This window comes from Pelodiscus sinensis, chromosome 2 (assembly GCF_052426305.1).
Source record: "Pelodiscus sinensis isolate ZL-2025 chromosome 2, ASM5242630v1, whole genome shotgun sequence".
In the NCBI taxonomy this organism is placed as follows: domain Eukaryota; kingdom Metazoa; phylum Chordata; order Testudines; family Trionychidae; genus Pelodiscus; species Pelodiscus sinensis.
In genome coordinates this window covers 55,957,020-56,533,735 of record NC_143053.1, presented here as the reverse complement: position 1 = coordinate 56,533,735, position 576,716 = coordinate 55,957,020, and the positions used below count along the sequence as shown (strand labels likewise).

Here is a 576,716-nt window from a genome sequence, read left to right as displayed (position 1 = left end):
AGCAATGCCTCCCTTCAATATACATTGGACAGACTGAACCGTCCCTATGGGAAAGAATTAACGGAAACAAATCAGATATCTGTAAAGGGAACATACAGAAACCTGTTGATGAACACTTTAGCCTACCTAGACACACTTTAAGGGATCTCCAACTTGGCTACCCCTCCTAAAGCTTTTAATAATTAAGATTATGCTTTTGGCGTTTATAGTACCTTTCTTCTTCTCCTTCCCTGTGTATTGGCTCTTTTCACTTTGCTAATAGACAACATTCTTTTGGTACTGAGTATGGACCCATAGAGTAGAATGTGTTTCTAGCCACCTTCCCCATTGCATTCAATAAAGCAAGTTATTTTCTAAATTTGTTTTTAATTGTCATGGATGTCAGGAAACCACTTCTAATTGTGGCCAAAACTCTTAAACGTAGCCATTAAAGACAACCTCAGTCCTCTGAGGATGGTAATATTGAAATAAGATTCCTTTTAGTTTGTGAGATCAAAATGTCAGTTTAAAGCTTTTATTGCCAGTAGACTGCTTATAATTCAGACTACTAGCTATAGAACTTTGCTTCACTTAAAGAAAAACATTTTAAAATGAAACATCTTGATAATGATTGAGAATAGTATACTCAGATCTTAGCCAAAAAAGCATTATTGACCACTTCAAATGTAATTCTTACTACAAGCAACAGACACCATCCACATGGCAAAAAATGACTTTAGATTTGTGTGCAAATCAGAGAAGCAAAATGTTTTTTTTTACAGAGAGATAAGTGGTTTCTAAACTTTTAAGTAAATATATCAGAACAGTAAAAATATGAACAAAATAGATAGCATCCATACGTTAGTTTTGTAGTTTACTGTTGAAACATGTTTACTCCATATACATCTAAATCTTAGGCAAATGGGGGTCAATTTTAAAAGTATGGATCAGACTTGAGTTCCCTACTCCAAATCACATTCCTTGGGACTTTGGCACTTAACTGTTCTTTGTTGTCTGAAAATCTCTGTTATTAAATATAGATACAGATCACATTTAGTCTAAGGTTCATATTTCCTATAGGCTATGTGTGTTTTATCTTTCTACATGAAACATTTTGTTCGGGGTTGGTTTAAACGTCACTTGACAGGCAGCTCCAGACAACACATAGGCAAAGTGCATGCATGTATGCATGTGTTTATAAAAGAAAGAAAAGCAGGAAAACAATAACTAGGAATGTGGCCCTGAGAAAAGCCTAGAAAGAAAGCTTTAGTGCTAAGTACTGACTAGAAAGGGACTCTGAACCAAAAACAAATAAACTGTCTCCTGCTGTTTGACACCTATGTGTTCAGGAAAAAATAACTTTGTGAATAAATAAGATTGTATCAAAAACATACCTGATTCCCTCATCAATTTTTCCTTATAACAAACAGCCCTTAATAATTTGAATTTTAGCTAACTGCTGGGATTAAAGGCAATAATATACTATTTGTTTTCAATATTTATTAAATAAGAGAACAATAAGGGCAAAGGGAAGATATTGAGATATAGAATAAGTTTTAAGTACTACTGTCATTTGATTTATTGGGAATTTTCAGTTTGAATTGTAATTTTTATTATATGTGACTGCAATTTCATGTATTGACCAACAATAAGCAAAGTACCTTCATAATAACACCATCATTCTGATATTTAGGAGCAGTCTAATGCCTTTAAAGCATTTAACCCATCTCCATTCCAAATAACAGATTCATGCTTTGCTCTAAATATCTAAATATTGGTGCTGTGTTTTCCGGCTCTAACTTTTGCATTACATCCTGTGTCTGGATTGGTTTAATTAGCTTTTTCTGTTTTTTTTCATAATACATTTGCTTCCTCCTTAGGTTTAGGGAATTCCTCATAACTCATGTATTCAGCAGGAAATACGTGCTGTTAATTATTAGAGAAGCAGAACGAGCAAAAGCATTAAATACACATTTAAATCTGTTTTCTTCCTTGCAATAAGGCTCTTTCTAATAAACTGGAATATTCCTTTACTTGACCTCTTTGTTGACACTGATGATCAAGTATTATATGAATAGTGTATATTTTAAAATATCATGTTTGTAAATTAGCCAATAAGCTTGAAAATATTGTTAATGTTGGTGACGCTTGTTTTGGAGAGTGAATGCCAATATTTATCTGCTCAACAGTTAAAATGAAGTCAGCAGCAATGCTAGATTCCATCCTCTGGCCTGCAAATATGCCTTCACACTGATATGGAAGGACAGTGTTTCTCCATGTCCAGTTAGGGTTTGGGCTGTCTAAGAAACTTAACAAGTTTCCAGCTAGTGTCCATTTTGTTGGTAGTTTTTATAATAAGGACACTTCTCCAGCAGGAATAGAGAGGAAACCAACAACTTATTTCACCCAATAGTGTCCAGCCATAAAATTATTACTTTGGTTCACTACTTATCTGATCTGAATTTGAATCCAAATCCACTCTAATTATAAAATGTGCATTAGAGTTTTCTAAGTTTCTTTAAAATCATGATAATTTTTTTAAAAAGGCAAAAACACAAACTGGATTGTCATCAATGGTCTCTTTTATTTGTATATTGTTAGTTCTTTATTTTAAAAATGTTTCTTCTACTTAACCATGGGCACTAATAATAACATTTAGATACATAGAGCCAAGTTGTCTTCTGGTGTAAACTGGCACAGTTCAATAGAACTGCATCACTTTATACTTTAAGGGAAGTTGTCTTAACTACAGTAAAACCTCGGTTGTCTGGCATGTAGAGGAAATGGGAGGTGCCAATTAATCGAACATTCTGGTTAACTGAGAGTTATACTTCGCAGTGGAATACCAATTTGTAAATAATTAGAATACAATAAAATGAATAAAGTATGCAATAGTATACAGGTAATCACTTACGCAGTAGTAGTAGTGTGATAGTTTCTTGAAGTACTTATGTGTATACAGGTACGTTTTCTATACCGTAGGTTATCTTATAACACTATGTATCACTATGAGCCATGCATAGGTACGCCCAGATCATTAAAAATACACTTAATTCTAAAACTATGCTGAACAAAATTTAATCTTTCTTTGATATTTCAGAAGGGTTATAATTCAGAATGATCTGGACAAACTGGAAAAATGATCTGAGGTAAAAAGGATGAAATTTAATTAGGAAAAATTCAAAGTATTCCATATAGGAAGGAACAATCAGTTCCATATATACAAATGGGAAGCAAATGTCTAGGAAGGAGTACTGCGGAAAGGGATCTAGGGGTCATTGTGGACTACAAGCTAAATATGAATCGTCAGTGTGACGCAGTTGCAAAACAAGCAAACATCATTCTGGGATGCATTAAAAGGAATATTGCGAGATACGTGAAGTCCTTCTTCTGCTCCACTCTGCACTTAAAATCAGGAATAAGGGACCTTTCGGAAAAGGCTTTATTTTCCGAAAGATCCCTGTCTAGACTGGAGCTTTTTTCCGGCAAAGCACCAAGCTGGAAAAAAAGTGACAGCCATGTTCATGCAAATGCAGTGGGGAAAATTTAAATCCCCGCTGCATTTGCAATTCTGACTTGTCTCATCTGCATCCCTTTTCTGGAAAAGGGGTGCAGTGTAGACACAGCCTGGCAGTAGAGAGGAGTTTCTCAGGTGCAGGGAAAGAAAGAGACTCTTACATGTGTTCCCTCTCCTTTTATTGTGTCTGAATGGCTCCTGTGACTTATCCACCTCATCAGCAAGGAGCATGTTCAGACTCCCCTTTATCCAGCAAAGCAGCAGTCTGATGACTCATCACCATGTGCTCCAGCATTACAACTCCTAACACACACACTCTCTCTCCATCACTCAGAGGAGAATGCAGTTTAGAGCAAGTTACAAAGTGGCTGAGAGTTTCAAAAGTTACAAAATTGCATAAGAACATAAGAACGTCCGTACTGGGTCAGACCAAAGGTCCATTTAGCCCAGTATCCTGTCTACCGACAGTGGCCAGCACCAGATACCCCAGAGAGGGTGGACCGAAGACAATGATCAAGCGATTTGTCTCCTGCCATCTCTCTCCAGCCTCTGACAAACAGAGGACAAGGACACAAATTTATCCCCTGGCTAATAGCCTTTTATGGACCAAACCTCCATGAAATTATCTAGCTTCTCTTTAAACTCTATTATAGTCCTAGCCTTCACAGCCTCCTCTGGCAAGGAGTTCCACAGGTTGATTACACGTTGTGTGAAGAAGAACTTTCTTTTATTCATTTTAAACCTGCTACCAATTAATTTCATTTGATGACCTCTAGTTCTTCTATTTAGGGAACTAATAAATAACTTTTCTTTATCGGCCCTCTCCACACCACTCATGATTTTATAGACCTCTATCATATCCCCCCCGTGTCTCCTTTTTTCTAAACTGAAAAGTCCCAGTCGCTTTAACCTCTCCTCATATGGGACCCGTTCCAAACCCCTAATCATTTTAGTTGCCCTTTTCTGAACCCTTTCCAAGGCTAAAATATCTTTTTTGAGGTGAGGAGACCACATCTGTACACAGTATTCCAGATGTGGGTGTACCATAGTTTTATACAGGGGCAGTAAAATATTCTGTGTCTTATTTTCTTTCCTATTAATTCCTAGCATCCTATTTGCCTTTTTGACCGCCGCTACACACTGCGTGGAAGTTTTCAGAGAACTGTCCACGATAACTCCAAGATCCCTTTCCTGATTTGTCGTACCCAAATTAGCCCCCATCATACTGTACGTATAGTTGGGGTTATTTTTCCCAATGTGCATTACTTTACACTTATCCACATTAAATTTCATTTGCCATTTTGCTGCCCAATCACTGAGTTTGGTGAGATCTTCTTGGAGTCCCTCACAGTCTGCTTCTGTCTTGACTATCCTAAACAGTTTTGTATCATCTGCAAACTTTACTACATCACTGCTTACCCCTTTCTCCAGATCATTTATGAATAAGTTGAAAAGGATTGGTCCCAGGACTGACCCTTGGGCGACACCACTAGTTACCCCTCTCCAATCTGAAAATTTACCATTTATTCCTACCCTTTGTTTCCTGTCGTTTAACCAGTTCTCAATCCAAGAAAGGACCTTTCCTCTTATCCCATGGCCATGTAATTTACACAAGAGCCTTTGGTGAGGGACCTTGTCAAAGGCTTTCTGAAAATCCAAGTATACTATATCTACTGGATCCCCCTTATCCGCATGCTTGTTAACCCCTTCCAAGAACACTAATAGATTAGTAAGACAGGATTTCCCTTTACAGAAACTATGCTGACTTTTGTCCAACAAATTATGTTCTTCTACATGCTTCACAATTTTATTCTTTACTATTGTTTTGACTAATTTGCCCGGTACTGAAGTTAGACTTACCGGTCTGTAATTGCCAGGATCGCCTCTAGAGCCCTTTTTAAATATTGGTGTCACGTTGGCTACCTTCCAGTCATTAGGTACGGAAGCTGATTTAAAGGATAGGTTACAAACTACAGATAATAGCTCAGCAATTTCCCATTTGAGTTCTTTTAGAACCCTTGGATGAATGCCATCCAGTCCCGGAGATTTGTTAACATTAAGTTTTTCTATTTGTTCCAAAACCTCCTCTAATGACACTTCAATCCGGGACAGTTCCTCAGATTCACCACCCACAAAGGACTGTGCAGATTCGGGAATCTCCCCAACATCCTCAGCCGTGAAGACTGAAGCAAAGAAATCATTTAGTTTCTCTGCAATGGCTTAATCGTCCTTGATTGCTCCTTTTATATCTTGATCATCTAGGGGACCCACAGGTTTTTTTAGCAGGCTTCCTGCTTCTAATGTACTTAAAAAACATTTTGTTATTTCTTCTTGAGTTTTTGGCTAGCTGTTCCTCAAAATCTTTTTTTGCTTTTCTTATTGCATTTTTACACTTGATTTGACAGTGTTTATGTTCCTTTCTATTTATCTCACTAGGATTGGACTTCCACTTCTTAAAAGATACCTTTTTGTCCCTCACTGCTTCTTTTACATGGTGGTTAAGCCACACTTGACACTGTTTTAGGTCTCTTGCTATGTTTTTTAATTTGGTGTATACATTTAAGTTGGGCCTCTATTATGGTGTCTTTAAAAAGTTTCCATGCAGCTTTCAGGGATTTGGCTCTAGTCACTGTGCCTTTTAATTTCTGTTTAACTAACCTCCTCATTTTTGTGTAATTCCTCTTTTTGAAATTAAATGCAAGGGTGCTGGACTGCTGAGGTGTTCTTCCCACTACCGGAAAGCTGAATGTTATTATCTTATGGTCACTATTCCCAAGCGGTCCTGTAACGGTTATTTCCTGGACCTGATCCTACACTCCACTCAGGACTAAATCGAGAATTGCCTCTCCCCTTGTGGGTTCCTGCACCAGCTGCTCCAAGAAACAGTCATTTAAGCCATTGAGAAATTTTATCTCCGCTTCTCTTCCTGAGGTGACATGTATCCAGTCAATATAGGGGTAATTAAAATCCCCCATTATTATAGAGTTCTCTATTTTGGTAGCCTCTCTAATCTCCCTCAGCATTTCAATGACAGTATCGCTGTCCTGGTCAGGTGGTCGGTAATATATCCCTACTGATAATTTCTTATTGGAGCATGGAATTTCTATCCATAGCGATTCTATGGAACATGTTGATTCATTTAATATTTTTATTTCATTTGATTCTACATTATCTTTCACATATAGTGCCACTCCGCCACCCACCCGGCTTGCGCTATCCTTTCTATATATTTTATATCCCGGTATGATTGTGTCCCACAGATTTTCCTCATTCCACTCATGCAGCTTACAGAAAGTTTCTGGGCGTATAAAGCAAAGTTGTTGAGATTTACAAAGTTTGACAAAGATTACAATGAGTTGCAGTTTAAAACCTTAGACCTTATGGTTAGTGTATTTTCAGAAAATGCATGTGTAAAATCAAGTAAGCTCAGTCGGACGCTTTTTTATGCAACAGGGACATTATAGCGATTCTCAGGTATCTAAAAGGGCGTCACAAGGAGGAGGGAGACAAATTGTTCTCCTTGGCCTCTGAGGATAGGATAAGAAGCAGTGGGCTTAAACTGCAGGAAGGGAGGTTTAGGCTGGACATTAGGACAAAACTTCCTAACTGTCAGGGTTGTTAAGCAGTGGAATAAATTGCCTAGGGAGATTGTGGAATCTCCATTTCTGGAGATATTTAAGAGCAGGTTGGATAGACATCTGTCAGAGATGATCTAGATCAGTGGTCCCCAGTGTGGTGTCCGTGGGTGCCATGGCGCCCGCCAAAACATCTGGGCTGGCTCCTCTCCCAACGTGCGGCACATGCATTGTGCCGGCCTCAGGCACGTGGCGCATGGGTGGTGCCGGCCCTGGGTGCAGGGTGGCCCCTGCCCCAGTTGCGCAGCACATGCGTGGTGCCGGCTCCAGGCATGTGGCATGTGGGCAGCCCCGCTCCCGGGTGCACGGCCCATGTGTGGTCCCACCCCCAGAAGCGTGGCGCGTGAGCGGCCCTGCTCCGGGTGTCCGGCAGCCACAAAAGGTTGGGGACCACTGATCTAGATGGAGTTTGGTCCTGCAATGAGGGCAGGAGACTGTACTCAATGACCTCTTGAGGTCCCTTTCATTTCTAGTATTCTATGGTTTTATGAGTCTAAGGCACTTTAGGATCTCGCAGTTCCTCAGAGTAATCATTATAAAACATCAATTATCATTGTAGATGTGGAAGGCGTAGAGGATTGGGCTGAATTTATAATGATCCTATGAAACACTCTGGAAGATGCTTTTTTAAATAAGATCCCTGATATCAGCTTGCTTCCTTGTCTTCTGTCTCTTGTTTGTCTGACAAATTGGCTGAACAAGAAGTAGGACTGTGTGGACTTAAAGGTTTTAAAGTGTTACACTGTTTTATTTTTTAATGCATTTTGTACATAATGCTACATTTGTAAGTTCATCTTTCATGCCTAAAAGATTGCACTACAATACTTGTATTAGGTGAATTCAAAAATATTATTTCTTTTGTTTTTACAGTGCAAACATGTATAATAAAAACAAACACTAAGTGAGCACCATACACTTTGTATTCTGTATTGTAACTGAAATCAATGGGTGCATCTAGACTGGCAATATTTTGCGCAACAGCAACTGCTTTTGCAGAAAAACTGGCCGCTTGAATTTGTGCAAGAGCACTGACTTTGTAATGTACAAAATCAGTGCTTCTTGCGCAAATACTTTCATGCTCCTGCTAGGAAAAAGTCCTCTTGCGCAAGAATACTTGTGCGAGAGGGCCAGTGTAGACAGAGAAGAACTGTTTTGCGCAAAAAAGCCCCAATGGCTAAAATGGCGATCGGGGTTTTCTTGTGCAAAATCACGTCTAGACTGGCCACAGATGCTTTTGCGCAAAAGCATCTATGCCAATCTAGACGTTCTTTAGCAAAAATACTTTTAACGGAAAAACTTTTCTGTTAAAAGTATTTCCGCAAAATCATGCCAGTCTAGACATAGCCAATAATGTTTAAAAATGTAGTAACATCAAATATTATTTTAAATAAATGGTATTCTGTTATTGTTTAAAAGTGATTTTAAAAATTTCTAGATAGCCCTACTTTTTACTAATACATAATAGCATTGTAAAACACACTAATACAGGTTTTTAATCTTTTATTTAAAAATGGTGGCATAGTTTGTATTTAAAACTTTATTTTGTCCTTTCAATATCCTTTTGTTAAATACATTGTTTTAAAGAAAGGATGGCCCATGTGACGCTATAAGCCCCACATAAAATCCCTTGTTTTTATCTCAAGCATTTAGAAATCCATGACCTGAATTTTAATTTTTTTGTATGGAAACAGATGTAAATATGAATTTTATATACTGACATTTCCTTGTATTTATTTCTGCACTTTAGACCATTAGAAAGCTATGACTTGAGTCTTTTAAAATTATAAACACACATTTGTGAATGGAGTAGTTTCTTCCCAAATTATAGACTATATCTGTATAAACTATTTTACAAGAGATTTTGCATATTACACATGTTGGTAATACAAAACTTTGCTAAACCTGAGCTATAACAAGCACTTGTTCCTTTGGTGCAGAATAATTATTTAATTATGGAAATGATGTAAACTTAGCAATTTCCTATTCATGGCCTCTCCAAGGTGTATATAGCTCCACTGTAAAAACAGGCATATGTAATGTTTAAAAGGATGGAATAGCATAGCTTTTAAACATTTTATTTCAAGTCTCATTTTATTTAATTTTAATCCTATGATAAAAATTATTTTGCTGAATACACTGTAAAAAATGGTTGTCTCAGATGTTGTGGGGACATGTTTCTCAGAGTAAATCCACACTAAAAAATTAAGTTGACTGAAGGAGGTCAATATAGAGCCACCATATTTATTGAATCAGTTTTACAAGTCCATACTATCCTCATTGTGTCAGCAGTCTATGTCCTCACCAGGAGCACTTACATTGACCTAACTAATATTTGCAGGGTAGTGTGAGATTATTTTTGAAATGCAGCAATAGTCAATATAGGCAACACAGTGTCCACACTGATTCTTCATCAACCAAACTACATTTACTTAAACTCTGCCTCATTCAGAGGTAGAATTATTAATAGAGCCCTTCAAATCAATGGATATCCACTTTACAGCCATAAGTATCCACAATTTTCAGATTCCAATTTTGTATCTAGGACCCTGCAAATTTGCAGATATCCACTTTGTATCTACGGGTATCTGTGGCTCATTTGTGCAGATACGGGGCGGATGCAGATACAAATTTTGTATCCACGCATGGCTCTAGTTATTTAATCATTGTCATGGGCTAGTTGCATTGATGGGAGTTACATTTTAGTGTAGATGCTTAGAGATTTAGATTGACATAAGCTGATTTACTTTGATTCAAATCTGTAGTGTAGAATAGGCTTCAGAAATAGCATCGGGAGGGCAGAGTTTATCTGTGGGTACGTCTAGACTACCGGGTTTTGTCGACAGAAGTTTTGTCGACAGTATCTGTCGACAAAACTTCTGTCGACAAAGAGCGTCCAGACACATTGAGTTCTGTAGACAAAGCAAGCTGCTTTGTCAACAGAACCCTGTAGTCTAGACGCAACCCTACAGGCAATAACACCTTCTGTCGACAGAACTCTGTCGACAGAAGGTGTTATGCCTCGTAAAATGAGGTATACCAGCGTCGACAAAACTGCTGAGTTCTGTCGACGTTATGTTGACAGAACTCAGCGGTAGTGTAGACGCTGGTATAGTTTTGTCGACAAAAGTCCACTTTTGTCGACAAAACTCAGTAGTCTAGACACACCCTGTGTCTCACATGGTTACAAACTACTTTTTATTGTAAAACTCCTTTGTAAATTATGCTAATCACAAAAATCTGTACCTTTTATAAATGGTGTCTAAAACGGAAGTTACAGGATTTAAATTAGGAGACCTTATGTCAAATGTCTCTTACTTCCAATAAATCTAAAAAGCTATGAAGAAATATATTTTACTTATTCCAGTTACTTAAAGTAATTGGTATAAAGATTAGGCATTTTTTCATTAGGATCTGTCTACTATTTTCTACAGATAAATGTTAAATGTGGAAAGAAGAATTAAAAAGGCTGTTTGCAAAATTTGCATAGATTTTGTTAAAAGGCTAATAAAGAAATCAGCGTGCACATTCCTTTGATTTAGTATTTTAGCTCCAATTTAGATTTTAATATGATGCAATAAATAAAGCACTGTTCACTGTGACTGAAAAGATATGTGGTAATTAAATATCTGTGGATAAAACCATAATGAGACAGAAAAATGTGATACATTTTAAAAGAGGACCTTTGGTTTAAGAGTGCCTTTTGATTGCCTTCTCCATTCAGTAAGGCTATGTCTACTCTGCACTCTAAACTCAAAATAAGATATGCAGTTAGCGCTACTCAAATTGCATACTTATTTCGAGAATTTCAAAATAGCTAATTCAAAATATGATGCTGTCTACACAGCACCAAATTTCAAAATAAAGTACTATTTCGAGCCATCCCTTAACTCCTTGTACAACGATGTTTACAGGGATGGTGAAATAGCACATCCACTATATTTCAGAATAGCGGACACATTCAAAAGATGCGGGGCAGCTATTTTGGGATACCTCTGGTATCCCAAAATAACTGATGTGTAGACATACCCTAAGGGCCTGCATTTTCTCTGACCATCTTCTTGTTGCCAATATACCTGTAGAAACCCCTCTCATTACCCTTCACATCCCTTGCCAGCTGCAACTCCAGTTGTGCTTTAGACTTCTTTTTATACCCTTGCAAGGCAACTGTCATAATCAGAAGGACTGACCAGCACCTGGTGACTAAGGTGTTAACTAATATCTTATGTACCTAGCCAGGTATTGGGTGGTTAGCCAATAACAATGCTGGTATGAATTTCAAACTGGAAGAGAGGGGTTTATCTCTCTGTCCTTTGAGATTTAGAGCAGTTTTTCCCCAACTATTGAGGGAGATGGGAGAAGCTCCTCTCTCCAAGAATGTACTTCTTACAATGTGTAAGTAGGGAAAAGGTTAGCTAGTCCCTTGGGATTTATTGTTTTCCATGTTTGGGAATGTAGAAATAATGTCTGAGCTTGTTAAGTGTTGTTTTTTCCTTTTGTAACAGCCTTCAGCCCAGGGATTTTCCCTGAGTATCTATATCAAATGTTGGCTCTTTCCATCTAGCTAATTCACTATGCTTGCAACTGTTTTGATAATAAAAGTTTGTTCTTTTTTCTAATTAGCCAGTTTTGGCTGACTTTTGTATTCTGGAAGGTCTGTCTGTGTATCTGCATGCCTGACTGAGGGGGCAACTACCACAGACTGCAGCTTGTTTTTCTCTTTTCTTTTTCAAGCTCTTTTGAGGAAAAAGAGCTTGGGGGTACCCCTGGGGTTGGTTTCAAGTATCCACCCCTGCTTGGGGGTTCAAAAGCACTTGATGGTGGCAGTGGATTCTCCAAAATCTGGGTATTAGGATATTGAGGGGAAGTTTTTGTACCAGAGCCTATAGAGACAAAGCTTCGGAGTGCTCTTGTGGGCCCCCAACTCCCACATTCCTCATGCCAGAGTGGGGAACAACCTTGACTGACTTCACTGGTCCTTAGGCAAGGTGGAGGGAGCCAGAAGGAGCAGGTCTGGGGCTAGCCTCTTTGAACCAGCTCTTCAGTGCCACCCAGCACATGCCACCCAGAGCTTCAGCAGTGATTAAAGGGCCAGTGGCTCCCACATCTGCCTTTGTCACTGTACTGGCACTGATAGCCAGGAGCCCCAGGACCTTGTCAATCACTAGGCCCTGAGGCAGCTGCCCACTTTACACTCCCCCACCACCAGTGGCTCTGCACTCCTTCATGCTTGAGCAATGTTTTTATACTCTTCCCTAGTCATCTGTTCAAGTTTTTGTATTTAAGCTCAAAGATTTCACTGTTTATAGCCAGACTGGTTGCTTGCCATATTTGTTATTCTTTTTGCACACTGAGATGGTTTGTTCCCATACTCTCAATAAGGCTTCTTTAAAATACAACCATCTCTCCTGGCGTTCTTGATTCCTCACATTAGCCCTGCTGTGTTACTCTCCTAGTAGATGTCAGAGTGACTGAAGCCCCCCAAGAGAGATTGCTGTTCCCAGCCAATGACAGCTACAGGAAGCAGTGTCCCAGTCCTTTGACTTTGCCTTTAACACAAATGAAGCACTACTGAAAATGAAAAAAAAAAAATCTAAGGTAAAAGGGCAGTTTTACAAATTCCACTACCAATGCAAGTCACTGCCACAAATTCAAACAAGGCTAATCTAAACAGTCTTCTCCTCTGGATTGTATTTAGATTCCTGGAGCTCCTAAACACTCAAGAATTTCAACCACAATTTACATGAGATATCCTGTTGCAATAAGTTGAGGATTATCCCCAATAAATAATCTTCTGTTAGGACAAAAAGTATCTCTCTGACTCGGTGTATACATGGCAAGGTTTACCAAAGTGCTGAAGCCAATAACCAAACAGGGAAGGTGAAAAGCAGAATTTCATCACTGAAACAGCCTAGAAAGCCAACAATTAAAATAGGGCTTCTTTTAAAAAAAAAAAAAAAAAAACACTTTTCTTCTTTTTTTCCAGTGCAGTGACCTGCTCCAACTGGGAGCATACCCTATAGATATAACTTTCCATTTTACCTATGCCGCAGGAATTTTCTCAATTGTACAAAAGCAATTGTCCTGTGAATACTGACTAATAGTGTAGGCAGTTTTCAGAAATAGTTATCCGACTTATGAGCAAGGAAAACCTTGCCATGACACGCATATTTTGGTGTTCAAGAATTTCAGTTGAGTCATTCTTACTGTGAGGTATTTAAATACATTACCATTCAGATCAAACTTTAAGGTTTTATAAACTAAACAATTCCAAATGTCAGTTTCCTCTTAGAAATACACAGGGAACAAGTTACAGGACATATTATAGCAGGGCTACTGAACTATGGAAGGGCCACAATGATACTCACAAGTTGCAATCCTTGGCATGTGCTAAGTGTGGTTGCATATAAATGCTTCTCACACAGACGGGCATGAATACAAAGCACTTCCCACAATGACCTGATGCTCCTGGCACCTCCTTGGGGACTAGAAATGCTGACACCCTGTACCTGTCTGTTCCAGACAGCCCATCCCCTGCATCTTTCAATGCTCACCCCGCTTGGGAGACTCCTCACCATTGTGGATCCTGCTCCCAGTGGAGGCCACGTTCAAAGGATCCCACCTGCAGGCCACATGTTGAGCCCCACGTAAACCCAAACTGCCCCACAGGCCACAAACAAACAGGTTGCAGGCCACATGCAGCCCACGGGCCTTGTGTTGAGTAGCCCTGCATTATAGGGTGCTGTTTACCTATTGAACCCTATATACTGATCAACAATCCCATAGTGAACTTTTCAAGATCTATAGATCCTACAAATGTGTGATGGATTGGAGGAGTGCTGGCCAGCATTCAGGGCATGTCTACACTGCCACCCTAGTTCGAACTAGGGTGGCTAACGTAGGCATTCGAAGTTGCAAATATCCCGGGCTTCATTTGCATCTTGCCGGGCGCCACCATTTTTAAATCCCCGTTAGTGCGGACTCCATGCCCGCAGCTACACACGGCACGGAGTAGGTAGTTCGAATTAGGTTCTCTAATTCGAACTACCGTTACTCCTCGTAGGCTGACCCACACTGTGATTTCTTCCTGGAGGATTAGGAGAGAACATAGTTAATAATATACATGCACACATTAAATTCACTACTGAATAAACAGAGAACTATACAAGATCCCCCACATGCATGGGATACAATGACTTAGATACAGGGAGAGTTTTAACTGGCTGGCCATTCCAAATATGGCCTCTGGGCAAGCACAACAGCTGTGACGATGCAGGGCACCAGGTGTGGATCTGCTGCTACTGCCTACCATAGCTGCTTTTCTACAGCCCCAGTAGCTTCAGGCCCTGCAGCCTGGGAGCTTGGTTGGCCAGAGCCTCCCCAGTCCTGCCTTTCTTCCCCAGCACTGCTCTACCTCCAGGAAGCCGCCTGCTTCCCCAGCATTCAGGTCCCTACTGCTCTCTGTCCAAAGCAGCAGTCAGTTCTCCCTCTCCCACCAGCATTCAGGTCCCTACTGCTCTCTGTCCAAAGCAGCAGTCAGTTCTCCCTCTCCCACCAGGGCCCTTCTTTATATAGCCCCCAGCTGGGCCCTCATTAGCAGAACTGCCTCAGCTGGGGCTTCCCTCTCAGCCCTTGCTCAGAGCTGGCATTTTGCCCTTAAAGGGCCAGTGCAAGGCAAATGCCCTGTCACAAGTGCTTTGGACAATAATATCTGTAACGTGCTTCTGAAGTTGCATGTTCTGCTTTAACTTCAGCTGATTTCTTCCCAATAACATCCTCATGAAACTGATTGAAGCACAATTTCCAGCATTCTTAAAGCTGAGCACAGTTCTGTTGTGTTTTAGATTTATATCCCTTATATATGTTATCTTATGTTCTAATTGTGCATATAAATGTCTAAATATCCATTAGCCTCAGTAGTATTGAGTCAGTTTAAGAAGTTAATTTTGAATTATGCAATAAAGTATATTTCCATTAACTGAATTTTATTTATTGCCTTTCACTTTTTGGACATCCTCTAATTTTTAAGTCATGAGACAGGGTACGTAAGAATGTCTGACTGACCACTTTGATCATTGAGAGGCAACCTAGGCTAGTGAGTGGGTCACATGAGTGGTCCTCCTTCATCTCACTGAGCTGTAAGATTAGCGTAACCCAGACAGTTTCCAGGCTTTGCTAACAGCACTGTGTATCTAGAATTTACAGGTTGTGCCGATTGAAATGTAGCAGCACTTCGGTTGTCTGCAGAGGGCGCAAACAACTCCCTCAACGTTTTGTGCAATCAGCATGCACTGCACTTCCTGTGCCCTTGCTTTAAGTGTGTGTCACTTTTGTAATACCACTAGGAAAAAATCTATGCAGACAAAACCCAGCAGAATCTGACACTTCTGTGCCTGGGCAACAGTAAACCAAAATGTCTAGTGGGCCACAAATTGAACTCCGATGGGCCACATGTGGCCCTCAGGCCCAGGTTGCCCACCACTGACTTTGATACTATTTGTTGTCTCTTTCATGCCCTTCTTATTTGTCTTCTTTCTAAACTAAACATCATAATTTTTTCAGTTTCTTTATATGGAAAATTCTCCATGCCTCTAATCACATTCTAACTGACAATTTTTGACTTTTTCATGGTAACCATTGCAGTTTATTCCTTTCCCATATATTTCTATAGTACACTCCCCTTTCTGTAGGTGTGTATAAATCCCTGTCAACTGAATATTCCACTTCATGCATCCGGTGAAGGCTACATCTAGACTGCAAGCTTCTTTGGCATGAAGCTTTCCCAGAAGAGATCTTTCGGAAAAACTTTTTTAGAAAGAAAGCAACTGCACAGCAAAAGTGCAATGAAAAAGTGATCTGAGACACCAAACTTGTTGAGCAAAAAAAAACAAAACAAAAAACAAGGAGACAAAAGTTGTTGAGCATAGCCCTGGTGGAGTTCCTTAACTTTGCTCTGGCCCTGTTTTAAGGAAAAGGGCTTCTTCATCATAGAAATAGGTTTACCACTGTTGGAAAAAACCCTCCATTCTGTCAAAAGAACGCAATAGCAGCGTGGACATAAGTGAAGGTTTTCCGGAAAAACGCTGTGTTTTTCTGGAAAAACATTGCAGTGTAGACATACCCAAAGTGAGCTGCAGCCTATGAAAGTCTATGCCATATGTGACGGACTGGGTCGAGTCTGGGCACAGCTGAGGGCGTCCGCTCAGGGCGAATTGCTCAAATCTGGAGCTCCTTACAGCCCCCCAAAGAAACCAGCCACAGATCCCTGGTCAATTTATCCTCTGGACCTTACCCACAAATCACGCTGAGCCAATCCTTTAGCATCTAACAACTAAAGGTTTATTACCATAAGAAAGAAAAGCATGAGAGTAAGGTTGTTAAAGGAATAGTACATTATGTGCATCGAATCTCCCAGTTCTCGATGCAGGCTCTAGCAGAGATGTTACAGCTGCTGGTTAAAAGTCCTTGTTGCACATCCTAGAATCAGGATGGGTTCACAGGTCTTTCCGGCTCTTCGATCCCTGCACTGCTGCCTCTGGGATGAAGTGCTGAGCTGAGAACAAGATGGCGTCGACCACATGGCCTCTTTATACATCCTTCCTGGTCTCTTCTTGGCTGCAGCAGGTCACCTGGTCAGCGGCCAATCTCTGTGTTCCCTGCTGGCAGCTCTCACATGTCAGCCCTCATTCTTTAGGTGTGTCCTTGGCCCATTGAGTGCCATTGTCCCACAGGGCCTCGCTAATTAGCATGTCCATAGGCCAGGCCCTGCCCAATGCTCAACCACATGCAGGGAAATATTCAGTATCCATACAAGTACATGCTTATAATTGCACACACAGACATTATACAAACACATGAACAGCGTACATAGGATTAGCAGACAGTGAGCTTCTATTCAACACCCCACTTGGCCCCCCTTTTATACCATTTTCTGGGGCCAACTCCCCCACCTATGGGTACAGCAGTGATCTGGCTGCTTCCCTCAAATTCGTTAACGTGACACCATAATAAATTTGTTAGTCTTTAAGGTCCCATAGGACTCCTTGTTGTTTTTAAAGAATAAAAAAGAAATATACTGTATTTTCAGCACACATACAATAGGGTGAGTCTAGATTGGCAAGTTTTTCCGCAAAAGCACTTGCTTTTGCGGAAAAACTTGCCAGCTGTCTACACTGGCCGCTTGAATTTGCGCAAGAACACTGACGATCTAATGTAAGATTGTCAGTGTTCTTCCGCAAATACTATGGTTCTCCCGCTCGGGAAAAAGCCCTCTTGCACAAATGCTTTTGCGCAAGAGGACCAGTGTAGACACGTAAAAACTGTTTTGCACAAAAAAGCCCCAATGGCGAAAATGGCAATCGGAGCTTTCTTGCATAAAACCGCGTCTAGATTGGCATGGATGCTTTTCCGCAAAAAGTGCTTTTGCGCAAAAGCGTCCATGCCAATCTAGACACTCTTTTCCACAAATGCTTTTAACGGAAAGACTTTTCCATTAAAAGCATTTGCAGAAAATCATGCCAGTCTAGACGCAGCCTAGGAGTATTTAACTAATGAACTTTTGCTACTAAAAACTTTGGAAGACATCTTGTTTGAACAGCTGCAAATCTCAGGATGCTGTGGGAATCTAGTCACGTGGTTAAGGTTTTGCTCTGAGACCAATTATGTGATTTATCCAGTCAATTATTACCTGAAAATCCTCACAATCCTCCTCAGAGAGCAGTATTTTTTCTGACTTATTTAGAGAGAATAGAAGATGGCTGTACTGTGAGCTTTCTATTTTCATCTCTCTCTCTGCTTTGTGTATTTGGATGGGTCTGATTTTTACTTACATTTATTTATTTTTTCCAGTTAACTAAAGCAAAGCTGGTTTCCCTTTCCCAAACCTAATTCATCTATGCTTGTAGTTAAATATCAGTTATAACAACTGGTTATTTTAACAAACTTATTAAACTTGTGGCACAAGAGACCATCTAATGTGGAAGCCATGTGTAATCCCTCCTGTTCACTAGCCCAGCCCAAGGTCCAGTGTGCTTTAACAGCAGCCCTGGAAACTACACATGGACAGGACTTAGTTTTGCTGAAAGGGTCAGCAAACCCCTGCAAAACTTTTGACAAGCCTGCTCTGAGTCTTTGTGACAAAATCCAAACACTAGACAGGTTTTGGCCTGGTTTCTAGTTTCACAGCCAACATGTCATACAATTAACTGTCATTAAATTTCCTGAAAACATACTTTTCACATCTGAAAAATGAGCAACATCCTGAACTGGTACTTCCCATTCAAACACACTTGACATTAGAAAAGATTTAGATTCAAAGCCTAGCGTTGTGCCTTTATCAACTAAGAATGCTAAACAACTAGTTTCAAGAGGCAGTGTATATTCACAACAGTAATTCGTAAAGATAATCATTTCTGTGGGGTTACAGTCTGTTGCTGTCTCAAGTTTAACAGTTTCAGAGGGATAACCATGTTAGTCTGTAACTGAAAAAAATGTTTCTTAAATTTTCTCAAGTTTGACAAAATATTAAATGAAGCAATCTAGAGCTAACATATTTCAGTTAACCAGCAGATGGCAGCATTTCCACAATTTAGTCTCCCACTAAGGGCACGTTATTGCAAAGGGTTTGTTGGCCCATTATTATATGAGAAGCTAACTACCTATAACAAATTGCTTGTTTTGTGCCCATTCTCCCATGCTCCCCATATATTTATGTGAACCTTTGTATTCCCTGCAAAACCTTACTTAAGGAAGACAGCAGTTGTTAGGCTATTCATAGCTCCTTTGACTTATCCTGTAATGCTTATTGTCCTCTGTTTCAATGTACGTACTTTCAAAATGTTCATTTTGGAAAATAAACATTAAGGAGCAAGTGGTACTTTGACTAGCTTAGGTGCATAGGAGCAAGAAAGGGCACATGGAGCCTTTTGAAGAGAAGCAAAAGAAGGTGCAGATTTCAGAGAGGTAGCTGTGTTAGTCTGAGCAAAAACAATGAGTCCGGTTGTTTAAAAACTTTTAAACAAAATGTATGGAGGGCTTTTGTGAGATGCAACTCACTCTTCAGATGCTTGAAGAGAAAAGAAAAGAAAAAAAGCAAGGGATACAGAGAAGAAGGTGCAGTGTCCAAGGAGAAGGTCTGACAATGAATGTTCCTGTTGTGCAGCCTAGAAGGCCAACCCTAGAAGGCCACAGAGGGATTTAGGCACTCAGCATCACAGCACCTGATTTTTAGGCACCTATCAAAATCACAGGAACAAGATAGTGATCAACCCAACTAAGATAGGCCTCCAAGAAACTCAGAGTGCAAATGGGAAGACATAGGTACCGAAGAATGCAATCCACCAAGAATGTTGGCAGGAAGCCAATCAATGGGAGACGGCAACCAGAAGAGTATGTCTAAGCCCCACCCTTCTCTCAGAGATAAGTGCCTAAGTCTGTGATGCAGAGTAGCACCTAGCTCTGCTTGAGATACATGAAATGGAACCTACCAACCAGAGCCAGGTGGCTTAAAAATACAAGGTGTTTCCTGCAAAAGTTAATTAGGTGCCTACCATGTGTCACACAAAATGGCATCCCTGCCTTAGAAAACTTTTAGTTCAATGGTTAGAGCACTCACTTGGGTTTAATTCCTTCATCTGTGTGGTGAGAAGAAAGGAGTTAAACAGGAGTCTCCCGTCTCTCAGGAGAATGGTCTAATCATTGAGCCTGTGGGAATTGTTCACTTTTGGATAAATAATGAAGGAGTAATTGGAATAGATGGTCAGGACTCAGGGTCTTCCTCTGCCTCACTGCTTGCCCTCCTGCTGTTATCCCTACTTTCTATTTTTCTCATCCAATGACTACTCCGCTATAGATGCATCCTAAAAAAGTCACTGAGCCAAAAAAAGAGAGCAAGAGAGCCTCTCTATAGCTAAGTAGTTAGAGGAGCCACCTGAGAGGTGGGAACCTCCTGCACAAATTGACTGATAAACTATTGTAAACCCCTTTTTCCTCAAGGGCCAATGGGAGTTGTAGTTTCTAGGGCTAGATTGCAGCACAAAGGATCCTCCCAGAAAAAGTCAGAGGACCCTTTAGTAAGGGGACTACACTATGAACAGCTCTGCACTGCGTCAAGCTACTATGCTAAACTATGTGAAGTATCTTAGGGTATGTCTACACTACAGCGCTAATTCGAACTAACTTAGTTCGAATTAGTTAATTTGAACTAAGCTAATTCGAACTAACGCATCCAGACGAAAAAACTAGTTCAAATTAGCATTTTGCTAATTCGAACTAGCATGTCCACACAGAGTGGACCCTGAACCGGGGTTAAGGATGGCCGGAAGCAGTGCCAGCAGGGCATCAGATGAGGACTTAGAGCGTGGAGATGCTGTCTCAGGCTAGCCGAGGGCTGCGCTTAAAGGGTCCCGACCCCCACCCCGGACAGACAGTTCTCAGGGGTTCCCCGCTTGCAAAGCAGTCCTGGCTTGGATTGCCCAGACTACCCACACTGTCCACTGGGACTATCCACTGGGATAGTGGACTATCATACCACTCGGCCATCAGCCCGGCTGCACTTGCCGCAGGCTGCCATCTGGGGAGAGGGGGCAATTGGGGGGCTGCAGGAGAGCTTCCACCCCCAGAAGCCCGCAGAGCCAGCCCAGTCCTCCCCATCGGGGGCTCGTGCCCCATTCCTCCCTCACCTCCTTCCACTTACTCTTCCCTAGCCCCTCTTCTTGATGTACAAAATAAAGATAACGTGTCTTCCAAAATGGAATCTGTCTTTATTGAACAAAACTGGGGGACACTGGGAAAAGGAGGTGGGAGAGGGGAAGAGAGAGGCTGGGAGAGGGGAGGGCAACTAAAATGAGCAGGGGTTGGGAACAGGTCCCATATGAAGAGAGGCTAAAGAGACTGGGACTTTTCAGCTTAGAAAAGAGGAGACGGGGGGGGGGGGGAGACAGGATAGAGACAGGTCTCTAAAAGCATGAGTGGGGTGGAGAGGGTGCATACAGAAAAGTTCTTCATGAGTTCCCATAAAGAAGGACTAGAGAACACCAAAGGAAAGGAATGGGTAGCAGGCTTCAAACTAGTAACAGAAAGTTGTTCTTCACAAAGCAAAGAGTCAACCTGTGGAACTCCTTGCTACAGGAGGCTGTGAGGGCTAGAACTAGAACAGAGTTTAAAGGGAAGTGAGATCAAGTCATGGAGGCTGGGTCCATGGAGTGGTATTAGCCAGGGGGTAGGAGTGGTGTCCCTGCCCAAGGTTTGTGGAAGGCTGGAGAGGGATGGCACGAGACAAATGGCTTGGTCACTGTCTTCGGTCCATCCCCTCCAGGGTCCCTAGGGTTGGCCGCTGTCGGCAGACAGGCTACTGGGCTAGATGGACCTTTGGTCTGACCCAGGACGGCCATTGTAAGCTCAGGGCTCAGGGTCGGGGGTCTCGGTGGACCCCCTTGATTCTCTTGCACACCTGCTCCTGGGTGGCCAGGCTGGCAGCTCTCCTGCCCAAGATGGCCACTTTTCTGTGCCTAGTGCGGAGATCGTGGACGAGGTCCACGATGTCTGCACTAGCCCAGGTGGGGCCCGCCTCTTGCGGTCCCGGGCAAGCTCCCAGGAGCCGCCAGCCTGGTCCCGGGAAGAGGGGGAGGGCTTGGGGGCATCGGGTGGGTGGCTCGATCCGTGCCAGGTGCAGGGTCTGCTGGCTGGGTGGTGGCAGGCTTGCACCTGGCAAGGGCACCGTAGCCAGCCCGTGCCCCTTTAAGGGGTCCGGGGCTGGGAGGGGGGCAGAAGAGTTTCCCTGGTGTTGGCCAGAGTGGCCACCAGGGAAACCTGGGGAGGGCTAGCCTCCCACTAGTTCGAATTAAGGGACTACACACCCCTTAATTCGAACTAGCTAGTTCGAACTAGGCTTAATCCTCATAAAATGAGGTTTTCCTAGTTCGACCTAAGCGCTCCGTTAGTTCGAATTAAATTCGAACTAACGGAGCGTTAGTGTAGCACCTATCAAAGTTAGTTTGAACTAACATCTGTTAGTTCGAACTAGCTTTGTAGTGTAGACATACCCTTATAGACCAGTGGCTCTTAACTTGGGGCACATGCACCCCTGGGGGTGCGAGATGCCCTTTCTGGGAGTGCGAGACATGCCAAATTGTTATGATATATCTTAGGCTTAAAACTGACCTACTTCAATGATTTTTAATAAGGGGTACAAGAACGTATTTTGAGAACCAAAGGGGTGCAGGCTACAGTAAGGTTAAGAACCACTGTTATAGCCTAACAGATTTATTGGAGCATAAGCTTTCGTGGGCAAAGACCCACTTCATCAGATGCATGTAGTGGAAATTCCAGAGGCAGGTATAAATATACAGGCATAAGAAAAGAATTCCAATCAAGAGTAAGGCTAGAGATAATGAGGTCAATTCAGTCAGGAAGGACGAGGCCCACTTCTAGCAGCTGATGTGGAGGTGTGAACACCAAGAGAGGAGAAACTGCTTTTATAGTTGGCTAGCCATTCATGGTCTTTGTTTGATCCTAAGTTGATGGTGTCAAATTTGCAGATGAATTGTAGCTCAGCAGTTTCTTTTTGAAGTCTGTTCTTGAAGTTTTTTTGTTACATAATGGCTACCTTTAGATCTGCTACTGTGTGTCCAGGGAGATTGAAGTGTTCTCCTACAGGTTTTTGTATATTACTATTCCTGATATCTGATTTGTGTCCATTTATTCTTTTACATAGTTGGGCTGATGGATATAGCAGAGGGGCATTGCTGGCACCTGAGGCATATATTACATTGATAGATGTGCAGGTGAATGAATCCGTGATGGTGTGGCTGGTGTAGATATGTGGGTGGTTGGCACCGAGGTTTGTTGCAGGGATTGGTTCCTGAGTTAGAGTTACTGTGGTGTGGTGGATAGTTGCTGGTGAGAATTTGCTTCAGGTTGTCAGGTTGTCTGTTGGTGAGGACTGACGTGCCTCCCAAGGCCTGTGAAAGTGAGGGATCATTGTCCAGGATGGGTTGTAGATCACTGATGATGCATTGGAGAGGTTTTAGCTGAGGACTGTAGGTGATGGCCAGTGATGTTCTGTTGGTTTCTTTGTTGGGCTTGTCTTGTAATAGGAGGCTTCTGGGTACACGTCTCGCTCTGTTAATCTGTTTGAATTCACCAAGCATTCTTGAAACTACAATATCCACCTGAGGAAATGAGGAAACAGAAAATCAAAAGAACAGAGGAGTTTTTCCAGCATTGGTAATCCTCTTTCTCTGAGGAAGAAGCCTATTTATGAAAGAGTTCTTTCAGAAAAAGGCGTGTGTGAACAGGGAAGAAGGAGTTCTTTCAGATGAGAGGAAAGAGGAAAAAGCACAGGTGCCCTGGTGGCCACTCCATCCATAGTAATCACAGTTTAAATGCAAGATAATGTCCATTCACTGTAGACACTATCTTTCGAAAAAGCAGATCACTTTTTCGATGCGTTTTGGCAGTGTGGACATGCTCTTTTGGAAGACGTTTTTTCAGAAGATCTCTTCCTGAAAAGCTTCTTCCGAAAGAAGCCTGAAGTCTAGATATAGCCTTAGAAACCAGTGGTCAAACTCTGCTGACATAAGCGGGCAAAACTCCAATCAATTCAATGACGCTTCCCTCATTTACACTAGCAATACATTTGGCCCAAAGCTGGTGGATATTTTAGCAATAAATAAAGAGTGAAATCCTAGCCCCACTGAAGTCAATGGAAGTTTTCCTTTTGACTTCTGAGACCAGGATTTCACTCAAAGTAGACAAATAGCCTGTCACAATTTACCTAGTTACTCTTCAAACAGGGAAAGTAACTGGAACTTAACCCTTTGCACATATAGAGCCTAATCACTATGTGGTAAATTATGGGTTTTAAAAATATGTCCAGAAAGATTCAATACCCACCTGATAGAGAAATTGATTTGCCATTCTTGGCATAACTTTTTGACAGCAAAGAATTCACTCTGTTTCATGTTTAAGGCTGTACTCTTATTATCTCTATAAGCCAGCAAGCATGAAGATGTTGGAATTTGTATTCAAGCATAACCACAAACAATGTTTTAGAGTTCATAGTTTTGAGATGTAATCTATTGCAGATGAAACATTAAAGAAGAAGCAAGAGCTAAGCCACTGAGATAATATGAAGACAGACTCAAATTTAATGAGTGTATTAACTCTGTTTACAGCTGACCTTAGACAATGAAGTACATGGAATTTTAATCACTTACACACCCAGAGAGCTGTTGGCAGACTTTTCCATATGCAACTTCTACAGTGCTCATAGTGATGTTGCTGTGTAACATTAAATATCTGTGCCAAAATCAACAGCAGACTCCTTTGTCATCCACTGCCAACTAAATACTTAGCAGATGATAGTTTATCATCAGTAAATACTGATGTGATTGATATAGGAATTTGCTAACTACCAACCCATATTTTTTCCATTTACTCTTTGTGGTTATGTTCGCTATCTCCTGGGTGATCTCTGGTTAATACTATAATGTTTGTTCTTTCAACTGCTTCCAAAATAAAGAATAGCACAAACAAGCACTTCTGCAAGATATATAATCATGAACAATTAGTGTGCAATGTTCTTTTTGTCTTCTCAATGCTGAATTTACAGTTTCTTTGCTATTCCAGACTCCACAGTGGAGCTGTGTGATCTATGCACACTGATGTACTTGTCCAGTTAGAATAGAAAAAGATGCCCCGTTAAGAGAGTTGCTCTGAGAAACACTCCTTATCCGCAGTGAAAGTAACTTAGAATTTCTTACAGGTACTGTCCTATTGCAACCTGGGTCCCTGCCAGCTCTTTAATTAGCTCCCTGCTGGCTTTTGCCACAGCTCAGCCAGCTCTTGCTGGAACTGCATGCCAGGGCACACCTGCTTACTTTCATCTCTGCTCATTATTCCAAGACTAATTGGAAACCTCAACAGTGGTGTGAATGGAGACTGAATCATATGTCTCTCTTTACTACAGGTTGAACCTCTCTCAGCTGGGACTTCCTGGGTCAGCAACATCCTTAAACCGGACGACCACGAATGTTGTTGGCCAGAGAGACCCAGTGGAAAGCCAGAGGCAGGAGCCCTGCAGGGGCCAGGAACGCCTGCCAGCCTGGCACAGGGAGGCCAGCGACTGGGAGCCCTGCCCTGGGAGTCTAACTGAGCCAGTGGCAGGGCAGCCAGAACACCAGCAGGCTCTGGTGGGGCAGTGGTTTGCTGCTGTGGGGGAAGGAGCCCTGGTGGGACAGTGGGCTGCTGTGGCAGAACTGACAGAGACCAGGAGCCCCAGAAGCAAGGCCAGTGTTGCCCCAGTAGGGCTGGCAAGGTCGGGAACCCTGGCGGCTGAGCAGTGGTCTGCCAGGGGTGGGAGTCCCAGCAGCAGGACCCTCAGTTGGTGGGGCCAGTGCTGCCACAGCAGGGCTACTACTGGGGCCGGGAGCTCTGGCGGCAGAGAAGTTGTCTGATGTGGTGGAGCTGGGAGCCCAGAGGTGGGACCATGGGCTGGAGGCAGGTGGCTGGGAGGCCAGGCCAGGAGTGGAGTCAGGCTGGAGAGCCAGTGGCAGGGGGGCCAGAAATGACCCTGAACTACAGTGCATGTGATATTTATAAGAAATAACACAAACTCATTCATTTCCCACAGGGGGGTTGAGGATTTCACACTAAAGTGAATTGGCCTTGCTTCTGAAGTGTTCGGGAAGGATAATAATTTGTAGCAGTCTGCAGCCCTCATCTTCCAGAGCCATTATTCTTATACTCTTGCACTCTGGGCAGCATGTTCAGGTCCCTCTGCCTTACCGCCATGAGAATTCATTCATCAGTTTCCTTCACGTGATCAGTTTGTGTCTGCTATTTAGTCAATAAGAAATAAAACTTCAAACACCACCAAACAAATTGATATTTCAGCGAGTAAAAACTCACTGATTTGCTGGATCATCATTATCATCATGTAAGTAGGTTTGATTTATTGGAATATCTTTTTTCTCACCAAAAGGGCAACTTGGTAATGCCTGAAGTTTTATTTGTCGCCTCATTATTCTTTAATTGAAATTGACTGGTCAAGCCTATATTCGTAATTTTTTTATTACATACCTATCTCTAGAAAAGCAACTTGCAGACACAAGAGATACAGTGTCAGAGCTCAATACAGTAATTGCTGAACACAGCTAAATTAGTGCTGCCTCGGTAGGGCTGGCAGGGTTGGGAACCCCAACAGCTGAGCAGTGGTCTGCCACTGGGGGGGTGGGTGGGAGTTCCAGTGACGGGACCATGGTCTGGCAGGGCCAGTGCCACCACTTCAGGGCTGCTGGTGGCGTCGGGAGCTTGGGCAGTAGGGCAGCTGTCTGCCACAGTGGAGCTGCGAGCACCAAAGGCAGGACCATGGGCAGCACCTTAAACTATTAGGGTATATCTACAGTGCACGCTTATTTCGGAATAAGCTATTCCGGAAGATATATTCCAAAATAGCTTATTTCGAAATAGAGCATCCACACAACAGACAAGCTCCTCTAATGTGGACACACTTCCTTGAATTAGAGTCCCAGGAAGGACTGGGAAGAAATTATTGATAACGGCCCTGGTGAGGAGCTATTTCAAAATAGCAGCAGTGGAGCATCCATAGTGCAGCTAATTTGAAATAGCTACTTCGGAAGAGGAGTTATTCCCCATGGAATGAGATTTACAGTAGTTGGAATAAGCCACCTGTTATTTTGATATTATTTTGAAATAGAATTGCTGTGTAGATGTATAACCCACACACCTACGGTATGTCTACACTTGCACCCTAGTTGGAACTAGGGATGCAAATGTAGGCATTCGAAATAGTCAATGAAGCAGGGATTTAAATATCCCGCGCTTCATTAGCATGATCTCACTGGCGCATTACTCTGATCAACAGCTGTTTCGAAAGTGAAAGTGCGCACCGGGATGCGTTAGTTCGAACCCAACCCCTTGGTTCAAACTAACTTTACTCCTCATTTTTTGTGGCATAACGTTAGTTCGAACCAAACCCCTTGGTTCAAACTAACGTGTCCCGGTGCGCACTTTCACTTTAGAAACAGCTGTTGAGTGGAGTGGAGTAATGCGCCGGTGAGATCATGCTAATGAAGCACGGGATATTTAAATCCCCACTTCATTGACTATTTCGAATGCCTACATTTGCATCCCTAGTTTGAACTAGGGTGCAAGTATAGACATACCCCTAGCGTGGTTACTGAGCAATGCAAGAGGTACCAAGACCACAGCAACAGTTAAGACCAAGAGACCTCTGCAGCATAGGCTGGGAGACAGCTGGCTTTTAGCTCAGAGGGTAGAGGCTCCTATACTCTGATTCCCAGGTTCAAATATGCCTGGTGGCGGTTACAGATACTCCCATTGTTATTTAGGAATAACACTAGTTATTCCAAAATAATGGTGCTGTGTAGACGCACCCATTAGTGACTTCAAATATAAAAAGAGTAGGTATTGAAGAGTCTTGTTTCCAGAGGTGGACCAGAGGAGATATCAGTAACCCCTTCTGTTTTGCTCACCAAACACGAACTCCCAGGTTTATTAATTATTATTATTATTATTAGACAATCTTTCTATTAAGCCATCACCATTCTTGTCTGTTTGTCACAGGATTTTCAACTTGCCCCTCCTGCACACGTGCCTTGCCCATCCTGTGCACGCGCCGGCCATCACTGCCAGCTCCTGCAGGTGTGCTCTGCTGCCTGGCTCCCGCTGTGGCTGACGTGGCAGACCAACCTCCCCAGCTCCAGCTTCTGGCCCCCCTATCAGGCCACCAGCACAGCACGCTGCACCCACCAGCTCAGCCCACCTGCCCCCATGCCGCGCCATGTGGCTCCTGGCCTAGCTGACTTCACACCACACAGATCCTGCCCGCCCCCTCCCCCCCCAGAAAACCACCACCTGCAGATGGGCCTCCCGCCTCCATGCTTCCCAGCCCCCTGGCAGCAGCTTGAGACCAAGGGGGGCATCAGCCCCAGAACCAGGAGAGCAACAGCCCCAGAGCTGGAGGGAGGGCAGCATCTCCAGAGTGTGGGGGGGAGGGAGAGGGAAGCCAGTAAACCCAGACTGTGTGTGGAAGGGAAAGACCAAAAACACAAAAAACAAAACAAAAAAAACCCTTTAAAAACAATCTTTCTAAAAGCACACCAAAAGAGTAAAAGTTTTCTGCTACCAATTTAGGAGAAAGATTGGATGGCTAAGTACAATTCAAGGCAGTTGCTAACTGTTAGCCATCCAATCTTTCTCCTAAATTGGTAGCAGAAAATTTTATTTTTACCTTTTTGGTGCACTTTTAGAAAGATTATGTAGCAAGAAGTGGGTCTACCCCACGAAAGCTCATCATCTAATAAATTATCTTGTTAGTCTTTAAAGTGCTACATAGTTTTCCTTTTGTTTTACCAAGATCAGACTAACATGGCTACCTCTATTACTTTAGAAAGATTGTCTTTTTAAAAACTTTATCTATATTTTTATAAATCTAGCTGCATATTAGAACATACAATTACTGGATTTCCAAATGCCAGCTTGTAAATACAGAAGTGGTGGACAGCCTGTACTGCAAGTACAAATGATTCTTAGTGGAATCATTTAAAAACTTGTCTCCTCTCCTCAGCATTTGCTGATTTGTACAATTTGCCTTTCTTTGTTATTTCATCCATTATGTCCATCATCAAAACAATCCCAGCAATGACAGGGCACAAACAGAAAATACTGTATCCGTATATCCCTTCAGAACTGGGTGAAGTAAGAAAATAAATGCTAAATTATCCTGACATTACTAAATTGCTCTTTTAGTGACAACCTTTGTTTTTAAAGGTTGGTAATCCATGTTCCCCTTCCCCCAATCTCCTGGACAAGGCTACTTAAAAGTAACACAAGAGAAAGAGGAGAAACAGACCAAATTCTTACTCATTATTTGAGCCATCTAAACTAAAGCAGATGGTAACTAGACTGTGGAACAGCTGACTCATCAGCTGATCAACTGTATTTAAAAGAGGAAAGCCAGAGCAGGGATCATAAGATTATCTCTCAAGAAAGTCTGACTGCCTGTAAGAATGATTGCAAACTGAGAAATCTACCGTAACACAAAAAGACTACATTTGTTTTCCTGAGGAAGGAGAAACAGTACATCAGACATTGCAATCTGCAGGTTCACCCCTCCATCTAGCTGATGAAGACCTAGAGACACTTTCCAATGTTCAGAAACTGGTGAAATGAAAATTAATGCTTTAAAGTTTCTCTAGAAATGATAAGGAGTGCCTGATCCTACACTCCTCCTTCAAGCTAATCTCCTGTTTGCTTCAAGGGGAGTTTTCCAAGCCAGAGGACCACAGGACTGGGACAACTGTTATTATACATGATAGCAAAATCCATGTTAAATCTTCATTACTTGATTGTACTATGGGTCTAAATAATTGCAAATGGATTTCCTGTTGCTAAATCTAGCTAAATCACAGTAAGTGTATGTCATTTTTAATACACTTTTGAATTATTCAATATGTTAAGAGCTGGTTTTTTACAGTAGCTCCCTTATAATGCTTAGCTGACATTTTCTTTTTCACTTCATGAGTCACTTGGCTTCTATTTGGCTTTTTCACTATGCACCTGGAAACTTCTAAAGAATATCAGGTCAATAAGCAAAAACAAGAGACAAGGTAGGTGAGGTAATATCTTTTATTGGACCAATCTCTGTTGATGGAAGATAACAGGCTTGCTTTTGTTCAGAACTTCAGAAGGAAGCAAATAGCAGTCATTCCAGATTATGAACACAATCACGGAGAAAGTTCACAGGCTTGATTCTCCATTGCTCTGCACTGTGCATGATCATTTGCATGTCACGTCGATAGTGTTTTACAATCACTTAGTATTGGCAGGGGTGGACTGGCAATCAAAATAGACCCGGGAAATGGGTTGAGAACGGTCTACTTTTTCACACCAAAGAATTTTTTTAAAATTTACTCTTCGACCCCCATTAGCCACACCCCTTCCCCTGTTAACCACGCCCCTCACTCCCATTAGCCAGGCCTCTGGAGGTAACTCTCGAGGCAAGATGGACACCTGACCAGAAGTAAAAGGTGTCATGTGACCCCTCTGAGGACTTTTCCCACTATCCTGCTACTAATAGGGATTAGTTTGGCTCCCACCAAAGCCCCTTCATGCAACTATCCTGCAATTGCATTAACCCAATGTGTGTGACATTAACTCGGGGGTGGAGAAGCTGGGGGAAGTGTTCCCTCTAAGAGTTTCCTCCCATGAGCAGAATGAATTTTGTGTTGTGCACCAGTACTGAGTTCATGTGGCTTGTTTGGATGTGCCACTGTTGCACCCAAGTTATTAATAAATATCTTATAAACCTCTACCTCTTCCCTCTGCTGCCATGTCTCCTCCCCTAGCTTCATCAGCTCCCCTGGTGCCTGCTGCCCCCCAACCCCTCACCCTCCTCTGCTGTCCTGACTCGGACTCCTGCCCTTCTCACTGCCTTCAGCCCTCCTGAGACCTGCCCCCCTCCACCAGCCCTTCTCTCCCTGTGCCCACTCCTCCAGTAGCCTCACTCTGATCATGTGAGCTACCCCTCCTCATCCCCTCTCCTAACACCTTCCTCTACACACCTGACTTGCCTCTCTCCTCTGGTGCTGGTCCCTCCCCTGCAGGTGTCTGCCCTTCTGCTTCACTCCCAGAATCCCCTGGCACCTGCACCTTCCCTTAGCCCTGCACCCCCCTGGTGCCTTCCCCTTCCCTCACTACCCCTGCCCCCTTTTCCCTCTTTTTCCCTGATGCCCACCCCTCACCACCCTCTGCCCCCCAGTCTCCTCATGCCCCTGTGTCCTCACAATGACTTGCTCCATCCCCGCCTTCCTCACGCCCACCCCTTCTTTCAAGCCTTCTCCCAGCACCTTCCTCTCCAGGTCCCAATGCCATTACCCTCTCTTCTCCCAGCATCATACTGTCCCCTCCTGCCCTTTTCCTCATTGTCTCCACTTGGCCCCCTGGCATTTGTCTCTCCTCTACCCTGGCCCTTAGTGTCTTCCCCTTTCTTTTCCTGACCTGCCCCACTCCCCTCAGCACAAGCCCCTTCCTCTCCCATCCCTTCCTCCTATTCCCCCCCCCCCCACACACACACACACACCTGCCTTCTGCCTTTCAGTTTGCAGGGCTGGAGTCTGTGATCGGGCCAGCTGCTTCTGGTGCTCCAGACCACATGCCGGGCCTTAAGCTGGGCCGCATGGTGCAACTCTCGGCCGAGCACTTTTAAAGTCCTGGGCCAGGATGTCACACCACACCCTGGTGTCTCCTCTCTCATCTGTTGCGCGATGTTTGAGCACGCCACGCATATGCTCCCTCGGCCACACTGTGTCTTGTACATGGCCGGTGCGCAGCGCCAGGGAATTTAAAGTGCGGGGCTGTGGTGCCCCGTCACAATCACCCTCCTCCTCCAGCAGCCACTAGCCAGCCCTTTTGCGGACGGCACACCAGGAAATTCCCAGTGTCCCACGGGTCAGTCCGCACCTGAGCATTGGTGGAAATGATTATAAGAGATGCTAGCCAATAGAGTATTAATACCTGCATATTTTAACCACACCCCTTTGAGAAACATGCTTTGCTACCTTTTGAAAGCATGGGGAGTCATATAACAGTGTACAAAATTTGTGTTGTACTTGATTGCAAGGTAAGTCATTCGTCTTAGGCCCACATCAGCTCTGTCTCCCGCTATCTCTTATTGATTGGCATTGGCAATGCTGATTCATTAAACTGAAGTTACAGAAAACTTTAAATGTGTTATAAAAGCAAATCCCACATTTTTTCAAGCTTCCTGCTCTACTGTTGCTGGAAATGCTTTTGTCTAATTATAACGGGCAGTCTTATAATACATGTTTCTAATTATAGACACAAGTGCTTAGATATTATGGTTCAATGCTTTAAAATGACCACATAAATAAAAAGTCCGATTTATGTGTTTTGATATTGTCTTTTACACATTTTCAAGACCCATGTTGTACATTTGAGTCAAAGAGTTGAAATCTATGTACATACTTGATCTATTAGAACTAATTATATATTGGATTGATTTCTGTGTATCCCGTATCAGTACAATTGTACTTCACCAGCTTCTAAAATCCATTATGTGCCATATGAAAGAGTTTGTAATGTACTAAAATGAAAATCTTGTATGAAAGGCACTGTAGTATACGGTCCTAATTTTGCATTTAATTTCAAATGGAAATTTGGGTTTACAGATAATGTACACTCAGGCCCTAAAAGCACACGGTATTATTTATTTATACCTCTCTGTCCCTAGTGGGCTTCCTTCTACCCAGTCTTGCATCTGAGCCTGTCTCTCCAGCATGTCTTGCATGGCTTATCATCAGCTTAAATATAACTCTATTGCTGTCAATAACATTACCACCTGCCCCAGCACTAAGGCTTTTATTCTAGCAGTTAGTTTTTACCTTTTGACTCTCACATGCAAGTTGTATCCAACACCTGTCACTTTTTTATCTCCTAAATGTTTCTTTCCATTCCTTCCCCCTACCTCCTTCCCCTGTACATCTCTCACTAGGCTTCAATGGATTCCACTTTGGTTACAGCAGCAATCTCCTTTCTGGCCCACCTAAAGCCCACCCTGTCCCTTTAATATCCACACAAAATGCTGCAATGGAAGCCATTTCTCCACCTGAGGATCTGACCATTTTATATTTACTGAGACCTGGACCCAAAAAGGAACTTAAGCCTAACTGTGATGCGAGGCACATGAGTGACCTCACTGAAGACACTGATATTATTTATATGCTTACAATTAGACACATGCCTAATTATCTTTAGAACCAGAGCTGGAATCTCTCCACTGGCTTTTGGCTTGTTATAGTATCAAATACAGCTCTGTAACTATCACTTTGTCCTGCCTAATGAGTTAATATCACTTATTTTTGTCTGTCTCTCCAAAGTACCTGTCAAATACAGGATGCTACCATGTAATCATATTAACTTTTGTTCCCCTTGATGAGTGACTGGACCATGTAAAAAGGTTTATGACTCTGCTATTGCTTATAAACACACAAACCTGGTCCTTTAGCTTAACTATTTTAAGACTCATGCTTATTACATCCAGAGGACCTGAGTTCAGATGCTTCAAGCTGACCGAAGGGCAAAGTTACAACTATAAACAAGTCAATAATAATAAATATGCAGAATGAGACTGCTTTGAAATTGTGCTTATTTTTAAATAAGGGGAATTACATTACTAGCTCTTTGTATCTGATACAGAAAACAGGACTATGTAGCACTTTAAAGACTAACAAGATGGTTTATTAGGTGATGAACTTTTGTGGGCCAGACCCACTTCCTCAGATCAAATAGTGGAAGAAAATTGTCACAACCATATATACCAAAGGATTCAATTTAAAAAAATGAACACATATGAAAAGGACAAATCAAATTTCAGAACAGAAGGAGGATGGGGGCGGGTAGTAAAATGTTTAAGTACATCAGAAGCAGGAAGCCTGTTAAACAACCAGTGGAGCCCTTGGATGATTGGGATGCTAAAGGAACATTCAAAGATCATAAAGTCATTGCAGAGAAGCTAAATGAATTCCGTGCTTCAGTCTTCACAGCTAAGGATATTGGGGAGATTCCCAAACCTGAGCCATTCTTTGTAGGTGACAAATCTGAGGAATTGTCCCAGATTGAGGTGTCATTAGAGGAGGTTTTGGAACAATTTGATAAACTTAACAGTAACAAATCACTGGGACCAGATGGCATTCACCCAAGAGTTCTGAAAGAACTCAAATGGGAAATTGCGGAACTATTAACTGTGGTTTGTAACCTATGCTTTACATCAGCTTCTGTGCCTAATGACTGGAAGAGAGCTAATGTGATGCCAATATTTTAAAAGGGCTCTAGACATGATCCTTGCAATTACAGATCAGTAAGTCTAATGTCAGTACCAGGTTGAAACTAGTTGAAACTCTAGAAAATAATACAATGGTCAGACACATAGATGAAAATAATTTGTTGAGGGAAAGTCAACATGGTTTCTGTAAAGAGAATTCATGCCTTACTAATCTACTAGAGGTCTTTGAGGGGATCAACAAACATGTGGACAAGGAGGATCCAGTGGGTATAGTATACTTAGATTTTCAGAAAGGGGTAAACAGTGAGGTGGCAAAATTTGCAGATGACACTAAATTGCAAGTTAATACCACGGCAGACAATGAAAAGCTTCAAAAAGATCTCACCAAACAAGGTGATTGGGCATCAAAATGGGAAATGAAATTTAATGTTGATAAATGTAAAGTAATGCACATTGGAAAAAATAATCCCAACTATACATACAATATAAGGACTAATTTAGCTAGAACTACTCAAGAGAGAGATCTTGGAGTCCTTGTGGATAGTTCTCTGAAAACATCCACTTAGTGTGCAGCAGCACTCAAAAAAGCAAATAGAATGTTAGGAATCATTCAAAAAGGGATAGAGAATATCTTAATGCCTCTCTATAAAACCATGGTATGCCCTCATCTTGAATACTGCATACAGATGTGGTCATCTCATCTGAAAAAAAGATATACTGGTATTGGAAAAGGTTCAGAAAATGGCAACAAAAATTATTAGTTTTTTTTTAATTAAAAAGACTTGGACTTTTCAGCTTAGAAAAAAAGAGGAGACTAAGGGAGGATATGATAGAGGTCTATAAAATCATAATTAGTGTGGAAAAAGTGAAGGTAAAATTATTTACTTGTTCCCATAATATAAGAACTAGGAGTCACCAAATGAAACTAATAGGTAGCAGGTTTAAAACAAGCAAAAGGAAGTTTTTCTTCACTCAGCACATAGTCAACCTGTGGAACTTCATGCCAGAGTATGTTGTGAAGACTAGGACTTTAAGAGGGTTCAAAAAAGAGCTAGATAGATACATGGAAGTTAAATCCATCAATGGCTATTAGCCAGAATGGATAGGAATGGTGTCCCTAGCTTCTGTTTGTCTGGAAATGGATGACAGGAGGGGGAACACATGACGATTACCTGTTCTGTTCCCTCCCTTTGGTGAATCTGGTATTGGCCACTGTCGGCAGACATGATACAAGGCTAGATGGACCTTTGGTCTGACCCAGAATGCCATTCTTATGTTCTTATATGCATTTTTCATTATCATAAATGATCTGTTCTGTTTAAAATGTTAAAACGGCACTTTGTTGTTATGTGAATGCAGGAACACAGGAATTCCCAAGCCAAATTAGAACAGTGAAAGATGCACAAAACCTGCTAAGGACAATTATGAAATAACCAGCCTGGAGGGGAAATTCTCTACCACTCATCCCAATGAAGCAGTGCTAGGTTTATGCTTTCAAATATGAGGGTTTATATTCTTTAGACAGTGTTTTATCCCATCTGACAGAACTGTGGATCAAGAAAATGTGGGCTGTCCCATTCATCTTAACTTTAACTCCTGCTTCTATCCCAGGGAAGTGAGACACGTGGCATGGGGCAGAATTACAGCATGAAACTGGGGCCATGGCCAAACTACGTATGGTATGCCTAGGCAGTGCTTTTTTTTGTTAAAAAAAGGTGCCGGTACTCCAGGGGGAAAGTTGTTGAGCTCTGACTGGAGGTGCCGGTACTGTGTACCAAGCAGTACCATCACAAAGAAAGCATTGTGCCTAGGGCTCCACAATGCCTTAAATCAGACCTGGTTTTGGTGTAACCATTTATTGTTTCCTAGATTTGCAGATCAATCAGAAATATGATTAATTTGAACGGAGATGCATCAAGTGAATTAATTTAGAGGAGAGATTAATCCTAATAATCCTTTTATATAGATTAGTTTCATGCCTAACTTGATGGTTTAAAAAGTTTTTCAAGACCCAACATTTTGGAACACTTTTTATTTTAGTACTTATCTCTTTTGCATTATTTAATTCAGCTGGCGTATCATTGAAAACATAAAGGGTGCCGCTTAAACTGAAAGTACACTTTTTTTTCCCACAGAAGGTATAATTCTTTACAATTCAAAAGCATGACAATGCTGGGCCAATTGTCCACAATTCTTCCAGTGCAATCCAGATTAAAGTAATTCTCATTCTAATGGCAGAAGTGTAAAAATGTTAAACTGAGCAAATTGCCACAAAATAACATTCGTGCATATTTGCTTGATTACAGAATTGAATGATCTTCCCTCCTCTGTCTGTACCGCTCCTGTGGATTTTCTAGGGTACGACTAGACTGCGGAGAGGGAGGGGGGGTTCAGGATCCCGGAGGTATCCAAAAAAAATCTGCTGCATCCAGGGAACCCATTTGCTCTTCTACTTTTTTTGCAGAAGTGCAAACACGCTCTTTTGGAAGCTTCTGTATTCCTCATTTCTCGAGGCCCAGACTAGATGGGCCAAATTGTGGAAAAGCCTCTTCCAACAAAAGTATCAGAATAGATAGATAGATAGATCCTCGCAGTCTAGCCATACCCCTAGGCTGTGTCTACATTGGCACCCCTTTCCAGAAAAGGGATGCTAATGTAGCACTTTGGAATAGGCAAATCCGCGGGGGATTTAAATATCCCCCATGGCATTTGCAATAACATGGCTGCCGCTTTTTTCCGGCTTGGAGATAAGCCGGAGAAAAGCGCCAGTCTAGACGTGATTCTCCGGAAAATAAAGCCTTTTCCGGAGGATCTCTTATTCCTACTTTTCAAGTAGGAATAAGAGATCCTCCGGAAAAGGCTTTATTTTTCAAGTAGGAATAAGAGATCCTCCGGAAAAGGCTTTATTTTTCAAGTAGGAATAAGAGATCCTCCGGAAAAGGCTTTATTTTCCGGAGAATCACGTCTAGACTGGCGCTTTTCTCCGGCTTATCTCCAAGCTGGAAAAAAGCTGCAGCCATGTTATTGAAAATGCCACGGGGGATATTTAAATCCCCCGTGGATTTGCCTATTCCAAAGTGCTACATTAGCATCCCTTTTCCGGAAGGGATGCCAGTGTAGACACAGCCCTAGTGAACAGATGACTGTTAGGAATCTCCATCAAATTTTAGAGCATATCCTTTGAAGATGAATGTTGAACCTTTAAAAAGGATTACTTACAGGAAACCTGAGGCCAAATCTAAGAGTTATGCCCATTTAAGGGATCAGAAACAGTAATATGGGACTACTGTGTCCGGTCAAAACTAACCAGTGCAGTTCAGCTATCAAATACTTGCAGTAAGCTGGTTGTGAACAAACTATGGAACAAGAATTAGGTAGACAATAGGAAGAAAATAGCTCTGAGTAATAAACATTTACAAAAGATGCACTCTGGTTGTGGACAATTTGTGATCAGAAAAAAATGGCTAAACTCATTGAATACATTATTTATCACTATTTGATTTATTCACTCAGCCCTAAAATGAATGCAATTATTCATTTTCTTTTTAGCTTCAAAGACGGTTCATGATGTCACCAGAAAAAAAGATCCTCAGTAGAATTATTAGCCCATGATTCTACTTTTGTACTCCTGTTATTCTCATAGACTCACAGAACTGAAGGCCAGAAGGGACCATCTTGATCATCTAGTGGAAGGTCAGGCAAAATATGGTCTCTGGGCTGGATCTAGTCCTCCAAGCCACCAAATCCAGCACACGGGAGTCTCATTCAGGCTCCCCGCCTGCCCCGCCCCACTCAGTGCTCAGAAAAGCCAGCTGTGGGGCCATGTGCATCTGTGAACAGTGCGAGCACAAGGGAAGAAGGGAGAGGATCCTCATACCGTCCTCACCGCCAGCAAATTATTGCAGCTCTCATTGGCCAGTTTATGATCAATAGGACCTTACTGTTTGCAGGACAGGCAGCATGTGAAGTACCCTTCCCTTCTCCTCTCCCCACAACCCAATGTTCAGTTTAGAGCAGCATATATGGCCCCTGCAGCTGCAGTGAGCATGCGCAGGAGCATGGAAGGCGCAACCTTGGCTAAGAAACCTGCTGGGCAGCTGGCTGGAAGCACCACCCAGCCAGAGTCTGACTCTGCCACCTTAGCCCTTTCTTCCCTCAACAATCTTTTCCTCCTCATGCACCTCTATCCCACATAACCCAAATTCTCTGCACTTCCACTCATGTACCCACACCCCTTCCCAGTCCCTGCACCCCTTCCTACATTCCTCCTCCAGGTCACAACCCCCTTCCAGACCTTGCATTCCAATCCTCTATTCCCAGTCACAACTCAAACCCCTGCGCCCTTCTGGCATTTCTGCCACAGATCACAACTCCCTTCCAAACTATGCACTCCCTCCTGCACCCCTCCTCCATGTCAGAATCCTCTTCTGCCCCCATACCACCTCCCAGTCCTTGAATCCTAATCTGTTTATCCAAGTCTCAACTCAAACCCCTGCACCTCCTCCTATACACCTGCCCCATGTTACAGCCCCCTCCTAAACCCTTCGCCTCCACCTATACTTCTTCTGGTCAGTATCCTCTCCTGTACCCATAATCCCTTCTGGACTTTGTACCCCCCTCCTACACCTCGGTCTCCTGCTCTAGTCAAAACCCCCTTCTTCACCCAAACTCCCTTCCAGATCCCACATCTCCTGTTCCCAATTCCTTACAGCTCCCTTCTGCACACAACCTCCATCTCAGACCCTACACCTTCCCCATTAATATCATGGAAGAGTGTGGCCCTTGAGCACTTACCAAATTCTTGGAGTGGTTCCCCATCAAAAATTATTTCCAATCCCTGACCTAGTCTGACTTCCTGCACATTGCAAGCCTCAGATTCACCTACTCACTTTTGAGGTAGGCCCATAACCTCTGGCTGAGCTACTAAGTCCTCAAATTTTGATTTTAAGTCTTCACCTTACAGAGAATTCACAATGTACTTGTGTTCAAACTAGAAAGTCATCCAAACTAGAAAGTCGTCCAAACTAGAAAGTCTATGCTGCAGAGGAAGATGAAAAAAATCCCACTATCTTTTCCAATTTGACCCTGAGGGGAAATTCTTTCCTGACCCCTAAAATGGATATCAATTAGATCCTGAGCATTTGAGCAACACCCACCAGACAGAAGCCTGGAAAGGAGTTATCTCCAGCCATTGGAGGTATTTACTAATGCAGTGTTGTTGTAGTCCTGTCTGTCCCAGGATATTAGCAGAGAAGTTGGGTGATATCATATCATATCATGTAGTGGGACAACTTCTGTTGGTGACGGAGACAAGCTGAGAAAACAGAGAGTTCTGTGTAAGCTGAAATGCTTGTCTCTCTTACCAACAGAAGATGGTCCAATAAAAGATTTACCTCACTCACCTTGGCTATGTCTAGACTGCAGGCTTCTTTCGAAAGTGGCTCTTTCGAAAGCATCTTTCGAAAGAGCCTCTTTCAAAAGATCGCGTCTAGACTGCAGGCGGATCTTTCGAAAGAGAAATCCGCTTTTTCGAAAGAGAGCACCCAGCGAGTCTGGATGCTCTCTTTCGAAGACGGCCTCTTTACATTGAAGAACGCCTTCTTTTGAAAGAGGAACTTTCGAAAGAAGGCGTTCTTCCTCGTGAAACGAGGTTTACCGCCATCGAAAGAAAAGCCGCGTTCTTTCGAAATAATTTCAAAAGAACGCGGCTTGAGTCTGGACGCAGGGGAAGTTTTTTCGGGAAAAGGCTACTTTTCCCGAAAAAACCCCTGAGTCTGGACATGGCCCTTGTCTCTTCTATATTTGCTAATAGCAGTCATGGATTGGTCCTATGCCACTGAAGGCAATCCCACCATACAATTCTATATGCTGCATCAGGCTATGTACACAGCTCTCAGCTAGATGGGAAACATTCAGCTAAGTCTGTTTGCTACTTATTTGAATCATAAAGCAACTGAACTACTCAAACTGTCATTTTTGCGTTTCTCTATACGAGTCTCGTCTTCTGCAAGCTTCACAGTTACTAGCTCTGTCTGTACAGAAGTCCCAGCAGTCATTAGAATGATGCATTTGGGGAAAATGTGGAAATAATGAAAAAGGACCCGTTAGAAGTTGTTGCTATACTGCTGCAGAAAATTCAGTGGTGAATTAAACACAACATCAAAAACACACAATAAAGATGACAGGTAGACAGGCCTTCTTGTTCTTTTTCAAACAGATTTCACCAATCCAAAAAATATGAACCATTTCACTCTACACTACACAAAACCTCTGCTGTGTCTACAGTGAAGTAATGAAACATAAATAAATAATGAAGTGGTTCTCTCAGAAAGCATGACTTTTCTTCCTAATGACAATCAGAGGATCTGCAGCTAGACTAGGACTATTTCTTAGGAAGTGGTGTTGCTATAAGAGAACACATTTTTAAAAAGCACTAACATTTGAGACAGCAAGGTTTTAAATTTTTTGAGGCGGTAGGTGGGTCTAAATCTTAAAGGATTTCTAACAATCTTCCAGAGAGGTCATCCTATTTAAAGAGAATGTTGGACAAACCATTTGCCTATGACATTTTCTTTAAAACAGAAAATGCTTGATGGAATAAACCTCAGATAGAGCAATCAAGGGCATTTTCTAACCAGACAGCTGTCTGCCATCTGTCTGGTAATTACTGTGGTTACAATGTTATATTTTATTCACTCCATTAAATAAATCCTACAAATAAAGAAGGAATAGCATAATTGTTTCACCGGCATGTTAATTCCCTTTTACAATTTTGGTTGATAGAGTAACTTTCCAATTTGCTCTGATAACCTAAGAAGCTATTACGTCTTTTGATGAAATTCTACCATAAACCACTTGATGGCAACAAAGCAATTCAAATACTAACCATGTTTAGGGTGGTGTTTTATAGATATATAAAGGTCTCCACGATCAAGATAATTTCAGACATCCTAAACTAAAAGACAAGCACTTTGAAGAGTCTAAACCACAGGGGACCATATTTCATCTTGCAATTATTCCAACAGGTTCCTTCAGCTAAACCCTCCAAGTCAGGCATCAAGACAGATAAAAAGGGATAATTATCAAAAGCTACTCCCCCTTAAAGACTATTGACGACAGGACTCTGTGTTAGAAATACAAAGAGATACACCAACCATAGCATTTTGATCCAAATGAATAAATGAAAGGACAGCATACCACATAGGAGAGGTTCGATTCACTCCTTTCTCCAGTGGTAGAAACAGGCAGAATGAAGGTTGCAGTTGCTCTGCATAAAGTTCACGAGGGCTGTGTCTACACTGGGCCACTTATTCCAGAAAATCAGCCGCTTTTCCGGAATAAGCTGCGAGCTGTTATAAGCTGGCCCTTGAATTTCCGGAAAAGCAACGACGCTCTACTGTACAAAATCAGCCGCTATTCCGGAAAAACTATTCTGCTCCCGCTCGGGCATAAGTCCTTATTCCGGAACACTGTTCCGGAAAAGGGCCAGTGTAGACAGCCCAGTAGTATTTTCCAGAAAAAAGCCCCGATCGCGAAAATGGCGATCGGGGCTCTTTTCCGGAAAAGCGCGTCTACATTGGCCACAGACGCTTTTCCGGAATAAGGGCTTTTCCGGAAAAGCAGCCTGCCAATGTAGACGCTCCTTTTCCGGAAAAACTGAAAATGGAATAGTATTCCGTTTTAAGCAGTTCCAGAAATTCATGCCAGGGTAGACACAGCTGAGGGGAGTCACAGCAGCACAATATCCTCACCAATCCCTTTTCTACCGGTGGGCTTGGTGCCAATCAGCACAGCTTCATAGTAAACAGCACTGTCAAAGGAGAGTGTATGGTAGTGGTGCCTGAGAAATACACCAGGTCTGTGTATCTCCAAGACTTTCTTTGTTATACTTTGAAGCTACATCCCCAATGTCAAGCACAAAGACGGTGGGGATGTTACAGATACCCCAGAGCTCATTAGATTTTAATACAGACTCTGGTCCAGTGATATGGAAGAGGCAAACAAAAAAAATCAGGTGTCAGACAAGGTCAGCTTATAAGTAGTCAGAGTTCAAGGCCGGCCAGAAGGTGAACCAAACGTCAGGCATCAGGAGGCAGGCAGGGTGAGATCAGGGTAGTGCACCATGTTGCAGATAGCAGTTGAACAGTGAAGTCAAAGAGACTAGGATCAGAAGTCAGAATCCAGAGTCTATGGCAAACAGGGCATGTGGCAGAGACAAGCAGGTCTATGTTGTTGCTCAGACAGCTCCCCATTGTGGTTTCCTGGTTTAAATATGGTATCAGCCAATCAGGGGGTTGTGAGTACCTGCCACTCAGGTCCTTTTGCGTGGTACTTCCTGCCAAGCATGGCCTCCCAGGGTCCTCTTGCTTAGCCTAAGCCTCCTGTGGTGACAGAGGTAGTCAGTAACCCAAAACCTCCCTGGTTCCAACCATGCAGATTTTAACACATAGGAAGTTGAAGGGAAATAAAAAGGAAGGTTCGAGTCTAAGAACTGAGTACAATAATGTTTAGCAGAGAGATAATGAAGTGAGAAAGCAGCAACTGAGTCTGTGAACAATGTAAAAAAGCAAAAGAATACGAGAAGAGAAATGCATGCAGATGTTGTACTACAAGATAAGAGGAAATATCTTTTGTTGCCAACATCTTCAATGCATAAGCACAGACAAATAACTGAGAGCAAAGAATAAGGGTATGTCTACACTACCACCCTAGTTCGAACTAGGGTGGTAATGTAGGCAACCGGAGTTGCAAATGAAGCCTGGGATTTGAATTTCCCGGGCTTCATTTACATAAAGCCGGGCGCCGCCATTTTTAAATGTCCGCTAGTGCGGACTCCGTGCCGCGTGTAGCCGCATTTGCAACTCCGGTTGCCTACATTACCACCCTAGTTCGAACTCAGTGATTTAACATGTTGAAGAGCACATACAGAATACAGCAGATGAAATGGTCCTAGATAAACTTCCCCATATAAATGAGGGAGAGCAGCATGCTTGAAGAACATTTTAGCAGAAATTTTGAAAAAAGTAATGAGTGCTAGGAAGTGACTACATAACTTCAGAGCTGCTGCAAGCAGGTGAGGTACACACCATAAAAGTAATGCATGAGCTAGTGAACAAGACTTCCAAATACAAGCAAATGACCAGTGAATGGGGGAAGCAATAATAGTACCAATCTATAAGAAAAGGTAAGACTCAATGCATGATCTATTGAGGAATCAGCTTATTGAATATTCTGGGAAAATATTCAAGATACTGCAAAAGATAACAAAAGTTATATGGAAGCGGCTTGACAAGGATCAGACCAGATTCTGAGCAAGATGAAGTATGATACATCAGCTATTTGGGATAAAACAGATATCAGAGTAGTGAACAGACTAAGCCAAACTTGTTAAAATGGCTTTATAAACTTCAATCTGTCTTTTGATAATATTTAGAAGGAAGGATTATGGCAAACCCTGTGAATGTATGAAGTCTCCTGAAAAATTGATCATGCCAACAGAAACTTCTTGAGGATGACCATTATGAAACAAGGCTGCACGATATTGCCAGATTTGTTCAACTTGAGATCGCAAGAAGCAATGGTTACAGCACTGAGAGATGAGAAGAGTCAAGATATGTGAGAGAACAGTGAATAACCTTAGATAGATAACCCATATATTAACCTTATAGCATGACTAAGGAGGATTTACAGAAAATAAATGACAAGGGAGACCAGAAAAAGAGAAAATTCAGATGGAAGATCAGCATGAAGACAAACATTTTAGCAATAGAAAGGTAAGTGGAAAAACTAAAGACTAAACTATAGAGACAAAGATCTAGAACAGTGATGGGCAACTTAGGTTAGCAACTGGGCCACATAAGTGTCCCTTCTTCACCTCAGTAGGCCACATGATTGTCATAACCAAGATGGCCTCCTGGGATAAACTTAAACAACAAATTGTCTGGTAGCACTTTAAAGACTAACAAAACATGTAGATGGGATCATGGAGATTGTTAGTCTTTAATGTGCTACCAGACTATTTGTTATTTTTTAAGTTTATCATATACAGATTAACTTGGCTTCCTCTGAAATTTTGGGATAGCAAAACTACTCTAACTGTGCTTGCATACGTAGAATTTGCAGCATGTGCCGATTGACTCATAGTAGTGCTTTGATTGGATTAAGAGGTAGCACAACGGCTGTCACAGTCAATGTGTACAATCAGCATGCACCTTACTTCACATGCCCTTGTTTTATGTGCATGTCATTTAGTAATACTGGTAGGAAAAAACCTATATGGATGGAAACCAACTGAATCTAACAACTGTGTCCATGGGCAATGGTAAACAGGCCTTCATAAACCCTAGTGGGCTGCATGTGATTCATGGGTTGTAGGCTGTCCACCACGGATATAGAATTTGTGCGTCTTAGAGGACTGGTATTGAAGAATGGATATTATGACAATGACATAAAAAATTAAACTAGCCACTATTGTATTTGGAAAACCATGTTAGATGTGAGAGACTAAAGACATTTTGATAAAAGCAAAACTGGATTACATGAGACAATTGTGCTGATACGGATATACAGATCAGGAGGTTGGAATATAAAAAAAGCCAACTAACAAAAGGTATTGATTGAAGAAATGAACTGTCTGTGGGGAATACTGAGTTTCAAGGCTGCAAAAAAATAAAAAAAGTAGGAAGAGAGTGGATAGGATAAGAAATAATGCTATTGCAGTAGATGGTTTAGGCATATGTCAAGGACAAACCAAGAAAGGTACCATTAATGGGGGTCGATAAAGTGTGAGGAACTCGATATGGAGGATAGACAAGATAAAGAATGACAGAATAAAAGGTGCAAAGATGAACATAGCCATGAAGTTGGTGCAAAACAAAGTGGTGGAAATCTTCATTAGATTTCATCATCATGCTACGGTGATAGACGGGAGGCCAAAGAAAAGGGTGTAAGGCCACAGCGCACTGCACTACTACAATCCTTGCTGTTAGGACAGCTCCTCAAGATCCACCACTGCTTTAACTTGGACCAGGGGTTGTTTCAGCCCACCCAGAATCAGAGGCAGGCAAGAAAGGAATGTTAAAAATCCTTTGCCACCTATCACTTCCACTGCACTATCAACATCCTGCAACTGAACCTCCTACTTGTGGTGCAACCTATTGCCTGTAATTGACCATAAACAGTCAAGATAAGGCCTTTGTAAATATTTAGGCAAACAAGAGCAACAGATCCTGTGTTCATGAATGTTGTTCCTCTCATAGCTTGTATTATTCATATTGAATCTCAATATATCTGTACATCAGTCCTGGTCCTCTGTAAATCTTTCTTCAGTCTTCCCATTGCACTTTTCAGCCATCCCTACCCACAACTCAGATCATTCTTTCAACTATAGCTTAGAGGGGTCTTAAGTTCTCACAGTATAATGTTTGTCAGCAATCACAACACCATATATTTGTATTTTGGTAAATAACATATGATATAGATCCCCGAGGTGGGTAATTGGCAGCAAGGGGAATCAAAGTTGGGACTTCTGGATCTTAACACACAAGCCTCTATTGCAAGAGGTAAAGTACTCTGTCTTAGCACAGCTCACCACTCTCAAGGGGTCCTAGCTACCACCAGAGGGGGACAGCACTCCAAACCAACCTAGTATGGTTTACATATCATAGACAATGATTCAATCATCAAAAGAGACTAAAGATAACAGAAACTTAATGGTGATTATTGCTGATGTAATGAGATATGTACAAAAAGCAGATGCTGAATTAGAAATGATATATCTAAATCTCAACTTATTTTGTAAACAGGAGTGAGGAGACAGCAAACTTTTCATGTATAAGCATGCTTGCGACAAGATAATCTGTGCTGCTTTTTAGTATGTGAACAGTTGGACCTGTCATTCATTGTCACTTTCACAAAGCCAGTGACTTCTTGGAACAACATCACAGGAGGCTGGCGGTGTCAATGTTTGACATATCTTTTGGGTTACTCTAATGTTTATGTAGGCATCTGCAGTTAGCAGATCCTACTGTCCACATATAAATCCACCTCTTTATTGTGCAACATGTTTTCATGCAGAGGTGAATGTTGTAACACTAATAAGGGTGAGCAATCTTATCGCACAAACTTATAAAGTCTTTGATTTCCCAAGGTTCCTGGATACTTTTAAAGTAATAATCATTGATCATTGTTCTGAGTATTGTTTATTGTGTGACCTCAACATACTTAGTACTACACAAAGCCAAAATAGGGGAAATTATCTCTAATTCAAAGAGCTTACAGTATATGACCCCAACATTTCTCCAGTAGGAAGAAGAATTAACCTCAGATGACAGATGATAGCCACATAATTTAATGCATGTAAAGAGTTCAGATAGCATGCTGATGAGGTCAATATCAAAATATATATAGATTAGACTAAGTTATATTTATCCCTATGCCCTGTGAGTAGTCCCACCTGAAGATGAGAGAGTGAGATAAGTATTTTTTAAAACATAAATACTAAACAAAAATGAGGCAGGAAAAAAATCAGGTATCCTTTTCCTTAACACATTAGAGCAAAATTTAGATATATTTTAATCTTTCTGTTTTGGTAATGGCAACAAACTCTGTGAGTTTTTCTTGTGGTAAAAATAATCATCTGTTTTAGTGCTATAACCTTTACTTAATTCACTAGATCCTCCAAATTTTTAGGAACTCCTGCCCTAGAAGATATATCTGAATGTGCAACCGAAAGTTTTCTTTTTCCAACTTTCATAAGAATGTAAATTTCACAACATTGTTTTAAACATTGCTAGCTCAAAAAGAGGTACATTTCCATTTAAAATGTGTATCAACAAGCCCCAAAAGAATTCACAGATCTATCCCTATCATTAAAGAGAGGAATTCTAAGGTACATAACATAACATACCTTAAATGACTGCTTCTTGGGTCAGCTGGTTCTGGAACCCACAAGGGGAGAGGCTATTCTTGATTTAGTCCTAAGTGGAGTGCAGGGTATGGTTCAAGAGGGAAATATAACTAGACCGCTTGGAAATAGTGATCATGATGTAATAAAATTTAACACCCCTGTGGTAGGAAAAACACCTTAGCAGCCCAATACAGTGGCATTTAATTTCAGAAAGGGGAACTACACAAAAAAGAGGAAGTTAAACAGAAATTAAAAGGTATGGTGACAAAAGTAAAATCTCTGCAAGCTGAATGGAAACTTTTCAAAGATAACATAACTTAAATGTATACCCCACATTAAAAAAAACAGTAAAAGAACCAAAAAAGTGCAACCATGGCTTAACCAGGTAAAAGAAGCAGACACAGATAAAAAGATATATTTTTAAAAGTGGAAGTCAAATCCAAGTGAGGAAAATAGAAAGGAGCATAACATTTGTCAAATTAAGTGTAAAAATATAATAAGAAAAGTCAACAAGGAGTTTGAAGAATAGCCAGCCAAAACCTCAAAAAGTAATAGTAAAATGTTTAAGTACAGCAGAAGCAGGAAGCCTGCTAAACATCCAGTGGGGCCACTGGAAGATCAAGATGCTAAAGGAGCACTCAAAAACGATAAGGTAATTGTGGAGAAGCTAAATGAATTCTTTGCTTCAGTCTTCACGGCTGAGGATATTGGGGAGATTCCCAAACCTGAGCCATTCTTTTTAGATGTCAAATCTAAGGAATTGTCCCAGTTTGAGGTGTCATTAGAGGAGGTTTTGGAACAATTTGATAAAATTTAACAGTAACAAGTCTTTGTGACCAGCTGGCATTCACCCAAGGGTTCTGAAAGAACTCAAATGGGAAATTGCAGAACTATTAACTGTGGTTTGTAAGGGTATGTCTACACTACCCCCCTAGTTCGAACTAGGGGGGGTAATGTAGTCATACGGAGTTGCAAATGAAGCCCGGGATTTGAATTTCCCGGGCTTCATTTGCATAAAGCCGGGCGGCGCCATTTTTAAATGCCGGCTAGGTCGGACCCCGTGCCGCGCGGCTACACGCGGCATGGACTAACTAGTCCGGATTAGGCTTCCTAATCCAAACTAGCTGTATGTTCCACGAGGCGTACAGCTAGTTCGGATTAGGAAGCCTAATCCGGACTAGCAAGTCTGTGCCGCGTGAAGCCGCGCGGCACGGGGTCCGACCTAGCCGGCATTTAAAAATGGCGCCGGCCAGCTTTATGCAAATGAAGCCCGGGAAATTCAAATCCCGGGCTTCATTTGCAACTCCGTATGACTACATTACCCCCCCCCCAGTTCGAACTAGTGGGATAGTGTAGACATACCTTAACCTATCTTTTAAATCAGCTTCCGTACCTAATGACAGGAAGATAGTTAACGTGACCCCAATATTTAAAAAGGGCTCTAGAAGTGATCCTGGCAATTACAGAGCAGTAAGTCTGTTAGCAATCAGTCTCAGGCAAATTAGTTGAAACTATAGTACAGAATAAAATTGTCACATGGATGAATATAATTTGTTCAGGGAAAGTCAACATGGTTTCTGTAAAGGGAAATCATGCCTTACTAATCTAATAGAGTTCTTTGAGGGGGTCAACAAATATGTGGACAAGGAGGATCCAGTGGATATAGTATACTTAGATTTCCAGAAAGCTGTTGACGTGGTCCCTCACCAGAGGCTCTTAAGTAAAGTTTTCATGGAATAAGAGAGAAGTTCTTCATATGGATTGATAATTGGTTAAAATACAAAGGGTAGGAATAAATAGTAATTTTTGAGCATGGAGAGAGGTAATTAGTGGGGTCCCACAAGGGTCTGTCCTGGAACCCATCCCATTCAACTTATTTATAAATGATCTAGAGAAAAGGATAAACAGTGAGGTGGCAAAATTTGCAGATGAATTGCTCAAGATAGTTAAGACGACCAGAGCAGAGCTTCAAAAGAACCTCACCAAACTAAGTGACTGGGCAACAAAATGGGAAATGAAATTTAATGTTGATAAATGTTAAGTAATGCACATTGGAAAAAATAATCCCAACTATATATACACAATATAATGGGGACTAATTTGGCTACAACTACTCAAGAGAAAGATCTTGGAATCATCATGGATAGTTCTCTGAAAACATCCACTCAGTGTGCAGCGGCACTCAAAAAAGCAAATAGAATGTTAGGAATCATTTTAAAAGGGGATAGAGAATAAGATACAGAGAAAATCTTACTGCCTCTATATAAAACCATGGTACGCCCTCATCTTGAATACTGCATACAGATGTAGTCACCTCATCTCAAAGATATATTGGCATTGGAAAAGATTCAGAAAAGGGCAACAGAAATGATTAGGGGTTTGGAACGGGTCCCATATGAAGAGAGATTAAAAAGACTTGGACTTTTCATCTTAAAAAAAAGAAGACTAAGGCAGGGATATGATAGAGATCTATAAAATCATGACTTGTATGGAAAAAGTAAATAAAGAAATGTCATTTACTATTCCCACAATATAAAAACTAGGGGTCAGGTCACCAAATGAAATTAATAGGCAGCACGTTTAAAACAAGCAAAAGGAAGTTTTTCTTCACTCAGCACACAGTCAACCTGTGGAACTCCTTGCCAGAGGATGTGGTGAAGGCTAGAACTTTAGAAAAAAGAGCTAGATAGTTTCATGGATGTTAGATCCATCAATGGCTATTAGCCAGGATGGGTAGGAATGGTATCTGTAGTCTCTGTTTCTCTGGAAGTGGGTGGGATCACATGAGGATTACCTATTGTGATCCTTCCCTCTTGGGCATCTGGTTTTGGTCACTGTCAGCAGTCAGGATACTGGGCTAGATGGACCTTTGGTTCGACCCAGTACAGTAGAGTCCGGATTATCTGACTTTCGGTAATCCAGCATTTTGCTTTATCCGACTTAGCCGCGGACCACTGTCAGCCAAGTGCAGCGTGAGTATGCGGCCCCCAAGGCCAGCCACCCTGCACTGCTATGCCGCATGCAGCCTCCCCAGCTGAAGAGGCTCCAGCAGCCTCCCGCGGGTCAGAGCCTCTTGCCAGCGCCACTTGGTCCCCATCCCCGCCTGACCCCATCCCTCTCTGTAGCTCCCGGGTGCAGGGCTATTCTCCCGGCTCATGCCCGGAAGCTGCAGGGAGGGAAGGGGCCAGGCAGGGATGGGGACCAAGTAGCGCTGGCAGCTATCCCTCTCTCTCTGTACTCCCTATTATCTGACATTTTTGGTAATCCGACCACCTGTCGGTCCCGTTTAGGTCGGATAATCAGGACTCTACTGTGTATTGCCATTCTTATGTAACATGATGATCAGACTGGTCACCAGCATTATATTTTTGTTTTGTATTTTGGTTGCAGATATCTCCCACCTAGTTTCAGTGATATCTGTAATTTAGTCTGTTATATAGTTGGAAAGTTTCAGCCTTATGGCAAGTATAGTATTCTGACACCTACAGGAAACAAATTCATTCATTCATTCAGATATTCAATATTGTGCTTTAGACGTGTTCACATTAGTGAAGGATATGGTACTGCATTGAAAAGCTGTAAACGTAATGGCACTCTTTTCAAATAGGTCCTATAGCAGAAATATTAGGGGACCAATAACTCCCATTTACTTCCAAAAGTTAATACTGGGCCTAGGATAACAATCCTGCCCTCCACAAGCTTTAATGACTTTCAGGAAAGAGGAGGCTTTTTAGCTCATTACCTTATGTCCAGCTTTGCCCTGTATTGAAACTGATTTATTACATTTTTAAATCCCTAATTCCCTATCTGCCTCACTCAGAAATTGTCTAATATCCTCCAGAGCTGCATATCAATGTTCCTTAGGAATGATGCTAATAAAAGTATGACAGGATTATAAAGCCAGAAGTAACTAGAGATTGATATGATTCTATAATGCTTACAGTTTAATTATAGAGAATAATGGATTGGATAGAATATGTATATAGTTAACATGTCAGCATCAGGCTAGAGTTGAAAATGTGTTCACTAAGGAAGTATTCCAAGATCATTAGCAAAAAGAGAATATTCTTTAATTTCCTGACACTAGACCTGATTTGGCTATGAGCAGAGTCATATGTCAGTGTTTTACTCTCTGGTCTTAGAGGACAGTGAACCAGGTGTGCAGGTGTACATTGGTTGGTGTGTGTGCGCGCGCGTGCGCGCACCTTGACCACATACAACATATCATTCTGACAGTCCCATTTTTAAGGACTGTTTCTCTGTCAATGAATTCCTATTAAAATGATTATATCCCATACCACACAGTGCAATGAACCACTAAGAATGTCTTCCTACTGATCCTTCTGTGTTGCTCCCACAATGAAGTCCATTTATTACTCTGACTATGAAGTGTGGGGAGCTAAAAGCAGAGCAGAAGCACAGACATGAAATAAATTCAGCTCTGCAGGTTCAGAAGAGCATGTGAAGCCACATTGTTTAAAATCTTTGGGCAAGATGGTACCTTTAGGCACAATTCTATGTATGTAGTAGCACTGCTGCATCACCTTTCTGACGTGCTTCAGGGGTCCCCCATTACTCTAGTAGTATCTGAACCATCACAGCTTTAATGTATTTAGCCTCAGAGCACACATGAGAGGCAGGGAAGTGCTTTAATCACGTTTCTTAAAGGGGCAGCCTTTTTTTTTTTTTTTGCTCGATCAAATGTGGCTGGGGGCTTTTTTTTTTTTCTTTCTTTTGCTCAACAACTTCGCCCCTGGCTCTTTGCGCTATATGCAACTATTTTGGCTCTTTGCTATAATGGGTTGGCCACCCCTGCAGTAGTGTTTTGGAGGAAACTAGCCCTTTGTATGATACATGGTTAGAGGATGATTACTATGAGTCCTGATATTCCTTCTGATAGAGTAGCATGGCCAAACTGGATGGCTCTGACTGGATTCCCATTTGTATGTCTTGAGAATCAAATTCTCTTTGGTGATTCATGGAATATGGGGCTGTAGGAGTTTCTCTTTGAGTTTTTGTGGAAGGATTTGATAGTATCTTTAAATTCCTGCATGAATTTTGTGTTATTTGAATTTTTTCTAGTAGGGGATGTCGAACGGTTATCTTCTGACCTCGTTATCTAATCTCCACAATTAAAGATGACAGTGGCATCTCCATTGCTGTTTTGCTCACTATGGGGTGGTTTCATTTCAGGGACTGCATGGCTGTCCTCTTAGCAGTGGAGAGATTGTTGTGGATGTAGTGTTTGTTGAGGACTTCTCAGTAATTTTTTTTCTGAGCAATCAGTGTGATGATCCAATGTGTGGTGTCTTCTGCTGCAGACTGTCCTGTCAAATTATTCTTTTTTCTTATATCTGTAGGTGGGATAAAAGGGTTGTGAGGGTCCTTTTGGTTTTGAGATTTTCATAATCTCCAGGGAGGTTTCTTGATTTTTTTTTCTTCCAGTGTGTGGGAGCCTGTGATTATTTCTTGTTTGAGGTGGTCCTTCCTGGAGTATGTAAGATGAAGTAAATGCTTCCGTAGGTTTTCTGAAGTCCTGTTCAGCATATTTGCAGTTGTATGTAATGGCCAAAGGCTTATAGATGGTGAGTCCTTTAGGAATGATGATTTGTTTCTCACATCTACCCAGGAAGTAGATATCACTAATCAGTCTGGCTTACTTCTCCATGCCATGGAGTTTCCATTTTAAATGGTGAAATTCAGTATCTTCTACTGTTTTCTGCAGTGTTGCTTTAGCCATATTTGTCCCAGGATATGAGACAGATAAAGTAAGAGAGGCAGTATCTTGTATCAAAGCAAATTCACTTGGTGGAAGGGACAACTTTTGAGATTTATGGAGCTTTTTCTCAATCTCTTCCTTAGGTCTGAACCTTTTAAGCTTAACAACATGCCCCACCTTGTACTTAGCTTACCCTTTGTTACCTTCTCCATATCTGATGAAGAGCTCTGTGAATATTTCCCTTCCACAAAGAATAGTTTATCCAATAAAAGCTATTACCGCACCTCGTCATTGTCATTACACTTTGTGGGTTGTCATTTTGGGTACCAGACTACCAGACAATTACCTCATCCCCACCTACAGTCATAAGAAAAAAAGAATAATCTGACTGGACAGCCTCCTGCAGTTGACACTTCACACTGGAACATTACATTGATTGTCACTACACCTTGTCCATCTGATAGCAGTGTTGGTACTAGTCTACAACACATGAGCTATTATATACATTTTTAGTATCTCCTTTGCTCAATAGGCCTCCAATACATCAGCCAGTCAGAGTGATACCAATTATTTTTTTTAAACAGAGTCTTGGAGGAAATATGCCAATTATCATCTTAGTTTACACTTCTATTTCCGCCAATGATTACTGAAAAGTATCACAACTTCTGCAACACTGCATGTAAAAAAAATTTCACACATTTTAATTGAGAGCAAAGAGCTGCCACTAAGCAAAACAGGACTGTTTGTAAATATATGGCATAAGCAACTTTTCAGGAGAAGGTTAGAAATCAGTAAGAAGAATAAGTGATATCAGAAAGACCTGAAAAGAAGGCTGTAGATATGTCATAGCAAAAATCAGATGGAGACAGCTAAGGAGAGGAATAGAAGAATAAGGAACGGTTCGTCCTTTTCTTTTAGGATAGGCTTTAGGAGGGGATTATTAACTGTTTAATAGTTAAGTAAACCAGAATGCACATTATAGCAGAAGTTCATCCTTACAGTAACTAGAATAAACAAACCTGTGTATTTTTCCCGAGGTACATTTGATTCTAACAAAACCAGATTTGATAACTGTGGCGCTGTACTATTAAAAAATCCTCACTTTCACAATACAGCTGTGAGTTTGCACTGGTTTGCATATCTAATGACCAGAGGGAGGGTGTTTTGTTGTTGTTGTTTTCCCTCATATTTTTACACCTCACTAAGGCATTTTAGACATCTGACCACAAGCTTTTGTTTCAGTGACTGAATACTTACAACAGTTCCAATGCTGCCCAAATAGTTTAAGTACTGCCTGAGATCTATCTTGGGACATATTTCTTTTGGAGTTATAGGCTTTCGTGCGGAAGTATAATGCATTTGGTAGTCTCCAGTATCACTCAGATACATGTTGGTCATTTCAGATTTCATGAATTGTCTCTGCTGCTTGCATGTATGCATATGCTGAAAACTATGCCCTATTGCACTTCATGGAGTCTATGACTCTGTTCCCTTTTTGAAGTAAAACTCAGCTTGGACAAGTGGATTTATTTATTTGTATTTGTGGGTTTGTCTGGTTCTGTTATTTATACATTATTTTTAGCAAAATAAATTGTTTGGCAATGTATTATAGTCAAAAGGGGTATAATTATGTCATTCTTGATATGGTAGAAAGGCTTGTTCAATGAGGAATATTTGGCAGCATTTTCTAAAGATATTCAGAGTCAGAATTTACATAATCTTATCTGGAAATTAATTCTATACCCTCTCCACTCCAAGAATGCTTTGTCCCAACTCTTGCATAGGTCATCCTGGGCTTGGAGAGCTGCATTTTGTGGAAATGGTACTGACTCAGCTTTGGTAGTGTGAGGGGTTGACTCACCACCACCGCACCACCAGCTGGCTCTCCTGGGAATTAGCTCTTCTTGCCTCACTGGATGTCTTTCTCTAGGTGGTGTCACCACATGTTTCTCCTCGTGTCACAGCATCCTCTTCCAGACTCTGCCCTCCGGCAGTGCTCACACCAGTGTCCAAGCCCCCCTTCTGGGGGAGGGGTGGTTGTTGTTCACTCTGCTCCCACCCCAGGGTCCTCTCTTTCACAGAGTACCCTGTTCTCCTCCTTAGGAGCTAAAGCCTGGAAGCTTGCCTCACCTCGCCAGCACTGCTCTATCTCCAAGGAGCCTCCTGATTCCCTCACAGTCAGGCCCTCACTCTCTCCTCTAGAGCAGCTGTCAGTTCGCCCTATATAGCTCCCAGCTGGGCCCTCATCAACTAGAACTGCCTCAGCTGGGGCTTTGCTCCTAGCCCCTGCTCAGGTCTAGGGTTTTTCCCTTAAAGGGCCAGTGCAGGGCAAGTGCCCTGTCACAGGTAGACTGAAATTCAGTCTTCAGTGTAGCTGGGGCTTGACCCATTAACGCCCCTTCCAGTTGATATTCAACACCCCTAAAAGTCAGCAGAGATTAAAGGGAGAGCTTGGAACCTGATGAGGTTCTGGTCAATTCAAATAAAACTCCCAGATTCAGTGCTTGGGAGTGCAGAGTCTGCTAAGGGCCTCCATTCTCTATCAGAACAGGGATATTCTGACTATATAGTTCTCAACAGCCACTAGTTCCACTTACGGAATCAGCAAGCTCTGACACTTACGTGAAGTGTGCTTTCCTCTGGATTTCCTTTCTGAACTCTTTCAAATATAGACAAGAAGAAGAGTTTACATTTAAAGAACTCTTTCCTGTCCTGCTCTCAAACAAAAGCTGGTCACTATTTGTTGTGAAGCTTTAACTGCTGGATTTAGCCCCTTTTTACTGTGAACAGCTCCTGCTTTATATACAGTTATTCATTTTTCAGAATTGTTACATAGATAATGTTTACAAACCTTTTTGAGTTCTGGATTGTACACAAGACATTATCATGAATGTTCAGTTGGAACAGTGTGGCTGATCACCTATGGGATACAGCACTGGCCCCTCACTGGAGTACTTAACTCTAATAAAAGGTGTGGCCAGTCCTGCTGACAGAAGGAGGCCAAGGAGGCAACTGCCCCAGGATCTGGTGATATAAAAGGGCCTGGAGCTCCTGGACATGGCTACTGCAGGGCTTGTTCACAGCAGTGCTGAGGGCTGCCTGGGGAAGGTGCCACACTCTCTTGGTGGCACTGAGGGCTGCCTAGTCCCTGCTCTGCCCCTTCTGCCCAAGGCCCCATCCCTTCCAGGAGTGCAGAGAAGTCTCCCCTCCCCTGCCTTGCTCAGAGGCCTAACGAGACTCTTAGCTCCACTGGGTGTGACAACCAGAAGTGCTGATAAGAGACTGAGTTATTTCTTGGCCTTGCTCACATTACATTCATCAGGCTTACAAAAGGCTAGCACTGCTGTCACATGGAAGGAATCAGTATTCACTGATTTCAGTGGCTACTATTATAAAAATCTTAATACGCTTTCAACCCTAAGTCAATCACGTTACAGCCCAAAACACATTTTGTTCAGTGGCCTTCTTTGCTTTCTGTGACTGTTCCTAGGAACACAATGTTAGTTGTGTAGGAATCTGTAAGCAGTGAATAATAAACCTTATTCCCAGGCCGAATTAAACTCCACATTCTACAGATGCAGCTCTGAACTCTGGAGCTACACTGTTCAAGGACATTAAGTGTGAGGGGGGTGCAGAGAAGGGATGGGTACATAAAGAGACTTTTGGGTTGCTGGACTTAAGAACCTGAGTGGAAAAGGACATGGCTCAACTTACTTGGGGAGGGTCTTTTGCTCATGGTGTATGTTTATGAACCCTGTTTGTGGTGTTTCCCCAAATTAAAGCCAAGTTATTTCCCTCTTTTTATTAAAAGGTTTTTGCTATATTCAGAGTCTGTGCTTGTGAGAGGGGAAGTATTGCCTCTCAGAGATGCCCAGGAGTGGTGTGTAATTTTCCCATGTCTCTGAGTGGGGGCTCAAGCCGGTTTTGTGTTGTATTATTTAAATTGTTTAAAAGGAACCTCTAGATACGGAACCCTTCTTGCTGTCAACCGTGACTGGCAGAAAGTTTATATGAACAGACACACATTTAATTCTGATGTCTTTTTGCAACTCAGGGATCAGGACCTGCAATTCTCAGGCAGCAGCCATTGAAATTTTACAACAAATATTAGCAGTTGCTGCGGGCTGCTGCTCACTAGCAATCCTGTTCATAGTTACTCCGATTTTGTGATTCAAAAGGCCTCCAAAACTCTAGTGGTCCAGCAATGGAAAGAAAATAAACCTTTTAAAATGATAGAAATTAATCTTACTCCAGGTGCAGCATGCACACTGTTGTAGTTCATTCTCCTTTTTAGCTACTCCTACCCCAAAATCCTCACAGGCAGGCTGACAGCTCACTCATCAATATAGAGTCAAAAATCCCAGTTTCTGGGTTCATTAAAGAAATCACATGCTGAAATATTGCCAAGTAAATACATGTAAAATAGAATCGTTTTTAGATTTCTCTTAGTCCCATATAACTGTTTGCCTATATCACATAATCACCACCTAAGTTAACCTACACCCCATTCTGTCTGTGCTAAAAAAGAAACCAATGACTGGAATAGCAGGAGTTCATGAAGGTCAGGACTTAGATACATTGGCAGAACTGCTGGGAGGCTTGCACAGCACCTGTCCACATTACATTGGGGTGCAGTCAGTGGTAATATTGATTCAGTTTCCTGAACACTAATTTTAAGAACAGAGCAAAAAACATACCTAAGCTGAGGCCAGGTCTACACTAAAAGGAAAGGCTGAATCAAGATACACAACTCCAGCTACCTAAATTATGTAGCTGGAGTTGACTTAGAAGCAGAAGCAGGAGTACCAGCTGCAGATGTGGGAGCCCTCTGAGTTTGATTTAGCAAGTCATAACTAGACTCACTAAATCGAACTCTGGAAGATTGATCACTGCAGTGCAGATCTTCGGCTTAGTGAAAACATGGCCTGAAATAGGCCCTATCTACATTGCCACTTACATTAGCAAAGCTTACGTCACTCAGGGACATGAAAAAAAACCACACCCCTGAGTGACATAAGTTTGCCTGGCACAAGTAATAGTGTGTACAGGGCTTTGTCACGAGCTACCACTGCTTGTAGAGTTGGTTTTATTATGTCGATGGGAGAGTATTCTCCTATCAGCATAGAGCAACTACGTGAGTGATTTACAGTGGCACAGCTGCATTGGTATAGTTATGCCATCAGCTTGCTAGTGTAGACATAGCCTTTGTTTCTGTAATTCTAAATTCCATGTTAGAAATATCCAAAATGGAAATAAATGCTTTTTAGAGTGCCAACAAATGTAAAAGTTGTAACAAAGTTTTTGCAGGTAAACCTGTGCAAGAATTATCAATGAAACTGCATTCGGTTGGCTTGGGCCTCCAATGGCGGTGCAGCCACCCCGATAACCAAGGCCTTGTCACTTCCCCACATGCAGGATGGGACTTCAGAAGGAGGATCCCAGGGGCAGGGGACATGGGCCCCATCCTCCATGCCAGGCTGCTTGGGAGGAAAAGAAGGCAAGGCCAATGGAGGGAGTCTCCTCCCTCAGTGCCAATCTGTTGTCAAGCTGCCTTGGTGCTTTCCTCCCTGCATGTACCTGAGCCATCCCTCTGATATACCACCACCCACACGGCCGGCCAGCCATCCACCCTGGTCACTGGGACCTTATTTCCTGACTCCACACCACTTCAACTCATGTGAGTATGCAGAGAATGACAGGACCAAGGACTCGGTTGGGCCAGGCAATCCATCGTGGGCAGAAGCACTCAGGTGATTTTCGTCACATTGACTGTACGAAATGATTACTTGGAGATGGATTAAATACATGCAGCCTCTTCTTACCATGATTACTGTATCATGGAGGAGGAAAAAAGGAGAATCATGTAGCATAGGGGCAATAAATTGGAGCAATATAAAAGAAAAGCATTTATTTTATTAGTTGTGCACTGAATTTTCTCTCCAGTGGCTCCTATCCTAATTCACGCTGATAAGCAATTATGAGTCATGTACAGATGGCTCAGCAGTGATACATTCGCAGCTGCAACTAGCTCTCTCACACAGGTGTCTCTATTTGTATTTTCTACCTAGCCAGCAGCTGTAGCAGCAGAAAGAATTGTGGGGGAGGAAATCCCATAGAGTTGAGTGAAACAGAAACAGAGAATAAAAAACAAAGAGGCTGCTCTAATTTTTCATTCATTCAAAGCTAGAACCTGAACAAGTCACTCTCTTCCTGCAATGTCTGAACCATTCACAGATTTTCTTACAGAGGATGGACTGAGCAATTAATTGTTTTTCTGGCATTAAATGGCATAGGTATTACAATGTCCTGTGCACCTATGTGAAACAGCAGCTACGAGGTCTTTTAATTCACATTGGTTCTGTTTTCTAGTCTAAGTGGTCAATAGCTTAACATTGTTTTCATATTGCTGCAGATTGCTGTTTTGATTAACAGTACCCATATCAATAAAACAATAGCAATATTAGATATATAATTGACATCCCTATAAGTCTGCTTTGTCATATGCTACTGAGTGGGATCTGCTGTCCTGGCTGCAGACATTCACTTTTAAATATGTCCCTTTGCATGTGTAATTAATTGTTTTGCATGATCACATGTATGTGTTGGCTGGCTGTTAGTAAGTAGGCTACTATTATTCTGAATTTGCAGCATACAAAAATACACTTAAATTATATGTGTCTATTAACCATGGCTATTTGTGCGACCACTACTTACGTACTTTATTCCAATGGAGGCAATTCATGGAGTCAAAGAGTAAGTGTAGCAGAATCAGGTGAACTGGTAATAATTTGGTTTAATTAGTCACTGAGCTAAATTCACCCCAGTTTATACCCATTTCTTCTAAAGCCTATATCTCTTGGCTACTGGAGGACTATAGTTGATGGTGCTGGTTGGACAGGTTTACTAGTACCAGCACATTCACTTAACTGCCTCTAAAATGGGTAACAGGTTTAAAACTAATAAGCGAAAATTCTTCACACAGCTCATAGTCAACCTGTGGAACTCCTTGCCAGAGGAGGCTGTGAAGGCTAGAACTATAACAGAGTTTAAAGAGAAGCTAGATAAATTCATGGAGGTTAGGTCCATAAAAGGCTATTAGCCAGGGGGTAGGAATGGTGCCCTGGTCTCTGTTTGCCAGAGGCTGGAGATGGATGGCACGGGACAAATTGCTTCATCATTGTCTTTGGTCCACCCCTCTGGGGCACCAGGTGTTTGCCACTGTCGGCAGACAGGCAACTGGGCTAGATGGACCTTTGGTCTGACCCAGTACGGCCATTCTTATGTTCTTATGTACTGGCAGGGCTACTCAACACCCTCATCCACATTCTAAAGCTGACTTTCCATGACACAGTTCCTGAGGGACACTGGTGGTGAGCATTGTCTGCTTTTCTCTAGTGGTGTGTTCCCCTCTGCTCTCTTCCCACAACATACCTGCTCCTTCCCCTAACATACCCTCTACTAGAGTGCTGTAGGCCTTCCTGGTGCAGGTGAAGTGTAATTTGCCACAGTGAATTTAGCTGGCCATCATTGTGCATAAGGAGCTCAGTATTAGAGTCAAATAGAGGAAGGCACTCAAAAAGTTAATCCAGTTTCTAAAGCATAAAACTGCATGGATATCAATTATTCATTTAAAGTCAATCTAAAAATATTTCCCAACTGATTTTCTTCCCTCTTTATTTGTCCCTCCTATGTTATTCATTTCTAATATAGGAGTTTCATTCTTTCCTCCAGCTGCATGAGAAGAACAAATGGACTTCCACTTTATAATGTACTCACAGAAACATAACAATACTTTGTAATTTATGAAGGTCAAATCAATCCTTATGATTTACCAGATCAGTACTGCAGATCAAAACCATGCTTTCATATATCAGAATGGAAAGATCTGCCAAAATACAAACAGCTATATACCCTGGATCTTTGAAAGTCTCTCATTGACTCAAAGAAAGAAAGGGCAGCTCTTAGCCCCGAGAGGGGACTAAACTTCTTCCCCTTCTCCCTCCCAAAAAAGCCAATGAGCAGGAGGTCCAAACCACGTGAACAAACCCAGCCTTATGAGCCAGACACATCTATGGCAAGAATGCATTTCAGCTATCTAGCCAGCATATAACACCATCTCTGAACTAAATGGTATGATTACATCCCTTTAAATTTAGTATGTTTGGAAATAGATATGCAGTTAGCAAGGACATCAGTCCAGTTGTCATCTTGACTAGAATTTTGTGCATCATCTTTCCATTTTGCTTGAAGAAATACAATCTCTTTTACTCGAGCACTGTGCGAGGGTCTAATATATTTTAGAGATTAGACTGATAGAGAAGGATGGATCTAATTTCACTCTGTTTAGATAAAAAGGGACTGTATTTGGCTTACTGCACTTATAATTATTTTTCTTTTTAACAAGTACAAACAAAAAACGTAATCTATTTTTAAGCCATAAAAAGACTTCTGAAGCTGAAACCTGTCTGATCACTGAGGAAGTACCAAAAAAATTGTTTCCTCTTAAGAATTTGAGCCCTTTGCCAGAGTTCAAAATAATTGCCCAAAGCAGTTACATTTTCTTCCCAAAACAGGTGCATTAAAAGAAAAATAAGGTCTCACACCTAAATTATGCATTCAATCACACATAGTTTGCATGTACAAAGTGAAAAGTTTCTCAGTATAATCTTCAATTTGATTTCTTCAGTTCAGCTATTAACAGGATCATTGTAGCCAGTGAAGATTCAGGATTGGTGCGAATATAACATTGTATCCATTGACAGACTTTAATAGTGAAATCTAAAAGCATCATTTTTTATTGAGCAAAACACTCCTCTAATTCTATAAGAACTAGAATCTTCAGAAAGTGTTTGAAGTGACAGTATAGCATATTGTGTGTGGGAATTTCTGCCTTAGAGAAACATCATGTTAACATTTGCTACTTTCAGAGCACAGGAAGACAAATTATTCCAATCTTTAATGTTTTATACCAAAATAATATAATTAATAGTAAATTATATCAAGTGAAGAGTAATATTAATAACTAGGTCTTTGAGATTTGCTATCAAAGATGCCAAAATAAAATATCAAAACAAAGACATCATAATCTGTTAATAGTCATGTAGTACCAGATGTGACCACTGATCTTTATGTCTTCACCTTTTAGATAGATATATGCAAACATGCTGGTCTCTGGGTTTGCACCTCAGATACTCCATGGGATAAAATTCTGGCCCCACTGAAGTCTTTTCTAATAATAATGTGGAATAATTGTTCTCCTTAGTAATATGTTATTCAGAATAGGGGCACACTAGTATGTGAAATAATGAACAGGATAGTTTTTCTGACACATCTTAGCAAGTATGGAGTAAAATATTAAGGGCTCCATTCAGTTACATTTAAAGTATTGTCATGATCAAATCCTATTGCCCTGTCCAGAATTTTAGAACACTCACAGAAAATAAGCCAGAAAGTAATATCACATGATGTTCCTACCTGCCAACTGTCACTGGAGAGTAACCTGACCTCACAATAACCAAAAAGTAATAAACTAGAAGGCTTAAGAACCAGGAATAGTATATTATTTGGATTACTTTTCAGGGAGGTAGGCCAAAATCATAACACTAGGAAGAAGAACAAACCGGCTTAATTAACCCAGCCTAGTACAGTAGACTTCCTATAATCCGGAACCTATGGGATTTAGGTGGTGCTGGATTATCAAATATGCCGGACTAACAGGAGGTACTATAAGCAGGTTATATATATACAGTATACATTATATACTGTATATAAAGTGTTCTTAACCCTTTTTATTGTAATACTGTATACAGTATACTGTAATGTTTTAGTTTTTTTAAGCCTTTTTTTACCCTTTTTACTCAGTTCAGATGCTGCAGCTGTTACCTTGTGACTCTTTTTTTGCCGAAGCTCACTCACTAGGCTCTTGCCATTTGTTGCCGGACTATCAGGAGTGCTGGACTATTGGATGCCAGACTATTGGAGTTTTACAAGTTTTATAAGTTAATGTTCATCAAGTGCTTTGAAATCCTAATGTGTAACTGCAAAATGTTGTCCTCCATGCCTGCAGATTATTTCTATTAACACAAATCAAAATGATAATGTCACTGAAAGGAGGGATTCTACCCTTCATCAAGTAGTCACACTAGGGTATCTCATAGTGTGGCTTCCACCCTACATTTTATCCATTCCAAAAAATACTCTAAGAAATTAGCTACATGCTTTGAACTACTAAAACCAATAGAATAAATTAATTTTGAGGTTAGTTGTAGTACAGTTTCCTGTGGACATGTGTCTATGTCAAAGTCCACCAACATACTTAGCCTTCATGGCAGTCTCAGAGGATCAGGGTTAAATGAGTATTACTGATATGGAATTATAATCTCACCTATAAATAACTTATAGATGTGGGCTTGAGAAGATCATGCTGACAATGATTGTTTATAAACCTTTTGGAAATAAATAATTTTTCCAGGATTGTCCAACCAGAATATTTAACAAGCATTTTAAAAGAACATTTTCAGTTAGGAGAAAACATTAATTTTGCTAAAAAGTCAATATTTTCTGTCCTGTCAAGATATGTCAAAACAAAATCCCCAAAAACTATTAAGAGAACCATAAAGTTTCAATATCACAGGAGGGAATTAGTCCTATGGAGTTGAACTACTGTTGCACAGGGAACCTTCATTCTGGCATTTACTAACTTTGAGTGGTTTACTTGGCAACCTTAGTGGTCTTTTAAAATAGATTTTTGTATGTGAATGCATGTGTTTTTAATATATACTCTATGTTTAAAAAAAAACCTGAAAAGACCCAAGAAATTCCATCAGGTGTGTTATTGATTATTTGTATTATTGTAGCACCTGCCATGCACACCATAGTGGTAGGTGCAGTAAAAACACACAAAAAAGAGCCTCTTTCCCGAAAACCTGGAAATCTAAGTAGGAGACAAGAGACAAAGATGGATACAGACTGACAGGGAGTACCAGGAAACAATGAGACAATATTGTTTAAATAAACAAGAGAGACATAGGGTTGGTACCCCTGGTACTCCTATGAATCTCTGTTTATGTGTCTCCTACGGGTGGTCAGGGCCATCAACACCATCCTGCTGTGCAGGGTCATCCACCTCGGCGACTTGGACGACATAATCACTGGCTTTGCCGACACAGGCTTCCCCAACTGTGGGGGGGAGATTATTGACAGCACCCACATCTCCATCTGGGTCCCCAAACACCGGGCATCTCTCTTCATTAACTGGAAGGGATACGTTTTGATGGTCCTGCCGGCTGTCACAGACCACCTGTGTTGGGTGGTCAGGGAAGGCGCACAACGCACATGTCTTTAGAAACTCTCGAATGTTCCAGAAGCTGCATGCCAGAACTTTTTTCCCCGATTGCACCACCAGGATCGGGGATGTGGACATGCCCATCTGCATGGTGGCTGACACGGCCTACCCTCCCTTGTCTTGGCTCATGAAGCCATGCACCAGCCATCTTGACCCCTCTCAGGAACGCTACAGTACCAGGCTCAGCAGGGCCCGCATGGTCGTAAAACACTCCTTCGGCTGTTTGAAGGCATGTTTCAGATGCCTCTTCACCAGCTGGATCTTGGGGAGCACAACATCCCTCACATGGCAGCTGTGTGTTATGTGCTCCACAATGTTTGTGAGTGGAAGGGGGGAGGCATTTCTGCCAGGATGGGGGCAGAGGCTGACTACATTGGCAGGGCCTTTAAACAGCCATGCACAGCTGCCATCCAGCAGGCCCATCAGGAGGCCATGCGTATCTGGGAGGCCTTATGAGAGAGTTTCTCCCCAGGGGCCCAGTGACAATCTCCCTTGGGCTGCTCCACTAGGGGACTCTGTTTTGCCCCTCACTGCCTTTCATCCCACATCCTTCCCATCACCCTGGCTCTGGTGAGCCCACTGCCACATGTGCAGGGACCATGGTGGCCACAGGGAGGGGAGTCGCTGGTGGAGGAGCCGGAGTGGGAGTGGGAGAGGGAGAGGGAGTGGCAGGAGGAGCTACAGCAAAAGCAGGGGTGGAAACAGGAGCATAAGAACGTAAGAACGGCCGTACTGGGTCAGACCAATGGTCCTTGTAGCCCAGTATCCTGTCTACCAACAGTGGCCAGAACCAGGTGCCCCAGAGAGGGAGGACCGCAGACAATGATCAAGCGATTTGTCTCCTGCCATCCCTCTCCAGCCTCTGACAAACAGAGGCCAAGGACACCAATTTATCCCCTGGCTAATAGCCTTTTATGGACCTAACCTCCATGAAATTATCTAGCTTCTCTTTAAACTCTGTTATAGTCCTAGCCTTCACAGCCTCCTCTGGCAAGGAGTTCCACAGGTTGACTACACGCTGTGTGAAGAAGAACTTTCTTTTATTCGTTTTAAACCTGCTACCCATTAATTTCATTTGGTGACCTCTAGTTCTTCTATTTAGGGAACTAATAAATAACTTTTCTTTATTGGCCCTCTCCACACCACTCATGATTTTATAGACCTCTATCATATCTCCCCTCAGTCTTCTTTTTTCTAAACTGAAAAGTCCCAGTTGCTTTAACCTCTCCTCATATGGGACCCGTTCCAAACCCCTAATCATTTTAGTTGCCCTTTTCTGAACCCTTTCCAAGGCCAAAATATCTTTTTTGAGGTGAGGAGACCACATCTGTACACAGTATTCAAGATGTGGGCGTACCATAGTTTTATACAGGGGCAGTAAGATATTCTGTGTCTTATTTTCTATCCCTTTCCTAATAATTCCCAGCATCCTATTTGCCTTTTTGACTGCCGCTGCACACTGCGTGGAAGTTTTCAGAGAACTGTCCACGATAACTCCAAGATCCCTTTCCTGATTTGTCGTAGCCAAATTAGCCCCCATCATACTGTACGTATAGTTGGGGTTATTTTTCCCAATGTGCATTACTTTACACTTATCCACATTAAATTTCATTTGCCATTTTGCTGCCCAATCACTCAGTTTGGTGAGATCTTCTTGGAGTCCCTCACAGTCTGCTTCTGTCTTGACTATCCTAAACAGGAGCAGGAGCAGGAGCAGGAGTCATGCTGTCAATGAAGGATTGCACAGCCACGTACATGGTGGGACCCTGCTCCAGCAGCTCCTGCCAGGTGTCTCACTGAAGTTGGATGTCTTCCTTGAGCCTGTGGTTGATGGTCTGTTACAGGGATCAGAGTGCCGCAAGGTGCTCCCTCTGGAACTCATCCACAGGTCTCCAACACCTGCAGGTCCCTCGGGTTCGGGAGTTGACCTCCCCCTGTCACAGCTGGCCAGGCTGTGGAGAATAAAGAGAGATGGTCAGTCAACCCAACGGACACTGTGCCTGAAGCCCCGTCCCCATCTGTGAGCTAAGAGTGACAGTTCTCGGCCCAGTCAAAGGCAACGTGCTTGGATCAAGGCCATGTTCACTCTGGCCAGTGGGTCCATTCCTATAGAAACCCAGATGTCCCCAGGAGTGCGTGCTGCCCCAAGAGTGTGGGCATGCCCATGTGCCAAGTGTGGGACTGCTGTGAGCGTGTGTGTGTGTGTGTGTGTGTGTGTGTGTGTGTGTGTGTGTGTGTGATCAGCCTCCTTGAAGTGGCTTGTGGAGGGATGGTGTCCCAGCAGAAGGTTTCCTACCCTGGAGTCATGAGCGTAGCAGGCCTCTCCAGACACCCTGTGGCCAATAGAACAAGGGTCCTCTGTGGCAGCCTTCTGGGGCTGTGGCCAGTAGGAGTGCAACACGTGCTCCCATGTGCACAGGCTGCTGTGCAATACCCAGGCCACAAGGGCCAAGTGAGGAGCGCCAATCTACCTCTCGCCACCTACCCTTTCCACACTCTGGCACTTCCCCAGGCTTGGATAACTCTTGGAAAACGTCCACATAGAGGAGTCCAGGGTCAGGAGGATGCTGGTTCTGGCCTTGTCCAGATCCTCTTCCTCTTCCACCTCCTCCTCCTCATCTCTCTCCCCCGCAAGGATGATGACAGGCATCTCGAGCCCAGAGTCCACAACAGGGGGTGTGTGTGAATGGACTGTCCCGCCCCTTAGGATATGGTCCAAGTCTTTGAAATAAGGGAAGGTGTGGAGTTCTGCCCTGGAGCGGGAGTGCCCTCCCTGGCTTTGGCATATGCTCGGTAGAGCTCTTTTACCTTTATCTGCAACTGCTCCTGGGTGTGGCTATGTCCTTTGCTAGACAGGCTCTCAGCCATGCGGCCATAGATGTCCACATTCTTGCATTTGGTGCAGAGATCCTGGAGGTTGGTCTCATCACCCCAAACCTCAATAAGGTCTAGAATCTCCACACCAAACCAGGAAGGTGCACGTCTTTTTTGGCCCATGGCAGGTTCCTGGGAGATGTCTGACTGCTCCCTGGGAGCAGTGGAGGGCTGGGTAGGAGCAACAGAGTCACTCATTTTTTGAAAAAAGCAAGGCAGTTGCAGCAGCAGGGTGGCTCAGGGCTGGCAGGGCCTCCTGCTAGCCACAAGCCCTTTCTGCTGAGGCTGCAGCATTAAGGGCTCCAGGGGAAGGGGGGAATATAGAGTTTGGCTGAGTGTGGACAGAGCAGCCAGCAAGGCATCTTGGGAAGGTCTGGAGGCCCCTTATTCCAAAATAACTTCAACTGCCCTCTCTTTTTCAATTTAGAAAAGCCATTACAATGGTTTTTAATATGATCCTTGATGGTAAGTGTCTGAAGATGGAGAGAACCTCAGAGGCTTTAGAGCCCCTTCTCCCTCCCCGGTCTTCCATATTACACACAGCTTCAGTGATGCAGCACATGTTGAAACCCCCTTAAAAGCAGCATGCATAGGGGACTGGTTTTCAACTGATTTCTATGCAAGATTGAGTTTCTCTCCATGGAGTCAGAGTTCAAGGCCAAAAAGAACTACCAGATCTACTCTGTCTATATTTCACAGACTATCCCTAGCATCAAACAACTGATATTAGACCAAAGTATTATTGATTAGCAGACTAGACTCAGCTATTATGTGCCACAAGAAGAGTAGAGGAGAAGGAAACTGATGTGCAGAGTGCCTAGGGCCTCTGCATTGGCTGGGAAATGATTAAGTGAGCTATACCCGGAAAATCCTGGCAAATACACTCAGGGTAGGTCTATACTAAAGCTGGAAGGTCAGATTAAGGTACGCAACTCCAGTTACGTAAATAATGTAGCTGGAGTCAATGTACCTTAAGCTGAGTTTTGGCACCATCCCCCAGCAAGGAGTACTGAGGCTGATGGGGGCACTGTCAGTGTTAGATTAGTGATGCTTAATCAAATGCCAGAAGATAAGCCACCTCAGCATCGATCTCCATGACAGTGAAGACAAGCCCTCAGTAGAGAAAGGCAAAAAACACCAAGGTCATTGCCACTCTGCCCTGTGGGAAACTGACTCCCCCTAGACTTCAGTGGCTGGGGTGCAGGAGTCTGTGTGAGTGATAGAATCCCTTGCTGATCCTGGAAGTGGCCAGCTAAAACCCTGAAGTGTGAGCTTGTAAGAACATAATGCATAAACCCAAAGTGAGCTCCAAGATTGCTATGCTTCCTCTATTTGTTACAACCACAAATAAGCCCAGCACTCAGATTTATCTAGCTATCTTAAACATAGGTGACCTGAATTGTACACCGCATCAGTTTTATCAGTGACTTGGAGAAGAGCATGAATACCTCTCTCTCTGCTGGAAATGCTTCCCCTGATACATCATAGGGTCACATTTGCTTTTTTCATAGCCACTTCACACACGGGTAGCTCATACCCACTTTGGGTATGTCTACACTAGCCTCCTAGTTTGAACTCGGGTGGCTAATGTAGGCATTCAAACTTGAAAATGAAGCCCAGGATTTAAATATCGCGGGCTTCATTTGCATGTTCCCGGGAGGGCGCCATTTTTAAATCCCCTTAGTTCTAACTGACTGCCCGTGGCTACCCACGGCAGTCAGAAGTTAATCTGAACTAAATCCTTAGTTCGGATAACTGTTACCCCTCCTGCAATGAGGTGTAACAGTTAATCCGAACTAAGGATTTAGTTCAGATTAACTTCTGACTGCCGCGTGTAGCCGCGGGACAGTCAGTTCGAACTAAGGGGATTTAAAAATGGCGCCCACCCGGGAACATGCAAATAAAGCCCTGGATTTAAATATTTAAGTATTTAATATTTAAATCCCGGGCTTCATTAGCAAGTTCGAATGCCTACATTAGCCACCCTAGTTTGAACTAAGGGGCTAGTGTAGACATGCCCTTTGTGATTAACTTATAAATCCAGATCTCTTGCTTCCTCTGTTAATTCCAACTGATAAGCCCCTGTCTTGTAGCAGAAACTCTTCATTTTAACTGCCCACAATTTCAGGAAATGTCTGCCTTTAAGGAGTTAGATTAGAGACATAGACAGTACTAGAAATGTGGAAACTAACATAGATATTCGTTAGGCAGATAGAGAATGTGTAGTGTTACAGCATTTCATAAATCCTTATCAGTATGAATTTTGGAGGTTGCATTATTTACAAGTAGTAAAACCACAGGCTATCCCATTGCCATGCAGTGCCATCAACTATACAGGAACAAGAAAGAGTTTTACAAAATGTTTGAGCTTTTTAAATGTTTTGGTTTGGGACTAGTTTTTATATCCTTCCATCCATAAAGCCAAGTGCCACATATGTGACAGACACTTTGGCAGATATTTATCTGCCATTTACCTTTAGTAGTTTCTATTTATTTGTCCTGTGTTGTTAGGCATCTAAGTCACCCTTTTTCATTTTGCTGAAAATAACTCTAATAGCCTAGCCTTTCAGAGTGAATTGTCTGCATTGAAAAAAGTAGGACAATAAATCTAGATAGATATTTTTATTAGTCAGGTATAGGTCAAGTGAGAGTTTCATTTAGTTTTGTTAAAGTGACCCAGAGAAGGCCATTTATAATGGAGCATCAAAATATTTTTGTAAGATGACCTTTAAAGTGTGAAGAGTAAAAGCTTTGATGAGAAAATAGAATCCTCTTGTGAACTGATACCATAAAGCAAAATTCAGTTTGACCAAAACATTGTTTTCCTATAAAAATAACCCTAAAGTATATTGTTCATGTGAAAGGTATTAACTTATTTTTATGGGTTGATCCTGCAGTGTGACGAGCACTTAGAAAGCATATATCCAGCCCCACCTTCAGTCACCTTGAACAGTGGAACTGTTTAGCTAAAGCAGGGTTTGATCTTCATTGCATAACAACTATAGTCTAGCACTGCAACATTGCATGATTCTCCAAAGAAGTCTGTGGGTGGAGAGTTATGGTCTTCAGAGGAGACTGTACACCCCTTAGAGCGCCTCCTTGCATCTGGCCACAGAATTGCAGAGTCACTCATCTATAGTGATGCCCCTGGCAGCCTCTTCCTTGGTCCCACAATGTCCTGTCACCATCTGAGCCTTCTGTGGCATAGTTCTCCAGCCAGGTCACTCAAAAATTCAAGACCCTTGCAGTGTAAAAAAAGTCAGTTAAACAATCTAACAAATGCCACTGTGACCCTTCTTGAGCTAATCATGCCATTCCTCACATTTCTTCCACAGGGACTTTGTCAGCTTCCTCTCTATTTACTGCAGTCCCTACCCTGACAAGAGTCTGATTCAGCCCCTGCACCTCCCTCTCTGTAAGAGAACCCTGCCTTCTTTGTTGATAGTAGAAGTCTCTTGACTGAGTTATAAGGCCCAGATGGCCAATGGATCCTTATCTAACTCTACCCCTTCTGGCCAGAAGGTGCTCAGTTACCCCCACAGGCATGCAGATAATTTCTCATTGGGTTAGTTGGTTTGTTTTTATTTTATTTGTTTGGGTTTTTCACTTCTAAGAGGTGAGGGGATATGTGTGTGTGGCGGATTTATACTTGTCCAGCTGTAAAGACTCAGAAACTGCGTGTGGGGGGTGAGAGGGGAAGGTTAAGTTTGATGGTTTACCAGATGCAGTCACTAATCTCTCATAGCTCCAAGCCAGGCTCCAGGAGTTAAATAACAAAGCACTGTGGCTTGTAAGATATTTATTATGCCTATTTAGGCTAGACAGAAACCAATTAAAAATTGGCAAAAAAAATACTCTACTTGCCATTTCCATTTGTGCAGTAACAGTGCTCCCCGTTCCGCCACCAGGTGAAAACAGGCTTAAAAAGTAGAGATATCATAATACAATCGATTCAGAAATGAGCAACCTGAAATGATTGGGGGAAAAGATGTTTAAAAAAAGGTTTGAACCAAAAATGACATTAACTGTTAAGGTTGGGACTTTCAAAGGCATCTCAGGAAGTTAGGCACTGATGTCACTGGGCTCTTCTGAAAAACCCACAATCAATACAGTGAAATAAACAGTTCTGTAAAGACTAGATTCCATGAGATGTTGAAGCCCCTCAGAATCCTTTGCTTTTCAAGGGGAACTGAAGGTATTTACTCTCAAAAGCTCTCAGCATCCTGTGGGGTCTGATTCACAAAGAGATGTGAAGCTATTTCAGTGCTTCTCTCACAACGCCACAGCATTTCCAGTTCACCTTAGAATCTGCAGTGCTGTAAATATCAGGCTTCCCTGCCATACCAGTCTAGTGTGCTATCATTTAAATGGGCTCCCTATGCATAGGTAGTTAATGGGGCATTATGTATCCCTTTTTCTCCATTTAATTCTACATTCTTCAAAGGGTAGTGAATTTTCACATATTCATTCAATATATGCTCACGTATCATTTTGCTTCTGAATTTTAACTGGATTCCTCTCTAGCCCCAGGTGTTCACCTCATATTGATAGGCTTTCCCATTTGCCAGGAGAGTTTGCTATCCTGGTTTCTCATGGGTTAATTTAAAACCAGCGTGAAAATGATCACTGAGGATGCACCCCATTCCCAGGCCAACAACTGACTGAGCCCAAAGAGTGCCTGACACCAGCAAGGCTGGTCTTTTTTTAGGACCATGAGATAAAGTCCTCACTCCCATACACTTCCATTTCTGTGTGCAAATTATTCCTGCCACCACATAAATCACATGCTGTAATGAGAAACCTTGAGTGTCTTTTGTTTGGAACAGGCTGCCACTAAACATCTTCCTTTCTCATCCATATTAGGAACTCACTGATGGATAGTCCCTGGCTCCAATGTATCTATAGCAATAGCAATGTATCTATAGCAATGTATCTATAGCTTCTAATAGGGAGGATCCTAATGTTCCTCTCATGCCATACCCTCTTCAGCTCCTTGCCTTATATTTTATTGATTACTACAAATGGCTCCCTTCCTCCTACTTGCCTTCAGTGCAGTAGCTTTCACCTGCCTTAATACAGTTACTTTATTGTCCCTAAAACTGCTGATTATGCTTTTGCTCCTCCCCCACCATGAGATTCAGACAGTCCTCTAGCTATTTCTTCAAAAGCGGCGAGGAGTCTAGACTAACCGAAGTGGAAATTTCCACTACATGCATCTGACGAAGTGGGTCTTTGCCCACAAAAGCTTATGCTCCAACACTTCAGTTAGTCTATAAGGGTATGTCTCGTTCCACGAGGCGTACAGATAGTTCGGAATAGCTTGCTAGTCCGAACTATCTAGCCCGTGCCGCGTGTAGCCGCGCGGCACGGGGTTCGAACAAGCCAGCATTTAAAAATGGCGCCGGCCGGCTTATGCAAATAAAGCCCGGGAAATTCAAATCCCGGGCTTCATTTGCACGTTCGGTATGCATACATTACCCCGCTAGTTCGCACTAGCGGGGTAGTGTAGACATACCTTAAGGTGCCACAGGACTCCTCGCCGCTTTTGCAGATTCAGACTAAAACGGCTACCTCTCTGATACTAGCTATTTCTTAACATGTAATTAGTTGACACAAAGCCATTACAAGTAAAGTGGGAACATACAGGTCTAACAGGAAACTAGAGGCTAACTTCTCCCTATATAGCTGGAGAAAGGAAAGAAGTGTGGGGGCGGATCTATTTTGCAGCTCTTAAAAGCTGTCCAGTCATTTGCACTAAATAACTCCCACTTCTTTCCCCTTCTTACCACCTTGTTATTTAGAGACGCTTCTTTGTAATTCCTGTGATCTTGACTCAACCTCACAGTATTTCTAATAGCCTTTGGAATCCACACCCTTCTACATTTCTAGCAAGATGGTTCCAGTCACTAGAAATATCCTGTTGCCTATTTGCATGGCTATTAGAAGACAAAACAGAATTTAGACCTGAAATTTGGGATGGTTGTGTATACTGGGACCTTATATAAATTGTACTCCCACCCCCCCCAGCCAGCTGTAGATTTTGTGGGCCCTAAAAATTTTGTGGCCATGAAATCGGATGCCAAATTTTATTGGGTGTGTTTCTTCCATGGTTATAGGACTCAAAGTCTGGCTATACTTAGGAAAGTCTCTTAATCCTTTAAAGATTGAAATCATACACACAGTATCAGATGTGTACTTTCTCCTAAGCATTTGTATGTCAAACAGCCTTGAAAATGTCAGTATTCTGAGGGATAAATGGAGCCAATTGTATATCATTCAGAAAAGGTTTATAAAATTTAAAAATATATATATATCCCGAAAAAATATATCTTTCTCCCTCCAGAACAGCCTTCTTAGGCTTATGTGCCATTTTCAGGACATGTATCTAGAAGACACTATGGGAGCAGTATGATTCACCCTTTCTATATTTAGAATTTTCTCTCCACTTTACTACATACCCATCTAAAGGCTCTATAACAATATGCAAACATGAAGGTGCATAATTTTCCATAATTCTGACTCAGTAAACCAGAACTTCTAACATTTAAATTAAAAATCCTATCCTGGAATGGCTGTGCTCTCATAACTGCTCTTTTAGGGTATGTTTACACTACAGTATAAGGTTGAATTAAGATATGTAACTTCACCTACATTAATTGCATAGCTGAAGTCAAAGTACCTTAACTCGACTTTTGGCACTGTCCACACAGCAGGAAGTTGAAGGAAGAACACTCTCCCTTCAACTTCCCTTACTCCTTGTGGAAGCAGGACTACCAGCATCAACTGGAGTGCCCCTCTCAGTTGGAATTAGTGGGTCTTCACTAGACCCACTAATTCGAACCCTGAAAGATCAATATCAGCAATATCACAATGTCCTGCTACATGGACATTATTTGACATATTGTCAAAATAATGGTGAGCTGGAGGACTTCTTATTCCTACTCCTGTTACCCTCATTTATGAGGAGTAAGGGAAGTTGATACTGATACTGCGGCAGCAGCAGTGGCTGGACCCTTGGTCCCTTTAAATTGCTTCTGGAGTGCTACATGGTGTGCTTTGAGTGACTCTGAGGGATGCTGGGGCGCAGGGCAATCCAGAAGCCACTGAGGGCCATCTGCCCTGGCCTCACCCTTTATGCCTGAGGCCCTGCCCCTTCTGGGGATATGGAGCCACCCCCCTTCCCCCATTGCTTAGGGGCCTGGCAACCCTGTTCTCCTCCTCCCTCTCCCAGCTTCTGATCCTGAGATCTGTGAGCACAGTTCTGACTCTATACAGGGAGAAGTGTCGGAGACTACAGTGTCTACACTGTGATGAGAGATGTTCTCTCATCAACTTCCCTAACTCTTCCTGAGGAGCTGGAATAGCAGAGTTCACCAAAGAGGGCTCTGCAATCAGTTTAGCAGATCTTCAACCCACTAACTCAACACTGCTGTGGCAATCAATGCTGCCAATCTACTGATAAATGTAGACATGGCTGAAAAGTCCAGCTTCCATTTTTTATTCCCTCTTCCCACCCCCCATAAAAGAAACCGTACACTGTTCCATATATAGTAGCCTGTGAACCTTTTTAAAAAAGCTTTTCCCCTTAGACACATACACAAAAGAGTAATGATTCTTGTTTTAATTTTCCCCTTTTTTTGGTCTTGGTCTCTTCATGAAGAGATGCTCACATCTTGGGAGTCAAACATAAAAAATTTCTCATGAAAGGAGAGGCAGAGGCCTATAATTGTCTCCAACCTAATTTCCTGTTGTTAGCTACAATAAGTGAATACTACACAGTGATTTGGTCCTATGTAGCTTGGTGTTCTAGAATCTCAGATGTCTTTGTGGGAGAGATTGTAGTCAGAATTTTCAAGTATCCATTGATTTTTGTTATAGAGTATTTCAAAATGATCACCTCAAAATTGAGGCACATACAATCAAGGACCATTTACAAAATTATTTGCTTCTTTTTCTAAGGGGAGATCTGCTCTTCTTGCAACGTGACCTCTGATTGGGCACTCCTCTCTAAGGAATGGAGATGAGAGACCCAACTTCCTTATTAAAATGCCAATTCCCATAACTTATTCTCTTGATCCTCATGGCATCTTAAAGGATTATAATTAAACAGTCACTATTGAGAAGGTATCAAGCAAAGAAGCATTTACTCAGTACTCACAACAGTGGCATGATAAGACAGTAGGTTATGGAAATAAGTCATTCACTGTTGGGAAAAAAGTCTTGCAAACTTTAAATGTAGTTCAGATATGTTTATTAAAAATAGCTCACAAATATAGAAGATGGAAACCAGTTTATCTGCTTAGACAATTCATATTGCAGGCCAAGTAATTTTATTTTGGGGAAAAAACTCATTTTTCAGATAGGTTTTCAGAGGAAAACCTAAACCTTTGCGGTCTAGGACTCTCTGGTCTGGCAGCATCTGTGGTCTGGTAGGAAAATGGATGTTGACAGACCAGAGAGCCCCCGGACCAGACAGCCCAAGCTCAGAGCCCCAGAGGCCCCATGACTGACCGAGGAGCTGGGAGCTGGAAGCTGGAAGCCCAGTGGCCTAGGAGCAGGGGAGCCTGGAAGAGGGGCTGACCTCTCCTGGTCCAGAAAATAACCTCCTTCGGAACCAGTTAGATCCCCAAGGTGCCAGACCAGGGAAGTCCAACCTGTAGTACTTGAAGGTTTTTCATTTCTGTAGTTATAATCATTATTCTAAGCTTGTACTTTGTTCATAAGCCAGGTAGGTAATTACGTAGGTAGCTCTAGTAGGAAGAAAATGTATTCAGGCTCTACCTATATCACACATGGTATTGTTACTTCTCCCTGATTGCGTGATTCTCAAATCAGCAGAGAACTCTCCAGAAGGCAACATGGAGATTTCCATTCCAAATACTTGGGTATATTTGCGTGTGCATTCATTAGATTTTGAATGAAAACCTGGTCTTTTGGAAGATAATGGCAAAACTTCAATTTTTTCATAGAACCATTTTTATAATGTAAATTGCTTATGAGGCATCCCAAATAAAAGGTGTTGGTCTATGCATAGAATTTTAGTTAAGTTGCTGTGTAGTGACAGCATATGCCCCTGTTTCTCTGCCTTTCATGCCATTCCCCTTCCTTGGGCTATGAAGATTTGTAATAAATGCTGATAAATTCCACACTGGGAGGAGGGAGAGAAAGACCCTTAGAAAGATGGGCAGGATTAAATCAAGGGAGGTGCTAATAAAAAGTATTTCCTCTTACAGAGATTTTTTTGTCCAGTAGGGCATTTTTCAAAGGGACATTTTCCCCTGAGTTAAAACTAGCAGAAGATTCTTCTAAAGGAGATTCTCCCAAAACTGTTATTTTTCAGGACTTTATCTTGAGAGATATTCCCTAGAACAGGGGTTTTGTTGAGTTCTAAACTGTATTCTATTTTTGTATGATTTGTGACACTATTTTTTAACAAAACAAACAGCTCTGTGACAACTACTGGCTACCTATTTTATCACGCACCACACCCACAAAATAATCACTTATTGTGTTACTTTTCTTGTTAAAAGCCCCAAAGTTCCTAACATTCTTTGCAAGTGGTGTATAATTTACAATAACATTCTCTTCTGCAGTATCTTTTTAAATACAATCACCCTAGCAAAAATATATTTATTATTGTTGAACATTGTGTTTCCAGTGGCCAGAAGTCCCATGGGATCAAATTCTGTTCTCTTTTACACAAATGCAAATCTTGATTAGCTCCACTAATTTCAAATGAGGAATTCGAATAGCATAGCTAAAAACAGAATTTGCTCCCTGGTTTTTGGCTTTCAAGTTTACAGCCATTCAATTTCAGTCTTTTAAAACTAAATCAGATTTGATTTTAAAAAGAAACACTCAGATTTTTGCAGCCTGAAAGCTTAAAACCTTATTATTCCATGGACTTCTGTATTCTGCCAGTCCACCCTATTTTTATTGAATTTATCCCTAAACAATTATGTGCTTAATACCATTGATTTTTTTTTAAATGAGAGGCGGAATATAGCCGTTCAGCTCTTAAACCGTAGACTGCTGTTGGTTCACATATACAAATTCATTGCCATTACTAGGAGAAATGAGCATGAACAAAAAAGAGCAAGAGACAGATCAGGCCCAATATGAAGGTAGGGAGTAGCCTACCTTTGAAGTAGGAATAAGAGATCCTCCGGAATAGGGCTTTATTCCGGAGGATCGGGCCTGTCTACAAGCCGGAAAAAAGCGGCGGACATCTTTATTTAAATCCCGCTGGGGATATTTAAATCCCCCGCGGATTTCCCTATTATGAAGTTTAAAATTAGCATGCCCCTTTCGGAAAAGGGGCCAGTGTAGACGTAGCCTACATGTATCATGTATCATACCATTCATCTCAATGATCAGAATGGGCCAGAAAATCTTAAATAGAGAATGTCTACAAAACTTCCTTCACCATAATATAGGTCTTGTGGACCACATATTTAGACCGCTAAATGGATGATCTTTTCATAAAAAGGATTATAATAGGTTTCACAGTACAAAATGTGTCGGCCTAGTATCAGAAAGAAATACTCTTATAAAAGAGATCTGTATCATAAGAATGGAGTATATTAACTAGAATAAATGAATATATTAATTAAATGAATTTAAGTTAATCATGATGGCTAATAGTACAGTAAACAGTCAAGAATATTCCAGTTACTGCACATTAATTCAAGAAGATGTTTTAATAAGTTGGATTGGCAGATTTCCATTAGCATAAAATATATATTTAATTTAATCATACCGTATTAAATGTAGAGTTTCCCAGACTCCTTAAACATCATCACAGTATATACAAAGACCTTTGTTTAGAAAGAAACCCCCTATATTATTAGTATAATAATAATAATATACTTACCTGCAGCATTCTTTATTCTGTAAGCATTGGCCCAATCTTGACCATGGACAATCAACAAAAAGCAATTGTATATCTAAATATTAGAGTATTACATAAAGTTCTGTGCTTAAGTAGGCCCTTCTATTAGATCTTAAAGCATTTTATACACTAGTTTCTTGAGATATTGTATTACATTGAGAGTCTAATAAATTACAAGAGTGCAAGTGTACAGTCAAATCAATGCAAATATTTTTAGGTTGGGGCCACAATTTCCTGTGCTGTGACTGCTTGCCCTACACTGCCTGCATTAAGCAGCCCTGAAGAGGTAGCCAGTCACAGCCCAAAAGGATCCTCCAGTGTGTAGAGGCAGCAAGGAGACTCTGATGCCACTGTCCCTCTGGTATGTGTAGGAGGCCTGGTTGGGGGGAAAGAGGATACACATTCTCTGGTGATTTACAGATGCCTGGGCAGATCTTTGGCTCTTTAGCAGTTAGCATATGTTTGAGGGGAGCACATGCTCCTGACATTTATTTGGAGGCGACTAGCTTGGCTTACAATTGCAGTATTCCATCTCTCACAATTTTATTGTGACTCTAGAGGTGTCACAACCATCAGAGTGTTGTTTTTTCTTTTTACCAATTTTGTGAAACCATGAATGGTGAGAACTTAAGAATTTTGCATTATTCAAGATGGCTATTATCTCCTATTATTGTCCATGAGGCTGATGCCTGCAAACTGGCTACCATTTCACCACAGACCATCTGCAGAGATAAAATTTCTTGATACTTTAAATGGCTGCTTCTTGCAGCAGCTGGTTCTGGAGCCCACAAGGGGAAAGGAAATTCTTGATTTTGTTCTAAGTGGAGTGCAGGATCTGTTCCAAGAGGTAAATATAACTGGACCATTTGGAAATAGTGACCATAATGTAATAAAATTTAACATCCATGTGATGAGGAAAACAGCTCAGCAGCCCAACACTGGGGCATTTAATATCATAAAGGGGAACTACACAAAAAAGGAGGATGTTAGCTTAACAGAAATTAAAACGTACAGTGATAAAAGTAAAATCGCTGCAAACTCCATGGAAATTTTTCAATGATGCACTAATAGAGGCCCAACTTAAATGTCTACCCCAAATTTTAAAAAACACAGTGAGAGAAACTAAAAAGTGATATTGTGGCTTAATAACCAAGTAAAAGGAGCAGTGAGCGATAAAAAGGCACCATTTAAAAAGTGGAAGTTAAATCCTATTGAGGAAAATAGAAAGGACTATAAACTCCATCAAATTAAGTGTAAAAATGTAATAAGAAAAGCCAAAAAGGAGTTTGAAGAACGGCTAGCTAAAAACTCAAAAAGAAATAGCAAAATGTTTTTAAGTACATCAGAAGAAGATAGCCCGCTAAACATTCAGTGGGGCCACTAGGAGACCGAGATGCTAAAAGAGCACTCAAAGACGATAAGATCATTCAGGAGAAGCTACATGAATTCTTTGCTTCAGTCTTCACAGCTAAGGATATTGGAGAGATTCCCAAACCTGAGCCATTCTTTTTAGATGTCAAATCTGAGGAATTGTCCCAGATTGAGGTGTCATTAGAGGAGATTTTGGAACAATTTGATAAAATTTAACAGTAACAAGTCACTGGGACCAGATGGCATTCATCCAAGATTTCTGAAAAAACTCAAATGGGAAATTGCAGAACTATTAACTGTGGTTTGTAACCTATTCTTTAAATCAGCTTCCGTACCTAATGACAAAAAGATAGCTAACGTGATGCCAATATTTAAAAAGGGCTCTAAAGGTGATCCTGGCAATTACAGACCAGTAAGTCTAACATCAGTACCGGGCAAATTAGTTGAAACTATAGTAAAGAATAAAATTGTCAGACACATGGATGAACATAAATTGTTGGGGAAAAGTCAACATGATTTCTGTAAAGGGAAATCATGCCTTACTAATCTACTAGAGTATTTTGAGGGAGTCAACAAACACGTGAATAAGAGGGACCCAGTGGATATAGTGTACTTAGATTTCCAGAAAACCTTTGACAAAGTCCTCACCAAAGGCTCTTAAATAAAGTAAGTTGTCATGGGATAAGCAGGAAGGTCCTCTCATGCACTGATAAGTGATTAAAAGACAGGAAACAAAGAGGAGGAATAAATAGTAAGTTTTCACAATGAAGAGAGGTAACTAGTAATGTCTCCCAAGGGTCTGTATTGGGACCAATCCTATTCAACATATTTTAAAGATCTGGAGAAAAGGGTAAACAGTGAGGTGGCAGAATTTGCAGATGATATTGAATTGCTCAAGACAGTTAAAATGACCAAAGCAGACTCTGAAGATCTTAAAATAATCTGACCAAGCTAAGTGCTTGGGCAACAATATGCCAAATGAAATATAATGTTGATAAATGTAAAGTAATGCACATTGGAAAAAATAACCCCAACTATACATACCAAATGATGGGGACTAATTTAGCTATGACTCAAGAGAGAGATCTTGGAGTCAGCCCCTATCAGAGGGAGAGAAGGAGGTTTAACAGTAGTTCGAATTAGGAGCTTTAATTCGAACTACCTAGCCAGTGCCGCATGTAGCCACGGGCAAGTAGTTCGAACTACGGGGCATTTAAAAATGGCGGCACCCGGGAACATGAAAATGAAGCCCGGGATATTTAAATCCCGGGCTTCATTTGCAAGTTCGAATGCCTACATTAGCCACCCCAGTTCGAACTAGGGTGGCAGTGTAGACATACCCTTAGGGATGGCAATACAGAGTTGTCCCAGGAGCTTAATCTCACATTTGCAGACATGCAGACACATCTGTCTGAGAGAGTTGCACTGTGCACTTCTTCACCATAGCTGAGAATTAGAGCCCATCCATTAATATGTAGTTTGGTTTAAATGTATTTAATTTTATGATCCAAGGAAGGTCTTGTTTTAAGTACAGGCAGTCCCCGAGTTACGCGGATCCGACTTATGTTGGATCCGCAGTTATGAACCGGGCTTTTCTTGGAGCCCCCCCAGCAGACCAGGGAGATGCGGAGCAAAGCCGCGGAGCATGCGGGCAGCGGGACAGCCCAGACGCTAGTGCGCCCCCCCCCCCCAGCAGAACAGGCTTTTCTTGCTGACGACGCCTGGGGTAGAGCAGCTGGGGCACTGCCGGGTTGGTCCCGCAGCGCCGCTCCTAGGCGCTACTGGACCAACCCGGCAGCACCCCAGCTGCTCTGCCCCAGGCATCCCCAAGTCAGCCGCTGCTGAAACTGACCAGCGGCTGACTACAGGAAGCCCGAGGCACAGTTGCTCTGCCCCGGCTTCCTGGAATCAGCCGCTAATCAGTTTCAGCAGCAGCTGACTTGGGGACACCTGGGGTAGAGCAGCTGGGGTGCTGCCGGGTTGGTCCCCGCAGCGCTGAGCTGCGGCGCTGCGGGGACCTACCCAGCAGCGCCCCAGCTGCTCTGTCCCAGGCGTCCAAATTCAGCCGCTGTTGAAACTGATCAGCGGCTGATTCCAGGAAGCCCAGGGCAGAGCAACTGTGCCTCGGGCTTCCTGTAGTCAGCCGCTGGTCAGTTTCAGCAGTGGCTGAATCTGGACACCAGTTCCGACTTACATACAAATCCAACTTAAGAACACACCTACAGTCCCTATCTTGTACGTAATCCGGGGACTGCCTGTAGGTACATATATTGGTCAATTTTTTCTTATTTACATTAGTGATGATCATGTCAGTTCTCACAAGAAGAAATAAACTGGCTGTATTTGGATTAATAATTTAAGAATATTTAAGAATTAATATATAAGAATCTTTGGGGTCCTACTTAAGGTTTCTCTGAGGCTTTTTTGCATTGCTGGAGTAGCACATAGGGGCCACAGAGTTTCCCAGTCTCTGGCCCTTAACCTTAATTTAATTAGCTGAGAAATGTATGGCTTTTATTCAATAAGGAAAGAAAAAAAATGAAACATCGGGGAGAGGACAATTTGTTGAATGAATCTTTAAAACACAAAATAGTTTGACTGACTATCAATATTTTCCAAAACTGCATCTGAATGTTCTGATATTGAAGTTAATTTTGTTAGGCAAATAAGTATTCAAGTCTAATAACGATAATTTTCATTCTGCACAAGAATATATGGAAATCTAACAGGAAATTAACCTTTCCTTAAAACCAAAATTAGTCACAACAAATAACCCTCCATTCATATATTGCAAGAGTCGATTCTGCCTCAGTTTTGCTAAGAAGGGATACCAAAGAATAGCACAGGCATGGAGGGACAAAATCAAAATGGCTGAGCCACAAAATTAGTTGCATCTAGCAAGAGACATGAAAAAGAATAAGAAAAGGTTCTTTTTACACATTAGGACCAAGAGAAATATGAAAAGTGAAGGTCCTCTACTTGGTGAGAAATGAGGGCAAATAACCGATGATCTCCAGAAAATTGAGGTATTTAATGCCTATTTTTCTTCAGTCTTTACCAAAAAAAGTTAATGGCGATCATCTGTTCTACACAATAAATATTAACAACACAGGGGAAGTAACTCAAGCCAAAATAGGGAAAGAACATGTTAAATAATATTTAGAGAAGTTAATTGTATTCAAGTTGGCTGGATTTGATAAACTTCATCCTACAATATTTAAAAAGCTAACAAGCAACCTTAGAACCATCAGGAAGTATTTTTAAAAACCCATGGAGGACCTGTGAAAGGATGGGTGGTGCCAGAGGACTAGAGAAGTACAAACGTAGTAACTTTTTTTTAAAGGGAACAAAGAGGATATGGGCAGTTATAGCCCAGTTGACCTAAGTTTGGAACTTGAAAAAACACTGGAACAAATTGTTAAAAATCAATTTGTAAGCATCTGGATCACAGGGTTATGAGGAATAGTCAGCATCCATTTGTCAAGAACAGGTCATGCCAAATGAAACTTATTTTAGTTCTCTGACAGAATTACTGGGCTAATGGAAAGGAGGAAGTAGTAGATACGATACATCTTGATTTCAGTAGGGCTTTTGACACAGTTCCATGTAACATTCCCATAAGCAAACTAGGGAAATGGGATATAGATGAAATAGGGTGGGTTGGTTGAAAGACTGTCCTCAGAAAGTAGTTTTCAATGGTTTGCTGTCAAAACTGGGAGGGCATATCTAGTAGAATACTACAGGTGTCAGTCCTGAGTCTGATACTATTCAATATTTTCATTAATACTCAGATAATGAAATGGAGAGCAGGCTTATAAAATTTGCTGATAACATCAAGCTGGAAAGCTTGAAAGCATTTCAGAGGGCAGGATTAGATTTCAAAAGGACCTTGACAAATCAGTGAATTCAACAAGAAGAAATTTAATAAATACAAGTACAAAGTACTTAAGAAAGAAAAATCAAATATGTAACTACAAAACTGGGAATAACTAGCTAAATGGAAGTACTGCTGAAAGAAATCTGATGTTATAGAATCATAGAATAATAGGACTGGAAGGGACCTCAAGAGGTCAAGTCCAGCCCCCCGCCCTCAAGGCAGGACAAAGCTCCACCTACACCATCCCTGACAGATGTCTATCTACCTGTTCTTAAATATCTCCAGAGAGGGAGATTCCACCACCTCCCTGGCAATTTATTCCAATATTTGACCACCCTGACAGTTAGGAATTTTTTCCTAATGTCCAATCTAAACCTCCCCTGCTGCACTATAAGCCCATTACTCCTTGTCCTGTCCTCAGAAACCAAGAGGAACAAACTTTCTCCTTCCTCCTTGTGACACCCTTTTATAGTGGATCACAAACTGAATACAAATCAATAATATGATGCTGTTGCAAAAAAGGCTAATTATATCATTCTGCAGTGTATTAAGGAGAGTGCCCTTTGGAAGACACAAGAGCTAATTGCCCTCACTTTACTCAGCACTGGTGAGGTCTCAGCTGGAGTCTGGGTCCAGTTCTGGTTGCCACACATTAGGAAAAATGTGGACAAATTGGAGAGTCCAGAGGAGAGCAACAAAAATGATGAAGACTTTAGACAACCTGACCTCTGAGAAAAGGTTTAAATGGGTATGTGCAGCCCAGGGAGAAGACTGAGTGGTGAGCTGATAGTAGTTTATAAATGTGTTAACAGCTACTATAAAGAGAATATTGATCAGTGAGTCTCCATGTACCCTGAAGGTAAGACAATAATGGACTTAATCTGCAGCAAGGGATATTTAGGTTAGCTATTAGGAAAACCTTTCTAACTATAAGGCTTCCAAGGGAAAACAAAAGGAAAAATGATGTAGCACTTTAAAGACTAACAAGATGGTTTAATAGGTGATGAGCTTTCGTGGGCCAGACCCACTTCCTCAGATCATATTCTGGAAGAGAATTGGCCTGACCAAATATACCAAAGGAATACAAGGAAGATCATATTCCTATTCATCCAGAAAAATAATTTATGCCATCACGTGCCAACAGTGTCTTTCTGCTATGTATATTGGACAGACTTCTCAGACACTTCACTAAAGAATTAATGCCCACAAATCAGACATCAGACATCTTCACAAGGAGAAAACAGTTGCTTTTCATTTCAACCTACCTAGACATAGTCTTAACGACCTTACTATATGCATCTTGCTTCAAAGAGACTTTAACACCAGATTACAGAAGGAAACTTCAGAACCATCTACAGCCACTCTCTGACTTACAGCCACCTCCACTTACAACCATCCGCACTTACGACCAAAGCGGTCGTAAATGAGGATCCGAGTTACGAACAGCAATCCGGGCTTATGAACAGCGTGGTTGCCATGTAACTCTATGGGATCTGAGTTATGAACAGTTTGAGTTACAGACCAAGTGTTGGTCCGTAACTCGTTCGTAACTCGGAGAGCAGCTGTATATGTTTTGTTAGCCTATAAAGTGATACCAGACCATTTGCTTGCTGTTTTCTTTTCAGAACTTTCATTCATGCTTAAATTTGACACTTTACGAATAGGCCTTAACAAAGATGCTAATTACCTTACCCATTGCAAAGATAGCTTCCCCACTTATCACCCCTGATTAGCCATTCATTGACTCATAAATAGCTATTCCCTTCTTCTCCCTCACTCCACCTTCTGAACTCAATCTGATTTGTCAGTTTAATAACGTTTTCACTTTTTTCATTATATTCCTTTGGTATATATGGTCGTGCCAATTCTCTTTCAAAATATGATCTGAGGAAGTGAGTCTGGCCCATGAAAGCTCATCACCTATTAAACTATCTTGTTAGTCTTTAAAGTGCTACATAGTTTTTTGTTTTGTTTTAGCAAGATCAGACTAACATGGCTACCTCTCTATTGCTTCCAAGGGAAAGCCCCTCTTTGAAGGTTTTTAAGAATGAGTTGGAGAAACACCTGTCTAGGCCTCAGTATAGACTTGATACTGCCTCAGCACAGGCATCTAGATTTAATGACCTTTTGAGGTCCCTTCCAACCCTACATTTTTGTGAATCTTTGTAGCTTTACACCTGTCATTATTACATGGAATAGGTTGAAATATATCCTTTGTGCACTGATGGGAGAATAGACTTTTCATTGCTTTATTTGGACTTAAAATTCTTGACCCTGATGTGTATATAGATGTGCATCACTGCCTAACTTGCAGTATCAGCCATTGTGCATGTATCCTTCATTCAGTTATTCATAGTTTGTGTTCTGTCTAAATGCCATAGTTGTTACATCAGTAATTCCAGCACAGGGATAAAGCTCAGTGTGAACTGTGTCATTCTCTTACTAGATTTTTACTGTTTGACTCCTTGAGAATATGCACAACTTGTTTTATTTCTCTCTTTTTTTAAACACAGAAATCGGACTACATGTGGTCAGTGTGCACAATCCTGAAGCATTTTTTGTATAAACTTGGGCATGGAAAATTTACTGGTTGGTCTATTCTGTAGGAAGCATATAAGTAGATCAAAATGCAGAATTTTTATGTTGCGCTCTTCTCAAAGTGGTGGCTAATCACAAGAGTTATGGGAGATCAGCACCTCTGAAAATCAGGCCTCTGTTTCCGAAGAATAAGTGTGACAAGTGGAATAGTTTGGGAAAAAGGGGTTGCAGAAAAGGAGATTAATTGACATGGATGTTTCCCCTTTTTCCTCTTAAAACAAGGTATTATTTGGGTTTCCCTTTTCCATAGATTAGAATTGCCCCTCGTTTTCATTTATTCCTATCTAAAGTAAAGGGATAATGATCAGTTAAATCACTTATTCAAATTTTAGACAGAAAAAAAAGTTGAGCTGTTATCTCCAGGGCAAATTCAGTCAAAACATGTGATGATTTATTATTTAGCTGAAGCACGGTGTGGCATTGGCTGAAACAACTCATTAAGTCAAAACACCAACATTCTCATGTAATAATGTCATATGAACAAAAAACCCAGAAGCAATAATAAGGTTGTGACCATTGGTGGCAATATCAATTAAATCAGGAGTAAAGGCCATCCTTAACTCATGCCTTTGGGCCATTTATGGTTCATGGTATCACATAGTGATCAAAACATCCTGTAATGTCATAGACCCAAAGAGACAATTTAATTACTTGTATAACACCACTGAAAACAATGAGATTACACCAAGGCTGAATATGGCTGATATTTACATTAAGCTATCTATATTATCTATCTAATCAATCTTTCTAGCTTTTTAGAAAGGTCTTTGCTAAATTCTACATTTTCTTGAAGGGAATCTGCCTCAAAGTTCATAGTAAATTCAATCTTAAACCTGACTTAGCAAAATGCTCCACATGTGGAACTTCTCTAAAAGTCTGATGGCAGCTTTTCTGTATTATTTGGTGTATCTCTAGTATTAATTTCTGGCTGTAAACACGGAGGCTAGTCTAGACTACAGGCTTCTTTGGAAGAACCTTTTTTTTTTTGAAGAGATCTTTTGAAAAAACTTCTTCCGAAAGAGAACATCCACACACAAAAGAGCATCGAAAAAGCAATCTGCTTTTTCAAAAGATAGAGTCTACACTGAGGCCGTGTCCAGACTCAGGGTTTTTTTCGGGAAAAGTAGCCTTTTCCCGAAAAAACTTCCCCTGCGTCCAGACTCAAGCCACGTTCTTTTGAAATTATTTCGAAAGAACGCGGCTTTTCTTTCGATGAAGGTAAACCTCGTTTCACGAGGAAGAACGCCTTCTTTCGAAAGTTCCTCTTTCGAAAGAAGGCGTTCTTCAATGTAAATAGGGCTTCTTCAAAAGAGAGCATCCAGACTCGCTGGGTGCTCTCTTTCGAAAAAGCGGATTGCTCTTTCGAAAGATCCACCTGCAGTCTAGACGCGATCTTTCGAAAGAGGCTCTTTCGAAAGATGCTTTCGAAAGAGCCTCTTTCAAAAGAAGCCTGCAGTCTAGACATAGTCTGAGGGTATGTCTACACAGCAAAGTTATTTCGAAATAACTGTACTAGCGTGTACACAAGTCAAAAGCTATTTCAAAATTAATTTGCAATAGTGGAGAGCTTATTTTGAACTCGGTAAACCTCATTCCACAAGGAATAGCACCTATTTCTAAATTGCTATTTTGAAATAAGCGCTGTGTAGATGCGGAATAGGGGCTATTTCGAAATAGGGGGCCTCCAGCTCTTCCCAGGGTGCCCTGCTGGCCACTCTGGCACCAACCAGAAAAACTCCTCTCCTCCCCCCCTCCCTGGATCCCTTAAAGGGGTAAAGTCTGGCCACAGTGTCTGTGCCAGCTCCAGGCCTGCCAGCCCAGAACCAGTATTCGCTGCCCCTGACCCAGTGGCCCCAGCATGAGCCAGCTAGCCAGTGCCAGCCAGCTCTCCACAGCTCCCAGGAGCCTGCCAGGGGCCAGAGAAGTCGGGCACCTTCCTGGTCCAGTACAGAGATCATGGACCTGACTGAGGTTTGGGGGGGATGCCGCCAACATCCATGATTTCCGCACTAGACAGAGGAACGTGGCCCTCCATGGCAGGATGGCTGCCAGCCTGGCCACCAAAGGCCATATCCGAACCCAGGAGCAGGTTCAGATGAAAATTAAGAAGCTGCGGCAGGCTTATGCCAGGGCCACAGGGGGCAGCTCCCAAACAGGGGCAGACCCAGAGAGCTGCCCCTATTTTGATGCCCTGGACCGCATTCTGGGAGACAGGACAGTCTGTGCCCCCCAGGCTGTCATCGACCCTGGAGCAGAGGGCCCTGACCAGGGCACGGAGGAGAAGGAGGAGGGCCAGGAACCTCAGAAGCCTGGAGGGAGCATGCCATGCAGCCAGGATCCCCGAGCCATTCCAGCAGACCTGTCGCTGGTGTCATCCAGGGAGGCAACATCATATGAGTGCCATCACTGTCCCCTTATTGTTCGATAAAGGAAATGCCGTGGATCTAATCTACCTCGATTTCAGTAAGGCATATGATACAGTACCACATGGGGAATTATTGGTTAAATTGGAAAAGATGGGGATCGATATGAAAAATGAGAGGTGGAGAAGCAACTGGTTAAAGGAGAGACTACAGCAGGTCATACTGAATGGTGAAATGTCAGGTTGGAGGGAGGTTACTAGCGGAGTTCCTCAGGGATCAATCTTATTTAATCTTTTGGTTTTGGGACCAATCTTATTTAATCTTTTTATTACTGACCTCGGCACCAAAAGTGGGAGTGTGCTAGTAAAGTTTGTGGATGACACAAATTTGGGAGGTATTGCCAATTCAGAAAAGGACTAGGATATCATACAGGAAGATCTAGATGATCTTGTAAATTTGAGTGATAGCAATAGGATGAAATTTAATAGTGAGAAGTGTAAGGTTATGTATTTAGGGATTAATAACAGGAATTTTAGTTATAAGCTGGGGACACATCAGTTAGAAGTAATGGAAGAAGAGAAGGACCTCAGAGTCCTGGTTGATCACAGCATGACTACGAGCCGCCAATGGACATGGCCATGAAAAAGGCTAATACGGTTTTGGGATGCATTAGGTGAGGTATTTCCAGTAGAGATAAGGAGGTGTTAGTGCCATTATACAAGGCATTGGTGAGACCTCATTTGGAATACTGTGTGCAGTTCTGGTCTCCCATGTTTAAGAAGAATGAATTCAAACTGGAACAGGTACAAAGAAGGGCCACTAGGATGATCCGAGGAATGGAAAACCTGTCTTATGAAAGGAGACTCAAGGAGCTTGGCTTGTTTACATTAACCAAAAGAAGGCTGAGGGGAGACATGATTGTTCTCTTTAAATATATTAGAGGGATAAATACCAGGGAGGGAGAAGAATTATTTAAGCTTCAACCAATGTGGACACAAGAACAAATGGATATAAACTGGCTATTAGGAAGTTTAGACTCGAAATTAGATGAAGGTTACTAACCGTTAGAGGAGTGAAGTTCTGGAACAGCCTTCCAAGGGAAGTAGTGGGGACAAAAGACCTATCTGGCTTCAAGATTAAGCAAGATGGGTTTATGAAGGGGATGGTTTGATGGGATAACATGATCTTGGCAACTAATTGACCTTTCACTATCAGTGGTAAATAGGCCAATAGTGGAATGATAGGAGTTACTATAAAGAACTTTTTCCTGGGTGTCTGGCTGGTGAGTCTTGCCCACATGCTCAGGCTTCAGCTGATCGCCATATTTGGGGTCACGAAGGAATTTTCCTCCATGGTAGATTGGCAGAGGCCCTGGAGGTTTTTCGCCTTCTTCTATACGGGTACGTCTAAACTACATGGCTCTGTCGACGGAGCCATGTAGATTTGTTTTTTTGGCAATGGGAAATGAAGCCGCGATTTAAATAATCGTGGCTTCATTTAAATTTACATGGCTGCTGCGCTGAGCCGACAAACAGATGATCAGCTGTTTGTCGGCTCAGCGTGGCAGCCATGTAAATTTAAATGAAGCTGCGATTATTTAAATCGCAGCTTCATTTCCCTTTGCCTACAACCCTCATCTACATGGCTCCATCGATGGAACCATGTAGTCTAGACACAGCCTAGCTTGGGGCACGGATCACTTGCTGGAGGCTTCTCTACATTTTGGGGTCCTTAAACCATTTGTGGACTTCAATATCTGAGATATAGGTGAGAGGATTATTCTAGGAGAGGGTGGGTGAGATTCTGTGGTTTGCATTGTGCAGGGGGTCAGACTAGATGATCATAATGGTCCCTTCTGACCTTAAAGTCTATGAGTCTATGAGAGGGAGACCAGGGACCGCACAAGTGGGCCTTGCTGACCACGAATCACGCAGCAACTTGTGCATGTGTGAGCACATGCCATGCCACCCCTTGCCTGGCCTTGGCCTGTTACCCACACGCATGTATGTATGAAGGCACATGACGCGCTCCTGATCCCAGGGTGGGACACAGCAGGACGCCCTCCCTCCACAAGCTCCCTCTACACAGAGGCAGGGGACATCTCCTCAACCCCCACACACAGACCCACACTGCTTACAGCTTAGGGGCATGGGTGCACTCCCAAGCCAGCTCCAACTCCCGGGGATAGCAGGACATCCCGAACATGGCCTCTGTGCTAGCACATCGGCTCTGATGGCGCAGAGACCTGTCGTTCTCGTCTTGCAGAGGGGGGATGGGCTTCACCCACTGTGTCCCCAGGGATAACTGACCACTTCTCTTGTTTGTGCACAGCCACACCAGCTGCGAGTGCAGGGCAAACCACCCCACCTGGGACATCCTCCTGCACCTGGGCACTCTGTAAGCTGACCCGTGCCCAAGAGGACTACCAGCGGCAGCACCTGGGGATACTGTGAGGCCTGCACTGCACCCTCAACCACTGGGCGCACGAAGGCCTGCAGCTCCAGTGGGAGAGCTGGCGGGAGCTGCTTGCTCAGGGCCATGCCATCTGCAGCCATCTACAGACCCTGGTGCAGAGATTGCTGCCTCCTGCTGATCCAGCCCCTGCTGTCTCCCCAGCTACCACTACTCCTCCTACTCCTGTTCCCCCTCCCGCTTCTTCTTTCCCACCCTTCACACCCTTCTCCTCCCCCCTCCCGCCGGGGATGCCAAGGCCCCTGCACCCACAGTGCTGGGAGACAGGTGGGACAGCAAGACCCTAAGCCCTGAGCTTCTCCTCCCCTTCTTCCCCTTGCCTCCCCCTTCCAGCTCCCTCCTCCCAGGTTTGCCCCTTCCCTCTCCCACCCTCTCGCCTCCCCTGTCCCACCTTCTTTCCCCAGTCTCACCTGAGTTTCATTCCCCCCCCCCCCCAGTTTTGTTTAATAAAGAGAGTTTGTTTTCTTGAAAGGCACAACTTTATTGTACATCAGGAAGGCTGGTTAGGGAGGGGTAAGTGGAAGGGTGTGAGGGTGGAATGAGGCACAAGTCCCTAGTGGGGCACACCAGGCAGACTTTTAGTCCTCCTCTGGGTGGAAGCTCTCCCACAGAGCCTCCCAGATTCAGACAGCCCCAATAGTCCTCCTGGCTTGCAGCCATGTGGGGCTGTGTGTACAGGCTGACCAAGTGGCCAGCTTCTGCCATCCAGCCTGGCAGAAAAGCCTTCCCCTTACACTCACACAAATTGTGGAGCACACAGCACACTGCCACCACATGCAGAATATTTCACTCGGAGAGGTCCAGGCGGGTAAGGATACATCTAAAACAGGCCTTCAGACCACAATGCGGGTCCTGCTGAGCCTGGCATTGAAAGCCTGTCAGGAGGGGTTAAGGTGTCCCATGTATGGCTTCATGAGCCAGGCTTGTAGGGGATAGGCCGCATCCCCACCAGGCACAAAGGCATGTCCACGTCTCCGACCCTGATGTGGCGGTTGGGGAAGAAAGTCCTGGCGTGCAGCCTCTGGCACATGGAAGAGTTGTGGTACACCCGTGCGTCATGTGCTCTGTCGGACCAGCCCACATTGTTGCTCACAAAGTGGCCCCGGTGGTCAGACACAGCCTGCAGGATGACCAAGAAGTATCCCTTCCAGTTGATGTAGAGGGAGGCCTGGTGTTCCAGGGCATGGATGGGGATGTGTGTCCCGTCGATTGCCCCCCCCCCACACACACACACAGTTGAGGAAGTCCAGGGTGCCAAACCCCTCGATGACCACGTCCACATCAGCAAGGTGGATGTCTCTGTGGAGCAGCACTCTGTTGATGGCTTTGACCACTCCCCAGGAGCAACCCCCCTTTGCAACCTTAGCCACCACGGGCAGTCCTTAATGTGGGCGGGACAGAACAAACGCCCCAAGGGAGGGGACTTTCACCCCCTCCCCACCTTTTCCCTAGGGCAGCCCATTCCCTCCTTGCACCCTCACTCCTGGCACAGTGGCCGGAGATTGCTATACCTGCATGAGTACCATTCCAACGGTGGATCACCCCACGCCGAACTGGTTCGCCACGTATCGGTAGCTATCCAGCATGGAGAGCTTCTATAGGGCAATGGCCACATGCTTCTGGAGGGAGATGGCGGGCTTCAAGTGCATGTCCCGTTGCTGCAGAGCAGGGGCGAGCCACTCGCAGAGCTCCATGAAGGTGTCCTTCTTCATCCTAAAGTTCTGAGTCCATTGTTGGTCTCCTTAGTGCTCCAGGATGATGTGGTCCCACCTGTCGCTGCTGGATGCCAGATGCAGTGGGGCACACTGGCATCCAGGAATTGCAGCTGCTCCACCACATACTCCAGGAGGGTCCGGATGATGGCCTAGGGGTTGGGCTGCAGCAGATGCTGAAAGGCAGCCTGCAGAAAGTGCAGCCAGGCTTGCAGTAACACGTGCACGAGAAGCACAAGAGTGCCCAGGGGCAGCTCCAGCTCCATGCTGCAGAGTGCTGTGGTATCCTGAGTGAGAGCAATCAGAGCACACAGAGAAAAAAATGCTTTGCTGCCCCTCAGCGAGGTAGGCAAGCAAGCAGGGAAACCTGAGAACCGGCTGTCCAGGGGGGTCCCTTTACACACAAGCCTCAGATAGCCTCAGGCAGCAACCACACAAGGTAACTCCTGACTTGATGCCCTGCCAGAACCAGTTCCGTCCGGCCTTAAATGTGATTCAACATCCAATAAGTGTGGACGTGCTATTTCGATATAGCAAAACTCTATTTCAAAATGCATTTTGTGTGTAGACGCGTTATTTCGAAATTAGATATGTTGAAATAACGCTGTAGTGTAGACATACCCTAACTGGACAATATTTCACATTTAAGCTGTGATTACTTTGGGCGGAATGGCCACCAGGACACCTGTGCTTTTTCCTCTTTCCTCTTCTTTCAAAAGAACTCCTTCTTCCCCACCCACACATGCCTTTTTCCTAAAGAGCTCTTTCAGAAAAAAGGCTTCTTCCTCATAGAAAGAGGATTACCAATTCCGGGAAAACCCCTCTGTTCTTTTGATTTACTTTTGGAAGAATGCGATTGCAGTGTGGATGTATGTAACTCAGGTTTTGTTGGAAAAATGGCTGTTTTTTCAACAAAACTCTGTACTGTAGACATACCTGAGTGTGTAATCTCAGATTAAAGAGAATTCCCTTTGGTCAGTCTTACTGACCTTTGATTGTTATTTTTTTAGACATCTGCTGTCAATATTATCATAATAAAACTGAAAAAGGTAGACAAAAATCCTATCTGCTCAGTATTACCAATTGTACCTCTTGGCAGTTTTCATCTGTGTATTGGCTTCTGAGCATTGTCTCAAAGAATGGATTAAAGCAAACTAATGCATATTGCTTCTTTTAGTGAAGAGAACTCCCATTAGACACTACTTAGTTCTTTCATTATAAAAAGCAGATTCCTTTGGGGACAAAATGGAAAAAAAATAAGGGGAATATTGAGTTTCTATGTATGGAAAACACATCCAGTTATTTCCCCATAATTTCTGCATTCAGAGTCCATGCAAGATCTGCTTTGTTTCTAGTTAATGCTTCATGAAGAAGGCATACTACTAGATAATCGAAAAGTGCTTTATGTTAAATTAATACTAACTGAAATAAACTATATATAAAATCTTTGTGTTATTTATTTAGATTGTAAGTTGTTTGGGGATAAGGATGATGTATTACAATGTGTCTGGGTAGTGCCAGGTGTAATGGGGCCCCAATCTTGGTAGGAGCATCTAGGCCCTACCTTAATACAAATAATAACTGTTTGGCTATGTCTACACTGCAGGCTTATTTTGAAATAACTCACATTATTTCAAATTAACGAAGTGTGTGTCTACATAGCAAGGTAATTATTTCAAAATAATGGGCTTCTTACTCTGACTTCTGTAACCCTCATTTCATGAAGAGTAAGGGAAATCAAAGGAAGACTGTTCTTTCTTCAACTTCCTGCGATACAGACAGCGTCAAAAAGCCGAGTTAAGCTACTTCGATTTCAGCTACTCAATTAATGTAGCTGAAATTGCGTATCCTAACTCAACTTTAGTCCACAGTGTAGATGTATCCTCTGTGAGTAACCTATCATTTCCAGGAACCCATGCTGTACATCCTCAGCACTGGACACCTTTAGAAAAGTAAAGTTATTCTACCATTGGGTGTTTTGGCCCTCTCTTCCATTTGACACTCCTTTGCATCTCATTCCCCTATGTCACAAGCAAGAGACATCGTTTTCTGTTTGTACTGCTTGGAAAACAGGTTGCTAAAAAAATGGAGATCTTCAAAACAGTTCCAAGAAATTCACAAAAGCAAATCTTTACCAACGTTTTATTAACCAGAAATGCAAAAGATTGAATGAAAGTTTATGTTTGGGGGGGAAAGGCTGTATTATTTATAGCACCTACATTCAATAGTGTATCTCCAGTGCTATGAAGCAGTGAGACACAAAGAGTACCATGGGAGGTTTTGTGTTTTAAACAAACAGATAACAATAGAAATCCATTGGGAAGCAGCAGGCTAATTAAGATCCTGCAATTTCTTGGCATTCTCTTGGGTGACTGCTCGATTGAAATAAATCACTAATATTTCCACATGCAGCTAAGTAAAAGGCCATGAATAAAACTGCAGAACTGAAAATGGTATTGCAACAGCCATTCAGAATCCTAAGAAGGTATGTGACCCTGCAGATTAGGTAACGTTTTGAAAGGGCATGTCTAGCTTTGGAGCAATTTTTATTGAGACAAATGCCTTCCACATTTTATCAGTTTTCTTTGTTTTTGGCTACTGTTCTGAAGAACAAATGGCTCTATTTTGCTGTTACTCAAGCAGACCAAGCTTTTAAATAATGCGATTATTTACACCTGCTCCCTCTTTTCATGGTTGTCATCACCACAAATAGTTTTCTTATTATAACACCCATATGCTTTGATGTACTGAAGCATTTTGAAATCAGTCAGTGACTGAATACTAAAATGAATTCTTATTGAATAATTTCATCAGCACTAAAAGCTGCAATGGTGGAATTATACCACGAATCACCGTGAGCTACAGCATGTGGCTGCACCTCATTATGGGCTAGATCCTGCTCCTGTTGATGTAAATGAAATATATCTATTTGCTCTAGTAGGAGATGAATCACATCCTGTATTCCCTCTGAGAAGTCCAAATGCTATCTGCTGTGAAAAGTAACTCACATATAACTTAAGCAAAATCAATTCTGACTGCTGTTTTGAAAGAGAAATACTGGAAGTTGGGAGGGGCACATAAAAGGAATGGGAAGATGGATTGTTTTTTTTTGGGTGAAGAATAAAATTCCAAAAGAGGAAAAATGAAAAGCAATTGAGAACTGAAATGTAAGTGAACAGTTAAATGCACATACTATATAGGACATGAATCTAAAACTAACTAGACTCTTAAGAAGCATTATGCTTCCAAATGTATTTTATTTCATCCCATATTTCCGATTTAAGGCTTGTCAAGTTTACTTCATGAATCAGAAATAAAAAGACTTGGAGGAATGTTTTAGTGAATAGCAGTACTCCCATTGATTTCAAAGGGAGCAGGGTCTGGCTCTAAATCAGCATGCACATTTATTTGACATTACGAAGCATTTTTGTCATGTCAGAGAAATGACCTCTTTTGTAGCTCTCATAATAAACTGACATCCACAACAACTGGCTACTGCCTCTGTTGAATGGGAACAAGATTTCATTACCCAAAAGTGAAAAATAAATAAATAACATACAAAATAGCACAGGGACTTGCCATTCTCTGTTAATATTTTTATCAGGGTTGCTTAATCAAAAATAAACCAAAATTTATAAGGAAATGTGTAAGTGCACTTTTGCATGTTGAAATTTTTCCCCATTGAAAAAGTCAGTGAAAAAATATTTTAATACAAATTTTCTCACAGAATTTCAACTTTCTAGCAAAGAACCCAAAAGCAAACATTTTTGGCTAAAAACCAAAAGTTTCATTTTAGAAACTCCACTGTAGTGACTCATGGGGGGAATAATTTGGAAGCCTTCTGCCCCCCCATTCTTATGTATGGGCCTGAGTGCTTGTCTGGCTACATTTCCCATGAAGTACCATAGTCACCATCTTGCTATGGTACCACAGGGCATCATGAGAGTCCAGTGGTTCATGGGCTGTATGATGTTATATGACTGAAATATGAACATACAGATCATTGTCGCAACTACTGTTATATATTTACAATACTTCTTGTATAAAGTGGGCCAAGTGAGGTGTATATGTAAAGCTTATGATTTACTAATTATGGGTATGTCTACACAGCAATGTTATTTCGAAATAACTATCCTAGCCTCTACACAACCATTCTGTTATTTCAAAATTAAATCGAAATAATGGAGTGCTTATTTCGAAATTGGTAAAACTCATTCCACAAGGAGTAATGCCAATTTCAAAATTGCTATTTCGAAGTAAGTGCTGTGTAGACACTTGTTTTGAAATAGGGGGCCTCCAACCTTCCCAGGGTGCCCTGGTGGCCACTCTTGCCTCAACCAAGAATTATCCTCTCCCTTCCCCCGCCAGAGCCCATAAAGGGGTATAGTCTGGACACAGCCTGTGCCAGCTCCAAGCCTGCCAGGCCAGAGCCAGCAGTCACTGCCCCTGATGCAGTGGCCCCAAAATATGAGCCAGCAAGCCACTGGCAGCCAGCCCTCCACCGCTCCCCAGGAGCAGTCTTCCAGCTCCCAGGAGCCTGCCAGGGCCCGGAGAAAGTGGGCGCCTTCCTGGTCCAGGGTGGAGATCATAGACCTTATTCAGGTTGGGAGGGATGCCCCCAACGTCCATGATCTCCGTGATAGATGAAGAAATGAGACTATCTATGGCAGGATAGATGCCAGCCTGGCCACCAAAGGCCACATGCGAACTCAGGAGCAGGTTCACATGAAAATCAAGTTGGTCCGGCGAGACACCCAATCCTGAGCCCTGAGCTTTCCCTACCCCTTCTTCTCTTTGCTTCCCCCTTCCAGCTCCCTCCTCCCAGGTTTCCCCCTGCCCGCTCCCACCCTCTCTCTTCCCCTCTCCCGCCTCCTTTCTCCAGTCTCCCCAGAGGTTCACGCCACCTCCCCCCCCCCCCAGGTTTGTTAAATAAAGAGAGTTTGTGTTCATGAAAATACATGTATTTTATTTGACATCAAAAAGGGGGGTTAGGGAGGGGTAAGTGGAAGGACGTGAGGTAGGAATGAGGCACAAGCCCCCAGTGAGGCAGGCCAGGGAAGCTCTTAGTGCTCCTCAGGGGGGAAGCTCTCCTGCAGGGCCTCCTGGATACTGGCTGCCCCCTGATGGACCTCCCGGATGGCAGCCTGCAGAAAGTGCAGCCAGGCTCGCAGCAGTGCATCCAAGAGAAGCACCAGAGTGCCCAGGGGCAGCTCTGGCTCCATGTTGCAGAGTGCTGTGGTGTCCCAAGTGAGGGCAACCAGAGCACGCAGACACAATATGCTTTGATGTCCCTCATCAAGGTAGGCAAGCAAGCAGAGAAACAAGCAAGCAAGCACATGCCTCAGATAGCCTCAGTCAGCGGCCACACAAAGTAACTCCTGACCTGATGCCCTGCCGGACATGGTTCCAGCCGGCCTTAAATGCGATTCAGCATCCACTCAGTGTGGATGCACTATTTTGAAATAGCAAGACGCTATTTCAGAATGCATTTTGTGTGTAGACGCATTATTTCAAAATAACTATTTCGAAATTACGCTGTAGTGTAGACATACCCTATGAATGTACCATTTGTGTGCATGTATCATCTTTGTACTTGAAGATATGAACATTAGCTATGTATCTGTATTTCAAATGTTAGTTCCTGTAGAAATACCTAGCTAGCCAGACTTGCTGGAAAAGACTATTGAGATTGATTGGCTCATCAAGAAACATTCATAAGAACGTAAGAATATAAGAACAGCCGTACTGGGTCAGACCAAACGTCCATCTAGCCCAGTAGCCTGTCTGCTGACAGTGGCCAGCACCAGGTGCCCCAGAGAGGGTGGACCGAAGACAATGATCAAGCGATTTGTCTCCTGCCATCCTTCTCCAGCCTCTGACAAACAGAGGCTAGGGACACCATTTCTATCCCCTGGCTAATAACCTTTTATGGACCTAACCTCCGTGAAATTATCTAGCTTCTTTTTAAACTCTGTTATAGTCCTAGCCTTCACAGCCTCCTCTGGCAAGGAGTTCCACAGGTTGGCTACACGCTGTGTGAAGAAGAACTTTCTTTTATTAGTTTTAAACCTGCTACCCATTAATTTCATTTGGTGTCCTCTAGTTCTTCTATTTAGGGAACTAATAAATAACTTTTCTTTATCCACCCTCTCCACACCACTCATGATTTTATAGACCTCTATCATATCCCCCCTCAGTCTCCTCTTTTCTAAACTGAAAAGTCCCAGTCACTTTAACCTCTCTTCATATGGGACCCGTTCCAAACCCCTAATCATTTTAGTTACCCTTTTCTGAACCCTTTCCAAGGCCAAAATATCTTTTTTGAGGTGAGGAGACCACATCTGTACACTGTATTCAATGAACGTGGAAGCATGGAAGGCACCCAACTACACTGAATGGACTTTCCTGAAAACCTTCAATCTGGAATGTTCCCCTGCCAAAAATGAAGTCATGCATGGAGAGGTGACATGTCCATGTGGCTCCAAACTCCATCTTGTAGCTGTACTTTTCCACAGCAAGAGCAATGAGATTCCCTCCATATGGCTGAGGATATCATGGGCCCTGAGAATCCCTCCATATGGTCTTCAATACTGCTTTTCACCTCTGCAGGATCTTTGCTACTAATTGAAGCTCTAAACAAATTACTGAATGAACCATCCAAGCTGCAGATATACTGCAAAAATTAGATTTTAACCAGCAGTTTATTCCACCAAGAACTTTGCAATTGTTATGTATATTTGATTCCTTTAACATTTTTAATTCTTACTCTCCCCTCCTTTCTCTTTCTTCCTTTAGATTTTGGATAAGATTCTAAGTTATAAATTGACCTGGGAATGAGACTGGTTTTCATAATCTCTCATCTGCATCAGAGATGTTACTGGTGGTGACACAAGAGAACTGGAGTGTCTGAGGGAATTGTTTTTGTGACTTCTTGTTTACCAGTGGGGTGAACAGGAGTGCTCTTTGTGACTGGTTTGGTGGGTATGCCTTATACCAGAGGACCCCCCAACCTCTAACTTGGGCTATAAGTAGCCCTGTCTTTAAACAGTTCACCCTGAATTGATACTCAGCCAGGATGCTCTAGTTACAGGCTGGGCCATAGGGCATAATAGAGGCATGAGTTACTCAAACATCACCTTCCATAAGGCATCATGGCAGGATTTCCAAATTAAACACTTCAGCATTTGGCTGAAAGTTTTTGGATGTATAACTTTTTGACCAAATGTCAACATTGACCATAAAAACCCCCACTTTTAATGAAAAATTTGTTTAATCAACTTGCTAATTTTCCATTAAAAGCCATTTTGATGAATTTTTTTGATCAATCCTAACATGCACCTTTGTCGGCATATCATTGTAAGTATGCCAACCATGCCGTACATAATGACTCTTTTCATTCCTGGTGCAAGTGGGTGCCATTCCCTTGATTTAGGAGAGGATCACTTAATTACACCAGAACTGAATTTAAAACCTTCTTTATCGCGTAACTTTTGCCTTCTGCTGTGGATAGGATGGTGGATAAGGGCGCTGCTTTAGACTAAATTTCTCTTGAATAACATCACAGACATCATTTGTAACACCAAGGATCTGTCCCATCTGGTATAAAGACAGAATAAATCTATTTTATGTTGTTGAGATCCTTGTAAATCACCAGCATGAATTAAAAGATAACAGCAATAATTTTAGACCACAATTTTTTTAATAAACATACTTAGAAATGTTACAAGCACTGATGTTTAATGTGAATGTTTAGCCATCCATGGTACCTGTAACCAAATGGTTGGTATGCTGGAGAGCAAAGTTACATCAGCAAATAAACATACAGTTCATAGCAGGTGAAGAGATGCTAACCATGGCTGAGGGTTGAGCACTGGAGCCTCTCCCTTGCACAACTTTTGAAAAGGTCCCCATAAACAGAAATCACAGGAATTGATTCTACTGTGTACCCAGAGTACATAAAACATACCAAAGAGTAAGAGAAGGAGAAACGGACAGGAAAAGTTTGCTCCCTTCTGCAGTGGTCCACAGATCTGGAGTAGGAGGTAGATGGAGAGAATATAGCAGCTCAGTAATGATGAAGCAATTCACAAGAGTAAGGCTATGTCTAGTCTGCATTGTTTTTTCGGGATTCTGGAAATATTCCGAAAAAGCAATGCCACGTCCAGGGAACGTGTCCATTTTTTTGGAAATTTTTTTTGAAAGAACAGAAGCACTTTCCCTGTAAACTTTGTTCTACGAGGAATAAGGGATGGCTTAAAAGCGCACTTTCTTTCACCATTTGGTGCCATGTAGATGCACCAAATTTCGAAAGAGCCTTTTTCTAAAGTAAATTGGAAAAGATACACAATTTGTGTAGCGCAAATTGCGTATCTTTTTCTGATTTAACAGTGCAGTCTAGACATAGCCTCAGATGCATGAGAGATGAAAAAGTTCCTCAGTGGCTGGTCCATGAGTAAAGAATTGCCTTCTGGAGAAGATCAGAAAGACCTTGGATTTCATCATCTTCAAATAAAATTGCAACACCTATCAGTTTGCTTTAGCTTTCCCACAATGACAATTGTCACACACCACCCAATTATAAACCATCAAAATTCAGCCCATATCTATAACTAAAACAAAACCTCTCTCTCTGCTTTGGGCTGGACAATCAGAGCAACACCTGACAATGAACTATCTTCATTATGTTTTTGTAAGATTAAATGAACATCATATCAGTACTTAAATAGATTATATGCCATTGAATCGGAGATCAAATATAGATATAGTATAATAAGACTAGTTAAGAACTGGAATTTCTTAATGACAGGTTCTTTGTTTAAAAAAGCAGTTTTGGCACTGTGTGAGAATATAAAAAATGAAATGAACAGAAAATAAAAGGTGATAGGTGGGATTTAAAATATTGGAGGATTATAAAAAGAAATGTCTCTTTGGGGAAGCCTCTGTATGTATTTTATTTTATTTTATTTTTGAGATTCACAGGATGGCCAGTTTATGATGCCTTTGAAATGCTATACAGCTATAAAAATGACATATAGTTCTGCTCTTCTGTAATTATATTATAAAGCCCTACCCTCACTCAAAAAAGCCCCCTATAGTAACTGGCCTGCATTAGATGTTCAAATTAGTTGGAGAATACAGGCATTTGTTAGAAGCTTTCTCATTAATCTTATAGCATATTTAAATAGTCTTGTAGAACATATTTGGGGCTTCAGATTTTAGGTTTTAGCTGAAAAACATTGATAAAATACCCTCTCATGCAGAAATAAGTTGTGTTTAATAAACACTGGGAAATATAGGAAATGGTTACTTATATGTATGGGGTTGTTTACATAGTGCAGTAATGAGATTATGGGGATGTGATTTCTAAAACACACTGATTATTTTCAGGAATAACAGCATTGTGCAAGAGGGTTTTCTTGGGCAAGAAGGGGCCATGTAGACAGCTCCTTCTTGCGCAAGAGCCTCTTCCACAAAAATGGTAGCTCATTATATATTCAAATGAGGCTCGGCAATATTCCATGCTTAGCCTCATTTGCATAGCTCTCGTGCAAGATCGCGCCAGTGTAGACATAACCTTAGTTTTTAATTAGGTCAAACTTTTATTCTGCAGGGAACTAAATTGGTTCACTGTCACATGTAGCACTAATTGAGTTCCTACCCCCATACTTCAGAAGTGGCCAAAAGAGACTGACTGAAAACGGACCCTTTTTCCGTTTGTGTGTCCAATCGCATGACTGTTTGAAGCAGCTTGTTTTGTTATTGTCCTTTTTTACCTGCTCTATAGATGAATAAATGACCTTGGCATGCACAGTTGCTAGTCTGGTACACGTGTCACATCCATCGGTGGTGGGTGAATTTAGTGCTAGGGGGTGCAAGCCTCCAGCCCCCTCCCTTCTGCATATGATCCTGCCCCCCATGGGAGCCAACTCCTCCACTCTAGGGGTGTGTCTAGACTACAGGGTTTTGTCGACAAAACTATACCTGCAGCCACACTGCCTTCGAGTTATGTCGACATTATGTCGACATAACTCAGCAGTTTTGTCGATGGCTGTAAACCTCATTCCACGAGGAATAACTCCTTTGTCGACAACAGAAGGCAGGTGTGGATGCACGGGAGAAGTTATGTTGACAGAAAAGGCCTCCAAGAAAATCTCTGGTGGACACTCCTGCCACAGCTTTCAACTCTATTGTTCCTGCCTGCAGCACTCTGGCAGCAAGCCAGCTCCAGAGCGGACCCAGACTGCACAGCTCTTGTGTGGTGAGCTAAGCAGGAGCCATGTCCCAGGGACAAGCCCCCCAAGACCCCCCTGGGAAGCCAGGGGCACCAAATGACAGGCACCTTCCTGGTCAGGGCCAGAAATGAAAGCCCTCCTGGAGCTGTGGGCCAAGGAGGAGGCTCTTCAGCGCCCTCAGAGCAGGCACAGGAACGCTGATATCTACGGCCGAATGGCTGACAGTCAGGCCAGGAAAGGCCACCACCCCACACGGCACCGCAGGTCAGGGCCAAAGTCAAGGAGCTCAGGCAGGGGTACATCAGGGCACGTGAATGCAGCTCCCGCTCCGGGGAAACAGCACAAACCTGTGCATATTTCGAGGAGCTGGACAGGATCCTGGGGTTAGGGGAACCCTTGCTTCCTGAGCAGCTGGTGGAGTCTGGGCTGGAGACCCCTGCTCAGAAGCGGCCGCAACAGCAGCCTGAGAACCTGGAGCTCCAAGAGGAGGAGAAGAACAGCGCCTGGAGCACTCAGGAGCCAGACGCCCAGGTGCAGGAGGCCTCCCAGGCAACTTCGGACACCAGGGAGGGAACATCAGGTGAGTGCTCTGAGGGTCCAACACACAGGCTATGTCTACACTCGCGGCTTCTTGCACGAGTAATATGCAAATGAGGCTAAGCGTGGAATATCACTGAGCCTCATTTGCATACCTAATGAGCCACCATTTTTTTCAGAAGAGGCTCTTGCGCAAGGAGCATCTACACTGCCCCTTCTTGCACAAGAAAAATCCTCTTGTGCAATGCCGTTCTTCCTCTCAAGTAATAAGTGTAACGGCATTGCGCAAGAGGGTTTTTCTTGCGCAAGACGGGGCAGTGTAGATGCTCCTTCTTGCGCAAGAGCCTCTTCTGAAAAAAATGGTGGCTCATTAGGTATGCAAATGAGGCTCAGAGATATTTCACGCTTAGCCTCATTTGCATATTACTCGCGCAAGAAGCCGTGAGTGTAGACGTAGCCACACAGGGCAGGGCAGACCAGACAGGAGCAAAGTGCACGGTGCAGTACTGTGACATGTCATGATGATCACAGCCTCAGGAAGGGCCATCATACCCCTGCACCCTCACGGCTGCTAGGCAACACCTGCTCCTGCAGGCAGTGATGACAGGGGCAGGCATGGGTCGGGGACGCCGGGATTGCCTCACAGCTGCAGCCCTCTCAGTACTCTGCGGGAACCCCAACCGTGGCCTGACACTTGTCTGTGCTGCTCCGCCATGGAGTGTGTGCGAGAGGGGGCAGGATGGGGGCTTGCACACCTTCTGGGCTCCAGGGAGGCTGTGGCTGCAGGCCAGCCACACCATGCCTTACTGAGACACACATGAGCAGCCTCTGACCCTAGGACAGGCACTGCCTGCTGACAAGAAGGAGGGCATGCCCTCTCAGGGAAAGGGTAAGCATGCATGACTGACAACTTTTCCCTCTTGTCCTCCACAGCCAGACCAGCTGACCAGGAGGGGGGCGCCGCACCTGCCCCACCACCCAGATGGCCACAGGGAACCCGGCGGCACTGGCGCACCTATTTAGACCTGGTGCACCAGCTCTTTGGAGTCCTGCAAAGGATGCAGGACTCAATGGAGAGGAGGCTGGAGGCAGAGGCCGAGTGGCACCGACAGTTGCTGGCTGAATTCACTCAGCAGCGCAGAGACATCTGCGCAGCAATCCGGGAAGCCATGGCCTTCCCTGGTCCTGTGCCTGGTCGTGCCACTCCTCCTCAGCCTGCCCCCCCCCCCGCAGCCCCTGCTCCCCCCTCAGCCCCTGCCATCCCAGACCCAGGTCCAGCCCCACCTCCTGCCCAGCCCCTTGCTGTGGCAACCCGCATGCGCAGCTGGAGGCAAGAAGGCCTCCGGAGCCAATCTGCTAGGGGTTCTTCCTCCAGGCCTGAGCTTCCCTCCCCCCTTCCTGGTTGACATTCCTCCTTCCCACCAGTGACAATAACTGAGGGAAGCACTTTCTTTTGTTTACAAACCATTTATTCTTTCTGCACAAAAGAGTTTTGTATTTTCTCTGAAAAAAAGAGTTATTTATTTTCTCTGCACAAAAGAGTTAATTTTGTCAAAAAATCAACAGTGCAATAAACAGTTGAAATGTTTTCACCCACACCTGTCCCTGTTCTTAGTGTGTGAGGAAGGAGTAGAATGTGTGACTGGGGGGCCAGGAGGGATTCTAGGGAGGAAGGCACCGGGGGCATGGGGCAATCCCACATTTGGAAGGCCCTGGGGAACTCATCGGCCTCCATGGGAGAATTGCTCCTTCAGGGCTTCTCGGATTTGCAAGCCCAGCTGGTGGGCTTGCCGGATGGCAGCTGTCCGGGGCTGCTCAAAGTGCCTCCCCTCCACATCAGCCCGTGACCCCCACGCAGGGAGGAAGGCCTCCACTTTCCTCTCTACCAGGTTGTGCAGCACACAGCATGCTGCAACCACATCGGGGATGTTGTGTTCCCCCATGTCCAGCCAAGTGAGCAGGCACCTAAACCTGCCCTTCAGACGGCCAAAGGCGCACTCCACCTGTAAGCAAGCCCTATTGAGGTGGGAGTTGAACAGTTCCCTGCTCGCATCCAGGTGGCCGGTGTAGGGCTTCATGAGCCAGGGTATGAGAGGGTAGGCCTCATCGGCCACGATGCACGTAGGCATCTGCACATCCCCGACTGCCAGATTCCTCTCTGGGAAGAATGCCCCAGCCTGCAGCCTGCGTTACAGGTACAAATTCCTGAACATGTGGGCATCGTGTGCCCGGCCTGACCACCCGACACAAACGTTGGTGAACTGTCCCCTGTGGTTGACCATGGCCTGCAGCACCATGGAGAAGTAGCCCTTTCTGTTGATGTAATGTGCTGCTCGATGGGGCGGGGCGCGGATGGGGATGTAGGTCCCATCGAGTGCTCCACCGCAGTTTGGGAACCCCAGCCCTGCAAATCCAGCCAGGATGGTCTGCAGGTCTCCGAGGCGGACGGTCCTGTGGAGCAGCTTGGAACTGATGGCCATCATCACCTGCAGAAAGGACACACATGAGCATAAGGGGACATGGGAGGAGCTGCATGGGCTGGTGAGAGGTGCCCCCCACCCCTCCGCTCCCAGAGTCCCCCCTTGGGCAACCCCTCCATGGCTCCTGCACTCCCGTGAGGTGAGGCCAGGCAGGCTTCCACCACTCCCACCCCATCCCCTGGTCCCTGTGCCCGGTCCTGACCATCCCCCTTCTCCGCCTGCCCCCCTGGACTGTCTTCTAAGAGTGCCTTACCTCCATCAAGACAGCCCCGACAGTAGACTTCCCTACCCCAAATTGATGTCCCATGGAGCAGTAGCTGTCGGGGGTGGCCAATTTCCACAGCACAATGGTGACGCGCTTCTCCAGGGGGATGGCAGGCCGCAAGTGGGTGTCCTGGCATTGCAGGGCAGGGGCGAGCCAGACACAGAGCTCCTCGAAGATGGCCTTCTGCATGCAGATTTTTTGGAGCCACTGATTGTCATCCCACTGCTACAGCACTAGCCGGTCCCACCAGTCCGAACTGGTGTCCAGCCTCCAAACTCGCCTCTCCAGGAATAAATTGGGGGGCAAGGGCAGTAGGGCTGCAGCCTGAGTGAGGGGCTCAAAGCTGGGCTCAGAATCCAGCTCTGCTGCCAAGGTCATCATGCTCTCTGAGCATGCAGCAAAGCTTCCAGCAGCACGGTGTGGGGCCATCGCCTGCCTAGGGGCAGCTCAGGCTCCACGGCTAAAAAAGCCAAATTAACACACACACACGTAACCCCCTTTTCCTCCCCGGGTTACTGGGGAGCAGGTCACACTCACAGGTGTGCCTGGGCGCCTGATGTTTTAACCCAAAAAGAGATCCTGAGCACCCCAGTGGTGATGGTGTTTAGTTGGGGAAAGCCCTATCCACCCCCTTGCTGCAGTCCCTTGCTTGTAATGAATGTAAAATGGCAGTGCCTCCACCTGGCTGGCCTTGTACACACTCACTGGTGTGCCTTGAGAGCCTCCAGGAACATATTCATTCCAACTATAATCTGGATCTAATTCCAGAACAACTACAAATCATATACCTCTAATAGAATACTTTAAAATAAACAATCTTTACGGGTATGTCTACACTACCCCGCTAGTTCGAACTAGGGGGGTAATGTAGGCATACCGCACTTGCAAATGAAGCCCGGGATTTGAATTTCCTGGGCTTCATTTGCATAAACTGGGCGCCGCCATTTTTAAATCCCTGCTCGTTCGAACCCCGTGCCGCGCGGCTACACGCGGCACGAACTAGGTAGTTCGGACTAGGCTTGCTAGTCCGAACTACCGTTACTCCTCATTCCACGAGGAGTAACAGTAGTTCAGACTAGGAAACCTAGTCTGAACTACCTAGTTCGTGCCGTGTGTAGCCGCGCGGCACGGGGTTCGAACGAGCAGGGATTTAAAAATGGCGGTTCCCCGCTTATGCAAATGAAGCCCAGGAAATTCAAATCCCGGGCTTCATTTGCAAGTGCGGTCTGCCTACATTACCCCCCTAGTTCGAACTAGGAGGGTAGTGTAGACATACCCTGCTTAACTTAAATAAACAGGGATTAACAGATTTAGCAATGAATAGCATTAACAAAACACATAACAATAATTGAAGCTTATACAGCTAACATTTGTACTAACAGTGACCCCACCCCAGAGTGTGCACACCCCTGGACTCACAGTCCCAGACACTTGCTTGCGTTGGTGCGCTGATGTTGCAGCTGTAGTGGAGATTGGGTCCAGGCTAGACAGCAGCTCTGTCCCAGGCAGCACTTTTCCAACAAGACCCAAACATACTGCCTCACGCTGTGCCTATAGGAAGCAGCCTGCTAACTCCCAGTTCCAACAAGCATCTAGTCCCGGTCTGTAGCTGCACTCCAACAGCCCCTGGACTGGATCAATGTCCTTGGCAGCAGCCTGGCTCTCCCTTTGGTTCCAAACTCCAAGGCAGAGTCCCAGACAGCTAAGCCTCTTTTCTTCAAGCACATGGGCTATGTCTAGACTGCAAGCCTCTTTCGAAAGAGGCTCTTTCGAAAGATACTTTCGAAAGAGCCTCTTTTGAAAGAGAGCGTCTAGACTGCACGTGAACTTTCGAAAAAGCAGCTTGCTTTTTCGAAAGAAAGCATCCAGTGAGTCTGGATGCTCTCTTTCGAAGAAGCCCTATTTACATTCAAGAACGCCTTCTTTCGAAAGAGGAACTTTCGAAAGAAGGCGTTCTTCCTCGTAAATTGAGGTTTACCGCCATCGAAAGAAAAGCTGCGTTCTTTCGATTTAATTTCGAAAGAACGTGGCTGCAGTCTAGACGCAGGTGAGGTTTTTTCGAAAAAAGGCTACTTTTTTCGAAAAAAACCCTGAGTCTGGACACAGCCATGGAGAGAGAGCAGTCCTCTCCCACACCAGAGTCCTTCCTTCCTTCCTGTTTTTTCCTAAGGGCTCATGGGAATTGTAGTCTGGATTGCAGCACACAGGGTCTTTCCAGAAAAAACAGAGGCCCCTTTAGTAAGGGGACTACACACAAAAAAGAACAAAACAAACAAACAAACAAAAGGACAAAAATACAAACAAAGAAACAAAAAAACAAAAAAGCCAAAACACAAACAAACAAAGACACAAGCAAACACAGAAACAAACAAACACAGAGACTCTCTGACCCTGGAGCATGGGGAGGTCTGTCAGCCCAGACAACCCCAGAAGACTGGGGTAGGTGCGCTGAATGGGGGAGGACCTGGGGGCAGAGCTAGTCACACAGTTTGGGAAAACTTTGCCTTTCCCTGCCTCTTATACCCATGGTCACATGTAAACAAAACATTCCCCCTCTTCTCCCCTCCTCCCCCCCAAAAAAACCTAATCAAAAGCTCTCAAAGCATGGCTAGTTTCAGGGATAAGGAATAAGTGAAGCTTTGGGTTTTTCACAACTGTCCATGGCCATGATTCAGGAAAGTACTTACGCATGTGCTTAAATCCATTGTTATTCAAGAGAGCATTATTGCATGCTTAATAAGACATAAGCACTTACTTTAAATAAAGCACATGCCCAAAGTGCTTTCTTGAGCTGAATCATGAGATTTATTGAACGGTCATGTAAATAAATGGGACAATAGTTATTCCCTCCTTCCCCCCCCCCTTTATTTTGTTGCTGCAAAGTTTTGTAAAGGAAAGCATAAAACAAGCATAAATGGTAGTTTTGCTCTTCCTATTTGGAAGGCTACTGACTTATTTTAAGATATGTAAAATATGCCCAGTTACTATGGTGCTGGGTGTCCTAGAGATATTCATAATAATATTAGTAAATAGAAAATATTTATGAAAAATGGAATCTTCTGGCATAGGTCTGGTCCTGTTTACTGTCCAGGAATTATTTACTTTCATACTACACAGGAGTTTCTAACCCAGTTTTCAATTTATGTAAATAAAACAATAAGATTTCCCAGCTGTGGATTCCTTGATCTCTCTACAGATTCGTTCTGATATGAACACATAGGAGTGTTTTCTCCATGGCAACACAGCACTGGACATTACAGCTTCATGTAAACTGTAAAAGATATCTTAGCACTTTTGCTCGTGAGGATACCATTGAAACCTTTGGAGGGGCTGGAGGATTCGCTTCTGGCAATGTGTCACCACCTCCACTTCAGTTCTCAGTTGCATTAGTGGCATTACTCAAGCGACAAGAATAGCAATATTATTGCTTGCACATATATACATTATAGTTATTTGCATGAGATTGACAGGGAATGCCTGCCTGTCCTCAAAAGCCAACCAAAAAAGGAAAAGGATACGTGATGTTGCAAAATGGCACATGAATTACCTCACTATATGATCTCAACTTGTCTCTCACAACAGGCCCTGTAGTAGATTCAGTTGACATACTGAAACTTGAACTGGAACTATCACTCAGAGTGAGAGGAGATTATTAAATTTGCTAATCCACTGGAAAAATAGCTTATTCCTTTTACAAATGTATATTATTAATTCACCTTAGGCCCAGCATTTAGATTTTATATAAACAAACATTTACAAAACTTAAGATAATGTAAGGGAAACATTTCCCTAAAAGAAGAATTCCAGCACAAATAGTTGTTTTAAACAAACACAGCCTTTTAGGCAACAATTGCAATGCAAACTTTGCGGCTTTGGCAACTGAAAGTGAAACTTACTATATAGACTTCAAGAGACTAAGTGGATGATGTAATATCTTTTAGGGTACATCTACACTACCAAATTGTGTTGACAAAAATGTCCTTTTGGTGACAAAACAGTGAGAGTATCCACACTGCAATGCGACTTTTGTTGGGAAAAACACCTAGTTTCAGCAACAAAAAATTTGCACCCCATGAGAGATTTTTTTCTTTTCCCTCCCCTTATTATTGACAAAGAGTCAGTAAAGACTAACTGTGAACTGGCTCTTGCCTGTTCAATGCCTGCCCTGATCCCTCTGCTCAATGTTTTGATCTCTGCAGGCATGTACCCCTCCCCTCTTAAAGCTCCTGGAAGTATCTCACAGATGAGTGAGCTGCTCCCTTTGGGGAACAAAGTGCAAATCATTGGAGTGGTCCTGTTCTTCCCTGCTGTAGGAACACAGCAGCAGGCAGACTGCTGCTTCAGGGAAAGGGGGACAGGCTGTTGTGCTGCTTTGACATTCCTCAGCACAAACACCTCACAGAGTTACTCCTGATGCTGTTCCCGGCAGGTGAGGAGGTTGTGGGAGAACTCAGGGGAGAGAAGAGGGAATCTCAACATGTGCCAGGATCAGTTCTGCCTTCCCACAGTGTTGCATTGTAGGATACATACCCATAGTGCATTGCTCACACTGTTGATGATGGTGCCTCCAATGTGGACGTGATCTGTTGATAGAGGGATCAAGCCTGAATATCTTCTGGCGATTTTTGTTTCTCAACTTTTGGGTGTGAACATAAGTTTTGTCAACAAAGCTTGGTACTATAGATATACCCTAAGTGGACCAACTTCTATAGATGAAAGAGACATAATTTTGAGCAAAGCTACAAAGTTCTGTGTAGCTCAAAAGCTTGCCACTTCGACCAACAGAAAATTGGTCCAATAAAAGGCATTCAAATGCTCAAGCCCTTACCTCTCTTATATCTTGGGACCAACAGGGCTACAACACTACAAGCAACATATATACCCTCAAAATAACTTCCATAATTTTAATTGTCTAAAACAGGGGTGGGCAAATACCAGCCTGCAAGCTGAATCAGGTCTGCCAGGGTTAGCGCCAAGTGGGCTCCCACTGCTATATTTACCTGCATGGCTGCAGGTACCAGTGACCGCAGCTCCTGTTTGCCATGAATTGCTGTTCCCGGCCAATGGAAGCTGCAGGAAGCAGTGTCCTGCTGTCCTATTGGCCAGGAATGGTGATCCACAGCCAATGGGAGCTGCGATTGCCAGTATCTGCAACTCTCCAGGTAAATATAGTGGTGGGTGCCCACCTGGGACTAACACTGGTGAACCACTGGCCAACCCCTAGTCTACAATGAGAGAAAGGCAAAAGAGTAAAGGAAACAGGAGAAATAGTGACCAGTAAATTAGATTTTTAAAATTACGTACAGTTAAATAATCAAAGGAGCTATTTTATACAGTTTGGGCCTGTGAAATGTCAAATGTGTCTTATAGGGAGTTCACAGTATATTATTTTTAAATTGATAGTGTCTAACTATAGAAGGAAAAACATCTGACAGAAATTGCAGGCGTGCATACAGGCGTATGAAGGAAGAAAAATAAGACTATCAGATAATCCAAACAATCTGGTTCAAAAGAAAAAGAAATATCTGCCTTTGTTTGTTGTCAGTCCACCACTGTAAAAATCTTCCTGCAGCCTTCCGAGGTCAAAATGGTTCTCTGTTAGGAATCATTTTACTGTGAATCATAATGAGAGTTGAAGGCTTATTGATGTCCCTGGCAGCAAGTGAATCACTTGAGGTCATCAGAAACCTGACCAGGAACAAGTTGTAATGAAATGTTTGCTGAATGTTTATGATGTACATGAATGAAGAGAAGAGGGGAGGTGTTAGCAAAAGAGTGGCTTCTCAGCTACTCTAAGATGTAGTTCATTTGCGCGGAGTCCTCTGATTCTTCTCATTTCATCTGTGATTTCATTATACAGAACAAACCGAAGTCCATGCATGTCTGATTGTCAAGGGAAATCTCCCTTAAATGTCTCTAGCCTTGTGCACAAATGCAACACATAGAACAAGTAATTACATTTGATCGCTGATTTTCTCCATTGCTAGTGACGTCATTTCTGGAAGGTTATTAGGAAAATTGTAAACCAAATACAAGATTCCCATTTGATTACCTTTGTTTGGTATTTTCTCTTCAACTGTATTAAGTGCCAAAAATCAAGTGATGACACTTTAGAAGGAAGATAAAGGACATGTAACAACACACAAAGGCATAATCTTTGGAAGTGTTTGGGAACATTTTAATTAAGCAATTCTTTCCTGACTCTCCAAAACAAAAGATCCAGGCACATCCATGAATTCATTTTGTTCTTTCTAAAGCCAGCAAAATTCTCAATAATCCCCAAAGCAGCACTCAAGGTAGGAGCTAGGCAGAAATCAAAAAGGGATTAGATATGTATATGGACAAGAAAATATCAGTTTCAATTATAATTCTGGCTAAGAAAATCTATACAATAACCAAAGAAGAATTGTATTAGATGTAATAAGCCCTTATGCTTCAGTGTTATACTTTAACCTCTCCTCTAGCTAGTGAAGATTAAAACGAACCTTTCCTTCTGAGTATATTATTCCAATAAAGATACCCTGGAAAATGTCATGCATTTCCTTTACCTTAGTAGCACCTGTCTCAGAAAACTGACTTTGACAAGGAAGTTCAACACTGCTTCCAATGAACCAGTGGAGTTTCTGGATGCTTGAGAAACTGTGTCTTCAAAAATCGTGACATCACGAATCAACCTGAGGCTTTTCATGTCCCAGGCCATTGTTATCCCTGCTGTCCTGTATGGTCTTGAAATCTGAGTGATGTACAGTGGACACCTCAAGGTTCCTGAATGATACCATCAATGGTGCCTCAATAAGATCTTCAGAATCAAGTGAGTTGACTAACACACCAACCTGCGTTCTCTCTGAAGCCAAAACCTTCAGCATTGAAGCTAGAATCATTTGCCACCAAACCCATTGAACTGGTCATGTTCTTCAAATGCCTGACAAATGATTCCCAAAACAAGTCATGTACTCACAGTTGAGCTGTGGCCAAGGGATGGAGGGAGTGGAAGGGGAGGAAAGTGGCTCAAAGAAACTCCAAAACCAACCCGAAGAAGTGCAATACTGGCATACTATAAAGGGCTCCTCCCTTCTTGTGAGCACCTCTCTGTGGCCGAGGGGAGTCTTGTTGTCTCTCTTCCCAGCTGTCTGCAGGAGAGGAAGGGTCCAATACGTGGCCAGGGACCAGGCCTCTTCTTACCCCCTGTTGTGGCTGCTCAGGATTGGGGTGGACCAGGCCCACCCACTCCTCTGGGTCCTGGCCCAAGGACCCTGTAAATAGCAGTTACCTGCCACGTATCAAAGAAGTCAGTTGCTGTCACGTTCCCTGAGCCACTTCCCAGGAAGCTGCTCTGTCCAGCCCTTTCTCTCGGACTTTGTGGTCAAGTTCTCCCTGGACTCTGTCCGGAGTTCCACCAGGGGTTGTCGTTGGCTTCCAGGCCTGGTTCTGACCATGTCTGAAGTCCATTGCCCACACAGAACTGTCTGGAGTGCTGCTGTTCTCCCAGTCAGCCCTTATGTCTGCTTGGGTCAAGCTTCAGCAAGGAACTTCCAAGCCTTAGCCCAGACCCTAATTGGCCACTGCAGAGGCTGCCACTCTATCCTGCTTGGAGGACCTCTCTTCTGTTTCTACCACTGGGGCAGGGTGCGGCAAGGCCTCCAGCCTTCATCACACATACTCATGTGAAATCCGAGCTTTCGACCAAGCAAAATAGGAAAGGATCTTGTGGTAAGGATCCCAGTATTTCAACATCCAACAAAGATAACAGGAAATGGATAAAGGGAAAGGAGGAAAGAATGCAGAACAATCCACCCCTTCTGCTGGGCCTCCGCTATGACAAGATCTGGGGATCAGAGATAGATCACATTAGCCACCTGTGGATCCACCAACAATAATTGGCTCTCATTTTATAGAAGATAATCACCCTCAGACTCTGAGGGATCACCAACATTTTGGGCAGGGACTTTTTGTTGTGTTTTATAGCATCTAACACAATAAGCTCCTGGCCCCTAACCAAGGCTCCTAGACATTACAGTAATACAAATAAATACCAATAATATTACACAGTTCTGTTCTTATGCCTTCGATACAGGACTAGGGAATCTATTAGTTTGATCATGTAAGAAATTTCCTGGATTTCAGTGGTGAAATCCTGCTCCACTGAAGTTAATTTCCAGACTCCCATTGTCTTTAATGAGACCAGGATTTCATCCCAAAAACGTAATCCTCATACCAAGAATCACAGTTCTTTGCATGGCATCATAATCCACCATTACATATCAGTGAATAATTTCTAGTAAATAATAAGATACATTTTTACTTTTTCTTCTTGTCAAATGTCCAGGAGAAGGTTTTTTTGGATGCCTTTTATTATTCATGATTTTCTTCCCATTTGTTCTCAGTAGAATGATCAAACTGTCTGCTTAGAGTACTTAACACTTTGCATCTGAGCTCCCTTACTTTGCAGTGAGTGCTTAAATAATCCATATAATATTCTGCCTGTTCCTTGATTGGATGAAAGCTGAAGCATGTCCAGCACACGTTTAAATCACAATTTCAGTTTTCACAAATACGTGTTGGAGCCCCGGAGTCTTGGTGACTCTAGGGCAGCAGAGCTCCGGTGCCCTGGAGCCCCGGTGGCCCAGAGCAGCAGACCTCTGGTGGCTCTGGGGCACTGGGAGTCCGCTGCTCCAGGACACTAGAGCTCCATTGCTTTCTGGGACCGGACTCCACTGTCCCAGAGTCACTGGGGCTCTACTAGCCTGGAGTTGCAGGGTCTCCACTGCTCCAGGTCACTGGAGCTCTTCTGCTCTGGGCTGTCAGGGCTCTGCTGCCCCAGGGTGCTGGAGCTCCATGGCTAGCCCCAGGGCTGCTGGGACTCCACAGCCCTGAGGTTGCCCCAGGATGCCAGGACTGCTGTCCTGAAATGGAGCTCTCTGGTCCAGAGTGTCTCTGGTCCAGCAACATTCATCATCCTACCGGACCACAGATGTTGCCAGACCAGAGTCCCAGACCATGGAGGTTTAACCTGTAGTAGTATTATTGTGGCACCTAAGACCCCCAGTCACATGCCGAGACCCTCTTGTGCTAGGTGCTATGTATCTGAAGGAGCTCACAGTCCAAGTAAAATTTGGCAGGTGAAACTGTTTTCAAATTATCAAAAGCCCTAGAGTAGATAATATATTTTTTTAAATTAAGAATTACCAGAAACTTTTTAATGTGTTTGTCCAGTACATATAATTAAATCTGAGAAAAAGAGTAACAATAAAATACCAAATATTTAAATAATATTTAAGCAGACAAAATTCACCTTGGATGGAACAAAAATAGTCTGCACTTCATTTTTCCTGGAATTGTTGACTCTAATAAATCATGACCATAAGAAATGTGGTACCTAATAGATCAGTGGCTCATATATTCCACCAGTAGCCAATCCCAATTGTTTCAGAGAACACCTATGATGGGATGTTGACCCTCACTATGGCTGAAGTGGTTAAGGAGGTTCAGAAAGGGCTAACAGCAGTATGCTTCTGGGAGGAGACTTGAATGACAAATAATAATTGAAGATGGATCCTACCTGGGCAGAAGTCTGAGGGGGCTTGTATAATGCCAGAAAGTGGCAGCAGAAGGGGCTGCAGCATGAAGAATTGCAGTCAGCCTGCAGGCATAATGAGAAGAGCAGATATAAACCCAGAGGGCATCAAAAGACATGCAAACCTGTCCCTGAGGGAAGGAGTTTACCCCATGGTGTGATGGAGAAGAAAGCCTACAGAGGGTGGAGCAGCAAGAAGCCCAGAGAAATGGCAGGAAGAGTTGAGATCGTGCAGATCTTGGTTGCTGATTGTATGGTCTCTGGGCTAGAACCCAAAGTAGTGGGCAGGCCTAGGTTCCTCTACCTGCCAAAGGGAAAGCAGCCTAGTGCTGAACTGGAGGCCTGCCTAAGTAATTGATCTGGCAAGACTCCTCAGAAGGGGAAAATTGTAAAGAGAGCTGGTTGGAGGCCCAAGCCATAAAGAGGATTCACTGCAGCTCCTAGAGAGCAGGAGGGGCTGTGTCATAAGTGAGCAAAAGAAGGGAGAATCAGATTGGCAGAGCTAATCCCTAGATTCACCCATGAATGGGATTCTAGCAGTGAGTAAAACTCTGTCGCTGTCCCCCAGCAGCCTTTTATAAAATTCTAATGAGCTTTAGAACTCTGTGATAGCTTGTAGCAGTAAGTTCCAAACAGCAGTCTATTTTACTCCATTTAAAATGGGGTGGTTTTCAATTTCACTGGGTGTCCTCTTGCCCTGTTACCAGCAGACATTTACCATCAGTCTGGTCTTGGATTATGAGAGGAGCAGTTTAGCAGCATGAATTTCTTCACATGGCAAAAGGTATCTTGAATATAGTTTTATTATAGATGTACATTACAGCTGGATTAATGTTGTGCTAGGTTAGATGTATTCATCTGTATTACTGTGCAGGCACATTTAGAAACTGTGGCCTACAGGAAAAATATGTCCTGTCTATCATTCATTCCATTACTGAATACTTCCTCTGGTCATCATAATGCACTAAATAAGCCCTTACATACTCAGGTCAAGGTCAGCTCCTCAGCATCACCTAACACAAGCAAACAGTTGGCCCTTTACCTTGTTATAGATACTGCTGGAGTAAAAGAAACTGTTCTTGCTACCATGTGATTAGCTTTATTGTGGTGAGAAGGTAAAGTAACCCAATAATACATTGTATTGGGGTTCTGAAAGGGAGCATTATCTTTAAATACTACTGGCTTCTATCCAAAGTAAACTGATATTCCAATGCTGCCAAAATACCAAGCAGTGTTTGTACCATGTCATATAGAGTATTAGCTGTAACACTTAAGCTTTGTCATATATACTGACTATTATTACAGAATGAACATTTGGGTTCTGGATGCTCTGGCTTATTCTCTCATTAATGCCTTGAAAACAATGTGATGTTGTGGGGTGGCCACACTTTGTAGAAGTTTATTTCCTTCATCCTCCCATTAATAGTGATAATGGAGAGTGGATGCTTAGAATCATCTTCCAGGGTTATTAAGTCTCACTAATTATTACCTGTATGTAAGCAGCACCAATACTTTAATCAGCCACGGGGCACCATTGCTATGCAATGTGCAAATATAAAACTAAAGATTTACATGTGTACTGTCTACTTCAATTAAACTGGGCAATATGTGTACGACTGTGTAAACCTTGTAGAACTGCTGAGAACAAATGAACCTAAAACTCATTTGCCTAACTTATCTCTCTTGACAACAGTAGGCTGCTATATTATGCAAGACAATACACTAATAATCAGCCTTAATACACAGACCTTACAAGCCAGTATTTTCACATTCATTTCAATGGTCAAACAGCAGTTGTCAAATGTTATAATCTATATATTGAAATTCAGCTCAAAACCATGTAAGCTATATGAATGATTATATAGCTTAAAATACCACTCTTGGTGTGGAACAGAGAAAGTGCAGTACAGGTCTTCTGAAATTATAAATAGTCTTTTGGAATCTAAGTCTGTTTTGTTGTTTTGCTATCCTGTAGTACTGACACTTTGGAAGACATAGATATCATGTATAGGGGTTAGTCAGAGCTATTGTTCAGTGCAATGAATCCTCTCCACTATAGTTAGAGAAATAATTTAATGGCTTCCATTATTGAAAAAATAAAGCAAGTAAATATTACAAGCCAGATTCTCAGCTGTATCAGCACAGCTCTCAGTGTAACACAAAGGACTTTATAGCACATATTGAACTCCATGATCCTGTACATAAAAAGTACGTAGTTTGGCTTTTGATGAAACTTAGAGCAGTCTTCAGGCTGCTCTCTGTGCCTGGTTATCTATGATCCCAAAGGGACAATTCCAGCAGCATTTTGGGGGAAATGGTGGTATTATGGCTGCATACTCTTTTCCTAACTATGTCCTTGAACCAGGAACTGGGTAAATGGGGGAAGTCAAAATAGCCATTTTTTCCTCTGTTTTGTACAGCTAGATTGTGCAAGAAAATCTGGCCCTACACAAACTTTATGGTCACATAGCAGAAAGTACTAATTATAAAGGGCATTTTTGCAGTGAAGCTCAAAAGTAGTAAAGTTTCAGGAAACTAGTATTAGGATTCACTTAAGAGCACTGAGATTAATGGGAGCCTTCCACTGTCTTCAGTGGGCTTTGGATCATTAAAAAATTCCTGTAGTTGCCTTCCTGAATTTCCTTTGGGCTGGTAAAGAATGTAGTAAGTCACTTTTACATCCAGAAAGCTTGGTATTTCATTCTAATATCTTCTTTAAGGGTACTGAAAGAGACCAACCTAGAAAACGTGCAGTAGAAATGGATCCATGCAGCATAATCTTCACTTGTGCTAAAAAAGGAAAATGGGAGCTGTATCCCAAGTTTAAAACCAACTGTTACACAGAGGATATGAAAAAAGTCTCCATTAAAATGTCATCTTGTACTGTACAGTGTAATCATATCAAAATTAAATTTGTGCCAATAAGCAAAGGCTCTGAATGAATAAATAACCTATTTTAAAAGGTCATTTAATAGAGCAGTTTGATGTCTGATGAGGCTAAGGATTTTGTTTTTAAGCCAAGTTGAAAGAAAAAGCTGATAATTATAGTATGAGAATTTGGAGAAAGCAATAGTGCTGGAGGGTAAGACTTAGTGGCATGATTTGTGAAAAGATGAAAATATTCCAATCCCAGAAGAGGCCATTGGGATCATCTAGTTTGATATTCTACCAGGGACTACAGAACAATCCTAAAATATTTCTAGAGCAGATCTTGATTTTAAAAATTGCCAATGATGGGGAATTTGTGCCAGTTATTAATTACCTTCACTGTTAAAAATATACACCTTGTTTCCAGTCTGAATTTGCCTAGTTTCTACTCCAACTCCAAGCCATCAGATCATGTTTTCTGCTAGTTTGGAGAATCCATTTTAAAATATTTGTTCCTCTTGTACATATTGTAATAGGCACTCCTTAGCCTTTGCGTTACGCTAAATAGCTTACATGTGTTGATCCTCTCTTTATAAGGCATAATTTCTAATTCTTTAATCATTCTCATGGCTCTTCCCAGAATGTTCTTCACTTTATCAATATCCTTCTTGAACTGGTGGTGCAGAATATGATATTCCAGCAGCGGTTGCACTGGTGTCAAAGAGTGAGGTAGATTAGCTTACTTCTACTTTGCTTATACTTCCCAGGATCACATTATCTCTTTTGGCTACACTATTGCACTGGGAGCTCATGTTTAGCCGATTGTCCACCACAAACACCAACTCTTTCAGTCTTTGCTTCCCGAGATAGTTCCCCCATCCTATATATATGAACCACATTTTGGTCCCAGATGTATATGTTTACAACTAGCTATATTGTATATTTTCTGACACCCAATTTACCAAGCAATCCAGATTGCACTGAATCAATAACTTAATTATCACTCCCCCAGCTTGATATCAATAAACATAATATCAGCATTAATTAAAGATTTCTTCCAGGTCATTCATAAAAATGTTAAATACCACAGGGCTGAAAACAGATACCTGGGGTCCCTACAGGAAACACACCGTTCAATGACTATTCATGTTTACAATTACATTTTGAGACCTGTCAGTTAGCCAATTTTTAATCTATTTTATGTGTGCCTATAATAGGGCAGAAGTGGACCCTTTAGGCTTCTACCACTCCTGTGCCCTCAAATTAGCCAGACACCTCTTTTGTATTGTAATCACCATGCTTTTTATTGAGTGTGCCAGTTCCTACCATCTTATACACAGAACTGCAGACCAGCAGCTTCAGGGAGTGCTAGTTTTGCAGCTAGCAAAGGGGCACAGACTAGGATTCCTTAGCTCCTCTCTTTCCTCTCACCTGTACTTCCTTCTTGGAAGCCTTATGTTGTCCCTTGGTTACTGAAGCCAGCAGCTACTTCCCATTTCCAATTCTGGGTTAGGCTGCCTGAGCCAGCTCAAAGTAACCTTCTTTATTGGAGCTGACATGATGGAGGCCTGGCTCAGGTTTTCTCAGTCAGCACCCTGTCACAGTGCTATACTAATTTTATATTCGATTTTTAATCAAAATGGCATGTGGCATCAAGTCAAATAACTTAGAGAAGTCCAAGTATATTGCCTTTATAAAACATGTACTATAAGAAATCTGTTTTCATAAACCCATGTAGGTTTGTATTAATTATATTATTTTACTTTAATTCCTTCTATCCCTGATCAGGCTGACAGGTCTATAATTATCTAGGTCATACCATTTACCCTTTTAAAAATTGGCACACCATTAGCTTTCTTCCAATCCTCTGGAATTTTCCACAGTGCTCTAAGATTTATTTAAAAAACATTAACACTCCAGTGAGTTCCTCAGCCAGCTCTTTTAAAATTCTCTTCTGTTCAACATCCTCAAGAGATGATAATAAATTCTATTCCACTAACACTCTATGATGAGACTCCTCTTTCCCCTCTACCCATACAGAACAGAAATATTTACTGAACACATCTGTCTTTTCTGCATTATAAGTTGACAATCACAGGCAAGACTCAAAATTTCAGTAGTGTATGATGGACGATAAAGTGTTGTGATTGAAAAAGAGGACACAGTGGAGGGATGCCAATAAGGATGACATGTTCAAAGCAACAAGATAGGGAAAAGATCTTTGCAGCAGCATTCTGACTGAGTGTGAATAAACAAGATTTCATTTCTTAAATACAAAGAGAAGGATGTTGAAGTAATCGAGACATAAGCTAGAGGCTGGACAAGAGTTTTAGCTGTCTCTATGGACAGAAAAGGCCATATCTTGGTGCTGCTATGTGGAAAAATTGGCAAAATTTACACATAGCTCAGACATAAGTTCCTAAAGAGAAGTCAGAGCCAAAAATTACAGGCCAGAGTGAGAAGCAAGATAGAGATGTTGTCTACAATTTAGCAATTTGCATGCAACTTGGAGGAAAGATCATAGTTCTAGGGAGGGAACAGTTTGAATGAGGTACTAAAGAAATCAGTCTGTGGCCATATGACTGGAATGCTGGCTGCAGTTAGCAGCATATCTTTAAATAGTCCTCTTAATAAAAAAAAAGCCAGTTAGTTTAAAAATATGAAATTATCTTATGCTGCTATCTAGCACATGGTGCATGAAACAGGGTGGCATGAAACATGGTGGCACACTAATGAGACTCGCGGCAAGGAAATGTCTGATTGACAGGAAAACAAAGTAGCACCTGGAAACAGAACAGGAGGGACTCAGACACTGGGAATGCAGCATCTCCAGACCAAAACCTTCCCCCGGGATGAAAATATGATTTGAGCCTATATGCAGAGCAGACCATGGAGGATAAATATGAGAGAATAACAGTCAGGGTTTTTTTTTTTACTAGCTACTTGGAAAAAAAATATGGGAAATGAGTGAGATATCATTTCCAGGAATAGGCCTAAAACTCTGGAACAGCTGATAAAGAATTGATGAGTACTGTGACTCGAGACAGAATGCAATTGTACAGATACCCCCAACATTCACATATGCCCCAAAACAAAGAAGCAGAATAGAGAATAGATACTTCAGTTACAGAACTGAGACCTCTGGCATCCATCCAGAGCTTTGGTAAAAGATTCCTAATTAGATCATTTGTGGAACATATGATTCCAGTTTACAAGAGAGAGTTTTTATCCTTTCCCTAGACAGTTTAGATGTCCTTGTTATTGGAAACATTTCTCTAGGCTTAGATCTGCTTCTTTTAATAATATTAGCCACTAGTATAGAATAAGTACAAAGGCTCAGGCTAACGAAGCCTGGAAAGTAGTACAGAGACAGAGTGACTGAGAATGCAAGCTTCATGGTCCAGTGTGTGTAATGAAAACAACAACATGCAAGGCAGAAGGAAATGCCCAGATTATGGGCAACAGTGGGAAACAGAATCATTTTGTGTTCTGAGGTCAGTGGCTAAATGCAGGCCTTCAATAATAAATCCATGAAACAAGAGACATTAGAAGCAAGAGGAAGACCAAGGACAGAATAGGCCTGTTATTCAATGAAGGGTGGGAGGGAGGAAACAATAACAGAAAACATGGAAATGGCAGAGGTGCTTTGTCTTGGTTCTTACCCAGAAGGTTGGTGACAAGTGAACATATAAAATAGCGAATGCCACTGACAATGTGGTAGTATCAGAACAAATTAAAAATTACTTAGACAAGTTAGATGTTTTCAAATCACCAGGGTCTTATAAAATGCATCCTAGAATACTCAAGGGGCTGAATGAAGAGATAGTCATTAGCAATAACATTTGAAAAGTCATGGAAGATGGGAGAGATTCCCTAGTTTGAACCAGGGATGCAAATGCAGGCATTCAAAATAGTCAATGAAGCTATTTTGAATGCCTGCATTTGTATACCTGGTTCAAACTAGGGTGCAAGTGTAGACATACCCTGAGAGAATAAGACACATATTTCTAAAGATTGTAATTGCACAAGATAAAAATCAGACGTTACATTTAATGAGCTGTGTTCCATCCTACTCTGTTCTTTTCTATTTTAAATCCCTTTGCTGAGTCCATCACTGTGGTATTTGAGCTCCTTTTTTGCTAAGATTAAATTTGATGCTAGAAATCTCATCAGGTTAGTCAGTGCCTTTTTACTGAACATGTGGCCCGTGAACCGTTTGTTTGCAGCCTGCAGTGCAGTTTGGGTTTACGTGGAGCTCAACATGCAGCCCGCGGGTGGGAGCCAAAATAAAAAAATAGTCAATATAATGTCTTCTGTTGATATGCGTTTAAATAATTAAATTCCTGGACTGTCATTGCTCATTAAAAGTGCTGTCATATGAGTGGAAATTGGGTAAATACTACATTTTAGTAATATCAGCAAAACTGACTTAAATGGGGCTTGCGTGTTGTGTAGTCTTGCCTTACTCTTTGTATTGATGCCCATCAGTGTGAAAGAAGCTATTTACATATATTTGCATATATATTTGCATGTATATGCAACCACACTTAAGTTGCTGCTCTCGGCATGTGCTGTGAGTATCATTGTGGCCCCCAGAGATTCCAAAGTTGAGTAGCCTGGTCTAAGTGATACAGTGCATTTAGAAAATACATATGTAAGCACATAAAATTAATGTCAAAATCATTTGATTTCTGCCAAAGATCCTGTCAAATAGATAGGACTGTGTGACAGGGCGCCTGCCCTGCACTGGCCCTTTAATACTCGGACTCCGGCCCGGAGCCGGGGCTAGCAGAGAGGAAGCCAGCGGGAGCTAATTAGGGCTAGAGAGGGCCCAGCTGGCAAAGATCCAGAACTGCACAAATAGCTGGTAGAAGCCAGCTGAACCTATTAGGGCAGGGGAGAGCCCAGCTGGCAAAGATCCAGGAAGGCATGCATGGCTGAGAGAAGCCAGCTGAACCCGTTAGGGCGAGCAGGAGCACAGCTGGCTTGTGTGTGTATATATAGAGAAGCCCAGGTTGCTCAAGGGGGGAGAGGCCAGTGAGGGGCTGGCTGTGGAGGAAGCAGGAGCTCCCAGGAGGGAGACCTGCTGGGGCTAGCCAGCTAGAGCTCGGAGAAGGCCAGCTAAGGCTACCCTGATGAAGGGCCGGAGGAAAGGCCCGGGCGTGGAGACAGGTGGCAGCCTGGCTTAGGTAAGCGGGGCCACGGAGATAAGCCCAAATGCCTATGATGAGCAACCCATACAGACTGTATTCTGCCCTGAGATGGGCTATATGAAGACAGTCAGGGGGCACTGAGGCGCACGGGGGTGCGGACCCCTGACAGATGGTGGAGAACGTGGGTAGTATAACCCCACCCTGACAGAAAAGGGGTTTATTGCGAGTAAATAGTGGTCGGTAGACCACAGGACTGGAACGGGGAGTTGGGGGGAGAAAAAAAAAAAAAAAAAAAAAAGTGGATGATGAATAAATATTGGAGGGCCTGGGAGGCCCTACAGGCGGGGCCATGGGAAAAGGGGAGCAGGCCACGACAAAGGGGTGACCTCGAGCTCCATAGCAAACCAGGCTCCAAGCGTTGGGGGCTGGGGCCGCGCCTGAGAACTTGTTTTGCCTGTGGGCACAGGGGACACCTGAGGAGGGAGTGCCCCTACGGGGTGGGAGCCAGGAGGCCCCCCCCAGCTAATAGGGATTAAGGGAGAGCAGCCCCTGTGAAGACAACAGGGGAGGCGCGGACATGTTGGGCCTGCGGGAAGCCGGGCCACATTCGGAGGCTGTGCCCTGAGAGGACCTGGGGAAGGTGGCGGCAACCAACCGCCAGGGAAAGGACTCAGAACCACCGACCCGGGACGGTAAGAGAAACCAGAAGACGGGCGGAAGGCGGTTTGGGCCCGGGCGAAACCAAAGCGCAAGGGAGCCCAGACTGGGGTCCTACCCCGCAGCGTGAGGGGCGGGGACCATCAAGCGGCCAGCGAAGGTACGACTCCCACACAGGGGGTGCGTATGGACAGGTGATGGCTGCTGACCTACGGGCAAGACTGTGGGACGGGACAAAGATCACCCGACAGGTATGGCTAGAGGGGAGGCCAGTGACCGCCCTGGTAGATTCGGGGTGCAGCCAGACAATGGTACGATCCGAGCTGGTCCCAGAGTGGGAGGCGGCCGGGGGATCCATATCAATGCAATGCATCCATGGGGATGTTAGCACCTACCCCACGGGTTGGGTCCGGTTGTCGGATGGGGTAGATGAGGTGATCTGCAGGGTAGCGTTGGCCCCAAAGCTGGTGTACCCAGTGCTACTGGGCCGGGACTGGCCGGGTTTCAGACGCATCCTGCGAGACTGGGAGAAGCAGGGGCCACCATCACCAGCAGGGACGGAAGGCCGGGAAAGGGGAGCACCCCAAGGTCCCGAGGAGGAACCGTGCCCGGAGAAAATCCTCAGTTCGGAGGAAATAGGAGGGGATGAGGACTTCATGAGAGACCAACGGGAAGATCCCTCCTTAACCCATGCCTGGGAACAAGGGGCAAGAGAGACTGGGGACCCCAGTACGGGGGCAGCTGTTCGACCAACACCGCGATTCGAGGTAAGAGCCGATCGACTATACCGGATCGCCCGGTCGACCGACGGACAGACAGAGGTTAGCCAGTTGTTGGTTCCCGCTCGGTATCGGAGGCAGGTATTAGACCTAGCACATGCGAACCCCTGGGCTGGACATTTGGGGCGAGAGAAGACTCTACAACGCATAATGCAGCGGTTCTTTTGGCCTGGGATTTATAAAGAGGTCAGAGACTTCTGTGAGTCCTGCCCTGAATGCCAACGGACGGCTCAGGGAGGAGTGCCGAAAGCCCCTCTAGTCCCTCTTCCCGTGGTGGAGGTGCCATTTGACAGGGTGGCTTTAGATCTGGTAGGTCCCCTGGAGAGGTCCCGACGTGGGCACCAGTATATACTGGTCATAATCGACTATGCCACCCGATACCCTGAGGCGGTCCCCCTTAAGAACACGCTGGCGGCGACGCTGGCGCGTGAATTGGTACAGGTATTCTCCCGGGTGGGACTCCCCAGGGAGATACTAACTGACCAAGGGACCAATGTGACTTCCAAACTGATGGCGGAGCTTTGCCGTCTCTTAAACATTAAGACCCTGCGTACCTCAGTTTACCACCCGCAAACAGACGGACTTGTTGAACGTTTCAATAAGACATTAAAAAGTATGTTGCGGCGGTTTGTGGAGCTCGACCCAAAGGATTGGGACTTATTACTACCGGCACTGTTGTTTGCGGTACGAGAGGTGCCCCAAGCCTCAACGGGATTCTCTCCATTTGAGTTGCTTTACGGCCGCCAACCCCGGGGGATCCTGGACTTATTGCGGGAGAACTGGGAGGAACAGGATTCCAGGGTGACGGGGACAGTGCCCTATATCTTGGACTTGCAAAGGCGACTCCGGACTGTAGGGGAGCTAGCTAGGGAGAATCTCCTTCAGGCCCAAAATAAGCAAGCCCAGTATTATGACAGGGGCGCCAAACCCAGGACATTCCAACCGGGGGACAGGGTACTCCTGCTATTACCGGCGCCAGACTCAAAATTGTTGGCCAAATGGCAAGGGCCCTTTGAGGTTCTACGGCAGGTAGGCCCAGTGGATTATGAAATCAAATTATCGGGAAAACGAAAGGACAAACAAATTTATCACGTCAATTTACTAAAGAAGTGGAACGCCCGAGAGGGTATGCTTATTACCTTACAGCCACCAGAACCGGAACTCGGACCCTGGGGAGGCGACTTGAAGGCAGAAGGGACAGCGCACATTGGGGCCGAACTGACGGAAGAACAGCAGAAGGAGCTGAACTCCCTCCTTCGGGATTTTGACCAGGTCCTAACCACACAACCGGGTAAGACCCCCTTGATGAGTCACCACATTGCGACAACCCCAGGTAAGAAGATCCGGGATCACATACGACCCCTGCCCCGGAAAATGTGGAGACCAGTTCAGGAAGAGCTGCAGCGGATGCTGCAAATGGGGGTGATCAGGGAATCTAAGAGTGAGTGGCGTAGCCCCATTGTATTGGTGCCTAAACCCGACGGCACTATACGATTTTGCATAGACTTTCGGAAGATTAATGCAATCTCGCGATTTGATGCATATCCTATGCCACGAGTAAACGAACTGCTGGAGCGGCTGGGCAAGGCCCACTACATATCTACGCTAGACCTAACCAAAGGCTACTGGCAGATTCCCCTGACACCCGCCTCAGAGAGCAAGACCGCGTTCGCCACGCCTTTTGGCCTGTTCCAATTCAACACCATGCCTTTCGGATTGAATGGGGCGGCAGCGACGTTCCAGAGGCTAATGGACAGGGTACTACAGGAACACCGTGAGTATGCGGCCGCATACATTGATGACATTGTCATTTTTAGTGAAACCTGGACGGAACATCTGCGGCATTTGAAGGCGGTCCTTGGGGCGCTGGCCACGGCCAAGCTCACGGCTAACCCAAGTAAGTGCCATTTTGGACAAAGAGAGGTGTCCTACCTAGGCTACCGGGTGGGACGGGGAAGGATAAAACCCCAGGTGGACAAGGTGCAAGCCCTGCGAGATTATAAAGCCCCCACCACAAAAAGGCAAGTCCGCCAGTTTCTGGGTCTAGCCGGATATTACCGGAGATTTATACCCAATTTCGCCACGATTGCAGCGCCCTTGACAGATCTGACCCAGAATACAAGACCCCAAAGAGTCCAGTGGACCTCGCAGTGCGAAAATGCGTTTAGAGCGTTAAAATACCAACTGACGCAGTCACCGGTTCTCCATCAACCCGATTTTACAAAACCGTTTGTAGTGCAGACAGATGCGTCAGATAGAGGGATCGGAGCTGTACTGTCGCAGGAGCAGGAAGGGGAGGAACACCCCATCCTGTATTTAAGTAGAAAATTACTCCCACGGGAACAACAGTATGCCACGATTGAAAAGGAGGCCCTAGCAGCTAAGTGGGCGATAGAGACCCTGCGCTATTACCTGCTAGGGGGAATGTTCACATTAGTAACGGACCATGCGCCCTTACGATGGCTGCAGACAATGAAGGAGACCAACCCTAGGATTATGAGGTGGTATTTGGCCTTACAACCATATAAGTTTGAGGTCTGCCACAGACCGGGGAAAGCCCATAACAACGCCGACTTTTTTTCCAGGTCCATAGAGACTAACGAGCTGGCGGGAAGGGCTGGAGTGCTGGAAAAGGGGGTGAGCGATGGGGCATTGCCGCCCCACACTAACATTGACGGGGTGGCCCTCTGGGGAGTGCACCGGCCCACACTCCGACATTGTGGGGCGTGCTCGGAGGCAGCGAGGGCAGACCTGGTGGTGGTGGGGCCAGGAGGAGAAACCAGACCCCGAGGGAGGGCATAGGAGAGGCCGGGCGGAGGCCGGCCGAAGAAGGGAAGCTCGGTCCGAAGGGGAAGGTGTGTGACAGGGCGCCTGCCCTGCACTGGCCCTTTAATACTCGGACTCCGGCCCGGAGCCGGGGCTAGCAGAGAGGAAGCCAGCGGGAGCTAATTAGGGCTAGAGAGGGCCCAGCTGGCAAAGATCCAGAACTGCACAAATAGCTGGTAGAAGCCAGCTGAACCTATTAGGGCAGGGGAGAGCCCAGCTGGCAAAGATCCAGGAAGGCATGCATGGCTGAGAGAAGCCAGCTGAACCCGTTAGGGCGAGCAGGAGCACAGCTGGCTTGTGTGTGTATATATAGAGAAGCCCAGGTTGCTCAAGGGGGGAGAGGCCAGTGAGGGGCTGGCTGTGGAGGAAGCAGGAGCTCCCAGGAGGGAGACCTGCTGGGGCTAGCCAGCTAGAGCTGGGAGAAGGCCAGCTAAGGCTACCCTGATGAAGGGCCGGAGGAAAGGCCCGGGCGTGGAGACAGGTGGCAGCCTGGCTTAGGTAAGCGGGGCCACGGAGATAAGCCCAAATGCCTATGATGAGCAACCCATACAGACTGTATTCTGCCCTGAGATGGGCTATATGAAGACAGTCAGGGGGCACTGAGGCGCACGGGGGTGCGGACCCCTGACAGACAGGTAGAAAATACAAAATCTGATTTACAACACCGACTTTGGATTCTTTTTCTCTGCACTTTGAAAGGAGTTAATCACTGATAGCTTTTGTGGTAGGATCCCAGCTCACTGAATAGTGTCAGGCATGAATGTGGCCCTACTCTGTGTTAAGCGTTGTGTTTATTTACAAGGCTTAAAATGATCTGTTTCTAGGAAATAATTGTCATGCACCAATAAATGGTGGCATTTTGTGCACACAGAGGGCCACATCCTGCCTTCCGCTTGCACCTGAATTAACCTGGGTCCCTGTGGTACTCCTTTGAGTGATTCCATTTGATAGTAGTATAAATGAAAGCAGAATTGCCTGTAATGGACCATAATCCCTGCTATATCAACTCCCCTGAGCTCAATGGAGTTAAATCAAGAGTGAATTTAACCACACACACATAGTAACATTTCAATTTTATGAAACTGAATTTTGAAATAGAAGCCCTGATAATGTGTTTTCTTTAGCATTGAAGCAGAGAGAGTAACTGAGATTTACCTAAGAATACCAGTCACAATGACCATATCTACCCATTCCTGTTCCATTATATTTCAACCTTAAGACAGCTCTACAGCTTCTGTATGGCTTTTTTATAATCTGCTTTATGATGATCCCAAACACTTGGCTAAAAAGAAATTATTAAAGAAACAAAACATAAAGGGCAAAATTGAGTAGGATTCAGTTTTATTTTTAGCTATGAAAACGATTGTATGATGCATTATCTGGCACGAGTCTGAATTCTGGAATAACACTGACTACAGAAATGAATGATCAAATGTTCAAAAGAAATTAGCCTTTATATTTTCATTCAACCAGGTCAGGTGCTTTTGTTCTAGTGTGTTGCTGATATATTATATAGTGGCTGGGGGGTAGTGGAGAGATGGGGAGCTCTAAGCGTTAGGGCTGGCACTGGGAGCTCTGGGGGTTGGGCTTTTGGTGGACCAGTAATGTTTTATATTCATGTTCATTATTTGCATAATGAATATGCAAATGTGCAAATAAAATGTTACTGGTCCGCCAAAAGTTTGTGAATGGGTTTGCCAGTCCCCAGTATCAAAGAGGTTGGGAGCCACTGAGTTAGGTGACCACATAACAAATAACAAATACAAATAATAATAGGGAAACTGTTGGCCTAGCAAATAATCCATTAATTGAGATATGGTGGTCTAAGCCTTTTGTCAAACAGTTTCAAATTATGAACACATCAGTAATAATCCAAGTCTGTTCATAGGCCATATATAATAAACAATTGCATATTAAGCAAAAACAAGCAAGCACACAAACAAAAGGACTAAATTTAATCCGGACCTAATTTTTTTGTTGTGCTGCACCTTATACAGTCATCTACACTAAGGAAAGTGAGTACTAAACATGACAATTCTGATACAGAAGCATTTTACACCCACTTTTGAACTCATTTTTCAGTGGTGCAAGTTAATACACAAGAGACTCAGTAAGGAATTAGATCCAATTAATATGTGTGTTTACACAGTGATAAAAGCAACTCATTTGCCTCACAGTAAGAAAAGGAAATAAATACTGTAACTCTGGATCACTTCCATCACCTTCCAAGCAGGATTCTCCATTTAAGCTCATGGTAATTTTTTGCTTCCAAGCTGATGGAACAATATGGTCTTGCATGGTAATATGATAAATGTATCAAATGTGATGGCAGATATTAGCCTTTAAAATACCATTGCATAAGTATTGGTAAGGTAAAATAACAGGAGACAGAGACCTGAGGTGACGGATTAGAATTTTAACACATAGATTTGCTACTCTAATAAAAGGTTTCTTAAACATCAAGTCACTTATTTCACTATATTTTAATGCCCAGTACAGCTACAGTAAGTAAAAATATCACAAGAAATACTTTAAAAATGATTGTAGCATGTAACATGCCAGCTGATATTTGATATACTGTAAGAAAGCCTCTGGAATGGATACATAATTTTAACAAAGTAAGATCTCCTTGACTTTAACAGCACCCGCTGGTATTAATCAAGCTGTACAGAGCCACTAGCTTCAGGTCTTTAGATGTAACAGCAGAGCAGTGACACTCGGGCACTTGGAACGGTTCATCTATCTTATGAACTTACTGCAAAATGCATAGCATATTAATAATGATTGATTCGAAGGGTGTTAATAAGCATGCTAGGTATCTGCCATTATAGAAAATAGGATTCTATCTTGAAAGAGTTGACCAATTAAGAATGTGGTCCTGTAATAAAATTGTGCAGCTAGACTATAGGCCCTGGTGGCTTCACTAGAACTCCAAATGGGACAAGGGAGATGCTTGAATGGATCTCATTGCAGTATTGGGGTCTAAGACACAAAAAGGCTAAAAAGACAGCAAGATAGTGTAGGGGTACAGGACAGGGACAATCAGATTACTGTGTTACTTACTGGCTACGTCTAGACTACATCCCTTTTTCGGAAAAGGGATGTAAATTAGAGGTATCACAATTGCTAATGAAATGGAGATTTAAAATCTCCCGCTCTTCATTAGCATAAAAATGGCTGCCGCTTTTTTTCTGCACGGAGCTTTGCTGGAGAAAAGCGCCAGTCTAGACGCTGATCTTTTGGAAAATAAAGCCTTTTCCAAAAGATCCCTTATCCCTTATTTCATAGAGGGATAAGGGATCTTTCGGAAAAGGCTTTATTTTCCACAAGATCAGCGTCTAGACTGGCGCTTTTCTCCGGCAAAGCTTCGTGCGGAAAAAAAGCGGCAGCCATTTTTATGCTAATGAAGCGGGGGAGATTTAAATCCCTGCTTCATTTGCAATTGCGATATGTCTAATTTACATCCCTTTTACGAAAAAGGGATGTAGTCTAGACATAGCCAATAAGTATAAAGGACAGCATAATGGAAGAATATTTTTTTTGTGTATTAAAAATATGTAAAAGTCATTTTTGCAATTATGTTACCTTGCGTTTTGATATAATACACATTGTGAGCTGAATTCTGTTACATGCAATATACTAGTGATAACTAAAATAAACGTAGAAGTTTATTTTGCAACTTATTTCTCTTGGGCTGAGGACTTTCTGGTTGTGCATGTGTATTTTGTTTAAAAAATTAGGTGTCCACAGGAATTCTGTACATGAAGTTTTAATTTGTTAATTTTAATTTCAACTATAATTTTAATTTTACATTTATATTAAACTTCCATTTAAACTTTAATTTTTTAATTTTAATTTTAGTAACTGGAAAAGAGTTGAAAGTTGACATAAATGTATAAAATTGGAGAAAGGGGTAAGCAGTGAGGTAGTAAAGTTTGCAGATGATACAAAACTGTTTAGGATAGTCAAGACAGAAGCAGACTGTGAGGGACTCCAAGAAGATCTCACCAAACTGAGTGATTGGGCAACAAAATGGCAAATGAAATTTAATGTGGATAAGTGTAAAGTAATGCACTTCGGGAAAAATAACCCCAACTATACGTACAGTATGATAGGGCTAATTTGGCTACGACAAATCAGGAAAGAGATCTTGGAGTTATCGTGGACAGTTCTCTGAAAACTTCCACGCAGTGTGCAGCAGCGATCAAAAAGGCAAATAGGATGCTAGGAATTATTAGGAAAGGGATAGAAAATAAGACACAGAATATCTTACTGCCCCTGTATAAAACTATGGTACGCCCACATCTTGAATACTGTGTACAGATGTGGTCTCCTCTCCTCAAAAAAGATATTTTGGCCTTGGAAAGGGTTCAGAAAAGGGCAACTAAAATGATTAGGGGTTTGGAGCAGGTCCCATATGAGGAGATGTTAAAGCGACTGGGACTTTTCAGTTTAGAAAAGAGGAGACTGGGGGGTGGGGGGGATATGATAGAGGTATATAAAATCATGAGTGGTGTGGAGAGGATGAATAAAGAAAAGTTATTTATTAGTTCCCTAAATAGAAGAACTAGAGGACACCAAATGAAATTAATGGGGAGCAGGTTTAAAACTAATAAAAGAAAGTTCTTTTTCACACAGCGTGTAGTCAACCTGTGAACTCCTTGCCAGAGAAGGCTGTGAAGGCTAAGACTATAATAGAGTTTAAAGAGAAGCTAGATAATTTCATGGAGGTTAGGTCCACAAAAGGCTATTAGCCAGGGGATAAAATGGTGTCCTTGGCCTCTGTTTATCAGAGGCTGGAGAGAGATGGCAAGAGACAAATCGCTTGATCATTGTCTTCGGTCCACCCTCTCTGGGGCATCTGGTGCTGGCCACTGTCAGTAGACAGGATACTGGGCTAAATGGACCTTTGGTCTGACCCAGTACAGCCGTTCTTATGTTCTTATGTTCTTATGTTCTAGATTTCCATTCTGATTTTGTTTTACTGTGCAACATATCAGGATACTGTACAGAGCATAAACTCTCCTTATTTGAGGCTTTGCATTCAACTTGACAGTATTTCTCTATCTGTTTGTAATGCAACATCTTCTGAATCCTGCGTCCAATTAGTTCCAAAATTTCAGGGAATGTCAGACATCAGTAGCCAGAACCTTATTGATTTGTGGTGCGGGAGAGATCAGAAAATGGAAAGAGGGAAAATTAGAGATACGTGACACTCTACCAGCTCTTTAGAGGGGGCAGACAGAGTTCTTACCATGAGGGGAAGGAAAAAAAGAGGGAAAAGGGGATAAGGAGGGCTCACATAGAGCCTGAACCATGGGGAGAGCATGTGGGGGCTCTCCTGTGGTGGTGAGGAGACTGGAGAAGCTTGATATGAAGGGGAATGAGAAGCATGGAGAAAAAGGAGGGAATGGGGAACACACAGAGCTTATGACAGAAGGGAGGGATGAAGGACCCATAAATGGAAAAAGGGGGCCACAGAGTGTCTCTGGCATGGGGGGGGGAGTAGAAATAGGAGGGGGAGGAGGAGGAGGAATGGGGCATACCGAATCTTTAGCAGGGGATGATTGGGTGACCCTAATATAGTGGGAAGGCTGGAATGGCAGGAATGAGGGGGAAAGGGGAAATGGGATGCACACATCCTATGCCATGGGGGAAGAATGGGGGACTTAGGAATAGACAGGGAGAGGTATGGGATGGGGTCCACAGAGCTCCTGGTGATGTGGGAGGGGTGAAATTGGCAAAGCCTGGTATGAAAGAAGATAGGTCACATAGAGCTCCTTTCAGTGAGTGTGAGAAACAATGTGGGGTGAGGAGCTGAAATCAGAGTGCACACAGATCTGCTAATACAGGAGGGGGGAATGTGTAACAGAGGTAATGGGAGTACATAGAACTCCTGGTAAGGAGCAACTGGAGAGAGCTACAGGAAATCGCTGGCAGGAGTGTGGTGCGGGAAGCTTGCACTAGGGCAGCGGTGGGCAATAATTTTGGAAGGGGGGTGCCACTTTACAAATTTTGGAAGTGGCTGCGGGCCAGCCCAGAAGGGGTGGGGCCTCAGGCAGAAGGGATGGGGCCTCAGTGGAAGGGGTGAGGTTGAGAACTACCCTGCTGGGTACAGTGACCTTATTTTCTGAACCAGCTGCAGCTAGTAAGAACAGTTTAATTTAAGTTATGAAACAGATTAATCGTTTTAACTTTCTTGTGTTAGCTATTAAACTTCATTTTAAATAAAGTAAAATATTATGTCCAACTCAAAAGGTTTCAATGTTTTCTTTATTTATGGGAGAGGGGGGAAACCCTTTTTTGGGTCTGGGGTCACTGCCCCACAAAAAAATCAGTTGGGGACCACACAAATGAGAAGCAAAATTTTCTCTAAAACCCCCTAACACTCACTGATGTGGCCCCAACTGAGACACCTGACTCCTCTGGTGCCCCAGCCTCACAGAGTGAGGGGAAGGAAAGGGGGAAACTGAGGTTCAGGGCTTCCCATAGACCAGATTTACTTTTCTGGTGTTGAGTCTTGGGAGGGACGGAAGTGATGGGATTAGGGTGGAGGGGCCTGGGCATGAGGGGGAACCTTACCTGGCTTCATGTTCTCTTGAAGCAACAGCTGCAGCCATGCTGTTGAGACCACCCCAGAGGGAGGCCCTGCTGCCACAGCTGCGCAGTCCCAGAAGCCGGAGACACTGCTGCCGCAGCCACATAATCCAGGGCCAGCCTCGAGGCACTGCGGCCAGAGGCCACCCTGGAGGCGCCCCTGCCGTGGCCATGAGGTCATGATTTTTAGACCTCCATCATATCCCCCCATTAGTTGTCTCTTTTCAAAGATTATTAATCTCTCCTCATTTAGAAGCTTTTCTATAAACCTCATCATTTTGGTTACCCTTTTCTGAACCTTTTCCATTTCTCTCTCTTGAATGGTAATGGATAATTTAGACCCCAGCATTTTATTTGTATCATTAAGAATGTTTTACATTGTGCATTACTTTGCATTATCAACATCGACTTTCATCTGCCATTTTGTTGCCCAGTTACCCATTTTTGTGAGATGCCTTTGAAGCGCTTCAGTTTGCTTTAGACTTAAATATCTCAAGAAGTTTTGTATCATCTGCAAATTTTGCGATCTCGCTGTTTATCCCTTTTCCAAGATCATTAATGAATATGTTGAATAGGATTGGTCCCAGAACAGACCATTTGGAAAACCACCATTTACCCCACTCCATTTTCAAAACTGACTGTTCCTCCCTTTGTTTCTTATCTTTTAACCAGTTACCAGTTTATGGGAGAACCTTCCCTCTTATTCCATGACAGCTTACTTTGCTTAAGAGCCTTTAGGACCTTTTCAAAGACTTTTTAAAATCTAAGTACACTATATCCACTGGATCTTCCTCGTTCACATGCTTGTTGACTTCCTCAAAGAATTTTAGTACATTGGTGAGACACAATTTCCCTTTACAAAAATCATGTTGACTCTCCACCAACAAATTATGTTCATCTATGAGCCTGACAATTTTATTCTTTACTCTAGTTGCAACCACATTACCCATTACTGAAGTCAGGCTTACGGACCTGTAATTGCCAGGATCAACTATGGAACCCTTTTTAAAAATCGGTGTCACGTTAGCTATCCTCCAGTCATTTGGTACAGAAGCTGAGTTACAAACCAGAGATAATAATTCTGTAATTTCACATTTGAGTTCTTTCAGAAAGCTTGGGTGAATGCCATCTGGTCTTGGTGACTTGTTACTGTTTTGGCACCTAAGCTTCCTCGTTAATACACAGGAAGATATAGCTGATTAAGCTATGGATTTAAAACTAAAAGGAGTATTTTGAACTGTGGACTGAGAACCTTCCAATCTTTTAGAAGTTATTAGTGAGACTTTTTCAAGCTAGCAGGCTATTCCATCACTACTACAAATATGATCCAAGGACTTTGCGATCATTTGTATGCATATAATCTTTTAACCATGTATAACTCTATTTTTATTTGTATTAATAAATCTTAAGTATCTTAAATAAGAATGATATTTGGGTAGTATCTGAGATATTTATAGACCTGGGCATAAATGTTAGATCCCTTGGGATTAATAGAATATCTTGTATGATGAATTGGGTTTTCAGCCTTCGTATTAGACCAATTGGTGTGGATGTGAACCAAGAGCTGGAATGCCTAAAGGGAACTCTGTTTGGCATCTTGCTAACCAGTGTGGTGCCACACCAGCTTTTTTGCTACTGATATGGTGGAATTGTCTGTCATTTCTTATAGTCTACTCATTCTCAGTGTGGTCCATCCCAGGCACCCAGTCAGACAATGACAGGGTAGACTCATTACTCAACGAAGAGGGAAAGACAATAACAGAAAATACATCAGTGTCTGAAGCGTTAAATGTCTTCTTTGTTTTCATTTTCACAACAAATGTAATAGTGATTGGATGAGTAACATAGGGTATGTCTACACTACAGCACTAATTCAAACTAACTTAATTCGAACTAAGCTAATTCGAACTAGTGCATCTAGACCTAAAAACTAGTTTGAATTAGCATTTTGTAATTCGAACTAGCATGTCCACATTGAGTGGACCCTGAACCGAGGTTAAGGATGGCCGGAAGCAGTGCCGGCAGAGCATCAGGTTAGGACTTAGAGTGTGGACCTGCTGTCTCAGGCTAGCCGAGGGCTGTGCTTAAAGGGACCCGATCCCCACCCCGGACAGACAGTTTTATGGGGTTCCCCGCTCGCTTGTCTAACTCGATGAGGGACAGCAAAGCAGTCCTGGCTTGGAGTGCCCTGAATGCCCACACTCGGCACATCACAGCACTCGGCCATCAGCCCGGCTGCACTTGCCGCAGGCTGCCATCCGGGGGGGGGGGATCAATCGGAGGGCTGCAGGAGAGCTTCCACCCCGAGGAGCCCGCAGAGCCACCCCAGTCCTCCCCATTGGGGCCTCGTACCCCATTCCTCCCTCACCTCTTTCCACTTACCCCTCCCTAGCCTCCCTTCCTGATGTACAAAATAAAGGACACGAGTGTTCAAAAATAGAAACTCTCTTTATTGAACAAAACTCAGGGAGACTGGGAAAAGGAGGTGGGAGAGGGGAGGGCAACTAAAATGATCAGGGGTTTGGAACAGGTCCCATATGAAAAGAGGCTAAAGAGACTGGGACTTCTCAGCTTAGAAAAGAGGAGACTGAGGGGGGATATGACAGAGGTCTATAAAATCATGAGTGGTGTGGAGAGGGTGCATAAAGAAAAGTTCTTCATTAGTTCCCATAATAGAAGGACTAGAGGACACCAAATGAAATGAATGGGTAGCAGGCTTCAAACTAATAACAGAAAGTTCTTCTTCACAAAGCAAATAGTCAACCTGTGGAACTCTTTGCTGCAGGAGGCTGTGAAGGCTAGAACTAGAACAGAGTTTAAAGAGAAGTAAGATCAAGTCATGGAGGTTGGGTCCATGGAGTGCTATTAGCCAGTAAGTAGAAATGGTGTCCCTGGCCTCTGTTTGTGGAAGGCTGGAGATGGATGGCACGGGACAAATGCCTTGGTCATTGTCTTCGGTCCATCCCCTCCAGAGTTGGCCATCCCCCCCAGAGTGGCCACCAGGGCAAGCTGGAAAGGGCTCGCCTCCCACTAGTTCAAATTAAGTGGCTACACAGCCCTTAATTCGAATTACTTAATTCGAACTAGGCGTTAGTCCTCATAGAATGAGGTTTACCTAGTTCGAATTAAGCACTCCGCTAGTTCGAATTAAGTTCCAACTAGCGGTTTGCCTGTGTAGTGCCTATGAAAGTTAATTCGAACTAACAGCTGTTAGTTCGAATTAACTTTGTAGTGTAGACATACCCATAGAGAACATCAGCATAAATGGGTAGGAAATGGGGCTAAAATAAGAAGTTAAGAATTACATAGACACGTTAGATTTTCCAGATCATAAAGGCCTGATGAAATATATCCTAGAACATTCAAGGACTTGGCCACTAGCAATTATCTCTAAGAACTTGTGGAGAATAAGAGAGATACCAGAGGACAGGAAAAAGGCAATATAGTACATATAAATAAAAAGGTTAATAAGGACAATCCAGGGACCTATAGACTAGTCAGTTTAACTTCAGTTTGTGGAACGATAATGGAGCAAATAATAATTTGTAAGAAGAAAATAAGGTAATAAATAATAGCCAGTATGGATTTTGTCAAGAACATACCATATCAAATCAACTTAGTATCTTCCTTTGACAGGCTAATAAGCCTTCTGGAAAGCAGAGAAGCAGTAGATGTAATATATCTTGACTATAGTAATGCTTTTGATACTGTTTCATGGGGATTGCTATCACTTTAGAAGTCAGAATTAAAAGTCAAAATGATCTTGACAAACTGGAGAAATGGTCTGAATTAAATATGATGAAATTCAATAAGGATAAATGCAAAGTATTACACTTAAGAAGGAATAATCAATTGCACAAATTCAAAATGGGAACTGACTATCTAGGACAGTGTTTCCCAATTTTATAAAATTAGTTGAGCAAAAAAAAAAGGGGTTAGGGAAACAGGCAAGCAAAAAAAAACAAAAAAAAAAAAACCCACCAACCTCCTGGCTTGCCTGCCCCTAAAACCAGGTTCTTGCAGAGCCCTTACTTTCACTTTGCGGAACACTATTTGGGAAACACTGGTCTAGGAAGAAACCCCGCAAAATAGGATCTGCAGGATACAGTAGATCACAAACTAACTGAGTCAACAGTGTGACACTGTTGCTAAAAAGTGAACATCATTCTTGGAGGTATTAACAGTAAGGGTGTAAGCAACTAGTCAACTAGTGATGTGACTAGTCCCTTCCCCCCCCCCTTTCCCTTGCTGCCTCTATCAGAGAGAGGCAGCAAGGAGGGGAGCAGGAGCCAGTGCTGGGGGAGCCAGCTTAAAAGCCAGTTTCCCCCCAGTACCATCTCCGCCGGGGGCAGAGGAGGTAGAAGCACAGTGGGAAATAGTGTGAGCAGGGACTTAAGCAGTTTCCACTTGCGCCAGTTCTGCTGTGATTATGCTTTTGAAATGTACAAGAGTCGCAGGGGGACTCTTATAATTTCTAAGTCTTAGGCACTGCAGAGAGTGCAGAGGCAGTCTCCCACTGGCCCTGTGCTCCCTGGTGGGCTTCCACTTTTAGTTAATTAATCTAAATTTAACATCCCTAATTAACAGTAGTGTTGTAAGTGAAGCTTGAGAAGTGATTCTTCCACTCTACTGAGCACTGATAAGGCCCCAGTTGGAGTACTGTGTCCAGTTCTGAGCACCACACCTTGGAAAAAATGTGGATAAACTGGAGAAAGTCCAGAGGAGAGCTGCAAAAATGATCATAAGGTCTAGAACAGCAATTCTCGACCTTTCCAGACAATTGTACCCTTTTCAGGAGTCTGACTTTTCTTGTATGACTGACATGTCATCTCACTTAAAAATTATTTGCTTACAATATCAGACATAAAAATACAAGTGTCACAGCACATTTTGTTACTATAAGTTTGCTTATTTTCTCATTTATCTATATGAAAGTGTAATTTGTACAGATTTTGCTAGTTCTATTTATGTAGCCTGTTGTAAAATTAGGCAAATATCTATATGAGCTGACGTATCCCCTGGAAAACATCTATGTAACCCCAGGAGTACATGTATCCCTGTCTGAGAGCCACTGGTTTAGAAAACATGATGTGCTAGGAAAGATTGAAAAAAATTAGGTGAGTTTAGTTGGGAGAAGAAAAGCCTGGGGGGCGGGGGAGAGTGACATGATAACAATCTTCTTGTATGTAAAGGGTCATTATAAAATGGAGAGGGGCAAATTGTTCTCCTTAATTATTGTCAGGGTAGTTCAGAACTGGAACAAATTACCTAAGGAGGTTGTAGAATCTCTGTCATCTGAGGTTCTGATGAACAGGTTTGACAAACTCCTATCATGAATGGCATATATAATACTTTGTTCGCCTCAGTGCAAGGGACTGGACTATTGAGGACTCTTCCAGTCCTACATTTCTATGATTAGAAAATAAAATGGTATTGTTTGGAAAATAATTCATCCTTATTAGTTCTCAACATATACAGCAGAAAACTTAGTAGCAGTGAAAGCCCCAACTTACTTGTTATCATACAGTGTCATACAACTCAATGGATCAGTGACAAACACAGTGAAATAGTCATAAATATACAGTAGGCACCACAGAATTAACACATGCATTGTCAATACAATTGTCAAATACAAGTAAGTACATAGCCAATACTCATAACTTCAAATACAAACATCATACATGTATATGAATAGTATAAACAGAAGCATAAATTTTTCATAGTCATCTTACTTCTCCTACTTCGTATTTCATGCAAACATATAACAGTGGCTGTAACAATGTTTTGTATGTTCATCTAAAAAATGTAATAATGTCACAAGTTTCCATCTCCCAGGATCTCTTCATAATTCAGCATTTCCAATGGTAATCTGTCAGCCTCCTTTTCAATTCCTCCTCTGCCTGATGAGATGAAGGGATTTGAAGAGGGCTTTGTGAGAGTTCAAAGCACTGGATAGCTTGATATTGGGTTCCCTTAGACTCTCCTGCTGAAGCTATGCCACTTCGTATAAATAATTAAATAGCCCAATGGGGATGCAGAGAGGAGTACACAATATTCAAGCCTTATAAAATCCAGTGCACCTTGGAGCTCCAGGAGGTATTCCGCCTGCCTGAGAAAAGCTGCTAGAATCTCATACACAAAGCAATGTCCAGATCTGAAATGTCAGGTTTTGTGTAATTGAGATTCTTTTGACATTTTATTCATATGTGTCCACTCAGTTCAAAGGGGTTTTCTGTTGGTGCTCTCTAATATATGCCAAGGATTTCTGCTCCCACCGCAATTTCTACGTATTCATTCTGGTCTGTCCAGATCAAAAATCCCAGCCCCTTGGAGAAGAATGACTAAGGAATCAATTTCATTTTTGCAGCCAAAAAAGCCAAGGTTGTGGTTCTTTTAATGAAGATGATCCTAAATGATCCCTAAATGATCTTATCTCTGATCTTATCTTGTCTTCCTTGATGCCTGGTTTTGTAAGCCTCTACTTACAAAGCTAGGAAGGAAGAGGCAGCAACAGCTATAGGGCTTGGGTGTGGTTGTGCATCAAGTAATGGCACCTGTACCAAACATCATCTATAGAACTCACAACAGGGCCCCATCTCTGTGTCAGCCAGTCTCCTCCCTGGAGAAACAGGCACTTAAAGAATACTTGAGCTGCCCTACTTGGCAGGAAGAGCTGGCAGCTGTGGCTCATTCAGTTCCTGGGAGCAAGAAGTGACAGCTGTGCCACCTCAGCAGGGGAAGCCAATAAAAAAGAAACAGAGGGCCTGAGGGGAGATAAAAATCCTCCTAGAGAGGGAAAGTTGTTGTCTGTTTTTCTCTCTGCACCAGCTGGTACCTAATCTGGATCTGGGGTAGGCAAAAGTTGATATGCAGGATAACTGATAGCTTGCTCTGAATTGAGAAGCTATTGCAGGAGGATGTTTCTATGTATGAGGGCACTGAAGGAATGGAAACTGCCCTACCACCTCCGTTGTGAATGTATCTCTACTATGGGAAGGAGAATGAAAGCAAATGGCTCCAGTTGCAACCAGAAGAGAAGAGCTAGATAACCATTTCCATCCCTGTGTAGGAACTGGGGTGGGGTAGAGTGGAGGGGTAAGCCAACCTACAGAGATGATCTCTCTACCCCACTTCCAATAGTTTCTGGCATATTTTGTAGTTTTAGAGGGAAGAGGACTTGTTTTTGTCCCTGTCCACACCCCCATCCCACCCCACATCCTCAGAGATGTCTCTCTTATCTTCCTGTATTCTCCAGGCGTAGCTGCATACATGATCCTTCTTACTTCTCTGTATGCAGCTGTAGGGTTCATGGGAAGTCTTGGCCCAGCTTCTGTGGAGGGCAAATTGGGGAATAAACTGAGCTATATCTCTCCAAACATCTGTCTGCTCTCCCTCACATCTTTCCCCCTCCCCACAACAAGGGATTGGGAAGCATCCCTGTGAAGCTTGCATCATTCACGGTTCCTAGGGTGGAGATGGTAGATGTGGGCGGTCCAGAGTACTGAAGAGAGGCAGAGCAGAGCTTAGTCATTTCTTTTCCAAGTTGAAAAGTCCCGGTTTTATTACTCTCTCCTCAAATGGCAGTCATTCCTTATCCCTAATGGTTTTTCTAGAATAATATCCTTATGCAGGAGTTATTTTGGCCTAAGTATAGCAGTGACATTATTTGCTATAGCTATGCTGCTCAGTTTCCCTATGTAGATACACCCCTACAGTGTGTGTGTAGTGCATGGGATGCCCTGACTTTTGCAAAAGAGCATTGAACCAAACATTACAAGCAGCTGAAAACATTACCCAGTCCTATATAATACTTGCAGACTTGAAAATCACTAACCATCTCACCCTAACTTGAGTATGTTGAAGAGAGCAAACCCCAGAAACACTGTGGAAATGGGTGGGAAAATAGCACCATGTAGATCCCCTCAGCGAACCTTCAGACCTCAGAGGAGCAAATGACAGTTCCGCCCAGCAGTGAAATGTGCAAAACCACGGCAGACTCTTACCCCTCACAGACTCAGAGGCGGGAACTGGAAAACAGGAAGTACAGGGCAAACCTCCAGAGGAACTGTTACGCAACCAAGGTGAGAATGGAGAATCCCTTTCTAATCCAATGTCCAAACCATAAGGGAGCATCAAAGCGGTTTCCTCTCCTTAGCAGGAAGCAGAGATTGAAAGGCAACGGAGAGAAGCTGTAGGTCGAGAGAAGAAGAAAGAGGCAGCCCGAATAGCCTGTTACACGATCCGAACTTGCCAATAATGGCAAAGGACACGAGGGATCGAGACTGCCTCGGTGCAGACGCCCCTTGTCTTGTTGACACTTAGGGCTTCCCCACTTTTCGCAGGTTAGCCACACCTCGTGCAGGTTGTCATGCCAATCGAGATCGTTAGTCTCTGGGTTTGTTAGTGTGTGAATGTGTCACTTCGCTGGGAAGAGCGTGTGGAGGGAGAGAGGGAGAGCTAGTGGGTGTTTAGAGGCGTGGGAGTGCACCCTGGCTGCGTGGGGGCAGGGTGTGCGGCTGTATGTACCCTGGGTTGCAGGAGGGAGCTCTGCTCCGGTGTGCCCAGCCCGGCGAGGTGTTGGGAGTGAGGCTGTGTCCATGTGTTATGGCTGGGAGAAGGTTGTGTGCGCGCGCGTTGCCCTGGCTGTGTGGTTGCATGCCCCCTCGCTAGGAGCAGAGAGGGCGTCCATGGATGTACAGCCCGGCTAACGGGAATGGAGCTCCTCAAGTGTGCAGTCCGTGTGTGCGCGCACAGCGTATGCCTGCGTGTGCCTCTGATTGTCTCCACAGCTCACTCCTTGCTGTGCCGAGCGCCCGGCCCGCTGCTGTTCCCTTTACCCAGCGCACACATCCGCAGACACACACCAACACCCACCACCACCAGCAGCCACCACATCACATGCAACCGGAGGGAGATTACGCTGGGGAGAGAGGAGCTTTTCCTTTTTTTCTCCGCCTGCAATCCTAGCCGCCCGCGGCACTGATTTGTTTTTGGGGGGGATGGCTTTCCCTTTTTTTGTCCTCCCTCAGCCCCCTCCGTCCCGGGGGGGACCGTGATTTCGGAGGAGTCGGGAACAGAGCAAAAATCAGCATCAGAAAGAAGCCACCAAAACAAACCTCTCCTCTCTCCGCGGGGTTGTCAACAGATCACTTGCAAAGGAAAACGGAGAACAGCCCCTGGAAGAAAGAGGGAATCCCTGAGCCTTTTGTGGTCTCCTGCCTGTGTTTATGCTGAACGTGCTGTGTTTGAATAAGGTAAGCGGAGGGGCATTTCTCTTCTACTGTGGAGTCTTTCTTAAGAATGAATCATCACTGCTGCTTAACGCTATTAGTTGCAAAGGAGGTGGAAACTGCCATATGGCTCCAAGTGGACTTAGAGTGCCCAGATCTGACTTAAGATATTTATAAGTAAGGTAGCTGGGAGCTTTCTCGTTTAATGCACACGCAAAAGTGCAACATGCAAAATGCTTCTCCGAGAGCTGTAAAGCGATGCTGTTTCCATGCACAGAACTGTTTTTAAAAGGATGCCTGGTAGGTTCCGTTATTCATAAATATGATTCCCCTGTTGTGGATGGGGTCGAGCGATTCTCATGTAGCATACACACGAAAAATCGTGCCTTCTATTTTTATTCCTTCAAAGCTCCTCGAGGGAGAATAACATTCTGTAGTATTCTACCTTCTGCCTTTGATGAAATATAGAAATAAATGCTTACCACTTGTTTCTGATGCACTATACTGCTGGTGAGCACCTGGTGAAATAAAACCTTACATATCTCAAAAGGTATCTGTTATTGTACTTTGCCAATATGCCTACTGCTTTAAAGATACTCCTTATTAAAGTACTAAAACTATAACATTGTACAACTATGAAACAATAGAATGCAGCATACTGTTATTTTATATTGATTATATACAATACTATGTTTATAAATGTATACACTTATAAATGTGTGTATGCAATATGTTTATACCTAATCCATTTAATATGTTTTATTGATTTATAACAATATTTAGATGCACGGGTACATAAAGCTTATGTTTATATCCTATATATGTTCTGTCCATATTTGTAGTAGCTCTTGGACTTAATTCAAGTCAAGTTGCATAATGATTAAGATATAAATAAACAATATATTTACAGTTTCTGGGGCATTTTAACTCATTGTTGCTGAGACTAACTTCAATTTCCACATCACTGCTAAAATCACACACATATATAATATAGAGAGTGTTAATGCTGTCAGGTGGAAGAGAGGTCCTTTAGCAAATAAATATTTATCAAGACCTTATGACTAAGAGGACACCTAAGAGAATGATTTCATTCCATAATCCTGTCCTATAGTAAGGAAGAACTGCCACCGTGAGTAGCAGTGAAGCTGGATGGTGGAAAGCTGCTTGGTGAAGAAGCTTTAAAACCACACAGAGTTCTCATTTACCCACCTGGTATGTTTGAGGGAAGCTTCAACCTATTCAGTGGAGAAACACAATCAAGAACTTGAGGCTAAACACACAGGGCTGAAAAATTATACATAAAATCAAGAAATAGGGCCTGACCCTGCTGCCATCTGAAGGTAGTTTAGTCAGTGACTTTTGAGGTAGTAGAATCGCTCAATTAATGGTGGTTGTGAGATTTGTTGGCTGTGTGATCAACTTATATTTGCTATTAAAGATCTGGTGAGCTTTGTCAGAAAATTAAGGTGCAGTTAAAAAAGTTTGTACACAAATTGTATTGCCCAGTCCTCCCTTTCTTACAGCCATTTATACACCCAGTCTCGTCCCCTGGTCTCTCCTGTACTTTCAGATGCCCCCAACTTGTTTTTTAAAAGATACTTCAACATGCTGATTTCAAAACGGAGAGTGCTCAAACTCCACTGCTCTCCTCCTTTCTCTGTCAGGCGCTCTCACTGATGTGCTGCACTGGCCTCAAGTTAGCCTCAGCCATAAGTAGGCATGCACTAAATACGAGAATGTCTGCAGGATCAGGGTCAGGAGGAAATGATGTTCCAAATGGTACTTTTGTTGTTCTTGTTGTCTGAGCATTTCTACTGTCTTTAGCATTTTGAAATTTCCTGTTGGCTTGATGGTGCAATTTCCTATGCATTTATTTATTTGTCTTCACACTTTCTTTTCTTTTGGCAAGTTTAACTGGCATGCTCTGGTTTGCCTTTCGGGGACAAACTCAGGAGAAAAAGAGCACAGAGGTAGCAGCTTAGAGGAGTTTTCTTGTCAGAGTTTGGAACTCAACTGTGTTTAATTTGTAACAAAAGAGGTGCTGGGGCTCAAGCAATGATTTACTTTCATATCTGATGTGGCAAGCCCAGAGGTGCCAGGGCTGTGAACTGCCAATCCTGAGTCTTGGCAAGCACTGGCACAAATTAAGCACCGAAACTCAACCAAATAGTTTTCAGATGGTTTCCTTGTTACTTTTCTAAAAAATATCTCCATTTTCCAAGTTCCTTGAGCTCCATGTTAGTACATGTGCAAGTCACATTTTATTCTTGGGGCACTAATTATTTTTAAAGCTATGTATCAGATGGCATCCCAACCAACATTCTAGTTCATATTTTGTTCTTTTATAAACTATTTTACAGGAAGTACAGATAACTCATTCTCTGATATGTCCACACTCTTGAGGGACCCCAAAATTAGGGACCCAAGTTAGGGATCTCAGAATTGAGATACTTAAAAATCACTAGTTTTGTTTTAAAAAATGACCAGACAGTACACAGACACTCTTTAAAAGTATGATTTTTTTAAACCTTTGTGTGTCATTTTTATTCAAGAATTCTGTTTTTAGTTTATACATTTTAATCTTGCAATCATATGTATATAGCTCTTAAGAATTGTGGGTGATGTCTAATGAAGTCGGTGTATGCCACTTCACTAGGATATATTTTTGACAATGAGGCTTTTTAAGTTTTAGCCATCTGAATGTGACTCACATGGACAAATTTTACAAATTAACTGTTTTTATCCCTGCAGCGTTATTGCTTTCACCAGAACATTGGCATCATGAGAGAAAATGTACGGTTTCTTATAAAAACTATCATTTTTCTTTTAAGTGGGTGGAGTACAAGATACTTTATTTGAGGGATTTGGAACTAAATTTGTGGAATGTCTTTTGCCTATCACATTAAGTAAGTAAAACCCAATGTCTACTTTCTGACTGCAACTTTTATCTATAAATCAATATAACCCTTCAATTTTTAATCACATAACCTAAGATCTTTTCATGTCTAAAATAGTCTTTCCCTCTTCCTCTAAAAATAGTGGACACATCATTGCTTGGGACATTCAATATTATTCTGGATAAAATTAACATGATTTTACATTAGAAAACAAACCTGGTTTGATTGGAAGGCAGATGATTTAATAGGTCTGTTTGCAAGGCCATAATTCTAAAATGGAAAGAATGTTTTGTTGTTGTTTGTAGGCTTTTGTTATTATTATTGTTTATTGAACATTTTCAGATAGCATCTCTTACTATCTGCTGAGGATAACAGACTTTTATTTCATCTTGCTGTTTAGCATGAGAATTGTTAATTTTTACTCAGATTACATTTACAACACTTAAAATAAATAGCAAAATTGAACTAGAAGATTTTCATTGAATAGCAATTTGTAATCCTTCAGTTTGATTATGTTAGAAAATAGTGCTAATTTCCTGACCACAAAAAGCCCTCAGCATTATATGCATCAGTCACAACATCTAAAATATGTTAAGATACATTGGCCACATTCCCCTTTCTGGGTGAGGAGACTAGAAAGGTCATTCTATTTTCTTCTGATATTGAACTTGAGAACTACTGTACAAACTGTAGTGTAGATCTAGACACACACTGGTGAACTTGCTTACTCTCAACAGTGCAAAATTAGTGTAACTGAGTACTTATTCATCTGAAGGTATATACAATAAGAGTAGGGTAATTTTGAACTGTATTTAGTCCATAATGAGAATTGAGAAAACTCAAATAATTCTTACTCATTTATGATGACCACACCCAAGAACAGCTTGCAGACACTAATAGAAAAGTCTTGGTGCCATACAAGCTTGGGGCTTTTTAAATGCAAAAACATCTACTCTTAACAATCACAGATGAAGCAGAGTTTGGCTTCATTATGACCCCATTCATCCTTTCACAGACCCTGAGGTGCTGTCAATATAATTGCACAGACAAGTGAGACGAATAAGGACTAACATCTTTTCAGATACACTGGTGAGATGCGTTAGGAATATATTTCAGGCAAGACATAAGATAGTACTATTTAGTGACCACTAGTCATATCCAGTAGCCATAGTTTTTACAGGAAATAATGGCAGCCAATAGAAGTTTTAGTTCCCATAATATAATGACAACAAGACCTCAGTATATTGTGACACTGCAGAAGTTTATGCATGCTGCCACAGTACTGTGTGCTAGTTCTTAAGCAGATAAAATATCAGCCTTTTAGGTAAGACTAGAAGACTTACCTGGTGTTGTCTGGATCCTTCAGGGCAAGGGGCTGGTGATGTGGGAGGTTCAGGAGTCAGGGCAGGGCACTGAGGATGTAGGGGACTCAGGACAGAGGCTGGAGGTGTGGAGGTTGCAGGTATCGGGGTAAGGGGTTGAAGAGGGGCTCAGGGAAAGGAGGCTGGGAATGTGTGTGGGGTGTGTGAGTGAGGGTTGGAGGGTGAGAAGGGATTCAGGCAGAGGTTGGTGCTGCGGGAATCATGGCAGGGGGGCAGTGAGGAAGGGGAGCTCAGGGCAGAAGGTAGAGTTGGCCTCTGGCTTCTCCTTAGGGGTGGTCTAGAGTGGCGGGGATGTTCACTCCTCCTGCCAGCTTGCCCCAGGCCAGGGGGAGGCTGCCCATGTTGCCCTGCAGCTTCTCCCATGGCCTGGGGGAGGGGTTGTTTGTCAGGGCTTCCCCTCCTTGCTACGGCCAAAATCTCTGGGGAGGGGCCGTTTGACAGGACTGCCTCCCTGCTGTGGCCAAGGGCTGGGGGAGAGGGGTTTGGGGCAAGGGACTTCTTTCTTGGTCTGGTGTCTGTCAAGATGATGAGCCCCTCCCCAGCAGCCCTCATTCTATCCCTCCGAACAGCCCCCACCCTTTCAATTTTATAGAAAAAAATCCCATTCCAGGTAGATCCTGTTTTCCTGGCATAACCAAACCCTGACCTTGCTTTAAGTCAGGAGAAGAGGAAGCTGTATGCCAAATTTGGTGGACCTAACTCCTACCATTTAGGAGGAGTTCTTGAACAAACAGACTCACAGACAGACTGACATATGCACATTTCTAAAATAGATAGCTAGATAATAATGTTGGAAGGAAATAGAAAATAAAGCTGTTATGAAAATTAGTCATGCAAAATCCTAAAATGCAATGTCCATTGACTACACTAAGGATGAGTTTATCCCATTGGTCATACAAAAAGTTAAGAAATAGAAATCAATGACTATTGTTCTATTTCTAGGTAATACAAAATAAACTTGCCTATGAGTTTTAATGGGAATTATCTCAAGACAGTTCATAGCATTGTTTTTATTAAGGACTAGTTCATTAAATATGAATCTGTTAGAAAATGTCTTATTTTAGATTCGTGAAGAAATTTGATGAAGAAATTAACAGGTGCAGCAGCAGCAAAAATGAGAGAACAGGTTGATTTTTAAAACTTGGGTCATCAATGAGTTTGATGGCTTCAGTCTAACTGTATGAATTCCCACATCATGAACCTTATTATCTGTTATCAGCTACTCAATATGAATACAAAGATAGCTGATGCAAGGATACCAATGCTACAGAGAGATACTAGAACATTTTGAGCAAAAAATGTAGCATTTTGCTACAGCTAGAACAATTGCACTGAAATATCAAAGCAGACTTAGAACTGCAATAATTACCCTTGAAATCACAAATGCATGACTGACTATATCTAATGTGCTAATTTGATAGTTGCCAAGGTTAGTTGCCTCAAAAAATGATTTTCCTTGACAGTGGAGCCATCTAGAAGGTTTCACTTTCCGGATTATTTCTACCTCTTTTCCCCACACCGATCACTGCTGATGCTAATTGGATAGTTTTGTGCTGAAATTACATTCTAGCCAAAATTGTCAATCCTGAATACCAAAAATTAGGCCTGCAAGTTCACATTTATGTGAATGCTTAATGCCAGGTTTTCATAGATGCTGACTGTCACTGAATAAATGGTAGGTGTCGATGCACAGCACTTCTCTAAACTGGGCCATTGTTATTCAGTAGGACTAGATATGGATTCATATGCTTAATTTTAGCTACCCCAGTTTTAAAATGTTAACCTCTGTATCCCAGAATTTCATTTAAGGCTGCTTTACAATTTTATTAAATATATTTTGGCTTGATATGTGGAAAGTGTTTTTAATGCATTAACTCATTTACCATGTCAATCTTAAAAGAACTTTCTTTTTAACAGTGTTGTGCACATTTCTATATTTGTTTTAGAGTCCTAGGCCAACTTTTAGATCTCAATATGAATAATTCAGATATCAGCTCTCCCACAAACCTGACACTTGCTGTTCCAAAACTCATGCAAGTTCCACTTCTGGTAGAGTGTGGTAAAATACAAATCAAATGTAAAAATGACAGTTCCCAAGAAAAAGTGCTCTCATGCCAGCTGCCAAAGTCAATGATAGCCTGAATGCAGCACAGCTGCAGAAGGCAAGGAGGATCTGGGGCAATTAGCAGGTTACTATGGAAATCTTTTAGGCCCACTTTTTGGAAGGGTGACCACCAGATAATCTGTGATACTTGGAAGTTCAAGATGTTGCATATTCCACATTCAAGCTGGGACATGGAAAGCCCCTGGTGATATGTGTTTATTTTGTAGTAATAAATGCTTTCCTGTGATAAGACTTTGTTGCTAAGGACTTTTGTAGATGTCTAACTATGCACAAAGGCACTTGTTATAACTGAGGCACACAGATATTATGTGACTTGCCTAGGAAAGTCTTTGACAGAAACCTGAATTGAATCCTGATCTCTTAAATTCCAAATCAATTTCTTACAAATAAAATAGTCTTGCCTCTGAAATTCAATTTACTCTAATTTTGGAATACTCTTGATTCAATAGTTAAATTCCATCAATAAATTCAAGCTTTCAACTCAGATTCTGATAAACACCCTGGATTCATGAGTATGGTTTTAGTTTTACTTTTATCCAAAGATTAATACAAATCAGATAATAATCAACTTTAATAATCTGCTTCTAATGCTTTGTAATCTCACAGAAAAATGCTTAGTTCCTTATTTTTTCAATTTGCTGGTGGCAGCAATAATTGTTATAAAGCAGGGAAGGAAATTAATGAAGATAGATAGTATCTTCAAAATGGTCCTGCTGTTTTAGGCCTTCCAATCTTGACAGCATCTCATGGAAGGAAGCAGATGAATTAAAAATATCTCTCATGATTTAAACTTATTGCGATTACATTATGAAAATACCACTCAAATAGAAAATATAAAAACAGAATATATTATTAATACTAATCAATTTTCATACAGTATAGCTCACAGGCTTTACTCAAAATTAAGGCCCCATAGTACTAGCTGCAGTACAAATATATAGTAAGATGGAGTCTCTACTCCAAGGACCTCGGATAATTAAATACTCAATGCTGGATATATGAAAATAAAAAATGGCCGACAATTCAGCTGTGCTTCCCTGTGACAATTGACCAACAGCAAGATTTCCAGAGAATGATGACTAAGCAATGAAAGATACAATGTTTTCAGCAATTTAATAATAATTCATCCCTTAACTACAGAACACAAAAGTCAATGGAAAGAAAAATGGAGAATTAAGCACAGTTCCCTGCTCATCCCCCACTGCCTCATGAGACATGCTAACATACTTGTGTTAGATTAGATCAGGGTGGGGAAACTCAGGCCTGGGGGCTAGATGTGGCCCCCGGCTTACCTGGATGTAGCCCTCAAGGTTCAGGGCTCCTCCCCAGCACTGGGGAGTCTGCATCCTTCTGCAGGACTGAGGCACACAAAATCTACTAGCCCGGGCCCCACTAGACTCTGGTGTGCAAGGGGAATGTGGAGAGTGTCTGTCTCTTTCTCCATCAGGGGCCACATCAGTAAGGGTTTGGGGGTGTTTTTTTTTTTGGCTTTTCACTTGTGTGCGGCCCCCAACTGATTTTTCTGTGGGTTGGTGACCCTTGATCCAAAAAAGTTCCCCACCTTTGGATTAGATTAAATGGAAGTGTATTTTATAAGATGAGTGGGAATCTATTGGAATCGACTTTGCTAGTATCAGATAGCCAGATAGTTATCAAGGCATAAACAATGAAGTATTAATAATAAGGAATGACAGAGTAGCAGAGTTACCCTGCAACAAAATATCATTATACATCTGTGCAGGGCTTGACTCTGTTTTGTGACAGCATCTGAAGCCAGACTAAGTGTATCAGATAAACTAAAAACCCAAAGATTGAATTGGAGCTGCTGTAGCACAGTCTCTACTTGCATTGTGTGGGTGTGTGAGAGAGAGTAAAGGAAGATTAAATAACTTGCAGTGTGTTTCAGTTGCAGTGGGTATCTGATGTGAAGATGTGATATTTACAATTGCTTTTATGATAGTGGTTGAATATTTCAGAGAATCAAAAAGCAACCTAGCTGGTTTATTTTAGTGTCCAAACTACAGCTGAGTGTCATCACAGAGTCACACCAGGCACAGAAGCTAGGAACTCGTATTTTACGCAAAATTACAATGGAATAGCTGAACTTGGGAAAATTAAACTAAGCAAACAAAACTCATGCTTATTTAAAGTTCTCCGGGTCAATTACACTTGAGTCTAGGGCCGACCTACAAAACTTTATTGGAGTTAAAATCCAATAAGTAATTACAAGTGCTATTAGTGTGCTCAGAAAACTTAAATAAGCCAAAAGTTTCAAGTATCTATGGTTACAAGGTTTTGTGAACATTTTGCAATTATATTTCCTCTCTCATTTGCCGTCTTCCAGCTTCTAAACTATTCATTTCTGTCCAGCATAGTTTGTCAGTCTGAAGCTTAAAAAAATAAAATAACATATAAATGCTACACATTTGGTAAGTTCACTTCATCATTCATGATCAACCTGAAGAGAACAAGAAACTTACCAAACTGAGTTAGATGTCTGAAAAGGCTTGTTGATAAAAGATCCAAACCTTTGTAACATGTCAGTTACATTCGGTCATAACTCTAGTCTGCAAGACTTTGGCCAAGTGTTTTATTTTTCAAAACTGAGAAATATGTTTTAATAATTTAATACATGTATAAAGTATCTGTAATCAAAGTTTAATTACTTAAGTTTTCACATTCTCTCTCTTTCTTTGTGTGAGTGTCTATGTATTATGTTTAGAGCTGGTGGCACTGACTTTAGTTAAGGTTGCCCAATCTCTCTCTCTCTCTCTCTCTCTCTCTCTCACACACACACACACACACACACACACACACACACGAATTTTCCATTCCATGCGTTTGCCTCAGGTTGATTTTTTTTTAAATTTCAGATAAAAAAGTTCAGCAACTTCAGAGAATGAAATTTGGGGGAAAATACTATTTTCCCATGCTTAAAAAAACATACAAGTGTTTCACTGATGATGATTTGGATAAGCAACTTAAAATGGGGTTGGGGTGGAGGGTCAGCTTCAATTTAGGTATTTACCTTTTGCTGTCCCTGTAAAAGTATGCCCAAAATGTTTTGGTTATCTGAAGAATCTCAGTTTTCACATGCTCAGTAGAAGTTTGTTAGTTTGAACTACGCATAGTCCATCCCAGGATTCCTTGGACTGAAAAAGTATATCAGGATAGGGGGATGTTGAGGCAATATTATTTACAAGTTTATTATACTCCTCTTCTTTCTGTACCTGTACTTGGAGGCCAAGTACAGAATTCTGTCTTTTCAGAGTTAAACCTCAGGACTATTGTATGAAAATCTTTCCTTTTCCCACATTGGGACTGTGATGAATTGAGGCTCTGTCTACACAACTTATTAGTTCTGATTGATATTGAGATGTTTTATTGGGAAAAACTGTTGTATCATGAACCATACATATGTGGGTCCATTGTTGCTCACCAGTCCTGTAGCCACTTAGCACTAGATACATACAAATAGAAGTTGCTTAGGACTTTAACAACCGTATCATAATGCAAATATCTGGGAACAAAGGATTATCTGAAACTTAGAAATCTGATTTTGGCTGAACTTCTTGAAAGGAGAGGGGAAGGAAGGTACAGTAGAACAAGAGAGGCAGATGACAAGGATTGCTTTAAATAAGGAAAAACCCAAGAACTGGGAGAGAGAGAAAGTATGGGACAGGAGAAAGCAAGGTGGGTGAGGCACTCCAGGAAGGAGAGGTCACCCAACATGTAGTAGCCTCATGGAGTGAGGGGGGCTCTGCCTGGTTTCCTGAGTCCCAGTGGTCCCAAGGACTTTGGACAACCCAAGGGTCTTAGACCCCAGCCCAAAAATATCAGGCAGTGGTGAAGAAACTGAAGCAGGGACACACACTCAGGGTATGTCTACACTACCCCACTAGTTCGAACTAGCGGGGTAGTGTAGACATACCCTCCGTGTTTGTTGAGTTGTATGAGTTGTACTCTCCTTTGCTTTGTATGATTAAGTACAAGAGCATAAATATGAAGACAAAGAGGGAGAACCGGTTTGCTCAGTGTTAACTGCTTCATGACATTTGTGTGTCCCTGAGAGAGACATTGTAACCAGAAACTTTACATCTTTTTGGTAGAGTTCTAGGACTAGGGAGTGTCAAAATAACGGGTATTTTGTGGGTTATCACTGTCCTGGGTGTAGGACAGGTGGGCCGTTTTTCCGAAAAAACTTCACTTATGTCCACACCGTAAGAGGGCAGAATGAGGGTTGTACAGGCAATGTAACTTTTGAGTGACTGCAGTCTTAACATTATTTTAATGTAGATTGGTTTTTTTGATGGAATCTACACACTTACATGTAAGGAAGGAAATTTTATTTTATCAAAAGCTGCTTGTATTACAATAAAATCTATAATAAATCTATCTTTCTGTACTATAGATTGGACCTCCCTGGTCCAGCACTCTCGGAACCTGACTAGTCCAAAGGAGGGAGTTTTCTGTAATGGGAGGTTGGCACTCTGCCAGGCTCCTCTGCCCCTGGGCCACCAGGTTCCCAGCTCCTTAGCCAGCCCTGGGACTACTGGGGCACCGCTGCTTGGGGCCACAGGAGCTCTGCTGCTCCAGAGTCACTGGGGCTCTGCTACCCAGAGTTACCAAACCTCTGCTGCCCCAGGGCCACTGGGACTCATAGGATTACCAGATGGATTTCAAAAAAATACCGGACACACGTGATCTCAGAACGGGAGGGGAGGCCGGCCTGGAGGGGAGCAGGGCTGGCCGGGAGGAGGTCGCAGGGAGCGGAGCTGGCTGGGGAGGAAGCGGGGAGTGGGGCTGGCCTGGGTGCAAGCAGATCCCGGAGCACTGCCCATTCCGCCCATGGTCCCAGCGGAGTGCACGAGTGAGTCTGGCCCCTGAGATTCCATCCCACCCCGCCCCTACCCCCCTCCTCTATACTGCGTAGTTGTTAGTGTGTCTATCAGCCAGGCAGTATGCAACTACGTACTGATACTCATGATCAGGGCTTGACAAATGGCGGCGAAACCTACTTGCCAGCCCTGCACTGCGCATGCGCAAGACCCGCATGCGCAAGACCCGCATGCGCGCGCCACTTGTGAACGGGGCGACCGGCTGAAATCTACTCGCCACGGGTGAGTAGATTCAGTGATTCAGTGATTTGTCGAGCCCTGCTCATGATAATAATGAAACTTACTTAATTAGAAAATACTGGACGTTTATATGTCCGGTATTTTCTCGGTTTGTTTCCCGGACAGAAAGCTCAAATACTAGACTGTCCAGTTCAAAACCGGATACCTGGCAACCCTAGGGACTCAGCTGCTCCTGGGCTGCCAGCACACCATTTCCCTGGGGCTGCTGGGGCTCAGCTGTTACGAGGCCACCAATGCTCAGCTGCTCTGGGGCTGTTGGAGCTCCATGGCCAGCTGTGGGCCATAGGCACTCCACAGCCCCAAGGAGCCTGGACTTTGTTGCCCCAAGTCTGGACTCTGCAGAACAGAGAGTCCTGGACCAGAGAGGTTCAACTTGTACTACAATAGAATGCTGATGAGTGGCCTCTCTGGGGGTATGTCTACACTACCCCGCTAGTTCGAACTAGCGGGGTAATGTATGCATACCGCACTTGCTAATGAAGCCCCGGGATTTGAATTTCCCGGGCTTCATTAGCATAAGCGGGGAGCCGCCATTTTTAAATCCCCGCTGCTTCGAACCCCGTGTAGCGCGGCTACACGGGGCTCGAACTAGGTAGTTCGGACTAGGGTCCTATTCCGAACTACCGGTACTCCTCGTGGCCTAATGGGGAAAACAAGAGAGATGCACGGAGTGGAAACATCCAGACTGAGGGCTTTGATTTGATATGACACTTATCTCCTCAAGTGAAGTTATCAGGCGTCTATTTCATGAATGAAGATAAATGTTGTAGGCTTAATCCCTCATGTAAATAGCATTGAGCAGCTTTGGGCTGCCTCCTCAGTGTGTTTGCTCTGGGAGATCCAGAGGGAGTTCCATTGTGTAGTGTAGAATATAATATGTGAAATGGCAGAGTCCTTCTGACTGAAATGTTTTCAGCTACTAATAAGATATTTGTTTTTGACAGTAAGTTCTACACTTAGACACACAAGATTACATTTTTATTCTTTCTACACATGCATACACATATACAAACAAGAGAAAACTTGCCCGACTTTGCCCAGGTCCTTCAGGGCAGAGGACTGGCAGTGTGGGGGGTGCAGGAGTCAGGGCAGGGCCTTGGAGATGTGGGGGTTCAGGGCAGGAGGCCAGGGGGCATGGCAGATGCAGGAGTCAGGCTGAGAAGTTGAGAAGCGGCACAGGGCAGGGGGCTGGAAATGTAGAGTGTGAGAGAGTGAGGGTTAGGGGAGAGAAGGAGCTCAGGGCAGAGTGTGGGAGGTGCAGGAATCAGGGCACAGGGTTGAGAGGAGGAGGAACTTATGGGAGAGAAAGGGGGCTCAGGGCAGAGGGTGGGAGGGAGTAGCCACTGGCTTCTCCCTGGTGGCAACCCAGGGCAGTGGGGACTGCACACCTTGCCCAAAGGCAATAACAATGAAATAGATAACATGATACTTCAAGCTGCGCAGCGAAAGGTATTTCCGTTTCATGGAGGATTTTGATATTTTGAAATTCTGGGTTGGTTCCAACTTCAGAGCAAAACCCCAACATTTCAAAAAGCTCTGTAAAAAGGAATGGAGCCACAGAACCCAGAGCTGTCTGGCAGAGTATCCCAGAACTGTGGACTCTTGAAGTCAGGACTCCCTAGCTGCTCGGTGGGAGTGCTAGCAGGAAACCTTCCATCAGAATCATCTTGGCAAATTGTTTTGATTGAAGATGAATTGGCTTATGCTCACAAAAATTGTTTCATTGACATTTATATGACTAGCTCTGATAATACATTGAGCAATCCCAACTATTGAAATGGAAGCGTTTTTCTGACAACCCCCAGCACAAAAAAGGCTTCTCTTCTTAATGAGCAGCATTACTGCACTTGTACTTATATTCTTATATGTATATGAGAATGGAGAAAGGGAGGTATATAGTCATGTAAGCAAAAAAGCTGTGTGAATATGAATTATGTTGCAAGGTTCTATTTATTTTTCTCTTTTAGCCCCAGGAATGGGGAGACCCGTCTAAAGAGGATCCTATCTGAAAATTTGTATTCTCCAAGCTCATTCTTGTAAAGACTTTGGCTTCACAGCTGCATCCATTTCAAAATGGCAGAGAAGGCTCCACCAGGGATGAACAGGAAGTCTTCAAGGTCTACGCTTTCCCTCCCACCTGAGCCAGTGGAAATCATTAGGAGTAAAGCCTGCTCAAGGAGAGTTAAAATAAATGTAGGGGGGCTCAATCATGAAGTTCTATGGAGGACTTTGGACAGACTCCCGAGGACTCGATTAGGAAAGCTGAGAGACTGCAATACCCACGAATCTCTGCTGGAAGTGTGTGATGACTATAACCTGAATGAGAATGAATATTTCTTTGATCGACATCCAGGGGCTTTTACTTCCATTTTGAATTTCTACAGGACAGGGAAGCTACACATGATGGAAGAAATGTGTGCTCTCTCTTTTGGCCAGGAGCTTGATTTCTGGGGAATTGATGAGATATATTTAGAATCTTGCTGCCAGGCGAGATATCATCAGAAGAAAGAACAAATGAATGAGGAACTGAGGAGAGAGGCAGAGACAATGCGTGAAAGAGAAGGGGAAGAGTTTGATAATACTTGCTGCCCAGATAAAAGGAAGAAACTCTGGGACTTGCTAGAGAAACCCAACTCATCAGTGGCTGCAAAGGTAGGGTAAACGACACGCTTAACAACAAAGCACTAGAAAAATAAAAGTACATGACACGTGTATCTGAAATGTATGAATAACTTTCACTAAAATGTTTAATATAGAAAAAAACAAGAGTATATGTAATTATGTGAACACACCTGATTAAATATCTACTCCAAAGCCCATTGAAATTAATGGAAAATCTCCCGTTGACTTCACTTTGGCTTTGAATCAGGCTGAAGCACTATAAATATAATTCAGAGTTGTGTATAAACACAAATATACATGTGATGGTATTCTGTATGTACATCTAATCTTTCCCCATAAATATAACATGAAACACAGGTAGCTTCCTTGCCTATAAAATGATTTTATCTTATTATGAAGAAATGTTTTCTTCAACTTCAAAGTGTTTGTATTGTTTCTATTAGAGGCATTGTATAGATTTAAAATGGCTGTCTCTCAATTCATTTATTAAGGACATCTAATAAGTGGCATCAGCTTAATTGTTGGGAGAGTGGTACCAGCAGCTACCAGTTGTGTTGTATCTGTCACAGGGATATTATCTCTGATTTTAAAAAAATGAAACTTTAAAACCCAGAGTGAGTTCTATATGAATATATAGAATATGCAGAAATAAGGAATCAGATTGTTTCATTAGACTATGTCCCAATCCTGCCATCTTCAGGCAAATGCCCTGCTGATATCAAGGGGAAGCTTACCTGTGTTAAGAAGGCAGGTTTGGACTGAAAGGGCCAGATTTTGGCACTGTTACAATGAAAAGCACTCGAGGCGTCCCATTGACTTCAGGGGAACTATCCATGGCATGCGGTACTACTCCATTTGAGCAAGACCATCAAAATCTGGCCCTAAATTAATAGCACTTTATACACTAAGGTTTTGTACACGTGTATTGCTTATTCTGTCTATGCTTTACCCTATCTATTGTGGGCTACTAGTGTTTTAGTCCTTTATCAATAACTTTAAAATATAAACTTTTACATAATTTAAAGGGTGATGACATTTTCATTAATTGATTAATAATTATTTCTTAATAGTTAGACATTTTAAAAAGCATATTTTTCTTTTGACAATTTTCCACCATGGACTGTACAATTGGATTGAGACCATGCAAACTTTTCCTTAAAGAATCATGCATGGGGGTATGCACATTTCATGGAGTCACAGAATCATAGAATACTAGAACTGGAAGGGAACTTGAGAGGTCATCAAGGCCAGTCCCCTGCCCTCACAGCAGGACTAGAATACAGAGCCGATAGTGAAAAGCAAGGGTGTTCTAAAGAATGTTTTAGAAATTACATGCAAATGGTTTTTCTCTTTCTGAGAGTAGAATTCTCTGGGCCATATGTTCCTCTCCATTAGGAGGAGCAGAGGGAAGCAGATATGTCTGGAAGCTATGCTACACTCTATGATCTAAGTGCACAGAATAGTGCTCCTCAATCTCCTTGCTGCTGTACTTCTTTGATACAGCTTCTGTGCAGGCAGCACTGGAATAAGCAACCAGTTCCCTCAGTGCTGTATATGGTTTGCTGCACTGTTAAGCAGGTTTGAACCCATGACCCTGAGCTTAACAGGCTCATGTTCTGCCAACTAAGTTAAGTAACCATGAGCACCCCCGATCACCAGACATATGAGTGCTCTAGTAGATGGGCTAGACAATGGCAGTATAGCAAAAGACCAAGAATTGCTGCCAGTGGCTCGGGAGCGAGAGAGACAAAGTCCCATAGAACCACACCAGCTCTGGACATGACAACAGAGGCCTGCTAGGTTTGAACTCAGATCATTGGCCTACTTAAAGTTTATCGGACAGGCCTACTGCCAGTGCAATTTTATACTGCTACCTTGTGCTTTCCAACAGCGAAGCAGGTTTGAGAGAGGAAAAGGCAGGGATGTTTTCTTGTAGATACTCCTCTGTGTTTTCTCTTGTCAGAGAGGAGGCTATGGCCCATAGCACTTAATACCCATGAGTCATGCTACCACCAAAATATACTGTAAACTAGAAAGCAAGACAATAATGCTGAGCAGATAGGGTAAAGTGAAAACCCAGGTCCTTTCTTGAGTCTATTAGAACATGTTCTGTTTGGTTTTGCTCTTGATCATTCCTTTGCTTGGTGGTTAATTGTGTGTACTTAGAGAGGGCGGGATTTTCATCGGTACTCTGCGTTAATTTAACTTTGCTCTCATTGAATTCAATAGTAAAACACCCATTGACTTGAGTGGGAACAGCATTAGGCAAATGCTGAGCACTGCTGAAAACCCCAATAAAGTGTTTATTGACACTGTACTTTACCACTGGTTTGGCTTATTTTGAAGAGCCTAGAAATATATTTGATTTAGGAAAAAAGTGGTGCCTAGTTCAGGCAAGTTTGAAAAAACCAAGGTGACTATTTATTACTTTTACTTACTAGGGCTCATATTTTTATTCATTTTTGCAACTCTTGATTTCCCCCTCATCTGGTTGAAACATTACTCACAGAGTATATAATTTTATTCTGTGTTGCTGCAATAGAATGCATAATGTGCTTGCCTGCATGCTGCCATGTGAAGCCTATTTGACTAATTTAAATAGTCTTCTATATGACTTATTGCCCCTTTTGTGTGCTTCTTAATGAGTAGCTTGAACTAAAGCATAGTATACAGTTGAAGTTTCCCTTCAACTGTCCTTGGCTAGTAAATACACTATATTCAAATATGCCAAAATTTGATCAGTTATTCCTGTTCAACCTCATGGGCACTGTGATTGAATAATGTAAATGGGAGAAGAAATTGTCCCAGTGGGCTAGCTTAATGGAGAAAGTTCAGAGAAGAGCCACAAGAATGATGGTTTATAATAAGAGACTCAAGAAGTTCCATTTATTTAACTTAAGTTTTAAGAAAAAGAAGGTTAATGGGTGGCTTGGTTAGATTCTGCAAGAAGCAACATATATGATATTTGATCATAGACTCCTCAGTCTAACAGAGAAAGGTACACATGATACAATGGCTAGAAACTGAAGCTAGACAAATTTAGACTGGAAATAAGCCATACCTTTTTAACAGTGAAGGTAATTAAACACTGAAACAGTTTAGCCAGGATTGAGAGGTGTATTCTCCGTTGCTGACTATTTTGAAATCAAGATTGTCTAGAGGATTGGGGAATGTTCATCATGGGAGGTTTTTAAGAACAGGTTATACAGATACCTGGCCTAAATAATATTTTGTCCTAAGGTCAGGAGACTCGATTACATTATTTATTGAAGTACCTTGCAGTGCTACATTGCTCTGATTCTGTGTTTCTTTTCTATGATTGGATATTTTTCTAAAAAATCTGCTCTAGGAATGATTTTTGAGTTGTCCAACCTGTGTTTTACAGGATGTCAAACAAGATGATCAAAATGAACACTGCTGGCCTTGAAATCTATGTATCAATGCAATATTAGCAAATAAAGAGATAGTCTCATATGAATCAAGATATACTGAAACTGGTATACATTCTGTGCTTTAATACAATATGCTGTTGATTGGATAGCATATTAGGATGTATGATCCTCATCTAAGGTAAAACATTCAAATTTCAGCACTTTGTTTTAAAACAGGAGAGGACAATAACTGGCCCAGGGGCCAGACGTGGTTTGTCAGGGTTAGCCGCTGGTTGTCTGCCAAACGCTGTGTTTACCTAAACATCCCCAGGTACAGTTACTCACAGCTACCAGCAGTCAAAGTTTGCCATTCCCATCCCTATTTTAAAATTATATGTATACACATCATATTATAGATTATCTTGAAACAAAGGGCAAGAAGCTGTGTTGGATAAAGTTTGTAAAAGAAAGAAAAACTTGTCTTTGCTAACCCATTATCACTACAACATGTTGCATCGCTATCTACTTATGTATTTAAGGCTCCAACTCTCTCCCTCCGCCCCCGACTAGAGGAGACTAGGCATGTGATTTAGATAATGGCATAGAAAGGACACTTACAAAATTTGTGGATAATTGTTGAATCTCCGTTATTGGAGATTTTAAAAAGCAGTTTAGACAAACACCTGTTAGAGATAGTCTAGATCAGGGCTACTCAACTTTGGAAGCCCCGGGGGCCACAATGATACCCACAGCATGTGTGGAGGGCCGCAACTTAAGTGAGGTTGCACGTATATGCAAATACAGTAAAACTCCATTAGTCCGGCATCCAATGCTCCAGGACTCCTGATGGTCCGGCACCATCAGGAACCCGGAAGTGCTGGGGCAGCCGGACAGGCTTCCCCCATTCAGCTGCTGCTGAAACTGACCAGCAGCTGAATTGGGGAAGCCGGGAGCAGAGCAGCTGGGGTGCTGCCGGGTTGGTCTCGTAGCGCTGCCCCTCGGGGCTGCGGGACCAACCCGGCAGCACCCCAGCTGCACTTGGGAACGCCTGGGGCAGAGCAGCTGGAGTGCTGCCGGGTTGGTCCTGAAGCACCAAAGGACGGCGCTGCGGGACCAACCTGGCAGGACCCCACCTGCTCTGCCCCAGGGGTCCCCGATTCAGCCGCTGCTTTGCTCGGGTGTCCCTGGTCTGCTGGGGAGGTCCAGCGGCTTTGCTGGATCCCCCCAGCAGACCAGGGAGACAGGAGCAAAGCCACACGGGCGGCGGGGTCCCTCCGCCTGTGCGGCTTTGCTCGGGTCTCCCTGGTCTGCTGGGGGGGGAGGGGGCGCAGATAGTGCGCCCCCCCCCCCCCAGCAGACCAGGCTTTTGTTGCGGGACGCCTCGGGTAGAGCAGCTGGGGTGCTGCCGGGTTGGTCCTGTGGGAACCTACCAGGCAGCGCCCTAGCTGTTCTGTCCCAGGCTCCAGATTCAGCAGCTGTTGAAACTGATCAGGCTGATTCCAGGAAGCTGGGGGGCAGAGCAACTCTGCCTCCCTCTTCCTGTAGTCAGCCCCTGGTCAGTTTCAGTGGCAGCAGCTGAATCTGGAGCCAGTTCCGACTTACATACAAATTCAACTTAAGAACAAACCTATAGTCCCTATCTTGTACGTAACCTGGGGACTGCCTGTACTTTGTAAGAAAAATGAAGGAGGTTTTAGAATAGAATGTCAAGAACAACATATGAAAACATCTTCAGCATAAACCTAAAACATATTGTTACCCATCTATCTTTCAAAGAAATACGAAAAAGTATATTATTCATTCAATCTATAAATATCTGTATTATCAGTGCGATACTTCATTGCACCTTAGCAGCTGACATGAACAGATTGTTATTGAATCGATTTCTGACAGAGTGGGGGACAAACACAAAGGACTTAGTTTGGTTTTTGGGGTTCTTTTTTTTTTTGCCAGTTATCAAACATAATAAAATCCCCCTGGGTCTGATCTAATGCCTATTGAAATTAAAGGGAGTCTTTACACTGAGTTCAGTGGGCTTTTATTCTGGAATTATGGGAAAATCATGCCCATTAATTTTCCATATCTGTGGACTAAAAATTGAAGCAATAAAAGATTTATGGAAATTTCTTTGGAAGTCATAAATTAACCCCTTGGTTGCTAAGCAAGGTTTTCACTCAGTGGCCAAGCCATATTAGTGCTGCACTTTTGATTTTCAGAGTGCCGAGGTGAGGAATGAATGATATATGTTGCTTAGGCTGATTGTGTAAAGGGGGTTATTATGAAAATGGATGTTTCTATTAGAAATGTAAAAGCTATCAGGAGAATGGAAGAAGATACATTTCTTTACATTTACATCTTGAGCTGTGCAGCCCAGACAAAATGTCTTTTCTTCTTTTGTCTTTATTTTAGGCCTTGGATGTATAGTGCTCTAGAACAGCCTGGTTACACCAATAACACTAATATAGTATCTATAGTAGCCTATATTAAGGCATTTTTGTCCCCCAGTCCTTAAGGACTCTGTTATTCCTGTTTGCTCTCTTTTCTAAATGCAGACCTACGCTGCAGGAGAAAAGGAAATTCGGTTCTCCCTCCTTCTTAAAAGGAAAGACTCTTCTTCTGTGCTTACATTTATTCCTGAACTTTCACAAGTTTGGTAACCTCAGCGCCAGCCAGCTTGTGTTGAAAATGGGGGTTTCAATAACCGTTGGTCTAATTTCATTGTTTGTCCACAGATGGACTTACTGTTGACCTCCAATTCTCACTGAGTTCATTAGGAATTCTGTCATGATGTGGCTACTGAATTGGCCTCAGTGCCTTTATGTGGACGCACTGTTAATGTAATGTTTTTGTCCTCGTTCCCAGTCCCACAGCCTTTAAGATACGATACTTCCAAAAACAAAGCTATGACAAAGCAGTTAGGATGGATTCTCATAGATTATAGGCATTTTACCACCCATTCATTCTTTATTTCAATCAGGACCTTTTCCTTCTCAACTTATAAGCAAATCTCATTTTCTGTGGAAATCTTTAATGGCAGCCAGTTAGACTATAAAACAAAGAGATTATATTTTATCCTTGTCGTTAAAATTTAATAACTAAAATATTTTAAAGTCTTGAAATCTAAGCAAGTTTATTGCTATGCCAATATATATTATATCAAGAAACACAATGGATTGGTAGTAGTTAATTGATTTTGTTTTAAAAGCTTGTATGTGTGGACTATTGAGTTGGTCATTAAAAGATAATTTACCTTCCAACGTTTGCCCATGAAGTATTATGTAACTAATGATTCAGCATTTTTTGATCAGCATAAATATCAAGAAAAAATGGGGCTGGCTACTCTTTGATCTGTCCTGCTTTAGAAGATTTTTAATATCTTCCCTTTCATAAGAGTTCCTTCAGGTTATATGATACCGTCTATGGTACTGTACATTCTTTTGAAACAGAACGTGCTAACTGCTGATATTAGAATAACAAAATGTAATACCCTTTGAAAGTAACCTGTTGGGTATCCACAGTTAATTTTTAGTAATTCTGATATTCCAATCCTTGTTTATTAGCTCACCCACAACAAAACTACACAGTGTTTATGGATGAATGTACTCCATTTGCAAATTTGGGGTTCAGAGCATAAAAACTCCCTATGATGCCCCTCCATGTTGGCTTTTGCATTTGATTGTCTGATTTGTGTGTAAGACAGGTGACAGCATGGGAGGACAGAAAGTTCCCAAATGACTGTGCAACTAAAGAGGTTCCTGTGTGTTGCTTCTTCCAGGAGAAAAAAATGACATTTGTCCTGACACATGGCTGGAGTCTTCTGTTTGACGGGAATGTGTGAATTTCTGATGCCTAGTACAGAGCTCTGGAAGCACTCAACTCTCCAAAATATTTGAGCATAGGCATGTGAGACTTGCACCATAGTTTTAAAATGCCTTTGGAAGTAAAACAGCATACCAGTAAGAGCTGCCTCTGAGTGGAGACCCCAATCTGTTCCTCATATGCCTTGATAATTCTGGCGATTGTGGTCCATACATGTGAAAATCACAAGCCAGACTGTCAACTGGTACAAATAAGTGCAATTTTTCTGACACCCTAGGAGATTTACTTATTTATATCATCCTTGTCCTCAATTCAGAATCTATTCCTAAAGTTAAAGTGCATGGTGCATTTTCCATCTTGGTAGAATGCAGACTGTGCACAAGTGACATAATGCTAGATGTGATATCTTTAGATAATTTAAGAAGTAAAGGAAGTTCAAGAAGTAAGTATAAGTTTAAAGCATAAAATCTTCATATTATTGACAAATGATCCTTCAGTTATAAAAATTGTATAGCAAAGACAAGAATCACACTAGGCATTATAAATAGTTCACATGTAGACCTTAACAGCTAGGCTACGTCTACACTGGCCCCTTTTTCGGAAGGGGCATGCTAATTTTGAAAGTGGGAATAGGGAAATCCGCGGGGGATTTAAATATCCCCCACGGATTTAAATAAACATGTCCGCTGCTTTTTTTCCGGCTTGGGGAAAAGCCGGAAAAAAAGCGTCTAGACTGGCCCGATCCTCCGGAATTAAGCCCTATTCCGGAGGATCTCTTATTCCTACTTCGAAGGATCTCTTATTCCTACCCCTCCATAGCCCCCCTTCCTGATGTACAAAATAAAGGACATGTGTGTTCAAAAATAGAAACTCTCTTTATTGAACAAAATTCGGGGAGACTGGGAAAAGGAGGTGGGAGAGGGGAATACAGACGGTGGGAGAGGGGAGGGCAACTAAAATGATCAGGGGTTTGAAACAGGTCCCATATGAAGAGAGGCTAAAGAGACAGGGACTTTTCAGCTTAGAAAAGAGGAGACTGAGGGGGGAATTGATAGAGGTCTATAAAAGCATGAGTGGTGTGGAGAGGGTGCATAAAGAAAAGTTCTTCATTAGTTCCCATAATAGAAGGACTAGAGGACACCAAATGAAATGAATGGGTAGCAGGCTTCAAACTAATAACAGAAAGTTCTTTTTTGCAAAGCAAATAGTCAACCTGTGGAACTCTTTGCTGCAGGAGGCTGTGAAGGCTAGACCTATAACAGAGTTTAAAAAGAAGTTAGATAAATTCATGGAGGTTGGGTCCATGGAGTGGTATTAGCCAGGGGGTAGGAATGGTGTCCCTGGCCTCTGTTTGTGGAAGGCTGGAGATGGATGGCCTGAGACAAATGGCTTGGTCATTGTCTTCGATCCACCCCCTCTGGTGTTGGCCACTGTCGGCAGACACGCTACTGGGCTAGATGGACCCTTGGTTTTTATGTTTTTATGTTCTAAGCTCAGGGCTCAGGGTCGGGGGTCTAACTGGGTCACCTTGATTTTCATGCAAACCTGCTCCTGGGTGGCCAGGCTGGCAGCTATCCTGCCCTAGATGGCCACTTTCCTTTGCCTAGTGTAGAGGTCATGGATGAGGTCCACAATGTCCACACTAGACCAGGCGGGCGCCCGCCTCTTGCGGCTCCGGGAAGGCTCCTGGGAGCCGCCAGCCTGGTCCTGGGAAGAGGTGGAGGGCTGGGTGGCAGCGGGTGGCTGGCTCGTGCCGTGCCAGGTGCAGGGTCTGCTGGCTGGGTGCGGGCAGGCTTGCACCTGGCACGGGCACCGTAGCCAGACCGTGCCCCTTTAAGGACTCCAGGGCCGGGAGGGGGGCACAAGAGTTTCCCTGGTGGTGCCCAGAGTGGCCACCAACGAAAGCTGGGGAGGGCTAGCCCCCCACTAGTTCGAATTAAGTGGCTACACAGCCCTTAATTCGAACTACTTAATTCGAACTAGGTGTTAGTCCTCGTAGAATGAGGTTTACCTAGTTCGAATTAAGCGCTCCGCTAGTTCGAATTAAGTTCGAACTAGCGGTTTGCCTGTGTAGCGCCTAGCAAAGTTAATTCGAACTAATGGCTGTTAGTTTGAATTAACTTTGTAGTGTAGACATACCCTTATACTGCTCTAAATCCTGTTTTCTTATCAAATTTCAGCTACTTATTATTGCCAGTCATTTATGAAAAGGTATTTTTTATTCCAAGTTTAGATATGGACACTGAAAGGTTGGAGGGAGTTTGGGCTGGAATTTGGAGGGAGTTTGGGCTGGGAGTGGCTCTTGCTTCATTGTTCTGTTTGGGTAGATCTGATTCCAAACTTTGTGGCTCAGGCCCATCTATATTCTAGGAAATGTTTAATGAATTGTACATGTCAAAAATGACATTTTACACGCCACTAGATTCACACTGAAACCTCCTCCTCCACTTGGCTAATACTAAAACTTGCTTCATTTACCTAACAGATTTTCTGTCCTGCCCTCTAATAAGTAAGTTAACTAACTGACCAATAGCTGCAAAGTTAATCATAGAATGGCTCTTAAAAGTCAGGTTTTCCCCAAGGTGGTTGTGAATTTCACTGGAGGACATTGTCACCTAAGCTTTAGTGTTTTCACTCATCTGTCATTGAGTCCCTTCTGATGCAACCATAAGGGTTGGATACAGCTTAAAATAACCTAGGTATAGCACATGCCAGAACGATCCCAAGGGCAGCCAAATAAAAGTAATACAGTTCCGGATGACGTTGGTCATTGCAGGATGTCCCCTGGATGAAAGGGGTGGTGACATTCCTTGCATTATACAGTGCTCAATTCAACTTTGCTTATTGTAATACCATGCCAAGTGATATTTTTAGAGAATTTATGGGACAATCCCAAATCTGAATGATTTACAACTTACCGAAGTTTTCTAAATCTATTAAGATATTTACATCACAATAGAATGAGACATCAAAAAAAGTTTTGTTCTAAACTTATGTTTGAAACGCATTTTCAGATATCTTCATTCCAGAGCACTGTAAACCCTGCATTATATTTCTTTAATTTTTAGGCTGATCAATCTGCTCTATTCCTGTGAAATGTATGATTTTGCTTGAGTGCAATGATTCCTGGGTTACCATGATTAAATTTAAAAGATGTCTGTAGTTAGTTAGCAGATGATAACTGTGTACTGAAGAGAACAGAAGTAGGTGAGCATCCGGTACTTTTCATAGGCTTGTTTTGTTCTCATATTCTCTTTCTAACATTTTCACACAAGTGTGCAAAGTCCTGGCAGCAATTACATACAGTGGCATCACTTACAAGAAAACTAACTTGCTTTTACTTTACATTTTTTCAGATATAAATTCCAGAATAACCTGAAAGTGTAAGCTACAAGGGTATGTCTACTCAGCAGTGTTATTTTGGAATAACTGATGATATTCCACAATAACATAGACCGTGACTACACTACAAGCAGTTATTTTGACATAATGTTAAAATAATTTCTAGCTGGAGGACTTCTTACTCCGACTCCTGTAACCTTCATTTTATGAGGAGTAAGGGAAGTTGGAGGAAGAGTGCTCTTTCTCGGACTTCTTGCTGTGTAGACAGCACCAAAAGCCGAATTAAGTTATTTCAACTTAAGCTACGCAATTAACGTAGCTCAAGTTGTTTAAAGCTTATTTCAGCTTTAGCCTGCTGTGTAGATGTGCCTCAAGTTATAAACATTTCCACATGTCTGAGCTTACTGCACATAAACTCTGCATGATTACTAAGCACTTAGTATTTGATCCATAGCCTACTGAAGTCAATGAAAAAACTATGATGGAGTTCCGTGGATTTTAGATCAGGCCCTACCTTCATTTAATGCACAAGAGCAAAGCATGGAATATTTCAAAGGAAAAGAAAAGTCCTGCATTCATTGAAAGTCCCAAACTCCAGTGAAATTCAGTGTGAATTTGGATGCATGAAAAATGCTGGCAGGTTCATAGGGCTTGATCCCACAAGGTGACAAGTGGTCTGGAATGTAGATATCTGAAAGTGAGGCTATGCCTTTGAAATAGAAGTTTAGAACAGAATTTCTTTTGATGTCTCATTTTATTGAAAATGGCAAGAAAAGAAATTCTAATGTAGCACAATTTTAAACATTTCTCTTTATATGTCACTTATTTCTAAGGTCCCTGTGACAGGTCCGGGGAGACCCGCACTCAGGCACTCAGGCTCACCCCTCCCATGCTCCAGGGGGCCAGCAGAGCCCGACAGTGGCGAGCCATGGCGGAGGCACAGCTGGGACTGAGCCTCCAGCACACGGCCGGCCTGAGAATAAAGAGGGGGTGGGGCACAGGGGAGTGTCAGGACACTCCTGACATAGAACGTCAGGACTTCCCCAACGGCGGCAGGCACTTTCAAAAGGGCCACCCACCGCGGAAGGAGGGGGAGATGTTCCCTAAGCCGGCATGGAGTAGAAGCGGCGGAGAACAAGGGCCGCTTAACACCAAGGCCAGCGAAAACTGTGTGGTGCTGGACGAGGGCTCCACGCAGCCGGAGGAGCGAGGAGACACTCCACCCCCGGCAGGACCACAGACGGGGGAAGTATCAGAGAGGGACAAGTTGGAGGGTAGGAAGCAGCCCAGAGCAGGGTGTTATTGGCACCCGTGGGCTGGCGCATTTTGGGGAAACCAACCCACTTGTCGTGCAGAGGAATTGGACCCCTGCACTTAAGGGCCCTGGGCTAGGACCTAGAGGAGAGGGCAGTCCCGGGTCTCCCTGTGCCCTGCGTACTCAATACCAGAGAAGGGGGAATGGTCGTGGCAAACAAGGGGGACATGCCCAAAGGGCAAGCGGACTAGGAATCTAGCCACACTAGGAAGCAGAGCAATGACATTGCAGACATTTGACCATTGCAGGCACCCTTGCAGTATGGGGGCGGAAAGATAGACAGATGAGGGAAGCAACGCGGGAGCCCTGAAAAGGGGGACTTGGACCGTTACAACACCTCCACCCATCACAGTCCCTATCCTGCAAACACCAAATCATATTTACACATCAGCATTCCCATTGACTCCTATTGGTAAATCACATATTCATGCTTAAAAGTTCTATTGAACCAGGCTCAGAGAGTTGTATACATTGCAGGATTAAGCTATTAATTTAGAAAGTCGCACATACACAAGCTTACTAGTCTTTAAATACAGGGATTTTTGTAATGTAACATCCATCATGGATTTATTGAAAAGATGTGGTGCACAATCCATCTGTTACAATTATTAATTTTTAAGGGATTTATAATAGGAATGAATTTGGCCATGATCATAATTTAATGTTTGCATTAAAGAAATGCCCCTTGGTTCCATTTAAGTATACACAGATTTGTCTCTGTTTTTGCAACATAGATACTCCATACCAACCTGTTCAATAAGTTTGATAGCAAATAAGTCTTCATTATGTTAGGTGGAATACAAATACATACACACAAGTACAGTCACTTCTCACAAAGTCAATAGAACTGTTGATGTGTAAGTTCCTCAGGGTTGTGTTCATATGTTATCCCTGCACTCTTAAAATTGTTCCCCACTAAGAACTTCTCTTCTTGCCATTTTCAGTCATCTATTTTGCTCAGCAGTTGTATCTTAACAATTTTTATCTAATGGTTTAAGCAACTCTAGATTTTTTTACAATGCATTATGCAATTGAGTCTGTTATTATATTTTATTATTTTATAGAGTGCTGCACTTTATTCTATTCAGCTGCTAATAAGAGTGTCATTTTATTTAAGGAATAACTCAGTTGATCTACAAAAAGGCTAATGGCCAAGCAATTCAATGTGATGAAGGAACTTGATTAGACCTTAGTCAGGTTATATCAGTTACTCTGAAAATTCAAAACTGAAAACCTGTTTAAAAGGATAAGACTACTTCTTCAAGTGGGTTAAGAAATCTGGATTTGAATTTCTTCATGTTAGTAAGTCGTAAATGAGGGTTTAAGAACAACAGTGTTTTAAGCTATGGGCAGGACTGCTGGAATGGGGCAGTATAAACATACATAAAAAATTGAGAAAAGTCCTGATTCATTCTTGACAAGAAATAGTGTGAAAGGTCAGTACATTTCTATTGTTTCTGTCCCCAGAGGCTAACTTAATGACAACTGGAATAGAGTTAAATGAAGCTAACTGATCAGATTACACATTAGAGTGCATCCACACTGGCTGTCTGGAGTTGAAGGAATGTGAATATAGACTTTTTTAGAGCTTTAAATTCTTTGTATTTGTTACCTGCAATGGCTTGTTCTGACATGGTATTGAGACTGCTTTGCATGCTTTTAGTCTAACAGTATATGTAGTAACTTCTTGAGTTGGTGAATACAATCTTGTGGTTAAGTCATGCACCTAGAAGGAATAGATATGAGATATAGTAATAAGTTTTTGGAAAATTGAGGGGGGAGAGTTTTCCTAAAGAAAATGTTGACTTTTACATGAAAAATCAAAATAATGTAGTTAGAAAATTCTGCTCTAGTGCCTCATGGAAGGAGTTGTTTGGGTGCTTCATGCCCCCATTCATAGGTTGGGCTCCCTGGTAAAACTACATTTTCCATGATAATACATGGTCTCCTTTCTTCATAAGAGGAAGCAATACATAATGGGAGATGTAGTTCTATGAGGGAGCCCAACCCTCAGAAAAGAATGAGGACATGAGTTTTCAACTGCTCAGTTTTTCAGCAAAAGAAATGAAATATCCTTGGAAAGGAGACACTTTTCATTCCATCAAAAATAATTTCAACAGAGAATTTTGATCAGAACTAATTCCAGCTCTGTGTGATCTTGATTAAATCAACTAAACTCTGTTTCAGTTCTGCCATCTGGAAAATGGGGATAGTAACATTGCCCTAAACACATATGTTGAGGACTTAATATTGCTTAATATTCATTGGTTAGAATTTATATTTCATGTTACTCAGTTTTTAGATTTGCCTCATCAGACATCAGAATCTGTTTATTGCATTCTGAATTGTATTATGCTCAGTTACATTGTACTGTGTAATGCTGAAGTGAATATACATGTTTTTGACACTATACTATATGCAGGACATTAACCTAAAGCAATTTTAGGTGCTGCAATGATGAGATGCTGAGTAATTCCATTTAGTACTTATATGGTTGAATCTAGTATAAAAAGAAAATAATCTAGTTGTTGTAACTTATTTTGTACATGTACATTTTGATGAAAGAAACATATTCAAGAGAAATAATCTTTTGATTAGATTAACATAGATGAGAGACTTCAGACCAAAAGGAATTTTGTTAAATAAACTTGCTATAAACAGCATAGAGAGGGTTCAGAATGGAAAAGGCTTCACTCTACTAACTATAGCATTGATACTGTGACACTACAATTTTTATCATAATGTTATGGCACTGATAATAATGACAACTGTAAGGAAGATAAGATGCCTTAAATCTCTCCTTTTTGGCTGCTAACAAATCTCCATTCCTTTGAAGAGCAGGCTACTCTGAATTGCTTTTTTTTTTTCCTTTGAGGCTGATTTTGTCATTACAGGCAGTCCCCGACTTACGTTGGATCCGCACTTACGAACGGGGCTTTTCTCGCCCCGGAGCTCACGGGCGGCGGGACCGCCCAGAGCGCAGCGGTCCTGCCACCGAGTCCTCTGGGGCGAGAAAAGCTGCTCTGGGTCTCCCTGATGTGCTGGGGGGGACTCCCCAGCACAGCAGGGAGACCCGAGCGAAGCCGCACAGGCGGTGGGACCTCGCTGCCCGTGCGGCTTTGCTCCTTTGCCCCGGAGCAAAGCCGCACAGGCAGCCGGGTCCCCCGCCTCTGCGGCTTTGCTCCTGTCTCCCTGCTGTGCTGGCTTTGCTCGGGTCTCCCTGCTGTGCTGGGGGGGACTCCCCCAGCACATCAGGGAGACAGGAGCAAAGCCGCAGAGGCGGCGGGCCCTCTGCGCCTCCGCGGCTTTGCTCAGGTCTCCCTGGTCCGCTGCCCCCCCCCCCCCCCAGCAGACCAGGCTTTTGTTGCGGGACGCCTGGGGTAGAGCAGCAGGGGTGCTGCCGGGTTGGTCCTGCGGGGACCTACCCACAAGTGCCCCAGCTGTTCTGTCCCAGGAGTCCAGATTCAGCTGCTGTTGAAACTGATCAGCGGCTGATTCCAGGAAGCCGGGGGCAGAGCAACTCTGCCTAGGGCTTCCTGTAGTCAGCCGCTGATCAGTTTCAGCAGCGGCTGAATCTGGAGCCAGTTCTGACTTACATACAAATTCAACTTAAGAACAAACCTATAGTCCCTATCTTGTATTTTAAAATTGAAATTTTGTTTTATGAGGTATAAAATTGAAAGCATAAAATTGCATAGTGCTCCTGATAATGTATCTGATACAAGCCTATGGCAATGTTGGAGTCAAATTAAATGCAACTCTAGCATTTATAATAAATGTAACCCCAGAATCTATTCTCATAGGCATCTGTGCTCTGTTCTCATAATCATAGGCTTCTCTTCCTTTGTAATGTGTTTAAAAACCTCCTGGATTCCTGAAGAGAAAGCTTTTGTGACAAAAGAATGGTTAACAGAACACAATGACTGTTCAATTTTTTTTCTGCCAGTCTTTCATGGAGGCATCCTTCCTTAGGGCTTCTCTAGAAAGGGTTTGTACATCTGTAAACTGCACTGTTCAGGCATAGATGTTGTCTGGGTGTTCAATGAAGCTGAAAGGCAATATGCAAGCTAAAGGAGATTCCACATCAGTCACTGCAAGCAGGAGGCAGAGCAGTTATTCCTGCTACCACTTTATTCCACTCCCTTCTCTTTTAGAAAAGACAAGAATTAAATCCATGAGCTCAGTACCTCTGAACACTACATGATTATGTAAAAAGGATGTTATCCATGAGAAACTATCAAAACAAAGTATTATTTGTAAGGGGGGGGGAATCCTTTGGGGATAAAAGCTAACTATAGCTGCTTGGGAATCCCTGTGACAGTCAATTTGCATGCAGCAATCTACATATTAATGACTTCTCATTCAGTGGTGTCTATTGAGTAAAGATGAACAGCAGAAAAAGAAGGGAGGCAGGGGCAGAACTGCATTTTTTAAAGGCAAATACATTTACTGGCTAAAAAAACATTAAAGCTACATTAAAGGTCTGACTAAAGCTGCACAAGTAAGGATATTTTTTTTGCAAAGGCTTCCTTTTCAACCCTTACTGTCCCTGTTGTGCCTATATATGTGTGATTGTTCCTTTCACTATTGAATATATACAGCCAGACCCATGGAAAAAAACAAGCATGAAAAGAGCTAAACAGCTGTTTCCTGATGGGTTATGGGGGAAATTGTTCCTTTTTTAATTATTGTTCTTAAATTTCTCTAAGCTAGGACCTTGTGTGCCAAAGTCCATCCTACAGGGGATTTTGAGATAAACCTCCCCAGGGAGGTATAACAGGAATGTTGTTAGACCATTAACTGTAGCAGGCACTGCTATAAATTTGATTCAGTGCATGAGAAAAAATGTTACATTTTTCAGTGTCTGAAAAAGCCTGATACATTTTTATATAATGATGGCAGATACTTTGGCATTCTGTGTTTGGTAAGTTGTCATAGATCAGGTAGATTTCCTGGGCTTAATAGGGCTATTTTGAAACACAGTTTCTGTAAAAGAAGATTTCAATACTGTAAAAAAATGGAACCGAGTTAATGGATGAAAAAGAAAAGTAAAATAAATGGCCAGATTTTGTCTGCTTAGGGGTGTTCCACCTTCCCCCAAAATGTCTAGCAGTGCACATGCTCTCTTGTGCTCCCTGGGAATGTCAAAAGGCACTGTGCCTCACACAGAGAGACTGGCCACAATTTCCGTCATGGTATTCCCCTGAGCATGAGGGTCTTTCAAGGCTCCTTCTGAACTCACTCTGCTACGAGTGCCTGTCAACCACTCCAAAAGGGTGAGAAGCAAACAGAGCCTTGAGCTAACCAACCAATATTGCTGACTTTTACAAAAAGGGTATGTCTAGACTACAGAGATTTTCTGGGATAGTGGAGATATCCCGGAATAGCTCTGCCACATCCAAGGAAAGCGTCTCCTTTTCTGGAAAAAAAAATCGGAAAAGCAGATGCATTTTTTCTGCATTCCTGTAAACCTTTTCTATGAGGAAGAAGGGATGTTTAGAAAGAGGCTTTTTTCCCAACATTTGGCCGTGTAGATGGGCCAAATGTTGGGAAAGCCTATTTCGGAAGAAAAGTAGAAAAAGAGACACAAATTGTGGTATCTTTTTCCAATAGAACTTTGTGGTCTAGACTGCCAAAGGTGTCACACTCTCAGAAGGTGTGTAACAGCAAATGTGTTCCCACTATGCACCTGGTAGTACTCTCTGGGCAATTCATTCTGGACAGAGACCAGTGCCTGAAAGTCCCTGTAATGCCCTACTCCAAAGACATTTTATATGAGATCTGTGACCAGATTACAAGTTGGTTGAGATACTATCAGTAATGGTTGGGTGTAGGGAAAATGGAATGGACAATCAGGGTTAGTGGGTGGCTTCCCTAGTGCCAGCAGGAAAGAGTCAGAGGAGAAACCAAGGAATAGCGAGGAGACAAGGGATGTCTTAGTATGCTGAAATACTGATGTGCATCAGGGATTTGACATAAAGACTGTTGATAGCACTATTGTTCAGCTCTCTGCTCAGGCTCACCTACTTTCCCCACTGCTGATTTCTGCTCAGAGCTGGAGAAGGAAGCCAATAAATAGCCTTGAGCTGTCTCACCATCTCTTGGATAATTTGGATGTAGGTTCTTAAGACTTTCTTCTCCAGGATCTTCAGATAATTAAAGTTGTGTTTTCAGAACTAAAACATGCCCCATCTCCTTTGACCCAGGAACGCAAGAGTACCTTTGCTTTTCCTAAATCAGGTTCGAATGCTTGCATGCTTTCAGGATCAAAGTTTCAGGATCAAACTTACCACTATCACTGTCACTTTTTGTTGCAATCCAACAAAATGCCAGGTATACAATATCCCCAGTGTCACGAACTGACCAGTAACACAAGTATTTTCCAGTATGAGTTGTGAATACTGTGGACTTGGAATATTGCAGCAGCCACATTCTTATGTGGCATGGAAGTGGAAATAAATGTAATTTCTAATATGAATTACTTCTTTTAACTGTTGAGAAGAGGGTATCATCTGCCATGTTTTCTACTGCTTCCTCATTTGCAACATCGTAATCACATATGTACCTTGTATCGACAGTACTTCTGATTCATAAGCCTGTGTAATTTCAAATTGGAATCCTGACATGTTCTGTTTAGAATCTCAAACATTCCACATCACCTCTATTTCTTTGTTTGTTATTGAAGAATGAAGACTTTCGATTTAGTTTGTTTACACCTCTGTGTCTTCAAGGAGCTCATCTATAACACTATCTAGTATAAAGCTACCTTAGTTTATTAAAACCCTCATAATACTCTGCTTATAACTAAATTTCTTTGTAAGACTGAAAGTACAGGTCTTTCAAATATCATATTTGCTGTCTCGCTCACCTTTTTTCCCCATTGAATTAGTTTCAGAATGCATAGTGGAAGGAAAAAGAGACAAATTGTTCAGAAATCATTCTGATTTAGTTTGTAAATTAGCACAACAGGTACTAATTCAGGTACACTGCAGAGTTAGTAGTTTGGCTACTTTTCACGGTAAACCACAATGCACTTTATGGCTCAAATAGTTATACCAAGTGCTTTGGGATTTACAAGTATAACTAGGCTATGGATAATTGCCCACGAGTTATTTAACTTTAGCAGAATCAATTCAAGATTACATTTAGCGGTGAATACTTTGGAACTATTGTGCGTCACAGATGAAAACCTACTATTGCTTAGCTAATCTGTTGAATTTTCCTGAAAACAAAGTACACAGTTCACAAGGGAAGAGTAAGTACTAGTAAATTCCTTCTTGTAAAAATGGTTCTTCCTCCAGCTAATCCTATATTGCTATTAGCAATCGCTCTAAATGAAGGTTGCCATCAAAACAAAACTCATGCTTTTGAGTAAAAAGGCAAGTCGTGTCACCTGAATGACCTTTAAAATACGGAACACTTTATATAATGAATATATCTACCAAATAATTGGGAGCTTTTTGGTTTAAGTTGCAATGAGTGCAGGGTACAAATGGAAGGTAGCAGTTGATTGGGGTCTGATGTGACAGTTCACCATTATGCCATCACTTTACTTCTGGCAAATGGGGCAGCAGGAGTGTCACAGCTATTTAATAACAATGAGAAAGGGCTTGTATATAGCCTACTCGTGTTTCTCCTTCTATGATTACTTAACAGTGTTTCATTAGACTGTATAACATACCTTTTTCAGAGTAAGCAGGGAACAGTTGTATGAATGTTTGCTCAAATCCAAGTTATTTGTGTAAATACTCGATAATGAGGCGATTAATAAAACTGGGATTTTTCAGCTTAGAAAAAAGAAGACTAAGGGGGTAATATGATAGAGGTCTATAAAATCATGTGGAGAAAGCAAATAAGGACAAGTTTGTAGTTTTGGGATATGTGTCATGAGCTGTGTCTAGACTGGCCAGTTTTTCTGGAAAATCAGCCGCTTTTCCGGAAAAACTTGCCAGCTGTCTACACTGTCCGCTTGAATTTCTGCAAAAACACTGACTTTCTACTGTAAGAAATCAGTTCTTTTTGCGGAAATACTATGCTGCTCCCGTTTGGGCAAAAGTCCCTTTTGCTCAAAACTTTTGCACAAAAGGGCCAGTGTTGACAGCTGAGATTTGTTTTCTGCAAAAAAGCCCCGATCGCGAAAATGGCGATCGGGGCTTTTTTGCAGAAAAGCGCGTCTAGATTGGCCACAGACGCTTTTCCACAAAAAGTGCTTTTGCGGAAAAGCGTCCGTGCCAATCTAGACACTCTGTTCTGAAAATGCTTTTAACGGAAAACGTTTCAGTTAAAAGCATTTGCGGAAAACCATGCCAGTCTAGACGTAGCCATGGAGTTTAAGGCCAAAAAGGACCACGAGCTAATCTAATCAGGCAAACAACACCATCCAGCCTCTGATACTAAACCCAACAACTCTGTCTATGTATGTGTGTATGCATACACACATATGTCTTGGCTATATCCTTTATTGACTGCATTTGTCCAATCCAAGATTATAAAAATGCTATTGATCCCACTATACTTGTCTAATTTAGTTGCTGTCCATTATAATAACTGTTTTGCTCTAATCAAATTCCTTCCATAGTACAGTGTTAGGAAAGTGGGTGAAGATTTTATAGGAAAAAATGGGGATTAAAAAAAAGGAAAGCCAGAAGATGTTAGAGATTAAAAGTTAAGGTTGTCTGCCGGTAGCTCTATATTTTATTTTGAAGATATTTTACTCATAACCATGAATTCTTAATTCCTTCCTTCTCTTTTCACTGGAAAACTCCTTTTGTTCAATAAGCTGTTATTAAACTATTCCTCTGAGAGCCTGCATACTGACTACTCTTTGACTGTAGTTTGAGCAAGTTGAAAGAGCTTATATTCACTGCAGCCTGCTTCCCTTAGTTTCAGAAGCATAGTATGTCCCATAATACTTTGAATGTATCTGAATCAGCTGACTCATGAAAGCATAGACTTAGGCAGCTAAAACCTATCAAAACCTTTCAGGTCATCACATGAAGTCAAATGATCCTTAAACTGTAAGGTTTATTTTACAATTGGCAAGAATTGCAATGAAAGCATCTCTGCAGGAATGAATTCCCCGGAGTGATGAGGAGTGAGAGATCAGATATGAGAGACAGATATGTCTCTGGGTGTTCTGGCAGCAAATGAGAGGAAGGTAATAGGAGACAAATTATTATTGTGTGATGGAATTCTACTCAAGGTGAGACTGCGGGGCAAAGGTTAGGTTCCTAGGGCAGGATGAAAAGCCCAAATGAAAAACATTGCAGTTGAGTGGCAGCAGGTAGTAAAGAGTTCCAGTCCTTATTCTGCTATGGCCTTTATGTATGTCCTTTGGCAAGCTGTTCAACTAACTTCTTTGCAACTTATTTTCCCCATAATTAAAACAGGGCTAATAATATTTACCTCAAAAGCGCATTTCACGGTTTAGTGGCACTTAGAGACTCTAGGGCGTATCTACACTGCACTGTTATTTTGAAATAACAAAGCAAATGTCTACACAGCTATTCTGTTATTTTGAAATAATTTCAAAATAACGGGCAGCTTATTCCAAAATCTGTAAAGCTCACTGCATGAGGAATAACACCTATTTCGAAAAAGCTATTTTGAAATAGGGCATGTGTGGATGCGGCAAATGGAGTTATTTCAAAATAAGGAGCCTCCAGGAAATCTCACAGCTGCCCTGCTGGTTACTCCATCCACACTCATCAGGACTATAGTTCCTCTTCCCCTGCAGCCCTTAAAACTGCAGCTACAGAGGAAAGGGCTTGTGGCAGGAAGCTGGCCTTCACAGCCTGCATCCACACCACAGCTGCCACAGCACGTCATCTGACTGGCATGGCTGACCCTCGAGCCCCACGAGAGCCCTCCCCCGTTCCCAGGAAGCACTCTGATGGCTCCTGGAGCCTGCCAGGTGGCAAAAGAGATGTGCACCTTCCAAGTGCTCTTCCTGTAAATTATGGTTCCAGATGAAAATTAAGGAATTGTTTGTCACATCTACCTGTCAGAAAGGCCCAAACCCCTCAATGCTCATAGCATCTCTATCAGAGCAATGTCTATGACAATAAAACTTGAGCAATATGATTAGAACCCACTGCCTACCGCTTTTAGGTATGAAAACTGTGACCTGCTGTAAAATGCTTAAGCTTCCAGCATTTAGACAAGACTCGGTCCCATTTGCTCTGTGTGTCGCTGGGAATATTTTTACTGCCCAACGAGAAACTATGAACACCGAGAATGCTGAACAATGTAACATTCACGTTGCATTCTGATGTAGTGTCAGTATAACTGAGAGTGATGAGTGCTGTATAATGTCAGGTCAAGATGAAGGGGCTGTCAAATAATGAAAACAAATTTGCAGATCCATGCAGCTACTGTGGCACTTAACAAGCCCTACCAGCCATGTTTCCAAATGACTGCCAAAAGCTGGGGAGGAGTAGTGTTAATGAATAAATAACAAGTCATATATTGAGCATCTGATATGGTGTTTTTGAAAGAGAGGAAATAAAATTAGTTACTTATAGCTTAATAAATGCTAAAAAAAAATGCTCAGGTGGCATTCCTACCAAGAAGTAGTTCCCCAGACATGCTCTGCAATTATGCAAGATGTCCTTCTCATTTACTTTTACTGTTTCATACTACAGAAGCTCCTACCAGCCTCAGTAAGGAATCTCAGCCCCATTGTGCTAGGTGCTGTACACATCAACATAATGAACACCTCTTTCAAAGAGCTTATAGTATAAGTATAAGACAAGCAACAACAGGTGGATGCAATAAACTGATACAGGCAGCACAAAGTAACAGTAATACTATTACCATAAGAAGCTGTGGTCACAGCATAGAAACTGTGCCTCCATAGGTTTCGGTAATGCATGATATTCTCTCAAGTGATTCGATCCCAATCTTCAAATCACTTGTAAATGGTATTAACCTTCATTTGCTTCCCTCAGGACTTGTTCTAAGACTTTTCAAAATTGACTGAGTTCTCATATTTTAGCAGGAGTCGATCACATTTTTTGGAATTTGGGGGGAGGGGAGGGGAAATAAGTAGGGGAAATATTAATGAAAATTGCTTACCATGTGTTAGCTGACTCTACTTTTTATTCTCTGATTTAGATCTTTGGAAGTGCCATTTCAGAATTCACCTGTAGTCCTCCTCTGGTAGGAGCCCCTGATCGATGTTTTAGAGAGTGATCTAAAGTCTGCAAATACACCTTGTTGTTCAGTTCCCTGCCAGTGGGGATAGTCTATCTTGACTCCTGCTGATGGTCATCCAAGAAGTAAATAATGATAGATTCATAGAACCTTCTGACTTAAACACATGTTGGATCATCGAATCCATTATTCCCCACACTATATTCTCCAGCTCAATGCTCCAAATAGTGAGGCTTCAGCTACTTCCTTTGGGAGCCTTTCCCATAGGCTAATAAATGTCATATCATCACAAGGATTGAGAGCCTTTATTTACTCTTATCCTAATGGATATAACTTCAGATGCTGTTGTGCTCATATTAATGTCTACTTGTTTTTATTTAACTTAATAAGTTAGTTGTCTCTCTTTCTTGTGGCGGTGAATATCATAGATTAATTAGTGTTATGGAGAAAACATTTCCTTGTCCATCTTGTTCTCATCAAAAGTGACCTCTTATTCTTTCTTTTTAGTAGAAAATAGAGCCTTAACTTGTCATTGTCATATACAGCTAACTTAACTCCTGTTGCTCTTCTTCATGGAATGCTTATCTATATTTTGCACCCTTAAGTGAGCCTGGTAAGGTTTTAAATAAATAATAATAACAATTAAAAAAAAAAAAGCTTCCTCCAAAGCGAGTTTCCTCATCTGTAGGGTGCATCTACACTGCAGCAGTAGCTCGAAATAAGCTATGCAATTGCTTACCTTATTTTGAGGTTATTTCAAGATAGTCTATTTCAAAATTTGGCACCATCTACACAGTGATAGACCGCTATTTTAACAAGTGCCTTAATCCCTGTGGAATGAGGTTTACCGGGATGTCGAAATAGCGCGCCCATTATTTCGATTACATTTCAAAATAATGGGTGTGCTGTTAAGATGCAGAATATGCTATTTGGGGATACTGGAGGTATCCCAAAATAGTACTGCAGTGCAGACGTACCCTAAAATAACCTTAATGGCAATGGCTTTATTCAGGAAATGTGACATTGTGCTTCTTACACCATCATCCCAGACAGCCTAAGTGCAACTCCACACATATACTTTGCCTCTCACATATCTGAGGAGGAGACAGTTATCCTGTACAGCTAAAAGATGAAGGTAATTAACAGAAATGGAGTTGTAAAAAAGGAACTTGAAGGAAACGTCAAGATGAATGCACTGTCCCACCAGATCACAGTAGTTCTGCCTGTTACCATGCCAGAGCCAAAGCATGGCTGGGCTGATTTCTAACAGTGCTGCAGACAGTGCTCTCAATGTGACAGCTGGTTAGTGTCTTTGCTGCATCATGGGCTGCGCACATAGAGATAATTGTTTTTGGCAAAAGCCCTGTTAGATTTTGATTTTTTGGTGCTATTGACATAGATCCTCAAATTAGGGGGTGCTAGATGCCTACATACCTTTGAAATTCTGAGCATTTGTGCCTTAATGTCCGTGGGTTTGAGAAAAGGAGACATTTACCTACTAGCTACTTTTTCAGGGTCATCAAATGTTTTCGTATGAAAGTAAAGAATGACAAATCAAGTGAAGTGCTATAAATGCAAGTATGAATCATTTGACTGGCAGCAAAGAAAGGAATCCTTGTTAGTCCTAACAGTCTTTATGGAGAGAAAATATTGAGCTGGTACGTGTTAGAAAGCCTAATATGTCAAAGTTGCATCAGGGAGAGTTCACAGGGACATCTTGCTTATCATACTATGCAGTAGTGCTTATGCTACTTTATGAATATCGATGTTATTAGGGGCTAGCTAAAATTGAAGATTCATTTGGAAGGCAATTACCTTCTTGTTTCTGTCCTTGTGGTGCCTCACACCAGATGTGTGAGTGGATAAAAGTTGACAACCATGGAGAATGAGTTCAAGACCAGAGGGAGTATTAAAAGCCATTTTTTTCTGTAATACTGTGTGAAAAACTGTTTTGTGATGGCATCATCAATGGAAATTACACCTTTTTCATTGGTTTAAAACAAACAAGCACTTAAAGTATACAAATATGCTTGTGGCTATGCTTCTTCTATAAGATGAACTTTTTGACTTCTAGGCTGTGTCTAGACTACACCTCTCTGTCAACAGAGAGATGTAGGTTAGGCACGTTGAAATTGCTAATGAAGCAGGGATTTAAATATCCCACACTTCATTAACATAAACATGGCCACCGCTTTTTTCTAAACTGAGCTTTTTCGAAAAAAACGGCAGTCTAGACGCGGATCTGTCGAAAATAAACCCTTTTTCGACAGATCCTGTAAACCTCATTTTTTGAGGAATACAGGATCTGTCGAAAAAAGTTTATTTTCGACAGATCTGCATCTAGACTGCTGCAGGGTTTTTTTCGAAAAAGCTCCATTTAGAAAAAAAGCGGCAGCCATATGTTTATGCTAATGAAGTGTGGGCTATTTAAATCCTTGCTTCATTAGCAATTTCGATGTGCTTGATTTGCATCCCTCTGTCGACAGAGGGATGCAGTCTAGATGTAGCCCACGTGTCTAGAATCTTGCTCTCATTCCACTGATCTTATAAAAAAATTGATTCCAGTAATGCATAGGCTATTAGAATAGAAGAGTGAGTATAGCACTTTAATATCAGTGGGGCAAAGGAAATATGAGATTTAGAAATCTACTTAAGAAAAATAGTGACAATTATTTCTTTTTTAAATTCAATTTTAAAACTAATGTTAGTTCCTGCATACACGTACTGATTTTCAAGGGAGACAAAGACATATTTGCTTTTTATTACACAGTAGGCAGCTCAAACCTCTTAGAGCAATGAAATGCATATCAAAATAAAAATCTAAAACATAAAGATTGGGGTTTATTAGTATCTCTCATGACATCTTGAAACATTGCTTGGTAAGATACATGATATCTGTTGTTTTTTTAAGATAAGGAAAGCAAATGATCCATATGAGCAAATGATCCAAACTGACGCAACTGTCTGACTCTTTAGGCCAGCAACTTGTGCAGATAAAAGAGGAAATCAAAAGATTATTTCAAGTGTAAGCAGGTCATGTGATGGCAAGTAATCCCCTCCACCAATCATTTTACATAATCTCCTAATGCACTGATGCTTGGAGAGGTAACACAAAGCCCTTATGGGAGAAAAAAAATCACAGAGAGGATTTCTGTGTAATTCTTCAGTACGCAAAAGAAAAGGATGGTATTAAAGATTTTCTTCAGTTTTCAGAGATGATCATAGGCTGTGAAATTTGGATTCGGGTTCAAATCTAAACATCCCCAGAAAATATGTTTGGCTCTGCAGTGTTGGCTCAGCCTCTCTCTGTTAATTGGAACTCCAACCCAAATACTTAGGTCTTCATTATTACTATTTATTATACGTGTTCCAGTAGCAACTAGAGGCCTGAAATAGGCTTGCCAGGTGCATGGTTTTCAACTGGAAAGTCCCATTGGAAAGGGGACCTGACAGTTTCCAGTTAGATCTGCTCAACAGTCACACAGAGTCTGGTTACTGAGGGTGGAGGAAGCAGGGAGACACTGGGTCCTCACCTGTGCCAGCCCCTATTCTTCCAGGTCTGCCTCCTACCTGCACTGGGCAGGAAACTCCCTCCTGAGCTAGGAGTGCAGGGGGAGAGGGAGAGCAAAAAGAAGTGAGCAATGAGGGGGATGGAGGAAAGAAGCAAATGGTGGCCAGAGGCTGGGGGAAGAGGCAGGGCAGGGGTGGGATCTTGGGGGGAAAAGGTGAGGTGGGTGGGACATTGGCAGGAAGATGCAGGGCAGAGGTGAGGCCTCAGGGAGCCCAGGCAGGACAGAGGGGGTTCTGGCACTCTTTGTGGAGTGCCTAGCTTTAAATATTACAGAGTTGTCAATGTTATGCTCTAAACGGGATCAGAGCCCCATTGTGCTAAGTGCTATATAAAGACATAATAAAAGACAATCCCTATACCAAAGATCATGCACACTACATAAAAAAGACAGAAGTTTTAGGGAAGCCAGGTACAGCATACTAGAAATCCTCATTCTCTGAGAAGGGTTATCTGACACAATCATATACACAGCAATTCTCTTTACACCACAGTGTCCATTGACAAAGCTGTGCTCTTTGGGAATAATGGGACCAACTTTTCCCGGTGGTGAAGAGGTGTGATTGTACTATGGCAAGAAAGAGAAGTGATGTCTAATAAAGACTAGTGATGGTAGTGTGTATTCATTTACACAATTAACCAATAAGCCTGGGTTCATCAGTTAATCCTAATGGTTACAAGCACCTCATGCCTTGCTACCTCTGAATGAGAAGCAGAAAGGTGGGAGGAGGCGGTAGCCAGTAAAACCCAGCTCCCTGCGCTTGCTGACTCTTGCAAAGCCACATTCTTTCCTTCCTACCCCCCACTGCCTTCCACAGAGACAGCAGCACTGGGGAGTGGTGCTTGGGGGGAGCCACTTGCCTGCTGTGCTGCTGCCTGTTTATCAGAGGCATCTGTGGGGCTGGGAGCAGACAGGAGCAGGCTCCCTGTGAGCACCAGCTGCCTGCACCCCTATGTGTAAACATGTAAACACTAAAAATGTCAGCGGTTACATGTTTATACAAATACACATTTGTTTACATCTGTAATAGAGACAGTGTGGTCTAGATGCCTAAATACATGTGTAAGGCCCCCTCCTGAGTTCTCATCCTGGGTATGCTATTAATTACTCGGTGACCTAGAGCCGTGGTCCCCAACACGGTGCCCGCAGGCGCCATGCATGCGCCCGCCAGGTGCTCAGGGCTGGCCTGGCCCCGGGCACATGGCGCGGCGCTTGCGGGGAGCGTCGGCCCCGGGCATGCGGCGCTTGCAGGGGGAGAGGGAAGCGCCGGCCCTGGGCGCACGGCGCTTGCGGGGTGCTTGTGGAGGGGGGCTCCGGCCCCCCGGGCAAGTGGCTATGGGGGGGGCCGCCCCCAGGCAAGTGGCTATGGGGGGGGCCGCCCCCAGGCGCACAAGTGTCCCTGCCCCCTGGCGCCTGGCGGGCGAATGGCCACGCCCCCTGGCGCCCGACAACCTCAAAAGGTTGGGGACCACTGACCTAGAGGAAGTGACATTATCTCATTTATCCAACTTTTCTCATTTCTAATATTGGTATAACATCTACCTGTCTTACAGGCTCATTTTGAGGAATAATTAGGTAATGTCTGTACAATGATTTAAAGTTGAAAACACTACATATGTGCCAAGTATTAATATTAAGCAAAGGATTATGAATTTATCCTTTCCCCTTGCTCATCTCATTGAGCTATAAATTTCAAAGCCTGTATGAGCTACTTAAATTATAAAATTATTAACTGCAGGCTTTCTCCTATGTTTTTCTTTAAAAAAAAATTAAATACAGAAAAGGTATGCATTTAAATACATAAATACCCTTATATTTTTTGTTTTTCTTGAGGCTTAATAAACTTAAAAACAAAAAATAGTATGGTAGCACTTTAAAGACTAACAAAATATGTAGATGGTATCATGAGCTTTCATGGGCACAGCCCACTTCTTCATATGACTGGAGTGTTATATGTCCAGAACTAAAATAACTAGGGGAGGAGGGAAGGAAAAAATGGGAGGGTGGGAACAAAAGGAGGCAGTGGGTATATAAATATCAAAGGGAAAACCGAGCTGGTCTGTAACAGGCAAAACTGATGGTCTATAAGCACCTAAAAACTGGTTAGTTAAAAGAAGCAGATAAGCACCATTAGTTAGCAATTAGTGAGTAAGAGTACTAACACCAGAATCTACACAGACAAAGAACCATTGGCACCTTCATTGTCTGGTTGGTTGATAATATCCCAGCCATCTGGTATCTTGATTCAAACCATTGGCATGAGAATTAATCTTGTGAATGAGTTGTAGTTCCAACCCTTCCCTGTGTATTTGGCTTGTGATATTGGTCTGTAACAAAACAGCAACTTGAAGATCTCTTAATGAATGACCAGGCAAATTAAAGTGTTTATCACCAGGTTTCTGTATATTCCCTGTGTGGACATCTGATTTGTGTCCATTGATTCTTTCCCGTAGGGACTGTCCAGTTTGTCCAATATATATTGCAGTGGGGCATTGCTGGCATTTGATGACATAGATCACATTGCTGGATGTGCACTTAAATGAGCCTCTGATTTGGTGGCTTATGTGGTTGGCTCCAGTGATGAATTCACTTGTATAGATTTGTGGGCAGAGTTGGCAACAGGGCTGATTGCAGGGGTGGGTTCCTGGATGCTTATGATGTGGCTGTGTAGCACGGTTACCGGAAAGAATTTGTTTCAGGTTGGAGAGTTGTCTGTAAGCGAGAATAGGCCTGTCTCCCAAGGCCTCTGAGAGTGAGGGGTCATTTTCCAAGATCGGTTGTAGATTGTGGATAATATACTGAAGGGGTTTAAGTTGTGGACTGTAGGTAATGACAAGTGGAATTTTGTTGTTTTCTCTTTTGGGTCTGCCTTGAAGAAATTCATGTCTGGGTACTTTTTTGGCTCTGTCAATCTGTTTTTGCACTTCTCCAGGTGGGCATTTCAGTTTTAGGAATGCTCTATCTAGATCCTGTAGGTGTTTGTCTCTCTCTGTGGGATTGGAGCAAATCCAGTTGTATCTTAGGGCTTGGCTGTATGCAATAGATTGAGAAATGTGTCTGGGATGGAAGCTGAAGGCATGAAGTTAAGTGTAGCAGTGGGTATGTTTCCGGTATAGGTCAGTGGAAATTTGTCCATCATTTAATTGTATTGTAGTATTGAGGAAGTGGCTTTCCCGTGTGGACTGGTCCAGGCTGAGGTTGATGGTGGAGTAGAAGTTGTAGAAATACTAGTGAAATTCTTTGAGAGTCTCTTTTCCATGGGTCCATATGATGAAGATGTCATTGATGTAGCATAAGTAGAGTAAGGCTGTTATGGGGCGAGAGCTGAGGAAACATTGTTCAAGGTTAGCCATAAAGATGTTGGCATACTGTGGTGCCATGCGGGTGCCCATAGCTGTGCCATTGACTTGAAGATACATATTGTTTCCAAATCAGAAGTAGTTGTGGGTAAGTACAAAGTCACAGAGGTCTGTAATCAGGTGTGCATTGCTGTCATCGGGGATGATGTTTCTGATGCCCTGTAATCTGTCTTCATGTGGAATGTTAGTGTAAAGGGCTTCTACGAGTAGTTCACATTATGCATGCATACATTCAGATAAAATCTAATTACTAGATAGATTTTATCTGAGTATAATATAGTACCTGTGCAGTGTCAGGGAATGAATGTGCAGTGTCAGTTTCATAAAAGGCCCTTAACACTAATCTGTTATGTTTGCACACATACCCCCCCCCCCATATGTTGCCAGAATGGTGTAAAGGAGGCTTAATGCACATGGGAGAAAAGCCCAGTATGTCTGCAAGAAGTGTGATTTTTGTAATTCTTAACTTTTGTTCATTGATGTTTGTATCCTGAATATTCAATTCACATAACTTGTCATTTCACATTGTAAACTTATTTTTCTTTGTTTATATTTTCTCTTTCTCCTTTACCTTTTATTTTAAATGGTCTGATCCTGCATTCTCTATGCAGAAAACCCTTCCATTGAAATCAATGGGAATTTTGCCTGAAGATCAGGCTACATCTGCTTATGTAATTTTAGCTGAACATTAACGTAGCTGTTATCTTTTTATTTTTAATAATAAAAACAAACTTGTCAGCAAAGTTTCCAGTGTTTATATTATGAAAAACCCTCTATATGACCTCTTGGTGAAGTAAACCCTAGGGACTCAGCTTGGAATCGGAATGTATTCCTAAACTGTAACTATGTCTTGCTGCTCTAGCTTTTTCATTAGTCACCAGAGTCTCAGAGCCAAATAAAAATTTTGTCTAGTTTCAGAGGGAAAACAAGGCAAAGCAGAACTACTGTTTGATTATGTTATAATCCCACCTTTACTTTTATTGATGTACTTAGATTATATAGAAGTTTGAACATTTCGACTTTAATGATTAGTGTGCCAAGATATCACGGGGTCCTATTTGTTTGTTTATTTATTTTAATTCTAAGGTCTTCTTCAGTGCCTCTCCCCTGAATGGGAGTCTCTCTGTTAACTATAAAGAGAGGTGAGCTGGGTTCTTCGATTGCAATGCTGCAAAGAGTATTGCTGGAAAGAAACCAAGGGTATGTCTACACTACCCCGCCAGTTCGAACTAGCGGGGTAATGTATGCATACCGAACGTGCAAATGAAGCCCGGGATTTGAATTTCCCGGGCTTCATTTGCATAAGCGGGGAGCCGCCATTTTTAAATCCCCGCTGGTTTAAATCGCGCGGCTACACGGGGCTCGAACTAGGTAGTTCGGACTAGGTTCCTATTCCGAACTACCGGTACACCTCGTGGAACTACCGGTACACCTCGGTACACTTCCTGAAAGTAGGAATAAGAGATCCCCCGGAAAAGGGCTTTATTCCGGAGGATCGCGCCAGTCTAGACACTTTTTTCCGGCTTTTCCCCAAGCCGGAAAAAAAGCGGCAGACATGTTTATTTAAATCCGCGGGGGATATTTAAATCCCCCGCGGATTTCCCTATTCTGAATTACCTGCTTTGCATGCCTCTTCCGTTTTATGGGGCCAGTGTAGACGTAGCCGCTATGTCTACACAGGAGCCTTATTTCAGAATAACATAATATCGAAATAATGTCGAGCTGGAGGACTGCTTACTCAGACTCCTGTAACCATCATTGAACAAGGAGTAAGGGAAGATGGGGGGAAAAGTGCTCTATCTTGAAATAACTGTTGTGTAGACAGTGCCAAAAGTTGAAATAAACTATTTTGACATAAGCTACGCAATTCGCATAGCTCAAGTTGTGTAGCTTATTTCGGCTTTAGCCCTGCTGTGTAGACGTGCCCTCACAGATCACATTAGGTAATAAGAGTTCAGGACAGTCAGTGGATACTCATATCATGGAGGATCTAGTCCTTATCTTGCCCCATCATGGAAAGAAAGTGCATTTCTGGCTCATTCTTGGGAAACCAGTAGTTTTATTATGTTCTACTATTTTACTTCAAGCTACAGCTAGAGAAAAAGTTTGCAGAATACAAAATGTCACAAAGCACCCTCCACTGCAGTTCACCAAAAATGCTCAAATTTTATCATGTTCTCTTAGCCATGCTATCTGTGTGCTCACTAGGGCTGTGTCCAGACTCCATGCCTCCGTCGACGGAGGCATGTAGATTAGCCAGATCGGAAGAGGGAAAATGAAGCCGCGATTAAAATAATCGCGGCTTCATTTAAATTTAAATGGCGGCCCCGATCTGCCGATCAGCTGTTTGTCGGCAGATCGGGAGAGTCTGGACGCGATGCCCCGACAAAGAAGCCTTTCTTCATCGACACAGGTAAACCTGGTTTCACGAGGCTTACCTGTGTCGATGAAGAAAGGCTTCTTTGTCGGGGCATCGCGTCCAGACTCTCCCGATCTGCCGACAAACAGCTGATCGGCAGATCGGGGCAGCCATTTAAATTTAAATGAAGCCGCGATTATTTTAATCGCGGCTTCATTTCCCTCTTCCGAGCTGGCTAATCTACATGCCTCCGTCGACGGAGGCATGGAGTCTGGACACAGCCTAGGAGTGTGCCTATTCTCACCTGTAGATTGAAATATGCTACACAATTTCAGCTATGCAAATTGCGTAGCTTATTTTGAGTTAATTTCAAATAGCTTTGGGAATTCTAGATGGAAGGATTCAAACGTATTAGTTAATAGACAATATTATGCCCTTTTGTGAAAAGTTTCACCAGTTGCATCCTATTACAGAGTGATGGACTTAGTTCACTGCTAAAACTGAAGAAAACTGTTCTCTGCAAATTAAAATGTGAATAAGCATTTTTTTAAGATTTGTTTGTTTGAGAGATTCAGTAGCAGTCATAGATTAGATTAGATCCTACAGTTGCATACTGCATCCATGCAGTCCCCTAAAATGTTAGAGAAGTGTACCCTCAAATCCAGTTCAAGAACTAAGATTTACTCTCACCCCCCTCTGCTGTGTGGATGTTGATGGATATTACCAGGATGTTATCTGGCTCTATTCCTTCAAAAGAGGGAGTCCATGCAGAACTGCTTTTCTGAAAAAGAATGTGTAAGTTGTAATCATTGCTTTGGGAAGCATTTAAGATCTTGAACAGCTGTGCACAGTTTACCATAACAGATTTTGTGCAAGTAAGACTTGAACTTGTAAACACTGATATCACTGTTTTTGGGCTTGGGGCCTTAACTTGTAGCAATTGGCTAGGGTACTATCTCCCGTATAATGGCTAAGTCTTACAGTTCTAACTCATTCCTTTGAGGCATTTGGGATTTGCCTCAAAAGCATTTAAATTACATATCATGTATCAGAAGGAGGAACTTCATTTTTCTCTTTTTAATTTTGTATCCTTGGCACAAATTCTTTCATATATATATACATATGGAGTTGCCATTAAAGTCAATATAAATAATCAAATCCATCATTATATTTTCATGAATTATCTTAAGATCTGTACATAATTTATCTACTTGGTAGTACAACAAAAACATCTCTGAAACTGCCCAGCACTGTTCCCTCCAGGTGCTTCTCCCTTGCTGGGAGCCAGTCCTGCACCCTTCTTGGTCAGGACCCAACTTCCCCCTGTTCTGCTGAGAGCTCCTTATACCAGGGCTGCTCCAGCAAGCGACCATCCGATTAGCTCCTACAGTCCTGATTGGCTGGGGCTCTGCACAGGATCCCTTTGGTCTGCTTTAACTCCTTCCCTGCCCAACTGGGGAAGCCCTCCACTACAAACACACATTAGTACTTGATCCTGCACCCCTGAAAGTCAAAGCTCCTATAGATTCAATGATGAAGGATCAAACCGTTAATGAGCGGCTTTTACTAGGTTTCATTTGTGAAATGCAATTGAAATTGAATTACTACGTGAGAGCAAATTTCTCTTGTGGAGAAATGATAATAAGATTCGGGCACTGGCTGCATGAGTACGCCCTGTCAGGAATCATAAGGCAGTCTGTGTCCTGCTGAAATGTTGGATAATAATCAGTGAACCAGGTTGACTATCTAGTATTTGTGCCAAAAGTTTCATATTGCCTCAGATTCATCATCAGTGAATTAATCTTTATTAGAGTAGGACCAAAACTGGTTAGGAATCTATAAAGTCAGGTCTCAAGATTACCAGATGTCACATTTCAGCCCCATGTCCACTTCCCGCAGGAAATTCATACGCACCCATTTTGAATTCAGTGTTTGTTTTGATTCAGATACCTTTCCTGCTGTGAGAATAACTTATTACTCGGTATGAGTGTTTCTATTGGTATTTATATCAGGCAATATGGGAATAGGCAGCTTTACTGTAGATTCATGAAACCAGTCAAATTGCTGTGATTTCATTTTGTCTGTATTTTACTGCCACTCGTATGTATTATAGGCATTTTTTACTTGAAACGAATTTGGTCATATATAAAATAGATCTGCGTTTGTAGCGCACCTAGCAAATTAATATCCTGGGTCATGAGTAGAGCTCCTAGATACTATCATAATACAGATAATAATAGTAATGATAATATAGAAAATATATGTGCAGCCTCCTGTTTTGTAATTAACACCTATCTTGTGAAACTAAAGCACTTACACTTTGGAGTCCCTGCACCACAAACACTTTCGAGGACAGCTGGCATTCAGTGGATGATGTTTTGATTTAGCATCAAACACAGCCCAGCAATTGCTTTGTTATACTACATACACATACGCACACACTTTTAGATAAAGCCGAGTGCTCCCAATTCACAGCTGTTCTTTACAGATAAAGCAGCTACCCTTGAGATTAGGTCCATTGTTCTAATCTGACTCAAGACCACAGCCCAAGACAGGCAAATTACTATCCAAGGCTATAAGAAACCAAAGAATATTTAGTTATTGGCTAACATTCCTATTACGACTGAAAACAATTCGGCAAAGTGTTTTATGATTATCCATGAAATGATGCAGAAATGCTGCAAATTGAAAACTTCTGTAAGAATGAGTGAAGTGACATTGTTTGTAGATCTTGTGAAAGAAGCTCTAATATGCACCTGAATGGTTTGCCTTGTGGAAACATTTAGTGCAACCCCAAAATTACACATAAAAATGCTGCTGTGAGATGAACAATTGGTCTCTTGCCTGTAGCGGGGACGACAGACACCACGGCCAGGGACAAGATGTGAGGGGGTGTTTAACTCTGTACTCCCAAAAGGGGCAGGGCCTTGAGTAGAAGGGGTGGGTCTGAGGGTAGTCAGCCCTAGGCACCTTCTAGAGTGCAGCGCTGGGCCTCCCTCTCCAGTCCTCAAAACCATGTGGCGCTATAGGGCTGCTGCAGTAATTCAAAGAGGCCCGTGGCTCCAGGTGCTGCAGTAGCAGCGGCGGTGGCCAGGAGTTCCAGGTCCCTTTGAAACACTGGGCCCTGGGGCAATTGCCCCTTTCCCCATGCCCCTTCCTATCCCATTAGTGCACCTGCTTGCCTGTGCTCATTCATAGCTTCAGTGAAGATCTGATCCAATGAGTAATCATATCTGTGATGCCAGAGAGCTATATTTTGTATTGTACTAAAAGTTAATCAGGAAGTAATGTGGAGTAAGAAAGGGTGAAGGCTTTATAAATCTGAAATTAGCCTGTTAATTGGGCCTGGTTTTATTCCTTCTTGTAAATGAGCTGTTCCTGTTTGTATACTGTCTGCGATAATAATTGCTTTTCCATCTATAGAAAGTGTGATCCAGGCTTTCTGAAACTTCTAAGTACTTTCTTGTCCTGGGAGGCCTAAATATTCTTTAAGATTTCAAACAAAAATAGCTTCTAACAGACACCTGATCACCAAATTACTATTGTGCCTCTGACACTTATCCTTATTGCAACTTCTATGGTGTCAAACAGCACTGTTCTTTGATATGCCATATCATCAGCACATGACATACCCAGGAAATGGTGTGACTCCAGCATTGCATCCTGCAACATGTGCCAGGTAAGTAAGGAAGCAGTTTAGTTGGTTCAAACTATTGGAAAATACATATCTGAACCCAATTTACATGTTTTCCAATGTTTGTTTGGATTGCTTTTAACTCAGCTGCATAACTGCATCCATCTCATCCCACATTTGTCTGTTAGTAAGGCTCATTGCAATGAATATAGTGAAATAGAAGCAAAACCTAAAGATGATCATAATAATTAACCTAATAATTAACAGAAGATGCTCCGTTTCTATTTTAATGAATTCATGAAGTATTGCTGCACACAGACAGGAGTGACTACAGGTTGCACCTCCCTGCTCTGGCACCCTCAGGACCTGACTGGTCCCAGATGAAGGATTTTGCCAGACCAGGGGAGGTCATTTTTGGACTCTTGCCACTGGCCCCCCGCTGGACTCCCAGCCGGCTTCCCAACGCCTGCTGTCACCACTGCCCTGCCGACCCACTGGGCAGCCATTACTGCCGTGGCTCTCCGCCAGGCAGCCAGGCGCTGGGGCTCCAGGCAGCTGCGTGCACTGTGCGCTGGGGCTCTGGACAGCCACGCATGCTGGGGCTTCCTGAGCAGCTGCGCATGACTCACCAGGGCTCCCATCCCCGCTGGGCAGTCCTGATGCCATACTCTGGGTGGCCCCGCCATCAGCTCCCTGCGGGCAGCCCACTGTCCTGCCAGCCCTACAGGGATCCTTACTGCTGGCTCTTCACCAGAACTCTCTGGTCTTGCAGCATCCATGCCAGACCATAGATGTTGCCGGACCAGAGAATCCCACTTAAGAGAGTTTCAACCTGCATCTTCTGTAGTCTGTGAAGCTGCCATGGTCATACAGTGCTGTATCAGTAGTACCCACAAACCAAGACTGGTCTGACAGCTGCTCAAAATATTTGCTGAGAGCTTGGTATGTTTCTAGTCACTGTTTCCCTATTGTACATTGTAAAGACTGTACAGATTCCAAACTATCTAGTTTTGAAAAAAGTCTTTGACTAGACCCATATGTCAACACAGTGAAGCATTGAAAGGTTTAAGAAAATCCATAAAAAGTCATTACATCTAGCAGTGTTTTTTTTTTATCTATGATGTATCTGACCATCTGTAAATGTCTAGCTGGTGCTAAATCATGTCTCACTCAGAGTTACAATGTACAATGTAAACTCAAATGCTGTTCCTTAGCCCTACCATATATCTTAGCCCATCAGTGACGTCTGATAACCAGTTCACACGTCTAAGTTAATAGTATTACAAGACTATGGAGTGGTTAAACAGCAGACTAGTAGTTGCATTTAATACACATACAGTGTACTTGGTTACTAGTCTATTTTTTTCCCTCATTGTGCTTTGCAGGAGCCATATTTTGAGTTAATTAAAAATGAGCTAAATGCTGGGAGTTGCATTGCTGGAGCTGTTACAGTTATTCAGTACAGTTCACATCTCTTTTCTGTGTATGCAGAGATTATGGGTTTAAACTCCCACACCGTTCCTGGGATAATGACATAAACTCAAAGCATAAATGTGGACTATCTAATTTTAGTCAGGCAGCAGTAAATTCTCCTGCATAAATACAGCATGTTATCTCTCTGTGAGGAGAAAAGAAAACAACTGAACATACTGCTCATATTAACTTTTCTCTTACCTAGGAATGCAAAATAGCAAACCCTGCTAAGAGAAGCTCATGTTCTCTTTAGCCTACCTGTGTTCTCTGCCTGCATTAAGTGATGAGTACAGATTATTTGTCTAGGGTACAACTGTGTCCAAGTTAAATTCTGAAAGAAAACATGGTTTTTATACCTCATATGTTTAATACTGGGCATGTTTGCTGTGAAAAGGTCAAAAAGTTGACATGATTGTTAATTGATTCCCCTAATAATTTTTTACTCCTAATCCTTTCAGTTAACTAAACACATATACATATAGTCTTCACCCCACTGAAAATTGATATCTAAAATAAAACAAGCACAGTTGGAGTCATCAGACCAAATTTTATCCCTGACATAAACATGCACAACTATCAGCTAAAGTCAATACAAGTTGTGTGCCCTTACACCAATGCTGAAATTAATTCACCATCTATAGCAGTATAGTGACAAGCAATTACTGACTTATGCTTCTGTTTATTAGTCCATAATAAACAAGCACAAGTTTAATGAGGCATAATAAATGATATCACTACATGCCAAGTGACCTAATTTGGGAGCCTAAAAGTTTTTAAAAACTATGAGCTACATTCTGCCATCCTTACTTATGCAGACAACTATTTAACTGCACACATAGTTCAATTGGAATCAATGGGCTACTCACAGAGTACTCGGTGTGAACAAGGGTGCAACATCTGGACCTTTTTAAAAACAGGAAATGGATTATATGAAGATGTTTGGAAAGTATCATGTAATTTAATTAAAAGCTGTTCTTTCCCTAAGGGCAACAGAAGGATAATATTTCATTTTGGGGGGATCGAAGGGAATGGTGAATATCTGTCAGATAAGGTGATTTCCTTGCAGAATTAAGCTCAGCGGAGGACTCAGAAGACACGAACACTATAAGTGGCTGTAATCTGCTTTGATGGGTTTAGAAAGTCAACAGCCAAAAATAATACAAGAGGTCATTAAATAGCAGTGTACAAGGTTTGGTGTCATCAAGATGTCTGATGCCATGTGCTGGATGTCCTGAAGTATTCACTGTACCTAGCTCGAGAAATCTGAGGTGGGATATTGACAGAGGAGCAATCTGTCTGGAAAGGCTTAGGCACACTAGGAGATTATGTTTGTCAGCTGAAGGAACAATGTCAAAGCCCACAGATAGAACTAGCTACTTTGAACCAATGCAGTAATTTCACAGAGCCTTGAAAGACTAAGTTCACTATTGACTTTGTCACTTTTAATACTGAAAAAAATCTTTAACTTAAAATGGTAGTTTTAGAAGCCACATCTCGCATATGGGACATTAACATGAATGAAGTGTCACAGAGCTGTCATATTCTGATCATCATCTGCAGGTGAGTAGTCCCAATGAGACCAGTGGATGATTCATCTCAGTATGGGGAACATGATTTGGCACCATATTTGTAAGTCAGTGCTAAAGATTTATTAATAGATTGTATTTAAAATTGATATTAAAGCTGTTGAAGGCTCCAAAATATTACTGCATATTCTCATTATACTATATGTAACTCTCTAGTTTGAGATTCAAGCCCACAAGTTTTCTAATGCAATGTGTAGCCCAAGTGAATTCTAGCTTTCACTGATTTGCACCATTTTCTAGCTACATAACAAAATTCCTCATTGCTTATCATTACTCTTGCAATTTAGATGCAGACTACCAATGAATTCAGTTGAATGCACGAACATGGCTAAGCCAGACACCGTGGTGGGTGTTAAATCTGATTTAAGGAGACACTCAAAGCTGATAAGCTCAATATAAAAACTTCAGTTCAATATCTGTTTTTATACACTCTACGTGTTTTTTGGGGGGGAGGTCCAAAAATTATTGTTCCACCAACCAATTCCATAGTTGCACAGTGTTTTCATACCATTAGAAAACAAAACACAGGAGACAAAGGAATGGTATGAGGTTAAGGCACTGAACTGAGATTTAGAGGATGTGGGTTCTGTTCCCAGCTCTGCCGCAGACTTCCTGTGAGACTTGTCAATTCACCTAGGACTTGGGATGTAAAATCCCATTTAATTGGCTAACTGGTTAAACATATTGGTTAAGTGATTAAAGGTAGAGCGAGTGGGGATGAGGCTTGCAAGTTAAACCTTCACATCCCTATCTAGGACCTGCACCAAAGAAGTCAAGGGAAAGTTTTTCTTTGACTTTAGTGGGCTTTGGAGATGTCCCTTAATTCGTATGTAGTTTAATTCCCCATCTGCAAAACTGAAATAGTAAATAGTTGTAGTTCTTCTCCCAGTAATTTCCCATGTGTATTGCACTATTGGAGTGTTCAAACTCCATGCATAGTCATCAACAATTTTTCCCCCACTGGTACCTGTTACGGTGGCTTGAGAACCCTCTGCTGTGTCATGCTGCTGTGCACTAGCATAAAGATCCCTGCCATCCCTGAACTTCCTCAGATCCTTCTTGCCACCGATGACACTCATTTACTGGAATCACTTGACTTACTCTTATACTGTTAGCACTTAGTTAATGCTATAGATAATGCAAGTTTACTTTTTCGGCCCCAGTTTGGGATGGGAGGATTGCATTAGTACTGAATGGTGCCACAGGGAACAGGCTTCAAGCCCTGTGTCTCTTGCACTTGGCCGATGCCCACAAATAAGCTGCCTGAAGAGTTTTTTGGGGAACTCATATTTGGGGTCATTGCCAGAACTGCGAAGACATTAAGCTTCAATGAAAGACAGAGTGTCCAGGCTTAAGTTCTTGGTCATGGAGGCAACTCTGAGATCTCCATCAGAGACCTCTTGGTCAGACTAAGCACGAAAGGTATGTCTGCGTAACAAACAAAATCTTACAGTTGGCCTGTGTCAGCCAACTCAGGCTTTTAGGACTCAGGCTGCTTGACTGTTTGATTGCTGAGTAGACTTCTGGACTCAGACTGGAGCCAGACTCTGAGACCCTCTAACCCCTCAGGCTCCTCGTTAGCTGATAAGGGGGAGGGCTTTCATGAGATTCTCACTGCAAGATGGATGGTCAAGGGCTAGTCTGCAGCTGAGGTTATCTCCAGTGTTCAACTCAGCCTCCAAAGCTCTAGGTCTATACATCAGCTTAGACAAGTCTACCCTTTGTCCAGTGCAGATAGAGTTTTTAGGCGCAATGCTGGACTCTACTCAGGACAGACCTTTTCTTCAAGACACAAGATTCCAAACAATTTGATCTCTTGTGGCAGATTTCAAGGTTCATCCCGTCACAACAGCCCCAAATTGTATGAGGCTCCTGGGATATAGAGCTTCATGCCATATGTAGTCCAAATTTAAGGCTGTACCTTAGGATTCTTCAAAGTTGACTGGGTTCCATTTTTTCACCATGTCACCACTATCTGAACACTGTTCTCCATGTGCCTTTGTGGTTACTGGTGTTGCTAAATTGATGGACAGACCCACTCACTATGGGGCATTCCTTTTGTCCACCCTTAGCATTCACTGACACTGATGATAGATGTGTCTGCCATGAGGCACCCTCTGAATTCAAGGCTTTTTGTCCTGATGGGATTTTTCTTTTCATATCAGTGTAACAGTTGGCCAACTTGCCTGTCCGGCTTTTCTGCAGCATGTCAAGAAGAAAAAGCCTGTTTGTTCTCACAGACAACAGATATAGCGGATAATCTTGCTCTTCCCTGCTTTTCAGGAAGCAATTCACCTATAGAAATTTAGCATTCCCAATTCAATTTTGAAGCCTCTTACTTTTCAGGAATGCAGAAAGAGCTGTGTGTACATAAACTCCACTTCCTCAACCTTCAGCATGGCTTGTGAATCACCAAGAGAGGAACACAATGTGTGCAGTCACTCAAAGATGAAAAATGGCTGCTAATTTTTCATAATTTATTCTGCAAAATGTGTTGCACATGGCCATTCCATGACCCACCATCTATATTGGAGTTGTCCAATGAGAAGGAACTGAGAGCACTCTGGGGTGACTGGGCCCATTATACTGGCACATGGAACATAGCAGCAAAGAGTGCTTGAGCTGCCCAGAAAGATGCTACTGGGGAAAAATTTCCGACAACTGTGTATGGGAAGCACACACTCCAAGAGTGGAATGGGCATGTGTGACTCATCAGGAGGATGTGAGGCAAGGTTTCTGTTTTTTCCCCAATATGGGGGTGTTGTAAGGATACATATTTTTGTGATTGTGAGGCACTCAGTAACTATAGCGATAGAGGCCATGTAAGTAGCCAAGTTGGTATGCCATATTAATGGTAAAGTCACAGGGTTTAGTGACGGATCTATGATTTTTCATTAAAAATGTCCAGATAAATGAGGGATCACTGACCACTGCCAGCAGCAGCTTCCATCCCATCACTACCACCCTAATCCTGGCCTGGGTAGCAAAAGGAGGTTGGGAGCTGGGAGAATGAGCCCATTCTGGACTTACCTAGCAGTGAGGCTCTGTGTCCCCTGGGGCTGGGCTCTAGGACTGAGAGAGAGCCTGCTCCATACTCACCCTGTACACCTATTTTCTAGGGTGCTGGGCCTGGAAAAGTGGTCTGGGTGTTATGCCTTGGCACGCCTAGGTCTTAGCACCACTCCATTCCCCTAACCTCCCATGTCAGTTGGGATAAACCTGATGCCAGGTCATAACACCCAGAACAGGAACCCAGGCCCAGCCCTGTGATACTGGAGCCACAGAAAATAAAGTTTTTTACAGACACAAAAAATAAATCCTAGACAAAAAGGAAATTCACACATACCTGTGACCTTTCCCCCTGAAGCTGTAACCATATTACAAGGAGAAGGAACAGGTTGCTCATTTTTCCTTTTGTTCTTAGTCAGATTCACATACAGGTTCTGATGTAATCAATGGGACTACTAGCTTAATTTAGGACAACTTGTGTGAGTATGTAGGTGTTCACTGTAGGTACACTATCCTCATCACTATTATAGCTGAACACTGGAAGGGCTACAGTGGACAAGGTACATCTTTACTCACCACACCAGAGGTCGACTTTCTGGTGTTCGATGTAGAGGGTCTAGTTAAGACCCATAAATCGTACACTGAGGGCAGCTCCCATTGGCATCTGTAATCCTCATAGTCACGTGGCCTTAGGAAAGCTGCTGAGAACGTTTACTCCTGTCGGCCTCCTGCTGTGGGGATGCCACCAAGGTCGTCTTAAAGTAAGCTGACTTCAGCTATGTGTACCTTAAGTCGACCTTCCAGGTCAAGTGTAGACCCGGCCTAAGGCTTATATTATCTGCCAAGACAATGTCTTTTTAAACATTTCTTTTCTTTTTCCGGAGATGAACAAAATATCATCCCTAACATGATAGTACCACCCATTTCCTGGCTTAGCATCAGTGACTAGAGACTATATCTTCCCCATCTGCTCAGAAAAGGTGAACAGACACAAGTGGCTGCATGGCCTTTGCTAAGGCACCACTCCACGGCATCCCTGGGTGCTCAGCTTATGCTTCTTTTAGGCCAATTCACAACACAACACAATCCTGCCTGATAAACTGACAGTTTTTGTCTTTCTATTATGTTTCCACCAGTGCCACAGGTTGTAGAATCTTATGCCAGAAACAAGTTATAATGTATATTGCATTGTAAGCTTCTGAGAGAGAGTAACGTTGCATAAAAGAGCCATTCACATACTCCTCTCTCCTTTGACCATATCCTCCTTGCTCTGTACAGATCATATTCTTTGTAGTGGGCACAGAGAGGCTGCACGTGGTTATGTGGTATAAGTGAGATTACTTGCTTCTTTCTCGTGCACGGGGTCTCTTTACTTTTTTGCATGCAGTTAAGGCCTTTCTTGTTCTCTCCACTTGGCACAAGGAAAGGGAACGATCTGGACCCAAAACAACGAGCTACTCTGTGAATACCCCCAACAATGTAAGGCAAGTACAACTGACTGTTTTTGGAGATCTGTTTAACTGGAGTGTATAGGTCCCTTCCCAGAATATGATGTGACCCCATGTTTTGTTAAATTGCTTTCTGTAATGTGACAGAATTTGAAGGTCTTTTTTCAGCACTTATTTAAACAAATGGCTATATGATTTCAGTTTAAAATAATGAGTTTGAAATATAACGAATTGATTTTAGTCATGTTTTGGGGGAGCATGTTATAAGAGGCTTGTGTAGAAATCTTTTAGCTGTAAGAATTCTTATGCAAATATTTTAAAAGCTTCTCTGAAACATGAAAGGAAATTTAGTGTTATTTGAAAAAAAATTATGAAAGAAAGGGTATGTCTACACTACCCCCCTAGTTCGAACTAGGGGGTTAATGTATGCATACCGAACTTGCTAATGAAGCCCGGGATTTGAATTTCCCGGGCTTCATTAGCATAAAGCCGGCGCCGCCATTTTTAAAAGCCGGCTAGTGCGAACCCCGTGCCGCGCGGCTACACGCGGCACGGGCTAGATAGTTCGGAATAGCTTGCTAGTCCGAACTATCTAGCCCATGCCGCGTGTAGCCGCGCGGCACGGGGTTCGCACTAGCCGGCTTTTAAAAATGGCGGCGCCGGCTTTATGCTAATGAAGCCCGGGAAATTCAAATCCCGGGCTTCATTAGCAAGTTCGGTATGCATACATTACCCCCCTAGTTCGAACTAGGGGGGTAGTGTATACATACCCATAGAGAATTAAAAGCTCTGTTTGAGATAGCGGCGAGGAGTCCTGTGGCACCTTATAAACTAACTGAAGTGTAGGAGCATAAGCTTTCGTGGGGAAAGACCCACTTCGTCAGATGCATGTAGTGGAAATTTCCAGAGGCAGGTATAAATATGCAGGCCAGAATCAGGCTGGAGATGACAAGGTGGATCCAATCAAGAAGAATGAGGCCCACTTCTAGTAACTGATCTGGAGGTGTGAATTCCAAGAGAGGAGAAGCTGCTTTTGTAGTTAGCAAGCCATTCACAGTCTTTGTTTAATCCAGAGTTGATTGTGTCAAACTTGAAGATGAACTGTAGCTCAGCAGTTTCTCTTTGAAGTCCGGTCCTGAAGTTTTTTTGCTGCAGGATGGCTACTTTTAGATCTGCAGTTGTGTGTCCAGGAAGATTGAAGTGTTCCCCTACAGGTTTTTGTATGTTGCCATTCCTAATATCAGATTTGTGTCCATTGATTCTTTTATGTAGGGAAAAGAGATAGTGCATCCCTGTAGTAATGCCAGTTTCCACATATGCTTCTGTTAACAGACTTACATCCCAACAACCTGCACTCCTCCTACTGTTTTAGATCAAGCAGATATTATTTTAAATATTATGATGGTGTTACCATGTGAATAGATATAAGGATAAACTTGAGACCACCAGATGGACTTGTGATCGAATCTGAACTAGAACTCAGGTCACCATATCTGAAAGACTAATGCTAACCTCAGACCTAACTAGGTTTCATAATTCATAGGCCAGTCTATGTGAGCTGTGCTAAGATGGAAGAAACAGCTAAGCAGAGAACATAGACATGTTTCAGCCATTTAAAACTCAGCAGATGAGGTGTTATTCTTTTCTATCCATGTGTAATTCAAGAAATATCCATCCAAAATAAAAAAAATTCTTACATATAAAATTTTTCAAACACACAGAATAAAAACAAAAAACGAAATAAGAGGAAACATACTTGAAATTACTGAGAGACCAGTAGCAAACATAAACATGTAATCCAAAAAAGAGAATCACTAGGGGTGATACACTACAGGGAAGATGGAAGCTGCTGATGTCAGTCTTTCAGGGTTTGAATTAGCAGGTCTAGTTGAGACAGCTCATTTGAACTGACACTATGTCTAGACTACGGAGTTTTTTCAGGATACCAGAGATATCCACCGCGTCCAGGGAAGGCGTCTGCTTTTCCAACATTTTTTGCGGCCCAGTGTAGATGGGCCAAATTTTGGAAAAGCCTCTTCCAAAAAAACAATCAGAAAAAACCTGTCATGTAGACATAGACAGAGAGCGGTGCTCCAGTCGATGCCAGTAGTACTGCTTTCATGAGGAGTAAGGGAAGTCAAAGGAAGAATGTTCTCCCTTTGACTTCCTACAGTGTGGACAGCACCAAAAGTCAAGTTAAGCTACTTTGACTTCAATTAACTAGCTGAAGTTGAATATCATAATTCAATCTTGTCCTGTAGTTTAGACATACCCTAGGAGATTGCATGAAGAGAAGGAAGGAAGGAAGATTGGCTAAACTGATGTTTTCATGTAAATTTTAGATTATTGAATGAAGTTCCGTAAAATTAATTCATTCTTTCCATAGCTCCACCTGTGCATAACAAAATCTGTGATTTGCCCCTCTTCAGCTATTTCTCCAATGGTAAAAAGCTGTGGTCAAAAACTGTCCCTGAAGTTAATGTTGCCTGCCGGAATAGCAGCAGGCTGGGTCCTGTGAAGCCAAAGCAATTGATCCGTTATTATAAATTGATCTGTCTGTCTCTTTGCATCCTGTAAATTCATAAAGAGCCCCCCTCAATGACTATAATGGAGTAGACTCTAATGGAAATCTAAAGTCTAGTTATTCTGTTTAGTGGAGGAAGAAGGGCTGAGGTCCTGAGCCGCAGTACAGCTGCGTTAAGGATATGGTAGATTTTGGCCCTAGAATTGATGTAGATGTCCACAGGAATATCACTGCAGTGTAGGGAGGTCACCTCCTCGTGGCATAGAGCTGGCGCAAAAACCTCATTTTCTCTGATAACGTCTGCTGTCTGCTGATTGGGTATGATGGCCTGAGGAAAGAGGCATGGCTACAGTTTTCACCAGTCTCTTCCTTTCATATCACCCTGTTGTGGGTACTGGCAAATGATGTCACTCAAAGTAGTCCTCAGGCTGGTCCAGAAAACAGCTGACCCATGATCAAGGGAGAACATTTTTCCAACCTCATCCTAAGCTTCATTTTCATCTCTTGGCTCATAACTGAGGATGTTCACCAGGGTTTGTCACTGTTTTTTTGTTTGTTTGTTTGTTTGTTTTTTGTTTTTAATGCAGCCAAAGTGAAGGGGAGAGTTTATGAAAGGCAAAATTATTTGATGAATTTAGGATTGTTGTGTCTTCTTGTCACACCTGGAGTAAATTTTCTATGGGATCAAAGTGCTGCATCCCTCAGGTACAAATTACTCTAGACAAATTTGTGCCCACATTGTTGCAGAATGAATTGCAGCCCAAAAATCAGACTATGTATGATAACTACGTGGTCTGAGCTCACTGTTAGCAAGTTAGAGATTTGAGTATCACCATTTGTGATGACTATCGTTCAAATTTTTCAGCTAGAAATACAAGCTGCACTTTTAAAATTAAGCTAGTCTTTTAGACCACCCTCCTACACATTTTATGCATGTTAGCTTTTGTTTACTGGCTGTAAATGACAGATTAGCATTTAAATGTTTTTGTCACACTTTTATCTGTTTTGTGATGCCATATCAAACAAGGTTTTATGGCTCCCACAAAATAACATGCAGTGTTGAATGCTGATTTTCTGACATTTTCCCCATTGTAAAGGAATGGATTATAGAACATTTCACAGTATATAGTGCAACTAAAGTTCTTCTGAAATCTGTCATTCACAGCAAATTATGTCTAGCAACAATCTGAAAGCAGTTACATTCCTAGTGGAGTCAGGTATACAATTGCTAATTAGTGGGACTATGCCATGTGTTTTTTCCTTTCCTTTTTCCCTTATCTGTTCCACTACTTCTAGTTCCTTGATAAGTCATTGTTGTCTTTCTGGTTCTTCATTACATCTGCTCTCTCTCTTTCCTCCAGCCCACTACTTGTCTTCTCTCCCATCCCACTCTCCTTGGTCTTCTTTCTCCTACATTTCTCACACCCCTTGTTTTCTTCTTATGATACCACTCCTATCTCAATCTCCTCTCCTACAATCTCTGCTCTTTATATTCTTATCTTCCCTGATATTTCATCCTCTGTCTCTCCAACACACACACTTGAAGTTTCCTTTTTTTCTTCTCTCCACTTTTCTAATAAAAAAAAAATCTATGTAAGGTACAGCCTCATAAATGTAGGGAAGTCTCTTAGACATAGCCTTCTGGCAAACACAAATGATTTATGATAATTTTTATTTTAAAATAAAGAGAGTTATTGTCGAATCATGCAACCATTATGCTGTCCGCATCATACAATTTTAATAGAGATCCATTTTGGCTTTCATCAGTTTATAGCACTTTGGTTCTAAATTGCAGGAGAAGTTGGAGAGATGTAGATTTTAAGTGATCACAACAGAAATGTGGTGACCTCTGCGGTTCTCTTCACAGGGATCTCTGCAAACATTTACTTTGGTGTAGATCCATGTGAGATTACTAGCTTCAAAGTTATCTTTTGGGTTTTGGTTTTGAAGGAACTAAAAATCTCACATTGGCATCTCAGTTGAAACCTCTAACTTCCACTTGATTTTTCACCATTCATAGAAATACCATGAATTTCTCCTGATTTAGAAATGCTTAAACTTTGGAAAATATTTTCCGGGATATGGATGAAAATAACTTTACAAAAGTTTATTTTTATTAGTATTATTTACTTTAAAATACAAAGGTTCAGATTTTGGGAAAGGGAGATTATAGGCTTATAAGCAGTTACACACCTACATTTACATGTGCAGTTTCACACATTCATTGTCATGTGCTTCTGCAACCTTTTTATCGTAGTATTCAACCTCAGAACATGAATCACACTTGATTCACTTAAAATTGGTTTTGATTTGTTGAAGTGCTTTTTAAGCCTTAACAAACCTTTCCCCAAATCTTGTCTGAGTTTTGAGTTTATAAATAGAATCCTAAACCAGACAAGTTTGTGGTTCTACTGTATTATTTGTCTATTATGCCCTTATCACTACCATCTGAGTGAATATTTTGTACTTCTCTAGAGTACAGTAAGTCAATTCATATTGACTTTCACCCATGTTCACATTTATTGGATGCAAAACTATTCATTTTTGCAGAATAATTGGAAAACTAAATGGCATATACAATGAGGGAACATGCAGAATGTTATATAAAAGAATAATGAAAACCCAGTTGTGGCATAACACATTAGGTACCTTGTCTTGACAGTATAAAAGTTGTGCTGACAATTACATCTTTCCTCTAAAAGAACCATGAAAAAAACAACACATTGTACTGTAAGCATATGTCTTCCCCACCACATCACAGGGCAATAGAAGGTTTCCATTGATATCTGCCATTTTTTTCCCAGAGGACTCTTAAAATATTTTAACAGTGGAGTTTGTTGACTACTCCAGCATAGGCCATCTGTGTGAGAGAATGCACCTCTTCCTTTCCTACCTCTTCGTACAAATTTATCAGGAGCTACAAAGGACAAGACTGAGATGCTTTAGTCTAGTTCAAACAAGAATTAATTCAGGAAGGTGCTATGGTCTGTTATACTGGGAGTCAAACTAGATGATCACATTGGTACTTTTTGCCATTATAATCTTCAACTCTTAAGCAGTCCTGTGATAGGTTAGGACACAGAGATCCCCTTGAGACTGTCACCTGATGGGTTGACCCTTTCATACCCTCTTGGAAAAGTACCACATTCAAAATGGGTTCCAGTATCAGGTGACCTGCTTACATGTCTTGACAGGACCAACCATAGTCCAGGCGTACAGGAAAAACAAGACTATTCACAGATTATTGTCTTGAGTACCAGGCCATTAACTTTCTTCGGTATTGCTAATGGCCTTCATTAGCACATCTAGACACATAAATGGGTTTATACAGGTTGAACCTCTCTAGTCCAGCTCTCTCTGGTCCAGCCTGATTTTAGTTAGCTGGATGTCTGCTTACCATGGATGTGGCCAAATTTCCCACAGTCCCTGAAAGTTTGTTTATAGCCACTAGTCCTGGCTCTCAGAGTCCTGTGCTTTTATTTAGCTCTAATTTATCCTAAAGGTTTTCCAAGAGCCCAGTGAGCAGTGGAAGTGTTGATAATACCTCTAAGCATAAGCATGGTTTTTATGCTTTATATAATTATTTCCTTGTACCAATTCAGCAAAATTATGTAACAACATTTACATTTTGTTATGAAGAGAACCGATAAGCCTTGACTCGGCATAGGCTTATATAGGGAGTATCAGTTTAGTCATATATTATTAAATAGCATTGTAAGCATTAGTCCATTTATTTGCCATAGCAAAATAAAAATAAAGAGACCCACTCACTACAATATTAACCTCCCGTGGTTCAGCAAATTCTCTGCTTTGCCATCTATCAGGTCCTGCGGACACTGGACCAGAGAGGATCAAGCTGTACTATATGTTTCTAACTTCACATACAAGAATGATACTTGGACACAAATAGAATATACACATTCAGCTGATTACAGGCTTTTCAATTACAGTTTACATGCTGTATCTTGCATAAAGCATATTCAAGTTATGGATATTAAAATTCAAAAATATATTTCCATAAAAATATGGGGACAAGATGTCACAAGCACAAAAATCTAAGGACATGTCAACACTAGGAAATTATTTTGAAATAACTTATTTTGAAATAATAACTTCCAAAATAACTATTTCAAAATAAACTTATTCCCCAAGGAATGCGGGAATTATTATTTTGAAATAACCAACCCCTTATTTCAAAATAACGGACTTGGTAGTGTGGATACTCTGCTTGTTATTTTTAAATCACTCCCTAGTATAGACCAGGGCTAATGGACAACTTTTCAAGGAATCACACTCTGGGTACAAGACCTACACAGTAAAACAGGAAGTGCCCAACAGCATAGATGTTCAAATTTAAGCAGGCAATTTGAAAATCAAACTTCATCTTCGTTGAAAATGTCAGTGTCAAAAAAAAGCATGTTGTTTAGTGCTGGACTCAGAGAACTGGTAATCGGGACCAAAGTTACCTGTAAGCTGTGTAGCTGCACAGTGGCCTATTTAGTGCCACACAGGCACACAGGGAACCTGCATGGGAACCTGCTGTGGCCAAGGGAGGTGCACCCTTCCCCCAATCCCAACCTAGCCTGGCCCCAACCTGTCATGGCTGTTCTGCGGCCCTAGTCTGTACTCCTAGAGCTGCTGCAGCAGAGAGAAGCACCGAGCCCAGGAGCTGAGGTGGAGAGAAAGAGCTGGGGTCCTCTCCTTGCTGGAGCCCTGAGGCATCCTGCACCCAAACTCTTTATCCCAAACCCCACCCCAAAGTCTGCATCCCAAATCTCTGCCCCAGTCCTCCGCCCCTCATTCCGGCCTCACCCCAAAGCTCACATTCCTAGTTGGAGCCTTCAAACACCTGTACCCCAACCCACTTTCCCAGCCCTAAGCCCCTAAGCCCTAGCCCTACCTCAGAACTAATACCCCCAACCCTCTGCCTCAGCATTGAGCCCTCTCACACACTCTGAACCAATTGGCACCATCCCCACCACATGAATTTTGTTATGTGCACCAATATGGTGCATTTAACAATTTCATTCCATATATGTGTGGGGCAAAATTAGAGAGAACACTGGTCAAGACTCCTGGGTACATTTCTTGACTTTGTCACAGACCCCTTATTTGACTTGGGATTATTTAAACTTTCTGACTCAGTTTCACATATGTAAGAACTCTACAATAGCCCTCTTCGTCTGTGGTCCCCTCTTCAGTCACCCAGTGCCTCACCCTCCTCAGGAAGAGGTTGGGCTACATAGGTGACACCTGTGATTATATTTGTGGGTGCCAACTAGTAGATATAGCAATTCCTCACTGTGGTGTTATAAGAAAGGCCAGTTGACTAGTGTTTGTAACACACCTTGAGAACCTGATATAAAAGGAGATATAAAGGTGCAAACTATTGCAACGTTTTCATTTAGAACTGTGAAACTATTCCTCACATGGGTGAGCTCCTGCTCACAAGAGTTGTCCCCCTGAAGTCAAAAGGGACTTTTTGTTTGTGTTCTGCTTACCAGTGTGAGGGGTAAACAATCTAACAATGCTTTTTATAGTGCTCTAGCCGCCTCTAAGGCAACTCCCCCCACACAAATGGTTACCTTTGTTCATGATTGACAAATTGTTGCTGAGGCAGATAACTACCCATTGAGACCCTAGTTTTCCATGTGTATGACACCCAGGGTGCGTCTCGACGACATTCCTCTTTTGAAAGAGGAATGCAAATGAGGAAAATTGAAAATGCAAATGAATCGATGATTTACAAATCTCAGGCTTCATTTGCATAATCTCTTCCGATCGCTTTTTCGGAAGAGATTTTTTGAAAAAAAAAAGCAGTCTAGATGAGGTTCTTTAAAAAAAAACTTTTGCGAAAGTAGCCTGTAAACCTCATTTTTTCAGGAATAAGGATTCTTTCGAAAAAAAAACCCATCTAGACTGCTTTTTTATTTCCGAAAAAATCTCTTCTGAAAAAGTGATCGGAAGAGACTATGCAAATGAACCATGAGTTTTGTAATTCAGTGCTATCTTTGCATTTTTTATTTCCCTCATTTGCATTCTTCTTTCAAAAGAGCAATGTAGTCTAGACGGACCCTCACAGATCACTTTTGTTCTTTTTTTTATCAGTGAGCTTGTCAGATATCCAGTCCAGTTTGTTTAGTCAGAAGAGAACCCAGCTGGTTTGCAGAAGTATTTTTGCTCTTTGGAGAAATGCTCTAATCTGTTTAAGTCCCAAGTTATAATGAAAATTCTGTAAAAATGTGCTCTGAACATGACAGACAGTGAGATATGAGGCACATATAAGTTCCAGAAGAAATGTCAGTTTCATCCTTAAGAAGTAAGTTGCTGCCTTATTTTTAAGCAAGATTGGTGAAGCCGATTCATTGCTGTCTCTTTTATAGGTAAATCAAACAAACAAAAACACAAACCCTTGATATGACATGTGTACATCCAAAGTAATAAGGCTTGAAAATAACGTAAAATTAGAAGCTTTAGAAAGAAAACACTTGCCATGTAGAAATCACATTTAAGGTCTGGGAATCTAACCAAAAATAGAAAAGAAATTAGCATCAGTTAGAATATATGGTTTTGTTCAGCTCTTCTGACCTAATAATGCATACTCTAAATGTTAATATATAAAGCACTGCAAGGGCTGTTAATCTCCTGACACACAGACAATGGTTGTCAGGAATATTCCCTCTACCAGAGATTAGAAAATATCCAATCTTTTTCTACATGACAAAAAGTCAAAGCGAAATTTGTCCCGCTTTTTAGAAAGCAGTTTTTTATTTGAAAGCATAAGAATATCCATGCTGGGTCAAACCAATGGTCCATCTAGCTCAGAGTCTTGTTTTTCAAGACTTGTGGAATGAGGAGTAACGGTAGTTCGAACTAGGAAGCCTAGTTCGAACTACCTAGTTCGTGCCGCGTGTAGCCGTGCAGCACAGGGTTCGAACGAGCGGGGATTTAAAAATGGCGGAGCCCCGCTTATGCAAATGAAGCCCGGGAAATTCAAATCCCAGGCTTCATTTGCAAGTGCGGTATGCCTACATTACCCTCCTAGTTCGAACTAGACTGAAAAAGATTAACTCTACAAGACAACTTCTGGCATGATATTTCTAGACACAAGTAGAAAAACAAGGAATTTCACGAGACAGACTATTCTCATGAGATTTACAGCCTAATTTTTCATAAGCATGGACTTTGGACTTCTAATAATGCAAGTAATATATATAAGGACTTTCTGATTTTCATACATTATTTGCTGGTAATGTGGGATGGATAAAGTATTGTGACAAAGCCCTATTATCTGGGACCAGTCAGAAGACAAGGTCAAAAATAATCGAACCATTATAAAAACAGAATCAAGGCTTGGAATTTTAGGTATAGTTAAATCAATTTTATCACTTCTGTGAAAAACTCATGAAAAGAGAGCATATTTGTTATATGTTACTAATACTTGCATCCAGTCCATAAAAGTTCATTATTGGACTTGCTAGTTCATTCCATATTCAGTCTAGTAAATTCTATGTCGTAGTTCCAGATTACTCCAAAATAGTTTACAGATGGTAGCTACTAGACAATCTTCCCAAAAGCACCCAAAGCACCTAAGCAACACTATGTCCTTTAATCTTTTCTTGATTTAACTAAAAAATATGCCCATGTTCTCGCAACTTAAGCAAACTTAAAAAAAGACATAAACTTTCCTAGTATGTTATTTTTGAGACTTCTTATGTTTGGGTTTGAATAAAAGCTGCTCCTCCCATCAAAAGAAAATTCAGCAGCTCTTCCAATTATGACACTTTTATTCATTTACAACATCACAGTCAAACATCATGGAAATGAAAGGTGTCATAAATTCACCTTTAATGGGTCCAAGTTAGAAATGCAGAATTTTATCATGAACTTCTAATGCTGCAAAAGAAGTGTCGCCATCTACCAGTATTTTAGTTAGCCCTAGGGAATTACATGATTATGTGATAAAGTGTGGGGATCATGTCCACTCCTTACAAAACCCATCTCTGGAGGCAAAGAGGACCTGTACTGTGGCCTCCCCAATTTTAGGAGAATATGACTCTACTTTTGTCCAGGATCCCTAGACATTTCTATTTAAACATATGCATACACATAGAGGCGAGCCTAAAATAGTTCTAAGAGTTCAGCAGAATATCAAGGATGAGAAAGCGACGGGCAGTGAAGAAGCAAGTGCTTGCCAGAACTTGCATGTCATATTTTGCATTTATATAGTTTTTTCCTCCCAATTGCATCAAAGCACTTAACAAGCATTCATTAATGAGTTTCCCATAGTCCCAGAGAAGTTAGTAAATACTGTATTATTAGTGTAGCTGGTTGAAAAATGTAATAGAAAACAATTGCACATTTTCAATGTTTCACAGACTATCCTTTTTGTTTGTTTGTTTTTTGAAGTTTTTCATTCATATGAATTAAAGATTTTATCTAAAAAATTATTGCAACTCTCCAGCTGCCCCAGGACCACTGTGCAGGCTGCCCCTGGGACCACTCTTTGGAGCCGCTGATCTGTGGCTGCTTCCGCCACTCCAGAGACTGCCGCTCAGGCAGCTACTGGGGCTAGCTGCACCAGCTGCTGCTTGGGTGGTCACCAGAGCCAGCTGCCTGGGATTGCCTGAGCAGTGGTCAATATGGCCGGTTGCAGGGCCTCTCCAGCCGTGCTGGTGCAGCTGGTTGTGGAGCTGCTCCAGCAATGGCCAGTGTGGCTGTCTCCAGGGTCACCTGAGCAACTGGTCCAGGAGCCAGCTGCTTCGGTGGCTCTGAGGTCAGCCACAATGGCTGCTGCAGAAGTCCTGGAGGTTGCAAAAAGTCACAGACAGACAATGAACCATAGTCATGGTTGTGGAGAAAAGCTAGTGAGTGTAACCCAATTCTGTCCTACATATCAGGAGACAAATAAACAACCATTTAACAAACTAACAATCCCCCACCTCCCAAACACCATGTTTTTTAAGTTAATCTCATTAATTTATGTGATTTAGATCATGATTTTTGAATACTCGGGGCTGTTGGCAGTAGTCTAGGTCTTGTTTGCAACTCAGCACAAGGAACAATAGTAGCATACTTGTTTGTTCAAAATCTGGACCCCTGCAGAAAAATAAACTAGGCACTCATGTTTAGTGATTCCTGAATACCATAGTCTGAGTGGCGATTATCCATTCCCTTTGCTAGCCCCAGTAGTCTTCCTTCTCCTCCAGAATGGACATAGTCCACAAATTAGAGCCACTGTTTTCCATACTCCTTCCCAAATCTCCACAACAACCTGATTTTGAGTAATACTTAGATTTCATATATAATCAAAGGAGGAGATCAGGCAGGGCTGTGTACTGCCTTAAATCCACATATAGGACTCATCAGTATCACCAGTGAAAGTCCCTTGCAGGAACAGAAAGGGATAGGTGGCTGTTGGATGGAAATTACATGGATGCCTTCTGTGAGGTCTGTTTTAATTCTTGGTACCCATCTGCTGTTGCTCTTGATTTTTAAATAGACTGTACAAGAAAGATGGAAAAGACAGGTACCATAGGCCCTTCCCAGAGAGTATTTGGTTTTCTCAAATGCTGGTTTTCTCAAACTGACCGCCATATTTGGTTTAATGCAGTAGATCTTGACCTTCTAAGCAGAACCTGGGTGGGAAAAAAAGCCAATGCAGGATTTGACATGGAAAGTATAGCAAATAGCCTGGTTCGTACCTTTTGTGTCAACACCTTTTGGAGACTTTTGCAAAACATGCAACAGTGCTGTTTTAAAGCACCCATTTTTTTCATCCTCCCTCACTAAAAGTATTAATCCATGACTCATGCACATAAAATAGAAAATGGACTCTATTTGCATTTACAGTAAGGCCAATTGACACTGTTCTGGCAGTATAGAGGTGCCTCAGAATGGAAGCAAATGCAGTTTACCCGCACTTTAAGGCACTTTTAAACTGTCAGAGTGGTGTAAAGTAACCTTAGTGTAAGTGAAAATCAGGCCCCATTTGTTCCTATTGAGATCTTGATGATGTGAACTTTTCCTGAACATTACTTCTCCTTTCATTGGCTCCCAAGCTAGGGAAAAAACACTTCCTAGATAAACAACAAGTCTTTTATAAATGCTTATTGTCATTCTGAAAAGCACTCACTATCTTTTGTGAAGACATTTGTATAATATTAGTTCAGAGTGATTTGCATGACAAAAAATCATTTACCTGATCATTTGTTTCTAGAATATCCACCGAAAAAAATTGATTGGTGCCATTAAATTCAGCACAGGAATTCCCCATTCCTTCTTTTTTCTCTTCCTTATAGCACAAACTTTAGTTGGATGAAACCTTTATTAATTAACATTTATTTCTAACATGATTATTCCTATAATGAGCATAGTCAGAAACAAGCCTGAAAATGTGAACTTCATTGAAATCTTCACCATGGAAGATTGGATTGGCAAATGCAAATTCTAACATTTTTTAAAAATTGATATAATCTGTCTCAAATTGTTAGTGCTATTGTCAAATTATACAGTTAACATAACCCATAATTTCTAGGGATGAAGAAAGTCACTGAATGCATTCAGCAATGCTTGCAATATGCAAACCATCATCACATAAAACTATTTTTGACACCCTGATGTTCATAGCTCAGCCACAGGCCTAAGCTGACTTGAGCTCGTGGAGCTGAAGCTCAGGCACTGTTTAATTGCATGGCAGACATTTGGGCTCGGTTCGGAGCCATGGCTCTAGGAACTTGTGGGGGGGGGGGGTAGGAGAGTCCCAGAGCTCGGTCTGAAAGCCCGATCCCAATGTTTACACGGCAATTAAACAGCCCCACAAGCTGGATCCCTGCAAGCCTGAATCAGCTGGCGTAGGACATCTGTGAGCATCTAACTGAAGTGAAGACATACTCAAAGGGCTAAATTGTGACTTGGATCTCATGCCTGCACAGGGGAGTAGGAGTAAATGTAATAGCTACCTAGACTTTGGATCTGGGCACTCACATGCTTTCATCCTGGAGCAGGGGGCAGGAAGTTGTTGGAACTTTGGCTCCACTTTATCTACTCACCGGCACACTCACTGCCACATTCACAACTCCAGTGGCTTGTTCAAGATGAGGCTAAAGTTGAAGGCCATAGGAACGTCTATACAAATCACATTCTCAGTGTCTCATGCTCAGCATCTAAAGTTAGTAGCCACTCTTGAAAAGTTGGGCCTCAATGTTTTCCAGTCACATTTCCTTTTGTGATTTCCTCTTTTTGTTCCAGGCTAATTGCCTGTTTCTGTGAATTCCAAAAAATACTTCCCTCAAATACAGAGCCTAATCTAAAAGCCCATTGAAATCAAAAGAAAGAATCCCATTGATTTCACTAGGCTTGAGATTAGGCCTATAGATCCAGTATACGAGCCATGCAGAGGTGTTCTTGTTCCTAAGATTGCATTTTGGAATGTTGTGCAATGAGATGTGTGCACCACTTGTTTACAAGTCTCGGTTTGACAAAGCCCTGGCTGGGTTTATTTAGTTGGGCTTGGTCCTGCCTAGAGCAGGGGGCTGGACTTGATGATCTTCTGAGGTCTCTTCCAGCTCTATGGTTCTATGATTCTACATGCAATATTTTTTTTAAATGAGAAACATTTCTCCCTTTTGATTCTTCATACGTTTCGGAGAGCTGCTTTTTCTCTACCTTTCTCTGCATAGCAGCCAGCTAGTTGGAGCCCCTTGGGAGAAATTTTTCCCACACACAACCCACATCTCAATTGAAAGGGTTTTTCTTTCTTTTTTTCTCTCCCCCCCCCCCCCCAAGTATGCGGAGTGAGAAAATACACTGGAAAGCTCTTATTAATTACCATATCATAGTTCAAAGTTTTGATGCCATGAGCAGTCTGACAGTTCAAGACAAGCTGGAATGGCTGCCTGTAGGATCAGCCGCTCCTACTGACGTAAGATCGCAGCAGAAATATGAAGGATTGTTAATGGAACTTCACAGGGATCAAATGAGTACTCTGAGTGGTCTGACCTAGAAGCCTGGGTCACAGAAGATGCTGATTACTAATAGGAAGAGGGATTACTAATTGAGGGGGAGGAGTTTAGCCCATTTTTCAGATTTGCATACATTTTCCATTGGAAGAGTTTACAGATCATCTTGATTTTGCTGTATATCATTAAAGTATCCAGCTGACTTTACTCACATATTTATTCATTCCAGCTGGGCTGCTGCTGAACACTTGGGTAACAAGCAAAACTGACAGAAGTAGACCTGCATGTGAGAATCTATTTTAATACAAAGTCTGAAGGTTAATATCCATTTTTCTAGTCAACTGTGCGGGTTCCAACAGCTTTGCATCGTAGTACATTTCCTCTGGAGTTAAAAGCCAAAGGGAGTTTTTCTGTGGTCTTTTCTTTGTAAGAATATTGTAAGTAGGACTGAACCAAATAACACTTTCTGGTATTTGTCTGGATGTTTCACTTTGTGTATTTCAGACCATATATAAAACAGCACAGCTAGTACAGAATTGCATGTAAATAATGCACGATTCTTACTGGACATTGCACTTAAATCATGTCAGTTTATTTGGCAAAGTTTTAAGCAGTCAACCCTAGAACACCTCATAAGATCAAGCCTTTGCTCATTATTTAATTGGTAAACAGCAGTGGTCAGTAATTGGAGCTTAACAAAGACAAATTATAGACAGATTATAGCTAGAATTAAAACCTTAATATGTACTTTCATTTTTTTCTTCAGAAGATCCTCACTGTAGCAGTAAATTGGAACAGTTTTTGTAGTTGGGGTGCTGAGAGTCAGTGAACAACACTGTACGCCAGTAATGGGCAACCTAGGTTAGTGAGTGGGCCATATGAGTGGCCCTCCTTCATCTCAGTTAGCCTCAAGATTGTCTTAACCAAGATGGTGTCCCAGGACAGGGTAGTTTTGGTAACTTGCATACCTAGAATTTGTGGGGTGGGATAATTGAGCCATAGCAGCACTTTGGATGCAAAGGGAGTGCATGGCTCTCACAGTCAATGTTTTGCACAGTACACTTGCTTTACATGCATGTCACTTTAATACAGTAAACTTCCGATAATCCAGCACCTTTAGGACCCAGGGGGTGCTGGATTATCAGAAATGCCAGACTATCAGAAGGGAGGGCTATGAGGGGTCTCGGGTGGAGTGGGGGGGATACGCCCCTCGGCGCTGCGGGACCAACCCAGCAGCACCCCAGCTGCTCTGCCCCGGGCTTCCTGGAGTCAGCCGCTGGTCAGTTTCAGCAGCAGTAGCTGAGTCAGGGAAACCGGGGCAGAGCAGCTCCAATTGTCCGGCTGCCCGGAGCACTTCTGGGTTCCAGATGGTGCCAGACCATCAGGAGTGCCGGACCATTGGAGTTTTACTGTACTGTACCAGTAGGAAAAAAATCGACATGGACATGGACAGAATCTGGAAACCCTGTGTGTTGGCAACAGCAAACAAAATGTCTCATGGAGGCACACATAGAACCCTAATGGGCCATGGGCCACAGGTTGCCCACCACTGTTGTAAACTATATATGATGGAAATCACTCTAAGCCAGGGGGCACTGCCATGTTTCCCAGCACTCCTAGTCCTAGCTCCCCTGCATTGTAGGTTTTGAAAGGGTGGTTTATGAAAGCCCTGCAGGTATTGCTTTGGCTAGTACACCTGACTATTGGTGTGCAGAATCTCTTGTTTCAAACACCAATTTTATTACTGAAATTACTGTTCATGGTCTGGTATTTTTCTTCATTTTTCTTTGCTTTAGCAGCATTTTAAAGTAAATGGCATGTTGTAATCATGTCTATTGTCATTTTCAGTCCAGCTATTTAAATAATTTATTTGCCTGACTACTGATAAATACGTCTGACTTGATTCCGTAGGCAGGCAGAGGTGTTCTGAAGTAGTACAGCTTGGAATGCACAGAAGCAGCCACGCTTTGCTCGAATCTCAGAGTAAACCCTATAACACGCCACCCTTTTATTTTTTTCCTCAACACCCACATGCTTTGCACAGATGGAGGGATATGACAGATCCTAGAATTAACAAACCAAGGCTTTTTTTGTTAAATTTTTAATCCACTCCTCCCACACCTCCAGAGTCCTTTGATTTACAGTTTTATTCAAACTCAATGAACTGCCAGTCTCTGCTAACAAGGCATCTGTTCATAGCATGTATTAGCTTCCAGCCACATGTTTGACCCTTCTGATACAGTACTATTTTTATTATCCCCTAAACAGAAAGACCAGTACTGAGGTGTGTTTATTATCAAATCATCACACTGCCAGGTCTTTATTAAACACAAGACTTTAGATAGCAATACTTGTGTTTCTTTAATTTATGATTTTGAGGCAATTTTAGCTGAAATAACTACAATTTCCTACTTAAGGACACTAGAGTGGCCATAGTGAGTCCGATCAATAGCCCATATAGTTCAGTATCTTATCTCCAGCATTGGTCAGTACCAGAGCTTCAGTGGAAGTGTACTGATCAACTAGGCAATTTTGAGATTCACCCTAGTCTTCTCTTCGCATTCTCTGGAAATCAGGGATTACATCTCTGATCATCTGGGCCAGCGTTAGTAACATTTGCCTATTCACTTTTCCGCACCATTCATGTTTTTAGAGACCTCTATCATATCCCACCTGAATCATCTCTTTTTCTAAGTCAAGCAGCCCTAATATTTTTTAGACTCTTTTCATATGGAAGCTGTTCCATAGTTTTTGAACATCTTTTTGCCCTTCTTTGAACCTTTTCCTGTTCTAGTATATATTATTTGGAATGGGCAACCAAAACTGGGCACAGTATTCCAGGTGTCACAATGCATTCAGTTTCATCTGTCATTTTGTTGCCTAGTCACCCATGATTGTGAGAACCCCTTGTAACTCTTTGTCGACAGCTTTGCAAATCACTGGAGTCAGTGATCTGAATAATTTTAAAAGAATAAAAAATAGTGAAAGGAATGGTTGGTGGGTCCGTGTATTTACTCATTGTGGCTACATCTACACTGCACAGTTACTTTAGAATAAACTATTCTGGAATAGTTATTCTGAAATAGCTTATTTTGAAATAGCACAGCTATTCTGCAGGGAAGCCTCAAAATTAATCTGAGGCAGGCTTGCCTAATGTAGATGTGCTATCTCGATTTAGCGCTCCAGGAGGAATAACTTACAATGGCCTTGGTGAGGGGCTATTTTGGAGTAGCAGCAGTGGAGCATCAACACACACCTTATTTCGAAATAGCTCTTTTGGAATGGGCGTTATTCTTTGTAGAATGAGGTTTACAAAAGCCGAAATAAGCCGTCTGTTTTTTCGAAATTATTTCGAAATCATGGAATTTCTGTGTAGATTCTCGCATAGTTATTTTGGAGTAACTTTCTTGTGTAGACAGACGCTGTCTGAGGTGTCTCGCATATTTAATGCTCTTCAAAGGCAGTTCACAATAACTGAAGAATATGAATTCAGTCATTCACGCAGAAGGACAGTTTGAACTGAATTATCAGTGTGTGCCTCTCCCATTCCCCATGCACAAAGACAAGGCTGAAACCTTCACAAAATATCCCACTTAAGATGCGGGATGTGAATGGGTAACTGGTTAACCAGGTCCCCAGGAGCAGCTCCCACCCACCACCTGCCACAAATGGAGGGCTGCTCTAGTCCAGGCAGTCCCAGCTCTACCAGCAGCTTCAGCCCCAAGGCAGGGTCTGGGAGCCAGTGGCAGCGGCAGCCCCGGCCCAGGAGCAGGGAGCTGTCAGCCAGCCCTAGCCCCAGTATGAGAGCCAGTGGCCATCCCAGCCCCAGTGTGGAGGTTGGGGGCTGTCAGCCTACCCCAGCCCCAGCCGCAGCACAGGGACCAGGAGCTTGCAGCCAGGCCTGCATGTGTCTGAGAGTGGGAGCCAGGCTGGAGTGGTTCCCAACCTGGGATCCAGCTTAGTTGGTTCAGAAGTTAAATTTAGGTTAGCATAAAGTTTGGTTAACCTAATGTCAATCAGTAAACTGATTAATCAGGATTTCACATCCCTAGTTGAGCTGATGTGAAAAATTTTCTATCAAAACATTTAAAAAAATAGCTTTGGGGCAAAATTCCATTTTTGCTGAAATGTTGTAGTTTGCCATTTTTCTGTGAAGAAGTTTCAAAGAAAGTAGTTTACATTCAAATTTTTCACAGGGAAAAACACATTTCTTGGGCAGTTCTTCTCCTCTTCCCCCCCATGACTTTTCTTAGGACTCTATGGGTATGGCTAGACTGCAGGGGTGGGGGGTTGGGGTACCAGAGGTATCCCCCAAAAAAACTCTGCCACATCCAGGGAACGCATTTACTCTTCCACTTTTTTTTGTGGAAGAGCAAATACGCTCTTTCAGAAGCCCCTGTAATCCTTGTTCCACGAGGAAGAAGGGGGCTTTCGAAAGAGGGGGCTTTTCCAAAATTTGGCCCAGTCTAGATGGGCCAAATTTCAGAAAAGTATCTTCCGACAAAAGTATTGGAAAAAGATACGCAAAATGCAGAGTGCAGTTTGTGTATCTTTTTCCGATAGATCCTCTCAGTCTAGACGTACTCTATGGAATGCAACTTCCTGCCTAGAGCTCTGTGGAGGTTTCTACAGAAATCTAAAACAACCAATGGCTGGATTATTCTTCTTGCCTATCTTACCCTTTTCATTGAGGATTCCCTCATTGAAGGGTTTCCAAGGCCATTCAGGGCAAGGGAAATCTCTGTAGCATAATTCCAATGGTCTTTCAAACCATTCAGAACAGAGTATCATGATCTGGCCTGCTTTAGTACAGTGAAAGAATTATGCAATGAGTTGACACATATTAAACTCTAACCGTGAATAAACCCCATTTGGTAATGCTCTTTTCCATATGTAACACTTAATTTGTAGAATTAGATGCCCTCACCAGCCAGGAATGTGAGGCATGCATACAAGCTGTGTTCTGGGGTGGAGAGTTTGAGGGGCTTTAGCTCCCCCTTCTGCCCTTCCTAAATGGTGCCTCTGAAGCTGTGCCTCCTAGAAAACACCCTTCACAGGCAACCCCCATGAAAAAAAAGGTTAAAACATTGTTCAGGGCAATTTGAAGATATAGGAGTGGAGCCACATCTGTTGTAAATCAGCATAGCTCCACTGAAGTCAACAGGGTTATGCTCATTTCCACCTGCTGTGCATCTGACAGATTATGTGCTACATACATACTTAGGCTGTTATTTGGAATTCCACTATTTTAAAATCCAAAATTGCATGGGCAAATCTGAGTAAATCTTGTTTTCTTTGTTTTATGCAATGCCTTTGAATTAACAATACAGTATCATATTTTTAAATATATCTTTTTTAGCTGGCAGAACAGCAACTTGTGCCAGTCTCCTAAAGAGAATTAGAGATTGAGACAGGAAGACTACACACTCAGCCATAATGCATCATTTGTCATCACTGCCTAAATTCATCCATAATATAGGATTATGAGAGAGATCATTTGCTGAAAGAATGAAATGGTTTAGAATTATATTAGAGTGGGACTGGCAGCGATCCTCTGAATGGAAGTGAATTTTTATCCTGTTAGATGTTATGAAATTAAATGGAGACATGGAGCTATTGTTCTTTTTCCATTGCCTCCCCTCCCCCCGGAGTTTATCACTGGAGATGCATTTGCTATGTAAAACATCCACTTTTCTTGGACTTAAACATTGCACCAGATAAAGCCTGGGCTTTAATACCAGGGAAACAGAGAAGATGACCTGATGTAATTGATCTTGCCCATCTGTACTCTCAGTTGGAAAACACAGAGGGAGTATGTCAACCAGAAAAAAATGGAGGAGGGAGAAATTGTAAGGGCTAGGTTGTCCCTGACTCACAAAAAAGATCCATGCGGAAGGGAGGGGGAGAACACGGAGACCTTCAGCCCTTCTTTCCAGTTGTTATGCTCAGAGCCTTGTGTTCTTTTAATGCTGCCCCTGATAGTCCTATGATGGAGAGAGCATTTTTATTGGTTAAGTGTGTGCTATAAAGGTAGGTGCACCCAGTCTTCCTGGGTTAGTATTGCTCCAATGCAAGGCAATGAGGAGTACAAGTAGCAGCCTGCGGTAGGGAAAAGTTTAATCATAGAGGTCACGAGAAAAGTTTGAGGCTTTGAGGAGATGGCCCTACTCAGGTCCCTGGGAAAATATCAAGTACTGGCTGGATAAACAGAGCAGGATTCAGACAAGGCAGCTAACAAGTTAGAATTCACAGATATCTGAAATGATGATGCTCCTGTATGTCTAATCTAAGCAGGTTGCTGCTTTATTACTGGTTCTCTGAATTCTTACAGGACAGCCAGTATCGCCCAGTCAAACTCATTGTAGTGAATGTGACAGCACAGCTAAGACGTATTAGATAAATTATCAGCAAGTAAAGTAGCTTGGTTGCATTTAATCTGTACAGAAATTAGAAATCTATTTTGAGAACAGTTTCCATTATGCAGCGTGGAATATAAAGAGGCATTTGGGCAGGTATCTCTGTATAATCTAGTTTAATGTAATCCTGTAGTTTTGCTTCTATCATAGTGAAGGGCTATCCTCTCTTTCCCTGTTTGTCATATGTTAAAGTTGTAGAGAAGTAGAAGACCTTTGCGCTCACAATTTAATCTGTAGGCTGCAGTTATGTTTGTCTCAAAGGTCAGAGTGGGTTAGTGTCTAAACTTCGATTGTATTCAATTAATTTAAATAGCATCGATCTGTCAGTGTGATATGAAGTGTAGATTTTAATTAGTGTATGGCAAAAGGAGTTAATCTCCTCTGTATGATGTATGGCTTCTGCCCTCGGAGCTCCCACTGATGTGGGTGGAATTTGAATACAATCTGAGTCTTCAATGTGTTGTGTATCCTCAGCTCCCTGAAGGCTAATGGGGACATGCAAGTTGTCAGTACCTCAAAGAATTAAAACCTCTGCCTTATTGTTAATTTGTGCTCCCTGTGGCCACATTACAGCTAATTTGTGTCCCAATTTCCTCCTGTTTCATATTTTCTCTTTCCTCTTGTTTCTCCTTTTCCTGCTGTCTCTGCCACTCATTTCCCCACTCTATTGTTTGGTTTTGTTTCATTTTCACGACCACTTTACAGAGTTTTATGAATAAGAAATATGAAGCTATGTCTACACTACCAGGTTATTTCTAAATAATAACTCCCAAAATAACTACCGTAAAATCTCGAGTATGATGCACACCGATGTATAATGCGCACCCTGACTTCTGAATCTTAGCATAATGAAAAAAACTGAACTCCTATATATAATGCACACCCCATTGTACATCGAGCTTACCTCAGACATTTTTCTTTAAAAAGGCCAGGAGCTGACCTGCCAGCACCAAGCCCAGCCTCTCCCGCTTCCCAGAGGAATCCCCGGGCTACAGGAGAGCGGGAAGGAGGGACGTGCTGCTCCCACCTTCAGGCTCTCCCGGGAAAGGCGCGTGCAACCCGGGGAGCCGGTGGCGGAGTTTGAAACCTGCCCTACGCCCCCCAGACAGCTACCCAAGTACCGCCGAGCTCGCTCCTGCCATGGGGACCCCCGGGCGCAGTCTGAAGGAACACCAGGCAGGCAAGGAGCCAGGGTGCTGCAGCCTGGCAGCACTGCTGGCTCCTCGCCTTGTCTGGGAGCCTGGCAGAGCAGCAGCCCCCGCGCCGCGCTGCAGCGGGAAAGTTTCTGTGCGGAGGGGAGGGGCAGTTCCCCGGCCTGAGGTTACTTACAGGTTCATTGACTTTTGCCAAAATAAAACTTTAAAATATAGCTCCTATGTATAATGTGCACCCCGACTTTGACACTAAATAATCCAGAAAAAAAGTGTGCATTATACTCGAGATTTTACGGTATTTCAAAATAAAGCATCCACACTACAAATCCCATCGAAATAGCGCAGAACTATATCAAAATATCACATCCACATCATTGGAGGCTGAATCGCATTTAAGACCCCCAGAAGAACTCCAGGCAGGGCATTGGGACAGCAGTCACTTCCTATAGCTTCTACCTGAGGCCATCTGAGGCTTGTGCTTAAAGGGGCTCCCCTCTACATCCATGTCTCAGAGTCTTCTCCATTGCCTACCTCCTTGAGGGACAGCAAACACCACACCGCGTGCTCTGGTTGCCCTTGCAGATGCCACAGCACTCCTACCATGCAGCCAGACCTGCTGCAAAGCAGTCACCAGCTCTAAGACCTGCTGCTGCAACTCCTGGCACAGTTTATGCAGGCTGCCCATGTGGTGCTGCAGGTGCACAACAACAAGCCCAGAATGGGGACTCCTCACCCAGGCCCCGGTGCTCCTCATATATGATATTCCCTCCCTCCCCTGCACACCATGCACCACCATTTCTGGGCCCATCCAGGCCCCCGACCACCTGTCCTCCGACAATATAAATAGGAAAGGATGCTTTTCAATGGTGCTCAGGCCTTCGTGGACCTCCCGTCCCACCTTCTCTCCCTCCCCTATTCTTGTCCCTGCAGACTAAATAAAAAAGACTTGTTGTTTGAAACACTAAAATCTGTTATATTTATTTGGGGACTATACAACTGGGGTGGGACTGGTGAAAGAACCTGGAAGCAAGGGTCAGGAGGGGGGAGGAAGAGGGAGAAGGGGCTCAGGGATCGGGCTGGGACTGGCACCTGCCTCAGGAGTGTCAGGACACCTCAGCTGCAGCCCTCGGAGTGTGCAGCCCTCGGAGACCCCAGGGGGGCTAGGAGGAGAAGCCAGGGGGTAGGGGCAGGAGTGGGGGGGGGGGGATGCGGGAGGGACTTGGAGGGAAGAGGATGGTGGGGGGTGGCTGTTGAACCGCTCAATGGTGATGACTAGGTGCTCGATGGTATTGGTGTATGCAGCGCACATTGCCTTGTGCTGCTGGGTCAGCTGCTCCCAGATGGTGCGGCGCAGGTCCCCATTTGCACGGCACTCCTGGTAATCCTCCTTGAAGTTGAGGTTCAGGGAACAGATGCACTCGAAGTGTTCCCTTGTCAGGTTGTCCTGGGGTTGCTTCCACCTGCAGCTCTCACGGGGTCATGCTGATGGCGCGGAAGGTGTTGGAAATGCCATGCTTGCAGCTGGTATGGTCCAGCTGCAAAGAAAAGTGAGAAGGGCAGTCATCCCAGAAGACACTGTGCATGAAGCCTAGTGCTAATATCTGAGCCAGCACAGAAGGTCTCGTTTCAGACAATGGTGATGTCCTTCAAGCAAAGCCATCTGTTGCCTACACAGCGGGAACTTTCCTGTAGGGACATGGTGTCCCAGGGAGCCTCACTACTCCCATGTCCTGATGACAAGCAGGCATGGGAAGGTGTTGGCCTTCAAATTTCAAAACAATGTACTTGCTGTGTGGATAGTTGCCTTGTTATTTTGAAATAACTCTAGTGTAGACGTGCCCTCGGAGACTTATATTCTTAGGCCACCTGCAATGGTTCCCACTTAATGCAGGATTGTTCCCCTTCATGCTTTTATAATATTGGGCCTCTCTAATATTCTAATGTTCCAAATAGTGGCACCTTCATTTCTTCCTCTTCCCTAGCTGTTGCACAGACTAATATTTTGCATTGGCAAGACATTTTCCTTTATGCTCAGCCTAAATATTTATTGTCTCAGTTTTATCTCAGTACTTCTAGATATACCTCTGGGAGCCACTCCAAGAAATTCATCTTCCTTCTTGTATTAACTTCTCATATTTATAGCGGGAACAGTGTTCTTACCTCAGACTTCACTTAGCCAAGCTATACATGTTGGATTCTATTAATCTTTCCTTATGAGTCAGTTCCTTCCAATCATCTAATTATTTCTGTTGCTTTTCTTGGAACTCTCTCCATTTTGACAAAATCTTTCTAATAGTAAACAGAACTGAATGCAATAATCAGGTTAATCACACTGGGATATTATAGAGAAGGAATGGCATATGAGTTCCCTCCTGCCTGATATGATGCCTCTCAATATGCAACCCAAATTACATAGACCTCCTTTGGTGCCTTTTTGTATTGAATCTGATCGGAAGTCTTTTTTTGACATTAATGCTATTTAGGTGTTTTTATGCTTCTATCGTTAGAGCTTAAATTGACCAGGAGAATAAAGCTACTTTTATTGTAAAGTGTCCACATGAGGGAGTTACACAAGTATATCTATGGTGGAATGATTATTCTACTATATCTATACCAATCAATTTTTCCATGTAGACAAGCCCTTAGATAAGTTTCCCTACTTATAACATGTAACATTGTACATATTAAGGTAAATAATAATGTATACTGTTATGCTGCTCCTATTTCTAATCCAAGTCCCTTTGTGTTACTTTATCATTACTAATGTACATAGCTTTTCCCAGTTTTTTTATTATCTACACATTTCATTACCATGCTGTTTATTTCCCTAATGAAGATGTAAGATTGAGTTTAACTCTGATCCCTATGGTACCTCACTTGACTAGTTGATACATTGCCATTCATTACCACCCTTTTGTTTATGCTCTTTTAGCCAATTTTCAATACACCTGGTAGCATTTATATCCAAGTTCATTTTAATTAATTAGGACAGTAATTTTTTTTCTAAAGCACTCTTGAGTTCTTCACTAAAATTCAGGTTGCGCCTACTAGATACCATTCATTCATTAATTTTATGATCTGTCTAGAAAGTAATCAAGTTTGGCAGGATTTATTCTTTATCAGTGCAGGCTGCTTATTGTTTAGGGTTCTAAAATTTGAAAGACTTTTTCAGTTAACATTTTTTGTTCCATTATCTTAAAATCAGTAGAAGATAGATTTTTGTGGCCTTAGTTATCACCTGATCAATCTGGCTTCTGCTCGTAGAAAAGTGCAGAATACCCAGATAACAGCACCATAATACACCTGGGCTGTGTCTAGACTGCATCCCTTTTCCGTAAGAGGAATAAGGGATCTTTCGGAAAAGGGTTTATTTTCCAAAAGATCTGCGTCTAGACTGGCGTTTTTTTCCGGCAAAGCTCCGAGTCGGAAAAAAGCCGCAGCCATGTTTATGCAAATGAAGCAGGGGGATTTAAATCCCTGCTTCATTTGCAATTGCGATGTGTCTAATTTAGGGATGCAGTCTAGACACAGCCCTGCAGCCCTCATTCTGCTGAAGAGCCAAGGGCTGGCCATCTCAGCCCCAAATACAGGCAATGCTATCTAGTAAATGGATGCACTAAATCTATATACATTCTTGGCTGCCTATGCTATTGGGGATTTATGGAACCTTAAGAACACTTTACAGCTATGCTTCCTTTGCTGAATGCCTTGAAAAAGCAGAGAATCCCATCAGGAAATCTCTACTTGGGAATACCATCCCTGACTGATAGGATGCACTCTCATCCACCACACAGGTCACTCAAGCGCCAGTGGTGGTAATTGCCGGAGCAGTAATGTTTTGTTTTTGTGAAGATGAGCATTATGATGTCCTCCAGTTTCTAGTGGTACCTATCTCCTCAGATTCTGGATCCTTCTCAGTTCCTCTGATTGTCTTTCTTTTTTCTTTTCTAATCCTTTATGTCACTTTTCTTTCCAAGTATATTCTGAAATTGCCTCTGACTCATTTTCTGGTAATTTCCTCTCTAACCTTTTGACAGAAAATGAATTTTTTAAAAAAATGCTGTTTTCATGTACGGGAACTAGCACTGACAATCCTGAAAGGCTACTTTTTTCCCATGCAAAGTTTTCAGTTGTACTGTTTGACACACTTTTCTTTACAGGTTCAGAATGGAAGCTATTTAACTGCCAACCGAGCAAGTCAGGGGACAGATAGTAGTCACGAGACATCATTCATAAACAAACTAGGGAAACATAGCCTAGATCAGGGGTGGGCAAAGGGGCCTCCGTGGGTCAACTCCGACCCGCCAAGTGCACTGGTCCACTCTAAGTACCACATGCCCCATGCAGGGCAGGGGAAGGGAGCGAGAGACTTTGCACGCTCCTCCCACCCCTCACTGGCCTGGGGTCAGGAGGAGCATGTGAAATCTCCTCCTGCTCTGCAAGGAGTATGCAGTGCTTAGAGTAAACTGCTAACTGGCGGTCCACTCTAAGTGCCATATGCCCCTTGCAGGGTGGAGGCAGGGAGCCCTGATTGAGCTGCAGGTGGGGGGTGCATGAAGTCTTCTCCTGCTGTCAGGGTGGAGGGAGGGTGGGGGCAAAGATTTCATGTGCTCCCTGGCCACTTAGGGTCTGTGGATGGGAGAGCAAGGAAATGTCTTGGCCCCACCCTGCCCCTTCTGCCTGAGGCCCTGCCCCTTTTGGGGCAGCCTGGAGCCACTTCATAAATTAGTGAAGTGAACCCCCCCCCTAAAATTATTGCCCACCCCTGGCTTAGATGGACCTGCTATAAGATGGGCACATAACTTGTTGCAAAACCATTCCCAGAGAGTAACAAAGAGTGTTTCACAGTCAGCGTTGAGGGGTATATTGAATGAGGTCTGGCAGTGGTCAGTCCTGGGTGTAGTTCTGTTTAGTATTTTCATCACCAATTTAGATAATGCCATAGGGTGACACTTATAAAGTTTGCAGATGACAGCAAGCTTGGAGGGCCTACAAGTGCTGTAGCGGATAGGACTGAAATTCAAAATGATCTGGACAAACTGGAGAAATGATCTGAAGTACATAGGATGAAATTCAACAAGGACAAATGCAAAATACTACACTTAGGATGGAATAATGGGAAATGACTTTGAGGACTATATAAGCATGCGCAGTTCACCCGAACCCGGCTCTTCCGGGCGAGTAGATTACATAGTTTGTCGAGCCCTGTATATATAAGGGTATCTAAGGGAGATAGTGGATGGCAAGCTAAATATGACTCAATAGGGTAACACTGCTGCAAGAAAAATGAGCCTCATTCTGGTATGAATTAGCAGGAGTTTTAATGCAAAATATGAGAAGTAATTCTTTCATTCTACTCTACACTGATCAAAGCAGTGCATAATTTGTGTGGAGATTCCCAGGTCTGACCCATGCACTCCAGGCTTGGCAGTGCACAGCCTCGACACCTCTGGTCTCCCACCTAGCAGTCCCTGCTCTCTGGTCACTCTAGCTCGGAAGGCATTGCTGTTGCCAGCAGCAGCACAAAAGTAAGAGTGGCAACACCATACCAACTCATTGTTGTCTGTGGTAATTAGCGCAATCTGACTGCATAAGCAAAGGCATAAATTTACAATTTAAAATTAAATTCTTGTTTTACACTGGCACTTCTTTCCTTACAAATTCAGCACTGGAAAAGTATGTCCTGTTCTGGGCTCCATATTTCAGGAAACATGAGAACAAAATTAAGAAAGTCCAGAGGAAAAGCATACTCCACAAAGTGGATACTAATTAATGCTAAACTACAATGGAGAGCATATGGAATTTTATTTTATCATTCCATGAAGAGCAAACAAACCAAATATGATTAATGACACTACAATATATACCAAAAGACATAATAATGATTCCTTACTATGGAATATATTTTCAGTTTGCTATGCAGGAAATTAGGAATGCAATTAATTTGACAGATTGTTAATGGAAATTACATACCTAATTAATTCCCTGTGGTATACTATGTTGAAAATTAATCTTGATGTACCATGTATTGCTACCTGGGTCACGTTTTAAAGCCATGCTGCTGGACATGCTATCTCTACATACAATGCTGTATTTTAAAAACTATCAGTGAGGTCAACTGAATCTAAGGCTGCACAGAAGTTTATCAGAACTCTAACAGCAATAGCGACGAGGAGTTTATCAGAACTCTAACAGCAATAGTCATCACTACAGAGAAGCTTACTTAGAAAAAGACATTTTTACAGCTATAGGCAGTATTAGAATATTAAGAATTGAGGAAATCTGGGTGGAGGAATTTGCATCTACCATATTAACCCCCTAGATTGGGGATTGGATGTATAAGTGTATATAAGCAAAGAAGAGGGAAGCAGTTTGTGCTGTACTCCCTCTAATTTTTAAATTAAATCATTGAAATCAGCTGTTGGTCTGTATTTAGCTCATTCAAACAGAGAAGTGAGTGCTGAATATTTTACATACTTTTTAACACTAACACCAGCACATTTTCCAAACTATCATAACCTACCTTGGCACAGAATTCTTTGAGACAAGCCTTCCATTATCTTATCCCATTGATAGTGGAGAAAATCTCATGACAAACTCTATTAGCTCACTTTCTGATAGCAGAAATAGAATTCATCAACTGGTCTTTATCAACAGTCACAGGTAATTTGGAACAGTCAGGTGTCTTACTAGGGCATGATCATTGTCCTCACTTCTTTCAGGTTCATTGCCCATTTAGTTTTTCTATTAAGTCAGTGAGGACTGAATCCGGCCCTTGTTGCTATATAGTTGTGGAGCAGGTTTCCAATGGCCCAGCCCCCATCAGTGATGATAAACAGTGCTCTGGTTAGACTCCATTGTTATGCTCTAACTCTACTGCTGGATTCATGCCCATTTTATGGCCTAAACAGGGGCTGGGCTTCAGGAGTTCAAGAGGCAGCTCCAGTATCTCTCATGATGAAATTGATTGCATGTGGGTTCTGCCTACTTCTTACAGCTGAATTTCAACACTGCCTAGGCCTGTCAAGTTTTATCGACAGAGAATTAGGCGTGCTGAAAGCAGAGAGTGTCAGATTGGAATAGAAAATGGATGCATTTATAACCCACACACCTGTTGGGTGTGGTTCACTGCCCCATGTAATGGCACTTAGACTGCTTACAGAGTGTGTCAGCAGAGCAGAAAGAAGCCCAGGACTCTGACATGGCTGCTCAAAGGGGCTGTCCCTGAAGGAAGGAAGGATCCAACCCAGAGACAACCTGAGAGGGAAGTATCCTATGGAACTTGCATTTTGGTAATCCCTTTACTTACTTGGGTGCATCTAGACTGGCAAGATTTTGCGCAAAAGCGGCCGCTGTCTACACTGGCGGCTTGAATTTGCGCAAGAGCACTGACTTTGTAATGTATAAAATCAGTGCTTGTTGAGCAAATACTTTCACTCTCCTGCTCAGGGATATAAGAGAGCCAGTGTAGACAGGCACCTTAATTTTTCGCGCAAGAAAGCCCGATGGCTAAAATGGCCATCGGAGCTTTCTTGCGCAAAAGCGCATCTAGAGTGTCACAGATGCTTTTGCACAAAAGCACTTTTTGCGCAAAAGCATCCTTGTCAATCTAGACGCTCTTTTGCGGAAATACTTTTAACGGAAAATCATGCCAGTCTAGACGCAGCCACTGTGTTTTGGATTTCAACACCTGGGGAAAGCCTTGGACTAAGTTGACCTTGGAGAGAGTGGATGAAAGAAAGAGGAGAGTCTTATGGGGTATGTCTACACTATGGAATGAAGTTGAATTAAGATATTCAACTTCAGCTACGTTAATTGTGCAGCTGAAGTTGAAGTATCTTAATTAGACTTTTGGCGCTGTCCACACTGCAGGAAGAACACTCTCCCTTTGACTTCCCTTACTCCTCATGGAAGCAGGACTACCGAATTCAACCGGAGCGCCCCTCTCAGTTAAAATTAGCTGACTTAACTAGACCTGCTAATTTGAACCTTAGAAGATCGACAGTGGCAGCTTTGATCTTCTCTGTAGTGTAGACATACTCATGCTGACTTGGTTGCCAAGCTACTAGTAGCCCACAGATCCCTGGGTCAGAGCCTGGTGGAGTGTGGGGATCCAAGATCCTCTACCCACAGCCCCTGTGAGAGTCAGGAATTGTAGTTGTGACCACTAGCCTATGCTCCCTAAGAGAGGACTGTTACAGTCACACTCCAAAGGCAAGTGGACAACAATTGCCCAGACAAGGAGTGAGACGTATCCTGCACCTCTGAAGGAATGCAGCAGTGAGCGTTCTCCATGGGCTTCTGCAGTTCCAAGCTGGTCCTAGTGCAGAGCTGTACCTTATGGACATGGCTGAACTCTAAAGTGGCAGTGACACAGTAGCTCCTCCCTTAGCAAATTCAGATGTTCTGTTTATGGCTAGAGATGATCAGTGTTTCCTATAAGCTGTGCGCTTGTGAATCCACTCAGGGGAGATTCAAATGCTGCCCATCTGATTAGTAGAGCACCCACATCTAAGGGTTTTTTTCCTAATGGTGGTGCACATTCACACATGCCTTGGTACACATAAAAATGCATTCTACACATGGATGGGAAAGATTAGAGGGAACATTGGATGCCACCTACAAAGTTTGGCTTCAGATAAACATTTATTTTCCATAACTCAGATCTGGATTTTATTTTACCTCATTATAGAGGTAGGGGCCAAACATGATGATCAGATCCAGATCTGAATGTTCCCAAGTTCGGAGCTACTTGGTCCAGGTTGTACTTTGTGCTCATTCATATTGAAGACAGAAAGGAAAGACATGTTATTAAGGGTCAAAATTTCTTGGGTAGTTTCTTGAATGCATCCTACAAATGTTGTGTATGTGTACAAATGTTGTATAGTACTGTTTGCACCTGCAGAACTATAGCTACAGTTGTGTGCCCTGTTACAGGCACAAAATCAGAAGCTGGTTGGAGGCCAGCTAAACATTTGGTCCAAAAAGTTTAACTCTAAAAACAAAAAGCAATGACTAATGCTTTGATTTGTGTGGATATGTGCTTTCTGTGTGTATGTACATTACAACAAGAGTTGGATTTCAGCCAGTCATGTCCCTGATGTATGCTAATCAAGTTGACTCATATTTTCCCACCATTGTTAACATTGGTCCAGTAGCAGAGCTTGGGATGCTAGCGTAGGCCAGAATCCTAAGGGCATGTATTTTTAACACAGTCTTTGATTAGACTTGCTTGGAGCAAGTTGCACTATTGGGAGCACTGGGGACACATTGTAGAAACAATGTCTTCATTGTTGACATCAATGTCCATGTGCAGGGCTGCCCTCAGGATTTATATGGCCCTACGGAGTACTATGAAACTGGTTCCTCATGCACGATGGCAGCTGGAGGAGAATGATGATTTTTTTAGAGATGTGATTTTTATAATCTATCAACACGCTAACGAAATATTTTTAGAACAAATATTAAACTAAGGTCCTGTAAACTAACACAGCAAATTCAGTAACTGAGAGGGGCTGGCAGATGACCGTTAAATGGCTTAATTACCACTTGAATGGCTCTTTCACAATTCTACTCATAGGTCTGGCAGGGTATTTCACTTTTAAGTTCGCTAGATCCTCACTGGAGAAAGCAGAGCCACAGAACAGGGAAAGAAAAAGGTAGGTGGGTGGACATTAAAACTCAGTGATGCCCCAGATTTCTGGGAGCCCTACGTAGGGACAACATATACCCTAAAACAATTTAGGAAGGGCAGTTATAATTGTTCCAACCACAAAAGCAGTTATGTCCTAGAACCAGACACAAAGAGGTAGTGACTAATAGGGGGGAGGGGAAGGAACTTCTATCCTCTTGGAACATTTGCTGTCTGTGGTAATGACTTGTTCCGATAAGCAAAAGTACATTCCTTTTTCTTTGTTTTTAAAGTAGCATGTTAACCTCATTACATAATTAAATACATTCTTTTCTCTCTCTCTCTCCAGAGGGAAAAAAATCACTGTCAGCCTCCTAGCTAGGCAAATTGTCACTGAAAAGTTACTTGGTTATGTGTAAGTCTTTGTTTAATTATGTCTAATTGAACTCCACTAGGATACTGAAGTGGATAAATGCTTCACTAAGAGTTGACGAAACAGTACAGATTATAGGGTCATCATGAATGCAGCGTGTCAGGGCTTTGAGAGCGGCAGGACAATTTGTTCAGCATAAGACTGACAAAAGTTGTCACTAATTAAACTGCTTGACCTGGGCTTCTTTTACAAAGATCTCCCCCATGCAAATTGAAGACTTAAGTGAAGTTGCAGGTCATCCTTATCGCTGTTGAATCTATTTCTGATGAATGCACAAAAGAAAGCAGCCATACAATTGAACAACTCAAATGTTGTGGTTTTAAATAGTGATTTAAATAGTGATCTTCTGTATAGATTGAAAGTCTTATTGAAAGTCTTATTGGAGGAAGATTTAAATCAATTCATATGTTTCATCAAAGACACAAACCTAAGGCTGACCCAAAACATTTTTTCCTTCTTTCTCATTTTTCTTTTTAGTTAAGACTCTGTTCTAATCTAACCTGAAGTTTTCAGTCTACCTTTTGTGGACAAGAAACACCAACCCAAGAAAAACAAAAAGAAAACAAACAAGACACAAAACAAACAAGGAAAAGAAAACAGGTGTATTTAATTGGCATTTTGTCTAGCCTGGAGATGGAAACTAGTGGCCACTGTTCAGTTGGTGTGTGCATGCGTCAGCAAGGGCATCACATGCGGAAGCTGTTTCACAAATGACTTAGACACAGAAATAGCAGACAGGTCATTGAAGGACTTCAGCTGCAGTAGATCACACACATAAACAGACTGACATGACTGTTAAACCAATCCTGTCCCTTCACTGTGTCTGCAGCAGTGCCTATGCAGTGATTGTACTATGTCATTTTCATGGCTGGCTTATCCAAGGATCAAAGAATTCAGTCAATACATAGCAAAGATTACCAAAGTGGAGGCAAACTACTGTAGCTTATGGGACTGTGGAGTTGGCACAGCAGAAGTTCAGTATATGCTTTTCAGTGTGTGTTTGAAGCCATGACCTCTCGATTTCATGTGCTTTGGGATACCCCTCATCAATCTATGTGCATCAAGACACATGTTTATTGTTTACTGCACTGAGGAAGATCATTGCAGTAGAAAATGCAGAAGAAAAATAGTCCAATACTTGGATAATCCTCAGGGTTCAGCATAGTTTGGTTGTGAGTTATTCTACTTATCCCACCAGAGGCTTATGAAGTTCTGTTCTTGTAAACTACAGCTAAGAACCAGTTATACGGAGTCCTTTAACATCATTATAGAATTGTGTTAGTGTCTGGCTAGCCATAGGTTATATCTTCAGTTGGGTGGACCTGAGCACTTTATGTAATTTAATATGTATATATAAAGTAGCTGATAAAAGTGCAGGTATACACAAAATTTCCAAGAGCATTTGAAGCTATGCTTTGCATACAACCCCAAGAAAAAACACAGTGCTGCATTCCTATGTTATTAAGACTTATAAATGCTATGCATCTGTGCAATACTTTCTCCTAATCATCTACACATTTAATGAAGAAATATTTTGTTTTGAGAACAATAATGTTGAATTATCTGCATTGGCATTGTCTACATTTCATTTTTTGTATATAAGTTCTGTATGTCACAAGCTAAATTATACATCTATGAAGGATCTGCCCATTTCACACTGGTGCATGGCCTGATAATGCAAAGAATGTACATGTAATAGATACCGTCTTGGCTGACACCAGGCACCACAACAGCACCCATGTCTACTGTGTCATGTAAACACTCAGGGTACGTCTAAACTACATGGCTCCATCGACGGAGCCATGTAGATTTGTTTGTTTGGCAAAGGGAAATGAAGCCGCGATTTAAATAATCGCGGCTTCATTTAAATTTACATGGCTGTCGCGCTGAGCCGACAAATAGCTGATCAGTTGTTTGTCGGCTCAGCACGGCAGCCATGTAAATTTAAATGAAGCTGCGATTATTTAAATCGCGGCTTCATTTCCCTTTGCTGATCTGTCTAATCTACATGCCTCCATCGACAGAGGCATGTAGTCTAGACACACCCTCAGGGTCTCAAGCTGAGTCCAATATCTTTTGTTTATCAACACAGAGGGGGATATGTAAGAATACCTGGCCACTAAGGGTAGGGCTACACTACAGTTAGATGAAGGTTTCCACCTTTTTAATTGTGGGTAATTGAGGCACCCCACCAAGACTCTGCCCCTGCCCTGCCTCTTCCCCCTCCCCCAAGACCTGGTTCCTATTTCCCACTCCTCTCTTGCTTTCCCTCTGTTGCTCACTGGATTGTTTCAAGAAGCCTGCATGCAGGTAGATGGTGGTCCTGGCTCAGCAAGGTCTGGCAAGAGTTAATGACCCAGCACCTCCTCTCACCCAGATCTGGTTTGGGGACCATTTAGGGTTTCTAGGACCCCAAAACCAGGCATCTGGCAACCCTCCATGCACCCATACAGAAGCTAAAAACCATACTGTCCAGGGAAAAACCGGATGGGAGGCAATTCTAAATTAGACAACCATGGTTGGCCTGTGCCAGCTGATCTGGGCTTGTGACCTTGAGTTAAGAGTCTGTTTCACTGCAGTACAGATGCCTGGACTCAAGCTGGAACCCAAGCTCTGGCACCATCCCAGTTTGCAGGGTCCTAGAGCCCTGACTCCAGCCTGAACCCAAATGTTTACACCACAGATAAATAGCTCCTTAGCCTGAACTTCGTAAGCCCACGTCAGCAGGCACAGGCCAGCCAGGGTTGTCTAGTTACAGACTGGGAAAGCTCATCCTGAGTGTCTGATGCCCATAGCAGTTCAAATTCTGGATGAGCTCCCACTTATAATCATTTTGGCCGACATTGGGAATTGGAGAGCTTCATTCAGAGCTAAAAGCTTGAGTCTATACAGCTCGCAATAAAAGAGTCGGGTGGTATAGTTGAGGGCTGTAGCAGAGTCATATCCAGACATATTGTACAATGACCTGTGGATTACTTCCAGAACTCTTGTCGATATTGGTGGGAATTCTGCAAATAGAGTGCTTCCACCTTTGGCCCCTTTGACTATTTTTTGTCACCTTCTCCTCCTTTTTAACCTATTGGGCTTGATTCATGCCAGTTTTCATTCCATCAGTGACCTACTAAAGCCTCCATCTTGTGTACTAGTGTTTGGTATCCAGGGAGACAACAGAAAGCTGCACATAACAGCAAACTAATATTGTTCTGGATAGAACTTAGGGCCATGGCATGGCTTTGCTGAGAGACCAGTAAATGAGACAGCACATTGTTGCAATGCCTCCAGAGTACCATAGGAAGCAAATTGGGAGTCACAATACATCTGTTGGCATCCATCCTACCCCATAGGTATACCCAATACCAGTCCCATGTCTCAGGTAACATACCTAGGTAAGGTATGTTTTGGAGTGAGGCAAAGGAACTGAATCAAGGCTTAGTTCATGCCCTACCCTTTCCTGTACTCTTCCATTCACATGCATTGGATAAGTTGTACCCTCCACCACTCAGCTAAAGACAACATGGGTCATATTTGGGCTCTGAATGAATTTTCTCTGAAGCTTTATTCGCATTTTAAATTCATTAACCTACTCTTTGTTGGCGGCACTTCTGTGTTTGCTTCCCAAGAATATTTTTGACAAATTACTGTGTTTAATGTTCATTAAACAATGGATTTTAAGCAAATACTTCAGCATGTTTTGTAGTTAGTGAATTTCAAATTAATATTCAAGATTATTTTTCATTGGTAGGATGAACATATCACTTAGGATCGGGCTATCAGGGATCAGCACCCTACCCTACACATGTCCAATGAAAACAACTCAGCTTTAGCATAGTGAAACCTTGCTATGGACTCCTCACAAATAAAGCACAACCAACAATTTGTTGCAGAAATTACTGATTAATTATTGAAAAAAATGAAAACAGTTGATGTTGATGAGATTGCAATCTGCTCACAGACAATTTCTGAGCAGAAAAAGAGATGTGTTTTCAAATACAGTAAAACTCCAATAGTCCGGCACTCCTGATAGTCCAGCATCAAAATGGCAAGAGCCTAGTGAGTGAGCTTCGGCAAAAAATGAGTCACAAGGTAACAGCGGCAGCAGCTGAACTGAGCAAAAAGGGTAAAAAAGGCTTAAAAAAACTAAAACATTACAGTATACTGTACACAGTATGTACAATAAAAAGGATTAAGAACACTTTATATTCAGTATATAATGTATACAGTATATATATAACCTGCTTATAGTACCTCCTGATAGTCCGGCATATTTGATAATCTGGCACCACCTAAATCCCATAGGTTCCGGATTATCGGAAGTCTACTGTATATTGTTTCTTTTTGCTCATCCCATTCTAGTACTAACTATAAACACAACACTAGAAATACTCTCTGCAATTTCCTCTATTTCTTCTTTTAATGATTATGTGACAGTTTCTTTAAGGAACATGAGCTTAGAATTTCACACTTAGTTAAACACCACTTAGCCCCCCTCCCCTCCCGCCCCGACACTGGCTGACTGTATCCCATTAGGTGAAATTGTGGCTAATACTATTTCTAGTTAAGCAGTTGCCATTGCTATTCAGTATCATTATACTAAACAGGTTCTCTGGGACACCACTTAACAAGGACCCCATCCTCATTACACACATCCTAATTAAGTGAAGTATACTCTGCTGCACAGGTAGACCTGGGATGAATACATTTTAGAAATCACTATACATTTCATTTGAAATGCTAGCAGCTTTATGCATAAAAACAGATGGCCTTACAAATGTGAATAGATCTGAACTTAATTAATGTTAAATTCTGGGGACACATGGACCTGGTGAATCTTTGATCTTATATGGTAGCCTATATTTTACAACTTCCAGAAAGGTATTACTGTGATTGTTTTGTTATTTTAAAATAAATAATAATAGTTTTATTTTTGGTCTTCACATGCAAGTTGCCAACCTGAATAACTTTACTGATGGGACTAATTCCATCAACTTCACGCTTTTTGGGTGTAAATCACTTCCCAAAACAGGTTCACTTTTTAAAAATCTCACTACCAGCTTCATCAATGAGGTACAATTTGAAAATTCTCCCTTCATTTTAGGCTACCAATCTTGCACTGAGTAAAGTCCACAGGTAGTTTTCTGTCTACTTCAATAGAGGCAGTTCTAGGCTCAGAACAGGCCCTTCAACTCATATCTAGCCACCTTAATTGAAAATGTAGAGGTATTTGCTCTGTATTGTAATGCAGAAAATTCTTGAGCAACATTTCTAAGGAAAACTATATAGTCAAATTAAATGGAGGTAGCGATTCAAATCAGGTTGTTTCTAATACAGGATGGATCCCTTTGGAACCAAAAGGAACTACTTAGCTAAGAATGTGCACTATTCCCAATGTGTACATTCAACTCCTCTCAATGTCTGTGAGATTCATGCATGAACCAAGGGAGAATGTAGCCCTTAGCACTGAATACCGTCTAATCAAATCTTGCCTAACAGATGTTAAAACACAGACACACAAAAGGATCCACATAATTGTCACCCTGATAAAGGGCACAGCTGCTTAACTGAAATGACTAGAGTCAGTGAAATTTGTTTCAGTGACTCTGCACATAGATTCATAGAACTCCTTATCCATTAAATAGCATGCTATTGGCTTAGTTTACAGTTTGCCATAATGTTTGGTAGCATAAACCTCTCATTCTGCTACTTCATACAGCTTCCATGGTCCTTTATGGTAACTGAATGAATCATCTGTGCTTTATAGTAATTTTGCAATGTTTAATTGCTTTATGTCTAGCTTCTCTCTAAAGAAATTCCTGAAATGAAAGTGACTACACAGAAAAAGTTGAATGTTTTAAACCTCCTCTAATAGTTTTACGTTAATATATAGAGGTACATCTACACAGCGATGTTATTTCAGGATAACGTCCGTTATCACAAAATAGTGTTCTGCATGTCTTAACAACACGCCTGTTATTTTGAAATACATTCAAAATAACGGGCTTGTTATTCCGGCTTCCTGTAAACCTCGTTGCACGAGGATTAAGGAAAACTCTGGAATAGTGATTTATTTTGAAATTTGACTCTGTGTAGACAAATTTCAAAATAAGTTATTTTGAAATAAGCTATACAATTTGCAGAGCTCAAATTGCATAGCTTATTTTGAGGCATGTGCTACTGTGTAGGCGTGCCCTAGGTGAGCAAGCTACCTGCAGTATCTGTCCTCTTAGGTATATTTCTTTCACATGCAGAAATGGACATTGTAAAGTGTGGTGTTCCTGTTCTGACAGGCCCCAGGGAAAATGGCTAAGAGGATGCACTTAACCCAGTGGCTGAGAAGCTTGCCTAGTCTCCTAGAGGAAGGTGAATGGTAGGAGTGTTGGGCAGGAATTTGCTCTACTGGTGTGAGCTCCTCAGCTCCAAGTCTGCAGCAAATATTCAGGGAACAACAGTTGTTCGACAACTTACAGAAATTACCAGTCCAGAGTCAAGGTCACATGAGTTTTCCCTCATGGCTAATTTTTATGAACCTCTAATTGAAACTACCTTTTAATTGACATGTTTCTATCTCCATCGGAGTGCACCTCTTTAGGAGAATCCAGTGCTGTATTAAGCTGTTCTTGGAAGTTTCAGATTCAGGTTCAAGTTTATTGTGTGTCTCATAGGATTGGATTTCCCAGTTTATGTAGAAATCCCACATGAGGATATAGCTCAGTGTCTTGGTATTAGCAAATTTTTGTCGTAGTTTGCCTTCTGCAATAGGAAAGATAAACCTATATGATGTCTGGCAATTAAAGGGTTAAAACCCTGGTTGCAGCTGCCAGAAGCCCTACAGCTGCTGCCAGCAACCCACCAATTAGGTTTAATAAGTCATCAGGAGTTCTTCTAAGGGAGAAGTGGACAAGCCTAATTGGCAGCAGGAAGCTGATTCCCTGGGGTGGGTTGTGGGGGGAGGGGAGGATAGAAACCTGATTGGCTGCAATGATTTCATTCTGAGCTGCCAGAAGCAGCCTGCATTTCTGTGTGCGCTCTGTAGCAGGAAGACTTTATTTCCACTTGAACTAAGAATAAACTGTGCCACCCTGGTGGCAAAATACCTGCCTACCTCCCTCCCTCGGGTGTAGTACAGCTTCCTTTTCTATAGCAACCAGCCTCTGCACTAACCAGTTCATCATACCATCTGTTAGTCTTGTCTTTCCAAGTCTTCTGGTGCTCCTTAAACTACAGTTTGAATCAAAGTAATGGACTTCCATTCCAAAACATAATCAAAATAATAGCTGTCATGTTTCACAAGCTAAACTTTATTACTAACTTAGTTCAAAGTCATGGCAAAGTGCCCAAATATCCTACTCTTCACATTTTGGCTAATCTCAGAGTAGTTATTGTACAGGTTGAACCTCTCTAGTCCATCACACTTTGGTCTGGCAACATCTATCACCCAGCATGTTTTTAGTTACCTGGTTGTCCACTTATCATAGGTGCGGCCAAGTTTCCTGCAGTTCTATAAAGTTTGTTTACAACCACCAGTTGTAGCTTTCAGTGTTTTGTGCTGTTATTTAGCTCTAATTTATCCCTAAGTATCTTCTAAGAGCCCAGTAAGCAGTGAAAATATTGGTAATGCTGCTAGACAATATTGACCTCCTGCTGTCTGGCAAATTCTCTGGTTTGGCACCGGTCAGGTTCAGAAGATGCTGGACTAGAGAGGTTCAGCCACAATCAGATTATTTAAATATTGTATAAGGCCCCTTCTGCTGAATCATTCGCAGTCAACTTTCAAAGAACTCCTGGATATTGGTATCAAAATACCAGCTGTGCTCTCTTGCCTGTGAGTATCTCATCCAAGCCTCCCCCACATTCCCAGGTATGTCAAACCCCCCACTTCAATACTGCTGGGAAAGGTGTCACATTTAGAACTGGTTGGGATTTTTTTTTACTAAACTTTTGTTGTTGGAAAATATTGATTCATCTGGAAGTTTTCTAGGTGAAACATGGAATTTCTGGTCAAAACGAGACAGTAAGACCCCAGAACAGCCAATAGCCCAGCAATGGGGTGGGCAAAAGCCACTCAGCGGGCCAAATCCAGCCCAGCTACAGCTTTGATCCAGCCCATGCAGCTGTTCCAGGCCTCACCCCCAGCACGTTGCCTGAGAGTCGGAGCCACACGAGCCCTTTCAATTGCTTCTATTTAAAAGGTTAGCGCCTTCCCTGACCTATCAGGCAATGTGTTGCCTGACAGCCATGGGCAAGGCACAAACCCTTTAAATAGAAGCAGTTGAAAGGGCTCACGCAGCTCCACCTCCCAGGGAACATGCTAGCGGCACCAGAGCTGTGAGCCCTTATAACTCTTTCTAGTTAAAGGGCTTGCGCAGCTGCCCAGCAGCCACCCCGCAGGCACAAGCCCTTTAAATAGAAACAATTGAAAGGGCTCGCAGCTCCAGCCCCACACTAGCCGGTTGCTCACGAGCCCTTTCAACTGCTTCTACTTAAAGGGCTCAGGCCTTCCCCATGGCTGGCAGGCAACAGCCCTGGGGAAGGCACAAGCCCTTTAAATAGAAACAGTTGAAAAGGCTCACATGTCCCTGAATCCCAGGCAACGCGCTAGCAGGGAGGCCGGGAGCAGCGAGCCCCTTAAATAACAGGAATTGAAAGGGCTCGCAGCTCCTGTCTCCAGCTAATATGATGCCTGGGAGCTGCAGGAGAGGCGCGAGCCCTTCCAGCTCCCACTGTTTAAAGGTTCAGCTCCTTCCATCTGAGACCCCGTACTTTCCGGAGTGACCCACGACCACTTAAAAAAATTTTGAAGTGGCCCCCACTCAAAAATTATTGCCCTCCCCTGGTTTAGGGTGTGCACTTGTAGAGTGGGAGACAGAGTTCAAGCCCCTTTTCTGCCTGATTTGGATCAGGTATATGAACCTGAGGGCCCTGCATGCAGGTATGTGCCCTAGTGCTGAGTCAGTCTTACTCATTGAATAGTTAATTATACAAAATTAAAGATCTCTAACAGGACTGGTTGAGAACAACTCAATAGCCCAGTAGATAGGCCACTCATCTTCAAGTCTTTGTTCCAGATGAGGAAGGACTTGGGTCACCTACATTCCAGGGAAGTGCTTCAACCATCGGGGTGGGTCTTTCTCAGTGCCAGTATCATCCTGAAATATTCTGAATGATCTAATTTTTATTCTGATGCAGGACAAAACAAACAAATGGAAAAAACTTTTCAAATTTTTTTTGCAAAATGAAATTCCTGTTCCCCAGCCAGTCCTTGTCATGATATCAGTCATTCAGTGTCCCAGCTAGAGGTAATGAAGCCTCTCTGTCAGTGGTAGGACCATGAATTATGTAAAATAAATGTGGCAACTTTCTGGAAAGCTCAGCAATAACTGTCAACTGACAACAATTTTATTTATAAGCTTCCGGGGGTAGCCAAGTTAGTCTGTACATGATAAAGCCCACTTCTTGCCCACAAAAGCTCATGATACCATCTACATGTTTTGTTAGTCTTTAAAGTGCTACCAGACTATTCATTGTTTTTTCACTTTATTTATAATTATGCATAATATTGTATTTGATCAAGAGAAGCCTCTGTTTGCACAATGTGGCTATGAACAAATGGATGTCTTAGCAGAGAGATGAAAAGATGCCCAAGCATATCCTTCACCTGATGTTAAGCCTTGTGCTGTCCCATGAATTTAGCTTGAAAAGTCCTCTCTTTCTTTTGTCTGCTCCTGGTGTCATTGCAGTTTCTCACATGATTAGTCAGGGACCATCCAGACCATCAAATGTCAAGTAGAGTCAAATCAGTTAAATTCCCCTAATGGCATCCCTTTTCTGCTTGTACAGAAGGTCACCATGCACTGGCAGCTGCAATTTGTCTCCATAGACAGATATAACAAGAAACCTTCCTGTGTTGTAACTGAGATCCTGTACTGCTTCACTGCTCTTCTACTCCATGCCTTTCATTAGGGATAGAGGGCAACTCAAACTTCATGTGAGTGACACCTCTCTGGCACCTGCCACAAGCATCGTATTTTCACCAAAATATAATAGGGAAACAAAATGGCAATTATTTCAATAGCTGAATTTTTGTTGCTAACTTTTCAAAACTGTCCCGTGATGCTGATGTGCTCGGTTTTACTGACAGTTTCATGCCTGTCTGCTGTGCAAGGACCAAACATTTACATAGCTCAGTGTTACATTAACTCTTGCACCTGATTTTTGTTTCAAAATACAGAATTACTCGCTGAACATGTGCCCGCTTAACACGTTTTCGTGATAGCATGATTTGGGGGGGGGAAATGTTTTTTGAACATGACCGTCTCTGAAATAACACGGTTTCCCCAGCCTGTGGGTCACCGGCGGCTGCGTGGGGCTTTCCCCACCTCCCTGCAAAGCGGCGGAGGGTTTGTCGTGCCATTCCCCAGTGACCCCTTCTCGCCGGATGCCTTGTTCCCTCTCCTCCGACCCAGCTTGCAGGCTGATGGCTGGGTTTCTCCATTCCCACTGCTTGAAACGCAACCCCCATCTTTTCCATTATTTTCAATAGGAAAATTGACCCTGCATAACATGTTTTCACTTAACACGATCATTTTCTGAAACGTATCTACCGTGTTAAATGAAGAATTACTGTATTTATAAATTGATATTAAACTTTTGGTTGATGGACACATTAACTCCCCAATGCCTTTTTGGTCCGCTCATTGACTCACACACTGCTCGCTCTTGACATTTGGGTTAAATTTCTTTTCTTTTTTTTCCTGGAGGAAAACAACAGTAAATCCTAGAAGATTTTGCAGGAGATTTTCTTGGTATCTTTTTAGGTGCTTCCTTGCTGCTATAGTTTTAACTTCAGACATCCCTGATATCTGTTGCCCAGTCAGAGAAAACATTGAAATAAAAATTTTTATGGCAAACAAACTATATATAAAATGTGCAATGTTGTGAACTCTAATGCATTCAACGAAAACAATGATTAGGTCCCATCACTTTAGAATAGTCATGCCAGAAGGACTAACGCTCAATAGGGGAAAATGCTGTTATGTTATGCTCCATGATATTCAATGTGTAAAATCCAAGGGAAGAATGATTCCCTGAGCTTTTTCTTTCTACATTTCCTCCAAAGGTACACATGTCTCTATTACTTTACCGTTCATATCAGAGTGCCATACTTGAAAGATATTTGGCTTCAATTTCATTCCCATTCTCGCTTGGGTTGACTAAGTCATTAGTTAAATAAATGTCCGTCAGTGGCTACTTGGTGAAAGGACTGGAAAATACTTGGCTTTTGGGAAGTTTTCCAAACTTATACTTCCACTAGCATACGTACCAGCAGATATAGTAGAAGTAACTGCTTTGTGTTTTTGGAAAATACATACAAAATGTACATGCTTTATTTCAATGATTGTATTTTTAAAAAATGAAGGAAAATGAAGGCTGGTGTGAGGGTTCCGGGCTGAGGAGAGGGTTAGGGCAGAGAGTTGTGAAGTATGGGAGAGCTCAAGGCAGGAGACAGTGGCCTCAGGGCAGGGGAAAGGAGGTGAGGGTGCAGAAGTGAAGGCAGGTGGGACATGAAGGACTCAGGGCAGGGCGCTCAGGACAGGGGGCTGGGAGGTGGGGGGGCTTACCTGGGCCACCCATGGTGTCAAGGGTGGCGCTGCTCTGGGGCAGCTCCTCCCAGGGGACCGTGGCAGTGATCCCCAGGCAACAGCTCCTCTTAAGGGGCCACGACTACACTCCCAGAGGCTGGTTCCTCCCAGGAGAGGAAGAATCTGGTTCTGTGCACTTGTTGAGTGGGGTTTGGCACTCTGCAGGACAGCCCCATCTACCTGCTTCCCCCTCCTGGCCTGCAGCCTGTTTGGGGGGCACAGCCTCTGACCTTCAGCTACTTGGCCTGCAGCTGTTCCAGATGGGGCCTTGCTTGGACCAGTGCCCACCCTGTCCTGCAGCTTGTGGGGGGCAGTGCTCTTTGAGTTAGCTCCACCTTCCAATGGCCTCTCCATGGCCTGCAGGCCGTCTTAGGCAGTGGGTGAGCCTCTGAGGGCTGCCCCTGGTCTCCAGCAGGCCCCCCTCCCTCCATGGCCTGCAGGCTGTCAGGGAAGGGGCCAGGCTCTGGAGGCTGCCCCCTCCTCCCAGCAGGTCCCCCCCACCTCTTGCACACAGGCTGCGGGTTTGGTGCAGGGGGTCTCCTTACCAATGTGCTGGCAGCCAAGATGGCAGAGCCACAGCCCTGCTGGCCACTTTTTGTGCTGCAGCTGTCTGGGCTACTCTCAGTATCGCAGCCCTCCTCTCTCTGACCTCTTCCTTTCCATGTTATTGAAAACAGTCCCATTCCTGGGACTTCGTCCTTTCCAAGCTCAGCCAACCCCTGACCTTGGTTTAAGTTAGAGGAAGCTGCATGCCAAATTTGGTGGTCCTAGCTCTTATGGTTCAGGAGCATTTCTTGATAAAATAGACACACAGACATTATATAATTGTAATGTTAGAAAATGAAAGCTGTGTCAACTGGAGTTATGGATTGAAATATTTACCATCCAATACTAAATTTTCTCATGAAACTCGCTGTTGATGATTATGTAGCATTACAATCCATGGTGCCTTTTGTCTGCTGAAGTCAATGATTACAGCTCAGAGCCACACTGCCCAATGCTATAAGAACTGCAGCTGAATAGTGACTTGTCTAAAGACCCAGATGTGGGTCATCCATATACATTTTATTTGGTGTTTTTCTCCAGTTTGAAATACCTATAGTAACATGATCTTTAATGTATTGATTAATAGAGCTCTACCAACTGATTCAATACACTTTTTCCATAAATTCAGTTATTAAAATAGCATTACACTGGTCTACAGAAAACTGAATGTATATATCATAAGGAATGCTTTATGGGGGATTTGAACCTATTGTGGGTAAAAGTTCCCAGTTTCCAGAGCTGATTTCTATTTAAAGTTGTCACTCTAAGACTTATACAAAGTAATTTGCATCCTCCTAGACCCTGTTCCTGCCAGCCCATCTCAGGTAACAAACCATTGACTGTGCAGAGCCAACCCATCTGGAACAAAGAGCACATGAGGGCTTTATTATGGTGTAATGGTAGATGTCTCACCAGAAACTGGAGCCCTGGAGATTGTTATGCAATGTACAATTTCAGAGAGAGTAACAGCCACTGCCTCAGAGCTAACTATCTCCTGGACAGACTGTGAACCTCTTACGCATTGGTGAACATGCATTTGCATGAGTAGTTACATGAGATTCCTCCTGACTTCATTGGAAGTATCTGCTCATGAGTCTAAGTAAGAGACTCAGGCCATATCTACACTAGGAAACTATTTTGAAATTATTCCAGTTATAACAAATACGAACTAGTGTGTTCTCACTATGGGGGAGCCTTGAAATTAGTCCAAGGCAGGCTCCATTAATGTGGACACACTAGCTTGGACTTAGCGTCCTAGGAAGCACTCTGGGGAGCTGCAGGAGGCCTCCCAGAGGACAATAAGTTCAAATTAGCGGCACTGGAGTGTCCACACTAATGTTATTTCGAAATTACTGTTTTGAAATTAGTGTTACTCCTCATGTTCTGGTTTACACTAGGACCTTATTCTGAAATAACCCTCCCAAGTTCGAATTTATATGATGTGCGTCCACACTACCAAGCCTGTTATTTCGAAATAATGGGCTGCAGAATTCAAATTGTGTTCTTTCTTTTGACGAGGAGTAACATTCATTTCAAAATAATATTAATTTGGATGCTCCAGGACTGCTAATTTGAACTTATTGGCCTTCAAGAGGCCTCCCACAGCTCCCCAGAGTGCATCCTCAGGCTATAGTCTGAGATAGTGTCTCCACATAGGGAGCCAGCCTTGGATTAATTTTGATGCTTCCCCATAGTGAGGACACATTAATTTGAATTTGTTAAATTGGGAGTCCTTAAGTTGAATTTACTAATTTTGAAATCATTTCCTAGTGTGGACATGGCCTGTGAAAAGCAGGAGTACAGAGTTTGATTTCCGTGGCCCATTATTTTGAAATATCGGGCTTGGCAGCATGGACAGAGTACTTATAAATTCGAACTGGGGAAGGGGGGCTATTTCAGAATAAGGTCCTAGTGTAGACAGGGGGTCATAGTCTGTCCCTAATTAGATAAGATGGAAAAAGGGTCAGAGAAGAAGATTTTATCAGCTCCTTTTACAGATGGAAAACGAAGGTAGAGTATGTTTAAATGGCTTCCACGATTCTCCAAGGAATCCTAGATTTTCTGAGTCCTAACACAGTGCCTTGAGCATAAGACCATCCTTCTCAGAGAATGAGAGATCTTGTGAAAAGAAGTGGGAGTGAGGAGAGGAAAGAGAGAAAAGAGAAATGTGACTTTAGAAACTCAGGGATCGATGTCACTGGCATCTCCTGGTACTCTGGGGATTAGATTGAGGTCAATGCTTTCTGTCCACGGCTTGCACACCATTACTCTGCCTCTAATATTTGCCTACAATCCTGCTCCCACAGCCATGGGAACTGCAATGTCGCCTCTGTGGCTTGACCCTCTCTTTGTGTCACCATCCCTTCCTTCCAGGGGAGTTTAGCTCCTTACTAGTCCTAGGCAGCCCTCTCAGTGGCAGATGGGAGAAGCCAGGCCCACCTTCTTCTCCGGGTTCCAGCCAAGGGACCCTCAGCTCAGCAGTCTGGGTCCTCTATCTCCAGGGGTAAGGAGAGGCCACTAGGTCCCTTTTTATTCCTGGGTCTACAAATTCCCAAACCTTCGTCCTCGTCTGAGGGATTGACTGCAGTCTCCGCTCACGCCTCCCTTTTCTCCAGGGTGTGTTTGCTTTTTTCCAGTGGCCTCTTTTCCTTTCAGCTCCTGTGATAGACTCAAACTAAAAACATAAGTGAGAAATAAAACCCTACAAAGTACCAGAATGAAATCCTGGTCTCATTAAAATCAGTATGAGGTTTGCATCTATTTATTTTTACATGTCAAAACTAGTAGGAATATGTTAATTTTATTCTCTGCTTTCGTGCATGGAAAAAATGGTGACAACAACTGGTTTAAGTCGTTACTAACGCCCCACACTTCCCTGGATTCTCTTTACAATTAGCTTTAAGTGTTTGTACTGTGATTACATTTAATATTACAGGGGCTTTTTGAATTATAAATTAGATTGAGTTAGTAAAAGCCATGTCATGTCTTTTTTCATTTGTTGATGTTATTTTATGAGAATTCAGGCTGTGAATTGTAGGCTCACTTAGTGACATTGAGAGAAAAAGTATGAACAGAAATTAATTCTCATCAGTATGGAAACTACAGTAGAGTTCAGCAGGTGTCCTCCCTTAAAATTAATTTTAGAGCCAAAAAGAAGCCAGTGTCTGAGAGGCTTTTTATGGGAATTCAAAAAATTCCCAATAATTAGAAGCAAGATCATCACTGCTTTTTGCAAATTAATGCATATCTTCTTTCTGTAAAAGCAAGCACTGAACTGAACAAAAGAAATCACAGCTGGATGTAAAATGGTCATTTGCTTCCAGACTAAGGATGGGCTCACATTTCACTCTCTGTTCTGAATATACCCAGACTTTGGGAGTGTTCAACCCTTGACATAATGGCTGCATCTAGACTGGCAAGTTTTTCCGCAAAAGCAAAACGCTTTTGCGGAAAAACTTGCCAGCTGTCTACACTGGCCACTTGATTTTGCACAAAAGCACTGACGTTCTACTGTCCGAAATCAGTGCTTCTTGCGCAAATGCTTTGACGTTCCCGTTTGGGCAAAAGCCCTTTTCTGGAAATATTTTTGTGCAAGAGGGCCAGTGTAGACAGCTAAACACTGTTTTGCGCAAAAAAGTCCTGATGGCGAAAATGGCGATCGGGGCTTTCTTGCACAAAACCACGTCTAGATTGGCACGGGCGCTTTTCTGAAAAAAGTGCTTTTGCGGAAAAGCGTCCATGCCAATCTAGACACTCTTTTCCACAAATGCTTTTAACGGAAAAACTTTTCCGTTAAAAGCATTTGCGGAAAATCATGCCAATCTACATGTAGCCAATGTGTACCTGCATGTCCAAAACAGATTAACACATGGATAAGGTTAGTACTGTGCTTGACAACATTCAAGCTTCTACTTGCCCACAGGAATAGTCATCTATCCTTTGTTATTCCTGTATATTTCTTGCTGGAGAATACCCCCTTCAAAACATAGACATTATTGAAATGATGGAACAATGCCAGAATCTGTTCTGGAGGCAACCCTTCTATAATGCTGTGAATGACAATGATCTTATAAACTTAAAAAACACCAAATGATTTGGTAGTACTTTATAGACTAACACAACATGTAGAAGGTATCATGAGCTTTTGTGGGCACAGTCCACTTCTTCAGATGACTGGAGTTTTGAGTTTAGGATGTGCAGACCCAAAATAAATAGGGGTATGTCTACACTACAGAGTTAGTTCGAACTAACTTAGTTCAAATTAGTTAATTCGAACTAAGCTAATTCGAACTAATGCGTCTAGAACTAAAAACTAGTTTGAATTAGCGTTTTGCTAATTCGAACTAGCATGTCCACATTGAGTGGACCCTGAACAGGGCTTAAGGATGGCCGGAAGCAGTGCCGGCAGGGCATCAGAGGAGGACTTAGAGCATGGAGATGCTGTCTCAGGCTAGCCGAGGGCAGTGCTTAAAGGGACCCGACCCCCACCCCGGACAGACAGTTCTCAGGGGTGCCCCGCTTGAAAACCAGTCCTGGCTTGGAGTGCCCTGAGTGCCCACACTGGGCACATCACAGCACTCGGCCATCAGCCCGGCTGCACTTGCTGTAGGCTGCCATCTGGGGAGAGGGGGCAATTGGGGGGCTGCAGGAGAGCTTCCACCCCCAGAAGCCTGCAGAGCCAGCCCAGTCCTCCCCATCGGGGGCTCGTACCCCATTCCTCCCTCACCCCCTTCCACTTACCATTCCCTAGCCCCCTTTCCTGATGTACAAAATAAAGATAACGTTTCTTCCAACATTGACTCTGTCTTTATTGAACGAAACTGGGGGAGACTGGGAAAAGGAGGTGGGAGAGGGGAAGAGAGAGGCTGGGAGAGGGGAGGGCAACTAACATGATCAGGGGTTGGGAACAGGTCCCAGATGAAGAGAGGCTACAGAGACTGGGACTGTTCAGCTTAGAAAAGAGGAGATGGAGCGGGGACAGGATAGAGGTCTCTAAAAGCAGGGGTTGGGTGGAGAGGGTGCATTCAGAAAAGTTCTTCATGAGTTCCCATAAAGAAGGACTAGAGGATACCAAAGGAAAGGAATGGGTAGCAGGCTTGAAACTAGTAAGAGAAAGTTGTTCTTCACAAAGCAAATAGTTAACCTGTGGAACTCCTTGCTGCAGGAGGCTGTGAAGGCTACAACTAGAACAGAGTTTAGAGAAGTGAGATAAAGTGATGGAGGTTGGGTCCATGGAGTTGTATTAGCCAGGGGGTAGGAGTGGTGTCCCTGCCCAAAGTTTGTGGAAGGCTGGAGAGGGATGGCACGAGACAAATGGCTTGGTCACTGTCTTCGGTCCATCCCCTCCAGGGTCCTTAGGGTTGTCCGCTGTCGGCAGACAGGCTACTGGGCTAGATGGACCTTTGGTCTGACCCAGTACGGCCATTGTAAGCTCAGGGCTCAGGGTCGGGGGTCTCAGTGGACCCCCTTGATTTTCATGCACACCTGCTCCTGGGTGGCCAGGCTGGCAGCTCTCCTGCCCTATCTGGCCACCTTCCTGTGCCTAGTGCGGAGATCATGGACGAGGTCCACGATGTCTGCACTAGCCCAGGAAGGTGCCCGCCTCTTGCGGTCCCGGGCAAGCTCCCAGGAGCCGCCAGCCTGGTCCCGGGAAGAGGGGGTGGGCTGGGGGACATCGGGTGGGTGGCTCTGCCGTGCCAGGTGCAGGGTCTGCTGGCTGGGTGCTGGCAGGCTTGCACCTGGCACGGGCACCGTAGCCAGCCCGTGCCCCTTTAAGGGGTCCGGGGCCGGGAGGGGGGCATAGAGTTTCCCTGGTGTTGGCCAGAGTGGCCACCAGGGAAACCTGGGGAGGGCTAGCCTCCCACTAGTTCGAATTAAGGGGCTACACATCCCTTAATTCGAACTAGTAAGTTCGAACTAGGCTTAATCCTCGTAAAATGAGGTTTACCTAGTTCGAACTAAGCACTCCGCTAGTTCGATTTAAATTCGAACTAACGGAGCGCTAGTGTAGCGCCTACGAATGTTAGTTCGAACTAACATCTGTTAGTTCGAACTAACATTGTAGTGTAGACATACCCTTTGGGAGAAGGGGGGAGGGAAAAAAGAAAGAGGGTGGGAAACAAGGAACAGGGGGTATGAAAATATCAAAGGGAAAAACAAGTAGGCAGAACTGGTAATCTATAAGCACCTGAAAATTGGATAGTTAAAAAGAAGCAGATAAGGATCAAAGGATAGCAATTAGATAGGAAGGATACTAAGGTAAGAATCTACACAGACAAAGAAAGAGCTGTTGAACTTTCCTTGAATGATAAGTTGATAATGTCGCAGAGATCCGTTATCTCTATTGAGAAGGTGACTGGTGGAGAAATTGAATTTGTCGATGAATTGTAATTCCAACACCTCTCTGTGTATTTGGTTTGTAGAATTGGTTTGTGTCAAGACAGCCACAAACTGGAGATCTTTTAAAGAGTGATTAGGTAAATGGAAGTGTTCCCCAACAGGTTTCTGTATATTCCCTTTACGTATATCTGATTTGTGTCCATTGATTCTTTCCTGTAGGGCAGGGGTGTCCAAACTTTTTTCAAAGAGGGCCAGATTTGATGAAGTGAACATGCGTGAGGGCCGACCATTTTGCCTGACATTCTTTGAACCATTAAAATTAAATGCAAATTAACTATTTTATGCAAAGTTTATTGCAAACGGCAAACAACATAACACCAACTATACATGTTGTGTCCAAATATATTTATAACTGATTTAGACCAACTGACATTAACTGAGATTTTACAATGTATTCATCTCAATTGAAAAAAAAACTTGCCTACACTAATGTGAAGGGTGAAACTGAGATCTGGACTGCAGTACATAGGCTAGGTCTGGTTCAAAGGCAGTGGTTTTGATGCGCAAAATGTCACGCAGGTGAGAGTCACTTAGTCTTGTCCTCACGCGGTTCTTGTTAAAGTTCATAGCAGAGAATGTCTTCTCACACATATATGTTGAGCCAAACAAGCTCAGCATTTTCTTAGCCAATGTTCGAATCTCTTGAAACCGGCTCTTATCCAGTTGGCGGTAAAAGTTCACAAGAGAGAGCTGTTGGTGATGACTGCGTAACTCGCTGTCACAATGCAGCTCAATGAACTCAAGCTGCAGCTGATCTGGAGCATCCTCGGGGTCAACAGAGAATGGAGAGGAGAAAAGGCTGATCTCCTTTTCAATAGCTGCAAAGTCCTGAAAGCGCCGTTTAAACTCCCCAGCCAGAGATGCAATGTCTGCTGCATACCTGCTCGTTTGCGCACTGATATTGTCCTGTGGAAAACTGTTCATTATTTCCTGCAACGCTGAAAAATGTATGGTATTGGGCTGTGTTTGTGACAACTGCCTTATGAAAAGTTGCAGCTTTGTCCCAAAGGCTTTGAGGTGTGAATAAAGCTGGTTCACCGCTGCATCTTTCCCCTGAAGACTCGTGTTCAGTACATTCAGATGCTTTGTTATGTCAACTAGAAACCCCAAATCAGCCAGCCAAATAGGATCAGATAGTTCTCGCATTGGTTGTCCCTTTGTTTCCAAGAATTCTCCGATTTCCTTTCTGAGAGAGTAGAAACGCTGCAGTGCAGACCCCCGACTGAGCCATCTTACATCGTTGTGATATAAAACATCTTCGTATTCAGCCTGGATGTCCAGTAGAAACTGTTTAAACTGGCGGTGGCACAGGGCTTTAGAGCGAATAAAATTAATAGTCTTTAGCACCGGTTTCATAACATGATCATATTTGAGATGTTTAGTACAGAGAACTTGTTGATGAATGATACAATGGAGTTTAATAGCTTTGCCTCCCTCTTCGATCACCTTGTTACAGATTAGGGTTGATAATCCACTTTGTTCACCAACCATGGCAGGTGCCCCATCAGTAATAATCCCAGTAACTTTGTTCCAAGGCAGTTTCACGTCATCTATGGCGGAACTAACAGAAACAAATAAATCTTTTCCTCTTGTTTGGTCCGTAAGGCTCTGGAGGTCAAGTAGCTCTTCAGTCACATTCATTTCATCGTCCACCCCTCTCATAAAAATCAGCAACTGAGCTGTGTCAGATAGGTCCGTGCTTTCATCACAGGCTATTGAAAAGAAGTCAAAATCCACTCCTTTGGATGTCAACTGTCTCTTAATATCTGATGAAATCTCTTCAATTCTCCGTGCTACAGTGTTACGAGCCAGGCAAATGTTGGCAAACTCTTGCTTCTTCTCGGGACAGATATTCTCAACCATTTTCATAACGCATTCTTTGATAAAGTCACCCTCAGCAAAAGATTTGCAATTTTTAGCAATTAACGTTGCCACCTCATAGCTCGCCCTTGTGGCATTTTCATTTGACTCACGGGCTCTTATGAAAAATTTCTGTTGTGACATTAAAACAGCTTCAAGTTGCTTCAACTTTTCACTGCGGTCATGCCCTGTAAGCTTGTCGTATGTGCTATGTCTCGACTGGTAGTGTCTCTTGACATTAAATTCCTTATAAACAGCCACAGTCTCTTGGCATATCAGACAAACACAGTGATTCTCTATTTCAGTGAAGAAATATTCCACTTTCCACCTGTCCTGGAAGCGGCGGCCCTCACTGTCAACTTTCCTTCTCTTATTTACAGTCGCCATTTTTTTAAATTGACCAGAAGGGGAAGGGATCATGTGAGCGCAGTGCCAGAGGTTTAATACACTGCCCAAGTAATACACTGCACTAATACACTGCCCAACAAGAATTCTCTTGCCTTTGTGGCTGTTTGTGGCGAAGTCTCTAATGATGAGCTCCACGTGCCTGAGCCCGTTTGTGGCGAAGTCTCTAATGTTCGCAGCTCCACGTGCCTGAGCCCGCCAGGAAGCTGACAGTGCGCAGGGCCAATCACAGATACTGAGCTTGAGCAGCTGCGGAGTCCGTCCCTGATCTCAGCAGCTGCGGAGTCCGTCCCTGCACTCTCAGCCCCAAGGTAGAGGGCTTGCAGGGTCAGAGGCGGGCGGAGAGCGCAGGGCACGCTGGCCTCACGGCGGCCCGGGGGCAGGGCGAACCTGTAGCCAAGCGGGGGAGCGGGGCTGCGGACGTGCCCTATATAGAGGACTTTAGGACCGCAGCGGCCGCCATGGACGGCGGCGGCGCGGCCGGAAGCGGCGCCAGTCAGAGGAGCGCCGGGGAGCCAGGAGAGGGGGAGGAAGCGGGGGCTGTCCCTGCACTCTCAGCCCCAAAGCGGAGTGCAGGGGCAGGGTTTGGGACTGCGGCGGCGGCGGCCCGAAGCGGCGCGCTGAGCGCGCCAGTTAAAAAAAGCACCGGGGAGCCGGGAGAAGCGGGGGGCCGTATTAAATCCGACCGCGGGCCGCATTTGGCCCGCGGGCCGGACTTTGGACATGCCTGCTGTAGGGACTGTCCAGTTTGTCCAATATATATAGCAGTGGAGCATTGCTGGCATTTGATGGCATAGATCAAACTACTGGATATGCAGTTGAATGGTCCTCTGATTTGGTAGCTTATGCTGTTGGCTCTAGTAATGAATTTGCATGTATAGATATGTGGGCAGAGTTGGCACCGCGGCTGATTACAGGGCTGGGTTCCTGGATGCTTATGACGTGGCTGTGTAGCATGGTTACCGGAAAGAATTTGTTTCAGGTTGGCGGATTGTTCTGTAAGCAAGAACAGACTTTTTCCCCAAGGCCTCTGAGAGTGAGGGATCATTTTTCAAGATGGGTTGCAGGTTGTGTATATTTATATATGGCTTTCATCCTAATGTGGTTTACACTTTTAAAAAACTTCCAAATAAAGGAATCACCTTATCCACCACTGAATTTCAGAAAGCTCTCGGGTAAAACATGGCAAGTGTTTAGCAGGGTATACAACACTATGATAGCTTAGGATAGGAAGTGCAGAATCCTTTTATACAGTTGAAATTACTGTATAAGGGAATTTAGGTAAGTAGGATATAATTAAATGGCATGGTATTTAGTAAGGGATCCGGACTTGCACAATATTTATGGTTTTCTAATGTAAAGCATCAGTGTGTTTATATTCTATCTTTACAGTTTGGCATCAAAGTTTCTCTGGACAAAACATGATCTTACTACATCTCTAAGTACACAATGGACTAGATTCAATGATCACTTCTTGCCTTTGTCAGAATAAAGAGGGGATCTGACATGCAGAACTGTTCCTAGGGAATACACCCAATATAGGCAAGTTCTATGTGTGGCACACAGCTGGCAAAATATCTCTATGCTCCACCACAGAAGGAGGGGGAAAGGAGAGAGTAACCAAATACAATGGACTCATGTTATTCTTAGGTGACCATTGAACTTATGAGTGTAGACTAGAGCAACCGCAAAGCTGTTCTACTCTGTATGTGTGTTTAAGAAGACCCCAAATATTCCCAGAGGTCAGGAGATGTAAAAGCAATTTCATCTCCCTCTCTCATTCCTGCATTCAGCAGAAGGAAGAGAGAATCACCTATGAAGAGAATTTGACATTTTAGTCCACCTCTGAGTGGAAAGATATATATTTCACATAAATGACCACCAGCAAAATTGTTGGCAGCTTGAGCTCAGAGATTAAAATGTAAATGTGAACAGAGCACATTTTCCCATCCCTGGAAGTCTGAGTGACAGAAAGAGAAATCACTGTTGTTAGAGATGTACCTCAATTGCACATGTAAGGAGTTCAGGTTTGAGAACCGTTATGAATGCCGAATTTGGGGATATACACTTTAAAATTTGATTTTGTTATTCTTCCATAAATCACACAGTAGCGTAGCAGAAGTACAGTTATTTTTTAGGTGCCAGTGGATGAAGCAATAGAACTAAAAAAAATCATTTCTCCTCAAAAATATCTTGACAGAATTAGTGTTAAGTAATTCTACCTTCTCTCTGATCAACAAGAAATTAAATGGCTTACAAGCCACTACTGCAACAGTATTAAAAATCAGAGCTTGTTAGAGCGAGTATATATTATTAATACATTTGGGCACTAATTCACTACCGTTTTATTGGCTGGAAGTGATTACTTCTTATGCTGTTCCACCCTGAAAAATTTGTACTGCTAAAACTGCAGATTTTACCAATTAGCAAACTGTTGTCTTGCCAGGATCTGTCTTTTTCATTTGCCTTCAATAAATCTATGAAAGCAAAAACAAATAAACAAACGAAAACAATCTAGAGTACATCGGACTGGGTGTCACAGCAGAGGATATAAGAAGTCATGAGGGTTTAGTATAATAGTTGAGTCTTTTTTTCATTCAGACAGTTATAAATGGCAGATGTCTTGCTGGCATTATATTTAGGATCTCCAACTGCCAAGTAGTACTTATTTATTAGCGTTTCAATCATTCAGTTTGACAGTTTCATTTAACAATATTTACTTTAACCCTTTGGAAGGTGTTTACATAAAGTAGAATTCAACATGTGATCAGAATTTTCTATACTCAAAACAGCAGTTATAAATTGGCCTGGCATGTATGGAGTTTAGTTTTTGTCCTTTTGGTTTCATTTTTCAGGCTAGAAATTAGGGATGTTAATAATCATGTATATGTGTAAATGTGTAACCGCTGAAAATTTTAGCAGTTACACATTTATACACAGGGCTGCAGGTGGGAGAGTGTGCTCCTGGGGAGCCAGCTTTTAAGCTGGCTCCCCGCAAGCATCAGTTCCCATCTGCCACAGCTGCCTCTGATAGAGAGGCAGCAACAGGGGGAGCAGGTAGCTCTGTGGTTGATGGTATGCACAGGAAGCTGGCTTGAAAGCTGGCTTCCTGTGTGTACTGGCTCCCGCCTGTCCCCCTGATGCACTGCTGCCTCTCTATCTGAGGCAGCAGCATGGTATGTTAATAATCATATATTTGTATAAATGTGTAACCACTGAAATTTTTAGCAATTACATGTTTACACACAGGGGAGCAAGTGGGAGTGGCTTCCCCCAAGCAACAGATCCCACCTGCTGCCCTCTCCCCCCCCCCCCCCCCCCGCTGCACTGCAGCCTCTGTAGGAGGCAGCGGGAGGAGCGGGGACCGGTGGCTCCGTGGGAGCCTACAAGCACAGGGAGCTGGCTTAAAATCTAGCTCCCCATGGGCACCGGCTTCTGCCTATCTCCACATTTGCTGCCTGTGATGCAGAGGCAGCAAGGGGTGTGTGTGCGTGTAACCATTATGATTAACTGATATGCCTGGTCTTAACGGTTAATCATGCAAACGGTTACATGTTTACATCCCTCCTAGAAATGTACAATGTTTATTATATGGATGTTATGTGAACAGTAGGAAAGGCCTGTTACCTTTAAAACATGCATTGTTTTTGATGTTTGCAAGATCAGATGTGTGCATCTGCTTAGCACCATGTAGTAACTTTCTGGTAGTTTGATTTCTGAATTAACACTGATTGAATAGTGAAAACCTCATTTCTTAAGTCAGCTTTTATGTATTGCTATTTTGTCATATAAATATTTTTAAAGATCTACTTACAACTAGCCCGCCAATTAAGCATTGTAAACTAAGTTTTAAATAATTCTAATATACTTCTCATAATGTGGGTGTGTGTGTTTATTTTTTGAACTTCATTCACTTTTGTCAAAGAAATAGACTGGTCAGTTCAGTGTTACACATTCAAAATATTTAAATCCAGCGATTCTCAAACTGTATGTTGGGAACCCAAATTGAACTTCACGTTCCTCCACCCGTAGCCCAACATGGCAGGGCTCATGCAGGTTCAGGCTTCATTCCCCTCTCTTGTGGCTGTGAAGTAATCTTTCTTATCAGAAGGAGTGGGGTGCAATGACATTTGAGAACACCTGTTCTAATCTAGTTTTCTTGCACTAGCTCCTAGCTGTTGTTGGTTTTTGAATGTACACAAATGCAGAAGCTTTTTTGAAAGCTATAAATACCATTGATATTCCATTTTTCTTCATCCCATTATCTAAAATCAAATTTGGTTATATTTTCTGTGACTTAGAGCCCAACTTCCATTGATTTTAAATGGAATTTAGGCTCATGTATCACTCTGATGTTTTGAAAAATGTATCTGGTACTCCTGTTCTAACTCCAATATTACTCATATCCTATTGGTTGCAGTCCATTTAAAATGTGTCTTTTCTTCCTTGGTGTTCAGAAGTGGTCAGTGCTTGTACAGTCATACCTTCATTTCAAAGATCAAACCTGCAAACCCTCACTCACCAGGGCAAACCTGATTACAGCAAGTTAAATTCATTAGGAATATTTGGTCAAGGATTTTCAAGGTCAGATCCTTAGCCCTAGTCCTGTGATCATGTCATCATGTGTTTAATTTTACTCATATGAGTAGTCCAGTTAATCTTTGTGGGATTTCTTATATTTATAGAGTTATTCTCCTGCAAAAGCAGTTCGAGATCAGGGAGTTAGTCTTCATTTGGTTAAGCTGTCCATATTTGCTGCTTTAATTTATCCTCATAAATCAGTCCCCACAGTTCTTTGAACATTTTGTAGTTGAGACCTATGATAGTTCTATGTGTTTTCAGAGGAGACTGTCCCTATTCTTTAATCTTGATGTGATTGGTTCATTTTTCTTTATGGTAGTAATTCAATTTATTATTGTTTTAATGTAATGCTAGTGACAACCAAAATGGATTAATTTTTGCACCTTTTTTGGTGGTGGTGGGGAAGAAGTCTAGTATGTCAAAAGAAAAACTAAATCATTCTCTATTAACTTTGTGCCTGTTCCAAAGCCCAATGAACTCAGTGGAAAGATTCCATTTGATCCCAGTGGGGTTTTGATCAAGTTAATATGTACTCATATTTTTTTTTGGTAATTGTCAACCTAGCTAAATTGTTCCTCATAAACCACAGATCAATTTGATCATCCATTAACTAAAAAGACAAATGGAATGGAAAACTTGACCCAGGAAGTGTTTAATTCAAACAGAAATCTGATTCAAATGGGATATGCATTTGGAATCCCAACACATCACATGGAATTTTATGCCTGATAGTATATGTTAGACAAAGTATAATATGATTGGGAATGAACAATATAAGGAGAGATTTTTCTTTCTGCACAAGCTTAGAAAAAGGCAGTAAGAAAATTCCTTCCCTCCTTAATCTCTATGTGGGTTTCTAGGGGCTTGGGTTCAGGTGCAAAAGAGTAAGCACAGTTATGTACCTACTTACTACACCCCGGAACATGTGGACAGGGAGTGGGTGGTAAGCTAACCTATACTTTCCTCAATAAATGCTCCTGGGCATAGTATGAGCAGTTGTCCTTGTCACAAAATCTATCCTTTTAAAGAGCTGTTACATGGTGAGTGTACTGGATTGTGACTAACCATCATGGTGTCTCCTGCAGGCCATTCTGGTAATTGGCTCTTCAGTCTGGGTATGTCTACACTACCCCGCTAGTTCGAACTAGCGGGGTAATGTATGCATACCGAACGTGCAAATGAAGCCCGGGATTTGAATTTCCCGGGCTTCATTTGCATAAGCCGGCCAGCGCCATTTTTAAATAAGGGCTTGTTCGAACCCCGTGCCGCGCGGCTACACGCGGCACGGGCTAGATAGTTCGAACTAGCAAGCCATTCCGAACTATCTGTACACCTCGCACACGGGGTTCGAACAAGCCGGCATTTAAAAATGGAGCCGGCCGGCTTATGCAAATGAAGCCCGGGAAATTCAAATCCCGGGCTTCATTTGCACGTTCGGTATGCATACATTACCCCGCTAGTTCGAACTAGTGGGGTAGTGTAGACATACCCTCTCAGAGCACCTTCTGCTGGACAGTGCCTCACCCACTGTTACCTGTCTCCCATGTCCTTCTCAGATCTGATGCCCTTCCCTCAGGGTACTGCCGTAGGGCAGTGCCCCCACGCTGTGGGTTCCTACCCTCCCAGGGAATCCCAACCAGGTATACCAACCTTGCTCAGTGACCCCACTGCCAGTCATCATCTAGCCCCTGCCTCAGAGGCAAACTGCAGTTTGAAATGGCCACTCATTGGCAAGGGGCTGTGGACCTGCTGCCTTCTCCCACCCTGGCTGCCTACCCTGCAGCTCTAGTACCCCTCAGACTTCTGTATCAGGCCTGCAGCCTGGAAGCTTGGTCAGGCCAGGACTTCCCAGGTCTGCCTGCCCTTCCCCTCTCGAGCCTAGTCAAGCCCTTCCAGCTCCACCACTGGAACAAGAATGTGTGTACTCCACCTCTCCAGGTGCCCTTCTTCTACAGCCTAGCCAGGCTCTGACTGGTTTTCTTTAGCTCTCCTCTGATTGGGTCCCAGCATTCACCCAGGATTATTTATGGATCAGTGCAGGGTAACCACCCCATCATTAAACATTAAAAATTGAAAGCCAGAAGATTATAGCTAAGATGAGAGAAAAAGAAGTGTGACACCTAGAACAAACATAAAAGGCCGTACTGTACTTTTGATTGTCACTTTTTGTTAAACTTGTGGGCTGTGTCTACACTGGGCCACTTATTCCGGAAAATCAGCCGCTTTTCCGGAATAAGCTGCGAGCTGTCTACACTGGCCCTTGAATTTCCGGAAAAGCAACGATGCTCTACTGTACAAAATCAGCCGCTATTCCGGAAAAACTATTCTGCTCCCGCTCAGGCATAAGTCCTTATTCCGGAACACTGTTCCGGAAAAGGGTCAGTGTAGACAGCCCAGTAGTCTTTTCCGGAAAAAAGCCCCGATCGCGAAAATGGCGATCGGGGCTCTTTTCCAGAAAAGCGAGTCTACAGTGGCCACAGACGCTTTTCCGGAAAAAGGGCTTTTCCGGAAAAGCCGCCTGCCAATGTAGACGCTCCTTTTCCGGAAAAACTGAAAACGGAATAGTATTCCATTTTAAGCATTTCCGGAAATTCATGCCAGTGTAGACACAGCCATGGAGTGTCAGTTCTAAGAAGGAATTCAGAGGGGTTTATGGGAGATTCAGGTAGGATTTATTTAGAAAGTTCGAGATTTGTTTCTTTTGCCAGCTTATTTGCTCCACACTGGTTTGAAGTATTACTGTTCAGTAGGCATATGGATCTATTTGACTTTATTTTACAGAAAACTAGGCCATATTTGCCTTCAAGCAAGGCTTAGTTCACACTTTGATATCTGGTAGCATAGTCTCTGGACATGTGACTGTAGTCTGATTCTATTAACCTTTATTATTTTTTACTAGCATCATCAGTCTATATAAAAATTGAATGTTGCACAGTTAGAAAATGAATTCTAAGTCTCTTTGGATTGAACCATTTCTGTGACTAGATCTCTTATCTTCTTTGGGCAGTCCTCTTTTAGCTGCAACACAGTATCTTGGTAAATATCGCTCTAGGTACTCATTGATGATATTCTCATTGATGTTGTATTCTGTGAGTTATTTGTTATAGGGACTTTATCCAGTCAGTAGAAATCTTGGAAGGCAGATGGTAAATAGTTTCCTTCCTATTTCTTTTCAGATTCAAATCTTGCATCTCCTAGTTCAGAAATGTTGTTAGGATTGGACAGTAGCTTTCTTCAGCCTTCCCATAGTGCTGAGGTTTAATCTGTAGCATTTTCCTAAGCTTTTTAAAATGCTGCATCTGCTGTGCTAATACATGTCTTAATTTGCTTGTCAACTTCTTCATTTCCTGTGATCTTTGCTTCCTCATTAGCACAACTCATCAATCATATGATCCTCTCTTCATTCATATTCAGATTTCTAGTTTATGTTATCATTGTCTTTCTCTGCATTTATTATGAAACACATCTTGCCATCTTTTATTTGGACTTTGTTTTTGACATTAATCCAATCCATGTTTTCGTTATGCCAGACAATATTGTTAGCAAATTCAAGGCCATTAAAGCTGATGTATTCTATTTGAATCCTTGACCCAAATCAAAACATTAACCTTTTTATTATCCAATCAATGGATAAGACAAACAATAGACTCTCATTTGCATTCAAATTTTCAAATGAGAGAGTGTCATATGAGAGTATATCCAGAATTTCCACTTGGACCCCTTTGGGGTACTTGTTGAAAAAAAAATCAAATATAGCACGAGTTAAACAACTGAACCATAACAGTAGGGTGATCAGACGGCAGGTGTGTAATAAGCGCCCGTGTAAGACAAAGCCCCAAATATCTGGACTGTCCCTATAAAATCAGGACATCTGGTCACCATAAATTACAGTCACTTAACAACTCCTTCCTTTAAAATGATCATATTAGTTGTATGTACCAGAGAAGCAGAGTATAGAAAGATACTAAACCCAGATTTTTACCAAAGGAAGCTAATCTGAACAAGTTAAGCTAAGAATTATAGAATTATAGAACACTAGAACTGGAAGGGACCTCGAGAGGTCATCGAGTCCAATCCCCTGCCCTCATGGCAGGACCCAGTATCATCTGGACCATCCCCGATAGATGTCTATCTAACTTGCTCTTAAATATATCCAAAGATAGAGATTCCACAACCTCCCTAGGCAACTTATTCCAGTGTTTAACCACCCTTGACAGGAAGTTTTTCCTCATGTCCAATCTAAACCTCCCTTACTGTAATTTAACCCCACTGCTACTTGTTCTATCCTCAGAGGCTAAGGAGAATAATTTTTCTCCCCCCTGTTAGTGACAACCTGTTAGATACCTGAAAACTGCTATCATGTCCCCTCTCAGTCTTCTCCTTTCCAAACTAAACAAGCTCAGTTCTGTCAGTCTTCCTTCATAGGTCATGTTCTCTAGGGCTGCATATAGACTGGCATGATTTTGCTCAAATACTTATAACGGAAAAGTTTTTCCATTAAAAGTATTTGCGCAAGAGAGCGTCTACACTGGCACGGATGCTTTTGCGCAAAAGCATATATTTTGCGCAAAAGCATCCGTGCCAATGTAGATGCTCTCTTGCGCAAGAAAGCTCCAACGGCCATTTTAGCCATCGGGCTTTCTTACGCAAGAAATTAACGTCTACACTGGCCCTCTTGCACAAGAATACTTGCACAAGAGGGCTTATCCCTGAGTGGGAGCATCAGAGTATTTGCGCAAGAAGCACTGATTTTGTACAGTACAAGGTCAGTGTTCTTGCACAAATACTTGTGGCCAGTGTAGACAGGCAGCAAGATTTTGCACAAAAGCAGCCGCTTTTGCTCAAAATCTTGCCAGTCTAGACGCAGCCTAGATCTTTACTCATTCTTGTTGTTCTTCTCTTGACCTTCTCTAATTTTTCCACATCTTTCTTGAAATGTGGTGCCCAGAACTGGACACAATGGTCCAGTTGAGGCCTAATCAGGGCAGAGTAGAACGGAAGAACAAATATTGAAACTGAGTTCACAAACAGTAAATTCTGAATTCTTCAGGATAGTCCACTATCAACATTCATGAGGGACAGCACTATCATCCAACATGCAAACTCTGCTTCATGCACCCTAACTTTTTCAGATGAGTTATTTTTGTAACAGTTTCTCTTCTTGCATAGTTTATCTCATTAATAAGATGGGCCTCTTGTATCCTAGCATTCTGGAACTTATCACAAAAATGGTACTTTAAGTTTTACCATCTTAATGGTATCACATCAGAGACAGTCAGAAAAACAAGCAAGGGGGAAAATAACCAAGAAACTAGATAGAAACTTCATTCTCACAATTAAGTGTAAGGTAGTGAGAGGAGGGCAAAATACATTTCATCCACACAAACACAGCCCATTACCACATAGCACAGCCCTTACTCCTGATTGCATTTTAATACATACAAACATGGAAAAACAGTTTTCCAAATAATAGCAGTAGGTCAGCTGCTGTGGGCTGCACCAGTTTGACCGAGGACTAGATTCAGCTCAGGAACCAAAATGAACTTTGGTAACAGGGTCTTGGCAGCAGAACCGCTGCCAGAGGGAGCAGCAGTACCAGAAAACATCCATGATTTGCCAGAGAGCAGGAGGCATCCCTAAGGGTATGTCTACACTGCATTCCTCTTCTGAGAGAGGAATGAAAATGCAGACAAACGAAATTGCAAAGGAAAGAGGAATGCAATGTAAACATACAGTAAGGGCCATTGTAGTGCCAGAAGTGGATGGCACTGTGAGAGAAAGGGATGTGAATGAGACAACTGAGAGATGCTTTGATTCAATGTATTACTGCTAACAGCCTTTTGTTGAACTGTAGCCAAAAAGTAAACTGGCCCATACCCCGAGGAGGAGACTATCTGCAGAAACGTTGCCAGCCTTCCCTTGGAATAAATCCTCCTAGGGCACAAGAGAGCTAGGAGGATGGTGCATGGAAGTGTAATTCATACCATCTTGCTGCAACTTTATTGAATCTGGGACAGCTATTTCTCCCCTGGCATCTTAAAGAAATGTTTCCGAAACCTGCAGCTTTCAGTAGTGTTGAAACATTTTAAGGACATTCTTTGCGCCATTTTCGTGATTGGGGCTTTTTTGCACAAAACAAATCTGAGCTGTCTACACTGTCCCTTTTGTGCAAAAGCTTTTGCGTAAAAGGACTTTTGCCCTAACGGGAGCAGCATAGTATTTCCGCAAGAAGCACTGATTTTTTACATGAGATCGTCAGTGTTCTTGCGGAAATTCAAGCGGCCAGTGTAGACAGCTGGCAAGTTGCAGAAGAAGTCTAGACACAGCCACTGTGTCAGATTTAGATCTTCAGGTCCAGAGTTCCAGCTGCTAACCTGAACATCTGTTCTGGGAGTCTGAGGTTTCTGTTTGTTTTTTCTTCTGTGTGTATTTAGTATGGACAGGAAATTTATACATTTATTTACATGCACAAAAGATTTTTTTCATTGTTGCTCCATGTTTATGTGTGTATAAGAATAAAATCTCATTGTTGCTTTTCCCCCTTTTTCTTCCACTATATATTCTCTGGTTGTCATCCACATATTAGTCAGAAGATGGAACTGAGGGATAGTAAGAGCAGTGAAGAAAACAGGCTTCTCAGTGAGTGACAGAGTTGATCCAGGGCTGCAGGCTGAAAGAGGAGATCAAGACAAGGAGAAGTGCAGCTAAGGGATCAGATAAGTCATCTCTAGGACCATACCAAGTTCACAGCCATGAAAAAATGCACCACGGACCACAAAATCTTATCTCCCCCTCTTTTACCCCGTGAAATCTGGTTTTTGTGTGGGAAGAGGCTCCTACATACTCTGGGCTCCAGCTACTAGTCCCTTCCAGTCTTGAGAGGGACAGGACTTCCTCTTCCGCTGCAGGAGCCATTTTTGGGGCTGAGGCAAATATATCTCTGGGAATCTCCCCCCAGCTATAGGAAGTTCCACAGCTGCTTACTGGGATCCCATCTCTGATGACAAAGCAGAAGTCCCATCCATCCTCAGCTCCATCTGGATTAACACCTGGAGACTGGCACATGATAAGAGCCCCAAGCTGAGGCACCTCAGTACTGCAATTCCTCAGATTAGGGCCCAGTGCTCATTGGTTAAATGGACATTGGATTAGCTGTGATGGGGAGACCCTGGTGCTTCCTGACCATGGGAGCCCTGGACAGTAGCTCACCCCTAAGGCTGACCTTAACCCCTCAAAAAAGTGGCAAGCTCCCAATGCCCTGAGACCCACACTTCTGGACTGGTGGTGGTGCTGACTTTAGAGCTGGTTGCCCAGCCAGTAGCCACTGCTCTCTGACAGGCCAGCTCTGCAAGCAGCACCCCTAGCACTAGCAGTCCAGAAGTCAAGGTGGCAATCTTGCAATCTCCCATTACGTCTTCACCCCACAGGATCCCCACACAGTACCATTGAATTTGGTAGGTCTCTACTCCTCACCACAGAAGTAGGAGTCATAGAGGACGAGTGTGGGAGAGTGTAAGGCAAGGAAACAGGACAGAAAGGAGTCAGAAAGAGAGTGGTGACCCGGGTAAGGCTGACTGAGCAGTAGATGACAGAAAATGGTAGGACAGAGGAAAGGTGCTGAATGAAGTACTGTTCAAAAGAGGACAGAGAGAGTGGGAATGGGCAGGAGGGAGGGGTGGCAAGTGGCAACATGGAAGAAGCAACCCAACTGCTGCTATGCTCCAGTGATTTCAGTTGCTGGAACTGTCCCTGTGTCTGGCACAAGACAAGCAGTTCACAAGCCCTGGAAGTCCTCAGCAGCCAATCGGTGCCCGGCAGTGCTAGTAACATGGGCTCTCTGAGGACAAAATTTTGCTGTCTGGATGAAAATCATATTTTTGATTCTTCAGTTCATTCTGCCTATTTGGCTAATGATATCACTCTCCATGGGTCAGCTGACCTGGGTGAGGGTGGGCTAGCCTAGTGGTTGGAGTGGGCATCAGGCCTAGTGGCTGGGGTCAGCGCTGTAGTCAGGTGCTGAGGCCCTGGGTCAAGCCGGGGGTCAGAAACTGAAGCAAGCAGAGTATCAGTCAAAGAGGGGTTGAAGGCAAGGGCAGCAGGATTAAGGTAATGCCAGAATAGGCACAGTGGTGGGCATGAGCACTGAGAAGTCAGGGAGCAGCAGCCAGTCAGTTGATGTGGTTCAGGCAGCCTGCTGCAACCAGCTGTACTGAGGGGGCTGCCTGGAGAATAGGTTTGCTTCAGGCCCTGATGTCCTCTCTAAGGAGCTATGACGATTTCCAAGGGTGTCTGGTTTTCAATGGGAATGCCTGGTTGAAAACAGACCCTGGTGACTCTGGTCAGCTTCGCTGACTGGGCCATTAAAAGTCCAGTTGGTGGTGCAGTAGGGCTGAGGCAGGCTCCTTGCCTACCTTGCTTCCCAGCAAGTCCCAGAAGTTGTGGCATGTTTTCCATTGGTTCCCACACGTGGTGGTAGCCATGAAGCTCTGAAAGTTGTCCCTGCCCAAGTGCCTGTTTTGAAGCTCACATTGGCTGGGGACTGTGGACAATGGGAACTGCAGGGGTGGTGCCTGCAGATGGAGCTGTCTGGTCACACTCAACATAAAAGTTAGAGGGGGGGACATGCTGCTGCTTCCAGGAGCTGCTTGAGGTAAGCACCACTAAGAGCCTGCATGCCTAACCTCCCCCACACATGTCTCCGCATCCTATTCTTACTCTCTGAACCCTTTAATCCCAGCCTGCAGCCCTGCCTTCATCCCAAGCCCAACCCTAGAGCCTATATACCTGTACCAGCCCAGAGCCCTCTCCTGCACTCCAACTGCCAAGTCCCATCCCAGAATCTCCACACCACAGACCTTATGCCCCTTCTGCACTCCTGCCCACTCTCTCACCTTGAACCCTTCATTTCTGGCCCCACCCCAGAGCCTGAAATCCCAGCAGGAGCAGTTCCCCTTCCTCCTCCCCCCTCCCCAATATTTTAATCCCCTGAGCCAGCCTCATGAAAATGAGGGTGGAGAAAGCCAGAAACAGAGGGAAGGGAAATTGAGTGATTTGGGGGCAGGGCCTTGGAAAAGGGCCAAGACCGGGGACACGTTTTGGAAGAGAATCAGGTCAGGGGGTGACACACGAGTATTCATTTTGTGCAAGGAGAAAGTTGGCAACCCTATCCAAGCGGAGAAGTCAATCCAGAAGTACACCCAGGCTAAGCATTCTACCTGTGTGTTTACAAACAGCTCAGTACAGTATTTACAGTTCTTCTGAATTACATTTGACTGTTTCTTCCAGACCACTGCAAGTTAGTAACATCACTGCCACATGCTGTAACAGAGTTGCTAGCTAGTGCAGCCACCCACACAGGAAAGCCTCCATAGATTTCAGGAAATGCTGGTAGGTATTGACTCTCTTTTTAAAGGAGCTGCAAAATGAGCACCTGCTTATCTTGAAAGGAGCCAGTGTCACTAGCTCAGGTATAAGGGGAAGTAACACAAGGCAGTTTTTGACAGTTGTTTGACTAAGAATTATTTTCCCTAAGATTAAAAATGCATTTTGCCATTTTTTTATGCAATGAGTGTTAGCCCTGAATAGAATGGCTTCACGTGAGGAACGGGAAACACAGCTGGGAAGAAATAAGAATCAGTCTGAATGCAGGCCAGCCCCTGATCTGCACCCTGAGCTTTTAAGTGCCTGCCTCCCACTTCCTGACCACCAGTCAACCTTTTTGCTTTTGCTGCAATGCATTGAAACGGCACTGCTAAGCCAGCTGCAGACTTCAGATCTTGAAATTGGTAAGGCAAGTGCACTCCAGGGTACATCTGACCTTGTGAATGTGTGATAAAAATAGATCACCTGGACAGACAATAGTCATTTCAGAGCCTCCAAAGTAGAGAACTTTCTGAGGAAGAAGCACAAAGGAATATCTGAGGTTTCATTAATATGAAGGGTCAATGAGATTAAGGGTATGTCTACACTACCCTCCTAGTTCGAACTAGGAGGGTAATGTAGGCATACCGCACTTGCAAATGAAGCCCGGGATTTGAATTTCCCGGGCTTCATTTGCATAAGCGGGGAGCCGCCATTTTTAAAACCCCGCTGGTTCGAACCCCGTGCAGCGCGGCTACACGGGGCATGAACTAGGTAGTTTGAACTAGGCTTCCTAGTTCGAACTACCGTTACTCCTCGTGAAATGAGGAGTAACTGTAGTTCGAACTAGGAAGCCTAGTTCGAACTATCTATTTCGTGCCCCGTGTAGCCACGCTGCACGGGGTTCGAACCAGCGGGGTTTTAAAAATGGCGGCTCCCTGCTTATGCAAATGAAGCCCGGGAAATTCAAATCCCGGGCTTCATTTGCAAGTGCGGTATGCCTACATTACCCCGCTAGTTCGAACTAGTGGGGTAGTGTAGACATACCCAAAGAAAAAAATGGCTCCTTTCTGACACTGGAGAGAAGGATCTGGAGTGTTGAGGACTTGTCCAAATAAATGAGCATTTCAAAGCCTTCTAAGCTTAGTCTATGAGCCTCCTGTGATTCATTCAGTACTATTTTTATTTTAGTATATCTACTGCCAAATTCTTCTCTTAGTTACACCATTGCAAATCCTAACTAACTTGATGCCAGCTTTGATCTCAACTAATTTTAATGGCTATTAGCCAGGACGGGCAGGGATGGTGACCTTACCCTCTATTTTCCAGAAGCTGAGAATGGGCAACAAGGGATGGATCACTTTATGATTACCAGTTTTGTTAATTCCCCCTCAATGAGTGCAGAATTTGGTCCAGTGTCATCAATTGATGTATAAATATTGAAAGCTAGACTGATCACATGCCTGTTACAAGGATGCCAGTGGACTTATTACTAATTTGCACAACTGTAAAAGAGATCTGTATCAGACCATGAACTCCTTTTACACTAAATATTAATCTTTAATGATTTTTAAATAAGTTGTGTGCCCATTCAAACAAACTCAGCATAGACGAAGACTCAAACCTGACAAGAGATTATTAAATGATATTAAGACAGTACAGGAACTCAGTGGAATATTCCTGGAGTGTTGTGGAAAAGTTAAAATCCACATTCTATCGATACAAGATCTTATATTTTAAAGAGATATTACAGCAATTATAAATTCAGCTCATGTATATCTGTCTAGTATAAAATAAGTCACTCTAGAAAATCATCACAGCTTTGGCAACATAGTCAATTTGATGCAATAATATTTGTAAACTACCTCAGTGATCACCATTTTTGTGTGTCTTTAAGAGATTAATACAAATACACACCTTGTAAAGATCTAGGCTAATAAATCATATTCAGATATACTGTGCAATATTCACAAATACAGTATTTTATGACAAATCCAGCTTTAGCCATGCCCATTGCTAAAAAAGTCCTGATAGTTTTCATAGACAAACCAGGCACGTTATTGCAGGAATCTATTTACAGTTTCTATTAGAACCCATTTACCTACAAAAACTCAGGTTTGCTTAACAAACTCTCCATCTGGATTTCATTCGATTTCAAGAAATGTAGAATTATTTTAGATTTCATACCTATGGCATTTCATGTGGGACGTCAGCAAGGGTGCCATTTTGGGAGGGCGGGGGTGCAGCAGCTGTGCATTATAGGAGGCAGCTAGCTTTTCATCCCATTCCCTGGACACTAAGGAAGTGAGAGGAAAGTGCTTGCATACTATGCATGCCTCTCACACCTGGCCAGAACAAAGCAGGAAATATCCTCCAGGCTGTGAATCGAGCTCTAGGCTGTGTTAGAAATAAAAGGTTAGTTTACTATTAATGAGTCTCTTCCAGAGCTTGGCAGAAAAAGTCTTCATAGGGAAAACATCACTTCAAATCCTGTTTTCAGTACTCAGCTTGTGCTTTGGCCAAGAATGTCTTCATTATGTGTCTTGCAGCCAGGGTGAAGGCATCCGTCCCTACTTCTATTTCTAGTTGAATAATAAAGGCTGCTGTGTCTATTACCTCCTCTCAGATTCCCACTTTATTAAAAAATCTCTGATTATCGCAGTTTTGCCCTCAGCATGAAGAAGCCCTACTTTTAAAGCTATTTAAATGAGTATATCCTCAATGGGAAAAAAGAGAGGATCTGTTAATTTCTGAGGAATGTGTAGTCATGCCTCATGCCATGGTGGCTCTGCAACAGGGAACCTATAACCTGTATATACTCATACCAGCCCCTTGTTCATGTGCATCAAATCACTGCTTGTACTGCAGTAAACTCCAGTGAGAATATAGGCTTATCACTATGACACAGGAATCTCTGATCACTGGGAGGTGTGTTACAATCCTACCATTACTGTCTCCTTCCTGCTAAAGTAGCATACTGGAATCTTTGGACTCAACCCGGAAATTTTTACTTGGTCCTGACTTGGACAAAAATCTCTTGCTGTTGCTATAACTTATTAATGATAATGAAAAAATAATGTTTCATTGCTAATGTGTTGACTGATTTGTATTTTTAGAGTGCTATGAATGTGCATGGCATTGAAATGAAAATAAAAGACTTGGTGTTTGCCCTGTAGATTTTTTACAGGTTAAATTTAAGCATAATTAGATGATTACAAAGAGCATAGGAAACAGCAATATGAAGGAAACTCAGTTGAAGGAGGTTCCTTACAATGTTTTGTTTAATTTTCTCTCTGGAGAGAATCCCCCCTATATTTTAGCTTGGAGCTGATGTTTCTGATAAAGCCCCACTTGCAATTTCCCATTTCCTACTTCTAGCAAAAAGAAGTGTTGAAGGAATAAGTGACTGAGGTCAGGAAAATACTGCTACAGAGTAGTTTCCGTGCAAGTGCGGACCATTTGGGGAGCAAGGTGCTTTGCCTAATTAGCCAAACACTAATGAAAGAATCTATTCTGGACCAAATATTGGGCAGATTTGTTCAAAATCTTGCTCCAGAGTCACCATAATCTTATTACCCTAAATCTAACTTTACATGGTATACATGAAGGATTTACCACCTTCAAGATTGCGGAAGGACAGGAAAAGGCATAGCTTATATAAACAGTGGTAGCATAGTAAACATATTTGAGTGTTTTCTGTTTAGTCACCATGACTATTTTTTGGCAAAATTTCTCTGTGTTGTCCTCTACAGAGTGAACCATAATTTGAGTTTATAGGGCTGCCCTTGTTTTTCCCATTTAGCCTCTGTTCAGTCTGAGAACTATTTGCAGTGTTGTAACTGGGTTGGTCCCATTATTAGAGAGACAAGGTGGATGGGTTAATATATTTTATTAGACTAACTTCTGTTGGAGAAAGAGACAAGCTTTTGAGACACACAAGACCCAGTTGAAGAGCTCTATATTGTCTCTTTTACCAACAGATGCTGGTCCAATAAATGATCCACTCAGCTTGTTTCTCTACTATTAGAAATTTTGCAATTGATAAAATGCATACTGTTCCCAAAGGTGAGAGAGAGGTTTTCCACATTTTTCTCTTCTTTTGCCACTTTAAATTCATTTTCTTTTCATGTAGAGTTCTTTTTGACCCAAATTACCTAGTGCGATTTTTATTCACAACTGTATGCCACCTCAACTTCCACTAATATTACAGAGCTGTAACATTAAAGCACCATCCTCAATTCTGGAGAAGATTAGTTTGGATCTAAATGTCTTGGTTATAGCCCATACCTAATGGGTTTCATTTCACCTGCTGTGATTGCATTGCATTTCTATTGACAATCATGAAGTAAATGGGAGATATGCATCACCTATCTGGTGGGCAGCTAAGAGAAAAGAATTTGCCTTTATTTGCTGAATTTCTCTGTTCAATTATTTATTATCAGTGTGCATGTCTTTTTACAATTTACCTTTTGAGATCTTCATTTAAAACTTGTACAGTGGTTGACTGTGCAAGTATTCCAGTATATTCCAGAAAAATATTAATTCTCACCTGGCAGTTTTTTTAAATGTAAAAGCCAATAACACTCAGGACAGCAATCAGTCGGGTAGCACCTATATGAAGAGCATCCATATAGTTCATGTGTAATACCTTTACATTATATCTTGATCCAATTGATCTAAGAAATAGTTACCCCAATGCTGAACCCAAGTCTTTTACATGATACTACATATATGCTAACTTCAATTTTTCAGCAAACCTGAAATCTCACACACACACACCCGTTTCCAATGAATAGTAACAGGGGACAGCGGGTACACATTCTCTCAAGACATTAAGTGAAGGTTTTGTTCTTCATGATACAAGCAGTGTAAATCCTATTGATGCCAAACATGCCTTTTTGGAGACAGAAGAGACTTCTTAGTCCGGAGGCACCATCCTTGATCCTATCAGCAAATGAATGGTGGAAGAAGAAAGCCAAGCTTACAGCTCTGAATAATGATTTCAAATAAATAATATACATGAACGCCAAGGGCTAAGCTCATGCCTTGCTAACTCCACTAATATTGCTGGATTTACACTAGGCATACATTTGGCTGGCTGTGTTCATTTATTTTGATTTAGTTATTAAGTCTACATATATTTCTGCAACCCATATCTTGAGATAGTGAAAACACAGCTCAAGTGCTGAAGATGACATTTTGCAGCTTGTCTTTGTGAGGAGGCAGGTTTTGTTTTTGCTCTCTTTCTCCAAGGGGCTTGAAGACAAGGCTCAATTATAGGCAATGGCTATTTTTCTTGTTTTAATAAAGGAGACCCAAAAGGACTGCATTTCTACCCAAATTTGTCTGCTTGGGAGGGAAAGAAATTATATAGAGAAATTAATCCACAATAAGATTTGCTTTAGCATCCTTTAAACCCATACTGCTGCCAGGAATCAGATAAGAAAATGTTAGGAGTGGATGTTATAAATTTTTAATTGTTTATTATTCCTTTAAGGTAGGCAAATATAGTAAATATAGCCATACTGCAAAAGGGAGTGGCTGAGCCCAGAATGGCTGAATCATCTGTGCTTTTCAAAGCTTGGTGTTTTATTCTGTTTATATTCTTGAAGTTCAGTTTGTGGGGGGGTGTAGTTGTCATCTTTGCTAGTCAAAGCATGGCATTCCAGACTACTAGACCTTGGTGTAGAATCATCACCTAGTCTTGGGAGTTCTGCTTGGCAGAGCACCTTAGCTCCACTTCAGCAAAGCATTGAAGCAACGCTTATGTTTCATCCCTTTCTGCACAAGACAGTAGCAAGTGCTGATTAGCTCTGAACACTGCTGAAAAGGATTGGACTGCAGAATTAGGTCCTATACAGAGACTACTGGAACATTACGTGCCTGACCTTTGAGTATCATAAACCAGGAAATACATAGAAACATCTCCCAACTGCAAGACTTGGATGGTAACTAAATGGCACACACAGAATACCCATACAGATTTAGCATTGTACTTGATGGTGATGAGCAGGAAAGCAAATCCAACAGGCTATTTTAGCTGCTAATTTAGCAGGCCTCAATGGGGTTGTTTTTAAGACCCTGTCATTCCCACAAAAAATGCTATCCAAAAGGCGATTTGGAAATTTCCTTTTTAACAAAGTATGACTAATTCATGTGCAATAAAACTGGAGAAAGGCTGTGATTTTGCAATAAGATTCTCATAGAAAGGGGCGGGGTTTGCAGCTGCTGAAATAAATTTAAGTTACAGATAGTTCCAAAGACATGTATGTTTTCTGTGAGAAGAAGCCAGCTGATGTCTCTTCTTAATTTGTTTTATTTGATTCCTGTTATTTACCCAATGATTTGTTAAGGCTGAAACAGTAACTCAAGCTGGCATCACCTATGACTTTTACCATTATATCATATCATTCATTGCTATGTCCTTAAATTTAATCTTTCCTAATTGCAATTCATTCTGGATCTGTTTCACTTCTTAATTATTACTTTGATTATTTAATAGAATTCTTTGTAATGTTTCTAGCGACTTGTAAAACATTTTTTCTTACATCTGCTGTAGTGTTCCATATTAAGCCCTGTTGTAACTCCAGTGACATTACAACAGGGATGAATTTGGCTCAATATAGTTGAATAGTCGCATCCTGATGTCTCTTGGTCAATTTAATTATTTCTGTAAATTTCTGGGGAGAGAATGTGATAAATGAAAAGACAGTACCTACAGGAATTTCAAGTTTCTCCAGATGGCTCCATCTGCTGGCCCACAAAGGTTTTTGTCCTGTGAAAATTAGCTTTAGGCAAACAAGTTTTTGTTGCTGTCAGTCTTTTCACAGATATCTGTTCAGTCATGGGTTGTGTGCATGTGTCTATACATGCACTTACAAAAGTGAGCATAAACTTATTGTAATGAAACTAAGGCTGTCAAGCAATTAATCACACTGTTAATAATATACCATTTATTTAAGTATTTGGATGTTTTCTACATTTTCACATATATTGACTTAAATTACAACTCAGAATACAAAGAGGAGACCAAGGTGGAATATGATAGAGGTATATAAAATCATGAATGGTGTCGAGAGGGTGAATAAAGAAAAGTTATTGATTAGTTCCCATAATAGAAGAACTAGAGGACACTAAATGAAATTAATGGGTAGCAGGTTTAAAACTAATAAAAGGAAGTTCTTCACACAGCACGTAGTCAACTTGTAGAACTCCTTGCTAGAGGAGACTGTGAAGGCTAGGACTATAACAGAGTTTAAAGAGAAGCTAGATGATTTTGTGGAGGTTAGGTCCATAAAAGGCTATTAGCCAGGGGATAGAAATGGTGTCCCTGGCCTCTGTCAGAGGCTGGAGAGGGATGGTAGGAGACAAATCGCTTGCTCGTTGTCTTCGGTCCATCCCTTCTGGGGCACCTGGTGTTGGTCACTGTCAGCAGACAGACTACTGGGCTAGATGGACCTTTAGTCTGACCCAGTACGGCCATTCTTATGTTCTTATGAAAGTTGAACTTAAAATATAGAATTATGTACAAAAAATAACTGCAATCAAAAATAAAACAAGTGTAAATCTTTAGAGCCTACAAGTCCATTCGGTTCTACTTTTGTTCAACCAATTGCTCAGACAAACAAGTTTTGTTTACAGTTTGCTTACAGAAGATAATGCTCCCTGCCACTTGTTTACAATATCACCTGAAAGTGAGTACAAGAAGTCACATAGCACTGTTGTAGCCAGGGTCATGCTTCAACTAACCATTCCAGAGGACATGCATCCATGCTGATAAAGGGTTCTGCTAGATAAGGATCCAAAGCAGTGCAGACCAATGCATATTCATTTTTATCATCTGAGTCAGATGCCTCCAGCAGATGGTTGATTTTCTTTTCTGGTGGTTTTGGTTTTTTGTAGTTTCCACATCAGAATGTTGCTGTCTTAAGACTTCTGAAAGAATGCTGCACAGTTCTTCCTTGTAAGATTTTGGAAGGCACGTCAGATTTTTAATCTTAAGGTCAAGTGTTGTAGCTATCTTTAGAAATCTCACATTGGCACATTCTTTGTGTTTTTTGTCAAATCTGCTGTGAAAACATTATTAAAATAAACAATGTGTGCTGGGTCATAGTCTGAGACTGCTATAATATGATACATGTAGCAGAATATAAGTAAAACAAAGCAGTAGATATACAATTCTCCCCAAAGGAGTTCAGTGACAAATTTAATTAACACATTTTTTTAATGAGCATCATCAGCATTGAAGTATGTCCTCTAGAATGGTGGCCAAAGCATGAAGGGGCATATGAATATTTAGCATATCTGGCACACAAATATCTTACAATGGCAGCTACAAAAGTGTGATGGGAACATGTGGTCTCACTTTCAGATAACATTGTAAATAAGAAGTAGACATAAATATTTATAAACATGTATAAACAAATTTGTCTGAGCAATTGGCTGAACAAGAAGTGGGACTGAATGGACTTGTAGGCGCTAAAGCTTTATGTTGTTTTAGGTTTTTTGAGTGCCCTTATGTAACAAAAAAAATTGCATGAGGTGAATTGAAAAATACCATCCTTTTGTTTATCACTTTTACAGTGCAGATATTTGCAATAAAAATTATACAACGTGAGCACTATACAACTTTGTATTCTGTTTTATAATTGAAATCAATATATTTGAAAATATAGAAGAACATCCAAAAACATTTAATCTCAATTGATGTTCTGTTTTTAACATTGCAATTAAAACTGCCATTAATTGTGATTACATTTTTTAATCATGGTCAATTTTTTGAGTTAATCATGGGAGTTAACTGCAATTAATCAGCAGCCCTTAATGAAACTTAAGGGACTTCTCCTATATGCATTCAAATATTTTATTGTAATCTTCTGCTGTTCAACATTTTTGTGACTATATCAGGCTTCTGTCAGTTCTTTAGGATGAGTCATTTTTGCTCAGTTATTTTGATGTGTCTGGTTACCATTTACATTTCATTTTTATGAGACTCTCTGATCTGCCTTTCGATAACAGGACATTTTTTCTGCTCCAGGCAGAAGAAACAGCTGCCTCTCCTCCTTAGCCTATATAATTTTCAGTAACCCGTTAAATTACATGTTTTAAGTACTCTTAAGTAGGCATTTAACTTAGCTTTGGATGGTAAAATACCGGTCCATTGTAAACAACTGATTATTGCCAAGATGGGACTTAAAAGTTTCAAAGGAGTAGCCATATTAGTCTACAACTTAAAAAAAAAAACTTAAAAAACAATGTAGCACCTTACAGACTAACAAAAATATAGATGAGATTTAATTACCTTAAAGAGAACAGTCTTTCTCATGAGATTTCCAGTCCTTCTAAAGCCTCAGACTAGTTTCTGCTGTAGCTTCTTCTTCTTCTTCTTCTTCTTCTTCTTCTTCTTCTTCTTCTTCTTCTTCTTCTTCTTTTTTTTTTTTTTTTTTTTTGTATTGGCATTAGGCAAGCAGTTTAGATTAAATAACTAAGGGTACGTCTACACTACAACGTTAATTCGAACTAACTTAGTTCGAATTAGTTAATTCGAACTAAGCTAATTCGAACTAACGGATCCAGACTAAAAAACTAGTTCGAATTAGCGTTTTGCTAATTCGAACTAGCATGTCCACATTAAGTGGACCCTGAACCAGGCTTAAGGATGGCCGGAAGCAGTGCCGGCAGGGCATCAGAGGAGGACTTAGAGCGTGGAGATGCTGTCTCAGGCTAGCCGAGGGCTGTGCTTAAAGGGTCCCAACCCCCACCCCGGACGGACAGTTCTCAGGGGTGCCCCGCTTGCAAAGCAGTCCTGGCTTGGAGTGCCCGGAGTACCAAAACTGGGCACATCACAGCACTCGGCCATCAGCCCGGCTGCACTTGCCGCAGGCTGCCATCTGGGGAGAGAGGGCAATTGGGGGGCTGCAGGAGAGCTTCCACCCCCAGAAGCCCGCAAAGCCAGCCCAGTCCTCCCCGTCAGGGGCGCGTACCCCATTCCTCCCTCACCTCCTTCCACTTACCCTTCCCTAGCCCCTCTTCTTGATGTGCAAAATAAAGGACAATTGTGTTCAAAAATTGAATCTGTCTTTATTGAACGAAACTGGGGGAGTTTGGGAAAAGGAGGTGGGAGAGGGGAAGAGAGAGGCTGGGAGAGGGGAGGGCAACTAAAAAGATCAGAGGTTGGGAACAGGTCCCATATGAAGAGAGGCTAAAGAGACTGGGACTTTTCAGCTTAGAAAAGAGGAGATGGAGCGGGGACAGGATAGAGGTCTCTAAAAGCAGGAGAGGGTGCATACAGAAAAGTTCTTCATTAGTTCCCATAAAGAAGGACTAGAGGACACCAAAGGAAAGGAATGGGTAGCAGGCTTCAAACTAGTAACAGAAAGTTGTTCTTCACAAAGTAAAGAGTCAACCTGTGGAACTCCTTGCTGCAGGAGGCTGTGAAGGCTACAACTAGAACAGAGTTTAAAGGGAAGTGAGATCAAGTCATGGAGGTTGGGTCCATGGAGTACTATTAGCCAGGGGGTAGGAGTGGTGTCCCTGCCCAAGGTTTGTGGAAGGCTGGAGAGGGATGGCACGAGACAAATGGCTTGGTCACTGTCTTTGGTCCATCCCCTTCAGGGTCCCTAGGGTTGGCCGCTGTCGGCAGACAGGCTACTGGGCTAGATGGACCTTTGGACTGACCCAGTACGGCCATTGTAAGCTCAGGGCTCAGGGTCGGGGGTCTCAGTGGACCACCTTGATTTTCATGCACACCTGCTCCTGGGTGGCCAGGCTGGCAGCTCTCCTGCCCTAGCCGGCCACTTTCCTGTGCCTAGTACGGAGGTCGTGGATGAGGTCCACGATGTCCGCACTAGCCCAGGCGGGTGCCCGCCTCTTGCGGTCCCGGGCAAGCCCTCGGGAGCCGCCAGCCTGGTCCCGGGAAGAGGGGGAGGGCTGGGGGGCATCGGGTGGGTGGCTCGAGCTGTGCCTGGTGCAGGGTCTGCTGGCTGGGTGCTGGCCGGCTTGCACCTGGCACGGGCACCGTAGCCAGCCCGTGCCCTTTAAGGGGTCCGGGGCTGGGAGGGGGGCAGTAGAGTTTCCCTGGTGTTGGCCAGAGTGGCCACCAGGGAATCCTGTGGAGGGCTAGCCTCCCACTAGTTCGAATTAAGGGTCTACACAGCCCTTAATTCGAACTAGTAAGTTCGAACTAGGCTTAATCCTCGTGGAATGAGGATTACCTAGTTCGAACTAAGCGCTCCGTTAGTTTGAATTTAATTCGAACTAACGGAGTGCTAGTGTAGTGCCTATGAAAGTTAGTTTGAACTAATGTCCGTTAGTTCAAACTAACTTTGTAGTGTAGACATACCCTAAATTACTTTGGAGAAAATACACTTTTTCTAGAAAAACTGGATTGTCGCTTTCTTGAATTGCTTGAGGTATCTCCAATGTGGAACATGCATGATGGTAGTTTAGGCTACATGTCTGTGCAATATATTGTTATGTCATTATAAATCATTAATGTGTATGGAGGTAAGAAATTCAAAGTAATAGTAATTTTTTTAAAGGCTGCTGTACAATCGAGATTCTAAAGGAGCACTCAAGGACGATAAGGTAATTGCGAAGAAACTAAATGAGTTCATTGCATTGATCTACACAGCTGAGGATGTGAGGGAGATTCCCAAACCTGATCCATTCTTTTTCAGTGATATATCTGAGGAACTGTCGCAGATTGATGTGTTATTAGAGGACTATTTGGAACAAACTGATAAACTAAACAGTAACAAGTCACCAGGAGTAGATGTATTCACCCATGAGTTCTGAAAGAACTCGAATGTGAAATTGTGGAACTACTAACCTGTCCTTTAAATCAGCTTCTGTACCAAATGACTGGAAGTTAGCTAATGTGACAGCAATTTTTAAAAAGGGCTCTAGAGCTGATGTGGGCAAATTTGTTGAAACTATAATAAAGAACAGAATTGTCAAACACATAGATGAACTTAATTTGTTGGGAGAGTTAACATGGTTTCTGTAAAGGGAAATCATGCTTTACTAATTTACTAGAATTCTTTGAGGGGGTCAACAAGTATGTGGATTTAGTATACTTAGAGTTCCAATATCAGAGGGGTAGCCGTGTTAGTCTGAATCTGCAGAAGTGACTAAAAGTCCTGTGGCACCTTATAAACTAACAGATTTATTGGAGCATAAGCTTTTGTGGGCAAATACCCACTTTGTCAGACCCACTTCATTAGATTTCCAGAATGCCTTTGGCAAGGTCCCTCACCAAAGGCTCTTAAGCAAAGTAAGCTGACATGAGATAAGAGATAATCATAGAATCATAGAACACTAGGACTGGAAGGGACCTCGAGAGGTCATAGAGTCCAGTCCCCATTCTTATGTTCTTATGTTACCTTAACACATGAACAAGAGGTCACCACTTGAAATTAATAGATAGCAGGTTTAAAACAAATGTTTTTCTTCACACAGTGCATAGTCAGCCTACAGAACTCCTTCCCAGAGGATGTGGTGAAGGCTAGGGCTTTAACAGGGTTCAAAAAAGAGCTGGATTAATTCATGGAGAATATGTCCATCAGTGGCTATTAGCCAGGAAGGGCATGGTTAGGGTGGCCCTAGCCTCTGTTTGCCAGGCGCTGAGAATGGGAAATGGGCTGGATGATTTAATGATTACTTCTTCTGTTCATTCCCTTTGGGGCACCTGGCATTGGACCCTGGTGGAGGACAGGATACGGGACTAGATGGGCCTTTGGTCTCAGCCAGTATGGCCATTCTTATTCAATTAATCAAAATACTAGATTACTAACTATTTCTTTCAGTGTCAGTTATTCTCATCATACAAAACAAAGTCTCAAACCCTTCACAACTTCCTTGCATCAGGTAAAGTCAGAGACCTGCTCTACACTGCTGCTTAAGTCAATGTAATCTTGCAATGCAAAGGAATATGAAAAAAATCACACACACACACTGTCATATCAAGCGACTTGGCTTCAGCCTCTTGAGCAGGCGGAGTTCTGAAATTGATAGGAAATTGCTCTGCCACTGACTTATTGCTTCTTCATCAGACCTGCTAAATTGATCTCAGCAGTGTCAATGTAGACAAGCCTTGGGTTGTAGATATGGGGCAGGGATGAGATATACAGCTATATTCATCAATTTATTCTAGACCCAAGGAGAGAGAAAGCACAGCAGGAGTGAAAGAGGCAGAGCCAACTTCATGCAAAGTAAATAGGGAATCTTTCTATTCATTCTCATGGTATCTATATCAAGCCTAAATCTGCACTCTTACTACTGCTGCTACAGGCAATGCCAGTAGATGAATATGTTCCAGCATAAACTACCCTCTTGTACCATATTCTAACATAGACTTAACAGAACAGCATGTGGCTTTCTCACTCAGAGAGCAAGGGGACATTTCTATGCATGTTAATGTTGCCATAGTCTTTGTTTAAGTTAAATGGATCTTTTGTATTTGTCTCAGCGAAAGCGACGAGGAGTCCTGTGGCACCTTATAGACTAACTGAAGTGTAGGAGCATAAGCTTTCGTGGGCAAAGACCCACTTCGTCAGATGCATCTTGTATTTGTATTTGTACTTGTATTTGTCTCGTAGCTCTTTGAGCCTCACCCAAACTGCTCCCTGATGGCACTGCTCTGAAACTGGGGACTGGTCCAGTGATATCACATAACATAAAAGAAAATTCTATTAAAATGGAAAAATGAATTGGTGACATTTACATTATATAAAGCTATACATTTCAGATTGCAACATTCCTTTAGTTACTGAGTGCAGGCAGGTATAAAAGATGCTCAGAACTTGATTGGGAAAACATTAAGTCCAAGATAATGAAACATAATAGGTCATTCCCTTAAGTCAATGACAAATGCCATGCCCTACTAAAATATTGATTTTTTTCATAATACTTGTACCAGTTATTTTAAATGACCTCTGCCAATTGCTTAGACTTATGCAACCCCATTCCACAGCTGATCCATCCATAATCATATGGAAAAATAGCAATAATGTTCAGAGAGAAAGAGAAATATAGAATACATTGCATATTTGTAAGTTCTGCTTTTTAGAATCTATTTTCTTCTTCTCTTCACTCTTCTTAAGCAAATATGGCTGTTTCTCAGTGAATATTTGTCTGGTTATAACCAATGTTGCTTTTCTAACTAAGAACTGATTTCTTGCTATTTAGCTGGATTTTTTAGCTTTCTACAACACCAGTTTTCTAGCTTTCACTGTTTTGTAATGAGAATGGCTTGAAACATACTATGCCAGATTGTCATTCTGTTTCTCTGCCTGTGGCATTTATCCCAATCTAAAGTGGATGCCAGAACCTCTGATGTGGGAAAACATCCCTATTCAAAGAACGGGCAAGTAAGTGCTTTCAGCAATCAGGGCCTGATTTATAGGAGGCTTTGCACTGGTGTAAATGCTTGCACAAGCTGAAGGGAAAATGCGGCCACTTTGTGTGTTGAATTTTAGAAATAGAACTCTGATAGCTGTCTGTCCTGATTGCAATAATCAAAAGCACATGTTTGAATATAATAATAGTTGTAGTAATGATAATACCTAGCTCATATATTGTGGGGTTTTTTTTCCAGCAACAGCTTTCAAAATAAAATGCTTATTTGTTTTGAGATGTTTTATGCCTAGTTTTATGCCTCTGCTGGAAGCTTCTATTAATTCACCAGGGGAGATGAAGAGTTAGGGTTTAGCTTAAAAATAGGAGTACTCAATTGCTGCACTGATGGTGGCCCAGAGATCAAGTTTGGATGGAATGGGCCTAGGTAAATTTCAAGAATCTCTGGGATATATGAAGCCTGACCCAAAGTTGACTTCAGTGAATTTTGGACCAGGCCATAAACTTTTAAAATATCAGAACTCTGATTTCTGATTAAACCTGGCATTTTTTATTTTGCTTTTATGCCTCTGTACTTTGTCTATGTGATTTTTAATCCTTTACAGCTTTTGAGCAAATGTTGACAATCTTCACCTTGCAGCTGGTATTAACGATGCCCTACACTAGCTAGCAGCTGGAGCTGATCTGGGGATTTTGACATATTCCTAATCAGAAGTAATTTTGAGTAACTGTTAAGCTGCCACATATCTATTACTTCATGTATACTGTGCAGTGACTGTTCAACTCACCCTAGTTTTACATGTACACAGGGATGACAGGGGCTGGATCACTTATGTAAAGAACCAATAACCAGTTTAGTGCCGAGTGATACTGTAGTACATTAATATTTCTCACACAGTGTAGCAAGAGACAACATTTAATAAATGCCAATGTAATTCCACATGCACAGGGGGAAAGATGACACAGTCAGCAATACAAATAAGACATTGACTTCCGTGGATTTCACACTAAGACCTAGTATGAAAATACACTTCTCTTCACTAACTAGACTATATTTCAATCAGTGGCATGAAAACTAAAATAAAACTATGAAGCCACCTGTTCTTTTGTAGAAATGAGATGGTGTTTGGGTTAAGATAGGATGAGATGTCAGAAGGAAAATCAGGGCTATGATTGTGTTATTTCTGTCACATTTGGGAGGACGTATTATTATGTATTCATATTACAGTGGAACTTAGAGGCCCCGGATGTAACTGGAGTCCCAGTGACTTGGACATTGTACAAACATAGAGTAAGAGAGAGAGGCCCTCCCCACTGAGCTTACAGTCATAGAATCATAGAATTGTAGGGTTAGAAAGGATCTTGAAAGGTCATCTAGTCCAGTGTGCGTGAGGCAGGACCAAGTAAACCTAGAGAGTTTTGGAAGTGTTTGACCAGACTATTCTTAGAAACCGGAGCTGCTAAGGAGCCTGTGGAATCCCCAGAAGTCTTATTCCAGAACTTAAACCTTATACCTAGAAAGTTTTTTCTTAATGTCTAATCTAAATCTCCCTTGCTGCAGATTAAGCCCATTATTTCTTATCCTACTTTGAGTGGACATGGAGAACAATTGAAGCGGTCTTCTTTATAACATCCCTTAAAATATTTGAAAGGTGTTATCAGATCATCCCTTGGTCTCTTTCTCAAAACTGAATCTAATTAGAAACTGAGCAAGCAAGGGAGGGGAGGGAACTGCAGCGAAGAAACTTTTGCCACATTATAAGGCAAGTGGGTGGCAAAGCTCAGAATAGAGCCTAGGTCTCCTGCTCCACTACTGTGTCCACTAAACCACACTGCCTCTCATTTTCAGAACGCATTTGAGACTATTTTCCCTGAAATTCAAATAGTTTAAGATATGAGGTTCTCTGAATAATTTGTGGTGCAGTATTTGACTCTTTATAGGCTTACCCATTCCTGTAGTACATGTGTTTAGAAAATATTTCTTTGCTTTCATTTATCATCTTTAACATTATACAAAAATAAAACAGGATTCTTCCCATACATTTCCAGCCATCAAGCTCTAGAGTGGGCAATATCATGGCAGTAGTTTACCAGGGTTAGCCCCTGATAGGCTGCCAACACTATATTTACCTGCCTTTGCATCTTCCATTGGCCAGAGGTCACCATTCCCAGCCAATAGGAGCTAACCCTAGCGGACTGGATCTGGCCCACTGGCTGGTATTGGCCCATCCCTGATCTAGTTCTACTTTTCTCTCTCTTGAGAGGCTTAGAAAGGCCACCTCTAATTCATTTGAAATCCTTCAGTACTTATTTGGTCCTTTTACATACGTGAGAGACAGATGAGAGGACTATCAATAGACAATTGCCAATGTGATTTTTTTTCCAGTGAGCTTTATGTAGGTCATACTGGGGGTTATAGTTCTGGGCTGTAGAAGCTCAAAATGATAAGAAATCTTGATTAAAAAGAGGTCAAACAGGTTCAGATCACAGCGGGTATCTCCGAGTAGAGACAAAGTCTCATTTAAAGATGAATTGGGACTGAGACCCTGTTCCTGTTAGGTTATTGGAATTTGCTCTTCCACTTGCTGAAGAACAAAACATATAAAATGAGATTTTGAAGGTCCCCATCCATTTAATTTTACAGTTCTTTTAACAGTATTTTATAGCACATAGATGATGAAATAAAGTCATGGATAAGGCACACCAATGGGTCTGCTGAACCATTGACAGTTTTTCTTCATGCTAAACCTGCTCTCTAAATAAACACATAACTTCCCACTATTCTCAGTAAAGCATCATCCTGTATTAGGTTTAGAGTGAGCCCAACCCTGTGAAAGTTATGAGAGAAGTGAGTTAGATATTGGCATCCTTTCAATTATTAAACAATAGAAATAATACAAATCAAATATAGAATGTTTATTGATTTTATTGCGTACATGTACAAAGCACTACGGTAAAATCTTCTGCATGAAAATAATCCAGGATTTGAGTAATTATCATATTCTTTCAGTCTGAAAGAACAAATACAAATGTAAATAAACAGATTAATAAATTATACTGGCCTCTTTGTTTCCAAGGCCCATTGTACTTGGTCTGTATTAGTACTGCAAATTGTAGCAACAAATCTCATATTTATCTGCCAAAATATTGCATTTGACTAGATCAATAAATAAAGTTGATTAATTGTTTAAACTGATAAGTTTGGCATATCTAATATTTCCCCTCACCTCCCTTTTTTAGAGTATATCCCTGTGGCTAAAAGCAGATTTTATAAATCCTGCACTGAGATTAATCATGTTTTATATTTCAGAATCAAAATTGAACCCTGAAACTACAGATTTTGAAACATTTTAATTCTGTACTCATTCATGAAGCTCTTGGGTACCACAGATTAGAAATAGGTAGCAATTAAAAAAACCATGACTTTGTGCCCTAACTAACTACTTCAAAAGCACATAGTAGGTATCCATATCTCTAGGAAACTGTGCCTGAAGCTAAATCAAGTTCTGTCTAATCAATTAGCTTGGTTGAACCTTCAAAAATCTTAACATAAAAGCACAATAAGTACAGACATGTAGATCCTCACAGGAATTCAGGGTCCAGTCACTTGGACAAGTCAGACACATACAACTAGCACAGGCTTCCAAGACAGTGATAGAAATGTAGCCATGTTAGTCTGGTGCAGTTGAAACAAAAAACAGGACTATGTAGCACTTTAAAGACTAACAAGATGGTTTATTAGGTGATGAGCTTTCGTGGGCCAGACCCACTTCCTCAGATCAAATAGTGGAAGAAAATTGTCACAACCATATATACCAAAGGATACTCTTTCAAGTGTAGTCTTAAAAGGCCTTTGAAACAGAATGCAGATAATCAAGTTGTTGAGATGGCAAGAAACAGTTTTTTCTTGTGATCCTTTGGCGAGGTGTCTGAGACGTTTGTCCAATGCCCACAAAACAGATATTAGATAGGATCACAAAGAAAAACCTCTCTCTCTCTCTCTCTCTCTCTCTCTCTCTCTCTCTGTGTGTGTGTGTGTGTGTGTGTGTGTAAATATATAATCTGACAATACAAATGTAACAAGCTCAGGGTCTTTTATCATAATTTTAGCAGGTATAAAGGCAGGGAGATAAGAGAGATGAAAACTTAGGGTGATAATGAATATCAAATAAGATACAATTTTAGTGTTGAATGCAACATGACAGCAAAAGGCTAATGTGATTTTTGTGGTACATGGATGTGGCACAAGGAAACTTTGACCAAGATTTTGGAGCGGGGGGGTGACACTTTAGAAGAGACGATATATGCTGTTTGATGAAGCATGTGTTGTCACTCCAGTGAGGATGAATAGAGCCAAGCTCATTGCTGGGACACAAGCCTGGGGAGCAGCCTGAGTTTCACCACTTGGGTTTGCATTGTGCACAAGAGTAAGGCAAAGCCCCAAGCTAAGAAAGTGCTTTGGTTTGGGGCTTCAAGAGGACCAAGGCTGCAGTTAATGATGGAGTTTGAGCTCCTTCGTTTATCATCCCAAATTTCTTTCATTATAATCATGGTAACTCTTCATTTTATTAACTGGTGTCGCTCTGGGCTCGAACAATTCCTGGGTGAATTCCTGCCTCTCTAATGTTGTAGGAGGATTCTCGATCTCAAGGTAATAAGTGAGCATTCAGAATAACCAATCAAAGAAAGAAGCCCCCCAACACACTTTTCTGTATTAGGGACTTGTCAGAGCTGTAGCTGTGCAAGTGTACGCCACTGTCATACAGGAAGCTAAATGTCTTGCAAAGTGGCTTTGGCTTAATTGACATCTGCTTTGACTGTGATGATATTTGAGTGATAGAAATGTAGCCGTGTTAGTCTGGAATAGCTGAAACAAAAAACAGGACTATGTAGCACCATCTTGTTAGTCTTTAAAGTGCTACATAGTCCTATTTTTTGTTTCATATTTGAGGGCACTCAACAGGATGTACTCAATACCTTTCGAAACTTCACCTTTGCATTTTGCCCTGAACTATTCAATATTACAGAATTGTTGGAGGTGGAGAAACAGTTTTATTACAGACAAGAAGTCCATTGACACAAAGTTTTTACAGTGCAAAATATGCTTTTTTATTTATATATTTTTTAAGTTTTATATGGCATGATTACGTCTATAAAACTGCTCTATATTGAAGGTAGTATTATCATTAAAATTTACAGACTTGTTATGCAGGATCTTTATTTTGTATCCGCATGAGTCATGGGTCTCAGCAAAGGAAGTGTTTGGTTGTTTCATTACTAAACCAAACAAGAAACCTTTGTGTCAATGTTAGCTTCCATAATTTTAAATATATGATTCAGTACAGTTTGTTCTTCACAACTTTTTAGTGGTTAAAGAAAAGGAAAACATTAGAAGACTGAAAATGTATAAAACACCATCAGATGTTGTTAGCCTCAGGATGACATTACCAAATATTGTCAAATATCCCTATGTTCAACAGCTTCGTCCAAGAACAATGCCAGTAAGTACAGGTCAAATATTTTTAAAAGGTGAACAAGAGTTCTTGTGATGGGAGCAACCAGCAGTCAGCTATAAATAAGAGAGGTTTATGCTCGAGTTGACTGATGCCTCAGAGCAGTTGTTCTTTGTAATGGTAGGCAATCCAAGTGTAGTAGTTTCCCCAGTTCCCCAAAGGCCTGCTGAGAAATATGGCTGAAAGCTGACAGCTGCAGCTAGTGGCCTGCTGATGTATTAAGAGCTACAGTTCAAGCTACAGTAACAGTGTGAGTCCATTCTGAGGGAAGTCCTTTTCTCCTTTCTCGCTTTATTTTTATGTGTGCTATGTTTGTTTATATTTTTGGAGATGTTTGCTCCCTGGATTAGGAAGTTGGAAATCTACAAATCACATACTATATAGTGAGATTCATCCCTGCTATAATTCCATTCAAGAAGAAATTCCAGGCTCAGCATTACTCTTTGACACTGGCCTACTATGGTCAGGTAATTTCCTCCACCCTTGAGAACTAGTTTACTCCCACTGTGTCAGACAAACAGTTAGCATGGAAGTTCCCCCAGCAAGCTCTCATGACACAGTAAATATCTCAGCACTTAACAGAGGGTTAAGAAGATTCTAATTGAAAGAGCAGAATATTTTTTTCTCTTTCTTGGGTCACTTGGCTAATCTAATTTGTGTGCTGCAATTGTTGTCTACTCTCTATGAAGTTCTTAAAAAGAACATAATCAATAAAGGAAATTCAAAAGTTACAGTATCAAAATAAAAAAATATTTCCTGTACAATAAGTATAAAGAGTAGGCTACTTCTATCAATGCTTCTGCTTCTGGAATTACTGAAAATACAGTCCCCCTAAATGGGCAGCCCTCGAATAGTAAACTGATAGTGTAACTTTTCAATGCCAAACATGGGAAGACATTTCCATCCATTAATATTGTGACAGCTGTAAGGCCTAGGATGTATAAAGAGTTCAGAGGTTTATATTGATATGTCAGACAAACAGACTTCTGGGACAATATTTGTTAAATAGATTTCCTGTGGGGCAGAAAATACCACAATCCAGTTATGCAACACACACAACAACAAACACAGTGATTCCTAATTTAACACAGTAGATGCATTTCAGAAAATGATCACGCTAAGTGAAAAAGTGCTATGCGTGGTCAATTTTCCCATTGAAAATAATGGAAAAGGTGGGGGTTGCATTTCAGGTGGTGGTATCAAAGTTAATTTTCTGTTGGTGCTGAGTCGTCAACGTCAACTTTAGATGATATAGATGGAACAGGGCTATCTTGTTCATCAGCTGATGTTGTTTTAGGTTGAACGTGAAAAAACTTTTGATAGAGAGCTGCTTTGCTGCTTTTTGTTTTTCATTGTAAAGTTGCTGGTCGTAAGATATGGTGCTTTCTAAACTTTTCACTACTTTTGAGTTCCATTTGTGATCAGGATCATTCTCATCAAAAATATTTATTGCATCACTTATAAGCTTAAATGCTTCAGCCATAACTTTCATTAATAATGTTTGAATAACTGGCTCAGCATGTTCAGGCTCATTTTCCAGCTTCTGCTCATCCAGCAGGTTCAACTCATCAACAAACAACTCTTCCCCATGAGAATCGAGCAACCTTTGCACATCAGTAGCATCCACCTCCTCTAATCCTGCTTCATGGGCTAGGGTTACAATCTGCGTTTTAGCTTCAGCGATTTCAGTGTCGAACTCCCTGAACTTGTGAACACATGCAGGCCGTATACAGTGCAGAACTGAGCTAAGGCAACTCGATGAAACTTCTGCCCAAGCCTCAACTATAATATCTATAGCATCTTTAACATTAAATGTTCTCCAAAACTCCTTTCCGTTAAAAGCATTTTCAGAAAAGAGCGTCTAGACTGGCACGGACGCTTTTCCGCAAAAGCAATTTTTTCGGAAAAGCATCCGTGCCAATCTAGACGCGCTTTTCTGCAAAAATACCCAATCGCCATTTTCGCGATCAGGGCTTTTTTGCGGAAAACAAATCTGAGCTGTCTACACTGGCCCTTTTGCGCAAAAGTTTTGTGCAAAAGGACTTTTGCCTAAATGGGAGTAGCATAGTATTTCCACAAGAAGCACTGATTTCTTACAGTAGGAAGTCAGTGCTTTTGCGGAAATTCAAGCGGAGAGTGTAGACAGCTGGCAAGTTTTTCCGGAAAAGCGGCTGATTTTCCGGAAAAACTGGCCAGTCTAGACACAGCCCTTGATTTTAGGTTTATTCTTTCCATCTGTCTCCGTTATAAGCCTAGCAAACGTATGGCGCAAGTAATACACCTTGAAAGCAGCTATCGCTTCTTGATCAAGAGGTTGAATTAATGAGGTTGTATTGGGTGGTGAAAATAACACTTGAATATTTTCTGACAGGTCAGTAAGGCAAGGAGGATGCCCTGGTGTATTATCTAGAAGAAGTAAAATTTTGAAAGCAAGATTTTCTTGCAAACAGTAGTCTTTCAACTCAGTAGTTAGGCGATGGCAGAAGTAGTCTGTGAAGATGCTTGCAGTTACCCATGCTTTCGCATTAGATCTCCAAACAACAGGAATATGATTCTTTGAATACCCAGCTAAAGCTCTAGGGTTGGAAGAACGGTAAACTGTCATCGGCCGCAGTTTGTTAACACAAGATAAAAACGTGAGTGAGCAGAGGAGTGTTGTGACTACATGTACAGTATTCATCTGCTCATGCGTACAGTATTACCACTGTTTTCACAACTTATACCACCGCACAAAGTAATCAGTCCATTGATTTTTTTTCGTGTTATTTCAGGGATGGTCGTGTTATTCAAAAAACATTCCCTAAAAAAAATTGTGCTATTGCAAAAACGTGTTAAGTGGGCACATGTTAAACAAGTAATTACTGCATTTGAATCTACACTCAGATGTTTTAGCCATTGTCTGCTGGTTACTGTCCCTGTAGACTAGATATCAAATGCCCAAGGTGTACAAGGAAGCAGCTAATCTACCCAGCCTTGGTTCCAGCTCCTGATTTAAAGACTGATATAAACACTTAATCACTAAACACTTAATCACAGGGAGAAATCAGTTGCAGGGTTTGAAGGACTGGCATTTACCAGAACCTTGTGTTGGAGTTTGGGGTAATCTCTGGTCAACTCTTCAGCATGTGTGAAGGTTCTTTTATTGTTTTAATATGCTTTCTCTGTAATGCTTTTACCCTGAATATAAATACACTTGTTTTGAAGGAGCTGGGTGGTAGCTCATAATTGCTGGCAGTATAAACTGGACATAGCCTTCAGACATAAAGCATGGCATAGATGATGGCCTAGATTTGTAGTGAGCTGTTCAGCCTTATAACCCAGGGTCTGGGTCTCTGCCGAAATGAGGTGAAGGCTGGAAGCCAAAAACTTTTAATGAAGGTGCAATCACCATGAAATTGAAGCTTATCTTTTTATCATCATCAAAAGAAATGTGGTCCAAGGGATAGCTCAATGGACTAGTACTCAGGAACAAAAAAAACACAGCTAAACAGAAAATCGTGTATTGTTCCAAAGACAAATTAAAAAAAGAGGATATTTTGAGAGGCACTAGACTTTGTGTTGTGGATCTAGAATAAGAGAGTCACCATGAATACTGTAAAAGGCAAGACTTAGCAACAACTGCAAATTCCTTGAAAATGCTACTTATTTATCCAAAGCTATTCATATATTTTAAGCACAGCTAACATAAATAATATTAAAGATATTTGGGTTTGATCATACATTCCTTGAACATTCAAATTCCATTGCAATGAAGACATAACACAACTCTGAAGATCATAAGGCCTGTTAACCAAGAAATGCAAATGTTCCATTTATACGGTCAGTGTGAATCTGGATCCTAGACCATAAAAACAGAATTATGGGGAATAGATTGAAGATGTACTACTGAGAAAAATAGTTTTAAAAATTAAGTTAGTTTGGGAAATGAACTGGATGATCTAATAAATCTTTACTCTTCCCAACGTCTATGATTTACAAGACTTATCTTTTTAAATGTATTCATCATCTCTTTTTCTCTTCTCTTTTTGTCATATTGCATATAAACACTTTGGCAGTGTTACTGCAACATATGCTTTTGTATGAATAATTCAGTGGTTGGACCATTCTGTGTCACTCCTCTCTATATTAATGTGAATATGGGGAATATACACGACACTGACTAATATAGAAAGACTTGGATAGAAAACAACACTGTGAAAATGTGTCTGACAGATGTTATTTTATATGCAAAATGTCTTCAGTTCTTTAGAACCAAAATGATTGGCTTTATTTTTTAAAAGATTTGATTATTGAACATGCATAAACAATTGAGGGGAAGAAAATAGGACTCACAGACCTTCCCCACAAGGCTCTTACAAGCAAATGGCAAAATTTTGATGGATTACTCACTTTGAACACAACCCTAATCCGTGCATATCCCATTGGTTTTAGTGGAGCTCCTGAATACAAAACATGAGCATGGCTATACTCCTGTACAGAGGGGTGAAATGATATGTTTACTACTCTGCAGAGGCTACCAATATTACAAGTAACAATGCAGTGAGAAAAGAACAGTCTCCATCAGTTAACTACTCTGCCTTCCATATGAGGAAATCAAGAGAGCAAGTGGGGGGAAGACAGGATATAAAGCAGGGGTGGGCAATAAGATTTTGGAAAGTAGTCAAGGCCTGCACTCTTCCATGATATTAATGGAGATGTGGAGTCTGTGATGGAGATTGGGTGCAGAAAGGAGCTTGGGGTAACGGATTGGGGGCAGGAGGGAGAATGGAATCTGGGGGGGGATTTGGGTGAAGGAAGCAGTTGTGACCTAGGACAGGGGACTGGAGTGCAGGGGTTTGGGATGTGACCTAGAGCAGGAGAGTATTGTGATCTGGGCCAGGAGATTGGGGTTCTAGATCTAGAATGGGGTATGGGTGCAAAAGGGGGGCAGAGAGTTTGGGTATGTTGTTTGGGGACAGAGGGTTGGGGAAGGGAGCGGCTAGGGTGTCAGAGGCAGGCTCTGGCCAGGAGACTTACCAGCCAGCAGCCAAACAGCTTTATCACTGCAGGCAGGCAGGTTGTTCAGAGCTTAAAACATTTCCCAGCCAGCCAGCCTGCCCAGCCAGGTGCTTGTGTGAATAACTGAGCAGAGGAGTGGAGGCATGATTCTTCTTGGCTGCCTGTTATTCAAACAGACAGCTCCCATTGGCCAGTTTCTGGCAGAAACCGGCCAATGGAATTGTGCTGGGAGTGGAGGCAGCTCCTGAAGCTTTCCCCCCTTCCCTCCAGTTTTGAAACAGACACTGTCCCAGGCAGCTGCATTTCTGAGCAGTGTGTAGGGCTGCAGGGCAAGCAGGGGAGCCTGCCTGGGGCTCCCCACTGCCTCCGTGGGCCAGATTTGGTGGCTCGGTGGACCGCATCCAGCCTGTGGAATGTATTTTGCCCAGGCCTTATGTAAAGAGTAGAGGGAGACTTGGCATAGCTGAGTCAGGGCACAAGGGAAAGTACTCAGCACCAACAAGATGGAACCTGGAGTCAGTCTAATTTTCTGCATTACAGTGTGGTTAGTTTGCTCCCAGAGCAGCACCATGACACACTACCCCTTGTGTGTGGTGAACCCACAGATGAATTGGGTTGCTGGAACAGTTGGTATAGTGGAGCTGCTGAGGGTCATTCATCCGAACTATAAACCCTGCATTTAATAGAAACCACTTCAAGCCAAGGGTGCTGCACCCCACCAAACCCATAGTTCCAGCACCTATGCCCGAGCTCACAGTACCTTAGTACTGCTCCTTTTGAGTAAGGGAATCAGAATAATCTCCAGAGAAACCATGTAACAGAACATTAAGGGCCTGATCCTCGCATTCTGAATTTAGTGCGAATTGGACTGTTGCTTGCTTTACTGTGACAGATTTGCCTTTTCAAATGAGGTGTTGACAATCTCTGTTAGTATGGGGCCCAGGTATTTCTTTTGTCAACCAAGAAAGCTAGGGTCAAAGTTCTTTTCCATCCCCCTGTATTTCACTGTGACAGCACATCCATGTAGGGAGGGATGAGGTTTTGTCCCAAAGATTCAATGGAGGCTGCCTCATATATTACAAAAATCTATACCCGCATTCAAAACCATGTCAGTAACCCTTAAACACACACACTGAGAAACAAAACCAACAAGTCTAGGATTGATTAGAAATAAAACTGAATATGGTTAGTGTGAAATACAGCTGCACAATGTAAAAAGACAAGGGTCAATATATTTGCATAATATATATAAATAAAATAAAATACAGATGCTAAGATGAACTTATAAAACATATGCCAAACACCTGTCTGATCACTTTGCACGTATGTTATATTCTGCTTTCATCTCTTTGTCTACTTGCCTCTCTGCAAACTCTTTGGGATCAGGCCAATATCTTCCTATATCTATTTATGCCAGTTCAAATTAATCTGTATTCAGAAAGCTAGCACAATTCCCAGGAACTTGTCCTATTTAAAGGAACAGTGGGCCAAAACTGCTACATATCACTGTGTGCTCCAATGTTATCAAAATGTGGTGCCAATATATTGCCTTTCATGTAAAAAGGGGAAACGGAGGAAAACTACCTGATGTTGAAATGCATTCATTCAGTGTTTGAAAGCAGCTTTTGTGATCATCAAGACCATAGTGATTGCATGATGTGGCTATCTACTTTAGATGGCTGCTGTTTTTATGCATGTCAGTTTGCTTAAAGGGGCACCTGTGCATCAGCCAGAATGCCAGTCACCAATCTGAATTTATTTTGTAGTATTTATTCTTGGGGCCAGTTTGTGAACCTCTTACTCAAAGTCCAGAGGGATTATTTGCAAAAATAATCTCACTGGCTTTAACAGATGTGCTCATCAAGTAGATTCTCAGCAGTGGGTGCAAGAGGTATACAGTCTGGCATTCAGTGACTGCAGAAGAGTCAAATTGGATGAATATTGGAAGCTAATTCTTAGACAAATCTTAAGAAGGCTTAATTTATTATATGAGAGCTTCAATTTACAGTACCCAATCAGCTGCCATGGACCACTGTTTGTTATCTATAGTGTAGGTGTTAGTAATAGCATAATCACTTTTAACTGTCTTGTTGAAACTATAAACAAGTTGCAAAAGTTCTGCCAATGCTCAGTCTTGACAAATTAGCCCTCCCCCGACACGTACCTATATTGTGGCAAATGTAATTTTAACCTCTTTTTACTTGTACTTTGAGCATTAAAATGAGTAGGACCCAAATAAATCAAAATAAATTTTGTGCCTTGCATGTTAAAAAAATTAGTCAATTTAAAGTGAAGGAAGAGAGAATTTCCATCCCATTTGATGCTTTTAATTACATTTCTTATGAATGGTCTGAATCTTTCATACCTGAGTTGCCACATCAAGCAAGTTATTTTTAGTAGCTGTAGCCTGAAGCTACTGTTGCTACTCTACAGCGGCATATCCATAGATACATTTTACATCCTGCAGTTTCAGGCTCAGTAGGTAAATTAAATGCATTACCTGATATGGCGTCTTTAATGACAATTAATAAATATTGGACAAATATTAACTGAAAGGAGAGGGAAGCAAAAGAAAGACAGCCACAGAAATTGCCTGTTTTGTTTTCTCAAAAGATACATAAAGTTGAAAAAGAACAGATTATTTTTAGCAGCAGATATGTCAAAGCACTTTGAGAATTGCCTTTCTTCTGAGTACACAAAAGAGCCACATTTAAAAAAAGGAGTTTTCAGCATTTTCAAATTCAGGTTAAATATTGTATACAAAGTCATGTTCTGTTTAGCTGTGTTGGGTTTTTTGTTTTGTTTTGTTTCCGCCTCAGTGCTAGGCAGTTGACTGTGAAAGCAGTCTCTGCAATAATGAATTAGACAGCTTCTACTGTAAAAGGTGCATTTTCATTAGGCTGAACAAAGGCACCTGCTGGGTGGAATTTGATGGGTAACTTTAAATTGAAGGACAAGCTGCCTTTATCTGAAGGCAATGTAAAGATTTATAATGGGCAGCAGGGCCTTCGCCTCTTGTAACAATCCTCCTGAAAATAGTGCTAAGATTTAATCAAATTATAGGCATTTCCTACTATCAAGGACATTTTAACAGAAGGTTCACAAACCACTGTCTCGAAATGTTAAATGGCACTAGTGGGCTCCCATTTTCTGTGTGCGTGTCTCCCTTAGTTCAGGTACAAGCAAATAAAAATTAGGCTTCATTTTGGTTATTTTAATTATTCCATTTGAAGCGATAAGCTCAAAACACCAACATGCTGGCAATCATTTATACTCATGTTGTTCACCCAATTTTTTTGAAGTATGTTACAAGATCTGAATATCAAATTTAAACTAATCTTACAAAAGTGCAACTGCAGATAAAAAGAACTCACCTTACAATCAGTTGATCTTGTGACTCTTTTTGGTAAAGTGTTTTGAGATTCTTGAATAAAAGTCACTACAGAGCGGTACGATTATTAATGATCCAAACCCAGTTGACCTAAAGGACTCTTAATTTCAAGCAAGTATGCGGTAAAAAATTTAGGTGATTATTCTCAGTAGTAAATATTTATATCCTAGTTGTTCCCAAAAGCCCTACTCAAGATTGGGGTTTCATTGTGCTGGGCACTGCACAAACATAGGAAAAAGTCAATCTTTCCCCAGAGGTTAACAGTTTGTGTGTGTGCACTGGGGCAAACATCACATTTGACTAATTCCTGCTATGGAAGGTTATTTGTAGAAATTGTGCTTTGATGAAAAGGTAAGTCAGTTTACCTTGAAATTTACAGTTGGCATGACTACACTGTAGCTTCACTGTTTGCTCAGTAGACTGGCAGTACTCTTCATCGTCTAGTTTAGATATGTCTTCAGTGCAACTGACAGTGAGTCGCCCTGCCGATACAGAGACTCACACTACCCTGATTTGGTACCACAATATCCATGTGGCCATTTTTAGTGCACTAGTTTGATATGAATTAGGACAAGTCTGTCTATGCAGGCGGGGGAAAATACCCATAGAGGTAAAGAGGGTTATTGCTATTACATGCTATTACAGTATGTTTTTCTTTTAGACAAATTTAGTGCCCAAAGATGTAGGCCTATTTTAATTCTGCTCAGGCTAGAAGCAAATGAAGGAGTGAAAGTCTCACAGAGCTCACAGACTTATTGTGACTTGCCTGGAGAGTCCAGACTGGTACCTTCATACTAATCATTAATCTAGGCTCAAAAGAAATGTATTTGGGAATAGGAGTAGCGCTGACAGTTCAACCGAACCTCGGATCTCTGTAGCTTACTACATGAGCCTCTACACTACAGCTTGAGCTATAAAGCCAGCTGGCTCTCAGCTAAGTCTGTAGAGCTCACTCATTCTTATCTCTCTGTAAGTGGTCTGAGTGCCACTACATGGGACAGTGAACCACTCCCAATAAGTGAGTGGGTTACAAAGGCAAGATATTTTAATGTCCCTGTCCATCAAATGTATGTTGCTTTAAGTTGTTCACAACTTTAAGTGCCCAGAAAGAGCCAAGAACATTTTTGGTGGCACCAGGACAAAAAGACGAAAAGCCAACATCCTCATCGGGGTGGTGCTTAAACTCACTTCAGGCACTGGTTAAGCAAAGACGTAAGAATACACCTTCCCTTTCACATCAGTGGGACTCATACACATTCTTCAGTGATTTACTCAATAAATCAGTCACTTGCACAGTGCAGTGCCCTCTGCTACACAATTTCATTTCCTTTATTCCTCTATCCCCTTCGTTGGGGTGGGAAGTGACTCCCTGAGCAGCCTTAACAGGGAAGGAAGAGGTCCAAAGAAGCCAGTGTCAGGAAACACAAACCTGCCTCCATGTTGCCTAGGTCCACTAGGGTTATAATGATATAATTCCTATAAAGACAACTGCTGTATTCAATACAATGAGAACAGAAGCAAACTTGGGTGGCCACTAGTATTACAATTACCGCTCTATCAGATATCCAAGGGGAAAACACAGGGTCCTTATACCTAACAGGGGCATCTCTTGCAATGGGGCAGCAGGAAAATTTGCTCTCCGGACCTGGATTCGTAAATCCAGAATTTTCATAGGTCTGTATATTCCATTATATACCTTCCACTTCCCCCTTCCTTCACCTGTGACTTACAAGGATTGAATATAATCACACACTAAGTTCTATATGCTGACACAACTTTGCCCCGCAAGGAATTTTTCAGAAATGAGGCCCTGCTGTGTAGCCTCATGTGAGTGAAGATGTTTGATTGTCTGAGGGAACATAATTGATTCTTCCTGCTTGTACATAAAGATGGGAATGGACTAGGGATGTGAACAGGTGATGCTTACTGGGTAACCGTTAACCAGTTCCCAGGGAGAAGCACCAGGCTGCAAGCGGGGTTATTCAAGTCCTGCTGGGCCCCCATGAGGGGCTGCCATAGGGTAGTCCATGCCCTGCAGCAGGTGGCTGGGGCCTCAGTAGCCCTGCTCGGGGCTAGGAGCAGGAGCTCCATGGACTGGGAGATGGCCCAGACAAGCTGCAGCAATACCCCCACTTAGTTGGCTAACCAGTTAAACATTAGGTTAACCTAACGTTCAACTGGTTTACTGCTTAATTGGGATTTTACATCCCTAGTGTGGATCAAAAATCTGGATTTGAACAACCAAAATTTGGATCCAGATTCAAAGCTTGTGCTTCAAACCTGTTCAAACCTGTTCTTTCTACTCTTTTATATCTTACTAACCCCAGGGGTCATGTTCATAATTGGGAGCAGCCTGATAGATTCCTAACAATTGGATAAGACAAGAGAATATATATTGCAGAGATTGTGTCTCAGTACCCCAAAGGGGTGAAATTTCCTTTTGAAAGGTCAACAATTTCCCCTTTTCAAATTGGACGTAAGTTCGACAGGCTCAAATGTTGGCCCTCTGCAGAGGACTTTTAATCCTAGTCACAGAAGCTTGGCCCTTTTCTGACAAATGATTGGTCTTTTGTTGATTCCAGCCCATGCTTTCCAAATTGCCTCAGTGATGGTGACATTTGCCTCATAAAGAGTTACTATTCTCCATGATGATAAATGAGGTTTAAATAGTACTAGTGCTAGGTGATCAAAGTGCCTGGGGGACAAAATAAATAAATAACAAGCTGGTTGTGCTGGTGCTGTTTCAGAGTTAATATGGAGCTGAGGTAACACCTTCTCAGATAGAAAATATGCCTGTTTAATCAGTGTCAATTAGATGCAGATGTAGAAAAGACAAATGTTCTTTACACCAATTAAAGCCTAGTTTTTCTTTAGCCTTCAAGCGACTGTCTTAGCAATTCTAAATTGTGGTCCTGCTTGTGCCAATAGACCAACAGCAAATTTTAGGTGTATTTTAATTAGCTATGCTCTGTTTAATAATAGTAATAATACTAATTTACAATGTCTAGAAAAATGAGCCAAAGTTAGCAGAAACAGGCAAGGGAGATAGTGTCAGAAAGTAAAGAGATGCTACAGGTTACACAGAAATAGAAAGATAGCAGTCCATAAGCAAAGATTAAAGTAGAAAAATGGAAAGAAAAAAGTACGGATGTGACAATTGTTATAGAATATGAAAGAAGAGAGTGCCTAGCTGCCAGGTTTGGTAGCTGAAACTAGACAATTCAGATTGGACATAAGGGGCAAATTTTTAAAAAGCGAGAGTTGCTAAACATTGGAATAAATTTCTTGGGACTGTGGTGGATTATCAATCACTGGTGGTCTCTAACTCAGGATTAGTTTCCTTTTTCCAAAGGCCTGATGCTAAAATTATTGGGCGAGGTTTTGGCCTATGTTATAACAGTCAGATTAGATTATCATAATGGTCCCTCGTGGCCTTAAAATCTATAACGCTGTCACAAATGGGGAGAGCTCCATTAAAAAAAAAAAAAAACATTGGGAATCACCTGTGCCATACCTCCAGCTGATATCTATTAGCATGCAGCTACTGAAGTTTACACCAGCTGGGCATTTGACCCCATTACTTTTAATAAGGCCCAGCCTGCTGTCCTTTTGCAATTAAAGATGCACACAGATTACATATTTGAACTCATAGGCTGGTGCTTCATTCATAGGGGAAAACTGTCATCCCGTAGGCTGGATAAAATGATTGTTCATTAATAGGTTTCATATAGAAATATAGCCTGGATCAATTAAAGCTGGATTGTCTGCAGTTACAGTGGAATAAATACAATCTCTAATTTCTTGGTGACCGAATCTGATCTCCTTGTTCTTATTGGGCCTTATCCAAAGCCCACTGCACAGGCAGTCCCCGGGTTATGTACATACAAACAGGGCTTTTCTCGCCGCGGAGGACACGGGCGGCGGGACTGCCCAGATGCACCGCGGTCCCGCCGCCCGCATTCTCTGTGGCGAGAAAAGCTGCTCCGCGTCTCCCTGGTCTGCTGGGGGACCCCCCCCCCCCCCCCCAGCAGACCAGGGAGACGCGGAGCAAAGCCACGGAGGACACGGGCGGCGGGACCGCGGCGCGTCTCAGTGGTCCCGCAGCCCGCGTCTCCCTGGTCTGCTGGGGGGGCGCAGCTAATGCGTCCCCCACCCCCAAGAGACCAGGCTTTTCTCGCCGACCCCTGGGGCAGAGCAGCTGGGGGGCTGCTGGGTTGGTCCCACAGCGCGGAGGTGCGGCATTACTAGACCAACCTGGCAGCACCCCAGCTGCTCTGCCCCAGGCATCCCCAAGTCAGCCACTGCTGAAACTGATCAGCGCTGACTACAGGAAGCCCGAGGCAGAGCTGCTCTGCCCCGAGCTTCCTGGAATCAGCCGCTGATCAGTTTCAGCAGCGGCTGACTTGGGGACACCTGGGGCAGAGCAGCTGGGGTGCTGCCGGGTTGGTCCAGCAGCGCTGGGGAGCGGCACTGCGGGACCAACCCAGCAGCACCCCAGCTGCTCTGCCCTAGGCGTGTCCGATTCAGCCGCTGCTGGCCAGTTTCAACAGCGGCTGAATCTGGACGCCAGTTCCGACTTACATACAAATTCAACTTAAGAACAAACCTACAGTCCCTATCTTGTACGTAACCCAGGGACTGCCTATAGTTATTCAGAGTCTTTCTAGCTGTTTTGGGGGATTTGGACCAGGCCCACTATGCATTTCTGAGGGCATGTTTGTTTTGCCCTGTGATTCTTACTACTTCTTAGTGTATGCCCAACATGCCTTAGGTGGCACATGACCAGGATTTATCACCTAATTTAGTCTGTTGGTTGGATCATTAGCTTTCCCAGCCTGGGCCAGGTACTGACAGGGAGCATGACATGCTCCCTGACCCCAGTTTAAACTAATAGGACATACATAGCAGTGCACACCAATGTACTGTGGTGCAGCACCTCTGTCTGGACACTTCTAATTAAGCATGCTAGTGTGCACTGCTGTTGACAGTGAAGACATGCATTGAAAATAGTCCCACAGAGAGGTCAACGGGATCATTCTGGGAATAATATGCTAGTTAGTATGTGTAAGTGCCTAAGAATCTGGCCTTTTTCTTGTTTTTTCCCCCTGATAAAAATGATTGAAGCAATTATTAAACATTTCCCATCCAAGGATATTTGAAATGAACTACATGTAAACTGAAATAGGGTTGAAATAAGCAATTTTGTCAACATTTAAAACATTACTACTTACACTCCTAACACAGTTTCCGCAGGTCTCTGGAAATGCCTGCTGTGTGACTGAAATGATTATTCTTCAGAGATAATAGAATCTTTTATTTCAGTCAGCATGTGAATTATACATAAGGATTTTTTCCCCCTATCTGGTCAAAGAAAAGCAACTACAATTTTTCTTTTGAGGAACAATCTGGTGCTTCCATCTTCAAAGCTGTTATTTACATATCAACAGTTTTGTTCAGTTCCTCTATTCTTTGGCCAAGTGTGAGATTACAATGAAAACTAGAGAGCAGGGGTGGCACTTCAAGAGTCAGATCAAAAGAGGAAGGAAAGGAGTAAACAAGTCTATTATGAGAAGTAAACAATGGTGCTTTAAAAGGATACAACCAAGTAGTTTAAATTAATTGCGCATTTCCTTGTAAAAATCCTCTTAGAAGTTTGGAAATATTTTTGTTTCCTGAAACCAATTTGGTTCTCTTCCTTTTGGCAAAGATGGATTTTTTTTCTCTGTGTGTTGAATGGTCCTGCTTTGGGGAGGGAGCTGGACTCAGTGACCTCCTGTGGTCTCTTCCAGCCCTATAATTTTATGACAGAAAACAGCTTTGTGATGGGGAGTCTGTGTGGCCCCCTTGCTGGAGGCTCCACTGCTGTCCTACATTACTCCCTAGGAAATTTCCTGGGAGGAAAAGTGCAGTGAGTATTATACCTCCAATCTTCCCTAGAGACCTGTTCCAAGAGCAGCCATTTTGGGGAACCAATAATATCTGTTCCTCCAGCAACTTGAAGAGCTGTGGACCATCAACAGAACGGACAATCTATGGCCTATATCCCAAAATAAAAGGAGCTGCCTGCTTCTAGCAAAGTAAGTTCTAATCTGGAGCCTATGGAGTGAGGAGAGATGCTCTGAGGCTCCAGCCAAAGAAACTCAGCTAGGCCTGGACCTGTTCCTCACACAGTCATTTGTAGGAGTTCAGAAGGAATGCTGCTGGTTCAGTTCTGGAGAGGCAGTTAAGACCAAAAGTGTAAGGAATCATTTTGTTTATAATTGGCTCTGAAAAGCAAGGGCTTGTTTCTGTTTACATTTGTTCCCTGGAAGGGTTGGACAGTGTGACCAAGCTGGAGGGCTGAGTCATAGAAGGCCTGCAGAGGCAGGCGGATGGCAGTGGGAGCTGGTGAGAATAGCAGCAGTGCACCCAGCAATCAGGGAAGGTAAAGGAGGTGACCACAGTCTTCTCCAGTTGGTTTTTGTTAGTGATGCAATGAGTTTTATATTGTACTCTTATGCACCGCCATTCTCATTAATTGATGTCACTGCATCTCTGGGAGTAGTATTGGTTAATGAACTGGTTTGAACAATGGGTACCTGCACTGGCACTACAGGTTATGTGAATTTGGCTCAATCCATTGATGTATTCCCTGCAAGAATAGCAACCTTCAATACTGTTAAAATTTCTCAGTGGTGGGGTGGGAGATGCTTTAAAAAATAACTCTGGGAGACAAATCTGAGTTTTTTTACTCAAATCCTTTCTATAATTAATGGGAGTTTGCCTCATTAAGTGCTGAATATAAACTGAATAGGGGTTAGATGCCCAAATACTTTTGAGGATCTGGGCAGTTGAGATTTAGTAGTAGGAAGTTATAAACCAGAACATTTTCTCCCATCAGATTAGGGAAACATAGTTCAGATTTAGGGCTGAAAAATGAAGAGCCAAATGGTATAGGTAGATATCCAGTGACATAGGTAGAGTTCACATATAGTGGAGGGCCCCACGACAGTATTGCTTAATAGGTAATGAACCAGACTCAGAGCTGACTTAAGAGAAAGTTAATGGGAGAAAAACCATAGGGAGTGGAAAATTGACTACAAGGGGTTAAGAAGATGCCAGTATTTTAAATGGCATGGCAATGGCATGCCAAAGTGCAGGATAGTGTATTTCCTCAGGCAAAATGAGGGCTCCTTGCTACACCTTGTGGCTATAAGACACTTAAGGGATTAAGGAGAAAACACACATGATAATGAATATAAGTTCAGAAAATATAAAATGGAGATAGAATTTTCTAGCTACCCAAAAAGAGAGTGATGGGGATGACAAATCAAAGATAAAAGCTATTAAAAAGAGAAGTAACAGTGCTAACTGATAAAAATCAGATCTTCTTTTATTACCTTTTAATTTTCTTATATGTATTTTATAATACAATCTCAGCCCCTAAGTACAACTACTTAGGCTTTAGCATGGCATCAGGCTGCATTTTGAAAGGTACTGGCCTCCATAGTGGCAGGCGTAACTCCCGGAGGCACTGTGGATATGAGGAGGTAGGAGGGGGAAGATTGTAGGCTGTAGGAAGAATGATGTTGCATATTCCCCTATCTAGATCCAACTAACAGCTGGCTGGTGCAGATTGGGGAGCAGGGCCATGTGCCCAACTCTCTGGAGGCTGCCAGCATATCAGGGTTCTACGAGGAAACAGTCACTGCATTCAGGACAATGCAGGAGCTATGATTTTAACTGGGTGTTGTTTTCCTGTGTGGCGTTGAGTTCTTTCCTTCCTCCTTATGCTTTCCTTCTCCTTCCATACCCTTGCAAGAAATAGCCAGGCTACTGAGTTCTTCTGTAGATCTCAAAGCTCTCTGCAAAGAAGTATAACTTTCACTACCCCCATTTTCATAGATGGAGAGAAGGAGACACACCAAATTTGGTTTAAATACCTATGGCAGGTGTCAGCAACTTTTGGTATGTGGCCCATCAGGGTAATCTACTGGTGGGCCATGAGACATTTTGTTTACATTGTCTATCCGCAGGCATGCCCCCCGCCCCCCCCCCCCCAGCTCCTGTTGGCTGGAAACCATGAACCACAACCACTGAGAGCTGTGGGGTGGGCAGTGGGGGGGGGAGGGGACATACCTGTGGACTGTAATTGTAAACTAAATGTCTTGTGGCCCACCAGTGGATTTTCCTGATTGGTTACATGCCAAAGGTGCAGCAATTGCAGATCATGGAATAGAACAAAAACTGTATACAGGGATCATTGGTTCATTAGCTATCACTAAAACCAGGTGAGGTGGAATGCACCTTTATAAACCATGCACAACACCACGCTGCAATATTTCAGGGTGCAATGTAAATACATCATCTAACTGAAAGCAAAAGGGGAACTATACACGTGCAGAATGCAATTAGCCAAATAAAAATTATTTAGGACACCTGGATTTACTGCTCATTTACAAAGCATGAAAACACGAACATGGATCAGTTCCAAGAAATTATTCTTTCTTGTGAAAAATTCTGATTTTCTATTTACATTTTCTGAACCACATGCACTTGTATTTCCATCTTCATTTTTTTTAAACTAGACTTGCTCTGAGCCCTATAACTGAATCATCAAAAAGAAGCACATTTCAGAGCTTTTGAGTAATTAAATTGACACAGAGACTAAGAATATTGGATACTAAAACTTTTTAATACTTAAATTTCAAACACCATTAACATTAGAAAATACAATGGTCCGCATCATCAGCTGTTATACATCAGGAGACAGCCTTTGGCATCAAAGAATTGATGCTGACCTTTACACCATGTAAGGAGCTGGAGCAATATATTGAAGCCTCCCAAATTGTTGATAAAATCTGGCTTCACCTCCCACCCCCGAGCATATGACTCTCCCTATAAACACCGCAAGCCAGCTTGAGTCCATGGTCACAGATTGCAATCTCTATCTTGAGAAGGAGGTTTTGTGACTCTTAGCAGTCTGTATTTGCCTTGTTTTCCTTAAGTGCCTCTTCAGGAACTTGATCATCTAGTGGCCTCACTAGATTTTGACAGGTTTTCTGCATCTAATGTAATTTTCAAAATGTCTGCTGTTTGAGTCTTGCTAGTTGCTCATCAAGTTCTTTTAGGAACCAATTATACTTTTTGCACTTGATTTGCCAGAATTTATGCTCCTTTCTATTTTCCTCATCAGAATTTGTTTTGGGTGTTTGGGGTTAAGAGGCATACTTTGTTGTCTTTTTCAGCTTCTTTCAATCTGTTTAGCCAAGGTACTGTAGTAGCATTGTTTGGTCCTTTTATCATTCTTTTTTTAGATGGAGTATATGTGTAATTTGAGCCTCTCTGATGTTTTTAGAAAGTTTCCGGGCAGCTTGCAGGCATTTCATTTTTGAGGCTGATACTTTTCAGTTAACTAGCCTCTTCATTTTTGTAGAGTTCCCTTTTCTGAAGTTAAAGGTTATTGTGCTGGGCTTCTTTGGTAATCTTCTTGAGCACTTCACAATCACCATCACTGATGTAATTGAATGAGATATTTCCATTTGAGTATTTCTCTTCAATTCCTGCCTATATTCTGTCAACTTCTATCCTTCCTTTGTATAGACACAACTCTCTCAGCTGCAGAGAAATAGGACGTTGGCTGATTGACAGTCGGCTATGGAAGGTAATAGATGACTGTTCAGAGAGAGCATTTCTCCCACATAAAGATCCTAACACAGTAAATTTCACCTATATGGGACCTGATTTTCAGAGGCACTTAGCATTCACAGTTACCATTGAGTTCATTATAGCTCTAGGTACTCATTTTCTAAAAACCAGGCCCGTGGGAGTCTTAAAATCAAACTAAATAGGGGAAATATAATTGCAAAAGTAACAAGTGATTCCATCCAGAGAGTTCTGAACATAATTTCAATGCAGCCTGCGCTCTAGGAGTCACAGGAGAATGGACAAATTTGTTGAATTTGTCTTGGTAGTAGCAAAGATTAGTCTGGCTGCTCAGGGAAAGAAGGGGAGAGGAAACCCTCATACACAAACCAATTATTTGTGAAAGTAAATTATGGGACCTCTTAGGAGTGGAAAAGCTCCTGTGGAGGGGAAAGGCAATTGCATATATTTTTGATGAGGAAGAAACTGAGGTAGCCAAAGCAGCATTATCTCTACTACAATCATTTCCTCTATAATTAAAGTCCTTTAAGCTGTTTGGATGTGTATGTACTAGAGCAGTGTTTCTGAAAGTGCTCTGCGAAGCCACTTTGAGAAACACATTAACTGGCCGCCCCGGTTTGTTTATTTACTGGTGCTGCGGCCACAGAGCCTCGTGGCTCTCATTGGCTCCATTTCACTCTTTGCAGCCAAGAAGAGCAGCAAGAAGTGGTGGCCCGGCCCACGCCATTTCCTACAGCTCTTCTTGGCTGCAAAGGACAAAACAGAGCCAATGGGAGCTGCGAGGCTCTGTGGCCGTGGTGCCAGTAAATAAACCGGGACGGCCAGTTAATGTGTTTCTCAGAGTGGTTTCATGGAGCACTTTCAGAAACACTGCTCTAGAACATCAGATTGCAATTTTAGATTTATATCTGTCTTTCCTTAGGTTTTTTCCTTTGGCTCAATCTTCAATAATTGGCATAGAGTGAAATTCACCCATATGACTAGATCTATGCACAACTTATGTAAACACTGTACTGTACAAGTAATTGTTTGCTTGTTCTTACTATTTTGATGTTAAAAATCTTGTACAACATAAAAGGAAAATAATAAAAACAAACTGGGGACTGGTCTGATCAATGAAGCTAAAATATCTAACTGCTTGGCATGAAATAGGCCTCAAATCATTTAGATCTTAATTCCTTGTTTGACTGGTGCAGTTCAGCAAGAACAGATGCTTTGTAGGTAACATATTATGAATTCCTGATACAGACTTCCACTAAACAGTCATACATTATGACATGTAATTTGCAATCATGACAATTCTTGATAAATCATTTTAGAGGGTACGGATAATTTTTATTGCCTAATTGTTACTGAAAATGTAGACTTCATTCTTTAAATAGCCATATATTGCGCCAGTTTACTTTTTTAATGCTACGTAGGAATTACGACTGCCATTTAATTCAGCAACCTGATTTTAATGAAACCTGTGAGCTTATGAGTTAATAAGTACGTGGTGAGTTTACAATACATCAATTATCATTTAGCACAAGTGTAGGCACTACTGCAGGGTGCATGTACATCCTTACAAACAGATTGCACTCAGATCCTGACCTCAGTTAAACATTGGTAAATCTGCAAAATTCCATGTACTATAAATGGAGTTACTGAATACTTGCTTTTGTGTAACTGAGATCAAAATTTCACCCAAAGTCTTCAGATTTAGCTCTGGTTTATGAGCCTTGTAGACCGTTGACTTCATTCTGATCTCATGTAGCAGTTTTACATTGATGTAACTCTACTGTATTAAATAGAGGAACTCCTGATGTACACCTTAATAAGAGAGCAGAATCAGGCTATTGTGAGGAGTATGATTCTAGGTCTGTATCCATAGCCATGCTGAGGCCTAGTCTACAGCATTTATATGTAATAATCATTCAACAGAACACATTTATTTTATTTTGATGCATAGAGCTCTTAACTGGTGAACAGTTAAGAGTGATCTTAATATTTTCACTCTCCACAGCAGTAGGAATGGAAATGTATGGGTTTTGTCATGAGTTAGTGGTGATTTTAACAATTCATTCTGTGCACCCTGCACTTAGTTTTTAACCTTAACCACATCATCTCTGATTGTGGTTGCTTATGAACATTTTAAGGAAGCTTTCAAAATCTTTGGTTCCAGGAGTAAATGTTCAGTGCAACAAAGTTCAAGAGGAATGGCACTTAAATAAGTCTATGGACCATTGGTTTAACTCGATATGACTGTTCCGAGACAAAGAGGATTATGCAGAAAGAGAGACTGAGTGGCAGTCTGTCTATACCATGCAACAGTTCCTGGCTCTGAGTCCCATATTTGGTCAACTAGATCATCCTATCTGTCCCTTCATTATATAATTAAGAAAGGAAAGCATTTCTGAAAAAAAAATGGAATTTATCCCTGAAGGTAGCTTAACTACACTGAAAATCATGTTGTGCAGGCCAAACCTCTGATCTGACATGAGTTTTTTTTAAAGTTTTCTTCATAGAATTTATCTGATATGCTCATTTAAGTAATAAAAGCTAGCCAATCAAATACTGCTGTGTGTTGGATTTAGGATCGTTATTCATTTATATTACTCACAGTAATGTCTAGACAGCAAATCAGTGCTCTATTCAGCCCTGCCAGGAATTTAAAGAATTGGGAAAGAGAAGATAAAAGGATGACTGATTCCTCAATTTTCTCTTGAGAATCATCAACTTCACACATACAAAATTTCTTCCGGTGGGGAGATGCGGGGCGAGGGGGGGAGAAGTTGTTATTTCAAACTAATAAGAGCACCTACCTCATGATGATCTACTCTAGTGGAAATTCCAGTGAACTATATCTGAATCATTCAACTATTTAAATTTCATTTTTGCTGCTATCTGTTTATTTCTTCTGGTCTTTGTTGGTTTCTATGGGGAGGGAAGACAAGAATTAGCCGACCAAACAGACTCAATATACTCTTTCATACCTTTTTGGCCAACTAGAACCAAATGAAAATTTTTAATTTGCATTTCCATTATGTCAGGGAACCCTCAAATGGTTTTAGATGTCTTCAAGACATCTGTAAAACTGGGACTTGCTCTATTATGTAGCATATTTTAAAAAAATATATCACAAAAGAGATCAGATTTAGCATAGTCGATATAGAACTGCTTAGTATTTTCGAAATGCAATATAACCATGTGATAGTAAACATGTATTATTAGACTTTTACATTTTATTATGTAAATGGAGAAAATTGTATAGTCTCCATGTGAAGTTCCTGCCTCAAAAGTATCATATTTTGTTTTTGTTTAGAGTAGTCACCTCATTAGAGTCAGATTGTAAAGTCCTTACTGATGTCTACATGTCTACTTATGAAATACTATGATATCTCTGAGGAGTAGCCACATTAGTCTGTAATTTAACAATGAGTAGTGCTCTGGCACCTTAAAGACTAACAAAAAGATGTAGTATCATGAGTTTTTGTGGGTAAGACCCACTTCCAGTCCAACTCATCTGATGAAGGGGGTCTTACAGCAGAGTTATTTCAGAATAACTAACATTATTCTAAAATAACATAGTCCGCATCTACACTACAAGCAGTTATTTTGACATAATGTCAAAATAATGCTGAGCTGGAGAATTTCTTACTCCAACTCCTGTAACCCTCATTTTGTGAGGAGTAAGGGAAGTCGGAGGAGAATGCTTTCTCTCTGACTTTCAGTTATGTAGACAGTGCCAAAAGCCAAAATAAGGTAATTCAATTTAAGCTACGCAATTGACGTAGCTCAAATTGTGTAGCTTATTTCGGCTTTAACCCTGCTGTATACATGCCCTGAGGTGCCACAGATTTACTCATTGTGATATTTTTGTTTGCAATGAAAATAAATCTAGCATTATGCGTTCAGATTAAACTCCCACTGAAGTCAAGGAAAGTCCTTCATTGACTTCAATAGAAAACTGATAAAAGTGGAAAATGCAGCAGAATGTAGGAAAAAATGCTTGAAAACATTACCATGTTTTTGTGATATATTTAAAGGATTTATCATATATATTTTAATGACATGATGTTTGTTTTGCATTGACTCGATTGCAAATCATTTCAATAGCGTTGTAGCTGAGATGAATTTGTGCTGTACCAGACCCAATAGGTATCATTATTGATTTTTCCCATTTTAAAATCAACATTTTCTCCTTTAAAGTAGTCTCTGTAGTAACAGATTTCAGTATTGATTACCCATTTCACAATATTTTTGCACCAGCAAACCAAAGAAAATAAAAACACACCAATAAGGAAATATAGTGAACAGGCAATTCTAAGTAACATGATTTATTATTATGCCTCAGAGATATTAGCATCACATCCGGAGCTTTTTCTTTATCATTTCCACACCATTTACCCTTTGCATCTTGGGAAATTGCTTTCCTGTGTGATGTCATTGCTACATAAAGTTCATGTTGTTTAGCTTCATCTACACATGGGCCTGAACACTTTCAAACTGCATAGGGATTTGTGGGAGCTTTGTATCAGAACTCATACGCAAACTTTATGACTAGCACTTTTCTCTATAGTGGGACAACCTGATATTTGAATGACCCCAACTACTTGTGCTCTAAAGTATGGATGGTTCCAGATACAAATTTTGTTGCTCAGCTTCATCTGGTCTTATCCACACATCCTATTACTCTTTTTTTGCAACCCTTGCTAAAGTTGTTGTTGCACCTGCAAAACTCCACTGAAGTTGTGTGGATGCCAGTGCAGAGACGTAAGGATTAAACCCACAGAATGGAGTTGCCCAGCACTGTAAATATGACAGTGTTTTTTTGGAGGAAACCATTCACTTTTCTCTATCCTTAACAAAGTACAGGAAGGTCCAGAAATTCAGGATGAGAATGCAATGCCTTTTGCACAACTAGCGACCATGTAAGAATAAGCAGCACATTGTCAAGGGCCTTCAGTTTTCCTGAGTGCTTGCTTAAACCTTTGGGGGGGGGGGAGGTGTTTATAATAAGAAGTAAATGAATAAACCAGAACTCTAGCCTTCAGCTGTCAGCACCAGAATACTATATATCAATTGGAATAAGAGTTGGCTTTGACAAGCATACACCTTGCCTGCTTTAGTAAGCTCAATTTGAAATGTCTTGATCTAAGTACAGATTTTTACTGCAGCAGCAGGATGCTTATCAGCAAAATCCATTAGCTATGAAGGCTGTTGCATTGATTTTTATTTTTTAGAATAAAATGCTACCACAGAAAAGGAATAATAGTCTAGCATCTTCACTGTGGACATACTGTATAATGCTTAGCACTGACTTACATCCAAAGCATATTGGTTTCACAGAGTAAAAAATACCTTGTCTAGCTAGCTTTAGTCAGCAGCTTGAAAGAACTATTGGGCTACCAGTACATTTAAAAAGTATGTGCAAGTTTCTGAAAGAAAGCAGATAAACATAAGCAAAGCAACAATATACATTTTTGCTTCCATTGGGCCCAGTCCTACACTCCTTATTCCATTAATTTCAGGAGCAGATTTTCCCTTGACAAGGAGGTAGATCTGGCTCAGTGCACATTTTTACTAGTGCTTTTTGAGAAATGGGGAAAATGTTGCTACCAGGAAATATCCTAGAAATAGATTTCTGCTATAAACAAGTCATTCAGAAGGCAACACGAATTTTATACTACAGTCTGGATTCATTTTAAGTTCGGTAAAAAAAGGTGTTTACAAAAATAAAAGTTATAGATACAGATCTGCAACCAGTGCAAAATATAGGTCTAAAAATACCACATCTGAATGGGACCAATGTAAAGGTAAGTCAAACTTTTAGCATACTAAGTATTCTTTTAATAAAGCCCTTCAGACTATGCTTCACATTCATAAACAAAGTGCCTTTTATTTCCCATGATAAGTATTTAACCATACCTTATACTGAACATATGGATTTCAAGGGATCTTTTTGACAAATATTTATTTTTGCAGTTTAGAACTTCCTTATGCTCACAAGCCCTTGCTTACAATTAACAAGCAAATGACTTTACAAACACCTGCTTCATATTTATCATTTACATAACTCTAAAACAGTGTAGAATAGCATACTTCATCAATCAACAAATACTAAATTAATGCTTCATTTATGCTCTAGTCATTTTAGTTAACTAGTGTCAGCTAACTAATTGGGCATATGTGGTGTGGCTTAACCTCTGTCATCTTCAAGGCACGGGAAAGGACCCAAATTAGTCATGTGCTGCACTAGCTGGGGGGAGGGTATTTGTTTGCCAACTATACAGAAAAGACAGAGTTAAGTATAGGTAGCTGAGTTCAGTTGGAGGGAGAGATGACAGGGAGGAGACAGATCTCTGTGATGGAGAGGATCCCTGGACTAGGACTTAACAGACAAGATACACCAATGTATATAGTGAAGCCTGAGAGGGGTGGAAGGTCTGTTATTTCCAAGACCCGTGAGGTATTTAGACTTTTTTTTTACTCCGTTGGAGGCTTAAGCCACAGAATACCCAGAGAGAGAATTGGGAGAAGATGTAAGTAGAGCAAGACCATTTCGTGTCTAAGAGAGTCAATCAGAGAGTGGAAGAATGGAAAAGAAAATTTAGTTCTGTGATGAGAAACAAAGGGATGCCTACGAGGTGAGGATGTATGCCCCCAGCATAGCAATACCAAGCAAATATGGCTAAAACTACACATGGGGTATGTCTACACTGGTGGGTTCTTGTGCCAGAAATATGCAAATGAGGCTCGGCAATATTCCACACTTAGCCTCATTTGCATACCTAATGAGCCGCCATTTTTTGCAGAAGAGGCTCTTGTGCCAGAAGGAGCATCTACACTGCCCCTTCTTGCACAAGAAAAACCCTCTTGCACAATGCCACTACGCTGATTATTTTCAGGAATAACGGCATTGCGCAAGAGGGTTTTTCTTGCACAAGAAGGGGCAGTGTAGACACTGCTTCTGGCGCAAGAGCCTCTTCTGCAAAAAATGGCGGCTCATTAGGTATGCAAATGAGGCTAAGCGTGGAATATCGCCGAGCCTCATTTGCATATTTCTGGTGCAAGAACCCACCAGTGTAGACATAGCCAGAAGAGACCATGTTAGTAAAATTGTGAAGTCCACTCGAAAAAGCAGAAAACCCAGAATTCAGGTTGCCTGTGTAACTCTGATGGCCTGGCACTTTGGTTAACAGTCCAGGTATTGAACCAGGCAGCTCCCAAGCTGCAACAGTGTCAAATGAAGGTAGTCATGTCTTTGTAACTGTTGATGTTAACAACTCTTATTATCCTTAGCTGATTGGCACAGTGTAAAACTTGTAACACATGCTTTCCAGTTGGTTATACAACCTTAGTCCAGTTGGTTATACAACCTTAGTCTAGCCTCTTCATGCATGTGCATTATGACACACTTTAATTACATGATCACATCCCAGGGGTTGAGGTGGAGGGTTCATAGTACCTGTGACCGATTCAGTGCACAGGATGGAGATGCTCTGGGGATGGTTCACAAATGTGTCATGAAAGAACTTGATATCTGTTGGACTGCTGATTTACTTGTTTTATCAGTTAAAGTGTAGTGAATGAGGCAGAGGTTTACAGGAAAAGGAAGGAAAGTCTCCTAGGTAACAATTAAACACCGCCTTAGATAATGGAATTCTATCCGTGCCATTGCTACTGAGTGCTTGAATATTTTTCAGAGGTGATTTCTAAGGGGACATCTACACAGCAGGGCAAAAGTCGAATTAAGCTACACAATTTGAGCTACGTCAATTGTGTAGCTTAAATCAAAATAGCTTATTTCAAGCTTTTGGCGCTGTCTGCACAGCAGGAAGTTGAAGGAAGAAAACTCTTCCTTCGACTTCCCTTACTCCTCGTGAAATGAGGTTTACAGGAGTCAGAGTCAGAAGTCCTCCAGCTTGACATTATTTTGAAATAAAGGCTTGTAGTGTAAACACGCTCTTTGTTATTTCAGTTATTCTGAAATAACGCTTCTATGTAGACATAGCCTCAGTGTCTTTCCTCATTTTCCGGTTGCCTGACTTCAGACTCTGGGGTCTGATTTGCCAAAATGTTGAGCAATCACAGTTGCAACTGAATTCAATGACGATTATGCTTTGAATATGTTAAGTGCTGTATAATCCTACCTGCTCTGAAAAATCAGGCCGGGGGCAACCTTCATTTTGGCATTTTCTTGCTTTGGATCTTACAACCTTAATGTTCTTTTTAAGTGTGAGACATAGCTATATATATTTCCTTGGTTTAAAAAAATATTCCATCATGTGATATCGTATTGACACCCACACAGTTCATCAACAGGGTTGTAGCCATTAGCTATATCACACAGATATCTGCCATTTGAGCTAACGGAGTAACTGGTACAAGTAGTACACTGTCACCAGTGGAACAGCAGTAGAGAAGGCTAAGCTTCATAGATTTTAAGGCCAGAAGGGACCAATCATTGTATTCAGGAGTTTTCAAAACTGAGTCCCGGGCCTGCCCGGGTAAGCCGCTGGTGGGACACAAGAGGCTTTCTTTATCTAAGTGTCCCTAGCAATGGCGAACTGCAGCCAATGGGAGCTGTGAGGCTCCATGCCTATGGACACTTAGATAAACAAAGTGACTCATGGCCCACCAGTGGCTTACCCTGGCAGGCCCATGACTAGGGTTGCCAGATGTCTGGAATTCACCTGGACAGTCCGGTATTTTCAGCTCCTGTCCAGTAAAAAAATTCATAGAATACCAGACACCTGAGGTGCCCGGTATTTTCTGAATTTTTCCCCTGCCAGAAGGCGAAAATGCCAGACACTTGGCAACCTTCTAAACACTCAGTACCCTGCCTCCTCTCCCTCCCTCCACCCTCCGAGGCCCCAACCCCCTGACCCCAGCCCCCATACTTTCCTGGTTCCGCAAGGCTGCTGGCACAAAATGGCTGCCGGCCAAAAGACCTAAGGGAAGCAATACTTCCCCTGGGTCTTAGTGCTCAATCGCTGTCCTGTTCCCCGCACTCACTCTTAAAGGAGACATGCTGTTATTTAATATAATTTTATTTTATTTTATTTTATTTTATTTTATTTTATTTTATTTTGCTCAACAACTTTGGGCTCTCCCCTTTTTTTCTCCTTCAACAGAATTTTTTCCCGGTGTGTTTTTTTGGGGGGGGGAGGAGGGGTGTTCGGTATTTTTGTTTCAACCATCTGGCAACCCTACCCATGACCCAACTTTGAAAACCCCTGATTTAACCTTATCTGAATACCCAAGACCCTCACTCCTGTAATAGGCTCATACCCTTGGCTGAGTTACTGAAGTTCTCAAACCTTGACTTAAAGACTTTACATAATAGAGAATTCACCATTTACTCTAGTTCATACCAGCCAGTGACCCAGCCCCCATACTGCAGAGGAAGGTGAAAATCCCAGGCTCTCTGCCTCCTTGACATAGTAGGTAAAATTGCTTCCCAACTCCAAATATGGTGATCAGTTGGACACTGAGCAAATGGGTGAGACCCACCAGCCAGAATTCTTTGTAGTAACTCCAAGCCTTCCCCATCTGAACTCCAACTGATGGAGATATCTGCTGATTGTGATGTGGCTGTCATAAGCCATTGCAGACAACCTCTTCATACCATCTCCTCCATAAAGTTACCAAGCTAAGCCTTCAGAGAAGTTAGGATTTTTGATGTCACTGCTTCCTTTGTTTCAGAAATTCACAGCTCTGATGGTTAGACACCATTTAATGTCAAGCATGTACTTGTTGATGGCCAGTTTATATCCATTTATTCTTATGCCAGGTTTGGCCCTTAACGTAAATAGAATCTTTTCCTTCCTAGGCTCTGTCTAGACTACATCCCTCTTTGGAAAGAGGGATGTAAATTAGACAGATCGAAATTGCAAATAAAGCCAGGATTTGAATTTCCCAGCTTCATTTGCATAATGGTGGCCACGTGCTTTCGAAAATTGGTTTTTTGAAAGTTGAAACCACTGTCTAGATGTGGTTCTTTTGGGAAAAACCCCTTTTTTGAAAGACCCTGTACTCCTCAAAAAATGAGGTTTACAGGATCTTTCGGAAAAGGGTTTTTTCCGAAAGAATCATGTCTAGAAAGCGGTTTCACTTTCAAAATACCCATTTTTGAAAGAATGTGTGGCCACCATTATGCAAATGAAGTGCAGGAAATTAAATCACGGTTTCATTTGCAATTTCGATCTGTCTAATTTACATCCCTCTTTCCAAAGAGGGATGTAGTCTAGACATGCCCCAAGTGTTTATCCTTCTGATGTAGAGCACAATCATTAGGACCACTAACAGCAATTCTGGTCCCTAGTAGAGCAATCAGTGGGCCCCCATGCACTCCAGTACACCTCCAGGCAGTGCTGTGCCTCTGCTGGCTGGTGCCCAGTGAGTTGCTGGCTGCTGTGCCAGCATTGTTGCCTGTAGAGACTGATCTGAAATTCTGGGCCAAATAGTCTTAGATTCACTCTGGCAGGGCTTGGTGTGAACTTTGTCTAAATAATCATTTCCCCCTCCTCCCTCCCCTCAAGTTCTCCCCTTCAGAGAAGGCAATCATCCAGATTATCGTGAGAGCAGCCACCTCTGTTGTCTATTTTTTCCTCTTTCTGGATAAGCTGGTGATTATATTCTGTTTAAGAAATACCAACCAGGGATCAATATTGAGGAGCTGATTCTTCTCTCATTTAACTCAAGAGAACTAAACTGAAGTCATTTGAGTAGATGTGTCAAAAGGGTGTACAGGCAGTCCCCGAGTTACGTGGATCCGACTTATGTCGGATCCGCAGTTACAAACGGGGCCCTCCCTCTCCCTGGTCTCCAGCAGACCAGGGAGAGGAAGCAAAGTGGCGGAACACACGGGCAGCGGACAGCCCAGACGCGTCTGGGCTGTCCGCTGCCCGCATGTTCCGCCGCTTTGCTCCCCGTCCCTCTGGTCTGCAGACCAGGGAGACGGGGAGCAAACCAGAGGAAAGCCGCGGAGCCTGGGGTTCTTAAGTTGAATCTGTATGTAAGTCAGAACTGGCTTCCAGATTCAGCCGCTGTTGAAACTGATCAGTTTCAGCAGCGGCTGAATCTGGACGCCAGTTCCGACTTACATACAGATTCAACTTAAGAACAAACCTACAGTCCCTATCTTGTACGTAACCCAGGGACTGCCTGTATAGCGAAATGTTACTGAAATGAAATATTTTCAAGGAAGATTTACACTTCCAGTATTGAATGTCCATCCTTACCTCTATGGCTTGCAAAACTGAGACTCTGGAAATCTTATTTCATATGGATTCAAAATCATATTCCATCTTCCTGACAATCTGCCATGTATGACCCATATAACAGCCTCTTTTAAGAGGTTTGCATTCATATAGCTGAGATTTTTGTCAGATTGTTAGCATGTCCATATCCAATACAATTTTCTGGAGTAGGGATGTACAGGTTTAACCAGTGAGCCTCACCTTAATGGGTGAGGCTTACCGGTTAACTGGTGGGGGTTAGAGCAACTGCTCCGGCTGGGCTAGTGCGGTCCTTGCCTGCGCTGGGCCCAGACATCCAGTAGGTAGAGGCTGCTCCAGCACCCCGACCGGAGAAGCCTCTGTTCTCAGCGGCCCCAGGTACTCTGCAGGCAGGGGCTGCTCTGCTCTGGATGTCAAAGCAGCCCGTACCTGCAGGGCATCCTTGTCCACAACAGGCAAGGGCTGCTCCAATGCAGCACCTGGGGAGGGGAGGGGGCTCAGGCAGGAGCTGGCCTGGCCATGTTGGAGCCTCTGTCAGGGGGGCACTCCAGCTCAGCAGTGGTGAGCAAGGGGGCTGCTCCAGTTAGTCGGGAGCTCCCTCCCACTCACTCCTTTTTTAATTAAATGGATAATTAAATGGGATTTTACAACCCTAGTCTGAAGACTTAGGTATTCATTCCAGGCCAGGATTCAGAAGCACTCCAAGCAAACAGTTAATTATTACAGGTGAATATTTTAGGATCAGCAACATAAAGAGGGGTGTGTTGCTCTCCTCTGGTTTACTTTGTTTCAGATTTGTATTATTACAATAGCTTAGGACAGAGTTATGGTGCAATGTCCATATGCTCAAAAGAATAAAATAGTGGTTCTGATAATGGAATACATGAGGGGTAGGCAACCTTTGGTACATGGTCCATCAATCAGTTGGCAAGCCACGGGGCATTTTGTTTACATTCACCATCCACAGGCACAGCCCTCCACTGCTCCTATTGGCCAGGAACAGCGAACCATGGCCATGGGAGTTGCAACAAGCTGTGCACGTGGACGGTCAATGTAAACAAAATATCTCACGGCCCACCAGCCAATAACCCTGATGGGCTGTGTGATACACATAGAATCCCCTCGGGAGAATTTTACCCTGGAGTTTTGAGTTTCTCCTGAATATATCTGAGCTTTATTTGAGTTTCCATTCTAACAGAAAATCTTTACATTACAAATGTTCAGTTCTAGCTTTGAGTTTTTGTGTGTGTTGACTTTTGCATGTGTCTGTTTGCTGATTGCTCCCCTGTCAGTCTCTTGAACCTGTTCTGCTTATGCAGTAGTTCTGTGCATGAGCCAAAGCTTGTACCTGAACACCTTTTGAAGCAGGTCAGAAAATGTGAAAGAGGAAAATTGTGGTAGAGATCTATTTTTTCCTCTGTTGAAATGTCATTCTTGTTTAAAATATTTCTTAACGGAGCTAGAACTGCCTGGCTTGTGCACTCAGATAAGGGAGTTTACCAGGTTGCCAGAAAGACCATATGCCAAAGAGTTAATATTTAACCTCTGAGAGACTGACAACTTCCTATCTTTTTTTCTCTATGCTGCCTTTCTTATGGTATAAATCTTTCCTGGGTCTGCCATGCTTCTTTCCATATAGCAATTCCTCTGTACAAAATGACTCTCCCCTTCATCTAGATTATTTTAGGATCTGGAACAAGTCATGCCATCTGATAGTGTCCCAGTTTGTTATACTACCAGACATCTGGGGAGGTGCTGAGTGAAATCTTATACAATTGCCAAACCACCATTAACACACAGGAAAAGTTAGCACAGAAACAGTCATGTAACTCAGCTTCTCTCTGTACCTCACAGGTTTTTTATTCTATTGTAAATCATAATCACCTTTAAATGAAAGGGTAGTGTTGCTATGACCTATGTGAATGAGATGCAGCCTACATACTAGAACTGAAGGATGTGATGCTCCATAAAGGAGCTTAAATTGGTCTTTGGGGGAATTTGTTTTATATGGAAGTATTCACTGCAGTGTTTGTTTTCAGCTGAAGTACTGCAGAGCTATTGAATCAGCAGCTGAAGCAACTTCTTCCTAGCTTAGCAAGTCTGCATAGGTAAACTGGGGGCTCTTCAGAAATCCTGTTGAGTTCTCAGCTGCAATCCTGCCCAGGCAGAGAGCAGTTTGATCACTTGGGCTATGGCTACACTGCCATCTCTTGTACAATAAAATATGCAAATAAGGCAAAGCAGTGAATATTGCTATGCCTCATTTGCATACTTAATGAGCCGCCATTTTGTGCAAGGGGCTTTTGCACAAAAAGGAGCCATCTATACGGCTCCATTTTGTACAATAAACCCCTCTTGCACAAGAGCCGTTCTTCCTGAAAAAAAGCAGCAGAACAGCTCTTGCGCAAGAGGGTTTTTTTGCACAAAATTGCAGCTCATTAAGTATGCAAATGAGGTGCAGTGGTATTCACTGCTTTGCCTCATTTGCATATTTTCTTGTGCAAGAGAGGGTAGCATAGACATAGCCTTGGGGTACATCTACCCTGAACAGTTATTTCAGGATACCAGATGTATCCTGAAATAGCTACCCCACATTTACACAAGCCGCCCGTTATTTTGAAATATTTTTTTTAAATAATAGGCATGCTATTTCAGCATCCTTGTAACTCTCATTCCACGAGGATTAAGAGATGTCTTGGAATAGTGCATTATTTTGAAATTTGGCCCTGTATAGATGTGCTAAATTTCAAATTTCAAAATAGAATCGACATAAGATATGCAATTTGCGCAGCGGAAATTGCGTGTCTTATTTTGAGTTTCGGGTGTGTTGTAGAGGCACCCTTATAGTTCAGTTACATGCCTGTTAGTGCTTAGTTTGACTCTTTAAAATGGGTTCATTTTTTAATCCATGTGCCTATGCTGCTTTCTCACAACTGAACAGAACACTTTCATTTCCCCCACCCCACCCCACCCCTAATTTTTCAGATCCACTGTCTGGAAAAAACATGATTGAATATTATAAAAATAGGCAACATAGGGGATTGCTAGTAGGGGATCAACTAGTTCTGTGGGTGTGACATATTCTGTAAGATCTTGCAGAAGTTTGATGTTTACACTAAGGTCAAGACTGAATCTGTCTGAAAACAGTTAAAGGGCTTAGTTTTTTTAGGCCTTAAAGCTTGCTTCTGTTAAGTTTCCTCCACAGCTCTCAACATCTAGCATGACAGAGTTCTCATAACAACTCAGAGCTCGATCACTTAAGCAAACAGTGGTACTGAAAATATAAGGATTAATTCCTTGCCTGCTGCCTTGTAATATCCAGTGTTCCTTGATAAACCGCCACATGTGGTATTTACATATGTGTGCACACTGCATATTAATCTACTTGAAACTCTAAAGTGAGGGAGGATAAAGTTCTTGTCATTCCTTGTTTGACTCTCTGTCCCTTATCTGTATATGGATAGAGAAATGTAGCCTGCTTTCTAAGCCCCATGTTGTATGTTATTCTATGTATTGCACAAGTCAGCAGGAAAGACAGGTGTTAAATAAACCAGTGCTTCATTCTATTACTGAAGCTCCCTCAAAAAGAACTGCAAGAAGGTAATAAAAGAAACTGAAAATCTGTTAGAGCCTCCACAAATTAAGGAATATTTTTAAAGACTAACTCAGTGCTATTCAGCAGGGCAGTGTGAGGAGCGAGCACCACTTATTCCCCAAATAGGGTTTGAGTAGAACCTAACTAGTGCTTGGGCTGTCCCTCTCTACTCATGGATATGTTTGATTCCACGTGTTTGGAATAAGCTACTTAAGATTCACATCAGTGATATGTGAGAGTTGAACAAGATAACTCTATTTCATTCAATGGACAGAATTGTCACAGTGTTGCTCTAATGTCTGGCACCTGACTCCACAAGATTCTGAATTATCCTATCAGAAGCAACTTCTTCTTTAGCCTAGTCTAACTTACATTCCTAACTGCTTTCAGAATATGAGCAACTCTAAAACTACCTTAATGCCCCTTATTCCTGTGCTGAGCACAGCCTGGCCAGACACTGCAGACTGGGCCTGAATATGCAATGAAGCTAGTGAATAAAATTAGAGGCTGATTGATAGCTGTGAATCACAGCAGATCTCATGCACCCAAAACAGTGCAACATATTCCCAGGCTGTAAAATACGTGAAATGTAAAACATTGCAGTGAACCACAGCATTTTACAAACTAACTAAATCAAATATTAGTACAAACCTGCATATCATTTCTAAATGTCTATGCTGTTACAAATTAGTGCTTCCAGACAGGGATCTAATTAAACCATCTAATAAAACCATTACTGTGTGTTGACTAAACACAGTACCAATGATACTTGCTCATTTAGATTAATAAGGACATATTTACTGAAGATTCACAGCTGTGTAATAGACATTTTAATCAAATGGGATACAGCAAAAGCCAAAATATCTATTATTGCTGTTCATCCTCAGATATGATCTTAGTCATCTAATCATTCCAAGTACAGCAACTGTCTTACTACATCCAAGTGAAAAGAATATTGATGCAAATTAACCTAAACATTCATCAAGATTTTTATAAATTGAGGGCTACATCTTCAATTGTACTGCAACCGTACTCAGTACTGCGGGGGGCCAAAGACAGTTTTAAGCCACTCTTACCTCTCCCAATCCTCAGGTCATTATGGTCTAACTCCAGGGCTACGTCTAGACTGGCATGATTTTCCGCAAATGCTTTTAACGGAAAAGTTTTCCATTAAAAGCATTTGCGGAAAAGAGCGTCTAGATTGGCACAGACGCTTATTCGCAAAAGCACTTTTTGCGGAAAAGCGTCCATGCCAATCTAGAGGTGCTTTTGCGCAAAAAAGCCCCGATTGCCATTTTCGCGATCAGGGCTTTTTTGCGCAAAACAAATCTGAGCTGTCTACACTGGCCCTTTTGCGCAAAAGCTTTTGCCCGAACGGGAGCAGCATAGTATTTCTGCAAGAAACACTGATTTCAAACAGTAGGAAGTCAGTGTTCTTACGGAAATTCAAGTGGCCAGTGTAGACAGCTGGCAAGTTTTTCCGCAAAAGCAAGTGCTTTTGCGAAAAAACTTGCTAGTCTAGACACAGCCCAGCTGTAAGGCTACGTCTAGACTGCAAGCCTCTTTCGAAAGAGGCTTTTTCAAAAAAGAGCATCTAGACTGCAAGCAGTACTTTCGAAAAAGCAAGCCGCTTTTTTGAAAGAGAGCACCCAGGCAGTCTGGATGCTCTCTTTCGAAAAATCCCTATTTGCATTCAAGAACGCCTTTTTTCGAAAGAGCACTTCTTTTCGAAAAGGCATTCTTCCTCGTGAAATGAGGAGTACCGCCATCGAAAGAAAAGCCGCGTTCTTTCAATTTAATTTCGAAAGAACGCAGCTGTAGTCTAGACGCAGGTGAAGTTTTTTCGAAAAAAGGCTACTTTTTTAGAAAAAACCTTGCAGTCTAGACACAGCCTAAATGAGGAGAACATTTAAGCCTAACAGTTCATTCACTGTAAGTACTGCCCAATTTCGCTGCAAGTAGAAAAGCTTTTTAGCCCTTTTGTTTCACAAATTCTAATATAGGATTAAAATCAGTGAGACATGAAAGAGCATCAGAGATAAATGGATAGGGCCTCCAATGACGTGCCTTGCCCGGTTGGCTGGAATGCACAGTGCTAAGCCAAACTGATTACTGAAAGAGCCCCACCTGGCAATTTCCCCATAAAGAGCAGGTGGCTGTAGTAGAGAAAAAGCTAGCTTTAGATCAGGGGAAAGAACTGGTGGTAAAGCTAGGTAGGAAGCTCAGAGCAGTAATGGAAGCTCTTCAAGCAGGGAAGCCTGCCAGAAACTCTGGTTAAGCAGGGAAGAGTCTGGGAAACCCACAGGGAAACTTAAGAAACTGGGTAGGAGGGACGAGGAAAAACTACTGCACAGGGGTAGGAGCACAGCTAGCTGTTTAGTACATAGTGCTGGGACAGAATCTAGAATAGGGCGTGGGAAATGGTTCCCCTACTGTTCCCTAAAAAGGGTGTGTATAAGCCCACCGGGGGCTGCAGCTAAACCCTAGGGACAGGTTGAAGAGTAGCTGCAGAGAGGGTGGAAGGATTTTGTTTGTGTGAAAGATGTTTTGAGGGTTTTTTAGTTTGGACTGCTCTGACCCTGGAAAGGGTAAACTTAAGCTGGTGATCTTGGCAAGAGAACCAAGTCACTGGAGGAGATGCCATTAAAATGCTGGAGTGACTGTTTGCAAGAGAGCAGTGAAAAAGCAAGAGAGCTGCTATGCCTGGTTAGGAGGAGATGCCCTAGCTGTATGTGAACTCAGCTAAAAAACTCAATTAGAGCAAGTCAGAATTTTTTGAATTGAATTTAAAAAAAAAAAGGTAGCGAAAGTTCAGTGTTCACAAATTTTAAAAAAACCTCTGAAGATTTGGGGGGTGGGGAACGATACAACCAGTTCGAACCCTTGCCAATAATTGTCCTGTGTTCTTGTTCCCAAAAGTAAAATCCCCATCTCAGTAAACTAGACCGGACCAAGAGTTAGGCATGGGGAAGTAGAGAGCTATCTTACGGCCTTAGGAATTCTGAGGTGTGGCTGAGGTAGGCTGTCCAGTGTTCTAGTTATTCAGTGCTGCTGGGAACATAGATCTTTAACAGCTAACAGCCCTCAAGATTGGTGAAGGGCAGACACTCCATCAGTCCAGGGACAAATTCAGTTTTCAAAGACAATAGAGTTGGACTCATTTACACTAGATGTGAATTTTATCCTCTCTCTGAATCAAAAACAAATCATGTATGTTGTTTCATCAGTTTGTTTAGGCTTATGCCTTATAACCAGAGCAAAAGATCAAAATATATCTAAAAGGAATAAATGTGCTCTCTCTGAAAAGAAAATGTGTCTTCCACCATTTACTCTTTTGTGTGGGTGTGGGTATGTGCTTATTTTCTAGCCTAACAAAATAAGTTATTGACATGAGAAGTAAAATGAAATTGTGCAGGAAATGCATACTTTAACACAACTTCTTCTAATTGGAGTAGGTTTTCCCTAAGGGAGGACAGTGCTATTTAATCAGATTTTTCCTGACATTTCATTTTACAAGATTGGGGGTTTATGGCATTTCATGTCATGAATAACAAACGTGCTGTTATATACTTGTGTTTCCAAGAAATTTGGAAACTTTTCTAATAAAGCCTCCGTAATGCAGCTGTCTTTGCCTTCCTTATAACCTCACTTTTTTTAAAAACAGCTTTTACAGTGGACAATACTACATGAGTGTTTTTCTGATGGCCTTTATTAGAGACCCTTTCTTGTTGTAAGAGTATGGAAAGGGACATGTTAGTAAAAATATGGGGTTGGTGCAGGAGATAGAGAGGTCTGTTGAAATGGGGAAAAAATCACGTGGGAGGAAATTCGAGTGCACTTTATTTAATTTCTGTTGCAACATCGGCCATAATGGTTGACAAAACATTTATACACCCAAAATTAACTTGATTATTATTTGTGTTGCAATGTTGCCCAAAGGCCCCAGTCCTGATCACTGGCCCACTGAGCTTATGTGCCCTAGAAACACACTATATATAGTTCCTGCCTCGGTTTTTATAAACTTACTTTAAGATGCATCAAGTAAGAAAAAACAACAATATGAGAAGGAGTACACAGCTTGGGTGCATCTAGATTGGCAAGATTTTGCGCAAAAGCAGCTGCTTTTGTGCAAAAACTTGCCAGCTGTCTACACTGGCCGCTTGAATTTGCGCAAGAGCACTGACATTCTAATGTAAGAATTCAGTGCTTCTTGCGCAAATACTTTGACGCTCCCGCTCAGGGATAAGCCCTCTTGAGCAAGAATACTTGCACAAGAGGGCCAGTGTAGACAGGCACCTTAATTTTTTGCACAAGAAAGCCCGATGGCTAAAATGGCCATCGGAGCTTCCCTGCGCAAAAGCGTGTCTATACTGGGCACGGATGCTTTTGCGCAAAAGCACTTTTTGCGCAAAAGCATCTGTGCCAATCTAGACGCTTTTTTGCGGAAATACTTTTAACGGAAAAACTTTTCCGTTAAAAGTATTTCCACAAAATCATGCCAGTCTAGACGCAGCCCTTGATTCCAGCTCAGTGCTGTTGATTTACAGACCGTTTGACCATTTGTTTTTTGCCCTCACTCAGCCTCTTTCCAATGTTCTTGTTGTGTTTATAAAATTATGTGGATGTTGCTGTTTATACAAATGATTTACTGGTTCAAAAGTTTATTCATTTCCTGCCAAGACAATAGATTCCAACTACATCTACATGGACCCTTTTCTCCACTGGGCATTTCTTCTGTAAGTGGGAACCACAGTCTTAGTCCCAAGGCTCTTGGCTTGCAAGCACTAAAGCTATCAAATGCTATCCATGTTCCCAAAATTACGAAGTGCCCCAGCTCAGTCACATTAGTTTACAAGGGAGGATTGGTTAAGAGGACACATGAATTGCCATATTTAAAGGGCTTCTTGGCTCCTTCTCTGACTTATTCTCCAAATACTCCCAGAGGCATGTTGGTTGATCCAGCGAAGATACCACTGGGGATTGATGTGGACCAATATGGCTCCATACCCACTCACAGTTCAGTTGCTGGCTGTAACAAATCTGTATGTGAGAACAAAATAACTTACAATAAAACAGCTGTTACCCATTTAAAAATGCAGTAAGACAGCAAGCAGTATGATCATTCACTTTATGCTAATATGTATTCTTAATTGCTTTTTCAAATATGAATTTAATAAGCTACAGATTTTTTTTAAATAATACTTAATTTTTATATTAAAATCTGTTCTATACACACAAGGCCTGGGTCAGGTTAGGCATCAGAGGCCTGCTACTGGTACCATGTTACCCAATACAATCTGTTGTAAATTGGGGGCTTAGCATCTAAACCAGGAACCCCACCACTCAGATGGCATTAAAGCAACCACTCACTGAGAAATTGGGCTTTTCAAGCAATGGAAAATAATATTCTCAAAGGAGTACTCCTGGCACTGCTGCCTTGCAGCTAGTCTTGTCTGAACAGAAGTTAGGGCAGAAAACCCTGAATCACTGTTGTGAAAGTGATGAATTGTCAGGCTCTTTCATCTACCGTTGCGGGAGTTTATCTCCTTTAAAAGACCAGATGGGAAATTCTTCAACATTATACACCTAAGAGCAAAAAGCAAAGCCAAACAACTTCTTTTGGCCAACAATGCAGTGCTCATCACACTTACTGAAAAGGAGATTTGCAATAGATTTACGCTGGATTATGATCTATTGAGACCAACCATCAGCCTAAAAAAGACAAAGTGTGTTGACTACACTGGACATTTCAATAGCTAACACCTCTCTAGAAGCTGTGCATAAGTTCTGCTATCTAAGACCAACTGTATCAGATAACTTATCTCTAGGTTCAGGATTAGTGTTTTTAACTAGTCAATGCTGCAGCATGACAGGCAGCGACTGAAATGCTTTGATGCTTGCACTACTGAATTTTTATACAGACTGCTGCCAACTAAAGGCACAAGAATACATCAGAAACTGATCTACTATATTCATCCCTCACATAAAAGAGTTACATAACTTCTGTGGTAGAAATCAAACAGTAAAAAATATATTCCAATAATCAATAGAGTCAACTATTGCTCAATATTACAGACATGCCTCACAAGCTGTACACTACAGCTACATCTAGACTGGCATGATTTTCCACAAATGCTTTTAACGGAAAAGTTTTTCCGTTAAAAGCATTTGCGGGAAAAAGCGTCTAGATTAGCACAGACGCTTTTCCACAAAAGCACTTTTTGCAGAAAAGTGTCCGTGCCAATCTAGACATGGTTTTGCGCAAGAAAGCCCCGATCGCCATTTTCACGATCGGAGCTTTTTTGCGCAAAACAATAACGCGTTGTCTACACTGGCTGTCTTGTGCAAAAGCATTTGCACAAGAGGGCTTTTGCCCGAACGGGAGCAGCATAGCATTTCCATAATAACACTGACAATCTTACATGAGATTGTCAGTGTTCCTGCGGAAATTCAAGCAGCTAGTGTAGACAGCTGGCAAGTTTTTCTGCAAAAGCAGGTCTAGACGCAGCCTACAGGTTGGACCTCCTTGGTCTGGCACCCTGGGGACCTGACCGGTCCTGAAGGAGGGAGCTTGCTGGACCAAGGGAGGTTGACCCCTCTGCTGACAGAGTCCAGACTCTCCCGTGCTCTATCAGCCAATCACCAGGCTCCCCTGCCTGTGGGCTATTAGGCTCCCAGTTCCACTGTCCTAAGGCTGCTAGACTCAGCTGTACCAGGGCTGCTGGTGCTCTGCTGCTTCAGGGTTGCCAGGCTTCTGCTGTCCCAGGACTCTGCTGCTCTGGGGCGCCACTGCTCCAGGGCTCCACTGTCCCAGGGCACCAGGACTCTGCTGCCCCAAGCAGGGGCTCTCTGGACCATCAATATCCATGGTCCTACTGGACCACAGATATTTCCAGACAAGAAAGTCCCAGACCAGAGAGGTTTAACCTGTAGTATTAGAAAATTGCACAAGGCTGTGACAGTTCCCAATTGCTTAACACAGAGAGCTACACTTTTATGTCAGGCTTTTTGCTCTCTCCTTTACACACAGTGCGTCTAGACTGGCAAGATTTTGCACAAAAGCAGCTGCTTTTGCTTAAAAACTTGCCAGCTGTCTACACTGGCCTCTTGAATTTCTGCAAGAACACTGACTTTTTAATGTACAAAATCAGTGCTTCTTGCGCAAATACTTTCATGCTCCCGCTCGGGAAAAAGCCCTCTTGCTCAAGAATACTTGCGTAAGAAGGCCAGTGTAGACAGGAAAGAACTGTTTTGCACAAAAAAGCCCCGATGGCTAAAATCGCGAGCGGGGCTTTCTTGCGCAAAATCGCGTCTATTCTGGGCATGGATGCTTTGCGCAAAAGCACTTTTTGCGCAAAAGCATCCGTGCCAATCTAGATGCGCTTTTGCGGAAATACTTTTAACGGAAAAACTTTTCCGTTAAAAGTATTTCCACAAAATCATGCCAGTCTAGCCGCAGCCACATAGTTAAACAACTGTTGCAAAGTTAACATCAAGGTCACTGGCATAGTTAGGCTCTCTGTGGGCCTACTTCCAAGAGATGTTGAGCAGCTAAATTTTAAAAAGCTTGTTTTTGTTGCTCAGGATCAATTTCTCTTAGTCCACACAATTTTATAGGATGTACCCGCAACATTTGACAATTAAATATCTTCTACAAATGAAAGGTTAATCAGAGGACACCATCTCATACAAACTTTGATTTGTTTCATACCTTTAATATTAAAGTCTTGCTTTGAATGTTCACTGATGGAAAAGCTAAGGCTTTAAAAATAAAATTGCCAAGGGCAAGACCCAAGTTTTTTTCAAAGAAAAAAACTATTTTAAAAATTTTTATTTGCAAGCTGCTTTGCAATATCCTATATTCTTCCCATTACGTTTTGGAAATTCATAGAGGGGTGGGGGCATCTTTTTACTTTCTTGCTGAACTCACTGATTACTGTGTTTAATGTTAGTTACAATGGATGGATATGTCCATTCAGAGAGGAAAGTACCTCATTTTTGCTCCAAATCTAATTAAACACCAATATGATTTTTTCTTAAATGCTGTAATGCAAAACCTCAACCATTAAACCAATCCAGATCTACAAATTGTAAAGCAAAACCAATTTCCGTGTATGATGATTTACTAAGTATCATTTTAGTAAGTCTTAATGAGCACAGTGGAATTGGTCTATGGCAGAGCTATGATCTAGTGATCTGAATATAAAATCAAGAGCCAGAAACCTCATTAAATTTGGAAATTAGCTGCAGCTTTTCTTTTGGGATATTCGGAAAGTTCCTTAATCCCTCAGGTTTAGTTTCTCCATGAAGTGGGGATAATATGGCCTACTTCTAATTCTAGGATATTGTAAGAATTATCTAAATTATGTAAAACATCTCAAAGTCTGAAAGTAGAAATTGCAATTGGTGCTTTTTTAACACAATTTTGAATAGCCCAAATTCACTTAACTTTGACTTCAGTTTGCATGGATCTTATTTGCAGATTCTGTTTGAGCTGAAAAACCTTTGAGCTGAAAGCATTTTCCTCTCCATTCATGCTCATCCTGGAAATCTTGATTCTCTTCTCTCAAGACAGCATGCTTACCAGGTCCTGTAAGCACAGTGTCCTGTGCAAATAAAGGAAGGTACATTACCAGACCAGCGTTTCTCAGGAGCTCTGATTTCCTATAGGAGGCTGATTTATCTCCCTCCGTGTATTCAAAATTGTGTTATACAGTGTATGAAAATACTTGTATCTTGTTTGGTATATAGCTTCTCCCATAACAGCAAATGAAAATGTTAATCCTGTCCTTCCTAATATGAGGTTGCTAAACCTCCATGACATGTGTTGTCTTTAAAACGTTTATGGATAAAATTTTGTTAACCAAGGTCACATGAGTCATTTCTAATAACCTTTCTCAGTCTTTTCAGAGTAGCATACATATAGATAGCTTATTGATACCTATTTCATCTCTAGGGGTAAGTGTACTCAAGAAGAGCTGGGAATATTTTGTGCTTTGGTACTACTCTTTCATAGGTCAGCGTGCATTAACAGTGGCCACTGTTAGTCAGCACTGGCCAACACTAACATAGTTATTTTGTCTGTAGGGGGAGAAGGCAACATCTCAGCTCCCATTCTGTGTGGTGACTGTTGTCAAATCTTAACTCTCTGAATAGCAATACAGTATCTTGTAAAGTTAACTATAGAACTAACTGCAGTTATATGATATAGTGAGTCATAGGATGCTCTGAACCACAAGGACAGACATCTTAGTTAAATATTTGCTGTGGCAGGTCACTTGACGTTCCTTTGATTTTTTTTTTTCCTCTTTGGCTATCATTCTAATTAGTTGGAACTGTACATATAGCTCAAGGACAAAATTTGATCCTGATTGTATTAATGACAACAATGAAAAAGAAAGAGGGGGGAATAACTTGAGTTTTTAACCCTCATGGGTTTCATTGCTACATCCACGTGAGCAGTCAATGAATCTAATGGAAAGAGGTAGATGGTGGTTACAACCAGAAAAAGAAAAGGCAGGGATTCAGAAGAATGTAAATGTCATGATTTCTGATTTGCTAGGAAGCTGTGTAGTCAAGTGGTCCAATTTGCCCCTCCCGGTAGTAGTGGGCAGCATAATTCAGTTGTGAAGTTATTCAGGTATTTGGAGAAAATCAGACCAAGGAATGAGTTAACTTTTGTTTCCCTGGTTTTTGTGTGGAATAAATAGGCATAGACACCAGATTCGTAAATGATCCTAGTATATTATTTACAAAGTTTATCTATAATTAATGCAGAATGTGAGCTGGATCTTAAATAACAATATCATCATGCTTAATTCAACTACATACAAAACTACTGAATTCCAAAAAGAAACAGTCTTGACTAACTATAGTTTAATACTGTTTTTGTTGAGGGATAAATCTGTGTGTGCTGTTTCCCCCTCCTCTCCACTAAACACACACAAGTTTGGAGGTCTCCAAATGCAGCAAAACTCACGCGTGTGCATTGTGCCAGGTGCAAGAATTGGTTGCACAGACGATTCATAATTCTTGAATGTGGCGGTGTCTTCCTTTTGTAGTCAGGGTTGTTGTGGGAGGAGGGATATTGTATCTATTGACATATTGATCTGTCAGTCATTCCACCAACCTCCTTTCTGAGAGGGAACAACTGAGCCATAGAGCTTTTTAAATGTTGAGCTAATATTAATGCTGGTTTAAATCTGTCCAGTTCACTGGAGCTACATCTACACTGAAGGCTTTTTGCACAAGAACAACTGTTCTTCTACAAAAACTTGTGGAGCATCTACACTGCATGTGTGTTCTTGCGCAAGTACATTTACAGTAAGGCGTCAGAACAGGGCTTCTTGCGTAAGAGTTATTCCTCTCCCCACGAGGAATAAACCCTCGTGTGCAAGAAGGCAGTGTGGATGGGCAACAGGGGTTTCTTACGCAAGAAATGCTTATGGCTAAATGGCCATCAGAGCTCTCTTGTGCAAGAGAGTCTCCACACTGCCATGGATGCTCTTGCACAAAAACACATTTCTTGTGCAAAAGCACATCTCGTGCACAAAAGCACATGGCAGTGTGGACATGCTCTTGCACAAGCCCTTTTGTGCAAGAACTCTTGAGCAAAACAATTCTTGCACAAAAAGCCTGCAGTGTAGACATAGCCTGGGGTTAAGTGAGCAGATAATGTGTCCCACAACAACCTCATAGCTAGGGCTCCCAATTTTGGTTGGACATACACCTGGGGTGTGTCTAGACTACATGCCTCCGTCGACGGAGGCATGTAGATTAGCCAGATCGGAAGAGGGAAATGAAGCCGCGATTAAAATAATCGCGGCTTCATTTAAATTTAAATGGCTGCCCCGATCTGCCGATCAGCTGTTTGTCGGCAGATCGGGGCAGTCTGGACGCGACGCGCCGACAAAGAAGCCTTTCTTCATCGGCACAGGTAAGCCTCGTGAAACCAGGTTTACCTGTGCCGATGAAGAAAGGCTTCTTTGTCGGTGCGTCGCGTCCAGACTGCCCCGATCTGCCGACAAACAGCTGATCGGCAGATCGGGGCAGCCATTTAAATTTAAATGAAGCCGCGATTATTTTAATCGCGGCTTCATTTCCCTCTTCCGATCTGGCTAATCTACATGCCTCCGTCGAAGGAGGCATGTAGTCTAGACACACCCCTGGAGTTTTAACCACATGACATAATCTTTAATTCCTGGAGAATCCAGGCCCAGTTCTGGAGGGTTGACAACTCTACTCATGGCTGTAAAAGCTACCACTCCAGGACTTAGGGGAGAATTCCTCCACCTCAAACCCAAGATGATCCCAAAGTTCTATTTAGTGCTTGCCACTTGGACCATAGGAAAACATCTAGGGTTTTGACCTTAGTTTCCAAAATTCTGTGGGCTGGATGCTGAGCAGCTGTAAATCAGCATGACTCCACTGATTTCAGTAGATCTTTGTCAGTTTTACATTAGCTGAGAATCTGTCCTTTCACTGAATCCCCCCCAACAGTAAGACACTGTTTTTATGAACATGTGATTCATCCTGTGTCAGTCATCTAGGAGAGAATTCCCTCCTTGATCCACTGTGTACCATTAGTCTATTGTGTTATTATATTGAGAGGATCTGTGTGACGGCACGTTGGGGGTTCCCCGTCTCCTGCACCCCGAAATGGCACAAACAGACTGTACCAGCCAGTGGAATTGAGGGTGGTTTATTGCTCCTCCAGCACAGCGCAGCACAGATGTAATCTGGTTACAGGAACTGGGCTAGGAGGCCTCAGGCCCCCTTGAGATGGGGGAGACTGGGCCCCTAAACTCCAGCTCCTCTCCCTAGGCTGTCTCCTCCATGCTCACAGACAGCCACCAACCAACTAACCCACTTCCAGCCCTGCCCCCCAGCCAGGGCCGCATTCACCTTCCTTTGTTCCTCTCCATGGGGGGTGTCTGGCCACTGGTTCAACCAGTTTGGCCTTACCTCTGCCTAGTGAGGTTTTCCCTGCTGGGTCTTGCTCCAGACAGCAGAGGTCACCACAGCCCAGCAAGTACCCCCACTACGTCACAATCTGTAATGGTACTAATCCTTTGTTGGAACATTCTTATTCTACCTTTCATATCACTAAACAACGAGCAGTCCCATGGCACCTTGGGCCATGTGTATACTGGGAAACGATTTCAAAATTACTAAATTTGATTTAAGAACTCCCGATTTAACAAATCCAAACTAGCACGTCCTCACTATGGGAAAGCATCGTAATTAGTCCAAGGCTGGCTCTGTTACTGTGGACGCACTACCTCAGACATAGAGCCTCAGAAGAACTGGGGAGTAATTAGCTCGAATTACTCTGGGGAGTAATTATTTTGAAATAGTGGCACTGGAGAGTCCATGCTACCGTTTTTTTTAAATAACTTTTTCAGAATTAGCGTTACTCCTGATGAAAAGCAGGAGTACAAATTTTGAATTCTGTGGCTTGGTATTTCAAAATAACGGGCTTCATAATATGGACGCTCCACTTATAAATTTGACCTTGGGAGAGTTATTTTGAAATAAAGTCCTTTTGTAGACCAGGGATTAGAGACTAACAAATGTATATAGCACCTTAGAGACAAACAAAAATATATATAAGATCATGAGCTTTTGTGGGTAAAACCCAATTCATCGGATGAGTTGGAGTAGAAACAACAGAATCCAAAATGTATGTGTTTGTGTATGAACAGCAAAAGCAGATACCTGTCAATTGTAGAAACCATGTTAATGAAGCTAATTAAGTAGGCTTCATTGACATGGGTCCCACAAGTTACATGTAACTGCTTTTGCTGTTATATATATTTGGATTCTGTTATTTTCACCCCAACTCATCTGATGAAGTGGGTCTTACCCATGAAAGCTGATGATTCTATATATTTTTGTTAGTCTCTAAGGGTATGTCTACACTACCCCACTAGTTCGAACTAGCGTGGTAATGTAGGCATACCGCACTTGCAAATGAAGCCCGGGATTGGAATTTCCCGGGCTTCATTTGCATAAGCGGGGAGCCGCCATTTTTAAAACCCCGCTGGTTCGAACCCCGTACACGGAGCACGAACTAGGTAGTTCGAACTAGGCTTCCTAGTCTAACAAAGGATGCAAATACAGATTGGATCTCACACACTCACTGCCTTGTTGATAGCTGGAGTTGCATAGCCTATAGCTACTGACTTTCAGCCAAATAAAATATGTTGTGCCAATTGTGAGTCTAAAGGTGGCTCATTGGTGCATACATTATTTATAGGCAGACACCATGTACTGTACCAGCCAGAGATGAGAACCAGTCCCTAAAACAGTACCTTAACTGAAGTAATGCTCTTTTAATCAGTCTTAGATGGGCACTTTGGCACACTGTTCTCTCATTCAGGTCTCTTATTAAGGAATGCACAACAGAATGAGGAGAAGGAATTGTCACGTCAATGACAGAGTCTCTTTTTACTGGAATCAGTTCAATAACTAAATCAAAGTATCATTCCTTTTCTTCATTTACTGCTGACTGCTAATAATTTCTCCTTTAATTGAGGATCCTGCATCCTTTAATTGGGGATGCAGAGCAATGGATGCTGCATTGCTCTGCATGATAATGAACTATTAGCTTCCTGATGCTGTTTTCCAGCACTCTCAGGAAGCATGACACTAGGATTATCTGACATCATCTTCATTTTTCCCAGATGCTGTATTAAAAGTAAGAGAAAGGGACTCTCAAATAGCTACAGTTTACTAACTAAAAGGAGACAGGTCCAAAAGATGCTAAGTGATAGATATACACGTAATTCAGAGAAACAGGAAGAGGCCAAATTCTGCAGTCTTTAATCAAGCTCCCAGTGCAGCTCAAGCCACTCTGTAGACTTTATTTAAAGCTATCTTTTCTATTTTCCTTTTTTGTCAAAACAAACAGCTTGTCTTTTATGACCACTGTTAACATCTCTAGCTGTGCAAATGACAATCATAAGGGGTTTTTTTCATCCTGTAGGGCACAAGTGATCATCAGCAGGGATGAAGAATCCTCCATCCCACTACACCCCCTTGTAATCAGCTAGGTGTTTTGTGGGTCTTTTATATCTCTGTTTTACACGGTGACCCTGTACAGGAGACATCCATGTCTTGGCTGAAGCATTAGGGAGTAAAAGGTGCAGTCAGTGCCAAAAGCCACTACCCCAGAGCAAGCAAGTGTGGTGCTTGCTTGACTCTGCACAGTAGTAAGTATCAGCTGGTCAGGTAGTGCAACAAGAGTTCATTGTATAGCTTTTTAAAGCTGTAGCTGACATAATTGCTCACCACATTCCTACCAGCACACCAGGAGTCATGACTCCTCCATACTAAGTGGTCGTATTGAAGCATACCCTACCCTTTACCACAGCTCCACTGGTTAATCAGTATACTTATGTAAATTACATTTCTAGGAAGCAGGAATAGTGGAAGTTGTATGTCTAATTCAATCATGTGCACTAGATAGGATTTGACAACTTTGGGAAAGAGTACAGTTAGATAATTAAAGTAAAATTTCACCCCATCTTCCAAATACAGTAATTTGCATAATCTTATTCTCCCCCGATCCTCCAGAAAATATCCCTTGGAATGGGTTGTTCATTTGGGACCAGTAATTTTGGATATTTGTTGGCCTTTTTTTAAAAAAAATTGTATGCTGTGCTATTTAAACAGCAACCTTTAAGCTGTTTAAAGGAGGAGAGTGCAAAGCACTGGATTAATCTGCTTACAGCCCATATGGCCAGATGTTCCAAAGACTGCAGAGAAGCACAGGTCACAGTTAACCCGCGTTCAACTGGCTTTCTCAGCAAGAGGTCTTTATTCCACTTGATGAATCAAACTGGATGGCATTTTTTATCTCTAGCAATGGTCACAGTAGTCTGCTTTAGCAGGGAGAAAAAACAAGTGCAGCATGATATTCATGAGCATGTTGTTGGATTGCACACCAGGAGATACTGGGAACTATACAATAAGTTACTATGCTTTGTACATGTCAGCAGTATTTTGGCAAAGATGGGTATGTAAAAATATTAGGGCTTATTGTCACCTAAAGGGATAGTAAGAAAAATAAACTTCTGTTTCAGGAAGAGCACATAGATACATAAGCACATTGTATAACCTAATGAATGTAGACAGAAGGGTAAGAGAAAGTACTTTACTATAAATTAAAACATCCTTTTACGAACTGATAGAAAACAGTGAATGACATTTTTAAGATGTAGTTAATGTATATATCTATTAAGTGTTCACTCCGGCCACACACTTCCTGGTATATCATTTCCTTCTAAAAGAAGACAACTTCAGAATATCCTTGTTGAATTTTACTTTACAGAACCACTATTTGGCAAACTGATACCTTGCGTTTGTGTATATGTGACATCTGTGTAAGATTCATTCATTAGAGTGGGACAAGAGCTGGATTCTGTTTTGAAAAGATTAAAATGGAATGTTTCCATCTTATCAAACTTTTTTTTCTATTTTTTCTTTCAGTGCAAATGCTTCCTTGGAAAACCAGAACATTTTGATTTTTCCATTTCAAATGTTTTTATTTTATTTTTTCCCATAATTTCATGTTGCAGGAAAATTTGAATTTTTTGTTTTCATTCCATATTTAGAACTGAAACTCTAGCTCTTGTCCCACTCTATATATTCATTCATTAGATTCATTTTAATCACAAATGGGTGATAGCATCTTGTGTTTTCTTAAACATATAGGAGTTGAGTCAAATGGCTTTGCTCCCTGTCTGAAGGGAGAAAGGCTATGAAGACAAATATGTCTTCAGCTTAGAGTAGGTACAGGGCAAATGCCGATGGTATAGCAAGCAATTGGGGTGCCTTTTAAAGGTGTAGAAAATCAATGTAGAGATTTTATCTCCTTACCCATTTAACTTACAATGTCCAGTATAAAATGACAAAGCTGTTTGATTCCAGTATTGTTAACAGGAAAATAATGTTTTTCAGCTCACCCAGCAGCACAGAGAAATTTTAAAATTTGCAGATAATTTGGGAAGTATAGTTAGGATTAATATGTTTGATCTGTTTACTTCAAGTTACTGGAAATTGTAAAGCATAATACCACACTAAACTCCCATAGTTTAATCAGAAAAGTACTAATCTTTGATTTGATGCATACAGTAAATAAACTGCAGCCTACTAACTTTGTGAATAAACAAACTAATTTTGTGAGATGAGTATTGAAAATCAGTAATAGGGTTGTACAATGAACATTAAAAGAATACAACTAATCTACCTTTGTCTTTTTGTATAGATTAGCAATAATCAAATAACTTTGTACAAGCTCTGTATCACTAGAAGTAGATGAAAATTTAATGCAATTAATAAAAAATTAAATGTACCAAGGAAGCATTTGCACTGAAAGAACATTTTGATTTTTCCATTTCAAATGTTTTTATTTTATTTTTTCCCATAATTTCATGTTGCAGGAAAATTTGAATTTTTTGTTTTCATTCCATTTTTAGAACCGAAAATCCAGCTCTTGTCCCACTCTATATAACATCACTAGCTACCAGCCACAACAAATATTCTAAGAGTAGTGCTATTACTGAAAAATTGTATACTTTCTCATTTTACCATATAATTATAAAAGACATTAGTTCGAATATTTAATATTGTGCTCACATTTCAGTGTGTAGTACATAGAACAGTCTGTATGAAATCAGTCACTATGATATTTTAGTTTGTACTGACTTTGCTCCTTTTTATGTAGTCTGTTGTGAAACTAGGGAAATACTACGTGAGTAGATGCACCTCTTGGAAGACCTCTGTAAACCCAAGGGGTATATATAGACTCATAGACTTTAAGGGCAGAAGGGACAATTATGATCATCTAGTCTGACCCCCTGCACATTGCAGGCCACAGAATCTCACCCACCCCTCCTAGAATAATCCTCTCACCTATATCTCAGATATTGAAGCCCTCAAATACTTTGAAGACCCCAAGATGCAGAGAATTCTCCAGCTGTGATCTGTACCCCATGCTACAGAGGAAGGCGAAAAACCTCCAGGGCCTCTGCCAATCTACCCTGGAGGAAAATTCCTTCCTGACCCCAAATATGGCAATCAGCTAAACCCTGAGCATGTGGGCAAGACTCACCAGCCAGACACCCAGAAAGTTCTCTATAGTAACTCCTATCATCCCTCCATTGACCTATTTCCCACTGATAATGAATGGTCAATTAGTTACCAAGATCATGTTATCTCATCAAACCATCCCCTTCATAAACCCATCTAGTTTAATCTTGAAACTAGATAGATCTTTTGCCCCCACTACTTCCCTTGGAAGGCCGTTCCAGAACTTCACTCTAATGGTTAGAAACCTTCGACTAATACCTTTGGTTGGAACCACTGACATACATAATATAGGGGTTTTTTACCAGATGTATTTTATAAGATGCAACGTCCAATCATAATTTCATTTGCAGTCAATAGTAAAATTCCATTGACATCAGAGGAAGCAGGATCAAACTTCATGTTATGAAGCCAATCTCATTTAATAAATACTGCATAACATAGTTAAGTAATTACTAGTTAAAGGAAAATTTCAACTTGAGTAAGTTCAAAATGACTTAAAAGCTGAACATTTCTGTTTATTTTTTCTAAAGTACATGTACCTCTAGTTGTTTATAGGTCATATTTTAATTTCATTTGCAGAGCTGCACACAAGATTTAACCTTGTATTAATCAGATCAGAATGTGGCATATTATGCTCAAGTGAAAGACAAAATATTAAACCTCCTGTCTCCTTTAATTTAATGTGATTACATAAATATCATTTTTAACTCTGTTTTCAATTTTCTATTTTATGTAAAATCATTATAACCACCTGAACCTCTTCAAACTTCTTCTGTTATGGAATTCCAGTAAGCACACAGGTCAGATATAGCAAGTGAGTGCAGAATAGCTAACTATAATTAGGACGTTTCAGGACATTGACTGACTAACATTTCTAAAAACTTGCACTGACAGGACTTAGCTATCAAACTGTCTACACGGTGTACAGTACTTTGGACCACAGTGGGACATCTTTGATGTGTATAGTGTTTCTAAGTTAACTATACTTGTCACTATTCGGCTAGGAGAATTGATTTAAACAAACAATAGATCTCTTGTTAATAACTGCCTATGCCTGTTCTTTTTACTTTCTTCATAGTCTTAATTTAGTTACTGTTATACCACAGTCACTAACAATACAAATGATACATCATAAACAAAAAAAAAGTTGGAACTAATAAGGCCAATGCCAAATATACCTGCTTAGTATCTTTGAGTTAAATTCTGGTCCTAATGGCAAAGAAAAATGCAAAACTCCCAGGCTACGTCTAGACTGAAGAGTTTTTTCGGAAAAAGAAATGCAAATTGCAGGGATGCCGAAAGAATGCGCCCGCTTTTTTTGGAAACTGTTCTTGAAAAGTGGATGAGTTCCCTGGACTCTGCAGTGTAGACATAGCCCCATTGTCTTCAGGAGAGTTAATGTTGTCAGATCTGGATCTAACTCTGCAAGAAGCAGGACAGATCCTGAGAGTTGGGTTCTATTGCCATTGAAGCTAGCACCTTCCTGTACTTTCAATGGAATTACTCATGTGAGCAACATTTCTAAACTGCATGAGTGTTTGCCTAATTGAGATCTTCTATTGCAAGCTGTTTTGGTCAAAGACCTGTTTTTTAATTTCTGTCAAACAGTATGCACCCTGTCGCACCGAGACTTAACAATAGAATGGCCACCAGCTAGCAAAGAACAGTCTAGTACAAAAATGTGGTTGCTGGTGCCATGTTTATGCAAATATTTTTAAAATATGCAACTCTTAACAGATGTTGACAGACTGCTAGTGATGTCACACATGTAATGTCCCAAAGTATCTCCCCCATATGAGAATTTATCAAACATTTTTCTTTGTATACATCTTGTAATAGCAATACTTAGCGAGCCACAAATCACTTACTGGAGATAAAGGATCATGTGGGGTTAATGGCTAGAGGTTCTGCTCCTTTCAGGAACAACTCTGCTCCACAGATACTGCTTCTTACTCTTGAAGTTTGTTAATTGAAACTAAAGTTTGGACAGATTAGGTGGTGCAAGAATGTTACTGTTCCCAAAACCAAAGGGTTTAAAACAAGGAGTTGATAAAACTATGAAAAGCTCAAGTGGTCTTCCATGCACACCACATTCTAAGCCTGTGCTTAAAACACAAAAACATCCATTCAGATCATGTATGAACTCTGGAAAGGTCATGTAGCACACTAGGGCTCTGCTAAACTGCACTCTGCTTTTCCAGAGTTTCTTTTGCAATGCTGTAATTTTATCATCTTTGTCTGGGATATTCTCTGAGGGTCTGTGGCAGCTGTGTGTGGAACAGCAATGGGGGACATTTGGAAGGTGAAGAGGCAGGAATGGTCTAAGGAAGAGACCAGATGATATACCACTGTCACAGTGCAAATTCTTTGGGGGAGTTTTCCCCATACCGTGTGCATGTATAATGCATGTGGAGAGTTATTACAACCCATAAAAGTGAGTGAAATTATCTTTTTGCATAGTATCCCTATATTCATTCTGTGGCCAGGTATGGGACAAGGAGAGGCCTCTCTGGTACTTGGGCTGCAGGTAGGATGTTGGCCTATAAGGAAATAGAAAAAGCCTCTTAGACCCTGATAATACTCCTTACTCGGGTAAAAATCTTGTTAATGTCCATAAATACGGTGCTTCTGTAAGGATAAGGGGTGTTGTTTCTGGTTAGGTACATTTCAGACTTATTGAAGTGTTTTAGTCATCCCCAAGCTGGTTGTTGTGTTAATTGGAGGGGAAGAGTCTACCTTTGCTCTGAAGTCTTCTAGCTCTTAAAACTTTCATAGAAAAATGTTTCCATAACCGCTCAGGATATAACAGTTTTCACTACAGTGCTTACTGAGGATACTCCAACTTCACAGCAACAACAGAGACAAAACTAGACCTTCCTTCTTCAGCAGCACAGATCCTTCTCCATAGAAGGGCTAATGAAACAGCTGAGTGATTCTGATCTTTCCCAGTAGAAGATAGTTGTATACAGACACAGTAGTTTTTTCATTATCATAAAATTACAATAGCTATTTTTAGAAGGGATGAGGGGGAAATAACCATTTCATTTTTGATACAGAGTTAAGTAGGTAGTGTGGTAAAGGAAATGTGTAACTAGCATGGGCTGAAAAGATGGAGAATGGCGCTCAGTCCCAGAGTTTTATCAGAGTGTAGAGTAGAGGTGAAAGTGTATTTTTAATGGAACACAGAATCAATGTTTCTTTATGGTTAGACACTCAGGCTATGTCTAGACTGCAAGCCTCTTTCGAAAGAGGCTCTTTCGAAAGATACTTTCGAAGGAGCCTCTTTCGAAAGAGAGTGTCTAGACTGCACGTTGAACTTTCGAAAAAGCGGCTTGCTTTTTCGAAAGAAAGCATCCAGTGAGTCTGGATGCTCTCTTTCGAAGAAGCCCTATTTACATTGAAGAACGCCTTCTTTCGAAAGAGGAACTTTCGAAAGAAGGCGTTCTTCCTCGTGAAATGAGGTTTACCGCCATCAAAAGAAAAGCCGCGTTCTTTCGATTTAATTTTGAATGAACGCGGCTTGAGTCTGGACGCAGGTGAGGTTTTTTCGAAAAAAGGCTACTTTTTTCGAAAAAACCCCTGAGTTTGGACACAGCCTCAAAGAAGTAGTATTCAATTTGAACATTCAGAAGGCATTTTAGATTTCCACATCTGCTCAGCAGATTTTGATAGGGATTGACACAGGAGCAAACAATGATTTAGTTGAGCAAATGTAAAATCTCATTTCCTGGATAGATCTTTACTTCAAATCCAACTTCAAGCTGAAAATTTTGACATTCAGCTCTGTTTCTGAATTAATTTGTCATCTGTCCCCCTAGACCACCTATTCTCCCAGCCCTCCCTATATATCACCCAGATAGTCTTAAGCAATCCTCTTCTGCAATATACACCTGCAAACAGAGCTTGTTACACCTATCTCCAGAGGGATATTAGACTTCATCTCCTAAAAGAGTGATTTTCATTGGAAGCCAAAATCCTTATGGATGTATGAACTTGCTCAATCTTTATTCAAATGTAAGTATCTGCCAAAGCCCATTTTAGAGGTACCCTGAAGAGTGCTTTTATTCTGCTGTGTATGTCAGTGCATCAGTGGCAAAAAAAAGAGGAAAAACACAAATCATAAAAATCGTGTTTTACCCATATCAATCAGGCAAAATGCCCCTGGCTAAATTCCTAGACCAGATTTTTATTGGGATTATGACAGATGTGACAATATTATGTCCTGGAAACTTCACATTGTATGACTCATAAGGAAATAAAGCACTGTCTTTTACAGCTGGGATAATGATTATGAAAAAAAATGTTCTAATGTAAGTGCCATTTGAACTATTTTCTGTAACATATGTGGGGGGGGGGATTCAGAAGAAGATACAGAAATATATTTACAGCCATTTCTTCTATTCCCTAAAAAATAAATAAAAAGGAAATGGAAGCTACCAGTTAACTTACTGGGGAGGAGGAAAGTCTTCTGATGTATTAATAAAAAAGGGATCAAGCCTCAAAGTTCAGAGCTAGTTCAAGGTCTTTTGGTCCTTCACAGTCTACAGATGTTCAGATGCAGACATCTAGGTGATTCCATTGTAAAGATAGAACTGGGCTCACGTTTTGACCACCCTAAATGGGATCTTTCTTTGGACCTGGCTTTTGTTTTAGGACCATCTCTTTGTCCTTAAGGGTACGTCTACACTGTAACATTATTTCAAAAGAACTAGCGCTATTCCAAAATAACAGTTTGCCTCTACACCGCAGGCAGTTATTTTGAAATAGTGTCAAAATACTGTCAAGCTGGAGCTTCAAGGAATAGCCAAGTTAGTCTGTTACAGAAAAGAACAACAAATGGTCTGGTAGCACTTTATAGACTAACAAAACATGTAGATGGTATCATGAGCTTTCATGGGCACAGCCCACTTCTTCAGATGACCGGAGTTACCCCTTCCTTTTTTCTTTTTCTCCCCTCTCCTCTTCCCCTCTCCTATTTATTTCGAGTTTTCATATCCCCCTACTCATAACACGGCCATCTATGGCAGGATAGCTGCCAGCCTGGCCACCAAAGGCCACATGCAAACCCAGGAGCAGGTTTGCATGACAATCAAGTAAATCCAGCAACACCCCCAACTCTGAGCTTCCCCTCCCCCTTCTTCCCCTTGCTTCCCCTTTCCAGCTCCCTCCTCCCAGGTTTCCCCCTCCCCTCTCCCACCCTCTCTTCTCTCTTCTCCTGCCTCCTTTCCCTAGTCTCACCAGAGTTTCATTCCCTCGCCCACAGTTTTGTTAAATAAAGAGAGTTTGGCTGTGTCTAGACTGCATCCCTTTTCCGTAAAAGGGATGCAAATTAGACACATCGCAATTGCAAATGAAGCGGGGATTTAAATCCCCCCCACTTCATTTGCATAAACATGGCTGCCGCTTTTTTCTGGCTCGGAGCTTTGCTGGAAAAAAGCGCCAGTCTAGACGCGGATCTTTCGGAAAATAAAGCCTTTTCCGAAAGATCCCTTATTCCTCTTAAAATAAGGAATAAGGGATCTTTCGGAAAAGGCTTTATTTTCCAAAAGATCCACGTCTAGACTGGGGCTTTTTTCCGGCAAACCTCCGAGCTGGAAAAAAGCGGCAGCCATGTTTACGCAAATGAAGTGGGGGGGATTTAAATCCCCGCTTCATTTGCAATTGCGATGTGTCTAATTTGCATCCCTTTTACGGAAAAGGGATGCAGTATAGATACAGCCTTTGTGTTCATGAAAATACGTGTATTTTATTTGACATCAGGAAAGAGAGGTTAGGGAGGGGTAAGTGGAAGGACCTGAGGGAGGAATGAGGCACGAGCCCCCAGTGGGGCAGACCAGGGAGGCTCTTAGTGCTCCTCAGGGTGGAAGCTGTCCCGCAGGGCCTCCTGGATACTGACAGCCTCCTGATGGCAGCCTGCAGAAAGTGCAGCCAGGCTCGCAGCAACGCGTCCAAGAGAAGCACCAGAGTGCCCAGGGGCAGCTCTGGCTCCATGTTGCAGAGTGCTGTCGTGTCCCGAGTGAGGGCAACCAGAGCACGCCGAGAAAAAAATGCTTTGCTGTCCCTCATCAAGGTAGACAAGCAAGCAGGGAAACCTGAGAACTGGCTGCCCGGGGGAGGGGGGGTCCCTTTAAGCACAGACCTCAGATAGCCTCAGGCAGCAGCCCCACACAGTAAGTCCTGACCTGGTGCCCTGCTGGAACTGGTTCCAGCCAGCCTTAAATACGATTCAGAGTCCACTCAGTGTGGACACGTTTTTTTCAAAATAGCAGAATGCTATTTTGAAATGTATTTTGTCTATAGACATGTTATTTCGAAATAACACTGTACTGTAGCCATCCCTTATGCTCTGGCTATATAAATTCAATTGTTACTTTAAGATAAAAGTGTTATATACATATTAAACTTAAATATGACTCTGGATGATTTAGGGGATTGTTAATAGTTTTACTCAGTTCTGTCTACACATAGCAAAAAACACAACCATAAACCCTTGAGTTGTGTGTGTGGTGGTGGGGTGTATGTGTGTGTGTAAGTACCAGGATGGCCATAACAATGATACTGGGTCGCAGCAGTGTGTACCATAAGAGCAATAACAAATGTGCTCTTGACAGTAATTATTGCCTTCCCATTGTGCTGCTGAGCAAGACAAATGAGGGGCTGTCATCTCGTTTACATAAGTACATGACATAATTTTAAGCATGGGCAGAAACAGATATTGCTCCTTTTACTTGTCAGACAGTACTCAAAAGAAGAAAGGAAAATGTTCATCAATAGGGCTGATTAAATAAATAAATTTGCAATGAATAATTAATCCAGCTAATCTTTTATTCTGCTGTTGGAATATCCACACAAGCAGGTCATAATTTCCATGATTTTTTCTGTTAACATTTCTTTGGCTAGTATTTTAAATTCATGGCCAAGTTTGCTGATTGATTATGAACAGTAATCTATGAGTTGTCACTCACTACTCAATATTCAAAATTGGAGCTATTTTGGTTAGTCATAATGGATCAGAAATTTCTGTTGCTTCATTAAACAAACATGTAAGTATTAGCAGTGCAAATACTGGTATGCACAAATCGCTAATGCCCAAAAATCTCAAAGACGTAAAAGTTCAGAGAAATCAGTACATAAAAGGAAGAGGGTACAGCTAAAGCAAAGTAATCTAAATATCAGAGTGAATATTCATGGCAGACTCTTTTTTTCAGTATCAACGAGCATGACAGTACCTCCCTGACACCTCTTAATTGATCACAGGTGCTAGGAAGATGCTGGAGAAGTCACAGCCTTAAGAAGCTAGAAAAGGTGCTAACAAGATTTCCTAAACTGACTTTGAGGCAGCATCAGATTTCTAATAACACTAACCGCACAATACACAAAAAAACAACACTGTTCATCAATTGGAGATGTGGTCATTAACAATGAGACCGTTTTCAGTATACTGTAATAAAAATAAATGTCATCCCCCTACACCTAACAGGTCTCCGACTTCACAAAGGGAGCTCTTTAGAGGCAAAGGAACAACCTGCCTGTAATGATTATCCTGCAGTTGGAGTGAAAAGAGCCTGAACCACTTCAGGTCACTTCCATTCATTTCTGTAGCCTTGGAAGTATTTATTGACCAATGCTCAAATCCCATAGAGAGAGGTCCAGTAGGATAATTATAGATTCCTTATTTTAATTGTGATCTGGAGGAAATCATCCACCACCACTAGTAGTCTCTTGGACTGCCTTATGTACTCATGATGGCTGTTCCAAAGATTCACTACCCCCTACTAGAGACCCTGCTGCCTTGGTGCACCCTTTTAAGAAAAAAGTGGCAGCAAGTTATTGTTACCCCAAAAATATTCTCACTGGAGACCACCCAGGATTACACTAGTATAGGTTTATTGCCACTAGGTAAAACTAAAGAGGAGAAAGCAGCCACCAAAGGTTTAAGCTAAAGAAGATAGAACTCTCTCTCTCTCTCTCTCTCTCTCTCTCTCACTCACTCACTCACTCACTCACACACACACACACACACACACACACACAGACAAGCAAGCACACCCCCCTCCATTCATTCACTCATTCACACCCATTAATTCCTGCCCTCAGGCAATCACACAGACATATGGGTTGCAGAAGGAGCCAAGGCATGTGGATCCTGGAGGGTCTGTCTGCTCATCATGGCTGGGGAAGCTGGTCAGGAGGAAAGGCACTAGAGGGGAGTTTCTCAGGATCTGTGGAAGGAAAAAGAGAGAGTCTAACATGTGCTCCTTCTCTTTATATAGTGTCTGAATGGCTCCTGTGACTCATTCACCTTGTCATCAGGGAGCATGCCCAGACTTCCCTTTATCCAGAAGAGAACATGCCCAGACTGTGATGACTCATTGCCATGTGGTCCATTGTTCCCAGCCTTCTTCAAACACTCTGACACTCACACTCTCTCTCCATTCACTCAGGGGAGAATGCAGCTTAGGGAAAGTTACAAGCAAGATGGCTGCATATTACAAAGATTACAAAGTTGCAGTTTACAGTAAGTTTGAGAGTTACACAGATTGCAAAGATTGACAAGGATCACAATAAGTTGCAGTTTAAAACCTTAGACCTTACAGTTTGGTGTAGCTTTAGAAAATCCATGTATATAAATCTTGTGAGCTCAGGCAGAGGCTTTTTTATGCAACAGTTGTGAGCTTACAGGGTTACCTAAGTAGCCTTCCTCAAATCTGTCATCAATGGAATCAGGGAGTCTGGATCCTTCAGCAATTAGAAGGGCTGGAAGCAGATAGCAGTACATTAGGGCTTAGTAGGCCAAATAAAAAGGATCTTTCTATCAAATGTTCCTCGTGAAGGTGAGGGAAGAAGGATCTTACATGTACTATAACCCAAGAAGTCAGCTGTAGCTTACCACACTTTAAATTTCTCACTGAAGAATCTTTTTGATTTATGTTGCTTGAGAGTATGGTCTGATAGGCTGACCTGAGCTATACAGTGGTTAGACTATTGAAAACTAGTTGAGATGACTTCATGAGAGGCCTGCTAGTGACTCAGATGAGCTGGTGATGACCTGAAGACTCAATGAACAGATTCTAAGATACTGGGAGCAGATGGGGTCGTTGGAAACTCTTTAGTGAGCTACCCCATTACCTTGCTTAGAAAAAGAAAAGTTACTCACCAAGCTATAGTTTGCTGGGCCACTAGTCATCAGTGATGGTTCTCTAGTATTATTTGGACAATTGCATTTCTTAAGTCGATAAGGTAGACTCTCCTCATCAGAGGAGGTACTGACAGTCCATCAGTTGGGGTACCACATGTTCTCTACTTCTTTACTATCCAGAAAGGGAAGTGGGCAGAGTGATGAGTGGTGACCCTGTTTGTCATCATAATCTTTTTTGATAAGGTTTCTGCTCTCTTCCTACCTGTCACATAAAACTACAAGGATGAGGGTGCCCCAAACCAAAGCTAACATGGAAAAGTGAAGGTCCTACCAACTCCATAGCTCTAGTCTTCTATCTGGAATTAAGAGGTGAGATGGATTCTTCTGCAGACAGGCTGTATGTGAGATTCTTCTCTCTTCTCATGGATCAGCCCTGGTGAGTTAATAGAGCTATATAAACTTGCACAGACTACTCTTCCCTAACTAGAGAGTTGCTCAACATGGCGGACCAGAAGCTCCATGAACTGCTTTGGCCTTTGATAAAATGGTATCACTGCCCAGCCCAGCATGTGTAGTTTTTCAGTACATTCATGCCCCAGAAAGCTGTAAATCATTTTTGAAAGACAAGGCTTTTAAGCCATCCAGTCACAAGTTTTCAGTAAGAAATGGTTTTAATATTTTAAAAAATGGATGGGTAAGTTACACTGCCACTAGAAAGCTCAGTAGTTGAGGGGTGTGAAATGATCTATAGATTTGGACAGATGATGTCTCTTCTCATTGCCAGTGCTGTCATCTTATAAGGAGGAATGCGTAACTAATAGCCTAGACAGTGTGACACCATTGACACATCATAAACCTATTGTGTAACTCCTAATTAGAAGTAAGCAAAATACAGTTCATGCAACTAGGCAGCCAAGTTGTAAAGTATAGAAAGATTTTATATGGAATAAGCCTCATACATTAAACCAGTAATTCAGACAGCCCTCTGAAGCAAGGCATACAGTACACTATTTAGCAGGCTTTGCATTATCAAAGCACCAGGAAATTGCTAAATTTGAGTTTTCAAATTATAGAACATGATATTAAAAGTCAGTGCTGAAGAATTCAGCTTATTCATCTCTCACTGGCAACAGCCTGGACTAAGCCAGCGATGTTCTATAGATGTCATGATCTGCCAAGCACTGCCATTTAGGAAACAGCTCTAACTCTAGAATCTCTCCCTTGTAAAGAATGAGGGAGATGGGTAGGAATAACCAACCTCCAACCTCAGTGATCGTGTAAGCCTCAAATTTATTCAAACACATGCCTAACTTTGTGCACATGACTAGTCCCATTCATTTCAACTTAAAGTTAAGCATGTGCTTAAGCTTCTCATTGAATTTGGGCCTTAAATTGCTAACTACTTGGGGTAGGGACTTTCTCTCATGTTCACAGTATCTGATGTAAGGCCCTGCTCTTTGAGCAGCCTTTGGGCACTATGAATACAAATAATAATAATAAATATAGTGGTTGATACCCAACCAGTGTGTCTAGAGAGCCTCAGTTGAACATAGAGGGTTTCCCTGTGTGTGCTTCTATTCCCTCTCCAGACTGATGTCTGGCCTACACTACATAGCTAGGTCAACGTAAGCAGCCTCACGCCAACCTAGCATGGAAATGTCCTCCCTTAAATGTGACTCCTGCCAGTGTAAATGCTTCTGAACACTGATTTAGTAGCACCACAGTCAATGTAATTAGGACAACATTGCTTCCATTCTTTGTTACTGGCTTTCAGGAGCTATCCCACAATGCCCCATAGTGCCAATACAATTGATATAAGCACTTCTGGTGAGAGGTCACATATCACTTGCTACAAGGATCCAAGTGTGCACACACGAGTGATGTAATAACTGCAGTATCTGTGTGCTGATGTAAGTTAGAATGACATAATTTTGTAGTGTAGGTATGGCTTTAGACAGCAACTATTTAGTATTACTGAATATTTACAAGGAAGTGAGCTTTATGGTAACAAGGATTTAGAGAACATAAGAACATAAGAACAGCCATACTGGGTCAGACCAAAGGTCCATCTAGCCCAGTATCCTGTCTACCGACAGTGGCCAGCACCAGGTGCCCCATATAGGGTGGACCGAAGACAATGATCAAGTGATTTGTCTCCTGCCATCCCTCTCCAGCCTCTGACAAACAGAGGCCAAAGACACCATTTTATCCCCTGGCTAATAGCCTTTTATGGACCTAACCTCCATTAAATTATCTAGCTTCTCTATGGGCTGAACTAAATTATTTTATTTATAATTTTGATAGAGAAACACCTGTTTGAAAATCTGTAGGGTCTGGAACTAACCTGCCAGAGATTTGTCCACATCATTATTGAATTGCAAGGACTTTTCGTATAAGGGAGATTTATGAGCTGGGAACTTGGAGGCTGCCTATGATTCTGAGAAATCTTGGGGATAATCAGGTTTCATCTAGATCATTTTGCAGTATAATCATAAAATCATAGAATACTAGGACTGGAAGGGACCTCGAGAGGTCATCATGTCCAGTCCCCTGCCCTCATGGCAGGACTAAATACTGTCTAGACCATCCCTGATAGATATTTATCGAACCTGCTCGTAAATATCTCCAGAGATGGAGATTCCACAACCTTCCTGGGCAATTTATTCCAGTGTTTGACTACCCTGACAGTTAGGAACTTTTTCCTAATGTCCAACCTAAACCTCCCTTGCTGCAGTTTAAGACCATTGCTTCTTGTTCTAACTTCAGAGGCCAAGATGAACAAGTTTTCTTGTCCCTCCTCCTTATGACAACCTTTTAGATACCTGAAAACTGCTAACATGTCCCTCCCCCCGCCCCAATCTTCTCTTTTCTAAACTAAACAAACCCAATTCTTTCAGCCTGCCTTCATAGGTCATGTTCTCTAGACATTTAATCGTTCTTGTTGCTCTTCTCTGGACCCTCTCTAATTTCTCCACATCTTTCTTGAAATGTGGTGCCCATAACTGGACACAACTGAGGCCTAACCAGCACAGAGTAGAGCGGAAGAATGACTTCTCGTGTCTTGCTTACAACACACCTGTTAATGCATCCTAGAATCATGTTTGCTTTCTTTGCAACAGCATCACACTGCTGACTCATATTCAGCTTGTGGTCCACTATACCCCCTAGATCCCTTTCTGCCGTACTCCTTCCTAGACAGTCGCTTCCCATTCTGTATGTGTGAAACTGATTGTTCCTTCCTCGGTGGAGTACTTTGCATTTGTCTTTATGAAACTTCATCCTGTTTACCTCAGACCATTTCTCCAATTTGTCCAGATCATTTTGAATTATGATCCTATCCTCCAGAGCAGTCGCAACCCCTCCCAGCTTGGTATCATCTGCAAACTTAATAAGCATACTTTCTATGCCAATATCTAAACCGTTGATGAAGATATTGAACAGAGTCAGTCCCAAAACAGACCCCTGCGGAACCCCACTGGTTATACCTTTCCAGCAGGATGTGAACCATTAATAACTACTCTCTGAGAACGGTTATCCAGCCAGTTATGCACCCACCTTATAGTAGCCCCATCTAAGTTGTATTTGCCTAGTTTATTGATAAGAATATCATGCGAGACCGTATCAAACGCCTTACTAAAGTCTAGGTATACCACATCCACCGCTTCTCCCTTATCCACAAGATTCATTATCCTATCAAAGAAAGCTATCAGATTGGTTTGACATGATTTGTTCTTTACAAATCCGTGCTGGCTGTTCCCTATCACCTTGCCACCTTCCAAGTGTTTACAGATGATTTCCTTAATTACTTGCTCCATTGTCTTCCCTGGCACAGAAGTTAAACTAACTGGTATGTAGTTTCCTGGGTTGTCCTTTTTTCCCTTTTTATAAATGAGCACTATATTTGCCCTTTTCCAGTCTTCTGGAATCTCTCCTGTCTCCCATGATTTTCCAAAGATGATAGCTAGAGGCTCAGATACCTCCTCTATCAGCTGCTTGAGTATTCTAGGATGCATTTCATCAGGCCCTGGTGACTTGCAAGCATCTAACTTTTCTAGGTGATTTTTAACTTGTTCTTTTTTTATTTTATCTTCTAAACCTACCCCCTTCCCACTAGCATTCACTGTGTTAGGCATTTCTTCAGTCTTCTTGGTGAAGACCGAAACAAAGAAGTCATTAAGCATCTCTGCCATTTCCAAGTTTCCTGTTACTGTTTCTCCCTCCTCACTGACCCCTGGGCCTACCCTATCCTTGGTCTTCCTCTTGCTTCTAATGTATTTATAAAAAGTCTTCTTGTTTCCCTTTATTCCTGTAGCTAGTTTGAGCTCATTTTTTGCTTTTGCCTTTCTAATCTTGCCCCTATGTTCCTGTTTTTTTAGACTTTTTTATTTTTAAGTTAACTTTCCCTTATTCCTGAGGGAAAAGCAGAGGCTTTTTTCTAAGGTTGTCCTGTGTGCATTTCAGCAGTCCTGGTTTCTGTGTCATGTTGCATAGGAAGAATATGACACAATGTCATAAAGGAGGCAAGGCTTCATTTTTAGGATTATTTATGTCTCCTAAGAGTATAAGCCTTGCATGGAAGTTGGGTGGAGGGGACAGGAGATGAACTGGCCAGACAGAGATTCCTGGAGGCATTATGCTTTGTAAGGAACAATGCCTGTGTGAGACTTGCTACACCTAGGAAAAAATACAGCCAGCACTTCTCCAGCAATGCAGGTATATTAGGAGATTGACTTTCAATGCAGACATACTGCACTAGGGACCAACTGCCAACAACTAGCCATTCCAAAAATTATGCCCCAGTGAAGTCAACTTGCACTAGGAAAGTGAAAAACTTCCTTACCCTCCAGAGTCCACCAAAATTATTTTCCGTTAGTCATAAACATGGGCAGCAAATTATACTTTTCAGTATTAAAGAACAGGTACAGCTGCAGAACAACAAGGAGTCCTGTGGCACCTTAAAGACTAACAGATGTCTTTGGGCATAAGCTTTTATGGGCAAAACCCCACTTCATCAGATGCAGGTGCCCTTCCAGGGTAAGTGTTTTGGATAGTTTAATTCATTCCATTTTTACCAAAGATTGTGTTTCTTCTTGCGACCACTTAATAAAGTTGTGATGCCCATGAGTGCTGATGGGAAACTGAACTTTTATTTCCTGGCCTCAGTCTTCAGACATAAGTTGGTGATACAAAGTGCAGTTGGGGGAGAGGTGTTGCCACCCCTTCCCCAACACCCCACCAACTGCAAGCCTTTGGAAGGTGCAGAATTTGCTCTCCCCCACCACAGGCTTCATTAGCCTGACTAGAACTTCCCCCTCCCCCATATACAGAAGTCAAACTACATCCATGGTTATAACAGGTTAATATCCCTGTCACATGACAAAAGTCAGTATCCACTGACTCTGCTGGCTACTCTTGCATGATGTGCAGAATCCAGAGTTCCCAAGGAGCATACATATTGGAAGAAATATTCAATGCTTTGTTATGGAACCAGTCAGTAATAACAGTTCAGTTACTTTCTAATCTTATGGCTTTCCGAGAAGCCTGTCAAAATGAAAACTTTGTTGCAAGCGTGATTTGGTGTGCACACAAAAAAAGTAATCACTGTGAAAGTTTATGGTTCTATAGGGTGCACAGGCTCCAAGCTGGTCAAAGAAAACAATTTGCTTCCAAAGTACTAGAGGTTAACAGGTCTCTGATGAACAGTGCTTCTTATGTAAGCTGCAATTAATATGGAAGAAACTGTACCAATATCTGGATATGCCCATATGCTGCACCGTTAGCACATTTTTGTTTATGAATGATGTATTATAGGACCATCAAAGAAATTGTAAGTTCCAAGACCAGACAATCTGATTGTCCTGACTCTCCTCTGCCCTGCAGAAAGCATGTAAGGTTGTACTAAATGCACGTAAGGTGCTGCTTTCTGAGAAAGAAGATATTTTACACCCAGCGTGCACTCACTTTGCAGACATGTAAATGACTGCATAAGATGCAAGGCTGTTGACAGGCCATATATATTTTGATATGTCCAGTGTAACCCAATCCTACTATAAAGAGCTGGATAGGAAAAAGCCTTCAACTTCTAAACAGCATGTTGTTGATATTAATATTTACTTGTAGGAAACAAGAAGGTGATGATGAATAGTTGAAACTTTCCCAATTGAACAATTCCGTGTTTGGAAGATGCTGACAGGACAAATTAAAAACTTTTCATGGGGATATACTGATTTCATCACATTTTTAAGGGAAATTATCAAAACATTTTAATTTTGACAAGATCAGAACACTCCATTTTGATGCAATTATTTTGTTTTGGGTCTACTTTTGCATAGAGAGTAGTAGTCAAAATGATAAAGTTAAAACATTCTATCTTATTGAAACAAAATTTTTGATAAGGTCAAAACAAAATATCCTTGAACACTTTTTCCCTCAAAAATCAGAGATCACAACTTTTCATCTGCATTTCGAAGTGTCAAAATCTCAAGTTCCCACAGGACAGAAATTCAATCATTTTTTTTGGCCAGCCCAAAGTAAAGCCCAGCCCTACATTCCAACAAAGGGATGCTGAAGAGCGTATTCTGAATGCCTCTCTAAAGTTTTGGGTAACTGTCAATGACATGGTGAGAAAAGGCTTTACAAAGTCTCCCTGTCTAAAATTAGGTCCTGAACTTGGGTCTCTTTCATACTAACAAATGACACAGCTGCCAAGCTACCAGTCTGGGTTTATTTTATGAATGTTTACTATTTTCCTTTTAATCAAAATAAAATTGTGAGACCATCTGAGCAGATAATTATGTAACTGTGAAAGTTCAGAGCACACTGAACAAAACAAAATATGTTTTGACTAATTTATGTAAATGAAACATATTGTCAAGCACTCATTCTGAAGCACTCATTTCAAAATTTTCACAAAATACTATTTTCCCAAGTAGCCTGGCTTTGGAAGAACTGCATCCAAACACTGTTCTCTCCTCTGAAACTGGATTGCTAAACACTTCAGTCTTTAATGAATTGTCTAAATCTGGTTCGTTTATGTAACCCACTCCAGTATAGTCATCTCCAAAAATTACAAAATCATTAGTCAAGCCCATAAAAATCATGAGTTTGGTTTAAATCATTAGATTGTTTTTAATGCACTTTGGATTCATTTTATTTACATTCCAGTTGTTGAAACTTTAGAGCCCATCCAAGTCATATTTCAAGTTTTTCTCCACAACCATAAATGCAACAAATGCACTTTATTTTTTGTAATTAATGCTGGGAATTGCATGTATTGACAAAGCTCCAGGAGCTTGAGCTTTAAGAGAAAAAAAGCCAAATATCATGAGAGTTTGCAACGCTGCTAAGTGAAGGGGTAATTTCAAGATTAGGTCCAAAATCAACCTACCCATACAGTAGTCCCATGTTGTACTTTTTGGATATCAGTGATGAATTGATCATTAAGTCCTTGGTATAGCCAAAAATTAGGCTACGTCTACACTGCAGCAGTATTTTGGGATACCAGAGGTATCCCAAAATAGCTATTCCGCTGCTTTTGAGCTCACACGTTATTTCAAAATATAATGGGCTAAGTATTCCAATGTCCCTGTAAACCTCATTCCACAAGGAGTAAGGGACGTTTCAGAATAGCAATTTATTTCTAAATAAATGCTGTGTGCCAAATTTTGAAATAAGCTATTTCAAAATAACATCGAAATAAGCTACACAATTTGCGTAGTACAAATTGTGTAGCTTATTTTGAGCTCCAGGTGCAGTGTAGACACACACTTAGAGAAGAGACAGGACTTGGAAAACTAGATTCACAACCAGCTTTGCTACAGACTTCCTCTTGGCATGTCTGTACAGCAGGGCTAAACTCAAAATAAACTATGCAACTTGAGCTACATCAATTGCGTAGCTAAAGTCAAAATAGCTTATTTCAACTTTGCGCACATCTACGCAGCACTTATTTCAAAATAGACCACTCTTCCCCCAACTTCCCTTGCTCTTCAGACAATGAAGTCAAAGTAAGAAGCCTGTTATTTTGAATTTATTTCAGAATAACAAACTTGCTATGTAGACGTGCACTGTTATTTTGGAATAACGGACATTATTCTGAAATAACGCTGCTGTGTAGACATGCCCTCTGAAAAAGAAGTGGATCACAGACACTCAAACATTCTTTTACTTTTTATTTAATCCTGGTCTGAACATAAGCCTCAGAAGAATTTGGCAAGAATGGAAAATCTAGAGGGCAAAAGCAAATATGAATGTCTGACATTTAAATAGAAGGGTCTCAAGAACTTTCAACAAGTTTCAAGACTGGAAATCAATTGTATGCAAATGCTGCAAGGCAAAAAGTATGGCTTTTTTGTGAATTATCACTGAGTTAGACTGGAAGAATAATCTCTTACTCCACTGTTAATATAATGAAACATTAAATTTCAGTGCATGTGCAGAGGTAATACTGAGAAGAGAATGAGTTTGGAGCTTATTTGGTCAGGGTGGAGTTTTCTTCTGGCTGGATGTATTTGATATGTACAACAAGTACTCAAATAAAGAATCATGGAGACAGGATAGAAGGGGACCAGAAATCAGAAGACTTCTGCACTATTCCCAGCTCTGTCACTGATTAAATGTATGACCTTGGGCAGATCACTTAACTTTTCTGCACTTAAGTTCCTTCTTTGGAAAAAAGGAAATAATTATACATAGGGTGCATCTACACTGCATTTGTTTTTCTGGAATGACATCTGTTATTCCAGAAAAACAACACTAGAGTCCACACTGCAATTGTGTTATTTCAACAGAAATTTGAAATAACAGATGGCTTTTTCAAATGGTGGCAAACCTTATTCCATGAGGAATAAGCTCTTTTCTGAAAAAGCTTTTTCAGAAGAGGGTGTGTGTAGATGCTCCACTGCTGCTATATCAAATGAGCTCCTCACCAGGGCCATTCTAAAGTTATTCCTTCCCAGTGCCTCCTGGGGCTCTAAGTCAAGATAGCACATCCATATTAGGGGAGCTTGCCTTGGACTAATTTTGAGGCTTCCCTGTAGTGTGGATGCTCTATTTTGAAATAAGCTTTTCTGGAAGATATCTTCTGGAAGAGCTTATTCTGAAAGAAGCTTGTCATGTAGATGTACCCATAGTGACTCATGTAATGTTTTGAATGTGACTTTATGTTGCCATGGTGAAATCCAAATTGAGTTGATTAGTGTGATGTGGCTAGAGTTTTAGCTCAAGCCCTTGTGTTCAGCCTGCTGCATCTTGATCTCACTGAAGCCTCTGACAGAATTGTAATTGATTTCACTGTATGTAGGGGTGTGCCCAATATGATAGGTATAAGTATTCCAAACAGGTTCTCAAATTCCAGCCAGTCAGCCAATCTCTGGCTGGCAAGATTCAAGAATGGAAGTTTTAATTACATCAGTATAGTGCAGGTTCACAAGAGAAGAATCCTTATAAATTATTGTAGTATTCCTTCTCAAGTAATATAAGGCCTTATAGTTCTACTCTCTATGTAGCTGATGATTGTAAACCACACAAAACTCAGTGTAGTAATTAATACAGGCTCAACCTTTCAAGTCCAGTACCCTCAGGACCTGACTGGCACTGAACCAGAGAATTTGCTGAACCATGGGAAGTCAATATTGATGAGCAGCACTTCCACTGCTTACTGCGCTCTTAGAAGACGTATGTTATTCTGAAATAATTATGTGAGCATATACACAGCAATTCCCTTATTTTGAAATAATTTTGAAATAATGGACGGCTTATTTCGACTTCTGCAAACCTCGTTCTGTGAAGAATAATATCTATTCCAAAATAGCTATTTCAAAATAAGGTGCGTGTAGATGCTCCACTGCTGCTATTTCAAACTAACTCCTCACCAGGACCATTCTAAGTTATTCCTCCCGGGGCTCTAAATTGAGATAGCACGTCTACATTAGGGAAGCCTGTCTCAGACTAATTTTGAGGCTCCCCTGCAGTGTAGATGTGCTATTTCGAAATAAGCTATTTCGGAATAACTATTCTGGAACAGCTTATTCCAAAATAGCTGTGCAGTGTAGACGTACCCTGAGAGCCAAGACTGGTGGCTGTAAACAAACTTTATGGGACCACAGAAAACTTGACCACACCCATGATAGGTGGACTTCCAGCTAACTAAAATCATGCCAGACCACGGATCTTGCCAAGCCAGGGAGTGCCAGAGTAGAAGTACAACCTCTAGTGTGTTCATTTTAAACACTTGCAAATTTTGCCTCAGAGAGACAAGATTGTCTTAGTATATGCATTATTCCCTAAATGAAGACAACAAGAATTTTACTATTTATATAGGGGGGAAATGCCCAATTTTTTAGGGTGACTACTGTTGCATAAATTTGTAATACTACATTGTCTCAAGATCTCAAATGATTTTAAAACAATAATGAATTAAGTTTTAAGACACTTCCATCAGTATATTCCTATTTTACAGGCAGAGAACCTGTGACACAGGTTAAGGGTAAAATTTTCAGAATTGCCAACTGAACTTAGGAACCTAATTATAACTGTAAGTCTGGAACTGCAGCTACAAAGTAAGACTTATGTTCTTAAGATGCTTAGAGCCAGAGCTACAAAGGTATTTAGTTGCCTGAAAGTGCAGGTATATGTCTACTAGTATTTATAAAAATGCCTAAGCACGTTAGGCATGTAGTTCCTTTTGAAATCAATGGAAGTTGATTTCAAAATTTACTTAACTTGGGTAAATGCTTCTGAAAATCTCACTGGCCACCTAGTTGCATCTTTGGGTGCCTAAGTACCTTTGAAGTTTGGCCCTTAGCACTTTAGAAAATTCTACCCAGAGTGACTTGCTCAGGATACTACACAAGAGCATTTTACCTCAGTGATACACAATGCTTCCAGCATGTAGTGGAAGCACACCCACAAGATATTCTGTGCTGCCTTTTGTAGCCAGCCAGCTCTACTAGCTAGTATGGAAGGTAAAAGGGCATGTTCATGACTTTACACTCCCTTTGAGGTGATTTGCACTGCATGAGGTGCTGTGGGGATGCATCCCACAATACACACAGTATGCAATGGAGCTGCAGGTGTACTGGCCCCATACACAAAGGTGGTGAGGATAGGAGGCTCCTTGTTTCTTCCTCCATCTCTTTATGAAGTAACACAAGCACTGCTCTCAACCTGCGTACAATATAAGCTGTTTAAAAAAAAATCAGATGAATGCTTTTTTTCATGATGCATTCTCTTATGTGAAAGCAGATCCCTTGGGCATGGAGAGATCAAATGGACCATGTAAGAGTGGGATGGAATCTTCTTCATCATTCCTTCCTGTTCACTAATGCAGTAGAAACAAGGAAGTGAGGTCTGTGTGGGCTTGAAAGTTTGTCTCTCTCACCACCAATAAAAGATATTACCTCACCCGCTTTGTCACTCTGATGTCCTGGGACTGACGTGCTTACAATGGTACTTCATATAACACATATAATTGGCACTTATGGAATAGTAACAGGTGTGAAAAATAATGTCTGAAATTTAGGATTTCCAAAATTATTTTTGACAGAGTGAAAGAGTTAAAATTCACCTTTGTAGACTGTTGGGTAACTAATTCGTCACTCCCATGGCCCTGCTAACAGTATGTTTTGCATTGGATGCTGGGTTTTAAATGTCGGCATTTGATTCATGCAGCTCTCCTAATCTCACAGGATTTTGTTAGAGAAAGGACAGATTTAAGGCTGCAGGGTTTCAATATTTATCTAGTTTAAGTAATGCTGGACATATTACAAAACAGCACATGGACATCCATCTGTCTGCCCTTTTTATTAATCTATTTTATAAGAGGAATTTATAGATTTATTACATGAAAAATTGTGAAGAATATTCTAAAATTAATACCATGCCATGATAATTCTCTTTAAATAACAAGTGAAAACAAATATAATTTTGAGCCTAGAATGAATCTTCTAAATTAATAGATTCTAGAATTTCTAAAAATGTCTTGATACTGAGTAACTGTGAGCTCCAGAAGAAAATGCAAAGGCACTGACTCCATGGCTGCTCCAGGGCTGGAACACCCATGGGGAAAATTTAGTGGGTACTAGTGTCAAGCTACTTGCATTTGTCCCATCCCCCTGCGCCCCTTGTGTGCAGGTGGCCCCACATGTACTAATTCATCCCCTTCCTTTCCAGCGCTTCCAAAGCACCGCAAACAGCCGATTCACAGTGTTCAGGTTCTGGGAAGAAGAGGGGGGAGAGGAGGCAGGGAAAAGGAGGGTGGACTGCAACAGGGGCAAGAAGAGGCAAGACTGCAGTTTGGGGAAAGGAGCGAGGACGGGTCCTGGAGCGGAGGAGAGGGTTCAGCACCTTGCAGCAAAATTAGAAGTTGGTGCCTATGAGAAAATGAAACCCTTTCACTAGTGTTCCCTGCTAAAAAGAACTTTTTGCTTTATGTCATAGATTTTAGGACCAGAAGGGACCATTTTGACCATGTAGTCTGACCTCCTGTATTACGCAGCCAATAGAACTTTTCCCAAACTAATTCCCAGAGCATCTCTTTTAGAAAAACATCCAGTCTTGACTTAAATTGCCCATGATGAATAATCCACCATGACCTTCTGCAGATTCTTCCAATGGTTAATTAAAATTGCATGCCTCATTTCCAGTGTGAATTTGCCTAGTGTCAGCTTCTAGCTGATGGATCATGTTATGCCTCACTGTGCTCGACTGAAGAGCACATGATCACAACTATTTGTTCCCTGGGTAGGTACTTATAGACTGCACCCCAGGCACATCTTAACCTTCTCTTGTTAAGCAAAATAGAGTGAACTCTTTGAGTCATTGTGTTTTCTGATCCTTTAATCATTCTCATGGCTGTTCTCTGAGCAATCTCCAGCTTATTAACATCCTTCTTGAAGTGTGGCCCAGAAATGAGCACTGTATTCCAGCAGCAATCACCAGTGCCAAATACATAGTGAACATAACCTTTCTACTCCTACCCAGTATTCAGCTGATTATGCATCAGAGAATTTCATTATTCCTTTTGGCCACAATGTTTCACTGGGCGCATGTGTTCACCTGATTATCCACCATGACCCCCAAATCTTCTTTGGAGTCATTACTAGTCAGAGTATTCCCTTGTCCTGCAAACATGGCTTCTGGTCTTTGTTGCTAGATGTATACATTTATACTTAGCATTCTCTGTATCCCATGTCCTGCACAGTTACACGGGCATCATGTTCATGTTTCAGGGGGTAGTTTTATCCCAAAGATACCCATTGCCTCTCTGGCAAGAGATAGGGAAGTATTATTATCCTAATTCTGAGGTTCAGAGAGAGCAAGAGAATTATTCCTGGTCACAGAGGAATTCTGTGTTGAAATAGCCATCTCCCTGGCTAATACCCTAGTTATTGGGCCACCCTACCATCCCTACGTTTAGCTCTATTAACATTCATATTGTTCACACCCATCTAAACCAGGCTTACCTGTGTCGATGAAGAAAGGCTTCTTTGTCGGGGCATCGCGTCCAGACTCCCCCGATCTGCCGACAAACAGCTGATCGGCAGATCGGGGGCAGCCATTTAAATTTAAAATGAAGCCGCGATTATTTTAATCGCCTCTTCATTTCCCTCTTCCGATCTGGCTAATCTACATGCCTCCGTCGAAGGAGGCATGTAGTCTAGACACACCCATAGTATCACTGTGAATTCACCCTCTGATCCTTTGAAAATGAATTGTAATAAAGTTTATAAGTGTACACTTTGCTGTAACAGGCTAACTTCATAGGCATTGTAGATTGGTGACAGTGGTAGTAAATAACTGAGGCTGGACAGTTCACTGTTCTCTGAAGTCCCTGCCAAAGAATTTTTTACAGAACACTGATCTCTTTCTCTACAAAATCCCAGTGGAGGGAGAAAAAACAGGCTGAATTCTCCTGTGGAACAAGTTTAGCTGTCCCTGGGGAATACTTGGCAGTTCCTTGGGCCTGCTTTGACTGTGGCCACAGTTATTGAATCCAAGCTACAGGTTGTACCTTCCTTAACCTCCCTTAACTGGGACTCTCTGGAACAGCAAAACCCATGGTCTGGCAGGTCCACAGATGTTCCTGGACCACAGAGCCCAGGTATAAGGAGGTCAGGCCATGGGGCAGGAGCAGTGGATGGGGAGGCGGTTGAGTATGGAGTTCTGGCCCCTGTGACCAGGTGGTAGCAGGGGCCTGGCAGTGGCAGCTGAGGAACTCTAACCCCAACCGTGGAGCTCGGGGATGGCAGCGGTAGCCTTGGAGCTCTGCCGCAGCTGCAAAGCTTGGGCAGCAGTGGCCATGGGACTCCAGCAGTGGCAGAGCACCAGCTCCAGCCATGGAGCTGTATCCCCGGCCCCTGACGCTCAGCTCTGTCCCTGGCTGCGGAGCTCCGGCCCAAGCAGCCGCCATGGCCAGGAAGGTAGCAGTGGGCCATGTTGGGAGGAACCTCTGCTGGTCCTGCAAATCCCCTCCTTCAGGACCGATCAGGTGCCAAGAGTCCAGACAAGAGAGGTGCAACCTGTGGTAAGAAGTACACCAGAAAGTATTTATATGCAGAATATACAGTGGGAGAATATATTCATCTAATAGTCATAGGTAATTATGTTCAGCCATGACCATTTTATTACCTAAGTAATGCCTTCTGCATCTAATGCTGATTTTCTTGTCTCTCAGCCACTCCGTTGCTTTTGAGAAAGAGACTTAAAAGTGGCATTTGTGGCTTAGTCTTTGCATTCACTGCCTCCCTCTCAGTTCCTCCAGCATTCTCTAAAAGCACAGAGCTGAACGTTTGAATTAGATTAACCAATTTACTTAAAGCAGGGACTGATATGAATGCCCACAACTGGACTCTCATCCGGCTCAACCTTTTGGAGTGGGGGTGAGAAGTTAGGTTCAACAAAAGTTCAATTAAATTTTTGAAAATTATGTTTTCCCTCGCCTGTATTTCTGTACTTTCTAGCAGCAGGTAGGGATGGAATGCTAAAACACCATGAGCGGGCAAAATGTGGCCCATGAGCTGGATCCAGCTCACCAGACTGCCTAATCCAGCCCATTGCTACCATCCTGTGGCCCAGCGGGAGCTTCAGGCAGGCCCCCTGCCTGCCTTCCCCCCACATACCACTCAAAGCAGCCGGCTGCAGGGGACATGTGTTCTGTGCACCATCACACACTGCCCCTGCCCCCAGCACAATTTCATAGCTCCCATTGGTCAGAAATTGGCCAATAGGAGCTGCCTGGGCTGTGCTTATGGTACAAGCAGAGCTCGGCACCCACTTCTCCCCACTAAGGGCTTCCAGTGCTCAGAGAACATATGGCTCCCACAGCCAGCCACTCTGAGCAGCATGCAGGGGCATGGCAGGCAGGAGAGCCTGCTTGAGAGTCCTGCTGGGCTGCTGGCTGGGATTCACCTAAGGAAGCACATTGTGGTCAGAGCCTGCATTTAGCACCCCAGCTCTTTCCTCCCCACAACTCTTTGCTACTCTCTTGTGCCCTTGCCCCACATAACCCAAACCCTACACCTTGCTCATGCACCCATAACTTCTCCCAGACCCAGCACCCCAATCCCCTGCCCCAGTTCAAAAGCCACACCCCAGCACCCCTGCCCTAGGTCACAATCCCTCCCAAATCCTTCACCCCTTCCTATATCCTTCCGTCAGGTCAGAATCCTCTCCTGCACCACTACCCATATCCTTTCCCAATCTCACACCTCCTCCTGTACCCCAATCTTACTCTGAGCTCCCCTCTGCACCCAGTCTCCACCCAAACCCTGCACCTCCTCCATTAATACCATGGAAGTGTCTGGCTTTTGACCACTTACCAAATTCTTGGAGTGCCACCTCCCCATCAAAAATTATTGCCCGTCCCTTCCATAAGCCATTTTAATACAAGTTTATAACTAAGGGAAAGTGTAAAGGCGGAGCCTCCAGCTGAGTTTGTGCTTGCCTTTTATTAGCCCTCATCCCACGCTTAGTCGAGGGAACTATATCGGCCGCTAATGATTCAAGGCAGGTAGGGGAGCTCGGGCCCTCCCTCTCTCTGAGCCCCAAGTCAGGGCCCTATGGACTGGGGTCACAGACACACCAACAACACACCAACCCACAACACAATCGGTTCCCACAACACACCAACCCATGGGCTACTCGCTAGCCGCACCCTGGGTCGCTTCCTACCACCTAGAGTCCTCGCCGGTTGCTCCTTCCCTCTGCTCAGCATCCCTGGGGGAAGGGGGTCCGTCCTCCAGCTCTGGGCTGCCTCCGCTCCCAACTCTTCACCCCCCCCCCCCCCCGGGTGTGGCTGCAGCCTTTAAATGTCCTGCCACGCCTGCGCCATAGCCGCCGGGGTCACCGTGCCCTCCCGGGCTGCCCCGCCCCCTGACGTCTGGCTGTGTGCCCTGCCACGGCTCAGCTGCGGCACCAAGCATACCTTGCAACAGTGCCACCGCGCTGGCGGCTGTCTTGCCCAGTACGCTGGGGACTGTGCCCTGTAAGTGCAGGGCCGGCTGGGCACCCCGTCACAGAAAGTCAGACATAGGGTCAAGGGTGATTTCCCACCCATAGTGTGAACACGGCCCACATGCTCTTCCTTTTGCTTCTTCCACTCTGTAATCAACTCAATCAGATGCTGCAAATGATAAGGAAAATCCTAACCAGTGCAAAAGCAAATTTGTTTACATGTTTTTTGTTTGCAGTGGTGCAAGTTCTAACAATGCATTGACAAAGCTGGTGGCACCATACTTTTAGGAAAGATGGTGGGGAATGACAGTGCTTCCTTCAGCATGAATGTTAGGGAAAGTCATGAAATAGCCACACCCCCTGTAGGGTTCCCTTATCTTAATACTCATTTCTTGAGGCATCTCAGTGTTTAACCTAACAATGAGATAAATCTGAAATTTTAAGATATAATAGGAAGGGAGGATCTTTCCCCCCACATAGAAGCTTAATTTGAGGTTTATTGCTTTGTAACTGGTGGGACAAAGGGAATGGAAGCAGAAGGGATCAAGCCCTCTTTGCTTATCTTCCTTTTGTTTCTAGGACCAAGTTCTGCTCTTCAACACGCATGAGGTGATGTCTCCTGAAATCATCTGAGGGCATAATTAAACCATTCAGATATCAAAGTCTTGTAGTAATAAATTGGAGGCAAAACTCTTACCACCTTCATTGTCATTATCATCACAATGTCCTTCTGACCAAGGACAAGGGCATCACACGCGAATGTTTTGTAAACCCAAAGAGATTTTTGCCTTTGGGAAAGGTATGAGAAGTCTGAGCTCAGATTAGTTTTTCATCCTGCTGTCTGCTGCAGTTTCTTTCAGCTCTGTTAATCAATAAAGGGCTAAATTTTCAAACTCTTTTGGTTGGTTGACACCACCAAAAAGCCTATTTTGACATGCAAATCAAATGCTTATTCATATAAATGTGATATATCTTGATTTAAGTAAGTCTTTTGACAGAATCCAAGCTGACATTCCTATAAACAAATTTAGGGGAAATGGTCTAGATGAAATTACTGTAAGATGGGTACACAACTGATTGAAGGGCCCTCTCAAAGCATAGTTATAAAGTGGTTTACTGTCAAACTGGGAAGGCGTATCTAGTGGGATCTCCTGGGGTCAGCTCTAGATCTTGAACTATCCAATATTTTCATTATTGACTTAGAACTGGAATGCAGAGTATGCTTATAAAAATAAAATGTGTAGAAGACACTGATTAGGAAGGGGTTAGAAGTATTTTAGAAAACATTCAAACTGACCTTGACAAACTAGATAATTGTTCTGAAATCAACAAGATGAAATTTGTCTGAAGACTGGCACAAAGTACTACAAAATGGGGAATAACAGGTTAAGTGGTAGCACTGTTTTAAAGGATCTCAGGGTTATAGTGGGTCACAACTTGAATCAAAATTTCAATGTGCTTATGAAAAAGGATAATATTCTAGGGTATAGTAACAGGAGTGTTGTATAAGGATATTAGAAGGTAACCGTCCCTCTCTATTCTGCACTGGTGGAGCCTCAGCTTTAGAATCATGTGTCCAGTTGGGTGCCATGCTTTGAGAAATATGTGGATAGATTCAAGACAATCTAGAGGAGAGCACCAAAAATGATAAATGGTTTTGAAACCCCAACCCATGGCAAAAGATTTAAAAAAGGGCATGTTTAGTTTTGAGAAAAGACTGAGGATATGATTGCCTTCAAATATATGAAGGAAGATTATAAATAAGATGGTGATCAATTGTTTTTCACATCCATTGAAGGTTGGATATGATGTAATGGGCTTAATTTGCAGCAAGGGAGATTTCGGTTAGGTATTAGGAAAAACTTTCTATCAAGGTAGAATAAGCTTACAAGATAATTTTCTCCCACTATTTTCTTCATCCAATTGTATATCCATGTCATACTCCTAAGTCTTTTTTGTTTGAAATTAATCTGATCCTTTCTTTGGTTGCTTTTTCTTAAAAGACTTATTAAGAATATCTTATGCTTATTATCATAGGCATAAAGCTGTCATCTTATTCATAGTTTCATAAATTATGAATTATTTGTCCTAACATTTTCATGTTCCTTCATTTTTTGAAAAGTTTAGATTAGATCTATCAACCCTCTCTATACTGTTAGGAATTTGAATTAGATCACTACAAAAGCATCTCTTTCAGTGAATATAAACCATCTTCCTCTGTTTGTCAGCTGAAACTTCAGCATTTAGTGAAAGTTACACTGTAATTTACCCCCTTAAAATCATTTATTACCTTTTTTTTAATGGGTAACTAGCACTGCAATGGCTCTCTGTTACCACAGGAATCTGTTTTCTAGCAATGTAAAATAGCATTGTTAGTCACCTTCACTGGAACATCACTTTAATGTAATGGGAATATTTTATATGATCTTCCATGCTGTATTTCTTGTCTGCTACATGTAAATATGTTTCTATATTTCCTCCTTTTCATTGTCCAGATTGACTTGTGTTAAATTGCACATGGCAAATGCTATACTAAGGTGATGATATAATGAGATATACTGGCCCTATAAGACAAAGGAGAGTTGTTTCTGGGAAGGCGCTATTCCATTTTAGAGTTGGAATGGGAAAACACAGAGCTAGGGCTTTGTTTACATTACAAAGATCTATCGGAGAAAGATACATAAAGAGGCTTTTCTGAAATTTGGCCCAAATGAATACACTGGGCCAAATTTTGGAAAAGTCTCCTCTTTCAGAAGAGCCCTTCTTCCTTGTGGGAGGAGGAAAACAGGGCTTCCAAAAGAAAGCAGAAGAGCAGACGTGTTCCCTGGAGGTATCCTGGAAAACCCCATCGTGTAGACATAGCCTAGGAGACAAAGGAAACCAGCACTGAGAGGAAGTGCTCCTGGAGTTGCATTTTGCAGCTGAGGAATAAACCTGGGCTGATAAGTCTGTTGAGAGCCTAGGACTGGAGCTTTGAAGTCTAGTGTTGAGATATGGCTTCCCTCTCTCTCTCTCTGTCAGCCAGGGAGACTCCTGGGATTTTCACTGAGACGCATTGGGAGGGAAGCAGGACCTCTTCCCTCATAAGAAGAAAGACTGATGGGAGTTATACTCAATGGCAATCTCTCCCAAAGCTAGGAGAAATTTCCCCTCTCCCACCATTCTCTCTGGAGTATTGCTGCCATTCCGAGAGTGCCCAGCAAGTACACCTGGGAGAAAGAAACCCCGGAAAGAGCCACTTCATTGTTTCAAAACACTCCATGAGAGAGACCTGTCAGAGGACACTGGCCTTCTATGGATAGAAACTGTCCTCTGTTCTAATGATCCCCATTGGGTTCTACAAAACTGGGCATTTACCCCCACCGTTTGTGTTCACTAGCCCCATGAATACATTATTTGTAACTCATGTACTTCATTACCATTCTGTGGTTAACCCTGTATTCACAGAGCCTGTTTCTCCCCACTGCTTCATTATCCTGGGTGTTAAATATAAACCTCTCATGAGGAACTCTGCCCTCTCGGCACATGATAATAATACATAGACCTTATATAGGTCCCGGTTCTGCCACCCTTATTCACATTCCTCAGTGGTGACCAAATGGACTGCTTGCAGAGCAGGGTAGCGCCTTAGAATGAGTCGGGATGCTCTCCATGGTCCCTTATGTTTCCCATGCTCTCCCTTCTGCTCTCCATGTTCACAGTGATTAACAAATAGTGTTCCGTTAATCCTCCCAGGATTCCTGTGAGGTAGTAAAAAAAATGTTTTCGCTCGTGTTTTACAGGTGAAGAAACTGAAATAGAGAGAGAAAGCGACTTGCTTAGACCACAGAGACAGTTACTGACAGGGCTGGGATTAGTATCTAGGAGTACTTAGATACTTTTGGTGACAGGTGCTCTAAAAGAACCTATCTAGATATAGCACGATTGCCATGCTACGCTCAGACCATTAGCTAATCTCTCTCTCTCTCACACTCTCTCTGCCATTTGATTCTGCTTCTTATCCTGCCATCTCTCTAAAGAATTCAGACATGTTAGTAAGGTATGAATGACCTCACCCTTCAGAGGCTCTTTGGATATTCTTTACCCCTTGGCCCCAAGATATTCAGGCTATTTCTATAATGGTGCTTTCAGTCCCTCAAGTACCTTAGTACCTTAATAAAATGAGTGAGTTGCGGGAGGGAGGGAGGTTTTATAAATAAAATGCATTATTATGTCTGTAATCAAAAGTGAAACAAGCTGGGGGCAAATGATTGATGTTTAAGTCTCTAAAGACTAGTTTACCAGTACCTCTCATAGGAAGATCTGGCTCATCTTAATTTGAGAAATAATTGACAGATTGGCTGTGTTACCAACTTGCCAGTCCTTCATATCTAGCTCCAAAGAGAAAGCCTGAAAAAGATCTGCCAAATTTCCCTTCATGCAGAGTCACTATACTTTGAACAATTTTTATCTTTTGACCTAATTCCATTTCAGTGTTTTGGGAGCCTTCAAGCATTCTGTAATCATTTCCTCTACTTGCAGACATTAGGCAATATTACAGCAATCTACATTAGACCACTTATTATGGCTGCATTACACTCTGTTTTATTATGAACTACCTGCCCAGCACTCTGTGATTTTATCACATTGACTTCATCTGTAGAGAAGAACAACGTACTCATTTTTTATAAAAAAAGGGCTTTAAAGATGATGAGTTAATATCTCTTGTAAGGTGGAAAATGGACAGTGGGTTTTTTAGAAAATTGATGGGGATTACATGACTAACATAAATAAGTAGGCAGGAAAACAGCAATTTAACCTAATATCTGAAACATTTGTTGCAATTTATTTTCAGAAGGGCACAATGAACTTTCCCACTGCTTAGGAGGTTAAGGGTACTAGGTCACATTCCTATCCCTGTGGAAGAACATTGTTGCATTTACTTCAGTTCTGTTATTGCTCTGGGGACCAAGTCATTTGTAATGCAGAAAGTAAAGCCCTCTCACTACAGTCATTATCTTTTCAGAGAACATAACTATCACCTTATGGAACCCACATAATTAGTACTCGAGAAATAACTCCATCATCCTTATTGCTATTTTATTGCGGTGTGATCATTTGTATCAACACATGCCATTCTTTGGAGAATGACCTTCTATGTCAGAATATGCTAATTAACCCTGCCTATTTATATAACTGTGAGTTTATTATTGTACATTGTAAAATGGATGAATTTGAACTCCCTGGGTGACTAATTAGTTGGCTAAATTTAAAATCAGATGTTACTAACCATCCAAAATAATTTCACCAATTAGTAAACCAGAAGGACTTTCTGTGAGAAGCTATCACGGGTAATTTGTGTTGCTTCTATTCACCAGTCATAGTACAGAGGAGGTAACTGCTGTTAGACTAAAGTAAAGGTAGCACATCTGAAAGAAATCAGAGATGTCAAATCTGCACCTGGGTATTTATTTTGCTACTTGAGACTTTGTCTTGATATACTGTATTGAAGGAGAAGGTGCATCATAATTTTTTCCAGCATCATTACAGATGGTGAAACTAATGAGAGACTCATTAAGAACAGGATATTCTGATTTAGGAAAGCATGTGTACTCAGCAAGGGGACTTAAGCATATGCATCAATATAAGCACTCAGTAAATGTTTTCCTGAATACTAATGAACTCAAGCACATGCTAAAAGTGCTTTCGTGCATTAGATGGAAAATATCATTTTGTCTTTTACCATTACAGAACATCTCCCAGTACTTTTTGTTTCACAGCAAATCTTGGGAAAACTGCTAGATCATGTATTTTGCTGCGAGGAGCATGTGAATAAAGGGAAAAAACATCTTAGGTGGAGCAAAAAGATAAACCAGGAGAAAGGTAGTATATTAATTGGAATTAGCCATTAGAGGAGAAAAACAAGAAGAAGGCATACTAACACCAGTAAAGCTCCAAATAATAAAGTTTACTCATTGGAAGTTTCAAGTTGGTGTTAGCTTGGGGAGTGGGTTGCAAAGAAAGATGTTAAATCCTTTGGGATTACCAATCATATTAATCTATTTTCAGTATTTCTTATCCATAAACTACTGTGTGCTCAGTGTTTGAAGGCACCCATTAAAGCCATTTTAACCATATATCTCAAGCTGTCTGATCCCTTCCCATTTCCTGTTACTTCCTTGAAAGTCAAGGGAGCCTCTATACCAGGCATGTCCAAAGTCCAGCCCGCGGGCCAATTGCGGCCCGCGGTCGGATTTAATACGGCCCCCGCTTCTCCCGGCTCCCCGGTGCTTCTTTCAACTGGTGCGTGCAGCGCAGCGCGCCGCTTCGGGCCGCGCTGCCGCCGCCGCCGCAGTCCTAGACCCTGCCCTGTAGGGCACGTCCGCAGCCCCGCTCCCCCGCTTGGCTGCGGGTTCGCCCTGCCCCCGTGCCGCCGTGAGGCCAGTGTGCCCTGCGCTCTCCTGTGCTGCAGTCCAGATCTCAGTTTTACCCTTCACATTAGTTTAGGCAAGTTTTTTTTTCAATTGAGATGAATACATTGTAAAATCTCAGTTAATGTCAGTTGGTCTAAATCAGTTATAAATATATTTGGACACAACATGTATAGTTGGTGTTATGTTCCTGTTCATATTTTTTGAACTTAAAAGTTGATAATATGTAATGTACTTTACAATGTTCCTGACATATATTTCAGCTTCCTGGATTTTTTTTTCATCTGGCCTTCAGATATGAAAGGCAGAGTGATTTAACACCTGTTTAGATTTGTCATCCATGTGACGAAATGAAAAGTATGCCGTTTGCAATAAACTTTGCATAAAATAGTTAATTTGCATTTAATTTTAATGGTTCAAAGAATGTCAGGCAAAATGGTCGGCCCTCACGCATGTTCACTTCTTCAAATCTGGCCCTCTTTGAAAAAAGTTTGGACACCCCTGCTCTATACTAAAGAGATCCATAATCCTGGCTGGAAAAGAGGTATGTGTGTGGAAACACCATGAAAAGGAAAGCGAGTGGCATTTTTAGTATTACTATTAGGAATAAATTAAATTTACACTGCAGCTTTTCATTCTGAAGTTACACAATTCTATATACAGACTTGACAAACTGATAACACTGTGCTTACACAAATTATGTATACTGTAGGGATAGAGATGGATAAAGTTTATTGGGGTCCTCCTCCAGACCCCATTAAAAACACAAATGTACATCTATTTATACATTTACTCAATTTCATGTTTACATATTGCGTTACTAATGAAGCACATCATATCCCATTTCATTATGCCTAAATTAACTGTTCAGTTTTTCCACATGGTAACTGAATTTGGCTAGATGCTATTCATACCACTGCACAATGGCTTTCACAGCTAATCTGGACACCACGGCTACGTCTACACTGGCCCCTTTTCCGGAAGGGGCATGTTAATTTCAGAAGCCGTAATAGGGAAATCCGCTTTTTTTCCGGAGGATCGGGGCCAGTGTAGACGCTCTTTTCTGGCTTTTTTAAAAGCCGGAAAAAAGCGGCGGACATTTTTATTTAAATGCAGCGGGGGATATTTAAATCCCCCGTGGATTTCCCTATTACGGCTTCTGAAATTAACATGCCCCTTCCGGAAAAGGGGCCAGTGTAGACGTAGCCCACTGGTGTTACAAGAATCAATCATTTGCAGGTCAGCAAGTGGTTCTTCCATCTCCCTGCCCTTGCCCCTAATTTTCTTAAGCCTGGCCATTGCTGAGGGGGAGCTCCTCATCAGTGGTGGCCACTCTTGCTGGTGGCCACTCTGCCACTTTTCCCTTACATATGTAATTAACTTAAGGAAGAACAAATAAATATGTACATCGTGATATGCTGTGCATAGTCCACACTAGGCTGCAAAGGGTAACACCATACTATGGGTGGAGGCAATCCTTTCCCCCAACTGTATTGGGCATGCTCTAAGTGCTGTGCCAATAGAAAAGGGAGAAGCTCGCCTCAATCTGGGCTGGATGCCAGAGAGGAAGAACTTTCCATGGAATTTCCAGCCACAGCCCCTGTCAGCAGAAGCTGGATGCCCCGAGGACTGACGTAGGCTTCCATAGTCAACAGAGACCCAGGGAGAGACCGGCACTGAAGAACCTTTAGGCCCCAGGGTCTCATGAACTGCCACATCAGAGAGTATGTTAGAAAGTGACCCAGGGAATGGTATCTCCCACCCAAGTGAGCTTGGCGTTTTTTGGTGGGGTTCTCCACTGAGCCTGTGGAGGACCTCTCCTCCACTGCAAAGGTCTATTCATTCTGGCATCTAGACCACACTGCTCTGACCATTAGGGTTTTTGCCTTCGCTTTGGTCCTTGGACCTCACAGTTTTGAGGTCTGAGATGACCAAACAGACTTAACTGTGATGTCTATACACTCACTATCCACCCCCTTGTAGGATGTATGTGCATACACCATCACACATAGATGTGTCCAAATCATTGTAGTTTATTTATATGGATTTATTATGCAGAATCAATCATAAAAATAAAGTACAGATTATTGTCTCTCTATTCTTTACGGGACCTAAACACAATAGAAATACAAATCAGGTGCTTTGCATATTTTTTTCTTTCTTCTTGGAATGTTATTTTTGTTTTTTGTGAGGGTTTTTTTTGTTTGTTTTTGTATTTTTGTTTGTTGTGGGTTTTTTTAGATTTTCTAGCTAGTAAGTCTGCTGCTGTGAAATTGATACTTATACCTTAATATCACTTTTTCATAGTTTCCCAGCTAACTATTAAGTTTGCGGTAAAAATTGACATTAACAAACATACCAGTATCACTTTTCACAGCAGCTTGGGCAAGCCCAGGGATGAATTAAGTCCTGGATGGGGAGGTGGGAAGGAGTAGGGGTCCGAGGTGATGGAGTATAGGGTGAGAGTCAGAGGGGTGTTGGCAGCAGGGGGCAGGGGTAAAGGGAGAAGAAACCCATGACCATACTTGCCATGCTTGGCCAGGAGCTGGAGCCCAGGAGCTCAAAGCCCAAGGGCCAGATCATGTGGCCCAAGTGTGAAGCCCTGCAGCTGGGGGACTGAGCCCACTGCTGCATGGCCGAACCCCAGGGCCAGAGATTCCAGGAGGCGCTGGGATAATTGAGGGGGTGAATGGCCAGAGGAGGTAGCATAGAGACAATAGGAGAAGGGTGATGAACCCAGGCTGGAGCCTGGGACCCTGCAGCCAAGAGTCAGAACCCACCACTACACAGCTGTAGTCCGGGGCCATAGGAGAGCATGGACCAGAGGCCATGGTGAGGAGATGAGCCTGGGGCCAGAGCCTGCCGCAGCATAGCCAGTGGACAGAGCCTGAAGCACCATGGCTGGAGCCCAAGCCTGAAACCCTGTGACTACAGTCTGGGTTCCCCATCCAGAGCCAGGGGGCAGCCAAATTGACCAGCCCCATGGCTATAGGCCCTATGGGCATGTATGGTAATTGCCACCGTCTAGGGATTGTGTTTTATGCTACTGAAATGTGGAAAATGAGAGGTCTTTGCCAAGTAACGACAAAACTACCCAGACAGGTTAGGATAGGAACTAAAGACAACTGCCATATCCAGATGAATATTGTAGAGTTTATTTTTTTTATATTGTAGAGCAGAATATAAATAACTATGCTGGAATTTGACTACAGTTCTAAGATTAACATCGTTACTTTTGCAAAAAACTATCCCCGGATCTTTAATTATTAGAACCTGTTTTCTATCTTATGTGAAAGACCTGTGGCACACAGTGGCCCATAACGCCACTGGCTCAGGAGTGAATGAGAGCACTTTATGTGGCAGATAACACCATGGAGTTCTGCCATCCAAATATTGACCTAGCCCAACCCTGTTCAGAAATACAGCAAATTTTAAATTCTATATGCTAAATATATTAGCCCTACAACCTTGTGGTGTGATTCTAACATTATGCACACACAATTAAAATGTTAACCTCTCTTCATCGTTCCATATATGTGCTACAACCTTGTTCTGGGGGTGAGATGGTAGTTCATTCTTTATGCTTCTTCATCCTCTGCTGAGAAAGCCAACAAAGATGCCAGGTTGTGAAAATTGTGAGTGGTTTTTGTGTTGTAGATATTTGCCAACAATTGCTTCTGACACTGACTTTTTGACCCTACGTTGGCCCGGATTTGAAACGTGACTTAGGGCTTGCCTATTTGAACCGTTACTGCATAGCATGCGGGGCTGTAAATCTATCCCACAGTAATTTGCTGTGCATTAGTTTTAATTATCTGTGTAATCACTCCTGGCTGCATGCTAAAAATTCCCTAAGTGCATATTTATCTATCTCCTTTGAAATGGGAATAGATCAAAGCCTAGTATGGCAATTCTTGTGTGCAGCAGCAAGGTCCACACAGCCCTGGGGCAGGTGAGAATGAAGTAAACGTAAACCTCACCAGCTTTCCATCACCAGACCAATATCAGACAACTTTTTGGAGGGAAAATTTCAAGATCCGGTAACCCATACCAGCTATTTATAGGCTGGAGTGGGGAGTGATACAGAAGCCGAAGGAGCTGCCAGCATTCTGCTTCTTTTCCCACTCTGTCCCTCCTAAGTGAGAAAAGGAGCAGAACCCCCAGCTCTGCCCTCCTCCCCCAGTCTGTCCTCCATCAGGGGCACCACTGTATAGACACAGACATAGGAGATGCAGCTCTGTGGAGAGGCTTGGGCTTCTGCTCCTTTGCCTGCTGCTAGGGGCAGAGCAGAAAAAGCAACCAAATGGTCAGCAACTCCTCTGGCTGCCATACTGCCCCCCAGTCTTCCCTTCAAGTTCAATATTCATGATAAAGAGATTGCATTACGAGGTTTGTATGAGATGAACTAAGAAATACAATGTTTTGGTTTTTTACTGTGCAGATATTTGTAATAAAAAACAAATATAAAGTGAGCACTGTAACCTTTGCATTCTGCATTGTAATCGAAATCAATGTGTTTGAAAATGTAGAAAACATCCAAAAATATTTAAAATAAATGGTATTCTGTTACTGTTTAACAGTGTGAGTAACGATTCATTTTTTAACCCTGTGATTAATCGTGATTTAAAATTAATCGCTTGACAGCCCTACAAAATAACCCCAAATTTGCTGGATCATGAACCTCAACATGTTTTCCATGTTCCCCATACAACAGCACCGCCGTTGCCTTTGGCAGACCTGCTTTCTATGTTGTAATGAGAATGAGGTGAAGGAATCAGGGACAACACTGGAGATGAAAAAGAGGGTGCTAGCACTGCTCTCAAAGAAAGGGGAACAGTCCCTGCTTTCATACCTCAGTTCTGCAATAAAAAGGGCTACGCATTCAGTAACATTTTCTAGAAAATAAGAAGCCTTCTTGATGGACAGTAGTTCCTGTTGAATGGAATAACTGTTTATAGGGCTAGAAAACTACTAGGGCTAGAAACAGAGTTTCAAATATTATTAAAGCTAACATGATACCATGATTTAGCTAAAGAAGCAAATCTGATTATGCAAAGTAGCTGAGAATCTGTTATAGCCACTAAGCAAATGTAAGCTGTGCTTTCTTACAATAGCACATTTGCCACCACCTTCATTGAATAATATTCAGGAGTGATTAACTTGTGGGTAGCCAGCCCGGGGCCTTGAACTACAGTTTGGAAGTGAAGAGGAAACTCATTAATGAACTAGCTCGCATAATCTTGCTTTATTTGTATTTTCTTCCTTTCAAACAATTAGCTCTGTTCTTTTTCTACTCCAGTGCACCTGCCAAGGGGAGATTGAGGAGGTGGATAATCAGACTGCTAAAGACCCTTACTAAACTAACAGATTAAAACACTGCAATTCATTTGGACTCCAGCCAGCAGAACAGCAAAAAAAACTTCTAGACAGAATAGCTGAACACTAGGGTAAGTCTACACTGCAACGCTATTTTGGGATACCAGAGTATCCCGAAATAGCTTTCCCACATCTTCACAGAAAGCCTGTTATTTTGGGCTCACTATTCCAAGGTCCCTGTAAATCTCATTCTACAAGGAGTAAGGGATGTTTCCGAATAGCGATTTATTTCAAAATTTGATGCTGTGTGGACAGCGCTAAATGATGAAACAAGCTATTTCAAAATAGCATCAAAATAATATACGCAATTTGCATAGCTCAAATTGCGTATCTTATTTCGAGTTTCGGTGAAGTGTAGACACATCCTAAGGCTGTGTCTACATTGGCATGATTTTGCGCAAAAACATGCTACCTGTCTACACTGGCAGGGAGTTCTTGCGCAAGAACACTGACGTTCTAATGTGTGAAATCAGTGCTTCTTGCGCAAGAACTATGATGCTATCGCTTAGAAAAAAGCCCTCTTGCGCAACTGTTCTTGCACAAGAGGCCAGTGTAGACAGGCAACATAAATTTCTTGTGCAAGAAAGCCCGATGGCTAAAATGGCCATCAGAGCTTTCTTGTGCAAGAGAGCGTCTACACTGGCACGGATGCTCTTGCGCAAAAGCACATGCCAGTGTAGATGCTCTCTTGCACAAATACTTTAACACAAAAACTCTTGCACAATGTAGACGTAGCCCAAGGGTCTAGTCTAAAACCCATTAAAATCAATAGAAAGATTCTTACTGACTTCAATGTGCTGTTATTCAACTTAGCGGGCTTTCTGACTTGTCTAGTTTTGGGATATATTAAAAAACCCTTGAAGGAGCAAAGTAGTAGACTATGCAATTACTATAATAAAGCATGCCCACTTTAGATGGTGGGCCCAAAAGGGACCTCAGTCCAGCCTTCATTTGTGTGCACATTGTGTTGAGCTTGCAACCATTTGGAGGGCCAATTTTTGCTCATTATCATTAATGGTTAATTGGTATGTGATCATTGTACCCTACATGAACTCAGAAAATAGAACAAATGCCCAAAGTCTGGAGTTTTGACCATTTGCCCTCCCTTTTACAACAGACTCTGCAACTGAACAGCACTGATCTTTGGAAATAAAACCCTAGCAAAACATAGTGATATTTGCCAAACTAAAGGCATATTACAAACAAATTGGACTGAATTAATCTCTGCTGTAAGGACTTCAATATCTGAGATATAGGTGAGAGGATTATTCCAGGAGTGGGTGGGTGAGATTCTGTGGCCTGCATTGTGCAGGGGGTCAGACTAGATGATCATAATGGTCCCTTCTGACCTTAAAGTCTATGAGTCTATGAGCCACTGCCATAAATTTGGCCCACTCACTCCCTTTTTGGAAGTGGAACATATGCCTCAGTAAAGGTAATTGAATCACATTCTGTTCTGATTTACATCATCTGGAATGCTACAGAAACTGGAAAGGAACTGAATTGGGTGCCAGTCAGTGCGAAAGCTTGTCCATTGTCTGCTCCAAAAATAATACAAGGGGGTCATTAACCACTAATTTTACTGAAAGTAATAATGTCTAGATAGATATATATGTAGATAGATATTGAGGAAGAATATATTAAACAAAAATGTATTTTCATTAGCAAAGGTCACATGATTTTCCATTTGGCCTCTTGGATAGCATCAGAACTTTCTGGAAGTGTGCCAGTCTTAAAAGTATGATGAATTAGATGCCATTTTGGACACAAAATAGATACAATAAGTGAGAGATTTGGGTGCTCTGAAGTGTCTGAAAACCTAGCTGGTAATTCACTCAATTAATCTCTGATCCTGTTTCCACAAATTTACATGCTTTGAACATGGAAAGATGAGCAGTGTCATGGATGATTAGAGAATATTGCTTCAGTGAGCCTTACAAAAGCATTAAGAGTTAAATTACCATTAATCTCCAGGAAAATAGAGCCATGGTATCCACTCACAGTCAGGAAAAAGGAATTTTGGCATCAATGAAGAATTTTAAAGAATAGTTAAAAATGTGATTAAATACATTGTTGGTTATTATAACGATTAACCCCCTATGGAATGTACAATCATTCCATCACTAAAAACAGCCTTTATACCTTTTACAGGCTGTAAATTCTTCAGAAATTTGCTTTCTGACAGCTTAAATGATGCTACCCTTTTCAGAAGATTCCATGTCTGAGTTGTATTAATTTCCCTCACTGGCTCAGCACAATAGTTCCGAGGACACAACCATAAAAATAAGTTTAGTATAAAGAACCCCTACAACACATATATACAACACAGGAGATAGTGAATGTGAATAATGTATGTTTGCTTGCAAAAGAGCTACAAAATAAGGTCAGGATGAAGATTTTTTTGTTTTCTCTATACACAGACAAGTTCTGGGACATTATTTACTAATGGAGATATGGAGGACACAGAAAGGAAAACACTGTAGGAAGGCAAAGGACAGTTAAGGGTAATTGTAATAGGATTTCTATATATAGCAAGGATGTGAAGCCTCTCTTAGCACTTACTCATTCTTTCCTTATACAGGTTGACAAACCATCTGAGGTTTCAAGAGCATTTTAGAACAGAACCATTTCCAGGTTCTATAACATTGTCTCTTAATCAAATGTCATACATTAGATCCCGGTCCATTAAAATAAACGCAGATATGTCAATCAATAAAAAGAGTTTGATAAGTGGAGCCTTGAAAGTGGATGGGCAAAGCAGTTCCACTGTATATATTATTTTTCAATTAAAAATAACCTGAAAATAGGTTTATTTATGTATTTATTTTTAGATAGATAAGCTATGTCCTTCCACAAAGCTTATCTAGCTCATGCCCAGGTGACTGGCTGTTAGCAATAATGAATGCCTTGAGATAGATTATGATTTGAGGCAGCTTCCTCTATGAGACTTCTGCTGTGTAATGACTAGGTTTTAGGAGATTCTTTTTTGTCATTCATACTGCACTATAGGTGTATGTAGGGTTTTACATGACTAAATCACAAGTCCTTGACTGAGGAGATTACTACTATAAGTAGACAAAGCACATCACAGGATAATAATAAGCAGAGAGAGGAGGAAAAAAGGACAAGAGTTAAAACAGTAGAAAAGCATGGCACTGGTTATTACGGTTATTCATTTCTCTCTCTCTCTCAACACACACACACACACACACACACACACACACACACACACACACACACACACACACACACACACACACACACAAAATATGTGTTTAGGACAAAACAGTGTTTAACTTTTTTTTTATACTCACTACAGTATCTTTCATGTAACATTCTTCAAGCATACTTTTAACTCATAAACCCTATGGTATAAAGCAAATATATTCAGTAAGCTTTGAATGTCATAGCCGAATGTGTTTCTGTCAGCTGCTATACAGCAAATGTGTCAGACAAAATGCCGCTTCTGGGATGAGTGCTAATATGCTACTACAGATTTTCATCTCCTCTTTTGACATCTCTGTGGCTAGTTTATACAGACTTGCATATGAAAGTGGGGTTTATATTAAATGCAGCCACACACAGTTCTTCTTACTCAAAGCTGCCACTGTGAGAGGAATGTATACAGTGCATACACAGTGCCTGTATCCAGAGAGTTATCATTAGGCAAATAGTTGAATAGCATAAAACCAAATTCCAAATAACATTTTTGTAAACAAATGGAAGGGATATAGCTGTCAGACCATTTAAAGACAACTGCAATAATAATACATTGTTTGTGAGACATTGAAAGACCTATGAGCTTATTGGAATAAAAAAAGACCTATTTGATGATAGGCTGTATAAAAAAAAGGAAAAGAAAAAGTTTTCATTTATTTTATTTAATAATTCCAATTATTTCAAACCTCATTAAATGGAGATGGAAAGGCACTACACAGAAAACCAGAACTCTGCTGGTGGATCTTGTCATTTTAAACACATACTTTTTGCTGTTCAGTGTTTACTTGAAATTAAACCGAATGTTCATCTTATGTAAATCACACTAGCTTTACTGACTTTGAAATAGCTTTGTAGATTGATAGCAGCTGTGTATCTGGACCCTTTTAACTACAGCAATGGACATTTATTTATTTCTCATTTCATGAGGGATTGAGATGGTGAATGGTCCTGTTTTTAAGAGGCGTTGAGCACTTTCTGCTCCCATTGAGCTCACCTGGAATTATGAATGCCCAGCACTTCTGAAGAGCAAGCCTTCTTTGTTTACTGACCATTACAACATATTACTCTGGCTTTACATTTTCATCAGCCAACCATAAGCTTCTTGTTTCATCTTACAAATAAATTAGCTACTAGAACTAAATTCTACATTCGATTACACCCAGAGCCACAGGACAGAAGTCCCTGGTGTAACTGAGAGTAGAGTCTGAGTTTGGGTGTTTAATAGCATATCTTTATAGAATTGTGTTCAACAGTTTGATATTAAGTTTCAGAAAGAAGGTTGTTTCTAAATATGACTTCCTTGGACTAATTTTAACTCTGTGGCTCTGATAAATGTCTGAATGTCCTTCAGAGTACTAAGAATGCTTTCTGATAAATTTTAGACTATTTTCTACTTTTCTCAGAAAAGAGAAAAACAATATAAAATTCACCTGATGATATACAGTATATAGTTATCTTGAGAGAGCCAGTGTTAGCAGATGAAATTGTCAGGCAGCTTACTGGAGTTGAGAGAGGCAGCCACCAGGGATAGGGATTTGGTCTTCTAAGCATCCAAGAAAGCAGTTACTCCTTTCTCTGGTGCAACTGGTGCTGGGAAACTTTCACATCTTCTTAGTCTCTTCAGCCCTCATGGCTTTAGTTGCTGAGCACAGCTCAAGTGTTTAGCAGTAATAACTTTTCTTCTTCCCAGCCTGAATGAGAAACAGCTTAATGAGTGCATAGGTGATGGGGGGCTGCTTGTGTAAAGAACTTCCTGAGAGAGTTCCATGTGTGAGTAATGAAGATTGTGTGAACTTCTGAAAGTTCTTGCAGGACTGAGTAGGTCCAGTTTCCATACCGATGGGTCCAGTGGGATGCAGGTGAAGTTGCAGAAAGAAAATTTGGTAGTTTAGGCCAATCCAGGGGCTCAGGAATTAGGGGAGCTGGGCACCACCCCTTGGCTTGAAGTATTACTAGTGACCCAATGAATAGCTTTCATCATATCCAAGGTCTACAGTTCAATGGCTTTCAGCACCCCAAAAATAAACATTATTCCAGCACTTCTGAGCCAATCCTGTGGAGGGTTTTGAATTTTGGACAGATCTTTGTTCAATTGAGAGCCAGTTCAGGGAGCACAGCATCATGCCATATTACTTATGGTGACTTGTCTTGCTCCCCTACTGTTCCCTTTCTTCTCTGGCCCCCATTATATCTGTGACACAGTGCTTGCTTTCCCTCAACCTGGACGTGGTGCTTTTCTCTCCCATTCCACTGGCAATGTGCTGCCACTCCTCTCCCCACAATCCTGTTGCCTATTCCTCTATGACCCACTGGAAATCACTTGTTGTCTCATCTTGCCCAGTTCTCCTACTACTCCTTCTCATTCCAGCAGGGAGCTTGTTTTGTTCCTGCCCTCTGACCCCTTCTTTCTGCTTTCTGCTCCCCTCGCCCATGTTTGTTGTTACTGCTCCTCTTGCTTGCTTGGCTCTGTCCCCTTTAGCTGGCATACTGGGATAGCTGAAGGGCTCTTCTCCAACTCTCAGACTATGACTACACTGCAGCAGAATATATGCAAATTGCGCTCTCATTTGCATATCTTCTGCCGATCCTTTTTGGAGAAGAGGTTTTGCCTCTAAAAAGCCCCGTGTAGATGGGGCCATCTGTTGGGGAAAAAAACCCTTTTGCGCAAGATCCCTTATTCCTCAAAAAATGAGGTTTACAGGATCTTGCGCAAAAGGGTTTTTTTCCCCAACAAATGGCCCCATCTACACGGGACTTTTTAGTGGCAAAACCTCTTCTGCAAAAAGGATCAGCAGAAGATATGCAAATGAGTGCAATTTGCATATCTTCAGCCGCAAAAAAACAGCAGTGTAAACATAGCCCCAGTGACCCAAGTCAGCTGTTTCATCAGTGACTCTGTTATGCTGCTGTCCATGTAGCATATCTGCCACCAATCAGGAGGTACTGACTGGGACATCATCACCCTCACAGAGAGGTGTCAAATGTGGATTGTCCCACCCAACTCAGGACCCTGGCCAGACAGATAAAGTTTGTATGGGGTTTTTTTGTTTGTTTTTTTTAATAGGATGGAACACTCAGGAAAAATCAGCTTTCAGACAAGCTTTTCTGTCAAGCAGCAGAATACCAAAAAAACAGGCTCATCTGATAAATGTGTGTTCTTATGTTTGGATGGCTAGAACAACACTACTTTCCTACAAGCCCTCAACTATCCATTTATTGTGTGAGTTCCTAAGCTCTTATCCCCAATATGATTTCAGTTCTGCTAAGGGTGTAATTCTGATCTCTCATTAATGCAGATCAGAAGTAACTCCCTTGAAGTTAATATAGTTACCCTTCAGTCTGGTGTGTAAAGGGAATTGAGCCTACTGGGAGGAGATGTGTTAGTGTAAATGATTAACTTCACAATTTGGTTGAGAACGTCCAATGAATCGGCCTTAAGATGGACTGAGAATTAGAGGCAAACATATATAGCTTAATTTTAGGGCATTTTTCAGCTTTGTTAGCTTGTAAAATATGGCTTGGAAGGTTAAGGAGATTGATGTAGAAACTGACAGATTCACATTTAGCAAAGGTAAATTTATTTGTATTTTCACCTCAGATTGCTTCAATAAGATTTTACTGCATGAGGGTCTTTATTTTCAAAAAAATATTTGGCCCAAACATCTGTTTTGTAATGACAAAGTAAATCTACAAATGTAAGCTAGAGGAAGGGGTTTTCTTTTTGGTTTTTAATGAAAATGTAGTGCTTTAAAAAGGTGCTAGATTGATGGTCCCAAAAGTGCTCTGTTTATCCACACAACAGGTAAAGCACTGTCAATCTTCCCTGTGTTGCAGCTTTCAGGGTGTGGGTGTGTGTATTTTCTCAGAACAGTCACACAAATCTACTTGCATCAATAATAAATATTTAAGACACAAGGTCAAAAAGTCCCATAATTCATCTCATGATTAATGTTCTGTTCCAAAGGACATATATATCTCTACCATATCAAATGATTAATGACATTGGTTCTCTTCTTTTGGTTAATGAATATCTATGTAGAGAAATGACAGATACACAATGTAAATATGTGCAAAGACTTTGTTAATGGCTCAGAAAATTAAAATATTATATGCTTCAGCCAAATAACAAACCAGCTCCCTTATAAGAACATGGGAAGTTGTCCTTAGAAAATGGCATTGTCCATTACTTCTAAGTTATTTATTAATTTTTTTCTAAAACAAGTTGATGAAAAGGGACCATTTGTTTCACTGTGTGAATATAAGAACATAAGAATGGCCATACTGGGTCAGACCAAAGGTTCATCTAGCCCAGTATCCTGTCTTCCAAAAGTGGCCAATGCCAGATGCTCCGGAGGGAATGAACAGAACAGGTAATCATCAAGTGGTCCCTCCCCTCTCATGCATCCCCAGCCTCTGACAAACAGAGGCTAGGGACACCATTCCTATGCATTAATCAATCATTGATGGACCTAACCTCCAATAATTTATCTAGTTCTTTTTTGAACCCTGTTAAAGTCCTGGTCTTCACAACATCCTTTGACAAGGAGTTCCACAGGTTGACTTTTTGTTTTAAATCTGTTAGTTGTTAAATTTGTTGTTACCTTTTGTTTGTTTTAAATCTGCTACCTATTAATTTCATTTGGTGACCCCTAGTTCTTATTTATGGGAACAAGTAAATAACTTTTCCTTATTCACTTTCTCTACACCAGTCATGATTTTATAAACATCTATGGCTGTGTCTAGACTACATGCCTCTGTTGGCAGAGGCATGTAGATTAGACAGATCAGCAAAGGTAAATGAAGCCGTGATTTAAATGATCGCAGCTTCATTTACATTTACATGGCTACCGCGCTGAGCTGACAAACAGCTGATCAGCTGTTTGTCGGCTCGCCGCTAGTCTGGACGTTCCCCTGTCGACATCAAAGCCCTTTGTCGGCAGCCCCGTTATTCCTCGTGCAATGAGGTTTACCGGGGCTGCCGACAAAGGGCTTTAATGTCAACAGGGGGAACGTCCAGACTAGCGGCGAGCCGAGAAACAGCTGATCAGCTGTTTGTTGGCTCAGCGCGGCAGCCATGTAAATGTAAATGAAGCCGTGATCATTTAAATCGCGGCTTCATTTACCTTTGCTGAACAAACAAATCTACATGCCTCTGCCGACAGAGGCATGTAGTGTAGATGTACCCTATCATATCACTCCGTAGTCTTCTCTTTTCTAAGCTGAAAAGTCCCAGTCTTTTTAATCTCTCCTCATGTGGAAGACTTTCCAAACTCCTAATCATTTTGTTGCCCTTTTTCTGAACTTCTTCCAATGCCAAAATATCTTTTTTGAGATGAGGCAACCACATCTGTAAGCATTATTCTAGATGTGAGTGTACCATAGATTTATACAGAGGCAATAAGATATTCTGCCTTGTTCTCTATCCTTTTTTTAATGTTTACTAACATTCTGTTTGCGTTTTTGACTGCTGCTGCACATTGAGTGGATGTTTTCAGAGAACTATCCACAATGACTCCAAGATCTCTCTCTTGAGTGGCAATAGCTCATTTAGTCCCTATCATTTTGCACGTATAGTTGGGATTATGTTTTCCAATATGCATTTCTTTGAATTTATCAACAGTAAAATTAATTTGCCTTTTTGTTTCCTAGTCACCAAGTTTTGTGAGATTCTTTCTTCTGAAGCTCTCTCAGTCTACTTTGGTCTTAGCTATCTTGAGCAGTTTAGTATCATCTCCGAATTTTGCCACCTCACCGTTTACTCCTTTCTCCAGATCATTTATAAATATGTCGAACAGGATTGGTCCCAATATAAACCCCTACGGGACACCATTAGGCCATGTTTGCCCTAAGAAAGTATTTCAAAATTACTAAATTCAACTTAATAGCCCCCAATTTAACAATTGAACTAGCATGTCCTCACTACAGGGAAGCCTTGAAATTAGTCCGAGGCAGGCTCCATCAAAGTGGACATGATGCTTTGGACTTAGAACCCCAGGATGCACTGGGAGGAGGGGAGTAATTAGTCCAAATTACTCTGAGGAGTAATTATTTCAAAATAGCTGCACCAGTGCAATCACACTACCATTATTTCAAAATAACTATTTCAGAATTAGTGTTACTCCTAATGAGCAGCAGATTTCAAATTCTGCAACCCATTATTTTTAAATAATGGGCTTGGTAGTGTGTATGCTTCACTTATAAATTTGACGTTGGGTGGGTTATTTTGAAAAAAAAGTCCTAGTGTAGTCCAGGCCTAGTAACCTCTCTCCATTCTGAAAACTGACCATTTATTCCTGGTCTTTGTTTCCTATCTTTTAACCAGTTATCAATCCATGAAAGGACCTTCCCTCTTACCACATGACATATTAAGAGCTTCTGGAAATCTAAGTACACTATATCCACTGGATCCCTCTCATCCACATATTTGTTGACACCCCCAAAGAATTCTAGTAGATTAGTAAGGCATGATTTCCCTTTACAGAAACCAAATTGACTTTTCCCCAGCAAATTATGTTCATCTATGGGTCTGACAATTCTGTTCTTTACTATAGTTTCAGACCTCTCCAAAGATTCAGACCTACTCCAGAGTATACACATGCTGTACATAATCCAAAACTTTCCTGGGGGTTGCTTTCCTTGTAACTCCAATAGCAATTGCAAAACATGAACTTCAGCATCTACTTTCTCCCCTATTATGGCTGTTCCTAGAGTTTTTTTCTTGCAGTACCTCCTGGGTACCAGACTTTACTTTCCTCTACACTTCACTATGGCTATGTCTAGACAGCAGGTTTCTTTCGGAAGAGGCTTTTCCAGAAGAGAGCATCTACACAGCAAAGCACATTGAAAAAGTGATCTGCTTTTTCAAAAGACAGTGTCCATTCAGTGTGGTTGGTATATCACATTTAAGTTGTGATTACTATGGATGGAGTGGCCACCAGGGCACCTGTACTTTTTCCTCTTTCCTCTTCTTTTGAAATAATTCCCTCTTCCCCGTCAACACACACCTTTTTCTGAAAGAGCTCTTTCGGAAAAAGACTTCTTCCTCATAGAAAGAGGATTACCAATGCCGGAAAGCCCCCGCCATTCTTTTGATTTTCTTTCAAAAGAATGTAACTGGAGTTTTTTCAGAAAAATGGCCATTTTTCCAAAAAACTCTGCTGTGTAGACATACCCTAAGAGGCAATCCATCCATTCTAATATTCTGTGTGGAGTTAAAATGTATCTGCCACTATAACTCAGCAATAATTATTCTGCATTTTTATATAGGCTACTGTCATTCGACACAAGGAATATTTTAGAGGAGCATTGAATTTCTATGCAGGATCCTGCCTCCCTGTTACAGATCTTCCTTTTCCAGAGTAATCTAACTGAACCAGCCAACTAAGCACAATTCCCAAAGTTCTTTGTTGATGTCAGAAGATGTAGTTTTGCAGACATGAGAGTTTTGACTAAGTAAGATGATTTTTCAGTAGTCCTCTCAATGAGCTTCCAAATCTTTTTAAGTTTGCCCATTGCGGATTTAAAGTATTTTCTTCCTAAAGTATTAAGAAAAACTTTTGACATGTAACGTTGTGAAAAAATCATATGACTATTTGAATTTTTGAGATTATAGGAACCCTGGCTTGTTTAGACAAACATGATCTCAGAAGAAAAATCTGTCAGATACATAATGGTGAAATTGGTTTTTTTTTAAGTTGTGCTGTAATAAACACTTGCATCTCTCAGCTTTACAATATCTTCAGTAAACTAAGAATGTCAGCAATAAAAATATTAGTATTGTTATTTATCAGCATAATAGTAGACAAGAAAAAACAATATAATAATCTCTGAAACATCATATACTTCCTAAATAGGTTTCTCTCCACATTTACTAAAATTCATTCTCATTTTTATTTTGGCCTTCCTGAATTCTAGAATATCTTAACAGCATTTTTGCATCTGATCTAGTAAGCCCTTTCTTTCCATACTGCTGTTTGAGTATACAATTTATATTACCACTTTGACAAAGAAGGAAAATTGTTCTTTAGATGCAATTTGTAATTATGGTATTTTAACTGTGGCTTTTCACTTCCTGTACTAAAATCAATTCCTGCCACGTCTGGCAAGTCAGCATGAGAGACATTTGGTATTTGATAGTAAACAAGATGTTCTGATACAAAGAACATAAAACTGCTTTCAAAATTGGGTGTCCTGCAACTTTGCAATGGAATATAAAAATAATGGTAAGTGCTTTTGGTGTGCTATCATATATGTTTATGAACCAGTTCTATTATTTTTACCTATATTTACTCCAGGAATTTTGAAAAGTATTATTCAGTATGTGCAAGAGTGTCAGATATAGGTGCTTGAAGTGCTCTCATATTCAGAAGTGTAAATCTGTAAAATAAAATAAAAATAATATTTGGGATTCCATATTTGTTTCTCAGTGACTCTATAGCCACATTTTCTCTGCCTGCATGTAAAAAGGTGCCTTCTCTATAAGCCCTGAGGACTTAACCTGAGACTTGACTGTCATGCTCTATTGTTTCAGAATCATCCATCACCAATACCAAAGATTCTGTAATTGGAATGTCAAACGTCATCAACATTTTTGTTAATGAAGCAGCACAAAATCCAGATCAGTTTTCTATGCTGACTCTACTGTATTAACAGAAATAAAAACTTGACACACTTCTAGCTCATACTTCTCCAGAGGTCAATCTTCTGGCATTTGATTTAGCAGATATGGATCTGTACTTTGAATGCTGAGGGCAGCTCCAGCTGGCATCCAGTACTCCTCCTTTTGTGAAGAGTAAGGGAAGATGAAGGAAGTGTTTGCTCCTGTTGGCCTCCCACTGTGTGGATGGCACAGAAACACAATTTAAGATAGGTCAACTCCAGCTATGTAATTAATGTAGCCGGAGTTGCATATCTTATTTTGACCTTCTGCTGTAGTGCAGAACAGGCCAAAGTGGCTTTGTTAGAAGCAGCAATTTACTTAGCAAGATGAGTATTACAACTTGAGTGTTATCTATAGAATTACATCTGTGTTTTACTCATACAAATAATTGATTCTTCAGATGGGCCAATTGTTTATTTAATAAATAAATGGGTTTCCACAGCTCAGAAGAAGTGGCATTATCTTTTTTCTGTTCTAATCATGAAGCATCCTAAGGAGACTGAGTAGCATAAATTGACACTCAAAATCTGTCATAAGCATTTAGGGTATGTCTACACTACCCCGCTAGTTCGAACTAGCGGGGTAATGTATGCATACCGCACTTGCTAATGAAGCCCGGGATTTGAATTTCCCGGGCTTCATTAGCATAAGCGGGGAGCCGCCATTTTTAAATCCCCGCTGCTTCGAACCCCGTGTAGCGCGGCTACACGGGGCTCGAACTAGGTAGTTCGGACTAGGGTCCTATTCCGAACTACCGGTACTCCTCGTGAAACGAGGTGTACCGGTAGTTCGGAATAGGCACCCTAGTCCGAACTACCTAGTTCGAGCCCCGTGTAGCCGCGCTACACGGGGTTCGAAGCAGCGGGGATTTAAAAATGGCGGCTCCCCGCTTATGCTAATGAAGCCCGGGAAATTCAAATCCCGGGCTTCATTAGCAAGTGCGGTATGCATACATTACCCCGCTAGTTCGAACTAGCGGGGTAGTGTAGACATACCCAAAGAGACTTATCAGAGGTCCATGATACTTTTTGGTGTTGAATCATTCTTATAAAAGAGAAGAATGCCTCAAAAAACCTTCATTGCATGATTAATTAATGTCTTTCTGAAACTTATACAGCATCAGGAGAAAATCGACCAGATAGCATTACATCCCATTCTCTGAGGGACTTTGTAACCTCTTGGGGTAGGAGATCTTGCACTTCATAAGAAGAAATGTGGGTAGACATTGGTGCACATGCACAAAGCACTACAAAGTTGAAGACCTTTCTTCCACAGCTGCAGTCTTTGGGAGATGAATATTTCTGAATGTGCTATGTGAGTACTGCGTTCCATTTCCAGCTGCACAGACTGTCAGACTTGGAAGACTGTGAGAGAGGAATATTTCCTTCTTCCCTTTGAATTCCCTTTCCAATGTCATCCTGGCCCAACAATCTGACCCCACCAAAGGAGGATTCTCTGAATTTAGTTGTTAGTTCTCTCTTCACTTTCACAGATTAGAAAGGAGAATAAAATAAGTGTCCATCAAGGAAAACACCCAGTTTGAAAGTCACTTGTTAAAATTAGGTCACCTCTCTTATAATCTATGCTATCATATGCCGAAAGTGTCCGTCTGCTATGTACATTGAACAAACATCTCAGACACTTCGCCAAAGGATTAATGCCCACAAAACAGATATCAAACAAGATCACAAAGAGAAAACAGTTTCTTGCCACTTTAACCAGAAAGGACACTCTCTAAATGATTTAGCCACCTGCATTCTGCTACAAAGACCTTTTACATCTGCACTTGAAAGGGAATCCTCTGAACTGTCATTCATGTTAAAATTCAACACTTGCCAACAAGGACTTAACAAGAATTTGAACTTTCTCACCCATTACCAAGACAGTTTCCCCAATTATCACCTGTAATACCATTAACTCACAAACATCCCACTCTCCCTACCTTTAATATCAGCAATTCACAGACACTTACCTTCCTTCCTCCCCCTTCCCACCCCCCCCCCCCCCCCGCATCCCCCTTCTGTTCTGCAATGTGATTTGTCCTTTTCATATTTGTTCATTTTTTTTAATTGTATCCTTTGGTATATATGGTTGTGACTACTTTCTTCCACTATTTGATCTGAGGAAGTGGGTCTGGCCCACGAAAGCTCATCATCTAATAAACCATCTTGTTAGTCTTTAAAGTGCTACATTGTCCTGCATTTCTCTTAGCTATGTTATTGGAAAATTTGTCAACACTATCATTCTGATATACACTGCCAAAAGTTAGTCCTAACTCCAGACTGACTGTCAATCTTTGATCTGAAAACCATTACCAAATTTTCTGTTTGTTTAAAAAAAAACAAATGAGGGCAGGGTTTTGTGTGTGTGTGTATGTGTGAGAGAGAGAGAGAGAGAGAGAATACTTGCCATTTTCCAACCAGCTCTAATTCAATATTACAGACACATAGTGAATGCTGAAGAACTGGGAAAGACACATGGTTCTGATTCTCCACTCTACTGCATCAGTTTTATGATGAAAACTGTTGGAGTTGCACCAATATGAAACTGGTGTAAAATGGTGGATTTTTTTTCCTTTTGTGACTATGATGGTAACATGTAACCATAGACGTAGTCTCTTCTCATGCAGCCAGCATGGACGCCTACTGATGGTGCTTCGATTTACTAAAGGAGAGACCTGAATTTGATTCCCACTATGAGTTTTGGTGTAAAACCATTCTGAATGGTCAAAAGAAGAGCTGTAGCAACATTTCTGGAAGGAGTCTCACCTAGTTTTCCTTACCCATAACGATGGAATGAGACCAGCTTGGAAAGGAATGAACAAAATGAGGGGACCATGGGGTTATGAGAAATATGATGGATAAGCCAGGAAAAAAATGGCTCCCATTTGCACATTTTATTGGATTTAAGAAACCTGTATGTTAATAAAATTAGATTGAAGTTTAAGAGCACTAAGATATAACCTATGCATATTTATTATATAGGCACTCATTTTAAATCTTCTACAGGGTCAATGAGTATTCAACACACAATAGATGTACTTTAATTCTACTGTGATGCTACATTCTTAATTTTATCATGCAGTTCTTTTGCACTCAGGGCTCTTTTTTTAAGTCACTGGGAACTGAGTACATGGAAGGATAATAAGACCAAATCCTAAAAGCATATGTTCTTAACCACTATATGAAAGGGAGGCTTCAGAAAAGACTATTCCAGGTGACTTACTGCGCAGGGGATGTATAAAGAAACTTTATTTTCCTATAGAGTAATTTCATCATAAACTAACCCTATTTGACTATTAACTATATATTTTAATTACTTTTAAAAGCACTAGCAATCCAAATTAAGCTCTATGAATTTAATGGTTGTCTCAGATTCCCAGAGCTGACATAAATTCATTAAATCTTTCAAACCAATCCACTTTATGTTTGGCACATCTGCAGATTTTTATATAATAAAACCTTGCATGAAGGATTTAGTAAATTTATTTAGCACGTGCCAGCAATATAGTCCAAAACTCTAGATGCTACTAAATTAAGACCCTTGTTTCTCAATATTAGAAACCTATACTATGGATCTTTAACAAGACCATAGATATACAAACAGCTGGTGTGTGAGTGAATATAAGCATCCATTGTCCCTCCCCTCCCAACTCCTCTAAAAAGATGAAAAAAAAGCTATTCCACGTTTGGTAATTTTAGAAGTAATTTCATATAGGAAGGATAAGTATGAAGAATGCAAAAAGAACTCATCCCACTGAGTAGAACTGAAATGAGTTAGAAATGTATTTTCACCATCTGCTGCTTTCATGAAATCTGGGGATTTACAAATTGCAGTTTTGTATAAGACTAAATCTGAGATTTGGTGACTCTGCTGCAAAATCTGTAACCTCAGGAGAATGTTCTGATATTTTAGACATCTATATCAGACATCCTAGATTAAACTATGGGCCATGTGGGGTGAATTGTCTGTGTGGCTAATTTGCCCTCCCCATCTCTACTGTGCACAGCCATAAATAGTAAAATGGTCAAATTCTGCTCTCATGTATACTGATATAAACATGGAGTAATACCTAAGTAACAGAGAGCAGAATTTGGCCAAAACCATATAAAAGGGGAAGTCTGTACAAATGGCACAGATGACATGAGGCAGCTACAGCTGATTTAGCAGATACTTGCTGTGACTCAGAGTCTGAATCATTGCCACAGCACAGTGTAAGCATGCAGTTACAAGCAGATGATACCTAAAATTAAGCTGCATCTTAAAGAGGCCTGCGGCAAATTACTTCTTCATTTGTCTGTTGTGAGCAGGCCCAGTGACAGCAATTTTGGGCCTCAGGGCAGAAATCAGTGGGGCCCATCTCCCCATCTCTTGTTTGGAGACACAAGCTCTCTCCCCTGCCTGGAGAAGCCCAAGCGGCCTCCGCCCCACCATCCCACCAAAAGAGCCATGGGCCAGCCGAGCTCTGTCTCCTCCCTGCTGGGATAAGCCCCAGGGCAGTTGCACCATGCCTCCCCTTCCTTCTCCAGATCCAACCTGCCTGCTCTGGGAAAAAACGCAGAGATTGCTTTTTAATATGCCCTATGCAGGTTCTGGGGCCCAGTAACCCTGCCCCAGAACCTACATGATACATATCAAAAGTGTCTTTAAATCAAGGGAAGCTATTCATCAGAGCTATGGCAGCAGTAACTGGGGGCCGCGGGCCCTTTTAAATTGCCACGCCCCTGGGCAATTGTCCCTTTTGTCCCTCACCCACCCCTGTCAGCTGGCCTGGTTGTAAGGAGTGAGATTTCTTATTCATTACCTCTGGTTATCCCAAGATCTGAGAGAAATGGCCCATGCCTCTATATTACTACCAAGTCCCCCCACAGCTCTTAGCGCTGCACAGTTTGGATAGAACCAAGGTTTCAGAGATTTCCTTACCAGCCACTGTTTCCAAAACCAAAGGAGTTTCACACTGTAGAAGGGGAGCTATCAGAAATTTAAAAAAAAAACAGGGTCACCATTTACTTGCATCTGCTTAGTCTGTGGATATGATCATGGAACAAAATTGCAGAAAATAAATGCCTACTCTGGTCTCAAATACAGAGCAGCAAAATACCCACCAGAACCAGGGAAAGCATAAGAAGCATGCATGGACCTGAGACTTCTTTCACACCTTCCCTGACCAAATTGACTGGGCTCTACTACCCTCCATTTGTGGAAGCTCAAAGTAATGTTAGACTCATGAATCTCACATAATGCTTCCTGCCTGCCAGTTGCACTGATCTGCACATTGTTTTTATGATGCGGACAAAAGACTACAATTACCAAATTCACATTAATTCATGACCTAAGCAGAATATAGTTTAGAAGCAGCATCTTGATTGTAACGTTCTTTTTAAACCCCCTTTTTAAAGAGAGATAATTAACATGAAAAAGTCACTAAACAAGAACCCAAACTTACAGGTATTACCTGTGAGGTCAAACGTGCCATCAAATCAGTGTCTCTGATGGTATGGAATTGGCTTTTGTTCACTATACTATACTATACTATACTATACTATACTATACTATACTATACTATACTATACTATACTATACAATTCACAGCACCAATTTTTCCTATGGAACAGTTGCTTGTATTCCCATTCCTGCTTCCGGGCATAGTTAGCTTTATTAGTTGTGGTGGCATGATACAAATACAATGCTTTCTTATTATTTCAAATAGGCATGACCTACCATAGATCATGAAAGGGCAGTGTATTTGATGAAGTATAATGCAGCTTCATTAGTTTTGGAAATACTCCAGAAAGAAACCTCACACAGGAAATCCCTCTTAAGTGCCCATTAATATTCAATAAACTATATTCCAATGACATCTATCAAGCAGGCAAGGTTTTTTTGCATGTGTTGTCCTCTCTGTTTGACATTTAGTTGGCTTTATTTAAGAGGGCTATAGATCAATACCAGTACCCTTATTCACTACACACCATTATAAATAACAACACAGGCAAAACAATAAGTAAAACTTCCAGTGGCAGTGTAGACTTTCCTGTGCAGAATTAACCAACTGGTCCAACACATCAGCTGCTCTCATACCTTTTGAAAACAGCATTCTGCAGATCAACTGTAAATGCCACCAATAAGATAAGGATGTAAAGAGGCAGGTAATTGGGTAATCGTGTGGTGGATACAATTTGTATTGACTATATGATTTGTCGATAAGGAAAGGTGCTCAGAAGGAGCTACCCCTGCTGCAGCTCTGCAGTTTAAATGTAGTAAGATTCAGGCACGCAGGCAGCTCGTCTCCTACAACATTTAAAGTGCTGAGCTACAGTGAGGGTAGCTCCTGGACCCAGCGTGAGCCGGGACTGAGTTGGGCTTGTTCAGTCCTGGCTCACACCAAGTCCAGCAGCCTCTATCCGAGGGGTACCAGTGGGAAGTTAGGACCCCTCACAGACAGGAGCTGCTGTGGTGAAGCAGCCCTTGTCTGTGGCATCTGGCCACAGACAGGGGCCGCTTTGCTGCAGTTGGGACCCCCTGCAGACAGGGGCTGCTACTGGAGCAGCCTCCCCTCCTCCCACACACACACACACACACGTACACACAATGCTGCCTCTGATAGAGGCAGCAGCATGGAGCAGGGGGATAAGCGGCACCGCAGAGATGATCCAGCTCCTTAGAGGATAGGGGGACAAGTGCACAGGGCTCTGCACACTGCCCCTGCCGTGAGCACTAGCTCCACACCCCCATTGGCTGGGAATCTGCTGCTGCCTGCTTCTGGGGTGCAGCACGGTCTGAAGTGCCAGGAGAGGCAGGAAGCTCTGACCAGGAGTTGTTCAAGGTAAGCTCCTCCTGACCCCTCCCCCCAAAAAACCAGAGCCCCCTTCTACACCCTAAAGCTCTCATCCTCAGTCCTGCTCCAAGCCCACACTCTAGTCAATTTATGTTGGGTTGCGGGCATCAACAATTATTTTCAACTGGGGGCATGAGAAAAAAGTTTGAAAACCACTGCTCTAAACCACATTATCATAACTGATACAGTGGCAACCAGATCCAAACACTGTTCTTTGGTGTTCAGCTCACTTCATGTATTTTGTCCTGTGGTGGGCAAAATGACTATCACAGCCAATTTTGAGCCTGATTCTAATTTAAATCAAGGTCCCTCTACACCATGCTGGCCATTGCAAAGGGGCCTTAAAGTGGATGGAAATATAATTTATAAAGCTTAAATTACCACTGAAAGTAGTAAGTCAGTCTGCAACAACAGAGTAAAGTGGACTTAGTATAACTAAAAATTGGCCACTTAATCTTTACGTTGCTTAGAAGTCATGAAATTCTGAACTGTAGAAACATTCCTACAATGGGTACTCAATAGTGTACAGAGCAGTTAATTTTGATCACAAACTAGGTAACTAAACCTGGTAAACCACCTTTTCCTGTCCTCTTCCCTTTACATGTTTATTGCCATTCCATTATGCATCATGTCCAATCTAGATTCTTAAATCATTGGGATCATTTGATGATTACCTGTTCTGTTCTGTTGTGTTCACTCCCGCTGAGGCACCTGGCATTGGCCACTGTCAGAGGACAGGATATTAGGCTAGATGGATCTTTGGTCTGACCCAGTATAGCCATTTTTATGTTCTTATTTTATTTGACTATAAATGATGTAATGTAAATAATAAAAAAATAACTGAACTGATAAGACAAATGTATTGTGTAATGCCATAGACTCACACCATACAAAGGAGTACTTTTTAAGAGTGATATCGCCAACAAGGTAAATACTAATTGGCCCTAAAGACACAATTTCCTGTATCTGCTATAAATTATTAGTAACAATATTGATCTAGATATGTGGATTGCCCCCAGCACAGTTCTGAGTGCCTATCGGTCAGGATAACAACAATGCTTCAGTCATGCCTTTTGTTCATGGCTTTTAAAGCACATTAACAAACTTAATTTAGCCGCATAGCACCACTTTTGTATTTGGTAACTATTATTATCCTAGTTTTACAGATGGGGAAGCTAAGACACTAAAGGATATTCCCTAGGTAACTATGGGCTTATTGGCTTTAATGGGGTCTATAGGTTTTTGGTGCCTCTGAAAATCTGGCCACTTTTATTTGGGAGGCTTACTATGCATTTGGGCACCTAACTTAATGCATCTAGTTTTGAAAATGTTGGCCTAGCTGCAAGTTTTGATACCTCATGAATTACTGACACTTGAGTGGCTTGTTATATCTTTACCACCATGAAATGTTTCTGAAGCTTGATTCACAAGAATCCTGTAAAATTTCTGATATACTTAATAAATCACAAATAATTGTGGACAAGATAAACATTTCTATGTATATTCATATATGAGATATCTGGGTTCCCTCTTGCACATTAGCTGTTTCTTTTTCCCCTGAAACTTCTACTGCTAAAAATACACTTTTACATGACAAATTATAGCTACTTGGGGCCAGGTGGTTAGCTATTGTAAATTAGTGTTGTCCCACTGATTTCAGTAGGGCCATACTGATTACAGAGCTCTACAACTTTGTCCTCACCCACAACTACTTCTGATTCGGAGACAATTTGTTTCTTCAAGTCAGCGGCATGGCCATGGGTACCCGCATGGCACCACAATATGCCAACATCTTTATGGCTGACCTTGAACAACATTTCCTCAGCTCTCACCCCCTAACTCCCTTACTCTACTTATGCTACATTGATGACATCTTCATCATATGGACCCATGGGAAAGAAACCCTTGAAGAATTTCACAAGGATTTCAACAACTTCCACCCCACCATCAACCTCAGTCTGGATCAGTCCACACGAGAAATCCACTTCCTTGACACTACAGTACAATTAAATGATGGACAAATTTCCACCCCCCTATACCGGAAACCTACTGACCACTACGCTTACCTTCATGCCTCTAGCTTCCATCCCAATACATTTCTCAATCTATTGTATACAGCCAAGCCCTAAGATACAAACGGATTTGCTCCAATCCCACAGACAGAGACAAACACCTACAGGATCTATATAGAGCATTCTTAAAACTCAAATACCCACCTGGAGAAGTGCAAAAACAGATTGACAGAGCCAAAAAAGTACCCAGACATGAACTACTTCAGGACAGGCCCAAAAGAGAAAACAACAGAATTCCACTTGTCATCACCTACAGTCCACAACTTAAAGTCCTCCAATGCATTATCAACAATCTACAACCTATCCTGGAAAATAACTCCTCACTCTGAGACCTTGGTGGAAAGGCTAGTTCTCACTTACAGACAACTCCCAACCTCAAACAAATTCTTTCCAGTTACCACAAATTCTTTCCAGTAATACTTTCCTCATAATCATCCAGGAACCCACCCCTGCAATCAGCCCCGGTGCCAACCCTGCCCACACATCTACACAAGTGATTTCATCACTGGACCCAACCACATCAGCCACCAAATCAGAAGCTCATTTAACTGTATATCCACGAATGTGATCTATGCCATCAAATGCCAGCAATGCCCCACTGCCATGCATATTGGCCAAACTGGACAGTGTTGAAGAACACTTTAATCTTCCTGGACACTCGTTAATGGATCTCCAAGTCGCCATTTTGTTTCAGACCAATTCCACAAGCCAAATACACAGAAAAGGACTGGAACTTAACTTCATTCACAAGTTTAATTTTCATGCAAATGGTATGAATCAGGATATTGGATGGCCCACACATAATCGACCAAACAAACAATGAAGGTGCTAATGATTCTTGATGTCTGTGTAGAATCTGGTGTTGGTCATCTTCCTTTCCAAGTGCAAACTAATGGTTCTTATCAGCTTCTTGTAACTATTTAGTCTTTAAGGTGCGACTAGACTATTTGCTGTTTTTTAAGTTTTTTCTGTTACAGACTAACTCGGCTACCCCCTGAAGTGATTTAAAACAGCTCAGGATCTGACCTGGCAACTCTGCCAATTCAATTTCAAAAGCTTTTATGGAACAGCTGAATGCTAAATGATGGGAATATGACAGCAAAGGTGACTCAGCTAATCAGAATTTGATGTATATCTTGATACATAAATTCATCTGCATACTATAATCTTGTTGGTCAAAAATTCTATTTAGCTGAAGTGACAGAAGGCTGTAAAATATCTTTGTTTCAGCTACTCCACAAATTCCAATATTGTTTGCCAGTACCAGAGGCACTGACTCCTGCTATGATGTCTTGCCTAAATGATCAGGTCTTTCAACCTGTAATTTCTGTGGTTTGCTAATTCTAAATAACTTGAAATTTATCATCAATTACAATAGGTAGTGTACAGAGACAAAACAGAAGGAGCTACTTCAGGATCGGTTTTTAGATTTGTTTAGAACATACCATTTTGGTGTACAATTTGAATTTACTCTACTATTCTTAATCTGCACTTTATAAGCCCAGTCCAAAGCCTGATTGTGTTAATGAGACTTTCTGTTGACTTCAGTGAGTACCGAATAAGGATCTGTGTGCATAGAATGTGTATGTAAAGATGTACTGAAAATGCATGTGCACAGGCAGAGTTACAAACATTCCACAGTTTAATCCCTTAGGTCTGGTGGATCAAAGCTCATAGTGCTTAAATGCTAATATCCTAATCCCAACTGCCGGTAACCAAGAGGTTAATATGATGCCACTCCTTCAGTTATTTTTGATAAGACTGACTCACACGTTAGGCAAAAATTGATAGATCCATTTAGCAAGTGCAAGTCCTCCAGAAAAAATATACAACTCATTCTTCAACTAAATCTGGTAAGCAAATAATTTGTCATGTATCAGTTTCTAAAGCCTTGACAAATATTAAACCAAAAGGCAATTTTTACACACATTGATCAGAAAGTTAGAAAATAAATGAATTTTAATAAATGAAGCAAAGCATTTGTATGTGAAGGAAAAAATGCTTTTTTCTGGTTTGAGAAAATATATAAGAACATAAGAACAGTTATACTAGGTCAGACCAATAATCCAACTAGCCCAGTATCCTGTCTTCTGACAGTGGCCAATGCCAGGCATTTCAATGGGAATGAACAGAACAGGCAAGAATTGAGTGATCGATAGAGTGAAGCTGTTGTTCATCCCAGCTTCAGGCAATCTGAGGCTCTTGGGACACTCAGAGCATGTGATTGCATCCCTGGCCATCTTGGCTAATAGCCCCTTGATGTATCTTCCAAGTTCTTTTTTAAAACATGTTATAGTTTTGTCCTTCATAGCATCTCCTGGCAACAAATCCCACAGGTTGAATGTGTCTTGTGTGAAGTACTTCCTTGTGTTTGGCTTAAACCTATTGCATATTAATTTAATTGGGTGACCCTTGGTTCTTGTGTTATGTGAAGAAGTAAATAACACTTCCTTCTTCATTTTCCATACCATTCATCAATATAGACCTCTGTCATAGCCCTCTTTGCTCATCTCTTTTCCGTATTGAAAAGCCCCTATCTTTTTAATCTCTCCTGTATGGAAGCTGCTTTATACCCTTAATTATGTTTGTTATCCTTCTATGTACTTTTTCTAATATATCTTTGTTAAGATTGAGCAACCAAAACTGCACACAGTATTCAAGATGTGGACATACCATGGATTTATATAGAGGCAATATGATATTTTCTGTCTTATTAGCTATCACTTTCCTAATGATTCCTAACATGCTGTTAGCAATTCGGCTGCTGCTGCACACTGAGTGGATGTTTTTAGAGAACTAGCCACAATGACTCCAAAATCTCTCTCTTGAGTGATAACAGCTAATTTAGATCCCATCATTATATGTATAGTTGGGATTATGTTTTCCAATGTGCATTACTTTGCTTTATCAACATTGAATTTTGTCAGCCATTTTGTTGCCCAGTCACCCAGTTTTGTGAGATCCCTTTGTAACAGTATCAGCTTTGCCCTTCTTTTCCATGTTCCTTATGGTTGTGTTTCATATTCTTTTTAAAGTTAATCTACACTTGTGCTACCAGTGCGACTTATATTTAACACTACAGGTGAACTTTCATTTGCATCCCTTCATTTATCAGCATCATTCACTGTTTTTAAGGACTAAGTGTGAAAGGAAGCAGTATTAAAATGGAGATACATTGGCATCATTTTCCTCTTTGGAACTATGTTTTCCACCGAGAAAGATTTGGAAACTGTTCCCATCTTTTATGGTTACTCATATCTGTAGGGGAATATTTTACCCCAATCATGCTGCTCTGAAACAAGCCTCCTGCTAAAAAAAAATCCATAGCAGTTGCTTTTTGTCTTGTTGAATTATGTATGGTGTGCTTCCCCAACTGATCCATTATAGATGCACAGCAATAGCTCATTCATGTCTGTGCCTGTCTCTCATGATTCAGGCTCACTGTCAAACTCCAGTCACAACATGTACACGAGAAAATCAGTGTGGCAGGGCAGAAGATTTCTGCTGTAATCTGGCTTTACCATAGCACTGAGAAGACAATCCCCAGGCCTTCTCCCATGAGCTTCGGGGGGAGGGCAGCGTCCAGAGGAAGCCATAAGCCCAAGAGGCAGAGTGGGCATTTTCATACACAAACACAGAAAGATGCTGAGACAGAAAATGATGCAACCTCCCCTTTCCCAAGAGACTCTTGAGGAGCCAGTGCAGTCTTCAGTGAGAGGAGTGCATGGTTAGGATATAAATTGAGCCCCATCACAGTTTAGAACCACTTCCTCAATTCTCCATACAGTCCCTGAGTGGGGGACAACTCCTCTACCAAGTATAGGAGGAGCAGACTAATGCAACAGGGGATAATTACATTTCCCTGAGACTGTTTGAGTGAATCTAATGAACTATCTCTAAATAAATCTAATCTGGCCTGCAGCAGATTAGAGTTCTTTGACTCCTTAAACTCCATGTTGCATGAATTTTTGCATCTTGAAATAATATCAAAGGCAACATTGCTATTAAGTTTCTTTAGGTTCATGTTAACTCTCCTTTTTCTAATGCCACACTTATGGTACCAAAGGCAATAAATCTTACCTTCCACCTTTTATCCTTCAAATACTCACCAGACAATTACAGAAGCATGCACTTCAAGTATTTTAAAGATGAATCATTTTACATGCAGAATCCAGCCATAGTACAATTGCCATGTTTCTTTTAATAGCAATGAAATAAATCAGTGTCTATTGGCTTGCAGGTACAGTCAAAACAAGTATTCTCTGATAAATATGTGTTCCTCATTACTTTTGTGTACAGATAATTTATTAGGCATGAAGGACAGCAATGTTATAACCTGCAGAAACAATTATAAATAACTTGTCTTCTGAAATATTGTAACTTTGTGGTGAAATAGTGTCTTCTCAGATAAATCATATAGAAGAGTATATAGTAGTGCTATATTCATTTGCACATCCTGGGCCAAATTTATTCTGAGTCTAACTCAGTGATACTGAATTATGCCAGAACTCTCCCTTAAATGTATGTGCTGTGTACATTCCTATTGGCTGTGTCTACATTGGCACCCCTTTCAGGAAAAGGGATGCTAATGTAGACTTTGGATAGCAAAATCCGCAGGGGATTTAAATATCCCCCGCGGCATTTGCATTTACATGGCTGCCACTTTTTTCCGGTTTGGGGATAAGCCGGAGAAAAGCGCCAGTCTAGACGCGATTCTCCGGAAAATAAGCCCTTTTCCAGAGGATCTCTTATTCCTACTTTCAGTAGGACTTTGAAAGTAGGAATAAGAGATCCTCCGGAAAAGGGCTTTTTTTCTGGAGAATCGCGTCTAGACTGGCGCTTTTCTCCGGCTTATCCCGAAGCCGGAAAAAAGCGGCAGCCATGTAAATGCAAATGCCGCGGGGAATATTTAAATCCCCCGCGGCTTTTGCTATTCCGATGTGTCTGATCTGCATCCCTTTTCCAGAAAAGGGGTGCAGTGTAGACACAGCCAGAGAGAGAGAGAGAGAGAGAGAGAGAGAGAGAGAGAGAGAGAGAGACTGACTATTAAAAGACATGGATTTGTTGTATTTCCTCCTACAGTAAATGTTAATTTTCATAACGATTTTTCTAACTCTGGTTAATATTTCTTAATGACTAATCAATAACACAAATTCTGACTTTAAAGGCTTTCTTGTCCAATGCACAACTCCCTTGTAAGGATATTGCCAAACAGAGGACGCTATAATCCTTACTATCCTCATACTTATGGGGGAGTAGTTTTTTAATACAGCATTTTGAATGTAGACATAGGCTTTGTGTAATCTCTGGGTAGAGATAAACAAACACCCTCAAGATCTCCATTTGAATGAAGAGCTCTGAGTCTTTGTCATAAGTTGCCAGATGTAGGCAATTAAAAGAAAGATGTATTTTATAGTCATATGTACAAAACAGATTTCCTAAAGGCATAACCTGAGTGTAACGTATTTGTACCATTTTAGTGGATTCTTTGAAGTGAAATTTCATTGTATATGGTGTTAAGGGAAATAGCTGCATTATGATTATGTTCAGCTGAAGAATTTATTTTCAAGTTTGTATCTTTTAAGAAGGCTCTGTTGAACTGTAGACTTCCTGATTCACAGCTACACTCGTGGGAATCCCTAGGATCTCCGTGGCCTGGCAGTCAACTGTACAGTCAGGAGTATTCAGCAGACATTTTGGTCTGTCTCTCTTGAGCCACACAACACTGGTTTCCACTCCTGCAGTCAGTACCCCTGGGGAACAGTAATAGCCATTGTGCTTGGTGATAAGTCATTTGGGACAGTCCTTTCATTTCCTGCTTATTTCCCACATACTGCCTGGCCTTACATAGCTGTGCAGTGTGAACAAGGGATTAAGGACACTTCCCTACATTTGCATGGCCAGCACAGGGCCATGCAGACTTGCAGTCCCTGCACTCATCTGGGCATGAGACTGCTCCCTCATTATTATCATGTTCTTTCTCAGTCTTCACTTTTCCAGACCAAGCAAACCCAATTTTTTAAATTTCTGTCATAGGACATGTTTTCTAAATCTTTAATCATTTTTGTTGCTCTTTTCTGGATCTTCTAATTTTTCCACATCTTTCCTAAAATGTAGTTCTCAGAACTGGACATGGTAAGCCAGTTGAAGCCTAATCACCAAAGCAGAATGGAAGAATTACTTCTCATGTCTTGCTTACAACACTCCTGCTAATACATCTCAGAATGATGTTTGCGTTTTTGTTTTTGGTTTGGTTTGGTTTTTTTCAACAGTGTCACACTGTTAACTCATATTTAGCTTGTGGTCCACTATAAGCCCTATATCTATTTCTGAAGCACTCCTCCCTAGAGAGCCATTTCCCATTTTGTATGTGTGAAACTGATTATTCCTCCCTATGTGGAGTACTTTGCATTTTCCCTTGTTGAATTTCATAATATTTACCTCAGACCATTTCTCCAGTTTGTTCAGATCATTTTGAATTATGATCCTATCCTCCAAAATACTTACAAGCCCTCCCAGTTTGGCAATATCCGCAGACTTTATAAGCATAGTTTCTAGGCTATCTAAATCACTGATGAAGATATTGAACAGAACCAGTCCCAGAACTGATCCCTGCAGAACCCCACTTGTTATTCACTTCTAGCATGACTGTGAATCATTGATAACTACTCTCTGGAAATAGTTATCCAACCAGTTATGCACCCTCCTTACAGTAGCCCCATCTACTTTTATTTCCCTGGTTGTATTTCCCTAGTTTATTAATGAGAAAGTCATGCAAGACCGACCATATCAAATGCTTTACTAATGTCTAGGTGTACCACATCTACTGCTTTGCTCTTATCCACAAGATTTTTTATCTTATCAAAAAACAGAACAAAGAAGTCCTTAAGTATCTCTGCCATTTCTACATTTTCTGATATTATTTTTCCATCTTCATTGAGTAATGGACCTAACCTGTCTTTGGTCTTCCTCTTGTCTTATATATTTGTAGAATGTTTTCTTTTTACCCTTTATGTCTCTAGCTAATTTGAGCACATTTTGTTCCTTGGCTTTTCCAATTTTGTCCCTATATACTTGTATTTGTTTTTATTTGTCCTTGGTAAATTGACCTAGTTTCCACTTTTGTAGCTCTTCTTTTTTATTTTAGATTATTCAAGATCTCGTGGTTATACCTGGGTGGTCTCTTGTCATACCTCCTGTCTATCCTACACAGAGGAATGGTTTGCTTTGCACCCTTAACAATGTCTTTTTGAAAAACTGCCATCTATCTTGAATTGTTTTTCCTTTTAGACTTGCTTCCCATGGGACCTTATCTATCAACTCCCTGAGTTGGCAAATGTCTGTCTTCTTGATTATTTTTCTGTTCTCTATCCTACCATTCCTTAGAATCATAAACTCTCATATATTTATAAAAGATTACTTTCATTAACATGTGTTATTAATACAGAAATCTCGGAGTGCTTGTCAACACCTGACTGATAAAACAGAGACATCTACTGGTTAAAATAGGAAGCTTTTCTTGAATGCCTTTGTAGAGCTCTAGCTTAGGCTTCGTTAGATCTCCTTTCACTGATGTCTCCATACTACCGTTAATTTCCAAAATCTTTGTTTCTCTAGCTATAAAAGGTCTCATGTTGCTGTTTGTCACTCTTGAAATAAGCATTGCCAATACATTCAGGCACCGTCTGTACACCCAATACTGCAGAAATCAGTAGCAAAATTCCCTTTGATTTTGACATGGGCAGAATCAGGACCAGAAGAGTGAGAAGGATGTAATTATACGCAACATAGATGTTCCAGATATATCTGACTCCTCAAGAATGCAGGAAGCATGTAGTACTGATCTAGGCCACTCTTACTATTTGGGAGAAGAATTCTTTCTTTGCGCATCTGTTCAGAATCTGACCTTGCCACTCAGGGCAGATGATTAACCTGAGACATGGGTCTAAATTTTCACGTTATTGAAAACCTGCTTTCCTATTTAATAAGCAATTAATTTGAGTTCATTGTAAGATAACCTTATAAATGACTGGTGTGTAATATATTTTGTATATCAAATCCTTAGTTGGTACTGTCTGATTTTTCAGAATATGATGTGAAGACATTTAAATATTTGTTTTAAGAATTAAAGTAACTCAGTCGCTGCTTCTCAGACTATATCATACCAGAGTAAAGGTAGCAAATTATTGTATGTAACAAATTGCATAATTGAGGATGAAGTTATAGGAGGAATTAAATAATATTCTGGAGTAATGTATAGACTAGAGATGGGCTTGAACCCAAGTCTTGGATCTGAACTACCCTGAACACCGGGAAAGTTTGGGACAATATATGAACTTTTTTTAGCAGTCAGACATTCACTAGGTGCATGGAAAACATGAGTTTGCTAGTGTGTGACTTTGGATGGTCCAAACTGAAAATAAATTAAGAACAGTGACCCTGGGCACACTTTTTGGAAAGAGCAAAGTGTGGATGGTCCTACAAATATTCTGTTGTAGGCTAGCTCTAACTCTTGTTCACAGCCTCAATTCATTGCCATCTTCATACTAAGGCTGTCTCCACTGAGGATTCTACAGAAGCACAGCTGTACCACTGTAGCAGCACCACTATATGGTCTCCTGTGTTGCCACTCTATGCCACAGCCCATGAGTGGTGGTACTGTAATTATGTCTGCAAGAGAGCATCTCCCACTGATGCAGCACTGTCCATACTGATACTTTTACCAATCAGGGTGTGTTTTTTAACACCCCTGACAGACAAACGTTTTGCTGATGAAATCATTAGTGTAAGCAAAGCCTCAGAATAGGAATAAGTTTCTATGGACAGTCCTTTCCTTTCCCAGATTATTGCTACTAAGAGTAAACATAATCTGGGTTGGGAAGGGCTATGTATAGACACCACTGCTAGATTATGCAATATGCATTCATTAATATATGGACTACATACATGACTACTTGACCATGCCCTAGCATACACTCTGCAGTTCCTGTCACAGAAGGTCTACAGAGCAGGTTATTTCAAAATGTCCACTACATAGGCAACTGACTTTTATACCAAGCGCCTTGCTCCTGACTACAGGTTGACTTGCTTGTGTCTTTACCCACCACCAGTATGAATCTGACCCCATCCTTTCCTTAATCTTTAGATTCAAAGAAGTTATTGAAGTTTTAAAATACAGAAAAGATTAACATGAAATTCACTGCTATCAATAGTAATTTGATCTGATTACTATTTGTAACGTACATTTGTATGTTACAAATAGTAATATACATGTTTTTCACCTGCATGCTCTACACTTAGGACTGGGTCAATAGTCATGTAGAGCTGCTTTTTCCAACTTTATATCACTGTAGATTCCTTAGTCACTGATGCAAGGGAAGTCCTAGCCAACTTTCAAACTACTTTAAGCCATTTCACTGGTATAAAACAGCCAGATAGGAAAGAATTAGGCCCATTGACTTCTATGGAATGACTCCAGTTTATATGGTATCATTCTGTAGAATTCTCATTTTGGTTTTCTACCTAATTTCTCATAATAATGGTCATATTTAATCTATCTAAAGATTTTTAAAATCTTATTTAAATGTATTCTCATCAAGCTAAAAATAATATCTAAGAATGCTCCCTTTTAATTTACATTTGCAGAGTACTTTGACTTTATTATTTAATTGCAGCTCCTCCCCATTTCTGACTGATACTGTCATTTTTTGCCTTTGAATAAAATGTCTGTATGTTAGTGGAGTCTTGTGAGTGAATCTTACTGCACATCCAAGATTAATTTAGTATCTTTTTCATGGAATTCAGAAATGGAGTCTAGTTAAATATCAGCACCTTTTTTTCTTTTTTTTTTCTTTTAGCATGAATAGTGTATAAAACTGTATTTAAGTTAATATGTTGTTGTTTAAGAAAAATAATATAGAATTTAGAACTTAAAGCATAGGAATAGCTACTTTTAAAATTGTCTGTGGGATTTAAGTAATGACAAACCATCTATCAATGAAGAAGTTATGAAATTGGGATTGTCAGATGATCTCCCTCTTTTAGAAAATGTGACTGCATTTTGTATACATTCCAGCATCGATATTCATGTGTTTTCAGTATGTTCTCAGTTTCGGTAGGATCATCATTAACAGAAATTATTAAGCCTCCTAAAATACATGAATTATACAGAACTGAATTTTGCTTTTTGTATATAGCATGAGCAAGATAGCTGTAAAACAAAAAATAATAAATATAATGGGTTAGTTTTAAATGTAATATTCTATGTTATTCTTCCAAAACAAAAATGTTTATTTAAAAGAAAGTTTATAGATGCTGTGGACCATGGCTTCTGTGATGAAAGGAAGTCCCTCAAATTGTGACTCGAGTTTTCATATAGGGCAGTGTATGTATGTTTGTGGTCTATAAACATTTTGTTTACCGTTTCCCACATGTCAGGATTGCCAGATTCTGCTGGTTTCTATCCGTGTCAGGTTTTTTTCTATTGGTATTACCGTACTAAAGTGATACACATTTAAAGCAAGGGCATGTTAAGTGAGATGTGTGCTGATTGCACATACCATTGACTGTGAGAACCAGGCACTGCCTCTGAATTCAATCAAATCTCTGTACAGTTCAGTCGGCACACCCTGCAAATTGTAGGTATGCAAGTGCAATTACCAAAACTACTCTATCCCAGGAGACACCTTGGTTATGCCAGTCTTGTTGCCCACTCAGAAGAAGGGCTACTCATGCATCCCACTTATTAGCCTAGAGTGCCAATCGCTGATCTAGCTGTTGTAGCTGTAGAGAAAAACTGCAAAAGCTCAAGTTAGTGTAACTGATGTGGCAATAGAGAGCTTGTAACAACAGCATTAACTCAGATGCAAATGTGGTTGAACAAAAGAATTGGGCTGACAGATTATGGCAATCATCAGTTTGGAAGATCAGATGTATTCCATGTATTACATTACTTCAAGAAAATTAAGATCAGTGATAGGTAAAGTGGATGAAATGAGAATGATTTAACAATGAACTTAAATGTGGTTGTCAAGTCAAATTATAGTCAACTGTAAACTGAACAGCCTATGAGATCTCAGGAGCTCAGCTTTAAATAAAATCCATTAATATATCAACAAATATGACTAACATTCACTATGAGAAGAGCCAAGTAACACAGAATGGCTATGTTGGAGATCTAGATCTAGATCTAGATATTCTGCTTCAAAAAAAGCTAAAAATCAACAGCATTCCTGTATCAAATGAGTAATATCAAAATAAATCTGCACATCAGATAAGTTGATTCCCACTCTATCTAACCACCAAACCATATTACAATTGATTACACCTAAATTATTGTTCCTATGTGATTTACCCTTTCTTCTATTTGTTTGGTTCTGCCTTGTTTTCCCTGTCATTTCTGGCAACCTGTTTAACAACAATCAATAAACAGAATCATCTCACTTCTGGAGACATTGTTCAGCCTTGTTCAGTGGTGTCCTGTCTCTAAATAAATCTCACTCCATTATGGCCCTTACGCAATGTTAGCATATTTTCATATCTTCCTTTATATAAGAAGATGATAGCAAACAACTAGATTTATACAGGACATGAGGGGTGTGTCTAGACTACATGGCTCCATCGACAGAGCCATGTAAAGTAGTTTACTCAACATAGTCAATGAAGCGGGGATTTAAATAATCCCTGCTTCATTAAAATAAAAATGGCCGCCGCACTGTGCCAACAATCAGCTGATCCAGCACAGCGTGGCAGTCTAGCCTTGTGAAACGAGGTTTACAGGAGCGGTCGACAGAGGCTTCCCTTGTTGACCGCACCACATTGTCTAGACTGCCACGCTGTGCCGGATCAGCTGATTGTCAGCACACCGCAGCGGCCATTTTTATTTTAATGAAGCGGGGATTATTTAAATCCCTGCTTCATTGACTATGTCGAGTAAACTACTTTACATGACTCTGTCGATGGAGCCATGTAGTCTAGACACACCCGAGGATAGAACTGTGCAATTTCAGTGTTATATCTGGTAATGTGCCATGGCAAGTTATTCAGCACCACCTTCATGGACAGCTCCACAAAGCTTTGCTCATGCTATTTCACATTTTGATAGAGTCTGATTCTGTTTGCCTAGGTACATAATTATCATCATGAATAGTCAGCATGTGCCTTGGTCGCCAAAAATTCCTATTAAGACCAGCAGTAGTGCAAGGAGTGCGGAATAGTGCAAGGAGTGCAGAATAGTGCCAGGAGTGTGGAACAGGAATAAATATTCAGCACCGTGTATATGGAAGTTCCAAGGAGTCTAGCACATTGTTGGCAACAATAATATTAAGCTTTGCCCAGCCTGGCATATTAGTTGAATTGTGAAAAGCTTTCATCATGAAGTCCAAACACCAGTAAAACTCAGCTTATGATCATCAAAATGGCCCACCAACGTTTGTGAACCTTTTGAGTGAATGTGGACAAAAATGTTCGTAAACTCACACTTTTTCCCCGTAAGTTTCAGGGAGCTTTTTATGTTTCAATATCATTGATGGCAACATTGGCTGATTTTTCTCAGAGTCTTTGGTCTTTGTTTGAACCCCAAAGTGCAAGAGAAAGAAGCCACATTAAGACAAGCAAAAATACTCTTGAATTGGCAAACACTTTGGAAATAAAGCTTCAGAGGGGTAGCCAAGTTAGTCTGTAACAGGAAAAACTTAAAAAAACAACAAATATTCTGGTAGTACTTTAAAGACTAACAAAACATGTAGATGGTATCATGAGCTTTTGTGGGTACAACCCACTTCTTTGGATGACTGGAGTGTTGAAAGTCCAGATCCAAGGATAAATAGAAACTTCTGGTTTTCATGTCACCCTTGAAACTTATCTCTTGCTTCTAGATATCACTTGAAGCAACATGACAAATCACATTTTAACTATATTTGTCCCTTACATCACTTTTAGCTAGAAATAAATTTTATATTTTTAAATCTGGATTGGGTTGAATTATTGTATTCATAAAACAATTTGTGTTGTATTTATAGACTAGTATCAACCCAACTATGTGAGATATTCATGTTCAGAGCTTGAGCCAATGCCCACTGACATCAATGGAAATACTTCCATTGACCCCAGTGGATTTTGGATCAAGTCTTCAGTTATTAGAATGAACTAACATTTCTTCTGCAGTAAGCATTGCCTGTCAGTTTGCTATTGATTTCATGTCTTTGTCTGAGATGGCCTTTCACTAGTCAACAACAAAATTACCATACATATTTTATCCTAATTGGATGAGACATAATTATAATCGATTATTCAAGTGTTAACTGCAATACTAATACTTCTGTAGGGATTTTTTCTACTTAACGTATTATATATGCTGATCAAGAAGACATGCAGGGCTATGTCTACACTGCACCCCTTTTCCGGAAAAGGGATGCAGATTAGACCGGTCGGAATTGCAAATCCGCAGGGGATTTAAATATCCCCCGCGGCATTTACATTTACATGGCTGCCGCTTTTTTCCGGCTTGGGGATAAGCCAGAGAAAAGCGCCAGTCTAGATGTGATTCTCCGGAAAATAAGCCCTTTGTCTCCAGAAAATAAGCCTACTTGAAAGTAGGAATAAGAAATCCTCCGCAATTCCGACTGGTCTAATCTGCATCCCTTTTCCGGAAAAGGGTTGCAGTGTAGACACAGCCGCAGGAGAATGAAACAGAGATAGCAATAGATTGTTAAGTAAGAGGTTTCACCTGCATTTACTTTTTATTTTAATGCAGGTGGTTAGCCTGATTTCCCATCCTAAAAAAACTTAGCAGGCATGTAGGTGGGTCCAACACTGTGTTACATAGCCTCATGCCCAAAAACCAATATTCAGGATTGAACTCCCGTCAGCCTAACCCTTAAAAATTCAGCCCAGGAGGAAGGAGGGTATGCATGAAAGGTTCTTAACTCTGTGAATACATGGGATCTTCCCTCCTTTCTCCAGCCAATAAGGTCTAGCAGTTATCTCCCAGGTCTCTCACTCATGTTCACCTCTGACACATAGCCCCTGTACCAGTCACTGAGATGCCAGTGAATAGTTTGTCCACTCTCTCCTACTCACTTCACTGCCTGATTATCTGCTGCTGACCAATTCAGTCTATAAGTTCTCTACACCATATATTGTCAACTGTAACTGATAACCATGTTGTTTTTCCCTGTAAAGTTAAGAAACACTGAACCTGAATTTTCTGTGACTCACTATGATACCACGAGTATCCAAAAAGATGCTGGCAACTTCCTAGTTCACCATCTTCCAGGCTTAATCCACATAACCAGGAATGACAGCCCCATGTCACACAAGCCTTACAAGCATCTCAGACCCAACTACCTTTGTATTCAGCTACAAGCGGGTGATCCAACACATATTCCTGCTAAATCCTGATGCTTAAATTCATCCTGGGGCAAACTGGCCCTTAAAATCTAATTCAGCCACATACAATGTATTGGGAAAGAAGATGAACAAGATGCATAATCATATGTATGGGGAGATCAGTGTAGAAAGCCTTATTGAACAAACTGGAGGCTAAGAAGGGAACTGATGGAGTAGAGGAAATGGTTCTTATTACACATGAAATGAGAAACTATCCCAAGCACAGGGGGCTCAATGGAGAAACTTCAAGTTGTGTCCTTTAAAAAATGATTTGGGGAAAAAAGGAACTTGAAAGGTCAGAAATTTAAATAATATCATCAAGGAAAGACATCCTGAGTAGCAGAGAAAAGCTGTTCATTGATTACACACACTGTCAAAGTTTCATCACATGTGCTAACTATAACTGCAATATGGGTTCGATCAGTGTGCAGTGACAGTCAAAAAAATAAAAGAATGTTGGGAATCATTAAGAAAGGGATAAGTAATAAGACATAAGCTATATTATTGTCTCTATAAATACTCGGTACACCTGCCTCTTGAATACTAGGTGCAATTGTGGTTGCTTCATCTCAAAATGATATATTGGAATTGAAAGGATCAGAAAAGGGCAACAAAAATTATTAGGTGTATGGAATGGTTGCCATATCAGGATAAATTAATAATACTGGGACTTTTGGCTCAGAAAAGAGACAACTAAGCAGGGGATATGATAAGGGTCTAAAAATTCATGATTGGTGTGGAGAAAGTAAATAAGAAAGTGTTATTCCTGTAAGAACAAGTACTTACCATATGGAATGAATAGTTAGCAGGTTTAAAATAAGAGGAAGTATTTCTTCACACAATGCACAGTCAACCTGTGGAACTCTCTGCCAGAGGATGTTGTGAAGGCCAAGACTATAACAGGGTTCAAAAAAGACCTAAATAAATTAATGGACGATAGGTCCATCAATAACTATTAGCCAGGATTGGCAGGGATGGTGTTCCTAGCCTCTGTTCGTCAGGATTGGAAATTTGTGACAAAGAATGATCACTTGATGATTACCTGTTCTGTTCATTCCCTCTGGGGCATCTATCAGAAGACACTATATTGGGATAGAGGGGCCTTTGGTCAGATCCAGTATGGCTGTTCTTAAATTCTTATGTAAATTCATTCTGTTAAATTACTCTCCTCTCCTTCATTGTATTTAAACTTCCACAGGAGTCTGAAATCAGATATTATGGTAGAGAGATGAACTTTCAAAAAGGAAACTTTAGGAATGGAAGTGTTACTACAACTGCATTGTCAAGTTCCATTACAAATGACATTTTCTAGGCACAGTAACACAAACAACAGGATGCCATAGCTGTTGTGTAGGGATAAAATCAATTTGTGTCATCTCTGTACCTAGTATAGGGTCAAATTCTGCTCTTAATGTTGTGTTGTGCACTGGTGTTGGGGAGCATTGTTGAGCCATCCTATGGGATAATTCATAGAGTTAAGGGACAAAACAATTGAGAATGCTCCATTCTGTTAGCACCAGATATCAACAGCAGCATCCATGCATATTTTGCCAGGAATTGGGCCCTGCATATCAACCAACTGATCATGCCCCCATGGAGCATATCTGGGCATTCCACCCAATATTCACACACTGATCCAAAGCCTGGTGACAACAATAATTTCCATTGGCTTCAGTGAGCTTTGGATCAAGCCCTAGTTGCATGTATCTTCTCTATTCTGAGGCAGATGTCCTAGGAAGAGTGACTCCCTGAATCCTAATACACCTTCACAAGACATTTGTTCATAATATACAAGGTATTAATAATGCTTCAAAAGCATAATGGGCTAGTGGTGTTCGCTTTTTTTGAAGAAAAGATTTAAGAGCCCTTAGGCCTACCTTGAACCTGAATTCACTTTAACTGCAGGCAAACATTGGAGGCTGTAAATTATTATTCTTGGTACAAATGTAATTGTTTATAGCTTTAGTAATTGTGGAAGCTAGGCTGACAGCACTGGTAACTGAAGCTTTTTGCATAGAAGAGTACAGAGACTACAGTGATAGGAAAAGTTTACCAAGCCTTCCCCCTGTCAATGTGCATCGACTTCCTCCAAGAGGATAAAAAGGTAGTTTTGGTTTCTGTACCCATTAAGTCCTTTCCCTCTGTGCCAAAAAGATGCCAAATATGATGGCTATGTGTATGATGCAGACAAAAATATATAACTGGAAGTCAAATCAAAGGGGATAAGATAGCTAATCTAGTTTTACCTGATTGCAAATTTAAATTAATTTAATCTGCTTTTCTATACCAACTGATTTAGCTCAGCTCTGAATGTTCTTTTGGCAGAGTGTCCACATTTGAGTTTGGACCTAGTGTATCCTTTCCAACACTTTATGCAATTATTTGGTTTTAATGAGTGACCTCAGAAGTAATTGTATAAAGAGGGATGTTGCTAAGCGAGAGGAATGCAAGAATGCTTATTGCGTTACGCCCTGATGTTCTTCCCTTATTTCTGTGATCCTTCTATGTAATGATCTTTAGATTGTGTATAACAAAAAACACCCAAGTTTTTCTATGTTGCCATAATGGTTGATGAGTTCAATTAAATTAGATGCTTAGGAACAGTTAGTTCTTAATGGCTCTTTAATACTGGAAACCTACCAAATTTCCTACAGATTGCTGCTAATTCTTTCCATAAAAATACCGAAGCTTCAGTATCTACAGAAGCCCACTAAGGGCCTGGTACGGCACTTTTGACATCAGTGGGAATTTTGCTATTTACTTCTATTTGTCCATCAAGATTTCTGTGCACACATTACTTCAGAAATGTTAAGGTAGCCAGAAATATTTAAAATGCTGAATGGGTTTTACTTCTGTAGTTGTAACTAAGTAGTATGTTACAATGAACAGTTTAACTATCGATTATATGGATATTCATTTTAATGCAGAAAGAAAAAATTAAGTAAACCATTTTTTGTCTTGAATTATAGTTCAACTGCCATGCTGTTTCAAATGTCTCTTGTGCTGCTGTTCTATGCTACTCGGAGAGAGAATAGATTTTCCAAGAGTGGAATGTGGAATAAGAAAGAACCAAAGCAAATTTTGAGAATAATGATGTTTGTGTGTGAAAATGTGTATATGTGCCTATAATATGTGTGGGTGTGGTAAATGAATAAGCCTTTTTAAAGGATAAAATGTATGGTGAAGGTATCTCTCTGCTCTCGGGTTCCTGTTTTTTGTGGCACCTACTCATTTAATGCTAAACACGATACCTTATTCTGCAGGTTGAGTACATGATCGCCTAATTAATCGCAATATTCAAGTTAGGTATTTGGCCTAGTGGCCCAGCCATATCTCAGATATTTCCCTCAGTAATCCTAAATTCTGTGTAGCCATTCCAACACTAAACAGAATGAGGCAAGTGAGCCTGGAGGAGGAGTCTCCATGGTATCATTTCTCAAAGAGCTATGCTGTTTCCCCTCTCATTTCCACTACTCTCCCTCAGGCCTGGCCTACAGGTAAAAGTATTGCCTCATGGTATGTTGGGCAAAGGTGTAAACAAATTACAACCCAACCCAATATACAGAAGCTCTAGTGTAGGTGCAGTTATCCTAGCAAAAATACCTTTTTCTGGTAAACTGTGTTTTGTTCAGGCTATTGGTATAAGGCAGTGGGTTGTGAACTACGTTCCCTCTAAGTTGCGTGGCCATGCAGCAGTGCAGCTGCCTATTAAGCCCGACAGTGGGGCTTAGGGCTGCAGTGGGGATAGATGCCTCTCACCAAGCCCCAGATCTGGTGCTGTGAGGAGAGGTGTTTCTCCCCAATGACCCCAGCGTGAAGCTGCCACAGCCAGGGGAGAGGTACTTCCACCCACCGATACCAGCTACAATCTGCCCTGCACTTAACCATGGTGGGGGAGAAGCACTTCTCCCCTGACCCTCCTCCAGCCCTGGACCTGCTGCAGCTGAGAAAGAGATGCCCCCATGCAGCCTTGCCTGAACATCCCAGGGCCTTGGAGTGGTGCCCCTCCCCAGCAACGCCCAGCTGGAGCTGCTTCAGCTGCGGAAAGGTGCTTCTTACCTGACCCCAAGCTTCTATGGTGAGAGATGGCTTGAAAGTGGTCTTCTCTCCCCAGGGCAGCTGGCACCCCCTCCAAATCCTTCCTCTCCAGGCCCACCCTAGAGCCCACACCCCCATCTGGAGCACCCACTCCACCCACATCCAGTCCTCAGCCCCCTCTTGTATCCCAAACCCTGCATCCTCTAGCCAGAACTCTCATCCCCCCCACACCACAACTCTCTTCCCTATCCTGAGCCCCCTCCCACACTTTTAAGCCCTTGGCCCCTAAGCCCGTGCCACACACCATCCATGTGGGAGATGAGTTTTGTGTTGTGCACCAGTACGAACTTTATGTGTCACACGTCACCTCCATATTGGTGCACATAACAAAATTCATTCTGCACAAAGATGTAAAAAAACTGTTTGCAACCCTGTTTTAAATGGGGTCACCAGGGCTGGTGTTAGACTTGCGAGGATCCAGGGCTGAAGCCAAAGCCTGAATCCCACCACCAAGGGCTGAACCTGAATGCTGAGGGTTTCTGCCCTGAGCAGCAGGACTCAGCTTACAGGCTACAGCTTTGACCTACCTGCCCAGGGTGGTGGGGGTTGGGCAGGCTCATGCTTCAGTTCCCCATCCTGGGGCTGTGTAGTGATTTTTGTTGTCAGAAGGGTGTTGCAGTGCAATGACATTTGAGAACTGCTGTTATAAGGTATATCAGCAAAAGAACTCTTTCTGGAGTAAGCTGTATTTCCACTGGGAGGGTACAGCTATTCTGGCAAACCCTTTCTTGTGTAGACAGTTACTGCTGTTACTATTGCTCCCCTGCCAGGCTTTGCCTAATGACTTGTAAAATCTAATCAATTGCAATAATTAGAACATACTATGTGGAATGATGCACAGCTTTAATTACATGCCAAGGTCCCAGTGAAATGAAAACCGTAGATTCTTGCATGCAAAGTACTCCACTGAAGATGGAACAGTCAGATGCGCACATACAGAATGGGAAATGGCTGCCCAGGAAGGAGTACTGCGGAAAGGGATGTGAGCTCATAGTGGACCACCAGTTAAATAGGAGTCAACAGTGTGACACTGCTGGGGGGGGAGCAAACATGATTCTGGGATATATTAACAGGAGTGTTGTGAGCAAGACAAGAGAAGTAATTTTTACGCTCTACTCTGCGCTGATTAGGCCTCAGTTGGAGTATTGTGTCCAGTCTGGGCACCACATTTCAGGAAAATTGTGAACAAACTGGAGAAAGTCCAGAGAAGAGCAAAAAACTGAGACCTATGAAAAAAAGTGACCTATGAAAGAAGATTGAAAAAATTGGTTTGCGCCAAAATTTAATTTTGACCCCTTTGGTGGGGGATACATTCTGGCAGGAGCTCATTTTCCCCTCACTCCTCCCATCCTGGTTCAAGCTCACTCTTCCTTTTCTCTTTCCCTCCCGCATCCCAACTTGAGCTTGTTCTTCCCTACCTCATCCCCTCTACCATCCCATCTCTACTCTCAGTAGCTCCAGGACAAGGAGATCACTGTTTCCACCATCAGGACCGAAGAAATTCTGCCCCTCCCCTTGAAGATTATTGTGGGGCTCTGCCCCTGCTTGACACACCCTTCTTCTTCCCCTCCACCCCATCCAGGACCCTGGTTCTCCTTAACCTCTGAGGATAAACAAGGAGCAATGGGCTTAAATTGCAGCAAAGGAGGTGTAGGTTGGCAATTAGGAAAAATGTCCTGTCGGGGTGGTTAAGCATTGGAATAAATTGCCTAGGAAGGTTGTGGAATCACCATCATTGGAGTTTTTTAAAATCAGGCTACACAAACACTTGTCAGAGATGGTTTAAATAATACTTTGTCCTGCATTAAGTGCAGGGGACTGGACCAGATGACCTCTCAAGATCCCTTTAGTCTTACAATTCTATGATTATAGGAAACCAAAATCATTTCTTTTGCACTAAAGATCCTTCACCAATAATGTGCATAGGCATATAGTTGACCACTGTAGTTCTACACTGTTGCAGATCTGCCATTCCATGTGCATTTTCAACTCTTATTAAAACCACCAGAGAACACAGGATTTGTATGTTACCAGCATCTGGCACCAAAAATTAATCTCTTGGAGATAACAGGTAGCCTCACCTTGGTTTGCTAAATTGCACTCTTCTCTTGGACAAGAAGGTTGTGTAGCCAATACCATAAAAGGATTTGTTCTAGAATGCAATGCTAACACTGCAGTGTAGCTTTATGAAGGGTGCTATTCTCCCAAGCCACCCTTTCTTCAGATGAGGCCTTCCTTCTACAAAGACTGTGCTTCTGCACATTTTGAGACGTGAAGGAGATAACCCCTGTGTCTTGGCCAGCATTCCCTAAAGAAAACCGAGTTTGATAACAAATTAGACAAATGCTGTTTTCATGATTTTATTATCTCAGTAGAACTGACATGTATTACCAGACAATTTCATATACTACTCTTTATATTCTGTGGCAGGCTGAAGTAAGGAAGTAGTCAGTTTGATTGACAGTAGCTCCCAGTTGCACATGCAGATTGGTAACAGCTTCACAGTTTCTACCTTGGCCACATTGATTATGTATTTATTTTTCCTTCAATTTTTTTTAAAATAAAATTATAGTGTAGCGTTATTAAATATTTTATAGAACCCAAGGATGTGCACACTATAGCTATGTTATTCTAGGATGCTGAGGGTATGAGCAATACCCCAGACTTTATTTAGGCTTCAAACCTTTACACAGTGAAACCTGATAATCTAACACACATGGGGCATGTCTCACAACTGAGTGAGGGATGGTTGAACTGCAGTATGATTTTCTTGGGAATCCGTTCCTTTGATAACTGACCTCACACCATAAAGGACTTCCATTTTCTTTTACCATCCTGTAGCAGTTTGCTTCTGTTGACCTCTTTTCTCCAGTTGGATAGTGGTATAACTTTCTATTGAGTACAGGCCCCAGCAATGACCTGATTACAGGTATAATGACAGATACAGCACAGGTTAACTAAAGCACAGCTTCTTTCCTCCCTCTGCTCAGGCTCTGGGTCAAGGAAGACCAAAAGAGATGGGTCATGATTCATTGAGCACAAGTAGATGGATCTTATTGCCTTAATATTCATTATTCTTAGAAGAAGAAGTACGGATGACAGGAAAGACTCTGGGAAAATACATATCTGTCGGGGTTATACTCCAAAGCATAGGTGATGGTTCTGCTTTTATATGTTCATCCTGAGTTGAAAAAAAAATCCTGTGGATAGTATCTGGGAATGACTTTTTTGGTTTTTTTTTAAAGAGCTAAGGCTTCTGTAAGTCAGAACAAGGCTTGAAAATACTGGTATACTGCTCAAAGTATGAGCTGAACCAAACCAAACCATTTGTCCCCTACATCTATTATTTCTGTTGTGGTCAGTGAGTTAGCCATCACATGTATAACAGATTTGTATATTGCTTTGTTGCATTACACATTTTTTGTATATTAGAGTACTTCTGTCTGCCTTATTGTGTCTTTGGAAGAACACCAAACATCACAAGATGGTTCAAAATGAGCCATTTCTGAGAAAAGATTGCAAATGCTTTTTAACTGAGCATAAATTAAATAGTAAAGCAGAACACAATTAATGATAGTACTTCTAATGAAAATCTTAAGTTTCTTATGGCTTTTTTTAAAGTATGCTTTTCCACATAAAGTTCTTCTATACATTTGTTTGTCATAATTGTTACACTTTCACAAATAATTTCCAGGATAAACATATTCCTTTATAGTTCAAATAATTTAACTAAATGTTCAAACCATAAAATTCTATAATATGGTCTGTTGTTTTTTTCCTTTAGTTAGCTTGTATTATGACAAATGAAAGCTACAAGACATTGAAATGCAAAATACTTCTTCCAGACTGAGGTTAAAGCAATATTTGTAAAAGATAACATTCTGCGGAAGTTGTTCTATACAATGTCTGTGAGAACCTGAATTTGTTTGCCTTCAAGCTAATGGATATGGTTTTACTTCTCAACCAAGCTTTTGCCTAGTCCAAGGGCCATTTCCTTCAATCTTTAAGTCCTCCAAACTGCCATAGACATCACAACGATGCAGACTCAGGCTCTTAAGGCATTTATTTTTCTTTCCTTATATAGAATTTCTTGTTTAAAAATTTATGTTTGATTTTATATGTGATGAAATGAGAGATTTGTGCACTATGAATTATTAAATTAACTAAAACTGAATGTTTAATTCGGAATATGTTAATGTAACAAAGTGCTTGGTGGGTCACGTTGAATAGCCTTAGCACTAGCCTCTCTGTGGGTAGGGTTTGCAGTCCAGTCCATTTCTTAATCAGACATGCATTGGGATGGCAGGAGATCTGTGCCCCTCTTATAATAGAGGACATTGGCAGCAGAGCCACCCACTCAACTTCGTTCCAACCCCTGACCCTAAGAGGGTCAACCTTGTCTGGGCCCTGAAGGTGCCTTTTGAGTTACCCTCTCTGGATCACTTCCTATTTTTGTCTCCTATCACACTGTAGGAGAAAGGGAGACAGAAGGAAGTAACCCAGGGAGGGTAACTCAGAAGGCACCTTCAGGGTCCAGACATGGTTAACCCTCCTAGGGTTGTGGGTTGGAACCAACTGTCAGCCCCAAACAGGTTCACCAAGTAGTCTTCTTTCCTCAGGAAGCCTTCTCCGGCACCCTTGTTAAGAGCCTTCAGGGAAAAATCTGACCTCCTCCTGACCCTTTCTCTTTCTGAGAAAGGACTGAAAAGGAAGAACCCTTTCTCAGTTGGAGCGTGCTCTGTAGGTCTGGAGCAGAAAGACTATCTGGGCCCAGTATTGCCCTTTAACCCCATCAGAACCTGTGTGGGGTCATACACTTGATCACAATCATGCATTCAGTTTCTCACCAGTGATTAAGGTTTAAAATAATTACATTTAATGCTGAATGATAACGATGACTGTTTTGCACAATATCAAAAGCTATGGCATTTTATGTTCTTTGCCTCTAGCAAGAGCATTACCTTTTTATTTTAAAATTGTAGGTCAAATTGTGCTTACTTTACTCATAAATCGACCGTGTGTAATCAGTAAAGGAAGCAGGATTTGATTTGCATGGATAAATCTAGTGTTTTTCTTTGCAAAAATTAAATAAAGAAGGAAAAACAAAAGAAAATTTTAGATAATTTTGAGGTTATTTGGTGCACATAACACAATACAAGCAGTCACTTTCAAATACATTTACTTTTAGCATCCAGGATGATTTGCTAACCAGAGCCTTGTTTATTTGTTTTACAGATTTTGGCCATTGTATCTATTCTGTTCATCATACTGTCAACCATTGCTTTGTCTCTCAACACACTACCTGAGCTTCAAGAAATAGATGAATTTGGACAACCAAACGACAACCCCCAGCTAGCACATGTTGAAGCTGTGTGTATTGCTTGGTTTACTATGGAGTATCTTTTGCGTTTCCTGTCCTCCCCAAATAAGTGGAAGTTCTTCAAAGGTCCATTAAATGTGATTGATTTACTGGCCATTTTGCCATATTATGTCACCATTTTCCTCACAGAGTCCAACAAAAGTGTGCTACAGTTCCAAAACGTCAGACGTGTGGTTCAGATATTTCGTATTATGAGGATACTAAGGATCCTTAAACTTGCCAGGCATTCAACAGGCCTTCAGTCTTTAGGTTTCACTCTCAGGAGGAGTTACAATGAATTGGGTTTGTTGATACTATTTTTAGCAATGGGAATAATGATCTTTTCCAGCCTTGTATTTTTTGCTGAAAAGGATGAAGATGCTACAAAGTTTACCAGTATCCCTGCATCATTTTGGTGGGCTACCATCACTATGACTACTGTAGGATATGGTGACATTTATCCTAAGACTCTACTTGGAAAAATAGTTGGAGGACTATGTTGTATTGCTGGAGTCCTGGTAATAGCCCTGCCCATACCAATCATTGTGAATAACTTCTCTGAGTTTTACAAGGAGCAAAAACGGCAGGAAAAGGCCATTAAAAGAAGAGAGGCCCTTGAAAGAGCTAAACGAAATGGAAGCATTGTCTCCATGAACCTGAAAGATGCTTTTGCGCGCAGTATGGAACTCATTGATGTAGCAGTAGACACGGGAAAGCCTGTAGATCCAGCCAATTCAAAGGAAGCACCTGATGATAACCACCTATCTCCAAGCAGGTGGAAGTGGGCCAGAAGGACAATGTCTGAAACAAGTTCAAATAAGTCTTATGACAACAAATACCAGGAAGTTAGTCAACAGGGCTCCCATGAGCAATTGAATAATGCTGCTGCCGCTGCTTCCAGCCCACAACACCTGAGTGCTCAAAAACTAGAAATGTTATATAATGAAATTACCAAAACTCAGTCTCAGCCTAATCTTAACGCTGGCTACCAAGATCAGCCAGTAAAACCACCTGAATATGAGGAAGAAATAGAAATGGAGGAAGTTACTGGGCAGAGAAATCCGTTGCCAGCTGGGCATACAGATGTAATAACTGACATGAGAAGCACATCTAGTATTGATAGCTTCACCAGTTGTGCAACTGACTTCACAGAAACATCACCTCTTCCTCCATGCCCTGGCTCTCAAATGAGATTCCCAACTGACTCTGTTAATCTAGAGGACAACCAAAGAGCAAAAAGTTTTCAATTGATATCACTCACAAGAGAGAAAATATTTGCCCCTAGAGATGTCACTTTTGACTATACACCAATTGAAACTGCTGCAAACAATGATGGATGTGGCTCCCAAACTGTCCTGCATGGTCATTTGCATTTTGACAGTGCCGTGGAAAGCCCCAAAAGTTCTCTAAGAGGTAACAATCCATTAAAATCGAGATCCCTTAAAGTTAACTTTAAGGAAAACAGAGGCAGTACTCCACAAACTCCACCAAGTACTGTGAGACCATTGCCAGTAACAGCAGCTGCAGACTTTACACAGTCTACATCTCCGCAGATTAGCACCATTCTTTTAGAAGATAATTCAGCCCAAGGTGAAAGATCAATGCTTGGTGCTGATGCCTCGATGCTTTGCCAGGGGCCTCCTAAAAGATCGCCCCCTCTGTTTTCCACACAAAAGCTTTTCACTTTCCCTTCAAAGGAGAGGAGAAGCTTCACTGAACTAGACACTGAAGAAGAACACGGCTTCAGGGAGATTCAAGGTGTTAAACATGAAAAGCAGCAGGATATCAAAACAAATTACTTTGGGGACAAACACAGTGATGGCACCCATTTAACAGATGAGCCAAGAGTCAGCTCCTCTTCACCCAAAAGCATGGGTCACAACTGTACTCAAGATATTTACCATGCTGGGGATGAAGTAAAGAAGGACAATAACCAAGAAAGTTACAAAATGGAAAACCATTTATTTGTCCCAGAAATTCATTCAAATCCAGGAGAAACTGGTTATTGTCCTACACGGGAAACCAGCATGTGACTAGTCACAAAAGCAATAAAAAAACTCTTCATAAAACCACAGTTAGTAATGCCTGTGAACTAAAACAAGAGAAGCCTCAAAACAAAAACAAAAAAGTGCATAAAATTGTTATTTTTGCATGGCATGAAGAGTTGTTTAGTTTAAAGACTGTTTAAGTAAAGAGTTCCAAGACTGCTTTTTGTAACAAACAAACAAAAAAAGAGAAAAAAATGACTCAAGAACAATGAGTAAAATAAAGAGAGCTCTATTAGGAGCCAGTGTTCTACAAAGTCTGACATTTTTGATCCTTTCACTTTATGATTGTAGACAGATTTTAAACTCTGAACTTTTTTTTTTTCATCTTGGTTAAAATGAGTTTTAGAATTTGCACATGAAAGGATTAAATGTCAATGCATGCATTCATAATGATGTGAAACAAGGTGCTTTGAGCTTGCAAAATGAATATATTTGTAAATATTTTGGGGTTGGGGGGAGAGCTATTGTTATCAAAGATCTGTGGACAAGTTTCCTGGGACACAGGTACTTCCTTCACAGCACATTGCCTGGAGGATATGTACAGACTTATGTTGCAAAATTGCAACTTCTGCTTAAAGCATCTCACATATCTTGCTTTCTGTTAAAAAGCTCATGAGTATATCTGTTTATTTAAGGGACTTCAGTATTTCTAGTTTATCTGTCCTGTAAATCATAGTATTTGTTGTTGCATTTGTAATTTAATTTAAGGATTCTTGAGAAAAAAGTAAAGATTTAATGACCAGAATTGAAGCTTTTGATATTTTATAAAAGCATTGCCAAAATTTCATAACTTATAAAAGTTCCCCATTATAAAATAACAATACAAACCACATCGTTATTGCATTGGCAATGAATAGGGTCAAATGGTCATCAAGAATGGTTTATCCAAAAAGTTTTTACTCTCAATATACTTCTTTTCAATTCTTATTTTTGCCGAAGAGTGTTTTATTTTGTTTTATTTGCCTCTGATGATCTTCTTAAGGTCTTTTTTTAAAGAATTTTCTCCCTTTTACCTAAAATGATCTTTTTTTTCTTTAACTGTGGTGTCCATGTTACCAGCTAGAGGGCAAAGGAGCAGTTGTCTTGAAGGTTGTTGCCATTGCCATTCCATGAATCAACAGAAAAAAGCATGTAATTAAAGAAAAATATCACCCGCCCTACTCCACCCTCAATGACCCAAAGCCTCTTGTTTTTGGATGTACTTGAGCTCTATCTCAGCCTTGAGAAATAAGATGCTGAGCGCAAGTCTAGATTACAATGCACCAATCAGGCTCCTGCACAAATAAAGCCATTCATTTGTCCTAATCAAGTACTAATATTACACAGTACTAAGAGCCAATAAATCTTTGTAAATACATTACTCATTTAGCAGATTTTGTCAGTTCATCAATCCCCATATGTCTGATGAATAAGCAGATTCACAATAATGTAAACCAGCCAATATTTTTCCTTGTGAAAAACAAATAATTTCATTTTCATGATTTCTTCTGATTATTTTAGCAATACAGAGCCTGATATTCTTCTAAAGGTGCATCTACACTGCAGGGCTTAACTCGAAATAAGCTATGCACATTGAGCTACGACAATTGCATGTCTTATTTCAAAATAGCTTATTTCTAAATAGGGAGCGTCTACACATCACTTATTTCTAAATAGAGCACATTTCCTCCGACTTCCCTTATTCCTCGTACAATGAGGGTTACAGGAGTCAAAGTAAGAAGTCCTTCAGCTTGACAGCATTTTGACACTATTTCAAAATAACTGCCTGCTGGGTAGAGGCAAACTATGTTATTTCAGAATAGTGCTAGTTATTTTGAAATAGTACAATAGTCTGCTGTGTAGACGTGCCCTTACTGACAGTGGTCTTATAACAAGATAGGCCAGTTCCTTGGCTGAGATGATGAATTTTTCCAGTGGCTAGAGAGATAGCCTTGTACTTGAAAGACCCAGGTTTAGTCCCTTGTTCTGCCACAAGCTTCCTGTGTCACTTCAAAAAAATGTCATAGCCCCTCTTTGCATCAGTTTCTCCATCTTTGAAACAGGAAGAACTTTTACAGGGGTCTTGTAAGGAAAAATGTATCAAAGCATGTACTCGGACATACTGTGGTAATGGAAGCCATACAGGTATTTGAGATGGAGAACTGGCATAAATCAGCATAGCTCTCTTCCCCTCAGTGGAGGCAGGCCAATTTACAGAAGCTGCAGATCCAGCCATGGGATTCCATTCACTTAAACTGCACTGCCCCTCTCTTAAGTGAGTGGAACGATCTGGTCCATGGTGTATTTCTCTGAGAAGAGGACATTTTTGTTACAAAGTTGCAGATTGAAGACTACAGAGCTTACTCAAATCTCCCTCGCGGAAAGGCAGCAAGATACAACCCCAAATACCTGTTCAATTGGCTGGCCCAGATAACAAGCGCAGTGTAGTCCGTTGGGTTAAAATACGTACATCTTTAAATGGTCTATTAAGGACTTATTTTTTTACCAAAATGAGGCCAAGTGTTTCTTGTGTGATTTGAAACCTTGGCATACAGTATCATTTCTCCCTATCAGTGTCTGGTCATTAATTCTCAAAATCAAAATGCACTTTCAGTCCTTAGTTGCAGTCCAGGTAAACATATTGTTATATATAATTTTACCTATTTCTGTGACACTGCTGAACATTTTTCAATCGTTTGTTTCACTGTTCCAAAACTGATCTCGTGAATGTTTTCTAGTCGTTAATCTGCTATATTTATTTTGATTATTTACTATTAGATATTTTCAATGACTCAGACTAAATGCCAGTCCATTTTTATATGCCTAAAGTGTTGGTCCGTATTTTCTATGTAGTTTTATGAAATCACACAATGCTATTTGATCTGCCTTTAGGCTCTAGCCAAAAAAAAAAAAAAAAATGAAAACCAAGTTTAGTCCAATTGAAGCCCAGTCCTTTAGTTATGACCCCCAGGAAAACTCCCATTCCGTTTTTTAATAACTCTGTTCAGGCAATCCCCCAAGTCTAGGGTTCTGATGCTGCAATGTGCTCCATAGACATGGACTTCTGAACCTGGTCAGAGCATCTTTGAAGTCAGTGGCTTTCTATACAAGAGCAGCAATCCAAGCACGACGAGCTCATTGGAGCTTTAATCCTTAAATCATCCTTGAATTAAATCAGTCGTTTATTAAGGCCTAACTCGATTCCCACTAATGTCAGTGGGAACTCGGTGAATCAAGCCCTCATGTCTTGTGCAGGCCCATTCCTGCATTGAAACCAATGGGAGTTTGTTCAAATAAGAACTGAATAAAATGAAGTAAGGACTTTGAGGTTTGGCCCCCGGTTCAGTCAGTGACTGAATAAGGATTGCACAAGCCTTTGACTGAATAAGGATTGCACAATCAGGCTCTTATTGATCATCGTATATGAAACATTTTCAGAGAAGCACAGAAGCTTGGAATTGAACAGGCTAATCCAATGCAACTAACAGGCATGGTAATTTTAGATATCTTGAGGGCAAAAGGATCAGGCTTTAGAAATGTTTTGATGATAGTCTAGTTCAGTTAGCACATTGTTGATCATTTGAATTACATTTTCAGGAAGACAGGCTTGCACAGTGGGAATTTCCAGACTGGCCTAGAAAGCAGGAGCGCAGTCCTGAATACCTAACTCATGCAAAACTCCCAATTAAAATATTGACCTGAGTAAAGGCTACAGGACTGGCCTTGGCCCTTCCTCCAGCAGAGAATACATCAGAAGCATGGTCCTGGGTGATTTGATTCAATAAAATGAATCCCTTTAACATTATGCAAAAATTACTTGACTACATTTTTTCTGCTTTTCCTGAGCCATTTCAGACCCAGTTCTACTCCCATTTGCTATGCATTACAATACAAGGAGACCTTTTATAGTTTGCAGGCCAGACTTTTCACTACAGATTTAACCTCTTTAGTCTGGCACCTAGGGACCTGACCGGTGCCAAACCAGAGAATTTGCCAGACCACAGGAGGTCAATATTGTCTTGCAGCATTACTTACTGGACTCTCAGAAGACATTTAGAGGTAAATCAGAGCTAAGTAACAGCACAGAACACTGAGCGCCAGGACTAGTGGCTGTAAACAAACTATATGGGACTGTGGGAAACTTAGTCACACCCATGATAAGTGGAATTCCGGCTAACTAGAGAGGTTCAACCTATAGTAAATAGATGACTCTGGTAATCTGGTTATTCCAGGTTTACACGTACTCTCAAGCAACTGAAACTGGAATCTAGCTCTTGACATCCCCCAAAAATAAAGACAATTTATTAAGATGATTTTGAAACATAAGCAAAAGTGGGTTTTTTTAAAAAATATATTTTTTACACTATTTCAGAATCCTGTATCAAAGTTTTGATGGTCAATGTTTTAGCCAAACTTAAATGTTTAAAAGAGATTTATAGCTCAATCAGAACATTTTCTAATTGGCTCCGTGATGCTATACTTAGTATTTCACTGCCTTTCTTCCCCTAGTCTACCTGGGCATTTACACCATGCTTGTTATAATACTTGAACACTTTCCTGAAAAATAAATTCACTGTAAAGTCTCATTGCTGAGCTTTGGTTCTCTTCCTAACTTCCTGTCAGGGTGGTTAAACACTGGAATAAATTCCCTAGGGAGGCTGTTGAATCTCCATCACAGGATATATTTAAGAATAGGTTAGATAGGCATCTTTCAGAGATGCTCTAGATGGTACCATGAGGGCAGGGGACAGGACTTGATGACCTCTCAAGGGCCTTTCCAGTTCTAGAATTCAATGATTCTATGATTCCCATTGCCCCCAAATGGCAGGTTTGACTGTGCAAATATAGAGAGAAAATCATCATTATTTATTTATTTACTTATTAAGGAATTGTCTCATCCAGGGAGAAGTTTTGCATTTTGTCTTGAAACAGGGTGATTCATGCTCATTGTAATCTCTCCGGGTATGTCTACACTTGCAACCTAATTCAAAATAAGGCTGCAAATGTAGGCATTCGAAATTGCAAATCAAGCCCAGGATTTAAATATCCGCGCGCTTGATTTGCATCTTCCCGGCCAGGTGCCATTTTTTTAAATTGACAAGCCCGGAATAACTGCCCACGTCTACACACGGCAGTGAAACGGGCAGTCAAAATAAAGCCCTATTTCAAACTACCTGTTATTCCTCCTGCAATGAGGAAAGAAATGCAAGTAGAAATGCCCAGAAGATTCTAAGTCTCTTAACAGTTTACATAATTGGTGTGGGTAGATCCACTCAGATGAGGCTGATGAGCAGGTTTCGGGTAGATTTTCAAAGTGATTCACTTTCCCACCATCACTTCCATTTTCTCACACCTTCACATAACAGCTTTTCATCCAGGCACTGATCTTCTTTAGGTGGTATGATCAGCACTTGATCTGAGGGACACCATCTCTGTTTTGAGGCTCTATGTATCACACTCTTACCCTAGAGTCTCACAGTAGTGCCCACATGAGGCCAGTAGCAGGAAAGGCATAGTTTCCCATCGCAACCTTATGTGATCATTCTAAGAAGCTCGGTGAATTTGCTCAACCGTAACAGGTCTTTGTGGCAAATGGGAAGCAATTTTTAATTGACTTTTGAAAGCTATTGAGAGTTCCTGCAGATGTTTGTCCCTTGTCCATGGATTACAAGAAATCATCAGCCTAAGCCATTTTAGTATCTGGATCTAGGATACTAAAGGAAGTCAAGTGTTCTTGGAGGTACTCCTTCCCAGCTTCTTCATCACTTTGCTTAGGGATCAGAGGTTACATACTAGACAACAGTAAGTGATACTGGCTGGATCATACGATGGCTGCTTGAACACTGATATCAGCTCAAAGAGGATAGTGGTAGCACATGAGATGTAATACTAGTACAAAGCTGTGAGCCAGAGATGAAATAATAGACATGTCTGCATGCTTACTCTGCTGTGAGTGTAAATAATACCTTTGGGAAATACTGTGCCACTGATATTTAAGCAGAATTACCCATTAGTTTTAATGAGGATTTTTTCTAAAACATCAATTATATCATATTACCTTCTTTAATTTCCTTTATGTGGTCTAGTAGAGGACCATGCTCATCCTTTTGCAGAGTTGGGGACTAACACACCAATGAATATTAGTCTTCTTAATTAAAAATTTCTAGAGAACACAAAAATAATTAATTCACCTAATTCAAAATAAAACCTTATGTGGCCCAAACCTGCAAATTATATGTAACAGTGATGTTTCATCTAGGCATTGTCTGTATTCTTCTGGTTAATGGCAACACTCATAAAATCTCTGCTGAACAAGAGAGTGGTGTAGGCAATTAATTTCATTGGGTTACATGTTAGTAACACTTTGATCCTCCATTGTCTTCAATGGAAGTCACACACACTGATCAGATGGAAGATCAATGCTCATCATGAACACAAAAATAAAATGTGTCCCCCAAATATGTCCCGCATCTTCAAAGGTCACTTGCATACTTCCCCTGTAACTGAGCCCCCAAGACTCGCCCGGGTCAGCTGACTTGGGCTTGTGTGACTCAGTCAGTGGGGCTGCAAACCTGATGCAGACATTTGGGCTGAGGTTGGAGCCTGTACTCTGGGACCCTGTTCTCTCCCGGGTCCTGAAGCCTGTGCTCCAGCCCGAGCCCAAATATCACTGCAGTTTTATAGCCCAGCAGCCCCAGTCCCACAAGCCCAGATCAGCTGCAGGTATTTAACTGCAGTGTAGACACTGAAGTGCTTTTACATAGTCTGACAGGGGATGTCAGGACTGAGGCAATAAAGTGTACTCTTGAAAAGCCTGACTCATCGAGCTTTTGTATCTGTGAATCTTCTTAACTCTCTATCTTGAAAGATATCTTAATACCAACCATCTGACCATTTGTGAAGATAAAATTCTCACCGATCAACACTCCTAGTTATTCCAAGTGAAATACATGGAGCATGACTTTAGCTAATGATTTGATCATGTGACAAATGAGGTTAGCACTTCAGGCCTGATTCTCCAATATTTTGCACCTTCACAGTCATTTACCCATGCAACATGGGGCAAACATTGGGCATAGGCCCAATGGGAGTTAGGCTCCTAAGTACCTTTTAAGGATCTGGGCCATTATTTCTGTGCCTGCAGTCTCTAGGAAGAAAGTCAATGGGAGTTTTGCCTTTGTAGAACTGAAGGACTGGGCAATTTATTATGACTTTAGGCAAACCTAACAGTATGTATCACATTGCAAAATCAGAAGGAGGGGAGCTTGTTGTGGGAAAATCCAGGGCACATTTGGTAGACAGCAGTTTTGCATTTATACCTTTGTATTTTCAAAGTTATACAGAGTTTTGGCCATCTAACTCCTGTTAAAGTTAAGAGGAGTCATGCACATAAAATGAAACACTTAGGGAATAGCATACAAAGAAGTTGAAAGTTGACTACTTAACTTATTTTAAGATCATTGTAAATATTAACTAAAACATGTATTTCAGCTTTATGTTATTTACTGTATTAGGTACAGTAGCAAGAACTGTAATTAGTTTTACTGAATTTAATGAATTTTACTTTATATTCTTTTGTGAATGCTCTGAATGCTGCAAAAAAAAAGCACAATGGTATTTTTTTCAAGTTTTTTCAGCATGATACTGTCCTCACCTTGTTCCATTTTACAGGATTAGCAGCATTTCATTGTAAAACGCTCTGATCCCAACACAACTCTTTCTATCCAAAATACTGTTGCTAGATGATAAAGACATACTGTGATACGTCTTGTCTCACCTCCTTCATCTGCCTTTACAAAATGCCCCAGACTTGTGGGAGAATATGCTGCTTTTGCTTCACATGTTGCTTGTCTTGGGATGCAGTTGGGAATTATAACACAGGGCATTTTGCAATGGTCATTGCATCAAACATGCTTTGTTTCATTACTATTGTATTTACTAGAAATGTTTTGATTTCATTTCTTTCTGCAAATAATATCATTTAACAATAGTTTACTTTTTTCAGCTCCTTACCTTCCACCATTAGTATAACTTCTTACATTTAATGGTATTCGTATCAATGTCTCCATATCAGCTGCATTTTAACCTCATAAAAAAAGGAAATGTGATTTTTGTTGCTATACTAGATTTTGCTAATCAACTAAATATTTCTGCACCAACCAACATATTAATATGCATGTGGTAGTCTGTACAGTTGTTCAACATCAAAATACCTGTTTGATTTATGTCAAATGTCTGTAAAATGAATGGCATTGTTCTCCATTTCAGTCTGATAGAATACACAGGATAGTAAATAAATGTGTAAATGAATCATCTGTGTCTCATTTCAGTTCTCTGCATGAAGCCACTTTGCATTAAACATTGCATACATATCAGTACAATAATCCATAGTGTCTTTAGATTTCATTATTTGACAATATCATACAGGGAGCTCTGGTAAAACATGTGTAAGGAAATAAATTAAACTACTATGCAAATAAAGTTAGAATCCATTATTTTTCCAAGAAAGTAAAATCAGTTCTGTTTGTTCTCTATATATATTATTACCACCACTACTACTACTACTACTACTTTACATTTGTATAGATCAAGAACCTCACCACTGTGCAAACGGGTAAATACTATTATTCTCATTTTACAGATGGGGAAGGGTAACCCAGAAAGATTTTGCAGTGTCTTCAATTTTTGGCAGTGCCCATTAATCTTGGGTGCCTTGCTTTTTGGACACTCAAACTGAGACATCTCTGAGCTAATTTTCAGTGGTGATGAGCACCCAGGATTCATTCAACTTGATAGGAGATATTGGTGCTTGACACCTCTGACAAATATAAGGAAGCCTGAAAATCCAAAATTATTGCACACTTCTGAAAATGTTAGCCTTAGTGCTTGGAACCCTGACATTCTCTGCATGGGAAGTGAACCCAGCTTTCTGCACCCCTGCAGCCTTGAAAGGATAATCTGGAAACTACTCAAGTGAAAATAGCAGTAGGAATAATGTGCTCACATTTCCTTTTAATAAGAATTTTGGATATAATCAAACATAATTTTGTATATGACAAAATATTTTTTCATTTTTTTCAATATGCAGAGGTCTATATCATTTAGAAAATAATGCTACAACATTTTCCTCTCTAAAATGAAAGTTGTTTTTGAATTTCTGTTTGAAATGTAATATAATGAAATAAAGTTGTAGAGCCATACTCTGCCCTTTTATGTGCATGTGTAACTCCTACTATTATTATTTATGTCACCATAGAGTCCTCATTCAGGATCAGGGTCCCATTGTGTTACGTACTGTACAAACACATACGCAGCCACTTTGTTGACCTGAAGAGCTTTTCTGTGTTGAATTTTATCCTCAGGGCTACTTCATACACAAAGCACACAGATCTTGGAAGCAGCAATGAATAAGTTATTTTCTGCTCTTCTTTTGTTTTCAATAAACAACCCATCCCTATCTCTCCCTGTATAGAGGAGTCTTGTTCCACCCCTTTTCTGGCTTCTCGGCTACGTCTACACTGGCCCCTTTTCCGGAAGGGGCATGTAAATTTCAGCAGTCGTCGTAGGGAAATCCGCGGGGGATTTAAATATCCCCCGCGGCATTTAAATAAAAATGTCCGCCGCTTTTTTCCGGCTTTTAAAAAAGCCGGAAAAGAGCGTCTAGACTGGCCCCAATCCTCCGGAAAAAGCGCCTTTTTCCAGAGGCTCTTATTCTTACTTTGAAGTAAGAATAAGAGCCTCCGGAAAAGGGCACTTTTTCCGGAGGATCGGGGCCAGTCTAGACGCTCTTTTCCGGCTTTTTTAAAAGCCGGAAAAAAGCAGCGGACATTTTTATTTAAATGCCGCGGGGGATATTTAAATCCCCCGCGGATTTCCCTACGGCGACTGCTGAAATTTACATGCCCCTTCCGGAAAAGGGGCCAGTGTAGACGTAGCCCCTCAGTTTATCTACCTTGCCCTCTGGGGCTATGTCTAGACTACAGTTTAAAAAAAAAAAGTGGCCTTTTTTCAAAAAAACTTCACTTGCGTCTAGATTGCCACCGTGTTCTTTAGAAATTAAATTTAATTTCCTTTTTAAAATGCCTTTTTTGGACAGCGGTAAACCTCATTTTACGAGGAAGAATGCCTTTTTTCAAAAGAGCTCTTTCGAAAAAAGGCATTCTTGACTGCAAGCAGCGCTTTTTCAAAAGTGAGCATCCAGATTGCTTGGGTGCTCTCTTCCGAAAAAGCGATGCACTTTTTCGAAAAAAGTGGTGGCTGTCTAGGTGATCTCTTTCAAAAGAAGCGTGTAATCTAGATGTATCCAGGATGGCACCATGTACACAAAGAAAGAGGATTATCGTTTGTATTAAATAATCAAATCTAATGATCGCTCTCAGCAGTCACAAGTGTTTCAAAGCATCACCAGGAACAGGACATCTTTATATCCTGGCCTTCCTCGGCCAACAAAGCATAGTAGCTCCTTCTTTTGCTGAGGACTGGGGAGTTGGAGAGCTCTGCATTAATGGGTATTTTGAATGCAAAGAACAACAAAATTTCTACTTTTAAAGCTTTTTTTTTAACAAAATGCTGCACAGTCTAGGGACCACACACATAGGGACCAAGGCCAGAGGAGCAGAAATGTGTTAACCAGCTAATCTGCCTTTGGATGTGGTATAGTCTGCCTTTTAACATACATTAACAGGGCTTTTGAATGGTCTTAAACTAATTTCATAGAGCTAACACAATTTAAAACTACATCTTTTGCCCATCAAGGCAGGGCCTTATTTGTAGCAAGTGTAGACAAAAGAGGTATGAATATGGCCAAAGGGAGTTCATTTATAAATTCTACTGAATATTAATGGGGTTTTCCATTTCTTACCATCCCTCCATATTCTTTGCATCATCCTCCCAGCACTGCGGTTTGTTGCAGCAGCAATTTACCCTAAACTCTACTGAGATCACTTGTTACATCTTAGCTATTCCTATTGAAGAAGAAAAAATAAATTGCATTATGTTAGCACCCCCTGTCATTTCATTTGCTATTGAAACCCTTGCTTTACATTACAAAATAAACCTATTCATTATTATTAGTTGAGTTCTGTTCCTCTGTAATAGCATGTAGATGGTATACGTAGAATGTACCCTCTATAATCTCCTTGTATGTCATCTTATTTCTCGCAGCTGGATCCATGGCAGGAGGTGAGTTGTGCAAATACGGCTCAAAAATATCATAATCTCAGCAACACCCCATCCACAAAGATTAAATAACTTCTCTTAACCAAAAATATTAAAGAGATGTCAAGCTGTCACATTCAAGCACGAGGCATTATAAAGACTGTTCATTTAGCATGCCCAACAACTCATAACTAGAGCATATTTAAGCAACTAGCAAAGTTTTCTCTTTGGCAGCTGGACTTACAGAACTTGAAGAGGATGTCACACTAGTTTTACTTCATCAGGCCCACCAATGTGGGGGTGGGAACCAAGGGGACTGTTGCCCTGGGTCCTGGCAATTCAGAGGGGCCTGGGACTCCGGCCGCTGCCACTGTCATAGTAGTGGTGGCCTGAGCTCCAGGCCCCTTTGAATCACCACTAGAGTGCTGCTCCGCACAACTCTGAAAGCTGGGGAGGAGCGCGCACCAAGGTGAGCCTACTCCTAATTTGTACTGGTCTAAGTGATGCTTTATGTGGTGTCATCACAGCCAAGAGCCAGCATGTTGTACGGGCAACAGGAGGTGAGCAATAGACCCTAATGACTGAGAAAGAGGAAGCACCTGTCCCTAAGCTGGGTGGCTCACAGTCATGGAACCCAAGAGGAGGATGAATAAGGTGTCGGTGATCAGTGAATCTCTTCTGAAGAGGTCCAAGACATGCATCTGCTTAACTGAACTGATGTTCCAGAAGGTGTGTTGCCCTGAATTGCATCTGATACATTACTGAAAGGCTGGCAAAGCTGATCTGTACTTCCAACAACTGCACTATAGGGAGGTAATAGTGTGGTTGATTAACCAATAAGAAATAACATATAGGTTAATGCTATAGACTACACACATTTCCCTCTCCCACCCCCAACCACCATTAAATTTTTTAAGCAGGCTGGCCAGCAGCCTGGCTCTGTCCTGCCTTATGATGGGTCTGGGACATACCCCTGCTGCTTCTCTGCATTTAAAGTGTATTAGGAGCTGGGTGGGCAGGCAGCCCAGCTCAGTTCTGGCTTCTGCTGGGTCTGGGATCTCAGACCCCCAACCTGCTGCCTCTTTGTAAGAGGAAGCAGAACATGGTGACAGGCAGCTGGCCCACGATGGAAAGTGGTTTTTAAACTGGCTCCCCTCACAGACCAGCTCCCGCCTGGCACCCCGAGGCAAAGGCAGCTGTGCAGAGTGGCAGGGGGCTCCTTAGGAGTGAGGCCGGGGCGCACTGGCTGCCTGCCCTGCCCCCGGGGACTACACAATAGTCGACTAACTGATAAGAATTAACTTAAAAAACACCAAAAGGTCTGGTAGCACTTTAAAGACTAACAAAACATGTAGCTGGTATCATGAGCTTTCGTGGACACAGCCCATGTCTTCAGATGACTGCAGTTTTGAGTTTAGGATGTCCAAACCCAAAATAAATAGGGAAGAAGGGAGGAGGGGGAAGGAAAAAAAACTCGACTAGTCAATTAACCGATATTTAAAATCCCTTCTGCACTATACTGCTCATGCTTGTGGGCAGTAAAGGTGCTGACAAGTATGACCCTGAGCAGATCAGCATTGAATACAAGGCTCTATGAGTGAAGATAAAGGAGCTGGGGACACAAATGATATTCTCCATTCATCCTCATGGTTGCAGGTAAGAGTCCAGGCAGGGGGGATACCCATCCTGGATATGAATGCATGGCAGTACAGAATATATTGATGAGAAGGCATTGGTATCCTCAGCCATGGGAAGCTATTCTGAAAAGAAGGACTGCTAGGAAGAAATGGGCTCCATCTGAGCAAGAAGAAGAGTATCTTTGCATACAAACTCATTAACCTAGTCAAGAGATTTAACTCAGCTTCAAAAGAGAAAAGTTACAAAAGCTCAAAGGTGAGCCCTTACTAGAGGGCTAATTATTGGGAGTGGAAGCACAGAAAATTAAACGGGGGGCATAACAACAAGAGGGAAATCAGTGGAGGAACTTGTTCAACATTTTACACAAATGCAAGGAATATAGGAAATAAACTAGAAGACGGAGTCCAGATGGAGCCCATACACAGATGTCTGCATACACAAACTGACTTACGACTTATTTGGCATCACAGACCCGGTAAATCTCAAGACTGGAATATCAGTATAGAGAGGTACAGCTTATTCATGAAGGATAGATAAGAAAAAAGGGAGATTATGTTGCATTATATATCAAGAACATATTCACTTGTTCTGAAGTGCAAAAGTAGGTGAGAGGCAGAGCAGTTAAAAATAAAAGGGAAAAATAAGGTGATGTCACAGACCACTATAGACCACCAAATCAGTAAGAGGGGTGAATGAGGCATTTCTAGAATAACAGAAATATCAAAAACACAAGCCTAGTAGTAATGGGAGACTTTAACTACACAGCTATCTCTTAGAAAAGCAATATGGAGAAACATAAATTTTCCAATAAGTTCTTGGAATGTACTGGCGAAAAGTTTTTGTTTCAGAAAGTGGAGAAAGTAATCACAGGAAAGACACTTTAGACTTAATTCTGACCAACAACGAGGAATTTGTTGCAAATCAGAATGTGGAAGGCAATTTGGGTGACAATGATCAAGAAATGATTCACTTCACTGTGCTAAGGAAAGAAATAAGGATAAAAAAGACTTCAAAAAGCCAAGTTTAACAAACTCAGAGAATTGTAAGTAAGGTCCCACTGGAAGAAAATAAAAAAGATAGAGGAGTTCAGAAGAGCTGGCATTTTAGAAGCACAACCACAAATCATTCAAGCTAGTAGGAATAGGAAGAAGCCATTAGCCTCAAAATTAGTCTGAGGCAGGCCCCTCTTAATGTGGACGCACTACCTTGATTTAGAGCCCCAGGAAGCACTCAGGAGTAATTACTTTGAATGGACCTGGGGAGGAGCTATTTCAAAATAGCAGCAGTGGAGCATCCACGCTATAGCTATTTCGAAATAGCAGTTTCAGAAGAGGCATTATTCCTTGTGGAATGAGGATTACAGAAGTCGGAATAAGCTGTCTGTTTTTTTCAAATTTATTTTGAAATAGCAGAATTGCTGTGTATACGCTTGCATTGTTATTTTGGAATAACAGTCATTATTCCAAAATAACGCTGCTGTGTAGATGCACTCTTAGGCTCCATCAGTTCTCTACTTACCTGAAAATCAAAAAGTTGTCCTATAAAGAACAGAAGTGTGGATGAATTGTTAAGTAGAAGCACAAAAGAACCGCACAAATATAGAGGGACAAAATCAGAAAGGCTAAGGCACAAAATGAGTTATACCTAGCAAGGGACATAAAAAGTAATAAGAGGAGGTTCTTTAAATACATTGAAAGCAAGAGACAGATGGAGGAAAACACATGTTCTCTACATAGAGGGGAAGGAGAGCTAATAACTGAGGATATGAAGAAGGATGAGGTGCTTAATGCCTATTTTACTTCAGTCTTCACTAAAAAGACTAATTATGAAGACATATTTAACATAATACTAACACCATGGGAGAGGGAATGCAAGCCAAAATAGGAAAAGAACACCATAAAGAATATTTAAATAAATTAGTTCTATTCAAGTGAGCAGGGTGAAATTCATCCTAAGGTATTTAAGGAATGAGCTGAAGTAATCTCCAAATGATTCTCAATTATAATGAGAATCCATAGAGCACTGGTGGCCCCAGCAGACTGGAGAAGGGCAAATAAAATGCTTGCCTTTAAAAAAGGGAACAAATCGAATCCAGAAAATTATCAGTGTGTGATACCTGGAAAGATATTAAAACACATTATCAAACAATCAGTCTGTAAGCACTCAGAGCCATGGTTATCCAACTACCCACTATAGGGTACGTCTAGACTACATGGCTCCATCAATGGAGCCATGTAAAGTAGTTTACTCAGCATAGTCAAAGAAACGTGGATTTAAATAATCCCCACTTCATTAAAAAAAATGGCCACTGCGCTGTGCCAACAATCAGCTAATCCAGCACAACGCGGCAGTCTAGACTCGGTGCGGTCGACAAAGGAAGCCTTTGTCGACTGCACCGAGTCTAGACTGCCGTTTCACGAGGCGTACCGGAGCGGTTGACAAAGGCTTCCCTGGTTGACCGTGCCGTGTATAAACTGCAGTGCTGTGCCGGATCAGCTGATTGTCAGCAGAGCGTGGCGGCCATTTTTATTTTAATGAAGTGGTGATTATTTAAATCCCTGATTCTTGGACTATGCCAAGTAAACTACTTTACATGGCTCTGTCAATGGAGCCATGTAATCTAGATGGAGCCATAGTAGCTACTGCTATAGCAAAATAGCCACACTCAACCAGCCTAATAGTCACATGTGGCTAGTGACTAGAGCAGGGTGGGCAAGAGGTGGCTAGTAGGCCACATCCAGCCCACCAAGCTACCAGATCTGGCCCACATCCTCCTTGCCAGCACCCTAACTACAGAGCAGAGGTAGCCACTTTACAAAGCAGGCTGCTAATTGCTCTGCAAGCTGGGCAGGGAGGAGAAAGCTGGGCAGGGAGGCTGCCCCGGGCCCCGCACTTCCCAAGGCATTGCGCATGCGCCATAGCACCACGGTGCATGTGCTGTGTCAAAGGGGGGGCCCCGTGAAATTTCGCTGCCCAGGGCCCTACGGCGCTGCCCTGGGCCCTGCAGTACTCTCATCTGCCCCTGTCCCGCATCACCACCCAAACCCTCTGCATCCCCTTTCTCCCCTTCTCCCAGGTCACAACTCCCTCCCAGACCCTGCTCCCCTTCCTACAACCGTCCCCCAGGCCAGAATCCTCTCCTGCACCCATTAGGGATATGAAAGACTAGTCGACTATTTGATAAGCAAAAGCTTATCAGATAGTCAATACACTAGTCTACTAGTAGCTTCCCCGCCATCAGAAAGAGGCAGCAAGGGGGCAGGAGGGGAGACTTCAGAGAGGCAGCACTGCATGGAGCCGGGTTCAGCTGGGGACTCCCCTGCTGACCCTGGCTCCATGCAGCACTGCTGCTTTGAAACACCGTGGAGAGCAAGAGGACAGCGGGGGACTCAACCAGTCCCCTGATGGCCCAGAGCTCCCTGCATCGCTTTCACCTTTGAAGTGTAGCAACAGCCTTGGGACTGCTGCTACACTTCAAAGGCGAGGTTCCCTTTTAGACTAATTGAATAGTCAATGCAAATTGCATTAACTATTTGATTTGCCTATTAATCTAAATTTAACATCCCTACCATCCATAACCCCTTCTAGACCCTGCACCCCAAGCCTTGCCCCAGATTATAACCACCTCCTTCACCCAAACTCCCTCTCAGACCCCACACTCCCTCCTGCACCCCAGTCCTCTATCCCAAGCTCCCTTCTATACCCCACCCACTGTCCCAGACCTCGTTACTCCTCCGCAGAAGTGTGGCCCTTGACCACTTACCAAAATCTTGGAGTGGCCTCCCTATTAAAAAGTATTGCCCGCCCTTGGGCTAGAGTGTTGGACTTCATGGACCTAGAGGAAAATAGCGTTAAAAGGAATAGCCAGAATGGATTTGCCAAGAACAAATAATGTTAAACCAAGCTAATTTCCTTCTTTGACAGAATTATTGAGCTAGTGGATTGGAAGAAGCAGGATATATGGTAAATCTTGATTTTAGTAAGGCTTTTGACACAGTCCCACATGACATTCCCAGAGAAATATGGTCTAAATGAAATTACTATAAGGTAGGTGCACAACTGGTTGAAAGACTGTACTCAGATAGCAGTTATCAGTAGCTCTGTATCTAAATGGAAGGGTATATCCAGGAGAGCACTAAGGAGAAAGTCTGGGAATAGATGTTTTTTAATATTTTAATCAATGACTTGGATAATGGAATGAGGAGTATGCTTATAAAATGTATGGATGACAAGCTGGGAGGGGTTGCAAGCACTTTGGAGGACAGTATTAGAATTCAAACCAAATTGAAAAATTAGAGAATTGGTCTGAAATAGACAAGGTTAAGTTCTGTAAAGACAAGTACAAAGTACCACATTGAAAAAGGAAAAACTAATTGCAAAATTACAAAATGTGGAATATTAGCTAGGTGGTAATCTGTTGAAAATAATGGGGAGTTACAGAGGATCACAAATTGAATATGTCAGCAACATGATGCACTAGTGAAAAAGACTAATATCATCGAGAGGCGTTTTACAGGTTGTCATACTAAAGAGACAGATGATAATTTGTCCCACTCCAGTCAGCAGTGATGAGACCTCAACTGGAGTACTGCATCCTTTCTTTGAAGTATGATGCCTAGAATTGATGTGCATACTTTGGAGATTGTCCTGAGGAGGACAACAAAAATGATCAAAGGTTTAGAAACCATGATCTATGAAGGTTAAAAAAGCCAGCTGTTTTGTTTTAGTAAAAGTTTATATACAATCCTACACATTTGGAATTTGGACTTCATAAATAAATGTATAATTTTAATATCTGGTTGTCACCCATATTAATAATTTCTAATACCAACAGCATATAAAGACGTAAGAAATCAAAATCTAGTCAGTCCTGGCTTCTGAAGTTGCAAATTTCTTATGGCGGCAGCTATAGAACAGCTGCTCTGGTTCTCCCTACCTTGCAGAGAAAATTCTGCCAGTGTCTGTCCCCACTGGGATAGCTTATGAAAGGCCAGTTTATTACAGGTCTTAAAGTGGCTCCAGAATGTGTACCTTATAAAATACTGGAAAAATGTACTACTAGGAGAAAGGTTACTCAGTATTTAAAAAAAGTAACTAATGGGCCAGCTCTAGATCTTGAATGTGATAAAAAATAAGATTTTAGTCACTATAAGTAACAAAGAAGTTAGCAAACAAAATCAATTTTCTAGCGATAAACAATAAAAAGAACATATTTATGGATTTTCCATAATGTTGTTGAATGCTTAGCTTCACCCAAGAAGATTTAAAATATGTAGCACTGTATGAATTGTGTAGACAATATCACTACGTGTGAAAAAAGTTTCATTTGAAAATTTCCCAAAAGGGAAAATTGAAAGGGAGTTTTTGGCTAAATTACATTTTCTGTCCCCACCTAAAATTTCCATATAGTGTCAACATATCACCTGTGTAGCAAATGGAGCTGATTGACTGGGCAGGGCTGATTAATCACCTGTGAAGCTGTGCTGCCTCCCAGTTTAGAGGGAACACCACTGTGTAGCCTCCTGAATGTATTAACGTTATTTTGACATTCATTTGATATTTGTCTCAGAGTGAACCCCTTTGTTATTCATATATTTCAGTATACTTTCTGCAACATCATCTTTCACAAAGATTAAGCTTTTGCTGATTGGCACTTAGTGAAAAGGAACTGTATCAGTTTTATACTTTTAAATGACAGAAAAATATTCTTTCTTCATTTGGCAACATGTTGTTCCAGCACTACATTCAGTTTTATCCAATTATTCACATTACATGCTTTGCATCCTCGGGGATTACTTCAATCTTTGATCCTTTCTACATTTTTTAGATGTAGCTGGATAAGTCTGTCTCTTCCCTCTGTCATCATTTTCGATGCTTTCACGATATAATGTAGTGCCATTCCTCAAACCCTTACTTTCCCTCAAGCCTTCTAACACAGGGTTACGCTAACCAGTGAAGCCAGAAAATCACAATAGTTTCAGCACCTTATTTTCCTGAGGAGGTACAGTTTCCTAGCTGTTAGTTCCTGGCAAACCAAGCAAAGAATGTAAATTACAGACACTAGAACTGCTGGAATTTCTGCCTTCTAGACAAGAACAGTTTGGGATGTTCTTAACCGTTTCATGGAAATGTTCATGATCTAGGGTCAGATTCTGGTCTAAGTAACAACAGTGTAAATTGGTAATAATTCCACTGAAGTCAATGGAGATACTCTCTATTGCACCAATATGACTGATCAGAAACTGGTCCATAGTTTTGTAATCCTTCTGCCAGGTAGCGCCGGCAGCATCCAGGACCAGGTTTAATATCTAGGGGTTCCTTTTCATCCATCTCACACAGAACCGACTAGAGCCCCCACCCAGTAGCATGGGAAATTCACACACCCCTGAGCGCCTCTGGGAGGCAATGCTTCCCCACTCACAAGCACAGAGTCTGAGCGTAGAAAATAAACTTTTAATGAAAGAGGGAGAGAAGTTACATGGCATTAGCTAGGGAAAATACCACAACCAGAGTTCATACCCCCACGAGTAACCATCCCAGTTCAAATGGATTGTGCATTTGTCTCCTTTGTCTCTGACTCACTAGTCCAACAATAGAGAGGTAGCCATGATCTTGCTAAAACAAAAGGAAAAGGAATTTCCACTACATGCATCTGACGAAGTGGGTCTTTGCCCACAAAAGCTTATGCTCCAACACTTCAGTTAGTCTATAAGGTGCCACAGGACTCCTCGCCACTTTTGCAGATTCAGACTAACACGGCTACCCCTCTGATACATAAAATGAAACAAAATTATGCTGACAGAAAAGTGTGTCTGTAGGCTGTTCTATGCCTGTAGGTATGTTCTAAGCTGAACTCCTGCTGGTTTACATGGTATCTCCAGTAGGTGGCTCTTCTTGCATAGCTTTGCCAACAGAGAGTCTGTAGGAACACAACAAAGAGTGAAGAATCTAGGCTTTAATTTATCTTAAACTACTTTTTTATTGCATGTTCCCAAGTTACACACAATTACAAAGAAAACAAAATACATCTATGTTACAAGAATCTTACTCAGGAGCACTCACACGTTAAAGGGCTAGATATAGCGCTACCCGTTCAAATGTAATTTTTCCCACTTATCCATGCATGCACCCAACTGGGAAAAGATTTGTAAAAGGAGCTACAGAAATTATTGTAAGTCTAGAAAGCCAGAAACTTAAGAATCTCTATATATTTATCAATGAAACGATTAAACAATGACTTGATTGCAGCCTACAAGTAACCACCTAGGGAAAAGATTTCTGACAGCAGAGGGCTCTTTAATCTAGGGAGCCACGTGTGACGTCTCGAGCCTCCCAGATCCCACCCCAGTAGCATTACCTAGCCAATCAAAGCCCCGCGCACGGGAGTTTTATTGATTGAAGGCGTGAAGTCCCGCGACAGGAAGTGACGTTAGTGAGGGCGGAAAAGGCTCTGCTGCGGGAACATTTACGGGCACGGACCTGACGCAAATTGGGTGTGGGGTTTGCAAGGCAGAAGAGGCGGAGCCTGAGCGAAGCGGTGACGCACAGATTTCTCCCACTCTGTGCTGTTGTCGCTGGCGAGGCGGGGCCTGAAGCGGTTGGCGGCGGCGGATTTGAAAATGGAAAGCGGGGCTGAGGCGGAGCTGGGCGATGCGCGGGCCCGCGGGGGCGCGGAGGAGGAATCGGGGGCGCGGAGTCCCCCTGGCCCGCTGTCCCCCGCGCTGCTGGCGGAGGTGGAGGCTGTAGCCGCGGGCTGGATGCTGGATTTCACTTGCTACGCGCTGTGCCGGCACTTCCGGGAGGGGCGTACGCGGGACTTCGAGCGGAGCCGGGACACGGCGCAGGGTGAGAAGGGCGGGGGCGGGTTGCGGCCTCGTGCCCTGTATCTGGCCCGGCCTAGGCGGCGCGTGTTGCCGTGGGGCGCTTCCCCGCTGCGCGTGCGCCTGGCCGCGCAGAGCCCGCCCCGCTCGGGCCCCTGGGAGCCCGCCGTATGGGGCAGAGCCAGCCCCAGTTGCCACTAGTGGGCCTGCTAGTGAGATACTCGGCTGCAGCCTTGGGGGGGCTCAGGGCGGAAGGGGGGCTGTGATATAACAGAGCCTGTAAGTGGGGGGAGGGCCCTCAAAGAAGGAGTGGGTATGCGTGGGGTACAGGATTCAGGGTCGCTGTGTATGAGGCGGGGTGTAAAAAGCTGGTAATTGGGTAACTACTCAGAAACAGAGCAGTTACATACACCCACAGCCTGGCATGGCAGCAGGCTCCTGCCTATCAGCCCCGCTCCCCTGGGAACTGACTGCTGTCCCATGCTGCTGCATGCTGATACAGAGTAGGTAATATTTAAAAAGCAGGTAATTGAGTAACCATGTAACCACTGAAAAATTCAGCAGTTACACCCACTGGCAGTGTGGGGCAGCAGCTAGCTCTCTGGGAGCTGGTGCACACCAGGAGCCAGCTTAAAAGCTGCTTAATAGCCCAGACTGGCTTCCGCCTGCCTGCCTACCCAATTACCCACTTATTAATGTCCCTATATGAAGATAAGAAGGGTCATACTGCGTCAGACCAAAGATCCCATCTAGCCCAGTATCCTGTCTGCCGACAGTGGCCAATACCAGATGCCCCAGAGGGAGGAATCACAACAGGTAATCCTCATGTGATCCCTCCCTTGTCACCCACCTCCAGAGAAACAGGCTAGGGATACCACTCCTAGCTAATAGCCATCGATGGACCTAATCTCCATGAATCTATCTAGGTCTTTTTTGAACCCTGTTAAAGTTCTAGTCTTCACTGCATATTCTGGCAAGGAATTCCACAGGTTGGCTGTGCACTGAGTGAAGAAAAACTGCCTTTTGTTTGATTTAAACCTGCTGCCCGTCATGGCAACTGTTGGAAGACAGGATATGGGCAAGATAGACCTTCCTGCTGACCCAGTATGGCTTTTCTTATAATAGAGCCAACAGCTGCTAGGCAGGATGGGCAGACATAGTATCCCTGCACTCTATTTGCCAGGAGCTGGGGATGGGCAACAATCATTTGATTGCCTCTTTTGTTCATTCCTTTTGAGGTACCTGGCATTGTCTTGTCTTCCAACAGCAGCGGCCACTGGGCTAGATAAGACCATTGATCTGACTCAGTAGGGCCATTTTGATGTTCTTATAGAACCCTGATGTATCTGCTTCTGCTGTAACCTATTAGACCTGTTTCCCTTCCAGAGCTAAGAGCGAGTCCTGACAGTGTCTGTCTTTCTGAAGAGTTAGTAGCCCAGAAGTTCCCTTCAAAATTGCCACCTACCTCTTCCTCTTCTCAACCTACCTTTCCTCCACATATGGGCACTCCCAAGTTACAAACATCTGACTTACAAACATCTGCTCATTAAGGATGTTAAATTGTGGTTATATAATCATGTAGTGAATAAGGAACCTTGGCCAGCTGTGGGCAGAGCCTCCCCTACTCCACCCTCCCTCTGCCTCTTAGAGGCAGCCGGGACTGATGGACAGGTGGCACCTCAGAGATGGTAGTAGGGTACCTGCACTGGTTCCTGTTTCTCTTTGCCTCCTCTTGCTGACTCTGAGGCAGTGGGGGGCGGAGTGAGTAGTAGATATGCCAATCAACTACTCACTTACATCCCTACTGCTCATACAAACAAAAGCTCACCTGCAGCCTCAGGGGAGCAGGCAAGAGGCACAGGTGGTAGCGAGCAGCACAGTGCTGGCTGAAGGACTCTGGAAGAGCAGGGGGCCATTGTGCAGTCAGCAGTTAGAAAGAAGTGATGCTTTGAAGGAGGAATTACTACTTCTCGCCAGCTGCACAGCTGCCCCCAATCCTCCAGCCTGTGCTCATGCTGCTCACCACATCCAGGTAAGAAGGGTTTGGATACAGCCTGCAGAAGATGGGGTGGAAGATGGGGGATGGGGTGGTGCACAGCCCATGGGTCATAGGTGCTAAGGATTCCTAGAAGTCCCCTTTGGATTCTCTACCTACCTCTTCAGCCTCTAATTAAACCTCCATTTCCTCAAGCACCAGCATTCAAGGTTAAATAAGCTTTCAATTTTTCATTGCAAATAGAGTTTCAGCTACAATACGGGTTGAATAGGCTTTTATGAACTAGCCTGGGAACCTAACTGACATTTATAATATTGTTTCTATGGGAAACTGCATTCAGAAATCCAAACAACCAACTTATGAATGTGTTATGTCCCAAATGTTCATTTATAAGTTGGGGACTTTTACATTAACATTTTACACCTAACCAGGTAGAGAAGTGAACAACTGGTCAACTATTTGATAAGCAAATGCTTATTGGATAGTCAACTAGTCTATCAGAAAGAGGCAGCAAGGAGGCGGAAGAAGAGGGGTACTTCAAAGTGGCAGCACAGCATGGAGCCTGGGGCTGGACCCCGAGCTCCATGTGATGCTGCTGCTTTAAAATGCCACGTGCAGCCCAGGGCAAGCTGTGGTGTCCCCAGGCTGCACACATCATTTCAAAGCGGCAGCACCATGTGGAACCTGGGATCAGCTGGGGACTCCCCAGCTGTCACCAGGCCCCAGTGATGACATTTGAAACGCTGCATGGAGCCTGATGCTGGGTTCCCTGCAGTGTTTCAAAGCAACAGCACTGCTTAGGGCCTGGAGTCAGTGGGGGACTCCAGCTGCTAAGGAACTTACGTCCTTAGAGAACTTCAGTGGGCCATTTCTGTTGCTGTGGAAGGTGCTTATCAATTTTGCTTCCTCTCTTCAGGCAGAAGTGAGACTGGCAGCTCAGATGTGTTATCTTGCTTTTCCCATGGAAGAGTTCACTTTCCCATGGAAAACTAGCTCAGGGCTTTTAGCTAAATGACAAATGCTTATAGTGAGGTTCTGAACACACTTTTGGTGGAACGCCACATTTACAAGTTTGTTCCAGGTTACAAATGCTTATGGTTCACTCTAGGGCCGTGGTCACCAACCGGTCAATTGCAATCAACTGGTCGATTGCGAGTCCTCAACCAGTCGATTTGTGAGGCATTCGGGACCCCTCACTCTCCATTTTTTCCCCCCACTCTCGAGAAGCCCCACTACCTACCTCCAGCGTGGACAGAAGTCCTGCCTGCAGCTTTGCGCCACTTCTGGGGGTTCCAGTAGTTTCCCTGCGCTGTGGGAGTGGGGGTTGGCCCCGGGGTTTGGCTGCGTTGGGCTGTGCCGTGCCGAGGGAGGGAAGTTTGGCCCCGGGGCAGGCGCCCACGGGGGTTGGCCGCACTGTGGGAGGGGCGGGTGGGGGCGAGGGTTGTCCCGGTCGTACTGTGGAAGGGGGGTTTGGCCCCGGGGCAGGCGCCTGTGGTGGTTGGCCATGCTGCAGGAGGGGGTTGGCCCCAGGGCAGGTGCCCATGGGGGTTGGCCGGGCCACGCTGTGGAAGGGGGGTTTGGCCCTGGGGCAGGTGCCCGCAGGGGTTAGGTACTGCCGCGGGGGCGGAGAGGGTTGTCCCCAGGGCAGGCTCCCACGGGGGGGTTGGTCCCGGAGCAGGCACACGAGGGGTTTCCCTGCCTTGCGGAGGGGGAGGGGGAGTCGGGCCCGGAGGAGGCATGTGCTGGCTTCCCTCCTTGGGGGGAGGGAGGGGAATCCTGGAAGGAGGCAGATGCAGGGGACTCTCTGCTGCCACTGGCACCCTGTCCCTACTCCCCAGTCCCCACTCCCCGAACTCTGTCCCCACTGGCACCCTATCCCCTGCTGCAGAACTCTGTCCCCACTCCCCTGTCCCCAGCTACAGAACTCTGTCCCCATTCCCGTCCCTACTCCCCGAACTCTGTCCCCACTGGCACCGGACAGAATCCTGCATTTAGAAATCCAAACAACCAACTTATGAATGTGTTATGTCCCAAATGTTCATTTATAAGTTGGGGACTTATACATTAACATTTTACACCTAATCAGGTAGAGAAGTGCAACCAGGTTCCCCTGCTGCAGAATCCTGTCCTCTGCCCTCCTGTTCCCTCTCCCCTGCCCCCAGCCTCAGAACTCTGACCCCACAAAATGTATAATTATAAATGCTTCATTTTAGATTTAAATAGCATGAATAAAAACTAGACCATTTATTTCATAACTATAAACATGTGATTTTAATTTTATATATTGCATAATTTAAAAATAAACTGTTTATCAGAGTGTGTAAGTAAGGGTTGGGGATAGCAAGTGATGGACAGGAGGAGAATAGAGGGGGCGGGGCTTCAAGGAAGGGGCTGGGTGGTAGATCTTTGCCTGTTCTGAGATTTAAAAAGTGATCTTCAGTATAAAAAGGTTGGAGATTTGTCTGAAAACATCCACTCAGTGTGCAGCGGCAGTGAAAAAAGCAAATAGAATATTAGGAGTCATTAAAAATGGATAGAGAATAAGACAAAAAATATCTTAATGCCTCTATATAAAGCCAGGGCACCTCATCTCAAAAAAGATATATTGGCATTGGAAAAGGTTCAGAAACGGGGAACAAAAATGATTTGAGGTTTGGAACAGGTCCCATACGAAGAGAGAGAAAAGAGACTTGGACTTTTCAGCTTAGAAAAGAGGAAACTAGGAGGATATGATAGAAGTCTATAAAATCATGACTGGTATGGAAAAAGGGACTAAGGAAAAGTTATTTATTTATTCCCTCAATATAAGAACTAGGGGTCACCAAATGAAATTAATAGGCAGCAGGCTTAAAACAAACAAAAGGAAGTTTTTCTTCACTCAGTGCACAGTTGACCTATGGAACTCCTTGCCAGAGGATGCGCTGAAGGCTAGAACTTTAAGAGGGTTCAAAAAAGAGGGTTAAAAAAAGAGCTACATAAATTCATGGGGGTTAGGTCCATCCATGGCTATTAGCTAAGATGGGTAGGAATGGTGTCCCTAGCATCTCTTTCTCTGGAGGTAGGTGACAGGGGAAGGAGCACATGAGGATTACGTGTTGTGATCTCTCCCTCTGGGGCATCTTGTATTGGCCACTGTTGGCAGACAGGATACTTTGGTTTGACCCAGTATAGCCATTCTTATGTTCTTATTCATCTCACTTAAGATTCTGAGCAAAACAAAAGCTTTCATTTACATGTAATATTCTGAATTTAACTACATATTTTACAGATTATGAACCTATGGTGTGCTCCATCACTTTTATTTTGCTGCTGTAAATGTCAAGTCACATCCTCTGTCTTAATATGAACTTTATTACCTCCTTTTGTAATGTAGAAGTATGCCAATTACTAATGCAATTTTTGAAAATGACTGCTAATAGGTGTGTGTGGTGGGTTTTTTTTTAAAGCATTTAGTTTGGTTAGGAAACTGAAGTACTTTTTAATCTGGTAGACAAATTCTGTGCTGCTTTTATCTCTATTCATAATGTGGCACTGCTGGAATAAAACTGATTTAAGTTTACTCTTTCCTCTTTCAGCTCTTATTAATGGACTGTCCAAAATAGCTACTCATCAGATTAAAAAAGTGTACCTGTGTCAGTTTTTGACACGAATTGCAGAAGGAAGAACACTTGGTAAATATTTCTCAATTTTTTCTCATTTTTTAATGTTATTCTGATGTTAAAAGATTATTTAGATGATAAACTTCTCTCCACTAACTTGGTATGGTGCATCAAGAGAGTTCTTCCTTTCCTTCCACCATTCCTTTATCCCCACTTTTCTTAATAACTGTGAATAATTAAATAGCTTTTCTTAGGCATATTTAAGGCATATATCTTCCATCTAATTGCGTTCAGAGAGTGTTCAACTTTTTTTTTAATTTAGTGTCTGTTTTCCCAATTGGCAAAACAATCCTGCATTGTCAAGAGAATGAATCTGACTTCTTCACTGATCTTTTTTGTGCTGTTTTATTTCCATAGTACAACATACAGATCACAGGAGATGGTCCTGTGTTCAGTTTTTTTCCATGTGGAAATTGAGTTGATACGATTTTTTTATACTTCTTTATAAGGTCTCCTTATATTTATCATTTTTATACATTTTGTACATTTTATATAACTCACTTTTACTATGAAAAGAGATGGTTCTCTCAAATTACCATGTTTTGTCACAAAGAAAAACTGCAAATATTGTAAGAGGGTATGAGCATCTGTCAAATGTGGTCATCTAAAATATTTTAATAAGAAAAGTAGAAAATGTACTTAATTTACTGACTTAAGATTCAGTGGGTAAATCCCGTGTGAATTATTTTAGTAAGCATAAACTTTATTTAGCTAGGTCTATTACTGTAAACCTGTAGCAATATAACAGGAGTAGATCTTTTTAATGCTCAAGATCTTTGGAAGCATGTATTGTCAAAGCAGAAGTAGTAATTGAGAGAGAATTTGTTGTTGAACAACTGAATTAAAAATTTCCATTTAAAAGACTTACTGTTGCTATATGTAAAGCTTTGGCTGCTAAATATGAAAGTGAAACATGCATTTGAATGGAAAACATTGAAGTATTTGCAGCCAGATTTACACCTGTGGGGGTATGAACTGTGACCTCTCCCTGAGTATCTGTTTTGATGGACATATTCATTCCCGGATTGGGCAGACAGCACTGCTAGGTTATTTCTCTCGGAGGGGAAGAGAGGTGGCTTTAGTTGGTCTGGGACTTCTTAGGAGCATCATAATCAGTAGCTTCTCACAAATTGTGCTAATTTCCACATTGGTCAGCTGTGCCCATTGCCTCCCCGTTTGACCATACTTCTCTTGTTGACTGACACAGTACTCAAGCTTCTGGTATACTTACTCTTGCCAGAATCTGTCAGCCCTTTTTTTTTTTTTTTTTTTTTAAACACAAATACAAAATGGGTTAAATCCAGTGTTTTGTAAGTACTGATGTGCCTGTCAATCATGTGTTCTCCAGAAAGATTACATACCACTACCCTTCCCCTCCAATAAAAATAACCTAGCACTGCTGTCTGCCCAATCCTGGAATTAATATGTCCATCAAAACAGATACCAGTAATCGTTCTCTGAACTGATTGCCTCCACAGATATACACTTCAGAACTATATGCCCAGTCATATGAAACCACTGAACGCTTTCAGGCAACACCGTGGTAGGGAGTATGTATTCATGCTTCTCGGATCCAATATCTTAGAAAGGCTAACTGTGTGAGTTTTCACCTTCCTCTGAAGCATCTGGTGTAGCTGCTGTCATACACAAAATACTGGATTTGATGGATCATAGGGTAGATTCGGAATGGCAGTTTTCCTATGTCTCCCATTGCTATAGCATGGCCTCTGACTCAGAATTAGCTTTCCAGATTTTCCCCTTCTGCCTCTTAGGTTCAGACGTCAGTTATGTAGCTTTTACTGCTGGCAACCGCTCAGGGCACTTGCTCATCAGGCTGAGAAAAGGAACTTCTTTGGGCTGCTTGAGAGAGCTTATGTGGCTGGTGACACAAGTATCTGTTCAGTCTCTGTGGCATGAGACCTTGTCCATATCTTCCTACAACCTAAAACTTATTCTTGGCCTTCCTTCTAGTGGGTCTCTGTGGAAAGTGGTTCTCCTTAGTAGGTGATGCAGTTGTTGCTAACATGCAGCACAGCACTACCTTCTGTTGTGTGTCAACTGACTCACGCATGAATGTTGAATCTTCTGCAGCACTGAATATAATCAATATTATCTGTTGCTTTCTGGACTCTTCTGAAACATTGGAGCATGGGTGAGACATTTACAAACTGAATTACCAGTAAGGAATTTTCCCTTTTATACTTTAAACAGCAGGAGAGCTTCAAATTTTGGCTTCCATCCATACTGGAGTAAATAGGTGATGGTTCAGAATGGGGATGTAAATGACTGACTAGTCGACTAGCCACTTCCTGACCCACTGCCCCTTGCTTCCTGTATCAGAGGCAGCAAGGGGGGGAGGAGGATGGGGCACTTCAAAGTGGCAGTGCTATGCGCAGCCTGGGGTCTGCCGCTTTGAAACGCCGCATGCAGCCAGGGGCCAGCTGGGAACTCCCCTGCTGAACCCAGGCTCCATGCAGTACTGCCTCTTTGAAGCACCACTTGGAGCCTGATACCGGGCTTCTCACAGCATTTCAAAGCAGCAGTGATGCATGGAGCCCCAGGGTCACTGTCTCTTTGAAATACTGTGGGGAGCACGGGCCAGTGGGGGACTGCTTGAGTTGCTTAGCACTTTCACCTTGGAAGTGTGTTTGGTTTTTGCTTCTCACTTGTGTGGCCCTTGACTAATTGTTGGTTGTGAGGGTAGGGTTTTTTTTGGGGGGGGGGGTTCCCCTTCTGTGGATCAGTGGGCCCCAAGCAGAAAAATGGTTCCCCACCCTTGTTACGTTAGCAATGAATTTTACATTTAATTTTTTAAGCTTACTAGCCACATGTTTACATTCCACACTTCATCTTTTCGGCATCCATCAAATACTTGGATTCTGTTAAGGGCCTTGTTACTTAGTGTGAATATCTACTCAATCATCTGAAGTGTTTATATGTTTAAAATAAATAGCATGCTTAATGTGCAGATAAGGATGCTGACATATGCTGCTTAATTTTAAAATGTGCACACTATTGTTTTAGAATAGTGTTTCTTCCTTAGACTCTGGTAAAGCTCAGTGGATCTCTGACTTCAAAGGGAGTTTTGCCTGAGTGAGTTAGAAATGCAAAACCACTCCAGAGAGACTGTCTGATCAAGCAAAACCAGAGTGACACTTGTTTACAATGTAGAATTTTGTATTTCTGCAGCCCAGCATCTTCCACAATTCTGTATGTCTGGGCTGCTTCCCTCTCTCTGCAGTTCATGAAAGTGTATCAGTATTTTGGCACCATCTTTCCTCTGCTCCTGCTTGCTGACAGATTTTTCTGCCTCAGCAGAAACCCCCACTAGCTGTCCTCTGTCTCTTTCAGACAGAGCAACCAAGAAAGTGCATCTCAAATCCATGCTGTGTCCTATCTGTGAGGTAGGCTTGGCAGTTGGGCCAGCTGTGTACACCCTGCATTCCATTCCTAGGACATTTTGTAATGTCCTAAGGCTACAAGTTCCACAGGCAGTTGGTGTTCCCTACCAAGTTTCCAAGGCAGCTGCAACTTCAATGTGAGGGTGGGTGTAGGGGGAGGGGGAGGGGAATGATCAGGAGCACCAATGAGGCAGGGAGAGGCTCCAAAAGCAAGGATGACACTAACCATTTGACTTAGGGAACAGGTCCCAGGAAACCCTGCAGAACAAAGATGGGGAGGCTTATGGAGCCACAAGACTCTAAAGATGGTTCTGAGCTCTATGGGAGAAGATGCAGATCGTCTAATCATCCTGACTTACATCCTAGGCTGTATTAATGAATTCTCTCTCTGCCCCCTAACCCGTCAGGGGGGGCATAGGGACCTAGTAGGAAATCCTGTCTCCCAGGATTCCAAGATACACCTCATTTAGAGCTCCACATCCTAAAGAAGACAAGTCCCAAAAGTCCTTTCCAAAGCCACACCAGACTCTCTGGCTCTATCATATTAAAAAACAAAAGGGTTCTATTACTGTGAAGATGAACATCGATGTCATTTTACTATCCCTAACTTACCAGGAACGTGGTTATTCCTTTGGGTTGGGGTTCTGCCCTAAGGAACTCATATATAGAAAATTGAAGGCCACTCTCAAAGGGCATGTCTAGACTACATTCCTCTTCTAAAAGAGGAATGTAAATGAAGCAAATCAAAAGTGAAAATAAAGTGCGGATTTAAATATCCTGTGCTTCATTTGCATATTTGCATCCAAGCGCTTTTTCGAAAAAGGGTTTTTCAAAAGTGAAAGTGTAGTCTAGATGGGGCTCTTTAGGGGGGGAAAAAACCCTCTTTCAAAAGAACCCGTACTACTCACTTTTTTCTGGGAGTACAGGTTCTTTTGAAAAAGGGTGGTGTGTTTCTTTTTTTTTGTTGTTTTTTTGAAAGACCCCATCTAGACTGCACTTTCACTTTTGAAAAACCCTTTCTCAAAAAAGCGCTCAGATGCAAAATGCAGCACGGGATATTTAAATCTGCACTTCATTTGCACTTTGGATTTGCTTCATTTACATTTCTCTTTCGGAAGAGGAATGTAGTCTAGACGTGCCCAAAGAGAGTGTTGAAGCCTACACCATCTTCTGGGTATCCCTGGAAGCTACTTGCTTTGCCATAACATCTCTTTCCTGGCAGGAATTTCTCAAAAATCTTAAGATCAGAGACCATCTGGACTTTGGTTCTACTTTAAAGAGAGTCTTCTTAAGAACCATGTTTGTTCATTCCTCAGTGGATGAAACAAGTTTTTCAACCTGAACACTGGCTTCAACACACTAAGCAGGAGCCACTTAGAGTATCCACCTTTCAGGTGGAAAACTATAAGGTGGTCTATGCTGTAAACTTCCTCTTTGGAGAAGAGCTAGGGAAATACCTGGGTTTTACCACATTGGGAGCCAGGTTTTTTTCTTCTCTGCTAAGGGCTCTTGAGAGAATATAAACTAGCCTTCAGTGAAAGGCATTCCTTGACACAGAATGTACTAGTGAAGAGACATCAGATTCCCCAAGGAAAAGCAGTAGAATCAAATTTGCGGTTGGAGCAGAGATAATCTGGAGGGACATCATCTGTCAAAAATCCACTTTTGACAAAGATCATGTAGGTGTCTCCACCCAGAGCTGCAAGTAAGGAAACAGATTTTCATTGACCACAAACAAGTGGTTTAGGGAACCAGTAAGCCAGGGATACTTCCTCAAGCTGAGAGCTGCTCCACATATGCTCTTTATCCAATCACCAAGCTAGTCAATAAATCTTATCCAGAACAAAAAATCTCTTCTGCTCAGGATAGTATTTAGTGTATCCCTGTAGTAGTGAGTATCAGAGCTGGCAGCCTTCTCTATACAAGACCCTTATTGCAGGTTTCAGTGGGGCAAGGTGGTAGTTAGGACACCAAAAACCTTTCTTTCCACCCTTTGCAAAAGCTTCTGTTTTAGTCATTCTGTCCAAAACTATAACCACTGACTGAAAAGGTATAAAGGCAGTCCCCGACTTACGCGGATCCGACTTATGTCGGATCCGCACTTACGAATGGGACTTTCTCGCCCCGGAGCTCACAGGCAGCGGTCAGCCACCTCGAGCTCCGGGGCGAGAAAAGCTGCTCCCGGTGCCCCTGGTCTGCTGGGGACTGTCTCCAGCAGACCAGGGGCTTCGGGAGCAAACCCGCAGCAGCGGGTTTGCTCCCAGTGCCCCTGGTCTGCTGGGAACCATCTCCAGCAAACCAGGGGCACCGGGAGCAAAGCGGTCCGGCGCCAGAGCAAAGCCTCAGAGGCGAGGCACCCCCGCTGCCGCTTTGCTCCCTGTGTCCCTGGTCTGCTGGGGGGGGACGCAGCTAGTGTGCTCCCCCCCCCCCCCCCCCAGCAGACCAGGCTTTTGTTGTGGACCCTGGGGCAGAGCAGCTGGGGCGCTGCCAGTTGGTCCCGCAGCGCCGCTCTGGGCACTACTGGACCAACCCGGTAGCACCCCAACTGCTCTGCCCCAGGCGTCCTGATTCAGCCGCTGCTGGTCAGTTTCAGCAGCAGCTGAATCAGGACTCCTGGGGCAGAGCAGCTGGGGTGCTGCTGGGTTGGTCCAGTAGCGCCAAGGAGCAGTGCTACTGGAGCAACCCAGCAGCACCCCAGATGCTCTGCCCCAGACATCCCCAAGTCAGCCGTTGCTGAAACTGACCAGCGCTGACTACAGGAAGCCCAAGGCAGAGTTGCTCTGCCCTGGGCTTCCTGGAATCAGCTGCTGATCAGTTTCAGCAGCAGCTGACTTGGGGTTCTTAAGTTGAATCTGTATGTAAGTCAGAACTGGCGGTCAGTTTCAGCAGCGGCTGAATCTGGATGCCAGTTCCGACTTACATACAGATTCAACTTAAGACCAAACCTACAGTCCCTATCTTGTACGTAACCCGGGGACTGCCTGTAGTACCCTTAAATTTTCAGCTTTCTTTTGCTATCTCCAGCATACAGAATCCATGAGAAGTTGTGCTCCCTGCCTGAGTTCTTCCACCCAAATAGCTAGGGACCCAGTACTTCCAACTGTCAACAGAGGACTTAAGTTAGACCAGTGTCTCAACCTTTCCAGACCACTGTACCTCTTTCAAAAATCTGATTTGTCTTGTATGCCCCGAAATTTTCCTCACTTAATCTACTTGTTTCCAAAATCTGATAAATCCTAAAGTGTCACACGATTACTGAAAAAATGATTGCTTTCTAGTTCACTGTAAACTTATAAAACTAATTGGAATATTGTGTGTACTTATCAGCGTGTGATAGAGCTGTATAAACAAGCCATTGTATGAAATTTTAGTTCTGATTTTGCTAGTGCTTTTTTTTTTTTTTTTTTTTTGGTAGCATGTTGTAAAACTAGGCAAAAGCCTAGATGACAGGAAGACCTCCACACTATAGACTGCTGTGGATATGTAAACTACTGGATTAAATTATACTGTGGAAAGTTACAGTGGGAAGTGGGGGAGAGATCAAGATGTGCTCCTGAAGGGATAAAGACAAGCTCCATGAGATCTGTAGTAGTTGCCTGATGGGGGACAGCTGAAATTTGCAAAGCAGTCACTTAGTCTACAGCTGACACTTGTTAAGTACTACAAAAATGTCTCCTTTGGCATGAAGGTGCTACATGCAATGGCCCAGAAACCAAGCTCTTCAGTCTCTTAAATGTCAATACAGGAGCTTTTTGAAAGGCCAGTAGTTATAAGTTTTGTAGTAACTGAAGCAACAGTGTGAAGAAGAAAATATGGAAATATATTTTATATAAAATACTTCTGTGCTCCCCAAAGTTGAAGGTGCTTCAGTTTTCTTTGAGTCTTTTAGCTGAACTGTTATATCAAGTGTGGTTGACTTTAAAATGTATATTTCAGTAGTTTCAGGAGGAATGATCTGTCTTATTTAAGAAAGATACTACTCTGTATGGGGTGTATGTGGAAGAGAGAATTTAGTTGAAATTAAGGGGGAAAACTGAGCCAGATTGCAGATGTATGTAGACTAACATATCCAAAATAAAGACTGTTCATATGCACAATCATTTAAATATTTAAACTTATACTTATGAGCAAGAATTCTGAGCCAGTCTCAACACTCAAATATAAGTTGGTTTAAAGACAAACACACAGAAGAGAAGTCACAAGTATGTGGGAGGGAGTTCAGTTCCTGTTTTGGTTTGCTAATACTGAAGAGGTTCTACAGAGCACATCTGAAGAAAACAGAGAGTGCAACACTTCCATATGCTGAAAATGTTTTTAAAAATTCATGTTAAGGATGTAAAAGAATAGTTGATTATTCCAGTAGTTTCCCACCATCAGGCTGTGGACCAGTGGCAGGCCGGGAACTGCTGCTTGTTGGGCTGCAGCACACTGCCAGGCAACGCCCACAACTGCTAATTGAGCCCCACCCACTGGAGAAGTGTGCGCCTGCACACACACACATTTCTGCCAGCCTACTTCCCTGCACAGCAGCACGATGAATGGTGCAATGGGTGGGTGCCCCAGGGGTCTGTGCAGGACCTGCATGTGCAGGACTTGCATGTGCAGGTGGGCCTGAGTATCCCAAGGCACAGGGAATGGGGAGGAAGGGGAGTGTTCCATGCCTAGCAGGCACTACCAGACCATGGCACATACCACAGGAGCAGCACTAGCCAATCACAGAGTGCATGCACAGACCCAGAAGTCTGCCAGTCTTTGCTTCTCGAGGGGCCCTTTGAGGCTGCTAAGTTGAGGCGATGCTGTTGTACGTAGCTGCTGCTCGCACTGGGAGCTGTGAGGTAGTGGGGAGAGTGGTGGTGGTGGTGGCTGTGCTGCCTCTGCCTGCCGTGCTGTGGGAGAGAGGAATAGGGGAGAGCATCAGCCCCATCCACATGAACCTGGTGAGTTCAGGCAGCCATGGCAACAAACTGCTCTTCTGTTTTTCCTTCCAGTGGCCACCCAGGCTAGTAAGTGACAGTCAGGAGCCACTTGCCAGGTGCACAAGTCAGGGGCAGGGTTTCATCCTTCAGGCCTGGTTGTGTGCAAGCAGGCCTGCAGCTGCATGGGCAGTGCCGGAGTCTTGCTGTCAATTATAGGGGAAGAGCAAGGTGGGGCTGGCAGTGAGGATAGGGGCAGTGCTGAGAAGCCAGTGTCCAGGAGCTGGTGGGGAGGGTTCTTGAGGTGAAGGGAATGAGGTAAAAGGGAGGCAAAATGTCAGTAACCTTATAAAGTGTGCAGACTTGTAGAAGTGGTGGGTTTGTGTGCATACAGCAGCAATGAAAAATAACGTGACCACTTACAATTAATAACTGTAACTAATATGCAAATTGTCATAATGACTATGTAAATGTTTCTATGCTAGTCTGCCAAAAAAATGTTGAATGAGTTTGCCGGTCCACAGTATAAAATATTAATCCAGTGGCTCCCAATCTTTATTTCAGACGCAGCAAGGGGGGGGAGCAGGAGCCAGTGTTCTGGGGAGCCAGTTTAAAAGCTGGTTCCCTCTTTCTCCTTTCCCTCCCCCCCCCCCCTTCACTGTCTCTGGTGCCACTTCCTGCCTCATCCCAGTTTGGTGCTGCCTCTATCAGAGGCAGCAGTGCAGGAGGACCAGGGAAGGCTGCTCTGGCAGCATCCCCTTTCCACAGGGGGTCCCATCAGAGAATTGGGACCCTTGCAGATAGGAACTGCTCTGGTGAAGCAGCCCCTGTTCAGGGCTAGCCCTGGCCACTATAAACAGATGCTGCTGCTGGAGCAGCCTCTGTTCTCAGCTGCCAAGGCTGGTCCTGCAGCCCCTGTCCACCAGCAGGCAGAAGCCAGAACTGAGCAAGCTTGGCTTAAGTCCCAGCTTACGCTGAGTCCAGGAACTACCCCTCTGCAGCTCTTCAGTTTAAATGTAGGAGCCAGGCTGCCTGCATGCCTGGCTCTTATAACATTTAAATTGCAGAGCCGCAGTGGGGGTAGCTCCTTCTGAGTGCTTTCCCTTATTAACTAATCGTATAGTTCAGTGTTTCCCAAACTATGGACCACGGCCCGCTATTGGGCCGCGGGAAAAAAATACGGGGCCTCAGCATGCCTGGTGGCTGCCAGCAGGGCCAGCCTTAGGCCAATTCGGTCGAATCGGGCCTTGCGCCCCCTGAACCCGGAAGTGCCGGCGAGTTAGAGCCGGGGGTCCTGCTCCATCAATATGTGGAGCTGGGTCTCTCCCCCAGCTCTGCCTGGAACGATGCTGGTCCGCCCTCCCCTCCCCCCGAGCTTCCCCGCCGTGCGCGGCTCCTCCTCACTGCCTGCCACTGCCTATGTGCGGCGTTGCACGTGGGCGGGAAGGATGCCCGGGCGTGACGTGACGTCACAGCCTGGGATTTTAAAACTCTTCGGAGGCATGTGGCGGGGCCATGCTGGCTCCGGGTTCAGCCTCCGCGGCCTGAGCGCAGCCTCCGGCCCTGCAATGAGGAAGGCAGAAGGTAGGGAATGGGCTTGGGTGGTGGGGAGGGGAGGGGAGAAGAGGCGGCAGGCTTGGGCGGAGGCAAGTAGGCAGTGGTGGCAGCGGGGGTGGCGTGGAAGGAGAAGGGGCTTGGGCGGGGGCAGGGGAAGGCACCAAGGGACAGGGTGCAGGAGAGACAAATGCCAGGGGGCCGAGTGCAGACAATGAGGGAAAGGGCAAGAGGGGAGGTGTCAGTGGGAGGGGGGGACAGGGTGATGCTGGGAGAGAGGAGAGGAGAGGGGAAGGGCATTGGGGGCTGGAGGAGTAGGTGCTGGGAGAAGGCTTGAAAGAAGGGGTGGACATGAGGAAGGCCAGGATGGGGCAAGTCATATGTGAGGGCACAGAGGGGCAGGAGGGGAATGGGGCAGAGAGTGGTGAGGGGGTGGGTATCAGGGAAAAAGGAGGCAGGGCAGTAAGGGAAGGGGGAGGCACCAGGAGGGTGCAGGTCACAGAGGATTCTGGGGTGAGGAGGAGGGGAGAGCTGGCCACTGAAAGCAGCATTGGATGGGGGAATCGGGGCAGATTGGGGGGGCTGGTGGAAGCAGGGCTGCCGGGGGGTGCGAGCTTGGGGGCAGGGAGCTGGCCGGGGAAGATGGGGGTGGGAGAGGGAGAAGCAGTCACCGGAAGGAGGGCTGGACGTGGGCAGTGGGGCTGGCCAAGGGAGATTGGGAGGAGAAGCAGGGGGGACCTGGCTGCCCGGGAGGGGGTTGGGGGAAGTGGGGCTGGCCAGAGGTGCAGCGGGGGGAGCAGGAGGGAGGAATGAATCGGCCTGCGGGGAGTGGGACTGACCCGGCCGTATGTAGATCTTGGGGCACTGCCTCTGTTGTCCCCCTCCTCCCTCCACAAAGCATGAGTTAGTCCGGCCCGGGGAGTCTATTGTGCGTGCATGCGCACACGCACGCACACTCCTCCTCCTCAGCACATTTACCAGCCAGGTAGTTCAAAACTACAAACTGATACATCTAGTAATAATACAACTTACTTAATGAGAAAATACCAGACATGTTATATGTCTGGTATTTTCTCAGTTTGTTTTTTATGTGTTTATATTTTTGGGCTGCAAAAAGCAGTACTGGAGGGGGAAAAAAAAAAAAGGATTCCGACTATAGTAAACAGTTTGGGAAACCCTGGTCTAACCAGCTTTCTGTCTGTCTTGCGGTCCATTTATCCAATCCATATTCCTTAACTTGCTGGCAAGACTATTGTGGGTGACCATATCAAAAGCTTTTCTAAAGCTGGCACTGGGGGTTTTGGGAGGACCAGAAACAATTGTCAAAAAGTTTGGGAACCCCTGGTATAGTTGATGCAAATTGTACTGAGTACACAGTTGCCCAGTTACCCACCTCTTAGCGCGCTCAGTTCGCATCTCTTCAAAATATTAATACTATGCGTAGTAAAAAAAAGAAAAATATTTTTAATGGGCTAATTTCAGCAGTTAGGAAAATTGATATGATACTAGTACCATCGGCCATTTCAGAGGTAGCTCTTCTGTAACTTTATTTGATTTTTTTTTTCTCCTTAAGGTCGTCGCTTTGAGAGTGATCAAAAAATTTCACCCTTGGAATCTGCTCTGTCAATTTGGAAATTACTTGAAGAGCAAAGCAAACCAGATAACCTGCATGAAGAGATTCATCGCTTAATTCAGATTCAGGTCTGTGTGTTGATCTAGTCATTAACATACTCAAAAGAAAGCTGCCTGAGTTCTAGTTCAAACTACACTTTATCCTCAAGGGGAAATTCTGAATTAAACTCTATAATGTATTTTAAAATTCTGCATATCTTATTTGTCATAATACAATGTAATTACATTCCTGTTGTCTTCCCCCAGTGAGTAGGGTTGCCAGATGGTTAAAACAACTCCCTCCTCCACCTCCCCCCCCCCCCCAAAAAAAATACAGAGGGGGAAAAAAATTCTTTTGAAGGAAAAAAAGGGCCGGGGGGGGGGGGAGACCAAAGTTATTTTAATTTTTTTTGGCTCAATAAAACAGCATGTCCCCTTTAAGAGTGCGTGCAGGGATAGGAACAGGGACCCAGGGGAAGCATTGCTTCCCCTTGGTCTGCAGCCATTTTGTATCGGCATCCTTGCAGAACCAGGTAAGCATGGGGTCGGGGGTGTTGGGAGCCGGGGGAGGGGGGGGAGGAGAGGATGGGTGCTGAGTGTTTGTAGGTTTGTCAGTGCCCAGCATTTTCTCCTCCTGGCCAGGGAAAAAATCAGAAAATACTGGACATTTTAGGTGTCCGGTATTCTCTGAATTCTTTTACTAGACAGGAGGTGAAAATACTGGACTGTATGGGTGAATACTGGATACCTGGCAACCCTAACAGTGAAAGTGCCATGAGGAAATCACATATTCTGCAGGGAACGTTATTCCTGCACAATTTGTGTAGGGCTCAGAATTCTAGAAAGAATATAAAGTATAAGTTGAAAACATATGTTGTGCTGAAGTGGTTATTTTTTTTAGTCTGTACATTTGAGTTTTTGAGCTACTGTTGCTTACAGACTTAACTTATTTTGGCAATAAATTACAAAATTGTTATTGCATATGTGCAATAGACATAACTATCTGCTAATTGTAAAGATTTGGAACATTCTGCACATGCAACATGTCCTGGGCTTCTCTGAATCTGACATAACCCATCAAAATGAAGACATGTAATATGATCATCTGAATGTGAATTTAAAAAAGTAAAATAAGGTTGACACTTTATCAAAAGCAGGAAAATATATGTAAGTTGGGTGGGGTATGACTGCTGTTAAAACCTCAAATGAGACTTTCCGGGGAAGGTGTAAGATACACCACACTAGGCAATTGTGAGATGATTTACACATGCAAAAGTGTCATATGAACCTGCAACAGAGGTTGGCTTAAATCCTCAGGAATGAAGTAATTTAAAATGTTTTTTAGTATTAACTATTATATCTGGATAGTTCTTGTTTACTTATTCTCACTATGCCATAGCTAGATGCAGAAAAATAACAAAATATATACTCCTGCTCTAATACAGGATGAACTTCTCTGATCCAGCAACATCCATGGTCTGGCATGATGTTAGCTGAACACTTATCAAGGGTGTTGCCAAGTTTCCTGTCGTCCCATAAAGTTTGTTTACAGCGATCAGTCCTGGCTCTTGGTGTTCTGTGCTGTTACTTACCTCTGATTGACCCCTAAATGTTTTCTAAGAGCCCAGTAAGCAGTGGAAATGTTAGGAATGCTGCTAGACAGAATTGACCTCCCACAGTTTGGCAAATTCTCTGGTTCGGCATTGGTCAGATCCTGAGAGTGCCAGACTAGAGAGGTTCAACTTGTAATAAAAATGAATTATTCCAACTATAATATCTTGGGGAATCAGTTAACTCAAGCTCAGATTTTTAAGTAGGAATCCAACAGATTTAGAAACCTTGGTAAAGCTGCAGAAATATGTTTTATACTTCCAGATTTTTCTAAAAGGTATTGCATTTTTAATATAGTCTATAGATTATAATTTATTTATCCTCATTATAGGCTATAGCTGTCCACATAGAGAAAGGATACTTTAAGGAAGCTACAGAAGTCCTGGAAAGACTGTTTATAGAATCCGAATCAAATAAGGTAACAATGGTAACTTCTGGGTGTCTTGGAGTTATTTTCAACTTTGTGTAGAATTTAATGGGGGGGGGGGGATTTCACTGTTTAGCTTGGGAGTTTTTTATTTACCATATTCACTCTGACAGCTGCCTCAGTGAGACAAGCGGCTGACAGTAATATTCCAGGAATAGATTACACTGTTCTACAGCCAAAATGCTTCTGAAATAAATGTAGTCAAACTTTACTAATTCTGGGTCTCTGAGAACGAAAATGATGCTTAAAATTGTTGATTGGCTCTAGTTTTCAAGATATACTATTGGGTCAGTATATACGACCCTTGACTTGCAAATGGCGGAGGATATGTGAATTACAAAGGGAAGGGATCTCAATTTAAACCACAAATGACTAAAATACATCTTTGACTGGATCTATGAATAAATCTATGACTGGGTTTGGACAGTACTTGCTTTTTAGGCAAAACAATGAATGATGCAATCTGAAGCTGGTATTGCGTCATACATTATATGAATTGCATCATGTTATTCTTAGAAGTCATGGATGTTTTGTTGCATAATGGCAATGTTTTGCCATCAATTCCAGTTGGTCATGCAGTCCATATGAAGGAAACCTATGACAACATGAAACCGCTTTTGAGGTGTATAAACTATGAACAACATCAATGGCAGCTTTGTGGCGATTTGAAGGTTGTTGCTCTCTTGCTTGGTCTGCAGACTGGATACACAAAGTACTGCTGTTTTCTCTGTGAATGGGATAGTCGTGCAAGAGATTCCCACTACATCAAGATAGATTGGCCACTCTGACAGTCATTGGAGCCTGGGAGGAGAAGTGTTCAGCATCCACCACTTGTTGAATCAAGGAAGATTTTGTTACCACCCTTACACATCAAGCTGGGTCTGATGAAGAACTTTGTCAAGGCCGCGGACAAAACACAAGCAGTTTTCAAGTACCTCCGTGGAAAATTTCCAAGGTTAAGTGAAGCTAAGATAAAGGAAGCTGTCTTTGTTGGTCCTCAGATTCATGAACTTCTTCGAGATGAGGCTTTTGACCATGCACTGCGTGGCAAGGAAAAGACGTCATGGAAAGCCTTCCAGTTAGTGGCAATAAATTTTCTCTGAAACAACAAGGCAGACAACTACAGGTTGCTGGTGGAAAACCTCCTCAAGGCATACAAAAGCCTTGGTTGCAAGATGTGACTAAAGATACATTTTTTTGCACTCTCATCTAGATTTTTTCCACCAAACTGCGGAGCAGTGAGCGACGAGCATGGCGAGCGATTTCACCAGGACATTGCAACAATGGAGAAATGCTATCAGGGCAAATGGAGCCCATCAATGCTTGCAGACTATTGCTGGGCAGTGACAAGAGATGCTCCATTAATGAATACAAGAGACAAGCCAAGAAGTGCCGAGTAGACACTCTTACACTGAATAGGACTAAACTATGTACATAATCGTTTTTTGCCTTTTGTTTCATAATACATTTTATTTATATAACCCTTTTGCTGATTTTTAAAGTGTTACATAAACAGGACAGGTGAAATATTATCATGTAAAGCAACCATAAACACATGAAAAGACCTAGGTTTACAATTTGATTAAAACTTGACTATCTACACAATATACATAGACGTAAAAACTTAAATATCTTGGAAACAGTAGCCAATCAGTTGTTTTAATTGTCATATTTGAATTCAGCACATCAAAATACATAATAAATAGTACATTTTATCTCTGAAGCAGACGACTTCTAAAAAATTGTAGACCAGTGTTGTTATATATTTTAGATTATGATTTCACCAGTTTAACTGGAATTCAGTGAACAATTTTAGTGATTCACAAGCAGAAATAGAATCTGCCTCATTCCTCACAGTAGTTGTCAATACAACTCAAACAAGAGTAAAGAACAATAAAAACTTATTAGTCTCCTAAAGCAGATAGTACTTGTCATGCTCAAAGGGAACAAATTTGATCAATAAAGGCTTCACATTTTTATGTAGCTGCTTATGAGTAGAACAACAGTATAAGAAGAAAAAGATTTTTAGTAAATATTCAGTCAAATCCTTGGCTTATGACAGTTGTGGTAAGAAACAAAATAAATCCATATATTCTTCTGCATGGATTGTGATCGGTTCCAAATATGTCCAAGAAACTTGAAAGCTTTCTAAAAGCATGGAACCTGAAATTTATTCTGTCATGCTAATGAGTTTTTCACCCAAACCATTGCAGAGTGTTTTCCATTTCCTCTCTGATTAGTACCCTTCTTCGCTGCTGTTATGATGGTCAATTATAAGTGATATAAGAGATGTCTTGCCACAAATTGTCGGCTTCTATAACATGAATTTGCAGTGATGTCTGCAGAATTTGGAAGGCAATGTTGCCTGGAGTTGGTCACATCTTGACCCAACTTTTTCTCGTTGTTTTAGTACTAATTGCTTCTTCTCTTTCTGAATATTACTAACAATTACTAACCTCTTTGGTAATTTGCAGAGGCAACTGAAGGAAAAAGGAATTATTTAATTAACAATTGGAGTTCTTTGAATTGTTTGCTCCTATCTCTCCTCCCCATTTCTTTGGAGTTGTAGGAGAGGCTTAAAGAAGGTGAAGAGGAAATAAGGGTCATTTGGAAAGTTTTGGAATCCAATAGAGTAATGTTCATGCAGCCCAAACTATAAGGCTACGTCTAGACTGGCATGATTTTCCGGAAATGCTTTTAACGGAAAAGTTTTCCGTTAAAAGCATTTTCGGAAAAGAGCGTCTAGATTGGCACGGACGCTTTTCCGCAAAAGCACTTTTTGTGGAAAAGCGTCCATGGACAATCTAGACTCGTTTTTGCGTTAAAAAAAAAAAAAAAAAAAAGCCCCAATCGCGAAAATGGCGATCGGGGCTTTTTTGCGCAAAACAAATCTCAGCTGTCTACACTGGCCCTTTTGCACAAAAGTTTTGCGCAAAAGGGACTTTTGCCCGAACGGGAGCAGCATAGTATTTCTGCAAAAAGCACTGATTTCTTACAGTAGGAAGTCAGTGCTTTTGCAGAAATTCAAGCGGCCAGTGTAGACAGCTGGCAAGTTTTTCCGGAAAAGCGGCTGATTTTCTGGAAAAACTGGCCAGTCTAGACACAGCCTAAATGCCTTGAAATGGTTCTAGAACTCTTAATGCAAAGTAAAAGCTATACAGGCAATACCTTCAGACGACTCCAGTTACTAGTAAATAGCTTTCCTTGCTTGTACCTTTTTGATAGGTGCTATACCCAGCCAGTGCAGGGTAGAAATTTGGGAAGTGATATTAAGAATATTATAAAATATTGCAGATATTACTTTTATAATTACAAACAATACACACATTTTTGTTATACTCTGAATTTTTTTCTGTTCTAGTCTTTAAGAATGAAACTGGCCTTAATAATTAATGAGAAAGATCCATATCTGCCTTTCCTCCAGACCTTCAGTTATAATCTCTTGATCGATAAAATCAAGTCTTACATTGATATTTTTTTGAAAGAAAACGCAACAGATTTTCTATTCAAGGTATGTTGCATAAATACAAAGCTGACAAACTATTGTTCCTCATCCTACACCATTTTTATTAAAGGGCATGGGAAATGTTCAGGAGACAAACTGGACTAGCGCAGTACAGTCAGCCCTTCTTTTAGAGCGAGAAGAGCCTTACCTTGCCACATGTGGCTCAGTTACTAAACGAGGTAAAGCACACATTTGAGAGAAGAATAGTAGAAAAAACTTCAAAAATTACTACAAAAATATTCTTAATGTGGGAAGCGAAATGTTGCACAGCAAGCTTTGTTTAGAAAAATGAGAAAATAAGAATTGTATGATTAAAACTGGATCCATTTAAAGTTATGTGGATAAGAGGACCACTTTTTGTCATCTAGAACAGACTGTTAAAGAAAAAATAGGCATGAAATAGTTTCATTTAAGCCTATAAAACTTGTAGTAGTATACAGCTTGGACTATTATTGTTGGTTAATATCAAAGAATCAAATAATTTTCATATCTCTGTAATGTTGTTTATACACCATCAATCTCAACAATGATTTTAAATGGGGAGGAAAAACATTCCTGATGCAATTCATCTATAAGTTGAAATTTTAATAAATTCCATCTTCTATGAAAAGATATGTTCATGAAAACTATACCTAGTCAACAATGAGAAAATCCTTTAATGTGTGCTTTTCTAATTGTGTAATTTGAGAGTGCTTCTAAAATGTTGGTATTAAACAAAACAAAAGTAGAGAACTTTTAAAATTAGTAAATCTGAACTTTTGTAACTTTTTTTTAGTAACAGTGACCAAAGGAGATCTGGCAAAGTAATAAGTACACTTAAAGTGTTTAGAATGGCACTGTAATATGGGGATGACTATCTGTTAGCATCCTCTTGCAGCAAAACAAGGAACTACATGAAACTGTCTCCATTGTTCATTAGGCTGTCACACCCAACTCTGCATTTGTCAAGTACTGACCCCTTGTGACCAGGTCTTCAGTAGTATCTGCTCCCTTTAATATAATGGGGAACAAAAATTCTGTGATTGATTAGGCCTTATAGGAATCTTAATTCCCCTTGGCATAGGAACTTCTCTGAGACCCTGGCTCGGGCAGGTAGGGGAACCCAAACATATGTATTCCACGGCGTTCCAGCTCAGGGTACATGTTAATAAGTCATGGATACTTGCTTTTCTCTGGGTGACTTCCTACCTCTGTAGTCTTCACCGGCTTCTTGCCTTGTTTCTTTCCCTTCAATGGGCTGGTTTGTCTTGTAGCTTCTCACCAGTGTACTGGAAGGTTCCTTTATCTGCAATCCCTCTGTTTCTGGCAGTTGCCCACCCTCCTGCCTTGCCATGCTTTTATCCTCAAAGCTGCTGTAGGGCTGCCGGTCAGCTCTGGCTGAGCAGGCAGTTGCTTAATTGGTTTTAAAAAATCAGATTCCTGTTAAGGCACCAAAGACCATTATTTCATAATTTCCTGCTGTTGCTATGTGTTTCTGCGGTAGAGGTTAGGGATGTAAGTGATAGTCGAGTCCTGTTTGACTACTTGCTTCCTCCCACCTTGCTGCCTCTGTATCAGAGGCAGCAAGTCAGGGAAGAAGCAGGAGCTGGTGCTGAGGGGAGCCAGATTAAAAGCCAGTTCCCCCCCCAGCACCATCTCTGCAGTGCTGCACAATGGCAAGGGAGGCAGAGGCACAGTGGTCCAGGACCTGGCGTGAGCTGTAACTGCTCAGTCCTGGGTCACGCGGGGTCCCAGACCTACCCCCGTTGTGGCTCTGTATTTTAAATGTACCAAGGGCCAGGTGAGAGTCTGAGACCCGGTATGAGCCAGGACTCGGACCTGTTCCTGCTGCAGCTATGCAGTTTAAATGCGGTAGTAGCCTGGGTGCCTGGTTCCTACTACATTTAAACTGCAAAACGTCTGTGGGGGCAGCTCTGGTTTGTGCCTCCCTTATTAACTAATCGTATTTAAAATATATTGGAAGGATAGAGCAGGCCATGTGGGTGGCGGAGAGGCACTGTATGTGAAAGATTATGTGGAAACAAATGAAATAAAAATATTAAATGAATCAACATGTTCAGTAGAATCACTATGGATAGTAATTCCATGCTCCAATAATAAGAATTTAGTATTAGGGATATATTATCGACCACTTGACCAGGACAGCGATACTGACATTGAAATGCTTAGGGAGACTAGAGAGGCTACCAAAATAAAGAACTCTATAATAACGGGAGATTTTAATTATCCCCATATTGACTGGATACATGTAACCTCAGAAAAAGAAACAGACATAAAGTTTGTCAATGGCTTAAATGACTGCTTCATGGAGCAGCTGGTACAGGAACCCACAAGGGGAGAGGCAATTCTCGATTTAGTCCTGAGTGGAGCGCAGGATCAAGTCCAGGCGATAACCATTGCAGGACCGCTTGGGAATAGTGACCATAATATAATAACGTTTAACATTCCTTTGGTGGAAAGAACACCTCAGCAGTCCAGCACTCTGGCATTTAATTTCAAAAAGAGGAATTACACAAAAATGAGGAGGTTAGTTAAACAGAAATTAAAAGGCACAGTGACTAGAGCCAATTCCCTGCGAGCTGCATGGAAACTTTTTAAAGACACCATAATAGAGGCCCAACTTAAATGTATACCCCAAATTAAAAAACATAGTAAGAGGCCTAAAAAAGAGTCACCGTGGCTTAACCACCGTGTAAAAGAAGCAGTGAGGGACAAAAAGGCATCTTTTAAGAAGTGAAAGTCCCAATCCTAGTGAGATACATAGAAAGGAACATAAACATTGTCAAATCAAGTGTAAAAATGTAATAAGAAAAGCAAAAAAAGATTTTGAGGAACAGCTAGCTAAAAACTCAAAGAAATAGCAAAATGTTTTTTAAATACATTAGAAGCAGGAAGCCTGCTAAAAAAAACCAGTGGGTCCCCTAGATCAGTGGTCCCCAACCTTTTAGGTTGTCGGGCGCCAGGGGGCGTGGCCGTTTGCCCGCTGGGCGCCAGGGGGCGGGGACCGGGGGCGCCCCCTATCCACGCGCGTGGGGGCGGGGCCCCCCATAGCTGCGTGCCCGGGGGCTCCTCCGCCCCCCCCTCGCCGAGTGCCGCGCGCCCGGCGCTCCCCCCGCCAAGCGCGCTCCCCCCGCAAGCGCCCGTGCGCCATGTGCCCGGGGCCGGGCCAGGCCAGCCCCGAGCACCTGGCGGGCACATTGAAATGCACCGTGTTGGGGACCACTGCCCTAGATGATCAAGATATAAAAGGAGCAATCGAGGACGATAAAGCCATTGCGGATAAACTAAACAATTTCTTTGCTTCAGTCTTCGTGGCTGAGGATGTTAGGGAGATTCCCAAATCTGCACCGTCCTTTGTGGGTGATAAATCTGAGGTGCTGTTCTGGACTGAGGTGTCATTAGGTTTTAAACAAATAGAAAAACTTAATGTTAACAAATCACCGGGACCGGGTGGCATTCATCCAAGGGTTCTAAAAGAACTCAAATGGGAAATTGCTGAACTATTATCTGTGATTTCTAACCTATCCCTTAAATCGGCTTCCGTACCTAATGGCTGGAAGGTAGCTAACGTGACACCAATATTTAAAAAGGGCTCCAGAGGCGATCCTGGCAATTACAAACCAGTAAGTCTAACTTCAGTACCGCGCAAATTAGTCGAAACAACAGTAAAGAATAAAATTCAGGCATGCAGAGGAACATAATTTGTTGGACAAAAGTCAGCATGGTTTCTGTAAAGGGAAGTCATGTCTTATTAATCTATTAGAGTTCTTTGAAGGGGTTAACAAACATGCAGACAAGGGGGATCCAGTAGATATAGTATACAGGCAGTCCCCGGGTTACGTACAAGATAGGGACTGTAGGTTTGTTCTTAAGTTGAATCTGTATGTAAGTCGGAACTGGCATCCAGATTCAGCCGCTGCTGAAACTGACCGCCAGTTCTGACTTACATACAGAATCAACTTAAGAACCCCAAGCGTCCCCAAGTCAGCTGCTGCTGAAACTGATCAGCAGCTAATTCCAGGAAGCCCAGGGCAGAGCAACTCTGCCTCGGGCTTCCTGTAGTCAGCGCTGGTCAGTTTCAGCAGCGGCTAAATCAGGAAGCCTGGGACAGAGCAGCTGGGGTGCTGCTGGGTTACTCCAGTAGCGCCGCTCCTCGGCACTACTGGACCAACCCAGCAGCACCCCATCTGCTCTGCCCCAGGCGTCCTGATTCAGCCGCTGCTGAAACTGACCAGCAGCGGCTGAATCAGGACCAGAGCAGCTGGGGTGCTGCTGGGTTGGACCAGTAGCGCCCAGAGCGGCACTGCGGGACCAACCGGCAGCACCCCAGCTGCTCTGCCACAGGCGTCCGGAGAAAAGCATAGTCTGCTTGGGGGGGGGGGGGGGCGTACTAGCTGCGCCCCCACCCCCCCACCCCCCACCCCAGCAGACCAGGAAGACACGGGTGGCGGAGCAAAGCCTCGGGGAAGCCGGCAGCGGAGCAGCCCAGCCACGCGGGGGGGGGAGGGGGGGAGGGCAGCGGGGCTGCCCCTCTGCCCGAGCCCCTCCGCGGCTTTGCTCTGCGTCTTCCTGGTCTGCAGACCAGGGAGACGCAGAGAAAGCCCCAGAGTACACGGGCGGCAGGACCGTGAGGCCCCGCAGTCCGTGTACTCTGGGGCAGCCCCGTTTGTAACTGCGGATCCGACGTAAGTCGGGGACTGCCTGTACTTAGGTTTTCAGAAAGCCTTTGACAAGGTCCCTTACCAAAGGCTCTTCTGTAAATTACATTGTCATGGGATAAGAGGGAAGGTCCTTTCATGGATTGAGAACTGGTTAAAACACAGGAAACAAAGGGTAGGAATAAATGGCAAATTTTCAGATTGGAGAGGGGTAACTAGTGGTGTCCTCCAAGGGTCAGTCCCAGGACCAATCCTGTTCAACTTATTCATAAATGATCTGGAGAAAGGGGTATGCAGTGAGGTAATAAAGTTTGAGGATGATACTAAACTGTTTAAGATAGTCAAGACAGAAGCAAACTGTGAAGAACTTCAAAAAGATCTCACCAAACTGAGTGATTGGGCAACAAAATGGCAAATGAAATTTAATGTGGATAAGTGTAAAGTAATGCACATTGGAAAAAATAACCCCAACTTATACGTACAGTATGATGGGGGCTAATTTGGTTACGACAAATCAGGAAAGAGATCTTGGAGTTATCATGGATAGTTCTCTGAAAGCTTCCACACAGTGTGCAGCGGTGGTCAAAAAGGCAAATAGGATGTTAGGAATTATTAAGAAAGGGATCGAAAATAAGACAGAATATCTTACTGCCCCTGTATAAAACTATGGTACGCCTACATCTCGAATACTGTGTACAGATGTGGTCTCCTCACCTCAAAAAAGATATTTTGGCCCTAGAAAGGGTTCAGAAAAGGGCAACTAAAATGATTAGGGGTTTGGAGCAGGTCCCATATGAGGAGAGGTTAAAGCGACTGGGACTTTTCAGTTTAGAAAAGAGGAGACTGAGGGGGGATATGATAGAGGTATATAAAATCATGAGTGGCGTGGACAGGGTGAATAAAGAAAAGTTATTGATTAGTTCCCATAATAGAAGAACTAAGGACACCAAATGAAGTTAATGGGTAGCAGGTTTAAAATGAATAAGAGAATGTTGTTCTTCACACAGCGCGTAGTCAACCTGTGGAACTTCTTGCCAGAGGAGGCTGTGAAGGCTAGGACTATAACAGAGTTTAAAGAGAAGCTAGATAATTTCATGGAGGTTAGGTCCATAAAAGGTTATTAGCCAGGGGATAGAAATGGTGTCCCCGGGCCTCTGTCTGTCAGAGGCTGGAGAAGGATGGCAGGAGACAAATCACTTGATCATTGCCTTCGGTCCACTCCCTCTGGGACACCTAGTGCTGGCCACTGTTGGCAGACAGGCAATTGGGCTAGATGGACCTTTGGTCTGATCCAGTATGGCAATTCGTATGTTCTTATAGTTTATACAAACTGTATCAACTACGCGAGTAATCAGTTACCCTATTTCTTTACATCCTTAGTAGAGGTAAGATGGGAAGGCTCAGGAGCTCTACACCAAATATACTGAGGCTTGCAGTATACCCACTCCCCCTTTCCTACCCATCTCTATTAGCCTGTTCAGAAGCATTGCTGAAGTTAGTCCTATCAATGTCCAAAATACTTTCTGGTACATGCAGCGGAATCCCAGAAACTCTTTGTAAGGCCTGGGAAAGAGCAAGTTGGTAAACTGTACCAGAGCAATGTGTACATAGTATCATCAGGCTAGTAATGAGACTGGAGGTTCATCACCAAAATCAATCTGAATTCCTACATAATAAACTGAGGATAATTTTTGTATTTTTAGTTACCATAATTTCAGGTTTTAACTTCAATAACAGTTCCAATATTTGCAGGCACAAACAAGTTTGTATCCTTTTTAATTTTATATTTTCAAACATTCTGACACATCTGTGGTCTTAAATAGTTGAAATTAGTGTTGTTGTTTTTTCTGCATCTCTGTCTACTTGTGTATACAAACACAAATATCCATATTGCCTTAGTTAGTCTTTGTTACTATTACATCCACATCAATGGAGTGTGTTGTACCTGTGGTATCAGTATTCTTAAAATTGCAAGAAAGCTGGTAAGATCTCTTTATTAAAAACAGTACTATTGATCTGGCTTTATAGTAACATTTGTTCCCTTATAATTGCTCTAAAATGCACAACATGCATTCTCCTTATACCCTTCTTTGCTATTTGGGCATGTATAACTATTAATGTTCATAGCATCAAATGTGTTCCTCCCCAACAACCAACACTATTTTAAATTTGATAAATGTTCTGATGGAACTAACAAAGTATATTCTAAGTAGCATTATCTTAACTGCAAAATGTTACTATTAGAAATTTCTTTAAAGTAACTATTTTAGCAAAGTAACAACATATTACTGTTATAATGCATTTGGTATACTAAAGTTTGTTGATAAAGAAATGTATCACTTGCTGTTACCTTCTGCATAGGCAGCCACAGAAGAGGTGGAGACTAAAAGATTGGAAACAATGTCACACAATAAACCTGGAAATATTATTGAAACAAATAATGAAAGTAATTTGGAAACAGAACAAAGGTTTGTAACTGAGTACAAGTAACCATATAAGAATTTCAGTGGTATTTGACTCTAGATTTTTAATGCTATAGGGTGGAGCCTTGCAGTGGCATTGGGATTCCATGGATCCTGCAGGATCAACTGCCATCATAGTGGGAGTGGGTATAATGATTGAATGGGCAAAAAAAACACTGCTGCAGTTTGCAGGAATAAAAATAGACATTTTAATTCTTTAAGTGAGAGATGGAAAGATTTTGTCTTATAACAGGAATTAAAGTATTTTTACATTGTTTAAGCAAGATTTGATTTAGTCTGTTAGTGGTAAAAATTGACTGAATTCTAGTTATACATATATGCGCGCGCGCGCACACACGCACACACAAGGTTAACCAATTTTTGTTTAAGTTGCATAGGGGAATCTCTTGAAGCTAAGATTTTTGCAGAACACCTGGTTCTAATTAAATGTGGGTTTTTAATAGAAGATGTTAGTGTTTAACATGAACTTGGTAAATATTTGTTGAAGATTCATGTCTTAATTTTAATATTGACAGAGGACCAAATCTTGTGACGGTTAAAAACATTGACATCTATTTAATTTTTCTTTATGATCAAGGGTATTTTAGTTCTGTCCTTCAAATTGAGGGTATACTATATATCTGAAAAGGAAAGAGCAGGGGGACAAGGTTTATATGCCCTGGTATGCTTCTGCCAAAATGGAGAACAGGAACTCATCCCTAGCTCACTCACTGTAGTAAATTAGGTCATTTATTCACTAGTTGTGGTCATAGTATAGAAGTAGTTAGGTCTCTTCCAAACTAGTAACCTAAAAATGATTTGCAGTAGAGCAGACAACTTAACTTCTTAAAGCTTCTCTTTCAAAGTACTGACATGCTTTTAATGACGAGGGATGTTGCTAAAGTTTGATTGGATTTGTCAGTTTAGAGGCTGTTCACCTTTTCATTCTTAAAGAATTGCTACGATGGCTTTTGAAATCCTAGATTTGTTATAAGTTGTTTCTCACAGAGAAAGGTGATGAGCTAGATGATTTTCATTGTGTATGTAGCCCTCACTACTACCGTTCTAAGTGTGCTTAGTGCTTAATTTTTTTTCTTGAGGCAGATAAACTGGATCCAGATTACAACTGCTCTTCACTAGTAGTATAATGAATGTACTTTACATTACTCTTGAAGGAGAGTGATAGAACAGCAAAGTGCAACCTGGGGTCGCAGCTGTCCTCCGAGGGGGGTCAGAGCACTTTGATCTGGGCCGGTATAGTTCCCAGCTTGGCACATACATGCAGCGGGATTGGGGAGGACTGGCAGGAGCGAAGTGGCAATTAAAGGGGCTTTTTTTTTCTCAATCAAAATTTTTCCAGATACCTTTATTTGGGTCCGGGGGGGTCACGAATGCAAAAAGGTTGAGAACCACTGTGATAAAATATGGGCCAGGGATGATTTAATTGAGGAATACCTATAGAAACTACTTATAGGCTACAAAGAGATTAGAATTAAAGTTTGAAAATATGGGTATACTCCTTTTTGAAGGATTTCTTTATAATATATATTTAAGCATGTTTTGTATTTTTGGTTTTGAGAGGGAGGGGAAATTATCACTACAGGCAGTCCCCGAGTTACGCGGATCTGACTTGTCGGATCCACAGTTACGAACGGGGTTTTTCTCGCCCTGGAGGATGGGAGTGGCGGGATGCCCAGATGCGTCGCGGTCCCACCGCCCGCGTCCTCCAGGGCGAGAAAAGCTGCTCCACGTCTCCCTGGTCTGCTTGGGGGGAAGCCCCCCAGCAGACCAGGGAGACGCTGAGCAAAGCCGCGGAGGACCTGGGCAGCGCGGTCCGCCGCCCGCGTCTCCCTGGTCTGCTGGGGGACGGGGGGCGCAGCTAGTGCCCCCCCGCCCCCCCCAGCCCAGACCCCCCCCCCAGCAGACCAGGATTTTCTCTGGAGACCTGTGGTAGAGTAGCAGCGGCTGAATCAGGACGCCTGGGGCAGAGCAGCTGGGGTGCTGCTGGGTTGGTCCAGTAGCGCCGAGGAGCGGCGCTACTGGAGCAACCCAACAGCACCCCAGCTGCTCTGCCCCAGGCGTCCCCAAGTCAGCCGCTGCTGAAACTGACCAGCGCTGACTAGAGGAAGCGCGAGGCAGAGTTGCTCTACCCCGGGCTTCCTGGAATCAGCTGCTGATCAGTTTCAGCTGACTTGGGGATGCTTGGGGTTCTTAAGTTGAAGCTGTATGTAAGAACTGGCGTCCAGGTTCAGCCTGTTGAAACTGATCAGCGGCTGATTCCAGGAAGCCCGGGGCAGAGCAACTCTGCCTCGGGCTTCCTGTAGTCAGCCGCTGGTCAGTTTCAGCAGCGGCTGAATCTGGACGCCAGTTCCGACTTACATACAGATTCAACTTAAGAACAAACCTACAGTCCCTATTTTGTACGTAACCCGGGGACTGCCTGTATTTAAAGATTGTCTAACAACGGGTCTATAGAGAGGTAATGGTTCTACATAGCTAACTTATGTGTACTGTGTAAGAAGCTTTATTAAAGAGGTAACGGTCACTAGGCTAGATGGAAGGGCTACAGTGTTGGAGATGACTTTTGGCTTTTAAACATTTGTATCTTTTTGTTTTAAGTAATCTAGAAAATCAGAGAAATATTGTGAATGAATGCTCAGAGAATGGGAGAGAACATTTAAACAGGTAATGAAAAACTTCTGTTTGACACTAGAGCTAGGTGATAGTTTTATGGTGAATAGCAAATTTGTAAAAGTGAAGTTTTAGGGCGACCACAACTATTTTATAGTTCAACTCAAGTTCAATAGTCATGGCTGAATCAATTCGTTACCCCACTTTTTAAATGCTTGTTCTTTGGGAGATGGCACATGTCAATTCCATTGTATGTTCACACCTAATGCACAAATGTTAGAGTTATGGTCTCCTCCCTGCCCCCAATTGCCCAGCAGTACTCATCAAAGTAGCTTAAGGGCCCTCTGTTGCCACATGCCATTGTGTGCTGCTCATATAAGAGGACAGAGCTACCCTCTATCTCCTCAGTTTCTTCATACTGCCAATGGTGGTTGTCCAGAATGTACCTCTAAATAGTAGAAAACCTCTACTAGAATCATTTTCCTGCCCAACCGGAAGTGCTTCTCCCTTCAGGCTCATGAGCAAGGTGTCTACTCACAAAACACCCCTGAAAGCTATGCTGTACTAACTTTCAGAAATAAAATAGAATTTGACCTTTAGTTCAGTAAAGCCCCATTTGGTTGCTATCTCAGCTCTTTGTATACAGGAAGATAACTGTACCTTGATTTCTAAAGTGTGGCCAGATGATACCGTCAAATCCAGGACCCTATCCCTCCTGGAGACCTTAGAGTAGTCAGGGCTAATTTAATGGGACGCCACTTGGAAACTTTTCATGACTTACTCATTCCTTTACCTTGCCATGAAGATAATATTCCTAGTGAGGATCACCTCAGCCAAATGACCTGAGCGCTCTAGTATCAGAACCACCATAGCTCTTAAAAGGATAAGATTTCTCTGTCCACACCCAAAGGTCCTTACAAAAGCAGTCTCTAGTTTTCATGTTAACCAACATATCTGCCCACATTTTTTCCAAAACCAACTCACCATAAGCACTTTAATTAAATTAATAATGGAGATTGCCTATCTTCTAGAACTGGAAGGGACCTTGAAAGGTCATCGAGTCCAGTCCCCTGCCTTCTCAGCAAGACCAAGTACCATCCCTGACAATTTTTGCCCCAAATCCCTAAATGGCCTCCACAAGGATTGAACTCCCAACCCTGGGTTTAGCAGGCCAATACTCAAACCACTGAGCTATCCCTCCCCCCCCAGATTGATTTTAAGTTGCCTGCAATGGAATTGACACATGCAGACATCCAAAGCAGAAGAAATAGTTATTTACCTTTTCTTAACTTTTGTTCTTTGAGATGTGGCGCATATGTCTATTCTGCTACCTGCCTGACACGGCCTTCCCCTCTCTGTTGGAGTCAAATGGGTACAAAGTAATAGTCAGGCACAGGGTAGTGCTGCCTCCTTATACCGGTGCACAGTGGCACATGGCAACAGAAAGCATTTGAGTGGCCCCAAAGGGTACTACTGGGGGGAATCTTTCGTCTTTGAAAGAGGGCTCATGCATCCCATTAGCAGAATATGTACGTGCAACACCCCTTAAAGAACAGAAGTTATGGAAAGGTAGGCAACTAGAACATTTCAAAAGAAATAAATATAAACTAGCAGTTTTGAAATGGCACTTCAGATTGTTTTGTTTTGTGAAGGAAAAACTAAAATTCAGTTGCAGTTGAAAGATTTTTTTTTTCAGTTCAACTATATTGAATAATCAGTTTGTATAGCTCTGTCACACATATTCCTGAATATTTCAGCAGGTCTAGTTATAACTTTATGCATCTTGCAGGTCAAGATATCAGCTTCATTCCTTAGCACAGCACACCCTCTGGAGGCTAGAAGAAGTGCCTTCTGATGGGATGATAAACCACAGAAAAACCAGTGCTCTTCAAAGTGAGTATGCTGTGACTTTCATTAAGGTTCGTGATACGCAGAATGCACATAATTTCTCTGATGAGAATATTATCTCTATACTCTCAGGCTTTCAAAATATTACTACTTTGACTGTTTTTCTCACTTAAAATTTGCAATTAACTTGTTCTTCAGATGCTCTACCACTTCTGATCTGCCTTTAGGATGGGAAAACAACAACCACAATTCCTCAAAATTCTGCCTGATCTCAGATTTGGGGGCCAAATTCTAAAATTGTAACATGGTTTGTGGACACCAACCAAACAAAAAATCTAGGACACAATTGCTCCCTTCAGTATTTCACTGGAGAGTGTAGTATTTTATTTATAGGAAAGCTATTAGTAGTTCTTGTCCTGAATCTCTCATTAGGATACCTCTTAGAAGAAATTCCTCATTCTTTGAGTGCTTGCTTATGTCCATTCCACTTAGGTATGCGTGGGCCACATGCATGAGTTCTGGAAGCTTTTTACCCTTAGCAGTGCCCGTTGGGCTAGCCAGGAAGTCTCCGGGAGTGGCACTGGCATATTGGCGCATGTATCCCCCTGCAGGCCCTCCACCCCCTCAGTACCTTCTTATGGCCCATGATGGTTGCTGGAACGCTTGGCTTGCTTTATGCAAGTGCACCCCCTTAGTATCTTTTATCTTCTGTAAATAGTTCTTCAAATAGTTGTCTTGTTCTAGTTAGTTAGTAGGTAGTTTCTCCCCTTTCCCCCTTCAAAGGGGGGACTGCTGAGGCCCCAAGGCTGTGCACGGTGTCTGAAGCCTATGCCTAGTGGAGACCTGCACAAGGAGTGTTTAAAGTGCCTTGGTGAAGGTCATTTGACAGACTCCTGCAGGATCTGCAAAACCTTTTAAAGCAAGGACCAAATGAAAGCGTGATTCCAGGCTCAAGTTGGCACTTCAGCTTGTGGCACCGGAGTTGGTGCTGTCCGTGAGGAGTGCCCCAGGTTGGTGCAGGGTGCAGGATCCACGTTGAGACACTGCAGCAGCAGCAGACCATCAGTCGGCACCCCAGCACTGTTCTCATTCCCTGGCAGAGTGCTCTCAAGAAGGCACAAAAAGGAAGGTTGTCTTCAAAATGGGACCGGGGGGACACTTGGAGGCTTTATCCCTGCCCAGGCGTGAGGAGGCTCCCATGCACCATAGGTGCAGATTGAGCCTTGCACGGGCGGATAACCCTGAGGTCCAGGACTTGTCTGTGGAAGAGGTCCCACAGCCATCGACCCCGGACACATTGTTGCAGCCTGGGAGTTGACTGAACTCGCCTCCTCCCCTGGAACTGCACCACACGGTGCAGAGCCATATGAAGGATGGGAGCAACAGGGGGTTAGAATGGTAATGGCACCGCAAAGAGCCACTTTCCTCTTAATATGGGAATCTGGACCAGCAATGCCTATAGCAGCCGGGTCCAGCACGGAACGGAACCCTCCCAGCACCAGTGGCAGCTTCAGCCCTGGAGCTTAAAGTTATGCCACAACTGCACCGAGGGAAACTGGTGGCCTTAGCACACCACAGCCAGCACTGGGAGCAGTCAGCATCAGTAGCACTACCGCGGTCCACGTCAGAGTACTTCCCTGAATCAGATGCGGAGTCAGTGACTTCAGGGGCCTCATTGCATGGATCATTGAGGTCAGGTCAGTCGAGGTCTCCGCACTAGTCCCGGTCTCGGCACCAATCCTGATCCCAGCATCAATCCTGATTGAGGTGCCACTCGAGGACGGCCAGTGTACCGCCATCACAGACTTGGCCTCCATAATGGCAGCAGCTAGCCTAGGGGCCTTTTTGAACCCCCCAGGCATATCATCAGGGACAGGAGCCTTCGAGGTCAGGGTCAGCCTTGGCCTCGATGTACTCAGGGCGCAGGGCTATGCTTTTGGCTACCCTGTTCACATGGACTCCAACGTCAGTCTAGGGCCAGTCCCTCAGGATTAGCAGGGGACTGAGATCAGCTGGCTCGGCAGCCAGCCCTGGTGAACCCTATCCAGCTGCAGCCTCCTACCCTCTCTTCCCCTCCCCCCCAGTCTCACCATGGTTGCCACTGTTGCCGAGGGACTCCTTGTCCTCTTCCCCCTCAATGAGGCTCTGGCAGACCTGTCCCCAGCTATGTTTGCCATGGACATGTGCACCCATCAGGACCTCCTCGGGAGGTTGGCCCAAAACATAGGGATGCAGGCTGAGGAGGTTGTGGAGGCATCTGATCCCATGGTGGACATCCTGACAGCAGATGCTCCTGCTAGGATTGCACTTCCCCTTAATAAGACGGCCAAAATTACGAAAAACCTCTAACAGACACCGGCGTCCATTTCTCTGGTGCAGAAAGGGGTGGCGAAGAGGTATTTTGTGCTGCAGTCTGGTTATGAACATATGTTTTCCCACCCACCCCGTGGCTTGGTGGTCGTCCAGGATGCTTGTCAAAGGGTAAGACACGGACAGCCTGGTCCCACTCCTAAGAGTCAGGAGCCCAAAAAGCTTGACCTCTTGGGATGAAAGGCGTATGTGACAGCAGGGCTGCGGCCTATAACTTCTGGTTGGCGGTAAATAAGTTCAGGTCCCAGCTCCCTACGTAGTCATAGCAAGAGTTTGGGGCTTTGACAGAGGAGGGCAAAGTGGTATCCCGCACTGCCCTTCAGGTTGTGATGAATGCGGCAGACTCTACGGCATGCTCAATAGCCACTGGCATAGTCACATGGAGGAACTTGTGGCTTAAGGTCTTGGGCATCCCACCTAAAATCCAGACTACACTGCAAGACCTGCCCTTTGAAGGCTCTTCTCAGACCAGACTGATAGTAAACTGCACAGACTGAAGGACGCGAAGGTGACACTGAAGTCTCTGGGCATCCATGCCCCTGGTCTGCAGCGCTGACCACTGAATCCTAGGTCACGGAGGCCGTACCAGCAAGGCCCCCAGACAGGATAATAGGTGGAGAAAAAGGGGAAATGGTGGTAGAAGCACCTGGAGCAATTGGCCTCCGAGCAATGGGTCCTTGAGACAAAGTATCCCCTTGCTACCGTCTCCTTCCTCTCTTCCCCACCTTCCCACCCCCCTTCACTGTCCCTCTTCAGGGACCCCTCTCACGACCACCTTCTTCATCAAGAGGTCTCTTCGCTCCTGTCATTGGGGGCAGTAGGAGAGGTTCCCCTTGCATTTTGTGGAAAGGGGTTCTAGTCCCGATATTTCATATTTCCAAAATCCAAAGGCGGTCTTCACCCCATCCTAGATCTCGGAGGTCTCAATGTCTTTGTAAGAAAGTCAAGGTTCAGGATGGTGATGCTATCCTCCATCATTCCCTCACTTCATCTAGGGGACTGGTATGCTGCCCTCAATTTGAGGGACATGTACTTCTACATTTCAGTTGTCCCTCACTGCAGGAAATTCCTATGTTTCTTGGTGGGTGGGGACCATTATCCGTTTGTGGTTCTGCCATTTGGCTTTTCCACTGCCCCCAGAGTATTCACCAAATGTATGGTAGTGGTAGCTGCCTTCCTAAGAAAGAGGGGGCTTCACATTTTCACCTACCTGGATAACTGGCTCATCAGAGACTGGTCCAGGGATCAGGTGCTATCCCACATTGTGTTGGCCTGGGAAACCTTCTCCTAGTTGGGACTCATGTTGAACAAGGAAAAATCCCTCGTCCCTACTCAAATAATAGAGCAACTCTACCGAGCTCCAGGTTTGCGGACATGAAGGACATTATTTGACAGCTCCGGGCCACATCTATGATTACTGCGAGGCATTGTTTGAGGCTGTTGGGCCATGTGGTAGTGTGCACTTACGTGGTGCGAAATGTCAGACAGCACCTCTGACCTTTGCAGGCCTGGCTGGCAGGAATCTACAGGCTGGCTCATGACCACATTGATACTGTGGTGACTATCCCACCGGAGATCCTTTTCACACTGGACTGTTGGTTGAGGGAGAGTGAGATGTGCTTTGGGGTCCCCTTTGGCCAGCCCCCTCCCTCAATGCAGTTGGTAACGGGCGCTTCCAATACCAGGTACAAGGGCCCAACGTAGCAGACTTACAGATGGAATGTATGTTGTTTCGAGTGGAGAGGTTGTTGCACATCAATGTCGGGGAACTGAGAGTGGTGCATTTGTCATGCCAGATGTTCCTACCTCAGTTGAGGAGTAATTCTGTCAGTTTTAACAGACAATACCTCAGTGATGTTTTATATCAATTGACAGGGTGGTGCTTGATCCTCTCTTCTTTGTCAGGAGGCCCTAGCCTTCTGGGACCTCTTCATCGTGCAAGGGGATTCACCTTCAGGCCACCTACCTCCCAGGGGCCCACAACACACTGGTAGACCACCTCAGCAGGGCATTGTCGGCCCACGAATGGTCTCTCGAGGAAGTGGTGCACCTTCTTTTCTGCAGGTGGAGGACTCCCCTCCTCAACCTTTCCCCTACTCAACCCATTTCTTCTCATGCTAAGGCCAGGTCCCTGGATCGGATGAGGATGCCCTGGTGATGCAGTGGCCTCAGTGTCTCCTGTACTCCTCCCCTCCCCCCCTTTTCTCCTTGTGCATGAGGGGTCTCCTGGGGGCATGAAGGTACGGAGGCATCACCAATCCTGGTGGCCCTGGCCTGACCATATCACCCTGGTTTTGCTGTTGGTGGAAGACCCCATTGCCCTCCTGCTTGTACCACACCTCTTGACCCAGGAGCTGGATCAGGGTTGTCTGTGCCGCCTAAATCTACAGTCCCTCCACCTCACTGCTTGGAAGATCCATGGTTAAGTGTGGGGGGGGGGGGGGGAGTTCCTCTCCTCAGATCTGGTCAGGCGGGTACTGATGGAGAGTACCTCCACCAGGATGACATATCAGCCTAAATGGAGGAGGTTCTCTAGTTGAGTCATTCAGAAGGGGGGAATCCCTTTCGAGCCCCCATCCGTCTGGTCTTCGACTACCTCCTTGACCTCAGGCAATGGAGGCTGTCTACCGCCTCAGTGAGGGTACAGTTGGCAGCCATTGCGGTGTTTCACCAGGAGGAAGTGGGAGCTCGGTGTTCACACATGCAATAGTCAAACACTCTCTGAGGGACCTAGGTGTGAAAACAGGCTCTTTTCTGGCCAGGCCTTGCGCGCATAGCCTTCCTAGCCCAAGTTTACCTTCCCCTCAAACCAAAAATCCTGCACTATGTGACTTAAAATCAGTAAAACCAGGAGTAAGACACCAGGCAGGTAAGGGTCATACAAAGTTCGCGCCACTCAAGGGCCATCTCACCCCCTCCCCTTCCCCCTCAGCCTGTCACTAGGAGACTGAATCTGTCAAGCCTATCACAACTAGGCGTGGGAAAGCTTTTGCTCTCTCTATAAAACAGCTACCCCTCCTGCATGCAGTTGAGGTTTCCCGAAAACTTGGAAGGCAGAACACGAGCCAGGTTCTGAGGGCTGATCACCCGAGGACCCCCTCCCGCTCACCGAATCTACCGAATCTTTTGCAGAGCGTGACGAATAACGAATATGCTGTTGTCTCTGTTGTGTCTTGTATGTCTGATAATTGTGAGTATTGCTGTGTAAAGTTAGTTAAAGGTTTGATAAATAATAGTGTTAAGAGTAAGTTAGTTAGAAATTGTTAAATAGTACAGTTAAGAGTTAACATCTATTTAACTCTTATGAGCTTATGAGTAAAATTAATGTAAATATAACTGATAAAAATCCCTGGGCTGTTATTGATAATTACTTAGACTTAGAGAAACCCCAGGGCATTTTCCTCTATTGTATTGCAGTTTGTTTGTTGTTACTGTTAATAATTATCTGGCGCCCACGCATGTAAAACGTTGATAAATAAAAAGTTATAGTTAAAAGCACTTTAATAAAAGTTAAAAATATTCAATACAAGGCTGCCTGTTTCTGCACCTCTCTGGGGCTGGCCACATTCTCGAACCTTCCATTTTACTTTCCACACTAGGTAGGCTCTGTCCCCAATGTAGGGAACCCGTTCCACAGTGGGACTTGAATCTAGTGCTCCGGGGACTGATGCAGCCCCCATTTGAGCCATTAGCTATGTGCTGTCACACTCATCTTTCATGGAAAATGGCCTTTCTCATGGCTATCACCTCAGCTGTTGAGGGTATCTGAGTTGAGGGCCCTTTCTTTGGAGCCACCGTACACTGTGTTCTCTAAGGACAAGGTGACGTTGAGTCCACACCCTGCATTTCTACCTAAAGTGGTATCCCTGTTTCACATGTCCTAGGAGATTTTCCTGCCAGTCTTCTACCCTAAGCCACATGCAAACGAGAGAGCAGGTGTGTCACACATTAGATATTAGAAAGGCTCTCGCCTTATATTTAGAGAGGTCATAGCAGTTTCGTAGGTCGATGCAGCTCTTTGTCTCTATAGCAGGGAGAATGAAGGGCCTCCCTGTGTTAGCTCAGTGCCTGTCCTCATGGATTATGGCATGCATTAAGGCATGGTATGACCTAAGAGGGAAGTCGACCCATTCTATTATGGCTGATTCTACCAGTGCTCAGGCATCCTCAACTGCATTCCTAGTGCAAGTGCCGATCAAAGACATCTGTAGAGTGGCTACATGGTCATCGATCCATACTTTTACTAACCATTATGCAATTACATAGCAGGCTAGACAGGATGTGGCTGTTGGCAGAGCGGTGTTGCAGTCTGTTTTCTCTTAGGTTCCAACCCTGCCTACATAGGAATAGCTTAGGAATCACCTAAGTGGAATTGGATATAAGCAAGCTCTCGAAGAAAAAACAGTTACTTACCTTGTAACTGTTGTTCTTCGAGATGTATTGCTTATGTCCATTCCAATCACACCCACCTCCCCTTTGTTGGAACGTGTGACAAGAAGGAACTCAGTGAGGTGGAGGGTTAGCAGGGGTAGATATGCACCTATATGCCGGCGCCACTCCGGGGGCTCCCCGGTTGGCCCAACAGATACTGCGAAGGGCAAAAAAATTCTGGAACTTGTGCAGGCACACAAGTGGAATGGACATAAGCAACACATCTTGAACAACTGTTATGAGGTAAGTAATTTTTTTTTTAAGTGGTGGAACAAGAAGAAACAGGTCAATGATTAATTTTTTAAGAAACAGGTGACACAGCTGCAGAAATTTAGGATGTTTAAATAAGCTGCAATGGCAAAGGTGCATGGGCAATAGTTACAAGGTTGATTTTGTACTGTTTTAGTTGTAGTAATAGAGAACTGTGTGATGTGGTTTAAAATTATTGGTTTAACAATTGTTTAAAATACAAAGTACAAACTCTTGCAGGAATTTAGTGGCCATTTTGAGTACTCTGACAGACTATCATACTCTCCACTGTGTTTATCCTGAATAGGTCCAAAGTACATACAAAAGGCTAAAATAAATCAAGTAGAAATACTCTCTATACTCACTCTGTTCTTTCTTCTCACAGGTGTAAATATTATAGTGGAGAATTGGTGCAGAATGATGATATTTATTGATCTTTGTGTTCTCAACTGATTAATCTAGGTCTCAATGGTTTGCAGAACACTGAAAATGGTAGAAGATTTCTGTCTCGTAGACAAACTGGCCGGAAGAAGCAGGTGTGTATTGATTTTATACTTAAATGGACCTAAAATTAGTCTGTAAAATGTGTTCAGTATTATATGCAATCAGAGGAAATAAAATGTAGTGTATTTCCAAACTGAGTTACTGTGCAGCATGTTTCTATATAACGTTTGTGTCCTGTATCTCTTTCAAACATACGCACATACAGAAAAATAAGTCACAAATAAAATATTTTAAATTAACTAGGCAATACCTAATTCATATGATCTAGATCAAGCCTGGGCAAAATATGGCCTGCAGGCTGAATCAGGCCTGTCAAGCCACTGGATCCAGCCTGCAGATGCTGTGGGGAGCCCTAGACAGGCTCCCTGCTTGCCTTGCCCCACGTTCATGTGGCTCAGAAACATGGTTGCGGCATGGTTTTTCTTTTAAAAACTCTTGAGCCCCGGAGGGAAGGGGGAAGACTTCAGATGCTGCTCCCACCTCCAGCACAATCCCATTGGACGGTTTCTGGCCAGAAATTGGCTAATGGGAGCTGTCTGTTTGAATAACAGGCATCTATGAAGCATCATGCTTCCTCCCCTCCAGGGCTCATAGCTATTCACACAGCACATGGCTGCAGCCTATGTGGGGGTGGGGCAGGCTCCCTGCCTGCCTGAGAAACTGCTGGGTTGCTGACTGGTAAGTCTCCTGATCAGATCCTGTCTCTGGCACTGCAGATCACGCCCTTCCCCACTCCTGAGCCCCAATCCCCTGCCTTGGATCACAGTCCCCTCCTGCCCTAGCTCACAACCCAAGCCCCTGCATCCTAATCCCCTGCACCCCTTCCTGTACCCCAATTTCCTGCCCTAGGTTACTAATCCAATCCCCTGCACCCCAGTCCAGTGCCTCAGGTCACAACTGCCTCTTTCACCCAGACTCCCTCCCAGACTCCACATTCCCTCCAGTAGCCCAGTCCTTTACCCGAAGCTCCTTTCTGCACCCAACCTCCATCCCAGACCCTGCACTTCCTCCATTAATATCATGGAAGAGTGTGGTCCTCAACCACTTTCAAAATTCTTGGAGTGGGCCCCCCACCATCAAAAATTATTATCCACCCTGATAATAGTCTTCAAGATTAAAGCTCCCACCAGGAACTGCTGACAAGTGAGCAACAAGGGTGTGTGTGTGTGTGTGTGTGTGTGTGTGTGTGTGTGTGTGTGTGTGTGTGGTGTTTGTTTTTTCCTTCTCTTCCCCCCCCCCCCCCCCCACACACACACACTCATTGGCTCAATGTTGCGCTATCACCTTTAGGCTACGTCTACACTGGCCCCTTTTCCGGAAGGGGCATGTTAATTTCAGAAGCCGTAATAGGGAAATCCGCGGGGGATTTAAATATCCCCCGCGGCATTTAAATAAAAATGTCCGCCGCTTTTTTCCGGCTTTTAAAAAAGCCGGAAAAGAGCGTCTACACTGGCCCCGATCCTCCGGAAAAAGCGCCCTTTTCCGGAGGATCTTATTCCTACTTCAAAGTTGCATGTTATCAGGAAGTTGGAATAAGATCCTCCAGAAAAGGGCGCTTTTCCCGGAGGATCGGGGCCAGTGTAGCGCTCTTTTCCGGCTTTTTTAAAAGCCGGAAAAAAGCGGCGGACATTTTTATTTAAATGCCGCGGGGGATATTTAAATCCCCCGCGGATTTCCCTATTACGGCTTCTGAAATTAACATGCCCCTTCCGGAAAAGGGGCCAGTGTAGACGTAGCCTTAGTGAACAAAATGCTCCGTTATAAGGGTGAAAATACAAAAATGGGATGGAGTTTTCAAGGTAAGCCTATTGCAGTGGTCTGATAACATGCAACTTCCTATATCGCTGCATTTCATAAAGGTCTTACCCATGAAACAAATGCAGATACCTGTAGTCACTATTTTAAATGTTAGCTACATCAGACACAAACCAAAGTACCATGTAACTTTGGGAATTCTGGAAATGTGAGTTGAATATAGAGAAGTTATGAAAAGAGTATTTAAAGTGCATTTGACTTTGGGAACAAGATTCCTGTTCTGAAATAATACATCTAGTGTACAGTTTATTTTCTGAAATGAAGTCATGATGACTTTTGCAAACCAAATGGAACCTCTCTAGTCCAGCACTCTCAGATCTGGCATGATCTTAGTCTGATGTCCACTTATCATAGGTACAGCCAAGTTTCCTGCGGTACCATGAAGCTGGTTTATAGCCAGCAGTCCTGGCTCTTGGTGTTCTGTGCTGTTATTTAGCTCTAATGTATCCTTAAATATTTCTCAGAGCCCAGTATGCAATGAAATGTCATTAGACAATATTGGCTTCCCGTGGTCCGGCAAATTCACTGGTCAGATCCTGAGGATGCCTGACTTAGAGAGGTTCAATCTGTAACGATAAAATATTCTGTTAAAGCTAGAACATAGGCTTCAGTTTTCAGTGTGGAAGGGCACTCTGAAGGGAGTCAACCAGATCGCCTAAGATCTTTGTAAATATTTTGTGGAAATCTCCGAACTGTGATTTACAACAGTTGATACAAGCTGTTTCCTCTCTTTACCGTGAGTTAATAAGGAAAATATTAACTTACTTTTTTGGCTCACATTTTTAAGGATAACTAGAGAAAACAACTTTCTTGTCAGTTTACATATGGATAAATATCCTTCTAGCTCCTTTATTTCTTCCTTCATTGAAAGCCTATATTGAAGTTCGAAGTACTGGTTGAATTTATAGGCACAGCCAATCCTCAGATTAGACTATCTGCTAATACAAAATCTATTGTTAAACCACCAAGATCCATACCCCTAAAGACTAATGAGAGCCTTTTCTCGTGTTTAAAACACTGAGTTGAAACAACACAATTTATTTCAAAGCAGTGCTTAACTGTGGCAAAAACTTAGCAAATAATTGTGGGACTGACAATCAGCATTAATTTATCAAAACAAAAGGTTAGAGGAGCAGTAGACAATAAATTTGCCTTAAAAGATTTAGTCCCTTCCTATAGAAACACAGCCCAAATGCTCAAAGCCAGTGCCCTCTTTCTTCTTTTTCACTGCTGATGAAATGGCAAAAACTGCCACTTAATGACATGAATAATACTGGCGCATTGCCATATGATTTTTTTAAAAAAACCCTCTTATACTACAGCTCCTGCTTCGTTTTCACTCTCCACTAACACAGAAAAGCTGTATACGGTGTATTGTTAATATTTTGTTCTTTGCTATAGTATTTCAACATCAGTAGTTAACTCACAAACACCTTTCCCAGACTTATGCTGACTACATGGGTGCTCAGGCATACCTTAGGAAGATTAGAAACTATGATAGTTAACAATGTTAACTGTGTCATAAAGTCCTCTCTATTAAAATACAGAAGCCCACCTTAGCATACAGAAATTATGGGGGAGCTCTCATGCATTTCAAAGCCATGGAGCCTGGGATCAGCGGGGGACGTAGTCCCTCGCTGACCCCGGGCTCCATGCTATGCTGCATGCCGCTAGGAGCATGATTCAAAAGGGAAGCTGTGGGGAACCTGGGGTCAGATGGGGCTTCTCAGCTGACCCAGGCAATGCCACGGGGGAGCACAGGATCAGCTGGTGATCCCGGTCTCCGTGGCTTTGAAATGCACGAGCTTTCTCTCCCCCCTCGGACTCTTGTTCATTTCAAAGAAGGTACCCCTGTGCAGCCCAGAGTCAGGGCTGTACGTCGAGTTCCGCATTTTCCTAGAAATGTACATAGACTAGTCAATGGAAATTCTATCAACTAGTCAATTAACTGCATTTTAACATCCTTAATTGATATGGATAAAAGTTGATAGGATGTGGAGAAAATTGTTAAATTCCTAAATTCTTATAAAAAAATCAAATTCTACACAACTGCTCTCATGGACCTATAGAATGCATCCTTTATTTTCTTGCTACTTCTGTGGGCTAGTCTTTTATCTGTGGGACTTCTCAACATCAGTATTACACAAAGTATTCCAAAAAGTTGAATTTGCTCATCCACATCATTGTGACTTTTATATAAGATTGTCTGCATGCCTGAAAGAATGCTGTGAATGTCACAGAAAGGATTGTTGACTTTTAGAATTCCCTTGTCCATGCAGTCCCTTTTTCAATGTTGGCTTTGTTTGCTCTTGTTCCATAAATGGAATGAAATGCCAATGATTCAGAGCCTGTTTTCAGCTTTACATAGCAAATTTTTTTTTAAAATAAGCTACATATTTCATTCTGATGCAACACCATTGAAAGGTGAATCCTCTGTAATTTCTACTACCTCAGCAGTATCAATTAGGATTTAGGTTGCTAGTGGGGTCCATCTTATACCCCTTTTTGTGTGAGAAGTCCCTTCAGAGCCATGCGTAGCCCAAATTAAATCAGTGGGGCTTGCTGCTGGAGCAAGGGATCCAGAACTGGACTTTTTTGGAGGGTTTGGTGGGAAAGATTCCACTTAACTTGCAAGGCTGTGTAATACTTGTTTCCAAACAAGAGCACTTGTATATAAACTGTTTAAGAAGAATTTGTAGTAGCATATTACAGATGATTTAACTCTTAGCTTTGCTTTTTGTAATTATTTGTCACCAACTTTTCAGTTGTGGGTCAGTGCAGGCTTGCTAATACCTTCCTCTGCTGTGGCCAGATTGACCATTTGGCTTAATTCAGGCATGTCCAAAGTCCGGCCCGCGGGCCAATTGCGGCCCGTGTTCCGGTTTAATACGGCCCCCGCTTCCTCCCCCTCTCCTGGCTTCCCGGCGCTCTTTTGAACTGGCGTGCTCAGCGCGCTGCTTCTGGCCGCGCCGCCGCCGCCCATTGTCTCCGCGGTCCTAGAGCCTGCCCTGTAGGGCACGTCCGCAGCCCCGCTCCCCCGCTCGGCTGCGGGTTCGCCCTGCCCCCGGGCCAGCGTGAGGCCGGCGTGCCCTGCGCTCTCCGCCCGCCTCCAACCCCACGGGCCCTCCGCCTTGGGGCTGAGAGTGCGGGGACGGCCCTCACGCATGTTCATTTCTTCAAATCTGGCCCTCTTTGAAAAAAGTTTGGACACCCCTGGCTTAATTGATGGTAACTAACAGCATTAACCTGAAACAAATCTAGCCCTGAACAAATGTGAGCTATTGAGTCTGTTTGCCTTCATCCTATGTTTAGGAATAAACTTTGGAAAGGGACACTCTCAAACTGATATAGAATCTTGACATTACAGGCAGTCCCCGGGTTATGTACAAGATAGGGACTGTAGGTTTGTTCTTAAGTTGAATCTGTATGTAAGTTGGAACTGGCGTCAGCACTGCTTAAACTGATCAGTTTCAACCGCGGCTGAATCTGGACGCCAGTTCTGACTTACATACAGATTCAACTTAAGAAACCCAGGTGTCCCCAAGTCAGCTGCTGCTGAAACTGATCAGCGGCTGATTGCAGGAAGCCTGGGGCAGAGCAACTCTGCCTCGGGCTTCCTGTAGTCAGCCGCTGGTCAGTTTCAGCAGCAGCTGACTTGGGGACGCCTGGGGCAGAGCAGCTGGGGTGCTGCTGGGTTGCTCCAGTAGCGCGGCTCCTCGGCACTACTGGAGCAACCCAGCAGCACCCCAGCTGCTCTGCCCCAGGCGTCCTGATTCAGCCACTGCTGAAACTGACCAGCAGCGGCTGAATCAGGATGCCTGGGGCAGAGCAGCTGGGGTGCTGCCGGGTTGGTCCGGAGCGGCGCTGCGGGACCAACCCGGCAGCCCCCAGCTGCTCTACCCCAGGGGTAGGCAAGAAAAGCCTGGTCTGCTGGGGGGGGGGTACTAGCTGCACCCCTCCCCCCCCAGCAGACCAGGGAGACGGGGGTGGCGGGACGGCCCAAGTCCTCCACGGCTTCGCTCTGTCTCCCTGGTCTGCTGACCTGGGAGACGCAGAGCAAAGCCGCAGAGCACACAGGCAGCGGGACAGTCCAGGCGCGCCGCGGCTGTCCCACTGCTGGCGTGCTCTGAGGCTTTGCTCCCCGTCTCCCTGGTCTGCAGGGAGACGGGGAGCAAAGCCTTGGAGCACGCCCGCAGCGGGACAGCCCGGGCACGCTTGAGCTGTCCCCCTGCGGGCATGCTCCGCGGCTTTGCTCCCCGTCTCCCTGCAGACCAGGGAGACGGGGAGCAGCTTTTCTTGCCCCGGAGGACGGGGGCGGCGGACCGCGGCGCATCTGGGCGTCCTGCCGCTCCTGTCCTCCAGGGCAAGAAAAGCCCCGTTCGTAACTGCGTAAGTCGGGGACTGCCTGTATAAACAAAAATCCAAATTATTAGAAATGGAAATATTTTAGGGGAGGGAAATTTTGGGCTATAAACTTAGAGTGGGGATGGTGTCTGATTTTTACAGCACTTAACATAATGAAGCTCCTATCCTACAGTTACTTTCTGGGTTCTATCACACATTAAAAGAACTAACATTTGAAATTCCTTTATGTCATTTAGTGTTAGTTTTGATCATCACTGATAAAATTTTCAGTTTTAGCTTAGGCTCCTTTAATACATTTTGAAAACCACTGGGTCATAGGTGTATTTTGAAAATCCTATCTAGTGTCTTTATGTATATTTGTGTGTGAAACTTCAGCAGTCCAAAATAATGTATTGTACAGAGGAGTGTCTACTTTTTTTTTTTTTTTTTTTTTTTAAATTGAAACTGGCAATATGTAGGCTGGATGCATTTAGTCTCCAGAATTGTGGTCCTTGCAAGAAAGTGGCAAAACCAATTGAATGACTGGTTTAAAAAGTTTGAACAAAACCTTTGAGTGTGTAACATTCAGCTCTCCACCATCTGAATAACTTAACATAACCACAGATATAATCTTTATGCTTTGTTGGTAATGTGTGTGAATCTCCAAACACAAACATGAGACTGTCTCCCAAAGTACCAGAGAGAGCCTGGAAAAGTAGAATTGGCCTACTTTTAATGCATACAGGCAGTCTCCGGGTTACGTGGATCCGACTTATGTCGGATCCCTACATACGAATGGGGCTTTTCTCACTGCGGAGGACGCGGGCGGCAGGATCGCCCAGACATGCTGCGGTCCCGCCACCCGCGTCCTCCGCGGCGAGAAAAGCCGCTCCGCGTCTCCCTGGTCTGCTGGGGGGGAGCCCCCCACCAGACCAGGGAGACGCGGAGCAAAGCCGCGGAGGATGTGGACGGCGGGACTGCAGCGTGTCTCCCTGGTCTGCTGGGGGGGGGTGCAGCTAGTGCGCGTCCCCCTCCCCCTCAAGAAGACCAGGCGTTTCTCGCCGACGCCTGGGGTAGAGCAGCTGGGAGGCTGCCGGGTTGGTCCCACAGCGCCGAGGTGCAGTGCTACTGGACCAACCCGGCAGCACCCCAGCTGCTCTGCCCCTGGCTTCCTGGAATCAGCCGCTGATCAGTTTCAGCAGCGGCTGACTTGGGGACACCTGGGGCAGAGCAGCTGGGGTGCTGCCAGGTTGGTCCAGTAGCGCCAAGGAGCGGCGCTGCGGGACCAACCCAGCAGCACCCCAGCTGCTCTGCCCCAGGCGTGTCCGATTCAGCCGCTGCTGGTCAGGTTCAACAGCGGCTGAATCTGGACGCCAGTTCCGACTTACATACAAATTCAACTTAAGAACAAACCTACGGTCCCTATCTTGTACGTAACCTGGGGACTGCCTGTATATGAACGCATATACTGTATATAGAGTGAAATGTGAACATATTTTATACATTTGTGGTATTTATATTAAATGTAAATTTTCACTGTAGGAAATTTTAATTTGATAGTATGTCCAATTCTCTTCTTTCTAAAGCGATGGACTTGGGAAGAAGACAAGAAACTGAAGGATGGGGTAAAGAAGTTTGGAGTGGGAAATTGGAATAAAATTCTAATTCATTATGACTTCAACAACCGAACCAGTGTCATGTTAAAAGACAGATGGAGAACTATGATCAAGCAAGAGATTGTTTGCTTGGACAGTGAGAACTAACTTTGATTCTTGCCCCATTTTTCCCATGTTTGAACATGTTTCATGTGTGGACATCTAGCTTTTCCCAATAACTTTGGTTGTAAAGTGACAGTTTGTGTTGCTATAACTTCCTATGTGAATTTTTTAATACAGTAATGTAAAACTAATGTTGAGCTCTCTGTGAATCTAAATACTAGGAAAAGTAATGTGGTGATGTAATCTTAACTTTTTTCCTTTAGAATGTTTAACTCTTGCAGAGCAAAAGGTACTGTAGCTTGTTCTGATTGGGCAAAGTTAAGTCTCAAAACTAGTATCCTGAAAATGGAACCAGAAATATAAGGTATAAATCATCTATATAACCTCTCTTGCTTGATGACAGGAGAGATGTCATTTATCTGTGTTAGGTGAATGTGCTCACTTATGAAATGTAAATGTTTTACTTAATTTGTAATATTTTGTTAAATTAAAGATGTAAATAGAATGTAAAACCATAAGTTGTATTTGTAGCCTTATAAAGATATGATGCATATCTAAAGCAATTAGTGATAGCTGTACCGTAAAGGCTTGCTTCTGCAATTACTGTTGGTTTGTGTCATCAAAGAGAGCCAGATTAAGGTAGGTCATGCAGTATCAATGCGATGTTTTTGATCTCTGTCCAGCATTTCATTCCTGAGATCTTGGTCATAAGTGGCAGCTATACTTATTTATCTGCAGGTATGACTGCTCAAATCTTGTCTTGCTAATTTAAGATAATGCTTTCCAAATTGTCTGAAAGAGGTGTTTTTTGTAGAAATACTTGCATTTATAAAGAAGTTTTTTTAATAAAGATGGCAGTGTGAGGGAGGATTATGCATTGTCAAATCTCTTGTTAAAAGAATTATAACTTAAGCTCTTGGAAAAGATGCCATTTTACCTATCCTGTTACCACATCTGAAAATTATTCTTGGCTCTTCTTTCACAAAAGTGAAAATGTGGCGGGGTTGGACAGGACTGCAGAGTAATATTGTGATAGTAGCTAACAGTTGCAGGTTATTTAATCCTCTTGTGCTACATCTTTTTTTCCAATCTCTCCCCCAGTTGCTGCCTTGCATCTGATATGACTGTACCCAATCAGCATGTGAAAGGCTTGAGACCTATGGTTTGGTAGCCTGTTAACACAGGGCAGGTCACCTTGCATAGGGGATGATCTAGCTAGCCTAGAGGTTTGCTTCTGTATCTTCTCACTGTAAACCAATAGTTCTCAAAGTGTGTTCTACGGGCCATTAGTGGTCCGCGGCCGCCTCCCAGGTGGTCCACAGCTCGAGCTAATCCCCACCCCCCACAGCAGGGAGAGTATTGGAACTCTAGCCTGGTGTCTGCCAAGCGCAGAACCCACCAGATCAGCTCAAAAGAGACAGAGCAGAACCATGCTGCATTTCTCACCTCCCTCCTGTGCAGCTCAGCTGGGGCAACAGTTGTATGATCAAGAGGCTTTCTGGGGGGGGGGGAGACAGTGTGAAGAAAGCCCCGACCCTGCAACAGCATCAAAATCAAGGTCTTTCCATGCAGGGGGAGGGAGTGGAGAGAGCCCTGATCCTGAGACAGCAGCACAATCAAGGGCTTTCCCCACAGGGAGGAGGAAAGGGGCAGAGAGTGTAAAGAGAGAGCAGAACAAGTGGCTGTGCTGCGTTTCTCGCCTCCCTGCTGCCCCAGTCACTGGGGAACACCAGGTAATGATGGGCTTTCCCTGTTGCTCTCATTGGCTGGAGTTGCAGCCAATGGGATCCCTGGGAGTCCATATTGGGACTCATGTGGGTGCAGAGCCAGGTAAGCAGCTCCCTCAAACCCAGACCCTGCACCCCAGTCTCTCTCTCTCTCTCTCTCTTACACACACACACACACACACACACACACACACACACACACACACACACACACACACACACACACACACACACACCCCCAAGACCCCACTCCCAGCTTGCTTCTACACCAGGGCTGGCAAAAAATAACCTGCAGAACAGATGCAGCTCGCGAGAGCTTCAGCCAGCTCCCTGCCTGCCCTGCCTCTGCTTGGCACTCTGGAAAGCTGGCTGCAGGGCCATGTGTGTGTTTCTTAACACCAAGAGCCTGGAGGGAGGAAGAAGAGGCTTCTTATGCTGCCCCTGTCTCCAGTAGCTCCCACTGGCCTGTTTCAGCCAATAGCAGCTGCCAATTTGCAGAACAGGCAGCATGGAAAGTGCCCCTCCTCCCTGTGGCTTACAGCATTCAGTTCAGAGAAATAAACATGCAGCTCCCCTGATCAGGTACAGGGACTGGAAGGCAGGGACCCTGGCTAAGGAACCTGCTGGGCTGCTGGCTGGGAACCAGGTAAGGTGTCTCAGCCAGAAATTCTGTGGCATCCTAGCCTATATCCTCCCCAACTCTCTTTTCCCCCTAACTCATGTACCCCAAACCTTCTGCACCATACATCTTTCCAGACACTGCTCTCCTCCTACGCCCCACCTCAGGTCACAGCCCCCTTCCAGATCTTGCACCTCCAGTCCACTGTCCCTGGTCACAGCCCAAAGCCCTGAACCCCCTCCAGCACTCTTGCCTCAGCTTACAACCCCCTCCCAGACCCTGCATTGTCTCCTACACCCCTCCCCTAGGCAGTCATGCTCCCCTTCCAGACCTTGGACCTCCTCCTTACCCTACTCTGTTGCCTCAGGATATGATTCCATCCTTCACCCAAACTCCCTCCCAGATTCCACAACCCAATCCCTTACCCCAAGCTCCCTTTTGCACCCAACCTCCATCCCAGATCCCTGCACCACCTCCATTAATAATGGAAGAGGGCAACCCTCGCACACTTCCAAATTCTTCTGAGTGGCCCCTACCCCAGCTCTGAACCATCTGTCCTGGCCAGACACCGTACTCCTGTGCCCTCCCCCCAGCCAGACAACCTACATTGAGCCCTCTCCTGCACCCTCCCTTGCTCTTGCTCCCTCCTCCCAGCCAGACACACTACCCCCAGCCTGCTTTTGCGCCCTATCTCCCACCCAAACCTCACATCCTGTACCCCATCCTCTGACCACATCCTGCACCCTCATCCCTATCCCACTCACTGGCAGCCCTCTCCTGCACGCTGAACCCCTCATTTTTGTCCCAAGAGCCTAAGTGGGTTCATGAAATCCACTAACTCTGAAAGCCAAGAAAAATAAATCTGGCCTATGGGATGCCCTGAACCTCAGTCCTCCCTAACCTTCCAGGGCTGGAGCACCAGAGGAATGAGATGTCTCAGTTGGAGGCCACATCAGTGACGGTTGGAGGAATTTTTATTTGCTTCTTTCTTGTTTGGTCCCTAACTGATATTTTTTTCTGTGAATCAGTGGCCCATGACCCCAAAAAAGGTTTCCCACCCCAACATAAATAAAGAAAACCTGGGGGAACTTTTGTGTTGGACATAAATTAATATTTAAAATTAAGCATTTTAACTCATTAGTTTAATCAAACTTAATCTGTTTAATCATTTAAATTAAACCCTTCTTCCCTAGCTGCAGACTAGCCAAAATGGCTTGGGTGCAATTATGTAATTAATGGCGAGGTTCCATTAGCGACTGATGGTCTGTGGAAAGGTTTGCATTGACCCATGTGATCCATGGGCCAAAATGTTTGAGAACCATGGCTGTAAACTAGTGAAGATACATGAGCTTCCCTTCTGATGAGTTCCTTCAGCATGTTATTAGCTCATATGCAGAGAATGAGTGCTCCCTAAGCAGGACAGCATGGCAGCTATTGCTTAGTAGGGAGAATCAGGGATGTCTTCATACAGAATGCCAGAATCTCAAAGAGGCTTTGTAGAACAAAGATGTTTATTTTCTCTACCAGAATGTATTAAAAATTATTGTAGAACCATTACGTTGCTTTTTTAGCAGGGTTCTCAAATTCTCAGCCCATGGGTCAGTTCCCACCAGAGCGATTGTACAATCTGGCTGGGATGGTCTGTTACTGATCCCCACCCTGTCCCTTGAGGACACAGCTTCAGGGATCACTAAGAGGGCCGTTGGGCCATGCAGTGGCAGCGGTTGCCCTATGCCCTGCAGCAGCAGGAGCCACGGGGAAAGCGGAGCCAGCAGAGCAAGTGCCCCTGCCCAGTATGCTGTACTTCCCCATGGTTAAAATCACTTCAGAAGGATCAGGTTATGGAAAGGGGAGGGAGAGTAGCGTTTTGTCAAAACTGGCTTTATCTGTTCCCAAGTAACTATAACTTGAATGCTTATGCATCAGTATCCAACAGAGAAAGGACAGTATGGATTATTAGTTTGTCTGCTGTAGCCTGCATGATTGTAATTTAGGTATAAGTGCATTTGATAAATGTGATCAAGTCACAAAAGGTGCACACACTACACCATTATTTCGAGATAACTAGCATTGTTTTTGAAATAACAATGCAGGTGTCTACAGCACTATCCAGTTATTTCAAAATAATTTCAAAATAAAGGATGTCTTATTCCGGAATCTGTAAACTTCATTCTGCGAGAAATAACACCTATTATTATAGCTGTTTTGAAATGAGGTATGTGTAGATGCTCCACTGCTGCTATTTCGAAATAGTCCCTCACCAGGGCCATTTTAAGTTATTCCTCCCTAGTGCCTCCTGAGGCTCCAAATCAAGATAGCACATCTACGTTAGGTAAGCCTGCTTTGCACTAATGTTTAGGCTTCCCTGCAGTGCAGACATGCCATTTTGAAATAAGTTATTCCGGAATAGTTATTCCAAAATAGCTTATTTTGAAATACCTGTGTGGTGTAGACATACCCAAACTGAATAAAATCCACAGCAGTAGTATATACATGTGGAGCTTTAAAAGGCCCAGTTTCATAAAGCTGAAAACAATTATGAGCCTTATCATTGAGAGGAAGAACTTATTTTTAAAGTACTGTAAAAAGATAATTGGGAATTATTTTAAGACCACTTTACAGTATGTCCAGAAAGTCGCAATCAGGGAAGAGGGCCATGCCGGTTAAAAGCTGATTCAAAGGTGAAGTAAAAGCATCTTTTTTTTAAAAAAGAGGGAATGCTGATAGTAATGTAAAAGTGTAAGAGAATCCTAGCAATAGCAGTGGTCCATTACTAGATTGAAATGGTAGAATTATCAATACTATTGCAGATAAGGCAGAAACTTTCAATTAAAAAAAACCTGACATAGTGCCACTAGTATCTCAGGATGATGCTAAAATGACATCTAGTACCATTAGACATATTTGAATCAGTAGGTCCGATTAACTTGAATCCAACAGTTTTAAAAGAGCTGGCTCAGGAGATCACTGAACCATTAATGTTGAATTTTCATTAAGTCTCAGAACACTGGGGCTACGTCTATACTGCATCTCTCTTCCACAAAAGCTAATGCAAATGACGTGTGGATTAACATATTGCCATGCTTCATTTGCATAGGTAATATGGGGCTGCTTTTGCACAAAAAGGAGCAGTGTAGAAAATGAGGAAGAACGGCTCTTGGCCAAGAGGGGGTTTTGCGCAAAAGGGAGCAGTTTACACAGCTCCTTTTTGCGGAAATGCCTCTTGCACAAAAGTGGCTTCTAATTAATTATGCAAATGAAGCACGGCCCTATGCTAATCCACACTTCATTTGCATAAGCTTTTGTGGAAGAGAGGTGCAGTATAGACATAGCCAGAGTGGGTGAGTTTTAAAACACTGGAAGAAAGCTCATGTTATGCCAATATTCGAAAAGGATAAATGGGATCATCTAGGTAATTATAAGCCTGGTAGTGTGACATCAGTGTTGGATAAGGTAAGAATGGCTGCTACCAGACTCAATCAAGAATTAAATGAGGGTAGGATAATGCCAACCAAGGTTGGTTTCTGGAAAACAATGTCAAACTAATTTTTTGATGCAATTACACATTTGGTTCAGCGAAGTGACCTGTATGATGCTCTGCTTATGGATCTAAAAGACTATAAAATCAACCTGCTGCACATTAAATGGATTAAAAGCTGATTAATGATAGGTCTCCAAAAGCAATTGTAAATAGAAAAATTACTAGAAACACACCCATTTCATGGAGTGCTGCAGGGATCAGTTCTTGGCCCTATACTTGTTAATATGCTTTATTAGTGGCCTGGAAGAATTGCTGAAAAGTTTAAATTAAACAAACTGGGTCAGAACAAATAAGAGAAGAAGTCACTGATTCAGAGTGATCGGGATTGCTTGGTAAGGTAGACCCAAGCAAATAATGTGCATTTTAATAATATATATCTAGAAATCAAGGTAGAACTCTCAGGCAGACTCTCTACCTGCTATCTCCAAACACTGCTCAATGGAGCCAGCTGCTAAGGCCAGCCTGTGTCTTTCTATGCAACACGTTCCCCTTGAGGAGATGAGAGATCCACAGTGCCCTTGCCTCCAGAACAATCCTCACATCTCCCTTGGCCAGAAACTGGCCAAAGGGAGCTGCCTTCACTGTGCTTCCCTAAACAGGCAACTGGTGGAGTTCCCCCTTCCGTCATGGTGTGCACCAAACAGAAATGCACATGCTGATCCTAGTAGCCAGCTGCTTTGAATGGTGTGTGTGGGGGGGGGGGGAATGGCAGGCAGTGAGACTGGCTAAAAATCCCTCTGGGCTGCTGGCTGGGAGCCACCTACAGTAAACCCCTCTCAGCCAGAGCCTGCGGATTCCCCCCCCCCCTTCATCCCTGCCCTAGGTCACAGACCCTTGCACCCCTGCCCTTGGTCTCAATTCCCAGACCCTGCACTCTCCCCCAGGTCAGAATCTACTGCATCCAAACTCCTTTTTGAACCCCACACCTCTTCCTGCATCATAATCCTTTCTCCAAGCTTCTTTCGGCACCCATTCCAGACCCTGCACCCATTCCAGACCCTGCACCCATTCCAGACCCTGCACCCATTCCAGACCCTTTGTTAATAAGTGTGGCCCTTGACCACTTAACAAATTCTTGGAGTGGTCTCAATAAAAATGTATTGCCCACTCCTGGCTTTATGATAAACTAAAGCAGGGGAGGGCAATAATTTTTTTATGGGGGGGGGCGTGTCATAAATTTTTGAAGTGGCCTCAGGCCTCACCAGACCTCCGGCAGAAGGGGCAGGTCCAGGATACTTCCCTGCTACTCCATCCACAGATCATGATTGGTCTGGTGGGGGAGGAGCATGTGAAGTCTTTGCGTCCCCTCATCCCCCCCCCCCCCACTCCCGCAGATGTTCCCCCTAGGCGCCCATGCCCTGGTGGTGGGAGGAGACTTTGCGTGTTCCCTTTTTGCCTGCAGGCCAATCAGGACTTGAGGGCGGGCAGGGGAGTGTGCGAAGTTTCTTCTGACCCTGCCAGGAGCACATGATGCTTCTAAGTGCCACACGCTCTTTGCAGGGTGGAGGAAACTGCACTTCCCCCGCCCGCAGGTCCTGATTGGCCTGAGGGCAGGGGAGTGCCAGGGCCTCCGCTGGCTGGATCAACCCACTTGGCCCTTTTACCCACCCCAGAATTAAAGTGAGCTCCTTCAGACTAACAGAGAAGGTTAAAGGACACCTCTTTAGTCTCTGGGGCACGTCTATACTATACAGATAACAAACATTACTACAGTACATGACCTCAGGAGGGGTGTTGGAAGCCTCAGCCCTGCTGCCCTGGACAGGTGACTTATAATCTGAGCTTTGCCAGCCAGGGCTGAAGCCCTCATGCTTTGACTTCAGCCCTGGGCAACGAGGCTCAAGCTTTGGCTTCAGCTGTGTGCCTCAGCAAGTCCAAAACAGCATTAGTGACTCCATCAAAAGAGAGTTGAAACCCACTTTGGAGTCCAGACATTCAGAGGGAGAACCCCTGGCCCAGATAATCACAATGGCTTCCTTGGAGTCCTTGAATCTAAAACTAAAGAGAACCTATTGCATCAAGTGTCCGTGATTTCAGGAGTAGGCCAAACCTAAAGCAATAGGAGACTCGTCCTCCATAATATTACAGTAGTCAACCAGCTAAGACAGATGTTATATTGAAAGCAATCAGAAGAGAGACCTGCAATTCAGTCTTTATAAGTACTATTAGGGTATGTCTACATTTGCACCCTCTTTTGAGATAGGGATGCAAATGAAAACATTTGAAATTGCAAATGAAGCCGGGATTTAAATATCCTGTGCTTCATTTGCATAATTGCGTTATGGTGCTATTTTGAAATACAAAACGCAGTGTAGATGCGGTTATTTCGAGAGAACACTCTTCTTCCGAAATAACTGCTAACCCTTATTCCTCATAAAATGAGGTTTATTTCAGAAGAAGGGTGTTCTCAAGAAATAACCGCGTTTTGTATTTCGAAATAGCTCCATAACGTGATTATGCAAATAAAGTGTGGGATATTTAAATCCTGGCTTCATTTGCAATTTCGAATGTCTTCATTTGCATCCCTCTATCGAAAGAGGGTGCAAGTGTAGACATACCCTTACAGTGGGAATGTGTCAGTTCTATAGTAGGACCAGATCTAGACCAATACTTAGTGCTTTTAAAAATCCTATTCAAAACTTTTAGCCAGTGAATAGTAGTTCAAGTACATTTTGTCACTTCACTGCTGTTATCCAGATAAAATTTTAATGAAAATGAGCATTTTTTTCTTTGAGATGGGTCAATCATCTGTGATATCACTATAGCAGAGACAATAGAACAATAAATCTAAATTTACACTGGTTTCTATGAAAGAATACTCCTTTTCAAGTCGGTCTATCATTAAGAATTTTCTGTAATTTGGTTACGATTGCTTTGTTAGCCTCATATGTCAAGAAATCCCTTTTGTAAGCAGTATTAAGTAAGCAGTATTAAGTCAGTGAGGCTTTCCATGCAAAAAAGGAAGTAAACTAGTTGAGTAGCTTTAATTTTTTTATATGAAGGTGGTTGCCTGCATTGGACAAGGAATACATACAGTACTAATCCACCTTCATTAAATGTTTATGTTCAGTACAATATAGCTGCCTTGACTTGTCTGATGAGAGACACAGCATTTGAACTGAGATGCAGTTCCTATATCCCATGGGGCAGATCTGTTCCTCTGATAGTGAAGAGTGCCTTGTTATCAATGAAGAGTTAACTGAAACTACTCATGTTCGAGACATTCAATCATTTTAATTTAAAAAGGGGGGGAATGTAGTGCATAGTGTATTCAGCAGTAGAAAGATCCATCTTCTTATCTGTAAAAGGCAGACAATCAGAAGAATTCCCAAAGTCTTTTTTTTTTTTAAATTTGATTAAGAATCAGAAAGCAAGCACAGCAGAAAAATATCATTCTTGTGGCTTCACAGAGGGTTAAATGGATTTTAAAGATGTTCATAGAGGTTCTTCAAAATCCTCTTTCCAACTTTTATGTAAAAATAAAACTATGCACAACAGGACAGGAACATTGTTCCACTTGCCGAACTTTCTTCCATGTTCCTTGGCACCGATGATTACCAACAGCTTGCCATCGGAGAACTTTATTTCTGAAATGTGACCGAGAGTAAATGATTTTTTTAAAAGAAATAATGGAATGTGGGTTTTCAAATGCTTTCTTTGACCTATAAATTTAACTTTTACAACAGTGCTACATTGGATGCTTTTAGTAAATAACACTGACAGCTCAGACCGATTAAAATTGTTTTGCTTTGAAGGATAGATAAATTAATAAAATTAATCTTATTCCTTATAGTGTAAGTTTTCTGGAGCTTGTCCTTTCTCTGTACAATGCCTGGTGCAATAGGGCCTCATCTTCAGGATGTTTGAACACTACTTATAATATACATGTTGTTATAATGTAAAAATGGAAAAAATCCGTCCCAAATACCTGATGATTTTTAATCCCTGTCTGGTTAACCACATTGGGTATATGGAGTCTGACAGAGTAATGTGCCAACCTATAACTGCTAGGCTGTGTCTAGACTGGCAAGTTTTTCCGCAAAATCATCTGCTTTTGCGGAAAAACTTGCCAGCTGTCTACACTGGCCGCTTGAATTTCAGCAAGAACACTGACGGTCTCATGTAAGATCGTCAGTGTTCTTGCGGAAATACTGTGCTGCTCCCGTTCGGGCAAAAGCCCTCTTGCGCAAATCATTTGCACAAGAGGGCCAGTGTAAACAGCACAGTACTGTTTTCCGCAAAAAAAACCGATCGCAAAATGGCGATCGGGGCTTATTTGCAGAAAAGCGCATCTAGATTGGCCACAGATGCTTTTCCGCAAAAAGTGCTTTTGCGGAAAAGTGTCCTGCCAATCTAGACACGCTTTTCCAAAAATGCTTTTAACGGAAAACTTTTCCGTTAAAAGGATTTCCAGAAAATCATGCTAGTGTAGACATAGCCCTAGAGTTTGGGATTAAAATTCACATTACAGCACTCCCACTTTAAAAGGATGGTGGACCTACAGTATCATCAAGCTTTGTTCAGTACAGAAGCTGCCCCATTCCTCCTTTTTCATAGTACAAGCAAAAGTTTTAAAACTACTATACTTGGCTACATGACACTGGAGATATTAATGTACAAATAAAATGAGATGTTTAAAATTCTAATATACACTTGCTAAATATCTTGGCCCTGATCTCAGCAGCCACTGTAAGTAAAGCATAAAGTTCTAACTGAATTGCAGCCTGGAAGAAGGGTTTCTTATAGGACAGAGCAGAATGGAGAAGTCATCTCAGCTACAGCAGCACACCAATGTGAGCTATTTCAGTTCAGCTTTTACATTTATATTTCACCATTTTGCTTCACTTTAGCCACTGCTTAAACTCTGAGTTTTCTTAAATTCCTGTGATTCAGTTGAATAGAAGGTATGTGAAATCAGAGCTCAGTGCTGTATGTTAAAACTATTATACAAGAGGCATTCAGACTCCTAACATTGAAATATAGCTTCCATCCCTTACCCATCAGCACCCAGGCCATCTCCAGAACAACGATGGTTGCCAGTATTCATAGCTGGAGGCTGGCAAGCTACACACACAGTATATCCCTCTCGTATATATTGCATCCAGCGGGCGTATGGCCGATTCTCCATGGTGCAATGGTGAGAGAGTGATTCAGTTTTAAATTCCACACAATATCTGTATGGGCATGGAGGGAAAAAAGTACCACTTTAACTGGGTTTAGTATTGATGAATATAACTTTGTCAGATGCAAGGATGTGAATCAATTTTATGCCATATCCAGGCATCTTATAAAAAGTATTAATAATACAGAGTTTAAACATCTCTTTCCTATGAGTCATTTGATGAACAGTGGCTAAGTTACAACCCCTTTCAGTGATACTCAAACTATGAACATTGGTTCTGACATTTTGTACATTATATCATGTTTGAACTGTGAATCAGCTTCTTAAATTAAGATGAAACACTTAATAAGGCTCCAGTCTCCCTATTTTCAGTCTGTTAACAGTAAAAGATAAAATTTGATGTATAACTATTTTCAGGATGCCTATTGGTTTCATTGGCCCAAGAAAATCATTAGGATAGAACACTGAAGACAGTAGCGGAGCTGAGTAGATAAAACCGATGAGCTAAATATTTGTACAGCTTCTGCCAAGCAACCTTAATAGAGCAGCCTTTAGGACTGGGAACATTCAGCCAATTTTGTTTATGCAGCAATCTATGTATAACTTCTCAGGCTTCTCATAGTTTCAGATTTACTTAACTTTGTTTTAGCTTTATTTATTGATTTTTTTTAAGTAGTTACTCTAAAATTTTCCATGACCTCAATGAATGTCTAATTCAGGATAAAAGTTCCAGAGGAGTAGCAGTGTAAGTCTGTAACTGAAAAAACTTAAACAACGAGTAATCCTGCAGCACCTTAGAGACTAACCAAAAAATGTAGATGGTATCATGAGCATTTGTGAGCACAGCCCACTTATTCAGATGAATGGAGCAAAGGGTCAAGAGCTGCAAATAGACAGCAGAAAAGGAGGGGTGCTAATTCTGTCCACACACCTATACAAGTGACATCATCACCACATAAGGCACCACATCAGCGGCTCATATAACTACATCCGCAAATGTGATCTATGCCATCAAGTGCCAGCAATGCCCCTCTGCCATGTATATTGGCCAAACTGGACAGTCTCTATGACAAAGGATTAATGGACACAAATCAGATATTTGAAATGATAATACAGAAACCTATTGGGGAACATTGTAATTTGCCCAGGCACTCACTAATGGATCTAAAAGTGACAATATTATTACAGAGCAATTTCAAAAACCAGCCTGAGAGAGAAACTGCAGAACTTGGTTTTATTTACAAGCTTGACATCTTGAACCTTGGTCTGAACCAAAGACTTTACTTGGATGGGCTGCTACATTCATCACCCTAATGACATTAAGTTATGTATCGGGCAATTATAGTCCAATCTATTGGCCTCATTTAGCACAGACACTCTAATTGACCATTTTTTCCCCTTCACTTTCCCTCTTCATCCCCTCTGTCAATTTTTCCCCTTCTCTTTCCCTTCCCATCCCCACTTTTTCTGCTATTTATTTGCAGCTCTGGACCCCCTAGCTCCATTCATCTGAAGAAGTGGGCTGTGCCCACAAAAGCTCATAATACCATCTACATTTTTTGTTAGTCTCTAAGGTGCTGCAGGGCTACTCACTGTTTTTTAAGTTAATTCAGGATAGTTATCCAATAAAATAATGACAAAAAATAAGATGCAGTACAGGAGGAAAAGTAGATATGTAGTTATTTAGAACTGTGTGCTGCCCTTAAATTATTCCATATCAAATTAAATTTCTCTCTGTAGATAGATACTTTCTACTTAACAAGTTGATCCAAATGAACATGTGATAGATTACCCAGTTTCCTCTGTATCAGAAGACCATAATGGAGAGACAGCTCGCCTTTTTCTTTCCTTACTGTATTGAGAAGTAGTTATGAAAGCAGGAACTGAAGAGAGAAAATAGAATAAGAATACAACCTTTATGAAATGAGATGGACATCTAATCTATATTTTACTTATAGAATCAATTATGTTGTCTTTATTACAGAAATGATGTCTCATTAAAGATATCAGCGATGGAAGTCAGTGGTTTATTGAAAAAACTTTACAGCCTGAGCAAACTTCTATCCTTCAGTTCTGAAATGAGGAATGAGTACAGTCTGATCTCAAAGCTGGAATGTGAAATATCTGGGTCAGATTGTGATCACCAATTTGTAACCTCATTTTTTTTTTAAGATCTCCATTTTATGTTATGTACTAACTGCCTAAAACAGGGGTGTCCAAACTTTTTTCAAAGAGGGCCAGATTTGATGAAGTGAACATGCGTGAGGGCCAACCATTTTGCCTGACATTCTTTGAACCATTAAAATTAAACACAAATTAACTATTTTATGCAAAGTTTATTGCAAACGGCATACTTTTCATTTCATCACATGGATGACAAATCTAAACAGGTGTTAAGTCACTCTGCCTTTCATATCTGAAGGCCAGATTAAAAAAAATCCAGGACGCTGAAATATGTGTCAGGAACATTGTAAAGTACATTACATATTATTGGTAATAGAGGTTGTCTGTCAACTTTTAAGTTCAAAAAATATGAACAGGAACATAACACCAAGTATACATGTTGTGTCCAAATATATTTATAACTGATTTAGACCAACTGACATTAACTGAGATTTTACAATGTATTCATCTCAATACATATGGATTCGTTGGGGGCCATAAAAGATAGATATTGCCAAATTACCTGGGGGGCCGTATTAAACCGGAACACGGGCCGCAATTGGCCCGCGGGCTGGACTTTGGACATGCCTGGCCTAAAAGGATGGGGGGGAGGGGGCAGATCCACACAACAGAATAACTTTGTGGAGTAATCCACATCCCTAATCAACCTAGTTATGCTAAATGAAGCACCAGTATAGACTGCACTATGCAAGCAGGAGAGCCTCTCTCACTGACATAGCTACTGCCTCTTAGTGGATGTCTACACAGCAACACTATTTTGAAATAACTAGCATTATTTCAAAATAACTTAACTGCCTGCTGTGTAGACGTGGACTATTTCAAAATAATGTTGAAATACTGTCAAGCTGGAGGACTTCTGCTCTGACTTCTGTAATCCTCATTGTACAAGGAATAAGGGAAGGCACAGAAAGAGAGCTCTATTTCAAAGTGCTGTGCAGATGCTCCCAATTTTGAAATAAGCTATTTCAAAATAGCCTACACAATTGATATAGCTCAATTTGTGTAGCTTATTTCAAGTTTAGCCTTGCTGAGTAGACACACCCTTAGGGAGCGGGATTAATTATGCCTACAGGAGAGCTCTCTCCAGTCAATATAGTGTCTTCATTAAAGTGCTACAGCAGCATATCTACTCTGATGCAATGTTTTAAGTGTCAACTTACCAGAAGTTATAAAGTATTTCAATCAGCTACTTGCCCAGGAAAAGTGCTTGACACATCACTGAAAAACAATCAAGAAAACCATCTGGGGCCATTGACTGCCTCTCAACCTTTGGCCCATCCACATGATCTGAAACAGCTAAGTTCCAGCGCAGAAACATGGAGAGGGAAAGGGACAAAGCTGCCAGTGGCAATGTGGCCAAAAGAGAGTCTGTATTTGGGCTTGTCTACTTTTGTAGCACTCCAATGTGGACACTCCCTACAGCAATGGATGGGGTTTTTCCAATTGGCATAGTTAATCCACTTTCCTCAGAGGCAGAATGCTTCTGTTGACCCTAATGTTATCTATATTGGAAGTTAAGTCTGTTTAACTACATTTCTCAATGGTATGTATTTGTATACACTTAAGCAACGTAAGTGAGTTATGTAACTTTTTAGTGTAGTCCTGGCCGCAGTTTCAGAGGCAATTCTTGTCTGAGTATGCAGAGGCCATCCATCACCATATGCAAGCACTGGCTGGAGAAAGAGGTAGGACTCTGACAAGACTTTTCACTTAGAAGAGGTGAGATCTCAGGACTTTTATTTTAGAAAGTTCTATACTTAACCAGTGTCTTTTATAATTATAGTGACTGGTTAAACAAAGCTAAAAAGAATTTTAGGTATACTGCCTCCACATTGGCCAGTGACCAATCCTTTGGCAGTAATGTGGGGAGGTCTGACATTACACATATTATTTATGAAAATATGCTTATCAATATGATATAATTGATGTACATTAGGCAAGATAATTTATGTAAGGTATCATTGGAAAGGTTAAGATTTACAGAATAAGATTTTCCTGTTTGTACACATGTACCATTTTTGTACCTGAATTTAGGAATAATGATTAATGCATCTGTATTTTATCTCTGCCATTTTGGGTGACACCCATTGCTAACATTTCTGGTACTACCATGGAAAAGCAAGACAGGCATGATAGCCCATCAGCAAGGACAATAAATTGTGAAAATGCTTAGCCTTCCTGCAGACATTCCATAGTGTCATTGATTCATGGACACTGATGCCTCAGAGTCAGGTGCCCTGGTCACCTCAAGATAGCCTCCATCTTGATCTGCTGAACTGTTCCACTGGGAGGTAGGGAAATCAAACAAAGGATTACCGCCTTATGAAAATCTTGTATAAGGCAGGGAAGGAAAACAACCATGGCCTTCCCTCGCTTATCCCCTGCCTATCCAACCTAATGGGATACTTGAAAACAAAAGGACTCGAACTGAAGGAGGAGGAGAACCATTAGACCCAGGCTCGAAAGATACCTATGGTCTGTGAAGGACTCTACCTAAAACAGTAATTTGGGTGAGGAATTATTTGTAACCAATTTCTTTAGTGAATCTAGTTTAGACAGCATGTTTTGTATTATTTTCTTAGTAATCTCCTTTGTAGTTTGCCCCCTCTTCAACCACTTAAAATACACCTTTTGTAGTTAATAAATGTATATCTTGTTTATGTAATTTGTAACTGGGAGGCAGGCAGGAAGTTGTGCATACCTTCCTCCACAGTGAGGGAGGAGTGAATGTCATATAATTTTGGATTTTTACTCCCAAGAGATGTTAACACTTGAGGCTGTGGCAAGTCCCTGAAACTGAGTCTCCCCAGAGCTGATCTCAATGTCTGTATCATTCTGGAGGTGGGTGCTTGGTGGCTGCATGTGTGCTTGGCTGGAAGAGGCTTGTGAGCCTGGCCCAGTAAGACCAGATAAAGGGGACCTAGAACAGACTGGTAAAAGGGGCTGGCAGAACAAGCTGAGACTAGGGGTGTATAAGCTCATCAGATGACATCCTAAGAAGGTCACACTTGCTTTCACATTGTACCAAAGGGGTTAAACAAGAAGTCAAAGGGCTCACAGCTAGACAGAACTCTGGAGGAGTGTGTGTGAGCAACTGAGGGCTTTTACTTAGCATACTTTCCAACATTCCCAGTGACCTGCTCCTGTGGAATGGGGAAGGGTTTGGTGCCACCCCTGAGGAATAACAGGTCCTAGTGGGGAGTTGCAGAGCAAGCCCATTTGCACTCACCCCACAGCAGCAGTTACTGTCTTAGGTGTCTGGCTTGGTTGACGCCCCAATCTAGGCATTGCGATCTGGTCCCTGGCACAAGTTTTTGCAGTGCTGTTAATACTTTAGCTGTATGAGGGAGCAACTGAGCCAAGTTTGAGTGAGTGCACTGTGGGACTAGAGTGACTGGACTTTGAAGTCCCATATCACAAAGAAGGCCTTGAAACAAGAGGAATATATCATAGATGCAGAACAGTGACTAGACTTGACCCAGACCCTGGAGGTTTTTCGCCTTCCTCTGTAGCATGGGGTACAGATTACAGCTGGAGGATTCTCTGCATCTTGGGGTCTTCAAAGTATTTGAAGGCTTCAATATCTGAGATATAGGTGAGGATTATTCTAGGAGGGGTGGGTGAGATTCTGTGGCCTGCACTGTGCAGGGGGTCAGACTAGATGATCATAATGGTCCCTTCTGACCTTAAAGTCTATGAGACCCAGGGGACTTTTGAGCATGTGATCCAGCATGTGGGTCCACTTACAACAAACTGATGACCATCTAGAAGGGACAGCAGGCCAAGATGTAACAGTCTCCATGCCCATTTAATCCTAGCAAACTGCCAATTATATCAACTGCAACTATTTCTCTATCTGTCTCTTTTTGGTGATGATCTACACACCTACTAAGTAGGAACTGGATTGACATAATTTCATTTCATATAAGCCACTAAATTGGCATCTGATACTAACAAATCATTCTTCCCATTTTTGTTTGAACAGCCACATGTGCAAATCAATTAATCACATGCCTGAATACCCAATTTGTTGCGTGAACACATGCACATTCATTTTGTTGGTGCACAGACTGGAAAAACCTTTGAAAGATTGCTTCTAATCTTCAAAGACAAAGAAACAGGAATTTAAACTTCCTTTGTATTTTCAATTCTGTTTCAAAGGCCTTCATTTGCTTCTGACTCTACTCTGTACTTTGCCATTACTCTGTACTTTGAAGTAGGAATAAGAGATCCTCCGGAATAGGGCTTTATACTGGAGGATCGGGCCAGTCTAGACGCTTTTTTTCCTGCTTTTCCCCAAGCCGGAAAAAAAGCGGCGGACATGTTTATTTAAATCCGTGGGGGATATTTAAATCCCCTGCGGATTTCCCTATTCCCACTTTCAAAATTAGCATGCCCCTTCCGAAAAAGGGGCCAGTGTAGACGTAGCCCTACTGTTTGCATGTGTCTGCTAAGAAGCCACACTCTTTCATTTATAAACGAGGCTCTAATATGCCATAGAACAAGAATACAAGAGAAATGTCCTTCCAGAAAGATCCAGGCAAGAAGGGTTTAAAATGTCGTTCTTGTGGCCCTCCTGCAACCTTTTTGGCAGCAGGCTTTTTTTTTAACCCTCTTCCCATCCTCACTCACACACAGACTTCTTGCATGCATGTATCAGCCAGTCCTAAACCACAGGGTACATGCTTCTAAAGAAGACCCACATTCCAGCAACCCCCTATGGATTATAGATACCCACAGGACAAGTCCCTATAGACTTTAGGAGGAATTGGTCTTAGAAAGGACTACCAGAAGGTAAGGAGATGTCATCTGTTTAGGACTACCATAGCCCTTCTATCCTCAAGAGAGTCCTTTCATCTTGGAGCCATAACTAAGACAAACTGGGCTTCTGCTGCCTCCCTTGCAGAAGATTCTTATATCTCATAGCTAAGAAAATGTTTCTTCTTTAGTAAGGGAGTTTTGGTATTCTAGAGGCAAGAAAAGCTTTCTTCTTTATTTTGCCATTTTGAAGAATTTCCCAAAGGCAGTGAGCTAGATTTGGATCTGGATCAGCCAACTGTCTCTCATTATTAGAAAAACAAGAAGTCCTATGGCACCTTATAGACTAACAGATACATTGGAGCACAAGCTTTCGTGGGCAAACACCCACTTAGTCAGATTCACATAGAGGAAATTCCAGAAGCAGGTATAAATATACAGGCATAAGAAAAGAGTTCCAAAAGAGTAAGGCTAGAGATAACGAGGTCAATTCAGTCAGGGAGGATGAGGCCCACTTCTAGCAGCTGATGTGGAGGTGTTCATGTCAGCTGCTAGAATTGGGCCTCATTCTCCATGAATGAATTGACCTCGTTATCTCTAGCCTTACTCTTGATTGGAACTCTTTTCTTATGCCTGTATAAATATACCTGCCTCTGGAATTTCCACTACGTGAATCTGACGAAGTGGGTCTTTTCCCACAAAAGCTTGTGCTCCAATGTATCTGCTAGTCTATAAGGTGCCATAGGACTTCTCAATGTTCTTGCAAATTCAGACTAACATGGTTACCCCCTCTAATTCTCATTGTTAGAATACCCTCAGAAGATCACTTGAAAGTAACAGGGTTATTTGGTCACTCACATAACAAAAATGTTGTGGTCTCCAATAGAACAGCAAGACCCTATTTTCTTCCTAGAGCATCTCCTTGGGGTGATTTTGCTTCCCTCCCTCTCTGTTGGGAAGATGATGGAAATAAAGGTAGCACTTTCAATTCAACACCTATCCCAAGAACCTACTCAGACCCTGCAAGTACTGGGCACTGACTTCCATAAACTATGGCTGTCCCACCTGAAGGTGGATTTATTGGTGGCTTTCCTTTTCTAAGCTTTTTGTGACCCCATGGATAAGTAAGTGGAAGGGGCTGTTATTTAACAATGTATATGGGGATGGTACTCAGAATGCTACTATACTCTGTGCTTCATACTATTCTAGCATGGCCATCCCAATGGCTCATGTAGATCTGAGACAACAAAGCTTCAAGCTGCCCTTTATGGTATGTAGGAACCTCTTGAAGTACCTCATCTCAGCTGAATGCCCTCCACATGGATCAAGCTTCCATTTTTCCTTCAGAGACAACTTCTTGGGTGCTTCTACATGGGCTCAGAGACTTATCTAGAGCTGTCTCTGGGAGGAAGATATTTCCTGCAAGCTTTGTTTCCTCCATCTTCCCTTTTAGAGCTCCTGGATTTTGGAAACTGCCCTAATGAAAGAGGTCTTGGAGCAGCCAATAAAGAGTGACTTTTTGTGTTTGTGTCAGTACAAATGCTTAAAGGAACACATTGTAAGATGGATTTTAAAACTGTTGAGTGGCTTAAGTCAGGAAAGTGAAAGGAGTAGGGAGTTACAATTCTTTGAACAATTAACTCCTTGTAAACACTTCCAATAACACCCTCTGTCATTTAGGTGAAGTGCATACACCTTATATACATTGTTTCCTCTTTATTGGGTCTGATGCTGCAAGATGTTAGGAGCCTTTTATGAGACCATGTGAAAGATTCTGGACTACCCCTGAAATCCAAACCTTGCCCCATAGATGTAAGTAAATATTTGTCAGAAAGAACAAGCAGCTATGAAATAATATGAAAGTAAAAGAAAAAGTTTTAAAAGGAAGGTCTGTGGAACTGAAGAAGAGCTCAGTAAAACTCTAAAGCTAGGTCCCATCCACCAACAGAAGTTGGTCCAGAAAAAGATATTCCTTCATTCACTTTGTATTTCTCAAAGTTTTAAAATGCATTTGTACTATGTAGCTTGTAACTGCAACTTATTATCATCAGTGCCTGGGGTGGGGAGAACCTATTATTAAGTAATGACAAAAGACATCAGGCAATTCAAATAAAGAGTGAGAGTACCGTGTTCATGTCCACAGTGCTGACCCTGGTAAGTCAGGTATTCCAGGCAGCCAGACTTTTCTTCAAGTGGGGGGCAAGGTTCCCCACCATTTTTAGGTTCCTGCTTCACATAGCGCCTACGCATTCGCAAATTAGGCTTACACTGCTCCGCACAGCCACTCCAGTGACTCCACTCTCCGACAATGCACGGAAGAGCTACAAAGCAATATTTGAATATTACTAGCAGTCAATATCAGTATCTTACAGTAGCACCCTCTAACAACTCTAGCATTAAGACCCTCTGGGGATGCCTTTACTGAGGTTTAAGACTAAACTTTTCCTTTGGGAAGATTATTCCATAATTGCCCACTTCAGGGTTTCTGTCATGTTTCTCTGAAACATTTACTGATGGTCATACTGAAGACACGATACTGGACTAGAAAGATCTGTGGTCTGATTTAGTGTGTCAATTCATGTATTCTTAATGTTGGTTTAAAGGATGAGAAAAATAAAACTTAAAACAGCAGAGTTAGGGGGTATCTGCTCTTCACTCATCTCTTTCCTTGGAGTTACTGGTTTCCCCTTAGAACCATTTGTAGACTTTTATTTCTAGAGAATCTTGCTGCTGGTAATTTATTCCCAAAAGGTATGTCTACACTACAGTCCACCGACCAGGGATAGCAGCTGAAGGTACAGATAGGAGAGGGAGGTACAGTGGGAGAAGACCACATCCTTCTCCCCTGCAGGTAATGTGGAGCGAGAAGAGAACTGCAGACCTCTACTGGGCATATGGTGGAGGGATCACTGGGCAGCGGAGACAGGTGAGGGGCAGAAGAACAGACATAGAATGTTAATGGCTTTAACTTTAGACTGCAGTCATTTTTCCCCTAGGTAAATAAATGCAGTACAAAAAGACTATAAGGCATACATGACAAGTAGAGAGTTAGTCTATGGGGTCATGCACAGGCCACAGGGGTAAGAATGTACACCTGAACATGGAAAGGGAATGGAATGTACTAAGTACAAAAGGATCTCTGTCTGCCGGAATCATTATTGTCCTTACAATATTTTCTGTATTTTGAGTACAAGATAATTTTTTTCACACAGCCTTAATTAAAGCCCATGGAAGTCAATGGAAAGATTCCCATTGTCTTCCATGAACTTAGGACGAGAGCCATCTTCAATATTAATTTGCTTTCTCTGGGATTTTTTCAATTAAATTAGTATCCATTTCTCACCTAAGCACCAAGCCCTATGGAAACTGCATGCATACATCTAGGGGAAGAATTTGTCCCTTTGATTACAAAATGCAGTATTTATACTATGACACTACATAGGAGTTATTTTTCCTTTTTACTAACCATTCTGTAGGGACAGTTCCATATGCATTAATATCTCAGTTTCCTTACAGCCTACATCTAGACTTCACTCAAAACCGTTTAAAAATGTTCTTTTAACTGTATATTTTGGTATGATGATAGCACCTGCTTGTCCCATGTGCTGAGTAAAAACACATAGGCTACGTCTACACTGGCACCCTTTTCCGGAAATGCTTAAAACGGAACCGTTTTTCCGTTATAAGTATTTCTGGAAAAGCGCGTCTACATTGGCAGGATGCTTTTCCGGAAAAGCACTTTTTCCAGAAAAGCGTCCGTGCCAATGTGGACGTGCTTTTCCGCAAAAAAGCCCCGATCGTCATTTTCGCGGTCTACACTGGCCCTTTCGCGGTCTACACTGTGCTGTCTACACTGGCCCTTTTCCGGAACAGTTTTTCCGGAAAAGGACTTTTGCCCGAACAGGAGCAGCATAGTTTTTCTGGAAAAATAATGACGATTTTACATTAGATCATCATTGCTTTTCCGGAAAAGCAAGCAGCCAGTATAGACAGCTCGCAGCTTATTCCAGAAAAGTGGCTGCTTTTGCAGAATAAGTGGCCCAGTGTAGACACAGCCATCGTGGGAAACTGTCTGCCCTAACAATCTTACAGCCAAATAAAAAATGGACAAAAAGTAGCAGGGAACGGAGAACTGAAGTGCCTTACCCAAGGTCATCTTGGGCCACTGACACAGCTGGAATTAGAGCCCAAGTCGTCTAACTCCACTGGGATCTTTCAGCCTATCCACTAGTTTATGTTTCCTCCCAAAATACCATCAAATATCAAAATCAGTTTTCTGGTGCTGTTATTTTCTCAATAAAATTGTATTCAGGATTGTGTAATGGAAATGCCACTTCAGGAATTATTATAAAGCACTAGAAGATTTACCCCATTTTGCTCAGGTCCTTAAATCAATTAATTTTTTTTATTAATTTAAATCATTTCTCTGGGATGAGGCTGGGAATGAGGGGTTCAATATGCAAGCTTCCTCAAGGAGAGAGGACTACCCCAGCCCTCTCTCATCTCAGTAGCTTGGGACCTCTCCATGGCTACTGCAGCTGCAGTGGGCACAGCCAGGGAAGGGGTGCATTTCCCCAGCCTGGGATTGGTCCAGACTCATCTGCACCCTGTGCTCCCCAGACAATGAGGAATGCAGCAAACTGTGCACTTTTCCCTCATTCCCTGAAGAAGAGGAATGGCCAGCAATGATCCAGAACAAATTGGGGAGAGGAGCTTCAGCCCCCGCATTCTCCCTAAAGGGCCTCTGGGGAGGTGGGAGGCTTAAGCCTGCAGCACTCCTGGATGGGGAGGAAGATGAGCCCCAAGCCAGCCCTGTTCACCTGCCTCGTGATTCTGTCTCTTCTCTGTTTGGGGTTATGAGAAGCAATCCCATTCTGGGAATATCCTGTGTCCCTGGCACAACCAAACCCTTCAAGAACTTGCTCTAAGTTATGATACGAGGAAGCTGCATACTCAATTTGGTGGTCCTAGCACTTAGCATTTAGGAAGAGTTTTGAACAGATACACATGGGCACAAACAAACTCAAATATATAGAAGATAATGGTACGCATATTAGCATTACAGATTCTTACTGCTATGGAAATCTCTTAAATTGTTTAAAGTTTTAATATTGCCTGCATGACATTCTGCATGCTTTTGCTTATCTCTAAATACCTTTCATACTAAATTGTTCCTATTAGGCACTATAATGGAACTATAACATAAGTGGGTGTATATAACTGGTGAAAAAGGAAATATTATTAATCAAAAGAATTAAACTAAGTGCTTAAACTTTATAATTTTAATTTAACAAAATGTGTTTTAAATAAAGTAAAATATTAATTTATGTCCAAAAAAAGTTTTTAACATTGTCTTTATTTATGACAGGGATACAGAACCTTTTTTGGGTTGAAGGCCACTGATCCACAGAAAAATCAGTCAGGAACTACACAAAAGTGAGAGGCAACCTCCCTCTCAAAAACCTCAACTCTTACTGATGTATCCCCTCAACTGAGATACCTCACTCTCCTGGTGCTCCAGTCTCAGGGGGAGTGTGGGGAAGGACCCAGGTTCAGAGCTTCCCATGGGTCAGATAAACTCTTTTTAGGTCCTGGGGTTAGTAGATTTTGTGAGCCCCCTAGGCTCTGGAGTGAAGCCAAAATGAGGAGTTCAGTGTGCAGAAGAGGACTGCCATGGAGTTGGCTAGGGATGGGGGCGCAGTAGGGGATGAGAGTGGGGAGGTCTGCATAGGAGATAGGGTGCTGAAATAGGCTGAGTGGGGGTCTGGCTGCGAGTTTGGGTGCAGTAGAGGGTGAAGTCTGGCCAGGAGAGAGAGTTCAGGAGCAGGATGTAGGATATCTGGCCATAGGGGACAGTACAGAAGGACAGGAGGATGTAGTGAGTGGCCAGGAGGGAGTGTGTAGAAGCAAGGGAGGGTGCAGAGTCTGGCCAGGGGGGAAGGTGCAGGACTAAGGAAAGGGAGTAGATTGGGGCTGCAGGCTCTCGGCAACAACGGGGGTGTGAGCGAGAGGACTGAGGTTGTGTGGTCTGAGCATGAGAGGAATGGAGGGATGCTTACCTAGCTTTGCAACCTTGCTGCTCCCAGTCATCATGTCCCAGGCACAGCCTCCCACTGTTCCTGTTGGTGACAATTCTGGCCAGTGGGAGCAGCAGGGAAAACCTCCAGGCAGTTCATCCCTGTGCTGTTGTTCCCACAGCTGGGGGGAGGGAAAGCAGCAGCAAACGAAGCTGCTTGCTTTCCCCTGGAGCTGGATAGGGTGGTGAGACTCGGAGCTTTCTTCCTTCATCAGTCCTCAGCGGGAAGCCAGCACTGGCACTCAAACTTCATTGGAGGGGTACAAGATTGGAGGGGCACCACAAAAAGTGAATGCATGCTTTTTCTGAGTTTCCATCTTGTGATTGGAGAGAAGCTGGAGGTATAGGCAATCATAGAATACTAGGACTGGAAGGGACCTCAAGAGGTCATCAAGTCCAGTCCCCTGCCCTCATGGCAGGATCCAGGACTGTCTAGACCATCCCTGATAGACATTTATCGAACCTACTCTTAAATATCTCCAGAGATGGAGATTCCACAACCTCCTTAGGCAATTTATTCCAGTGTTTAACCACCCTGACAGTTAGGATCTTTTTCCTAATGTCCAACCTAAACATCCCTTGCTGCAGTTTATGCCCATTGCTTCTTGTTCTATCCTCAGAGGCCAGGAAGAACAATTTTTCTCCCTCCTCCTTGTGACACCCTTTTATATACCTGAAAACCGCAATCATGTCCCTTCTCAATCTTCTCTTTTCCAAATTAAACAAACCCAATTCTTTCAGTGTTCTTTCATAGGTCATGTTCTCTAGACCTTTAATCATTCTTGTTGCTCTTCTCTGGACCTTCTCCAATTTCTCTACATCTTTCTTGAAATGCGGTGCCCAGAACTGGACACAATACTCCAACTGAGGCCTAACCAGCACAGAGTAAAGCAGAAGAATGACTTCTTGTGTCTCGCTCAAACACACATGTTAATGCATCCTAGAATCATGTTTGCTTTTTTTTAACAGCGTCACACTGTTGACTCATATTTAGCTTGTGGTCCACTATCAGCTTGTGGTCCACTGTCAGCTTGTGGTCCACTGCTGACAGTGAGGTTTAAAGGCACTACAATGTGTCAGAATGGAGAGAACCTGGTGCATTCACCATCCGGAATGAGAATATGGATAAAAAAATTCCAAAGATGGTGTCAGCTTTCTGAAAATAAATGAGCCCCTTTTCAATACACGATGTGGTGGTGCAGGGTTTTATTGGATTACGTCCATTTTTCCAGTCCATATTCCCTTAACTTACTTGCTGGTAAGAATGTTGTAGGTGGCCGTATCAAAAGCTTTGTTAAAGCTGGCCCTGAGGGCTTTGGGAGGACCAAAACCAACGTATTTGCATATTTGTCATTTGCTTAATGAATATTCAAATGAATGTTATCGGTTCTCGGAAAGCTCGTGAATGGATTTACTGGTCCCCGTGTCAAAAAGTTTGGGAACCCCTGTCCTAGGTCCTTTTCTGCTGTACTCCTTCCTAGACAGTCACTTCCCATTCTGTATGTGTGAAACTGATTGTTCCTTCATAAGTGGAGTAGTTTGCATTTGTCCATATTAAACTTCATCCTGTTTACCTCAGACCATTTCTCCAATTTGTCCAGATCATTTTGAATTATGACCCTATCCTCCAAAGCACTTGCAACCCCTCCCAGCTTGGTATCATCTGCAAACTTAATAAGCGTACTCTCTATGCCGATATCTAAATTGTTGATGAAGATATTGAACAGAGCCGGTCCCAAAACAGACTCCTGTGGAACCGCACTTGTGATACCTTTCCAGCAGGATTGTGAACCGTTAATAACTACTCTCTGAGAACGGTTATCCAGCCAGTTATGCACCCACCTTATAGTAGCCCCATCTAAGTTGTATTTGCCTAGTTTATTGATAAGAATATCATTTTTTTTCCCCCAGTGCTTCATCTCTCTACATGCATCATCATGCTGCCCCGTGGGGTTTATAAAAGAGGAGGACACATATGTGGCATAACCTCCAACTATACATCTATGGACATCACAGTGCAGAGGGTTGGTTCCCTTCCTCATATACAGGTAGGCATTGTAAATAGCCTGTAGAAACAAAGTAGCTATTACTAGATCTTCCTGAATAACAGCCACTTGCAAGAGCAACAGAATTTGCAAATAAATGTCCAGTTCCTTTTTTTTCCCCATGTGATAGTTGCTTCTTTCCTCTCTTTATATGGTCTATTACCACTCTCCACCCATTTTCTCTACATGAGCTTCAAATAATGCATCACAACAGTGCAGTTATAGTATGAAAAGTGACTTTACAAAAATGGATCCTTCTTATTCAACAGATCTCTTTCCTGATAGTCCTAATTCTAATTTTTTGAGACACAAAAAATAGAAGTTCACTATAGGGATGTTAGTGTATGTAAATGATTAACTGATAAGCCTGGACTTATTGGTTAAGCTCGATGACACACATTCCCCACCCACCTTGCTGTCCCTGTATCACAAGCACCAGATCCCACAGATTTGCCTCCCCCCCTCTCCACAGCTTGAAAGGTGTGGGGTCTGGTGGAAGCCAGTGCACAAAGGAAGCCGGCTTTCAAGCCAGCTCACCATACTTATTGGCTTCCATGGAGCCACCTTCCCACCCCCACCCCACCTGCTGCATTGCTGCCTCTCTATCAGAGGCAGCAGCACGGGGCGGCAGGAGCTGGTGCCATGGGGAGCTGACTTTTAAGCATGCTGGCTCTGGGCTGCCTGCCCCCCCCCCCTTGCTCCCTCCCACAGAAGCAGTGTGGGGGGGGAAGAGGGCAGCAGGCAGGAGCTGGTGCCGAGGGGGAGCTGGCTTAAAAGCTGGCTTCCCACAAGCACTGGCTTCTCAGAGCTGCCTCTCCTCCTCCCCCCCGCTGCACTGTTGCAGAGGAGGAGAATAGACGGGCAGGTGGATGGTGTGCAGCCTCTGTCTGCAGCGGGCAGAGCTCACTGCAGATAGAGGCTGCACTGTGGGATGCAGGCACAGCTTCTGTCCGTGGGGATGGTGGAGCAGCCTCTGCAGGAAGTTTGGGGCCCCCACAAAGAGAGGCTGCTGCCACCACACACTGCTGCTTCTATATCAGAACAGCTTGAACAGCTCAGGTGTTTTTTGATTGTTTGTTTATTTGTTTGTTTGTTTTATTTTTTTTGAGCAAGTGCAATGATCACAGAAATAATTCTGCTGATGTTCCGTCCATTGTTTTTCCAACCTGAGATTACAATGTAAATTATACGAAGTTTTAAAACTGTAGTTGATGCATTCCATATTACATTTTCTTATGACTGTTTTTCCTCTGCTAGTATCAGGAAGGAAGGCTGATTTGTTGGTTAGGGCACAAGCCGAGATCTTAGGTGACACGGTCTAGTATAGACATTCTTCGAGACTTTAGGCAATTCACTAAGGCTATGTCTACACAGCAGTGTTATTTCAGAATAACTGACATTATTCCGAAATAACAGTCCGTGTCTACACAGCAAGCAGTTATTTTGACATAATATCGAAATAATGTGGAGCTGGAGGACTTCTTATTCTGACTCCTGTAACCCTCATTTTATGAGGAGTAAGGAAAGTCGGAAGAAGAGTGCTCTAATTCCGACTTCCTGCTGTGTAAACAGCACCAAAAGCTATTTTGACTTAATCTAGCAATTGACATAGCTCAAGTTGCATAGCTTATTTCAGCTTTAGCCCTGCTGTGTAAACCTGCCCTTACTCTCTGTGCATCAGTTTTTCAGCCATAAAATGAAGATAACACTGCCTTCCTCTTAATGGTGCGTGGAGGATAAATACATTAAACATTATTGTAAGGCACTCAAATACAAACTGATGTGTGCTCTATGGGTAACTAAATTAGCATCACCAGTCAGCCTAAAAAAACATATTTCAGCAAATGTATCTCTGGTGTGAATCCATTAGCTTTGTAATTTTACAGTGTGAGAGCATTTAGACAATGGCTTAAAAAAAAGTTCCATATCATTTTATGGGGTACATAAAAGTGGGCATGCAAACTCCAAGCATAGCAACTACCGGCAACTGGAAACACATCCCACATGTGGAGGGATAGGCGAAAAGATTGGTCAGTCTTGCTTTTCTGCTTAATGCAACGCCTAACCACCATGTTCACACAGGGCCAAATGCATCCCCGTCTCTTGACAGACTGAGGGTGAGTGACAGCAAAGATGAATAGGTCCCCACTGTGATCTGCATTCTAAGGAAAAGTCAGAGCCTCCTTCGCATCATCTTACCCCCATTCATTAGTAGGAAAAAAGCAACAACAGAAGAGTGGAACGTCAAGTGCATACGCCACCAAGATGCAACAAATACATGTTCTGACTGTTCCCCCAGCGTTCTTACACTGTCTTTACGCCACACCCAGTAAGGCCGGGGCAGTAGCTCCCCTGGACTACACGTTGCAGGTGAATGGAACTTTGTTTCTTGCGCTGCCCCCCTGCACAGGTCACCCTCAGTCACTTCCTTGCATTCTTCCTTGCGGCGTGACTCACGCTCGGTAAGAGCTGGGGGAACGCTGGCTTGCTCCATAGCTCCCCGGGGCTACTCGGGCGGAAGCCAATGCCGCAGGGTGCCGTGGCTGCACCGAGCCACCTGCATGCTCCTGCCCTCCCTGCGCCGGGCGGGGGCTGGCTGACCTACCTGGGCATGCCTGCGGGTAATCGTAGCAGCAGTCCCCAGTGAGCTTGCAGGCTTCGTCACAGAAACAGGTGCCATAGGCTCTGTCCTGCCTCCAGCCGGTGCTGGCACAGGTCGGCTCCCGACCAGGGCAGCACCTTCCCTCGTCAGCGCAGCCGGCGTCAGCGCTGGGCCAGAGCCTGCCCGGCCCCAGCAGCACCATCCACAGGACACTCGCCAGGCCCCTCGCGCTCATGTCTCCGCAGCCCCGGGACAGAGCGAAGAATGCAGACGGCCGCCCGAGCGCCTCCCGCCTAGGCCGCAGGGGGCAGCATCCCGGCTCGGCTCCCGCCGCGCGACTGGCTGGATGGCCCGAGCCCCGGCCCCGAACCTTCGCCGGGATGCGGCGCGCGCCGCGCGGGAGGGAGGGTCAGACCGCGGGCAGGTCCCCTCTGCGCCGCCCCGCCGACAGCCCGGCCTGGCCAGCGGAATGCGGGCTCGCGCTGGGACCCGGGCTGGCTCCATCCTCCGAGGGCACAGCAAGGAATGCGAGCTCTGGCTGCCGGCCAGAGGGAGAAGAGACAAGGCTGCTGCTGGCACCACTTCCCTGTTGCTTCTGTCCGCCAGCCCCTCTAGGCGGGAGCCACTGCTGCCCCAGCCCTGCCTGACCCGCTCTTCTGCCCCAAAGGCTTCTAAAGTGGGCCTGGCCCTGCTTAATTGGTGCCAGGGCTGAGCCCCGGCTCTTCTCGGCGCGGCAGTTCCTAGCCCCGGCACCTCTAGGCGTGCAGTGCCCGTAATGAAAGTTGAAAACATGCTTGAGGCCAGCGTTCCTTGTGAGCTGTGCTCTTGTGGTGGCGCAGGAGAGATTCAAATGCCAGGGGCTGACTAGCAGAGCACCACAGCTCGGTTTTTTTGTTTCTGCTGGCGCTGCACTTTCACATATGTCTCCCTGCACATCACACATTTATTCTACACATGAATGGAAAAGATTAGAAGGAAAATTGCTTGAAGCCTGGATCTTCCTTCATTACACACGAAGCCCTGAGCCTGGTTTAAGATTACAAGAGAAAGTGAATGAGGCAGGACAGCTCCTGACATCCTTTCAGGCAAAGCTTTGGGATTCATTAGAAGCCTGACTGAGGAAAGGATGAGAAAGGCTCTCAAGAGGTAGCTCCAACCAGACAGAAGGTCTCACACTGTTCCCAGAGCCACCACTGACAAAATTTTCCTGCCCTGAAATGGCAGCACAGCAAAGTGTTAGTTGGAACCTTTCCTAGCACCATGAGCTTGTGAGGTTTCTATTCATAAATGCCCTACTTTCAGTAATTCCACTGAGAATAGTTGCTCTTGTCCAATGCTTTGCCTTCATATAGTTGCTTGTTTGGTTGGTTTTTATATCTGGCAAATGGTAATTGGTATGGAGGAGCCAATAATTTGTTGTCATAAGAATCTTCCTGAAATTGGGGGAGAATCCAAAGGGTATTTACTTAATAGATAATGAGAAAGTGGTTTTTTTCCTCTCAGCAACCAAAGTTTACTTACTAAATAAACAAACAAACGTTGATTGCTGGGGGGAGGGGCAGCAAAAGAAATTGTAATAGTTCAGCAGTTCAGTCTGAACTGGACAAAAAGAGCATGGCCTAACTTAGCATGACCATATTTTCTCAAGAGGGAAAAGGGACACCCCTCTCTGCCCTGAGGCCTTCCTCTCTACCTCATGCTTGGGCTTGGGCTAACTCAACTTCCTCCTGCCCAGCACCTCCCTGCATAAGACCAGCCCAAGGCTCCCTTCTCCCCCTCGTTCCTGGGATCTGCCCAAGCCCCCCTGCTGCCCTGTTGCTCTCCCACTTGTTGGAGTTGTCCCAGCCTGAACCTTTCTCCTGAGCTTTTCCTCCTGTGATGATCAGTTGGCAGGAGAAAACAGGACAAATGCGCGCGGGCACACACACACACACACACACACACACACACACACACACACACACACACACACACACACACACACACACACACACACACACACACACACACACACACACACACACACACACACACACACACACACACACACACACACACACACACACACACACACGACAGAGCTTTAAAATGGTTCTGTCCTGGCCAAAATGGGGTATATGGTGACTACAGAGCATGGTCTACCCCTCAAACCACATTTTAAAGTATGAAGTCTTTCACATGTGTTAATACACAGCATAGTTAGGACTACACCAAGGTGGGCAAAAGGGCCTTTGCAGGCCAGATCCAGCCTGCCAAATGGGTTGATCCAACCCACGAAGGTCCTGCCACTCCCCTGCCCCCAGGCCAATCAGGGCCTAGGGATGGGCGAGTGCGCGGTGCTTAGAGTCAACCCTGGCAGTTGCCTCTAAGCTCTGCATACTTGAGGGCAGGGGTTAGATACTTCGCACTCTCCCTGCCCCCAGGCCAATCAGAATCATGTGAAGCCTCATCCCACCCTGGCCCCTGACCTGCAAGGAGTGTGTCGTGCTTAGAAGTGCCACACACTCCTTGCAGTATGGGGGCAGGGCGGGAAGAAACTTAGCCCATTCCCTTCTTCCCCAAGCTTTGATTGGCCTGGGGGCAGAGGGAGCACATGAAGTCTCTTCTTGCCTTGCGAGAGGCTTGGCACTTAGAGCCAACTACTAGCTACTGCTCAGGCCCTGATTGACCTGAGGGGGCGGGGAGGAGTGCAGTCTCCTCCTACCATCAGAGGTGTGGGCACCTAGAGGGAACCACCAGCTGTTCTGAGCAGCTGGCAGTTCTCTCTGGGGGTATGTCTACACTACCACCCTAGTTCGAACTAGGGTGGTAATGTAGGCAACCGGAGTTGCAAATGAAGCCTGGGATTTGAATTTCCCGGGCTTCATTTGCATAAAGCCGGGCGCCGCCATTTTTAAATGTCTGCTAGTGCGGACTCTGTGCCGCGCGGCTACACGCGGCATGGACTAGGTAGTTCGGACTAGGCTTAGCACGGACTAGGTAGCTCGGACTAGGTAGCACGGACTAGGTAGTTTGGACTAGGTAGTTCGGACTCCTCGTAACGGTAGCGTGTAGCCGCGGGGCACAGAGTCCGCACTAGCAGACATTTAAAAATGGCAGCGCCCGGCTTTATGCAAATGAAGCCCGGGAAATTCAAATCCCGGGCTTCATTTGCAACTCCGGTTGCCTACATTACCACCCTAGTTCGAACTAGGGTGGTAGTGTAGACATACCCTGGGGGTGGCAGGACTTCATGTCAAATCAGGGACTGTGCATGGGAAAACATGGCAGTGACTTGGCCCCACCCCTTCCGCCTAAGGTCCCACCCCTTCTGGGGCAGCCTGGGGCCATTTCAAAAATTTCTGAAGTAGCCCCCAGTCAAAAGTTATTGCCCACTGCAGGACTACATGTTTCAGCCCGAAGGTCATACTCCAAATGGTAGAAGCAAATTAACTGCAAAATACCAACTTTCCCAACTTAATTCTTTCTATGATGTATATTGGTGCTTAGATTCAAGGGTGGTAGTCTTAGGACTACCATAAACAGAGGTGTGACAGAGTATATCTTGTTATATTATCTACTATATATGCTCCAATACTTAGGTGAATCAGTCTGAACTAGGGCTAAGACAATGTAAATGTGTAAGTGGTTAACCAGTGATCTTGGGCTCATCAGTTAAACTCTTCCCAACACCTCTTCACCCCCACTGTGCTGCCTCTGCATCAAAGGCAGCAGCGTGAGGGTGGGCAGGCAGGAGCTGGTGCTTGTGGAGAACTGTCAGGCTCCCTGCGAGCACCGGCTTCCAGGGAGCCACCTTCCCCTTCCTCTCCCCCTCACACTGCTAGCTCTGATACAGGCTGTCCTCACAACAAGATGCATTCCAAAACAATTGGACTTACAGCCGGTCCCTGACTTACAAACGAGTTACGTTCCAAGCACTTGGTTGTAATTTGATGTGTTCGTAAATCAGACCCCATTCATTTCAATGGGACCGCGCTGTTCATAAGCGCGGATCGCCATTTGTAAGTCGGAGCCGTGCTTAATGGGAGGCTGGTTGTAAGTGTGGCTGCTCGTACATTGATGCGTTTGTAAGTTGGGGACTGGCTGTATAGCGAAACAACTTAAAGCAGGGAAATTTTTGCCCTGTGGCTGACTTCCATTGGCTCAAATTGGTGGGGAGGGGGAGTTGCGCAACTTAGGAGCAGGGAATGGGAGGACTTATAACACATCAGTTCCTACAAGCATCAATGACATTAATATGACACAGATGTAAACCAGGGTGACTTATAGTGGGGACACGCTGTACAGAAGCTGTAGCATGAGGGGGGAGGCAGAAGCCGGTACGCATAGAGAGCCATCTTTAAAGCTGGCTCCCTGTGCTCTGGTAGCAGCAGGGAAGAGGGAAGGAAGGGGTGGACAGCTCGGTGGCAGCTGGTGCTTGTGGGAAGCTGGAGAAAATTTCAGCAGTGACATGTTTACCAAATAAACACATTTTAACATGCCTAGTCTGAACTTTGCATTTTTCCTAGTTGGATTTCATCACAACTTTTATGTTAAAATGATACTTAAATACAGGAGGCCTGATTCTGCTCAGTCAAATGAGAAATGAAAAGTAACTCATATAAAGTCAATAATGTTGGAACAATGGAAGAGTGGTACAAGTCTATAGAGTGGTGTAATTTAACAGAGCTACTTCCAATTGAGATTGGGTAGGCAAAAGGAGAACGATGCCCAGTAGTTACATTTTCAAAATATCAGGTTGAGATCAGGATTGTCCCTGCCTTGAGTTTTTGCTTTAATATTATTCCTATGATTTCATTTGAAAGGCAGAGAAGCAACAAAGCTTTTTCCAAGTGGCAGTACTTGTATAAATGGAATTTTAAGAGTTATCTGTTACAGATTTTTGTGCCAAAGGTAGTGCTAAAATAAAATTTAAAAAGTATGATTAAAAGAAAGATTAATCTCAGTGGAAATTTTTAAGGATAAGCATGGAATTCTATCTATAACAGTCTAGGTAGAAACAAGATTAAAAAGCACATAGTCCTATTTTTAATCTTCTATTGGGAGCATTAAGGCAAGTCATTCTTCTAGGCAACCAGAAAATAAAGTGATAATTAAAGGAATGAGTAGATTCATTCCAAAGAGCAGACATATCTTGGCAGATAATAGTATGTATCTATTTGGTCATGGAAATGAGCTAACTTTGAGAGCATCATTTTTAAAATACAGAAGTATTAATTATCATCATTATATAAATAAGTTAATATTATGAGCTAAATTCAGCCCAAATTCATTAGTGCAAAAGCTGGTGCCAATAAGTTTATTTCCAATCCCAGGAGTAAGATTCCAACCAAAGATCATATTGTGACTCTCACAAATAGGCACTGCCTTTCATTCAAGGTTCTTGCAAAGACATAATCTATCCCTGGATTGTCTTTACATTGATACTTTTTTTGTCATTTCTTATACAGTGGTTTAGCCTTTTCTAATAAAAAATCAGTTTCCTGATAGTTTATATCTCTGTTAACTAAACTCAGAAGGATTTGATTTTTATTGGTAACTGGCAGTAAACATCAACTTTTCCATGCATACATAACCAATGAAAACATATTTCCATTGATAGTAATAGAAATTTCTAGATTAGCAAAGTAAGCAATATACTGCTTGTGAGCTTATTAAAATTTTAATTTAAGGCTATTTATATATTTTAACATATGTTGATAATTTGTGTTTTAATGGTATAAAGTTTTTGAATTTCAACATCTCTTATAATTAAATAATTAATGTCTGAAACTGAGAACATTACATTGATAAAAAGTGGGATCTGGGAGTTTAGATATATTGTCTGTCAATTTGGTGCAGTCTGCACACATACACACAAGCAAACTCCCTGGAAGACTCTAAGGGTGTGTCTAGACTACATGGCTCCGTCGATGGAGCCATGTAAATTAGTTTATTCGGCATAGTCAAAAAAGCGAAGATTTAAATAATTCCCGCTTCATTAAAATAAACATGGCCACTGCGCTGTGCCGACGATCTGCTGATCTGACACAGCGCGGCAGTCTAGACATGGATCTGTCGGCTGGGGAAGCCTTTGCTGACCGATCCCTTATGCCTTGTGAAACGAAGTTTACAGGATCGGTCGGCAAAGGGTTCCCCAGCTGATCGTTGGCACAGTGTGGCGGCCATGTTTATTTTAATGAAGCGGGGATTATTTAAATCCCCTCTTCTTTGACTATGCCGAATAAACTAATTTACATGGCTCCATTGACAGAGCCATGTAGTCTAGACGTACCCTAACTTGCACAAATAGAGGGGCCTCATTTTTTGTTTCACGTTGAAGAGGTTTATTTGATAGCATCAAGAAGAGAAGACTTCAAATGGTTTGCGTTGTTATTATTATTAAGACATGTTTATCAAAGGCTATTTAATTTTCAGATATCACATTCCACAACAAGGGACACGCTGTCATGGCCAGGTCATTGTGGGTTACTTCTAGAAGTTGAAGCCAGAGTCAGAATTCTGAGCAGTCAGAAGCAGGAAACAAACTGGAGAGCAGAATCATGAATCAGGAACCAGAGTTAGGCTGGGTCATAATATTGGAGACATGAGCTAAACTGGAGGTCAGGAACCACAAGTCAGACATCAGGAGATAAATAGGACTAGAACCTGCTTCTTCAGACAGCTACTGTTCCTGTCCCTGGCTTAAGTAGTATTAGCAGGCTAGTCAGCTGCTCTGGGAGGCTGCCTATAAGACTTTCAGGGGAAAAGCCTCATACCAACACTGGGTTTCAGGGTCCCAGATAAGCAATAATCAACAGGTGGAGGGCTAAAGTGTGATTGATGCACAGGTCTGGGCTCAAAACATCTTGGCTACATCTACATTGCAGGCTTCTTGCAAAAGAAAGGCCATTCTTGCGCAAAAACTTGCAGCGTGTCTACACTGCACGTGCGTTCTCGCACAAGTACATTTACAGTAAAGCATCGGAAAACAGAGCTTCTTGCACAAGAGCTCTGATGCTCTGTACAAGGGAGAAACCTTCTTGCGCAAGAGGGCAATGTGGACAGGCAGCCAACAGATTTTGCGCAAGAACTGGCCTCCCAGGAAAAAACGTAGGTGGCCACTTGGACACTCCGTACCCACAGTCACAGCTCGCTAGTTCCTGCCGGACCCCCCTTAAAGTCACACACAGCCTGCAGATGCCACACAACAGCAGCAGCACAAACCGCAGCTCCACGATGTGGTTCAGCCCTGCTGCACCCAGGAGCCCCAGGATGTCCTCTCCAGAGGCATCCCGAGAGCCTGCACCCTCTTCCCAGCAGCCATCCCAGGGCTCCCAGCAGGCCCGGAGGGGCACCAAGTGGCGCACCCCATACTGGTCTGGGGCTGAGGTCGAGGCCCTCCTGGACCTTTGGGCACAGGAGGAAGCCCTCCACGATCCCTGTGCCCGTTGCTGCAACACTGATATCTTCAGATGCATGGCCCAGGCGCTCTCGGACCAGGAACATCTGGCCTGGACCCTTAAACAAGTTCGGGCCAAGGTTAAGGAGCTGCACCTGGGCTATGTCCAGGCCACTGAGAGCAGGGGGGTAGGAGCTGACACCTGCCCCCATTGCGACTGCCTCCACGCCATCCTTGGCAAGGCAGCAGTCCAAGGGCCTTCACTGGCAGTGGACACGGGACTGCTCACCACGGTGGTCAGGACACCTGGCCTGGAGGAAGAGGGCAGCCTGGCCACTGGCTCCAAGGACCAGGGAGAGGATCGCCCCATCACCCTCCACCTCAAGCCAGTGCCCAGCAGCCAGGACACCTTCTGGGCCTCGTCCAAAGCCGGTGATGGATCCTCCGGTGAGTGTAGTGCTTCTCCCTCACAAGGGCGGGGGAGACGGGTGCTGGGGGGTGGGGAGGAGGGAGCGTCACTCAGGTAGTTCGAGCTGCATGCCGTGCAGCAGTATGCAGCATGTGCAACCTCTTGCAGCCTGACTGTGTGGCACGTGGATATGGCAGGCAGCTCCAGGGCACGCCTGGGACCCTGCTGCTCACACACATCCTGACCAGGAGAGTGAGGGGAGATGCTGGCTGGAAGTAGCCAAACCCCAGGGGCACAGGCCACACCCCACACATCCCAAAGACAGCACACAGCCATGCCTGCCTGTGTGACACAGCAGCTGCTCCTGTGAAAAGTGCAGCGAGCCAGCCCTGTGAGCGCGGCCCCTATGGAGCCCCTCGGCTGCTCCCAGCCCTTCCGCTGCCCCCGAGGAAAGCCCTCCACTGCGGCCACACACTTCCCTGGGCTACTGGTCCAAGTGCTGGGGGTGGGGCAGAGAAGCAGCCAGCCCGGGCCTCTGGGCCACTAAGTCTTGCTATTGAGACAGTACACTCCCCAGTAGCCCTGGTTGTATCTGAGGAAATCAATGACAGTAGTGCAAGAACCCAGACCTCGTGTGCCACACTTGCTCCCATGGTAGGGAGCGATGTGGGGATGTGTACTCAAACATGACTACAGCATCAACGGTATGTGCTCACAGACAGTGACAAGAGTAAAAGCCATGTGCTCTACTTTGGGGAGGGAGTGTGCACAGTGCTACGCAGATACACACCACTTTCAGGGGCGGCCCGTCCATATAGGCGAACTAGGCAGTCGCCTAAGGCACAAAGTTAAATGGGGCGCCAAATGGTGGCGCAACATCATTGAGGGGTTTGGAGGTGGGGCGCCGATTGCATGGTTTGCCTAGGGCACCAGTTGCTGGCAGCTACTCTAGGGCCACCCCCGATCCGCATGCCAAGTGGCTAGGACACAGACAAAGGGGTCTTCATTCACAGTGATGTCTCCCAAGGGTTACAATCCATGGAGGATCACTTCACTCCCAGGATTTTGAGCTTGTCCTTTATGCAAACATACACACAGGGCACCGATTGGGCCCAAGCCACAGTTGTGTGGTGTCTCGTGGGGCTCAGGGCGGAGGACATGGGGCTCAGGGACAGTGTGGGCAGGGCTCACTAACCGCCTTGTCATTTTCTGTGTTCTCTGAAGCAGGACCACCCAGGAGTAAGGGACCCTCCAGCCCTGCAGCAGCAGCACCAACCACCCAGGCACCAGTCTGATGGGCCAGGCAGCGTGACCAGCTCCTCCAGCGGCACGTCCAGACTGTGGAGAGGATGGAGTCGGCGATATCACCAAGCTGCAGGCCGACCTGGAGTGGTGGCAGCAGGCGTGGGAGCAGTTCCTCCAGAGGTGCGACAGGATGTGCGACACAATCTGCACCCTCACATCGCATATCGGCCATGCCGTGCACTACGGCATGGTCTTGCCGCATCCTCCTGCCCTCCCTGCCATGCCCATGCCCCCTCCAGCCGCTCCTCCTGCTGCCCCTCCACACGCTCCTCCTGCTGCCCCTCCAGCCGCCCCGCCTGCTACCCCTCCAGCTGCCCCTTCAGCTGCCCCTCCTGCTGCCGTTGGCATGCCCCCCCTCCACTGCACCCCGTCCTGCCCTCCTCCCCATACTGCCTGTCCCAACCTGGCCTGAAGGATGTCAAGGCCTCCACACCCACAGAGGCACTGACAAGAGCCGCTCCTTCCAGCAAGAGCTCCCTCTCCCAGTTCAGAGCCCCTTCCTCCTCCCATCCTTCTTCCCTATTGTAAATAAAATTACAGTGTATGCCTGTTTAAACAAAAAACTGTTTATTGTGAGGGAAGGGGAGGAGGGGAGTGAAGGGTTGGGGATGGCAGGCAAATGTGGACGGGAGACAGAAGCGACCCAACTGGGGCCCGGGAGAACATCTCCTTCAGGGCCTCGCGGATGCGCACCCCATTGTGGTGCACCTGCCGGATGGCGGCTGTGTGAGGTTACTCAAACTCCCGGCCCTCGCCTGCCATCCACCCCATGAGGAAAGCCTCCCCCTTCCATTCCACTATGTTGTGCAGCACACAACATACTGCCACAACCTCAGCGATGTTCTGCTCACCCATGTCGAGAGGGGTGAGCAGACAATGGAATCGTGCCTTCAGCCATCCAAAAGCGCACTCCACCTGGTTGCGGGCCCAGTTCAGGTGGCAGTTGAAATGTTCTCGCCCGGGGTCCATGCGTCTGGTGTATGGCCGCGTCAGCCAGGGCATGAGGGGGGAAGGCCATGATGCAGAGTGGCATGCAGACATCCCCAACCATCAATTCCTGCTGGGGGAAGAAAGTGCCCGTCTCCATCCTGCGACACAGGCTGGAGTTTCTCACAATGCGGGTGTCATGTGCCCGGCTGGACCACCCCGGATAGATATCTGTAAAACAGCCACAGTGGTCCATGAGGGCCTGGAGCACCATCAAAAAGCACCCCTTCTGATTGATGAAATGGGCCTCTCGATGCTCCAGTGCCCGGATGGGGATGTGGGTCCCATCCATGGCTCCCACACAGTTGGGGAACCCCAGGGCAGCAAAGCCAGCCACAGTTGCGTCCACGTCCCGCAGGTGGATGACCCTCTTGAGCAGGATGTCGTTGATGGCGTGGACTACTTTCAGAAGGGCTCACAGAAACACAGGGGAACACACCGAATGAGGCAGGGCAGGTGCATGAGCCCTTGGGGGGTGCCCCCCCCCGTGGTGCCCTGTGATGCCCTCTTCCCCCAAACACATCAGGGGTCTCTCACCCCAGAACCCCCTACCCCCTGCAGGCCTGTTTGAGGGAGGAACGGCACAAGCCCCTGGGTGATGAGGCTTCCCCCACTCTCTCTTTCCACACACACCCCAGCCTGGAGTCTTCCCTTCCCCCGGGCAGGGAGTGCAGCCCCCCCGAGGGCCTTACCTGCATCAAGACAGCGCCCACTGTGGACTTGCCCACCCCGAACTGGTGTGCCATGGAGTGGTATCTGTCTGGGGTGGCCAACTTCCACAGGGCGATGGCAACCCTCTTGTTCACAGGGATGATGGGATGACGGGCTGCAGCTGGGTGTCACGTCTCAGGAGCAGAGGGGCAAGCCAGCCACACAATTCCAGGAACATCTGCTTCCACATCCTGAAGTTCTGGAGCCACTGCTGGTCGTCCCCTTGCTCCAGGACCAGCTGGTCCCACCATTCGGAACTGGTGTCGAGTCTCCAGTATCGCCTCTCCATGGTCGGGTAGGAATGCCACAGCGTAGCCACCGCATCCGGGGAGAGGGAGTCCAGAGTGAGCTCGGCATCGAGCTCGTGCAGGAGTAGCGAGGCAGCATGGAGCAGCAGCTGCACACACTCCAAAATGGCTGTGTGGGGCCAGAACAGGCACAGGGCCATCCCTGGCTCCATGGCACAGCAAGGAGAAGGCAAAAGTCCACAAAAACACTAGGGCACAAACTGTGGTGTCCAAAGAGGTAGAGGGCAACCACAACAGGCACTGCTGCAGCTTTTAGTCCCTACCAGAAGTCCCAAAGCATGCAGCAGCAGAGAAACGGCTGTCCAGGGAGATCCCTTTAAGCACGTCTCAGAGGAGCTCCAGCCCCTACCTCCAGAAGGTCCTAGTGCCCTTTTGCCCTGTCCGAAGTGGTTCCGGGGGAGAGGTCTTTACGCAAGAGCGTCCCACCAGTGTGAACACTCTATTGCACAAAAATGCTTCACTTTTGCGATGCACTTTGACCAGTGTGGACGCGCTCTTGTGCAAGAACTTTTGCACAAGAACTCGTGCGCAAAACAGTTCTTGCGCAAGAAGCCTGAAATGTAGACATAGCCCTTCTTAATTTTTGTAATGAAACAACACAGTAACTTAAGTTGATCCAAGGAATGTGCTTACCTTAAATACCATCACTATCAATGCTCTCAGTTTGTCTTAGGGGGGAGGTCTTGTTCATGTTTTGAAAAAAGCAATCCTCTATCTGACAAGAGTTAATTTCCTGCTAAACTGAATACTCAAAACACAGTAGCTGTGTCTAGACTGCATCCCTTTTCCGTAAAAGGGATGCAAATTAGACACATCGCAATTGCAAATGAAGCGGGGATTTAAATCCCCCCCACTTCATATGCATAAAAATGGCTGCCGCTTTTCTCTGGCTCGGAGCTTTGCCGGAAAAAAGCGCTAGTCTAGACGCAGATCTTTCGGAAAATAAAGCCTTTTCCGAAAGATCCCTTATTCCTCTTAAAATAAGGAATAACGGATCTTTCGGAAAAAGCTTTATTTTCCGAAAGATCCGCGTCTAGACTGGCACTTTATTCGGGCAAAGCTCCAAGCCGGAAAAAAGCGGCAGCCATTTTTATGCAAATGAAGCGAGGGGGATTTAAATCCCCACTTCATTTGCAATTGCGATGTGTCTAATTTGCATCCCTTTTACGGAAAAGGGATGCAGTCTAGACACAGCCAGTTTTTGCTAATATAACAGCCAATCTAAAGAAATAACAGCACTTTGGAGTTCTAAAAAACACCATGAAGTGGTCATTTGTCTTTACTAATAATCCCATAATAATAAATACATATAAGAAGCCTTTCAATGATTTCTTGGGTCTTGTTAGGTGGAAAGTCTTGGCCAAAATCCTATTGCAAGCCCATGGAAGAAGTGGGAATAAAGTTCAGCTTTCCTTTTATTCTCTGTTGTATGCCTCAGTCACAAGATCATCCTTTCTCCCACAGATCTCTAGTGTGCACCCTGTTCTGCAGACTTTGAAGCAAATGTTAGTCCAGGTAAGGTGCATTCTATCTCCCCTTTTGTCAGATTCTAGGTAAATAGATGAACTAAAAATACAAGTAACCTATGATCAACTTTATTGTTATTCAAAGTATAGTTGTACTCTGAAAAGTGACTCTGTAAAATTGGTTTGTGGGATTGCATGTTTGTCTCTCAACAACTCTATTTGTATGTACATATATGTATGTGTGTGTGTTTTGTTACATTGCCAGCCTGGTAGACTCAACTAGGGTATATCTACACTACCCCACTAGCTCGAACTAGCGGGGGTAATGTAGTCATCCGCAGTTGCAAATGAAGCCCGGGATTTGAATTTCCCGGGCTTCATTTGCATGAAGCCGGCCGGCGCCATTTTTAAATGCCGGCTAGTTCGAAGCTAGTTCAGATTAGGCTTCCGTTCCATGAGGAGTACAGCTAGTTCAGATTAGAAGCCTAATCCGAACTAGCTACTCCGTGCCGCGTGTAGCCGCGCGGCACGGGGTTCGAACTAGCCGGCATTTAAAAATGGCGCCGGCCGGCTTCATGCAAATGAAGCCCGGGAAATTCAAATCCCGGGCTTTATTTGCAACTGCGGATGACTACATTACCCCTGCTAGTTCGAACTAGCAGGGTAGTGTAGACATACCCCTAGAGAGTCAAGATCAGTTCCTTCCGTCTCATGTATCATCCCTGGTAATAAAGATTCTGCAGCTTGAACTTAATTAGCTGTTGTGATGATTGTGCATTAATTAACCAGAGCTGATGGCTGTACAGTGTTAACAGGAATCAACACTTCTCTTTTTTAAGTAACATAAGCAGAAGTGGCCATGAGTTTATTTAATTTGGGAGCTGATCTGTTAAGAGTCACCTTTCTGAACATAATCCTACTTTTTATAAACCCCTGCCACTCTTTCTACTGCTCTGTTGAAAAGGTGGATTTTGCTGACTTGAGCTATTTTGAAAGTCAAATATGATTGTGGTGTACACTGGCTGGCAGAGGAAACTGTTTATATAACTCTTGGTTTGCTAAGAACAAGCTCTTTGTAGCTAGAAATGATGCCAATGAAGCTGCTGGCTATGTAAAATATGCTTTCTCACTTCCATGCTTTTTCTTGTTTTCTGTCTCACCCTGCTTTCTTTTAATTAGTATATGGACTATGTTTAGTGCTCATGGACAAAAATGCATTATGCAAACTAAAATGTGGCCAGGTAGCATGAAATATTATTCAGGGACAAAAATTCAGGGCCAGAGTCTGTCTTTAGATTCAAGACTTTGCATCTTTACCCCGATTAGTTACACCCATGCAAGGCTGGATTGTTATAAAGCAGTTAGGGTATGTCTACACTACAGCACTAATTCGAACTAACTTAATTCGAATTAGTTAATTTGAACTAAGCTAATTCGAACTAGTGCATCTAGACCTAAAAACTAGTTCGAATTAGCATTTTGCTAATTCGAACTAGCATGTCCACATTGAGTGGACCCTGAACCGAGGTTAAGGATGGCCAGAAGCAGTGCCGGCAGGGCATCAGATTAGGACTTAGAGAGTGGAGCTGCTGTCTCAGGCTAGCTGAGGGCTGTGCTTAAAGGGACCTTAGAAAATATGAGACTGGGGGGGAAATGATAGAGGTCTACAAAATCATGAGTGGTGTGGAGAGGGTGTATCAAGAAAAGTTCTTCATTAGTTCCCATAATAGAAGGACTAGAGGACACCAAAGGAAAGGAATGGGTAGCAGGCTTCAAACTAGTAACAGAAAGTTCTTCTTCACAAAGCAAAGAGTCAACCTGTGGAACTCCTTGATGCAGGAGGCTGTGAAGGCTAGAACTAGAAAAGAGTTTAAAGAGAAGTGAGATCAAGTCATGGAGGTTGGGTCCATGGAGTGCTATTAGCCAAGGGGTAGAAATGTTGTCCCTGGCCTCTGTTTGTGGAAGGCTGAAGATGGAAGGCACGAGACAAATGGCTTTGTCATTGTCTTCAGTCCATCCCCTCCAGGGTACCTAGTGTTGGCCACTGTTGGCAGACAGGCTACTGGGCTAGATGGACCTTTGGTCTGACCCAGTATGGCCATTCTTATGTTTTTATGTTCTAAGCTCAGGGCTCAGGGTCGGGGGTCTCACTGGACCACCTTAATTTTCTTGCACACCTGCTCCTGGGTGGCCAGGCTGGCAGCTATCCTGCCCTAGATGGCCACTTTCCTGTGCCTAGTGCGGAGATCGTGGATGAGGTCCACGATGTCCACACTAGACCAGGCAGGCGCCCGCCTCTTGCAGCCCCGGGCAGGCTCTTAGGAGCCGCCAGCCTGGTCCCGGGAAGAGGCAGAGGGCTGGGTGTCAGCGGGTGGCTGGCTCATGCCATGCCAGGTGCAGGGTCTGCTGGCTGGGTGCTGGCAGGCTTGCACCTGGCACGGGCACCGTAGCCAGACCATGGCCCTTTAAGGGCTCCAGGGCCAGGAGGGGGGCAGACGAGTTTCCCTGGTGGTGCCCAGAGTGGCCACCAGGGCAAGCTGGGAAGGGCTAGCCTCCCACTAGTTCGAATTAAGTGGCTACACAGCCCTTAATTCAAACTACTTAATTCGAACTAGGCGTTAGTCCTCGTAGAATGAGGTTTACCTTGTTCAAATTAAGCGCTCCGCTAGTTCGAATTAAGTTCGAACTAGCAGTTTGTATGTGTAGCGCCTATGAAAGTTAATTCGAACTAACATCTGTTAGTTCGAATTAACTTTGTAGTATAGACATACCCTTAGAGATTGCAGTTAAGGGCTTTGGATTTTGCAAGGGGACCAGTAATGTATTTCAGTTATTCTATGAATCAGAAAAATGCAGCTGTTTAATCAAGTCATTGTTGCAACAGCAAGGGCCTGATCATATAACCCCCCATGACCTGCAATCAAGTCAGATGCCAGTTTTATCAGGAAAGGCCATGGCATGAACATGATGCAGTACAGAAGAACCTATACAAATATCTGACTGAGTCCTGCCTAGAAAGTATGAGAATGGCACTAAAAAGCAAGAAGCACAACAATCAGTGTCTTTATATGGTAGATATGTTGAACAAAACTCAAAAGCTTATTAATAAAATATCAACAAGTGCACCTGGCCTCAGCCCCAGCCCCATGGAGGCTCCACTCCCAGCCCTGTGCCAGCCCCCAGCCTTGTCATAGCTCCATTCACAGCCCTGAGCAAAGGCTGGGGTCAAGGCTGGGAGCAGAGCCATCCTTGGTCACATGTCTGGCTGCTGACACCCATGGAGCCCAATGGCAGGGCTGCTCCAATGTTCCCTCTAATCTTTTCCATCTATGTGTGGATTTCTTTCCATTCATGTGCAGAATAAATGTTATTGTGGGTAAATCTCTGTAACATGTCCATATAACCATGTATCATTCTCATTTAACTTTGTATTAAGAGATTTTATATATACATATCTTGTTCTTTTAGATATATCTTTATGTTAAGCTTTCTTATAGAATCCTTGTATTAAGAGAAACCTTGTATCCAGTCTTTTCCATAGAAACTTTGTATCAAGCTCTTTATGCTATAGGTTTTAGGAATAGTTAAGGTAAAGAAAAATGTCTTTTGCTAGGAGTAGAATAGATCTCTTCCCTCTTCTTGAGTGCCCTGTTGAAATGAAGGAAGTGTGAATGGAGAATGAAAAGTGAGCACCTCCAGCAGCAGTTGCAAGGGTGGAGAGAGTCTGGGAGCCAGATCCAAGACAATACCTGTGAAGTGAGCTCATTGAAAAGAAGACTGGACATACAGACGGCCATGGGAGTGAAGCAGCAAGTGCCTGCCCTCGGAAGAACTCTCTTTGAAGCAGCATTACGAAAGGCAAGGTGATGACTAATTGGCTGCATGAGAGGAATAAATATGAGGCATCATGCAGAGGGACTCCAGGTTTTTCATCTTGTCAACATGGGAGCATGGATCTGGATCCGTAGAAGCCCAGCTCCACCCCTCTCCTATCTAACTCACCTGGTCAGTGCAGTTAGGGGGAGCAACTATTGGTAACAACAAGATGGAGTGTGTGTGTGTGTGTGTGTGTGTGTGTGTGTGTGTGTGTGTGTGTGTGTGTGTGTGTGTGTGTGAATGAGGAGTGAATGAGTGTAATCATATGCATATGACAAAGTATTGATTGTGCTATGTATGTTCAATAAATGTGGCATGTTGCTTTATCCCCCTGAAAAAGATCCCGGGTGCTTCTTTTAAGCACAACACTATGTGCACTGAGGCATATGTAAATGTGCACCATCAGTATAAACGAAAAAACTACCCGTCTCTTCTGAATGTGCTGCACCAGAAAATACATAGGAGAAAAATCAGCAGAAGGAAATGACCGATGCTGATGTCTGGTGGAACCTATCATAAGGCATGTTACCTCTGGGTGACCTGCCTTACACTTCAAGAACATAATTTCTAATATGCCTAAACATATTTCCTTATATATTAGCCATACATTCACTTTACAGTAAAACTCCGGTGGTCCGGCATCCAGTGGTCCGGTACACCTGATGGTCGGGCATTAACTGCAACCCGGAAGTGCTCCGGCAGCTGCTTCAAGTTGTTAGAGTAATTGATTAACTGCGGCTGGATCCACAGCCGACACGCAGTTAATGTAACTTTCCTCTCTACTGCTGGGAGAGGGGGGCCAGGGGAAGGTAGGGGTCGGTGGGAGAGGGGGAGGAGGAGCATGAGGGGGCGAGGGTGTGCCAAAGCAGCCACATTCAGGACGTTCTGGTCAGTTACAGTCACTCCAGCTGGATCCACAGCCGACACACAGTTAATGTAATTTTCCTCTCTACTGCCGGGAGGGGGGGGCAGGGGAAGGTAGGGGTCGGTGGGAGAGGGGGAGGGAGAGGAGAAGGGGGTAAGGGTGTGCCAAAGCAGCCGCATTCAGGACGTTCTGGTCAGTTACACTCACTCCGGCTGGATCCACAGCCGACACGCAGTTAATGTAATTTTCCTCTCTACTGCCGGGAAGGGGGGGGGGCAGGGGAAGGTAGGGGTCGGTGGGAGACCCCACTAGCTAGTTCGGATTAGGCTTCACGAGGCGTACAGCTAGTTTGGATAGGAAGCCTAATCCGCACTAGCTAGTCCGTGCCGTGTATAGCCGCACGGCACGGGGTCCGACCTAGCCGGCGTTTAAAAATGGCGCCGGCCGGCTTTATGCAAATGAAGCCTGGGAAATTCAAATCCCGGGCTTCATTTGCAACTCCGTATGACTACATTACCCCCCCTAGTTTGAACTAGGGGGGTAGTGTAGACATACCCTAAGTTAGTTTGAATTAGCTCTGTAGTGTAGACATACCCTTATGGAGTTAATTGAAATGGTCTATTAAAGACGCAGAAGGGTACAACTGAAGGACCTTGGAGAGAGTTTATAGTTTGTTAGTACTTGCTTCACTTAGAGAACTATCGTGTGCTGCCTTTTTTGGAATAGCAATAACAGATACTTCCTTATTTGAAATACTAACCACAAGTACAAGCAGAGACCATGATCACAGGATGACACAGTCTCAATGGCTCTTTCACTGCAATGTAAATATTACTGACTGCTTTGCAGTCTCTCTTGCTAATCTGGCTATTGTTCTAAAGACTAATAATACAATCTTTAAAAGAGGGGCTAGTGTTAATTGGTATAGCTCCACATACTTCAGAGAAGCTATGCCAATTAGCACTAACTGAATATCTGGTTTAAAATGTTTTGACTTTTTTATACTTTATTATAATGTCTATATGGCTATTATAATTGCCCATTAAAGTGGCTTTGAGCCCAAATTACTTTCCTCTCAATTTAAAACTTCCTGTGGTAATACCTATATTTCTCTTCCCATTTCAAAAGAAGTTTGCATATATTAATGAAGTGTGTTTGAAGGAACATAGGCTCAGGTGTGAGCATTGGATGTGTGAGTATCACAAGTAGAGATGAGTACTGACAGCTACGACAGACAGTGAGAGGCTGTTCTTCAGGGTTTCTGGAGGATAAATTCATCAGTGCTTAAGGCAATCACTTGCTGTCATTGTGCAGGGCACAGAGGTACTTAGAATTTGGCTCCAAATGTGGCTATAGCCAGATCCCTCACTTTCTGTTCTAAGGCCCTGGTTCAGCAAAGCGCATAAATATGTACCTTAAGCATGCGACATCCCACTGACTTCAGTGGAACTAATCAAGTGCTTAAAGTTCAGTATGTGCTTAAGGGGCAGGGCTGGGGGCAGCTAGCCCTCAGCACCACCCAAAGTGCACCACACCATCTCCCAGGCAGCCCTCATTGCTGCCCACAACGCAGCATGCTCACCCCCTCCCTTGCTGTTGGCACTCTGGCGACAATTTAAAGGGCCCGGGGCTCCAGCTGCCATTGCTGCTACTGCACTAACAGCAGCAGGGGCTGGGAGCCCCAAATGCCTTTGAAACATTGTGCCCCAGGGCAATTAACCCATTTGCCCCTCCCCCCCCCCCTTCGGTGGGTCTGGAGAGGAAATGGCAGATCTCCTAGGTCTGCGGGGAGAGGAGTCTGTGAGATGGAATCATAGAATCAAAATGTTAATGCGGAATCCTGCTCTCCCTGGCACTACAAAACACAGAAGGTGAGGTTAATCTCTGCTGCAGTCAGCGTACTACTGCAGCTATGAACTAGGCCCAATAGATTCTGGCAAAAATGTGACTTTTGTTTTTAAGCTACGGAGACGAATGGTTCAGCCGCCCTGCATTGCGCTGTACAGTTAGACCAGGCAGCCTGCACATCCACGAGGCAGTTAACACTTTTGTTGGGACTGCCTGTTTTCAGTGAGAAGAATCAGGTGTCTGAGTTGCTTCCAAAGCTTCTGTGCAGCAGTGTCAAGCCCAGGAGAAAGACTGAATTACTCCTGTAGAAATTCTGGGTCTGGTTCAGCTGATAGTGCCAACTGCTGTGCTATAGGGTGTGGGGGTGGTTGTGGGGAGGCTGGGACTTTTTCTCCCCCTACATGAAGCAGACAAGGCCAGGACAGACCCACCCCAGGAATATTTCCAGCTGCAGAAAGCTCTGTGCTCCTCCCCTCTGCCCACTTCCAGTACCCATCACTCCTCAGCCAAGGGGGAGAGGTTACTGTCTGGGGAGCTGCTCTTCATCCACACAATTCCTCTGCATTCACAACCCCCCCGCAACTCCCTGCTGATCCCCACACTCCTGCCTCCAGATCCTCCACCAAGCTTCCCAACCAGAATCCTACCTCCAAGCCCACACCAAAACTCCCACTGCACCAAGCTTCATCCCCTGCATCCGAAGCCCCCACGCACTCAGTCCCCTCTGCCCCCAGAGCTCCTGCTGAGCCTCAACCACTTTCCTCCTGCCAGGGTTGCTGACAAAATTGCCAGGCCTCTGGGCAGAAGAGGTGGTGCTGTGGGCCAGCCTTCCCTAGCCAGCCATTCGGTACTGCTCAGCCCATGCTGTCTGGGCCTCCAGGGGCAATTTAAAAGTCTGGAGATCCAGCCATTGCTGCATAGTGGTGGCAGTGACCAAGAGTACCAGGTCCTTTTAAATCACCAGCTCCCAGGGCAGCTGCCCTTTTTGCCCTCCCACTGTCAGCAGCCCTACCTTTTGCCCCCCAAATATAGAAGTCAAAACTACCTTTGAAGCCACCTGCTGGAGATCTAATGGTCCTACACCTTACCCCAGAAGAAGGGCAGTAACAGTGGGACTTCCAGGATTGCCTAGAAAGGATGCTGGAAAGCAGCCAATCACAGCCCAGCAGGCTTAGTGAAAAGGAACTTCAGGACCTGAGCAGATCAGTTTCTGGCATGGAACAGAGGAGTACGGAAGGAGCTCCTGGCTTGGCTTAAGGGAGAACCGGAAGATGGGTTCTGATGTTATTTGCATTCCATGAGGAAGGAGAGGACGTCAGCCCTGAGGTAAGGATGAAGCAGAAAGGGCTATGTGGAAAGTGGCCCGGTTATTAGCAACTATTAGAGGAAGCATCACTTGGCTGATATCTATAGAGTCCTTGGCCTGGGACCTGGAGTAGTGGGTGAGCCCACGACTTGATGGTATGGCCAAAGCCCTGAAAAGGGGATGAGGCTTGTTTAGAGGCCTAAGTGAGGGGTAGGACTTAAAGAATATGCAAGGAGAAAGCCTGCTTTACACAAGGGTATTGCCTTGTACCAGGGCAGGCACAGACTTAAAGCTAGCCTGGAAGGGACAGAGGACTGATCCCGGAAGTAGGGATAAAGACATTACCAAAGGAAAAGGGACAGACACTTTTACCTCAGAAGAGTTTGTTCATTCACATATTGGCTGTCTGTGACTGGGCTAGAGGGTTTAGCCACTGAAGACTCAGATGATAAGTTTAACAGCCAACGGGGGACGCTGGGAGCAGAGAGTGTGCAGGTTTGCACCTGACTGACAGGAGACACTCATGAGAGGTGAGTGTCCCTGTCACATCCAGAAATAAAGAGAAATAGAGAGTGATTGCAGAGACATACACCATGTCTACACATACAAGCTTACAGCAGCACAGCTGTACTGAAACAGCTGCGCTTGCTGAGGGAGTACTTGTGCAGCTGCATTATGCCAATGGGAGAGAACTCTCCCATCAACACAATAAAACCAGCTCAATGAGCAATGGTAGCTATGTCAACAGGAGACATCTCCTACTGATATGTAAGTAAATAAAGTGAACTTATGCTGTTAGTTATCCTAGGTTTGATTTCACCTATTTGAATGCTACTTTTGCATATGAAAATTCATCTGAAGTCAGAGGGATGAAAATAAAATAATAAACAAAGACAAGGAGTATGGATGTTTACACTACAAATTTTGTCACCAAAAGGCAGTTTTTGATGACAAAACAGCAAGAGTTTTCACATTGCAATGTGACTTTTTTTCAGGGAAAACCACCTTGTTTCCGTGACAAAAAACTTCCACCATGCGAGAGACTTTTTTCTGGTCCCCTTCCTCTACAGTGGACACTGTTGTTTGTTTTGTTGACAGAACAAGCTTCTGCCAGTATCCCACAATGCCTACCCTTGTGTTTTGATCTCTGCTGCCCTGCAGGCATGCACCCCTCTCTTTTCAAAGCTCTGGGAAGTATCTGACAGCTGAGTGAGATGCTCCATTTGGGAATAAGCAGCAAATAATTGGAACGCTCCTGTTCTGCCCTGCACTAGGAACATAGCAGCAGGCAAATTGCTGCTACAGGAGAAGCAATTGTGGAATTTTGGCAAGGGGCGGGAGGCAATAGCCATGCACGCTCTGGGATGCTCCTTGCTTTTGATCCCATTCCCCGGCCACTAAGGGAGTGAGGGAAAATTGCTTGCATTTCGTGCTTGCCTCTCACTCTGGGCTGGTGAAGGGACTGAGAACATGTCTACCCTGGTACAAATGTATCTTGTTATAAAGCATGTTGTAATGTTAAACATGTTGTAATTAGGAAATCCCTAATTTTATCAAAAACACTGTGCAGACAGGGATATGTCATGTTTTAATTGTGATAGCTGCTTGCGGTTAACAGGGATGGTTATCACAACCAGGCAAAATGTAAATAAACATGACTGTCCTTTTCCACATGAAAGGCAAAATTGTAGTTAAACCATTAGCTAAAAGGAGTAAGTGAGTATATGTTCTAACACGATGCATTTTCCCAGTGCAGGCAGTGCCTTGCTTATGCAAGTGTAAATCAGGTGTAGCTTAATATACACTGAGTCCTGTTTGTTCTCTCACACTCTCCATCTCAGGGTTTTTTCCTCCGTAATATCCCTTGTTTAAAGATTTGGCTCCCTGAGTTAGGCAATTACTGAAATCTTCTCCTAAACAAACCTAATCCCTAACCGCCCCCTTAGGTTTGCACGCCAAACCAATTGCAAAAGAAGTTTATCTAAGTATCCATGGAAGGTAAGAGAGGGGAAAATGCTTCCATATAAAGCATGCTAACCAGCTTCTATAGATAAACAATTATCAATTGGACTCATAGACTTCAAGGCCAGAAGGGACTATCATGGCAATTCTCATCATACCTCTTGTACATTGCAAGCCTCACCACACACTACTGCAGGAGGTCTATGGCCTTTGGCTGAGTCACTGAAGTCCTCAAATCTTGATTTAAAGAGTTCAGGTTAAAATAGCACCAGTAATTTACAGGAAACATACCCTACTCTCTTCCTCAGAATAGTTCCTTTACTGGATAAATTGAACCAGTGGAGTCAGTGGGACATGAGTGGAACTAAGAGTGACCCTATACCAAGATGCTTAGCTTCCAGCTCTTTAAAAAGATGACAGTAAAATAGTATTTCCTGCTATTTTCTCACTTTTTACACAAGGAGCCTGATTTTTGGCATTTTCCCAACAATTTCAGTAAGAGCAAGGAGCCAGCTCAAATGCAGCTTTTCCCATTCAAACAGTATTATTGGGAGTTTTTCAATTTTTGGTAGAATGGAGAGTTTGCACAAACACTTCAATTCTCATTTAAAAATAAAAGGATGTTTCTAGACACCATGTTCGCAGAAAAATCTTGAAAATGTGAGGGAAGTGCATAAAGACTGTGAAATCAGAAGGAAAGAAAAATAACTCAGCATTTATTGTTATTAAGAAAATCTCATGATTGGGGGGAGAGAGAATCCAGATTTGTGAATGTTTGGGGTTGGCAATACTGAGACTATAACAAGAAAAAACAAACATTTCCCTTTCCACTAACAAAATGAAAACAATGGGGCTCAGATTTACAAAACTGCTTCAGATTTGGAAAACTAATTAGGAGAAGCGTCAGCAAGTGATGCCATAAATTCTTGAAATTATTTTAAAGTCTGGATGATAGTTAAAGTAACAAAAAAATCTGTTGTCTTTTTTTCTTAGTCATTCTTTTTTCTAAGCTTAATAGTAACTTTTGGGCTATTAGTGCTATGAAAGGTTGAAAAGCATTCGGATGGCTGACAGGAAACTGCCAGCATTCTGAAAGTTAAATGTTTTGTTCTATCAAAAGGACTTCATCCTGTACTAGTGCTTCTATATGTAAGAAACTGTTTTGGAGTGGATACTGTTCTCAAAATTAAAGGCATTGAGAAGTAAACCTCAGTCCCCTAGGACTTAATAAACAGCAGCAAAGTAAAACAAAAATGAAAATAAACCCTAAGGAATACTAATACTGAGGGCACTTTCTTCACTTTCCAGGAGTCGGCATTACAACTCTGGTGATTTCTCCACATCCCCTCCCCCAAACGCTAAGAAAGGGCTTATCACATGTTTAATGTACCTCTGAGACAGTACATTGCTCATTTTCTCTTCAGTACTCAAGATTTAACAAAAACTAGGTCATGTGCAAAAAAGAACAGGAGGGCTCCAGTTACAAGTGAAAAACCTGTATTTTAAACCCTCCCCATTGTTTTGGGTTTTTTCCCTATCAATTCAGCCTTTTTATAGGTAGACATATACTGTGCCTGACTGGAAGATTTACTTGCCTGCCTATAGATAGTCTCAATAACAGCGCAAAATATAATTACCATAGAGCAATTTGCTCTGCAAGGAATGAGAGAAACACTACTACTGAGACATTTTATGCTACTGTCATGAAATGTAATTTTTCTCAGCCATTAGATTTAGTGAAACAGGATGAACATTAAGACAAAAGTTAAACCTGTAATTATGCATCTGTGATAGAACTTGTTAATCACATTTTTTTCACAGCAGTGCTAGTTAGTGACATTATAATTAAAAACATATCCATACTTAGATGTGAATTACTTACTCTAGAGGTCTATAACTCAATCCTGAGTATGGAACTTGACATTCATACTGTTAGCCCAGGAGCAAAGTATTTTACATAATCTGAAGAAAATCTATCAGCCTAGTTTTGAGTTCGAACATGGTAAATATCATTAGCAATCTGGATTCTATAGAGCAGAGGTGGGAAACTTCAGGCCTGGGCCTGAATGCAGCCCCTGGCTTGCCTGGATCCAGCCCCCAAGGCTCAGGGCTCCCCCCGCCCCCCAGTATTAGGGTGCCCACAATGGTCCTCCAGCTCTATGTGAGCCTGGAGCACACAAAATCTACTAGCCTGGGCCCCCCCCCCCCCCAAGGTTCTGATTTGTGAAGAGAATGTGGGGAGTGTCTTTCTCCTTCTCAGTCAGGGACCACATCAGCGAGGGTTTGTTTTGGGTTTGTTGTTTTTGTTTTGTTTGTTTTTGTTTGTTGGGGGTGGGGTTTTTTTGGTTTGGGGTTTTTTTTTTTTTTTTTTTTTGTGGTTTTGCTTCTCACTTGTGTGTGATCCTCAGCTGATTTTTCTGTGGGTTAGTGGCCTCTAACCCAGAAAAGGTTCCCCCCCTTCCTGCTCTAGAGCCTCCCTAAATCAAAGCAGTTTAGAGATTTTTGATTTAAAACAAATTATTCAGGTAACTAAGGTCTGGCTCAGTACTGCCTGGCATCTAGTGCTATGATTCCTATCTGTACAAAGTGGATGTGCACCTTACCACATGAGAATCATAGCCTATTACACTATGAAATACCACTTAGAATGGCACAATATCTAGTCATTGAGTCAAGGAAGGCAGAAGAGACTGACTCAGCACAGTGTTGGAGCACTTGCTTTGGACGTGGGAGATCCAAATCCCAACACCAATAACTTTTTTTTAACACATAGTAGAACAGCTTTGAGAGGAAAGATTAAGGGTATGTCTACAGAGAAGATCAAAACTGCCACTGTCAATCTTTCAGGGTTCAAATTAGCGGGTCTAGTAAAGACATGCTAATTCAAACTGAGAGGGGCGCTCCAGTCAATGCTGGTAGTTCCAATTCCATGAGGAGTAAGGGAAGTCGAAGGGAAAGTGTGCTCCCTTCAACTTACTGCAGTGTGAACAGTGCCAAAAGTCAACTTAAGGTACGCAATTAACCTAGTTGAAGTTGCATATCTTAATTCAACGTTATCCCATAGTGTAGCCATGCCCTGAGAACGCTTAGGTCTATGACATTTTCTTTCCACGCGGAAGACAAATTAAAGCCTTTTTTCTCTACATGAGATAGGAGTTGGGGAAAGAATTGAATGCTGATTTTCTATCTTTTAGGTAAGTGCCCTAACTACTAGGTTAAATCTTACAAGGAAAGTAGTAACATTGCAATCACTTGCTTTTCCATCTGGTCTGTTAATCCTTTGCTTTTGCCAAAATGCTTCAAGTTCTAAACAAAAATACATAGGTCAAAATGAAATAACATTTTATTTCAACATTACTGAAACATTTTGACTTTTTCAGTTTGGTCAAAACTATTTGGTGAACACACAAATTCAGCTGACCTAAAACTGTGTGGCTGTGTCTAGACTGGCCAGTTTTTCCAGAAAATCAGCCTCTTTTCCGGAAAAGCTTGCCAGCTGTCTACATTGGCTGCTTGAATTTCCGCAAAAGCACTGACTTCCTACTGAAAGAAATCAGTGCTTTTTGCGGAAATATTATGCTGCTCCCGTTCGGGTAAAAGTTCCTTTTGTGCAAAACTTTTGCACAAAAGGGCCAGTGTAGACAGCTGAGATTTGTTTTCCGCAAAAAAGCCCCGATCGCAAAACTGGCGATCGAGGCTTTTTTGCGCAAAAGCGCGTCTAGATTGACCACGGACGCTTTTCCGCAAAAAGTGCTTTTGCAGAAAAGCGTCCGTGCCAATCTAGACGCTCTGTTCCGAAAATGCTTTTAACGGAAAACTTTTCCGTTAAAAGCATTTGCGCAAAATCATGCCAGTCTAGACGTAGTCCTTGTGTGTGTGTGTGTGTGTGTGTGTAGTGTGGCCTTTTGTGGTGCAACACACAACACATTTGTTGTTGGGGCCCAATTCTGTCATTAATCAAGAAAAACTGAGTTGACAGATTGAAGGTTGATGTTGGGACTGGGGTTGAAATATATTTTAGGGGGAATTCTGCTGAATCACCAGCACCATGGGGCCCTTCATAAATACAATATTCATATAGACATCTCTGTGATGGAGAGGGTCAGTAGGTGGGTAAACTCTTTGGGCAGAAGGCAAAGCATATCAGTGAAGCAGAGAAAACTTGGAACAGGAAAACCAGGGGAAATCCTTAATTTTATCAAAAGCAGCGTGCAAGCATTAAAAATGCCCAATAGAGCTTGGGCTGAGATTCTGTGCTGCACAGAAAGATGCAGCCTGAGCTAAGGTACGTTTTAAACTATCTGATTTAGGATTGCCCTGGGGGCTGGCACTTCTCTAAATTACATATCCCCCACACCATTGCATATGGACAGCTCTGCAGCTGTGATAATCTCCATCACTGTGTATGCTACAGAGACTGGCACACATCCTCCTGGCACTATATAGCTTGCTGGGAGGGGGCTTGTAAAGAGCAGTTTACAAGTGTTCCTCACAGTGTCTCTTCCTGAGGGGATCCTGTCGGCTAGAGGGCACATCATGATGAACAGAGGGAGATTCTTTTCACTGGTTGTTAAGGTCTCATTTGAAATTCAGTAAACTGCATGAATTTATGTACAACGGAAGGAGGAAGAGTTGAGTTGGCCATGCTGGGATTTGAAGCTGTGGTTCTAGGAACTCAGGGGATTGCACATCTGGAACTAAATATTGCAAACCTAGCATAAAATCTTGCTGGATTTCTTCAAGCCTTCATTCATGGTGCCAGGTTGCTGGAGTCACTAAAGAAAACAGGATTTGTCTCTTGAGAATTAAGCCACTAAACTACCTCTCTGGCATACAAAACTGTCCTATGAAATGCATCCATTTCTTTATTTTATTGAAACTCATGGAGAGATTAATACAAACAAATAATATCTCATTAGATTCTCATGGAACAGAGTCTCGCTGAAAGGAGCAGAGGTTTTCATAATATTTATATGGAAATATTTATTTAAACCTTGAAGACCTTCAGCACATAAAGCTTTACAGTTAACATTTTCCAGACATTATCTCCAGATCTGTCTATACTAATTCTATCACTTCACTCCATATATGGCAGAAGTTTTTACAGTATATTAGCACTTTTAATGTATTTCATTCACTGGTGAAATAAAGTAGCAATACTTTCATGGTTGTCAAGGTGTTTTGTTGTTGTGGTTGTCATTTTTTGTTTTGGTTTTTTTTGTTTTGGTTTGTTCGTTTCTCTCTCTCTTTCTCTTAATCATTTATTTATTTTTGTCCTTAAAAGGTCATTTTGAAAGCTTTAAAGCTGAGAGCAAAAATAGAGGGAAAGGGTTGCCAAAACTGTGTCCCATTTTTCCCCAACACTTTATTTATATTACAACACTCTTACATATATAACAGTTATGTAGCTCCTTTTTATTTCGTCCATGTGCTTGAGAATTCAAGCTTTTACTTAACACATGCCTCTTACATGAAGCTAAATTTCACTATGATCCCTAGCTATACAGAGGCAAATGATGTACATTTGATTTTAACTCAGCTATTGAAATTCAGTTTCACATACAGAGAACTTACTGTCAGCAGGATACCTGCCTGACCCCTTCATTTCGGCCATATTGCGTTAACTGTAGCCTGACAAATTTCTTCTGCAGAAGTCTCTGAGGCCCCTATGATTTGCATGGATGTTCTTAGCCCAGGCACTAATACTTCTAACAGTGAGAGGATTGTAAGCTATAGGGTGACTCCTAGCAATACTACAGAGCTACTAAGCATGCATATCAAACTTAGGCTGGACCCAAGACGCTATACATTCACAAAACTATGGGAAGACATTTGGAAATGGTGTTCAGACTCAGGTAGGTAGTTATTCTATGGTTGTCGTCACCCTCCACCACACAGCCAGCTTTGGGCCTTGCTCAAATATCCCATCCTAGTAAAATGGCCTTTTCTACCAGTCAGTAATTCCTTTCCTTCTGGCCTTACATTTCTGCAGAAGTGCCTGGGTCCCCTTCACTTCCCAAGATACTCTTCTGGGGTTTTCCAGTCTTTTCTAGGGCCCTGAAGAAGGGGAAAGAAGAAGTTACCCTGTGCAGAAACGATGGTTCTTCGAAATGTGTGTCCCTGTGGGTGCTCCACTCAGGTCTCAGTGCATCCTCACACCACTGATTGGAGATTTTTGCCTAGCAGTGCCTTTCCGTATCATGCATGCACAGTCGCTGTCTTGTGCTGTTCTCCTCTGTTAGGTGCGTGCACGGCATGTGTGCCCCTCTGTTCCTTTTCTACCAGAAATCCAATTAAGGACTCCAAGTAGAGATGAGGAAGAGAGGGGAGTAGACTACCCACAGGGACACACATCTCGAAGAGCCATCATTATTGCACAGGGTGAGTAACTTCTTCTCCTTTGAGTGGTGTCCCTGTGGGTGCTCCACTCAGTTGACTAAGTAGCAGTTCCGCTTTATGGAGGTGGGTATTGGAATCATTTATGGGCAAAGGAAGGACCGCATCAGCTAGAGTGGTGGTAGGTATGGGTCTTTTCTGCAGAGCATAATGATGTGCGAAGATATGATGGGAACACTATGTCATTGCTCTACAAATATCTGCAAATGGCACTTTATGAAGGAAAGCAGTTGATGTCACCATCATACCTGTGGAGTGTGCTTTAATAATCTGTGGTGGTTCCTTCCCACAAAAATGGTAGAAAGTGTATATACAACTTCCAATCCATTTGACTATCTTTTGTGCAGAGACAGCTCTTCCCTTGTGGGGACCGGACAGGGAGATAAAGACTGTCTGTTTTCCTAGTGACTTTGGTTCTCTCTAGGTAAAAGGCGAGGGCTTGTCTGGCATCTAGAGTGTTCAAGATGGATTCTCTTTGAGAGGTATGAGTTTTAGGAAAGTTTATGGGTACGTTCAGGTGGAAATCTGATATAACTTTGGGAAGGAACTTAGGGTGAGGCCTGAGAATGATCTTATCCTTAGTAAAGATAGTATATGGTGGATAAGCCATGAGAGCTGCGATTTTGTCTACTCTTCTCACAGATGTTATGTCTACTATGAATGCTACCTTCATAGATAGGTATTGTGATGAAGCAGGGGCTAGTGGTTCAAAGGGTGGCCTTGTGTGTCAAATACAAGGTTTAGGTCCCAAGGTGGTACAGATGAGCATACATTTGGATGTGTTTTGCACAAGCTTGTTAAGAAATGCTTCCTCATGGGGTGCACAAAGAGTGAAAGATCATCAATTGGCTTGTGGAAAGCTGTGATAGCAGAGAGATGAACATGAACTGAGCTAATGGAGAGCACTAAGATCCATCAAGTACTCCGGTATGATAGATATGGAAGCAGTGTTTGGTTGTAACTGATGATTTCAGCACTACTTTTGAAAACATTTCCATTTGTTTTGGAAGGTGTATCTTGTCGAGGAATGTTGGCTATTTAGTAGGATCTCTTTCACCCTCTTTGAATAGATAAATTCTTCATTTTGGAACCATGGAGAAGCCATGCTGTGAGTTTCAGGGTTCTGGTATTTGGGTGGTGGGTCTTCCCTCAATGTTGGGTTAAGATGTGGGGACTCATAGGGAGAGGAATCGGTTAGTGATTGATAGATGATGTAGCAAGGAAAACCAAGATTGTCTCGGCCAGTACGGTGCTATCAGAATTACTGTGGCCTGGTCCTAGCGGATCTTGTTGATCACTCTGGAGAGTAGAGGAGTTGGTGGAAAGGCATAGAGGAGGGGAGTGGTCCAAAAATGATGAAGGAGTATCCCTCCAATCTCTTGATCCAAACTGCTCGAGATCAGAAGCTATGGTATTTGCAGATGGTTGCTGTTGCAAATAGGTCTATGACCAGGGAGCCCCATTGTTGGAAGATTGGGAGAATGCTGAGACTTGAGTTCCCACTTGTGTTGTTTGGAGAAGTGTCTGCTCAGTTTGTCGGCAGTGGTATTCTATGGGTCTGATATGTACATGGCAGTTGGAGTTATCTTGTTCTTGTGGCACCAGTTCCAAAATCTGATTGTTTCTGTACACAGTGAGCATGATAGGGCACCCCACTGTCAGTTGATGTAGAACATAAAGGCTGTGTTGTCCGTGAGGACACGCATGGTTCTGACCTTTATAAGGGGGAAGAAGTGGGCACATGCTTTGCAGATGACCCTGAGTTCCAGGGTATTGATATGGAGGTGCATCTCAGATTGAGACCATCTGCTCTGTACAGTTCTCGTACCACAGTGGGCACCCCAGCCCAGAAGTGATGCATTGGTCGTGATAATTACTGATGGGTCTGGGTGATGGTGTGCTGGCAAGCAGGTTGCTTGGAGAGGTCCACCAGTCAAGAGATTGTACAACTAAGGCGTTTTGCGAGTCTGTGTCATAGACAGTCATGAACCAGGACTGTAGGCAGCACATATGTAGTCTCGCGAATGAGAAGACAAAGGTGGTGGCTGCTATGTGCCCCAGAATTTGAAGACATGTGTGTGCAGTGGTAAAGGAAGCATGTTTGACTCCCTTGATAAGGTCGCATAATGTTTGGAATCTTTGCAGTGGGAGGTAGGCTCTGGGAGCACCCCAATGAACTCTATCTCTTGGGTTGGTTGTAAGATAGATTTCTGGATATTTATGAGGAGACCCAGTCGGGAGAAGCAATTATTTCTGATAGCATTTGTCATGATTATTGTTTGTTGATGTGAGGGTCCCTTGATTAGACGGTCGGCGAGGTAGCAAAATATAATGATACCCTGCCTCCTGAAGAATGCCATGAATACAGATAGAGTCTTGGGAAATACCAGAGGGGCCATGGACAGACCAAAAGAAAGGACTCAATATTGTTAGTGGTCTTTTCCCACCACAAATCTGAGAAACCTCCTGTGCTTAGGGTGTATATGAAAGTATGTGTCCTAAAGGTCGAGGGTTGAGAACCAGTCCCCTTTGTCCAGAGCTGGTATAATAGTTGCAAGAGTCACCATTCTGAATTTGCTGTTGCAAACAAACTTGTTAAGCTCTCGGAGATCTAAAATTAGCGTCCAATTGCCTGTTTCCTTGGCAGTTAGGAAATAATTGAAATTGAACCTTCTTCCTTGAAATTCTGCAGGAAGAAGAAGTTACTCACCTTGTGCAGTAACGATGGTTCTTCGAGATGAGTGTCCCGTGGGTGTTCCACTGTAGGTGTCGGGCTTGTCCCGGCGCCGCAGATCAGAGATCTTTTCTAGCCATAGTCTGCTGGACCGCGCATGCACGAAGTGCAGCTCGTGGCTTTTCATGCTGTTTGAGCTTTGGCGGTCTGGCTCCCACCAGTTCCTCCTGCCTCTTGATCTGAAAGATATAAAATAGAGAAACTCCGAAGAGGGGAGGAGGGCGGGTCGTGGAGCACCCACGGGACACGCATCTCGAAGAACCATCGTTACTGCACAAGGTGAGTAACTTCTTCTTCTTCTTTGAGCAGTGTCCCGTGGGTGCTCCACTGTAGGTGAATGTACAGCAGTAGCTCGCAAATGGAGGAGGGTTCAGAGCTAATATGCGATAGCCGTGGATAACACCGCTGACGCCACCGTTGAATCTGGTATTAAGAGATTGGGGATGGCGTAATGCATAGCGAATGTTAAGATGGATGACCACGTAGCAGCTCTATAAATACCTCTCAAAGGAACTCCCTTGAGAGGCAGTGGATGTTGCGACAGCCCAAGTTGAATGGGCCCTCAATGTCGACGGCAATGGTTTTCTCCGCAGGTTATAGCAACTCCTTATACATTGCACAATAATGGAGGAGATGCGTTGCGTGGATAATGGGCAGCCTTTAGAATGGTCCGCTATTGATATTAGTAATGAGTCCGCCCTTCGAAAAGGTCTGGTTCTCTTGATATAGATGGCCAGCGTGCATCTGACATCCAAAGTGTGTAGGCGCGCATGCTCAGGCAAAGGGTGTGGTTTGGGGTGGAAGATAGGTAGAACTATAGGTTTATTGATGAGAAAATGAGAGATCACTTTGGGGAGAAAACGCGGTTGCGGTCACAATATCACCCCTTGGTGAGTGAATATCATGGAGGGAGGAGAGGCTGATAGAGCAGCTAGTTCACCGACTCTCCTCACGGAAGTAATTGCTAGCAAGAAAATGACCTTCATGGACAGGTTACAAAGATTGCATGTTGCTAGTGGTTCAAGGGGTTTGCCCATCAAAGTATTCAGGACCATTTCGAGATCCCAAAGGTCCGCAGGTTGGGTATAATGTGGGAACAAGTTGGCCATTCCTTTCAGGAACCTTTTCATTATCGGATGGGAGAATACTGAACATCCCTCGACAGGTTGGTGAAAGGCAGTTATTGCAGCGACATGTACTTTAATGGAAGCGCAGGTGAGGCCAGAATTTTTGAGGTGAACAAGGTAGTCTAGGATGCAGTGTATGGGTGCAGAAGTCGGATCCAGGCCCATTTGGAAACACCATGATGACAAGCGGGACCATTTTGAGAGGTAAGTAGTCCGCATAGATAATTTTCTACTGTTTAGTAATATGTGTTTGACAGATTGCGAACATGCTACTTCTGATTGTTGGAACCAACTAGGTACCACGCTGTGAGTGCGAGATGGTCTACCTGTGGATGGAATAGGGAGCGATGATTCTGTGAAAGCAGATCGTGTCATATCAGTAGAGGATATGGAGGACGCATCAACATACAATGGAGGTAGGGATACCACGTTTGCCATGGCCAGGAGGGGGCTATTAGGATCACGTGGCTCCTTCTTGTATAATTTTCTCCACGACCCTGGGTATCAAAGGTGTGGGGGGGAACATGTATAGTAGGTGATGCCCCCAGTTGTATAGGAAAGCGTCCCCTTTCAAATCTCACCCAATTTCCACTCTCGAGCAATATTGAGGACATTTTGCATTGTGATGAGTGGCAAATAGGTCTACTGACAGAAATCCTCAACGTTGAAATATCACAGAAAGCACTGTGGGATGTAACTCCCACTCGTGGTTGAGAGAAAAATGTCTGCTCAGGGCGTCGGCCGTGACATTGTGTTGGCCCAGGAGATACTCTGCAATTAGAGAAATGTGACAGTTGCACATGTTCCATAGACGTACCGCTTCTGCACACAAGGAGTGGGATCTGGCTCCACCCTGCTTGTTTATATAATAAACGGTTGTCATATTGTTGGTAAGGATTCGTATGACTTGCCCTTGAATGATGGGAAGGAAATTTTGGCAGGCTTTGTACACTGCCCTGAGTTCCAGAAAGTTGATGTGCATCAACGATTCGTTGGGAGTCCATAGACCTTGTACTTGTTCGTGCCTGAGGTGCACACCCCATCCGATGAGTGAGGCATCGGTTGTAAGCTGTGCTGATGGCTGAGGGTGGTGAAAGGGCACGCCCGACATTAGATTGCCTGTAACTGTCCACCAAGCTAGTGACGCTTTGACATTGGTGGGAATTGTTACTATCATATGTACATCGCGTACGTTGGGGGGGCAAACCCCTGCCATCCAATGTTGAAGGCAACAAAAACGTAACCTTGCGTTTTTGACTACATACGTTGCGGAAGCCACGTGTCCCATAAGTTGTGGACACTGTAGTTTGGGAACCGTTGAGCTGGTGAGCAAGATCTGGATCAAATCCTCACGTGTAGAGTCGAGACGAGCGCCGATGAATTGTATTGATTGGTGCGGTTCCAGGGGTCCTCAGATTGCTCAAGTTTGAAAACTGCTGACATAAGATAATCTTTTGCCATAAACCATTACATTTCCTGTGGAAATACCACTTTCTTTCTTTTACTAGACTGTAGTTATATGTTGGAGAGCCTTGCTCAAATATGAGAAATAGTGGTCACCAAACAAAATTAATAGGTAGCAAGTTTAAAACAAACAAAAGGCAGTATTTCTGCACATAATGCACAGTCAACCTGTGGAACTCCTTGCCAGAGGACATTGTGAAGACGAGGACTTTAACTGGATTCAAAAAAGAACTAGATAAATTCATGGAAGATAGGTCCATCAATGCTTATGACTATGAGCCACGATGAATAGGAACAGTGTCCCTATTGTTTGTCAGAAGCTGGGAATGGGTGACAGGGGAGGGATCACTTGATGATTACCTGTTCTGTTCATTCCCTCTGGGGTACCTGGCATTGGTCACTGTCAGAAGACATGGATACTGAGCTAGATGGACCTTCAGTCTGACCCAGTATGGCCATTCTTATATAGATGTTTTGTATTTCACCGACAGTACAGTTTATTTCAAGCGCATTGTGAAAAGCCAGGACAACAGAGCAGAATAGGTCTGATCACTTTAAGAAGTTACAATTTGGTGGGACCATTTCAGAAATCATTGATTAAGGAGAGATATAGTTTATGGAATCTTCACTCTGTATTTTTTTGCTTTTGATCTAATATGGTGACTAGCTGCACAGATATTGGCTGTGTCTAGACTGGCAAGTTTTTCCGCAAAAGCTTTTGCTTTTGCGGAAAAACTTGCCAGCTGTCTACACTGGCCGCTTGAATTTCTGCAAGAACACTGACTTCCTACTGTCTAAAATCAGTGCTTCTTGCGGAAATACTATTCTGCTTCCGTTTTGGCAAAAGTCCCTTTTGCGCAAAGCTTTTGAACAAAAGGGGCAATGTAGACAGTTCAGATTTGCTTTGCGCAACAAAGCCCCGATCGTGAAAATGGCGATCGGGGCTTTTTTGCGCAAAAGCGCGTCTAGATTAGCACGGACGCTTTTCCGCAAAAAGTGCTTTTGCGGAAAAGCGTCCGTGCCAATCTAGACACGCTTTTCTGCAAATGCTTTTAATGGAAAAGTTTTCGGAAAATCATGCCAGTCTAGACGTAGCCATTGTGTTTAATTATCTTATTTGTTAATTAACAAGAATCAAAGGACCTATTCAGTCCTATTTTTTAAAATTGCACACACTCTAACACACTCTAACACCAACTGCCAGAGCATTTGTTTAAGACGAGACCTCCCAATTGTTTTTCAGGTGGACTGTGAATCAGCAAAGACAGAGTTTTGGCTGCTACTCAACCCAGTGAAAAGCTGTTTAATGGTTCTTCTGAAATACACAGTTTACTTAATGTCAAAGGATAATAAATTTCTAACAGACAGTACTGATAGGCCAAAACCAGAATTATCTAGAAGAGGACTTTGCAAGACATTTTGAGCAGAGAGGAAAAGGGATCTGAAGAAGAATGGAACCTAAGTGGCACCTGGAACCCTGAGCCCTTTAAATCATCGCCACGGCAGTTCTGAGCAGTACTTAGGGCAGCCTGGAGTGCGCTCCAGACAGTGCTGGGAGGCCCTGCAGTCTAGACCTTGCTGAAGGCTGGCTGCCCTTGGCCCCACCCCTTCATCCTGAGGCCCTGCTCCTTCCAGCATAAACCTCTCCCTCTCTCCCCCCCCCCCCCCCCACACACACACTCACCTTGTCCAGGGGCCTGGCATGGCTGTCAATTTGCCTGACCTAACTACGCCTCTCATGAAAGTACAGCTATTAAGTCAGTGTAGTTGGTGAGTTACATTTGCGGAAGCTACATTTTAGTGTAGACACAGAGTTAGATCTACATAAGTTGCTTTACATCAACCTAACTCTGTAGTGCAGACCAGGCCTATGGCAAAGTTCTGATTGCTTTTCAATGGAAGGAGACTGAACATGGTTTGCTGATGGGTCTTCGATGATATAACCCAGCACAAATCCTTGTGCAGTGCCTTGGAAATGAAAAGCAGGGGGAAGAGATTACCATATGCAAAGGATCAAAGCCTTGGTTGTATGGGGAGTGTTATCAATCTGTTTCTCTGTGTTCTCATTTTCTCAGAAGCTGCTTGTTGAAGGAAAAGAGTCCAAACTACTTAATCAGCTAAAGCTTGTCACATCCAATTGTTCTGTTCAGCTGAGCTCTCTGGCAGCTCTGATAACTCTATCAGCAAATTAAGTGGAGCTTCTAACCTATGGATTTGTGCCAAAATCGGAGGTAGCGGATGAGGGAGGTCCTGTGGGCACTGTTCTTGAAATAGATAATGCCTCTAGGAATGCAGGAGGCAGAGGTGCCTCAAAACTGTTGCTAGCTGGAAAAGGCACAAAGTGGAGGGCGGGATGTGATCATCCTTTGCATCACCTCTGAATCTAGAACAGAGGTTTTCATACTGTGGGGAGCACCACCTCAGGGGGCTCAGAGGAACATTCAGAAGGGCAAGCTGCAAAACCAGACAGGTAGCTCTGGCTGGTCTCGTTTGGGGGCAGGACCACCACCTTCACCTGCTGGCTCATCTTGAATGTTGTTAAATGGAAGGCAGGGTGAACCCTGCTGTAGTGCCAGGGGGAGTAGTTTCCTTTGGGCAGAGCCCTGCTTCCAGAGCGGAAGAGTGTCCTGTGCCCCGGGAACAGGCCCGGGACATTCACTGCAAGACAGTCTGCAGAGCAGGCAGCATAAGGTTGCCAACCCACCTGGCGACACCAGGTGTCTCCCGGAATCGAGCTTCATCTCCCAGAGGCTACTGCAGCCAATGTGGGAGACTTTAGCTCACTAATAGTCTGGTGGTGCTCTGCACGCAATCTCCCTCCTGCAGCCCCCACCCCACACCCAGGCTCCCTCTCAAACCTGCACCCCACACTGCCTTCTTCTCCTCAACCTCCTGCCCCAGCGTGGAGAAAGCGAGTGAGGGTGGGGGTGTGAGTGACTGAGGGAGTGAGTCAGGGGGTAGCCTTGGAGAAGAAATGGGGCAGGGCAAGAGTGTTTGGGATGTGATAAAATGGTTGGTAACCTTTAGGCAGCAGGAAAAAAGATGTGCCCCATGTAGCAGGGAGTGTGGCTCAGTCTGCAGTCAGCCGCCCATGCTGCATGGGCACACAGTGAATGCTAGCTGCAACAGGACCTGCTGAGATTTGAAGAAAATTCTTTGTTCATTCTGAACGGTTATTTTCCTTTAGATCCCTCTTCAGCGATTGTTTTGATGACTATCAATTGTAGTCCGTCCTGCTTCTGTTCTCTAAATATACATCCCAAGTATGTATATATACATCTTCAGTTATGATGGAGCTACAAAGGATCCATTAGAAGGGCTAATCATGTTGTATGTTCCCAGAGCACAGTCAAAGAATCCTTCCTGCTGCCTGATTTGTATTAAAAAATGCAGGAAAATAATCTTATTTCCTTCAAGTATTTGCATGTCAAAGGGTAGGATCTTCAGCAGATATCAAGCATTAAGCAGAAAGTATGGATAGCATGAGATAGTCACAACCCTTGACCTTGGGAGGTATGAACTGCAGCCAAAGGTGCAATGATAATTACATTTCCTAGATTCTTTTTTTTTTTTCTTTTTTGAGAAAGCATCTATTCCAGAGGTGGGAAACCTCAGGATGCAGGTCCTAGCTTGCCTGGATCTGGCCCCCGAGGCTCAGAGCCCCCCCTAGCATTGGGGAGCACGCACTGATTCTCCAGCCCTCTTGCTGCCCCATTGTGGGACTGGAGGAACACACATCTACTAGCCTTGGGCCCCATAGGCTCTGGTGTGGGATGAGAATGTGGGAAGTGTGTTTCTCCTTCTCACTTGGGAGCCATGTCAATGAGGGCTTTTTTTCTCACTTGTGTGGTGTGCAGCCCCCAACTGATTTTTCTGTTGGTCTGTGGCCCCCAACCTCCAAAATGTTCCCCACCCCGAACTATACTTTGAGGGTGTGTCTAGACTACAGGGTTTTGTCGACAAAAGTGGACTTTTGTCGACAAAACTATACCTGCGTCCACACTACTGCTGAGTTCTGTCGACATAACGTCGACAGAACTCAGCAGTTTTGTCGACACTGGTAAACCTCATTTTACGAGGCATAACGCCTTCTGTCGACAGAGTTCTGTCGACAGAAGGTGTTATTGCATGTAAACTGTCCTTTGCGTCTACACTGCCATGTCGACAAAGCAGCTTGCTTTGTCGACAGAACTGAATGTAGTGTAGATGCTCTTTGTCTAGACGTACCCTGAGGGTTGAAAAAACCAATGGAACTGACATTTTAGAGTAGTTAATCTTAGAACACTAGAACTAGAAGTGACATTGAGAGGTCATCAAAGCCAGTACCCTGCCCTCATGGCAGGATGAAGCACCATCATCCCTGATAGATGTCTATCCAACCTGCTCTTAAATATTTCTAGTGATGGAGATTCCACAACCTCCCTAGGCAATTTATTCCAGTGTTTAACCATCTTGACAGTGAGGAAGTTTTTCCTAATGTCCAACCTAAACCTCTCTTGCTGCAAATTAAGCCCATTGCTTCTTGTCCTATCATCAGAGGCCTAGGAGAACAATTTTATTCCCTCCTCCTTGACACACCCTTTTAGATACTTGAAAACAGCTATCGTGTCCCCTCTCAATCTTCTCTTTTCTAAACTAAACAAACCCAATTCTTCCAGTCTTCTCCTATAGCTCATGCGAGAATGCTTTGTGTGCATTGAGCAATTCATTTAATGAGCTTCATATCCTTTCCAAATGACCAGTTGTCAAGCAGAATGTTCCCTCCAAGCACATGATGATAGTTTTGGCTAGAGTTTTTGCATCAAGTACCATATAATGGTATCTCCTCCTGCCTAGCCAAGAGATCTCGAGTCACCCAGGAAGCAGGGTTCAGACAGGTCCCTAGTTGAAAGGCCAAGTTACAATACTCTTCTCCAGGGATGAGCAATAATTTTCGATGGGGGGGCACTGCAAGAATTTGGTAATTTGGTAAGAAGGGAGCTAGGGATAAGGGATTGGTTGCAGGAGGGGGTCTGGGTGAAGGAGGGGATTGTGACCTGGGACTGGGGATGGAACTGCAGGAGGGAGTGCAGGGTCTAGGGGGTGTAAGTGTGCAGGAGAGGATTCTGACATGAAGGAGGGATGCAGGGCCTGGGATGGGGTTGTGAGCTGGGCCAGGAGTGCAGGAGGGGGTTCAAGGATTTGGGATGTGACCTAGGGAAGGAGATTTGGGTGCATGGTCTGGGAGAGGTTATGGATGGAGGGGGGACAGAGGGTTGGGAGAAGGGCAGGGCTGGAGTGCCAGAGGCAGGCTCTGGTTGGAAAACATTTACTTGGATGGCTTTCAGCCAGCAGCCCAGCAGGTTCCCTGCCTTCCATGGCTACTCAGAGCAGCCGGCTGCAAGGGCCATGTGTGCTCTTCTGAATGCTGTGAGCCTGCAGAGAGAAGGAAGAGGCACTTCATGAGCTGCCTGTCCTGCAAACAGACAGTTCCCATTGACCGGTTTCTGGCCAGTGGGAGCTGCCAGATTATTTTTGGGGCAGGGGTAGTGTGAAGTTTCTCTCCCCTCTGCCCCAGGCTTGCAGCATTCACAGCTGCTTCTCTGAATGCTATGTAGAGGCAAGGCAGGCAGGGTGTGTATTGTAGGCTACATCCAGTGGCTTGGTGGGCTGCATCCAGCCTATGGACCATATTTTGCCCAGTCCTGCTCTTCTCAGTGCATAAGTAGGCTTTCCCTACAGTGCAGTACTGCTTTGAGCTAAGTTCAGTACCGACAGTGTACAATACTAATAGTCCCACAATTTCTAAAACTTGAGTAAAGTCTAGTGAGCTACATTTCAGCTGTTTACAGTTGCCCTCATTATTTATAAGACTTGATCTTATTCTGGCTAAGATCCATCCTTGAAACTTGACCTCTGATGAACTAGAAAAGAACTTGTTTCTTGTTAGCCTAGCAAAGATCTTTGACTCCCAGCCTAGTATGGCTAAGTCTAAGTGAGTCTCCCTTTGACTTCTGATAAAACATGGAGCTTGAAGCCACTTTGAAAGAGTCTTTTATCTTATCCTTTGAATATGATTCTGCTGCTGAACTGATAGTTTTGGAGTCTCTGAGGTTTTCTCTTTAGTGTGTGTGTGCGTGCGTGCATGTGTGTGTGTGTGTGTGTGTGTTGGGGGGGAGGATTTACAAGTTTCCCCACCCAGTCTGTCAATGTCCATTAACTCTGAATGAAAGAACTGCTAGGCTGAAGAACAAAGTTGCCATATCCATTCATGCTAGTCATTGCTAATTATCACACGAATATCTTCCACAAGAACTGAACCAAACAACTAATTCATTTCACGTGTATTAGTGAGTGGATGGCAGAATTTTCAGGTACATGTTGCAGCTCTCTAAACTGGGACTCTCTGGTCTAGCAATATCCATGGTCTGGCAGGATCACAGATGTTCCTGAACCAGAAAGTCCCAGCAGCTGGGAATCCAGTGACAGGATGGCCAGCAGCCAGCTCCCTGACAAGCTAGGAGCCCAGCTGGGCTAGCAGCTGGAATCCAGTTGAGACCAGCAGGCCAGCAGGCCAGCAGCAGCAGGGTCAGTGTCTGGCAGCCCAGCTGGAGCTGGGGCCTACAGCAGCAGGGCCGGCATCCAGCAATGAGGTCAGGGCTGGCAGCCCATCTGGGCTGAGGCAGGTGGGCTATCTGGGGCCAACAGCGGAGCCAGTGGCCATCAAGCGGGGCCGGAAGCATAGCTGGGCTGGGGGCCAGTGGTAAGTGTCTGGAATTGACCTCTGCTAGTCCAGCAAACTCCCACATTTAGGACCGGTCAGGTCCTGAGAGTGCAAGACTGTATTCCCTAACTTGTTCAGATTTAAATGACCACAGGACAAAATGCTCTCTAGCCCTTTAACAAAATTGGAACTGCCTTCTCTCTTGTTTTATTTTACTCTGTTAAAAAAAAACGTCTACCAGATTTCTTTTGCAATAAACCACATATGTTATGAAAAGTGCATACATTTCAATCTCCTGCTCATACGGGATGGAATTTACTAGCACAAGACCTATACACCATGGAAGCCCTACTCTGAGGTCCTAAAATGGAATGTAAACAGAGTAATGGCTTGTGATGATCTGCTGAGGAATGAGTTTCACTCAGAAGGACCTTATGGATGAAAACATAAAGATAAGAATGAACAATTCTGAGCTAGTACCATATGCCATTTGTGCACTTCCCCGCTCCCCCTTTCCTTTTGGTTACATTTAATAATGTGTTACCCCTTCTTAGTATATTTTATATCATTGAGTAATGCCAAGAATGACATCAACTGCCATTAAAAGTGTTTCACATTCTCAATTGTAAACATTAATATTGCTCAGTTTCCAGACAAACTCAATGGCTTCCAAAGACATTCTGAGTTCACATGCTTTTTCCTAAACTTCCTGTCCCCTCTCCTCCAACCCTGTAATAAAGCATACTTAATGGATCTCCTTGGAGAGCAGTAGGTTGCAATGATGATCTGTAATGAATATCGGATTTCTCTCCACCACTCAGAATGTACTTTGTCCCCTTTCTGGCAACGCTGTTGAAGAATGAATTGTTCTGCTAAGGGATCACTTTGAGGTAGTATGATGGAGGCAGCCAGTGTTGCCTAGTCATCAATCTACTGCCAGGTGGCATGGCTCTTTCAGGGTCTGATAGTGACCTAAGGTAGGTAAAGTTAGAGGGGAAGTAGTTCTGGGAATGAATAATGATTGGAGTAGGAATCTTATCACGGCTCTTTTAAAGGACTCAGAGCCTTGCAGAGGGGGTGGGGCAAAGTTCCCGTCACACCCAACCAATAAAAAAATGAACTGACAAAAGGGGGGCATTATAAATGCTCCCTAATCCCTCATAATAGGACAGATGCCTGTAGACACTGGGGCTACGTCTACACTGGCATGATTTTCCGGAAATGCTTTTAACGGAAAAGTTTTCAACACAATACAACTGCTGCACAATACAATTTCTTCCAAACTTGGCTGTCTCATTTGCAGCAGAATAAGCCACAGATGGAGGATAGGTACAGTCCCGCAAATCCATGGATATTCACTTTGTATCTGTGGTAAATGACCAGTGGATCCAGTCTCTGGTAGCGGCATTAACAGAAATCCACAAGAAAATAGGAGAACAGTTAGGTATCTGCATCTGTGGATGTCAATATCCATGGCTCATTTTTGCAGATGCAGATACAAATGTTGTACCTAGAACCCTGTAAATTTGCAGATATCTGCTTTATATCCATGGATATCCACATCCATGGATGTCGATGCAGCTATCCGCAGCTCATTTTGTGGATACAGATGCAGATGCGGATACAAATTTTGTATCCTCACAGGGCTCTAAGGGTGCAGGTGGGAGCTGAATGTAATGAAAAGGGAAAATGTGATTTCTGCCATAAGCTGTCCTAAGAGTCAGGGCTGTGTATTTTCAGTTGGTCACCATATAGAGCAATTGCACACAAACATACACTAACTTTATTTCCATATTTTCCCCTTCGTGACTTAGCTATCCATGGAGGGTCAAACTCTGCCCTCCCTTATTCTAAGGAAACCTCAGTGAAACCTAAATAGTAATAGAAATGTAGCCATGTTAGTCTGGTGTAGCTGAAGCAAAATACAGGACTATGTAGCACTTTAAAGACTAACAAGATGGTTTATTAGATGATGAGCTTTCGTGGGCCAGACCCACTTCCTCAGATCAAATAGTGGAAGAATATAGTCACAACCAAAGGATATAAAGGATATAAGGATCCTTTGGTATATATGGTTGTGACTATTTTCTTCCACTATTTGATCTGAGGAAGTGGGTCTGGCCCACGAAAGCTCATCACCTAATAAACCATCTTGTTAGTCTTTAAAGTGCTACATAGTCCTGTATTTTGCTGAAACCTAAATAGTTACAAACAGAATTTGTACCAAACAACTAACTAACTTGTTCCAAATTGCTAGGGATTTATCATGTCACCTCATACTAAACCTTAGGAATAAAAGACTATACAGAAATCAGATATTACTATTAGTGTATGATGGTGTCAAACTACAGCATCACATGACACCAAATCCAATGAGCAAAATACTATAGAAAAACAGTGTCTCAACTCTGGGCAACTGCACTTGTATTCCTCTTTTGGGTCCCTTGAGGGTACTCAGTCAGGACTCCAGGCTCCTTTGCAAAAACCCACATATCTCCTCCTTCTGTTGAGGGCGTTTTCCAGGCTGTGCTGTTCTCTGGTTTATGCTGTGGCATCCCAAGCAAGCAAGTTTTCCTAAACAGGCTAGCATTAGTGTTTTGATTTCTCTTTGAAGGCTATGAACAGCTGTAATTGACAGAAGTTATAAGCTAATACACATCCCTTTATAAACAAGCACATTTATTAAGTGAAAGTATTACAGAGAAATCAATGAAAGTAGGAATAAGGGATCTTCCGGAAAAGGGTTTATTTTCCGCAAGATCCCGTTTAGACTGGCGCTTTTCTCCGGCAAAACCCCGAGCCGGAAAAAAGCGGCAGCCATGTTTATGCAAATTCCACGGGGGATATTTAAATCCCCCGCGTCATTTGCAATTCCGAAGTGTCTCATTAGCATCCCTTTTCCGGAAAAGGGTGCCAATGTAGACACAGCCATACTGTTTTGATATGAAGGTTTTTCTGGTTGATATTTTAATTAAAAATTGATCGTAAGTTTCAGTGTTTCATGCTATATCCAAATCTTCCTTTTGGGGTACCTGAAAGATCCCAGTTATTCATTTAATAGTCAGAATCTTTGGTTTTTATAACTAAAAAAAGTTTATTCAATGCATATTACTGTTCCAAATAGAATTTGCTACAGATGGTTCAGTGAAATGGGTATTAAGTGTAATCAATAGTCATTGGAGAGCACAGTGAAATATTGATACAATCAAAGCTGTTGTTGTATTCTGCTGAGCAGAAAATGGAAATCCCTTCCTGTGAAGTGTGTGTGTGAATTTATCCACAGGATTAATTTTAAAGAAAAATTCTGTGTTGGGAACAGGAGTTTAGCCACAGGTGGGTCCTCATTGTCCACTCACCCACTTTGCACCAGACCCAGCCCCTCGGGGCTTACCCTGCTCCGCTCCAGCCAGGGTGTGGGGTTGGGGCTTATCCTCTCTTCCCTTCTGTCCTGCTCCTCCCCATTCTTGCCCACCCACACCACTGGGTAATTTTTCAGCTTCACCTCTGCCAAGCTGAAAAGGACTTGTTAATTTCACGTGACACTAACAAGATACTTGCAGCTCTAGTGCTGAAGAGGAAGAGAGCTGTTGCTCCCAAGGTGGGACTGTAACACAATGGGTCTCACTGCCTGCTGCTCCTGCTGTTCCCTAGGAAATTAACTTTTCCGCTCTGGAGTGCCCCCTTTCGGCTGGTGTCTTGTTCCCCCCAGCAGACCCGCGTCCTCCGCGGCGAGAAAAGCCGCTTCGCGTCTCCCTGGTCTGCTGGGGGGGGGGAGGCACTAGCCCCGCGTCTCCCTGGTCTGCTGGGGGGAAGCGCCCCCCATGCCGCTGGAGGTGGCGACAGTGGGGGAGGCACCCCGCACTAGCTGCGCCTTCCCCCCCCCAGCAGACCAGAGAGACGCGGAGCGGCTTTTCTCGCCGCGGAGGACGTGGGCTGCGGGACCGCTGAGTCGCGCCGAGGTCCCACTGCCCACGTCCTCCGCGGTGAGAAAAGCTGCTCCACGTCTCCCTGGTCTGCTGGGGGAAGCGGCGACAGTGGGGAAGGCACCCCGCACTAGCTGCGCCCCCTTCCCCCATTTGTAACTAGGGATCTGACATAAGTCGGATTGATGTAACCCGGGGACTGCCTGTGCCTCCTTTTTTGAGGCATAAGGATTTTGCACAAAAGAGTTTCTTTGCACAAAATGGATCCATCTACACTGCTAGTTTTTGCGCAAAAACCTCTTGCGCAAAAAGCATCGGTAGCGATTATGCAAATGAAGTGCGAGAAAATGCTAATGAGTGTTTCATTTGCAGTGCCTCTTCCGCAAAAAAAACCGTAGTGTAGACATAACCTATATGAATTTCAGATTCAAAACCTCCCAAACTCAAAGCAAAACTCAGCCAAATCTACCAAACTTTGCCAGGATGGCTGTTAAAACCATGTAAAATCATGAAATTTCTGTAATCCTAAATTCACTTGTATCTTGGCTGAGGTTCACTGAACTAATGGAACTCTTTGTGAACCTGACCCTGGTATCAAGCATCTATTCTGCAAAAAACTTTCAGACCTCTTTTGTATGGTGCTTTGTTTCCGTGCACCACCTACTGGGTATTATCTTTATGTGCAATAGTAGTACAAAAACATCTAGCTAGACATGTGTGCAGTATTCTGACTGCTTCCATTGGTTTGCCTCATGCATATATGATCTTATAATAATGAAGAAGATAACACCAGTCATGAAGGTAGTTAATAATTTAGAATGACACAAATCCCTGTGGTATGACAGAAATCTTGTCTTTTGCTTCAGGTTGCCATTCCATCACTCTGATCACAGACCTCTTCACAGAAGCATGTGGAGAGTGAAAAATCAAATCAGACATTACTGTATTTATAAGAAGAAAAAAAACTCAGTAAAGGCTTAACATGTGCTTCAATCAAGATAGTCTATAAAGCCTGCCAGAGAGACATGCCAACTAACAGCAACTTTTGACCCTGATTTTTTTGGCTTCGTTGCATCTTGGCACTTGAACAAAATGCAGGCTCAGCACTCCAGTGGAGACAACTGATTGGAGTAGATTTTAAGAGTTTTTGGAGGAGGCCAACTGCTCTTATTAGATGATTAAAAACCCTATCTTCAGAAGTTGTGTAACAAACTCATGTCAAATTATTCACCTTTGAAATATAGGTCAAGGAATAGTCTGAACAATAAAAAAGGTGAAAGATTGTGCATTTAAAAGAAAATCTAAGTCAACATTTTTTCCATGGGAAAGTATTATCTAAAGCTTTGAAAAACTGTATTATTACAAAAAGTCATTTTCCATTTTAGAACTCTAGTGCCAATTCTATATCCTAATCTGGTCTTTTGATGGTACTTTGTCAGTGCAAAGGGATCATAAACCCAGTGAAACCAAACCAGCCCTCATATACATTCCTACACCAAAGAAGGCTTGGGAGTAATGAAAAATCAACCCCTTTTTCCTCTGATCAGTTAAGTTTGATAGGTGGTAAAATAGTTTTTAATGTTGAACAAAATCCTCTTCTCTCTCCATTTTCATTGAATATCATTCTTTATCCTCTTCTGACAATCAGTGAGGAGGAAAAGAACAGGACCTCACACAGTGAAAATCCCTCCCTTGTGCATAACATTTTCCTATGAAAAATGTCCTGTCATTAACTATAAAAGAGGACTTTTTCCAGAGTCTGAGAAAATCTTTCTTCTTTTCCTGCTTCTTTGACTTCTAAGGTCCTTGGCATGCCAGCCAGAGCCCTGTCCTATAGAAAATGGCACACAGATGTGGCTCAATTTCTGTCTTTTTGAAGAAGCTTTGGAGTATCTAAAAAAAACAACCCAACAGTACATACATCGGAGAACAAAAGGCAAGGCAATGGCCTTGATCATGTTAGGTGTTTCTAGCTGGGCAAAATCCTGCCATTCTTATTCATGAAAATGTGTGTTGAACTCAGCTCTGAGGAATGCAGGGTTATCCCCAGAAGGGGTGCTTTTCTAAAATATCAATGTATATTTAACTTTTTATTGTGCGTTCATGTACTTCTGTGTACTTTTAGGCCCTAAACATTGTCAAGAAAATACATTTGACTCAGAACACTGACACAGGGCAGTGTATGGACTAGAGTCTAAGAAGACCTAGATTTAGGCCAAAAATCCAAAAGATGGATCCAGATTCCAAACATATATGTTCAGATCTGGGAATGTATTTGGCCCATTATGAAGACAACTTCTAAAATTCATATCTAGATCTAAGTTCATGGCTTTGGCTCAGGAGCCTCTCCAGTAAGAACACACTTTCTATTATAGCAGTCATGCATGGGAGCTGACTCCTTTGATCAGTGATTAAATGATCTTATCATAAACTAGACTAGGTTGTGACTCAGTAGTCATCAACACTTTTATTTGATTCTTTGATTTATCCAGTGTCAATCCCAGGCTCTAGGCACCTGAAAGCATTTAAAACATACAAGTTACTCCAAAATTTTAAATCACCAGTTCAGTTATCCAGGTATCAGACTGCTTTGTTAGAGGTTACTGGGCCATAAGACTCAACAAAGTTGTCCCTAGATCACGCCACCTGAGAACCCGCATCTTTCCCAAATGCTAAGTGCAATCATTTTTTTATATCCTCTGAGTAACTATCCATTTACTCCAGTTTACTCAAAGAAGAATATAGATTACCTAGTTCTAGTGCTTTGATGGAATCTTACAATCTACCTAATTTTCACAACAATACTCTAAAGGTGAATCCTGTCTTCATAAACTAAGCTGTTTCTATGACCAGATTATCACATTGCCCTCAGTCACAAGTGAAATCTGTATGAAACATTCGTCGTTGTGGCCAATTTATACTTCTACCGCTTAAAATGATGAGATAAAGAGAATGATTAGATATGCACATTCCAACTGTCCCACATCTGCCAGCTCTGTTGTGATAGTCAAAAACAAAGAGACCAGAGACACCCCTCCACCCATTTTGTATCTCTATTTTATTTTAAAAGCATTTTGAAGCCAAGAATGTGAAGATTAACCAAATGCAAACATGTTAGTAACGTTTTGTTTTACATAGTTCTATAAATATACTTATCACTGTTTAAACTATGACTGAATATATTGTACAGTCATATGAAATACATATGTTTTGGAGGACAGAAAGAAATAATTATGTGAAACAAAGACTGGAAACACTTTCTTCTCTGGGTAGAGTTAAGTTTCATAGAAATACAGGAATGCCAGAGATATAGATAAGACCTATGGTCCATCTACTCCATTATCCTGTCTTTGACACCAGATGCTTCCAAGGTACAAGAAAATCCAAAATAGGTTGTTATTGAGGCTACATTTTAGTCATGGGTATTTTTAGTAAAACTCATAGACAGGTCACTGTCAGTAAACAAAAAATCACAGTGATCAAGGTTCCATACCAGCTGGGAGAGATTTGCCGCTTTCTTCTCAACAGGGACCTGCTGCTGTAACTGATGGAGAAGTGCCCCTCCCCCAGCCAGGCAGTTCCATGCGCTGAGCCCTGAACCCCAGAACATTAAGCAGCTGCGGGGCTGTGCTACCGCACAGCTTAGAGGGAACTTTGCCTGTGACCTGTCCATGACTTGTACTCCATACCCCGGACTAAATGTTGGGTGCTGGAGTGGCAACCTGGGGATGCTGGGCATGAGGAGTGACTCACAGCCTGGGAACACAAAAAGTGCTGAGGGAGCAGTTTGGCATGACCCAGGATCCCTATAGGTTTTCGGGGTGGGGAAGGCAGCAGCAGCCCAGGACCCCCACTGCTACTGCTACTGGGGGGGCAGAAGGGCACAGTGGCATGAGATCCCTGCTGCTGCTGGGAGATAAGAGGGCACAGCGGCCAAACACTGTCTCAGTAAGAGCCAATGTGGTTGGCCCATGGGCTGCCCAACCTGCTCAGGCAGCTTTGGGCTAACTTCATTAGCCACTGCAGAAGCCATAGAGGTCCCAGAAAGATAAGGAATGCATAATTTCCGTGACAGGCTTGCAGCCTTTGTCATTATGTAAAAATCTGACCATGGGGAAATTTTCTCTGACCCCAAGAAGATAGTTGCATTAAAATCCACTGTACTGCTGGAAATGCCAACCTTTGGCTCCCAAATAAAGTATGAATCTCTGACTCCAATCTTTAATAAGTGCCCAGGAGTTAGGTTTGCAATGATCCCTATTTTGACCACTCCCATTTTGGGGCCCTCTGGGTTGTTTCAAGTAGGAAGAGAAATTGGTGATGAAGCCTAGTGCTCTATATCACGTTCATATTTTGCCTTGATGTGAGCTCTCAACTAATGTTGCAATACATTTTCACAAGAACTGCTTGTAATCATGGCACCTTTAGCACCACTCCTTAAAAAGGCTTCACTGATAAAATGTTAGGTGTCCATTTTGATTTGTTTAAATAGTGTAGCTAAGGCTGTGAATATAATAAAGAAGTATTTCTTTAGAGAAATTGCAACTGGCAAGAGGTGTGGTATGTTTGCTATTGAATGCATGCATGACTCATTTACTAAGCAATCCCTAAACATCTTGGCTGTGTCTAGACTGGCCAGTTTTTCCGGAAAATCAGCCACTTTTCTGGAAAAACTTTCCAGCTGTCTACACTGGCGGCTTGAATTTCCGCAAAAGCACTGACGATCTCATGTAAGATTGTCAGTGTTCTTGCGGAAATACTATGCTGCTCCCGTTCGGGCAAAAGTCCTTTTGCGCAAAAGTTTTGCACAAAAGGGCCAGTGTAGACAACCCAGATTTGTTTTCCGCAAAAAAGCCCCGATCGCAAAAATGGCAGTAGGGGCTTTTTTGTGGAAAAGCGCGTCTAGATTGGCACGGACGCTTTTCTGCAAAAAGTGCTTTTGCGGAAAAGCGTCCATGCCAATCTAGACGCTCTGTTCCGAAAATGCTTTTAACGGAAAACTTTTCCGTTAAAAGCATTTCCGGAAAATCATGCCAGTCTAGACACAGCCCTTCAGTAAAGAAAGCTATGTGCCCATTTTCACTTAAAAAATAGAAACTTATTTATCCTCAACCCTCTATAAAGCAGCAATTTCTGACTGTTATCCACTGACCTGTGTTTTTGTGCTCTAATGTTCTGAGTAATTGTTCTGCTTCTAATGTACTGGCCTCTCACAGATGAATTTGGCCAGGGTGCAACAGTATGGCTGGTCGGCATTGCCAAGCAATTTTGCCTCTCTGTTTTATGAGTAAGACTCTAGCTTTATTAGAGCTTTTTCTATTTTTATTTTAATGTGCTGGGTTTGTGTATGTTTTGATGTGCAGTGCAATGTGTTTGGTTTTATTCTCTTCTGTGAAAGATAAAATTTAATCAGCTAGTTTTTTCTTTTGGTTGCTCTGGCAATAAGACTCTCAAAATGCTTAATGATAAAAAAAAGAGTGCCATCTCAGTTCTATTTTTGGCAAGTTTGTCAATGTGTTTATGAAGCCAGAGTTCTGAAAGTCTCCAACTTGTGAGTTCTGAAGCAATGGTAAGACAACCTTATAAACTAGATTTAAGCATTTTAAGCTGCTTAGGGCCCTGTAATTTGGGAAGCACTGCTTTGTGGACACCCCTTCCCAGCAATTACTATGTTCACAGCTCACCTTGAAAGATTAAGTTGAGGCCCATTTTTTCCCAGATCCAGTGATAAGCATCTTGTTCCCTATCTGACTGATGTCAAATACGCCACCATCATAGCCCTGGTCTACACTAGAACTTTATTTCAAAATCACCCCCCTTAGGTTGAATTTATAAGTGAAATGCCCACACTACCAAGCCCATTATTTTGAAATAACAGGCCGCTTATTTCAAAATCTGGACTCCTGCTTTTCTTGGGGAAAATACAGGCAGTCCCCGGGTTATGTACAAGATAGGGACTGTAGGTTTGTTCTTAAGTTGAATTTGTATGTAAGTTGGAACTGGTACATATTGTACCCCAGGTGTCCCCGATTCAGCCGCTGCTGAAACAGACCAGGGGCTAACTGCAGGAAGCCCGAGGCAGAGCTGCTTTTCCCCGGGCTTCCTGGAATCAGCTGCTGATCAGTTTCAGCAGCAGCTGACTTGGGGACACCTTGGGTAGAGCTGGGTGCTGCCAGGTTGGTCCCCGCAGCGCCGAGGTGTGGCGCTGCGGGGACCAACCGGGCAGCGCCCCAGCTGCTCTGTACCAGGCGTCCAGATTCAGCTGCTGTTGAAACTGACCAGCAGCGGCTGAATCGGACACGCCTGGGGCAGAGCAGCTGGAGTGCTGCTGGGTTGGTCTGGTAGCGCCGACCCTTGGCGCGGCGGGACCAACCTGGCAACACCCCAGCTGCTCTACCCCAAGTGTCCCCAAGTCAGCTGCTGCTGAAACTGATCAGCGGCTGATTCCAGGAAGCCCGGGGCAGAGCAGCTCTGCCTCGGGCTTCCTGTAGTCAGCCGCTGGTCAGTTTCAGCAGCGGCTGACTTGGGGATGCCTGGGGCAGAGCAGCTGGGGTGCTGCTGGGTTGGTCCAGTAGCGCCGCACCTCGGCACTGTGGGACCAACCCGGCAGCCCCCCAGCTGCTCTACCCCAGGCGTCCTGATTCAGCCGCTGCTGAAACTGACCAGCGGCGAGAAAAGCCTGGTCTGCTGGGAGGGGGGCACACTAGCTGCGCCCCCCCCCCCAGCAGACCAGGGAGACGCGGGCAGCGGAACCGCCGAGACGCACCGCAGTCCCGCTGCCCGCGTCCTCCGCGGCTTTGCTCCGCATCTCCCTGGTCTGCTGGGGCGCTCCCCCAGCAGACCAGGTAGACACGGAGCAGCTTTTCTCGCCGCAGAGGACGCGGGCGGCGGGACCGCCGCAGCGTGTCTCAGCGGTCTGCTGGGGGGGACGCAGCTAGTGCGGGGTTCCCTCACACCGTTCGTAAGTAGGGATCCGACATAAGTCAGATCCACATAACCTGGGGACTGCCTGTAGTTATTTCAAAATAGTGTTAGTGTGAACACTCTGGTGCCGCTATTTTAAAATAACTACCCGCAAAAAGTAATTTAAACTAATTACTCTCCAGTGCTTCCTGGGGCTCTAAGTTGAGGTAGCATATTCCAAATTAACAGAGCCTGCCTTGGACTAATTTCGAGGCTTACCAGTAGTGGGGACATGCAATTTCAGTTTTATTAAATTGGGAATTATGAAGTCAAATTTAGTCCACACAAGGAAACTGTTTTGAAATAACATGACCTTAGGAAGGGGGTAAGGATGTTAAAATTAGACTAATCAACTAATTGAATAGTTGATGGAATTTTCATTGACTATTTGATTAGTCAATAAGGGTGCTTCTGCTTTGAAATGTAGCAAGAGCCTGCCTGGCTGTTGCTATATTTCAAAGGTGGGAGCGCCACGCAGTGTTCCACCTTTCAAAGGTATTGCATTTCAAGGACTGAAACATTGCATTGAGCCCAGGACCAGCAGGGGACTCCTGCTGGCCCCAAGCTTCATGCAATACTGTTCTCTAGATGGGAGCAACTTTCAGCCTCCATAAAACAGGTCTTATTGAGCATATGAACACAGCAGAGCCACTCTCAGGGAGTGAAAGCCTGGCCTCCCTCAGCACAGCACATCTGAGTCTCCCCTGTATCCAGGTGGGCTCTTCCTGTTCCCCTGCCCAGTCCAGAAGCCCTCTCCTTCCAACCCAGCCTCAGATATCACTCTCCAGCAGCTCCTCTCCTGTCTTTTGTCTTTGTCCAGGTAAACAGGATCACCTGGGCCCCTCTCTTCTTTTCCTCTCACCCATCCTTTCTCCTATGTCTGGAACCAGCTGATCAGGTTACTGGGGTCCTCTCTCAACAGCCCATTGTCCTCCCTCTGTTTAGAACAGGTGTGGGCTGGGTCTTCTGGTCACCAGATCACCAGTCACTGGGGTCTCCATTCTCTAGGCCACTGTCCTCAGTCCTCAGTTTTATGCTGGTCCCTGTAATAACCAACTCCCTCTCCACTCAACCTGTTAAATTGGTAACACACAGGGACACTGAATGCCACCCCCACTGCAGGAAACCCCTCTGAGCCCCTCTTCAACACAAGGGTATAGCATGGACCCTCCACTTCTTTATACCCATGCAGAGCCAGTTTTGCTGGCTGATATGGAAGAAAGGAGTGTTATAGCCATCCCCTCTGATGTATTACAGCTGACAATGAACAGGGAGCAGTCTGGAAAATACAAGTACTGCCACTGTGATTGGCCAGGTGCATAAGAATATGAAGCCCTTTACATCCTTCCCTATCTCCTTGCACAGAGGCCAGTCACTATTTTGCCCAATGTGCTCTTAAAACTTATTTTAGGCGAACATGTTGCTGATAAAACATGAGTTTTGACTTTCTAGTCAAATTCCCTAATCTCAGTAATCATTCTCCTCTTCCCCACCTCTATTATTTGTGCTGCTCCTACATGACTGATTCAATGCCTCTGATTTGTGATCTTAAGACATGTATGTGGCTAAGTAGGAAGCAGAATGTAGAAAAACTATCAAGGTGCTGAAGAAAAGATCAGCTGGTATGGACATGGCTAGGAGTCTGAATCAGAGAAATTGAACTACTAGACATATGAGGAGAGTAAACGGACCTAAGATCTTTCAGTGATACTTTTTCCTAGTGTTTGTATATATTTCACTTCATCCTTTTAAAAGTACTTTCCCTGCTTTATGAGTAGATTGTAAGAGCAGCAGTTAAACACTAGGGCTATATCTAGACTGGCATGATTTTGCAAAAATGCTTTTAACGGAAAAGTTTTCCGATAAAAGCATTTTCGGAACAGAGCATCTAGATTGGCACGGACGCTTTTCCACAAAAACACTTTCTGCGATTTTTGCGATCAGGGCTTTTTTGCGGAAAACAAATCTGGGCTGTCTACACTGGCTCTTTTGCACAAAAGTTTTGCGCAAAAGGACTTTTGCCCAAACGGGAGCAGCATAGTATTTCTGCAAGAACACTGACAATCTTACATGAGCTCGTCAGTGCTTTTGCGGAAATTCAAGCTGCCAGTGTAGACAGCTGGAAAGTTTTTCCAGAAAAGTGGCTGATTTTCCGGAAAAACTGGCCAGTCTAGACACAGCCTAGCTCTACTTCTGAATAACTCAAAACATCTTTGTTCCATATTTCCCAGGCAATAGCCCAATTGTGTGGTAGATATTTCCTAGTCATATACATTCAATTAAAATGTAGCCATCTCTGATCCCACAGAAACATAGTACTGAGCCAAGAACTTGTGTAATGACTATATTGCAAAGAAATAAGGTGTGCCCACAAAACTGTTATTAGCAATGGGTAACCAACGATGGTTCACGGTGTTGCTAAACATAACTGAATATAACATATTATGGAGTTGTGTTCATGTTCTTTTTATTTTGTACTATCCTAGATGCAGAGATGATCACATGAGATTATTTTTACATGGACAAGATTCTGCAGTAAACAATTCCTAAGGCCAAGAACCAAGGAAACAAGCAGGGACTGGAAGCCACCTGTAGCTCTGGGACCTGCTGATATTTGGGAAAACAAATATTTTCAGTGCAAAAATAATCGTTGGTGTCAAAGGCACAACACACAAATGTTTTAACATTGAAAATAAGAAATTCTACAGTATCTTGATTAAATGCAGTGCCAGTAAAAATTCAATTACATTCAACTTCGTTTTTTATTACTTCTCTCAAGCGTCTCTTCCCTGCCCTAAGTGTAAGCTATGACACTGCTATGGTATGGAACAGGCCTGGGCAAAACACTCTCCGCAGGCCGGATGTGGCCTGCCAACACACTGGATCCAACCTGCAGATGCTGCGGGGAGTCTTAGGCAGACTCCCCTGCTTGCCCCACCCACACATGCTGATCAGAAAAGTGGCTGCTAGGCCATTTGTGTTCCACAAACTTAAATCAGAGGAGAGGTGGGGATGGTGCTTCATGACTACTCCTGCCCCCAGCACAATCCCATTGGTCAGTTTCTGGACAATCAGGACACGGGGACGGGGGAGTGCGCAAAGTCTCATCCTCCACCAGGCTCACATGGCACCAGAGGGAACTGCCAGCTGTTTAAAATGGCTGATAGTTCCCTCTAGGCACCTCATGCCTCTGGCAGGACAAGGGTGGGGGAGCCAAAGATTTCACGCGCTCCTCCACCCCTAGGCCCTGATTGGCTCACCAAGTCTCCTCCTACCACCAAAGGAGTGTGGCACCTAAAGGGAACTGCCATCAATTCAAAACAGCTGGCGGTTCTCTGTAGGCACAGCACGGGCAGGGGACAAAGACTTCACATGTTCCTCCTCCTCCAGGCCACGGGCAGAGGCAGAAGACAAAGACTTCACATATGCCCGCACCTCCAGGCCAATCAAGGTCTGTGGAAGGAAGAGCATGCAAAGTCTCCTGGCCCCACTGCTTCCACCTGATGCCCCACCCCTTCTGGGGTGCCCATGAGCACTTCTGAAATTTGTGAAGTGGACCCTCTTCAAAAATTATTGCCCACCCAAGTTAAGAGGTGTGGAGAAAGACATTTCTGCCAGAGCTACATTTCCAGAAGCTTAGAGTATAGAAACATGGGCGTGCGCAGCACATTTCATTAGGGTGTGCACCCAAATAATTTCTTTTAAATGTACTTTGACCCCCCATTAGCCACACCCCTGACCCCTGTTAACCACACCCCTGACTCCCATCAGCCACACCTCTGGAGGTAACACTCTTTGGGCAAGATGGACACATGACCAGAAGTAAAAGGTGTCACGTGACACCCGCCTCTAAGGACTTTTCCCACCATCCTCCTACCAATACAGATGTTTGCCCCTTCCCCCCCAAACTGCCCTCATGCCACTATCCTGCAGTTGCATTACCCCATTGTGTGTGACATTAACTGGGGGGCAGAGAGGCTGGGGGAAGTGTTCCCTCTAAGGGTATGTCTACACTAGCCCCCTAGTTTGATCTAAGAAGGATAATGAGGGCAACCGAAATTGCTAATGAAGCGGGGGATTTAAATATCCTGTGCTTCATTAGCATGTTCCTGGGTGGTCGCTATTTTAGAAATTGACTAGCCCGAAGTAACTGCCCACGTCTACACGCGGCAGTGAAATGGGATTCCGAATTACAGCCCTAAATTTAATTAGCTGTTATTTTTCCTGGAATGAGGTTTAACAGCTAATTTGATTTAAGGATTTTAATTCGGAATCCCGTTTCACTGCCGCGTGTAGACGTGGGCAGTTACTTCGGGCTAGTCAATTT

The 576,716-nt window shown here is 42.7% G+C and overlaps 3 protein-coding genes across 5 annotated transcripts; 2 read left to right on the top strand and 1 right to left on the bottom strand.

The window, feature by feature from the left end:
• The first annotated feature begins 142,623 nt into the window (after nucleotides 1-142,623).
• Nucleotides 142,624-431,146, top strand: KCNB2 (potassium voltage-gated channel subfamily B member 2). Its single transcript, XM_006131524.5, has 3 exons — nucleotides 142,624-143,323; nucleotides 156,809-157,493; nucleotides 419,509-431,146. Exons 2-3 carry the CDS (start codon nucleotides 156,915-156,917, stop codon nucleotides 421,663-421,665), a joined length of 2,736 nt encoding a protein of 911 aa, XP_006131586.3. The 5' UTR covers nucleotides 142,624-143,323; nucleotides 156,809-156,914; the 3' UTR covers nucleotides 421,666-431,146.
• A 10,794-nt stretch (nucleotides 431,147-441,940) lies between these two features.
• Nucleotides 441,941-507,790, top strand: TERF1 (telomeric repeat binding factor 1). 3 transcript variants are annotated; one of them, XM_075920523.2, is made up of 10 exons: nucleotides 441,944-442,299; nucleotides 447,846-447,941; nucleotides 459,371-459,498; nucleotides 461,351-461,437; nucleotides 464,808-464,957; nucleotides 471,971-472,077; nucleotides 474,691-474,756; nucleotides 476,492-476,595; nucleotides 484,063-484,136; nucleotides 504,975-507,790. In XM_075920523.2, the coding sequence occupies exons 1-10, from the start codon at nucleotides 442,074-442,076 to the stop codon at nucleotides 504,978-504,980; spliced, it is 1,044 nt and encodes a 347-aa protein (XP_075776638.2). In that variant the 5' UTR covers nucleotides 441,944-442,073; the 3' UTR covers nucleotides 504,981-507,790. The 3 variants fall into 3 exon arrangements, with proteins under 3 accessions (XP_006131590.3, XP_075776638.2, XP_006131589.3); XM_006131527.5 differs by lacking the exon at nucleotides 504,975-507,790 and adding an exon at nucleotides 491,850-492,849 and having other exon boundaries at nucleotides 441,949-442,299; XM_006131528.5 differs by lacking the exons at nucleotides 464,808-464,957; nucleotides 504,975-507,790 and adding an exon at nucleotides 491,850-492,849 and having other exon boundaries at nucleotides 441,941-442,299.
• Nucleotides 501,083-521,755, bottom strand: SBSPON (somatomedin B and thrombospondin type 1 domain containing). Its single transcript, XM_006131526.5, has 5 exons — nucleotides 520,659-521,755; nucleotides 512,059-512,253; nucleotides 504,783-504,873; nucleotides 502,866-503,042; nucleotides 501,083-501,455 (listed from the first exon to the last, which is right to left on the bottom strand). Exons 1-5 carry the CDS (start codon nucleotides 520,888-520,890, stop codon nucleotides 501,338-501,340), a joined length of 813 nt encoding a protein of 270 aa, XP_006131588.3. The 5' UTR covers nucleotides 520,891-521,755; the 3' UTR covers nucleotides 501,083-501,337.
• Between the last annotated feature and the right edge of the window lie 54,961 nt (nucleotides 521,756-576,716).

What these genes read in the sequence shown, in the direction of transcription:
- KCNB2 (XM_006131524.5), top strand. Translation starts at nt 156,915, where the DNA reads ATGGCAGAGAAGGCTCCACCAGGGATGAACAGGAAGTCTTCAAGGTCT. An exon ending in ACTCATCAGTGGCTGCAAAG is followed by an intron (nt 157,494 to 419,508) that starts GTAGGGTAAACG and finishes TTTGTTTTACAG; the next exon opens with ATTTTGGCCATTGTATCTAT.
- TERF1 (XM_006131527.5), top strand. Translation starts at nt 442,074, where the DNA reads ATGGAAAGCGGGGCTGAGGCGGAGCTGGGCGATGCGCGGGCCCGCGGG. An exon ending in TGCAGAAGGAAGAACACTTG is followed by an intron (nt 447,942 to 459,370) that starts GTAAATATTTCT and finishes TTTCTCCTTAAG; the next exon opens with GTCGTCGCTTTGAGAGTGAT. An exon ending in TAGAATCCGAATCAAATAAG is followed by an intron (nt 461,438 to 464,807) that starts GTAACAATGGTA and finishes TTTCTGTTCTAG; the next exon opens with TCTTTAAGAATGAAACTGGC.
- SBSPON (XM_006131526.5), bottom strand. Translation starts at nt 520,890, where the DNA reads ATGAGCGCGAGGGGCCTGGCGAGTGTCCTGTGGATGGTGCTGCTGGGG. An exon ending in GCACTGTGGACATGAACACG is followed by an intron (nt 504,874 to 512,058) that starts GTACTCTCACTC and finishes TTCTCTCTTCAG; the next exon opens with TTCCTGCTTTCATAACTACT. An exon ending in GATGGCCTGGGTGCTGATGG is followed by an intron (nt 501,456 to 502,865) that starts GTAAGGGATGGA and finishes GTCACATTTCAG; the next exon opens with AAATAAAGTTCTCCGATGGC.